The sequence below is a fragment of the Misgurnus anguillicaudatus genome, chromosome 17 (assembly GCF_027580225.2).
Source record: "Misgurnus anguillicaudatus chromosome 17, ASM2758022v2, whole genome shotgun sequence".
Lineage (NCBI taxonomy): Eukaryota > Metazoa > Chordata > Actinopteri > Cypriniformes > Cobitidae > Misgurnus > Misgurnus anguillicaudatus.
This window is the reverse complement of record NC_073353.2, coordinates 11,632,191-12,208,906: the sequence shown is the minus strand read 5'-3', so window position 1 is coordinate 12,208,906 and position 576,716 is coordinate 11,632,191. Positions and strand designations below refer to the sequence as shown.

The 576,716-nt window shown below is 38.1% G+C and overlaps 12 protein-coding genes and 2 long non-coding RNA genes across 22 annotated transcripts; 8 read left to right on the top strand and 6 right to left on the bottom strand.

Moving 5' to 3' along the window:
• Positions 1-49,910: 49,910 nt before the first annotated feature.
• Positions 49,911-66,673, bottom strand: irs2b (insulin receptor substrate 2b). The gene is made up of 2 exons (XM_055215176.2): positions 63,228-66,673; positions 49,911-51,694 (listed from the first exon to the last, which is right to left on the bottom strand). The coding sequence occupies exons 1-2, from the start codon at positions 66,442-66,444 to the stop codon at positions 51,690-51,692; spliced, it is 3,222 nt and encodes a 1,073-aa protein (XP_055071151.2). The 5' UTR covers positions 66,445-66,673; the 3' UTR covers positions 49,911-51,689.
• A 58,545-nt stretch (positions 66,674-125,218) lies between these two features.
• On the top strand, positions 125,219-127,066 carry LOC141350220 (uncharacterized). Its single transcript, XM_073854827.1, has 2 exons — positions 125,219-125,486; positions 125,629-127,066. Exon 2 carries the CDS (start codon positions 126,065-126,067, stop codon positions 127,064-127,066), a length of 1,002 nt encoding a protein of 333 aa, XP_073710928.1. The 5' UTR covers positions 125,219-125,486; positions 125,629-126,064.
• A 52,096-nt stretch (positions 127,067-179,162) lies between these two features.
• col4a1 (collagen, type IV, alpha 1) lies at positions 179,163-280,761 on the bottom strand. Its single transcript, XM_055215174.2, has 52 exons — positions 280,554-280,761; positions 210,579-210,641; positions 209,234-209,323; positions 208,739-208,783; positions 208,613-208,657; positions 208,451-208,513; positions 208,272-208,325; positions 208,129-208,155; positions 207,688-207,765; positions 207,389-207,451; positions 206,515-206,550; positions 206,367-206,405; positions 200,938-201,030; positions 199,163-199,198; positions 198,954-199,013; positions 198,068-198,103; positions 197,883-197,927; positions 197,737-197,769; positions 196,837-196,897; positions 196,504-196,539; positions 196,255-196,401; positions 195,916-195,993; positions 195,758-195,841; positions 195,564-195,634; positions 194,966-195,157; positions 194,680-194,848; positions 194,500-194,592; positions 194,303-194,407; positions 193,728-193,825; positions 191,505-191,655; positions 190,114-190,227; positions 189,845-190,012; positions 189,671-189,760; positions 189,385-189,537; positions 189,205-189,303; positions 189,012-189,101; positions 188,191-188,330; positions 187,940-188,070; positions 187,728-187,804; positions 187,482-187,580; positions 187,012-187,062; positions 186,676-186,861; positions 185,450-185,583; positions 185,289-185,361; positions 185,127-185,198; positions 184,773-184,901; positions 184,558-184,656; positions 184,230-184,442; positions 183,756-183,933; positions 183,554-183,668; positions 183,290-183,462; positions 179,163-181,097 (listed from the first exon to the last, which is right to left on the bottom strand). The coding sequence occupies exons 1-52, from the start codon at positions 280,620-280,622 to the stop codon at positions 181,016-181,018; spliced, it is 4,926 nt and encodes a 1,641-aa protein (XP_055071149.2). The 5' UTR covers positions 280,623-280,761; the 3' UTR covers positions 179,163-181,015.
• LOC129451772 (uncharacterized) lies at positions 214,651-215,404 on the top strand. The gene is made up of 3 exons (XR_008646862.2): positions 214,651-214,879; positions 215,037-215,121; positions 215,239-215,404. It is a non-coding gene; the product is annotated as an uncharacterized lncRNA (long non-coding RNA).
• Positions 280,762-280,868: 107 nt separating the features above from the next.
• On the top strand, positions 280,869-386,904 carry col4a2 (collagen, type IV, alpha 2). Its single transcript, XM_073854984.1, has 48 exons — positions 280,869-281,031; positions 281,296-281,375; positions 281,459-281,510; positions 309,531-309,611; positions 347,612-347,746; positions 350,288-350,332; positions 350,733-350,849; positions 351,125-351,193; positions 351,569-351,604; positions 351,703-351,756; positions 351,841-351,876; positions 352,012-352,053; positions 352,134-352,199; positions 354,441-354,485; positions 355,148-355,201; positions 355,978-356,013; positions 356,107-356,151; positions 356,251-356,311; positions 356,502-356,612; positions 361,705-361,851; positions 362,007-362,078; positions 362,275-362,423; positions 363,225-363,297; positions 363,394-363,501; positions 365,384-365,566; positions 365,712-365,753; positions 366,431-366,502; positions 366,598-366,696; positions 366,789-367,010; positions 367,102-367,263; positions 367,684-367,854; positions 370,379-370,522; positions 370,821-370,952; positions 372,236-372,417; positions 372,508-372,571; positions 373,107-373,181; positions 373,275-373,382; positions 373,463-373,570; positions 373,699-373,770; positions 374,023-374,148; positions 374,228-374,344; positions 376,768-376,929; positions 377,183-377,281; positions 379,357-379,503; positions 381,902-382,018; positions 382,211-382,402; positions 382,595-382,881; positions 383,001-386,904. Exons 2-48 carry the CDS (start codon positions 281,335-281,337, stop codon positions 383,253-383,255), a joined length of 5,013 nt encoding a protein of 1,670 aa, XP_073711085.1. The 5' UTR covers positions 280,869-281,031; positions 281,296-281,334; the 3' UTR covers positions 383,256-386,904.
• Positions 386,905-387,039: 135 nt separating this feature from the next.
• On the bottom strand, positions 387,040-392,750 carry rab20 (RAB20, member RAS oncogene family). Of its 2 annotated transcripts, none has more exons than XM_055215197.2 (2): positions 392,323-392,750; positions 387,040-388,185 (listed from the first exon to the last, which is right to left on the bottom strand). In XM_055215197.2, the coding sequence occupies exons 1-2, from the start codon at positions 392,510-392,512 to the stop codon at positions 387,647-387,649; spliced, it is 729 nt and encodes a 242-aa protein (XP_055071172.1). In that variant the 5' UTR covers positions 392,513-392,750; the 3' UTR covers positions 387,040-387,646. The 2 variants fall into 2 exon arrangements, with proteins under 2 accessions (XP_055071172.1, XP_055071173.2); XM_055215198.2 differs by lacking the exon at positions 392,323-392,750 and adding an exon at positions 391,698-391,847.
• Positions 392,751-393,056: 306 nt separating this feature from the next.
• Positions 393,057-403,234, top strand: naxd (NAD(P)HX dehydratase). Of its 6 annotated transcripts, none has more exons than XM_055215182.2 (11): positions 393,057-393,288; positions 394,894-395,346; positions 398,095-398,233; positions 398,537-398,582; positions 398,792-398,880; positions 399,110-399,218; positions 400,516-400,566; positions 400,755-400,859; positions 402,077-402,197; positions 402,285-402,405; positions 402,483-403,234. In XM_055215182.2, exons 1-11 carry the CDS (start codon positions 393,231-393,233, stop codon positions 402,631-402,633), a joined length of 1,443 nt encoding a protein of 480 aa, XP_055071157.1. In that variant the 5' UTR covers positions 393,057-393,230; the 3' UTR covers positions 402,634-403,234. The 6 variants fall into 6 exon arrangements, with proteins under 6 accessions (XP_055071157.1, XP_055071159.1, XP_055071158.1 ...); XM_055215181.2 differs by having other exon boundaries at positions 393,282-393,421; XM_055215178.2 differs by lacking the exon at positions 393,057-393,288 and adding an exon at positions 393,515-394,761.
• A 611-nt stretch (positions 403,235-403,845) lies between these two features.
• Positions 403,846-436,085, top strand: ankrd10b (ankyrin repeat domain 10b). The gene is made up of 6 exons (XM_055215191.2): positions 403,846-404,367; positions 408,485-408,637; positions 414,118-414,209; positions 432,234-432,484; positions 433,461-433,553; positions 435,433-436,085. Exons 1-6 carry the CDS (start codon positions 404,176-404,178, stop codon positions 435,732-435,734), a joined length of 1,083 nt encoding a protein of 360 aa, XP_055071166.1. The 5' UTR covers positions 403,846-404,175; the 3' UTR covers positions 435,735-436,085.
• Positions 436,086-436,471: 386 nt separating this feature from the next.
• Positions 436,472-441,352, top strand: ube2al (ubiquitin conjugating enzyme E2 A, like). Its single transcript, XM_055215200.2, has 6 exons — positions 436,472-436,772; positions 437,270-437,350; positions 437,999-438,024; positions 438,134-438,223; positions 438,400-438,488; positions 440,368-441,352. The coding sequence occupies exons 1-6, from the start codon at positions 436,729-436,731 to the stop codon at positions 440,494-440,496; spliced, it is 459 nt and encodes a 152-aa protein (XP_055071175.1). The 5' UTR covers positions 436,472-436,728; the 3' UTR covers positions 440,497-441,352.
• Positions 441,016-443,428, bottom strand: ing1 (inhibitor of growth family, member 1). Its single transcript, XM_055215192.2, has 2 exons — positions 443,109-443,428; positions 441,016-442,578 (listed from the first exon to the last, which is right to left on the bottom strand). Exons 1-2 carry the CDS (start codon positions 443,248-443,250, stop codon positions 441,791-441,793), a joined length of 930 nt encoding a protein of 309 aa, XP_055071167.1. The 5' UTR covers positions 443,251-443,428; the 3' UTR covers positions 441,016-441,790.
• A 4,711-nt stretch (positions 443,429-448,139) lies between these two features.
• LOC129430023 (uncharacterized) lies at positions 448,140-450,125 on the top strand. The gene is made up of 3 exons (XR_012358175.1): positions 448,140-448,585; positions 449,537-449,644; positions 450,079-450,125. It is a non-coding gene; the product is annotated as an uncharacterized lncRNA (long non-coding RNA).
• A 63,730-nt stretch (positions 450,126-513,855) lies between these two features.
• On the top strand, positions 513,856-523,665 carry sik1 (salt-inducible kinase 1). The gene is made up of 14 exons (XM_055215177.2): positions 513,856-514,104; positions 514,670-514,884; positions 515,020-515,136; positions 517,006-517,069; positions 517,470-517,631; positions 517,968-518,092; positions 518,246-518,369; positions 518,453-518,673; positions 519,064-519,213; positions 519,313-519,423; positions 519,779-520,004; positions 520,092-520,346; positions 520,435-520,660; positions 520,750-523,665. Exons 2-14 carry the CDS (start codon positions 514,732-514,734, stop codon positions 521,237-521,239), a joined length of 2,424 nt encoding a protein of 807 aa, XP_055071152.2. The 5' UTR covers positions 513,856-514,104; positions 514,670-514,731; the 3' UTR covers positions 521,240-523,665.
• A 19,905-nt stretch (positions 523,666-543,570) lies between these two features.
• cbsb (cystathionine beta-synthase b) lies at positions 543,571-564,514 on the bottom strand. 2 transcript variants are annotated; one of them, XM_073854982.1, is made up of 15 exons: positions 564,356-564,514; positions 560,853-561,182; positions 558,736-558,842; positions 554,207-554,341; positions 553,457-553,536; positions 553,164-553,368; positions 552,972-553,063; positions 552,640-552,765; positions 550,427-550,511; positions 550,243-550,348; positions 549,068-549,145; positions 548,520-548,658; positions 547,532-547,636; positions 547,203-547,287; positions 543,571-544,634 (listed from the first exon to the last, which is right to left on the bottom strand). In XM_073854982.1, exons 2-15 carry the CDS (start codon positions 561,173-561,175, stop codon positions 544,456-544,458), a joined length of 1,845 nt encoding a protein of 614 aa, XP_073711083.1. In that variant the 5' UTR covers positions 561,176-561,182; positions 564,356-564,514; the 3' UTR covers positions 543,571-544,455. The 2 variants fall into 2 exon arrangements, with proteins under 2 accessions (XP_073711083.1, XP_073711084.1); XM_073854983.1 differs by having other exon boundaries at positions 543,571-544,592.
• A 504-nt stretch (positions 564,515-565,018) lies between these two features.
• u2af1 (U2 small nuclear RNA auxiliary factor 1) lies at positions 565,019-568,146 on the bottom strand. Of its 2 annotated transcripts, none has more exons than XM_073854980.1 (8): positions 568,008-568,146; positions 567,355-567,446; positions 567,211-567,274; positions 567,074-567,123; positions 566,303-566,401; positions 565,921-566,054; positions 565,602-565,694; positions 565,019-565,348 (listed from the first exon to the last, which is right to left on the bottom strand). In XM_073854980.1, the coding sequence occupies exons 1-8, from the start codon at positions 568,045-568,047 to the stop codon at positions 565,189-565,191; spliced, it is 732 nt and encodes a 243-aa protein (XP_073711081.1). In that variant the 5' UTR covers positions 568,048-568,146; the 3' UTR covers positions 565,019-565,188. The 2 variants fall into 2 exon arrangements, with proteins under 2 accessions (XP_073711081.1, XP_073711082.1); XM_073854981.1 differs by having other exon boundaries at positions 567,074-567,120.
• Between the last annotated feature and the right edge of the window lie 8,570 nt (positions 568,147-576,716).

The following is a 576,716-nucleotide window of genomic DNA, read 5'->3' as shown; positions in this document are numbered from 1 at the left end:
TATATTTAGATGTAATTATTTGACCTAATGGATTATTTAGCTTCCATCACTGTTTGTGAATCTGCTCCTAGTCCTATTTTCAGAGCTCTTAGTGTGTCGGTCCTGTGTGTACAGTCTCACGCTGTCCTGATCTCTCTATATATCTCCCTCACTCTCTATCTCCACCCACTCTTGTCTTGTTTTGCACTTGAGGATTTGGGTCATGTTCCTGAGCCCTGTGGAGAGAACACTGTGTATCTTAAACACTTCCCAAGCTAATTACAAGCCCAGAACACCTACACACGATCAGCAGAGGAAAAACACAGACAGGGAGGTGTGAGGCTTAACAGCTGATATAGAATTACTCACACAGGTAACACCGACTTAATAAAGTGAAAGACTACAACATACGTGATGATGAGAGAATCAGAACTTATATAGAACAGTGATTCACAACCAGGATGAGTAATTGATGAGTCTTCACGGTGCACTTAAGTGACAGTTCACCTAAAAACCAAAACTTTGACATTATTTACTCACCCTCATGTCATTTCATCTCCAATGCCCCCAGGTGTTGTTTTACTGGTTTCTATGGGAGTGGATGTTGACCACCCCTGACCAATCATCACGGCCTTTATCTGTTTGCCAGCAAACATTCATGATTATCCATTAAATGGTACAATGATAAGATATCTTATGCAGTAGCCTTTCAGTCTCTCTGTGTGTATGTGTTGTTGTGCATTGTCTTCAGTGTGTGTCTGTGTGTGAGCCTCAGTCAACAAGTGAACAGAATGTACAGACCTAAAGCACACAAACACCTTTGGGTCAGGCCCTTCATACCAACGATTGAATTTATCTGAAGGGATCATTGCCCTATGACATCATTTCTTAACAAAGACATACCAAGAGAAAAAAAACAGACATTCAGTCAGTTTAAACAAATCTCTTAGAAACAGCCCTAGTTGTTTATATGGGTACAGAACGATCTCTATATGTTAATGCAACCCCTTGATCTAAGCAAAAAGAGCTGTATTAGATTGCATCCAGGAGCCTGACGGTGGTTTTGCATAGCATGTGTTTCTGGTACATAGGTCCTCAGGGGGAGTGGTGTGCCACACTCTGTTCTCATTCGCGAGCTGTGCCAGTGGCTGGCAGCAGTTTCGCCGTGCACTTTGCAAAGGAACAGAACGTAACGTAACTCAAATATAATTTCTGTCCAATTTCCATCTCGCTGCTAGCAGCCCGTGTTCCCGTCAATGTCAACAATGAAAGTTAGGGTCCTACTTTGGAAAACTTTGTTATGTATGGAGGGAACAGAGAGAGCTTTCGTAAGCTAACCTGCAGTTTTATGTTTCAAACAGAGATTGTGATAGACAGTTAACAGAAAATTTACAGATTGCAGCAATGAAGCATAATGAAGATACTGTCACCCTCATGTCGCTACACCTTGAAGAACTTCGTTCATCTTCAAAACACAAATTAAGATATTTTTGATGAAATCCGAGAGCCCACGTACAGAGTAACGCAACTCACAACTTTCAAGGCCCAGAAAGACAATAAAGACATCATTAAAATAGTCCATGTGACCACAGTGGTGCAATCTCCATTTCACGAGGCAATGAGAATACTTTTTGTGCTTGTCACCGACACATAGACACCAATCCCATAGGTCCCAAAAAATGCCAGATATGTTCAATTACTTTTAATGAAGAATTCTTTTGAAGAGTTTGATTGGTGCGTCTTGCAAGTTGTAATATCTAATGCTTTGATGAATAAGCTGAATAAGGTGCGCTTCAAATTTCGTGTCTTAAACCATGGGGAAAAAGTGACCTTGCCGATTTACTCCTTCTTTCCAAATCGCTTGGGTGCTCTCGTAGCGTCTGCCATTGCTAAGCAACCCAAGCATTGAGTGACATAGTGTCAAGCACCCACCGGCAGAAAAAGACATTGACGTAAACAGCACATGCTTTGTTAAACACTGTCAGACATAGATATAAATATACATAGATGCAGATCTATACTGAGGTTAAATGAAGCATCTATGTACACTGGTAGAACGGATGTGTTAAAAACAACACATTAATGTTGATTCTTGGACAACAGACTAAATGCGTTGTCCCAGAATCCACACATCCCTGTGTTATTATTGAAACAACACATTTTGAGTTACTTGTAACACAATTTGTGTTTTATTTTAACACACAATCAACACAAAATAACACATAATGGGACAGTTTCCCGGACAGGGATTAGACTAGTCCTAGAGTAAAATAAATGTAAGAGCTGTCCAAACTGAAAACAACTTGCACTGACATATCTTAAAATACATCAGTGCTTTTTGTTTTGCCTCAAAATGCACACAAGTAATGTTTTTAGTGAGGCATGTTTGTTAAAACTAGTTATATTTCTTAATTAAGATAAGGCCTGGTCCTGGCTTAAGCTAATCCTTGTCCGGGAAACTGCCCCTATGTGTTAAAAGCATAACACAAAAAGATGTTTAAAAAATTCACACAACCTTTCTTAGAGTGTATATACACTTACCCCAAGGATTATTAGGAACACCTGTCCAGTTTCTCATTAATGCAATTATCTAATTAACCAATCACATGGCAGATGCTTTAATGCATTTGGTGGTGTGGTCCTTGTCAAGACAGTCTTCTGAACTCCAAACTGAATGTCAGAATGGGAAATAAAGGTGATTTAAGCAGTTTTGAGCGTGGCATGGTTGTTGTTGCCAGATGGGCCGGTCTGAGTATTTCACAATCTGCTCAGTTACTGGAATTTTCACGCGCAACCATTTTTAGGGTTTACAAAGAATGATGTGAAAAGGGAAAAACATCCAGTATGCGTCAGTCCTGTGGGCGAAAATGCCTTGTTGATGCTGGAGGTCAGAGGAGAATGGGCCGACTGATTCAAGTTGATAGAAGAGCAACTTTGACTGAAATAACCACTCGTTACAACCGAGGTATGCAGCAAAGCATTCGTGAAGCAACAACATGCACAACCTTGAGGCGGATGAGCTACAACAGCAGAAAACCCCACCGGGTACCACTTATCTCCACTACAAATAGGAAAAGAGGCTACAATTTGCACGAGCTCACCAAAACTGGACAGTTGAAGACTGGAAAAATGTTTTCTGGTCTGATGAGTCTCAATTTCTGTTGAAACATTTAGATTATAGAGTCAGAATTTGGCATAAAGAGAATGAGAACATGGATCCATCATGCCTTGTTACCATTGTGCAGGCTGGTGGTGGTGTAATGGTGTGGGGGATGTTTTCTTGCCCCTTAGAGCCATCGTTTAAATGCCACGGCCTACCTGAGCATTGTTTCTGACCATGTCCATCCCTTTATGACCACCATGTTTCCATCCTCTGATGGCTACTTCCAGCAGGATAATGCACCATGTCACAAAGCTCGAATCATTTCAAATTGGTTTCTTGAACATGACAATGAGTTCACTTAACTAAAATGACCCCCACAGTCACCAGATCTCAACCCAATAGAGCATCTTTGGGATGTGGTGGAACGGGAGCTTTGTGCCCTGGATGTGCATCCCACAAATCTCCATCAACTGCAAGATGCTATCCTATCAATATGGGCCAACATTTCTAAAGAATGCGTTCAGCACCTTGTTGAATCAATGCCACGTAGAATTAAGGCAGTTCTAAAGGCGAAAGGGGTTCAAACACAGTATTAGTATGGTGTTCCTAATAATCCTTTAGGTGAGTGTATACCTGCTAAATTTTTAATCTATTCTTAGCGTCAAAATATCTTTACACGTTAGTATTACGAGGAAAAATTGCCTCATTTTAGTAAATTATCCTATACATCTTCTCTTCAATACAAATACAAATATTATCAAAATGTTGTGGCACGCTATGAAAACAGCACCTCTTACATACTGCCCTGACTGTTTGGCTTGTGAGTGTGAGTAATGTCTGTGTGGATGTGTGAGTTTTTTTTTTGCTTTGCTCAGAGTGGCTGTTGACTGTGGAGGAGAGTTGAGTGTGTTGTTTTGCCCAGTCGGCTGACGCAGGTGCCTGCAGACATGGTTGGCATCCTGCCAGGTATGGATTACACACACAGGAACAGAACGCTGGAGAAAGCAGGAGAAGAAAAGAGTGAGAGACAGAGAGAGCGAGGGAAAGATTGACTGTGTGTACAAAAGAGAGAGAGAGAGAGAGAGAGAGAGAGAGAGAGAGAGAGAGAGAGAGAGGATGCACCTGTAAATGCACCTGCTATTTTGGCAGGACTGAGCGAGACAGAGCGAGATGCACTAAAAATAAATCGCTGGCCAGGTTCAGAATCTGGTCTCCAGTATGCATTTCACGGATGTTTGAACTGTACATTAGTAGGTGCCATCATTAGTCTGGTTCTTCTGTCTCTTATAAGACCTCTGTTTGTTTTCTGCAAATATTACATCTTACTAAAGCAATATCACAAATGTGTTGCTATTTGCTGAATGTGTATGGTAAAGAGAAATTAAAGGTTTATAAATCATTAGATTCCTATAACTATGGGCTGAATGGGCAATAAAGTTAGCGTTACATGAGAAATCAATTAACTTTATCCCATTGCGTTTGTGCTTGGGGGGCACCTACCAGCAAAAAAAAGAGTCCTGCATGCTTTGAGATTAGCAATTGAGTGTGGCTGCATGGTTTTAAATATGGTCTATGGGGTGTTCATGTACACCAAACGTCGCTGAAAACGCCAGATGGATGCCGACTGTAGGCGCTTGACAGCGTTTTTTCAGCTAAGCGCTTTGGTCACTATGATACTTCTGTTTTGTTTACCAGTTGATGTACGATGTGCCAGTTGGTTGTTGTGGTATTTGTCCCGCCCCTCCTCCACTGTGATTGGACGTCTGAGTGAAAAGTGATGTTGACGTGCTGAGTGTTTCACCCAAAGTTGAAAATTTTTCAACCCTGGTCACTCAACACCGAATGGGAAAAAATATATCAGTCCCTCCAGAAAAACTTGATTATGCGATCGCATGATTCAACGCATAATCAGCCAAAGTCTGCATATTTATGCGGGGGACACATTTTTTTAATACACCGCACTTTCGCCGCATAAATTGCAGATTTCTGCTCGCAAAATATGCGGGGTTTGCATGATTTCATAATCCCCGCATTTTATAGCAAAAAGTCATATCTTAGCAGAAAGTTGAAAAATGTTGCATTTACTTCACACATGCACAGCCATTTCCACTGTTGTCATGGGAATGTTAGGAAGTGACGTAACTACGCGAGGTGAACATCAATGAAAAGCTGCAAAGCTGCAAACTGTTTTTGAAAGTTCACACAGTTTTTGCAAGTTCCCGCAATTTTGACAAGTTCCCGCAATATCATTGCATAAAAATTGCATAAATATCCCGCATATTTCATCGCATTTTTTAAGAAAACGTGCCGCAAGATCAAGGATTTTTGTCCGCAACAATCACAAAAAAAACTAATTTTTTCTCTAATTTTTCTGGAAGGACTGATATATGCGGAGTTTCCATCGGAAATAATTTAAAACATACGCCGGCTGTCTCCGTGGTGTACATGCCCCCTAATTAAATTAAAACTATGTTACCCTTAAGTTACTCAGTCTACCCATTAAAATTATTATTATGATTGGAAAAAATAAAATATTAATTTGCATATTTCTATTTCATTAATAGCTCAGACAAAATCATATATTGCTCAGGTCGGGGGGCAGTGCACCCTCAACCCCCCCCCCCAAACTCTGCCTATGCCTGTTCCATTATTCTTAATTAGGTGGGCATGCACGAGAAATCTTTAGATAATCAATATTTTCTTTAAACTGAAGTGTGCCATGCAAACGTGAAAATTTTTTATGATCGTTTCTGTCCAATCCTCTTGTTTTAATAGCGCTTAACCACAGCTGTCATCGTTTTATTTATTTATTTGCAGTGGCATCAGGTAAGCGATAAAACTTTAAATTGGAGCCTGTTTATTTGTCGATTCTGACACCCAACATCACAACAAGATGACATTTGCGTTCCTTGTGTAGCCAACTCTCTGCTGGTTTGTAGTGGCCAGTATCAGGGCCGGAGTGGGACTCATTTTCAGCCCTGGAGTTTCATGCCTTAGACCGGCCCACTTTAGTTCACGACTGACTATTAAAATAATATCTTTAAACCCTCAGTATAAGTCTGCAGTAGTGCACTGTTCTCTCCAGCCTTGCAATTCACTGTATTTTTCAAATATATAATTTCATATTCCGTGCAAATGCAGTAAACAATTATAATTTTTGCCATAATTATGCAGCCCTACCATAAGACCATATATTACTAAAGTAAACTTATTCAAAAACTAAAGGAAACAAATGTGTTTGTATTTTCCTCTATATTTCTATTTCTAAAAAATGGTGAGTCTTGAGATTAACTGTTGGGTTGATAACGTTTGGAAACCCCTGATATACAATACACAAGCAAGATTTATCAAGTATGCATTGGAAACAAATGGAAATAATCTGTATCTTTTTTTTAGTACTTAGATCATGTCTATTGCTAAATAACGTAGGCCTACATTGTGTTAAAAAAAAGAAAACATCATGGATATACTTTTGAAACGAATGAGTTTTGCATCAAATAGATTTTTGTTCCTCTTGCAATAAACGATGAATAATGATTATTCATAGAGAATTCATCTATGACTTGGATAAAAAAATACGTTTAGAGGCCAGCCCGTTTGTATTAAGACGCGCTCAAGTTTATTTAAAATATAATAGACGCGCGGCCGGCAAGGGCACTCAAAAGACGCGCTCAAGTTTATTTAAAATATAGACGCGCGGCCGGCAAGCGCACTCAAAAGACGCGCTCAAGTTTATTTAAAATATAATAGACGCGCGGCCGGCAAGCGCACTCAAAAGACGCGCTCAAGTTTATTTAAAATATAGACGCGCGGCCGGCAAGCGCACTCAAAAGACGCGCTCAAGTTTATTTAAAATATAATAGACGCGCGGCCGGCAAGCGCACTCAAAAGACGCGCTCATGTTTATTTTAAATATAGACGCGCGGCCGGCAAGCGCACTCAATATAGACGCGTCTGAAACAAAACTCGTGTTCAAGTAAGCGCTTTGAAAACCAGAAGACAGCGGCACGTCCTGCGTTTCCCATGCGTTTTAGATGTCAATGCACCCTAATGCAAGAATTCTTCCAATAAGTGGTCGGGACTCGGGACACAATCAACTTGTGCATAAAGCGGCGGGGACATCTCTCACCCGCAAATACGCGTCATCCCGGTGGCATGACAACACCGGCCCTCGTGGCCAAAAAAAAACAGACCGGCCCACCGGGAATCCTCCCGGTTCTCCCTATGGCCAATCCGGGCCTGAGTATTAGTTTTCCTTTTGTTGTGCCTAATAATAATCTTGACACTAGCACTAAATGCTGGTGCTATATTTTTAATGCATAGACACTATGTTAATAATTGCAGTCATGCTTTTTAGCTTTTTAGCATGAATGTTCAGCATATTGTCTAAAATAAACAGTATTTTTAATGCAAACATTAAGCCTTTGTGCTTGTGTGGAATTTTTTTTAACAATTTTTTATTTGTTTCCTTGTCATATCCTGACCATTCTTTGCTATGGTGTATGCTATGGTGCCATTGCTTACGTTTTGGTAAAATCATGTTTTAGTCATTAGCTAAAGAAGAACCGATTTAGTGTATGGTTAGTTTAAAAGTTTGAGCCAAATGACTTTAGATATAAGAATATGCTTATTATGAACAGCTAAGTGTCCAAAAGTGGTGTTGTAACTTATTTCTCTCCCTTCTATCCGGCTGAGAGAACATCTTTTGGTTTTTCTTATTCCCTGCCTTATCTCTCCCTGTTTCTGGCGCACTAACTTTCCATGGAAAATTGCAGGCTCACGGTCTCGAGCAGTGTGTTTCCTATAGAGTTTGCGTCTCTTATCGGTCGTGAGTGTCACACTGTTACACGTGTGCATTCCCGGTCTTTGAAAGAAGGTCTTTATCATTGTGAGACAGCTGCATGTTCGGAAATTCAAACAGAGTTGTGGAAAAGCAGTAGAGTGCTTATCGTGCTCAAATAAAGCCTGAATATCACAGCAGGAGAAGGGAAGAAAGTGTACAAGCGAGAAGAGAACAACAGCTCTGTGGGTGGACATTTGTAAAAACATTTTTGGTAGAATTTCATAATAAAAAACAAGAGGTGACTGTGAAACAGGATACCAGATTTGATTTAATTATCAGAATGGGTTTGTCTTTCACATTTTGTTGCTCTTTCATTGCTCCTGATAAACCTTCCAGATAAATCTTTCTTATTTTGAGAAATTTTGCAATTAAAAAGAAATCATTATTGGAGTGCTGCACCAACAGAATCTGGATCTCATAGAAATTAGTAACTATTGTACAAGGTGGATAATTGGTATTAGTACAATATGATTCATACAAAAATGTACATCTGTAAGAAAAGAGCAATAATGAAGCACCGCCCCTAACCCCAGGAGGGAACGCAAATTGTACTAAATCATATGAGTGAGATTAGGCTATATTATTTCATACCAATTAACCACCTCGTACAATATTTATGAACTATTGAAGTGCATTAAAACTATATATTTTATGAGTATGCGTATTCCCTAAGAATGAAACCCATGACTTTGCTATTGCTAGTGGCACAATCTTTTATGAACGGTTGAGGAAATCTAGTTGCATCATAATCGGGCAGTCTTGAGATTTTCCCAAGCAACCAGACCCACATGCAAGCACAGGGCAGACAGGCTGACCAGATTAACAGTCTCCAACCCAATGTGTCTGCAATACAGGATGCCAGGAATGTTCATTGAGAAACATCTCTCAAATAGCAGTGTTTTCAAAGTCAAGTGAAAGCGATATCCTAATCATGTCACTGAAATGCTTCCTTTAAAAATCAATTTCAGAGCTTTTTAAAACACTGAGAGGAACCGTTTGTCAATCTTACCGTCTCTACATACATCTGTTTTGCCGCCTGTCTAGCCATTCAGCCGAGAGATTTTCTCAATTAAATCAACGACCACAGTATTTACAAAATCAAATCAGTCTAAATGAATCAAGGGAGGCATAACCCTAATGTTGACTCTGCATACCCGTGTTTATACCGTATGTGTTTTCTGTCCAAGTTGTTACTGAAAAGTGTTTCTTGTCTAATCAGATCAGTTGCAATTTTCCACATGTTTTGTTATTGGGATTCTTTTAATTCAATTGGTAGCACTTTTATGAAGATTGTAACGTTGCCCTGTTGTTATTTTAAATTATTAAATGGACAGTCCTGCATGCTGTATATGCTGTATTTGACCTCTTCTTGTCCTTTTACGCACGACAGGTGAAAAAATCTTTACATTGCAGTTTTGCGATATATTCCTTTTTCGAATTGCCTGATTAAAAAGACGTTGTAAAAAATTCCTTGTTAAAGCGTAACTAAACTCCTGGTCAGAGCCTGACTCCACCCACTGCAAATTTGAAAAATGCAAGAAAAGTGGGCAGATCCCAACGGAGATAGAGGGGATGACCTAAGCTCGTACCAGTGTGTGGTGAGATCGTAACAAGGGCGTGGTGAGCTTTAACCTGCCTACGTCACAAGATATTTTTTGGACCCAACATCCAATAGGAAAATTCAACTGCAGTAACCACTGTTCAACCTGAAGAGGGCAGCACTCAGACGTTTTTACACCATATATTGTAGTATTGAAACACTTTATATCCAAATGTCAAGAAACTTACTAAAATCAATGAACAGCACTAATAAAGCACCATTCTTAGGGGTTGTGCACACCAAAACTTTTAAACGCGGCTGAAAACGCCTAGACAACGCCGAATGCCAGCTGTTTTTCAGCTGAGTGCCAGCTTTCTTCAGCTAAGCGCTTTGGTAGCTCTGATACGTCAGCTGTGAGACGGTTAATTGCTGTGATACTTGTCCCGCCCCACCTCCAAAGTGATTGGACGGCCGCGTGAGAACTGACATTGATGAGCGGAGCTTTTCTTCCAAAGTTGAAAATTTTTCAACTCTCGGTGCTCAGCGCGGAAGAAAACCGCTAGCTGCTGGCTTATTTGAAAAACGGCGAGCTTCCATTGGAAACTATTGAAAACATGCGCCGACCGCGGGCGTAAAAGCTTTGGTGTGTCCAGCCCCTTACAGATCATTTACTAAAAAAAGTTGGTTTAGGGTTTAGTTACTCTTTAAGGCAACTTGAATTTACAATTTATTTTTAACTTTCTTGACTAGTGAGGAGCTGCTATAAATTGTAATAAGCTAATTCAACTTTATTTGTATCACTTGATTTTTATAATTTATAGCAACTCCTCACTAGTCAAGAAAGTTGAAATTAATTGTATTTTCAAATTGATAATCCATTAACCTTAAAAATTGAAGTGCAACAAGGTATTTTTACATTGCACCTCACTCAAGCGTAAAATCTTTTTTTGCAATATATTGGAGTTAAGGCGAAATTGACATTGGGTGCATTTTCAATTCGCTATTTTAATTTGCACAATTTTAATGAAAAGCTATTGCTGTGCTCAGATGGATTGTGTGTATCAAGAGAGGATTGCATTAGCAGCACAAAGGTTGTGCGTTCAATCCCAGGGAACACCCATACACTCTTAAAAATAAAGGTGCTTCGGGATGCCATAAAATAATCTTTTCTGTTTAAATGGTTCTTTAAAGAGCACCTATTACGTTGTTAAACACAACGTTATGTTGTGTACTTGGTGTAATAAAATGTATTTGTGTGGTTTATGGTTAGAAAAACACATTATTTTCCACGTACTGTACATTATTGTTGCTCCTTTATGCCCTGCCTCCCTAAAACATGTTGATTTTGTACAAAGATCATTGTTCTGAAAAGCACAGTGTCCTCCGATTGGCAAGCTAACTAGTACGTTGTGATTGGTCGAATACCTCTGATTTCATCCGGAAATGTGACGCTCCTTACCATGTTTGGAAGATTATTTCACAATGCAATACTGACAGGAATTAATATCGTCTTAAATATCTAACCAGTATGAGCCTAATCTGATCCAGAAAATGCAGATGACCAAGCTGATCGATCAACTTTGCCAGCGTGGTTTGAGCAGAACATAACAGATTGGTGAGGTAAGGATAATAAAACATTAAAACCATGTCTACAATTTGTGAACAACAAACAACAAGCGCTATACTCTGCACTGCTCAAAAATTGCGTTTGAATCTTGGTTTAGTCAGTAGTAAATTCTTTAAAGGCGCTCTAAGCGAATTGAAGCGTTTTAGACCATAAAACATTTTTTGTTACATAACGGAAACATCTCCTCACTATCTGCTTGCTGCCTGTCCGCTGATCAAACTGTAAAAAAACGCGATCTCTGTAGACAGCCCAGGCTTCACAAACGGCAATATCAACATAGTGGCCAAACCTAGCATCACAAAACAAAACAAAGTATTCCAGCCAATAAACGACAAAAAGGATTTGGGGGTGGGGGTTGGGCGCGTTCATGAAAGCACGGAAGGGAGGGGGAGGAGTTAGCTACGCTCCGTCTGTTTGAAAACAGTTTCAAACGTCAACAATAACTAACGTCTCGCAGATTCGCTTAGAGAGCCTTTAAGTATGAAAACATAGACTACTTACAGGCTGTATTTCAGAAGCGGGCGAAATTTTATAATGACCGTCATGTCCATGTCAACCAGCCGAGAAAGTAAACTGTTGCCTACAATCTGTGTGTTTGTTGTAGTCCAAGAAAAGAGATCTACGTTGGAAACGATAACTCGTGTCATTGTTTACTTTTGCATATCGTTAACATGTACTAATATACACAATTACACACCAAAGCAAATGTAAAATCGTGAATCAGATAATTGGCGCTCTTTAAAGCACCTTTAACATCTGACTATATTTATTAAAAAAATATTAAAGAAATGGTTCTTTAAAGGTGCAGTGTGTAATTTTTAGAAGGATCTCTTGACAGAAATGCAAAAAATATACAAAACTAAATTATCAGGGGTGTTTAAAGACCTTTCATAATGAACCCTAATGTGTTTATTACCTTAGAATGAGACGTTTTTATATACATACACAGAGGGTCCCCTTACATGGAAGCTGCCATTTTGTGCCGCCATGTTTCTACAGAAGCCCTTAACAGACAAACATTTTTACTAAGTTGTCTCCGAAGATGACATGTTTGTCCGGTGGCGGCTACCGTACCTTCTCTACACGTTTCAAAAGCAAGAGGTGAGCGCTGAACTGAGCTGTTGGTTGCAATTCACAACCTTACCACTAGATGCCGCTAAAATTTACACACTGCACCTTTAAAGAATCTTTGTCTAAATAGTTCTTAAAAGAACCAAAAAAGGTTATTCTATGGCATTGCTGTGAAGAACCTTTCAAGCCCCTTTATTTTTAAGAATTTTTTTTTTTAAATTATTAAAATTTATTAAATTTATTAAATTTATTTAAATGTATTAAATTTTATATATTAAAATTTTATTTATTAAAATTATTAAAAATTATTTTTAAAAGGTTATATTGACCACATGCTTTGGATAAAAGTGTCTGCCAAAAAATGGCATATAGATATGAATGCTACTATTCTGGATTTGGGCCAGAGCGCTGTGGGTTTCTGCTTGGGAGGAAACGGCTTTCAGGCCTCTCATTATTCCAGCAGTTTCCTCCGGATATCCAATGAGGGTGGGAGAGAGATACTGTAGAAATCTTCCCTTCATTATGTGCTCATTACTGTAGATTTTAACCTGTAAACCATGTGAAGTTCATAGAGGTCTACTTGACTTCAAGGAACACTGGATTTAACCTGTTCGTGAAAATTAAAGTTCCAACTTAATTTTTGCACAGAAAAAAAAGAATAATATATATATATATATATTAGGGCTGTGAAAATAACGCATTAATTCGATTAATTAATCTGAGAAAAAATAACGCGTTAAAAAAAATAACGCAGATTAATCCATTCTGTATTGAACCTGGATACATTCTAGCCACCATTTGACTGTAAAATAAAGGAGGTTGACGAGAACGCTCTGGCGGTGACTGGATCATTGACTGGAACATTTACTTATAAAAAAACGGCCTGATGGAAGTGATGATAAAAATAAAGTATGCAACGTCTGCAGCAAAGAATTTGCATATCATAGAGTTCGTCCACTCTAAAGTACCACATTATACAAAGCACATGGATTAAAGTTCTCCGTCGTTACACGGATTTCCGTCAATTGCAAAATTATTAAATTAACTTTTCATAAATACGACGTGTATTCAGCTTTTTAAGTGGGATGTGATCAAAGCCTGGAGTGGAGCAAAATCACGTTCCTCTCTCCACTGTAAGTGTTCTGTATTCACTACGCACCGGATCCACTCTGGGTTTTCTGGCTGTAGCGCGTAAGATGAGGTAAAACTTTTTTCAGCTAGCATGGACATACTTATAATGCAGGAAGGCTCCGAAGTTTTGGAGATCGATAAAGGTGTAAAGACCAATGGAGATTGACTTGGCTTAGCGGAATGATGAAGATTGGGATCAGAAAACCAAATATATAGGTGTCCTGTATTTTGTGGGTAAACGATTTCTCACGTACGTGATTACTCGCGTCCCGTTTTTGACTGCTACGTTGATCTAACCAGTGGCTGATAAAACGGGTTTGTTAAACTAGTGAGTACACTTTATGTGGCGCCACAAGAACCAAGAAGCAGATGACATCCAAATCCCGTGAGAGCAGTTCGAGAAATCATAACAGAAGACTGCTTCCTAAATGCTCTCGCGGTACTTTGATGTCATCCACCTGTTGGGTTCTTTATTTAAGGTTTATGTTCAATTGCACAAAAAAGCCCTGCAATTGATATTGCACTGTTAAACTTTTGGTAAATAATCTTCCTGAAGCACTTTATTTCCTTAGCATATTACTTTAGGTTATTTTTGTTGATTGTTATGGCCATTATTTGAACAGTGAAAATACTGTAATAATAAAAGAGTTTTTGAGCTTCATTGTCACTAATGCTGATTATTCACTGATTTATTTAAAAAGAAATATTTAATACTTTCACAGCAAAAATTATGTAGGCGATTAATTTAGATTAATTAATCACAGAGTATGTAATTAATTAGATTAAAAAAATTTTTTTTTATTTATGATTTATTTATTAAATTTTCCACAGCAACAAAAGTAAACAATCATTGTAGGTAACAAAAATTAGGAATAATGCTATAGTAAAAAGCACAAAAACAGACATTACAGAAAAAAAAAAAAGAAAAAAAAAACACCAACACAAAATCCCTCACAGTGTTAACAGGTTAGAGTAAAACAAATAATGTGTGCTGCTAACGATGATAACAATTTAAAACTGCAAAACCACTTAGAGTGCAGGGTTAGGTGTACAGTCAATCAACTGAAACTGCATCCAGCTGCAGAGACTTAACATGCTCAAAAAATGGTAACCAGATTTTGGAAAATTTTATCATTGAACCACGAAGGCAGTGTTTAATTTTTTCCAATTTAACAAAAAATAAGGCATCCTTTACCCACCGAGAATGAGAAGGGACTCGAGGTCCCTTCCAGTTCATCAGAATGCAACGTCTTGCTAGCAGTGTAAGAAAAGCTACCAGCTCAGCGAAATGAGACGGCAATGGGTAATTAGGAGTTAAAACTCCAAACAGGCCAATAAGTGGAGAGGGATGGATAGTGATAGAAGTAATAGCAGAAAGTGAGTCAAAAACCGACTCCCAGAAAGGGGACAAGGCAGGGCAGGACCAGAACATATGGGTTAGATTAGCCGGTTCAAGATGACACTTGTCGCAGCTTGGATCAATGTCAGGGAACATACGGGCTAATTTACTTTTAGACCAATGTACCTTGTGGACCACTTTACATTGTAAAACCCCATGACGAGCGCATATAGAAGACGTGTGAATACGTTTTAAAATCGAATGCCATGTATCTGTCTCTATCTCAATATTAAGATCCCTAGCCCAGGTAATCCGCAGAATATCAGAATCCAAAGGGCAACATGTGAAAAGGGTATTATAAATCGTAGAGATGCTCCCTCTTTGATAAGGATTGATATTTGATATAGTATCGACAGTGGTAGAGGGTGGGGTCGCGGGAAATCCTGGAAAATGCTTACGTACAAAGTCACGGACTTGCAAGTACCTGAAAAAGTGGGACCTAGGTAAGTTAAAAACTTGAATCAATTGTTCAAACGAAGCGAATGTACCGTCAATGTAAAGGTGTTTAATAGAAATTATCCCGTGGTCCACCCAGACCGCAAAAGCCTTATCAATAAGAGAAGGAGGAAAGAGGGGGTTAGAATCTACAGGGCAAAAAAGAGGTGTTGACTGTAAAGAAAAATGCCGCCTGAGTTGACGCCAGATCTTAAGACAATTTTTAACTATAACATTACATGAAAAGGTTAAAGGTGATATTGAGAGAGGAAGACACAAAAGAGAGGTAAGCGAAGAGCTGCCACAAGCAGCCTCCTCAATCCTTAACCAGGGTAGAGGCTGATCGTTAGGCCGGTGCCAGATTAGCATATTACGAACATTTGCAGCCCAGTAATAGAACAAGAAGTTAGGTAGTGCTAAACCCCCTAGCTCCTTAGGTTTTTGTAAAATGCCTTTCTGTATTCTAGGAGTTTTTCCATTCCAAATAAATTGAGAAATAGTGCTATCTAAAGAGTGAAAGAAACGCTTTGGAATGAAAACAGGTATGCATTGAAAAAGATACAGAAATTTAGGTAGTACATTCATTTTAATACAATTTATCCTACCCGCAAGAGAAAGAGGCAGTAGAGACCAGCGATGGAGATCTGCGGTTAATCGCTCCAAAAGGGGAGAAAAGTTACAGTTAAACAGGTCAGAGTAGTTCTTGGTTACACAGATGCCCAAATAGTTGAATTGATTTAATGATGTCTTAAATGGCAAATTTGAAAGAGGGTAAGCTATTGCTGCGGAATTTATAGGCAAAAGTTCACTCTTATGAAGATTCAGTTTGTACCCCGAGACCTGCCCAAATTCCTTCAGTAGATCTAAGACGAGGGGAATAGATCTGTCTGGATCAGATACGAACAGTAAAAGGTCGTCAGCATATAAAGACAGCTTGTGCACAGCGCCACCTCTTATAATGCCCATCATATGACTAGATCTCAGGGCCACTGCCAGTGGTTCAATTGCGATGGCGAACAATAGTGGGGAAAGGGGACAGCCCTGCCGAGTACCACGTCCAAGGGGAAAGTAATCAGAGTAATCATTGTTTGTGCGGACACGGACCAGAGGAGAAGCATAAAGAAGTTTAATCCACGAAATAAATTTACAGCCAAATCCAAACTTTTTTAATGTGTGAAACAAATAAGGCCACTCCACACGATCAAATGCCTTTTCTGCATCCATCGAAATAACCAACTCAGGGGAGGTAAAAGTTGAGGGAGAGTACAATATGTCAAATAAACGCCTGACATTGTGAAAGGAGTGTCTTCCCTTGACAAACCCTGTTTGGTCTGTAGAAATGACTGAAGGCAGAACAGCCTCTAGGCGCCTTGCTAGCAATTTAGCCAATAATTTAACGTCCGCACATAGTAAGGAAATAGGGCGATAGTTGCTACACAAAAGGGGGTCTTTGCCTTTCTTCAATAAGAGTGAAATGGTGGCCTGTCTTAAAGTAGGAGGGAGTATGCCATGTTTTAGAGATTCGTGAAACATATTTAGAAGTAGTGGGGAAAGTTTATCTGTAAATGCTTTAAAAAATTCGATAGGAAAACCATCAGGCCCCGGACATTTCCCATTCTGCATGGAGTGTAGCGCCTCTTTAATTTCGTCTACTGTAAAAGGCTCATCCATCCTAGAAGATGTTTCGGGGTCAATGGAAGGGATGTTCAGGGGCCTAAGAAAACTTTCCAATTCGGCCTCATCAGATGAACACTCAGAAGTGTATAACAAAGTATAAAAATTTCTGAATTGGTCATTAATAATTTGAGGGTTAATAGTTGTGCCATTGACCGTATTGATTTTTAAGATATGTTGAGCCGAAGTAGATTGTCGGATTTGGTGAGCTAATATTTTGCCCGGCTTATCACCAGATTCATAATAGCTATGACGGGACTTAAGTAATGCTTCTATTGCCCCATCGGAAGCCAATATATCAAATTCAGACTTTTTAGTAAGCAATTCTTTTATAAGTTCAGGTTCTGGTGTAGCCTCGCACCTAGACTGCAGGTCAGCCAATTCCCTAGAGATAGAGATACTCCTTTCAACAGTGCTTTTCTTCCGAAAGGCAGAGTAAGAAATTATCTCACCACGTAAATAAGCTTTGCACGTCTCCCAAATTGTTGATGCTGACACATCTGAATTAACATTAGTGGAAATAAAAAGATTGATGCGATCATCAATGTATTTTATAAAATCCGGGTCAGTGAGAAGAAACGAGTTAAAACGCCACGGGGATCGTGTGACGGACACACCAGGAAAAGAGATATCAACTATGATAGTGGCGTGATCCGAAATAACTATGGGACTGTAGAAACAGGTGTTAACAGACGAAAGCAGCTTATTATCAATGAGAAAGAGGTCAATTCGAGTAAATGTACCATGTACGGGAGAAAAAAAAGAAAACTGCTTGTCCCTGGGATTGAAGAAGCGCCATACATCCGAGACTGCATACTGCTCCATGAACAGTTTAATAATTTTAGATGATTTAGATGGAGAGATGGGCTTAGTGGATGAACGATCGAGTGAGGGGTCCAGACAACAATTAAAGTCTCCGCCGAGAATAAGGTGACTAGATGCTATATCGGGAATTGAAAATAGAAATTTTTTATAGAAATCCTCATTATCCCAGTTAGGGCCATAAACATTAGCTAGTGTCAAAGAGACGCCAAAAATTTTACCTGTAACAATGATAAAACGACCATTGGGATCCGATATGATTTTAGAGACAGACAGAGGTACTGACTTATGCACTAATATTGCAGCCCCACGAGCCTTACTTAAAAAAGAAGAGTGGTAAAGTTGGCCTACCCACCCTCTACGAAGTTTAAGATGATCAGATGGTTTAAGGTGGGTTTCCTGCAAAAAAGCAATTTTAGCATTTAAATGTTTTAAGTGGTCAATCACTTTATTGCGTTTAACAGGTGAATTAAGCCCCTTCACATTCCAGCTGACATACCTTAACCCACCACTAGGAGCCAACCTGGCATTAAAGTTTAACATAGAAAGGATATGCTAAAGGTGAAACAAACCAGCAGCTCTGCACCCATGATAAATTTGCAGCAGCAGAAAAGAGGGAGGGGCAGGCAGCACACAAATTAAAGAAAAAAGAAAAGAGGGAAAACACACAAAGCACAAAAAACAAACTACACACTTAAACTCAAAAAAAAGAAAAAAGGGCATACTAACCCCAACACGATTGCCGTAAAGAACAAAACCAGCAATGTGCACACCTCTGATACAACGATCAGCGAGTATTGCTACTTCCCTAAAACAAACGCACTGCTCCCACAAACAGTGCAAATAAACCTTAAAAGAACAAGTTAAACCATATCAAACAGCTCGAATAGAACACATTATAAGAAACAAGGCCAGGACTAATAAGACCCGTGAGGCCAAATATATATAAATACATATATATATATATATATATATATATATATATATATATATATATATATATATATATATATGTATTTATATATAGTTAACAGAAAATATACCAGAACAGCATTCCCTTTAAAGCCCGTATACGGTGCAATCGACCGTAATAAGGCAGGAAAAAGTCAGTCACGTTTAAGCATCATCAGCCGCAGGTAGAAAGAGACGATTTGCTAGCTTACGAGTTCTTGTCTTGGTCCTGGATGAATTTAACAGCATCTGAGACGGACTGGAGCCATTTTTTATCTCCGTTGGGAAGAGTGATGCGCAACTTGGCCGGGTAAAGCAGAGCCGGCTTGAACCCGCGCTTGTATAGCTCCGACATGGGACCTCTATACTCGCTGCGCTGCTTCACCACGTCAGGACTGTAGTCATCAAACAGACGAATCGTATGGCCTTTATACACCAGGACACCCCGTTTACGAGCCTCGCGAATTACGACATCTTTAACTTGGAATCGATGGACACGCAAGATAACAGGCCGCGGTCTTCCTCCCGGAGCCGGCTTAGGAGCAAGACTCCGGTGCGCACGATCTAACTCGGGGGGCGAAGTGAGGATCTCCGTACCAAGAACATCAACAAGTAGTTGAGAGAAGAACGTTGATGGACGAGGACCCTCAATCGATTCAGGTAGGCCTAAAATCCGAATGTTTTGACGTCTGCTACGACCTTCTAAATCAGCTACTTTGAGTTTGAGCAGCTCGTTGTCTTTCTGCAAAGCGGAGTAGGCACCCTCGAGATGCTGAAGTTGTTGGTCAACTGAAGTGGCGTTAACTTCCAGAGAAACAATGCGTTGCCCAACTTTTGTTGACAGTAAAAATTAAAATTCGAACGTTTGGCAGGAAAATTAAAAATGAAACTGTGGGAGCAGGCAGAGCGCGCGACTACTCTGCACACCTCATAACCGGAAGTTGAGATTAAAAATTTTAATCGATTCACAGCCCTAATATATATATATATATATATATATATATATATATATATATATATATATATAAACCCCTTGAAACTGTGTGATTACTTCTGTGAAAGATTTATGCACTTTTTTGGGGCTTGAAAATCATGGACCCTATTTTCTATCAACATAGATCTAGGAAGAGCCAGGATGTTTACTAAAATTAGTCAAATTGTGTCTGAAAAATTTTTGGACATATGTATCTCAGATGGCTTAAGTAAATCATGGGGTCATTTTCATGTTTTAATGAACTATCCCTATAATAATAATAATAATACGAATAATAATAATAATAATAATATACTTTTAACAATTTATTATCATGTTATTTATGTATTTCAGTGTGCTGCATGTTGACATTGTGTAGCTACATTAACGTAATGTTGTTTAGTCAGTCACGTGCATGTGTGTGTCTGTACTGATAGTGATCACAGAGAGGAAGACTTTTATTAGTTGTGGTTGAACAAACTACTCACATGCGTCTCTCTCTCTCTCTCTCTCTCTCTCTCTCTCTCTCTCTCTCTCTCTCCCTCTCTCTCTCTCTCTCTCTCTCTCTTTCTCTCTCTCTCTCTCTCTCTCGCTCTCTCTCTGTCTCTCTCTTTCTATTTATCATTCACTTACTGCCACTTCCTCTAGGGAGACCCTAACTTGGTCTCTCTCTCTCTCTCTCTCTCTCTCTCTCTCTCTCTCTCTCTCTCTCTCTCTCGTGTCAAACACTGGGTGGAGGAAGGAAGTTATTAGTCCACTGAATGAAAAAGTGAAAAGAGTTGACAGGGAAAGAGCCTGTGTACTCTGTGTGTGTGTGTGTGTGTGTGTCTTTGTGTTTGTGCTGCTGACACTTGGCAGGAAATCCTGAACGCGGTGAATCAGCCAATAGGAAGTCTGTAGTGTTCCTTCATGATGGCAGAGAACTGAATAAAATGCAGGACAACTAAATATTGTAGATTTAACGTTATCTACACTGGCACAAATGTTTCCGTAAGTTACAACTATCACTTCAGACACCCAATAATAACGTATTTTCTACACATATATTATGTTCAACAGTATTAGTGTATGCATTATCTGTATGTGGAAATTATCAAAACCTTAAAAATTCATTAAATTGTGTAGGGACATTAGATTTTGCTTTGCTTTGTCTTTTTTCACATTTCTACAGCTATTTGGGGTTAGGAAGAACCAATAAATAAAATAACCAAATATTTTTCTTTGAACATGAAGCAGTGTAATTGTCCACGTTTGTGTACAACAGGTTCCAGTTACAGAATTAAGTATTATGGTGCAAAAAAAGCAATGTCCACGTATGTGGACATCCAGGAGGTTAAAAAAATCATATTAAGGGAAAAATGTAATTATAAAATTAACACTGCTTGAGTCACAAAATCATTACAAACAATAAAAGAGCATAAATGTGGAGTCCAAACGGTAAAGGGCACAACAACAAATGGGAGAAGCTGTTTAGATAGAAAGTTTGTTTATTCTTCAAATTGGAATTAAATGTGTCATGTATCAACACTTTTAATGTATTAACTGAAGAAAAAAAAACATCCAACTACTTAGACTACATATTTTATTTTTATTTTATAAAACGGTTAGTTCCAATCCTTGATTCCGATTGGTCAATAGGTGTGCTTTATTCACGATAAAACACTGCTATGACCGCTTCACCCAACGGTTCTATTTCATATCACTGCGCCCTTAGCAACACCCTTAGCAACACATAAACATATAATGAGACAAACTCTGAGAACAGTTTGTTGTGTTGTATTTGAGCTTTCATGTTGTTGTTCGCAGTCAGGGACTATTTTTTCTAGCGGAAGGAATGCTTTTATTGATTTAACTTCATGAAAGTTGCACTAATTTTTTTTACTTTAATATTGTGTGGTAACCGTTTTATAAAACGTTGTGCCTAACAACGCTTCGCGTCGTGCCTAACAACGCCCTTCAGCCGTTACTTATTCACGATACAGCACAGCCTCTCGTACCTTATTGCTTACTTGAAGCCCTTAAAGGACACCTATTATGGCCATTTTTACAAAATGTAATATTAGTCTTAGGTGTGCCCAAAATGTGTGAAGTTTCAGTTTAAAATGTCCCACAGATTATTAATTATATATAATGTCCCTATTTGGGTGGGAACAAAAAGGGCTGTTTTTGTGTCTGTACTTTAAAATACAAATGAGTTACTGTTCCTCACTTCCTTATCAAAAGAGACGGAGAGTTTTCAGTTAAAATAGATCTGGTTCCTGTGAATACACTTTGAGACAATAGTATACTTACAATAGTATCTCACTATTAAGATAAGATGGACAGCGTACAACTTGCTGAGGGTGAAATCTTTGGTAATCTAAGACTGTCAGGCAGTTGCTGTGGGTGGGGCTTTATCAGTGTGACATCACATTAACAAGAGAATAAAACAGCATGTCTAATGAGACTGCATGGTTTAATGGGAATTTTTAAAGTTTTTTTTTTCATTTGCTTATTTATCAATTGATCGGTTTCTACAGTTTTACTGCTGTCCCTGCCTTACTGAAGCATGCTTACATCAGGTTTGAAACATTATACATATATGCTTGTTGCATAATAATTTGAAGTAACACACACCCTCACAGGTATATGAGTCAGTTTTAACCAGACTGTTGGTCTAGACCTTAACGGCACCAAAACCCAACCCAAACATGCACACTAAGCCTAGTTATTGTGTATGACTAGTAATATGTTTGGATGTGTATCGTTGGATAACCAGTAAGAGTCTGTACTTGCAACAAGGGTGTTCCTTTCGTTGTTTTATAATAGGTTGAGCTTTAACAAACGTATCTGTTGATTGTGACCAGAATACTCCTCTGCTTACATACTCAGCCATATCACTACTGGCTAATTAATAGCCTACACATTGAACCATGTAGAAGAAAGAGGGGGAACATTTTAAACTGTATGACTTTCATTGTTTAGTGAAATCGAGAGTCTGACTCTATATTTGAATCATTTTTCTCCTTTTGCTCAATTGGTATTGTTAGCAGCTCAGTCATCATGAGTTCAATCCACAAGAAGCACACATATTGATCAATTAAAAATGTATAACTTGAATGCACTGACTTACAGTGTATTTTTATTTGTAGGTGAACTGTTCCTTTAAGACCAAAGAAGGAGTGATGATGTAAAAGGCACATTTCAAGTCTATTGCATCTCCTCCCTGATGTCACAAACCTACATTGCAGCATCCTAAAATATTGTTTTACAATGTGTCCTTAATTTTATTAAAGACAGTGACTTATTTTTGCTTCTAAATAAAAAACTGCGCACACTATTAACTTTTATGACTCTTTGCACCTGCCCCAAGGACACCAAGCCCTATTTTCTCTTTTTGTCTTGACCCTAAAGTTTCTCAACGTTACGAAATAAACATTTCTAGAGAACCAAATATGAGTTATAGTCACTGTTCCACCTTCTTGACACATGTCAAATAAACGTTTAAACATACTTTGTGGTTTTTCCTCGTAAAAATATTTTCTTCTTTATTTCTTTTCCTGGGTATTTCTTGACTGCAGTATTTACACACTGTTTCCCTCATTCCTGATCAGATGATCTCTGGATTAAACCATGCGTGTGTGTGAAAGAAAGAAAAAGAAAGAGTACGTGTGTATCGTGTACAGTACTGCACATGCCTGAGGCTAAAGGTCTAGATTTGAATGTTATTTATTTTTTATTGCTCACACTGTATGCACACCTGGTTGTTTGGAAAACGTGCATCCATTCATCATAAATTAATCCATACAGGTTTCTGAAGTGAAGCGATTTGTTTTTGTAACGTTGGGTCAAAGGTCAGCCTCCAGCCTGACCTCAACTCTCTCTCTCTCATGTGTACATTTATAAAGTTGGAAAGTTTGAAATATATATTTAATGACTGTATGGATTAGTTTTGATGGATGGATGCACTTTTTGGAGCAATTCAATGCCACCAACAGCAGATGACTCCGGGCCGGATCTGTGTTAAACTCAGCAGCTCCTGCGCGGAGCCGGTGCAGATCCGGCCCGTGGTCGTATGCTGTCTGGAAAGCTAAAAAGAGCCAGTATAATATTTTATACAACTTAGTCTGTGTTTGACTGTAAGAAGAAAGTTATAGTCAAATAAGATGGCTTAAGTGTGAGTAAAATACGGCCTAATTTTCATTTCGGGGTGAATTATCCCTTTAAAACAGCTGCCTGACCAAAATAATTAAAAGTAACAAATAAAAGTTTAAAATGTTGTGTTTGTGGAAATCAATATTACAAAGTAAGAGTATGCCAACCTTTTTGAACTTTTTATCACCAGACATGACAACGTGAGTCATGTAGTAGCCTTTCCTTAGCAAAATCCCATCACATTTGAGACCCACATTAATAACAAGTATAAACAGCAATCTGTCAGTTGACCACTTGTGATCGGATCAGGCAACGCAGATGTAAATGCGAGGTAATAAATAAACAAGGCCATAATGTTCCAAATGCAGTTTTTCCCTCTTCAGGAATGCTGTCAGGAATGTGTTTGTGCTTCTGCGGCACTACAAAAGAGAAAGAAAAAAAAACACTTAATCAAATGAAATAAAGTCTGAGACGGGATTGGCAATATCCCATTAGTCATACGTGTGTGTTGGAATACTGCTGGTGTGGTAGCTGTCTGTTTTCATTTATCTTGTTCTTAAGCCAGCTGTTATGAAACAATCATGCTCATATTGTTCTTTTACGCCAAATAACGATACAAAAATCAATTTCCAAGAAGATCTCAGAAGTTTAAGTGGGTTTAAAGCATATTTTTTAAGCATATATAAATCTTTTGAAAAATTTGATTTACGGGATTCTTGGTTATAGTGTTATTGTTTGATTTTTGAATCAGATTTTTTGTGTTTGATACTGCTAATGTATTTGTATTTTAATATAATACCATATATATATTTCATGTTTTATTATCCTGAACTGCTCTGTATTTAGTGTATTTACTTTGCTCCAATGCACAATTTTGAAAAGTGTTGAATTTAACTTGAATTCAATTTCAAAGCTATACTACATAAATCATGGACGTAAATTAAGGTTAGCTCTAGCATTTAAAGCAATATTGATTTTCACCACAGGGGGACTTTAATGGACCAGTTGGGCTGCAAGTGGACAGCTCCAAATCCAGATCTAAATTGGGTTTAAAACAAATACTGTTCAATCACTCAAGACACATAAGTTTTTAACATGTTGTAGCATAAATGCTATTGACCCATGGGTGACAGATCCCATGGGGGTCAGAAAAAATGGTCAAAAATGGTTTCTAATTGTCACTGGGGCAGCAGCACCCTTTCAAAAAGTACACCTTTGCACCAAAATAATTTATATTATGGTGCTTTTCCATTGCATAGTACCCCACGGTTTGGTTTGGGTCACAAACGAGCTGAGCTTATACTAAAACATGACGTGAAAACACTGAAGATCACTGATTGGTTCGAGAGAATCGCCATTGCTAACGCAAGATTAGCTTTACCTTCATGCTTGCGCTGTCTCTAGCAAACCAGTTGTCATCTGTGCTTTGATGTAAATTCCCAAACTCCCTTTTAGCGGTGAAAAACATCCACAGGTTGAGAATCAGGAACACCATACCAGTGTTTTCTAGACTTTGTGGCGGAACATTCGAGATGCGAAAATGTACGACATTTTGCAACTTAAATCAGGCTCAGCGGGCTCTGTCGTATGAGACAGAGGTAGTGATAAATGCGATGTGCAAACATTTATTTGTCGTGGTCAATTTTAATTTTGTGGCGAACTGAGAAATAAATGAATGTATGGGAATGTTAAGCATTCCAACAACGCTCTCACTTATGATGTCAAGGTAGTAGGCAGCGCAATTATAACGACACGCCTATAATCCCATCCACTCTGAAGTGATACTAAACTCGATGGAAAAGCTAACCAAGCCAAAGTGAAGTGAGCTGACCTGACCTGTGGGGTACTATGCAATGAAAAAGCGCCATTAGTAACTAAAAAGGTACTATATTAGTACAAAATGAATGCATATCTGTACCTAAGGCTGGATTTACACTGCAAATCTTGATAACCAATTCCAATTTGTTGTCTGTATCCGTTTTTTTTTTTTTTTTTTTTGTCGACCCGCTTACATCATTTTAAAACAGCTCATAGTCGATATCTGCATGTACACTAAACACTTGGCAAAAGCGATTAAATGTAGACATACCAGACATGGGGACTTGAGACTTGGTGACTTGGACTCGAGTCGACTTGAGTCGCTATTTTTGTGACTTGTGACTTGACTTGACAAGAAATTAAATACTTGAGACTTGACTCGGACTTGGAAGTTAAAGACTCGGGACTTGACTTGACTTGACACGATGACTTGAATGACTTGAGTGTTAATCACATCATGTTTTCAGTTTGAATATAAAATATATAAACTATTTTAAAAAATAAAGTTGACCCAGTTGGAGCGCAGGTTGAGAATGGTGCTGTTATGACTAAATCATGACACTATCATCATTCATGCCCTCTCGTACCTTATGCACACCACGCCCACTTAGATCAGATAATAACATGTCAGCCGGAGGGGTCCCGAGGGTCATCGCTTTCGGCTTAAACAAGATGGCAAAAGACAAACAGTGCGTTGCAAGACATGCAACATTAAAACCACTGGCAGCCAGACGACAACCTCCTATTTCGTCCGTCATTTGAAGAGCCATTCTGCCCAGTAAGTGCTTGTCAATTTGTTAATATCTGGTTAGTTGGTTAGTTGGTAATATCTGGTTACCTAACCCTACCTAATGTAGAAATAGCTAAAGTCGCCATTAACCCTCATCTTACCGGGACAAATGTGGGCAAAATAAGTTTGATTTATTTTTTAAAAATACTTCCCTTGATCTGAGCGGTATGAGACTTGGCTACTTTTTCTAAGTTTGCCACCTGAACACAAACACACACACACACACAGAGAAAAATGACTGGATTCTACAATGTTAGGGCCGGTTTACATATTGTGTCTTTTGCACGCTCATTTTCATTATTTCAAATGTTGGCGCGCGAACGGAAGAGATAACAATTTTGTTTAATTCCATGATGTATTTTACTGAACATGAGTATTTCTTTATATCTTTATATTCTATATACTGTATCTTTATTAAGATCAGATTCTGCAGGTAAAATTACAATAATAAGGTGACTTGACTTGGACTTGACTTGACCTACTAAAGGACTTGACTTGACTTGACTTGACATAGCCTGTGACTCGACTTGACTTGACTTGCCCAAGAAAAAAATACTTGGGACTTACTTGAGACTTGAAGGTTCAGACTTGAGACTTACTTGAGACTTGCACATGTGTGACTTGGTCCCATCTCTGAGACATACTACATTTAATCATAAGATTAAAGATTATACATAAGATTATAGAGCTTTAACAAGACATAAAACTTGTCGTCCTCCATTGCGTTGCGAAGAAGAGTTATGTAATTTGCCAGCGTTGCATTTTTAATGGCACACAATATGTCTTGACATGGGAATATCCGATCTGTTCGTTTACAAAGTGGATCCAATTCTTATCCGATTTATTTCCACATATGAATGAGACCTGAAACCGACCGTGGAAAATCGGAATCAATGTGTTTTTCCCGCTTACACGTGCACTGCTTGCCACTTAAGAGAAAAAAAATCAGAATTGACTCACTTCAAATACGCAGTGTAACGCAGCAGAAATGGTACATTTTAGGACCTTTTAAGTGGTACTGACCCAATGACAGCCTGGGACCATTTTGACCATTGTTTCTTTTTGTTTCAATGTTTGCCATATAGTGCTCTATGTTACACCCGGCGCAATGCAGCGCAATGCGCGACGCAAGTGTCTTTCGCTAGTTTCCACTCTAATTTTCACGTTTAGCGCGGCATTGTTTAAATAGCAAATGCATTTGCGCCCCCTTTTGCGCCCATGGGCGTTCTGGTTCGAAAACGAGGTGTGTTCAGGCGCATTGTTGGCGCGTTGCTATTTTGAGGCAACTAAAATAGTCTACACTATTGACCAACAAAACCTGCTCTAAAGTCTAAAGTCAATGGCGCAATGTGTTTTATGTTATTTAAAGAGCGCATTAGTAATATGCGCCTATAAACGGGAGGACAACGCGGGTTTGCTTAACACAAAGTACATGAATGCGCAGCAGCACAAAAATGCTTTTAAATATGAAAGATTAAAGGATTGAATGTAAAAGATTATTATTGAGTCTCTTGGACATAAATGAGGACTAATAATGAGACGTTAGAAGGCGTAAAGAGCTGCTTCACCTGTAGCCTGGAAAGTAAATAAATGCTTTGCTTTAAACAAATGGATCTGTTTTTAAATGTTTTTTTTATGCTACCTCACGGATTTATTGTATTGACTCTGTACCTGTGGATATGGTGAGATGAGAAACATTTTTAAGTAATGCTTAAAAAAAACTCTTTGCTAAAAAGAACGCTGTCCAAAGTGCTGAAACGTGCAGAGAGCCGTTTGTAAATTCGTTATCTACTGTTTGTTACAAATAAAGTATTTTTAGAGTACAAACCTTATACATACTTGTAAATTATTTTATGATATTGGATAGCCATACATTTAAAGCAATTACAAGCCTGCTTTTTTACTTCCATGACTAAAAGAAAACGGGTTTTAAAGGTTTTAATAAAAAAATAACACAATTATTTAACATTAATCTTAAACTGGGGATCTTCTTCCTCCGCTTAGTTTTTCAGTTTATAAAGTCCGTCATCTAAATAGGGATTATACATAGCGCCAGCGCAACTTGCTTTTAAAGGGGATGAGAGCTGTGACTCTCATTGGTTTACTGCACGTTACGCCCAAAATACTCCCATTACAATAGGACCAACCCTTTTCGACCATGCGCTTGGCGCTTAAACCATTTTTCCCGTCGTTAAATTAACAAAAGTGGATTCAGACACGCCCATTTAGACGTTGTGCTGTGTGCTTTAGACAATGCGCTTAGATCGTTAAAATAGGGCCCATAGAGTTTATGTGCCATTTCAAAGGTGCAGTGTGTAAATTTTAGAATGATCTCTTGAAAGAAATGCAAAATAATATACAAAACTAAAATCAGGGGTGTATAAAGACCATTTTTTAATTAACCGTTTTGTTTTCATTACCATAGAATGAGACGTTCTTATCTGCATACGCCGAGGGTCCCCTTATGTGGAAGTCGTCATTTTGTGCTGCCATATTTCTACAGAAGAGAAACTTTTTACTAAGTTGTCTCTGACAATGACATGTTTTTCCGGTGGCGGCTACCGTAGCTTCTCTATGCGTTTCACGAGCGAAGGGTGAGCAGTGGACTGAGCCGTTGGCTCACCACTAGATGCTGCTAAAATGTACACACTGCACCTTTAAAACAGTCTATTTGAAAATGGAAGAGATGTCTGGTATCAACATTCACTGACATTTATTCTGCGATTAAAATGTCTGTTTGATTTTGGGTTTTCTTAACACGCACTAACACACTGACGAATTTAGTGATGCATGTTGTCATAAAATCAGAGACCCTCCCCTAGAAATCACATAGGTGGCCGTGAGAGACTTGTTTGAAGTAAATGTAAATATCAGGTGTAAACAGAGCCTAAAGGACATGGGTGCAGCACTGACCTGGTTCCGGTTTGTGGCCAATATTAATCATGTTTATGATGGCAGTGTCAAGTTTCTCTGACATCTGTTTACTAGCCTGGTGATTCCCATAATCTCTTGTAACGTTGTTCCGCCCTTGAAACATTCCTCATGACGAGCACCACCCAAAAATATTGTGGGAAGGATACCGTTCATACATCAACAATGTAGAGAATGTAGCTGCGTGTGTTTCCAGTTCACCTTATTCTATTTTCAGTTCTACCTTCTATCAGCTAGAGCCATTAGTTAAAAGTGACGATTCCTCAACCAGAGGCCACTGAGAGAATCATTTCCCTTCAAGGAAAGGTTGAGTGAGGGATGGAGGCCAGCAGTCTTCCTCTTTTGTCTGCCGACTCACACAGAGGACACCCCAGATGGATGAGTGGAGGGGGATGGAGAGAAAGAGAGAGAGAGAGATAGGGAGAGACAGTCAGGGGGACCGCTTTCATCTGATCCATCATTGTCCCTTTTCAGGCTTATACACAAACGTGTGTGCGTGTTTGTGTATGTGTGTGTGTGTGTGTGTCTTGCTCATCAATCCCTGCTCTTCTGTTTGATATTCAATGTGCCATTTACTAAGAATGGCAAATGATTCTGTGGCACATACAGTATTGGGGGAAGTGAATGGTTTGTGGTGTTGGCTTCATACCAGATAATCTCGCCTTGGTGCGATATCATCTTGGCATAGATATGAAATCAACTTCTTGGTAAAAACTGTCAGTTTGTAGACTGTTGAATATGTTTGATAAATGTGCATATCGTAACAGGGAAATTTACTAAATAACTATTTGAAATATACCTAATATTTTCCATGTACAGCCAGTTAAGGTTCATTAATCCTCTAATGGCCTAAAACACATATGATCATACGTGTGTGTCTGCATATTTTCCAGTTGCAGACCCCAGAACATAAAGATAATACAATTTGCATCTAACACTGAGAAAACCTCAAACAAAAATATGAACAATCACTCAAGAAGATAAAAATGCCAGCATGAACCTTACTAATTCAAAGCGCACCCTTCAGTTTCTGCTCAGCGTCTGTTGCAATAGTGCCCGTGTAATTTCAGATTGCCTCTGTTATGTGTGTATATATATTTCATAAATAACACAATTAATTTTTACTAAACAAAATGGCAACACATTCTTTGTAACTGTGCACATTCGCAGAATAATAATTACATCATTAAAATCAGCAGTTGTGATTGCCACGAAAAAATGCGCTATTCACCTCAAACGTGTGTTCGCACAGGTTGAAAATATTGAATTCAAAATTGAACGATTTGCGCAAGTAGATTACATACAAATTCAATGTAAAGACACTAATAGATGTGAATTCGTGAGGGCGACGTAAATGACGAGAATTGGGTTGCCTCAAACGCGTTTTCAGACAAATTTAAAAATTCAATTTAAGCAAAAAATTCGCCTCACCTAGTGTTACTGTGGGTTTACACCAAACGCAAAGCGTGCAATCGCATCGCGTTGCTAGCTCTAGATTACTCGCGGGATTTAACTTCATATCATTCACATTTTTCGCTCGAGTTGAATTTTTTCACGTTTGAGGCGAATAGCATGTGTTTTTGCGGTAAACGCGCCACCCATATCGCGTCATTCGCATCGCCCCATGCGAGGACGCGTCTGATCCCGTCTTTGCATTGACTTTGTATGTAATCTACTCGTGCAAATCATTGAACTTGCATCTGGTGTAAACCCACAGTTAGAGTAATATTGAACAAGAAACGCAATGCGAATACACGATTTGCGTGTGGTGTGTTTATCTCCTTAAGAGTAATACTTTAATGGGTCAATGATGTGACGTTAATTATTTTGTGTCTGCTCTGTATGGTTCAATTAAATGTAAAAACATTTAACATTTCAAACATTTAACATTTCAAAATAAATTAGCAGATTACTTGCATATATTCTCCAAGTCTAAAATTTCTGGTTTTATTTAATTTTGAAACAATATTTGGGGGATAATTGCAAAAATGTCAATGTGGTGTAACTGGTCTGTGTCAATTGGTGTAACTAGTATAATTTTGTAAAATGAAATTATAAATATATTCATAAAATGTGAATAAAATATAATCATCTAGTTTAGTGTAATATGATTTTTTTACATACATTTTTACATCATTTGCCAAAGATTATTTAGAAAACAGAGCTGTTTTCAGCATATGTCAAGACAAATACATTAAAATGTATAAATACTATAATATAATAACTAATAAAATGTTACTTTAAAATTATAATTTTTTATGTTTACGCTTACATGCCATCAAGGTGGATACAATATTAAATATTTCTCTCTTTTTTTGTGCAATTGGCGGTTACACCATTTGACTTTTTCAGGGCCGGGTTTCCCAAAAGCATCGTAAGGCTAAGTAGATCGTAAAAACGATCGTACGAATCATCTTAGAATTACGGGCTGTTTCCCAAAAGCTTCGTAACTTAAGTTGCACTTGAAAATCATCGTAGATCTACGAGTGCTCTGGAGTAATCGTTCATTCATAAGTTCATCGTAAGACAACAGAGTTACAAGGTCACCTATAGGACAACCAGCAAATTGCACTCCTGCAATGACGACAATGTAATATGTTTTTTAAATGTTTATTTATTTATTGGGTTCTTCTTTGTTTATTTTATATTAAATATATAATATAATATATTTAAAATTCAAATGAGAAATCAAATTTAAATGACTAAACATAAATTAATAAAGAAGGAAAACGTATTTTGTACAAGTTGGTAAAAGTTTTTTGTATTTTGGTAAAAGTTGGTATAGCAAATTGATAAATGGTTCATACCGATTGCTGCTATAATTCATCTAAACATTGTTTTGAAGGGAAATGGCATCTAATTAAAGAAACCAAATAAATATTTACGGTACAATGCAATAATCCGTAATAATAAATAAACATAGATAATAAACTACAAATAATAATAATAATCTAAACTATAATAGAAACACAGAAGGCATTTCGCAGTGGGACGAGTCCTAACTAAATACGGAAAATAATATTTAAAAAATTATTAAAACATTTAAAAAGTCATTGAACAATAATGAAAATATATTATTAAAAATATTAGTGCACATCGGCTGAAGATCATTAGCCTAAACAAGCTTCTGCTACAAATTCGAGTCATTCTATTGGTGACATTTCAGCACTTGACAAATGGATAGCGACTCGTAAGTAGCACTTAAAACACAGCTGCGAGCGATCGTTTCACGTGCATCTTTGGGAAACCCACGTAAATGAACAACGAATGTTCGTTAAGTAGCTAATAGAAAGCGCTCTTAAGTGCTAAGTTCAATCGTTATCGGGAAACCCAGCCCAGGTCCATTCGGTCTTAACTTTCATAAAAATTGTGAAAATGTAATTTGTTATTGCATAAAATGAACATACATACATTATGTGCATTGAAATAAACCTGATGCATCCTTAAGTTTTTTAAAAAAATTATTTCTCAATGCTGCTTTTCAGTCAGTTTTTGCAATAAATTCATATGACTGTACTTTTATTTGCCTGTTATGTTTTTCATTGTCAGAAATAGGTTGTGTTATGGGCAGGGGTGTGGTCGGTGCACCAAAATGTCTTTTAAACTATAAATATTTATAAAATAACTAAATACTGAAACTAACAATTTTGGTGCAAAACTGTACTTTTTGAAAGGGTACAGCCCCAATAACAGTTGGGGTACATATTTTGACAATTTTTGACCAAATTGCAGGTCATCAAGTACCACAGATTTACTGGTATCAAAAATTATTATTCTATGATACATTTTGTTTGTATATTACAAATCCCTGTTGTTTAATATCTAGACACCAGCCTGTTAACCCCTCGTCTTTTATTCATACTAGCCTAAAAACATAACATGCTTACAATTTTTGTAGTTTCGTTGTTGCTAAATTGTACAACGTACAACAGAGCTGTGTTGTCTGCTGTATCCCACAATTCAATGCATTTGATCCTTTCATTTCCAAAGTGATAAACTGGAAGTTGTTACAGCTGATATTTTTTCATTCTCTCATTAAATAATCATGCAAAGATAAAAAATAGCAAAAGGCAGAACATGATTATAGCTGTCTCTCACTTGCTGATTTAATATGTTATTGAAGTTAAGAAATGTAACAACAATACCGAGTATACTGCTTGATATATTTACTGTAGAATAATGTCTACTGTTTCTGTTTTAAAAGCAGTGTTTATTAAGTAGTAAGCTACGGTAACTTGACTCTAAACAAAGCCGATGGACATGTGGCAGGATTCCCTCCTCAACTAACCAAAGATGCACGAAGACACTCAGGACAAGTTACGTGATGGCTATTTACACATTGAAAAGAAGAAAGACTAGAATAAATATTTGAGGAAAGGGTGTTTCCGGCCCTGTGGACCTGTTTGTTTGAGGAACAATATTAGCACTGTGTGTTTAGCTGGAAGTCTATCTCGGCGTTGAGATATGGAGGAGATATTATCCAACAACACAAAACAAAATGAAAACTGATCAATGGCACTCGTGTTGACATATCCTAAAGGATAAATATGGATGTTTGTTTCATTTGCAGCCATATGTTTCCATTTCATTTTGTCATTGTGTTTACCAGCATCTGTCGTGTGGCTGATGAGTGATGTTGTGGCTAATTATTTATTTGCCCCCTCCCCCATCTATAAAACATCTTCCCCAATGGTTTAATTCACAAACACACAGAATTCAGCCACCCCGCCCCCCTCTCAAGGGGAGGAGTCTTAGCTCAACATACGTGACCGTGTTTGACCGCATGCCTGCTGTTTTGTCTGAGATATAAATCTAAAAAGAGATATTTTCGCATAAACATACACAGAGTTATCATTTGAAAATGTCCTAGTATATGTATGTAGCTCAAACTGTGTCACAGCACTATAAATAGAGATGTGGGTCAACTATAGGGCAGGTCCAATCTTACATAGCCAGCTATTATGCCACCGAGCCATACAAACACACATACAATATATCTATTGACAATGGTGAGAGAGTGTAAAATATGGCAATATTGTGTTGCACTGTTTCACAATAAATGATTGCCTAAAACAGCCTGACATTCAACCATCCACTGTGAGATATATAATAACACAATACCCATTTAAACAGCATGCCCAGTCAGATAAATATGGTCAAATCTCTCAAAATAAAAGCTAGACCTTTGTACCTAAAGGGTGTATATTGGTACCTTAAATGTATATATGTGTACCTAAATGGTACATATTAGGACCTTTTAAAATGTAAGATACCAGTGTCAACTTTTGTACAATTTTTCCTGAAAGTGTAGAGATCCTACTGGGACGTTCTATCACTATACACTCACCTAAAGGATTATTAGGAACACATGTTCAATTTCTCATTAATGCAATTATCTAATCAACCAATCACATGGCAGTTGCTTCAATGCATTTAGGGGTGTGGTCCTAGTCAAGACAATCTCCTGAACTTTAAACTGAATGTCAGAATGGGAATGAAATGTGATTTTTTGAGCGTGGCATGGTTGTTGGTGCCAGACGGGCCAGTCTGAGTATTTCGCAATCTGCTCAGTTACTGGGATTTTCACGCAAAACCATTTCTAGGGTTTACAAAGAATGGCGTGAAAAGGGAAAAACATCCAGTATGTGGCAGTCCTCTGGGTGAAAATGCCTTGTTGATGCTAGAGGTCAGAGGAAAATGGGCCGACTGATTCAAGCTGATAGAAGAGCAACTTTGACTGAAATAACCACTTGTTACAACTGAGGTATGCAGCAATGCATTTGTGAAGCCACAACAAGCACAACCTTCAGACGGATGGGCTACAACAGCCCACCGGGTACCACTGATCTCCACTACAAATAGGAAAAAGAGGCTACAATCTCACCAAAATTGGACAGATGAAGACTGGAAAAATATCGCCTCGCCTGATGAGTCAGAATTTGGCGTAAACAGAATGAGAATATGGATCCATCAGGCCTTGTTACCACTGTGCAGGCTGGTGGTGGTGGTGTAATGGTGTTGGTGATGTTTTCGTGGCACACTTTAGGCACCCTAGTGCCAACTGGGCATTGCTTAAATGCCACGGCCTACCTGAGCATTGTTTCTGACCATGCCTATGACCCCTTTATGACCACCATGTACCCATCTTCTGATAGCTACTTCCAGCAGGATAATGCACCATGTTACAAAGCTCAAATCATTTCAAATTGGTTTCTTGAACATGACAATGAGTTCACTGTACTAAAATGGTCCCCACAGTTACCAGATCATAACCCAATAGAGCATCTTTGGGAGCTCTGTCCTCTGGATGTGCATCCCACAAATCTCCATCAACTGCAAATGCTTTCCTATCAATATGGGCCAATATTTCTAAAGAATGCTTTCAGCACCTTGTTCAGTTAATACCACATAGAATTAAGGCAGTTCTGAAGGCGAAAGGGGGTCAAACACAGTGCTAGTATGGTGTTCCTAATAATCCTTTAGGTGAGTGTATATACACTAGACAGCCAATCATATTAATTTCATTTTACGAATTAAAGTAGTCTAGAAACTCTGAAAGTATTTGTTGCAAAATATTAGACACATTTACGAGTTAAACATTTGGATTTGATTAAGTTTATATAGAGTTGTGTTTTTTCAAGTGGATTAATATTATGGTGGGGCACTGCCCAACTGCCCATACAGACAAGCCACGCCTGATACATGCCTGTATATATGCATTTACTGCAAAGCTACAATAGAAAATTTGCACTATAGAAACACATTTGAATTGAATAAAGAAAGTCAATGTTTCTCATCAGATTCTTCACCAACCCATTTGGCATATGCTATCCTATTTTTATGTTCTGTACTCTTAACAGTATGTAAACAATCGTCTTCTAGGAAAAAATATTTTACCATTGAAATCGCATGAGCTATGGAAGAGCCGCCTCTGCGAGCTTTATCTCTTTACTATATCTATTCAGTGCATTCCTCTTTGGAGGTTGCCGCCGGCTGTCAGAATGCGTCACATTGAGGGACAAAAAGTGAACTGAGTAGGACAGTGGCAGATTAAAGTGAGTGATGAAGGGAAACTGAGGTGCAAAGAGAAGTATAAAAGGAGTTTTGCTGCATGGGTTATACTCCAAGGCATTTTCAGTCATATTAGTATATACTGTAGTTTGCATTAGATATGAAATATAACAAAGAAATATTACCATACATGCACATATTAATGGGGAAAGTATGTGTTTAATTGGTACTTTAATATCGCTTTTGTGTCATGTGCACTGCACAATTTTCTGTTATAAAACAGAGAGAGAGAGAGAGAGAGAGAGAGAGAGAGAGAGAGAGAGAGAGAGAGATATCGAAACAATTTTTTTCATGTATGAAAGTTGCACAATCCGCCTTAAAATGTAGTAAACAAGACTATTCCTTTGGTTTCATCAGGCTATTATCTGTGTTTTTGCACAATGACATTAATCACACGCATAAGACAACAAAAACAAATGAAGTGTCGGGAACTAAAGTAGTTTGTTGTTTAAAAGCTATTATAATGCAGCTTATAGACCAGGACTAGAATCTGTAACCCTCTTCTGCATTTTTCTTTTTGATTTAATTCAGAAATTTGTAAATTATAACAAACAGATAAAATGTTTTGAATTAACTCCTAAGACCACTAGACCAGGGATCGGCAGTGTTATCCCAGATAAAAAGTATACTTGAATACCAGCAAATACATTTTTAGTACATAGTTATTTTGTGCTTAATAAATGGCACATACTATGCCTATTTTTACAAGATGTAATATAGGTCTCAGGTGTGCCTTGAATGTGTATGTGGAGTTTCAAATCAAAATACCCCACTTATAGGGTGGCCATCCGTGCCAGTTCCGCCGGACACGTCCCGAACATGTTTTCGGGTTTGTTCTCCGGAAGTCGCGTTGCTCGGCCGCATACATCATCGAGGTTCTCACATTTCAGTTAAAATACATTAGAAAATTAAGATTTATTTCTTTTAAAACATACAATCATTGTAGTTTCATTCTTACCTTGAAATGTAACGGTTGCTTTTCTGAAATTAAACCCGAAATATTAAAACTTGATGACGTATGCGGTCGACCAACGCGACCTCCGGAGAACGAACCCAAAAACATGTTCGGGACGTGTCCGGCGGAACTGGCACTAATGGCCACCCTACCCACTTATCATTTGTTATAGCATGCCCAAAATGCCCCAATTTGGGCAAAAAGGCACTGTTTTATGTATGTACCTTTACATGCAAATGAGCTACAGCTCCTCACTCCCTTACCAAAAGTGACAGTGAGCACTTTCAATTAAAACAGATCTGATTTCTCTGAATAGAGTCTGAGACAATAGTATATTTAGATGCATTAGCACTACAGCATGCTAACAAACGCATTTAGAAAGCAGTCAGTGGCTGTGGGCTTTATCAGTGTGACATCACATTGACAAGAGAATCAAAACAGCATGTGCAATGAGACTACTTTGGTTTAATGGGGATTAATTAAGGAGAGGGTGGATTTTTTTTCATTGTAGGGTTGTGTTCACACACAGCCGACACACATTAATGTCCAAAAACCTTGGATTGATCACAATATGTGCCCTTTAAATTAATTTTAAAAAAGTGTATTTCAAGGCAATTAAAGGACAAGTTTGGTATTTTAGACTTAAAGCCATGTTTTCAGATTGTTTATGATGGAATAGAACCGTTTTGACTGAAATTTGGACATATGATGCTGGCCCGAGAATTTTCGGGTGTTTGTTGTTTCACCTCCCACTTCTTCAATGTGTGTATAGGTGCACTGGAACAATCCTTCCTAAAATGCATTAAACTTTAGTTTACAAAGACGTGAAACTTATCGAGTGGTCAGGGGTGTTCACTGATATGCTCACACAATAATTGCTGCAAAAGATGGTTTCCAACAGGTGTTTTAACATTCGATGTAAACTTGTGGACCTATTTTTCCAAACGCCTCACACCCGTACATTCTTCCGTTGAGAGCTTGAATAATAGACACTCCAGCCCAGTTGGTGGCGATAATCCACCTTTGCCAATTGCAAGAATAAAAAAACGTTCCAGGTGTGGAGTAATACCGTACCTCACAGCACATCTAATACAAGTCAATGGAGTTGGACAAAAACTACGATAAAACCTGTTGGAAAGCATCTTTTGCAGCGTTTTTGTGTGAGCATATCAGTGAACACCCCTGACCACTCGGTGAGTTTCACGTCTTTGTAAACGAAAGTTTAATGTATTTTAGGAAGGATTTTTCCAGTGCACCTATACACCCATTGTAGAGGTGGGGGGTAATACAACAAACACCTGAAAACTCTCGGGCCAGCATCATATGTCCAAATTTCAGTCAAAACCGTTCTATTTCATCATAAACAATCTAAAAACACGGCTTTAAGTGTAAAATACCGAACTTCTCCTTTAATATTCTTCCCTAATAATATTCTTCACTTTCTCATATCTCACATCAATTTTAACCTTACCTGTCAATAATAGCACACATGCTAATGATTGTCAATCCTTTTATACGTTTCATGACGCTTGAAATCATGATCAATTATGCAAATGTACTACATTTTGTAAATAAATAGCATCAACAGTGCAAAAGTCATGGGTTTCATTCCCAGTGCTTGAATGCAAGTCGATTTGGATAAAAGCATCTGCCAAATGCATAAATGTAATTTTGTGCATGACAGGTTTTCTTATTTGCGGAAGGCAGATTCCTGTTCATGCAGTCCTGTTCATGTCTTCTCCAATGTCATAGTAACATGAAGTGGTTTCAGATGATGTTCTTAGCATATGTCAGGAATTGAGAAAATAATACCAGGTGAGACAAAACATCACTTCGGACAGGCCGGTCTGTGAAAGGAGATAGATGTCGTGATGATCTCTTTTGTGAATGGATGATCATCTGTTATTGTTTGCATGTGGGTCTGAGGTCGGGGTCTGGACTTAGCTCCCCGGAAACGGCAAACATTCCCACTTATCCCGGCCAAGCTTGGGAAAAAGCCACAGGCTGTGACCAAGCGTAAACAAGCAAGATAGAAGGAAGCAGACGCAGAAGTAAAAAGGGACGCATTCCACAGGCTTGTCTGAGCAAGTTAAAAGAAAGAGTTTGTGAGTGAGTAAGAATTGGTTAATTCCCACAATTTTTTTCAAAGAGTTTCCTGTAAACCATTTGACAGTCAACATGTTTGTGACACCCAGATGAGCCACAACTCCTAATGCATAAAAAGAAGGCATGATGTAAACTGAATTGAATGCGAATTTGTATTTTATTGACACTCCTTCCTCAGCCTGATTGATTTCAGATGTCTAGCTGTAGATTTTACAACACTTGATATGCTTCAAAGCCTTTTATTAAGCAACGTTTTATGTTTTGTCTTTACACCTGTTTGCCCAACTATTGAACTTTTCGAGTTTTGCAAGCTAACATTCCCAGCTGTGTTCCCACGATTTACTAACATAAACTGGGACAATATGCTGTCTGACACACACACGTAAACATGAAGCACATGAAGTCACTTTGTTTGTATGTTAAAGCAGGTGAGCTCTGGGCAGGTAACAACGAAGCCCCGCCCCTACCTGCTGCTGCCGAGCGTTCTGGGAAAAACAACAAAGACTTATGAGGAAAAAGAGAGGGAGAAGGGGAGTGGGGGGCATGAGATCACCTCCTGAACCATGGCCAAGTTTATGAGTCACCCCAGGTGTGCTCAGGTGTTTGTGTCTGTTTTATGTCTCATGAGAATCCCTGAATCTGTACATTGTCACTGCGGCTCTAATCTTTCAAAAAGTACAGCGTTTCTCCTACAGAGTTCATATACGTACCTCAAAGGTACATATTGGTACATATCTGTATCTATAATGGTAGGACCTTTTAAAGGGTAATGCCCAAGTGATAGCTAGGGTACATACATACAGTATTTTGACCATTTTTCTAATAGTGTATGTCAGACAGACAGATCGAAGGAGTCTCCGATAGTTCATCTGTGTCTGTCTGGCCTCTGTAGCAGCAGAAAGCGAGAGAGAGAGAGAGAGAGAGAGAGAGAGAGAGAGAGAATGAGTGGGGGGGGTTAATCCCTCCACTGAGACGGCCTTCAAAACAGCTCAAAAAACAAAATTCTAGCTATTACGCAATGTTGAAAGTCCTTTGCTGCAGGGAAACAACATGAATCAGCTGAGAAATACTTGAAATACTCTTTCACACCAATCCCTTAATGTTCAGTACAGCGCACGTACTGACAAAAATGTTATGACCTTTGTATGCACCCACCGTAGAGAGCAACTAGTTAAACTAAAATGAAGTAAATTTGCTGATTTAAATATACAAGTGGCAGTTTGATATATTGCGAGAAGGTATGGCTGGGGTCTCAGCATAAGGTATGTTTTACGTGCTGGGACCAGTATGAGATGATGGTTTGCTGGTCCTTGGCATAAGATGCTGGTTTGATGGTTTGCTGGTCCTCGGGAAGCATGAATGATGGTTAGCTACAGATACATGTTTCAGATAACAAAACTTACTGTTATATCTTAAATCATTTTGCTTTATATGTATCTATGTTTGGATATTTGTACTAGATAAAAAAGACAAATAATTCATAATCCAAATGCTATTTATCAAGACCTGTTTTGATGGTATATGTTTTTAAGCTTACACTTAAAGCGGAATTGAACCCTACACATTTTATCCTGTTATCAGGGGTAAATTGTTTCCATTTTGCATTTTACATGAGAAAAAAAGAAATTTGTACGATTTCGAAAAATTAGATTGATAGTGTGTTGAAGCAAATTTTCGTAACGGTCTTTGATGGACTCAATTAACCAGAATGCATTGCGCGAAACTGAGTCATTAGCTCCACCCACTAACCATTGATCGATGCAGCCTTCAGACTTGTTCTACTTCATGCGGCACCACAAGAACCGGCAGCCGAATGACGGCAAAGTTTTGCGAGAGCGATTTTAAAGCAAACTCCTCCATATGATTTTGCGAATCGCTCTCGCTGTACTTTGACGTCATCCGGCTGTCGATTCTTGCGGCACCGCATGAAGTCGAACAAGCCTAATAACTTCTTTTACCGCTCAACCTGCTCTCAAATCAACTTAAAGTTAGCCAGCAGATGAACCCAACCAAACAGTAACTCCGCTTTTACCGTCTCTGATGGGGAAATCACCAAAACCCTCAATAAAAGATGACTAGAACCTGTGCAGTATGTGGATGTAAGAACTACAAATTTATCCTGTGCAGCTTTTAATAAAAGAACATTATCATCTACTGTCAATCATCTCGCCTGAAGACCCGCCCCCGTTAAGAACGTTCAGAATATGTAGTCTTGCATTTCACTGTTACTGTAGCAGTTAAAAGCTTTAATTTTTTATATGGAGTTAGTACATATGATGGCAGCACTATCAACTACATATATGTGATGAAATATAGGAATATAGACTTCTCCTTTAAAGACTTGGTAATTATGGGTGTGCATACATGATATACACATGAGAAGCTCAGATGCAAAAGCCGCTAAACTTCACCTCCATCAAAAATGGGATAATGATATTAACCAAATGCTCTTGGCATGTATTTAACATTCATTAAATACTTTAGCTTTAAATCCACTTAATCCCAGCCTAAAGCAATTCAGAAATACAGTTTGTTGGCAGATTCCAGTCTGATAAAAAATGCTAATTTACAAGTAAACATGTCAGACTCACTGACAGGATTTTGCATCTGAACTCTTCTTATTCCTGCTGTCTTCACTTCATATTCAAATATATTTTTTAAAAGATATACAGCATTAAAATCTTTGTATTCATGATGCACCATTGGGTTTGCATCATAAACTAAAGCTAAGCATTGGGAAGAATTTAAGGAGAAGTACCAGGAGAATAGCAACAAATATTACTACAAAAGAGAATTAGCCAATATTAAAGCCCCCCTAACCTAAAAATGCACTTTTAAATGTGTTTCTGGCAGAAAATGAGTCACCAGTGTGTGTGCAAAAACATCCTGTTATACAAATCCATCTATTATTCTTTGTGTAATCTCCTTTATACCTCAACAGTCACACAAAACAGGCTTTTGGATATCCCCTATCAATGTGATGTCACATTGATTACGCCCCACCCATGACCGTTCACAGACTCCGCCTTATGATTGCGTAGTTCAATCTTCTGGCAGAGACACCTGTTTGGATGTAGTCCAAAGCGCATGTTTAAGCACTTTACCCCCTACTTTACATATGGGGAGGGGAACAGAAGTTTTCTTTGCATTTAAAGAGACACACACAGATACAGCACATTTTTCACTGCAGCCACAAATGGCCATGTTCAACATCGTATAATGAAATATCGGTGGTGTATTTTGAGCTGAAACTTTACAGACACATTCTGGGGATATCAGAGACTATTTTAATATTGCTGAAAACACCTACATTAGGGGCCCTTTAATAACAGATTCAATTTAGTAAATGTATGCTTAATTTCCATTAAAGGAATAGTCTACTCATTTTCAATATTAAAATATGTTATTACCTTAACCAAGAATTGTTGATACATCCCTCTATCATCCGTGTGCGTGCACGTAAGCGCTGGAGCGCGCTGTGACGCTTCGATAGCATTTAGCTTAGCCCCATTCATTCAATGGTACCATTTAGAGATAAAGTTAGAAGTGACCAAACACATCAACGTTTTTCCTATTTAAGACGAGTAGTTATACGAACAAGTTTGGTGGTACAAAATAAAACGTAGCGCTTTTCTAAGCGGATTTAAAAGAGGAACTATATTTTATGGCGTAATAGCACTTTTGGGAGTACTTCGACTCGCCTGAAAAGTCCGCTCCCCTTCTCACTCTCATAATGGGAGAGGGAGGGTGTTACTGCGCCGAGTCCAAGTACTCCCAAGAGTGCTGTTACGCCATGGAGTGTAGTTCCTCTTTTGGATCCGCTTGGAGAGGCGCTGCGTTTTGTTTTGTACCACCAAACTTGCTCGTATAACTACTCGTCTTAAATAGGAAAAACGTTGATGTGTTTGGTCACTTCTAACTTTGGTCACTCCAGCGCTTACGTGCACGCACACAGATGATAGAGGGATGTATCAACAATTTTTAGTTAAGGTAATAACATATTTTAATATTGAAAATGAGTAGACTATTCCTTTAAGCTTTTTATTTGTATCATTTGTATATTCCAATAAAACCTATATTCCCTGATATGCTGTAGTTTGCTCTTTGCCAAATAATTTTGTCCAAATAAAAACTTTAAACATTTCGTTTTTTATCCATTTTGTAGCATACATATATTCATATCCATGTATTCTGATTATTTAATTTAATCTGCTGGCAAAAGCAAATAAACAAATATGAACCCTCTGGTTCTGAAAAAGTACTTTAAAATAAGCCAGAACAAACCAGTTTCCGTCCTAAACAGTTACATACTTCTGACTGGCTGTGAAAATATGCAAATATAAGGCATATTTCTGTGGGGAGTAACAGTTGACGCAAGTTGAGCATGGTTCACGCTGACAGCATTTTTGCCGTGAAAATAAAAAAATTAAACATTTATGGGACACCAAATTGAGTCTTTCCATGTAATTTTTTATTGGTCATGAGGAGTTTGCTAAAAATTATTACCAATGTAATAAATAATAATTTACATTAAAGAGGATTTACTTCTAAATGGTAATTGACATGAAACCCAAACCTTGGAGAATAGCTGCGGTTTCAGAGGTCTGCAAAAAGTGCAGTTTGTATGCATGGCCTGTTGGAAATCCTTACATCATTGACCCACTATAAATCTTATTCACAGTCGAAGAGCATTGGAAGCCCACCTTCTCTCTACACTCACCCACTAACAGCATTAAGGTCCACTTTGGTAATGACAGTCTAGTGCATCTCCATGACGATGATGAGCAGCAGGCATGGTGGCACGTCTGAAACCATATTTATACACAACTATAAGGCAATCCCCTCATTCCTTAAGAACCATTCATTCCTCCAGTACTTTTTATAATCAATCAGGGATTATGTCTTACCAAATAATGTCTATTTAATATGCAGCACTTTTACACATGTCATATACGAACACTTAACATGATTAGTTTAACCCTCAAATGGCTCGTAGTGTTGCTCTCGCTATTAACCTTATTACAGCTTTAAAGTAGAACAACACGATGCAGCTTTAACAATGCAGAACAAGGATTAATTGCGCAATAAAAACGTATTCATGAGGTTATAATAAGCAAAAAAATGACCTTAGATCAGCACTGTTACTGTTATGTGCTTTATAGATGTGACCTCAGCTTAGCTCTGACAGGCTACTACACCAAGGGCCTCATTTATAAGATGCTGCGTAGAAACCATCCTAGATTTGATCTTACGATCATTTATCAAAAATGCGTACGTGTGAGTCATAAACCGAACTTATGCACAGAAAATGCTCATACCCCTTTCTTTCAGATGTGAAATTTATAAATCGCAAATGATCTTGAACTTGTGCGCAGCTGAGCAGTTTCAGACCTCCGTCTTTAAACGATACCTAATTAATGTCCTATACATATAAAAGACCGTTTGTCAGTGTTTAAACCCAATTTTGAGCAGCAAGAATGGCTTATATTGCCAAAAACCTGCAGCAATTGGACAAGCAAAAGTGCGTACGTCTGCTCAGACCCTGACGTGCTAATCACTTTTCCACGTCAAAGGCAGTTTTTATAAATATGGACATTGCTGTGCATTTTTGCGTACGCACACTCTACGATCAAAACTGTGCGTACACATACTTTATAAATGAGGCCCCAAGACTTTAAAGACCCACATAGGAAAATTCAGTCATCATTTACTCACCCTCATGTTGTTCTAAATCTGTGAGTTTCTTTAAAAAGAAGATATTTAGATGAATGATGGTATAAGCACACAGTTGACTGTACCCATTGACTTCCATAGTATTTGTTACTGTGTGCTTTCCGTCCTTTATATCCTCTTATATCTTCCTTTGTGTTCAACAGAATAAAGAGATTTATACAGGTTTAGAGCATGAGAGTGAGTAAATAATTTTTGGTGTGATTGTAAAACAAATGAAGCTTTAGTGATGTGACTTATTTAGCATTGTATGCTCAATGGAGTTCCCTCTCAAGCAAATGTTTATGCAAAACCTGATTAAGAAAAAAGACATAGACATTTTGTAATTTCAAATTCAAAGCTAAATCTAACAAAGTCTATTGTTTATATTTATATGGTACATTTTATTATTATTATTATTTGTTATCTTTATTTGTAAAATAAATGATTGTATATAATAATGCATTATTTATATATCAAATTATGTTCTTTTCTGATCAATGTGTCCATATATTTTTAATAAATGCATATTATTTATTATTTTAATAATAATGATATAGGCCTAATGTAGATGGTTTGGCTACTAAAACCCTATAGATTATTTTTTCATTGCTTTTTTTTGTGATTTTGACCCATCATTTGCAGTGAAGGTTGTGTGGGCCTCTTATATAAACTCTGATCTTTAGTTATTTTCAAAGATTTTTAATTGGATTCAAGTCGGATGATTGGCTGGGCCATTCTAGCAGCTTTATTTTATTTCTCTGAAACCAATTGAGAGTTTCTCTAGCTGTGTGCTTGGGTTACACTCTCAGAAAAAAAGGTACAAATGTTGTCACTGGGATGGTACCTTTAAAAAGGTCCTAATATGTACCATTTTGGTACAGATATGTACCTCTGAGGTATACCTTTTAGGGACCAATGTGCACATTTTAGGTTCAAAAGTGTACTTAAAACCTATTTCATTGCTAAAAACAAAGTTATTTTGTGTGTTGTGTATAATAAAATGTGTTTGCGTGGTTTATGGTTAAAAAACACATTATTTTCCATATACTGTACATTTTTGTAGCTCCAGATTTCACTCTTTTCCTGAAACGCACAGTTTGAAAAGGTCTGTGTCCCTGATTGGCCAGCTAATCTGTACGTTGTGATTGGCCTGAATAGCTCTGACGTCAGCTGAAAATGTGACGCTCCTTACCATGTTTGAAAGATTCGCTCACAATGCAATGCTTACAGAAGTTAAATTACAGGCTGTGAGTCCGAAGCGAAAGGAATTATGATAATGTCGGTCTTGTCTACATCACCAATCCCAGGAAGTAAACTGTTGCTTACAATCTGTGTGTTTGTTGTAGTCCAAGAAAAGAGATTTACGTTGGAGACGATAACTCGCTTCATCTTTCACTTTGAGGTATGTCAACATGTAATAATACACACTTACACAACAAAGGAAATTTGTTTATACTTTCTTGTACCATTATTTTGGAGAGTCTAGGGTTTGCCCATCATGAGATGTTTGTTGCATGGCACCTTGGTAGCAGGATGATAATGGGCAGGATTGCTTTTTATTACTGACTGTCTTGGCTTTTTTGCACATCATTTTCTTCAGGAGTCCAATACTTTTGCCCTTGTCATTGTACATGATCACACATTACTTAATTCATGGACATCTATGGTTTGATTTCCTTGAATGTGTGGATTGCATGGGTTGTTACCAACATCTAATAAAAATGTCATATTAATAGCACCTTTAGAAATATATTTACTAACAAATGATGTTCAATACTTATTTTATCCTCTGTATTTATTTTTCAAAAATGCATTTTCTGTAAAGTTGCTTTGCAACAATGCAAAATTTAATTGCACATGTTATTCCTGTTAGCCTAAATGCAAACTATACTTAGGGCCCTCTTTTAACGATCTAAGCGCATTGTCTAAAGCTCACAGTGCAACGTCTAAATGGGCGTGTCCGAATACACTTTTGCTAATTTAACGATGGGAAAAATGGTTTGTGCGCCGAGCGCATGGTCGAAAAGGGTTTGGTCTTATTTTTTTAATGATTAATGGGGTATTTTGGGCGTAACGTGCAATAAACCAATGAGAGTCTTATGTCTCATCCCCCTTAAAAGCCAGTTGTGCTGGTGCTATGTCTAATACCTATTTAGATGACGGATTTTGTAAACTGAAAAACTAAGTGGAGGAAAAAGACCACCAGTTTAAGATTAATGTTAAATAATTGTGTTGTTTTTCACTTGTATTGAAATTGTTATTTTTTATTAAAACCTTTAAAACCCTTTTTCTTTTAGTCATAGAAGTAAAAAAGCAGGCTTTTAATTGCTTTAAATGTATGGCTATCCAATATCATCAAAAAATTATTTACAAGTGTGTAAGAAAAGGTTTGTACTTTAAAAATACTTTATTTGTAACAAACAGGAAATAAAGAATTTACAAACGGCTCTCCGCACGTTTCAGCACTTGGACAGCGTCACAAGTTTTTTAAGCATTACTTAAAAATGTTTCTCATCTCACCATATCCACAGGTACAGAGTCATCATATACAATAAATCTGTGAGGTAGCATATAAAAAAAACATTTCAAAACAAATCCATTTGTTTAAAGCAAAGCATTTATTTACTTACCAGGCTGCAGGTAAAGCAGCTCTTTACGCTTTCTACGTCTCATAACTAGTCCCCATTTATGTCCAAGAGACTCAATAATAATCTTTTACATTCAATCCTTTAATCTTTCATATTTATAAGCATTTTTGTGCTGCTGCGCATTCATGTATGTGATGAGCAAACCCGCGTTGTTGTCCCGTTTATAGGCGCATATTACTAATGCGTTCTTTAAATAACCAAAAACATTACTGCGCCATTGACTTTAGACTTTAGAGCAGGTTTTAGTTGGTCAATGGCGTAGTCTATTTAAGTTGCCTCAAAATAGCAACGCGCCAACAATGCGCCTGAACACACCTCGTTTTCAGACCAGAACGCCCATGGGCGCAAAAGGGGGCACAAATGCATTTGCTATTTAAACAACGTGGCGCTAAACGTGAAAATGATAATTGCGCAGGGTGGAAACTAGCAAAATACACTTGCGTCGTGCATTGCGCTGCATTGCACCGTGGGTAAGATAGAGCCCTTAATATTTGAATATTTCTAAAAAGTATTGTTGTATTGTACTATATGGTATTATGCTGATAAGGGCAGCTGGTGATGTCTATGCTTTAAAATGACATATACCGTAGTACACTTTTTCCAAGTGTTAGAGATCCTCTTTGCAATCTTTAAACCTGAAACCTTTCAGTTAGCAGCACAGATCTGTTGTGACATGACCACAATATTCACAGTAAACCCTCAATCATCAGGCCTAAGCATCCATTCCCCTGTCAACAAAGTGATTCCAGTCATCCATTACCTTTTATTATTTAATAAGATCAATTAGTGTGCTTAATTGGTCCAAACAAGCTATTTGTAGCAGCCTAAGAGCTGTGATGGATGATGGGATTGTCAACACGTTGAGAAAAGCTGTTTCTCTCGCTCTGTGGTCTCACTTGCGGCTCTTGGGTCCTTCCTGGTCTCAATCACACACACAAACGCACACACATTTGTTTAATCTCCCAAAAAAAAAAAAAAAAACTAGTCTGACTCGCCTACTCTAGGCGTGGTTGACAGTTCCCAGTAAATTCACTTACGGATTCTGGTCCTTGCATACTGACGCATACGTTTATGGGAAACCGCTAGCGATTACATGCGTGGACATGTCATTTGAGAAGATATGAGGCGGTCAGACTGTACCGCATGCAAGCTGACTCGGTCATACATAAATCTAATCAGTCAGGACATACTGACCGTGCATATGAATGACTATTGATATAGAAAGGCAGCCTACAGTAAACCAGAGGGACGAATCCCAGGCCTATTTGGGTTTTTGCCCCCAACCACATCCAATTTTATCTTCCCCTAAACTTAATTACCATTTTAATTAGCAGGGGCTTGAGAATTAATAATCCTTCGTCGTATGGTTTAGGGCGCCAAAAATCATAATCCCTTTAGTCGGTTATGTATTCTGGGTCAGTCCGTCTGTCATAAACCACAGCAGCTATCATGACCCCCTGTGTATCTTCACAAACACTCGGGCTATTTGTTTAGTCTGTGTTCAATTAACCAAACAGCCACCTTGAGGTTTCAACATCACTGAAGCTTCACATGAGAGCATGTGTGTGACATGTCTGGGATGTTTCTCAGATGATAAGCACTCCTTAAAATAAGACGAAGACATCTGCTGGAGGAAGTCATCACAAGTGCTGTCATGTTTAGGTGGTGAAACAGAGGCGAAAACAGACACAGAGGTTCTTAAATAATGTTACTTTTTTATTGCATGTGGCTATTCAGAATCAATACAGTTTCTAAAGCAATGCTAATTACACTAAGTTTAAATTATCACTTCTAAGTAGCATCACAATGCAAAGAATATGACGTATATACAATGGAAGACACAGGAAAAAACTCAGGCATTGAAATAGGCCTATTTAACCTTTCCATACTGAGAAACAGCATTCGCTTGAGAACACTGCTGAAATTACTGTTAGGATTCAATAGCAAATCATGAAAAACACTTTCCCATTTAAAGTTGGCAGAAAAATGTGTACAGCAAAAAAAACGTTTTAAGGTTTTAAATATATTAACACAGTATTTATACATTTGGTTCCTTTCTGTAAACTAATCTTTTAAAAAAATGTAAATATTGCATATGCCGTTTGTCAACTTGTACCTATGTAGCAAGATTTACTTGTAATATCAAGTATTATTCTACAAATTAATTTTATCAGTTTTTTCTCGTTTTTTATATATCATAGCATTATCAAATATCATCAAAGTGGCATTTCTTTTGTACAGTGTACATACTTTTCAAAACGTACTGAAGAGTTATAAAAGAAAATCGCCGGGCCGAATTTAGCCTTTGGCGAGTACCTTCATTAGTGCTTTAGTTTGGGGAAAATTCATTCGAACACGTACAGTATATTTATATATATATATATACATACAAAAAACATAAGTTATAATCTTTAACTTAAAAACATCAGTTGCAATCTCTTTACATGTTATTTACAGATTTCTAGGCAAATGTTTTCCATATACTTAAGTCAAGTCGTGTGTACTTTGTATCGCTTGTGTTAAACTGTACTTTGTAATCAGTTTGTTTGTGGATGTTCAAGCGCGTTTTGTCCAAACGTCTCCTTTTGCGGAGATCTCCGGAATACTCTACATTCAAAAGTGTCTTGTGTTACAATCTAGGGAGTTTGTAAGTGCAAGACAAAGCATTGGTTCTGACGAGTCTTTCCCTGTCTTGACGGTAGGGAGCAGCAGTATTGGTGTCGACCCACGTGAAACCTATCGCTCTCATTCGTTGCCCGCTCCTGCCGCTGGTCGATCGGAGGAGCGGTCGCTGACTTAAACACCAAGCCGGCGGGTGCGGGTGTAAGGCGGAGAGAGGCTTTGGGTTGTTAGGGTCAAAAACGGTGGGTTTAAAGTGTGCTAGCGTGCCTAGGCTTGGTGAGGTGGTCCTCGCTCTAACCTGAGGCTCATTCGTGTAGCATGTTGTGTACCGTAAGGGTTTGCGTGTTGTGGCTTCGTTTCGATAACTCCTCTACTCTGGAAGCCTGCTTTGCATACAGTATGTGCCGGGCAGCAGATGGCCGCCCATCCGGTCCGTTACCAGCTCAGATAAATATTAATATTATATTAAAATGATTTAAATATCTGTGTAGAATAGAACAATAATATATTATGAGATCTTTGATTGCAGCGGAAGCCAGGGCATTCACCATCTTCTTCCGCTGCAGTACAAGACATTCAGTTACCATGGCAAACAGTTAATCTTTGAGACTCTTGTGAGTGAATGCAAGTCCATAATGCATGTCCTCCATGAAACACTGTTCCGACAGTACAGTCAGTAAGGCTTTGGATTGGTGTTTACGAAAACATTCACTTGTAAAAATAAATTAGTTTCTCAATATATAGATATATAATTTTTTGTAAGTCATAACCTGGCTCGTTCTGAGGTAGGGTTTTCAAGTGACTGCTTAGTTCGAATTGTTGAGCAAATTTCTGAAATGCCACCTTTGTGTTGCAACCACCCATGCACACACACACAAACACACAACATCATATGCACACAATTAAATAAATAAGTGACATGTGCAACATGTATACGACTGTATGTGTGAGTGTGAGTGTGTGTGTGTGCACATCAGATGTTTCTTTCCAGGTTTGGTTCACAGGTTTAGAGGGACACTGGCCACTCAAAGTCCAGAGCTCTTTCCAAAACCGGTGAAAAAAGTCCTTAACACGAATGTTCTGCATCCAAAGGGAAGAGATTGTAGTGAGTCACAGATGAACAGGAAGTCCCGCCTCTCTGTCTTTGAGCGAGCATCGCGACTCGCACCGGGGTCAAGTGTCCGTGTTGCCGTGACGACGGCCGTTCGAATGCATTTGGGGGTCGAAGATCAGCAAAGGGCTGAAGCAGCAGCAACGTGGTCCATCTGTCTACACGAGCACCTCTCCTCCGCACATCTCTCGCTCTTATTGTGAAAGACGGGGATGGGGTTGAAGGGGGCAGACTGGCTCTTGTTTAGTCTGGAACAGACAAAAGAAAAGAGACAAGGGAAAACACATTAATTTCGATGTCCATAAATATCCAGACAGAGAAAAGAAGGACATGCTATTAAAACACAATGTTCCCTAGGACTAGCACGACAATTCGCAAACAGCCATAAATGGGCATTCATCAATGTTGCAGCAGTTTTCGGAAATATTATCGTATTGCCTGTCTGGAAAATCTCCCCTGGTTACACGGACCGGTGTGTTTTTCCATGACCATCCGTATATGATTTGTCCTGGAATGAGATGAGGTCTTAAGGGGCATAAAAGGTTACATGCTCTTTCTCTCTCCCTCTCTTTCTCTTGTTCTCGATCTGTCCGTCCTCGTCTCTTTTACCAAGTAAGGAATGCATGCTCTTTCGGTAAGAGCAACAGACGTGACAGGTGCTCAGAGAGACGCAGGGAAACACTCGCTGGCATTTAGCACTATGCAGCTGACGGAAACAGCGTTCGAGTATGTCATACACCCTTCTCTCTCTGATATACACACACAAACACAGCGCAAAACAGCCTCAGATGGTCATTAATATTCATCTAAAAGGTGTTATTTAATAATAAAAACATGTACATTTTAATGGTTAAAGTAAATGTGACAACCAATCAAAAGGCATAAATAAAAACTGAAAAGTTTAGCCAAACCAACAGTATAGGAGAATGTATTATTAAAATAGACTAATGTTTGGTTTTCTTTTTAGGCTCTATTTAGAGTCTAGATCGCTATCCTGACATCCAACCCCTTGTGCTTGTTTGTGAGGTTTCATGTGCATGAATGCCTCACACCGGGCGGAAGTCTCTTCTAACACAAACCCCTTGCGGGCCTTTCCTACTCGACCGTGCACAAGCCCCGCCCCCTATGAGCTCCTCTTGCTTTTCATCCGTCTAGAACAAGAAGTGTTTTCATACAGCGAGACTCGCTCTCACACACTTAACAAACCCTTGATTCACGGCCATCGGCTACACGGCACGCCATAATCGCTCCCATTATCTGGACTGCCCGCACACATTCCAAACACTTCCGCATGTGAGCTCGATATCACAACATCCACTCCGACACACAGTGAGCTGGCCGTTACTCCCGTGAATGTCAGTAGGGTTTGCGTTCTCACACAGAGAGCTGGGTAAAGTCAGGGAAGAGGGGGCCGGCGAGAGGTCAAGCGCTTTCACGGTCGTAAAGTGCCTCATCTTTTCCTGTTCTTTGATACCTCCCTTTGTGTTATATTACGAGGTATTACTCTTCCAGTTAAGTGCTGACAGATCTGTTTGCTAACGGCCAACTAGTAAACACAGGGAGGGAGAGAGAGAGAGAGAGAGAGAGAGAGAGAGAGAGAGAGAGAGAGAGAGAGAGAGAGAGAAAGAGTAGGTGCTTTCCTGTTTTCCTTTCAACTTAACAGACTCTGGGAAAAACATGTTTACACCGCCTTCTCACACTGATGGCAAAAAACCCGACAGCCAAACTCATAAAAAAACACCAACGGCAATAATAAAACCACATATGCAACAATAACATCAATGGCCACACAAGGGCTTAGATCATAAACAAAAGTGGTAAGCGTGTCTGAATATGCTTTTAAAACGAAAATGGTAAAATTGTCTACCCATACGGTAGCCGATTCAGACTGATATCGGCCGATACCGATGATTTGGTGGTTATATTAACTTTCATTAATAAAATTTTGAAGATTCTTAACATTTTCTATACACAGAGCTAGGGATGCTTAACGATTAATCACGATTAATCGCGATTAATCTATGGCCGAATAAAAGTTATTGTTTACATCATATATGTGTGAAGTATAATAACTTTGTATAGATAAATGCACACGCATGCATGCATGTATATATTTAAGAAATGTTTACATGTGTATATGCATGTGTATATTTATGTATAATTTATATTATATATAAATAGTTAATATATAAATATATATTTTTCTTAAAATTATACATGCATGTGTGCATATTTATATATACATAACTATTATACACAGCTCACAGAACTTCACACACATATTCACTGAAAAAAATGATTCATTGAATTTAATCAATTTTTTTAAGGTAAGTGGTTGCAATCAATTTATTTAAGCTACATTTAAACAAAAAAGATTAGTAAAGTAAAATAAAATATAAAACTTTTGTTTAAATGTAGCTTAAATAAAATTGATTGCAACCACTTACCTTAAAAAATTGATTAAATTCAATGAATCACTTTTTTCAGTGTATGATGTAAATAAAACTTTTATTTCGCCATAGATTTTATCGTGATTAATCGTTGAGCATCCCTACACAGAGCTCAAAATCGTTGCATTTTGCTCTCTTTTGACTGTCAGGATATATCGACTGTTTTTAAAGTGTAAAAAATGCTTTCATCGACAATACCGATCATTGGCCGACATACCCGTGCACCTCTAATTTTGTGTAAAAAAAATGCACTTAAGGCTGTGTAATATGATGAATATATTCAATCCGCCATGTTATGAAAAAGTTCTTCAGTCGTTCCTATATTAACAATATACAGGCAAGTTTATAGCATAAATAAAATGTATACTGTTAATCAAACGTTAACAACACAGTTTGCAAGACTGCAAAAAGTTGCATTGCCTAAAGCTTTGTAAATCTAGGTTATAGTCACTATTAATTGGATAATCACATTATATGACCTGACCTCATCTTCAGTGACACAACAACTTCTAAACCAGGACACAGTATTGATTAAAGAAATATAGGACACTGACTGTTCGTACCCACACACGGTTGTGACATGTCAGGTGGTCTGCTTTCGTAAGGCGTATTAATAGACTCAAAACAGAGAGAGAGATCTCTCTTTCTTTTTCCTCGCTGGTTCTCACATTTACACTGATGCCATGGAGCCGGAATCATGTGAGTGTTGAGGTCAGAGAGGCAGCTTAAATTTCACAGAGCTAATTATGCAAGAGGAAGCCTGGCAATTCCATGGATGTCCCATTCCGATCCGGATGAGGAGAATAAAACAACTCAGATGAGCACCGGAGGATAAAGACCAATGAGGTCATGGGACAACCACTCAAAGAGAGGAAGAGAGAGAGAGATGAATGAGCTGTGAATAAGAACAACTATCCCTTAGTGTTCTCCTCCATACTGCTATTGTGCTCATTTGCAATGCTAATAAATACTATTTTAGTAAAACAAACAAATAATAATAATTCCTATCACTTATCAATGAACATCGTGACAAATCAGTACTGTTAGTTATTTAAAGTAACTGTACCCTTCTGGAACCCACTGTACCACCAAAAGTTAACAGCCCGTGAACCCGCTGCCCTCCTCCAAATATCCACACACTTGTCCTGAGAGTCATTTTTTATTTATTTCACACAGGTTAAATTTAGCCCCCGGGAAAATCTTGCGTTCTCACACGCATGAGACCTGCAACTGTTCTCACACACAAATGCTTACGCACAAGCTACTATATATTAACAGTAGACAGAAAAACAGCTGATAAAGCTGAATTGTAAACATGTGCTAGTGTTACTCATTAATTTGCCAATGCCTGGTTTACAAATCATAAGGATGGGTATAAGTTTTAACAGACCTTGACCAGTTTTGGTCATCTGTTTCTATGATCTCATTTCTCTCCCTTGAAGTATTTTTTGTATTTTTACTGTCATTGGCAGCAAATGCGAATGAAAAGCGACACGTTGTGGTGGTACCAATGGGAGTGCAGACAGTGATCTCATGGCATCTGATTTCTATCTCGGATCAAATAGGAATGCCAACTTGTTACCAACAATACAATAACAAACATTGTTTGTTAGATTCAATATTTATAGCCATGTACACACTACAACTAACCATGGCTGCCACTCCTATTTTGAGCGGATAATCTTGTACAATACACAAAGTTTGAATGACTCGCTTCACCCAGTTTACTAACACACTCAGCATGTCAGAGCATGGCTTAAAAATGCAAACGTTAATCCATTAAAAAAATATATATTATCAAAGGTGAATCTTTAAAATATAAAGACTAAAAGCTAACAGTCAGTACGCATTAGGACAAATGTATGGATGTATGCACGGCCCTTGGCTCAGTATCAAATCATAAACCCTAACTTGACAGTGACAGCGACTGACAATCTGGAAAAGTCAACATCATTACCGACACATGTGGCAGATCTTGGGGTGTGAGCTTATATAGTGCATATTGAAATGTTTTTCATGTGTATATGTCACAGTATTATTTCATAACACTACATTCAACAAAACCAACTAAGCTCAGCAGCCACATGGGAAAAAAATGACACTCCACGAATAAGGATCATCAAGTGTGCCCAGAAGTTCAGCAGATCCCAGTTCGCTAACAAACCCCAAAAGAAGCTTCAAAGCTAATGGAAGTCAATACTAAAGCCCAAGGAGCCATTTAAATTCATTTCATGACAGTAGAGCATCACAACACATCCTCTTCGCCCTCCCATACACACACACACACACACACAGAGAAAGAGATTGAGATCACTTAGCCCAGCAGGGGAGAAAGAGAGCATTCATTCAGAATCATGTCACATGGCATGCAATTATTCCCACACACGGCACGTGCTTCTAAAGAGCGCTGTATGCAAATCTGACATGATATTTTCTTAGACCAGCCACATCCCATTATTCTTTACCACGTGCTGAACACACACACACACATATTTACAAAATCTTAAATGAAGAGTGAGAATGTACTGTATTTGTGTGGCTATGTAAGTCTCAGATGTTGTCCAGTTTTAGGTTTGACCTTTACATCAAGGACAGAGAGCCTTCTATATCTTGCACAGTTGTTTTCTAAGAAGCACATGGTCAAGGTAAAAAAAATGATTTCTCCTCAGAAAAAATATATACATACGCATTGCAAAATATAATAGACATTTTTGAGCCATGCATTGTCCACCAAATTCTTATTACTGTGATGTTTATCTATGATTCCTTTGAATAGTCATTCTTATTAGATTCCCCCCTCCAATTTTGGTACACATATGTACTTTTGTGGTACCAATATGTTAATTTAAAGTACCTTTGGAGGTACTAATATACAAAAATAAACTTTTTGAAAGGGTACCACCCCAGTGACAGCTTTTGTACCTTTATTTCTGACACTGTACTAAAATAATGAAAATGACTCTTTGGTGTTAAAAAAACAGTTTGGCAAGATGGGAAATTAAAAAATTATTTAAAAAAACCTTGTTTTAATAGCACGCATCAGGTTTATTTCAATGTACATAGTGTATTTATGTTTATTTTATGCAATAAAAAATTACATTTGCACCATTTTTATGAAAGTTAAGACTGAATGGACCTGAAAATGTCAAATGGTGTAACTGCCAATTGCGCCAAAGAATAAAAAATATTAAATATTTTATTCACCTTGATGGCATGTGAATGTAATCAAAAAAATAATAATAATAATAATAATAATAATAATAATATTAAAATAAAATTTTATTAGTTATTTCTAAATGTAAATTTTAATGCATTTTTGTAATATTTGTCCTGACATATGCTGCAAACAGCTCTGTTTTCTAAATAATATTTGACCATTGATGTAAAAATGTATGTAAAAAATCAAATAACAGTAAACTATGAATATATTTATATTTTCATAAAAAAATACTAGTTTCACCAATTGACACAGACCAGTTACACCACATTGACATTTTTGCAATTTATCCCCCAAAATGTTCTTTCGAATTGAAATAAAACCAGAAATTTTAGACTTGGTCCTCAAAAAAGAGAATGTATGCAAGTTATCTTTTTTTTTTAAACATTTTAACCCTTTTACATTTAATTGAACCATGGACACAAAAATAATTAACGTCATGTCATTGAGCCATTATGGTAACATGAATTCGCTTACTTGCCTTGAAAATAAAGTCTACTTTACATCACATCGACTTCACATCAATTCCTGTAAGCAATTTTTTTGTAATTTCTTATTCATTCGGGAGCGATATTTGAACTGGACATGTTTCATGTGATTCACCCATGTGTTTATGTGTATGCCACTTGCTTGAACGCCAAATAAAGCTGCTCAACAATGTCTAATCTGTGGCAATGTGTAATCCGCCTTATCTGTGCTGCTAAAAGTGGGGAACGGCGAGAGCTTTCAGCAGAACATCTTGGACTAGTTTAACACTATCAAATCTGCAACAATAGCAGGTAGTTACAAAGTCAACAACAACAAGACCAAGAGGTGAAGGAGGACAGGAAGAGAGGGGTGGGGGAGAGAGAAAGAGAGAGAGAGGCGAAGTCAGTGTGATGATTGGTGATTGCCAAAGACAGAGACAGGATGAAGGTAATCTCTCAAATATGAAAATAATTATAGAAATTACATATTTGTGAAAGACTTATGATGGAAGAAAGACAGACAGGAGGAGAACGATGATAAACTGGGATTCAAGAAACAGGGGCAGGTGTGCGTTTTGTGGTGTTTTCTAGAAATAAAGGCCACAGTACAAAAGACATATTAATGGACACTTCCTCTTTATCAATGGTGTACTTTTCAATTAAATCGAGTCTATCAAATCGAAAAGGGGCGGGACTATGTGTGACAAAAGAGAAATCACACATTTAATTCAAGCTTGTTTTAACTGCTTTCACTTGTTATCTGACTGCATCTCTCTATATCTGTCTCCGTGCCTATCTGTCTGTCTCTGTGCTGTGCAGGGTAGCAGATGGTCAGTAATCATTAGTGTATTGTCAGGGCTTCTGATGGGCCCGATAACCACTGTGCACTGCTCGGAATGGCAGGTGCACGACCCCGGCCCCCGCCATCTGCCGGTCCGGCCCCTCACACTAATACACACACAAATCTCAAGGGGGAAGGCTTCTCTAGGAGCCCAACACCGACAAGCACAGATCCCTGGAAGGAGATCTCGGGATGTCCTAATTATAAATTTTTAATAAGACAGTGTTTACTCTCTCCTGCAGTCGTATTATGAAAGAAAAGAGGGATAGAAGGAAAAGGAAATTCATTTGAAGACATATCAAATGGCATAGAAGTCAAACATAGTGCTGATCTCTACAACTCTCTATATCCAAGGCCGGGCCATAGGTGACCAATCTGATTTACAACACATCGGTGTTCGTGTGTGTGTGCGTTCCATGACTCGGTGAGGACGTACACGTGAAAATACAGAAATAAACACGACAAAGCGTGACAAAAAGCAATAAATCCATAAACATGATTAAGCTCTATCATAAAGCTGCTAAGTGAGTCAAACATCCTCCTTGCACAGGATTGCTGAGGTATGTATATTTTCAAATGAATAAAAGTGTGTGCTAAATGCTTTTCAACCAAAAACATGATTCCCATTCACAAACTTTTGCACATTTGCATCTAAGAGTAAAGGGTGAAGGGAACGAGTGGAATGTGGCGCTGCAGGACAGACGCCGGTGTAGTAAACATACTACAGCCTATCCATACTCTCATCTCTTCCCTGCTGATGGGCCCCGTACATGGGCAAGTTCCTATCAGGCCTTTCGACACAAATAAGAGTCTCTTTTGTTTTTCTGGAATGTTGGTTGTGACCAATAATGGGGCTGGATGGCTGATCGCTAGTGGGTGCGTGTGGATGTTTGTTTGAGTTTTTTTCCGTGGTCTCCTCCCACTGTTCTAGAGCTTCCATTGCCTGCAGCTATGTCTTTTGCTCTGTCCACTTTACGGAGGTAAACAGAGGAAGGCAAAACACCTGCTCTCCTCGAGATTGGCTTCACATACAAACACCATAACAAGCACCTCACAGATCATAATTGAGCCTTCTGTGGTGTGTGTTATTTCGAGAGGCTTCTGTTTCGTGTCTCTTTTACAAAGTGTCATTTACCAGACTTGTGAGCGACGCTCTGTCCTTCAAATGCAAATGCTTTTTCTTTGATTGAATCCTTCACGTTGACATTTAGTCCTTGCGTTAAGAGTTTCACTAAAGTGTAGGGTACTCCATATATACACACAAACTAATTCTACACTTTCCTATAGCTCAACTGGTAATGCACTGCACCTGCAATGGAAAGTCAAGGGTTCGATTTCAAGACAATGTATAAATTGATTTAGATAGAATTTAAATTCTAAACGCATAAACATACATGTACCTCATATCTTCCTACTCATTTTGAGCATAAATTCCATTCGTGTGCGGATCTGTGTCTCCTACTTGTTTATCTCTTAGCCACAAAAACAACTCTGTTTTTCACATGCTGCTGAAAAACAAGGAGTGCACAGTTTCTTAACAGAAACCTGGCAGGTTGGAAAAACAAGCCAACTTCACCTCCTCGAACAACCTTTGCACATGTTCTGCATTCCAGCTCTGAAACCATCTACCTGACAACTGATAAACAACTGATTTGCTTGTTTATCAGAGCTACTGTTAAGCTACCGCCTTGTGACACGTTGCAATTGTGTCACGTTTTCAGAAGAGTGTGTGTGTGTGTGTGTGTGTGTGTATTTGCAAATATTAGGTTCGTTTCCTCTTTTACTGGATTCAATATTGACATACAATCTTTTTAGCACACATTAACATCCTTTCATAACAGCCACACCTCACAGTCATTCTTACTCTACAGTCAACATACAAACATGATCATTTTAACATACAATAAGGCTCAGTATGGACAAATAAACCCTAAAGGCCTGTTCAGACTTACGACAAGTAGGGCTGTCACGATTAATCGTGCAAATGCGCTTTTTCTCAATGCATGAATTTGAATGAATTACGGTGAAATGCCGCCACATCCAAAAGCCAGAGGGCGCTCTCGTGCAAAAACTCCAATTGTGCCACAGAAGAAGTAGCATTACAAACACTATTCCAGGAAATGTCTAGAAGAATATTTATATCGCCATCCCTCGGATTGTTTCAGGTATTTTCATGATAATAAAGAATATTTTAAATGATTTTGTTTAATGAGTGTTGCTTTTTTAAATGAACTTTATAAACGACTCCGACTCATAATGATTTTAGATTGATAAAGACTTCTTACTGACCAAAACGCCATAGTACACGCACAAGCTGCGCATAAAACAAAAAAATCGCAGCCTTGCGATTCAGAATTGATTTTAGACAGGTCTTTTTAATGGGACACACGATTTATCGTTACAGCCCTAATGACAAGTTAAAAGAATAAAGGCACCCATGCCAAAACTATAACTATAATTATACAGAGGAACAATATCGTCAAAATTACTTTCAGAAATATTATTGATGATCAAGCTTATGATCGATAAAACATTGACAGCCAATCGAAATCCATTCGAACTGTTTAATGTCCATTGTGTACATTTTTAGCAGCATCTAGCGGTGAGATTGTAAATCGCAACCAAGGGGCAACCTTCCAATCTCTCAAAGACGGAAATGACTTAAACTGTAATTCATCGACTGGCAGCTAGAGGCTGACTCCAAAACAGAGTCAATCCCCATAGACACCCATGTTATAATGCCCAACTTTACAGCAGAAATAATATGTTTACAGGCTGGTACAAAAAGTGATTTTGGTCAATATAGCTAATTTGCTCTTCATAACAACTGTGAGGGGGGTGATTTTTTTGTAACTCATTTGTTTAAATTATATTAAAGGGAAACCAGGCAAGTCTGCATAATATTTCTCTACGAGCTCCCCCTAGTGTCTGAAAGTAAATGCTTTCAAACACACTGTTGTAAAAACGAACTGTTGTCCCTCCCCCCTCGGAACCAAGTTTATCAGCTTATTTCCAATCGAGTTAGGTTTCCCTTCCGTCAAGGGTTTTCGATGCTTCTTCCCCGGCTCTGCCATTTGCAACAATCGCTAGCCGTGTTTAGCTCGCCTGCCTCTGTGTTGTTTGCTGTAAAGTGATACTGCTTCTCGCGATATCGGAGACTTTGCGAGACTGAAGGACACCGGGTCGGATACAGCGAAGTTGCAAGTGGGGAATTCTTCCTACAGATGGGAGGGGCGGGCTAGAGAGACTTCATTCGTCCGGTAATGAGTCATTTAACCATATACCGACTTACGAAGATGATTTATTAACACAAAAATGCTGCCTTGTGTCCCTTTAAGCCTTAACGTTCTGCATAATTAAGGGGGTGGCCGCAAGTGATAGGTGGATTGCTGCTGCTGTCCATTCAGCCCACCAACATTCTATTTTACCATTTTTGGTTATCCGGGAATGACACATGGTGATGCGTTTGCCATGATGGTGACTATCGGCTCTCCCCGCTTTTGGCCTCAAAAACACTCTTCAAAAACCTGCGGTTGAGGTCACGATCACTATGTCCATGTTTTATACAATCTATGATTGCAACCAACAGCTCAGTCTACCGCTCACGCATGTCCACCACAGGACAAACATCGCATGGTTTAAAACAATGTAGTGACAAAACGCACTCTATAAAACAGTTCGTCCATTTATGCGCGAAATGGCTACTTCCATGTAAGGGAACCCGCGATGTCATTCTAAGGTACAAAAACAATGCAGCTATTTTTGTAAGATCTTTATACACCACTGATAATATAGTTATGTAAATTATATTGCACTTCCGTCAAGTTATCATTCTAAAAGTTACACAATGCACCTTTAAAACGATCCGCCATTTAAAATGTGAATTTCAGCGTGCAAGCTTAGAATATACATAATATTGGTCTAGAGATGCTAATATACTTAATGTCAAAGGTGTACATTTGGTTTAAAGGTTGGGAGGGGGGTTAAAGTGTCAACTGTACATATGCATTCATTAATCATTTTAGAAATATTGGGGAGGTTGCAACTGCTAGTTTTGATTATTTGGGGGTTACATCCCCCATCCCCCAGAAAATACAACCCAGACAGCCCTTTAGGCATAGCTGCACTGTTTTCATCCGAAACGATCCTGCAGGCACGGATGAAGTGATCAGCCTCTAAAAATAAATTCTGCGCCACAGCTTTTAAAGAGGCTTTTACATCATTCTGACACACCAACTTGCTCAATTAACTCTCACACATAAGTGGGAAATCAATCATATGGAACATTAATCTGGTGCGCAGTTGTTATTTTAGTGTCAAAATAAATAAATAAACCTCATGTTGTACAGAGCTGAGTCATTCTTAGATCCTTTTACATCACTGACGTTAAAAGAGCTACAGCAAGCATTAGTCGGAAGGTAATATAGTGTAAATATGAATAATAAAAGCAGATATGCCATGTTAACTTTTACGTGCAGCAAGCAAAAAGCATAACCACGCGATATGATATTTTGTCATAATGCGATAATGTATAACATTAGACGCATGATAGACATTTTAAATAACAAAAATGCATAAAGCCTACGCAATCAGATATTTCACTACAACACAGTAAAAGTATTTTTAAATAAGATAAGTTTAGAAGTTTACATGCAACTGCATTAATGATCTGTTCATTATATTTAGGAAAATAAAACTGCCAGTATGCAATAACAAATCTATTACAGCTTCCACATTAAAATAAACATACACAATGCAAGAAAATGCCATCACTGGGTGTTACATAAATCTGCATGCAAAGCTTACCTTTTACTGTTGTTGCCGTTTCCTTGAACCCAAGACTGGCATATGGACTGACATGTATTCCATTGATGCCCTCTTTACAGCAGCTGGCAGCTTTGAACCTCACAAGCGAATCACAGCTGGCAAGTCCCCCATCCATCAAGTTTAAGGCAATGTAGTTTAGTCCGTTCTGAAAGCCAGCCGATGTCTCTCTGCACATTGGACTGTTGTACTCTTCATCTGATCCTTCACTGTTCTTCACAGAGACAGACACGTTCTCCACAGAGGCCGAACCATGCCGCCTAGTATCATGAACGAAGGAGGGAAAAACTGGTGTAACTGTGGTGGTAGAGGAGAATGTTTCTGAACTGTGCCGTCGGCGTCCCTGGGGGTCCGCACGGATCACCTTTGCGCCCCGGTCAGGATTCACCAAATCCAGAGTGTTATGGCACAGCAGAAACGCATCAACAGTGGGCACTCCCACACTCTCATCCATAGCCAGCCTCTGCATACAGGAGGATGGGCTGGTGGTTTGCCCACCTTCTGAGGGCTGAGAGACAGGCTGTGGAGGCGAAGCAGGCACGCTGAACGTCATCTCTGTGTAATCATCTTTAGCTTTGCCAACTGGGCCCACTGGTGCCACCTGTGCTGTAAGGTGGTACCTCTCTTCCTCTTCCTCGGAGTGGGCAGGGCAGGACGTCCGTACTGGCAGGGCCTCAAAAGTGTCAGATGGGGCCGCATCTCCAGTTTTGAGTGAATGTGAGTTTACATCTATGTTCATGTAATCCGACAGGGGGGACTGCCTCTGACCGCTGGAGGATCCTAGGGACGAGGCTGGGCTTTCTGAGGAGGCAGTAGAGGGCGGGGAGCTGCTTTCAACAATATGCCCAAAGTCTATGTTAATGTACTCACCAGGGCTTTTTGGCTCAGTGGGGAGGGGATGCTCGTTCATGCTGGGTAATGTCCGAAGTGTGTCCAGAGAGAGGCGGGTGGGCCTGTTAATTCTATGCCTGTGAATAAAGCTCTCTGTCCGGTTTTGTCTTAGAGGGGATAGGACAGGGGGAGATGCTGTGGTTCCTGTCTCTTCTATTATCCTGTTACTCTGAGGGTTCATGACGACATACTGGTCGTCTTCTGTATCCTTTTTCGTCTGCTGGGGCTTGTGACAGCGTGGCAAAGAGTTAAATGAGTGTAGCTGTCTCAGGCATGGAGATTGCTCCACACCCATGGGGCTAAGATAGTAGTCTGGTGGTGTGACAGACCCACAATCTACAGGAGACATGTTGAGGTACTCGCCATTAGTCAATTTTCCATCAGAGCTATCAGCAGAGAACTTTGAGCCACACAACATCCTCATGTAGCCGCTGTCATCCAGAGAACAGCTGCTGGGGGAATTGGTTCTGTAACCATTGGCTATAGTTAGGGGGTGTGTCCTAGGGTTGATTATCTGCTTTGGAGCGGAAACACACATAGGGCTCATAGGCATGTAGTTGTCAGCCTTTCCCCCTTGCGGAGCCACACCTGGTGTCATTGGCATGTAGCCATCGTCGCCCAGATTACTGCTGGAACTTATCAATAACGATCCGATTTGAATGTCACCATAATCCTCAGGGTACGTGACCTTTGGGGAGGCAGTGTGTGAGCTGCGCCCTGAATGGCCTCCAGTTGAGTAAGTGGCTTTCATAAGTGTGTACTCATCCAATGAAGCAGATGAAACTTGTGATGGCACCCTCTTCTGGTAGGGCATGGTAAGAGAGTGTGTCCTTTTCCTGTAGGCTTTCTCTAGATCTCCAATGCCCTCCTCTGCCCCTGTTCGGGCACCTCGCCGCCCGCAGCAGTTCGGCCTTTCCATGATCATGTATCCATGGAGGTCACTGCCCTCTTGTGAGGGGGGCGTGCTAGCGAGGGACTCCGGCGTGTTGCATCGGTTTGCTACAGAAAGGTGCCGTACATCTCCCGGGCTGGAGCCACATTCATCACAAGAAATGAAACCGGCGTCTATGGGTGAGCCCGAAATGGATGCAGTGCAGCTGGAGGGGCGAGGGGTGTTTTCAATATTACAGCCCAGGCTGGCAGGACTGACAGCTGAGGGAGGGGAGCGAGACACGGGCATGCACATGGATTTACTGTGCTGCAGGGATGAGGTCTCAAATGTTCGGCATGGGCGAGCTGTCACTGTGTTGGAGCGGCTTAAATGTGTCCTGTTGGCGCCCATACTGACAGGGCTGCCACTCACTGACATGGGTCGCGTCATGGTTCCATCGCCCTCGCTTGCCGTGCGTATTCTGCAGGACGTCAGTTTCGTCACGGGAGACGTCGCTGCCACGCTGTCGGTGCGCGATCGCCGTTGCAGCCCAGTTTGACTCGGTGGAAGATTGTTAAAGTGCCGCCTGGTGGGCACGGAGATGGGGTTGGTACCAGAGGACTGGCTTTTGCTGCGCGGGCGGAACTCTGACATCTCCTTCATCGCTTTCATCGCCTCCAAAATGGTCTCGTGAATGTTTTGCGCCACCACGGAGTCATCCGCCTGCATCCAAAGCTCACCGGGTCCTATCGACGCGGACCGGCCCACCTCGATGAAGAAAAAGCTGTCAGAGTGTCCGCATCGCCGTATGTTCATCAGCTGTAAAATAACTGACGCCACCTCCGTGTTAAGTTTCACGAAGCTGATGGTGCGGCTGGATAAACACAGGCGATAGACGCCCGTTAGATTCCTGCTCTGTCCGAGTCCTTTAGATTTTAAATTAACTTGCCAAACCTCCTTGTAAGTGGCGGAAACCGGCGTTATCACACCGTAATTCGCCTCATCAAACCCAACGAGAGACGATGCCGAATTTGACGCGGAGCCGTCGCTCACTTTCCCCTCGTTCATTAAATCCGTTAAAACGGCGTACCAGTCCTCCTGTTCCTGCTCGTTTTCGGCAGCCACGGCAAAATACTCGTCCTTAGTGTAAAGGGCGATCAGGTGCTTGTGTTTGGCATCGGCTCTCTTGTTGATGTTCAGGCAGGAGTCCAAAGGTATAACCCGTTTAGCAGCCGACTTGTTTTTCCATTTCTTCTCGCTCTCGTAGTACTCCAACCGGGCAGGAGAGCCCTCGCTCGACTCCCTCAGAACGAAAAAGCGCTTGTGTCCGTGCTTCTGTTTCCTCAGATATCCGCATTTCTTAACGCGATTGTTATTCTTCACGATCATATTTGAAATCAGCTGTCCTTCCGTCGGCGGCGGACTCGCCATTCTCATAAGCTATGAAGAAAAACTCTCACTTTTCCTTAACTTGTGCAGTCAGTCTGTTAGTCTCCTCTGAAGCGCAATGAAAATCCTGTCAGACTCTTTTCTGTACCCGGCGCGGGCTGCGCGTTCGCTGCGAGGAGCAGTTTAACAGTAAATAACACATATCGCTAAGTGACTGGAGTGAAGAGGAAAAACAACATGTGACGTCCTACACATCCAGCTTTGGTTACAAAAAATAGAAAGAAAAAATACGCACGCACACACACAGAGAAAATGGGCGGCGCAACCTTTGGGGGGAGGCGTAAACTCGATTCCTCCCATTTTGAAGAGCTCATTCGGCTCATTGGTGGAAGCCCCTGATTGACAGCAGTGAGCACTAATCAAATGCCACTCTCCACTCTCGCAGGAACGACCCAAGGTGTCGGAGAATTGTCAGAGCATCATAACACACTGAGCTTTCGGGCTGGAAACAACATGACTTTTTACGTTTTTAGATGTTATTCGAATGAGAAAAAGCAAGGGCGAAAAGTTTGTGGTAGGTGTGTCACTGGTTTAAATAGTCGTTGGTCGTTTTAGAGAGCAAATGGGCTGGTTAAAATACAAGTAGTACTGCCTAGGCGCAAGTTTCTCCTCTGCGTTTTTTAATGATTCATTAATAGGCGTTTTTGTGCTCGCTATCGTTACGGCTGAGAAATATGGTGGAAATATAAAAATGCTATACTGTCAGTTCCAGCACTGTTCTGTTTTACGCATGATACATATGGCATTGCATTGTAGTTAAGTAAACCGTCTACATTTTGTTTTTAAGGTTATGTGGAGTTAAGATCTGCAATCACATGCTTATTTTCAAGTTAGTTGGGCGTGTGTTTGTGAAATTAACATTATTTTGTAAGCGATCAACCCAGTCAGAATATCCACGCGCCATCTCAGTTTACTGCTCTGACGCATACACATTTCATATGCAGCGCGCGTCGCCTTATATGTTCCTGTATTGGTTTAATACACTAGGACTAACGTATTCGTGGCACAGGTATATTTAAGCATTTGGTTCAAGCACATTTATTTAACGGAGCCTATAAACAACCGAAAGTTAGAAGCATCGTGTGTTATGTAATGCAACCGGTGCTGTATAGATATACACAGTCTTAATTTGTCTGGTGTTACGCGACTGCCTCTAGCGTTCCCTACTATATTTGCGTCTATTTTGCTTGTGTTTACCTTTCACTATACAGACTTTTTACGGCCATTGCATTTTCCGTACAGTACTACGCACTCATACTGCAAGCGACGTGACAAAATAAAATCATTATGAACCAAGCTGTCTTGTGCAAACTCAGGACAAAATCATTACGCTTAATTTTGATTATAATATATCATTGTTGCTTGTCGCTGTCAGTGTAGACGGATGAACAACAGTAGACCTCACCCCGTAAATAAGACATTTAAACCTACAGGTCTGTGCTCAAAACTGTGTCAGTATACATGCATGTGGAAATAGTAAAGCAACTGCATTGGTTTAAGTGGGCATCAGTGATGACGCGTCTGCGCAGCTCTGCTGAGGATTGAGTACGTCAGTGACTGCCCAAGTACGTAGATGGAGATACTTGCTTACTCTCCGATGAACTAAAATGTGCTTTATATCTGTGTGTTACTCAATAAGTACGAGTTCACCTCCCGGGAAAACATGTATTTTCCAACTGAGAACAAACAATGATAGACATTAAATAGACTTTACAATTATTTTATACCATTTTGATTTTGCCAGCACAGCATTAAGAAAATTTAATCCAGTCTGTTTGAGAATTAAGAAATGCTTTTATAAATGCATGGTTGCCAAGGTTACAAATTAATTTAACCCTTTTTTTTACATAATCATGTTATGATACATATCATGTCTATGTTATATTGTATACATTAACATGTAACATTTAAAACTTAAATGATCATTAAAGCAAATCATAAGTCACAGCATGTGTCTGTATCTTTTATCTATTGACCCACAATTAATTATCATCTTATTAATGGTCGGATATGGTCATGAAAATGTCCTACAAGGATTAAATCCTTGTTCAGGGCAAACAGAGTTTTTGCTGGCTCAGCCGTCTAGATTGGCCCTTTATTCGGCAAGGTCAATCATATAGAGCCAGGCATGGGTCAATTACGCCAACAATCCAATGATTTTACCGGAATGACTGTGGAAACGAAATCATAATATCAGATCACATCCTCTTTACTGCTTCTGTCCTCTGCCCATGAATAACTCATTTCAACAACTCAGTTACGGGCTAAGAGTCAAGCCCAGCACTTAATAATGTCACTGATTTTCACACTGTCACCCTTAATAAATAACACATGATCAGTTAGGAGGAAGCAGGTATCAATAGCTGCGTTTCCATTACCCTTCAAATTGCACAAATTGACATTGGGAATTGAAGATACGGCCAATGGAAACACGTCAATTTCACAAAAAAACCCATATATTGCAAAAAAAAATGTATATGTTGCATGAGGTGGTTTTAAGGCAATTCAGAAGATATGTATTTCACAAAATTGAGTATTTCTAATTAATCATACTAAGTAAAGCCCACCCCCATTTAAACAGTTAATTTTTCGTTTTCATAGCACTTTAAATAAACCAAGATCCCAAAAAGCAAGTTTATAATAGAATTAAATCAATTTAAATACTTTTTAAAGTAAATGCTTTGTGTCTTTGATTAATAAAAATGTTTTATTCAGTGCCTTAGACCTATGTTTCATTTTACATTATTTGCAATAATGCAATAAAAACCCCTGATGGACTCACTATTGATAAAAATTTGCCTAACTTGGCATAGCCATGGTGAACAATAGCAGCACTCGACACACTCATCCATGAATAAATTGGAGTTGTGCCCACATTCTGTAACACTTTTAAGCATTAATAAGGCATTAGTCAAATGTAGAGAAGTAAGAGGGGGATACATTTTTGAAAAATGAGGAATATAACACGAACAAAAAAGCAGCACTTCCCTGCTTGATTGTTTTTAAATTATATGTACAGAAACGTACCGAGCAGACTTGTCTGGTCCCCTTCCTCCCTCTCTACATCCTACATGTATGTGCATATGTAATGCGTATGTGTTTATCCCCAAAGTCTTCATGAGTAAAATGCAAATCAGGGCTTCATAAAATTGCAATCAGGTGCATGATTCTTTTGCATTAGGCATGTTTATAGACATGCAAAGTAGTAAACACGGATAAGGATGTACACACAGAATGCACATAAGGCCCATCTCAGATCCATCTGTTTATACTGATCCTTCTACAGTAGGTTATTTATTGCAGCATGCATATGTATCAGTTCGAAATGTACACACTTTGATTCGTTAATTTACTAGTTAATTTAATGCCCATCAAACTCTTATTTACAAGGCTGTAAAGACGGCTATTCTGGAGCGCCGCTATAAGAGGCTCTTTTCTGTTTACTATCTATTTACAATTAAAACAGATGAGTAAAATTCTAAGTCAAACATATAAAATATTTGTGAGGGATAATTGAGACACAAATTAAACAATTTTGCGGGCATATATGATTTCTGCAATTGATTCCAGAAGAAATTATTACAGCTAAATAAGTGTTTTACTTTGGATGCACATTTTATAGTAATGCCATGTATCATGTAATTTTTCTGGCAATGCACGTTATTTTCTTTCTGACCACTTCAGCATTGGCTTAATATTGTATGTTTACATGCAGAAATTATGACTGGACATTTTTTAGACATACTATCAGGGTAAGGTACATTTCTCTGGTACAAAAAAATCAGTTTTTTATAATTAATGTCTGGATTCAACAGATGGTTGATTTCTCCATGATGTTATTCTGTCCTGCAGGCAGTTTTTGTTCTTATCAGGTTTCTTATAGAAACGCTTAAGATTTAATTATACTACACTATATGCAAATAGTTCATGTACAGCACAAAGGTCAGATAAGTCCTAGGGAACACATATCTGGACAAATATGTATCGTACCTTTATTCCACAAGTGTATGCCAAATGCATAAATGTAAATAACCAAACCTAATTGCCCATGTTGCACTGTGGCACAAAAAGACAGATATTGAAAAAGAAACTAAACAGTAAATAAAAATAAATAAAAAAAGGATAGATTTATAACTTTGAAAAATTGCTGCTAAATTGTCTTACATCAGAGTCCCAAAATTAACCTGTTCATGATTTCACAAACATTGGAAAAGCTTAATAATTAGATTTCTTTAGATACGTCTTACTTTCTTTTGCATTCATTTGAAAATGAAAGTGTGTGGTCAGCTCAACCTTCCCACAATGAAAGCTACATTGCCTCACAAGGAAAACAGATTAATAAACATAAAAATTAATTAGACAGGTTACCATAAAAAAGAAGAAATGTTAGTGGTTGAGGTATGCATAAAACAAAAATACAATAATGCTTGCTATTATAAAATTAATATCACCTCAAGATATGAAAACAAATATGTCTGTTATTATATCTAAAATGTTAATTGAAAATAAACGATCCTCCATGTTGTAAATGTAAGCGTGCCTGTGTACATTTACACACGGATTCTACAACAGCCATCTGACACAGCTTTACCTCCCCTTGAATTAGTTGACCTCTTATTTTTTTCTCAAGTATGTATGAATCCTTTTCAAAACCTCAATAGATAAATCTATCCAAATAATTATTAACGGAAGACAATAAGCAATACAGCCCTATTTCACTTGCAGTAACAGTAAGCACCTATGAATACTGTGCAAAAGGGTTTATATAATTAGTGGAATTAGCATTAACACAGTGACTGTGTATGCTGATAATTTAACCCTAATCTGTTAAACGGAGATTGATAACGATCCAGAAATCAACATTACTTATTTACACCACATACGCTTCTTCTAGATGTCCTAATTATTGTATATGTACCCAACCCCTTAATATGTACCCCAAAAGAAAAGAAGAATTTAAATGATTTAGTATCTTGTTTTGCTTAAGTTCATGCTGTTTTCTACATATCAGGACATATCCTACTATGCATTATGGAGAAAGAGACAAAGAACTCAATTTATGGTCATGTAAAATGAATTTGATTCAATTACACTGTTGTTAGAGCATCCGCCCTCTCTCATCAGATATTCTCCCTGTAGCATCAATATTCATGCCCCATTACATGGATGTGCAATTCTAGAGATGTATAGGTTTAATAAATGAGTCTATGATGAATATCTGTAAGACGTAATTTGTATTCATAGGGTTTAGAAACAAAGATAAAATACTGTCTTGGCGAATGTTGAAATCTCACCTTCTGTATAAGGTTTGTTTATGATGTTTTGTGTGTTTTTTTATACTTATATCTTATATTCAACCCATTTTTATGAAAATCGTATTGTAGGCTATATAGCATGCAGTTGAAAAGTCATGCAATACATATGCCAAAGTCCAATTTTGTGTGCATATCATTTGCCAGTCCTTCCCACTGACTTAATACCATGCATCTTTTGTGTCATTTTTGTATTGATTTCTATTTTTTTTTCTTTTATTACCATTGTCCCTTGGGATTGTGGTTAGATAAAGTTTGTGTTACATTTCAGACATAACCCAACTTTAAAGGACAAGTTCGGTATTTTACACTAAAAGCCCTGTTTTCAGATTGTTTATGATGAAATAAAACGGTTTTGACTGAAATTTGGACATATGATGCTGGCCCGAGAATTTTCGGGTGTTTGTGGTTTTACCCCCCACCTTTACAATGGCTGCATAGGTGCACTGGAACAATCCTTCCTAAAAAGCATTAAACTTTCGTTTATAAAGCTGTGAAACTCACCGAGTGGTCAGGGGTGTTTACTGATATGCTCACACAAAAATCGCTGCAAAAGATGCTTAATTCTAACCTTAAATTCAAGCAAGCATGGCTTAAACATAGAGAAAAAATGCAGAAACCAACATATACAATGACAGGTAGCACTTTATTTTACAGTACGTATACTTACCTTGTACATATATGGTAAATAAGTTGTACTTACCGACAAATGTGTGGAACTTACTTTTAGGTATCTACATGGTAAATAACTGGTATCATTTCTGTACTTACCAGTGGTACATACTTGGTAGTTATTATGTAACTCTAGATTAGTGCTGGGTAATAACAGATACATACTTACTGTACTTACAAATAAATGTACAATTTAAGTTTTTAGCATTTACAGACAAGTTAGGGTAAATGACAGGTATTTATAGTGTACATATATGATAACTAAAATCAAACACTTCTGTACTTACAAATTGTATATACACAATAAGTGTGTACTAGTGAATGTACCCAGTAGTTAATGCGTATGATAGTCAATGGTTGGGTTTGCCTGACAATGACATGTATATGATGCTACATCTTAGGTGGTAGGTCCTATGTAATAACTGTGTAAAAAGCAACACTTTATTTTACAGTCCTGTTTCCATGTAGTAACCATGGACGTACTAGTGAATATACCCAGTAGTTAATCCATACGGTTATTTAATGCTTGGTTTAAAGGACAAAGATACTGAGTCTGAGTACCAAAATGGCACATCAGTAATGTTTGTTCTTAGTTATCATATACATATGGTATAAGTATAACTTACACTTGCCTGCAGGTACCACACACTTATCGTGTATATACAATTTGTAAGTACACTAGTGTTTCACGTTAGTTACAGTATACATACACCATATGTGCCAGTCATTAACTTACACTGGCCTACAGGTACCACACACTTATTGTGTATATACAATTTGTAAGTACAGTAGTGTTTGATATTAGTTATCATATATGTACACTATAAATACCTGTCATTTACCCTAACTTGCCTGTAAATACTAAATGCTTATATTGTACATTTATTTGTAAGTACAGTAATGTTTCTTGTTAGTTACAGTATACCTACACTATAAGTATGTATATGTTATTACCCAGTACTTACCTAGAGTTACATATTAACTGACAAGTATGTACTACTGGTAAGTACAGTAATGATACCAATTAATTATCATGTAGATACATAAAAGTAAGTACCACACATTTGTCGGTAAGTACAACTTATTTACCATATATGTACAAGGTAAATACATGTACTGTAAAATAAAGTGCAACCCAATGACATCCTAACCCAAATCCCAAATCTAATTCCAATCCCAAGCAACAATGGTTAAAAATAGAAAAAATATATGAAATTACACGTATATAAAAACACGAAAAGATGTGTGGTAATGAGAAGGACTGGCGTATTATGCACGCAAAATTTGACTTTGGTTTATGTAATGCATAACTTTTTAACTGAGTGCATTTGATGAGAATGGGTTTAGTAGTTATAGTTTATAGACCTCATGTGCTGTTTTAGATTATTTTCACAGTACATTTAGATCATATTAAAGATGCAGTGTGTAAATTGTAGCGGCATCTAGTGGTGAGGTTGCGAATTGCAACCAATGGCATAGTCCACTGCTCACCCCTTGCTTTTGAAACACATAGAGAAGCTACGGTAGCTGCCACCGGACATGTAATCGTCAGAGACAACAAAAAAATTCCGTTAAGGGCTTCTGTAAAAATATGACGGCACAAAATGGCGCCTGGCTTTCCTCTTTGTATGTAGATAAAAAGGTATAGGGGTAGTTTAAAGGGATAGTTCACTTTAAAATGAAAATTCTGTTATTATTCTGTCATCCTCATGTTGTTCTAAACCTGTATGAATTTCTTTTTTTTTTAAAGATGAACACAAAAGAAGATATTTTGAGAAATGATGGTAAACACACAGCAGTAAGTGACCATAGACTTCCATAGTATGAAAAAATATTTTGGAGGTATTGTGATAAATGATGAAGAAAATATTTTGATAAATGATGGTAAGCACAAAGTTGACGGTACCCATTAAATTCCATCATATTTTTTTATACTTACTATGGAAGTCTATGGTCACATACTGCCCATCAGTTCTCAAAATATCTTCTTTTGTGTTCATCAGAAAAAGAAATTCATTCAGGTTTAGAACAACATGAGGATGAGAAATGATGACAGAATTTTCATTTTAAAGTGAACTATCCCTTTAAAAGATCCTAAAATTTACCATTTAGGTACAGATATGTATACATTTGGTATCAATATGTACCTTTGAGGTACTACTTTTCGTAAGGGTCCCGTCCCAGTGACAATTAGAGACCATTTTTGACAGTTTTTTCTGACAGTGTAAGGTCTCAAATATAATTTTTCTTATGAAGGATATTGAAAGATCTATCAACTTGTTTTTAAGCTAGTAAAATAGCTTTAGGGGGCATGTACACCAAAGCATTTAAACGCGGTTGAAAACGGCAGGTGGATGCCAACTGTAGGCACTTCCCAGCGTTTTTCGACTGGGTGCTTGGTTGCTATAATATTTCTGCTTTGTTTATCAGTCGTTGAGCAATGAACCGGTTGGTTGTTGTGGTATTTGTCCCGCCTCTCCTCCACTGTGATTGGACAGCTGAGTGAAAAGTGACATTGACAAACTGAGCGTTTTACCCAAAGTTGAACATTTATCAACTCGGGCACTAAGTGTGGAAGTAGTAAAGCTTGGACAAAACCTGCCTGCTGCTGCTATTAAAAAAACATGCTTTTCCATTGGAAACCATTGAAAACATATACCAGCTGCAGGTGTAAATGCCTTTGTGTACAGGCCCCCATAGAGTCATGGCCTTTGATCATTCATTTATTCATTAATTTATTCAACTGTCAGCCATTATCGTCATAGAAATTGTATAAATGTTATGGTGTGTATACAAACTACTGACTCCATTTGAAGCCAGTAAAAAACAGAATATTCAGAATTCCTTAGAGTCAGATGTGTATGTGAGAAAGTAACAGTAATATTTCATAAAGTTCTGTAGTGAAACTTGTGAAGATCAATCCCCGCTTCTCTCTCTCTCTCTCTCTCTTACGATCTCAGTGTGTAAACTGAACTCGTTCTCAACTTCTCTTCCGTGTTTGCGGGGGTGGTTGTGTGCACCTGCCACTCTCCTCCACACAGTCCCACACCCTCTTCCGCCTCTGCATCCCACTCAGTCCAGAGCTGACTGGAGGATGAATCATTCCTCAGTCAAAGAAAGGAGTGCGGGAGCCTAAAATGAGGAGAGAAGTAAAGATCATTGATCGTCAGACTTAATCTCTGTGCAGCAGAGATACACATTCTGTTTTTGGGCTGTTTGTAGGAGTGGGATGCTGTGTGCTCGTGTCTTCCGAGAGATAGGAAGGAAGCAAAACATTCGGGGGAGGCAGGAAGGAAGGAAGGAAATGTGAAAGAGCCGGAAGTCGATTAATCTGACAGACTGGCTGTTATGTCACTGCTGATCAGAGCATTGACACCATTGAGTGAGATGAATAAATGTGGTACATAACATCCGAATAGCATATATAGTCCAAGAGGAAGTCCAGAGATCATCAATAAACAAGCGCGCATGTTTTGGATGTTAATTTTTTTACATGGCCTGAAGATAATTTCTAAGAAAGTGATAGAATGTCATATAAGGTTAAATGCTGTTAGCTTTAATTCCTTTAGGGAGGGACTTTAAAAGTCCCTCCCTGCAATTATATCTTGCATTTCCCCAGAGGTCTTCATGGCAATGAAATTCATAATATATATATTTTTTTTTTCTTTCTTTTTTTTTTGCTTAAATCTCCCATTTTTATTGTTTTTGTAAAAACAACCTCCGTGATCTCATATTTTAAGAATTTTAAAGTAAATCTCAACACCTTCTTTAGGTTTGCCAGGATCAATTTAATCCTAAAACAAAGTTATAGAACCAGCGAGCAATACAGTTTTCCTTTAGGAATTCCCTCTCTTGTTGTGGGGGTGCTTAGGTTATGTTGAATATTGATGGGACCATCCCTGGATCTACACATTTTCCATAGTGACCCAGATTCCTTTAGGGGGAAACCTCACTTCATATAATTTCTTCTATACAGATGACCTTTATCATGTTTATAGGGAAAACCACACAAACTTAATGTCTCATAATTCAAGAGGTGAAGCAAATGTGTGACTGGACGATATTGATCATGCGAATGTGGGTCGTCTCTGAAGCAATGGGGCCGCTACAATGAATGAGGGGCAACTTTTGCATCTAGCTGAGTAGGTGGAAGTCAAGCAGGTTAGATGATACAACAGTAAGGATATCACTGCTCCATTGTTTCGTCTCTTCATAACATCAATCTTCAAACGGGCCGCACTGTTGAGCAGGTAACCTTAGACAAAGGCATGACAAGGTAAATCACCTTATTTCAATGCAAACAGCTTTATGTCATGCACGTGAGAGACTTCATTGATTATGGACTGGATTATATAAGATTCCAGTGAAGAACAAGTGGGCAACTGGGGTTTTCCAACTAAAGTTTTTTTGACAGGCTCTGCATGGGGTGATTTCTGAGAACTGATTTCTTCATCTCTCTTTATTTGACGGCTGTCAAAAGTGGAGCACACAGGGTCATTCATTGTTCCATTACGGTGAATCAACTAGGTAAGATGTGAAGAACAATGGCTTCACTTAAGCTCCTTGTATTGCAAGCATCGCATAACACAAATCTGCAGACAACATCAAAGTGAGTGCTAGGTCAGAAAATAATGAAAGAGAACCTGCCTAAACAATAAAGAGGCAACTGAAACAATAGCCCTGTTGTGAATCCTAGTGATCTGCCAAGCCCAAGAGATTGAATGAGATGAAAACTAAAAAGTGACTTGAAAGAGCTTTGGGTTTAAGAAAAGCGTATTGAAAATAAAATGCATTATTATTATTATTATTATTATTATTCTTTTTATTGTGTGGACATCACATTTTTTTGTTGTTTGCACCATAATACTTAATTCTGAATTGGAACCTGTTGTACACAAATGTGGACAAGTACACTGCTTCATGTTCAAAGAAAAATATTTGGTTATTATATTTATTGTTTCTTTTTAACCCCAAATAGCTGGAAGAAATCTGAAAAAAGACCAAAGCTCAGGTCTTATGAGGTTAATTCTCTAGGAGTGTTGTAGTACTCAAGGCCGGTCTTTATCTTGTTTTTCATATCACTAAATTGCCGGTGCATTGTATGATTTTGTTAACATCAATAATGTGATTGGATATAAACTTATCACTTGTGCTGGGCCTGAAATAAATGGAAATTGCTATCAAAAACATCATGACTGCTTATCCGAAGGGCACAAATTAAAAAGAAGTGTTCGGAGTGTCATGTTTGTTGCTTGCGTTTTCAAAATTGCGTCATGTAAACCCTGTGCATCACGTGTTTTGTCAAAATAAGTGCCTGCTGCACACGCGTCAAAACCGTTTATGATAAAAGAGACGCTCACGTTTACAAAATACACGCAAGACACTCCCTTAACAGTAAACTTTGATTACGCATGAGATTATGCGAGTATCTGGCAAACGCGAGCGTCTCTTTTATCATAAACCCTTTAGACGCGACTGCAGCACTATTTTGACAAGACACGTGATGCACAAAGGATCACTCGATGTATCGAACACATATTTTGAAATTACGAACCACACACATGATGGGCTACATACATACATGTTGTGACGAACTTCGCAACGGGCACCCTCGAAAAAAAGAAGTCACCGCCCGCCACTGTCCAAAAAGTAAACAAATCCAATATAATTTAGCATTGTAAAAAGAGCAAGAGAGCTGTTTTCATAAATATGAGCACAACTGTAAACATTTTTATACAAATTCATTAAACATGCAATTGATTTTTTTTTATTTTGTATATTGTAATTTCGTGACTTTTTTTGGTTAGGGTTAAGTGGATCGTTTCATATGAAATTGCTACCCAGTCTCACAAAATTATGTCCCTATAGTCACGTAATTTTTTGATTATTTTTCGTGATACTGTCACGAATTTCCGCGTTTTTTCGTGATCGTATCATGAATTTCTGTTTATGTGTCATTGTCACGTATTGGTTACTCAACTGCTTTTTCCTATTTTCAAACCATTTTCGCTTCGGTTTAGGGTTAATTAGATGTTTGCATTAGGATGTTACTTGAAGTATTGGTTTATAAAAAAATTTCTGATTTATTTTTTTATATTTTCTAAATTTTAAAACATTGTCGCCTGGCGTTAGGGTTAGAGTTGGGTTCGGGTAAGGATGTCATTTTATGTAAATCTAACCCTAAACTGAAGTGAAAATGGTAAGAAAATAGGACAAAACAGTTGAGTATCCAATACGTGACAATGACACATAAACAGAAATTCGTTATACGATCACGAAAAAACGCAGAAATTCATGACAGTATCACGAAAAAGAATAAAAAAATTATGTGAATATAGGTACGTAATTTCGTGTGACTGGGCTGAAAATTGAGGACTGCTGGTCTTGCCTTGGTGTCAACAAAGATAGCACTGTATTTAAATTGGATTTTTTATTGTAACACTTTACAATAAGGATGTATAAGTAAATGCATTAACTAACATGAGCAAACAACAAACAATTTTTGCATGAATGTTTGTTAATTCCAATAAAATTATTCATGTTAGTTCATGGTGCACTAATGTTAACAGATTGATTTTAAATATGTGTTTAATGCTACAAATGAACTAAGATGAATAAATTTGTAGATTTATTGTTCGTTTATAGTTCACGTTAGCTAATGCATTAACTAATTGTTAACAAATACAACCTTATTGTAAAGTGTTACCCAACTTTGCATTTGGAAGGCACTTTGATCTAAAATGACCTACTGTACACTGTAGTGGATTCAAGGTATACAAATCATTAGTATGTACAGTACGTTCGCTGCATGGAAATTAACCCTGCAACTTTTCTGCTGCCAGCTACAGCAACACCTGTACACATGCAGGGGACTTGACTCATAATTGTGTCTTATATAGTTTGACATTAAGATGCTTGGTAAAACCAGTGGTAAAACTGATAATAATTAAATTAGATTTTACTTACCATATTAAATCAAATATAAGTTTGTTATATGTTTTCGGGCTTTGTCCATCATTTTGGATATAATTTCCACTAATCTTGACTTAGGCTATAATTACTTTATCAAAGGACAATGAGACCACTTTAGCAGCTTAACTAAGCTCTCAAAGCTTCTTTAAAAAAAAAAAAAAACGTATTGTATTTTACTGTAAAAAAGCAGGTAGGCTAAAGCAGGGTGCGACAAGGTTTTTCAGATCATTTTAAACACCTTTACATTTCATGTCAGTGGTCTAAAGATTTTCTTTGCCTCCGAGATCAACAAAGATGAAAACTGATACTGTAAGAAGATAATTGTAAACAATCAAAAGCAAAGCAATGCTGTTGGCATAACATGTGACCATGCCTGCAGCTTTAATCGTTCTTTTTTTTTTCAGACTGGCCCCTGTGGCGATCTCAAGAGGAATCCAGTAATGATGGTTGGGTTTCCATCTGCCTTACTATTACTTCTCCTCTCTCCATCCCCCCACCCTTTCTCCTCCTTTCCCTCATGACTTGGTGGAGTTCATAGTAGGTCACATACAGGTGTCCAATCTCGTCTATTCTCTACCTCCACTCTCGCCTTTTTTGCGTATGGTGGCCTGGGGCTTTTCTTAAGAAATGACCAATAACACAGGGGAGCAAAAAAGAATAAATAAAAGGCAGGATTGGAGGGAAAATGCTCAGATGCACTACAGTCTACAGTACATAAAAAAGCTCCATGTGGCCTTAGAAAACAGTCTTATAATAAAAGTATTTTATGGTGTACAAAGGTACACTGGAAGGTCTAAGGGGTTTATATTTGTTAATGGTATTAAGTGTTTATACATTACAACGTCATTGTCTGTGTTTTAAAACATAATGGGGGTTTTGGTAAATAATTGTCTCTTTTTCAGTTAATGAGATGGAAATTGAATTTAATTGACCCACAAGATGTTGATTTACAATCTGCAGTTGTAATGACAAGATGAGGAATTCAATTACTTGCAATTCAAACAACTTTTATTACAAAGAAAAAATAAAAACATTATTATTTTTGACTAATTGTCCATATTTAACTCATTCCCCGCCAGCCTTTTTTTTTGAAAGTTGCCCACAAGCATTTTTTGTGATTTCACAAAAGTTCCAGGAAAATTTTATTCTAAAAATATACTAACACACAAATATATCAAATGAAAGAACAGACCATCTGCTTTCAAACAAAGTCAACGAAAAAAAAACTTTCATCCAATCTATTTATTTTCCTCTGCTTATAAACTCTTAAATATGGGTTTTTTTCTTAAAAAATACAAATCTCTGAGCAAAAAAAATGAAATAATTGCATTTTTGTGAAAGAATTTTTATTAGAGATCAGGGGTGCGTTTCCCAAACAAGCGACATAACTCGTTGCTGAATGACCATAGTACGATGCATCGTTGGAGAAACGAACTACCTTGTCATGACTGTTTCCCGAATGCATAGTAACTTTGTCGCACATTCGTCGTTTGAACGATGTTGGTTTAACAACATAGTGATGATGTCACGTGGGGGAGGTGGAGTACTTATTAATCTGTGCGAATTGATTTAATGTCAGATTAGTGCTGTAATTAACATATATTGCATCGGAAGACTGATTTTGTTATCGTGATTTAGTTATCTATTGTTTATTTTCAAGATATTTAATTCACGCGCAAGTTCCCTCTTACGTCACTCCTCCCAGGGATTCGCACATGCGCAGTTTTCAAATGCAGCGCTTTCATTCTGTTTACAAATTTAAAGACTTAAATAAAATTGTAATATATTTAGAATGATGGATATTGACTGTACTACATGTTTTTTGCTTATTTTGTTCAAAAGCATGATCAACATAAGTCTATATATGATAATAACAAGGAACGATGCTTCTAACGACAGGTCAAGAGCTGTCGTTCCAACGACACAAGTTAGCGATGCAGTTTGCGAATGTTCGTTTGAACGATGGTTTCGGGAAACACCAAAACCTTGAACGATGTTAGTAACGATGGAACTTACGATGTTCGTTGGCTAACGATGCTTTTGGGAAACGCACCCCAGAACGATTATTAAAACATACACAGAGTTTAAAATTAGTAATTTTTTTTGCTTCAGTTTTTTATAAATTGTGGTATTACAGATTAACATAAAACCTCATCAGGAATTTTTTTTATGGAAATGTTTCTCTTAATTGACGAGCTAACTCGAGAGTCCACACTATGCTGCTCCTGTATTTATGTAATCCAATGGATTCAGTGATGCAGAATGACTTTGAGACCTTTTTAAACTTGATTTGGCTTGTTGTGTTAATTTAGCCTATTCTGCCTCCCAGATATGTTCTGTATGCTATTGTGTTCATTAAATAAATGGTAATGTTACTTACGGACACCTATTCAGCCTGCTGTTCTGTGCTATTGTTTAGTTGAATAACTTGCCTTTCCAGATTTAATGTCTGTTCTTCGGCTTAGATTTTGTAAAATCATTTTCTAAATAAATGCGCCATATAGTCCACTGCGACTTATATATGTTTTTCCCTCTTCAAAACGCATTATTGACTGATGCGACTTTATAGTCCGGAGCGACCGAAAAAATACGGTATACAATCTAAAAATGCTGGGTAGTTCAACCCATGGTTGGGTAAAATATGGACAAACCAATGCTATCTCATGATAATTTGCACAAATTTTAGTCCATTTTTGAACGATTTGTTTTATGCCTCTGTGATGATGGTCTTAGGTGCATAGTTAGGGGTGGGATTTCTTTGTTGTTTTTTTATGATAATCAAATGTTTTGTATGAATTCATACGAATTAGCCACGTCATTAAATACATAGAAATTCTCATGAGATCAGGCTGGTTGGTTTAAATGAACAGAAAATGTCCATATTTGATGCAACCATTGAAACAACCCAGCCTAGGTTTATTTAAACCCATCCATATTATAACAAACATGAAACAACCCAACACTTGTATATGATTCATGTATTGTCTTTGTCACTGTATTTTAAGTGAAATGGTGAATAAATAATAATACTTTGTCTTGTTATAACTTCATATAAGTGAATTCATCATTCAGGAGATAAAATTTATAAGTGCAAGTTATATCGTGTCTATCTGAAACACTCTACAGTCAAGCCCTTTTAATACTGCTTGTGTTTGTGTGAAAACATTTCAAGACTCATCCAAGAAAAAACAAAAAAGCAATGGAACAATGGCATTTTCAGCCAGCGAAGTGAGAGAGTCAATGTCCAGACAAGCTCTTAGACAGCAGCCATGTGTAGCAGACATAAAAACAAGAACGTTATGTGATATCACAGATAATTCCGAATTAAGCATGAATGCTGTTTTAGTGCCAGGATAGCATTAGCTATAAGCCGAGTGCACTTGGGTTTATCAAGAAAACATATACACTTTAAAAAATGTTGGGTTATTTCAACCATTGAACCCAATGACTGGGTTTGCCCCATTTTGATCCAACCAGAGTTTAAAATAACCCAGCATTGTTAGTGTGTACAGAAAACATGATGGCACTATGTTTGGTGATACATACAGTATTATTGGAAAAGCTGTCAGACTGTGGCTGCTGGTTTGGCATTAGCACCCCCTTTGGTTTGGGCAATGGTTACTGTGCTATTTTACCTTATACCCACTGTGGGCAACAGGCCATGCAGGACACAAAAATATGTAAGAGAAAGATTACTGTAAAAATCATTTTAAACTTATATACACATAGAAACCTTAAAAATAACAACAACCCACAACATTCTCTGTAAATGCACTGCCAAGACAGCAGAAATGTGAGAGCTCTTAGGATGTAATTATATATTTCAATGAGACACAAGCGCAGTCTCCACTGCATCATTTTTTTCAACTCACTGAGGTCATCTGAGGATAAATCTGCTTCTAACAGGGCAGGACTTCCATTCCTGTAACAGTGATTTCACATCACTTCACGTCAGCCATTTATGGGACGACAAATCAAGAGGTTCTCTGTGTTTTGGGTGTGTTTGAAAGAACAGAAACATTCAGAGACTTTGAATGACAATGGCAATACAGTAATTTTGCAGGAGAAGAACAGGGCTAAATTATACATTATGGGTTATTAAATGAAATGAATGTTCCCTTTCAGTCGGTCACTACGACGTCACGTCGTGACCGACGAATTGGGAACTCGCATAGAGAGACCAATCAGCTTCGCTTGTATGTAAAAGAGCCAATGAATGTTGGCATGCAGTATTTGCATAATGCTGGCTCCACCCCGCCAGGTGGGTATAAATGCCAGCAGCAGACTGCATTCAGTAGCTTTTCGCTTCGGAGCCATCAGCTTTGCACTGCTGAGTCAGAAGCAACTTGTGTGTGTGTTATTTAGTAGGAACCTGTGCGTGGTAGTTGGCGTGACAGCGCTACAGCGGCTTCCACTGCCTGCGTTCATTTTGAGTTTAAAACCAGAGCGTGTGGTTACTGTTCCCCTGTGTGCTTCATCTTCCATCTGCACTAAAAGAGTAGTTTCCTCACAAAAAGAGCTGCACAGTGATTTGTGTCTTTTTAAAGACTACATTTCTCTGTGCTCCACGGGCGGTTTCGCGTCTTTTTAAAGATGGCGTTCCGTCCGTGTGCTGCTGGATGCGGTCGATATATGGGACCGTCGGATGGTCACGATCGCTGCCTCTCGTGTCTGGGTGTTACACACGCTGAGGCAGCGTTCGTGGATGGTTCATGTTCCCATTGTGGGAAGATGACCATCTCGGAGCTGAAGACTAGGCTGTCTTATATCATGGGTAAGACGCCCCCCGTCCCGCTGCCTCGTTCGGTGTCGACGAGCTCCGGGCTGCCACGGGTGACAGTGGGAGTGCTCCCCGCAGGGCACCAACCCTCCGGGTCCTCGCCCTCCTCAGCTCCGCTGCCAGCTGAGAGGTCGGAGGGAGGTAGTGGACCGAGTGTACCACACCTATCCTTCGGCTCTCCCGATGAGGACCGTATGTCGGTCGCAGCATCGGAGGGTGGGCAGTCACTCTCGGATGCCGGCTCGGACCCGCTGCCGCCGTCGGGGCTCGTAGCGCAAACCGAGTCAGATCCGGAGATGGCTGCCATGCTCGCTCGGGCGGCTGAGACGGTCGGCTTGGATTGGACTCCACCTCCACCACCTGAACCGTCTCGCCTCGACGATTGGTTTCTCGGGGCGGCTCGCGCTGGTCCATCCCGCTCCGCCCCGGTTCCTTTCTTTCCCGAGGTGCATGAGGAGCTTACGAGGTCGTGGACGGCTCCTTTCGCCTCCCGTAACCGGCCTTGTAAGCCTTCCCCCCTCACCACTCTCGACGGCGGGGCCGCCAAGGGGTATACGGCTATTCCAACCGTGGAGCGGTCGGTTGCGATGCAATTGTGTCCAGCCACTGCTGCCTCGTGGAGGGATAAGCCGTCCCTGCCCTCGCGGGCTTGTAAGTACTCGTCCGCTTTGACGGGAGCTGCTTACAGGGCCTGTGGGGAAGCGGCCTCAGCCCTGCACGCCATGGCGCTGCTCCAGGTCCATCAGGCTAAGGCACTGAAGGACCTGCACGAGGGTGGTCACGACCAGACAGCCCTTAAAGAACTGCGTGCGGCTACCGACCTGGCGCTACGGGCGACCAAGGTCACCGCACAGGCTGTTGGGCGTGCGATGTCCACCATGGTGGTCCAGGAGCGCCATCTCTGGCTGTGCCTGGCTGATATGAGCGAGGCGGACAAGACACGGTTCTTGAATGCCCCCATATCCCAGGCCGGCCTCTTCGGCGATGCGGTCGAAAGCTTCGCCCAGCAGTTTTCGGCCGCACAGAAGCAGACTGAGGCGATCCGTCACATCCTGCCTCGGCGTCAGCCTGCTGCTACCATCACTGCGCCAGTGGCAGCGCCTCAGCCTGCTTCCCGCCGAGGGCGTCCACCGGCGGCTGCCTCCGGTCCCGCGCCGCCCCAGCAGCGACCTAAGCGGCGTCGTGGATCCGGTCGTCGGCAGGGCGCCCCGCCCGTCCAGGCTCCCGTGAACCCTGGGACGAAGCACAGAGGTAAGCGGCCCTGAGACGGGCCACCTGGAGATGGCGAGGACTGCTCTTGGGGAGACGGTGACCGCACCGCTCCCTCCCCCGGAGGAGGGCCGGGTGGAGAATCTTTGGTTACAGTTAATTTCTGTTCAGCCGGCTTTTCAGCCGGCACCCACAACTTCACCAAAAGAGCAATTTCCTATTCCTTCTCCAGGTTATCAGAGAGTGATGAGCATGCTGGGTGGCCCTCTGGAGCCAACCCGCCCGCTCATTCCTCCTTCGCCAGCGGACGTGCACGGGCATCCTCGCTGCCCCGCCGTCCAACAGCGGAGCCGACCGAGTGTTCCCATACGCTCGCCTGTCCCCTCACGGGCGCCTACACAGCGCACCGCAGTGGGCATCTCGGCTTCGCTTGGCTGCCCCACTGTGGGTACGTCTGTGGTGCCTCTAGTCCCGCTCGTACGGTACCTGGAAGCCTGGTCAGAGCTCCCCAGCCCGTCGCGGTGGCTTCTGCGCACCATCAGACTCGGCTACGCGATCCAGTTCGCCCGGCGTCCCCCCAAGTTTGCGGGCGTCCTCTTCACCACGGTGAAAGATGTAGATGCCCACGTCTTGCGTGCGGAGATCGCTGTCCTTCTGGCGAAGGACGCGATAGAGCCGGTCCCTCCAGCCGACATGAGGTCGGGGTTTTACAGCCCCTACTTCATAGTACCCAAGAAAGGCGGTGGGTTACGACCGATCCTCGACCTGCGTACTTTGAACCGTGCACTTCACAAACTGCCGTTCAAAATGTTAACGCAGAAACGCATTTTTCAATGCATCCGTCCAGGGGATTGGTTTGCAGCCATCGACCTGAAGGACGCGTACTTTCATGTCTCGATACTCCCCCGACACAGGCCTTTTCTCCGCTTTGCGTTCGAGGGGCGAGCATATCAGTACAAAGTCCTGCCCTTCGGGCTCTCCCTGTCCCCCCGTGTCTTCACAAAGGTCGCGGAGGGTGCCCTTGTTCCCCTCAGGGAACATGGCATTCGCATCCTTGCTTACCTCGACGACTGGCTCATAGTAGCACAGACTCGAGAGCAGCTTTGCGAACACAGGGACATGGTGCTCAGGCATCTTGCCCGCCTGGGTCTACGGGTCAACTGGGAAAAGAGCAAACTCTGCCCCACGCAGAGGATCTCTTATCTCGGTATGATTTTGGATTCGGTCGAACTTACAGCACGTCTCACAGAGGAACGTGTTCAGTCAATGCTCAGGTGCTTGAGTTCGTTAGATCACAAGACGGCGGTCCCCCTGAAAATGTTTCAGAGGCTCCTGGGGCATATGGCAGCGGCGGCGGCTGTGATACCGCTCGGACTGCTCCATATGAGACCGCTTCAGCATTGGCTGCTCGGCCGAATTCCGAGATGGGCGTGGCGCACCGGCACACACCGGGTGCAAGTCACACCAGCGTGCCGTCACACCCTTCGCCCGTGGTCAGACCCTTCCTTTCTCCGGGCAGGCGTGCCCTTGGAACAGGTCTCCAGGCATGCTGTGGTCTTCACGGATGCCTCGGCCACGGGCTGGGGTGCCACCTACAATGGGCGTGCAGTTTCAGGCGTTTGGACGGGGCCCCAACTGCACTGGCATATCAACTGCCTTGAGCTGTGGACGGTGTATCTTGCTCTGATCCGCCTCAAGAGTGAGTTACAGGGCAAAGATGTTTTAGTCCGTACAGACAATACAGCGACCGTTGCCTACATCAACCATCAGGGTGGTGTACGCTCCCGTCGCATGTCACAGCTCGCCCGCCATCTCCTTTTGTGGAGTCAGAAGCATCTGAGGTCCCTTCGTGCCATTCATATTCCGGGTGTTCTCAATCGTGCGGCCGACGAGCTATCACGAGCGGTGAGCCCCGGAGAGTGGCGACTTCACCCCCGCGTGGTTCAGCTGATTTGGAGACGGTTCGGAGCAGCACAGGTAGACCTGTTTGCGTCTCCAGAAACCTCCCACTGCCAGCTGTTTTATTCCCTGACCGAGGGAACCCTCGGCACGGATGCACTGGCACACAGCTGGCCTCGGGGTCTTCGCAAATACGCGTTTCCCCCAGTGAGCCTTCTTGCACAAACGTTGTGCAAAGTCAGGGAAGACGAGGAGCGGATCCTCCTTGTGGCCCCATACTGGCACACGAGGACGTGGTTTCCAGAGCTGGTGCTTCTCGCGACAGCCCCTCCCTGGCGAATTCCCCTGAGGAAGGATCTTCTTTCTCAGAGAGGCGGCACAATATGGCACCCGCGCCCGGACCTGTGGAATCTCCACGTGTGGTCTTTGGACGGGACGCGGAGGTTTTGAGTGGTTTACCCATGCAGGTAGCAAACACTATTGCTTCGGCGCGTGCACCGTCTACTAGACAGGCTTACGCACTGAAGTGGAACCTGTTCGTCGAATGGTGTTCCTCTCAGCAAGAGAACCCCCAGGATTGCCCGATCGGTGTCGTGCTTTCTTTTTTGCAGGACCGGTTGGAGAGGAGGCTGTCCCCCTCCACCATTAAGGTCTATGCTGCGGCAATCTCCGCCTACCATGCCCCTATAGCAGGCAGGTCGGTCGGTCAGCACGACCTGGTCATCAGGTTTCTTAGGGGGGCGAGGAGGTTGAATCCATCCCGTCCCCCCTCCATACCCTCTTGGGATCTGTCCGTGGTGTTAAAGTCTCTCCAGGACGCCCCCTTCGAGCCTCTGCAGTCAGCGCATGTCAAGTTTCTTTCTATGAAAACTTTGACCCTACTCGCATTGGCCTCGATAAAGAGGGTAGGGGACCTGCACGCTTTCTCGGTCGACGAGTCGTGCCTACAGTTCGGGCCTGCTGACTCCAGTGTTACACTGAGACCCAGGCCTGGCTATGTGCCCAAAGTTCCCACCACTCCTTTCAGAGATCAGGTGGTGACTCTGCAAGCACTGCCCCCGGAGGAGGCAGACCCAGCATTAGCTTTGCTGTGTCCCGTCCGCGCTTTGCGACTGTACGTGGACCGAACGCAAAGCTTTAGGACCTCAGACCAGCTCTTCGTCTGTTACGGAGGACAGCAGAAGGGAAAAGCTGTCTCCAAGCAGAGGCTGTCACACTGGATAGTGGACACCGTTTCCCTTGCGTATCAATCGCAAGACCTCCCGTGCCCGCTCAGGTTACGGGCGCATGCCACTAGGAGCATAGCGTCTTCCTGGGCGCTGGCGCGTGGCGCCTCGCTGACAGACATTTGCAGGGCTGCGGGCTGGGCGACACCCAATACCTTCACTAGATTTTATAGTGTTCGTGTTGAACCGGTTTCCTCCTGTGTACTCACCTCTAATAGGTAGAGACACTGGGAGCCCCAGGTTCATGTGTCAGCTTGCCTTGCCGGTATGGCGTTATATCGGTGCCATAAATCCCAAAGAGATGTTTTGGTAGAGTTTGGTACTTCCTCCAACGCCCATGATAATCAGACGTGGCGGAGCGTTTGATGTCGGCTTTGCATCAGATGAATTCTTGAAAACCTGTGTTGAGCTTTGGCGTCCATATGAGCGACCCCTAGACAGGGGATCCCATGTGTGTAATGTCTGTGGAGCTAATTCAATCCCACATTTTTCCCTCAGCAGACTGTAAGTCTGCAGTCTCTGTATAGGTGTAGTCTCATTAGATAGCCACCCCAGAGATTTTTTGATATGCAGAAAGCCCTATGCGGTTATTCCATATCGTAATATGCCGCCTAAGAAACCTTTATGGGATGTGGCTTCCGCAGTGTTCTCTGCTACCGCCAGCGGGAACGCTCCCAGTGGTGCCTAGTGGTTACTGAGTGGGTTGGAACAGCAGTGACCGGCCTCCTCTGCATAGACCCAGGTTTCACTTACGTAAAGGGGTGAAAGGTTAATGCAGGGCACTGGAAGGGAGAGCCTTCCGTGGCGTTTTGGTAGGGATTCCCAATTCGTCGGTCACGAAGTGACGTCGTAGTGACCGACTGAAAGGGAACGTCTCGGTTACGGATGTAACCCTCGTTCCCTGAAGGAAGGGAACGGAGACGTCACGTCCCGTCGCCACGGCCGCTGTACCATTGCTGAGTCGGCCGGCCTTTTAGATGGCTCCTCAGCGAAAAACTACTGAATGCAGTCTGCTGCTGGCATTTATACCCACCTGGCGGGGTGGAGCCAGCATTATGCAAATACTGCATGCCAACATTCATTGGCTCTTTTACATACAAGCGAAGCTGATTGGTCTCTCTATGCGAGTTCCCAATTCGTCGGTCACGACGTGACGTCTCCGTTCCCTTCCTTCAGGGAACGAGGGTTACATCCGTAACCGAGACGTTCTAAATAAAGATGGGTCGTTAATTAATGTATAGATGAATCACCTGCATTGCCGCTGGCATCAGCCAACCCGTCTGCCACCTTACTTAGTCAGCATGCTATGCTTTATATCTCTCAGCGTCTCTCTCTGCTTCTCTTTCTTGTTCTGTTTTATGAAGTATGTATTACAGAACATGAAATGCATCATTTAAAGGGATACTGCATATAATGAAAATTACCCCACCCTCAAGCCATCCTCGATGTACATGATTATCTTTTTTCAGACAAACACAATTAGATATATATTAAAAATGTTCTTGCTCTTCCAAGCTATATAACCACAGTAAACAGGTAGCAGGGAACAACTTCAGACTTTAAAATGCTTCACAGAAGTAATCCAAACGGCTCCAGGGGGTTAATAAAGGCCTTCTAAGAAGAAAAATATATGTATTTAAAGCTTTATTATAACTAGCTTCCGATGACATCCACCAAAGAGTAGCGTACACAAGATCCGGTGAGAATAGACTTTCGCAAGAATCGTGCGTTGTGAGTTGTTTTAACTACATATAGGGATAATTCAATATCTTCTTGTCTTATATCGAAATTCTCTGCCATTTTGTTCAAAATCCTTGGTTTAGACTATGTTTATTCATGACTTCATGTTTTCATGTTTGTCATTATGCCACAACGTCCTTGCGCATCGTACGTTATGTACCAAGCTAAAACTTTCCAGGTAAATGCACATAGCCTGCTTCTGAAAGCTAGTTATTATAGTTTATAAAGTTTTAAATATGAATATTTTTCTTACAAAATCGCATTGATTACCCTTGCTCCATTATTCTTTTTTAACCCCTTGGAGCCGTGTGTATAACTTTTGTGAAGGATAAGGATGTACTGTATAGGGATGTGCCCGAAGCCGAATACGGCATGGATAATGGTTTCAAAATTAATAACGAATTCATCCGAATAACTGGAACAACGCTAAATGATCCCTTTAAGCACGAATAATATGTGTAAAGTGTATGAGTGTAATCTATGAAATGACATGAATAACATTTTCTGCGCATCTCTTATTAAGAAATCTGAGGTTTTTGGATATATCATTTGGATATATATCAGATCATTTACATTCTTCGCTGCCTATAGATCTTGTCTGGTTGATCCTGTTAGACCTTTTCAAAGTGACACTCTAATGTATTTAAAGTAAATAAATAAATGGTAATATATATATATATATATATATATATATATATATATATATATATATATATATATATATATATATATATATATATATATATATATATATTACTGTTATAGCTTAGTTGTTAAGCATTGCCACTTTGAAATGGTCTAACAAGATCAACCCGACAAGATCTATAGGCAGCGAAAAATGTAAATGACCTGTGCTTTTACAATAGATATTTACATTGTCTATAAATAAAAGTGAGTGACACTTTGCAAAAACAAAACCACTGCAATATTTTGAGTGTTTATTAACCTTTTATTACACAGAAAGGTTATTTGGATGTTAAAGATTTACACAGCAAAAAAAATGTTTTTCTATGGCAGAACCATTACTTCTGCTTTTTATACAATAGTCTTAAAGGGGACATATCATGAAAATCTGACTTTTTCCATGTTTAAGTGCTAAAATTTGGTCCCCAGTGCTTCTATCAACCTAGAAAATATGAAAAAGATCAACCCAGTAACTTAGTTTTGGTAAACCATTCTCTGCAAGCATGTGAAAAAATAGGTCATTGAAATGTAGCTCCCCTGTGATGTCAGATGGGGATAATACCACCCCTTAATCTGCACTATCCGACCTGCCATTTAGTGCAGAGATCAGCTCATTTGCATTTAACAGGACACCCAAAACGGCACATTTTTGCTCACACCTGCAACGTGCCAATTTTAACATGCTATAATAAATTATCTATATGGTATTTTGAGCCAAAACTTCACAAACATATTCTGGGGACACCAAAGATTTATTTGACATCTTAAAAAGAGTCTTGCCACATCAAACAGTATATAGTCCACCAAAGTGGAATATGTGACTTTATGATATTTAGGCTAAAGTTTCAGATTTGGAGCATTAAAGTTTAATTTTATGATTACGTTTGATTACATTGATTTAAATCTTTGACATGACCTTACTCCGTCTGTATAAGATATCAAGTTTATATAAAGATATCAATAATATTTTCACAGTATGTTCTTTAGGATGATTTTATATAGGAAACGTTTCATATATTTTATTTAGTATATCACAAAAATAATTTTAAATTGATATCAGCAGGTAATTCACTTGTATGTACCGTATTATTATTATTTTTTATTAATGCCAGCTTATAATTGCAGGGAGAGTTTGCTTAACTCCCACTAGATATACGACCTGCATACATGTTGTGAGCTTCAGCTATATGAGGTGTTTGGCTATTAAGATGCTCATTAATGCATAATGTTTTCTCTGGTCATAAAGGCTGCTCTCACTCCTGTCCTCTTCAGCCTCTGGCCTTAAATATTAATGCCCTACATATGCTGGCTGCCATGTGCTGCATTATTAGCTCTATATACTGCAGGAACAAAGGTTTAGTGTATGGCTGCCCGAGACCCCAATACACTGAGCTGCAATGCACATGGAGGTATATAAATGTTCCTGGATAGACTGTGGTGGGGGGTCTGTATAAAACAACATAGCTCTTATATGGAAGAGGAGGAGGGGCATTATGAGTTTCCAATCAGGTTTTTGGTACAATGATCACTCTGTGAGTTTTCTTATACTGGACCACACTCAAGGTCCATAATCACCATTTCAAATTGCTCAGAAAGACATATTGCTTTTTCCTTCGTCGTAAATCACACAAAATTGTATTTCGTCTTTCAGCACTCTGGAAAGTTGAATACATTCCCATTTCAAATGTGGCAGAGCTTTTCTTCTGGATATTGATCCATACTGTATAAGTAACCATGCAGCGAGTGTTTTGGTATGGCTTTCTCTTTAATGATTCTTAGAATACTCCAATCCTTTTTAATATAAGTCTCACATGCATTCATCTTCTGGGAGTAACCATGTTTTGTTCAACATAGCTATAGTACATTATGCCATTCTGTGTAGGACCTTGTTGTGAGGTTGATACCCATTAGCCCTTGATACAGTAGCTTGAATGGCTATTCTGTATGTTTTCTCCCCCCCGACCAGTGCTTCGCTACAGTGGGGGAGGAATACACGAGACCTGCCTACAGGCTGAGGTACTGTATGATGGTAAAGGAGTTGAGATTGCGTGGGGGAAGATGTGGGTCTCTGTGATTACTGTGTGGAAAGTCGTTTGGCCATGGGAATGGTATAAATGGAAGCACAGCTGCTGGGGAGACCCTGGTCTCCTATTCTGCTTCTTGTACTACTACAAAATGACCTAAGGGAAACTGGGACTATGTCTTTTGTTTTTACGCTGTAGAACCACTGTGGATTTTTGTACATGCATTAAAGCTTTAAAGCTGTCTGGTTTTTATTGTTGTAGTTCTTGCTTTAGAAAAGGAAAGTATAGAGATCATGTTTGTATGTGGAGTTGTGCGCTAATCCAAAAAGATAGACTGTGTACTGTGTATTTCTGGGGTCTCCAAGCCTGGTGATTTTAAAGCATGACCGACTGTTAAGTAGGCAGTATGATAATGTTGTCTTCTAAGATACCTCAATTTTGACCCTTGGCCTAGCGCATTGTTGGATAAATGGACACGCAGTCTTAGACAGTGAGTCATTAAAGATCTAAAATGATCTTAATTTGTATGTTTTCTGAGAGGTATACCATCATAAATGCTTAACTAATACAAAAGATCAACTTGCGTCTAAGATTTTGGTTTCGGTTTTAAAACATGCAGGAATTAGAAAATAAAGTGCAGGACTTGTTTGATATGAAAATAGTTATTAAGAGAGATCAAGTTTGGGACCTAATTGCAGTTTAAAGAGTTATGAAGAGCGACAAGACTTGAAAACAATCTTCTGACTGACAGATCAGCGTGTGTCACAGGTCGAAGAAGCGGACCGCCCCTATCGTGGGTCACGCTCCTCCTATTTCCACCCCGAGGAGGTCCCAAAACACCCCAATGACCAGACAGACAAAGAATTAAAATTTAACAACTTTTATTAAATATTAAAAGATCAGGTAGGGGGAGTTAAATACTTAAAAAAACAAAGTCTCAGTCCTCGGGCCTTCATAGCAAGGGGGGGCATTAGGATGCTATGGGCCCTTGACTTGCGGACATACGGTGAGTACATGATGGGCAGCAGCCTCAACGATCTCTTGTTTCCCCACGACTCGTCCAGTTTAGAGTGGCTACTGACAACACAAACACAGCATCACACTGCAAGGTTTCAAGTGTACACACTCACGGCAATGACAAGGACTCACCCACTGCTCTCCACACACTCCAAGTGAAATAAGGTCAGAACCACAGTATTCTGGGACTTCTTAGCGATCCCCGGATCAACGGAGCCTTCAGACTCTTGAAAAGGTGAGATCTATTTATATGTCTTATCTTCATCACATCATCCAATCACCGGTTGCCACACTCATCTCCACACCTGTCGCTCGTAAAGCCCAGATTGCCTCCCGGAGTTTCCCGGAAGTTCCGGTGTTTGTGGTATAAGGTCCGGGCGGAAACCATCTTCGGGCGGAACCAATCTTCACCAATTTTGGTTCCGCCCTATAAAGTCACTCTGTGACACGTGCATACAGGTGCGCAACCTCAATGTATGCACCCCATAGACCGCTGTGATTTCACCAGGTAGGATGTGATCCTGGATCAACATTTTTTGTTGATCCTGGATCAACGTTTTAATCAAAGATACCCCAACTTTAACTCAAACCCTGACCATTTAAACCCTCGAATTAGTGTGAAATAATAGTTTGAGGAGTATTTTTTAAAAGTCACTAACCCAATCCTAAACCTAAATCTAACATACACCCTAATTCTGCAATCTTATTGGTTAATGAAAATGTTGACCCAGGACCAACAATTAAAAAAAATATCTGTTTTAAGAAGAATTTATGCAGGTATAATCTGTTATGTCTTAAGTAGTCTCAGCCTCAGACGTCACGCCCACAGACTGTTGGCTAAACGTCTGATGTTTTTCGTACACTTTTCTGGAAACCCTGTGAGAATGTAAAAGTCGTCTTTGATTGGTTGAAATAAGCAGGATTTCCAGGAGACGTGAGTGTTGCGATTAGTTTCGGTCACAGGAAAACAAAGCTCTGACTTGTAGAAGATCCTTTTGTTACATTACAGCCATCACAAGCTGCTCAAGTCCCGTCTATTCTTCATTATCCTGCAACATTAAACAACAATTATGTCTTAATAATACTTTTATACAGCTTGATTATTTAAATAATGCATACATTAAATTCTTTGATGAGGTCTCCTTTATGTTCATCGAGGTATTCTATGCAGTGAATGACTTCCTCTTGTGTCACACAACAGAACTTGACTCATCCTAAAAATAGAGCTTCATTAGTGGTTGAAAATATTGGTGCAAATGGTGGCAAAACGATGTGCCAAGTCTGGTTTCTCCCAAGGATTTTTCTTCACTAGCGATCTTTTTTATTCCCTGCTACTGTCAACCTCCTGCTTGTTCAGGTGAGTCTTAAAGACAGCTAATATTGAGTAATCATGTTTAATCGGACCGAACCGATTGTCCACACTCCCCTCACACTACACTTTTTTACACTTATGCCATTAAAAGATGGAATTGTTTTGAAGAAAACTGGAAGATATGCCGATGGAGTTCATCAAAAGTATGAGTTCATGGCTTATTAGGTGTGTTTGAAATCATGTCCAATGTGCAGATCGTTTGGCGAATGACATTAAAGCAAGTCACTGAGTGTTACTGGAGAGCAGACTGCTCTGTATATACTTTTAAATCTCTCTCACGGTTATTTAATGCTATAAACTGATTTGTCCGTGCAGCACACAAGATGTAAAACATACCTATGTTATCTGAGGTCAAGTGCCCTGAGGCGGGTGCCCTGTCCCGAATCAAAGCTAACCATGCCCGATACCAACTCTGCAAAACGTACTAGGGTATGCTTAAGCGTACCGCACCCATGTACAGTCCTAAGCAAACACACTATCCAAACAGACCATACTTTGGGGTCATTTTAATTCAATTCAATTTTGTTTATATAGCGCTTTTCACAACTGGTAACTGTTTCAAAGCAGCTTTAGAAAAGAAGCAGGGGAAACAAAGAAAAATACAAGTAGCAAAATACAGGGGCTATGAATAAACTTTACAAGCAAGCGTATTAATAATGTCTCGTATACAAGAGGGTGCTAAGTTAAGCCAATGTCAGCTGACTCTCCGGGGTTGAAAAAACCAAAAAACTCAGGGAGGAACAAAAAGTCCTAGGAGGAAAAAACCCTTGGGAGATATATATTGACGTTATATATATATTTATATGGGATGTAAATGGTATGTAAACGGATAAGGAGATTCAACGGGTTCTGTCGGTGGTCGTTGGTCAGGCAATCGCTGGGCATCATGTAAATCAGTGGTGTGTTGACCTCCACGGCAGCAGGAACTGGGTCTGTTTGTCTCAATGTCCTCGGGTTTGATATACATATAAACTGACAGCCCTGTCCCCCCACTTTTAAGATGCCATGCATTTTAGGCATCCCAAAATGTACTGCAGTAAGCATAGATACGTGAAACAAATGTTGACTTAAATATTTAAAAAAAAAAAAAATTATTTCTATAGTGCTTTTTTTAATTTTGCATTGCAGAAAAGCAGCTCTACAGTAAACGCAAAGAAGTACAAGCATGTATTAAAAGAGTCTTCAAATATATATAAAATATGTAAGGATAATTGATGACAGGCCAGTGAATTATGTAAGCAATAAGGTACGAGAGGCTGTGCTGTATCGTGAATAAGTAACGGCTGAAGGGCGTTGTTAGGCACGACGCGAAGCAATATTAAAGTAAAAAAATATTAGTGCAACTTTCATGAAGTTAAATCAATAAAAGCATTCCTTCCGCTAGAAAAAATAGTCCCTGACTGCGAACAACAACATGAAAGCTCAAATAAAAACAACAAACTGTTTTCAGACTTTGTCTCATTATATGTTTATGTGTTGCTAAGGGTGTTGCTAAGGGCGCAGTGATATTAAATAGAACCGTTGGGTGAAGCGGTCATAGCAGTGTTTTATCATGAATAAAGCACACCTATTGACCAATCAGAATCAAGGATTGGAACTAACCGTTTTATAATTGAAAATAATGCACACCCAAGGTGGTAATGTCACATGTGTGCATTATTTTCGAATAATTCAAAGGACTGGAGTGAATTATTCTGCTTATACCAAAGTTACCACAGACATTAGTCTGGTGGTTATTTTAAGACATTTGACACTGTAGGGCCTCAATGCAGAACACGACATCCAGGGGGCGGGGTTGGATTCAGATCTAGGGGGCGGAGCTGGATCCAGGTCCAAAGATCTCTTCCCACTGCATTTTGATCATAATTAACATATATGGCATGTTATTTAGAAATTAATAAATTGAATGTTTATCTTGTATGGACTTTGAACTTGTTTTAACGCGTCTTTGCTTACAGCTATTGGAAAACAGGTTTCACTCGCAGATGGTTTACTTTTCTTACAAGTGTGCTAGTAAAATATATCATATAAAATTGTGTTTTTATATTTACTCGTATAGAAATAGCTGTGTAATAAGTGGGATAATGTACAGCCAACCGGGTCGCAAATAAATCCTTTCAGTGATATCACGCTGTCGAGAATATGTCTTACACCTAACTGTGACCATTACTTACTAAATTATGAATCTTTCTTGACTATATTATTAATCAATCGTACACTTAAATTGATAAGAGCAAACGTTGGCGACCGCAGGTTGCAACTAATTGCAGACTGCAACAACGCAAATATACTACTATATGCAAAAATCTTTTTTAACCTATTTTACAAAATACACATACAGTACTATAAAGACATAAAGCAGTCTATCAAACAAGCATGTCTACAATTGTTTTTTCATAAAATGTACTAACTCACAGTGCTAACTGTAAAAATAATTGTCTGTAGGATTGTAATCTGAACATTTATAGTTTTTAACCCATGCTGGGTAAATATTGGACAAAACACAGTGCTGGGTTGTTTCAACCCATGGGAAACAAGTGATGTCTATCAACAACTCAGCATCGGGTCATATAGGGTGACGTTTTCTGCATGTGTATATTTGAGATTTAAGCCCTAAATATGACCCATTGTTTGCCAAACTGCATTTAAATGTAGTTGGTAACAAAAGACACATTTTGTTGGTAGGCAGGATTACTCAGGAATACATCACTGAGAACTGCAGAGCAAGAACCCGACCCACATGCTACCCACTGCACTCCTGTTCTCAACCAGCCAATCACAAACACAATGACCTGCTTTAGGGCATGTGTGCCACTAATATTATTCTAAATGACACGTCATGTGTGTGTATATTAGGCTATATTTAGAAACTGCGTGAGTGTACAGAGCGCCCATATTTGGCAGAGTGCTAAAGGCCAGGTCTGGGTTTGTGTGTGGGAGAAGGGTCTTAGTCTTTTCCCCAGGACAACGTTTCTGGGAAGGGTTCCAGACATGGATGGAAGGAGAGGCCAGAGGAACCTGAGAGCGCTGCATGTGGCAAGACATTTCCCACACTGCTTCTGTGGTCTGACCCCGGTGTTTACATACATAAGATTTTCGCATACACAAAAGCAACTTACCAAGACGTGTTATATGTAGACACAAACTCACATACTCATCACATAGGCAACACACCGAGGAATTCATTGAGAAATGTTTGTACCCTCTCATAGGATGTTTTTATATTGTATTTTATCTAAAAACACAAACATGCCCAAAAATGCTGCACTTCAGGTCTTGAACTTTGGTTGTGAGTGCTTGGCAGCAGTGGAGACTGGAGAAAATCAATAAAAAATCTACACAAACATCCCTCTTTTAAATAAAACCTATAGTGTTTCTAGAGAAAAGAAACTGAGATTAAAGACATACTGTACATACAACATGCTATTATTTCAGCACAACACCTTGTGGTTGTGATTGTGGGGGGTTAGTTAGGGATATGCGTGTTGTAAATCGAAATATGGCTCACAAAACATGGTCTTTCATTAAGAACAATATGGGTTACAATCCACAAACATCACGTCAACAGATTTTCTGTAAATGTACACTTATTTTGCCACAGCACTGAGTAAACCACGTCCTCTCCCGTTTGTCAAACGCTGGTGTATTTTTAGTGTCTGGTGCACAGCGGTGAAAACAAAGGCTTTCCAGGAATCCATCAGGCTATTGGCAGAAATTAGACTCCAGTGTTTATGCTTCTAGGCTTTTTAGTCAAAGTGGTTAGGCACCAATGCATATGGAGGACTTTCAGCACACTTGATTCTAAACTCCAGAATATTCCCAATCTCGCACATCCAAGCATGTAATCCTTGATCAGTGTGCGTGCGATCAATAATTCATCCCGTCTTAATTTGTATTTACATAATTGATTATGACAACGGGTGACATCTGTCTTAAATGGAGTTTTGGAGTTTGCATGTCATAAATATGCTAAGAGATCTTTGTGAGGATGATATTAAGTATTGATGTTTGAGTGTTTTATAAAACCCATGGGACTTTACTTGTTGACTTTACGCGCTCTTGTCATCAATCAAAATGAGTTGATGGTGAACTGTAGAATCTTTGCAGAACATTACACAACTCCCCTAAAGCAATGGGGTTATATTACTTTACTAAGAACCATAAAATTTTATACTTTTATACATTTTATGCTCTCTGAGTACATTTACCATTTAATGTTTCAACAAACTGACTTGAGGGAATATAAAAGACACTGAAATGCTAAGACTGGTGATCAAAAGAGATTTGTTGCATTAGAGAGGAATTTTGGAGAAATGGTACGTGACGTGTATTTTGTGGAAGACAAGAATGCAAAAATGGCAGCGAGAGAGAGAGAAATAGAGAGAAAGTACTTATTTTATAAGTTATGAAGGCATCAAAGCACATCCGAATTCAACCTTTGCATAGCATGTCGTCTATGAACTGTTTTTGCATACTTTTTGACGGCTGCATAGATGTATCATTTAATAATTATGATGTCCTAAACTCGTGTTTGTGTGGACACTTTGTGAGTGTCTCTTTACACAAATAGCATCCCTTGTTGGGAAACGTTATTTATATTAGTGTCCTCCCACCAATGTCTGGTTATCTTAAACAAAGCTCGGAGGTCTTAAAGTATTTAACTCACAGGAAAAGTACTGATATTCTCTACAATAGTAACTTAAAGGGGACAATTCGCAAGACTTTTTTAAGATGTAAAATAAATGTTTGGTGTTCCCAGAGAACGTATGTAAAGTTCTAGCTTTATAACATATAGATAATTTATTATATCATGTTAAAATTGCCACTTTGTAGGTGTGAGCAAAAATGCAGTGTCGTAGTTCGATAGTGCAGATTAAGGGGTGGTATTATCCCCTTCTGACATCACAAGGGGAGACAAATTGTACTGACCTATTTTTTCACATGCTTGCAGAGAATGGTTTATCAAAACTAAGTTACTGGGTTGATCTTTTTAGGTTAATAGAACACTGGGGACCCAATTATAGCACTTAAACATGGAAAAAGTCAGATTGTCATCATATGTCCCGTTTAAAGAATGCACATCTTTAAAATATATATTTTCGAAAAAAGCATACACTATTACATAAACGTAATAATAATAATAATAATAATAATAATATTAATATTTTTTATTTATATATAGCGCTTTTCAACATTTTTAGTAAAACATCCCTAAAATAGCCCCTAATCCTTTCTTATGCTGTGTTTACACCAGCCGTGGTAGAGGCGGCAAGCGCGGGTGATTTACATGTTAAGTCAATGCAAAGACGCGATTAGGCATCCTGTGGTGAGAATGGCGTGGAACGCGTCACACGAATTGAAAAATTTTTGAAAAATCTAAACTTTGACGGAGTTCCGCGCTGCATTAACCAATCAGGACCTTGCTGTTGTAGTGATGTGAATCCAGGAAGCGAGCAGAGTCTCAGCAGAGTCGCAGAAGCCCCTCCCATGACGCAAATTTCCAAGTGAATGTCTCGAATGACTAGAATTTCACAAGAGGCTTTCACGCGCGAATGAAGCGAGTAAACTCAAATATTTAAGTGTCCAACTATGCGCGAATAGCGCATTTTTGCCACCTCTACCGCGGCTGGTGTAAACGCAGCATTAGACTCACCTCATTATTTATTCAAATACAACAGCTAATGGCAAGTCTCCAGCACCTTTCAATGTGTTTGTTTTAGACATGGCTTTGTTTATTAAAATTAGAATATGCGGTTTGGTTTAGCATGATATATAGTCAATATAAATTGTAGAAGATAGTTATGCAGTAAATATACATTATTGTAACAGCTGCGCATCTCATGCAGTTTTAAAATAAATTTTGGCGGTTTTGTCATCATTGCTTTTCGTTGTGGTGATGGAACTTTAAAGTTGTTTGGATCAACTGGACTCCACTCACTCACTGTCTCCTGCATGTTTGTGCACCTCTCACCCTCAAACAAGGTCAGAGCAAGCGTCCTCTTTTTAACTCTTTCCCCGCCATTGACGAGATATCTCTTCAATCAAGAGAAAGCGCTACCCCGCCAATGACGAGTATTTCTGTCTTTCCGCAATACCGCTATTATCCACTAGGTGGCGCCCTTCCGCAACTTTTTAAAACCGGAAGTATTGCCCTATGGCAAGCTGCTGCATGTCCGTGTATGTTTTAAAGATCGCTCTGAATGGGATCTCTATGAAAAGTCCGTCACAAAAATGGAATTATCTCAGCTTTTTGCTCAAAATGTGGTGTTTTTGCAGAAACCTACCCATATTCAAAAGCTGATTACAAAAGAACTACTCAAGGTAGGATGAATCGTGTTTTTGTTTTTTTTTAAGCAGACGGTCTGTTCTTTCATTTGGTATATTGTATGTTTATATATTTGAAGAAGAACATTTTCTGGAAGGCATTAAACTTTTGTGAAAATCATGAAAAACGCTGGCACTGGCTGGCAACTTTTTTTAAAAACGCTGGCGGTGAAAGAGTTAAAGTTTATGCTAATATGACAGTTAACAGCAAAAGAATGCTCACGCTTCAATATTTGATTGACAAGACAGCTGACTAGTTTGTTGCCTAGCAATACAAAAAGCTGTGCCGCACCACTCTATATTAAAATACCCAAAAAATGCAGTGCAGCGCGCCTTGCGTTTCCAAGCGTTTAAAACGCATTTGGTGTGATTGGCCCCAATCTGTATAGACAATAGCAACAAATACATTCCTAAACATGCCCTATAGAAGAAAGCACTTGTTGACGATGATGACTAAATAATAAAAGAATATTATTTTGGGTCATTGAGTAACTAACAAGTTCATTTCGGGCAGCCTGGGTGTGCCTTTGATTATTAGAAGTTTCCAGGCAGATGACACCAACTTGCAGGTAATTGCAGGCGAGCATGCAGATAAACTACACAGGTTAGAACGGGAAGTGTACACTGCCTGAACAGGAACAGCTGAGAGGGTGTTACATAATGTCTTCTTTCCATTCTGTGACATAAAGTACACAATACTCAATTAATGCTGTCATAATACAACGTAAAGGGAGAGAACATGAAGTATTGACACAATCAGGACACATGCGTTTCAACAGCTGTTATGTGTCTTGTCAGCTAGGCCTTGTAAGAACTGAAAGGTAACATTTCCTCTTCTTTTACCTTTTACATGCAAACACACACATATACACACATTGGTTTTCATGTTTAATGGGGACTTTCCATAGATATAATGATTTTTATACTGTACAAATGAAATATTCTATACCCTTAATCCAATCCCTTAAAGGATTAGTCAATTTTCTTAAAAAAAAAATCAGATATTTTACTCACCATCATGTCATCCAAAATGTCTTTCTTTGTTCAGTCGAGAAGAAATTATGTTTTTTCAGGAAAACATTCCAGTATATTTTTCATTTTAATGGACTTTAATAGACCCCAAAACGTAACAGTTTTAATGCAGTTTAAAATAGCAGTTTCAACTGAGTTTCAAAGAACTCTAAGCGATCCCAAACCAGGCATAAGGGTCTTATCTAGCGAAATGATTGTTATTTTTGACAAGAAATAAAATGCACTTTTAAACTACAACTTCTCACGTAATACATCATCACGCTGAAAGGTCACGGATGACGTATGCAAAACTACGCCCCATTCCAACGTTGTTTTATGTCAAATGATACTAAATAATGTCTTTGTGTCAGTTTATTGTTTAAAATGCTCCGCAAATGTGCGTTTCATATATGTAACACGTGACCTTTCCACGGCATTACGCAATTACGTGAGGTTGCGCTGAAACGTCACAGGACCCGAGATAGACGAGGACAATTTTTCTTGTCAAAAATGACAATCGTTTCACTAGATAAGACCCTTATGCCTCGTTTGGGATCGTTTAGAGTCCTTTGAATCTTCGCTCAAACTGCAATTTTAAACTTTTACGTGTTGGGGTCCATTAAAGTCCATTAAAATGAGAAAAATCTTGGAATGTTTTCCTCAGAAGGCATGGTTTCTTCTCGACTGAACAAGGAGGGACATCAACATTTTGGATGACATGGTGGTAAGAAAATTATATGGATTTTTTTTTTTAATGGACTAATCCTTAACCCTCCCTGCTGAAAAAAACAGGATACCAGCAAGACCAGCATATGTTGTGTTTTGGTGCTGGTTTGCTAGTGAACACCAGCTAAACCAGCATCAAACCAGCATAAGCACCAGCATTAGCACCAGCTAAACCAGCACCAAACCAGCATTAGCACCAGCTTAACCAGCATTAGTGTCACAGGAGTGACGATCTTTTGGGCGGAACCAAAGGTTGGGAAAGTTTGGTTCCGCCCGGATGTTTCCACCCGGACCGGGAAGAGAAAACACCGGACATCCGGTAGCATCGTGAGGGCTGTAATCAGCCAAACTACGGACAGCTGCGAGTTGTTAACAGGAGCGCCGGGTGATTGGACGAAGGCAACACCCAGGCGAGTACTTAAGAACAGTTTAAACCACAGTTTGTGTCGTTGTTATCACCGGTGTTGGTGTGTGCTGTAGCGCTGAGATGAGCTCACCTGGTACGCCAGTCGGATTGTTGGACTTGCTCTCTCTCTCTTTGTGCATCGTGGGATTTCGGCTGATGGAGATATTGAAGACCTTACAGGTTGGAAAGTAAACGGAGACTGACCTTGTATGAACGAAGTGAAGGAAGAAGGAACGTGCTATCGTGAGTACCCATTTGTGTAGCGGTGGTATTGACGACTGGAGAAACCGTTTATCTGTGTAGCTGGAATTATCGTAAGGAGAAGTTAACCTAAGGAAGCGTGAGATAACGGAAGCACCACAGTTGTGAGTAAACGAATTCATTCATTGAATATAACTTGTATGTACTTGACCTGGATATCTTTTAAGTGCTTTCCAGCGAGAGCGGGTGGCCCTGCCCCTGAGTCAGTGTGGTGGGTGAGCCACAGGATCTTTGTGTGAGACAACCACAGTGACGGAAAACAACTGCTAGGCCGTGTTACCACCTCCACATTCTCGCCCAGAGCGAGGCGAAGGAAGACGGGCGTCTATTGTGTGCACTGAGCGTGGTGGGTGAGTCTTGGATGTAGAAATTTCACTTTGAAGTGGTGCTGTGTGTATTGCAGTGAGATTGCTGTGTCGTGTCAGACGTACCCCGCCTCCAGTCACTCGCTAGGGGCGCTGAAGAGGAAAGCGGTTCTAGAATAACCCTGTGTACGATTATGCTGTGAGTGTGTTTCAGCCTTAGAAGTCACGGAGTAGTTCCTGAAGTATTTTCGTAGCCAAACGCTTGGCGGACTTGTGTTAGGAGTGGCGGTGAAGATCTGTACGACTGGCGGTGTGAGTATTACCATTTTCATTGCTACTTTACCTGTGTGCTGTTTATCATCACAGAGTTAGAGGCGAAGGAGATCCGCTGCCCCGAGGTCTCTACAAAGGGGTGCCCCGGTCCGGTTTTCGATTGCCAACGGGCGTAGAGGAAAGGGCAGCGCTCGACCCGGTGCGACGGCGTGACACTCTCGCCCCTCTGTTGGACCAACGAGCTAGCCGAGAGGGTTTGGTCCCCGGCGCTATCTTGGAAACCACTGCCGGTCGACGCAGTGCGCCTAACAGTCATCGTAAGTCCGCCACCCCGAGAAGTATAGCATAACCTGTTTAGTCTGTCAATCAACAGGGAAGAGGAGTGGGCTGAGAGAGCTGCGAAGAGAAACCATACGTACCAGAAGCTGTAATCAGTGAAGAGGTGAGGGAACTAACTGAGAAACGATTCACTGTGCCTTTGTGTCCCAGCTGTTGTCTGCGGAGGAAGAGAGAGAGAACAAGCGTGAGCTCTAGGGAGACCCGTTGTGAAGGAGAATCAAACGCACCACAAGCTGTAAACAGAGAAGACGTGAGAGAACTAACTGAGAACGATTCACTGTGCCTTTGTGTCCCAGCTGTCGCCTGTGGCGGAAGACCGAGAGAACAAGCGTGAGCTCTAAGGAGACCCGTTGTGAAGGAGAACCATACGCACCAGAAGCTGGAATCAGCGAAGAGGTGAGAGAACTAACTGAGAACGATTCACTGTGCCTTGGTGTCCCAGCTGTCGCCTGCGGAGGAAGCATGAGAGAACAAGCGTGAGCTCTAAGGAGACCCGTTGTGAAGGAGAACCATACGTACCAGAAGCTGTAATCAGCGAAGAGGTGAGAGAACTAACTGAGAACGATTCACTGTGCCTTTGTGTCCCAGCTGTCGCCTGTGGAGGAAGAAAGAGAGAACAAGCGTGAGCTCTAAGGAGACCCGTTGTGAAGGAGAACCATACGTACCAGAAGCTGTAATCAGCGAAGAGGTGAGAGAACTAACTGAGAACGATTCACTGTGCCCTTGTGTCCCAGCTGTCGTCTGTGGAGGAAAAGAGAGAGAACAAGCGTGAGCTCTAAGGAGACCAGTTGTGAAGGAGAACCATACGTACCAGAAGTTGTAGTCAGCGACGAGGTGAGAGAACAAATTGGAGTTGATTCACTGTGCTCTTGTGTCCCAGCTGTCGCCTGTGGGAGAAGAGAGAGAACAAGTGTGAGCACTAAAGTAACGAGTCAAGGAGGAAAATTCATACTTACCCAGCAGCTGTAGTCGGTGGAGAGGTGAGGAGACTCTCGTGAGAACGATCCACTGTGTCTTCATGTCCCAGCTGTAGCCTGTGGAGAGAAGAGAGAAAATAGGAAGGGAGAGTGAGTCGACAACCAAGGAGCTGCGTGGGAAGACGGCGGAGTGCCGCGAACTACACGCAGGTACACGGACAGGAAACAGTACATGCCCATATTCATTGATTTTATTCTGCCTCCCAGGAAGGAAGAGGAGCGCGCCACGGACAGAGGGAACCAGAGGCGGGAGCCCGTTCCCCGACGTAACCCCCCCCCCCTTCTGAAGGACAGATCCTGACCTTAGTTTTAATTCCCCTTCCCCAAGTCCCCATATATTTTAAATATTTAAATAAATAAAGAATATTTTTATACTTACCTGTACTCGTTGTGGTCTGGTCATTGGGTTGGTTTTGGGGACCTCCTCGAGGTGGAAGTTAGAAGGGGCGTGGCTTAACCATTAGCGGCCAGCCCCTGGCTTGTGACATTAGCACCAGCATCCCATGCTGGTCATACCAGCATATGTTGTGTTTTGGTGCTGGTATGCTGGTGACCACCAGCTAAAACAGCATATACCAGCATAATTCCCATGCTGGTTTGATGCTGTTTTTTTCAGCAGGGCTATTTTCAAATAATCATTATTTAGTGTGATATACAAGCTTGATTTACAAGTTTTCTTCATGCGGACCAAAGATGCCCTCACAATGTCAAAAATCACTATTTTATAGTATTACTATCTTTGAGGGGATTTGGTTTGGAATTGCCCAGACCACACACCCACCCATGTGCATTACAATATATGAAGGACCACATGCAGGACAGATCCTGAGCAACACGGTGTGCTTTTGCCTTTACATTTGTGTTGTTTGTATATAAATGACATACCAGAAAGTGGTTTCATCTGAACAGTGCTTTAAGTGGGCCGGAACGCCCCGGTACTCAGTACCGCCACTTCTAAAAATAGCTCTTGAGCGTACCACCACCTCTCCGTGCCCCCAGAACGGGCTTTTAGCGTACCGGAACGCTCATTGCACATCTGTTTAAAAATAAGAGGTTTAATTTAATCCTTTGGCTGCGCTGCTGCTTTTCAGAGCGCCCTTAATGTACGCTTCCTAATTCGTCCCACCGAGAGCAGAGACTACATTACCCATACACCCTTGCGTTTACAAGTTAAAAGCGCATGCGTCCGTCAGTCAGTGTCAACGTGCTCTGGAGAGGTGTGTGTTTGTGTGTGAAACGCGCAACCATAGCTGCTCGGTTAAAATGAAAATACAATGAACACGTAATATGCCCTCCTTGTTTTAGACTCTGAGTAGTAAAAGAACGCCGTCAGAATCAGAGGACTCGCTGACATCCCACCAAGCCAGAATGATTGCTGCAGTTCAGACACAAGCCTTGTAGGTAGGCTACGTGATAATCTCCGCTGTCGCGGCTGTCAGTTTGGTTCCTCTCGACGCAACTTCGGATTTCCTCAGGCGATGCGCAGAAAACATTCTTGAAATTATAATATACATTTAGTTTAATTGCTAAACTACAAGTAAACGACGATGAATGAATTTGAACGACGTGCACAGTAGTTTTACCATCCGCAAAATGTAAAACAATGGGACAAAATAAATGACTTTCGAGTTTCAAATGGCCAGTATTTTGTTATTATTGACCCCATAGACATGGTTTTGGTGTCATTTTAAAGTTTTTTTTCAAGCTCTTTCTATCTGAACAACTAGTTTTAGCATTTAACCATGCTGAAAATTTTACTCACATATCTACCTTTTGCAAATTTTATTTATGTTCAAAAGCTCTTTCTCCAGTAGCTCTTTCTAATGGTATTTTTTCAAAATCCTTTTGCACATTTTATTTATGTTCAGTAGCTATTTCTAGCTCAAGCAAATACACAAATTTAAAAAAGGATTTATTATTTTTTACATAGTCGTCTGTTGACTGCTGAATATAAAACCCCTTCAATATAGTCGAGTCAGCAAAAAAAAACAAAAAAATTAGAGTACCGGCACCTCTTTTGGGCCACTTAAAGCACTGCATCTGAACATGATAGATATATTAACACACATTAATGCCGCCACAAAGTCGTAAATACTATTGGAAAACTCAACATTTTCTATAAGCGCTGATTTTGACATTGTAAACACATCAATAAACGCATCAATATGTCTGGTTTGTGTGCCGAACAGACTCAAATTTCAGATATTACACACTTTAAAATGCTGGGTTGTTTTTAACCCATGGCTGGGTCAATATTGGAACCGCGGTTTGGTTATTTTAACCCAATTGCTGGATTGTGGGTTGAAAATACCCAACTGTGTTTAGTCAAATATTGACACTAAAACAACCTACCATTTTACATGTAATTTACATGAATTATATATGCATATGTTTGTTTAACTGTATACAGTGTAGCTGTCACTTGAAATTTGCATGGAAAACACAGCTACATAAAAATTCTCAAAAAATTTAATTTTTGGGGAAAAAATTCTATACATTGGTGTTCCATGGATAAAACATCCCACACAGTTATGAGTTCAACACACACACACACACGCACACTAACACACACTCTGGTTTCGTAATGGTTTTTATATGGTAGCCTACAAATTGTATATTCTATTACCTTAACATTAACCCCAACCTTTATAGAAAACTTTCTCCTACATTAAAAAAAACACATAAAAAGTACTGGTATTACTATCTTTGTGGGGATATTTAGTCCCCACAATGTGATGATTACCAGGTACACATACAGGTAAAACCCTGGCCACAGATGAAACAGTCCCTACAATCCCAACTATTAATTAAAAAAACTCTCCTTTTCTTTATTCCCTTAAAGCCAACACCTGTGGTACAGCTTAAAGGAATTTCTTTCTCAGGCTGTAACTCACAGTTCATTGTGTACCCAGTCTATCTGGCTGGCCATTCTCATGACTTCGCCAGCTCCCTCGGGGTTTGTTTGGTTTTCTAGGGAATCTCATGGGGCTCCGGAGTAGTGAAGTGTGGAGGGCAGGACAGAAATGATTAGGACAGACTGAGTATGTCAGTGCTGGAGGTAAGGAAATAATCTGGTCAGGCAACCGAGACCTTGAGGGTCTCCGTCGCCCCTTTCTCACTCACCCTTGTTATTCACACATACTGTCGCGCCACTTTGAGTCACTAGCTCGGCTTTCTGCACGGGTAGCCAAGCGTTCTTTTACCCTTCAGCTCGGAAAGTTTGCTGTACACACTAGGAATGTGCAGAACTACATAAATTCGAAATCAGGTTTATTATACATTTTCCGTTAGACTGATTTGTTGACTAGCTGTTAAGGCACCGTCTAGTCAACTAATTGGTCTTGTGGAAGTCTAGTATAATTAGGCTAGATACGCTCCTGTGAATGGTTTTGTTTTAAAAACAGCCAGAGGAAAATCAGCCGGATAAAACAGAACACCGTGGTCTTGAGATAAGATTGTTTTTATCTTAACATCTAATATTATAAAAACAATGTGAGACAATTTCAGAGTTTTTCGAGATGGGATTTCACCATGCAAACTGCCTAACAGCTAAGAAAGCAAACTGGCAGCATGCTCATTAAAGAGCACCACAAAAACTAAAAAATAAAATATTAAAGGAAAATATGAATATGAACTCTATTCAACCTCACTAATTGACTTCTGCTTTGTTAAAATGGTTGGTGTGACCATCCATAAAAGTTTTAAGTAATGTTTCACTTAGATAGATGCTTTTGACAGGGATGGAAAGAGTCCTTGATGGTGTTGTGTGCTATGCGCAGGCATCTACTGTGGTGAAGAGGCTCGGTGGCAGGTAGATGGGTGCCAATTATGCCCTGGGCATTTTGCACCACCCTTTGTAGAGCTTTCTTTTCACACAATGTGAAGCTGCCATAACACACTGTGAAGAAGTTGGTCAGGATGCTTTCAATGTCATCAGTTATAGCACCTACTCCAGATCATTCAGCATATCCAATTATAAGTTTGACTCTGTGTAGACTTCCCTTACCAAATGTATTATGTTTAGACCTAAAGGCTCACTTTTAATGCATCAAAAAAGTTGTAATCAAACAAGCTAATGAGGGCCATCAGCTGAGGCAATCTGCAGCGGTACAAACATGCCTCAACGGGACTTTCCCCATTTGCCCGTCTAAAAAGTCATAACACTGCAGGCGTTCTTGTATGATTTGGCAGAGCCTTTAACTATGCAGTAAACAACACACTATGGTCCTCAGAGTGTTGATTCTCTAGACCAATTACTGCTGGCATATCTACCAAATGTTTCCCTAAATGAAAGAGATAATATTATAAAGATTATAAAACTCTTTCATTCTAAACTTGAAGGATGTTTGTTGGTGTAAAAATGACGGAAAAATGTGATAGAGGAGTAGTATTTTATCCATTCCAATACATTTTAGATCTTGTCACATTTTGGTCTATAAAACTAAGCAAAATAATGTTGATTTACAAACTCAATGCATTATTCAACCGACAACCATGTCGTCACATGTGTGCATGTATAGATTTTCTGCAATGACTTTAAACTTAACTCGCCCATTTCAGATTTCACAGTACAAGCGCACTGAAGCAGTAAGAGAGGAAACGTTGCTGCTAAATAAAGGGACACGTCCACCCTCTTCTGCAAAGATACAACCAAGGTTGTTATTGTATCTACAGGGCAGCCATGTACTTAGGGACAACATATCACACACAGAGGCAGCGTCTCTTTGCCCCCCGCCCCCATATTATTTGCATACATTTCCATCCTCTTGCAAATGGATCTCGACCTCGCCATGTGGACAGACGGTTTAAGAGCGACCCAGAGGCTCTGCGAATGGAAGATGGAGGGAGACATCTGTATGGATTTGATAAGGATAATATATGTGTATATAAATAGATTTACATGGAACAGTTGAATTAGAAGTGGGATGAATTATTGTTGTAGACTCTTGGGTGGCTAAGGAGATGGAGGGGGAGGAACAGCTGGTGGAGGAAAGACAGGAGAGATGAAGGAGGATGGGATGAAGAGGAGAGAAGTGCTCAGTATGCATCAGTGCCCCCGCTCCCCTCCTCTACGCCCGGCTCATAAAGAGATGGGTTTTGGGGGTTTAGGGGTGGGCGGAGGAGTTGCTTAACTGTCAGATGTCTGACATGCTTGTTTTCCATGTGATTTAAAGCGTTTTTGGTCCTGTAGTGATGCTTATGGACTTTGTGCGTGTAAACAATTTTTTTCTTTGTTTTATTGTTGCTTTACAGATATTGAGTGAGGGGGTGCTTAACCTTTTCCTTCATATTAATAATCCATTTTCCTTCGTGGTTTGTTATTTTTGCAACCATTCTTTTCTAACGGAAGATATTAATTAAATTGTATTGTCAATGTCTATATTTTTTTAAATCAAGAAATAAAATATTGGTGTAAACTTGTTTAGCCCTACTCGGACAGGGTTAGTTTTACATGGAGAGGTGGGGTGAAGTTATTATTATTACAAGTTATAATTATCATTCACTAAGCATGCATATGCATAAATTTGTGCATGAAAATGGACGTTTTCCGAAACAAATAATAGTTTACAACAAAAACTTGTATGAAGTATGAAAAAATATATATGATTATTATATAATTTTAAAATCTCTATGAAAGCATCTTTTTGACTCACATTTGAGGAGCACGCAGGGCTACCGTTGTATGGTCACAAGTCAGGATGTCAAGGCATGGAGTGCCCTGATTGAGAAGCTGCTCAATGACTTGGGGAGATTGAAGCCAGTCATTTCAACTTACTATTATTTATCTTGAGTTGCTAAAACTTATTAAATATAGTTAAAAAAAGTCAATTTCATTTTATTAAATGATAACAACTCATCTGTAGGCATAACAACTCATTGTCAAGATGAATACAAGTAAGTTGAAATGATTTGTAAATCTGAGTTGTTTCAACAAAAAAATAAGGCAGCAAAGATTTTTTACAGTGCATAAACACATACATCATAGGCAAAAATGGATCTATTCATGACTCCACCTTTAAATCAGAGGGGAGCGCAGACATTTGCATATGATTTATCTCAGTCATGGCTGTTTGCAGATAAAAGAGACATTTTAATGCATTTGTACTGCATGACTCTGACAGTGCAGAATGAACAGAGCCCCCCACACACGCACACAAACACACCATTTAAAGCTGTATCACTGAAAACATCTCATAAATGCAATGATTTTCAAGGCAAGGATCATGTTTAATGGCAATATTCACAACACCTTACCCCTAAACCCTCACACAATTATTGACATTTTATTTAAATATAAACTTGATCTGCTGCATTTATGGGCCTGTCGAATAGTAAGGACCACTTCGATTGTGCCCACAAATATACACACATGCACAAACACACACACTTTGAGGGTGTGCCTGACCAATATTGAGTTTGTGTGACTCTAAAGAAAATGAATGACACCACAAAAACAACAAGAGCAGCATGTGAATAATGAAGTCATCTGGCCACAGGCCCTCAGAGAAACAAGGATCATTAAGGAGAGGCACATCCTGTCCTTTCGGTTTGTCTGAAGGTGAAAGTATAAAATAAAGGAACAGACAGATAATGAAGGAGACAACCAGATCTCACAGGAATTCATGCATTATTTTCGAGTTGGCTAATTTTTATGAATTTTTACAAAGTAAATTGTACAAAAATTATGATCTCACAAAGTTCCGTGGGATAGTCACGGAATTTTTTGCTCATTTTTCCGTGACATTCTCACGGATCTCCGCATATTTCCGTGGCCCTGCCATGGACTTTCTTTTCCGTGGCATTCTCACGGATTGGTTACTCAACTGCTTTTTCCTATTTTCAAACCATTGTCGCTTCGGTTTAGGGTTAGATTTGGTGCTTGCATTACTTTGTCACTGTAAGTATTGGTTTATAAATTTTTTTCTGATGTATTCTTTTATATTTTCTAAACTTTAATCAATTGTCACCTGGCATTGGGGTTAGAGTTGGGTTTGGGTAGGGATGTCATTTTATGTAAATCTAACCCTAAACCGAAGCGAAAATGGTAAGAAAATAGGACAAAACAGTTGAGTAACCAATCCGTGAGAATGCCACGGAAAAGAAAGTCCGTGGCAGGGCCACGGAAATATGCGGAGATCCGTGAGAATGTCACGGAAAAATGAGCAAAAAATTCCGTGACTATGCCACGGAAATTCGTGAGATCAGGTTGAAAAATGTATGATACCCCACCCCTAAACCCAACATCACAGGGGTGCAAACAGAAACATATCAATTAGGTTGTGCAAACGTATGAATTAGCTCTCTAGTAAAATACATATGAATTACTAAAAAAGAAGGCAGTAGTAAAATTAGGGAGGTAGGTGGTTTGGTTTTCATACCATTACATAAAGATTGACTGGTTTAGATGAAAATGCTCATCCCAAACTATTAGAAAATTAGAACTACTTTTTTAATAATGAGGGATTTTGCATTACAATAATGACAATCTGAGGAAAATGGCTTAATTGAAATGAAATGTTACAGTGAGGAAAAATGTCAATGCCCCTAAAAATATGCTGTATTAGAAAAATGTGAATTTCTTGTCGTTCGTCTTTTAATATTGAACCGAATGCACATGATATTGATGGGTGCAAAGCATTGAGCACTTACATATTCATCCTGTGTCTTTTACGACATTATTGTTAATTTATTAATGGAAGCTTTTAGTCTCTATCTCTCTCTCTCTCTCTCTCTCTCTCTCTCTCTCTCTCTCTCTCTCTCTCCCTTTCTTTATAAACAGGTTCAGTGGTAACAACATAAACAAACGGCTTTTGTGGCCTAAACGCAACTTCCACACTAGACGCGACTTCCACATAAAATCAATAACAACAGAGTCATTTTACAGTAGTTTATTTCTGATAACAAGGGAAATAAATGATACGTAAATTATTTACATTCATATATCATATCTAACGTGTATCAGCTTTTACACTGAGCTAACGTTACTGTGTAAAATTTATGTGTTAACTTAAATTGTCTTGTTGTGATCCATGCTCGTTGTCTCCCCTCATCTTTAGCAAACCAAAACATTTTATTTTCGACTTGTTTCAGAGATCAGTTTAGCCACTAGCCAGACAGATAAATACATACAGACCGATTCAGGCGCATAGCCGCAACAGTGCACATGCATCCGATTAAACCATTTATTATATTCACTTTATTACACGGCTCTCTGGAATGCTTGATTCTGATTGGTCAGTTGAGACATTTGCAGGTTCGTTCTTTTCAAATAATAACCGCTCCAAAGTAATAACGCATAGCCGGTACTACTTGTACAAGTAAAATCGCTCCGCGCCAATAAAGATCAATAAAGATTACTGTTTGGCGCCATCTTGTGACAAACACTGGACAACCACGACAAGACACAGACAGCTTACTGAGACTGAACTTGACAAAATAGAGCATGACAGCTACGAAGCCAACACACAAAAAAATACAGAATGGGCATTAAAACTTCTCAAAGACTGTCTAAAAGAGAAAAAATGGAGACAGACAAGTATGAAGCAGAGGATCTTAATAAGGTATTACGATCATTTTATGCATCTGTGCAAAGTTTCGCGGAAGGATAAACATGTTAATTTAAAACAAATATGCCAATAAAACGTTTCAAATTCATATTCATGTCCGTTTTTTTTCTTATGTGACAAGCAGCCGTGTAATAAGCGGGATAATGTAGAGGCAGCCGGTAGTTATCGGGAAATAAGCCCCTTCAGTGTTATACAAGATCACACTGTCGGGGCTTATTTCCCGATAACTACCGGCTGCCTCTACATTATCCCTTACGTATAAACTGTTTATTCACATATTTCTTGACAATTGACATTGATGTGATATGTTGTTTTTTATTATAAGGCTAACCAATTTATTGCAAATGAATCATGTATGACTAGCTTTACATTTTTCAAATTGAAGGTGTTAATGTCTTTCTTTTTACAGTTTTTCTGAATTGCTAAAACATAAACCCCAATCTCTGAACCAGATTCATAGTGGCCTAAACCCATTTGTCAAATCATGCATGCTCTTTTGGCAAAACTCTAAACACAAACTTCTCACTAAAACACACATTTCACACTGCAATGCACTTATTTTATAATTCAGAAAAACTGTAATGAAATGCTCTATGCAATACAAATGATTTTTTTGTATTGATATACAAGCTAAATCGAAATAAAAGTATAAAAAACATTTTTTGATTAAATGCATGTACATTATAATATACAGTATGTGTGCAGAGGTCAAAAAGTATATGTTGTGGTCAACCGAGCAAAAGAGAGAGAGAGAGAGAGAGAGAGAGAGAGAGAGAGAGAGAGAGAGAGAGAGAGAGAAGCTCATGTAACATAACAGGTGACTTCGGGGTCAAAAGTGTACATCCTAAAACACTACACAGTACAGTGTGAACCAGCTGACCACATATCAAATGTCATGTCATGCGTCAGAAAATACATTTCACTGCTATCTATTTACCCAACACATTTAAGCGGCTCTCTATGACGTCGTGTTAACGTAACCTCTGTCAGGTGTCGGCCGGAGCCTCGGCTGTCTATGCTAAATAAAGAGCAATCATTGAATGAATGACTCTGTGTGTAGTGTATATAGTAAGTGTTTCCTCAGGGGGTGTAGATTTTGAAAGTGGATTCATAAAGCTAGATATGACTGTCAATCATCCTTTTTTATTTTCAAATTTTTACATTATTCAATATTTTCATATATTTCTTTTTTAATTTTTAATATCTAAAACTTTTTTTGCATTTGTAATAACAATTCTAATCTTAATAATCTCTATTATACAAGCAAATTTTTATATTCTCACTTTTGGATAGTAAAATATGACCCAGACATGTTCTTCTTTAGATTGACTCATGCAGTAGCCATGAGTCAAACTGGAGTCCCTGTGTCCATCTCATGTGTCCTCCCTCTCTTCTTCTCGCTTTATCTCTATGTCACTCTTCTTTACATAAGGCTGAAAGAGAGAGAGAGAGATCTGTTCTACTGATGAGAGATGGGATACAGTCCTGTCAGACCCTCCTGACTGAGAGCATTTGGGATTTCTCTCACCTCTGGGGGATTATATTCAAACGAATGCTTGAGTTATGCAGGATGTCAACACAAGCTCTCAGCACTGGTCGAGTGAAATGTATCTCATTCATGCAGAAGAACATCAACTGAAAAATGTGGCCAACATTCAGAGCAAGCAATTATTTATTATTGTGTATTCACAACATGCACAAAGTTCCACTCATCCCTGCCTCTGATTATTTATTTAAAAATTTAATATAGCACCAATGGTTTCTTTAACAGACAGTGATGTGTGTTTTGTTTTTTAATATTGTAAAATATGATTTAATGGGTCATAACATGCTGAGGATGCGTATAAATAGCACGAAGTGTAAAACTTGTGCAATACATACGCTAAATTCCACTTTGGCGTGCATATGATACGCAAGTCCTTCCCATTCACTTAAACGGTGCATCTTTTTTTGTCGTTTTATTTATTGGTTTCTCCATTTTTTCTGTTTTTTTAAACCATTTTTGCTTGGGTTTAGAGTTAGATTTTAGATTTGCTTAATGAGGTTATTTAATATACAGGTTTCTCCATGTTTTTGTCTATATTTAAGCCATGGTCGCTTGGAGTTGGGGTTAGATTAGGGGTTTGGTTAGGATGTCATTTTTATATAACAAAAAGTTGTTCTAACTGTAAAGTCAAGCAAAAATGGTAAAAAAAATAGCAAAAAAATTTAGAAACCAATAAATAAAACGACAAAAAAAGATGCACCGTTTAAGTGAATGGGAAGGACTTGCGTATCCTATGCACGCCAAAGTGGAATTTGGCATATGTATTGCACGAGTCGTGCTATTTATACGCATTTTCAGGAGACTGGGCTGAAAGTTTTTGGACCAGCGAAATGAGGGAAGATTATCTGGAAAACCTGTTTAAAAACATGATTTTTTATTTTGGGGCCATCAGAAGTGCATGAAGTTATGTATTTCACCTTTAAATACTGTGACAGTTCAATGTGTGAGTTTGGCAGTGCTGTTGTCACTGAACAGTGTGTGTCTATTGATGCACAACTATAGAGTCAAAAACAACTTCCAGCCCTGCAAACCCTCATTCCAATCTTCATGTAGAATAATTATTTATATTCCTTTTGTATTTTTAATTTAGTTTCATGTGTAATTTTGTTGTATATTCTTCATCCGAAATTTATTTTTGCACTGCTTCTCCAAGGGTTTTTATTAAGAAGAAGCAGTGGGTGGTTTTAACAAGCAGATAGTCAGTATCTCTAATATAAACAGAACAACTTGCTATAGTTGGCATCTTTAATTGCAAGTTGCTGTATATTGCAAGCGAAGGCTGACACCAAAGTCAAACCTGGCTTCATCCCTGCAGTAAACAATGAAGAGATTTTCTTTCTAATAATGGTATCATTTTAAACTGAAAAATGAACATCATAGTTTTGCTTACAATAACATATACTTTACCTGGCATCAACTCTACATGTTTGCGCAAAACCTGATGATGCATGTTGTCCCAGCAGGATTTGAGAAAGGTTTGAGAAAGAACATCGTGTGTGCTTCATTTAAAGCAAGTGATCCTGACCTTTTGTACAAAGAAGTTAACATGTTACACTGTTAGATACAACTGGTCAAAATATGTACTCCAGCTGTCACTGGGGCAGTACCTCTAAAAAGGTCCTATTATGTACCATTTGTATGCATTTGGTACCAATATGTATCTTTGAGGTGTACTAATATGGACCATTGGTACCATTATGTACCTCTGTGGTGTTTTTGTGGTCTTTTATGTTTTTTATTTATTTTATTATAAAAAATGTAAGACTCAAAATTTAATTCCAGTTTGAATCCCACATTTTCCATTTGGTCTAAGACTTTTAGAGCTCATTAATATACATTTATATTATTGTTATTTATGACACTATGTTTTTATAGTGTACACATGCATTATATATTATATACACCTGCTGTTATATGCTATGCGCAGTCAATGGGTTTTTTGGTTTAAAATTAAAAGCTCACTCAGCAAATTTCCGTAGTGACATTTAACTAAGGCCCAATGAGGCTTCAGTGTGACTGTGTGTACCGCACCGGTGGTTTAACTATGAACACCTTGTGCTTTGCAGTGAGGTGTGTCTGTAATCAGAAGAGGATATAAACACCTCTGCTGTTGACATCAGCAACACAGCATGTCTGAACATGATCTGTTTCACGCTACACAAACATAAACACAGGCCAAAACACCCCACCCAACACAGGGGCATTATTATTACATGCCAGCTTAAGCACAGTAATGCAGCATAAAATACAAAAACAGAATTTGCCACAACTTCCAGAACTGAAAATGGTGTACAGTAGTGTGCGATGGACGCTGGACCTGTTTAGGGTCCCCTCATTGCGTTATGATGCTGTCAATTAATTAAAATATTTCATCTAGATTAAACGCATGATTGTCATGAGTTAAAGGATTAGTCAATTTTCTTGAAAGAAAAATCCAGATGGTTTGCTCACCACCATGTCATCCACGGTGTTGGTGTCTTTCTTTGTTCAGTCGAGAGGAGATTGTGTTTTTTGGGGAAAACATTGCAGGATTTTTCTAATTTTGGTGGACTTTGATAGAACCCAACATTTAATACTTAATTCAACACATAACAGTTTTTTTCAACGGAGTTTCAAAGGACTATAAACAATCCCAAACGAGGCATAAGGGTCTTATCTAGCAAAACGATTGTCATTTTTGACAATAAAAATGACAAATATACACTTTTAACGAGTAGTTATTTCAGTCAAAGTTGCTCTTCTATCAGCTTGAATCAGTCGGCCCATTCTCCTCTGACCTCTCGCATCAACAAGGCATTTTCGCCAACAGGACTGCCGCATACTGGATGTTTTTCCCTTTTCACACCATTCTTTGTAAACCCTAAAAATGTGCGTGAAAATCCCAGTAACTGAGCAGATTGTAAAATACTCAGACTGGCACCAACAAACATGCCACACTCAAAATTGCTTAAATAACCTTTCTTTCCCACCCCTAAATGCATTGAAGCAACTGCCATGTGATTGGTTAAATGAGATAATTGCATAAATGAGAAATTGAACAGGTGTTCCTAATAATTATTTAGGTTAGTGTATGTACACTGTTTGCTCAGTTTTAACTGTAATGCCACCCAAAGGCATGTGGCACATTTATGTAAGAGTATATGAAGAGTTTGGTTCCAAAACGCAATAAATCCATTTTGACAAATTTCGGTAAAAACGTGTTTTCTATACCAAGAAAGTGACAAGATGAAAACAACTATTTTCTGTTACAAACTTTCACATAGCATTTTTAGGTTATAAAAACATAAAAAATTCTAATCCATAAGTTGATTTTCAAATATTTATTATAAAAACGGATTATTTTTTCCACAAAATGCAATAAATCCATGACAAGTTTTTATTCAAAATGCTATAAATCTATTGAATCAATAGCCTATATAAATGTGCATTCATCTTTGCCATGTTATATTCATTTAGTTGACTAGTTGTACACACTAATTAAAAATATAAACATTAATGTCATTAATCAAAACACTTACTTTGTCATATTAAGAACCCTGTCATTGCGGTTACGTCGTCGCTTAACGTCTTTCACAGAGATCAGCTGTAAAATGTTTTTGGTCCTGTTCGATTTTCGTTGACTTTGAGTAAAATTATGGAAAGTTTTTCATAAGATCCTCTGGGGTCAATGTGTTAGCATGAGAAGCTTGATGCTGTCGGGAGAACAAGCACCCGTCTCCCGAGTGCCTCTCAGGGAAAATATTAGATGCTGATGGCTTACGTTTCTCTCCCATCACAGAAAACCATCACAGGTTTAGCGATGCAATTAAAGTATTATTTTGTTTTGTTTGTTGATCACGAAGTACAAAGTAGATTAGGAAACTAGGACTCCGTGGACTCAGCGCGTCCGCCATTGTTTGTTTACATAGTGTGACTGGTGGGCTGTAATATCAGAAATGGATTTATTGCGTTCTGTAAAAAAGGAGGAGTGGCGTTTATCGCATTTTGGAAAAAAAGGGAGAAAAGATGACAGAATAACACGGCGGATATTGGATTTTGCGTAAAATTAAGAATTTACTTTTAACTACTGACCTGATATAATACTGATTTTGGCAGTAACTCATTTTTTTCAAAAATGGCGTTTATCGCGTTTTGGAACCAAACTCTTCATATATTCAGAGCTGGATATTTGGGGACTCGGGGGTACAGAATGTACATTTCAGGGGGGGTATAGAGGGTTTCCATTTTGGACCCATGTAATAGCCTCCAAACTTGCAAATTTCATACAGTAAGTGTCATCTTCATTTTGCAATAATGTATACAAATGTTAATTAATTTTCAATTCTCCCATGTATCAGATTTACATTTTCAAAATCTGGGAAGATTCAGAACAGAATAAGCAAATGATATTTAAGGAAGCTGGGGCTAGATAGCCCCAAATAATGCCACTGTCTTCATCCATTAGCATTACTATTTCACAACAGATGCTTGTAAAGTGCTGTAAAACATTCCCGGCACGTGCTAAAGCTGTCAGTTGAAAGTGGCCAAACCATCAGGCAGTTGAGCGAGAATGAAACAACATCCAAATAAAAACTCCACCGCCTCTGACAAAGTGACTCACTCATTCTATTGTCAGCACTTCACGCTGCAGAATCCAAAGCCGGCCAAAGTCACATCTCTAGGCAGAGAAAGAGAGAGAGAGTTTTTTATACATCTGAGACAGGCCAGTAAGCTTTTGCGCATCTTTAACACACTCCAGTGTGAAATGGAGGCACCAAAACTGAAAGCACATGCTCACAGCCAGTCCAAAGTCATTACTGCTACTTCATCCATCTTGCTTTTACACTGAAGGCACATTTGTCAGTCTCACAGAGAGACAGGAGAGCCTCTCGCCATGCATGCTCTCATGGGCTGATTTATAGCTTTAGAACAATGACTTCCTGTTTGGCTAGTGATCAGTCATGTAATAGGCGGTTGTTCACCATCTTTGTTGGGGTTTTTTGAAGCGATGATGAGAGACAGACTCCTAGATAAGGTTGGACTGAGTCTGTCAGCTTTGTGCTATGATGGATGAAACACACGGTTCTGTAAAGCTGACCTATGAGACACACAGGTCATAGCAGCGTGGCGGCAACACCACACAAAAGTTTACACACACACACACACATGGATGGTGGCCCAATGTAGTATGATGACATTGGTGCACACACACACACCAAAATCCCTGCCATCGTACAATCATGAAATCATAAGGTTTCGTAATTTTATTTTATTTTACATATTTTACTTAGCTTAGTTAAACACACACAAATGTTCTATCATTAAGACACACTTTACTTTATATAATTACTTTTGTAGATAAAAATATAGCCATGCCAAACAGATTCATTTTTGTAAATTTTAAACAATTATTGTTGAAATAGATGACTGAATATTGAAGGAAAAGCAAGCCAATAAGAGCCCAGATTAAAACTCTTTCGATATTCTTTAAAATTCATTTTAAGGTGAAACTTGATATATGTATATTTCGGCACACCAATCTTCTAAAAGTATGCAAGATGTTCCATAATTTACTTAATTATTACTAAAAAATATACTTTCATTGATATATTGAATTACTTGATTAAAATTCTTCGTATATTTGGAGCTTTGGTGTGCAGACATAAAGACGTGTGGTCCCAACATTTAGTTAAATTCTTCTCACAGACACAATTCTTACAAAAAAAACATTTGATCATTAAAAGAATAATAATATGAAAATAAGTATAATCACATATTTTACGAGTTGGCTAATTCGTATAAATTCATACAAAGTTAATCATGCAAAAACGTACGATTTTCATGAAAGAACTCCACACGTACCCCAACGTCACAGGGGTCAAGGCAAATCATACAAAAACTTACGAATGTGGTCGTATGTATTAATACCAATTAGCCAATTGGTAAAATATGTACGAATTCTCATAAAATATGTATTATTATTTAAAAATTATTTAAAATGCATTTGTCAGACCCTTTAATCCAAAGTGACTTACAGTGCATTACAAGGTACATATTTTAGATTAGTACAGTATGTGCTCCCTGGGTTCAAACCATAGACTTTAAAAAAGATGGACGACGCGATGTCGCTTCCTTCCATTGTAATGAATTGAAGTAAAAAATGTCCGACCATGGGCGCTGCCGTGTTATGTAAAAACGTCAGTTTGGAGCCAGGGCATGCACAGAAGGAATTGTACGTGGAGCCAGAGGCAGAGCTGCATTATCAAACTTCCGCCCAAACGTTCGCGTGCCCAATTCAACTACGAAAATCATAACCACACCACCGTTTATTTGGCATCAATTACTAGCTAAAAAGAAACATCACAAACATGAACAATTGAATATATATCAGCATGATAACAACTTCCTAAAAGGACCAAAACCATCTTTTGGAAAATTTTATTGGAAATGTACTTTTTTTTATTTCCTAGCTAAAACTTTTGTACCTTTATTACTAAGAGTGTATTTAATATTTAAGTAAATGTTTTACCATAAGTATGTTTACCTTTTACTTTTTCTTCACGAGTCACAATGTGACTCATGAAACTAAGAACAGTGTATGAAAGTGTGAAGTGACTAATCGCAGTGTAGGCATTCACTTCACACAGTTATGGTTATACGATAAAACAACACATATCCAATCTTATGCAAAGCATGCTGGGAACTGAAAATCCACCTCAACCAATCATGTTGATTTAACATTAAACTGAAGTAAATTTGGAGTGCCTGACTCTTTCTTAGCTTGAGTGGCAGATTGAATGCCATAAACCTCATCACAACCACCAACAGTTAAAATATATGCAGTGTTTGTTAAAATGAAGCTGTGGAAATTACTCTGTTTGAAAGTAATCCAATTTTTGAGTTAGCTAAATTCTTTGACTCATTTTATTTGAGTTTGTGGAACTCAAAGTGGTGAAATCTTTGAACACACATGAAACTTTTGAGTTGAATGAACTTTTTTACAGGTTTGAGTGCAGTTCACTCATTTTAATAGCCTGGTTAGCCAGACCTACATCAAGATGTAAGGTCTGGCAACTCTTCACACAAACGGCTCAATGCAAGGGGCAGGATATAAGGTTGTCCCTCAAAATGCCTCTGTACGCAATCGGATAGCGCTATGACCAATCAGAGCAACGAAGGAGGTGACGTATGAGTCCCCTGCGTTTCCCCACCAGTTGAGCTAATTGGTATATCAAACTTTTACCGTAACCAGTCGGCAAAACTCCAAACACATCTTTCTTGCTTAAAAAGGACTTCAGTAGGGTTATTTGCTCTTCACTCAAAGAAAAACATAAGTCTAAGTCCTCCAGAGTCGCGGCCAAAGCCGCTTCAAAAGAAAGCTGTTCGCCAGCAGCAGCAGCCATTCTTTGTTTTCAAGTAGGAACCGTCACAGGCAGCTCTGTCGTCATCATGTTAAGCCCGCCCCACAGACGCTACACACGATGTGATTGGCCTGACCAAATTTTGGTTTTTGGAGCTGTTAAGTGTATTGTGAGTGCCTAGACTAAACACTGGCAGCAAATATATTTTGCGGCCGCTAGGGTGCGTCTAGATTTCTAGGCTATCATTTTAAATGAGTGCAATGTACTGTTCGGGTTTACAGAGCGTGCAAAGCAAGATCTGCATCTCCATACATCTAGTTTTACTAAATAAAATACCAACACCAAAAGTGCTGATGTCACAGGTGACGTTTATTTGAACGACGGGCGGAACCCGGCTTCCACATTTTATTGGGACGACGGGCGGAATCCGGCTTCCACACTTCATTTCCGGGGTTTCCCCAAAGGCAAAATTAAGCCTGATCACGCTCAGGTGGGGCAAATTAATACAGCGGTTGCTAATAGGCTAACGAGGAGAAGAGTCAGGGTATAAAGACACCTTTGCAGACATTAAACAGGGTGTCGTTGGCATACGTTGTGTACGTTGTGTTGCTGCTTTGCAGACGGATCACGCTGGTCGGATCGCTCTCCTGGGGAAGAGAGTGAGAGGCAGTCAGCGAACGTAGGGGTATTGTGGAGTTTATGTAAGGAGGAGTGGACACAGAGCCGTCGAGAGCACCGTGAACAGAGGTTATTGGCAACTAAGCGTGAGTAGCCGCTGTGATACTTCTCTGCAAATGTCTCGTTTGAAAGATTACCCTGGTGTGTGTTCTTGTGTTTCGTGAGGTCCCTGGCCCCACTGGAGAGGAGAGCGTGGGTGAGCCGTGGTTGACCAGAAGCGTGGACGAAACACCGGCCGCCAGTAAACCAGTGGCCCTGTGGGAAAGAGGAAGTGTAGGTGAGCCAGGGAAGTGATAACCGACACGCCGGGCTTGTGAATACCATACATCTCTCCCTCCCTCGGGATCCAGTTGTTGCCCAACCGATCTCTCGAGGTCGTCGTGGTCAGGTGGCAAGGACGATTTAAAGAATTCACGTGACGTGGTATAAGAGTGCTGTGGGTGAGTTTCACTGATTGATGGTGTTTACGCTTGACTTGCTGTGCGTATGCTGTGCTTATAGCGTTCGAACTGCCCAGCCTCCGACGAGACGCGAGATGGTGACACCTGTTGTGGCCTGAATCCTATAGAGAGAGAGAGAAAATCAAGCTTTGCGCCCGGGGCGTGACAACGAGAGCTTCGCCTACAACCTACCTGAACCAGTGGAGCTCCGTGTGGGAACGAGGATCCCCCGGCACTGTGAGTAACGCAGCCTGTGCAATAACCTGTTCTGTGCTTATAGCAGCAACCTACCTGAACCAGTGGAGCTCCGTGTGGGAACGAGGATCCCCCGGCACTGTGAGTAACGCAGCTTGTGCAATAACCTGTTCTGTGCTTATAGCAGCAACCTACCTGAACCAGTGGAGCTCCGTGTGGGAACGAGGATCCCCCGGCACTGTGAGTAACGCAGCTTGTGCAATAACCTGTTCTGTGCTTATAGCAACAACCTACCTGAACCAGTGGAGCTCCGTGTGGGAACGAGGATCCCCCGGCACTGTGAGTAACGCAGCCTGTGCAATAACCTGTTCTGTGCTTATAGCAGCAACCTACCTGAACCAGTGGAGCTCCGTGTGGGAACGAGGATCCCCCGGCACTGTGAGTAACGCAGCTTGTGCAATAACCTGTTCTGTGCTTATAGCAACAACCTACCTGAACCAGTGGAGCTCCGTGTGGGAACGAGGATCCCCCGGCACTGTGAGTAACGCAGCCTGTGCAATAATCCGTTCTGTGCTTATAGCAGCAACCTACCTGAACCAGTGGAGCTCCGTGTGGGAACGAGGATCCCCCGGCACTGTGAGTAACACAACCTGTGGAATAATCTGTTCTGTGCTTATAGCAACAACCTACCTGAACCAGTGGAGCTCCGTGTGGGAACGAGGATCCCCCGGCACTGTGAGTAACGCAGCCTGTGTAATAACCTGTTCTGTGCTTATACCAACAACCTACCTGAACCAGTGGAGTTCCGTGTGGGAACGAGGATCCCCCGGCACTGTGAGTAACGCAACCTGTGGACAAATCTGTTCTATGCTTGCAGCAACTACCTACCTGAACCAGTGAGGCCCTGTGTGGGAACGAGGATCCCCCAGGGCTGCGGACATCAGTGGAGGGTGTGCCCTGGTCTGTCTGTGTTCGATTCTGCCTCCAGGAGAAGCGGAGCGCGCCACGGGTTGTTGAGTCAGAGCCCCGGCCCCCAGTCTTTTCCCCAAGTGGCCCTGGAGGCAAAGAAGAGCCATTAGTTTTAAAGTTCCCTTTTTCCCTTCCCCCTTTCCCCTTTTAAATATTTAATAAAGTTTGTTTTAATTATAGTATACTCGTCTGTCTGGTCATTGGGGTGGTCTTGGGAAACTCCTCGAGGTGGAAGAGTTAAGAGGGGCGTGGCCCAGTAGCATATTCGGGTCCGCCCCCGGCTGTGACAGATTTGGCGTAGTCGGCAGGGTTTCCACCTCGAGTTGAGCGACCAAGGTCCTCCAATGGCCGACGACGAGTTGCCCGAAGCCCCGCCCCGTGTTGTGCCCGAAAGGCCAGAAACCCCACCTCGTGTTGTGCCGGAAAGGCCGGAAACACCACCCCGTGTCATGCCCGTATTCCTGGGAAACCCCTGGGTGCAGAAGTATACTGGGGTCGAGTCCGAGGTTCATTTGACGGAGTGGAGAGCCCAAATCGAGTATCTGGCCGGCCTTCAAGGGCTGAGCGCCAGCCAACAACAGCAGTTTGTATTAAACTCACTAGGAGGAGAGGCCCGGCGAGAAGTACAGGCCGCCCCTGAAGCCGTTCGAGTCACCGCCCAGACCATCTTCCACTTCCTCACTGAGCAGTATGGTGATACCACCCCTGTGGCCGTCCTGAGGGCGCAGTTCTTTAATTGTAAGCAGGGCCCCCACCAGTCCATTCGAGCCTTCGCCCTGAAGCTGCGTGAGCAGTATACACGCCTACAGCGACGACGAGATCATGGGATTGGAGATGAGGAGACCCTGTTAAGGGACCAGTTCCTGTTAGGGCTACGAGAGGGCCCCCTACGACAAAATCTCCGAGTGCAGTTTAGACGAGACCCTGAGCTCACGTTTGAGGACCTGAAAAAGGAGGCCGTGGCCTTGGAAGGCGACCAAGCGGAAGCCAAGGAGGCCCCCGTATGTGCAGCAGTGAGTGGCCCGGCGGCAGCCTCGGAGGTATCAGACTGGAAACAAACATTGAAGATGGAGCTCTTAAAAGACGTGCGAGATCAGATGGCCGAGCTAACCAAGGCCCTGGTAGGGGAACTGCGCCTAGGGCCGGGAAGGAGAGAAGAAGGGCCCGCCCCCCGAGAACGGACGTACTCTGAGCGAGGTCGGGATGGGATGAGGCGGCCCTGGCAGGCGAGTCGCCCTAGGTTTGAGTGGGACGAGCAAGGGAGGCCCATTTGTAATCGGTGTGGGACCGCCGGGCATGTGAGTAGGCAGTGCGGACCACGAAGAGCCTCCGAGGGGGGTTTTTAAGACGACCGGCCACAGTGGGTCATGTGGTCGGCGCCCCCCAAAGTGACCCCCATAGAAGAATGGAACCCAAGGACGGGATGATTGGGCTTAGCCCAATAGTAGAGGCCCAGGTATGTGGCACCACGGTGCGCTGTCTCGTCGACACTGGTTCTCAAGTGACTTTGTTTTCAGAAAGCTTGTCCCATGAATTATTTGGAGCCCACCCCGCACACAAGGTTGAAGCGCCCTGGCTTACCCTGAAGGGGGCGAACGGCTTAGAGATCCCCTACATCGGCTATCGACTTACCGACTTTGTACTGTATGGAGTACGAGTCCCGCAGAAGGGGGTCATCATTGTACAGGACCATTGCCTTGGCCGGCATCGAGCCCTCCTGGGTATGAATGTCCTCTCGGAGTGTTGGGAGGAGCTATTTCGGGCTAGGCCCGTTCAGACAATACCGAGGGCCGAGCGGCCAGGCTGGGAACGAGTAGTGGCCGACTGCAGGCGAGTGCAGCTGGCTAAGAACCAAGATGGCCGAGAAGAGGTTGGTCGAGTAGCATGTCGATTCGCATTGTCGGTGCCAGCAGAAAGTGAAGCCATAGTGTGGGCCAGGGTGCCACAACAGCGTCGAGGCTCTGAGAGCTGGGTGTTGGTGGAACCTCATGAAGACTGCACACAGGTGAGGGTGGCCCGAGGACTGACGGTAGTACGACGAGGCCGAGTGCCAGTGAAGGTCTGCAATGAAAATCCCTACCCAATACACTTACACAAGCACCAGCGGCTGGTGACGGTGACGTCGGTCGAGGGACATCAGGTGCGGGACAAGGAAGATGTGAGTTTCCGGCGAGTGCACCCTGCAGTAGTTGAGGTAGCACTAACGCAAACCGTAGGAGCATCTAGGACGAGGGAGAACAAGGTACCGGCCCACTTGACAGGGGACTCCTTACGAGGAGAGGACCTGGAGCAGGAACAAGTGGAAGAGCTACAGAAGCTACTGAAGAAATGGCAACACGTGTTTGCCACCCACGATGAAGACTATGGTTGCACGACGGTAATACGACATAGTATCCCTACGGGAGAAGCTGCACCAAGTCGGGAGCGGTACCGACCAATACCCCCCACCCTATATACTGAAGTGAGGACCCTTTTACAAGGTATGTTGGAGCAGGGGATCGTGAGAGAGAGTAGTAGCCCATGGGCGGCACCGATAGTGCTTGTCCAGAAGAAGACCGGGGCCTGGAGGTTCTGTGTGGACTATAGGAAGTTGAACAGCTTGACCAAGAAAGACGCATTTCCCTTACCTCGTATCGAGGACTCCCTGACAAGTTTGACCAAGTCGGCCTGGTATTCCACCTTGGATTTGGCCAGCGGGTACTGGCAGGTACCGGTTGAGGAACGGGACCGAGAGAAGACCGCCTTTACTACGCCATTTGGTCTTTTTGAGTGGGACCGGATGCCCTTCGGTCTTTGCAACGCCCCCGCCACCTTCCAGAGACTGATGCAACGATGTTTGGGAGGTCAGTTATTAGAATCTGTGCTGGTATACCTTGATGACGTGATTGTGTATTCCCCAGACTTCGAGACTCACTTGCAGCACCTGGAAAAGGTATTCCGAGAGATGGAGAGGTATGGGTTAAAGTTGCAACCGGAGAAGTGCCACCTGCTGCGCCGTAAGGTACAGTTCCTGGGACACGTGGTGAGCGCAGCTGGTGTGGCCGTTGATCCCGGGAAGGTATCGGCAGTTCTGGACTGGGAGGTCCCCAGGACTGTAAGGCAAGTGAGATCATTTTTAGGCTTTGTCGGCTACTACCGACGATTTATTAAAGGGTTCTCTAAGATCGCCAAACCCTTGAACCAGCTACTGGTCGGGACGGGACGACCAAGGGGACGAGGATCCCCCACGGTGGGATGGACCCCAGAATGTGAGACGGCCTTTAGGGTCCTGAAACAAGAACTTTTACAAGCCCCGATTTTGGCGTATGCTGACTTCTCTCAACCCTTCCTTCTCTATACAGATGCCAGTAATCTGGGCCTGGGAGCGGTGCTTGCACAGAAACAAGATGGAGTGGAACGGGTGATCGCCTATGCCAGCCGGAGCCTCCATCCCGCTGAACGAAACGATGCAAATTACAGTTCTTTCAAGCTCGAACTGCTGGCGCTGAAGTGGGCCTTGAGCGAGAAATTCAAGGATTACCTCTGGGGAGCCAAGGTAACCGTGGTCACCGATAACAACCCTCTGGTACATTTGCAGACAGCCCGGTTGGGAGCAGTAGAGCAGCGATGGGTGGCCCAGCTAGCCAATTACAACTACCAGCTGCAGTACCGCCCGGGGCGGGAGCACACCAACGCCGACGCCCTCTCCCGGTTGCCAGCTAGGGCCGATTCGAGGGGCCCGGCCCCATTTGAGGGAGAACAAGGAGAGGAAGGACTGATGGTCGGCGTAGTGGAGGCACCTGGGAGCCAACGGGAGGCAGCACCTGTAAGTTGGGGATGGGACCCCCAGCGTTGGAAGGCTAGACAGCAGGAGGATCGAGAGCTGCGGAATCTGGGCGAGTGGCTTCGGCAGGCCCGGCGACCGACCCCCGCCGAGAGACAAGCCCAGACAGAGGTGGGTCGAAAAATACTGGGACAATGGGAGAAATTGAAGGTGCGTGACGGTGTATTGTGTCGGGCCATACGGGACCCGGGGACCGACGAGGAGGTTAGCCAGATTGTGGTACCGGCCAGCCAAGTTCGGGCACTGCTAGAGGCCTACCATGACCAGATGGGACACCAGGGGCAGGAACGCACCATGTCGTTGCTACGCCGACACTTCTATTGGCCAGGAATGGAGATTTCCGTGAGTACGTTCATTCAAGCATGTCCCCGATGTACTCTGTTTAAACCCCGGCAGGAACCCCGAGCACCGATGGTTCCAATCCTCGCAAAGGCCCCCCTCCATATTGTGGCGATGGACTATCTGACCCTGAGTCGTCCCAAGGACCGGTACCAGAACATCTTAGTGGTGACGGACTTGTTCACCAAATACGCCTGGGCTATTCCCACCCTCGACCAGACAGCAAGTACCACCGCCACAGCATTATGGAGGGCAGTGTTCCAGCCATTTGGGTGCCCTGAGTTCCTGCACTCAGATCAGGGCCCGAACTTCGAGTCCCGCATCATCCGAGAGCTATGCCAACTGTACGGTTGTGTAAAGACCCATACGACCTCGTACCATCCCCAAGGAAACGGAGGATGTGAGCGCTTCAATCAGACCCTGTTGAGTCTGCTGGGCACCCTGGACCAGAGACGCCAGGATGATTGGGTGAGTGCTTTGCCGAATCTATTACAAGCCTATAATAACAGCGTGCACAGTACAACGGGGTATGCCCCTACGTACTTGATGTTTGGAAGACACATCCGCTTGCCCACAGATCTCCTATTGGGAGCAGCGGGAGGTGAGAAAGAAGGGAACGTGACCGAGTGGGTGGGACGGCACCACCATCGTCTCCACTTCGCCTACGAGCAGGTCAATAAGAAGATCCAGGCAGCCGGGGAGAAGAACAAGAGGTTGTATGATAGAACGGCGCGGGATGCTCCCCTGCTCCCTGGAGAAAGGGTACTAGTCCGGGACAATCGGCGACTAGGTGGAGGCAAGCTGAGTGATCGGTGGGAGGCGAGGCCGTACATTGTGCAACGGCAGCAGAGACCGGGACAGCCGGTCTACACGATCCGGCCCGAAGGGAAGCCTGGGCCGGATCGGGTGGTCCATCGGAATATGATCCGCCCTTGTCCAAATTATCCCCCACTAGCTACAGAGGTGGCTCCTAAGGAGCCGGAGGCTGTTACCCCCTGGTATGGAGGGTGGGTCATCTTTCCAAGAGGCCCGGCGGAGGGGCTGGCCCGAGTGGCCCCAAGGGAGCCTGAGAACTTACCTGTCGTAGTGGGTCCAGTGAACGATGTAGCCCCAGAGGCTCCAGGAGAGCCGGATAACTTACCTGCTGAAGGAGCCCCAGAGGATCCAGGAGAGCTGGATGACTTACCTGCCGAAGAAGCCCCAGAGCCCCCACTACAGCGCCCCCAGCGTGAGACCCGGGGGCGGCCGCCCATCCGGGATGGCGCGTGGGTTACAGGAAGCGGTTCTAGGGACTAGAACCATTTCGGCGGGGGAGGATGTCACAGGTGACGTTTATTTGAACGACGGGCGGAACCCGGCTTCCACATTTTATTGGGACGACGGGCGGAATCCGGCTTCCACACTTCATTTCCGGGGTTTCCCCAAAGGCAAAATTAAGCCTGATCACGCTCAGGTGGGGCAAATTAATACAGCGGTTGCTAATAGGCTAACGAGGAGAAGAGTCAGGGTATAAAGACACCTTTGCAGACATTAAACAGGGTGTCGTTGGCATACGTTGTGTACGTTGTGTTGCTGCTTTGCAGACGGATCGCGCTGGTCGGATCGCTCTCCTGGGGAAGAGAGTGAGAGGCAGTCAGCGAACGTAGGGGTATTGTGGAGTTTATGTAAGGAGGAGTGGACACAGAGCCGTCGAGAGCACCGTGAACAGAGGTTATTGGCAACTAAGCGTGAGTAGCCGCTGTGATACTTCTCTGCAAATGTCTCGTTTGAAAGATTACCCTGGTGTGTGTTCTTGTGTTTCGTGAGGTCCCTGGCCCCACTGGAGAGGAAAGCGTGGGTGAGCCGTGGTTGACCAGAAGCGTGGACGAAACACCGGCCGCCAGTAAACCAGTGGCCCTGTGGGAAAGAGGAAGTGTAGGTGAGCCAGGGAAGTGATAACCGACACGCCGGGCTTGTGAATACCATACATCTCTCCCTCCCTCGGGATCCAGTTGTTGCCCAACCGATCTCTCGAGGTCGTCGTGGTCAGGTGGCAAGGACGATTTAAAGAATTCACGTGACGTGGTATAAGAGTGCTGTGGGTGAGTTTCACTGATTGATGGTGTTTACGCTTGACTTGCTGTGCGTATGCTGTGCTTATAGCGTTCGAACTGCCCAGCCTCCGACGAGACGCGAGATGGTGACACCTGTTGTGGCCTGAATCCTATAGAGAGAGAGAGAAAATCAAGCTTTGCGCCCGGGGCGTGACAACGAGAGCTTCGCCTACAACCTACCTGAACCAGTGGAGCTCCGTGTGGGAACGAGGATCCCCCGGCACTGTGAGTAACGCAGCCTGTGCAATAACCTGTTCTGTGCTTATAGCAGCAACCTACCTGAACCAGTGGAGCTCCGTGTGGGAACGAGGATCCCCCGGCACTGTGAGTAACGCAGCTTGTGCAATAACCTGTTCTGTGCTTATAGCAGCAACCTACCTGAATCAGTGGAGCTCCGTGTGGGAACGAGGATCCCCCGGCACTGTGAGTAACGCAGCTTGTGCAATAACCTGTTCTGTGCTTATAGCAACAACCTACCTGAACCAGTGGAGCTCCGTGTGGGAACGAGGATCCCCCGGCACTGTGAGTAACGCAGCCTGTGCAATAACCTGTTCTGTGCTTCTAGCAGCAACCTACCTGAACCAGTGGAGCTCCGTGTGGGAACGAGGATCCCCCGGCACTGTGAGTAACGCAGCTTGTGCAATAACCTGTTCTGTGCTTATAGCAACAACCTACCTGAACCAGTGGAGCTCCGTGTGGGAACGAGGATCCCCCGGCACTGTGAGTAACGCAGCGTGTGCAATAAGCTGTTCTCTGCTTGTAGCAACAGCATACCTGAACCAGTGGAGCTCCGTGTGGGAACGAGGATCCCCCGGCACTGTGAGTAACACAACCTGTGGAATAATCTGTTCTGTGCTTATAGCAACAACCTACCTGAACCAGTGGAGCTCCGTGTGGGAACGAGGATCCCCCGGCACTGTGAGTAACGCAGCCTGTGTAATAACCTGTTCTGTGCTTATAGCAACAACCTACCTGAACCAGTGGAGTTCCGTGTGGGAACGAGGATCCCCCGGCACTGTGAGTAACGCAACCTGTGGACTAATCTGTTCTATGCTTGCAGCAACTACCTACCTGAACCAGTGAGGCCCTGTGTGGGAACGAGGATCCCCCAGGGCTGCGGACATCAGTGGAGGGTGTGCCCTGGTCTGTCTGTGTTCGATTCTGCCTCCAGGAGAAGCGGAGCGCGCCACGGGTTGTTGAGTCAGAGCCCTGGCCCCCAGTCTTGTCCCCAAGTGGCCCTGGAGGCAAAGAAGAGCCATTAGTTTTAAAGTTCCCTTTTTCCCTTCCCCCTTTCCCCTTTTAAATATTTAATAAAGTTTGTTTTAATTATAGTATACTCGTCTGTCTGGTCATTGGGGTGGTCTTGGGAAACTCCTCGAGGTGGAAGAGTTAAGAGGGGCGTGGCCCAGTAGCATATTCGGGTCCGCCCCCGGCTGTGACACTCATTTTAGATGTTCACAGTTCTCCAGTGCACAGATTTACAAAATGCACAGATTTACACAATTTACAGATTTACAAAATGCACAGATTTACACAATTCAGAGATTTACAAAATGCACAGATTTACACAATGCACAGATTTACACAATGCACAGATTTACACAATGCACAGATTTACAAAATGCACAGATTTACACAATGCACAGATGTACACAATGCACAGATGTACAAAATGCACAGATGTACACAATGCACAGATGTACACAATGCACAGATTTACCCAATGCACAGATTTAGCCAATGCACAGATTTAGCCAATGCACAAATTTAGCCAATGCACAGATTTACACAATGCACAGATGTACACAATGCACAGATTTACACAATGCACAGATGTACACAATGCACAGATTTACACAATGTACAGATTTACACAATGCACAGATTTACACAATGCACAGATTTACACAATGCACAGATTTACACAATGCACAGATTTACACAATTCACAAATTTACAAAATGCACAGATTTACAAAATGCACAGATTTACACAATGCACAGATTTACAAAATGCACAGATGTACACAATGCAAATTGTTCCATCACAGGCATGTTGATTTCACTCCCATCATCCTGACCATTTCGACCTGACGCTGAAACAAACACCAACCATTCAACCTTTCTATCAGTGTCGGCGCCACGAGCGGGCCCTGGGGGGCGTGGCCCGGCCACTTGAGTCACTGTGCCCCCTTACTTCTCAAAATAATAACGAACTTAATAATTTAAATAAATGTTTTACAAATTTCTTTTATTATACCATGAATACTGGTTTAAGAATGAAAAGTATAAGTTAATTAAAAATAATAATTGCACTGACCCATAATGCAGTGCTAACAGTCAGCCAATTACATTCACGCTGCCACTACGTCAGTAACATAAATCAGTAGGCTAAATGGTCAGTGAAATAGTTATTCTAAACTTTGCGGAGTTCGTCTGAAAACATCTACTAAAACATTGTTTTAATTTTAAAAAATCTTTAACAATGGATATAAGAAAATGGTTCGCCAGCTCAAAAGAGAAAACAGCTCAACAGCTCAGTTCAAGTATGACCAGCGCTGATGAGAATGTCGATGCCCCAGTAATAGGACTCGGCGAAGGCAGAGCTACTGGTTCCAACCGGAACGATGCCACCACGTGCCCGGATGATTTGGGGATAGATGGACCTATCCAAGTCGTTCTGAGTACGTATCCTATGCGCCTGTTTGGTACTAAAAAGAGGTCATTTTTGCAGGCGTGGTTTCAGAAAAGAGACTGGCTTGAGTATTCAGTTAAGGCGGATGCAGCTTTTTGCTACCCCTGCAGAAAATGTTGTGCCCAAACTGCAGTGTAGATCGGCCAGGGGACAAGACTTGACCCGGCTTTCATAACCAAAGGCTTTAATGACTGGAAAAAAGCCATGGAAACAAATAAAGGGTTCAACAGATACGAAACATCCAAAGAACATTTAACTTGTTACAGTATGTGGAGAGAAAAAGTAAGTCGGACAGAAAAGGGTAAAGAAATCTCAACACTACTGAATTCAGATCAAATACAGAGAAATCGATACTACATTTCTGCTCTTATTGATGTTGTGGAATTCCTAGTGTCTAATCATTTACCCCTTAGGGGTTAAATCGAGGCGTTTGATCAGATGGATAAAGGTGGGAGTGGATTATTTATGTCCTTACTGGAGTTCAGCATTCGCAAAGACCCTCAGCTGGCACAAATTGTTAAAACAATTCCAAAAAATGCCACCTACACAAGCCATGAAATCCAAAATGAACTAATTGCTGTCATGAGCAACATTGTGACTGACGCTATAGTTAATGAAATTGGTGATTCGTGGTTTACGTTGAAAGTAGACGGGACCAGAGACCCCACTGGAATGGAAAACATCTCTATTGTTGTTCGCTACCTCGGTGAGAAAACACTGGAAATTACAGAACGACTGTGATGACCACCGCTAACTCAGGTGATGCACAAACAATCACAGACATCATACTTTCAGAGCTAACCAAGGCAGGCTTGCCTACTTCTAAGATTTTGAGTCAAGTGTACGATGGAGCAGCAGTGATGGCAGGCAAATATGGTGGAGTGCAACGTCTATTGAAAGAAAAAGTTCTGTCATTTGGTTCACGAGGTATGCTTAAGAAATTTAAGTATTTTGCGTGATCAAAATATTCTACCTTTTATGAGATTTGCTTAGGCCCAATTCTAAAATTACCCCATTTTAACAAATATTAATTATAACAACTTGAGTGTATAAAATACAAAAAAATATTGTTCATTCATAATAGAATTTTGTTCTAATAAAAACATAAATAAAACAAGTAAATAATTCTATATTTGTGCATTCACTGTTAGCAGATTGTAATTATAAGAAGTTAGAACATAAAATAAAATAAACTTTTGAATAGACTGTGGTTATGTTTTATACATTTAAAATGACAAACAGCATTCTGAAATATCTTTAAATTATTAAACTTTAACAAAACCTCTAATTGCAACGCCCTAGGTTCTTTTGCTGCTCAGTCCAGCCAACAAGATGCTGCAAGGAGAGGATACAGACCTTTTAACGGGCATGAAACTCATTTCTTCAGCTGCCGAATGTGTGCGAAGTCTCAGCAAGGAAGATGATTTTTGCATGCTCTGGGACACAGTGACAGCGAAAACGGCAGATACACCTGCTATCCCAGCAAAACGGAGTCGTCTATGTAGTTGAAGAAACCACTGGAGCCACCAGCAATGATAAAACTGAGCTGGGCAGGCTGTATTTCAGTGCTTTGGATCATGTTCTGGGTGAAATGGAAACGCGTTTTAGTGAACGTAATTTGATCCAGAAAGTGAGACATTTTTAAATGTTGAGTCTATGAAGCCTATTATGGATTTAACAAATTGCACCATTGTGGAAACAGAATGCATCGTTGCAAAGCAATATATCTCCAGAATTAGGAAGCTATGCCCAGTGTTTTGTCTGCGCTAAAAGTTGCTGTCACATTCGGGGCCTCCACTGCCATGTGTGAGAACTCCTTTTCGGCACTAAAGAACGTTTTTACGGACCAAAGACGAGCAATGAGCCACACTCGTAAGTCGCAACTCGTGCATCTTGCATTTGAGCGGGACCTTACGAAAAAATTTCGCAACGAATGGAAGGACCTTGTTCTTCAAAAATGCAATTCCTCCTCTTGTCGCCTACAGCTCTTCTAAAGGTAAGATGCCTTTTTGCTTCAGTACGTTTGGTTATATGTTGGTGGCTAATATGCGTGTGTTGCGAGTCTTGCACTTTAGAGTCATGATAAATTATAGTTTACAGTGAGTGACACATTTAGGGCCCTATTTTAACGATCTAAGCGCACTGTCTAAAGGGTTGGTCCAAATTTTTTAATGATTAATGGGAGTATTTTGGGCGTAACGTGCAATAAACCAATGAGAGTCTCAGCTCTCATCCCCTTTAAAAGCCAGTTGCGCTGGCGCTATGTCTAATCCATATTAAGATGACAGACTTTGTAAACTGAAAAACTAAGCGGAGGAAGAAGATCTTTAAGATTAATGTTAAATAATTGTGTTGTTTTTCACTTGTATTGAAATTGTTATTTTTAGTCATGGAAGTAAAAAAGCAGGCTTTTAATTGCTTTAAATGTATGGCTATCCAATATCATCAAAAAATAATAAGTATGTAAGAAAAGGTTTGTACTCTAAAAATACTTTATTTGTAACAAACAGGAGATAAAGAATTTACAAACGGCTCTCAGCAAGGTCCAGCACTTGGACAGCGTCAGTTTTTTTTTAATCATTACTTAAAAATGTTTCTCATCTCACCATATCCACAGGTACATAGTCATCATATACAATAAATCTGTGAGGTAGCATTAAAAAAAATTATTTAAAAACAGATGCATTTGTTTAAAGCAAAGCATTTATTTACTTACCAGGCTACAGGTGAAGCAGCTCTTTGTGCCTTCTAACGTCTCATAATTAGTCCTCATTTATGTCCAAGAGACATAATAATAATCTTCTACATTCAATCTTTTAATCTTTCATATTTAAAAGCGTTTTTGTGCTGCTGCGCATTCATGTATGTGTTAAGCAAACCCACGTTGTCATCCCGTTTAGGCGCATATTACTACTGCGCTCTTTAAATAACCAAAAAACATATTGCGCCATTGACTTTACACTTTAGACCAGGTTTTTGTTGGTCAATGCGCCTGAACACACCTCGTTTTCAGACCAGAACACCCATGGGCGCAAAAGGGGGCGCAAATGCATTTGCTATTTAAACAACGTGGCGCTAAACGTGAAATGTATAATTGTGCAGGGTGGAAACTAGCAAAATACACTTGCGTCGCGCATTGCGCTGCATTGCGCCGGGTGTAAGATAGAGCCCTTAATATTTTAATATGTTTATTGAAGTTTAATAATATTAATAGTATGAGAATGAGATAGTCCCCCCCCCCCCCCAGTTAAACATGAGGCCCCCTCATTCTCTATTCTCTGGCGCCGACACTGCTTTCAATTAAAAACGACACATCCAAAAATTTAACAAATCCAGGTAAGGCAACCTTACTTTTACAATAATAAAACAATCCTATATCATAATATCACATTTGAATGTCGTAAGCATATTTCAGTCACATGTGGTAAAGTACACAGAACTATAAATAGTGCTGTGTGGGCCAAAGCATGCGTGCAAACGTCAATTTCTTGGCTTTGTATAGCTAAAGGAATAAGAAGTACGGATGTCAGTGTGGTGGTCAGCTGTGAAGTGTTTGATAGAAAGGCGTTTGTTTAATCCTATCTCCACCCTGAGGCTCCTCTGGAGACATTGAGGGACAGTTGTTTGCTGGAAGAGTGTCGAGCCAGCATGCGTTTGAGTCGTGTAAGCACATTTGCTGTCCCCCTCCATTGGCATTTAATTCCCGAGTGGCTTGTTTGCTGGTGCGTCCTCCTTGCGAAGTGTGAGGCATGTTATGGTTCAAGGGGAAGGGAAGATTATGGAAGGAAACATACAGCATTCATTCATCCTTCTGAAAGATTGTTTGCTGTCTGCTCCCATGAGACAGTATGGTCAGAGAGACCACCGTATGCTGTAAACATTTGCTGCAGCCTTAACTGTATCAGATAGATTATAAAAACATATTAAAGTAATAAAAAATGCCCACCAATCACTTATGCCCTGTTTTCACTATATTACATTTTAAAATGGCAGTAAAATTAAAATTATCCTTGTCCTGCCGTTTCAGAAAAATGCAGGTCACATGACCATTCGCAGACGTTGGGTATGGCGTACAAGTGTAAAAAAGTTGCTCTAATATTAGCTTGCCTCTTAAACAAGTGTGGAGCAAGAGTGTTATAACTGGAACAGGATGTGCATGTGGACACCCACATGTGTTTGTGTATATGTATATGTGTTTTTTTGGAATCGTGTGTAATGAATAGATGTCAATTATCATTTCACTGCAAAACAAATGGAGCTGGCTGCGGGTATAAATAAAGTAACCAAACGAAACTCACACTATTGTTTACATAAGACACTTGTTAGGTCCACACTGCTGCTCAACCCCATCGTTTTTTTTTTACTGAAACAGGGTCTGCAGCATTTCCAAAAGTCTCTGGTGTAGTGTGAAGGCCAAGCGTAACCATAGCAAAAGTAAAGTTTTAAAATGAAATGGACTAATGTCTTAGGGTAGTCTTAGGCATTTTCCAAACAGAAACAAGCATCCCTATGACCTACTCCCTTTGAAGGGCAGAGCGCTTGAAATTAGCTCTTTGAAGGGTGTATGGGATTTATGGTCTCATGTATGCGTTTGGCGAAGTGACTGACCAATGTTACATTGACAACGCTGCACGTGTGCATGGAATCCAGAATTTAGTTGTTGCATATAAATTTTTTTACTGATTTGTGGCACTCTGTTTGGTGTTTAAAGTATGTTAATAAACACAGCAGCTATTAATATAATATATATTCTGAATGTCCAAACACCTTTTTTTCCTTTTCTATGTATGGGTCAGAGGTTTGGCAAGATGAGAAATTCAAAAATCTTTTCAAAAACTTTTTAAAATTGCATTTGCACAATTTTTATGAAAGTTAAGATTGAATGGACCTAAAAAAGTGTCAAAAGGTGTAACCGCCAATTGCGCCAAAGAATGAAAATATAAAAAAGAAAAGAAAAATGAAATTTCAAAGAAAGAAATATAAAATATTTTATCCACCTTGATGGCATGTAAGCGTTCTCATAAAAAAAAATTAAATATAATTTTATTAGTTATTTCTAAATGTAAATTTTAATGCGCTTTTGTAATATTTGTCCTAGTGATGGTCATTTTCGAAGCACTGCTTCATGAGGCTTCGAAACATTTATGAAACTTTTGTTTTGAATCAGTGGTTCGAAGCGTGTCAAAACTGTTTGAAAATCTGATAGTTCACCACTAGGGGGAGTTGATCACAAATGACCAGTGTCTTATATGTTTAGGTAAACTCGGGTCAGTTTTATTATGCAAGTTCATAAAACATTTATCCTTCTGACTAATAACACTACCATTTTGTCTACTTTTTGTTTATAGACAGATTTAATGACAAAAATGTGCACAATTAAAAGGGTAGGCCTAGTTAGTTTTAATGATTTGTTTGCCCCAAATAAAACTAAAAACACATAATACACTTTAAATTATGTCTTAATTAAGTAAATTATTTTTTACATATTTTAATTAAAATCTTGCTAATATTTTGTAAAAAAAAGTGTAAAATGTTTGGACATATCTGTTTTTACACTATTTTGACCAGCAGGAGTCACCAGCGTGTGTGGTGTTTCAAACTGCTTCGAAAAACTGAATCAATTTTCATAGCAATTGGTTCAATTGATTCGAAGCTTGAAAAACTTCATTTCTCCCATCACTAATTTGTCCTGACATATTGTGACCAGGGTTATTAGAGTAAACGAAAACTATCACCAACTATTGGTGAAAAAACATTTTAGTTAACTGAAATAAAATAAAATAAAAAAAAACTAAAACTAAACTATAACTAAAATGTGGACCTGCAAAACTAAATAAAAATAAAAACTAATATTTCTCTGAAAATTATAATAACCCTGGTATGACCTTCTGCCTGTTTTTTGGATTGTTTATGAAATACCCTTAAATAAACCCAAACTGCATTTGGACCGCTCCTTGTCTTGCCTGCCTCTCCCGTAACACATATGCTGAAAACAGCTCTGTTTTCTAAAACATCTTTGACAAATTATGTAAAAATGAATGTAAAAAAATCATATTACACTAAACTATATTATTGTATATTATTCCACATTTTTATGAATATATATTTAATATTTTTTTTATGAAAATTAGTTACACCAATTGACACAGACCGGTTACACCACATTGACATTTTTGCCTTTATCTCCCAAATATTCTTTCAAAATAAAATAAAACCAGAAATTTTAAACATGGTCCTCAAAAAAGAGAATGTATGCAAGTAATCTGCAAATTTTAACACTTTTACATTTAATCGAACCATATATAATGACAGTAATATTCCTTTAATTCTGTTATGATCATTTTGTCAGTTCTACCACTGCCCCTAAATGTCTTGTTATAGATATATGTGATGCTATATGAACAGTTATTGTGTCACACCTCTCGCCCCTTCATTACAGAGAGCAAAAAAACTGTCTAGCCTTTACCACTTCTTATACATTATGTATAAGAGTGAAGTCTTAAATAATTGAATAGCTGACACGTCTGCATGGCACAAAAACACACACAACAAGCGTTAATATATGAGCAGATACAATCCCATAAAGATGAGAAAATATATGTATCGTTGAAATTTAAATGTATTATTTCTTCCAGGCGAGCCACACAGGTCACCTATTTGCTCTTTTGTTGTTGTTATGTGCCTCTCCGATTATCGAAAAGGATTGATTTGTGTTTGTTATTTTCCTAACCCTGTCAACCCCAGGAAAGCGAGCCGGTGGGAACATACATTAATTAATTCAGCAGCCACACAATTAAAAACAACTGCATTATCATAACAGAATACATTTGCTGTGGCCATCTCACACTGGCTGTGAGCTCTCCCAGCACAGCTGGTGGCACCGGACCTATCAAAGTCACCGGGAAATGAGCTTTCAAAACCCCCAGAGAAAGTACAGGGCATCTGATTACATTAGTGCATAATCCACCAGCCTGCAATACACATATAGTGAAAAAATGCATCTTTTTACTCTGAAATGGAGGAAAGAAAGGTCTTTAAGGTATGGAGACAGACACAGGCTAATGCTAATAGTCGTCCGTGGGATGTTCTCCAGACGGCCATGTAAAAATCATTATAAATGATTATACAGCAACGATGGTAATCCCTTGAATGTCTGTCGCTGCAGCTACGGCCTTATTGGATTTGTCCCTCTGGCTCAATTTAAGCCACTATTAGAAATAATGAGCCTTTGGTCGCTAATAAATTGTGTAGCTTTACCCCTGACTCAAGCATTCAGAGAGTAAGGGATTTGTGCTCTTGTTGGTCCATAATTTTGCTCATCTCTTTCCTTTCCCTCTTTCTTTCTTTCTTTCTTTCTTTTTTTGCTCTCTTTCTTCCATCTTTCACATCTATTGGTTAGTATACACCCTAAGAATACTGGTCTGTTTTCAACTCAGTGCTGGGTAAAATACGGTCAAACAGTTTAAATTTACCTATAAAATTTTCATATTTCACCCAACCTTGAGTTAAACAATCCAGCATGTTGGGTTAACACAAGCCAGCATAGGTTTATATAGGTTTTATATAGATTTTCTTTTGGTGTGTGTGCACAAAGATAACATGCTGAAGATGGTGGAAGGTGCACAGATGAAGTTGAAAGGTGATATTGCTGGAGGGATGTGACTTAAAGCACAAAGATAAGTAAATGTAAAGTATTATCATATCTCACATACAGCTTCGGAAAAAAAGAAAAGACTACTCCAGTTTTGACATTAATCGTCATTTCTAGATGTATTGTGACCATTTTAAGTCCAGTGTCTTTTGAATTTCAACAAAAGCAAAGCTCGGGAGTGACATAAAGGCATCCAACATCAAATGTCAAAGATGGAGATCATGACAAGACCAATGTAAGATGTGACTAAAAATCTGGGTTTTTAAAAAAAATCTAAAATGCCTGTAAAAATATTAGTATTTTGTTGTTAAGAAATTCATTTGAACTTGTTTTTTCTGCAGTATTGAAGATCTAAAAACATCGCATCTTTTTTGTTATTTTGACCAAGCTTTCCTCAATTCAATTTTCAATATATAAATGAAAATAAAAACATAATTGTATTAAGATTTTGGCTGTAGTTGACAGAATGAAACAAAAATGATCATTTTATTTATACCTATAAATACTAAATCTAGAAAAACTGAAAGGGACCTTTTTTTCTGCGGCTGTACAGTATGTGGACATCTATTAGCCAGGTTAATTTGGCATAAAAAGAAACATCAAAGGCTGTATGAAAGCAATGCTGTTAATCAATCATCAAGTGTATGTGTCTGTGTAAAAGGAGTCTTAATAATGTCTTATTACACATCTAAGTATAGGGTTGGTAGGGTTACGACAAGGGTATAAATATTCTAAATGATTGTTTAATCCTTCCAGAGTCCAGTGTGTGTATTTTTAGCATTTGGGCAATGGGTTGATTTGGATTTGGAGGCTCATGACCTTCATTCGCACAAGCTTTTGATGTCAATAAGATAGGGTGATGTCCCATTTGTCATTACAGAATTCAAAGAGGTGTTTACAAATGCCCTCATTGCACCAAGATGTTCCACTGAATGTGGTTAAAACACAATGGTTACATTTTTTTTCTTTTTTGTGTAGTTTGATATGTGATATGAACATTTGGCCAGAAACCTCACATTTTACCCAATTCTGTTTTTTTTCATTACTGTATGTTTTTTTTCTTAAGGATTACTCCACTTTCATAAAATGTACTCACCCCCATGTCATCCAAGATGTTTATTTTTTTCTTTGTTCAGTCGAAAAGAAATACATTTTTGAGAATACATTCCAGGATTTTTCTCCATAGTTGACCTTGCAGTTTTAAATGCAGCTCCACTAAATTCCTAGCCTGGTCTAACCAGACTCTCGTACATTCATTTCATTTGTACAGAGAGTCTGGCCACGCTCCATTGCAAAGTGTTACTTCCGTTAAGGAGGGTCCTCTGTTGAAGTTTAAAACTATTGGATCTGCCCAGAGTCACACAGGATCTGCCATACGCAAAACGGAACTCTACACAGCAGTCCCAGACATTGTACTGAAGCAAAATGAAAATTAAGCGGAAGCACGTAGGAGGGCGGAGCCAGGCTACTAAATTCCATTATATTAAGTTATTTCTTTTTATTATTGTATGTTTATATATTTAAAGAAGAACATTGGATCTCATTCATTAAGCATGTGCATGAGATGTGCGTACGTATGTTTTCACAAACAAATCGTGATTCAACAAAAACATTCGTATCAAAATGTCTTCTAAATGTACGCAAAAAAAACTAAAATCACTCATACGCAATAATCACGTACACTATAATAAAATATTAGGCTATAATTATAATGTTTATAATAATGTTGATATATAAAATTTACATGATCATATTTTATATTATTTTCTGTATTATATATTATTAAACATAATCTATATTATTATTATTATTATATACATTATATTATATATTATTATAGCCTACTTATTTTTTCTATAAACATATAAAGAAGATGCGCGTAATGACAAATCTTCACGCTTTCCTTCCTCACTTTTTAAATCTCTATTTGAAACTCTGCTTAACGCCTAATGTAAACGTCATGTAAATTTAATGAGAAGTCCAAACGTCAATCACGTGTTCTTCTGTCTGTTTTATTTTAGATACAGATGCGCGTCTCTGTCAATTAAAGGTCATATTTGTTTTAAACCCAATCCAATACTTCTTTAATGTTACTCCGGTCGGTGGACAGCACAGGCATCCTCCAGCAACAACAAAACCTCCAAAAAAAGCAAAGCAAAACATAACTTTACCGATAATAAATAATGAACGACCAATGTCGCACACCTGTATGTTCCGGTTAGGTGCGTTGGATAAAGAGACAATAATAGTCCACCAAACATATATACACAAGAGATATCCCGCACACTAATAACTTGCAAAATATTAAATTAATTTATTGCGACGTTTCGACCGTAAGATCCTCTTCAGGCATATGAACATGACAATGGTATCACAAAGTATTTTAAAAAGTATTTTAAAAAGTATTTTTAAAAATTCATAGTCTATGAATTTTTAAAATACTTTGTGATACCATTGTCATGTTCATATGCCTGAGGAAGATCTTACAATCGAAACGTCGCAATAAATTAATTTAATATTTTGCAAGTTATTAGTGTGCGGGATATCTCTTGTGTATATATGAAAAACTCCTCTAAAATTTTCTGTGGACCAGCGCTGCGCTGCGGAAAACCCTTATATGGAGCTGGTTTGGGCGTGTTTTATACAAATTACCAACCTCGTGCCCGCGGCTGCTCATGTTGAACACTCCAAATTCACTAACGTAAGAACAAGTATAACACTGTAAAACCTAACAGTTAACTTAACTCAAACCATTTAAGGAAACCGGTTGCCTTAAACCATTTAAGTTTTAAAACACATAAATTTGAGTACTGTGAACTTTAGTCATGCAATTATGCACTTATATTTAAGTAATGTGAACTACTTGTGCATAACTGCATATGACTCAATTTGTTTATCAAATCCGTGGGAACTTTTGAGGTAATGTAAGTACACGACTGCATGGAATATATCACACTGTGTTATGGATATTTTTTACAAAACAATCTTACATATTGTGGCTTTAAATGAATGTGTGCAGTTACACTACTTTCTCCTGTTCCTGCTCAACATAGAGAGACAGCAGATGTTTGGCCATTCGTACTGTAAAAAGGTGTAAACACTGCGGCTCTGTGGTGCTATCAAAACATTACACTTTTTGTAGACAGCAGACAGCACTCACCTTTCCAATGATGTGAGTTGAGGAGAGGACTATTTGTTTGTTTGTTTGTTTAGATAAATGAAAAACATTGTGTGAAAGCAGTCATTTTGTGATTCCTTCTGGCAACGGAAGCCTCTTCTGTGTCTCACAGTGCGATGTTTGTCTCACTCGTGTGTTTGTCTGGGTCAGAGGTGAGAGGTCATGGGTGTTCTGTCAGGATTCACTTATCAACCTGTATTTATAACCATTCATTTATGAACAGACAGCCTGGAAACCTCTGATCCCTGACCATCACTCTCATCACCTGCTCACCTCCTGGACAACAACATCCCTTTTTATGTCACCTTAAATGACCTTCAAACACCTAGTAGACCTTACAGGAAGACATTTTTAATAATGTTGATATTGTAGTGGTGGAGAGGATTGTCAGTGCTTTATAAGAGCAGGTGTTCACAAATAAACATGACCACTTTAAGTGGTTTATTTATCCATAAGGATGTGCTTTGTTTACTTTCCCATAGCATTAAGCATGAAGAGTTGATTTTGCTTTGATCTGTGACCTGCTTTGCATTTGGTTGTGCGACCTAAGTAACCTGACCCTGGAATAGATAATGAGGTCAGAGTCAGGGTCACGGCAAGCTCTGGGTAAACAACAACATGGGTTTTTCTGACGGATGGTAACCTTGGGAGAGGCAAAAATGCCCAGATTTACTGAAGATTCCTTTATATGAAGATTCCTCATACACCACAGACCTTGTCACAGTATGACTAAGGATGAGGAAGACACAAAATGCAAAGGGATCAAGTAGCAACTTTAATAAAATAACACAAAAGAGGCCATTTATCATCATTAACAGAGCATACAAAACAAACATACACCAGACCATGAACACAGAGAACTCAAGTCTTAAATACTGATGTAAATCACAAATGTGTTGTGTTGATTCACCTGTTTGATGCCAGACATTTTCGAGTGAGTCATTTCTGCTGTTCAGTTTCAGTACTTATTATTTTTTAACTGAAAGGATTTGAATCGTCATGCTATGACCCATTACAGTTTCAATCTCTCAGCAAATAATACACCTACAAGCTGCGGTCGTACAAAGTATGGGCTTGTAGAGGAAAAGTTATTCAGCATATCACATACGTCTAGACAGATTTTGGCCTTCCTAGTTCATCTGTCTCACCATTGTACAGTACACATGTGCGTTTGTGTGGACATTGTTGTGTGCGTCTGGTACACAACATTTGGTTAAACATGGGCACCCCAGCCATCTGCATCTAGTGCCTTACCAGGAGGTTTATACAGACTGTCATGCATTGAATACAGGGCACACAGAATGGCGCACACAGCCCAGGATCTAGAAATCAAAGCAAGGAATATATTGGAACTTACAATGTATGAAATATTACAACCAGGGTTGGGCAAAGATACATAAAAATGTATTTTAAAATAAAATACCAGATACCTTAGTTTTAAGTATATCAAAATAAACTACAAAATACAGCAGCCAAAATAAACTACTGTATTTTTGTATTTTGAAAGTACTAAAAAATACTTTTACAAGGGAGCATGACATTTCTTAGCAAACATTCCATCAGTTGGACTATTTGATCTATTGCTTCACCATTACATTGACTCATGCAAAAATCTGACATATGCAACCGGTAACGAAGGGCCTACTTTGCATTAGCAACACTGACAAACAAGTAATTCATGTAAGGACAACTGGTGGCACATGTATTTTTAACAAATTATTCATTTGATTGTTATCATAAATATACTAATATATTGGCATTCATGCAATAGTAGACTGTACAAATAATGCCACATGGCGTTAAAACAACTTACTTTTTAATTAAAGTAACACAACAATATGTGTTGATTTGACAAAAATGCTACAATACTAAGCAATCAATTTTTATTTATTAAAAACTGGACACCTATTTAAAAGGCGTTTGACACAGTGAACCATCAAGTATTGCTGACTAAACTCACATATTTTAACTTTTCTACAGATGCTTTATCATGGTTTCAATCTTATTTATCAAATAGAACACAATGTGTAAGTATAGATTGTTTAAAATCCTCTTCCCTTAGTAATCATGTTGGAGTTCCGCAGGGCTCAATTCTTGGGCCTCTATTATTCTCTATGTACATTAATGACCTTCCAACTGCTTGTTTTGAAATAAAGTTTAAAACTGGTTAAATCAAATTTATCTCATTCTTAATACCAAAAAGACTGTTGTGATGTTTACAAAAAATAATGTTAAACCAAAAACTTTAGAATTTGACAGCAAGAAGCCCACTGAAAATTTACCAACAAGACGTAGATCTTCTGTGTTTTTGGGAGGTGACGAATTGGAGTTGGTAGACCAGTTTAAGTTTCTTGGGGTTATACTATTCAAACCTCATTCACAAAGAACATAAAAAGGTAACTAAAGCCATACAATTTAATTTACAAAATTACAAACAAAAAACTTTTATTACAACAGAGGCTGCCAAATCTTATCTCCACTGCATGATTTTTTTTTCATATTGAATACTGCTTCACAGTTTGGTCATTTGCTAGTGTCACTGCATTAAAACCTATTGATCAACTTTATAAAAAAGAGCAGTAAAGGTATTTGATAGGAAACCACAGTTGTTTCACCTTTGTTCAATTCTAGAAAAGTATAAATTATTAAGTTTTGAAAATCTTAATGTTTTAAACGCAGCTGTGTTATCTATAGGTCAGTGAATGGAATGGCCCACCACCCCTGGGGGACTTTATAAAAAAGAGATATAGCAAGACTAGTATGAGGTCAATTACTCGAGGGGACTGTGATGTACTTTTTAGAAAGTCTACGTTTGCACAAAATGTCCTCTCTATTAAAGGCTGCATAGATTGGAACAGTATGTCAATGGAAATTAGAAGTAGTCCTACATTTGTATCATTTAAGAAACAGCTTAAAAGATGGCTGAATAATAATAAAAGATGTGAACATTGGGTATAAAGGTAGATTTCGATAGGTAGACAGATAGGTAGATTTATTTTATTTTTGATATAATAACAAGCATTTACTTACCTTAAATAATTATTACTAGTATTTTATATAGTTTAGGTACTTTTAATGTTTTTAGCTTTATCGGTTTATTTATTGTTATGCATGTTGTTTGTTTGTCTTGTTTTTATTTTGTATTTATTGGTATGCCTGGGACTACGAATGGAAATTAGCATTGTGCTAAATCCAGCGTATTTACCTCAACTTTGATTGTACGTTCATTAATATGCATTGCCCCATCTAAATAAAATAAAAAAGTTCAAACACAAACATTTAATAATTTCAACAAATATTAAATGATCAATATGTTTAGATTTTAAATGTAGCCAAAATTGTATTGAATTTCTATGAATTCATCACTTCTATTTTACAGTATTTTAAAAATACTAAAGTATTTTAATACAAAATACGAAGGCATTTTGATCAACCCTATCCAATACAAATTACAAAATACTGTTTTGTATTTGAAATATGTATTTAAAATATATGTATCAAAAATACTGCCCATCCCTGATTACAACTATGAGCTAAATTCAGTATAGAAAAGCTCAAGTTAGTGTAGTGCATTCTGGGTATTTAGCATCAGGATTAAAGCGAAATACAACCAGTGGTTAGAGTTTAGTAATACAAGTCCATGAAGATAGGATATTCAATGAGGGGAAAAATGGATTGAAGAACTTGATTTTATCATTCAGAAAGTGATTGGGTGGTGAAAAGCAATATTTGACAGGTGGTTAGGGAGGAGAAGTAAAATATGATTGCTTGGTGACATTAGTCAAAAAGGAAAGGAGTTTTAAAGGAGGAGCAAGCTATATTGATACATCATATGATAGATATAATCATAAGCACAGCTGAATTGTTAACAATAACCTGCAAGGTTTATTGCACATCAAATTGATTTAATTGTGCTCTTTGTTTGTATCTAGTACGTAAGCGATAATGTAGGCAGGATGTTGTTATCGCAGAAATAAGCCCCGACAGTGTGATCAGTATCGTACTGAAGGGGCTTATTTCGCGGAAACAATTGCCTGCCTGCACATTATTATGCTTATAATGCGGCTATTTATCTCATAAGTAAGGTAAGGAACATTAAACATTGATTTGAAATATTTTATTTGCTCATTTTTAATGAATGCAAAACTTCTGTGAGGAAAACCTGTTTACTTTCAGCTTTAGGATAAAACAGGATGTTCAAATGCCACAAACACACTATTTGGTTTAATCATTTGTAAATATAATGTTTTATATTTTATTTAAATAACATACTTATATACATTTTTGGTTAAAAACAAATTACCTTATGATTTGCAGCATCCAGGTTACCATATGTTATTGTTTTTGAGCAGTTGTTATTTAGGATTATACAACAATTCTTTCTGGTTTTCGAATCTGATTAGCTAAGATCCCTTCCCAGCCGTGTGATATTCTACTGATAACATAACAGTAGCCGCTTCACTATTTGTATCATTCTGCCACCTACTGGTCATTTAAGAATTAGTGAGGGAGGGTTCCTTAAACATACACACGTCCATGGGCACAAGCATTGTTTTTAAACACTTTCCGTGTGTCTCAATAAGGTCCCTACCTTGTGAATCAGTCTGTGAATCCGGGTCGGATGTGATTATCCCTATGCCCTAATCCCTTCGAATATCAGAGCTCTTGGATATAATCTTTTGAGGGAGTATCGCAATAAAGGCACATTGTGTGGGCGATTAAAATACACTTGGCGAATAAAGCAATTAAAACAATAATTTTCTCTTCATCTGGAGCGTCTGTTTATGCGTCTTTTCTCCCCAAAGTGCCCTTAAAAGGATGCAAAAACGCCGTTTGGAACTGCAGGTAAGGACACTGGTTCACTATGGCCCTGTCCCAAATGGCACACTCTGGACTTGTGGACTTCCTCAGAGTCCACACTTTGATGACATCATGTAGTGCAGACTTTACAGACGGGCGCACCGGAGTCGTATTTTAGGACAGACTCGAGCATCACCCCAGAAATAGGAAGAGAAATTGCCCATCGGTGTGAACTCCCCCCATCCGTTGTCTGATTGCTCTTCCTCGAAGACCCCATCAAGGGTGCAAAAAAGGGCGCTGATGAGCACACTTAGTAGCCTAAAAATGACAGATGGGACTCCCTACGAACTCGAAGACTAAGTGAGCATGAGCACGTGCAATTTAGGGCCACAAGACTGAAAGTTCACATGAAGTGGATACTTCCAGCAGGGTAATAAACCATGTGGCGGTTCCCTGGACAGAGCTTATCCTAGTTCCAGACTAAAATGCATGTTTGAGTAGCTTTAATTTCAAAACACCTTGTAATAACATATTATAACATATATCAGCAATGTTGGGGAAAGTTACTTTCAAAGTAATGCATTACAATATTAAGTTACTCCCCAAAAAAGTAACTAATTGTGTTACTTAGTTACTTTTCATGAAAAGTAATATTTACGTTACTTTTAAAGTTACTTTTGCTTTACTTTTTCTTACTTGGCTGAGGCTTGATATCTTTCAGGCTGTGTAGGTGTTTTTTTATGACTGGGAAGTTCTGCATCCAGAAATTGCATATTTTAATAGCAAAAATGTCAAGCTCATTGTCAATGTTCCCACTCAGGCGCAATCACAAAAAGTGCGTAATTCTATGTGACTACGTTCACTGTAATTCAGTAAATATTTTTTATTGAATTATTTAAACTGAAAAGTAACTTGCATTACTTTTTTTAAATAACTCAAATATTAATGTGTACATTTATAAAGTAATGTGTTATTTTATTCGTTACTTCAGAAAAGTAATATTATTATGTAATGCACGTTACTTATAATACATTACCTAACACTGTATATCAGTGCCATTGTTTTGTCTCAAGATGCACACCAGTATAGTTTTTTGAATGGTTTGTTTGTAAAAGCTTCTTAAATGTCCTAAAATAACTAAGGCCTAGTCCTGGATTCTAAATTCTGGATTCTGAAATCTAAACCCTGTCCAGGAAACCGCCCCTATGTCCAACCCATTCTCACTCCCCAAGGTGTCAAAATCTGAAGCATGTTCAAACGCCTTCAGCGTCAGTATGAAAACACGAAGGGTGCGCCCATGCGTCACTATATCGATGAAATGGGACCTCCGTTGATTTCGTGCTAATCCCTCAGCGTCGGATATAGACGAAAGGGAATCCCGGGAGGTGATGCCGTCATGTTATGCGACGATCGGCAGGATCATGCCGCTTCTGGAAGGTAACTACTCAATTTTTGTTCCAAATTTTTTTTTAGAGTTTTTTAACTCTAACCCCAAGCGACAATGGTTTAAAAATCAGAAGACAAAAAGTATAAACCAATACAGACATCCTAACCCAATCCCGAACTAACCCTAACCCCAAGCAACAATGGCTTAAAAATCAGAAGACAAAAAGTATAAACCAATACACATCCAAACCCCAAGTCTAATCCCAACCCCAAGCGACAATGGTTTAAAAATTTGAAAAAAATAGAGTATTTACCGTCCAGAAGCAGCATGATCCTGCCGATCGTCGCATAACTTGACGCCATCACCTTCCGGGATTCCCTTTCGTCTATATCCGACGCTGAGGGATTAGCATGAAAGCAAAGGAGTTCCCATTTCATCGATATAGTGACGCATAGGGGCACCCTTCGCGTCTTCATACTGACGCTGAAGGCGTTTGAACATGCTTCAGGTTTTGACGCCTTGGGGAGTGAGAATGTGTTGCTATGTCACAAAACATAATAAAGATGTGGTGGAACGGGAGATTTGGGTCGTGGAGGTGCAGCCGACTAATCAGCAGCAACTGCGTGATGTAATCATGTCAATATAGACCAAAAACTCAGTGGAATGTGTCCAACACCTTATTGAATCTACGCTATTAAAAATGAAGGCAAATATGCAGATTTACAATATATGTTAAACATCAAAAAATATGAGCTGAAAAATGTGTTAATTCTGACCCATCTTATGAGGCGGTTGTAAGAAACTGAAGAGATAATAGGGCAAACAATATACAGCAGTGGCATTGAGCCTACTAGACACCCACTTCCTTCACCCACACACACTCTGTTCCTGTGACGCTCCACTCAAATCCTCCACACGTCTGCGGGGGTGTCTGCTCGCCCATTCATCCACACTCCTCCGCTTCACACACTGTACTCCTCGCCACACATCCCCTGCACCCCCCTTTCCTCTACCAGCTAAAGCACCACACGCTCCAGGATCTGGAAAACAGCACCATGTTTGGTAGTGTAGGCATATTATTTGTTGTATTAACTAAATGAAAAGTTTGATTTAGAGCGTTTGTTTCATTACACAATGTTTTGCGTCACAATATTTCACTTCACGTCATGTTTGGTTTGGTTTGAGATAGAAATCAAAGGGATCTGGAGCTTAAGGTAAATCTTGCTTTAGCTCCTTGTGTCCTAATGTTACCTCAAGCCCATGTACCAAGCTTCAATTTCAATGGGCTGGTTTCCAGTAATTACAGCGTTTTCCGAAGCTCGCTCATAATCCTATCAAAACACTCATCATACTTTCCGTATAGACCAGCTTGTTTCTCTGGACAATGTCTCATGTGGTATTATGGTCACACAATGAAGTGAAGGATTACTGAACCATCACTCATTAATAGCCGGCATTAAAGTTATGAAGGTGAAGTTGGAGCAACACGCCTTGTTTTTAGCCCATGATTTAGAATTGGGCTCACTGTAATGAAAACATGTGATGTAATGTTTCACTAACTCGACATGTAGAGTTCAGAAACATTTACTCACCTGGAAAAAATCTGTACATCCTCAAAAAATTTGTCAAGTGATGGTTTTGCAAATACAGTTGCAATTTCTAGCCACTCTAGTCGTATTTTCCATTATCTGAGAACATATTCATGTCATGTGTTTTACTACACAAACATTCAGGAATCCCCTCTGGATTGCAGACCAGTTCCAGAAATCGTAGACTGTAGAACCAGTGACCTACTTTTGGAAATGGGGTTCTGGCTTGTCTACAGGTGTCTACTGCATGGGTCAAAAATGACCTTTTATGCTGCTAAAATTAAAGAAAATGACCAGCCATAAATATATTTATTACTTGCCATGAAATTTGTATAATTATTTTTCAATAAAGAAAGTATGTGACCCTGCCTGTGAAAACCCAGCAAATTTTTTGCGATTTATGGTTTTCTACATAAAATCACGTAAATAAACAAGTAAACAAATAAACTGTCTGCACACTTGAATCCTTAAAGCAAATTTAATCAAATTAAATCACCAAGCTTTCAGGCAAAAGACCATCCTCAGGGCATACAGACAATCAATGTAGCAATCAACTTAACTGTGTTCAAACACAACAGGTCAACAGTGATTACCACACCTGTGGAAACCAGGTAGGAGAGTTGTAGTCCAATGGTGGGAGTTGTAGTTTTTCTTCAACCTACCCAACATACTCAGTTATCTAGGAAACATAAATACAAAAATATAGGCACATATATACAAACATGAATACATATATACATACATGCTGCATAAGTGCATGGAGACTGAAAGGACATCAGTAAAACCATAGACTGCAGTATATTTATTTATTGTACCATATACACAAAAATAACTTTGTTTTTTAGCAATGAAATAGGTGCACTTTAATGCTCCTAATCTCATAATTTCACAGACAGGGACAAATTTTTTATGCCATTGTCCAATAAGAAAAACATTTTTTAAGATCATTAACAAATTTTGATCTTGCATGTCAGTTACCTCGTTCATATAGTTGAACTAATTAGGAATGGTTTCCTGGACAGGGCTTATTCTAGTCCAGATTTAAATGTTAAACATATCTTATATCAGTGGCATTGTTTTTTCTCAAGATGCACACTAGTATTTTTTTTTTTTTTGTTAGGTATGTTTGTATAAATTAATTAAATGTCCTACCTACCTTAGTACATTCTGGTGTAGATCTGTCAGTGACAGTCAGTTTTTTCGCTGTTATTTGGTTATGTGCTGGTCTTTATGATTTGCCAAAATATGACTGGCCAATCAGAACCAAGCATTTAAGAGTGCCATGTAATAATAATAATATACTAATAATAATAAAATAATAAAGTGAACAAGGTATGGTCCCCCAGTGAATCATTCTGAATACTCTGGCGCCAAACCTGTGTCCTAAGGTCTAGTCCTGAATTAATGTAAACCTTGACTGGCAATCTGCCCCTATATGTTGTTGTACCTAATTAAGAAGCTGTTAACATGCGTTTTCATCGATCGGATCACAAGTGGACGATGTTAATGCCAGGTGTAAATGGTGTTCAAAAAGTTTTGAGCTCGTCCACTTTCGAGCACTTTCAACCACATTCAGAGGTAGTCGAAACCACTTTCGATCGGATCGCTGTTGCGGAACGCACATGTGGTTGAATGTGTTCGAACAGCCACACGCGACCACCTTCTCTCCGCCCATTTATCTAATCTGAGGTACTAAACACAATGTTTTACGTCTTTTCGTCTTTTCAAAGTGTACAGCGCTATTTTTAGCCTTTCATTGATAAAACTAAAGCGGCTGATCTCCGCAGTTTCATTTTACAAGCGTGTGAAAGTTACGCGATCCTATTTCATCAATTGCGCTGAAATATCAGAGAAAGCTCTAACATATACATGTACAAAACACTGTGCAACATGTTTATTTACAAGACAAGCAGTGGACTCCGACATATTAGTTCGCGTCCATATAAACTCATCATGTCTTAAATGACAGCAGAGAGACTCGCCCACCATCTCAACAAACCGCCCCCTCACGGTATTCAGGACTGAAGCATTCGAAAGTGGACAAAAGAGACGGATTTAAATACCAGGTGTAAACGTAACGTGTTTCTCTCGTCCACTTGTGATCCGATCGATGAACACATCTTAATACCAAGTGTAAACAGCCCCAAAGTTACCACCAATACTCGCCACCGCCACATGTATTCAGTTTGGACGATTTGTCCACTTGAAAGATCTGTCAAAGGTCTTTCGTGATTTACATGTCATTGTTTTGAAATGTGCACAGACATTTCCGTGCCTGCCCATGTGTATGTGAATGTGTGAATGAGTATTTCCTCATTTAACCTCCACATTCGTATGCACACAGCCCGAGGGGGAGTTTTCTAGTTCCCTTCGTGAATTAACATATTCATGAAAAAAGACAAAGATGAAGCGAAGACTGGTGATAGTGATCTTATTAATATTCATGTAAATGCATAGCTTCCTTTGTAGAAGTGTTTGTGTGGATGGATTTTTGTGTGACCGTGTTTGCTTGTAACCTTATGTGGGTGGGCATTCACAAATGATTTTTTCAGCTCACGTGCTGACAGAATGTGACTTAAAGTTATGAGTTTCATATAACTGTGTAAAGAATAAAGTTTTACTAAACTGAAAGACCGTAAAAACTGCTCAAGGACACAAAGGCAGAGCATGTGTTGTGTATCAGGGTAGTAAATATGTGGTTTAGTGTGTGTTTACAGTTAAATGTATTTTACTTTAAAGAGCTTTAGACAATAGACTTAATAAGGTTGATCTGATGACTCTGGGTCAGAAGAGTTGTGTTGGTCACTGATATCTGCTATTTATTTAGGTAGAGATGTATACAATATGGTACCATTTGGAACCTTGCACTTCTAACATATGAACACTTTAGGTACAAAGGTGTACTCTTTGAAAGGGAACCACCTCAATGATAGCTGGGGACTACTTTTTGACCATTTTTCTGACAATACAGTAGAAATAAAACAATGTTTGTCCAAAATAGTGGCCTGCAGAAAAATCATCCATTGTTGAGCCCTGCAAACCTTTAAGTTTATTTACAGTTTTAAAAAAGACTAATCAAAAACATGCATATCTCATATACAACATACATTATGGGACAGGGTTTAGATTGATCCAGGACTAGGCCTTAGTTATATTAGGACATTTAAGTAGTTTTACAAGCTTACAAAAACATTACTGATTTGCATTTTGAGACAAAACAAATCTGATAAGTGTTAATATGTCAGTGCAGGTGTTTTTAAATTAAGGCAGCTCAAACATGCATTTTAGTCTGGGACCAGTATGAGTCCTGTCTGGTAAACTGCCACTTTATGTCTTATTATCAGGATTCAACAAACCCTTGGTTCATGAGAAAGAAACCGATGACCATCTCCACTGTCTGCTGGTTTCGATGGCTCTCCCCACTGTTCCTCTTCCCTTGTGGTAATGTTTTATCTTCCATTCATAAAAACTCAAAGACTAGCAAGCTATTGTTATGATTTTGTAGTGTATATATAACCTTCAAAAAAAGTCAATAACACAGTAAACCTAGGCCAGCAGCCCCACCCTGCCCTAAAACCTGTTTACTTTCATGTGTGCCCGCACGTGTGGGTGTCTGTAAAACTAAACCATGCCTTTTCTTGCCACACCTTGCTTCATTTCTATCTAGGGAGCAATAAACCAATAAGATCAGATTACTTGTTTTTCCCATGCTTTGTAAAATTATTTACTTTATTGTATACACATATATTTGCACTGCCGACTGCTGTGACATCACACATGTGAGAGCGTCATTGGAATGCTATATATTCCCATACATTCATTTATTTCTCAGTCCGCCACAAAATCAAAATTGACCACCACTAATAGATGTTTGCACATTGCGTTTATTACTAGTTCTGTTTCGCATGACAGTTTTAGTACAAACACCCGTGGCGTAAGCGAATGTGCCGCCACAAACCACAAGCCTGGAAACAGGTATGGTGTTCCTGATTCTAAACCTGTGGATGTTTTTCATCACTAAAAGGGAGTTTGGCAACTTACATCAAAGCGCAGATGACCACAGGTTTGCTCGAGACAACGCAAGCACGAAGGTAAAGCTAATCTTGTGTTAGCAATGATGCTTTAGTTACGATTCTCTCAAACAAATTACTGTAGGTGATCTACAATGTTGTCACGTCATGTTTTAGTATCAGCTCAGCTCGCTTGGAACCCCAACCGAGGTGGTACTAAAAAAAGTATTGGGTACAAAAAACTGTAAAAGCTGAAAGCTGAAAAGCGCTTAAAAGTAAGCTAACCTGACCAAAACCGTGGGGTACTATGCAATGGAAAAGTGCCAATATAGTAAACTGCATATGTACCTGCCTGCATGTTAGGACAACATGGGTAAACTACTGAAAACGTAAGATGTTGTAACTTCTTTTTGCATCATATGTAATCCCAGAATGCATTGCAACATGCTGAGTAAAAACTGCGTGGTACTAAATGGTAGATCAAAAGAGAAATGTCAGTTTAAATCGAAATCGATCGAAATTAAGTCACAGCTTCGAACTTCGAATTAAAAAATGGGATCGTCGATGCTGCCACGCCCCCATTTCACGTCTGGTCGGCTTGCCAAGCGAGGAAAAAAACTCTCAGAGATGCCTTTAAAAACATCTGTCCAGCAGAAAGCGATCATATTTTAAACACGAGGGATGTATTGCTACAACTCCTTGAAATGCATATCATAAACAGGATTACCAGTGATCTGACTTTGGACAGAGCGAAGCTCTCTGCTCGATAGTGAGGGAGGCGCAAAGATGCAGCGGGTTATATTTTAAAACAAAGGATAGTTTGCCTCAGCTTGCATGAAACTCATAAAAATGAACAAATACATAAGGATTACTACTTTAGTTTATGTTCAGACTTCAGACAGATGCGAGAGCGCGTGCAAGTGAGACAGAGAAGCGCAGCTGCTTATGATGCTGGATTTATTTCAGATGCTATGAGTCCAAGACACACGCATTAAGTCCATGTGCATTAACTCCATGTTAGAGATACGCGGATGGACTATTATTTCATCCGCAACCGCATAACAAAACTCATTATCCGTCCACCATCCATCCGCAACGTTTCTGACCAGTTTTCCAAACCGCACCCGCCCGCCATCCGCGGACTGGGCGATGCAAGACGCTGCTGATGACAGCCGCGAGACTAGAAAGCTCTCAGAATATCAGCAGTGAACTCCGTCTCCGATCGGGGCACAGGGACAAAAATAAATAAATAAATAGCCTAAATTAAACGCACAAATTACATAGCCTGCACTGGTGTCATCCTGATTTACCACTTTGTAAAACTTATTCCAGGCAACCCTTTTCTGACAATCTATTTCCTTTGTTTTTAATTCTCAATTTTGAGTTTGCCACGTACCTCCTTCACCAACGTTGATAAGAGCTGTGTCAAAATGCATCCTCATTTCTCCGCACTGTTAATGATAGAACGAATGGATCCTTAACAGCCGAGGATAACCCAAACAATTAAAAGCTTTATTAAATAAAAGTGTGTATTTATTAGAAAACTTTTTCTTGTCACTGTTTTAGTATTATAAGTTACGTTTTGTGTTAATATTATTCTGTTTATGTTGCGTATATTTCTAGGTTGATTATTTGATATGCTGTTGAATAGTTTAATCTACATCAATGTGTCATATGTTCTAAAATAAATTAATATTTTTCTAATTACATATTTATTTTAATAAGTCAGAAATGTCTCCGCTGTTTTCTGCTGACAGGCGCGGTGGGCGCTACTGGGGGCGTGTGCAGCAGGTGACGCAAATTGTGGGTCCTCAGAAGGCTAAACCGTCTCATTTCAGTTCTCTTCTTGAACATCTGTGGCTGCCACTATGAAAGGCAGAGAGGTCGCATGCTTAGAAGGACACAGCTAATAACAAGCAGTCGACCGAATTTAATTAAAATATTATTTTTTGTCACGTCATCCGCCCGATCCATGTAACTGCCAACCGCGCATAGTCATGTGTGTGCAAGAAGGAATCCTCTCTCTACAAGCTCTCGCGTTAAGTGAAGCCCACAAACCCCCATGCGAGTTGTGCAATGTGCATGTTAATGTTAAAGTATTATAATAATAATAATAAATAATGGCATATCATTTTTGTCTAAATTATATGCCATATAAAAAATATGTAAAAATCGAGAATCGGATCGAATCGTGACCTTAGAATCGAAAATGTAATCGAATCGAGGATTTGGAGAATCGTGACACCCCTAAATATAAGTGAGTAATTTACGTTGTTTTCACTGTGTCACAGTCGTACTGAGCCCCTAAGGTGACATTGGAGTAAAAATTCTAAAGTTTAGGTTCATGTGCTCATGCGAAACCTTCATGTGCAGAATTTTTTTTAAAGTTTCGTTTTGCGTGCTGACACGAAAGTTTCACGTGAGCACGCGAAAGTTTCACGTGCGCACGCAAAACTAAACTTTATTTAATTTTATTTTATTTATATTTATTTTATTTTATTTAAATTTTATTTATTATGTCAATTTAGAAATATTACCACATATCCCCATGACATGCTCAACAGGTGCACAATGTTTTTACTGATGTGTATAGAGATTTAAATCAATTCCAAGATGATAGTTTTACACCAAGTTTTCTTGCCTTACTATTGTTTTTTATTCATTCAACATTTTTCATTAACTTGGAGATACTTCACAAAGTCTTTTCTTTAAAAGATTGACTTACTAATGTAATTCATCATTTAATATTGGGGGACCTGAAATTAGAGGAGAAATTGGGGTTTCAGGAAACCAAAAAAAATGGTTATTTTATGACATCGCTGCGAATAATTATAGCACTTTCATTTTTAAGAGTGTTACCTTTGGGAGATGCGAACATTTAAAGAGATTTAACCATCTTCTGCATTATCATTCTATGCCACACACTGGAAAATCCTGGAAAGCCTAATGCCACCTGTGAGGCACTTATATGACCTTGTGTCATCCTGCATGTCCCCGTCTGTGAGGTAAAATGAGGAAAAGTAGTTAAAGCATTATAAAGTATTAAACCCTGTGCCCCTCATATCAGGTCAGTCTGTTCAGCCCCACGTGTCTTAAACTTTCATTGCTCATCAGCAGCAAAATGATTTATCCATTGTGTTTCTTGTTTGTGTGTGTGCATGTGTTTGTGTATGTGGGGTAATCTCTGATCAGCATATAGCTCAAGTGTTTAGGTGGTGACCTGAGGGATGAGCCTTTCATTTGATTTAGACTGATCAGAGGTCATACCCTATCCAATCTGTCACAATGTGTTCACTTTAGAGGTGACTACTACGCTACGCAGATTTTCATAGAAAGCACGCTCATGAAATAAAGTCACACATCATGATGCTGTACACGAGTGCACACAGTCAACCGTGATTTGTGAGATGTTGTTGAGACTTTCCTAGTGATAAACAGACATGAGCTCATGAATATTTAATTAGTTTGTTAATATATTCAGGTGATATAATGCATACTTCACAAGGTGTAATTATCAAGAACACACATTTCAATTTCGACAGTCCTCAATAATGAGTGTGCACACAATTTGCTTTTAAATTTGTTTGTGACTTTGTAGCGGCATGTCAATTCTACAGGACTAGCGTCACCAAAGGTAACTGAAAAAGTGTATTATTGTTTTCCAGAATGTGGTTGCACAAACATTTTGTCCTGCCTTATAACAGTTCAGGATGTTTTTAACCTGTCCAACCCTTCACACATTTCACCAGCAAGGCTGTTAGGTGCCAATTAAAGCTCTCTGAATATACAGACCTGTATCGACAGACATGTAACTCTTGGCATGTACTGCATCATTCTGTGCACAGGTTGTGCCCATGTGGAACAAATCACACCATTTACAGCTTCTATTAAAGGGATAGTTCACACAAAAATAAAAATTCTGTCATCATTTACTCACTCTCGTGTTGTTAGAAACCTGTATAAATATTTTTGTTTAAAAGGATGATATTTTGAGAAATGTTTGTAACCAAACCAATTAGAGGCCCTATTGACTTCCACACTGAAAAATGTATTATATTTAACACAATAAAAATTTGCTCATTTAATCCATTAAAATAGCTTTTTTTGTTTTAATGAAAAATATTAAAGGCGGAGTGCACGATTTCTGAAAAACGCTTTTAGCCAATCAGCAGTAAGATGCGTGTCTACTAACCGTCATTGTTGTCTGGGTTGCGTATGTATGGGGCAGGTCTATCAAAAGAAGGTCCAGGGCTGCGTTTCCCGACAACGTTGTCTCTTAGCGCGCTACGAAGACTCTTAAGTTAAACCTTAACTACAGGTTTACCTTTTCTAGGCGTGTTTCCCGAACTGTAACTTAGCGGGTTTCTTAAGGTTTTCCTTCTTACGTACGACGTTACCAGGTGCTGTCCACGGCGATGGTGCTGAATAGGTTGATATCGATTGCTCGACAATCAATTATTCACTTTATGTAATAGGTTTCGCTGTGTTATGAGATAGCGCAGTTCTTTATTAAAGAAACATTTCAGAATTAGTTCAAGTTAAATGTATTAGAAATATCTTGTAAAAAATATTTCAAATTGCAAACAACTAAATTCAACCTTTTATTTTATATCAAACCCATGCAAAACCCGCAATTCATTTCCAAACGTATCATGCATAAACTGCTCCAATGGATCCATTATGCCTTCACTTTAAAGGATAATTTATATTAGGGGTTTCCAATAAATGCGTTGCACAGGGGAATAAGGTGGGTCGTGCAAGTCACCTGGCTTGGCTGTGCATTACACTTAAAATATATAAAATCAAATTGTTGTTCATTAATTCATGCGTTTATTGTGCTTGGACAATGGATGCGCAAGCAGCGCGTTTACAATGCGGATAACGCTTAATGGGCGCCTGTCTGTTTTTACCTTAAACATAACATAAAAATATATATTATATGATATTTAAATATATATTATGATTGCTTTACATTTTAGCTTTGATTAGTTTTAATGTGGAAAATTTGTTGACCTTATACAAGCAGTAATCAAGTGGAGCAGTTTATTTTGAATGTTTTTAAAGAATATGACATGCAGCTGCCTCAAAGTTAGAAAACATTAAAAAACTTCGATGCAACGTCGAATTAACATCAATAATAATATTTAGGAAAATCAACAATTATGATTTCGTGATGAATGTGCTCCCGTGGCATGCGATTTTACTTGATTCGTTTTATTGCAGCTAAAATAGACGGTAAACTAACGGATTTGAAATGCACAAATGAACTACTAAGATTCGCTGTGTAGCTGCCTGCCATAGTTTCACCAACTCCTCCACCCAAACTCTTTTTTTAATAGTTTCTTAAGCCTCTAATAATAGTTCGAAGCTGATATTCCTTTGAAAAAAATAATTAAAAATCTAACAACCATCAGTGTAATAATGTCTAATTATCTGAATATTTTATTCTTTAAATTAAAAAAAATGCCTTATTTAACACGGAGTGTACTTAAACTTTTTTTTTTACAGATATTTAGTTATATAGACTGAAATCTACACAAGCTTTTATCACAGTCATGGCCCCTAGCGGAGTCAAGTGGGATAAGGTATAGCTAAGAGTGCTCCAGACCAACCTTCCGAACGAATCACTTACAGAAGTGATACGTAACTAAGAACGTTTCGGGAAACACGTTTTAACGATAAGGTAAAGCTTAAGGTACAACTCAAGAACGACGTAGAGCTAAGAAGGTTTCGGGGAACGCAGCCCAGATTCTATTGGGGTAGGTTGTTTAGGTGATTTCAAATGTCAACATTGGTTTTCAGGACCCTGCCCTAAAGTGTTTTTTAGGCATATCATGTGTTTTAAAGCAACACTAAAGAGTTTTTGCTCTTTGCTCCATTACCACTGTCTTAAATAATTTAGCCTACTGCAGCAAAGCTGGCTCTGCTTGGATTGTAGGTCTGCCGTAAAGCAAGTTTTTGTAGTTTTCACTCGAACTACAGGACCGCGACCCGACGGTTGGAAACTTCTTTAATGAGGTTTTGGCCGATAGAGGGCTGCAAAGCAAATGTGAAAGTGCCGTTCACCCTGTTTCGAGCGGATGAACGACTGAAACTTTTTTGGAAACATTATTTTAAAGGGGACAGAGAATGAAAAACCATTTTTACCTTGTCTTTGTTGAATAATGGTAGTCTACCCACATTCACAAACATACAAAAAGTGCTAAACATGCTAAACATCTCAGTCTCATAGAAATTCCTCTTTTAGAAATGTCAGCCAGAAAACAGCCCAATCTGAAAAACTGATGCTTATGACATCACAGGCATCTAACTGCCCCTCCACTTTAAAATAATTGGCTACATTTTTTGAGTGGCAGCAAAGTCAGCCAATCAGTAATGAGATTGCAAGTTAAGCCAGTAGGGGGAGCCAAATAGGTGCAAAACCACTTGTTTAAAATCCCCCACCCTAATAGAGCTATCTGAGAGAGGTTTTTAGGAAGCTTCTAAGGCATTACAGACCCAAACAAAAAAAAATTTGTCTACATGTCACATCACAGAACAAGGATAAATACTCCGTTCAATCATTCTATGTCACCTTTAAAGTAAAAAAAACTTTTAAGTTGGGACTACATGAATAATTGGTGTTGTAAAACAACATTGCTAAAACTGGTTGGGAATTTCCAGCTCCCAGCATGCTTTGCATGAGACTGAATAATAAGAGTTAATATCAAAATAAAGGGTTATTTTATGCATTTTTAATTAAGATAAGAAAAGATGAGACTTATTAATGTCTAGTATGTTGTTATATTAGTATTTAATAGAGTTTCTGTTTTGTTGTTCGGTTTTTAAAAGGTTAATGGTTTAAATGGTTGAGAGGCAGACGTTGTAAAAATGCTTGTTTGTTTTCTTTTAATAAAATGTTATGCATTTAAAATTAGTTTAACATGCTATAGCCATTTAAATTGAAGCTTAATAGCTTTTTTAACCCTAAACCGAAGCGACAATGGTAAGAAAATAGGACAAAAGAGTTGAGTAACGAATCCGTGAGAATGCCACGGAAAAGAAAGTATGTGGTAGGGCCACAGAAAAATGCGGTGATCCGTGAGAATGCCACGGAAAAATTAACAAAAAATTCGGTGACTATCCCACGGAAATTCGTGAGATCAGGTTCTTTATTCTACTATGGGAGTCATTTGAGCCTTTCGTCGGTTTGGTGATTGATCTAACCTGAGGGTGTACCCTTGGACATCACTTTTGACCACTACTGTACTCTTTACAAAATTAACTATGGTATTTTCGTGGTAAAAGTGTAGTAACCATGTTTTTTGGTGTATTGAGTCAACCCTGTATCACGAAATTATGTACATAATAGTCACGTAAATTTGTGAGTCTTTTCTGTGACACAGACACGTTTTTCCGCCTTTTTTCGTAAACATGTCACAAGTTTCTGTTTACGTGTCACTGTCACGTATTTGTTACTCAACTGTCCTATTTTCAAATCATTGACCCTTCGGAAGCGATTAGGAAGTCACTTTAAGTATTGCTTTATACCTTTTTTTCATGATTTATTTTTTATTTTTTAAACCATTGTTGCCTGGCATTAGGGTTAGAGTTGGGTTTGGGTAAGGAAGTCATTTTATGTAACTATAACCCTAAACCATACCGACAATGGTTTATAAATAGGACAAAACAGTTGTGTAGCCTAACAAATACGTGACAGTGACCAGACACATGTTCACAATAATTCAGGATTCATTTAATGTATTCTGTATTTCTGATAGCTCTTTAGAATCAGCTAATAAATGCATGACTCTAATAAAGGAATCACACTTGGTTCTTTTGAGCAAACTGATCTGAAAAGCTTTGAACCACTTGAGACAAATGTACACTTTGTTAAACAGTAACAGGATACTTCAGAAGACAGTGTATAATAAGCACCTGCTAAAGTGAATTTATTCCTACAATCATTACAAACAAAACCTGTCAATCAATCCTGATATTTTCCAGCGGTGGAGTTCAACATTGGCATGCATAGCTTTTAAATGACTCACTACCCCCAAGTAAAGATATTTTCCTTATGATTCACTTATAGTCACATTAATGCTAACCATGCAAAGTGTTTAACTTCTTATGACATTTACATGAAATGTATTAATAAATCTATATAAATATGCATATTTAATAATAAATATGAGATTTTACTTTACAAATGATTTAATCCAAATGCATGTTCATCTTGTTTAAACTTTTTTGGAGTGTTACTATATGTGGGTGATTCTCACGAAAACTTGGTTTTAAAAATGTCAAGCATGAAAATGTAAAAATTGCTTAAATTTACTTTTTTTCCCACCAGACATTGAAAAAAAAGTCTGGAGTAAATGGGAACATTAATTTAAAAACTTTTACTTATCATTTAACACTTTTTGTAACATAATTTAAAAAATTAGTCCTAAAAAAATCTCATTACCGCAACAGTCAGAAAACATCAACACTGACATATTTTCAAAATGACATGACAAACCTGAAAGAACATAATTTGGAGATTCTGCACATGCATTTAAAATCAAAGTATTATGCTTCTATTAATTAAATTAACATTTAATAAGCATCTGTTGCGGTAATGATAATCAAAATGTTGTGTAAGCATTCTGACAAGACAATATTTCAAATTAACTGTAAAAAAATGACTTTACCTGGTAGCCATCTTGAAGTAACTGCTCCATGTGCTTGGTCACTCAAAATCAAACTTTATTAAAATTCTGTATGTGTGCTTAAACTGTTCTCAAAAAGTGTTGCGGAGGATGAGAACATCAGGCATGGACACATCATTTTCCTAATTTTCTTCATTATTATTATACATGAATATTCAGTAAATATTTTTTCTGTCATCTAAAGTAGTCTAGCAAAACATCCATTTATTTTTTTTCTTAATATGTTTGTGTTAATTTGATTAAATTACAACATAACGCATGTTCAAACACAGCCGGACACATTGCGGTAATGAGAATTTCAGCAGAAAATGAGATAAAATTTACAATTATACATTCTTATGTTGAACTTACACATTGTGCAAGGTAGAACACAGTATTGTGTTAATTCTGATGCTTTTTAATGTTACTATATTACACATTTTAAAGCTAAAATCATTAGTGCCGTGGTGTTTCAATGGTTTGGTTGTCATGTGTGAATGGAGCACTTTCAAGTGCACCTTTGCACCTAAACAGTTGATATTAGTACATCAGAGGTACATATTGGTACCAAATGTATACATCTCTGTACCTAAATGTTCCATATAAGGATTTATAATTTAGAGGCTGCTGCCTTAATAACCGCTTGGAACCATTTTTGACAATGTTGTTATTTTGAATATGGGTGCATCATGCATTTTTAACTCAATCAGTGATGCTTCCTTACTTAACCAGCTTTACCAGAAATGTTATTCTGGTCAACCAGCTGGCAGACACTGTTGCTACTGGTCCACTACCACAAACTAGCATAAACCAGTCTGAACCAGCCTTGAAATTATGGTCTTTTCAGCACGTGTATGCTGGGGAAAGTTGCTATTTGTTTGGGTATTGCCAACAGCAAAGTTATTTTGGCAGACAGTGAGCTCTTTGGCACACACAGTGTTCCAATAGTTATGGGAGCAATCTTCCAGTTCTGGAACAGCATGCTCATGCCGTGCCCAAATAGCTTGACAGAACCTGGCAGTACCCTATTATGAGACAAAAGAAGCTTGAATTGGGACTCTCTTTCTGTGACACGCTTACCGGGATGATTCAGGCCCAAGAGCAAAATCAGAAAAGAAACACGCTTGTTTTGAAAGAATGTGTCATCATAAAGGATATAGACATATGGGTGCTCTTTATTACTATATTACATGCTTTACTGCCACCATTGCATGTGGCTAATGCTACATCTGATTAATATTTCAACGCGACCAAGTTAGCCGCCCATGCCACATTTTACGTGTTAAGCTCCAGAATCACCAACATGTCAACACTGAATCAGAGACTGGTGGCACTAATGTCAGAAACCTAAATGAAAGCGGTCTTTAAAACGATTTACAGACCAATTCCATGTACTAGCCACAGCTATTAAATGAGAACATAGTGTGGTGTTATGAAAAGCAGTACAGGTTGACAAAACAATGCTTTGATACTTCTCTTCGCAGAACAATGTGAATGTTTTGGAAGTGTTTGCCCTACAGGTACAGGGCACACACACAAGGAACATACAGTACAGTACTGTAGAGTATTTGACTATTTGTTGGTTGGCACACGCTCGGGTCATGTGGTCAGAGGGTAACAGAAGGACACAGTCAGGCAGTAAAACTCGACCTCGTCTCCTCTCAGGCCTGATGATACAACTTAACCTTACAGAGCCGTTCCAAAATGCATGCATAATGTGCACTTTTTACTCAAAACACTTAAAGGTGCAGTGTGTAAATTTTAGGAGGATCTCTTGACAGAAATGCAATATAATATACACAACTATATTATCAGTGGTGTATAAAGACCTTACATAATGAACTGTATTGTTTTTATTACCTTAGAATGAGACGTTTTTATATACATACATGCGGGTCCCCGAAGTCCCCATAATGTTTTTTATAGTAGTCCTTAACAGACAAACTGCTCTACAAAAAGACGACATGTTTGTCCTGTGGTGGCTACCATATGCGTTTTAAAAATGCGGGGTTAATTCCCAATCTCACCACTAGAGGCCGCTAAAATGTACACACGCACACCACCTTTAACATAAATACATACTTCACTGTTAGAAAAAAATAAACATGTAGGTACAGTCTCACTGACGACTGGGATACATATTTTGACCACTTTCTTCTGACAGATATAAGTGATTTCTGAGTTGTGTTAAAGGAACAGTATGTAAGAAATTTATATCAATTAATCATAAAATTGCCCTGATATGTCACTAAACATTAAGAAATCATTTTCATTTCAAATACTTATATCACTGACAACAGTGGTCCGGCCAGGATATTGTCATTTAAAAAGTGGAGTTGCAGCTAGAGGTCTTCACGGGTCCACTTAGATCCGAAAACCCGAGGTCCGACCCGAGACCCGATCGGGTTCGGGTCTAAAAGTTTCAAATGTGCCTCGGACACGGGTCGGGTACAATAATAGCGGCATCGGGTCTCGGGTAATTTAAAATGAATGTGTTTTTTCTGAACGGACCCGAGAAGACCCCAACTCTCTCGCCTGTGTGCGTCAATGTCCTTTTCAAACCTCTCATCTGTTTGCCAAGAGCGCTTGTGACATTGTGTGGTTGTCGGAAGGTTCATTTTCGTTGAGACAAACATGTCAGTCAATTATAAATGTACATTTTAGCGGTTACGTTGGTGTCGTCGTCAGATAACAAAGTAAAACGAATGGAGCAGCTCGCCAAATTGGTGCAAGGCCACCGGAGTTTCTTTCTGTCTGACTGCTGCGCGTGGGTCTGCAGAATGCACACACGTCAGTGCCGTTTACATTCGGTTCCAGTCGGGTAAAAAAAAAAATTCACTAGTTCGGGTCGGACTCGGGTCTAATTCTCTCGGGTTTGTCTCGGGTCGGGTCTTTCTTTAAAAATGTTTTATTTATGCACGTCGGGTTCGGGTATGAAGTGATTCGGGTCATTTTGGGTCGGGTACATTTCTTTGGACCCGAGCAGACCTCTAGTTGCAGCCCTCAACTGATGTTTATGTTGTCATGTTGTGTATTGGCCACCAGTTGTGAGATTGCAGTACCAGTTTTAGCCACAAGTTTTGTGATTGCAGTACCAGTTTTGGCCACAATCTTACATACTGTTCCTTTAAGACTTTGACTTTGTGCTAACCAACAGTGCAGCCAATCCCAGAAACATGTGCAGACGATATGCAAAGATGCGTATATGTGCAGACCAAGCATGCAGCACAAGCCCTGAAAAGTGAAGACAAAACGTCTTGATCGCCACCTGGTGACTGGTCCTAGTATAGGTCATAAACCCTGCCTCCCCCATGGTATTCAAAGGGACTTTGACGAACTAAACAATTTAATTACACTTCAATTATCTTTTTTCCAAAGCTGGTTTCTGTCATTTACGTAGTTTTTAAAACACTGATGTAAATTGAAGTTTTTGTTTTTAAAATAAGTTTGTTTTTAGTTGTAAGGGTTTTTGTCTTGTGTTCTGTTTGTTTTTGTTTTTAGGACTTTTATTTTAACACCCTGTTCTGTTCTGGCTTTTATTTTGATATCATGTCTGGCCATGCTTCACATTCCACTTCCTGTTTGTTTCTATAAAACTGGCCCAAACTCCTATCACTCCGGGAAGTATTGTATGTATGTCTATCTCCTGCACTACCAAGCATTCTCTGTCTTGTATCCTGATTCTGTTTACCTGTTCCTGTTTTCTGACCTGTTGCCTGTTTATTGGATTCTGGTTGTTTGCTGCCTGCCTCGACTATTGCCTGTTCTGTGGATTACGTGTTTGGATTGCCCTGTTTGGATTTGTTTGCCTGCCTAAGTGGATTTTACAATAAAACCTCTTTTGCATCTGGATTCTACTCACCCTTGCTTTGTGTGAGCAGCCCACGTTACATTAGTTAGTATTTAATGCTATAAAAATGGTGGTGTCACGTCATGATTGACAGCTGTGATATAGTGTGATATGCGCATTCTGCGAGAGTGAGTGCGGGGCCTTGATTTTGTGGCTTTACTTCCTGCTACTGCGAAGGACTGGTCCCGAAATCGCTACTGCGCAGACTCAAGACCCAAGATGTCTGCGCCATATCGGGACATTGGCGGCTTTACTTTTCACCAATGAAAGAGAGCGAACGAGCATCGTCCATCTTTTTTTTACAGTCGGTGCAGACTAGTGACGAGGCTACATAAGGGCAAGGGTGGCATTGGCCCACTCGGATTGACGACCGGTCCACCCATTCAGATAAAACACAAAATAAACTCAAAAGAAATCACGCATAAATGATAATAATCTCTTTAAAGAAAAAAAATGGCTCAAATATGCATCATTCATATATAAATTATCATTCATATAGAAAGTTTATTATTTGCATGTGTTTTTAAACCTTGCAAATGTTAGCATTCCAGTCATTTTAAACTATTTGAGCGCAAAAACATGTTAAAGTGAGCTGTTATCTCTGCGCACAGACGCACACACATACTCAAATGGACACACACTCATAAGCGCACGCACGAAGAGGGCTTTTTAAAAAAGCAAGCAAATACAAAATCTCTAAGCACTTAACAGGACACATACATTTTAACACAGTCTCACAGCAAGTCATGTTATAGTAACGAAAATGAATATATTTGTGTTTGCTGACACGAATTTACACTGTTTTTGTGTCTCTTTATCGTCCTTCCCAGCACGAAATTCTATGAATGGCTTTTTGTGTCTGCGCCACGACTTTCTTTATCGTGTCATTTTTTTCTCATCGTTCTTTCCTATTTTTAAATCATTGTCGCTTGGGGTTAGGGTTAGATTCAGGGATTGCATTAGGATGTAATTTTATGCATTGGTTTTATGCACATGTTTTTCATCCGCTTTTAAAACTATTCTCGTCTGGAGGTGGGGTTAGAGTCGGGGTTTGGGTAAGGAAGTCACAAGTGATTCTAACCCAAACCCCAAGCGACAATGGTCAAAAAATAGAAGAAAAATCAGAAAACAAAATATAAAATGACACGATAAGTTAGGGTTAGGGAAGGACGAAAAAGACATTCGTCTTCAGAGACACAAAAAACTGTGGAAATTCGTGTCAGCAAACAAACACAAATAAATTAATCGACATTTTGGTTACTATAAGTTAACACGACTTACCGTGAGACTGGGTTGTACATTTATGTCTTGGCAAGTTATGCACTAAAGAAAATTTTACTTACATTATCTACACTGTTCCACAACATTCAAATGTCATTGGTTTTGCATTAACACATTACATAAAAGTCAATGAAAAACTAATATTGATAGCATCAAAGCATGCAATCTGTACATGTGATGTAAAAATCAAGTGTATAACCAGATCTGATTCCGCTTTTATGTGTGCTTGTGATTCTTTTTGCTATCCGTACAGGTGAACACAGGTGAAAGAGCTGTGCTATGTGCCAGCTTGCCTCTGGGCACAGCAAACCAAAACTTACTGCGCTCTTCCCTCATGAGTCATGGCTCAGGAGGCACAGGGCAGCAAAACGGCTCTTTGTTTGCCTTCATTATGACAGAGGGAAAATAATGAAATAACCTTAAGAAAAAAAAAAAGAAGTCTGTTGAGTGTTGAGACTTGCCCTTTGTGTGCTCTTGGCATAGATAAGTGGGGGTGGAGGAAAACACGGCCACTGTATAGCATCACATTATCAAAGCTTGCATATCAGACAGACCTGTTTTAATGCTGAGATGTCCGAAGCTTATCAAATGCACGATATCAGAGCTACGAAAATACATCCTTAGAGACAGCCTCAGGAGATGATTTATTCAAAGCATGTTATAACCCTGATCTAAGTGCGGGAAAGTTGTCACACTTTTCACACTGTCTAACATTTACTACATCCCAATACAAATCTCATACCAAATGAAAGAAGGAAGTTTTGAGCACATATGTTGTATTCATTACATTTTCATATCTTATCTCATTACGGAGTTGTAGACTGTTGAATAGAGAATGTTCACTTGAAAGTCCCACACACGTAGCAATTCTCATTCATCTTATTGGCCAACCACAGATATATTTGTTGTGCTCATTTTTTGTTTCATTAACTCAAAGAAGACATCAATCCATTGTTAGATTATTACAGTAATATACAGTATTTGCACGCTGTGTTTTACACCCTCCTTAAAGTGTGTCGCAAATGTTTTCTCAAAGTTAGAAAGGTCAGTATGCATGATCTATTGTGTCTCTGGTCTCATTCCTAGACAACAGAGACCCCTCACCTCGATCTACTGGTGTTCCCCTTTGACCGACAGAGTTTCACAATACTCTTTAGCTTCTCCTCTTACCCCATTAACACTCGCACGTACTCAAATATCTGTGTGCTGAAGGTCACTTTGAGATGGGACAGATGGACAATAAAAGACTACTGTATATAAAAAGACATTTCATATTAATGCTCTCCATAATGTTTGATCCTGATCGGTCAATCTCAGAATGAAATATATATAAATAATGACTGTAGCTGATAACTCATGATGTTGCTTTACGATTTGTAAGAAAAAGCTAAAAATCTATAAAGCCCAGCTCAAATGAATCTACATGTAGTTATTTATTTATTAAGCAGTCGTGTAATAAGTGTAAGTCAATTCTGTACAGTATGTTCTATCACTGCTAATGTATGAGCGTCTGAGTAGTTTACTTCATTCCAGGTCGAAGGTCATCCATTCATACAAGTCACTTTACCGCCAGCACGTGCGTAAATGAGGCTAAAGGGCATGTTTTCCCAATTGATAAACAGTGGGAGAAAAAGATGAGTTTCAAATAAAGAGTTTAAAGACAACTGTTAACTCGTGCTCATCGATCTGTGTGCATAACCCCGAACATGGACGATCGCACACGCTGCTTTACACACATTCACTATGCTGATAACCCACAAATGCATACTCTATAGCTTGCACAAGCAAAGGTTTGCTTTATAATGTACAGCACCGTTTGTTTTTAGTGTTAATCTCATGACAATTTGTACGTAATTTATGAGGTGGCTAAAAGGGACACTCCACTTTTTTTGAAAATATGCAAATTTTCCAGCTCCCCTAGAGTTAAACGTTTTGTTTTGGAATCCATTCATCTGATCTCCAGGTCTTGCGGTATCACTTTTAGCATAGCTTTGCTTAATCCATTGAATTTGATTAGACCATTAGCATAGCACTCAAAAATAACCAAAGAGTTTTGATATTTTTCCCATTTAGAACTGGACTTTTCTGTAATAACATCGTGTACTAAGAACGACGAAAAATTAAAAGTTGCTATTTTCTAGGTATATATGGCTAGGAACTATACTCTCATTCTGGCGTAATAATCAAGGACTTTGCTGATGTAACATGGCTGCAGGAGGCAAAGTGATATTACGCACTGCCCAAAAATAGTACCCTTGGTTACTTTCAATAGCTGGGGACTATTTTCGGGCACTGTGTAATATTATTGCGCCTGCTGCAGCCATGTTACGACAGCAAAGTCCTTGATTATTACCCCAGAATGAGGGTATAGTTTAGGGCTGAACGATGTGAGGAAAAGTTGCGATGTGCGATGACATTGTTTAATGTTGCGATGACGATGTGAATTGCGATAAATATTTTTTTTCATGTTTTAGGGGCCATTCACATGTCGCGCCTAAAAACACGTGGAAAACACTAGACACGTAGGTTATTGTCACATGACCTGCACGCTGCGCTTGTGTCATTCTGAAAAGTTAAAATGTTTTTGAAATACCTGGAAAAAACGAGCGTGTCGCAACCGCGGCGCTTCCAGAGCACACATACATTTGAAATAATGAACTTGAGCGCGCAATAGACGCAATATGAGAATCACCGCTTCCACAGTACCTGTGTTTGCGGCGTCATCTCTCCGAAATCCAAAATAATTCCATAGCTGAAGTGCTGTTCATTTTCACCACAAGGTCTTCGTCTGACAACACATTTTCCTCACTCTTCTCTCCTTCCTCTGCCATCGTTTTTGCTAACAGGCACAGCGTCGCAACTGACACCTCACATATCAATCTGAGCGTAGCTGACTTGGGGGTTCCCCTGATTGGCCTAATAACCATCGCTGCGTCCGAAACCGCCTACTTCCATACTATATAGTAGGCAAAGTAGTGCTTTTTGCATACTATATAGTATGGTAGTAGGCGATTTCGGACGCAGCACATGTCTTCAGGACTAAACGTGATGGGTCAAACGTTTATTACATGCGTTTACTGTTTTCCCTTCATTCATCGCGTCACGGCTGTCTGTTGCGATGTGTTCATCGCGTGAGTTCATATCGCGATGACGATGAAAATTTTATGTATCGTTCAGCCCTAGTATAGTTCCTAGCCATATCGGCCTAGAAATCTCAACTTTACATTTTTTGTCGGTCTTAGTACATGATGTAACTACAGAAAAGTCAAGTTTTATATAGAAAAAAATTGAATCTCTGGTTATTTTTGAGCGCGATGCTAATGGTCTAATAAGATTTAATGGATTATGCTAGCTATGCTAAAAGTGGTACCGCCAGACCCGGAGATCAGCTGAATGGTTTACAAAACGGTAAAAATCAAATGTTTAACTCTAGGGGAGCTAAAAATGAGCATATGTCCAAAAAAAGTGGAGTGTCCCTTTAAAAAGAATTACTTCAATTGTTAACATGTGAGAGTGAAAGTGAAACATTAAAGTGGAAATAGCTTACATTTTTCTATAGGTGTTACCCATTTAAGTATTTTTTTTAAGTATATCCAACTCACATTTTTTACAGTGTTATTCGTATGACCATATGACATTCGTATGACATTCGTAGATTATTGAATGGTTTGCTTTGACCCCTGTGACATTGGGGTTAGGGGTGGGGTTTTGATCTAGTTTTTTTTTTAAGATAATAAATTTTTTGTACGACTCACTTCATACAAATTCATACAAATTAACCAACATGTGAAATACTTACAAACTCTCATGTGATTCGACATTTCAGTTTCATCCCATTAATGCTGTGCATTTTGTCCAATGCAACTAGTAGGGTTGTAAAATGTAGGTGACTCTGGGCTGTGTCTTTGGTCAATAATTAGCAAGTTAACTTATGTCTAAAGGCCAGAGGACCTTATCCTTAAACATTTCTAGGAAACCTCGGTAAAATGACCCACAGTGACAGACAGTGGCGACTCTGGGTTGCTTTGCATCAATGTTAAATGCAGCAAAAGAGGTCTCTCTCTCTCTCTCTCTCTCTCTCTCTCTCTCTCTCTCTCTCTCTCTCTCTCTCTCTCTCTCTCTCTCTCTCTCTCTCTCTCTTAGTTAGTCATAACCTAACTGATATGTCAGATTGACCTTACAGACCAGTTTATGACATTATCTTGACTGTATCTATCATTAGGCTATTTTGTGTATATAGTGTATATGAGATTAAAGTTAGTATTGAGCTGAATCAAAGCTCCCACACTGGTTTTGAATGAATTGTGGGTCAGAAGCTTGAAGTAATGTATTGAGAATAAAGGCTTCAAAGGATTGTTTGGTAATATAATATGTGCACTTTAAAGGCATCAGAGCTCAGGTGGCTGTGATGCAAATATAAAGTGGGCATAGAGTGCCCTCCCCTGGCCAATGTTGGCAAATTCAGCTTATTTAATATGCGCATATGCTTAGTTTAAATGTATGTTAAAATATCTTTTCCTATCATAACTGGATGTGCAGAGACAATTGTAGACCAACAGTTGTAAACACATACAGGTATACAAAACAAAAAACACATGAGAGAGATGTCTTTAATATTCTCCTAGACATCAATGGAGAGCAAACTTCTTGAGTTTAATGTGTCTCAGATATTTCTCATGAGAAAGAGAAACTTTCTCAACAATGTCACAAACTGAGCTCAGCTTTGTAAAGTCTGCAATCAAAAGTATGAATGCATAAATGCAAACAAGTCTCATTGAATTTAAATGATATCACTTTTACATTCACAATAGTTTCACAGTTTGTATTTTAACAATTGTCTCATTTGTTTCTATTTTTATTTCTCCTTAGCCATCTTAGAAGAAACATCTGACACTATGTTGATATCTAAATGAAACTTAACTGAGGACTCCATCAAATTCCCTGAGCTATCAGAGCAATATCATTTTCCTTTGGGTGTTGCTTTTAAAATGATCTCTTTAAACATCCCAACTAGGACTGTCACGGCTATGACATTTGGCTGACGGTTAATTGCCTGATAAATTGTGTCGATTATGATTAATGTTTTAGGGCTTTGAAGATTATGACGATTAATTGCCTGTTTTATTGCTTTGACATTTAATTCTCATACTTTTTTTGTTTGTTTATGAAATAAATTTCACACATTGTTGTGATTATTTAAATTAAATCTTGTGCAAGGTTTACCTGGCAGTAAACATTAATACACATTGCACATATTTAAAAAGAAATGATTTAATGAATATATCTTTAAAAAAAAAAGAAAATTCTTTATAAGAAATGAACACAATAAAGTGTCTGAAAAATAAATGCAAATAAAAATGCAAATAAAATAAACTGAATATACCAGAGCAGTCCTTAAATAATAGCCAATCATACTAAGATCATATTAGTAATGGACCACATGTCTGTAGTGGCTGCAAAAAATAATTTCCTTACAGATCCTTAAGAATAGCATCTTTCACTTCTCTAAATTTGTAATGCTGTTTTGGAAATGTAGGTTTTACCTGTCAGTTCATAAGTTTTGCTGCATTTCGTTATATGCTGTTTTTCCACTGTATTGAATGGCTTTGCAATCGCGTTACACTGTCACTTAAAGGAACAGTATGTAAGAAATTTATATCAATTAATCATAAAATGGCCCTGATATGTCACTAGACATTAAGAAATCATTTTCATTTCAAATACTTATATCACTGACAACAGTGGTCCGGCCAGGATATTGTCATTTAAAAAGTGGAGTTGCAGCCCTCAACTGATGTTTATGTTGTCATTTTGTGTATTGGCCACTCGTTGTGTGATTGCAGTACCAAATTTAGCCACAAGTTTTGTGATTGCAATACCAGTTTTGGCCACAATCCTACATACTGTTCCTTAAGGAATGCCATACTGTCTTGTTTAAACAGACGCTGCAACTCCCCCTTGTGTTTTTTAGAGAGATGTGCAATCACTGCAGTGATCTGAAATCATCGCGATGAGGTCAAAAAATCACAATGAGATGATTATTTGCGACAGCCCTAATCCCAATCAATTATTACTAAGTAAAATATTTTAAAACAGTCTATTTACAAGGTGCGTTCATTTAACGTTTCTTATACAGTAAAGTGCACTGATAAGACCAAGTTCCCAAGAACAGTCTGAGGTTAAGCTGCTTGCTCAACACTCCAAACCAGAAAAATTCTGCTTTCCAGTCATAACCAGTTACGGCCATACTGTTAATGAATCAACATCTACAGTACTGTGCAAAAGACCCAGGCCACCATGACAGAATTAGATTTGTTGTTTTTGCAATGTTATAGTGATCATATATAATTATTTCTCAGTCTCTTTAATAGAATACATCCAGAAAATACAGGAAATGTGTATATAGTATTAAAAACTGTATAGAAATGTAAACTGAAGTGTCAAGTTTTTAGGGTAAACTCCCCTTCCATTTAAGCAATAGCAGGAAACTGCAGGATATCTTAAACATAAATGAAATTAAATCCTAATTTCTCATTTTAAATATTTTTTTTTTACTTCATTCTGCTCAAAAACGCTCAAGATGTGTTTAGTGTCAAGAGAGGTCACAATAAACCCAGACGATGCCTAAAGAAGAAATTTAGTCCTGAATTTTTTTTTTACATATTTCCTGTATTTTCTGTTTGAATCTTAATAAAATAGATTGAAAAATAAGGATGGACAACTTCTAAAACAACGAGTCTGGTGGTGGTGGCCTAAGACCCTTACACAGCACTGTATATGAAGAGTTTCGTTGCAAAACGAGACAAATCCATTCTTTAACATTTTCTCAAAACATGTTTATTGTTATGTTATCATGTTATTATTTTGTTTTATGGTGCTACTTAGCTGTAGTTTTTAAGTTATGAAGGTTTAAATCAAAACAAACCAACTGCAGTTGAATTGAAATTAATTGGAATGCACAACCAATAAACAAGATTTCTGAACAAATAAAAGAATGGTGGTTATCTTGTTTTGCAACGAAACTCTTCATATACAATTATTTTCTTAATATAAAAGCAAAGGTTGAATCTTACTAGGGTCAGGGCCGGCCAGAGGCATAGGCAAGATAAGCAGTTGCCTACACTCTAAAAATGTCTGGGTTGTTTTTAACCCATAATGGGTAAATATTGGACAGAACACACAGCTGGGTTAAAATTGACCCAAAGCTGTTTTAATCCAACTGCTGGATTATTATAACCCATGGTTGCATAACAACAACCCAACATTAGGTAATTTTTAACCCAGCATGTGTTCTGTCCAATATTTAAAAATTAAAAATAACCCAGACATTTGTGTAGGGCACAAAATCACTGAAAGGTGCTTCAAGAAAAGTTTTGTTGTTGAAAGTGCACCCTCTTGTGAACAGTGTATGTATTGCAAATCATTGGTGCCTGGGCTAGCCCTGACTGGGGTGGTACCTTCAAAGCTACACCTGAGGCCTCATTTATAAAATGCTGCGTAGAAACCATCCTACATTTCATCTTACAATCATTTATCAAAAATGCGTACCTCTGATTCATAAACCGAACTTAGACACAGAAAATGCGCATTTCCCTTTCTTTCAGATGTGAAATTTATAAATTACAAATGATCTTGAACTTGTGCGCAGCTGAGCAGTTTCAGACCTCCGCCTTTAACCAGTGCCCTATTAACGTCATAGACATATAAAAGAGCGCTTGTCAATGTTTAAACCCAATTTTGAGCAGCAAGAATGGCTTATATTGCCATAAACCTGCAGCAATCGGACAAGCAAAAGTGCGTACATCTGCTTAGACCCTAACGTGGAGCCAATCACTTTTCCACGTGAGTTTTTATAAATATGGACTTTTGCTGTAGATTTTTGCGTATGCACACTTTACAATCAAATCTGTGCATACACACGCTTTATAAATAAGGCCCCTGTTTAGCACGATAACGTTAGTATTATACATCCTTCTTTGAGATGGAGTAATATTTACATATTTAATAATTCAAAAAAATTTCATAATAATGATTTGGTTCAATTGCATTAATGTGTCAGGAGAATAAAAAGAACTACCTTTTGGTATAAAAACAAACGTTTATACAAACATTTTATTGTATGGCACAGTTAGGGGTGAGGACATCACTGAAATCATTTGAAAAGCAATTTAACAAATTTCACTCAACCTCGGCATTCCAAAACAAAGCAAGAGCTGTTAATACTGGAAATGAACATTCATGGGAACAATGCACATGTAGCTACAGCGGGTGTGTGAGGTCAGTGACACAGACGAAAGACCAATGTGTGGGCTCTGAAACACATTTTTGATTCTTCACACCTAATGTCAAGGCACCTTTATATTGAAACACAGCCGGCATTTGCCTTTGGTTAAATTAATGGAACAGCTTTAGGTCAACCGTGGTGAACTTTATTTACAAGGGTTTTTTTGTATAGAGGCAAGTAGTGTGGATTTTATAGTCAAGTATTATCAGTGTAGTGTAAATGATAAATATTAACAGCATAAGCAACAACTCTTTTGGGTTGCGTTTAGGCTCTTTGGTCTAATAGCTGAGGCATTAAGACAAATGTAACTCATAAGTTACTCATAAGAAAGTTTATATCAAATATGGCAAGAAAAGTGTTAACTTTATACATAAAATCTACATTCTGGATTAGCGTTTTGTAATGAGTCTTCAAGGTTATCCAGAATCAAGCCAAGCATTCAAGTCAATTGAATATCACATGAAAGTCAGCAAGATGTGAAAGGGTTAATGACAAAATTTTGTTTTAAAGGCAAAAACGGTTATGGGCATCATGCACAAAAAATGACCAAAGAAACAAAAAAGCATCTTATAATTGTGAGATGTGTTAGTGGTTTTGAAGTTTTGACTTTCTTTGTTTAAGTGGGGAGTGACATGAGAATAGAAAGATGACAACTTCATCTAATCTTCAAACTTAATCACAAGGTTTTTTGGAAGATTTGTGGTCTGCTATGTCTATGTGAACGGGTAAGAGGACATTACCAAAAAAGCATCTGTTTTTAGGAGGTGGTCTCACCGAAAAAATCTTTTGCAAGAAAAAGCAAGCCCACCTTATTGAAACCGTGCCATTATCCAAGACTAATGACAACATTAATGCACCAAAGCCAGGCAGACCGGACACACCCATAAGCATGAACGCACACATACAAGATACACCAAAACCTGGATTTAAACATTGTGGGTTTCAGGCCACACGGTGGCATTAGAAAACAGTGCAGAATATGACAGTTTATGTGCCAAAATTTGACTCCGCAGTGGTTAGTAGAAATCAACCATCAATCTAGAAAGCAAAAGGCCTTGTGGCGCTTAAACTCTCTTACATAAATAATTAAGTCTAACAAAATCAATTTACCTGAAAGGTTAATGATGACATTGTGTTAACTACTGTAAATAAAGAACAAAGCTCAAACTTGACCTTTCCTACATCATTCAAAGAGGGTGCTGACAAACTTGCTTGCGGTGAAGTACAAAAACATTCTCTAAAGTTAGTGAAAGTTGATTATAAAATAGATAGAAATAAACAGGATATTTGCATTTGATATTACTGAGTGGCATGATAAATAAAGATAAAAAAACATATGAAGGCCTGAATTGAAATAGCATCCAATTCATGTAAGCTCTTGGTCAGGGTGGTTACCTGCTTACTAATAGATATACTCAGTGCAAGTGTAAACAGGTGTCATTCATTAAAGACACAATGGTACAATGTTAGTAAGGCACATGTGCCGGTAGATCTTGATCTTCCGTCGCTATGATCTTGGGAACGTTGAGACGTGTAGTTTTCTATACATGTTCTTTTTCCATGGCTTTTCATAGAAGTAGCACCATATGTTTCGTAGTTTGTTCATAAAGCTGGAACATACAGACCAGAGGCAACGCTGAGACCGGTCTATACTCTCTTCATGCACACCTGACACCTGCTGATGTGAGTCCGTAGATTCCCAGCTTTTAGTGTTGTTGGGATAGGTTTCCTGCAAACCACGATACACACAGAAAGTTAAATATACAGAATGTTATTGTGAAAGAGAAGTAAAGTAAAAAAGAGCATTAGCTTTAACATCAAGAATTGAGTACACGGGAGTCGAAAAATCCAGGATTAGACTGATAATATTTAAATAATATTTTCTGGTGAAAAACTAATTCTTCAGAAGAGTATTAGAGGCAAGAAATTTTTTTTTTTCGAGATGTACAGGAAACACTCTGTTGCACTCTACAATGAAATTCTTACTCTTTGAATCCTTCAGCAGCCTAAAATATGAAATGAGGACACAAACCATAAAAGTACACAATGCTAAATTACTCAATTTGAGGGCCGAGGTTTTAAACAGTTGAGGTTTAATTTTCTGTAATACTGTTTGCAAAGTATGAGCTGGGTTAACAAAATTAATTAAATCATTAAGTCTTGTAATTTACATTTAATATATATTACAATTTTTTTTTGAAAGAAATTATAATTTAAATGCTTTATTTCCACCCAGCATACATGTTGAATGTTGCTTAAAAATAAAATGTATTCTGTCCAGTTAATAAGTTGTTGTTTTATACTTCTGACAATAACACAACTTAGTATCGCAATGGCAAAACCGCAATACTGTGAAACCATGGTATTTTTGCTTAAGGTTATCATACAGCCAAAATCTCATACCAGCCCATGTACATATACAGTGTATATATAGTGTATGAATGTAAACATTAGAATCTGCTGTATGTACATACATACTGTACAGTATGCATACATAGATACATGCGGATACATACATCTAAACATTTAAAAAGCTCAGATGCAAAACCCGCTAAGTGCGTCTGACATGTTTTTTGGTAAATCAACACTATCTCATAGCAATTCGTACATATTTTACAAGTTTCTTTATTGTTTTTTAATGATAATTTTATTTTTTGCAAGCTTCACTTCTAACAAATTCATATGAATTTGCTCACAAATTCTTGTGAGATCAGGCTGGGTAAATTAGATTTTTTTAAATCAAATTTCTGAACGGACTGAGGTTGAGATTAAGTGTATTTAAGTTAAGCGCTTTGGTTGCATTGATACTTCTGCTTTGTTTATCAGTCGTTTGGTTGTTGTGATGTTTATCCCGCCCCTAAGGGCGCAATGTCAGCACACCAAAGCTTTACGCTTTGTTTTCAATTGTTTCCAATGGAAGCGCTGCGTTTTTCAAAAGCTGGCGCTTGACGTTTTTTCCGCACTCAGCGCTGAGCGTTGAGAGTTCAACTTTGGGTGAAAAGTCAATGTCAGTTCTCACACGGCCGTCCAACCACAATGGAGGAGGGGCGGGACAAGCATCACAACAACCAACCGGCTCACAGCTCAAGTATCACAGCTACCAAGCACTCAGCTGAAAACAGCTAGCATCGGCGTTCTCCAGGCGTTTTCAGACACGTAAAAAAGGCTTTGGTGTGTACCGCCCCTAAGTGTGGAAAACCGCAGAGCGCCGGCTTTCACCGGGAAAAAACATGTTTTACTAGGTTTACCATGTTTTTAATGTCCTTCATTGATTTGTAGACATTACTCTGCATTTGTGAAATCTACATTTTATTGTGGCGTTTGTGACATAAAATAGAACCATGTTGTGCCTTAAAACACTTTTTTTTTTCAAGAAAGAGTTGGAATAAAATAAAATAATAAGAATAGTTGTAAAAGTAAAGTTGTAATATTTGAATAACATTTACTCTACTGAAAAATGCAGCTAAGACCAGCATGAGCTCATGAGCTGGTTTTAGCTGGTCTCCCGGCTTGGTTTCAGCTGGTTTTGCTGGTGTAGAAAGCTGGTCTAGCTGTGTTTTGGTCACTTTTTAAGCTGGTCTAGCTGGACAGACTGAAAGATCAGCTGAATCGCCACCTTGACCAGCTTTGCCAGGCTGGGAAGACCAACCCAAACCAGCTACTCTGCCACCTTAAAACAGATGGTCTTAGCTGGATTTTTCAGTAGGTTTCAAACTAAAATTGAACTTTTCTTGACATCAAACTGACCTGATTATCAGTTATTTCAAGAGGGGGAGCTAAAAATACTAGATTTGAAGTATTGACTGTGTTATTACAGATAATTATACATAAAATGATCCATCATTAAAAGGGGTACTAAACAAAAAGCCCAACTTATGAATAAAACCTCTAAATATAGTAAATATAAGTGTTAGCGCTTACGTAAACATTTCGCTGTCATCTATGGTGGCTAACCAGAAGCTGTATGAATTAGCGTAGTAGTTGCAGGTGCCACGGCCGTGACACTCAATGAAGGGAGCAGAGCGGAACTCTTCCAAACAAGAGCCAGGAGAGGCTAAAGCCTGACCCGAACCCTCAGCACCAGCACTGGTGTGCTGTTTAACAGAGATAGAAAGAGCATTAAATCATTTAAAGTCATGTATGCAAAATATACTTTCTCCAAGAACTGAGCTTTGGCCCCCTCACCATGACAAAAGAGTATCCGATCCACATGGAAGCCCAACCGTCAGGGCAGGGTGGGATCATGATGGTCTGACTGTGTACGGCTATCACCATAGCAGGAGCTTCACATACTGAACATCTGCCACACAAAAACATTTTGTACACACAAATGAAAACAATGATATATTTTGACTTACTGAAAGATGCATCTTAGAACAACACAAACCTGCTGATGAAGGGTTTAATGCTCTGACCGGTAATGGGAGCCATGCTCATTGGCATTGGCTCTGGAGAGGTGAGCCAGTAGGAATAGTCATTGCGAGATGCAAAGTTGCATACGTTGTTGATGTTGCAGAAAAGGAAAGGCATAGGGCTGAATTTCCTTAGGCAGCTGCCAGCTGTGCCTATAGATTAAAGAGATAACAGGTTAGGATTAGGAATGCACACTGTTCAATTTTGGCCAATTTGGAGAATCATATAGATTTCTATAATCCTAGGCCAAAATCTGTATTCCACAGCCGATTGATGACCATTGCGAATTATTTGTCAAATTAAATTATGTAATACTTTTTAAGACATTTTAAAGTGTGGCTTCTCCTATATTCCATGGAGATCTCATGGTGTTACTGTATATGGCACATGTCTTGAACAGTTTGAGTAAATAATGGCACGGTTTTCTTTTTAGGGTACTCAGGCTCACCTAGGTCTTGCCCATGTGATCTCTCGTTGCCCTGGACATAAAGGAGGGAGTATCCATCGTATATCAGCGTGGTTCCATCTGGACATTGTGGAACGTCAACATTCTGACTGTGACGAGTTACCAGGAAGCCGTGGTCCATCGAGGAAGGTCCAGGGGGGCCAAGGCGACCTGGAATACCGTCAGGCCCTGGAGGTCCAGGGTAACCTCTGGGACCTACAGAACACAGAAATTGACAATTTACATAATCAGTAAACATAAGCCGTAAGTGAATGTAAAACTTATCAAAGAAATTAATTAAATAATGTTATGTTGTGATATATGCACGTACCAGAGGGTCCAGTTGGTCCGGGCTCTCCTTTGGCTCCCGGATGTCCATTATAGCCAGGTGTCCCATCAGCTCCTTTTAAACCCGGTGAACCCATCACACCTAAAAGTGTTTTTTCCGATAAGAGATGTCCATTAAAATATGCATGGGGTGTTTAGAAAAACAGCTTACTGCATTGTTTGTGTATACTTGTATAATTAGATATTTTAAACCCTCACCCTGTTCTCCTTTCATTCCGGGGAAGCCTTGGGGTCCAACTGGACCTTGGATACCTGGCGGGCCAGAAAGACCAGGATCTCCCTTTACAAATGTGTGTGGCCCAGGGGGTCCAGGGGGGCCTTCATTGCCTGAAAAGAAACATTTATTTTATTCGCAATGTACTAGAAGTACACTGCTTTACCACTTCTTCAAGGAGCTACATTTAAATGGTATAATCTTAATAAACATTTCAATATTATTTTAATTATACAAATATGATTATACAAACAAATATTTGATTAAAACCAAATGGCTTCTAATAATATCACAATTTCTGCAATATCATATAGAAAACAGCGTTTTTTTGTTAATACCTTTAAGTCCTGGAAATCCTCTGTCCCCACTTTCACCTTTTGGACCGATCACTCCTAAACCCCCCTTTGCACCTGGAGAAATACAGAGCTTAATTAATTCAAACCAACCATCTCTGCTAAGCATTCCTTTATATAAGTATGACATTTATATATGATTCTTACCAGGGAAACCGGGAACGCCCTGTGGTCCCATCTCACCCTTTGGCCCATTAATACCAGGCAATCCAGCCTCACCCTAAATAGTACATCTGTATTAAAACTAACTCTGTAACCTTAATTAAAAGTTAAAACACGTAACAAGTAAACAATGCCTTAAACTCACCAGGAATGCCAGTAAAACCTTTGTCTCCTTTATAACCTTGGGAGCCTCGTGGACCTGGGAAGCCCACATCTCCTTTATCTCCTTTAGCTCCAAAATTGCCTGGAATACCAGGTGGGCCTGGTTCACCTATTGCACCTGTTGTATACAAGAGATTATGTTAAAAGTAGATTTTGATGTATTTAGTAAAGTACCATTTTATAGAGAATGTTGTGTCTCATGTCATATTTTCTCAAATAAATAATAATTTTTCTGATTCCATATTTATTTTAATAAGCCAGAAATGTCTCCTCTGTGTCCTGCTGACAGGCGCGGTGCGCGTGCAGCAGCTGACGCAAATTATGGGTCCTCCGAAAGTTAGACCATCTCATTTCAGTTCTCTTCGCAGACTTCCAAGGCTTCCACCTTGAAAGACAGAGTGCTCACCTTTTATCGCATGCTTAGCAGGTTGCAGCCCTTGAATTGGAACACAGCTTGTGAAGCTTACGGCGGGTAGTGCGCTCTTTGGTAATATATTGTTTGTATATTTTTTTATGTTTGATTTAAATGATACTCAGGGTTAAAGGAAGATCTTTAATCAGAAAACGGAGTACATGGATTGTTTTGTCGGACGGACACAGAACGAGTGGATTGTTTTGTCGGATACGGAGTGAGTGAAACCGAAACTAAACTAAATGCGCACTCTCATACTGTGGAGTTTTAACACGTTTTAATAGTTGTACAGCGTAGTGTAAATATTTAACTGGAAACAACAATCGCGGACCTTTCTCTTCCATGAAGGCCGATGTAAACATCTAAGAATATTAACATTTCTCAGATTTATTGCTTTTGTGGACTACAAATGCAAGTTGATGTCATACTGGGATTGCTTGGCAAAGATAATTTACAAACCGGATGGATTATGACTTGCGCACAATTATTAAAAAAAGGTATGTTGTCCCATTTAGATTTTTCATGTTCATTCTAGCCCTATATGCACTGTCAGCCATGATGAAGTTTAATGATTCATTGCACCGCCTACCATGGTCCTGCGACGTTAGATCAGAAATGTCTTGTCTGCAAGTGTTATTTTTTTGAAATAGAGTAACATGAGTAACAAACTTAAATTTCAGTAATTGTATTGCGTTAATTATGATAATGGTTCTCGCCAATAATATAGCCACATAAGCTCACATGATGTAAGATTGCTTTGTATTTCTAGAGAACTTTTAAAAGGTGTGCAGAGTTTACCTTTTTCTCCTGACTCCCCCTGACTTCCTCTGTCCCCTTTAGGTCCCTCCATGGGTGTTCCTGGAAATCCTCTTTCTCCAGGGCGACCTTGATCCCCTGGGTAGCCTGGCAGACCCTTATCTCCTTTGGTTCCAGGAATACCTGAACTCCCAGGAACGCCAGGAATACCAGGGGTGCCTTTATCACCTTTAGAGTGTAATGGAGATGGTATAAATTAATTGTAATAACGTTTCATCAACATCCCCAATTTATAAATTAAACATGAACTGCACTGTGATACATTCTAAATTATATTTCATCAGTCATTTGTAAGTACTGGGGATCTTTGATTCTGACCTTTGCTGCCAGGTTCACCACGGGATCCAGGGAGTCCCGTCCCAGGAAGACCTAAGAGTGAAGAAGAAGGGAATTAGTGCACTGCCTCATGCACATTTTAACTCACTGTCAAAGTTTTAAGCACAAAACCTCATTTTGTATATTTTAGGATTATTAAATTGCACTTTTTAACCAAAGTAATTTGCCTGATGAACTAATAAAGGATTTTCTGCTCATAATGACAAAAAAATAAATCATAAAATAACGCAACAAATTGAGCAACATTAAAATTGGCCATGCATCTAGAAACATAGTCGAAAGCATTGTCGGCACGTTAAAGCCTGCACTGCAGAAATGCAACACAGCTGTAAAGCCCCAGCAAAGTATATTGTGGTAGTCTGCTGCTTCCTCCACAACCACTCAAAAACCTTTTTTTAAACATTCTCCTTACAAACATTTTATTCTACACATTTTTACATCTACAAGAATACCAGATACACCCTTCTCTCCAATTGATCCAGGAATGCCATCTTTTCCTGGTTGACCTCTTTCTCCTTGTGGACCCGGAGGACCCTGTAGACCAGGCTCACCTGGTCAAACAACAGGAAAAATCTCATGTACAGCACCAACTGGACCATACTTTCTGTGGCAGCTTTACACAAGTGCTTTTGATGTAAGGTGTATGTACACATAAACATACACCAAACATCTGGCACAAATTTTTCACTTTGACTTACCTGCACGTCCTGGAAATCCAGGATCTCCTGGAGAACCTGGCAACCCACTGACACCCTTCTCACCTGGCCTCCCTGGGCTACCTGCTCAGCAATAAATATGGTTTGTATAGTCTGTTACAGTATGTGTTATTGTATTACTATCTTTATTAACAACAATGTGTAAATAATCAATAAAAATGTAACAGTAATTTGCACTGGCTTCTGTAAGAAACTTGCCTGGGTAACCAGCCAATCCTGGGTCTCCTTTAGGTCCTTGACTACCAGTAACACCTGGAGTTCCTATTGTGCCTTTCTCTCCCTTTTGTCCAGGTTCACCAGGAAAACCAGGGTCACCTATATTTCCCTGTACATGAAGAAGTGTGAAGAGGAGTAAAACGAATGAAAACACTGAAGACATCTTTTGACACAGTCAGGGCACAGTTGCACGTTACACACTTGATGGTTATACTCATGCAAACGATACCTTTTGTCCAGGGGGACCAGGGATTCCTACTCCTGCCTCACCCGGGTCTCCTCTATCTCCTTTAAGTCCATCAGAGCCCTTAAATCCAGGGTGTCCTGTTATTCCAGCAGTACCTTTAGTGCCTTTTGGCCCCATTGGACCTGAAAAACCACAAATGATCCACCCTTGTTATGACCTTGTTAGGCCGGGGACATACTAGATCTAAAACCATGTGAGACCACAAACATAAGGACCTAAAACTTCTAAAACTTTTTAACATTATACGCTTCAGAATGCACACACTAGACCACAAGATCGTACACCTGGTCACTTTAGTAACAATTGCCATTGTTGTACAAGTCGATCTTTGCCTCAGTACTCCATTTCGATGACTTGTCATTTTTTAACTAGGAAATATGGTTGAAATTCCTGATTTGGGATTGAGGAAGGTCTGGGCAGCAGTAAAATAATCACAGTGACATTTTATGCACACAAAAAATTAAGTGTGACAAACCTTGAATCGGGTCACATTGCACCCCCGCCCCAATCTCTTGCCCTGATACGTTTGATTAGTTTATTGTATGTTCCTGGGATTTCAGATTGGGTTCCTGTTTGCTACTTAATTTTCTGATTATTATCACCTATGTCTTGTTTAGTTCACTCATTAGTCCATGTATTTATACTTCTGTTAAGTTCATTTCTTTTTCGTTTCTCATTTTCATTAGTATTTATGTACCCCTGTGATTCTCCTAGTGTGTTTTTGAAAAGGTCTAGTCCTGGCTTAAGCTATGCCCTGTCTATGAAACTAGGCTTATGTTACCAGAGGAGAGTATTTTATGTACCTGGTTCTCCCATGTCTCCTCTTGAGCCTGTCTCTCCAGGGTCTCCAATACGTCCTGGAAATCCAGGAAGTCCAGGGTCACCTTTCACACCTGTAGTGAAATGGCAATAACTCAAATGTATAATAACATCCCTCATTAACACATGTTTATCAGTAACCATATTTTCATTTGACTTCTTGCTTGGGGCATTAACCTGGTTGTCCGGGTAATCCTGGCATTCCATCCTTTCCTGCCGCTCCAGGGTCCCCAGGTGTTCCAGGATATCCCTTTTCTCCAGCAGGACCAGGATCACCTGACAGAGAATGATCAAATATTTTAAAGCACCTGTCAAGAAGATCTTCAAAAATGTCTCCCCTTTGACTTCAGCTTGTACCTCTGTCTCCAATGTCTCCTTTATCCCCTTTCATGTGCTCCATGTCCACCTCACTGATGTTACCAGGTGGCCCCTGAAGACCCTGCTCTCCTCTCTCACCCTTAATCCCCTCCACACCATACTCTCCCCTGGGTCCAATTAAGCCTGGGTCACCTGAAAGATACAAAACAACACCATGAAGACTCAACTAATGCAATTCCTAAGGGGAGGATAAAATAAATAAAAATTTATTGTACCACTGCAAAACACTTTCAGTTACTTTTATCCTAACTGTTGATTGCAATACCTCTTGGTCCAGGTTCTCCAGGGTTTCCAATAAAACCTGGAGGTCCGGGAGGTCCTGTCATCCCCATAATTCCCATTTCTCCTTTTGGTCCTGAAAATCAATATCCATAAGTTTATTCAGATGTCGGTAGTTTAGGGGAAAGCAATATGTCCCAAGGCATCAAGAGGCACTTACCTCGTTCACCAGGAAAGCCGTCTTTACCAGGCAACCCTGTTTGTCCAGGAAACCCCTTAGGGCCTGGTATCCCTGGGACACCAGGGCTACCCTGATTTCCTTGAGGTCCTGGCATTTCACGGCCAGGTTGTCCTTGAATTCCTTTCTCACCCTTTATACCTGTTTGACCTGAGATATCATAAAGGATTATTAAACACAATGCAGTGTGTGAATTACTATTACTACTACATTTAGATCTGTAAAGATGTCTACTTTGGTGCCAAACTCACCAAAAGGTCCAGGGTCTCCAGGTGGCCCCATTGGTCCAGTTGGTCCAGGTTCCCCAAGCCCTGGAGGACCTGGTGGTCCTGCCGAACCACGAACTCCTGGTGGCCCAGATTCACCTGCAAAGGTCAACATGAATTTTAAGTGGTAATAGAACATAGAATTGATTCTAGTTAACCCTTTCCCTGCCATTGACGAACATTTTCTTGCCAATGACGCTTTCCTGAGGAGTTTTTACAGTAATCTGTAATTCGGCTATTATCCACTAGATGGCCAATTGAAGCAAAAACTAATTTTACAATTTTTAAATGTGTATGTTTTGATAATTGTTCAACTGCAACTGCAATTGAAGAAACCTACCAATTTTTAAGAGGTTATAAAAAGAAAACAAATGAAGATAGGATGAAATGTTTTTCCCCGTGTTGTTTGTTTGTTTAAAGAATATATTTATAAAAAAAATCAATCACATAAACATTGCACACCAGCAGGACACGAAAGTCCAAATATTAACAAATGAAAAAAGAGAGGTCCCGCACACTATCCACTTGCAAAAATAGAAGGGTTTATTGCTCTACCATTTATTGTGATGTGATGAGTTTATGATTATGTATTTTACCAGTCACTGTGATTTGATGTGATGAGTTTATGATGATGTTTTTTTGCTCTTTGTGAAGGGTTTATTTTTGACATTGACAATGTGATTTGGTCAAGATACCTTTTTAAACATGTAAGTGACGTATATATTTAATATATGTTTGATGCCTGAAGAAGATCGAGAGATCAAAATGTTGCAATAGCAATAAAGCAATAAACCCTTCTATTTTTGCAAGTGGATAGTGTGCGGGACCTCTCTTTTTTCATTTGTATATATTTATAGAAGAAAATTTTCCTGGAAGGCATTTTGTGAAACTTTTTGTAAGAAAAATGCTGGCTTTGCTCCAAGAGACTTTTTTGTAGGTCTGGTCATGCTACAGAAGCGTACCGAATTTCGTAATTGTACGTTAAACACAGTCCGAGGGCTGCTTCGTTGAAAATTTGTAGGTGGCGCTATAGAGCCATTTTCCCACGCCTAATTCCAAAGCCTACACCACATGTAAATTTTCATCACTCTTGACATCTGTGCAAAATTTCATGAGTTTTCAAGTATGTTTAGGCCCTCTAAAGTCCCGCTGAAGTCGGAGAAAAATAATAATAATAATAATAATAACTCCTTGAAGAACAATAGCGTCCTCACACCCCGGTGTGCTCGGGCCCTAACTATGCAAACAGATTTACCTACAACCAAAGGAAGTACATTCTGAACACATTACCCAACCGTTTAGGGGTATTTTATTTAAAAGTATTATGAGAACGTATATTACATAAGTTATTATAAGAAACCAACAAATAACTGTACCTTTAACTCCCTGAGGGCCAGGTGACCCTGTTTTTCCTTCAACCCCAGGAACACCTGGCATTCCAGTATTACCCTTCTCTCCTGGAAATCCTGGAGCTCCTTGCTGACCTGTGGAGCCTTTAGGGCCAGGAAGACCCCTACCAGGTTCACCCTGTATGTGACAATTTAAAGTAAATGAAAATTTCATTTTTATAAAACAACAATATATAAAAAAATCTGGAGCCATTTTAAGTAGGCCTACAGTGCACATGTACTACAATGTATACTGTGTACATACAGTACCATTTCAGTCTCTTCATTAGAAAACAAACAGAAAATAAAGGAAATCTGTATGTAGTATTTAAAAGAAACAAAACATTCATTTACATTTTTTGTATATAGTGTTACACCTGAGCAATATCAGGAACCTGCATGCTCTCTTAAAGGGGTCATATGACATTATTTGGTGTAATTAAATGTTTTTAGACATATAGGGGTTAAAAACACATTTTTTTCAGATACCGTACATTACTGTTGCTTCTCTATGCCCTGCCTCTCTGAAACACATTGACTTTTACAAAGCTCATAATTTTGAAAAGTGCAGTGTGCTCTGATTGGCCAGTTATCCAGTTCATTTTGATTGGCGGAATACATCAAGCATGTGATGGAAATGTTATGCCCCTTACCATATTTGAAATATCAGCTCCCAAAGCCCAGCTGTCAAAGTCATGTCTTGTGTTTCCCCAGTCCAAGTCTCTTCTTTTGTTCTATATTGTCGTCCATGTCTGTAATTCTTTTGTTCATTGGTTCTTGTCTTCCGTCATTGTCTGTCTTGTTAACCCATGTGTATGTATAGCCCTACTGTTTTCATTTTCTCTTGTCAGTCATTGTATGTGAATATTCTAGTTTGGTTTTCTGTTTTTGCATCACGTTGTTTTTTATGTTTATTAAAGTCACTTGCATTTGGATCCTCCACCTCAGACTGACTGTTTCCACAACCTTACACCAGCGTCTCCACGACATGGTGGCAGCGTCAATACTACAGCAAGAATGAAAGTTACGCCTTCTTTCTTTTAGTATACATTTGGGCGGTGTTATGCAAATCTTCCCACACAGTGTGAAGCCTTGTTTGAATGAGGCGTTTTAGGAAGGCGTAGATGAGCCTATTTGGGTTTAAGCCTTAATCTTTGAGACTTTACGTATACGCATGAAGAGCATTTAACACTCCAAAGACAAAGGAAAACATTCAATTGCATCATATGACCCCTTTAAACTTGTGAAATGAAATACTTATTTCTAATTCTGATCTAATGCCTAATAAGAATGTCAGACTCTTCAAAGGAGTTTAAGATGTGCTAAGTACCAAGGTAGGTCACACTAAATACTGACTTTTGCCTGAAGAAGCAATTGTGTTTTGAAAATGTGTGTGTGTTTCCTATATTTTCTTTTTGTATCTAAATATAGAGACCCGTAAATATATCTGGAATGTTTTTAAAACTCATTTTAAAACAACAAAGCTGGTGGTGGCCTAATGGTGCATTCACACTAGACGCGGAAGAGGCGGCACGTGCAAGTGATTTACATTTTAAGTCAAAGCAAAGACGTGACTAGGCATCCTGTGGCACGGATGGTTGAACAATCTGAACTTTGCCGCACTCTTTTCGCATCGTGTTAACCAATCAGGAGCTTGCTCTAGCAGTGACGTGATAACAGGAAGGGTGCGGAGGCAGAAATACTAAACAAGAATAAAGGACAATCATCATCACTACACGACACGACATCTTACTTTACAAGAATTAAAAGGATCTTGTTTGGAAGGTGAGTGAGGAGGTCGGACAATCTGGTAAGTTTACTCAATTTGAGCTATATAAGCCCCTCCCATGACACAAATTTATGCGTGAATGTCTCGAATGAGTAGAATTTCATGCGCAAATGAAGCAAGTAAACTCAAAATGTTCAAGCGTTCAACCACCGGCGAATAGTGCGTTTTAGCCGCCTCTTTCGCATCTTGTGTGAAAGTACAGTAAGACTATTGCACAATACTGCACTTGTGATTCTGTATTGTGTTAGCAGTGCAAATGTCATGGATTTAATCTTCAGCAAACACACATACTGATTAAATGTACTTTGAATGCACTAAGTTGCTTTGAAATAAAGCATGTGCCAAATAAATCAATCTATATAGACGTAAATACACTCAATATACATTGGGACAAAGAATCTAAATAACATCCAATATCATACTTTCGGCCCGGGTGTTCCTGCACGACCGGGAAAGCCATCCTGACCTGGACGACCAGGCTCTCCTGGAAGGCCAGCTGCACCTGGAGTCCCAGAGTATCCTAAAGAGAGCAAAAGTTGCATGATTGATATTGGAAGATTACAAACATCTCAGCAAGCAATTCTGTCTAAAACAAGGCAACATTTGAAATACCAGTGAAAGTTTAATAGACGTCTAACCATAGGCCAAGAATAGAAGATGTGTATACATTTAGAACATGTAAAAGAAATGAAAGCAAACACCATGAACACCTGTTGACTTTGCTTACATGATGGAATATCATATATCTCTAAGTTATTTTGGCATAAATTGTTTTTTGAAACTGCAAAATAGCATCAGGGATGGTTTGCGCCGGAACACGCCTCCTTTTTTTACACTGAACCGCCCACGGAGCGCAAATTCATTCCCTAGTTTGCCGACGTGCGTCTGTGGAGGGGAAACCCCGCTGTGCGCCGGTGCAAAATGCAGGGCTCTGTTTGTGTACGTAATACTTCTTTTTACATACATTGACTGTTACATTTTGACACCTGCCGTTTACCTTTTGGCCCTGGGGGTCCAGGAGATCCAATTCCTGGTTGCCCAGAATCACCTTTTTCTCCAGGAAATCCTGGAACCCCACGTTCACCTGGAAGACCTCTGTCTCCTGAGGGACAAATTGAAAGAGATTTCATCACAATCAGCCTTTTCTCACAGGCAGCACAGTTTTAAGTAGGTGACATGTTATCATAATATTACCTTGAATACCAGGTCTGCCACTCTCCCCACGAGGTCCTGGGGCACCCTGAGGCCCAGGTAAAGATATAACTCTACCAGCTTCACCTTTAGGTCCTACAAAGATATTTGTAATTATGATTATTCTACAAAGAAGAACACTGATAACCAGTGGTTCAGCGCATCCTATTCTAAATTACAGACCTGGTAATCCTTGCCGTCCTGGTACACCTGGCAACCCTGCAGTGCCCTTTTCACCAGGTTCACCTGGTCGACCTACTCCTGGGAACCCTGGGGGACCTCTCTCGCCTGGGGGGCCAGTTCTACCTAGATCTCCAACAGGGCCGCGTTCACCCTTAATACCTTCTCTAGCCTAAAAAAATATCAGTATGATACTTACTGTAGCCAAGTAAACATTACAGGACATACTGAGGGACTTATCACATATTTGACCATTTGTCAAGTCTGTTTTGTCAGACTCAGTACTTACAGGCTCTCCTTTGGGTCCAGGTTGCCCTGGGTTGCCATTTATTCCTGGGAGACCATCAGCACCTGGAAATCCTCTATCTCCTGTTTTACCAGGAAAACCCTTGTCTCCTTTCAGCCCTGGTGCCACATAGATATCACCAGGCTCACCCTGAGCACCAGGGGCACCCATTAAACCTTGAAAGCCATCCTGACCCTAAAGACCAAAGAAATGTGACAATGAGATTTTTTCTGGTTTGATTCTGAACATAACTCTCATTTCTTTTAAATCATTTCAAACATTTTTGGTGCCACACACTAATGCTAAAAAAATTTGATCCCAAAATCAGTAACAATATCTGGATCAGACCCTCAATGTGTTTGTTTGAACAAACACAGAGACTTTTTTATGTTTAATTGTTGTTAATTGTGATTTTAATAACCAGTAATTTTAAAATATCACTCTTTCTCCATTCAAGTTGACAGAACTTGGTCTTGGTTAACTGAAATAGTTGTCCAGGAGCATGGCTAACATGGTCGCCAGTTACAGAGACTTCCCTGAAGGTTTCAGCTTTCAGGTCTTTTATCAGCAAATTCATTACTGAAGTAACAAATGTACTTACGGGATTTCCAGCAGGCCCAACAGGTCCGGCAACACCCTTCTCTCCTTTACTTCCTGCTGTTCCAGGAAAACCTAAAATAAAAACATCCAGCATAATGCATAAATTAACCAAACATCCCAACACACTATGTATTACAATAAAGAGACAGGCTTTTGTTTACCTCAACATATAAACCCTTGATTATTGTCTCTCACCTTGTTGACCCTTTGGCCCCGGGGGACCAGGCAATCCGGGGACCACCTGACCATCGCAAGCAGTGCACGTGTCACCTCGATCACCTGATGAAACAGGTAAACTAAGCACCACCTTTTAAAGTTGAATGACCAATTTGATGAACTGTGGACTTTCTCACCTTTTTGCCCCACCTCCCCCTGCAAACCTATAGGTCCAGGAGGGCCTTGAGCTCCTTTTTCGATATTACATTCTCTGTCTATAATAAAACATAATAATAGCCATTATAAAGCCAAACTGACTGCGCAATGTACCATCAAACAAACCTCATGTGTATTTTTATTTCAATTCATCACTATTAGTTTTCTCGATCTTGCTTTGTCTGGTACGTTGGTGAAGATGAATTTGCATCACTGACACTTTCTAACACAACATGGTCAGTCTATTCTTTCCATGATGTTGTTGAGTGATGCTTAATATCACTTCAAGAAAAGAGTCACTTATATCTGAAGTATCTTACTGATCTCTCCAGGAGGACCAGGTGGCCCAGGAGGACCATCATCTCCAGGAAATCCTCTAAGAGACTGCCCATCAGCTCCTTTATCTCCCTTTTGGCCAATTTCTCCAGGTAAGCCAGGTAGTCCAGGAGGGCCCTCAATATTTCTGCCTGCAGTCAGCCAAATACATTAGGGAAACAAAAGTAAACTTTTATAATACTGTGTACAGACCTAACTGCACCTAACACTTTAGCATAGTGTACAGCTCTCACCTGGGGGACCAGGATATCCACGTTCCCCGGGGTAACCTGATAAATAAAAACAAAAACAATTGGATAGATACAAAAACTTCAAAATGGGACAAGACAACTACATGCTTTCCATTTCCATACTAGAATTCTAATTGTGTTTTACAACATGCTAGTTAGTGTTTTTTTGGTGGTCCAAGCTACAGTAGAAGACCATCTTAGATCAGAATCCAAGCTGATTTTCTGGCTTGTCTTAGCTTGGGCCAGTTTTAGCTACAATCCAGATGTCATGTTTCAAAACACAGCTACGAAGCTGGGTTCTTATACAGACGTATAATGTGGTGTATTTCTGTTTACCTCTTTCTCCTTGTGCTCCAGGGGGACCAGGAAAACCAGGTGGCCCAGGAAGACCCTCACCCTTTAAAATAATTATAACAATGAGAGGCGAATCGATTGATTGATTATTTTTCTTAAAGGAGCGGTGAATCAAATACTCAATTTTAACTTGATAATTTGTTATATAAGAGGTTATCATACTTAAATGAACATCCTGCAAGTTTCAGAAAGGACACGTCCACTTTTGTAGCCCCGTCGACAGCTTCGCGTGACACGCGTGTGGGCCAGGGGCAAAGCAAACCATGCAGTGTCTCAACAATCAGTAAACATGACTTTTAAATACATTTTTTCTGGGGGACTTTTATTTTGAAGCGGTGATCTGTTATGAGCAACCATGGAAACTGAGTTTTCCGATGTGAAAGAACCGCCTGGGAACAACACAGATGCTGTATACCTTAACTTAGAGGCTCGGAACATAACATTAGGAATGCGTAGTTAAAGTTTGTTTTTGAAGAAGTTCCAGCTCGCGTGGGGAGTGTTTGTTTACTGTTTAGCATATCATTTTTTATTTGAACTTAAATTTTTTGAATACATTTTATGTATTACATTTATATTTGATATGCTTTAAATGTGAAAACACAGTATAATTGTAAGCAAGATCTAAAAATGGTATGCAAGCACTGTTTGTATAGTATATCCCCGATTCTAGCTCTTCCGATTTTCCTTTTTGAATGACGAATAAAGACTACTGCCTCCTGCTAGAATACTGTTAGGAGAGTTATTTTAAAAGTTGTCTTTTGTTGCCTATAGTTTGGTGTGTCTTTGCCTTCAATAAACTTGATATCTAACATGATGGCACTGATAGCTGAATGAAAATGTTTACAGTGTTAGCAGTTTAGATATAAAAGAAGAGTCACTTACATAACCTGGTGGTCCTGGTTCTCCTTTGGCACCCTAATGTGAGCAAAATACATAATTGATATTAATGTAATCTTATTACTGTATAATAGTAAATATTATGTCTTTTACTTAGGACTCCTATCGTCTTCCAGGATCACTGTACTTACCTGAAAACCGTCATACCCACGATCACCAGGTGAACCCCTTTCTCCCTATCACAACAAATGTGTTTCATTAACATCACATCCATTGTGTTGGAAGTACTTGAAAAATTATCATAAAATTGACAACTGAACAACATTTGATGGTTTGCATTTGAAATGTGAAGTAGTTTGAGAACACCATGCTCTACCTTTTCTCCATTTAGTCCATCTTTCCCTGGCTTTCCCTTGAAAACATAAAATGAAGCTTTTAGTAATCAACCATTTTACTTTTTACAGTTGGCAAGTGAAAGGCACTAATGCTTTGCAAAACTTCATTTCAGCATAACAATTTTCTTTTCACAAAACAATTTGTTCTAACAGCAAGCAAGACTCCAGTAACTTTCAAAATGTTGCATTATAAAATCCATATGCGTATATTAATTTTCACTTGTGACAAAACAACAAATTATACGTGCATTTATATGGAACTATGCTTTAGGAGCTATCCATCTTTACTCTCCTCCCTCCTTACATCACATTCGGAGATCGATACATCTTGACTGGCAAGATGGCGGCGAGCGAACACCAAAAACAACCAAAGTCAGTTCTTCAAAACCTTCTTTTTAGTAAACTGTGTATACAAACAATGTTCTCAATGCTCCAGTTCACGTGTAGAGACACATGTGATACTTCAAGCAAAGTATCATGTTGTGTCGAGTCGCCTTAGTGTTGTAAAAATAGCGATTTTGATGCTCACAACATATTGAAGGCATTGCTTCTAGTTCTTTTGCGACCACTTCGGGTACTCAAAATGGTGGACGACAAGTTTGAGATGTGAGTGACTTCAGCTGATATTCATGAATACATGTGTGTGTGATCATTTAATTGTCAGATGTATCAATTGTCAAAATAATCCCTATCCTTAAATACAAATTCAAGTATTATAGCTACAGCAGCCTACGTGAGATATACGTTACATAATTGGGGGCTTGTCCGAGATATTATCCTCACATCCCAAGCAAGATTAATACCCCTTGACTAAATATTTTGTATATAAATTAAGTACTGTATATGGTTGGTGTACAGGTCACTTCCAATTGGTCCTGGTGGTCCTTGTTCACCTTTGATTCCAGCTAGATATGGTAAACACGAAGTCTTTGTGCGAAGGGGAATGCAGAAATAGTTGTTAGTGTCTTTTAAACTTTTACAAACATTCAAAAATTGCATTTAAATGATTCATAGTATTTAAAATATATTCATACCGTTTATTTTATATAACCTATAAGTTCTGTGCTTCTACTTACTGTTTCTCCTTTATCTCCTTTAGAGCCTCTGTCACCCTAGAAAACAAACAAAACACATGAAATACATGAAAAAATGCAACAGATAGAATGTGTACAAATACTTGGGTATATTCATTTTAAAATAGTACATCTATTGTTTTTTAATTTAATGATTTAAAATTAAGAAGTATTTTAAATTAAAATATTTAAATTATACCACTGGCCTGTTGAATGCTTTATTCTGATTTGTTGAGAAATATTTCAAGGGTGTTGATTATTTTTCTGATTGTTTCTCTGCGTCGTGCCACTTTACCACCTTGGGTGTTTATTATTTTCGAATAATTCAACGGCACATCGTCAATTATTCCTTACATAAATATTACTTGCTATGATATTTTGTTATTTAATGCAATGACATTCTATAATGACCTTTTCAAGTGATGTTAACTCTTTCCCCGCCATTGACGAGATATCTCGTCAATTAAGAGAAAACGCTTCCCCGCCAATGACGAGATTTTCCGTCTTTCCGCAATACCGCTATTATCCACCAGGTGGCGCCCTTCCGCAACTTTTTAAACCCGGAAGTATTGCCCTATGGCAAGCTGCTGCATGTCCGTGTCTGTTTTAAAGATCGCTCTGAATGGGATCTCTATGAAAAGTCTGTTACAAACATGGAATTATCTCTGCTTTTTGCTCAAAATGTGGTGTTTTTGCAGAAACCTACCCATATTCAAAAGCTGATTACAAAATAACTACTTAAGGTAGGATGAAACGGTTTATTTTGTTTGAAAGCAGAGGGTCTGTTCTTTCATTTGGTATATTGTATGTTTATATATCTGAAGAAGAACATTTTCTGGAAGGCATTAAACTTTGGAGAAAATCATGAAAAACGCTGGCGCTGGCTGGCAACTTTTTTTAAAAATGCTGGCGGTGAAAGAGTTAAAATTCTGATCCGACCAAATACTTTTTGTGGCCACTATCTATAGAATTAAAGGGAAATTGAAATGATCCTAGGGTTAATAACAAACGTGTACCGAGTTCGACCGTTCACTGGAGTTTGTTTTCATGCTAGTCTAACGTGACCAGTGTTATTGCTAAACGCAAATTAGCATGTTATGGTAGCCTTCGGGGCATCAGTGCATTAAAAACAAAATCGCTATGTCTATACTACTAATACTGCTCAAAATAACCCCACACTTACACTGTAGCACAATGAGGGTCTCTATATGTAAACCGAAGCATTGAGAACTTTGCAAGTGTACAGGCAGTTTATTAAAAAGAAACATTTACCGTTCACGTCTGGATCACATATCCATGCGGGCGCCATCTTGGGAAAACTAAACTCTCGCGTGAAACGTTGTTGCCCTGAACAGGTGTTGTGCTTTCATGCGAGAGTTCAGTTTTCCCAAGATGGCGCCCGCATGGATATGTGATCCAGACGTGAACGGTAAATGTTTCTTTTTAATAAACTGCCTGTACACTTGCAAAGTTCTCAATGCTTCGGTTTACATATAGAGACCCTCATTGTGCTGCAGTGTGGGTGTGGGGTTATTTTGGGCATTGTTGGTGGTGTGGACATGGCGATTTCGTTTTTGATGCGCTGATGCCCCGAAGGCTACCGTGACATGCTGGTTTGCGTTTAGCAATAACACTGGTCACGTTAGACTAGCATGAAAACAAACTCCAGTGAACGGTCGAACTCGGTACACGTTTGTTATTAACCCTAGGATCATTTCAAGGCGGAATTTCCCTTTAAGTAAAAGTAAATTAAATATAGGCATTTGATAACATCTTACCGGTGGTCCAGGAACATACTGTATTATTGATGAGCCTTCAACTTCCTCCAGTCTTCCAGGTGGACCAGGGGGACCCATCAAACCTCTTGCTCCCTTAAATAAAAGGATAAAATAAATATGATTCTCAAAACGCAGCACTGTGAAATCCAGTTTAAAGTCTCATGATCTATTTATCATTAATTTCAATCTTTGAAATGACCTTACAAAGTATTAAGTATAACATAGACCTATATCAAGATAATATTTTAACAGAATGTTCTTTAGAAAGAGTGATTTTATGTCTCGGTTATGTATGTAACCCTCGTTCCCCAAAGGAAGGGAACGGAGACGTCACGTCATGACCGGCGAACTGGGAACTCGCTTAGAGAGACCAATCTACTTCGAGTAACTACTAAAACGCCAATGAACTGGGTATGCAGGTATTTGCATAATGCTGGCGCCGCCCCGCCAGGTGCGTATATAAGCAGCAAGTGCAGAATATCAAATTAGCTATTTTCGCTGAGAAACCAGCGTAATCAGTAATCAGTAATCAGCAGTGGAACAGCAACTGTGACGACAGGACGTGACGTCTCCGCTCCCATCCTTCAGGACGTTCCCTTTCAGTCGGTCACTACGACGTCACGTCGTGATCGATGAACTGGGAATCCCTACCAAAGCGCCACTGGAGCTGACCCTTCCAGTGTCTGCATAAAGCCCTCCAAATCCACTAAGGAGATGGAGAATTCGGTTTTAAGGCAGAAGGCTGGTCACTACCTGTTCCTTTACCACACTAGTGACAGCGACTGGGAAGCAACCTACCTGAGCCACCCCCCAGGCAGGGATAACGGTGGTAGATAATCAACCGTTGTTGATATAATAAACAGTAATAAACTGTGGAGCAGAGCGGGCTCTGCTGGAGGGAAAACGTGGGCTGGTAGGATTAACCCCACGGAAAATACTCACAAAGGAAACCCGCTAGGGGATGCAATGTGGAGGCCGAGCCTAACACGTAGGTTCGCGAGGATGCAGCTAGTGAGAGGCTGACAGCCGATGCTCCGCAACATCAACTGCCAAGGTAGGAGGCTGCAAGCCGACACGCGAGCTTGTGCTCAGTGTTCCCCCAGATGAGGAGAGAAGACGAGAGGATGAACACTGTAAAATCTAATGACCGTATTAGGTGTCGCCCAACCAGCAGCTCTTAGATGTCTGTCAGCGAGGAACCACAAGCAAGTGCCCAAGATGAGGCAACACTTCTAGTGGAGTGTGCTCTCAAATTAAATGGACACGGGGTGCCCTGCAGATTATAAGCAAGGGCAATAGTGTCTACAATCCAATGAGACATCCTCTGCTTGGTGACAGCTTTCCCTCTCTGCTGACCACCATAACAGAGAAAGAGCTGATCTGAGGTCCTGAAACTTTGAGTTCTGTCGACATACAACAGCATTGTGCGTACGGGACATAACAAAGTCATGGTTGGGTCTGCCTCCTCCGGGGGCAGCGCTTGCAAGCTCACCACCTGATCTCCAAAAGGAGTGGTGGGAACTTTGGGCACATAGCCTGGCCTGGGTCTCAATGTTACACTAGAGACAGCAGGTCCAAACTAAAGGCATGACTCATTGACTGAAAATGCATGAAGGTCCCCTACCCTCTTAACCGAAGCCAGCGTGAGCAGGGTCAAAGTTTTCATAGTGAGAAACTTCAGACTCACAGACTGCAGGGGCTTGAAAGGACAGGTCCCAAGGAGGAATAGAGGGAGGGCGCGAAGAATTCCGCGTTCAGGCTCCTCTTAAAAGCCTAATAACTAGGTCATGCTGACACACTGATCTACCGTTTATCGGGGTATGATGAGTGGATATCACAGCAATATCAACTTTAACCCTCTGGGGTCTAAGGGGTTTTTAGGGCCCTGGAGAAGTTTTGACATGCACTGACATTTGTGCTTTTTTCAGTTGTTTAAAAACATAATAATGGCAAAAGTCTTATAACACAGCTGGGCTACTATATTATATGATCAACATGTATGTACATGTTTGTATTTTTGAGAGAAAAATGTTTATGCGTGGTTTTTGAAAAAGAAAAAATGTAAGTGGCTGATATAAGTCCAAAAAAAACCATACTAAACATGTTTTCCCAAGACTTTTCAAAACATGATCTAGACATTCAAAGCATTATGTAGACATGTATTTTTTGTTTTTTATGACAAGTATTCGTTAAGTTACAGTTAATTTTTCTGACGTGTTTCTGAAAAGACTTCACTGAGGGAGAGAGAACAAAACACGCATCGTGTTTATTTTCTTAATTTTGCGAAAAGCACAATATTCTGTTTTTATTGGGAGTGGACAGAAAAAAACTAGACACTTTAACGTTTTAAATGATGTATAAATCATATCTGTATGTCCAAAATCAGCAGAGTTATCTAAGTCTCTTTGCGGAGTGATTGAAAAATAAAGAGTTTGCGGCGCCCGCGCTGCCGTCGACCCCCAGAGTGTTAATGGTGGAGGTGACAGCCTACCGTTCCAACCAATACTAAAGATACAAAAGCACGACACTGAGGGGGCATTCTCAGGTTCTATTTGAGCGGGTGAGCGTGTCTCGTAGACGGCGCTCTCGCTGCAACAATAGTGTTAGATACCGCCTGCAGTAAATCCCTTAAAACCTCTGCGCGTCGAGGGACCAAACATGGAGATTCATATGCATAAATGCATATTTGCGCAGACCCCGCGGCCAGCTGTGTGCCAGTGCATCCACGCCGAGGTTGCCCTCGGTTAGTGAATTAAACAGGTGACAATGGGTTGTGTCTGGAGAGGCAAACAGGTCTATTTGCGCTCTGCTGAAACACTTCCAAATCAGCTGAACTATCTGGGGGTGGAGTCGCCATCCGCCAGGGCGCGCTGCTTGTGAGAGCGCTACAGAACACTGCTGTCTCTCAGGGGCTGTAACGCCGCCTCCACTACTTTTGTGAGAGAGACAGCCCGAATGGCAGAACTTTGTACTGCTATGCCCTCCCCTCAAACCCAAAGTGGAGAAACGGCGAGGGAGGATGGACACATGAAAGTACGCGTCTTTCAGGTCTATGGCTGCAAACCAATCTTGGGCGTGAATAGATTGAAATATGTGCTTCAGTGTTATCATCCTGAAGGACCTGTTTTGGAGAGTCCAATTCAGTACACGTAAATCCAAGATCAGTCGTAACCCACCACCTTTTTTGGGGACTATGAAGTAAGGGTTTTTAAACCCTGACATCATCTCGGTTGGGGGGGCCGGCTCTGTCGCGTCCTTCGCCAGCAGGACATCAACTTTTGCATGCAGTGCATGTGCGTCGGACGCTTTCGCCGTGGTGAAACGAGTGCTCGAATATTTTGGAGTATGCTGGTTGAATTGAATTTTGTAACCAAGGCGGATCGTGCGTAATATCCAACGCGACGGGCTGGGGAGCTGTTGCCAAGCAACCAGAGACCACATGAGTGGAATTAACGGCACTACCGATGTACCTGCGGTGGGGAAGCCGAGCGGAACAGGTGTAACTGCCGCTGTGTGTGAAATAAAATGAAACCAATGATTCTCCACCCGGCCCTCCTCCGGGGGAGGGAGCGGTGATTTCACCATCTCCCAAAGAGTGATCCCCACCAACTCCAGGTCGTCTGTCTCAGGGCCGCTTGGACTTCTGTTTGCCACAGGCTGAGCGTCCGGGGTGGGCTGTCGACGACCGGGTCCCCTGCGCTGTCGAGATGTTGTCCGAGGAAGGGGAGCGGGGGCGGCCGCCGCAGGGCACTTTCGGCGAGGTGCAGGCTGAGGAGCCAGCGCTGATGGACCAAAGGCAGCTCTCTTCCGCAGGGGAATGATCTTGGAGATCGCCTCAGCCTGCTTCTGAGCCGCGGAGAACTGCTGGGCAAAAGACTCCATGGACTTGCCGAAGAGGCCGGTCTGGGAGACTGGAGCATCCAGGAACTTGTTCTTGTCTGCGTCCTTCATGTCAGCCAGACACAGCCAGAGGTGGCGTTCTTGGACCACATCGCACAACCGTCTGCTTGCGCTGTAACCTTGGTCGCCCGGAGAGCCAGATCAGTGGCAGCTCGATGCTCCGAGAAGGCAGTAGAGTCATGGCCTCCCTCATGCAGATCCCTCAAAGCCTTCACTTGGTGGACCTGCAGCAGTGCCATGGCATGCAGGGCGGATGCCCGGATCCCGACGTAACCCTTAGCGGCTCCATCGGTGAGGGGAGAGTGGTTTGAGAGCGGTGTCGTCCAGGATTGAGTCAGCTCTTCGTGCAGCTCGGGGAAGAATGGTACAGGACGTGTGGGTTGAGAGGCCCGAGCAGCTCCGAAGTACCAATCATCCAGATGGGAGGGTTCAGGAGGAGGGGGGTTAACCCACTCCAGTCCTACTGCCACCACCGCTTGAGCGAGCACGGCCACCATCTTCGGGTGGAACTCTGGCGCCACAACCCGACCAGAGGGAGGAAGGACGTTTGAGTTGGCTTCAGTGGGAGGGGGCCTGCAAAGGGGCGGGCGTCGTTCCCGGAGAAGAGGGTCCAAGAGGGTCATGCTCTCGCAGTGAGAACAAGAACCCCCCACGAACGCTGCCTCAGCATGCAACCAACTTCAGCAACCGTTCCCAAAAGAGCAGAGTAAGTAGCTTCTCAGTAGTATTCTGCACCTGCTGCTTATATAGGCACCTGGCGGGGCGGTGCCAGCATTATACAAATACCTGCATGCCAAGTTCATTGGCCTTTTAGTAGTTACTCGAAGTAGATTGGTCTCTCTAAGCGAGTTCCCAGTTCGTCGGTCACGACGTGACGTCGTAGTGACCGACTGAAAGGGAACAGTAAACACAAAAATTACTTTTCACAGACTGGGTCACATATATTTAGTCATAAACACTCCCGGTTCAATAAACTAAGGGTGTTTTCACATATAGTTCATTTCAAAAGAACCAAACCCAGTTCACTTAAAGTGAACCAGAAAAAGAACTAGCCGAATGTGACCTCAGTCCTTTTGGTGTTCACAATAAAGTGGACTCAAAAGAGGACCCAGTTCTTTTTTTGGTCCTCTTCAGAACTGAAGTGATCTCAGACCCTTTCTTGTTCACATCACAACTTTATAAGAACTCAGATCCAAGCTTTCTGTGCAGCAGTTGATTTTAATACAATGTCCAAACAACACGCAAAGCGTACCGGGACCTCATTGATTTCACATATCAAAAAGAAATCGAACCACAAAAGAACCCAAAAGCGAACCGTACTCAGACCACCTCCTGATGTGGTCTGAGTTCGGTTCACTTTTGGGTCCCTTTAGGGGGGGTCTGAGATCACTTGGTTTGTTCACACATACACCCTGAACTGCTCTCAGAGCGTTTGGAGGGCTCAAACGAACTAGGTGTAAAAACACCCTAAGAAACATTGCTTTCTGATGATGAATTATGATGCAAGATGTGTAAGAAAGTCACCTCACCTTGTCTCCTTTCTCGCCTTGAAATGCCAGCTTGTCACCCTGCAAAAAGAACCGGAAAAAAGCTTTGGTCAGTTCACAAATATTAGACACAATCCTTGTCTAAGTTTAAAAGGTTTAGACATGTGTACACATTAAGTGGAACAATTACCGGCTCTCCCTTTTGACCAGGATAACCAGCCCTTCCCTTCAAGGAAAAATGAAATTTGAAATTATTAAAGTGGCATACGTGAAAATAAGGCATTTCAATTACTGACTCAGATGCACTTAAAGGGTTTTGCATGTGAATTCTTCACATTTACTGAATTGTGTTAATTTATTGTAAATACAGTTCTTTCTGGTTACTTCATTATCTAATGTTAATACTGTAAAAAGTCAAAACTTTATTTACAGTAGTAAACATCTAAACAATTTAAGTTTTATAAACTTGAACTTTCTCACTTTAAGTGAAAAAATTTAAGGTGGATAAAAACAATTAAAAATTACTTAAATTGGTAACACCTAACATTTTTATTAAAGTTAAAAAAACACATTTTTAGGCATTACCATAATTTTTTAAGTCGGTCCAATTTTTCCTTTTTACAGTTTAGCTACAACTTGATTGAAAAGTGTATTAATAAATGCAGAAAAATAAATTATTTACAGTTATTACTAAATCAAATGCATGACACAAGACAATAACATTGTGATTAACAAATGCTGAGAAAGTATTGTTTAGTATATTTCATGGTAATAATGAAGTTAGCCAATTTTACCCAATATATCCATGTTATAGATTTTCTTCTCAGCAATGGATTCTAGTATTCTTTCATATTAATGTTCCATAAATCAAATACCGAATGTCAGTAAATTGTCTCCTATTTATTTTTCCTAAAGAATTTTAGGAGATAACATCCGAGACAAAATGATCACTTATATTAAACTAGACTGATAATGCAGTCCTCAAATGAAAGAGCAACCTTTACGTTACATAATTTTTTTCTGGATTGGACTATTACAGTATTTATTTTAACAGAAACACTTACAGGAGGTCCCATAGGTCCAGTTGGGCCAGTTCGACCTGGTGTTCCGGGAGAACCAGGTGGTCCCTAAAAAGAGGAACTCAAGTCATGTTTTAAGGTGACATACAATATTACAACCTTTAATAAACAAAATCTAATCAGTAATTCATGTAGTTCAACTGGCAGAGCATTGCATTATGCATGCAAAAGATTGTGGGTTTCGACCACAGGGAACACACATACTGATGAAAAATTATATATGTTGTAATGCGCTTTAAGTCAATTTGGACAAAAGTGTCCAAATTAAATTGGTAAATGCTTACAGATGATCCCGGTGGTCCTTGGAATCCCCTGTCTCCTTTCAGTGGGATGGGTCCACCAATTATACCACCTGGGTCTCCCTATGACAGTGAATGCACACAAATGTTATTTTATTTAGACATAAAGCAATAAGTTAATTGTGATAAGTTGCTAAGTTTCTTGCCAGATCTATAAAGCCTATGATTAGACTAAATAACTATATTGAGCAGAAAAAAATAATACATTCCTCTTTTTGTCAATTATAACACTATTTTTGGTGATAAAAAGCAATAATTCCCAAGAGGTCATGCATTACAGTGATTTTATCATATTTAAGGGAGTTCTATAAGCAAACCCCTTACCCGTAATAAAAATGTATGCATTGTATGGCCTTCTATTGCGTGTTCTCTCTTGTCTATTGTTTTATTACGGTATGCACAACCAAGTTAAAAAGGGCTTCATACCTTCTCTCCCTGCAAACCTGGATTACCCTGATAAAAAGATAAAAAGTTAGAAATCTTATTATTACAGTACTTAACAAAACACATTTATATCTAGTGGCACAATAGGCCTACTACTGATGACATAAAGCTATTTATCATCATACTGGTGATCCATCCCGTCCAGGAAGACCTGGAGGTCCATCAAAACCACGCTCCCCCTGCAAACCACAAAACAAATCATATAGTCAATCAATCTGGGGATTAGTACTTGAACACAATTTTAATCAATGAGAGGAAAAAATCACAGGTCTTAGATAAGAATCACCCTGACAAATATTTTTACCTTTGTTCCATTGCACCCTGGGATTCCTGAAGATCCTGGTGGTCCTTCTAGACCTGGAATACCCTAGAGCAAAAACATGAGCAGATACAAAAAGGTTAGTATTACCTATACCTCCATAAAACCCATCTAATCAATTTTCCTATAAAACAAACTACGACTTACTGGAATACCTGGACGACCTGGGAAACCAGCCACACCAGATGGGCCCTTTAAAAGAAAAGTCATTAAACATATAATCTATGTATATCTGAATGAATTAATATTAATTAATACGAAAAGGACACCAACTCTGTTTCCTTTCAGTCCTGGAGCCCCTGGCTCTCCTCCATCTCCCTATATGAAAAAATAAAAGCGTTATTTAAAGAACTACAAATACAACATTATGATTTTCTGTAAAGCTGTTTAAAACCATGTGTATTGTGAAAACATTTTGGGCAAAAAACAAACAAACATTAAAAATAGCTTCACAAAAATCATGATGCTGTTAACTTGTCTGACACATCATGTCTATTTCTCTAACAGAAGGCTGCATCCTTCAGATGTCGCATTTCTAGGCTTCATAAGTCAGCAAGACAATTCAGAATATTAACAATTATAAACTTGACTACTATACGTAGTTAAGTGTAAATTGTTGTAATATGCTATGCTTATGACTTGCGAATGTAATGATCAGTTTACTGAAAAAAACCATGCTTGGTTTCGTATGCAGCCTGCATAGGAGACCTCGGAGAATGCAGTCTTCCGTTTTGAGAAACGGCCCTTGGCAGAAAGAGGCAACTGTACCTTTGGTCCCATCGGCCCTATAGGACCCTCATGACCTTGCAATCCAGGGAATCCCACAAGTCCAGGCAAACCCGGGAGTCCCCTCTCACCCTATTGATGAAAAACAAAAAAAGGAATTCATTTCAACAATATTTAATGTTTTAATTAATTGTAATGATCTTATGGGGCCTTTTTTTTTAGAAAATAAAATAAAAAATTGTTGTCTTATCATAATGCATTATCTTGCTCCTCCAATGAAATTACATTTTCTTGTAGAATATCCTACTGCACATTAAAAAAAGTTATAAATGCAAATTAAAGTGAGAATGTTTGTGTTTGCTTTAAAGAAAATGAAAGACATCCACCTTAAATTCAACATAGGCAGCATTTTCAGTTTCATTTTAAAATGTAATGTTTATGTCATCTACATATTTTGCAACATATCACCTGACCTTATGAAAGAATATGCTGTTACATGATAACGCCACTAGCTGGCATTGCAGATCCTTTTATGCGAGATCAGTGGCTTGACATAATGAACTCATTCCAGATAACTTAAATGTTCTTGTGTTGGGTGTGCACAGTACAGCACATGCTGTGTTATAATATGTAATATGATCATATATTTATTTTTCTAAATATATATGAAGAGTTTCGTTGCAAAACGAGATAACCACCGTTTTTTAATTGTTCAGAAATCTCGTTTTTTGCAACTGCAGTTGGTTTGTTTTGATTTAAACCTTCATAACTTAAAAAATACAGCTAAGTAGCACCATAAAACAAAATAATAACATGATAACATAATAATAAACATGTTTTGTCAAAAATGTTAAAAAATGGATTTATTTCGTTTTGCAACTAAACTCTTTATATATAACAACCAGAAAACCATGACGTGACCTATGGACCCACCAGACCATTAAGTCCTGCTTCAAATCGACCACCTTACCTACTATTGACCCCTATTGTAACATTTGAAGCCCCAACTCAACTATGGCTAGAAACTCTCACCTTAACCCTGATCCTAACTCTAAAACTGAAATTTCCTCCCCTAAATCCAGAGATCCTCCTGATTTATCCTGACCCCTATCACAATTTAACCCTTGGGGTGCTATGATGGACTTTTGTACCTCCCATGATGATTCTAGGGCTCTATCAAAACCTAAGAACCTTTTCCTAGGCCTACATTTTAATAAATATGTTTGATGAAGGTTGATGAAAAGTTTTTAAAGGTTGACAGACAGATAAAATAAACAATAAGTAAGAGGTAAAACAGTTAAGATAATAACCGATATACAATAGTGCTTTCAGACAATGTGTCATGTTGTGAAAAAGATCTGTATAAATAAAAGAAAAACACCCTCACCTTTGACCCCTTAACACCACTGCAGTCACATGAACCCCCACATTTAGAACCTGTGCATCCTCCCTGCAAAACAGAATAAATGAGATTTATACACAAAGTCTAACATAATTAGCATACAGAATATCCACAGTTCCACACTGAACCACCAGGAGGCGGTAAACACGTGATATTGTCATTAGCAGCAGGTTCACACAGAGGAGATCCCATTGATGAAAAAGACACTGAATGGAACACAGAATGGATTTTTTTAAAACAAATAAACAAGTTGTTACCATAAACACAGCTGGGTAGGCTTTTTAATTTGCACAAACAGTGAATGTGAAAACTGTGCGCAAAATGGATCTTAGTCACGGTAAGACACAAATGGAAATGAGGCTGTGAGGACATAGTACATTTGTAATAGGTTTTACTATCTTAAGGCCTAGATCAAGTCTTATTTAGATTTTTTGAACATTTTCCAGAATTTCTGAGTTTTATTGTAAATACATTTTCTAATGATTTGACAGCTGAACTATTAGGTACTGTACAGTACATACATTAACAGCAAAAGTTTTTTTGCATTTGCATACAATCAAGTGTGATGCCTACCCTGACCTGGGATCCATAGTGTTAAAACAGAATGACACATTAGTATACAACCTAATTCTTTCTATAATATGCACAGCTTTTGTTTGATTTCTTATTTTGTATCCTTCTATTCAGTCGCTATTTATAAGATACAACCACATTTCCTCAATGGATCTGTTATGGCAGATGCGATCACATATGCTTTGATCTCTTTCTCTCTCACTCTCTCTCACACACACACAAACACATCATGCTAACAAACACATTTAAAAAGGCTTTTGGGTAAAATGAAGCAGTCAGTGGCAGGAAAATCAGGAAAATCAAAACAGCATGTTTAAAAGACTGCTTTGGTTTAATGGGCATTATAAAAGAAGGAGATTTTTTCACAGTAGGGTTGTTGTGTTCACACACTGCCAACACTCATTTATGTCCAAAGTGGATTTTGCATAATATGTGCCCTTCAACACTTTCCCCGCCATTGACGAGTTATCTCTTCAATTAAGAGAAAACATCTCCCTGCCAACGATGCTTTCCTGATGAGTTTTTACATCTGTAATTCACTAGCGTATCCACTAGATGGTGCTGTTACCAATTAAAAAAAAACTGCAGCAAATTAATTTTAAACTCTGTGTATGTTTTGATAATCGTTCTGAATCTGATCTCTAACAAAAATGCAATTATTTCAGCTTTTTGCTAAAATTTTGGTATTTTTGAAGAAACTTACCCATATTTAAGAAATTATAAATATATGTTAGTTTGAAAGTAGAGGGTTTGTTCTTTCATGTGATATATTTGTATGGTTATATATTTATAAAAGTAATTTTCCAGGTAGGCATTTTGTGAAACTTTTGTTAAAACCACATAAAATGCTGGCGGGCAACTTTTTAAAACAATGCTGGCAGGGAATGAGTTAAAGGTGGTGAGTGTAAATTTTAGCGGCATCTAGTGGTGAGATTGCGAATTGCAACCAACAGCTCACCCCTCATTTTCAAAACGCATATGGTAGCTGCGACAGGACAATGTACTGTAGGGACGAAATGTGCTCAGTAGAGCAGTTTGTCCGTTTAGGGCTACTGTAGAAACATGACGCCGACTTCCATGTAAGGAGACCTGTGGTGTATATATAATATTGCATTTCTATCAAGAAATCCTTCTAAAAATTACACAATGTACCTTTAAGGATTGGTTAAATTTTAAATGTCAACTCTCTAGATAAATGTTAGCATAGTTATGGTCATGAGTCAATGTATTTGGCAGAATAAGATCGGCCTACGCTGCTATTCTAGAGCAAGTATGAAGATTTTGCTACAGCTAATACACAGTGTTGGGGTTAATTTTTAAATGTACACATTAATATTTGAGTTACTTTTCAAAAAAAGTAACGCAAGTTACTTTTTAGTTTAATTAATTTCATAAAAAAAATTTACTGAATTAAACTAAACTAAACATGATGGCAGGCCAGAGCTCAACATTTTTGTGATGAAATATGCAATTTCTGAATGCAGAACTTTCGGTTATAAAAAACACCTGCAAGACCTGAAAGAGATCAAGCCTCAGCCAAGAAAAAGTAACTAAAAAGTAACGTAAACATTACTTTCCACGAAAAGTAACTAAGTAACGCAATTAGTTACTTTTTTGTTGTACTTTTTTCTTAATATTGTAATGCATTTCTTTTAACTCATTCACCGCCAGCCTTTTTGAGAAATGTTGCCCACCTGCATTTTTGTGATTTTAACAAAAGTTTCACAAAATTCCTTGCAGGAAAAATTATTTTCTATAAATATAAATATATAAATATACAAATTATATCAAATTAAAGAACACACCCTCTGCTTTCAAACAAGCAATAAACAAACAAACAAACAAACAAACAAACAAAATGGGGAAAAAAAGTTTCATTATATATTTACTTTTTCTACTTAATTTAACTACTGAAATATGGATATTTTTCTTCAAAAATACAACATTTTGAGCAAAAAGATTAAAAAATTGCATTTTTGTAAAGAAATTTATGTTAGAGATCAGACTCAGAATGACTATCAAACATAAAGAGAGTTAAAATAAAACGTTATATTTTTTTAACTTCCGTTTTTGATAAATTTGTTTTGGCGCCATCTGGTGGATAAAAGCGGTATTACACTTTCACTTTGAAATTCGTCCAGAAAGGCATACTTATTAGTTAAATATGAACTCATAAATGACGAGATAACTTGTGTCAATGGCGGTGAATGAGTTAAAAGTACTGTAACTTTTCCCAACATTGCTAATACACACCTGCCGTAGTGAACATACAAGTGATGTTGCTATAAAGCACGATTTCCCGTAAACAGATCTAGACAGGTGGAGCTGGGGATGCAGGCGTGGTGATTGTTATTGTGCATTCCCACCAGCCGCGGTAGAGGCGACAAAAACGCGCTATTCGCACGTAGTTGGATGCTTTATCATTTCAGTTCACTCGCTTCAAAACCGCGCTAGTCATCCGAGACATTCACGCGGAAATTTGTATCACGGGAGGGGCGTCTGCGACTCCGCCGAGACTCCGCCACTCCCCTTGCTTCCTGTAATCATGTCACTACTACAGCAAGGTCCTAATTGGTTAACGCCCAGATTTTTTCCCGTGGCAACGCTCAATTCGTGCGGAACGTGCCATCTGCGCCACGCCTTCAGCGTGTACCGCGCTGCAAGATGCCTAATCGCGTCTTTGCATTGACTTAACATGTAAATCACCTGCACTTGCTGCCTCTACTGCGACTGGTGTAAATGGAGAATACTAGGAACTATCTCTATCACTAGGAACTATCTGTACTGCAAGATCTCAAGGGCCTTTTATTAAGACAAGGACAACACCAGGCAAAGAATATAACAGACTGTCTAAACTCCCACCCATGGACAGCTGGTCTAAGCATGCATGATACCGGACCCTGGGAACAGATTTACGTTTCTGTATCCCTCCATCCATGAATCCCTCTATCGCTTCATGTCCAGTCATTTTCTCCCTTACGTGTGCGGCAACAGGCCAAATGTCTGCAGCCAAAGCACATCTGGAGAAGCAGGTCTGGCGAACATTTGCACCAGCTGCTGTGGTCCTCCTAATGTTCTAACTGAATCAGTGTGTGGGTGCTGAGGACCATGAGAATCACTGCTTTCGGGCTCAAATATCACTTCTGGCGTGACCCCGTTCTGGCAATTTCTACAAAAGCTGGGGTATAATCGCTGTATCTGGACAGACCGAGATCTGGCTATAACATGCAATCTCAGTGCCAATGGGAGACATTCTTGAAGTATCTCACAAACAAGCTTGTCTGCCTTTCTAAAGTTAAATGCCCATGCACTCTATCAGTTTATATTAGATAAGGGTAAATATTACTGAGGGGACATATTTCAAAGCATTACAGGCAGAAATCCAACATGATCCCATGAGAATTTCCTTGTGTTTTTTTTTTTTCATAAAGTGCGGTAGTATCACATCGGAATAAGGGTAGGACTGTATTAGTGGCTTATTTTATACGTATTGTTGAATTAGCATTAAAGCTCTCAGATCTTAAAGAGGATTATAAAGACTTTTCCCACTCCCCTAATTCCATCTCCTTCTCTTAGACACAACCATCAGATCTCTCAAGGCAAAAGTCAGATCTGTTCAGGATCAGACATTCCTGTTTCTCCATCGCATGACTAAAGTCAGATCCCATCCCCAGAACAACGTCACACATGAGTAGCGTGATCTCCACGCATGTGTATGTATTGCTTTATCGATCGAGTGTGTTTTTTTAGCGCATCATAGAGATCCTACGATGGCTATGGCCCAATTCAGACCCCGGCATGCTAATCTGCAACAGAATCAGAACTGCACGGGAGCTGCTTTGAAATGTGTATTTTGTTTTTCCTTCCCAGGTCAGTCTTGCGTCCCGGCAAACCCAAACATGACATGAGGAGAAAAAGCGCATGCAGACCAGAGCCGTGATAAAACTCTTAACAAGTAATGGTGTTATAGTGCTAAAATGTATTTGCTTTTAAAGAGAGAGAGAGAGAGAGAGTGTGATATCTAAAGATGTTTGGTGTGATCTGGTCTTTTTGCTTGTTTTTTTGTCTGCAGTGCTCTCAAAGCAATCAACCCGTGACAGCGTCAAAAAAAGACACGGGCAAGAAAACACAGATGTGGTTCTCACCGTTGCATTTGTGCTGGTTTACAGCTGAGTAAGTGGGATATTTGACACCCTTTGTGTTTAAGAAAAGCATGATTCTTAAATGTAAATTCTGTATTTTATTGGGCTTTTGGTTTGAGATGTTTTACGTTTTGGTGTAATAGTGTTATTTGTTACAGGCATTGAGGGATTGTTTTATAAACATGCATTCGTGTTGTCAATAAGCAATGATTTCATAGGCAAATGGGTAAACATTAGGCAGATTTGTTTTGCATGCACATGTGGATGCAAAAACATTTAATCAATTGAAATGAACAGTTTTCCATAGCTTATTTTGCAGTGTGTACCCCAGTTGTCATGTCCACCTTTGTTTTTCTTAAACAAGGCATTTTCCAGGAATAGGGTACATATTACAAAGCATTAGAGGCACAAAAAAAATGGTTCCAAGCTTTCACTGGGGCAATCCCATTTAAAACTATAATGTCCTTATATTTACATGCATTTATGCATTTGGCAGACACTTATCCAAAGCAACTTAAGGTGCATTACAAAGTATTAAACAGCATCTGTGTTCCCTAGGTTCGAACCCATGACCTTTTGTGCTGCTAACACTGCTGTAACATTAAGCTATACAGAGCTATACGGGAGCATGTAGGTACAGATATGTACTGTATATGTACATTTGTACCAATATGTACCTCAGAAGTACTCAAATTAAGTCTTTAGGTGCAAAGGTGTACTTTTTTGTGTGACAGCTAGGGACTAGAGGTCTTCATGGGTCCACTTAGATCCGAAAACCTGAGATCTGACCCGAGACCGGATCGGGTTTAAAAGTTTCACGTGTGCTTCGGAAACAGGTCGGGTACAATAATAGCGGCATCAGGTCTCGGGTAATTTAAAATTAATGTGTTTTTGCCAAACGGACCTGAAGACCCAAACTCTCTTGCGTGTGTGCGTCACTGCAGACTGCACACACGTCAGTGCCGTTTACATTCGGGTCCAGTTGGATTTAAAACAAATGCCACTGGTTTGGGTCGGACTCGGGTCAAATTTTCTCGGGTATAAGGTGATTCAGGTAATTTCTTTAGACCCGAGAAGACCTCTACTAGGGACCATTTATTGACCATTTTTTCTGACAGTGCACATTAAATGTCTATGTCTGTATCTATATTTCATGCATTTTGTGCTATTCACACTACAAACAACTAAATAGATTTGGGCCAATTCAAAAATCCTAATAGTTCAGACAGTTTATACAGTATGCTAATACTAATCAAAATGCTGTAAAAAAGATTTTTTGGTTTAACTTAAAAAACTGGTTGTCTTAAATTTTTTAGCTAATTCAACTTAAAAAATACACAATTTTTACACAACTTTTTTGAGTTTTGATAAAGTTAAATAAATTAAAAAAATTTAAGGCAACTACGTAACTTTTAATTTTCAATTCAATTTTATTTATATAGCGCTTTCACAATTGTTTAATTGTTTCAAAGATGCTTTACATTAATAGATGCATTAGAAAACACAGAAAAATAAAAATATAAGCAGCAGAAAACAGCGGTTAAGATTAACCGTCCTAGCGAGCATAGTAATAATGTAACATATATCAGAGAAACCCCCCCTAGGAGAAAAACCCTGCGGGTAAAGTCCTAGGTGAGGAAAAAACCATTGGGAGAGAGCCAGACATAGCTAATTCTATAGAGGATATTTTATATAATAGGTATGGGGATTTAAACATAATATATATGTATATATACACAGAAAGTAGATTAGACGGGGGGAGCTGGTGGTCGTTGGTCTGACATCGGCTGTGCGTCACGTTGAAGGAAGGCCAATAGGTTAGTGGCGTGATGACCTCCACAGCAACCCGAACTGCGTCTGTTATTCCCATTGTCTTTGGGAATGAGGACGAGAATTTTTTTTTTTTACAGTGTATGCTTAAAGCATGATTTATAGTCCTGTACAACGTAGGCTATGCGTAGACTGTGAGTAGCCTTGCTTAGCCTGATGTGCACCTCTCCAAAAATGTAACAGCGTGTCCGTTCTACGTGAACCGCAAGCCCTGTGATTGGTCCGCTAGAACCCCTCCCATCAGGCCAATAAAATAGGGGCCACATTTCCTCATACATGTTTTTGCTTGCGACAGTAAAAGATGGGGAAATTTGAGAAGTGATATTTAACTTAAGCTGCAACAAAAGTCGATTTACCTCCATCACTGCTGATGCTTCAACATGTGTAAATGAACATTGATGCAAACCATCGAGTAGGCTATGCCATAGGTCAGGGATGGGCAACTTCAGTCCTGGAGGGCCGGTATCCTGCAGAGCTCAGCCCCAACCATAATCAAACACAGCTGAAGCAGCCAATTAAGGTCTTACTAGGCATACTAGAAACTTTTAGGCAGGTGTGCTGAGGCAAGTTGGAGCCAAACTCTGCAGGACACCGGCACCCCAGGACCGAAGTTGCCCATCCCTGCATGTATGATAACCAAAAAACCCTCAAGATTATTTTATTATAAGATCTCTTGATTTTAAAATGGTTAGGTTATAAGGCAGTACAAATGCAATTAAAATGGTGTTTTAAGAGCAAGCATTTAGAGACCACTTAAAAGCCATACTGAGTATTTTAACTTAATGAGTGCAGATAGCAAGAGAAGGGAGTGTTAACTAGAAAAAAGATTGTGTAATCAGGCCCCTAAAAAATCCCAGAGGTACAAACAGTTTGGGTGGATTCTGTCAGCTTGGCTTCCTTCCATGTGTATTTCAGCACTGAGAAACCAGTACAGTCTTTAACTTAAACAGTGTGGAAGACAGATGTAATGTGTAATGTATGTGAGAAGAGAGAGAGAGAGCGTGTTGATCTTTGTCATTGACAGTATCCAGCGGTGGAAAGAAGAGAATTATATTAGCTGTCTAGTAAAACTAACAGTTAGTGTATTCAAGGGAATTCACGTCATATGCATTATGCAACAGCTTAACCAGCTCGTGTAAATCAGCAACTACAGCAACTCGTCACTTCAGTTGTGCTACACTAAGAAATAACCTGGACATGACGCATCTAAATGTCAAGTCTTCGAGTCCACCAAATCCAGAACATGAAAAGATTCCTCACCTGACCACAGAAACACTATAAGGGTTTAATCAGAGCACACAAGTGGTTCTTTATAAACTGTTTATCCTGAGATAACTCCTGAATTTGTTGTTGTATCCGTTGCTTCGAGCCTGAGGAGAAGTATGAACATTAATCACATGAATCTCACACTAACCTTAAGCCTACCGTCTGAGCTTCATTGAAAATATGAGAAAAGTCAGATGAAACAAGAGTAACATTTATTGACAACAATCAGCTCGTTTACATGCACACCAATAATGCGAGTAAGGTCTTAATCTACCACACTGACTACGCCAAAAGGTAAGATATTATTACACAAACTACAACATTCATTGTTTAGTTACGCGAAACGCAGCGAGTTGAGGACATCTGCTGGTTTCCCGCTGTGTAAATGCAACAAGAACAGCTTATTTACATATTCAGTGACATGTAAACAATTGCAAAAAAAGTTTTTATCACAAGAAATATCCAATATTAGGTAATGCCACGCTCGTTGAGCGAATAAGCATGAAGTTATCATTATGATGTGGTCACTAATATATTTATCATTGTAATTATCGTTATAATGTCCCTTAAAGGTTTTATACACTGCTGTCGTGTTATTTGAGCTGTTTCTGAATGAAGGCAGACTGCTGACAGCGAGTCGTGTTGGCAGAGTTCATGTAAAACTTCCTAATGTCAAGTTTAAAAAGAATTTTTGGTTAAGGTGCGTGACTAAAACACACGAGCACTACAGTTAGTACGGTATAAATGCTATTAAAGCGTTTAAATGGAAGCATACTGCGATTATAAACGGCGTACGCCACCTCTTTTAATGCGATTATACTTACTGCGATTATGAGCTTAATCGCATTATTTTTATCGAATTATTGCGTTTACATGAGGTAAGGTATAATCGCAGTATTGACAAAATCCCATTGTAATCGCATTATTGGTGTGCATGTAAATGAGCTTAATGTCTCTTTAAGTAAAACTTTCTTAACATTTAAAGAATTTCCTGCTTTACTATATAGTAAATGCATAGACCCTGGTGCTGTATGCTCCAAAATCATGAAAAGCACCACAAAAGTGGGTTGAAACAACTTGTCAGAGACTTTTGTAAACATTCAATATTTGTTTTATAAACACATGTGTGACAACAACATTAAAAATCATTTGCATGTCACATGACCATGCATTGACCTCACGTGGTGGCCAGACAAGGGCAAACAGAAGAATTTTTTGAAAGCATTATTTTCCTAATTTTATATGACAGTGCTCTTGTTTCTTTTCTAACAATGTATTATTCCAGTGATATTATTCAGTGAATTAATGTTAACCAGTGAATTATATTATAGTAGTAGGGTTTGTTTAGTTCAAAAGTGTTGTAGAAATTGTGTCAAAACCGAAGTATAATAGTAAATAAAAATCGGTTCACCATATCGGTTATCGGGCACATAAGCAACCAAATTTTTGGTATGGGTTATAAAAAAATCTGTATCGGTCGATCACTAGTTTTATTCTGTCTCTTTTGTCCACTTTTGACTGTTTCTGTTCTGATTACTCTAAGAAGGTGATGGTCTATAGGTTTAAATTGACATGCGCTAATATTATGACAGTACCGCTGTTTGTGTTTGGTGTTAAACATGCTGTACAAAGTTTTGTACATGTATTTGTAAGAGCTTTCTCAGATATTTCAGAGCAATTGATGAAATAAGCTCGCACAACTTTCACATGCTCATAAAATAAAACAAAACTAAAAAAAGCCACTTTAGTTTTATCAGTGAAGGCCTTAAGAATGGCAAATGTGTTTTCAAAAGCTTATTTGGTCAAAAGTGAATGAGTTCAAAATGTTTCACACCCCGTTTACACCTGTATTTACAGTCATCCACAGGTGAACTGATTGACCAAAACGCATTTAAATACCAGGTGTTAACAGCCTCTTAAACTCACAGAATTGTTTCCTGTAGTTTCGACATGTGAATGCACTTTCTTTCAAGCCTTGAAAGATTGTCCATTTACTCTTTGGCTTATCTTGTGGGATGTTTATCTAAAAAAAATCTAAACATTGATGTTGTTTTTGTTTTCTGAAAAACTAAAGCAAAAGCTTTCCTGTTGGTGTCAGCTTCCAAAGGCAACATTCAGTCTCTCCTGCTTCTCATATCTGTAAAAAGTAGGATGGCTTCCTTCCTTTATAGATAGAAATGCCCTGAGAACTCCACAAGTTCACTCTTTATGTGTTCAACAACCTCACTTTCACTTTTAAAAATGAAGGTGCATCATGATGCCATAAAGGAACCATTTTTGGCTGAAGGGTTCCTCGAAGAACCTTTAAAGAACTATTCTGTTTTACAAAATGTTGTTTTTATCTTTAAATGATAAAAAGCTGGTTCTTTAAAGAACTTTTTTCTAAATGGTTCTTTGAGGAATCAAATATTCTATGGCATCGCTGTGAAGAACCTTTCAAGCACCTTTATTTTTAAGAGTGTTCCCTACTGGAAAATCCAACTTGTAGCGTGTAGCTGTGATTTTGATCATGAGAGCTTGCTTCTTGGTTCTACAAGGCTCTTATGATTTTGCCAAGTGGTTGATGTCTGATTGATTGATTTTAACCAGTGGCGGCCGCTGACTTCTTTATACGAGGGCGCACGATGTGAAGTTCGTCACAACATGTATGTAGCCCATCATGTGTGTGGTTTGTAATTTCAAAATATGTGTTCTGCACGTCGAGTAGGGTGGCCATTCGTGCCAGTTCCGCCGGACACGTCCCGAACATGTTTTGGGGTTCGTTCTCCGGAAGTCGCGTTGCTCGACCGCATACATCATCGAGGTTCTCACATTTCAGTTAAAATACATTAGAAAATTAAGATTTATTTCTTTTAAGACATACAATCATTGTAGTTTCATTCTTACCTTGAAATGTAACGGTTGCTTTTCTGAAATTAAACCCGAAATATGAAACCGTATGCGGTCAACCAACGCGACTTCCGGAGAACGAACCCGAAAACATGTTCGGGACGTGTACGGCGGAACTGGCACGAATGGCCACCCTAGCGTCGAGTGATCCTATGTGCATCACGTGTTTTGTCAAAATAAATGTCTGCTGCAGATGCGTCTAAGGTTTATGATAAAAGAGATGCTCATGTTTGCAAGATACATGTATAGTCTCATACGTAATCAGAGTTTACTGTTAAGGGAGTGTCTTGCGTGTATTTTGTGAACGTGAGCATCTCTTTTTTCATAAACGGTTTCAACGCATGTGCAGCAGGCACTTATTTTGACAAAACATGTGATGCACATGGTTCACATCACGCAACACATATATTGAAAACATAAGCAATACACATGACACTCCGAACACATATTTTGAATTTGCCCTCTCTCTATATAATTTGTGCTCGATCTCTATTACTACAACTATAGTATACAATTAATTTTTATAAGGGTACCTGAAAACTATAACTAGCTAGCACTAGCAGTTTGTCATATTAAATGTGTTTACACAATGTTTTGACAATGTCCATTCTTTATCTTTAACACAGAGTATACAGGCCGGTAAAATCAGCCGTACAACATGAGATTCCTGCTGAGAGACCACAGATTACAGTTGCCATATGGAAGCAGTTAAGATAGTGTTACCGCATAAAACAAGGCTCTCCTAATGATTTTATTAGCGAGGCGAAATTCAACATTCTGTAAACTGAGGCTGTAAAGGCAATAAAAGTAACAGCTTGAGTTTAAAGTGTGAGAAAATATGGCGTGCACTCATCTACATCATGTCAACAAAACCTATGTATTTTCATGTGGATAATAACAGCTTACAGTTTTGAATATTGGCTGTAGATGCAGGATAAGTGAAGTTGTCTTGTGGGTGAATTGAACATGAAGCATGTCTGTTGTAGCATGTGCTGTCCAAAGGATGCTTTCTACCAATCTTTCCTCTTTATTCAATACAAGTATGTATAACATCCTATATTAACAGGAAGCATGGCTTTCCTGGTCAACTGTGTGATTCATGGTGGAAGCAGATTTAATAAAGCCTTTGTCTAAGCACTTGACAAAAGATCCTAATCTGGATCTACTACCACAGCCACTAAGGAAAAGCTTCCTGTATCAAAGAGAATTAAAGGAAATCTGTTAATTCCACACAGTTTAAATGTGGAATAATCCCTTCACCGTGGCTAACCGACATCTGTTCACATCTGTACTGTAATCCAGTCCCTGTATTATACCGGTATACTCAGCAATGCATTGTCTCATGGTTGCTAAGATTAAACATGCACGTAGTCGTTTCATTGTTTAAACATTCACATGCCATATAGACAGCGTGTGAGGATAGATTGTACATTCCATCATCAGAGGGTCGATACACCCGCTTGAAAACCCCCATGGGAGACTGGAAGTCACTCCATTGGACAACAATGACAAAATGCCCCATTGTGTGCATGGTTTATATTGCACTCATGCATTAATCTTACCATCTTTATTTTCAAATCTCTATTTTTAAACACGTACAGAGGCGCAGTGCAACACGGCACGTTGTATCGATTGTCCACATAAGAAACGTTGAGCTAAACCACACAGCAATACAACTTTGACTGTTTAGCAACAGTAAGCCATTTTCAGAAATTATCCATTTTACTAGGGTGACCATACGTGCCATTCTTCCAGGACGCGTCCTGGCCAGGATTTCGGTCCTTCTTAATTTTCGTTGACTTCGAGTAAAATAATGAAACATTTTTCATAAGATCCCCTGGGGTCAGTGTGTTAGCATGACAGAAGCTTAATGTTGTCGTGTGAGAACAAGCAACAGCCGGCATTTTTCATCGCCTGAGTGCCTCTCACGTAAATTATTAGATTTTGATGGCTTACGTTTCTTCCCCACCACAGACAACCACCACAGGTTTATCAATGCCATCAAAAGTATTAGCTACTTTGTTTTTGTTTGTTTGTTGATCATGAAGGAAAACTAGGATTCTGTAAGCGCCGCCATTGTTGTTTACAATGTGTGGAATGGTGTGATGTGATTTGTTGAGCGGATTTATTGCATTATGCAGAGAAGGATGACTGGGGTTTATTGCATTTTGGGAGAAAAGATAACAGAATAACATGCCAGATATCGGATTTTGCGTAAAATTAAGAATTTACTTTTTAACTCTTTCACCGCCATTGACGAGATATCTCGTCAATTAAGAGAAAACGCGTCCCCGCCAATGACGAGATTTTCCGTCTTTACGCAATACCGCTATTATCCACCAGGTGTACAACCCGGAAGTAGCGCCTCACGTGAAAGAGAAAGAACTCCGTGTATGTTTTAAAGATCGCTTTGCATCTGATCTCTATCAAAAGTCCTTCACAAAAATTTTATTATCTCAGCTTTTTTCTCAAAATTGGGTGTTTTTGAAGAAACCTACCCATGTTTGAGAGGTGATTACAAGAGAACTAATAAAGGTAGGATGAAATGTTTTTTTTTTTTTGTTTGAAAGCAGAGGGTCTGTTCTTTCATCTGATATATTGTTTGTTTATATATTAAAAGAAGACCATTTTCTGGAAGGCATTAAACTTTTGTGAAAATCATGAAAAATGCTGGCGCTGGCTGGCAACTTTTTTTAAAAACGCTGGCGGGGAAAGAGTTAATACTGACTAGATACAATATTGATTTTGGTGGTAACTCATTAAAAAAAGGCGTTCATCAACTCTTCAAATTTGTACCAAATGTATACATCTGTACATAAATGATACATATTAGGACCTTTTTAAAGAGTACTGCTTGGAACCAGTAATTGTAACCGCTAGTTTAATTAGTTCATTTGAAACTCCGAAACATAATAAGAGCCAAAAACACTGCTTCCAAAAGTGTCTCTATTTCACTGCCAGGTTTTTAAAGGCGTTCATGCATGATATCATTGTTTGTGGGTGAGGCACCATCAAATTTGCCGTATGTGACTGCTGTCTGTTTTTCGTAAATACAACCTCAATTGCCTATATCATACAGCAGGTCTTCATAGCAACAACATAAACCTTTTTAACACACACCAGATGTCCTGTAATAGTAAGCATTAAGTTCACTAATTTACCCCAGGGCTTAGTCTAATTAAAAACACACTGTTATGGTTATAGCCATGGTTGAGAAAAACTTGCATATATCTGTCCACCTTTCTTCACTTTATTTTGTTTCCCACAGTATGTTTTCCGCGAGTAATGTTAGATCAAGGGTTGAGACCGCAGTGGCATTTGTTTTCTTTCATGCAGGGTCTTTATTTAGAGGTTCTTAAGTATGTCAGAGTCATGTGCAGCACGGCATGACCCCATATTAACTCACTGTTAATATGGACAAATGGTCTAATAATCTAATTGTGACATTAGAAGCGATATTTTGATTTTCATTTTAATTCCATTCTTTGATATAACCTTACTCAGTCAATATAAAAGACATCAAGATTATATTTTCACAGAATGTTTTCTACATTATGTAAGATTATATTAAGTCAATCACAAAAAATGACTTTTGTTTGGTTTTCACATGCAGGGTCACATATTGTACACACATGAAACATAAATATGTTCATAGATGCCAACACTTGCTTAAAGGGTCCTGATATATCAGATAAATTCAGTATAAGATGATAAGAACAGCCAAGAGTTTGCAATGAAATTTGTAAACGTATGAGGTTATAACTCCCAGGCATGGTTATATGAGTAAGAAAATGAGTTTCAGCAATCCAGTGCTCATTCTTATAGTACACATTAAATACAGTGTGTGGACTTTGCTTGTAGCAAGCAACAGAGTTCATTTGCGGGTTTTGTTTAAAGTGATACTGTACTTAATCCAGCGCATGTTTTCACCTCCGTGTCCTAAAGCTCCAAATGATTTAAAGTGTTTGGGAGTTTTCTAAAGGATTCAAACTAAATCAGGAACCAATTTACATAATATGCTCACCTGCTTATACAATTCTTTGAAGATAAAAGACTGAAGTGTAAATATTATTGCATCCATCCTTCACAGAGGTAATCCACATGGCTCCAATGGGTTAAAAAAGGTCTTCTTCATGTGATTAATGCAAGAAAAATTTCCATATTTCAAACTTTATAAACTATAATAACTAGCTTCTGTTAATGACGCCATCTTGGACCATGGGTACGCACTTTTTTGGGCTTCAAAGTTGTTCCCTGATCCCTGTTTTCTCACATTAAAGGTATAGTTCACCCAAAAGTGAAAATTCTGTCATCATTTACTCATCCTCATGTTGTTCTAAACCTGTATGAATTTCTTTTTTCTGATGAACACAAAAGAAGATATTTTGAGAAATGATGGTAAACACACAGCATATAGTGTCCATTGACTTCCATAGTGGGAATAAAAAATATGCTGGAATTTAATGAGTACCGTCAACTGTGTGCTTTCTATCATTTATCAAAATATATTTATCACAATACTTCCAAAAAAAAAAAAATCTACTATGGAAGTCAATGGACACTATATGCTGTGTGTTTGCTATCATTTCTCAAAATATCTTCTTTTGTGTTCATCAGAAAAAATTAATTAATTCACTAAAATAACTCTAAATGTGTTTGTCTGCAAAATGATAGACATATCTATCTCGGATTGCTTGAGGGTTAGTATATCATGGGGTAATTCTGATGCAGGGTTCACACCAGATGCGGTAGAGGCGGCAAGTGCGAGTGATTTACATTTTAAGTCAATGCAAAGATGCGTTTAGGCATCCTGCGGCGCGTTCCGCGCAAATTGAGCATTGCCACGGGAAACGCGCAAGTTGAAAAATCGGAACTTCTGCAAATTTCCGCGCCGCGTTAACCAATCAGAACCTTGCTGTAGTAGTGACGTGATTACAGGAAGTGAGCGGAGTCTGAATGTCTTGAATGACTAAAATTTCACACGCGGCTTTTACACACAAATGAAGCGGGTAAACTCAAATGTTCAAATGTCCAACTATGCGCGAATAGCACAATTTTGCCTCTAACGTGGCTGGTGGCTATGCACCATGATACGTTAATGTGTTAATTTGCATACGCGAGTATAATCAAAACAACAATGCTGGCCTGCAGGAATGTTTTTGTGCTGCTTCAGAAAAGTTTATTAAAGCGTATTCGATAAAGTTCTCAAAATTTTGTCGCTTTATAGTCCAGGGTCACTTGTCATAATAAACCAACCACAACTACTCGATGCTTTCGCCGTCTTGATTGTTTATATTTATCAATCTGTAGACGAATGTGTATGTGTGCAGGCTTGTATTGTTTCTTCACAAGGCAACCCCCACCTACTGATCTGGCATACTTAAAATAGCAGATTTAATAGCCTTCACGAATCTGTGTAAACGTGGATCGTCTTGACAGTGCTGTTGTATGTACGTGAAATTTTCCACAAAGAATGGGTTGAAATTTAACCCAGAAAATGTATATTTGACCCAACAATACTGTAGGGTGAAACAACCCGGCATGGGTTAAATAACAACCCAGCGCATTGGGTCCTTAATCCTTTTAGGAGGTCCTTAATCTCATTTATAGTTCCTCAGCCATTTAAAGACCCCCTAAAAGTACACAACCTCCATCCAGCCACATTTGCCCCTCTTCTTTTTAAGTCAATCATCCCAGTTAATCCCTTTACGCAAAGTTCTGACATTGTTGGCTGTCTGATGTCAACAGAGAATGTGCACAGTCTGGGACCAATAGGGGTGTAGAAATTAGACACTTTACAGTACCTTTAATGTACCTTAGGCTCTAATGTTCAACAACTGTACCACTGCTGTTTTTAAACAACTGAAAAAAGTCAGAGCAATTTGAACAACTGTGTGGATCCAGAGCAATTTGTACCAGCAACAAATGAGTTGGTTGTTTGAGCTCTTAACACTGAGTGCCTATTATGGGTCACATCCACCAGCTTTGCCAAAATGAGAGCATACTGTATAAATCACAATGGATCATGTCATGACTCCATTAGAACGCCCTCCAAAGCTATAAAATGCGACATAAAAGCAAAGCTGTCAACAGCTGCTCCACAAGGAACCGATAAAGGGGAAGAGTACTACGTCTCCCAAGACATTCTTGCTTATTAACATAAAATCTGCAACACATTCCATCACACGCTCAAGCACAATTTATGAAGAGCACATTCTGAGAGGAATCAGGGGAGCTTAATTTTAAAAATATGACTCCCAACCCCAGAACATTTCAGATTTTTAGTTGTCACACGACCTTTCAGGGTCACTGGGTCCTGTTTATCCTACGTCTACAGGCCAATGTGTCTGTACACTTAGCCCCAACTAGGCCCTTTATACTACTGAAGTTGCATTACTGGAATGGATTTATATGTTTATGTGATTTTGGCTTTCTTCTAAAACTTTTTAAGCTGCCTACATAGGCAATTTAGGTGTGAGTAAAAATAGGCAGCATTTTAGGGCATCTTGCATTAAAGGGACACTCCCCCTTTTTTTGAAAATATGCTAATTTTCCAGCTTCCCTAGAATTAAACACCTGACTCTTACCGCTCTGGAATCCATTCAGCTGATCTCCGGGCCTGGCGGTACCACTTTTAGCATAGCTTAGCACAATCAATTGAATCTGATTAGACCATTAGCATCGCACTCAAAAATAACCAAAGAATTTGGATATTTTTTCTATTTAAAACTTGACTCTTCTGTAGTGACATCGTGTACTAAGATCGACGGAAAATTAAAAGTTGCGATTTTTTGATATGGTTAGGATCTATACTCTCATTCTAGCGTAATAATCAAGGACTTTGCTGCCGTAACATGGCTGCAGTAGGCGCACTGATATTGCGTAGTGCCCGAAATTGTCCTCTGCCATCGTAATATCATTGTGCCTCCTGTAGCCATGTTACGGCAGCAAAAACATGACTAGCCATATCTGCCTAGAAAATCACAACTTTTCATTTTCAGTCAGTCTTAGTACAAGATGTAACTACAGAAGAGTCAAGTTTTAAATAGGAACAATATTGAAACTCTTATTTTTTAGCACAATGCTAATGGTCTAATCAGATTCAATGGAATGTGCTAAGCTATGCTAAAAGTGGCACCACCAGACCCAAAGATCGGCTGAATAGATTCCAAAACGATAAAATCAAATATTTAACTCAAGGGGAGCAGGAAAATGAGAATATTTTTTAAAAAGTGGTGTGTCCCTTTAAGCGCTCTAAGACTATTCCAAAATGTTCCAAAAAGACACAAGCCGTTTCTCAATACCAAGTACGCCAAACTCAGACTTGTGTCCTTCGTAGTTCGAACTTGCAAGTTCAGACTCGGAAGAACGAACTCCTGACGCGAAATGCATTCTGGGAAACTTCGCTGTCATAAGTCCACACAATTCTCCTCTGATGCATCCTCGATAAAAAGGGTGGATCAAGAACACATCCTGGGATTTTATGTGAACTTGGGCTTGATGCGAACTTTGAATTGGAACAGTACTTGGGCCGTGACTGATGACGTTTCACATGTCCACAAGAACGCAAGTACAGACAAGAACGCATATTGAGAAACGGCTACAATTTCCGTATCAAATTAAAAATCGACATCACCAACAACAAAACAATAAAACTTAATGCATTGCAGCTGCTCTATAAATGAATCCAATGTGGTGGAGGAAGTGAAAGAAAATAAATCTAAATAAGACTAAATGGCTTGTGTGACCGAATGTCATGTGTATTTGCTTTTTGAAGAAACACTAAGTTTAAAAACATACCAAACAATATTAAAATTAGTTACGAGTTGAGTCCCCCACTTTTTTGATAGGTGCTACAGTATGACCCATGGAAATGCTGCTGCCTATTAAAAACCTTCCAAAACTATCACAAAAGAAGATCCATATGAGTTAGGATGGATGCTGCTTTTGAAAGCAAAGCAGATACCGTTGATACTTTTTTAATAATTAAGTAACCCCACCTGAGCCATCCCTGTCTCTGCTTTATCAACGTCATTCGCTTTGTGGTGAGAGCTCTGTATGGAGGAGGCAAACCAGACTCACAAGGCGGAAGGAATTCCCAAACTAATTCTTCACCCATGGAGGGATTTTCCTGCTTTGAGAGGATGCTTAAAGACTATAGTTGTGTCCTTTTGCACAACAAGCTGTCAAACAATGACTAATCACAAGAAAGCATCATCCTAACACGCACAAACGTAAACACAGTATAATATCTCTGTTCTACATAAGATGTTAAGATATGTTTCATCTGGGCATTCAAGCTACTAAACGTTGCCTTAAAAGGAGTCTTTTAGTAGAGATAAGAAAATAGGGGATGAAATTTGGAAACCTGCTCTTGACATAGCTTACTGAATGCTGCTAACTTCTAAAAACAACTTATTCCTTAAGATACGACTGCTATTAAAATACACATTTTTATTAGCAAGTACTTTGTCAATCATAAACACCAATCAGACTAAGATAAATTTGATAAAATAGATATGTTTAAATAGTATATAATATGGATGTTGTGAGGCTCAAAAAAATAAAATAACAAGACTTTTTTAAGATGTAAAATAAATCTTTGGTGTCCTTAGAGTACGCATGTGAAGTTCTAGCTCAAAATACCTTAGATAATTTATTATAACATGTTAAAATTGCCACTTTGTAGGTGTAAGCTAAAATGCCATTTTTGGATGTGTCTTATAAAATGCAAATGAGCTGATGAAATGCAAACACTGATCACCATAACAGTGGATTGTTGAAATTGAAACTTAAAGCTCACGTAACACACGCTGTTTCTGCATTTCTGATATTAATCTGGAGTACCTATAGAGTAGTATGACATTCTTTATATCTCTGAAGAGTCTTTAGTTTAATCAGATTTATAAAAGAAAGATTAGCTTTACCGAATCTTTCCGATAACGTACGAAAAAATGAAGAAGGAGGAGTTATAACACGGGAGGAGCGAGTACGAGTCATGCAACACTATACAACACTGTTTTAACTTATGATTCACTACATTTTCGTGTCATTTATATAATATACACGCGCCTATTTCCAACATAAGACAGAAGTCTTACTTACCACGTGTAACTCGTCATGACCCGGTTCTGAAAATCCACCGCATCAAACACACACGCAAAACTCCGCTGCTAATCCGGATAATAAACTATCTCCATTGTTTCCATAAGGCTGGATGTCTTCTCCTTACATCCAAAAACACACTTCTTGGTGTGCCATTGTTGACTTTTGAAGTTAAACGAAGCTGAGTGGCGTGATAAGCTGTTAGCAAGCTCTAGCGTCTCTCGCTGACTGACGGCTGGGCGGGGTTTTCCAGGGGAAGTTTTCCGGCGGAAGCCCATATAAAGAAGTGATACGTATCGAAAACCCCTGAAACGTCAGTTAGAACCGTAATCGAAAAAAATTAGCCGAAACTTGTACGAACCCTGGCGAAGTGCATTCGGCACAGAAATACTCTGAAACACGCCCAACTGCATTTTTGACACTTTGCCTACGTTTAGCATGAGGAAACAACTCTATAACTGTGTTAATAAGTCAGAATGCTTGAAATACCATTGAACCCCCCCTTTAATTGTACTGTCAATTATTTTCTCTTTCTCTCTGCACTAAATGACAGTGCCATGGTTGGATAGTGCAGATTAAAGGAATAGTCTACTCATTTTCAATATCAAAATGTTATTACCTTAACTAAGAACTGTTAATACATCCCTCTATCATCTGTGTGCGTGCACATAAGCGCTGGAGCGCGCTGTGACGCTTCGATAGCATTTAGCTTAGCCCCATTCATTCAATTGTACACTGTAAAAAATAAATTGTTGGCTCAATGAATTATTTTTTAGTAACTAGTTCCACAGAAATTTTACGTTCACTCAATTTCTGTCACCAAAGTGTTACCTGGATTGATGTTTTTTAGTTGGCCCAAATTTGACTCAAATATAAAAAAGTATGTTGGCTCAATTAGCTTTATAGTTCATTCAACTAAAATGTTTTAATCAGTTGAATCTTTAAAAACTTACAGCAAAGACTCTGTCAATTAAAATTTAAGTATTCACTCAATGTTTTATGTGTTACTTCAATTAATATTTATTATTTGGGATTTTTTTAATAACATTTTTAAATTATTTATCAAATAATTTATGCTGGTGTTGTAAACAAAATAATTAACTTCAGTCACATAAAAACAAAAGCTTTTTATTCACTTATTCACTTATCATACAGACTGAACATACAGAATTAAGTCTTCTTAAAATAGAGGGCATAAAACAGTCCAAAAAGCCTCCAAAGTCAGTCAGAACATCTCCAGGGCCATTTAGGAGACTTTCCTCAGCCAGTCCAAGCGGAGACTGTCTCGCTATGTCTCGGGTCTGCCTCTCACATCATCTCTGCTCTGGTTTGATAAACAGAGGAATATAAACACACACACACACATACATAAATAACATGTTTAATACGGTGAAAGACTTTATTCCCTAAATAACGTTAGGCCAAATTTCCCTCAGACATCACACATTAAACACTATTGGGCGGTTTTCTCGGACAGGGCTTTTCACTGACTAAAATAACTTAACTTACTGACATCTCTTAACATATGAGTGCTATTGTTTTGTCTCAAAATGCACGTCAGTATTGTATTATATAAGGTTTGTTTGTAAAAATGTCCCAATTATAATAAAGACCGAGTTCTAAACTCTGTCCGGTAAACCAACCCTATATCCAGGCTTTTTATCTTAACTAAAATAGCTCCACTTTACTTCGGTCACATAACATAACACACTTCTAATATATCTTTTCAAAAATATAATTACAAAAACGTCGAGTATTTGCGTCTTTGCCAATTAATATATTCTAAAATTAACATTTAATTACAAACACTTACCTGACGTGAACTTCAGGAAACGGCTGACTTGTGTCCTCCCTTGTGTGAAACAGTAAGTGATTCCAGCTGTTGCGTGCGGATTGATCTCAGATGAAATGACCTGTGATCCAGATCCTTCCGAGTTAAAACATTTTAAATTCAAAATACACAGACGCACGCGCATACATACATACATACATGCACACGCGCGAGCACGCGCGCGCACACACGCACGCACACGGGTACACACACGGGTATATTTAGAAGTTTTAAGATTGTTATGATATTGGGACTATTTCTCCACTCGCTCCTTCAGCTCTGAAGTTCAAATTCGCAGGCAGTACGCAGCCCAGTTATAACAAATGTGAAAGATATGAAATATCATTCAACAGCGATATCATTTATGTGCAATCCTAAAATATGATTTAAAACATAACCCTTTTATTATTAAGTATAAGAAATTAAAATGAATTAAATCGCATGTTTCAACGCCACAGAGATATCAGAGCCAGCAGTCGATTTCTGATGGGCTTCCCGAGTCGAGGCTGCGCTGGGCGGGGTGTGAGCGCTTAAGTGTCTGTGATTTTCTGGAGCTCATCTGGAGCTCTTCTCCGTCCGACTCCGAAAGTGTCCGAGCACATTTTTAAATAGACGCTATCTATATTAACCGACCGCATATTTAAACTTAAAGCACATACATTCACGCCTGAACAACTCTTAAAATTACATTTTGTTACCAAATAACAGTAATATTATGAGCATTTTGTTGTCAGGAAACATAGCTGTCATAAGTCCACATATTGACCAGATTTGTCTTAATTAGTTCAGTCAACATAGCCATTCTGAATGTTGACTGAATTTGGAAATAACCATTCACTTAATGTTTTAAACACAGATTTATCTAGACTTAAAATAATATGTCTACTCAACTAAGCCCAAACAAGAAAATTGGTTTAACTTATATATTTTTGCCCTTCCAACATTTCATTAATTGGATTTTTTACAGTGTACCATTTAGAGATAAAGTTAGAAGTGACCAAACACATCAACGTTTTTCCTATTTAAGACGAGTAGTTATACGAGCAAGTTTGGTGGTACAAAATAGAACGTAGCGCTTTTCTAAGCGGATTTAAAAGAGGAACTATATTTTATGGCGTAATAGCACTTTTGGGAGTACTTCGACTCGGCGCAGTACCACCCTCCCTCTCCCATTATGAGAGTGAAAAGGGGAGCGGACTTTTCAGGCGAGTCGAAGACGTTGATGTGTTTGGTCACTTCTAACTTTATCTCTAAATGGTACAATTGAATGAATGGGGCTAAGCTAAATGCTATCGAAGCGTCGCAGCGCGCTCCAGCGCTTACGTGCACGCACACAGATGATAGAGGGATGTATCAACAATTCTTATTTAAGGTAATAACATATTTTAATATTGAAAATGAGTAGACTATTCCTTTAAGGGGAGGTATAATTATAATAAGATCCCCTTCTGACATCACAAGGGGAGCCAAATTTCAATGACCTATTTTTTCACATGCTTGCAGAGAATGGTTTACCAAAACTAATTTACTGGGTTGTTCTTTTTCATGTTTTCTAGGTTGATAGAAGCACTGGGGACCCAATTATAGCAAGTCAGATTTTCATGATATGTCCCCTTTTAGCATTTGTTACTGAATATTTTTCCTCTGGTGAGAAAGTGTGAGACAGTGAGAAAATTCACAGTGAGACTCCAATGGAACAAGAACACAGGTCATACTTTAAAAACAGGAGTAAACACGTGAAACGTGAGAAATAAGTAAGTAAACAGACAGCAAATAGACAGAAAGGCAAAGGAACGGAATGCACACCCACATACACATAACAAATGCCAAATTGCCATCACTGTTCATACTCTGCTACTGTATTACATTTAATACATTACATCGGCCTGTTCAAGATGGATGGTTGACTCAGGAATCACCCTGAAACATCTATTCATTTTTTTGCAGTGATTCATAGTTGTAATGGTTTTGTTCTGTGTTCTGTGTATTTTTGTATTTTGGACTTTTATTTTGATACTCTGCTCTGTTCGGACTTTTATTTTGAAATCATCATGCCATGTTTCAGTTCACACTTCCTGTCTGTTTTGTATATAAGTCACTTCCTGTTCACCTGTTCCCTGCTGAATATTATATATAGTAAGCCTGTCTGTTACCTGTCTGAGACCTGTTACCTGAATTCTGTTTTTGTTATCTGTTTATCTGTTTAATCTGTTACCTGGATCTGCCTGTTTTTTGACCTGTGCCTGTTACCTTGGATTTTGATTGTTACTCTGCCTGCCCTGAACCTAGCCTGTATTTGGATTTCGATTATTGGATAACCCTGTTTGGATTTGTTTGCTGGCCCTTATTGGGATTTTACAATAAAACACCTTTTGCACATGGATTCACCTCTTCATCGCTTTCATTAAAGCACCCGTTACAGAATAATCAGCCTAACCCGGAATCCAGCAAAGGTTTGTAACTTCCCACTAGCACCATGAAACCTGTTTATGCACTACTTGCACTCCGTCAGAACCACCGGCCCATTGAAGATTATGTAAGTGACTTTTTGGATTTATCTAATCGAGTACATTTTGATGAGGACACTCTGAAACCCATTTTTTACAATGCGTTGGATGAATGGTTGCGTCTGTGTATGCCTCATGATATGTCTGCCTGGTCTCTGGAAAGTTATATTGACTTTGCTTTGTTGCTGTGTGGCTCACCATTCACTGTGGGTGTTGCGGATACACCTCCGGAGTATGTACACAAGCCACCAAGCCATGTCGTGCCTGTTCTACCCACACCGGTACCAGTTATGCCTGCTCTGTCCATGCCTGTTCCCAAAATGGCCGCCACCATGCTTGCTCCCAAAATGGCCGCCATCCTGCCTGTCCCTAAAATGGCCGCCACCCTGCCTGTTTCCAAAATGGCCGCCATCCTCCCTGTTTCTGCACCTGTACCTGTTTTTGAGAAAACCACCACCATTCCTGCACCTGCATTTCAGAGAGCTATCATCACAACCACACCTGCACTAATGAGAGCTATTGTACACCCTACACCTGCCGTCAAGATGGCCACCCTGCCTGAACCGACGACCACAGAGGTATGTTTCATTGACTCAATACTGCCTGAATTTGCCATAGCCCTGTGGTGCGTTTGGTCTGCCTTCTGCTCTGTTGTTCCCGAGGTTCCTCAAGGCCCTGCATCTGATTCATCCGACTCATCTGATCTGCCCGTCTCATCTGATCTGCTCGACTCATCTGATCTGCTCGACTCATCTGATCTGCTCGACTCATCTGATCTGCTCGACTCACCTGACCTGCCTGATTCACCTGACCTGCCTGATTCACCTGATCCGCCCGACTCCTCTGATTCTTCTGATTCATCTAATTCATCTGATTCGTCTGTCCCGCCTGATTCACCTGTCCCATCTGATTAGTCTGTCTCACCTGATTCACATGATTCGTCTGGCTCACCTGGCTCACCTGTCTTATCTGACTCACCTGGCTCATCTGATTCACCTGGCTCATCTGATTCATCTGATTTGTCTGGTCCACCACCTGGGACTTCGCCACCCTGGGCTTTGGAAGCTTTTCCAAGTTTTTTTGGGGGGGGGGTAGTACCCGGACACAGGAAGGAGGCAGAGGACGCTGAGGCGGAGACCGAAGTGGACTCTGATCCTTCCTCTCCTTGTGACCCAGGTCCAAGCCTGCCCCATGACCCAGGTCCAAGCCTGCCCCATGACCCAGGTCCAAGCCTGCCCCATGAACCAGGTCCTAGCCTGCCCCATGAACCAGGTCCTAGCCTGCCCCATGAACCAGGTCCTAGCCTGCCCCATGACCCAGGTCCTAGCCTGCCCCATGACCCAGGTCCAAGCCTGCCCCATGACCCAGGCCCGCATCTGCCCCATGACCCAGGCCCGCAGCTGCCCCATGACCCAGGCCCGCATCTGCCCCATGACCCAGGCCCGCATCTGCCCCATGACCCAGGCCCGCATCTGCCCCATGACCCAGGCCCGCATCTGCCCCATGACCCAGGCCCGCATCTGCCCCATGACCCAGGCCCGCATCTGCCCCATGACCCAGGCCCGCATCTGCCCCATGACCCTGGACCATCCTGGCCTTATGACCCAGGACCTCTCCTGAACTGCCCTGCCTTGCCAAGAGGTCCTGGCCCGCCCGCCCACCCTCTAATTGGACTTAATTATTTGAATGTTGGGCTCCGGGAGTCGCCCTTTAGAGGGGGGGTTCTGTAATGGTTTTGTTCTGTGTTCTGTGTATTTTTGTATTTTGGACTTTTATTTTGATACTCTGCTCTGTTCGGACTTTTATTTTGAAATCATCATGCCATGTTTCAGTTCACACTTCCTGTCTGTTTTGTATATAAGTCACTTCCTGTTCACCTGTTCCCTGCTGAATATTATATATAGTAAGCCTGTCTGTTACCTGTCTGAGACCTGTTACCTGAATTCTGTTTTTGTTATCTGTTTATCTGTTTAATCTGTTACCCGGATCTGCCTGTTTTTTGACCTGTGCCTGTTACCTTGGATTTTGATTGTTACTCTGCCTGCCCTGAACCTAGCCTGTATTTGGATTTCGATTATTGGATAACCCTGTTTGGATTTGTTTGCTGGCCCTTATTGGGATTTTACAATAAAACACCTTTTGCACATGGATTCACCTCTTCATCGCTTTCATTAAAGCACCCGTTACAATAGTACACCAGTCAACTACTGTAAAGTTAAGAATATCATGACTTCCTCAGCCAAATGCCATTACTTTCCCTCAGTTCATGCGTAAGCAAACAATAAACCTACATTGTTTAAAAGACAGGAAATTTCTCCACTTGATCTCCAGAACAGATCAGGAAGGACTGGGATGGAACACCAGGTCATGATGTTTTTGGACCAGACGCACTTACTCTCCCCTATATTTAGGGCTGTGTGTCAGACGTGCTTCAGGTTAAATAATTAAAATAACATCTGTGTCTGGTTTCAGTCTGATACGTTTCCAGCTGATTTTAAAGGTCTTTCGCCACATCCTCCAGTTTGTAGAACAGAGTTGATGCCAAAGGTACTTCATCACCAGATGTTTATCTAATAGCAACATGTTTACATTACTGCAGTAGACTGGACATCTATCCAGGGTGTACCCTGCCCTTGGCCTGAGATGCTGGGATAGGGTCAGCCCCCTGAGAGGACAAGCAGATCTGGGGAATGAATGGATTAAAGGCACAATATGTACTGGCACTTTGTTTTGTTCACATGCACTTTTTATTAAAGTATATCAATATTTTTATGTTACTTTAACTTTATAAATAAAGTTAAACAATTTTAATGATGTCATAAACATTAGGATGTTTGGGTTTGTCCAGCAATAGAAACTTTGATTATTTTTCTGCATTCATACAGTTTACATAAAAGCATTTTACTACACTCAGAATTAAAGTCTGATTTATCTTTTCTTTTTAAATATAGACATAAATTGGCAACTAAAGCTAAATGAAGCAGTGGGAGTCAGTTTAATGGGGGATTTTTTTTGCACTAAAAGTAACAATTCACTACACCGCTGTATGGGTCATTTTTGCTGTGCCAAATCTACCTTGAATGTTTCAGCTCTCTATATAACATGCTTAAATATCAAATCTGTCCATTAAAATATTAAGTAATAGGATGCAATGGTATTATTAAAATGTATAGTAGTAATGCATCAAGTATTCACGTTTGAAATGTAATTGGTTATAAAACAGTTAGTTGACTACTCGTTTTCTAACTGATCAGATTTTTTTCTGTAGAAAAAATAAACAAGTAAATAATCTAGAGTAAAGGTCTCCAACCAACGGGTCGTGACCCAGTTGACATCGGGTCGCAAGAACGCCCTAAAAAATAGCTACGTAATCAGGTGTTTTGTCCTTTTAGGTCCGTCTTCAAATAAAATCAATCATTTACACTTTTGTACCGAGCCGCTCTCTCTCTCTCTCTCTCTCTCTCTCTCTCGCTCTACCAATGCATCTGCAATCACATTGCTGTCATTAGAGTTTGAGCATACTTCTTAAACACAATCAATCAAATAATTGCATGACTTCAGGGAAATGTACCTCGCAAATCATGTCAATACGTGAAGACGTTCAACTCTTTGACATCGCAAATGACTGAAAAGTAATTGCCAACACAGTCTCCAGGCAAGTCGTGTTATAGTAACGAAAATTTTAATTAATTTATCCATTTGATGTTATTTATTTTTCCTCCTTCCCAGCACGAATTTCTATTAATGGCTGTTCGTGTCTGTCGGACGACTTTCTTTATAGTGTCATTTTTTTTTCTCATCGTTCTTTCCTATTTTTAAATTATTATCGCTTGGGGTTAGGGTTAGATTTGAGGTTTGCGTTAGGATGTAATTTTATGCATTGGTTTCTACTTCGTCCGCTTTTAAAACTATTCTCGCCTGGAGTTGGGGTTTGGGTTAGGAAGTCGCAGAAAGTGATTCTAACCCAGACCCCAAGCGACAATGGTCAAAAAATAAAAAACAACGATGAGAAAACCAAATATAAAATGACACGATAAAGAAAGGTGTGCCACAGACACGAAAGCCGTTGATAGAAATATATGCTGGGAAGGATGAAAAAGACATTCGTCCCCCAAAGACACGAAAAACAGAAGAAATGTGTGACATCAAACACAAATAAATTAATCAAAATGTTCTTTATTATAACACGACTTGCCTTGAGACTGGGTTGTAATTGCATGCTTCTGGAAAATAATAATAATAATAATTAATAATATTCTAACATCTAGTGGTGAGGTTGTGAATTGCAACCAACGGCTCAGTCCACTGCTCACACCGTTTGCTTTTGAAACACATAGAGAAGCTACGGTAGCCACCACTGGACAAACATGTCATTGTTGGAGACAACTTAGTAAAAAAGTTTGTCCATTAAGGACTTCTGTAGAAACATGGCTGCACAAAATGGTGGCTTCCATGTAAGGGGACCCTCTGTGTATGTAGATAAAACATCTCATTCTAAGGCAATAAACACATAACGGTTCATTATGAAAGGTCTTTATACACCCCTGATAATATAGTTTTGTGTATTATTTTGCATTTCTGTCAAGAGATCCTTCTAAAAATTACACACTGCACCTTTAATTAATTGCTATTTTTTCTGTTCTGTTACTTAAACTTGGGGCTCAAGTCCGACCCAAGGTTTGAGCGGTCTTCGAGAACAGCAATATCAAAAACTAAATATGGTTTTACATGTATACCACACATAAAACGTTATAAATTTCCTTAATGGATGGGTCTTTGATCTTTACTTCCGTTTAAAACGTTATACATTTCGCAACGGATGACTTTTAGCAATTTGTTTGAACAGCAACTCCTCACCCCGCAAATTTGTTTTTGTTGTTGTTGAAACCGGTCCGCACTCCACAGTGTAAAAAAAGTTGGGGACCCCTGTTCTAGAGGGACCTGAGCTACATGTAGAGAATATCAAAAAGACAAAATAGTGGGTGCTTTGACTTGGGCCAATATTAGGTAACAACCTATTAACTATCAAAACCACCTAATCAACGCCCTGCAACAGCAACAAATGGTTAAGCAGTAACATTCATATATTTGGCATAGCCTATGCTTTAATCGAAAGCAACTTATAGTGCATTTAAGCTATACTGTACATTTTATTAGTATGTGTGTGTATGTACCCTGCGGCATCAAACCCATGATCTTTGCGCTGCTAACAAAATGCTCAACCATGTGAGATAAAGGAACTCCATTTCCTTAATAGTGTCAAAATATAGTTTGTGTTTTGGTGTTTTTGGTGGAACGTTTATATATGGGCACCACGTGGATATCAGGCAGAAGTTACACGTGCTGTGCCAGATCATAACTGTAAACAAATGTCACATGCTGCACGGCAAGGGAGGAGCGACCAATTACAGCAATCAAGACCAGACCAAAGAAGCAGGCCCATAAAAGAAGAAACTGTTCAGAGGAATAACTACTTCTGTTTATATGTCATTATGTTTATCCGTTTGTGCCATGCATGTTTATCTGCTGCCCTCTCTTTTCCCCATCAAGATGAAGTACAGAGCGCTGTGCTTTGTCAGATGTAATTTCAGTGCAGATACTCTTAAAGATTGCAGACAAATGCAACTAATGCTATTTATTTTCATTTTAATCTCATATGAAATCCTACAGACAGAAATATAACAATGCACAAAAGGATTACTGCCTAAAGTCTAAGACACCCACAGGTCCTGGCTTCATGTGTATGGAGTAAGGACTCTTTCTGTATGTGAAGCGTGCATGATCCAGTCCCTGCCGAACAATAGAGGAACTACATGTGAAACCCTGCATTCAGAGCGCCGGCCAGCGAGGCTGTCACAAACAATAGATATCTGTTCTTCAAAAAATTGCACAGAAGCCTTTAAGGCCTACTTATAAAATGCTCTCCAAATAAAAATGGGCGAGGTTGGAGAATCTACAGAATCTTCTGTCTGCTCTACGTCTGTCTCAGTTTGTTGGAGTCACATGAATTAGAAATGATTTCTTTGGAAACATATGCGATTATTCCCCAGTGCCTCTTTTCGCTGACCTGAAAGATCTGCTTGTTCATCTGAACTTCAAAAGTGGTGACAAACTGAGTTGAATTCTTTCTAATAAGGTCAACAGATGCCTGTTTGACGTTATGCTCTTCCCAACATTTGGGCTAATGCATTTCACGTGGATCTCTGAAAGACCAAAATAGCATTTTGCTTTCTTGATTGTATCTCCAAATACCAATATTTGGAAAAACTACATACAATAAAGCGTGTGTTATGTCGGCCAATAACTTCAATGTTTATGCATGAAACTTTGATTGAGGTAATTGAGGTCATTTAACCCATTTGTGCCTGATACTGCGTGCCGAAACATTACATCTACTGCCAGTTACTTTTATTTCATGTTTCTAAGTGCTACAAAGGCTTAGATATTAGGTTTTGGTAGACGTTGACAATTCTTAGTATTTTTTCTGAAAACCCTCAGGAGATAAGGGTATTTATCCAAGAATAACATATGTTTTAAGCGTTTTAGGAGTAATTGGGTTAAATAAGAACTGTTTAGATACTGTAGTAGCCTTCAGTTGAGTTAAAGGTGCAGTGTGTAAATTTTAGTGGCATCTAGTAGTGAGGTTGTGAATTGCAACCAACGGCTCAGTTTACTGCTCACCCCTAGCTTTTGAAACACATAGAGAAGCTACGGTAGCCACCACCGGACAATCATGTAATCGTCGGAGACAACTTAGTAAAAAAGTTTGTCCGTTAAGGGCTCCTATAGAAACATGGTGGCACAAAATGGTGACTTCCATGTAAGGGGACCCTCTGTGTATGTAGATAAAAAGGTCTCGTTCTAAGGTAATAACACATAACGGTTCATTAGGAAAGGTCTTTATACACCCCTGATAATATAGTTTTGTATATTATTTTGCATTTCTGTGAAAAGATCCTTCAAAAAATGACATACTGCACCTTTAAGATCTGGAAGTACCTTTATAATAAACAAGTTATATACATTATAAAATGATTATTGATAATTTAGTTCTTTCTAGTATATTAGTAGGCTGTTCAATGTAAGTAAACAACCGATCAACGGCCCGAGTGACTTCCATAGTAGGATAAAGAAATACTATGGAAGTCAATGGGGCCTACTGATTGGTGTGTTGACAACTTGTGACACTGACAATGTTTACTCATTTGTAGAAATGGTCATAAATGGTCAAATTTCTTTGCATTAATTGAAGCACACAAGATACAGCACTCTCAAATCATGCTTGAACAATACATAGATTTTCATGTATAGGTTTTCCGATTGTAACTTGAAAGAACAAAACAGTAGAGAACAAAACAGTAGCATCACTAGTTGCTTTTTAGTCTTAAATCTGTCCTGATATTCCTTAGGGTCTGGCCTAACATAGGCTATCCATCAAATGGGCAGACAATGTGTTAGAGGGGCTGTACACATGAGACAGGGCTGTATCTTTTTTTACTTTATTGTCTAGAGTAAAGATGATGGCAAGTAGTCAAAACTTTTTATTGCCTGTTTGAGATTGACAAAAACAGCTGCATAAACAATCCACCCAGAACAAGGTGTGGATACATGCTGTGGAACAAAAGGCCCATGCTTTTAAATTGAGAGACCACCGAAAAAAACTGCTTAAAGGAATAGTCTACTCATTTTCAATATTAAAATATGTTATTACCTTAACTAAGAATTGTTGATACATCCCTCTGTCGTCTGTGTGCGTGCGCGTGGGCGCTGGAGCGCGCTGCGGCGCTTCGATGGCGTTTGGCTTGGCCCCGTTCGTTCAATGGTGCCAATCAGAGATAAAGTTAGAAGTGAGCAAACACATCAACGTTTTTCCTATTTAAGACAAGTAGTTATACGAGCAAGTTTGGTGGTACAAAATAAAACGTGGCGCTTTTCTGGGCGGATTTGGGAGAGGAACTATGTTTTGTGGCGTGGTGGCACTTTTGGGAGTACTTCGACTCGGTGCAGTAACACCCTCCCTCTCCCATTATGAGAGGGAGAAGGGGAGCGGACTTTTCAGGCGAGTCGAAGTACTTCGATACTGTAGTAGCCTTCAGTAGTAGATTTGGAATTTTTATTTGCTAATTTAACGTTTTGAAATTACAATCAAACTTGACCAAACTACACAGCCTTAATGGAATTCATAACTACAGTATTTTAGTAACCATCACTGCCTTTAAAGCAAACTCTCCTAAAACGTACAAAAATGAAATCATACCAATTCATACACATTAGCCACCTTGTAAAACAGTTGCAACTCTAACACAAACATGTCAAAAGTGACAATGCTGGAATAATAATGAAAGACTTCATACTTTCACATTTGAGAGCATTATTTTTTGGCCAATGGCATTGTCCCATGGTCACCACCAGTCCACATGGCTTTGACTGACAGGGCAGATGGACGTCTCATGCATTATGAGCCAAAAGCGTTGGCTAACTTCCAAGGAGTGAGACCAAAGGATCTGCTATGGGTATTGCCCAGGTCCAGTCCACATTCCAGCGGAGGAACCCTGGGATCTGTCGTAAACTGTGACCAATTGCTACAGTCACAGCGTTTGGCAATTAAAAGCTTTGAGAGAGTTAAATCTACATGATTTATTACCAACTAAAATGTGGAATTAAACACACATGTTAGGAATAAATCTTTTTCCTGATTCAAAGAAATGCAGGAAAATAATTGTCAAGATTGCACTCTGCATAGTCAATCACACAAATATGAGGAATTTCATTATACTATACATATAAAGTGCGTTACACAGATTTTTTTAAATATCATAAATCGCATGGGTATATTTGTAGCAATAACCAACCATGCATTTTATGGGTCAAAATTATCTATTTTAATGCCAAAAATTTCCTACAGTAAATATATAAAACAATTATTTATCTTAGTAATTTATGTTGCTATTTATTTTGGGCAATTTTAAAGGCGCTTTTCTAAATATTTTGATTTGTTGCACCCTCAGATTCCGTATTTTAAAATAGTTGTATCCAGTGGCGGCCGGTGACTTCTTTTTCGAGGGCGCATGATGTGAATCTCTTCAAAACATGTATTTAGCCTGTCATGTGTGTGGCTCGTCATGTCAAAATAGGTGCCTGCTGCAGACGCTTCTAGGGGTTTATGACAAAAGAGACACTCGCGTTTGCCAGACACTCGCTTAATCTCAAGTGTAAAGAGAGTTTAGTTTTAAGTTAGTGTCTTGCGAGTATTTTGTGAATACGAGCGTCTATATTATAAACCCTTTCGACGCGTGTGCAGCAGGCACGTTTTTTGACATGACACATGATGCACATAGGTTCACATGATGCACCGGACACATATTTTGACATGATGAACTACACACGACACTATGAACACATATTTTGAATTTGCGCCTCTCAGAAGAGTAGTCACTGGCTGCCACTGGCTGTATCTTGACCAAATATTGTGCTATTTGAACAAACCATACATTAAAGGCGCTCTAAGCGAATTGACGCGTTTTAGACCATAAAACATTTTTTGTTACATACAGCAAACATCTCCTCACTATCTGCTTGCTGCCTGTCCGCTGATCAAACTGTAAAAAACGCGATCTCTGTAGACAGCTCAGGCTCGACAAACGGCAATATCAACATAGTGGCCAAACCTAGCACAACAAAACATAACAAAGTGTTCCAGCCAATAAACGACAAGAAGGATTTGGGGGTGGGGGTTGGGCGCGTTCATGAAAGCACGGACGGGAGAGGGAGGGGGAGGCATTAGCTATGCTCCGTTTGTTTGAAAACAGTTCAAACATCAACAGGAAGTGACGTCGCACATTATTCGCTTAGAGAGCCTTTAATGGAAAGCTAATTTATTTCGATCAGCCATAACATTATGACCACCTCCCTTATATTGTGTAGGTCCCCCTTTTGCAACCAAAACCGTCCTGTTTTGTTTGTCCTCAAAGTTGATGTGTTCAAAGCAGGAAAAATGGCGTTATTGGATCTGAGCGAATTTGACAAGGGCCAAATTGTGTTTGCTAGACGACAGAGCATCTCCAAAACTGCAGCTATTGTGGGGTGTTCCCAGTCTGCAGTGGTCAGTAAATGGTCCAAGGTTAAAAAATGGTCCAAGGAAGGAAAAGCGGTGAACCGGCAACAGGGTCATGGGTGCCCAAGGCTCATTGATGCACGTGGGGAGCGAAGGCTGGCCCGTGTGGTCCGATCCAACAGATGAACTACTGTAACTGAAATTGCTGAAACAGTGAATGCTGGTTCTGATAGAAAAGTCTATTGTTGTCCATGTCTTGACGGGTCACGGCTGTTTTGGTGGCAAGAGGGGGGCCTACACAATATTAGGCAGGTGGTCATAATGTTATGGCTGATCAGTGTATAGGATGTATAATTCTCAATGTCAAAACATTGACCCTTATGACTGGCTTTGTGGTCCAGGGTCACATCTGACACTTGTCTTAGGTAACTCATAAAACTAAACCTTACAGTTCTGGTTAATAGGCTGCCAGCTAAAACAGCTTGTAAGCAAATTAACAGCATACTTCCAGTAAGCCATAACAATTGTGTTTGCATTGCCTTCCGCATTTGTGATTACTTTATTAGTAAATATACTAAGATAATCACGCTCTTACTAATCCCATTTTTAAACCCTAGTTAGTGTGTAATGTTGCTAAAATAGCATAAATAATACCTGTAAAATGATAAAGTTCAAAGTTCACTGCCAGGCGATATATTTTCTTTAACAAATTCGCCTATCAAAGCCTACAGGGAATGGCCGGTTTGGACTACAGCCCTCTACTTCCTGCTTTAATGACGTAAGTAGAACAGTTTTATGACTAAACTCCACCCACAGGAATATGTCAGTCGCCAGCTAAGCTAACAGCAAGCTAAGCTGCTATCGAATCACAACACACTAAACAAACTACACAATCAGAACTCGATACGTATTTCTGAAAGTGGGACTTCATAGAACAAGGAAAAAAGACATCAGCCCGTTTTGAGGACAGTGAAAACAGCGGTAGGCTATACAGATAAGTACAGTGTGTGAAAAATACCACGCTTTTTTATATGTGAAACATGAAAACATGTTATATTGCGCACTGTCAACACAATCAAAGCTTCAAAAACACAAAAAGAACGGGACCTTTAAGTAAAGGCTTGACATAATGACAAGATTTGCTACAATTCAAGGGCAGCAGACCTTTAAGTTAAGGGCATGAGTGGCAAATTCAAGACCACCCAGAAAATAATGCACACACACTCCATTAAACAGCATTTTTACAAGTTGTGTGTGTGGTCAGATTACTGCATGTTACAAAGGAGTATGGGGTTTCACTTGTACTTGTCTTGTACTAATTGTAAAATGACGGTCAGTGGTAATAAACTGTACTTTTATTCAAACAACACATTAGTGAGATAATCATATAAACAATTAGGGATGCACCGATACCACTTTTTCCATCTCCGATCCGATTCCGATACCCGAATTCTGAGTATCGGCCGATTCCGATACCTGCCGATCCGATACTACTGTATTTTTCTTGAGCAATTTAAATTACACACAGACACACACACAGACACACGCACACAGACACACACACACACACACACACACACACACACACACACACACACACACACCCACACATACACTATATAAATGTCTAAATCTAGCATAATATAATTATATTATATATAATTATACTTTTAAATTAAAAACCAATAATTTTAAATGATTTACAAGTTACAAGAACATTAGTAATTATTAACCATGGCAGTGTTTAGGAGAAAATAAAATAGGCACGTTTGATCAAATAAGTATGCTAAATATATTTTCCTTAATTGCGCAAAAAGTCACAGTAAAAAAGCTTTAGTGTGCAGATGGTTATTTTGGGAACTATGCACTTAACCGGACCTTTTATGCACATTTCGGGTGCAGAATTGATGCGCCTAAATCATATTGAGTGCGCATTCTGCGCAATACTGTGCAGCATTGATGCTCTAGAAGCGTCCTCACACTCGCATGGGAATCCTCGCTCCGCAATGGAAAGCTAAGTTCATAACTATTAAAACACAAAAAGATTTGATGCATCGTGTGCTCAGCACATACTGAATTGCATCCATCCAACAACTTACTGAGACTTTATAAAATCAGATCTTTAAAACAGCCTACAGTTATTGAGGGTTCGTGTGTTGAATGACGCGTTTTATCCGTCCGCTTCACCTGTGAATCCTCAGCACATAGTGAATTGCATCCATCCAACAGCTTACTGAGACTTTATGAAATCAGATCTTTAATAAAGCCTAACGTTACAGTTATTGTGTGTGTTATTGTGTGTGTGCCTGTGTTGAATGACGTGTTTTTATCCGTCCGCTTCTCATCAGTGGATTAACTCAGTTTGCAAGTAAGTTACAGTGTTTCTGTGAACATGAATATTTTTAAATGTGCGTTTGTTCCTTCACATGAAGCTATTGAGTGTAAGATGACTTTGATTATAGTGCATAAAAACGTTTATGGTGCTTTTATAATACTTTGACGTTTTAATCACTTGTCAGTGACAACCATGGGTAACGCGCAGTATCGGAATTGGATCGGTCCTGTTAGTCCGATATCCGATCCAGCAAAAAATGCCGGATCGGCCCCGATACCGATCCAGAATATCGGATCGGTGCATCCCTATAAACAATACAGACTATTTTCAACGAGGCTGAATCTAGCTTCTTATTCGCAGCTTCTTATTGACGCTTTTCGTTCCACCTTAAAAGACGCGACGCTTCCGCGTTAGCAGTTTCTTTTTCACGCACAGCTTAGGGACCGTAGCGCATTATCTCTTATTCGTGCTGTTTTGAGTGATTATGTTTATTTTGTTACTGTGAGAGTAATATACATTTGAAAATAAACAGAATAACAGAGTTATGAAAGAAAATATAGTGCCAGAATGTAAAGATACACTAAATATGTTAATGTAAAATTAAATTGTTAAACGTGTCATCTTTGTATTGCATTAATGAATGATCCCAACATGTATGTCTTTGTGATGTTTGCGTGTGTGTGTGTGTGTGTGTGTGTGCGCGTGAGCGCGCGCGGGGCGTGCTTGTGTGTGTGTGTGTGCGTGCTTGTGAGTGTGTGCGTGCGTGTGTGTGTGTGTGCGCGCGCGCGAGTGTGTGTGTATGTGTGCGGGCGCACGTGCGTGTGCTTGCGTGTGTGTGCGCGCGCGAGTGTGTGTGTGTGCGCGCGCGAGTGTGTGTGTGTGTGTGTGCGGGCGCACGGGTGAGTGTGTGCTTGCATGTGTGTGTGTGTGTGTGTGCGTGCGTGCGCGCGCGCGAGTGTGCGTGTATGTGTGCGGGCGCACGGGTGCGTGTGTGTGTGTGTGTGTGTGTGTGTGTGTGTGTGTGTGTGTGTGTGTGTGTGTGTGTGTGTGTGTGTGTGTGTGTGTGTGTGTGTGTGTGTGTTTGTTTGATGTTTGCAGATGACTCTAGAAATGATGAATCTACTACAGAAGTGAGGCTGGCTGCTTCAAACTGTGGAGATGAGAGTAGATTTCTTGAAGAGCCCCTATCACTCCCTCTCACCATTCTCAAAATAAACAGAATAACAGAGTTATGAAAGAAAATTTAGTGTCAGAATGTAAAGATACACTAAATATGTTAATGTAAAATTAAATTGTTAAACGTGTCATCTTTGTATTGCATAAATGAATGATCCCAATATATATGTCTTTGTGATGTTTGTGTGGGTGTGTGTGTGTGTGAGCGCGCGCGGGGCGTGCTTGTGTGTGTGTGTGTGAGTGTGTGTGTGTTTGTGTGTGTGTGCGTGCTTGTGAGTGAGTGTGTGTGTGTGTGTGTGTGTGTGTGTGCGCGCGCGAGTGTGCGTGTATGTGTGCGGGCGCACGGGTGCGTGTGTGCTTGCTTGCGTGTGTGCGTGTGTGTGTGTTTGTTTGATGTTTGCAGATGACTCTAGAAATGATTAATCTACTACAGAAGTGAGGCTGGCTGCTTCAAACTGTGGAGATGAGAGTAGATTTCCTGAAGAGCCCCTATCACTCCCTCTCACCATTCTCAAATTTGCCAGAAAATTTTTCCCACAAGACATCTTCACCTTAAGCAGTTACAGTAGCACATTTGCTCCGACCTTGCTGTTTTAAAGTATTGAATATTACAATATCCCATATGGGTTTAACAGGGTAACTCTGTAAATACATTTTGTATAATGTACATTATATGCAGTTTTATAGACAGTACTTCTGTAAATAGATATCTGTATGTTAGATATCTGTAAATAACTCTCTCACTTGCTTCTTATCTATATTATTTGTTTTAATTTTCAATTTTACATGAAATTTTGCTTTTTTGCCATTTAAGTTTACTGTATGTCTGTAAGTACGAAACTAAAATGAATTTATTGTGCATGTGTGCACAATTGGCCAATAAAGCTAATTTTGATTCTGGTTCTGATACTTATTGTAGCTGTTTATACTTTACAAGACGTTATGACACAACAAAAACTCCATTTTTAATGTCCATTCATTATACAAATTATTGCTTATTACATAGCACTCTCGATTTATTTTAAAGACTCAGTGCATAGTCAGCTCAGTTCTGGGCACTGTATCTGAGCTGATTTTTGCGGTGCGTTTGGGCTTTCGCTGGGGGGTCGCACTCGGTGCTCTTGTCTGTCCTCGTGAAAAAATCTTAAAGTTGTGGTCCCATAAACTTGCCATTTTTGACAATACAGGTACAGACATTGCATTTTAACCATATTTGAGGTGCTGTATCTCGGTTGTCCTCTTGGGTGCGTGTGGTATTGCACTAAGGGGTCGCGGTCGGTGCCCCTGTCTGTCGCCATGCCAGACATCGGACTTAGTTGCAGCGGCATTTTGGTGTTGTGGTCCTATAAACTTAGAATTTTTGACAATAGTTACAAACACTGCATTTTAACCAAAATTGAGGTGCTATATCCCAGTTGACCTCTGGGGTGCGTTTAATATTTCATTGTAAGGTCACACTCAGTGCTCCTGTCGATCACCATACCAAAGATCACACTTATTTACAGCAGCATTTTAAAGTTATGGTCCCATAAACTTGGCATTTTTGACAATACAGTTACAGACATTGCATTTTAACCATATTTGAGGAGCTATATCTCAGTTGTCCTCTGGGGTGCGTTTAATATTTCCATGCAGAGTCACACGCAGTTCTCCTGTCTATCACCATGCCAAAAATCACACTTATTTACAGCAGCATTTTAAAGTTATGGTCCCATAAACTTGGCATTTTTGACAATTCAGTTAAGAGACATTGCACATTTACCATGTTTGAGCTGCTATATCTCAGTTGCCCTCTGGGGTGCGTTTAATATTTCAATGCAGCCTCACCCTAAGTCCCCCCGTCTATCACCACCCCAAAAATCAGTCCTATTTACTGCAGCATTTTAAAGTTATGGTCACATAAACTTGCCATTTTTTGACAATACAGTTACAGACAGTGCATTTTAACCACATTTGTGGTGCTATATCTCAGTTGTCCTCTGGGGTGCGTTTAATATTTCAATGCAGGGTCACAGTCAGTGCTCCTGTCTATCACCATGCAAAACGTCAGACCTATTTACTGCAGCATTTTAAAGTTATGGTCACATAAACTTGGCATTTTTGACAATACAGTTAATAGACATTGCATTTTAACCATATTTGAGGTGCTATATCTCAGTTGCCCTCTGGGGTGCGTTTAATATTTCAATGCAGCGTCACACTAAGTCTCCCCGTCTATCACCACGCCAAAAATCAGTCCTATTTACTGCAGCATTTTAAAGTTATGGTCACATAAACTTGCTATTTTTTGACAATACAGTTACAGACAGTGCATTTTAACCATATTTGTGGTGCTATATCTCAGTTGTCCTCTGGGGTGCGTTTAATATTTCAATTCAGGGTCACAGTCAGTGCTCCTGTCTATCACCATGCCAAACATCAGACTTATTTACAGCAGCATTTTAAAGTTATGGTCACATAAACTTGGCAATTTTGACAATACAGTTAATAGACATTGCATTTTAACCATATTTGAGGTGCTATATCTCAGTTGCCCTCTGGGGTGCGTTTAATATTTCAATGCAGGGTCACAGTCAGTGCTCCTGTCTATCACCATGCAAAAATTCAGACCTATTTACTGCAGCATTTTAAAGTTATTGTCACATAAACTTGGCATTTTTGACAATACAGTTAATAGACATTGCATTTTAACCATATTTGAGGTGCTATATCTCAGTTGCCCTCTGGGGTGCGTTTAATATTTCAATGCAGGGTCACAGTCAGTGCTCCTGTCTATCACCATGCAAAAATTCAGACCTATTTACTGCAGCATTTTAAAGTTATTGTCACATAAACTTGGCATTTTTGACAATACAGTTAATAGACATTGCATTTTAACCACATTTGTGGTGCTATATCTCAGTTGCCCTCTGGGGTGCGTTTAATATTTCAATGCAGCGTCACCCTAAGTCCCCCCGTCTATCACCACGCCAAAAATCAGTCCTATTTACTGCAGCATTTTAAAGTTATGGTCACATAAACTTGCTATTTTTTGACAATACAGTTACAGACAGTGCATTTTAACCATATTTGTGGTGCTATATCTCAGTTGTCCTCTGGGGTGCGTTTAATATTTCAATTCAGGGTCACAGTCAGTGCTCCTGTCTATCACCATGCCAAACATCAGACTTATTTACAGCAGCATTTTAAAGTTATGGTCACATAAACTTGGCAATTTTGACAATACAGTTAATAGACATTGCATTTTAACCATATTTGAGGTGCTATATCTCAGTTGCCCTCTGGGGTGCGTTTAATATTTCAATGCAGGGTCACAGTCAGTGCTCCTGTCTATCACCATGCAAAAATTCAGACCTATTTACTGCAGCATTTTAAAGTTATTGTCACATAAACTTGGCATTTTTGACAATACAGTTAATAGACATTGCATTTTAACCATATTTGAGGTGCTATATCTCAGTTGCCCTCTGGGGTGCGTTTAATATTTCAATGCAGGGTCACAGTCAGTGCTCCTGTCTATCACCATGCAAAAATTCTGACCTATTTACTGCAGCATTTTAAAGTTATTGTCACATAAACTTGGCATTTTTGACAATACAGTTAATAGACATTGCATTTTAACCACATTTGTGGTGCTATATCTCAGTTGCCCTCTGGGGTGCGTTTAATATTTCAATGCAGCGTCACCCTAAGTCCCCCCGTCTATCACCACCCCAAAAATCAGTCCTATTTACTGCAGCATTTTAAAGTTATGGTCACATAAACTTGCCATTTTTTGACAATACAGTTACAGACAGTGCATTTTAACCACATTTGTGGTGCTATATCTCAGTTGTCCTCTGGGGTGCGTTTAATATTTCAATGCAGGGTCACAGTCAGTGCTCCTGTCTATTACCATGCAAAAAGTCAGACCTATTTACTGCAGCATTTTAAAGTTATGGTCACATTAACTTGGCATTTTTGACAATACAGTTAATAGACATTGCAGTTTAACCATATTTGAGGTGCTATATCTCAGTTGCCCTCTGGGGTGCGTTTAATATTTCAATACAGCGTCACACTAAGTCTCCCCGTCTATCACCACGCCAAAAATCAGTCCTATTTACAGCAGCATTTTAAAGTTATGGTCACATAAACTTGCTATTTTTTGACAATACAGTTACAGACAGTGCATTTTAACCATATTTGTGGTGCTATTTCTCAGTTGTCCTCTGGGGTGCGTTTAATATTTCAATTCAGGGTCACAGTCAGTGCTCCTGTCTATCACCATGCCAAACATCAGACTTATTTACAGCAGCATTTTAAAGTTATGGTCCCATAAACTTGGCATTTTTGACAATACAGTTAAGAGACATTGCACATTTACCATTTTTGAGCTGCTATATCTCAGTTGCCCTCTGGGGTGCGTTTAATATTTCAAAGCAGCCTCACCCTAAGTCCCCCCGTCTATCACCACCCCAAAAATCAGTCCTATTTACTGCAGCATTTTAAAGTTAAGGTCACATAAACTTGCCATTTTTTGACAATACAGTTACAGACAGTGCATTTTAACCACATTTGTGGTGCTATATCTCAGTTGTCCTCTGGGGTGCGTTTAATATTTCAATGCAGGGTCACAGTCAGTGCTCCTGTCTATCACCATGCCAAACATCACACTTATTTACAGCAGCATTTTAAAGTTATGGTCCCATAAACTTGGCATTTTTGACAATACAGTTTAGAGACATTGCATATTTACCATTTTTGAGCTGCTATATCTCAGTTGCCCTCTGGGCTGCGTTTAATATTTCAATGCAGCCTCACAGTCAGTGCTCCTGTCTATCACCATACCAAACATCAGACTTATTTACAGCAGCATTTTAAAGTTATGGTCCCATAAACTTGGCATTTTTGACAATACAGTTAAGAGACATTGCACATTTACCATTTTTGAGCTGCTATATCTCAGTTGCCCTCTGTGGTGCGTTTAATATTTCAAAACAGCCTCACCCTAAGTCCCCCCGTCTATCACCACGCAAAAAATCACACTTATTTACAGCAGCATTTTAAAGTTATGGTCCCATAAACTTGGCATTTTTGACAATACAGTTAATAGACAGTGCATTTTAACCATATTTGTGGTGCTATATCTCAGTTGTCCTCTGGGGTGCGTTTAATATTTGAATGCAGGGTCACAGTCAGTGCTCCTGTCTATCACCATGCCAAACATCAGACTTATTTACAGCAGCATTTTAAAGTTATGGTCCCATAAACTTGGCATTTGTGACAATACAGTTACAGACATTGCATTTTAACCATATTTGTGGTGCTATATCTCAGTTGTCCTCTGGGGTGCGTTTAATATTTCAATGCAGCGTCACACTCAGTGCTCCTGTCTATCAATATACCAAAAATCAGAATAATTTACAACAGCATTTGAATGTCATGGTCCCATAAACTTGCATGATAGACAGGAGCACTGAGTGTGACTCTGCATTGAAATATTAAACGCACCCCAGAGGCCAACTGAGATATTGCACCTCTAATTTGGTTAAAATGCAGTGTCTGTAACTGTCTTGTCAAAAATGGCAAGTTTATGGGACCGTAACTTTGAAATGCTGTTGTAAATATGTCTGATTTTTGCTTTGTTGATAGGCAGGAGAACTGAGTGTGACCCTGCATTGAGTTATTAAACGCACCCCAGAGGCCAACTGAGATATTGCACCTCAAATATGGTTAAAATGCAGTGTCTGTATCTGTATTGTCAAAAATGCCAAGTTTATGGGACCATTACTTTAAAATGCTGCTGTAAATTATTCTGATTTTTGCTATGGTGATAGGCATGAGCACTGAGTGTGACCCTGCAGTGAAATATTAAACGCACCCCAGAGGACAACTGAGATAGCGCCTCAAATATGGTTAAAATGCAATGTCTGTAACTGTATTGTCAAAAATGCCAAGTTTATGGGACCATAACTTTCAAATGCTGCTGTAAATAAGTGTGATTTTTGGTATGGTGATAGACAGGAGCACTGAGTGTGACCCTGCATTGAAATATGAAACGCACCCCAGAGGCCAACTGAGATATTGCACCTCAAATATGGTTAAAATGCAGTGTTTGTAACTGTATTGTAAAAAATGGCACGTTTATGGGACCATAACTTTAAAACGCTGCTGTAATTAAGTCTGATTTTTGCTATGGTGATAGACAGGAGCACTGAGTGTGACTCTGCATTGAAATATTAAACGCACCCTAGAGGCCAACTGAGATATTGCACCTCAAATTTGGTTAAAGTGTAATTACTTTAACTGTCTAGTCAAAAATGGCAAGTTTATGGGACCATAACTTTAAAATGCTGCTTTAAATAAGTCTGATTTTTTTGTATGGCGATAGGCAGGAGCACCGAGTGCGACGCTGCATTGAAACACCAAACGCACCCCAGAGGCCAACCGAGACACCGCACCTCCAACTTGGTCAAAATGCAGTGTCCGTAACTGTATTGTAAAAAATGCCAAGTTTATGGCACCATAACTTTAAAATGCTGCTGTAAATTATTCTGATTTTTGCTATGGTGATAGGCAGGAGCACTGAGTGTGACCCTGCATTGAGATATTAAACGCACCCCAGAGGTCAACTGAGATATTGCACCTCAAATTTGGTTAAAATGCAGTGTCTGTAACTGTATTGTAAAAAATGCCAAGTTTATGGCACCATAACTTTAAAATGCTGCTGTAAATTATTCTGATTTTTGCTATGGTGATAGGCAGGAGCACTGAGTGTGACCCTGCATTGAGATATTAAACGCACCCCAGAGGTCAACTGAGATATTGCACCTCAAATTTGGTTAAAATGCAGTGTCTGTAACTGTATTGTAAAAAATGCCAAGTTTATGGCACCATAACTTTAAAATGCTGCTGTAAATTATTCTGATTTTTGCTATGGTGATAGGCAGGAGCACTGAGTGTGACCCTGCTTTGAGATATTAAACGCACCCCAGAGGCCAACTGAGATATTGCACCTCAAATTTGGTTAAAATGTAGTGTCTGTAACTGTATTGTCAAAAATGCCAAGTTTATGGGACCATAACTTTAAAATGCTGCTGTAAATTATTCTGATTTTTGCTATGGTGATAGGCAGGAGCACTGAGTGTGACCCTGCATTGATATATTAAACGCACCCCAGAGGCCAACTGAGATATAGCACCACAAATTTGGTTAAAATGCAGTGTCTGTGACTGTATTGTAGAAAATGCCAAATTTGTGGCACCATAACTTTAAAATGCTGCTGTAAATTATTCTGATTTTTGCTATGGTGATAGGCAGGAGCACTGAGTGTGACCCTGCATTGAGATATTAAACGCACCCCAGAGGTCAACTGAGATATTGCACCTCAAATTTGGTTAAAATGCAGTGTCTGTAACTGTCTTGTCAAAAATGCCAAGTTTATGGGACCATAACTTTAAAATGCTGCTGTAAATAAGTCTGATTTTTGCTATGGTGATAGGCAGGAGCACTGAGTGTTAACCCGTCTTGAGATATTAAACGCACCCCAGAGGCCAACTGAGATATTGCACCTCAAATTTGGTTAAAATGCAGTGTCTGTAACTGTCTTGTCAAAAATGCCAAGTTTATGGGACCATAACTTTAAAATGCTGCTGTAAATAAGTCTGATTTTTGCTATGGTGATAGGCAGGAGCACTGAGTGTGACCCTGCATTGAGATATTAAACGCACCCCAGAGGTCAACTGAGATATTGCACCTCAAATATGGTTAAAATGCAGTGTCTGTAACTGTATTGTCAAAAATGCCAGGTTTGTGGGACCGTAGCTTTAAAATGCTGCTGTGGGTTATTCTGGTTGTTGGTATGCTGATGGGCAGTAGCACTGTGTGTGACGCTGCATTGAGGTATTGAGCGCACCCCAGGGGCCAACTGAGATGTTGCACCTCAAATATGGTTAAAATGCAGTGTCTGTAACTGTATTGTAAAAAATGCCAAGTTTATGGGCCCATAACTTTAAAATGCTGCTGTAAATAAGTCTGACTTTTCCTATGGTGATAGGCAGGAGCACTGAGTGTGACCCTGCATTGAGATGTTAAACGCACCCCAGAGGCTAACTGAGATATTGCACCTCAAATTTGGTTAAAATGCAGTGTCTGTAACTGTATTGTCAAAAATTTTAAGTTTATGGGACCATAACTTTAAAATGCTGCTGTAAATTATTCTGATTTTTGCTATGGTGATAGGCATGAGCACTGAGTGTGACCCTGCAGTGAAATATTAAACGCACCCCAGAGGACAACTGAGATAGCGCCTCAAATATGGTTAAAATGCAATGTCTGTAACTGTATTGTCAAAAATGCCAAGTTTATGGGACCATAACTTTAAAATGCTGCTGTAAATTATTCTGATTTTTGCTATGGTGATAGGCAGGAGCACTGAGTGTGACTGTGCAGTGAATTATTAAACGCACCCCAGAGGCCAACTGAGATATTGCACCTCTAATTTGGTTAAAATGCAGTGTCTGTAACTGTATTGTAAAAAATGCCAAGTTTATGGCACCATAACTTTAAAATGCTGCTGTAAATTATTCTGATTTTTGCTATGGTGATAGGCAGGAGCACTGAGTGTGACCCTGCATTGAGATATTAAACGCACCCCAGAGGTCAACTGAGATATTGCACCTCAAATTTGGTTAAAATGCAGTGTCTGTAACTGTCTTGTCAAAAATGCCAAGTTTATGGGACCATAACTTTAAAATGCTGCTGTAAATAAGTCTGATTTTTGCTATGGTGATAGGCAGGAGCACTGAGTGTTAACCCGTCTTGAGATATTAAACGCACCCCAGAGGCTAACTGAGATATTGCACCTCAAATTTGGTTAAAATGCAGTGTCTGTAACTGTATTGTCAAAAATTTTAAGTTTATGGGACCATAACTTTAAAATGCTGCTGTAAATAAGTCTGATTTTTGCTATGGTGATAGGCAGGAGCACTGAGTGTGACTGTGCAGTGAATTATTAAACGCACCCCAGAGGCCAACTGAGATATTGCACCTCTAATTTGGTTAAAATGCAGTGTCTGTAACTGTCTTGTCAAAAATGGCAAGTTTATGGGACCATAACTTTAAAATGCTGCTGTAAATAAGTCGGATTTTTGCTATGGTGATAGGCAGGAGGACTGAGTGTGACCCTGCATTGAGATATTAAACGCACCCAAGAGGCCAACTAAGATATTGCACCTCAAATATTGTTAAAATGCAGTGTCTGTAACTGTATTGTCAAAAATGCCAAGTTTATGGGACCATAACTTTAAAATGCTGCTGTAAATTATTCTGATTTTTGCTATGGTTATAGGCAGGAGCACTGAGTGTGACTGTGCAGTGAATTATTAAACGCACCCCAGAGGCCAACTGAGATATTGCACCTCTAATTTGGTTAAAATGCAGTGTCTGTAACTGTATTGTCAAAAATGCCAAGTTTATGGGACCATAACTTTAAAATGCTGCTGTAAATAAGTCTGATTTTTGCTATGGTGATAGGCAGGAGCACTGAGTGTGACTGTGCAGTGAATTATTAAACGCACCCCAGAGGCCAACTGAGATATTGCACCTCTAATTTGGTTAAAATGCAGTGTCTGTAACTGTCTTGTCAAAAATGGCAAGTTTATGGGACCATAACTTTAAAATGCTGCTGTAAATAAGTCGGATTTTTGCTATGGTGATAGGCAGGAGGACTGAGTGTGACCCTGCATTGAGATATTAAACGCAACCCAGAGGCCAACTGAGATATTGCACCTCAAATTTGGTTAAAGTGTAATTACTTTAACTGTCTAGTCAAAAATGGCAAGTTTATGGGACCATAACTTTAAAATGCTGCTTTAAATAAGTCTGATTTTTTTGTATGGCGATAGGCAGGAGCACCGAGTGCGACGCTGCATTGAAACACCAAACGCACCCCAGAGGCCAACCGAGACACCGCACCTCCAACTTGGTCAAAATGCAGTGTCCGTAACTGTATTGTAAAAAATGCCAAGTTTATGGCACCATAACTTTAAAATGCTGCTGTAAATTATTCTGATTTTTGCTATGGTGATAGGCAGGAGCACTGAGTGTGACCCTGCATTGAGATATTAAACGCACCCCAGAGGTCAACTGAGATATTGCACCTCAAATTTGGTTAAAATGCAGTGTCTGTAACTGTATTGTAAAAAATGCCAAGTTTATGGCACCATAACTTTAAAATGCTGCTGTAAATTATTCTGATTTTTGCTATGGTGATAGGCAGGAGCACTGAGTGTGACCCTGCATTGAGATATTAAACGCACCCCAGAGGTCAACTGAGATATTGCACCTCAAATTTGGTTAAAATGCAGTGTCTGTAACTGTATTGTAAAAAATGCCAAGTTTATGGCACCATAACTTTAAAATGCTGCTGTAAATTATTCTGATTTTTGCTATGGTGATAGGCAGGAGCACTGAGTGTGACCCTGCTTTGAGATATTAAACGCACCCCAGAGGCCAACTGAGATATTGCACCTCAAATTTGGTTAAAATGTAGTGTCTGTAACTGTATTGTCAAAAATGCCAAGTTTATGGGACCATAACTTTAAAATGCTGCTGTAAATTATTCTGATTTTTGCTATGGTGATAGGCAGGAGCACTGAGTGTGACCCTGCATTGAGATATTAAACGCACCCCAGAGGTCAACTGAGATATTGCACCTCAAATTTGGTTAAAATGCAGTGTCTGTAACTGTATTGTAAAAAATGCCAAGTTTATGGCACCATAACTTTAAAATGCTGCTGTAAATTATTCTGATTTTTGCTATGGTGATAGGCAGGAGCACTGAGTGTGACCCTGCATTGAGATATTAAACGCACCCCAGAGGTCAACTGAGATATTGCACCTCAAATTTGGTTAAAATGCAGTGTCTGTAACTGTCTTGTCAAAAATGCCAAGTTTATGGGACCATAACTTTAAAATGCTGCTGTAAATAAGTCTGATTTTTGCTATGGTGATAGGCAGGAGCACTGAGTGTTAACCCGTCTTGAGATATTAAACGCACCCCAGAGGCCAACTGAGATATTGCACCTCAAATTTGGTTAAAATGCAGTGTCTGTAACTGTCTTGTCAAAAATGCCAAGTTTATGGGACCATAACTTTAAAATGCTGCTGTAAATAAGTCTGATTTTTGCTATGGTGATAGGCAGGAGCACTGAGTGTGACCCTGCATCGAGATACCAAACGCACCCCAGAGGCCAACCGAGACACTGCACCTCAAACATGGCCAAAATGCAGTGTCCGTAACTGCATTGTCAAAAATGACAAGTCCACGGGACCACAACTCCAAAATGCTGCCGCAAACTACTCAGATTTTTCCTATGGTGATAGGCAGTAGCACTGTGTGTGACGCTGCATTGAGGTGTTGAACGCGCCCCAGGGGCCAACTGAGATGTTGCGCCTCAAATATGGTTAAAATGCAGTGTCTGTAACTGTATTGTAAAAAATGCCAAGTTTATGGGCCCATAACTTTAAAATGCTGCTGTAAATAAGTCTGACTTTTCCTATGGTGATAGGCAGGAGCACTGAGTGTGACCCTGCATTGAGATGTTAAACGCACCCCAGAGGCTAACTGAGATATTGCACCTCAAATTTGGTTAAAATGCAGTGTCTGTAACTGTATTGTCAAAAATTTTAAGTTTATGGGACCATAACTTTAAAATGCTGCTGTAAATTATTCTGATTTTTGCTATGGTGATAGGCATGAGCACTGAGTGTGACCCTGCAGTGAAATATTAAACGCACCCCAGAGGACAACTGAGATAGCGCCTCAAATATGGTTAAAATGCAATGTCTGTAACTGTATTGTCAAAAATGCCAAGTTTATGGGACCATAACTTTAAAATGCTGCTGTAAATTATTCTGATTTTTGCTATGGTGATAGGCAGGAGCACTGAGTGTGACTGTGCAGTGAATTATTAAACGCACCCCAGAGGCCAACTGAGATATTGCACCTCTAATTTGGTTAAAATGCAGTGTCTGTAACTGTATTGTCAAAAATGCCAAGTTTATGGCACCATAACTTTAAAATGCTGCGGTAAATTATTTTGATTTTTGCTATGGTGATAGGCAGGAGCACTGAGTGTGACCCTGCATTGAGATATTAAACGCACCCCAGAGGCCAACTGAGATATTGCACCTCAAATTTGGTTAAAATGCAGTGTCTGTAACTGTCTTGTCAAAAATGCCAAGTTTATGGGACCATAACTTTAAAATGCTGCTGTAAATAAGTCTGATTTTTGCTATGGTGATAGGCAGGAGCACTGAGTGTTAACCCGTCTTGAGATATTAAACGCACCCCAGAGGCTAACTGAGATATTGCACCTCAAATTTGGTTAAAATGCAGTGTCTGTAACTGTATTGTCAAAAATTTTAAGTTTATGGGACCATAACTTTAAAATGCTGCTGTAAATAAGTCTGATTTTTGCTATGGTGATAGGCAGGAGCACTGAGTGTGACTGTGCAGTGAATTATTAAACGCACCCCAGAGGCCAACTGAGATATTGCACCTCTAATTTGGTTAAAATGCAGTGTCTGTAACTGTCTTGTCAAAAATGGCAAGTTTATGGGACCATAACTTTAAAATGCTGCTGTAAATAAGTCGGATTTTTGCTATGGTGATAGGCAGGAGGACTGAGTGTGACCCTGCATTGAGATATTAAACGCACCCAAGAGGCCAACTAAGATATTGCACCTCAAATATTGTTAAAATGCAGTGTCTGTAACTGTATTGTCAAAAATGCCAAGTTTATGGGACCATAACTTTAAAATGCTGCTGTAAATTATTCTGATTTTTGCTATGGTGATAGGCAGGAGCACTGAGTGTGACTGTGCAGTGAATTATTAAACGCACCCCAGAGGCCAACTGAGATATTGCACCTCTAATTTGGTTAAAATGCAGTGTCTGTAACTGTATTGTCAAAAATGCCAAGTTTATGGGACCATAACTTTAAAATGCTGCTGTAAATAAGTCTGATTTTTGCTATGGTGATAGGCAGGAGCACTGAGTGTGACTGTGCAGTGAATTATTAAACGCACCCCAGAGGCCAACTGAGATATTGCACCTCTAATTTGGTTAAAATGCAGTGTCTGTAACTGTCTTGTCAAAAATGGCAAGTTTATGGGACCATAACTTTAAAATGCTGCTGTAAATAAGTCGGATTTTTGCTATGGTGATAGGCAGGAGGACTGAGTGTGACCCTGCATTGAGATATTAAACGCAACCCAGAGGCCAACTGAGATATTGCACCTCAAATTTGGTTAAAATGTAGTGTCTGTAACTGTACTGTCAAAAATGCCAAGTTTATGGGACCATAACTTTAACATGCTGTTGTAAATTATTCTGATTTTTCCTATGGTGATAGACAGGAGCACTGAGTGTGACTCTGCATTGAACTATTAAACGCACCCCAGAGGCCAACTGAGATATTGCACCTCAAATTTGGTTAAAATGCAGTGTCTGTAACTGTCTGGTCAAAAATGCCAAGTTTATGGGACCATAACTTTAAAATGCTGCTGTACATAAGTCTGATTTTTGCTATGGTGATAGGCAGGAGCACTGAGTGTGACCCTGCATTGAGATATTAAACGCACCCCAGAGGTCAACTGAGATATTGCACCTCAAATACGGTTAAAATGCAGTGTCTGTAACTGTATTGTCAAAAATGCCGTTTATGGGACCATAACTTTAAAATGCTGCTGTAAATTATTCTGATTTTTGCTATGGTGATAGACAGTAGCACTGTGTGTGACGCTGCATTGAGATATTAAACGCACCTCAGAGGCCAACTGAGATATTGCACCTCAAATATGGTTAAAATGCAGTGTCTGTAACTGTATTGTAAAAAATGCCAAGTTTATGGGCCCATAACTTTAAAATACTGCTGTAAATAAGTCTGATTTTTCCTATGGTGATAGGCAGGAGCACTGAGTGTGACCCTGCATTGAGATGTTAAACGCACCCCAGAGGCTAACTGAGATATTGCACCTCAAATTTGGTTAAAATGCAGTGTCTGTAACTGTATTGTCAAAAATTTTAAGTTTATGGGACCATAACTTTAACATGCTGTTGTAAATTATTCTGATTTTTCCTATGGTGATAGACAGGAGCACTGAGTGTGACTCTGCATTGAACTATTAAACGCACCCCAGAGGCCAACTGAGATATTGCACCTCAAATTTGGTTAAAATGCAGTGTCTGTAACTGTCTTGTCAAAAATGGCAAGTTTATGGGACCATAACTTTAAAATGCTGCTGTAAATAAGTCTGATTTTTGCTATGGTGATAGGCAGGAGCACTGAATGCGACCCTGCATTGAGATATTAAACGCACCCCAGAGGCCAACTGAGATATAGCACCTCAAATTTGTTTAAAATGCAGTGTCTGTAACTGTATTGTCAAAAATGCCAAGATTATGGGACCATAACTTTAAAATGCTGCTGTAAATGAGTCTGATTTTTGGTATGCTGATGGGCAGGAGTACTGAGTGTGACACTGCATTGAAGTGTTGGACGCACCCCAGAGGGCAACTGGGATATAGCACCTCAGGTTTGGTTAAAGTGTAATTACTTTAACTGTCTAGTCAGGGATGGCAGGTTTTTGGGACCATGGCTTTGGAATGCTGCTGTAAATGGGTCTGATGTTTGGTATGCTGATAGGCAGAGGCATTGAGTGTGACGCTGCACTTAAATATTAAACGCAACCCAGAGGCCAACTGAGATATTGCACCTCAAATTTGGTTAAAATGCAGTGTCTGTAACTGTATTCTCAAAAATGCCAAGTTTATGGGACCATAACTTTAAAATGCTGCTGTAAATAAGTCTGATTTTTTGTATGGTGATAGGCAGGAGCATTGAGTGTGACCCTGCATTGAAATATTAAACGCACCCCAGAGGGCAACTGAGATATAGCACCTCAAATTTGGTTAAAGTGTAATTACTTTAACTGTCTAGTCAAAAATGGCAAGTTTTTGGGACCATAACTTTAAAATGCTGCTGTAAATAAGTCTGATGTTTGGTATGCTGATAGGCAGAAGCATTGAGTGTGACGCTGCACTTAAATATTAAACGCAACCCAGAGGCCAACTGAGATATTGCACCTCAAATTTGGTTAAAATGCAGTGTCTGTAACTGTATTGCCAAAAATGCCAAGCTTATGGGACCACAACCCTAAAATTCTGCTGCAAACTATTCTGACCCTTCCCATGGTGATAGGCAGGAGCACTGAGCGCGACCCTGCATTGAGATCCCAAACGCAGCCCAGAGGCCAACCGAGATACCGCACCTCAATTCCGGTCAAAATGCAGTGTCTGTAACCGCATCTTAAAAAATGGCAAGTTTATGGGACCATAACTTTAAAATGCTGCTGTAAATTATTCTGATTTTTGGTATGGTGATAGGCAGGAGCACTGAGTGTGACTGTGCATTGAAATATTAAACGCACCCCAGAGGGCAACTGGGATATAGCACCTCAAATATGGTTTAAAATGCAATGTCTATTAACTGTATTGTCAAAATTACCAAGTTTATGTGACCATAACTTTAAAAAGCTGCTGTAAATAAGGCTGATTTTTGGCATGGTGATAGACGTTTGGACTCAGTGTGACCCTGCATTGAAATATTAAACACACCCCAGAGGGCAACTGAGATATTGCACCTCAAATATGGTTAAAATGCAGTGTCTGTAACTGTATTGTCAAAAATGCCAAGTTTATGGGACCATAACTTTAAAATGATTCTGTAAATAAATCAGATTTTTTCACGAGGATAGACAGCAGCACTGGGTGTGACCCTGCAGTGAAAGTTTAAACGCACCCCAGAAAGCAGCTCAGATATAGTGCCAACAACTGAGCTGACAATGCAATTCGTCTTTAAAGTAATTTGAGAGTGCTATGTAATAAGAAATTATTTGTATAATAAATGCACATTGAGTTTGATGTTGTGTCATTACGTCTTGTAAAGTATAAACAGCTACAATAAGTATCAGAACCAGAATCAAAATAAGCTTTATTTGCCAATTGTGCACACTTGCACAAGAAATGTATTTTAGTTTGGTACAGACAAACAGTATATAGATAAACAGCAAATAGCAACATTTAATGTAAAATTAGAAATTAAAACAAATAATATGGATAAGAAGCAAGTGAGAGAGTTATTTACAAATATCTATAAGTACTGTATATAAAACTGTATATAATGTATATCGTACTGTGTATTTACACAGTTAACCCTATTAAACCCTAGTGTGGGATATTGCACTATACAATACTGCATTTTAAAACAGCAAGGTCGGAGCAAATGTGCTACTGTAACTGCTTAAGGTGAAGATGTCTTGTGGAAAAAAATTCTGGCACAGTAAATTTGAAAATGTTGAGAGGGAGTGATAGGGGCTCTTCAGGAAGATTACTCATCTCTGTGAAGTTGGCACCCCATATTATTAAACAATTTCCAAAACTATACCATTCGTTTGTGCTGTGTTTGTGCTGATTTGTGCAGCAGAAATGAACATTTGTGCTGGTTTGGTGTTTGAGATATTAAACATTACTTTTTTGGCTGTGTGACGTCACTCTCCACCCCATGTTGTCCAAATCCCTCCAAAACGGCGGCGCCCGCCCGTGCTCGATCCGTGCCGGTCCGTGCCGTGGCAACAAACGCTGCAACAACCTCCCTTCGTGAGATACAAGAAGAACATACTCGGTAGCCGCGACGCCACTCTCCACCCCACACCGTCCAAATCGAATCAAAACGGCACTGCTCGCCTATGCTCGATTTGTGCTGGTTTGTGCCGTTAAAATGACCAGTGTATCTATTTCCGTTGCCTAGAAATAACACATTTGTTTCTGGGCAGTGACGTCATTCTCCACCCCAGGTCGTCTAAATCATGCCAAACAGGCGCCGTTCGTTTGTGCTCAATTTGTGCCGGTTTGTGCAGTTAAAAGAAATCCGGCAATATATTCATTCTCTATTATAACAAGCATCCAAATTTGATGATTAAGTTACGTCACTCTCCACCCCATGTTGTCCAAATAGCCCCAAATCTACGCCGTTCGTTTGTGCTCGAATTGTGCCCGTTTGTGCCGTTTAAACAAATGCTCTAACTGCTTACCATCCTGAGATACGACGAGAATATTTTCGGGAGCGCTGGCGTCGCTCTCCGCCCCACGTCGTCCAAATCCATTCAAACCGGCGCAGTTCGTTTGTGCTCGATTTGTGCTGGTTTGTGCCGTTATAAGGACAAGCGTATCCACTTCCGCCGCTCAGAAACAACAACTCTGATTCAGGGCAGCGACGTCACTCTCCACCCCACGTCGTCCAAATCGACCCAAACCAGCGCCGTTCGTTTGTGCTCAATTTGTGCTGGTTTGTGCAGTAGAAAGAAACAACATAACTTACTCCCATCCTCGACATCACAGTGTTTAACTTTGTGAGACGTTGCGCAGACTCTACAGCATATGACATCAAACTGTCGCGAGAGAAGCTCTCGCGCAACACTGAGTTGCGCTGCTCGAATTAAATAAAACATTTAACTTTTTTTAAAAGTTGCATTTTCTCTAAATTCGTCAATGAGAGGGAAAGAGTTAGGTGGCTTTTATCAGTGTGCCTTACAAAATCAATAACACCGGTGTGCATCTTGAGAAAAAACAATGCAACGGATACATTTAAAAAGGTCCGTGGAAGGTACCAGCCTCGTCTCCAAGACAGGTCCCAAAAGTTTAGTGTTTTGTCCATTTTGTAATATATACTTCATATTTTGATGGTTTAACTTATAGTTCAATGTAAGGGGGGGGGGGAGTTTCAAGCAAATATTGTACTGCAATATACTGTAAGTACTGTTGTGCACTAATTGGCTGGTGTGAATAAAGCTTGATTTCAAAATAAAAATGAAAAAAAAAACCTTTCAATGTGTGGTGTCTTGAATACTTTGAAAAGATGTCAAAAGTCCTTCTGCCCCCTTAAAACATTTATTTACATCTAGCAGTGCATAGTGGGAAAACAAAACAGGAAATAAGATCAGGCAGTGGGGAAAGGTAAGCATGTGCTCTCAGACAAAATACTTAGTAAAAAGTACTAAAAGCATGTCAGGACAATTTGCAGGATACTTTAAAAATACTAAAAATCAATACTAAGTGTTGAATTGATTGTTTTTCACATTTGTCAATTTTAAGCTCCAAATATATCAAGCTATAATTATAAATGTATTCTGCTGAAGTCATTTGAAAGCTTTATAAGGAGCATAATGAGTTGCCAACTTAATGAAGAAATGTAGTTTTCTGTTAATCTTTGGAATGATCTGGATCACAAAGTCAGTAACTTTACAAAAAAAAAATAGTCAGATGCATTAAGACTCATTTTATGAACAAAGATTGACCAATTTATTAAAAAGTTAAAACTCAAAAAGACCAGGGGCCTCATTTATCAACATTGCGTAGAAAATGTTCTATATTTGTACCTACGAATGAAATTTAGTATGTGCGTAAGTACAAAAAAAATCGGGATTTATCAAACATGAACGTAGTTCGTACGCACATCAGTAAGTAATCCTTGATGATAAATCCCATGTGTTCTTAAGCACCATGCTCGTGCACGTTCATGGTCATTTGCATTCCGAAACGCCTCCAATGAACCATATATGGTGACAACACCTCCCGTTATAAGTCACGTGGTTGTGCTTTTACCCATATCGCAATAATGGCAAGGAATTTTACAGACACAGAAATTGAGTTACTGGTGGATGAGGTTAAATCCTAATAACACATCTGTTTGGTTCACTTAGTGCGGGAGGAATGACTAAAAAATAAAACAAATCTGCATGGGAACATGTTACCAGTGAGTTTAATTCCACTGGGTATGAGAACACTTCTAGAAATAAAAAAGTGGTTTGACATTAAATTATTAGCCAAAAAAAAACCCACGTCACAGCACACCGACGTGAAATCAGTCCAACTGTAGGAGGACAGACAATGACAGAACTTGGACAGCTGCATAACCATCATCATCATCGGCGCGATCTTTGAAAACGCGCTCCCGGCGGAATGGATTATTTGCCAAGTCTTTCAATAATGCAAGATAAGCCATTGCACTGTGTCAAGCATTTGACGGAGCTTTCTTATATAGGGTTAGACACTAATTTCATTATTTAACTTCAACACTGATTTGCAGCTACTTTATTAACAGTAATCATTTTTAACACCTGGGGGTGGATAATAAATAGACAAAGTGTTCTTTTAACACTGGGGATGGACGGTCCTGTGTAGTATCGCTATTCTACCACTAGATGCTCTGCGTACGCATACTCCGAGGTGTGCGTATATTTACACACATTTCTACGTATAAGTGCAATTTGATAAATTCCACACTTTGCGTAAAACTGTTCCTACGCACACTTTACGCACACTTCTGTTCGTACGCATGCTTGATAAATGAGGCCCCAGAAACATCACCACATTCACTAGTCAAAGTAGAAATAAGAGTGTCTAGATATCGTTTAAATTTTAGTCTTCTGAAATGTATCTAATGTAAATCTACTATCATGTAAATCAACTAAATTAAATAAGCATGTTTGCAACCTTAGTATAAGCTGTTTAGGCTGTTAGAAATAAGCTTTATGTCACTGGCCGATGGATTATATTAAAAATAATTAATTTTTTGATCAGATGCCAAGGAGACCATCCTGTGGAAGGGATGACATCATTAATGTCATCAGTGCTGCAAAAGAACAGATTATTAGAGGACAAAATATAGCAGTTCCCTCAGAAAAGGTGTGGGTTGATTTAAGCCAACAGTTAAACAGCAAAGTTTCACCAAAGAACCTTTACACTTTTGTTAAGACAAATAGGCACAATATCTGGCAAATCCTCAACCTATGCGAAAATGACACAAATGATGAAGACCCAAAAAGTGACGGCTCACAAGAAAACACAACAGATTTAAACTACCCAAGGTCAGATACAAATCAGAAATGTCAATCCTACGACATTCAGTTTGAGATCAGTCTTTCCCATCAGAAATGGATTGAAATCTGGCCAGAAAAAGTTGTTTACAAAGACAACAGCCTACTCAGCACATGTAAAAGGGAATACACAGTCCTGAAACGCAGTGCATGGACTCATATTCTGTATGAAGAAATATGGAAAAATATCAAAACCTCATGCACTCTAAGATTCAGGAGAGCAAAAATTTATCCAAGTGCTACAACTCACTATATAGATATAATTGGGCACTGCACAGAGTGTGATGCACAACTATCTATGACAGCTGAAAAAATCCCTGCATCTAATGAACCAGTTGTGTTTAAATGTAAGATGAGCAATGTTGATGACAGTCTTCACTCTGGCAAAGCAAAACGCAAATTATCAGGAGAACTGAGAACACGTGTGTCTAAAGAACTCTGGGAAGCTAAAAAAACACCACATGTTTGGCGAGCAGCGGAGGCATACAAAATGATGGATGTTGGTGACCCAGAGCCTAGCCATCTACCAAATCTGGCAACTTTAAGAAAAGCCAAACAAGAGATGGGTGACAAAGAACTTGGAGACAAAGACCCAATCACATCACTGCATCTTCTAAAATACAGTGTTCCCTTCAATGGAAGCATTCATGACATAGGCCTTGATAAGTTTTTTTGTCATTACTGGACTCCATCTCAGATGCAGGTTTTCCAGATGAAATCCAAACACTCACCAGCTATTGTTAGTTTTGATGCAACAGGTACAGTTGTGAAAAGACTGAAAAGACCTTGTGGCAATTCTGGGCATATCTTCCTGTACCAAGGAGTTTTCTGCTCACAGGGAGATCATATTCCAGTAGTGCAAATGCTATCAGAGAATCATACTATCACTTCAATTGCAAACTGGCTCATCGAATGGCAACGAGCAGGTGCTGCTGTGCCGAAAGAGGCAGTCTGTGATTTCTCTTTGGCAATGCTTGGAGGACTGGTTAAAGCCTTCACTCCTTACACAGACTTGAAAACATATGTCAATCAGTGCTTTGGATTATTGACAAAGAAGTCCCAAGACTTGAAGCTTCCACCCTGCTTCATCAGAGTTGACGTTGCACACTGCATCAAGCTCATTAGCCGGTGGGAATGCCTAAGACATCGGGGAAACAGAATTAGAGAATTCTATCTAAGAGCAATGGCACAACTTTTACAATCGGATTCACTTGAAGATGCAAAGGAACTAATTCATTCAATTGCAGTTGTTGCCTTCAGTGAATCAGAAGGGAATGATGACAGGGGTATACCTGTTGTCTCAGAAACATGCAAAGCACAGCTGAAGAAACGAATTGCAGAGGGTGTCTTGCCATGCATCCCTGAAGACCATTCAGTGGATGTGACAGAAATTGAGGAATCACTACACACAGATTTGAAAACCTGGGTCACAGAAATCTGTGAAGAAAGTAAGATGATTGCAGCACATCATGGCGACCGAGACAATCTACATTTCCTTCCAGAGCTTATCCCAAATATTAAAAGATTGGCATGCTACCTGCCTCTTTGGACAGCTGTGATGGTTCCACTCTTCAAAAGTGTACACAACACAGCAAGCTCTGCGAATGCTGAAGCAGAGTTTAAAAACATAAAACATGGTCTCTTCAAACATGAATTCCTCCCTATCCGAATTGACCGTTTTGTCATACGTCACCTTGAGTTTCTTGAAGGTAACATGAGGCTTTCCTCTGCACCAGTAAAGACAACAGATACTAAAACAAAGAATCAGAAGACTGAGTCTGAAACTATCCAGAGTGAGCAGAATACAGAGGTTAAGCCACTATCAGTGGAAGAAGAGCCTGTTGAAAATTGGAAAGGCCTCAGTGTTCCACCAAAAAAGCGGCTGTCCTACCTGACCCCTTGCTCTGAGTGGTTGCATGCAGACACAAGCCTAACAAGAAAAAGGACCAAAATTAATATCTTAAAAAATGGCAACTACCAGGCAACACCCATCACAGTTGACAAAACACTTGTAAGTGTCATCAATACCTGTGCATTTGACTCCTTTTGTCAGTGCCTTTGCTCTGCATTCTGTGACAGTGAATCATTCAGCCATTATCTCAACAAAGAGCTCACAAAAATTGAAATGTTTGATTTGGTAAAGACCATTGTCACAAAAGGAGTTGGAAAAGATACCTACGTAAAGAGGGCTAAAATGCTGTTGGAAACATTTCAGTGTGATTATCTAAAATCAGGTGTGAGGCAGGTTAACGCAGATTGCAATGTTGCTACCATAATCACATCAGCAATGAAACAAGTACCAAGTGCAACAATTACAAGTGAGTGCTCTTCTCCATACTGCAGCCGAAATACAAAATTTTCAAGAACCATCTGTCTCCTACCAGTCAATGAAGATATTCTAAAAACTGGTGGACTGAAAACCCTTCAAGCAGCATTGGAAGATGGGCTACACCTCAACAGGTCCACGTGTCTGAAAACACTGAGGTCACCAGAAGATTGCCCAGATTGCTGGAAAATGAAAGACGATTCATCAGTGAAATTCCTCTGCAATGGCTCAGTCACACACAGCTGCATAACTGGACAACTACTTTGCATTGAAACAGGTGCAGATACTAACCATCCACTGTGTGAAATCCCTGTAAACATGGACCTGGACAATCATCTGTTCACGTTGCGAGGTGTTGTCGCATTCATTCCAGGACCTACAAGAGCATCCACTGGACATTATGTAGCTTACTGCAGAAGAACCTCACTTGGCTGGGAAAAGTATGATGACTTGTCTGAGCGCATCACAACAGTCTCAGCAAAAACAAAAATACAACCCCATGTCATATTGTTTACAAAGGAGGACTAGGTTTTTGGTTAATTACTTACTTGCACTGGTCTCTGCAGCTTCAATACTTTATTTTTGAAAAACAGTTCTTTTCTTTAGTATTTTCCGGTTCTTGTTTACACTTCCCTAACAATAATTAATATAACTTTCTTGTTGATAAGTGCATTTACTGGCATTATAATAGTTGAAACATGTCCATGGTTCTTTAAAAGTATTTGTACAATCTCCAGTAATTGTTCTGTTTGTCTGCTTATACTTACTATTTTACACCAGCTTTGACAACTAGATTTGTTCTGTGTTTAAGAGACTTGTTCCAGTTTTAAAAGATAATGTTGCATTCTGTATGATATCTATATTGTTCTTATATTTATTTGATATTAATTTACATGGTTACCAAGCTGAGAAAAACAGCAGAGCAAAACAATTAATTAAAATATATAAATCTCAAAAGTATATTTTTTTGGAGTTCCTGAGAACTAAGAGAATGGCGAGTAGTCTATATGATTAACGTTACTAAAAATAGGCTATATATATATATATATATATATATATATATATATATATATATATATATATATATATATATATATATATATATATATATATATATATATATATATATAATATATATATATAAACGATACACATATAAAATAAAAAATATAAAAACGATACACACCTCACCTGACACTGATCTAATTGTTAGGTTCCTCTGAGAAAGATCTTAGTAGCCTCTGGAATTGTTAAGTGCTCTGATTATTGAATATCATTCAATCATCTACAAAATACATTGGCCCTCATTTATCAAACGAGAAAAAACATCCTCTCACGTGTGATTGATTAAACTTATGCGGCCAATTCTGTCGCACGAATGAACGGATGTTCATAAATGAGGCAGCTGAAAACAATCGTCATTTGAATATTAATAGCCTCGCCCTTAGAGTTTACGATATTAAAACCTTAACCGGACACGCAGAGGAACTTCTCCATGGATACTGAACTTTGACCTTTCAAGTTCAAACTAAGTAGCTTACTAAAAATAAAAATCGTGAAAGAGCTAGATCACTGAAGAGAAATTAATCTTAACACCAAAAACGCCAACATTGTAATTTCAAATAATCAAATATTAACATAATTATATAAGTAGGCTATTTAATAAGTATCTAACTGTAGTATTTTAAGTAGTGTGTAGTGTATATAAAGCACACAATTCATCATATTTAAGCTGTGTAGTATAATGATTTTTAATAATAATTATTATTTAATTAATAATCATTTTTATGATGAAATCAATGTATAAATAAATAAATCATCCTGTATATAGCCTATGTGAATTTCAGTGCAGGTTTTGCACATTCTACGTAGGTAGAAATAGTACATTTGTGACAAATCATACAAAATACGTTTATCTTTCTCTTCATACGGAGTGTAAAACAAACTCTCTCACGCAGGCACGCGCGCACAGCTGCGTGTAAATTAAATGCACTCTCATATTGTTGAGCTTGAACGGCTGTTTTACTATATGAAATTATAAAGTTTTTTCTGTGGGGAAAAATTGAGCAGAAATCCCATTTTCTATTTGATAAACTATATAAAAACATTTTGCTAACCTTTTCTCGTTATTACTTTCCAGAGTAAAACAGACCGAGCAGAGCATAGCGCGAGAGCTTCTCGAAAGCATGCAGATCTGTTTGCCATCGAAACCCTCTCGCGACAGTTTGATGTCATATGCTGTAGAGTCTGCGCAACGTCTCACAAAGTTAAACACTGTGATGTCGAGGATGGGAGTAAGTTATGTTGTTTCTTTCTACTGCACAAACCAGCACAAATTGAGCACAAACGAACGGCGCTGGTTTGGGTCGATTTGGACGACGTGGGGTGGAGAGTGACGTCACTGCCCTGAATCAAAATTGTTATTTCTAAGCAACGGAAATAGATACGCTTGTCCTTATAACGGCACAAACCAGCACAAATCGAGCACAAACGAACTGCGCCGGTTTGAATGGATTTGGACGACGTGGGGTGGAGAGTGACGTCAGCGCTCCCGAAAATATTCTCGTCGTATCTCAGGATGGTAAGCAGTTAGAGCATTTGTTTAAACGGCACAAACGGGCACAATTCGAGCACAAACGAACGGCGTAGATTTGGGGCTATTTGGACAACATGGGGTGGAGAGTGACGTAACTTAATCATCAAATTTGGATGCTTGTTATAATAGAGAATGAATATATTGCCGGATTTCTTTTAACTGCACAAACCGGCACAAATTGAGCACAAACGAACGGCGCCTGTTTGGCATGATTTAGACGACCTGGGGTGGAGAATGACGTCACTGCCCAGAAACAAATGTGTTATTTCTAGGCAACGGAAATAGATACACTGGTCATTTTAACGGCACAAACCAGCACAAATCAAGCACAAACGAACAGCGCCGTTTTGATTCGATTTGGACGATATGGGGTGGAGAGTGACGTCACGGCTACCGAATATATTCTTCTTATATCTCACGAAGGGAAGTTATTACAGCGTTTGTTGCCACGGCACAAACCGGCACAAATCGAGCACAAACGAACGCCGCCGTTTTGGAGGGATTTGGACAACATGGGGTGGAGAATGACGTCACACAGCCAAAAAAGTAATGTTTAATATCTCAAACACCAAACCAGCACAAATGTTCATTTCTGCTGCACAAATCAGCACAAACACAGCACAAACGAATGGTATAGTTTTGGAAATTGTTTAATAATATGGGGTGCCAACTTCACAGAGATAATCTACTCTCATCTCCACAGTTTGAAGCAACAGGCTCTCTAAGCTTCTGTATGTATAGATTCATCATTTCTAGAGTCATCTGCAAACTTCAAACAAACACGCATTAGCAAGCACGCACCCGCGCACACACACTCGCACACACACACACGCCCGCGCACACACACACACGGCCCGCGCGGCCCCACACACATACACACCCTCGCGCACTCTCTCTCTTTCTCTCTCTCTCTCTCACACACACACACTAATGCACGCACCCGCGAGCACACGCATACTCGCAAGCACGCCCGCGCGCGCGCACACACACACACACACACACACACACACACACAGACGCACATCCACACACACGCATATCCACACACACAAACATCACAAAGACATATATATTAAGATGATCCATTAATGCAATCCAAAGATGACACGTTTAACAATGTAAATTTACAACATATTAGTGTATCTTTACATTCTGACTATCCGTTTTCTTTCATAACTCTGTTATTCTGTTTATTTTCAAATGTATATTACTCTCACAGTAACAAAAGAAACATGATCACTCAAAACAGCACGAATAAGAGATATTGCGCTACGGTCCCTAAGCTGTGCGTGAAAAAGAAACTGCAAACGCGGAAGGGTCGCGTCTTTTAAGGTGGAACGAAAAGCGTCAATAAGAAGCTGCGAATAAGAAGCTAGATTCAGCCTCGTCTATTTTCACCCGTCTACTTCTGTGGCTGCTTGTTTCTTTCAATGTACAAGTAAGGCAGGGGTTGGCAGTCACTACCCAATGATGAAATCTGTCCTTTTTGCAATCTGAAATGTTTTAGATTATAACAAAAACTTTACAGCAAATCAGTTACAGCAACCATCACATGACATAATTGACAATCATGTCTCAAACTGTGCCACTGCCTAGCATAGGGGAGAGTGGGGTAAAGTGAGACATCGGGTAAAGTGAGACACCCCCTGTATCTAGGCAACGGAACACATTTGTGGTCCTATGACTATTATGTTTTTAAGCCCCTCAAATTTCCCCTTGACCATGAAGGACAGGACCTCATGCTGCTGTGTTTAGCATGTTTTTTTTCACAAAAATATATTTTTTGCTTGTAAAAGTAAATTTTCTTGCTGTCAACTTAATCAGCTGTTGTGCCAAAGCAAATTGATTCAGGTAGAAAAACTTATATCACACATGTTTATGAACTACCAACATATAAAACCTTGTGTTGATGCTAGCTGAAGATAAGCCTGATTTTCCAAGAGAGAGTGTTTTTTTCCAAAATGTGGCGGTGGGGTAAAGTGAGACAAATGCTGTGGGGTAAAGTGAGACATGAGGCACAAGTTCCGTTTAGTCTAAAACATATTTTAATGTAATATTACATTACATATGTTTTATTTTTAATGTTATAAACATTGCAGAAAAACCATTATGCCTAGTCAATACACCAGGAAGACAGCCTGGGGAAAAACACCCCTTGAGGAGATGGGGAGTGCAGCTGCTTAGGTCAAGGAAGGAAAGAAGTCTCTAATGCTACGCACACACCAAACGCGAAGCATCATGGTACTGTGGGTTCACACCAGACACAAGTTCAACAATTTGCGCAAGTAGATTACATACAAAGTCAATGCAAAGATGCGATCAGACACGTCCTCGCGTGTGGCGGTGCGAGTGACGTGATATGGGTGGCGCGTTTGCCGTGAGGGCGCACTGTTCGCCGCAAACGCGTCTTCGCCCAATTTGAAAATGTTGAACTCGAGCGAAAAATTCGCATTACACAATGTTAAATCCTGCGAGTAATCTAGATCAAGTAACGCGATGCCCCGCATTTGGTGTGTACGTAGCATTGCTCACTCTGGATTACTCGCGGGTTTTGGCATTGTGTCGTGCAAACTTTTCGCTCAAGATGAGTGTTTTCGACTTGGGCGAGGGCGTGTTTGGGGTGGGTGGTGCGTGTTTTCACGGCGGATGCTCCGCTCATATGGCGTCATTCGCATCACCCCATGCGAGGATGCGCCTGATCGTGTCTTTGCATTGGCTTTGGATGTGATCTACTTGCACAAATCGTTGAACTCACGTCTGGTGTGAAACAACAGTAAGAGCAGCTGCAAGGGATAGAAATATTGATAGATGGTTCTGATTGTCTTTTGCGCTGACCCGCAGACACTAGCTGGCTCTAAGGGTCCTTTGTTCTGACCCCCAGACTGCGTTCTAATCTAACTGGTTCTATATGTCATTTGAATGTTAATTAAAAAAATTTGAATTGTCGGAGCCAATGGTGTATAGTGGGCAGCGCTCCGACATGTGGTGCTTTCACACTTTCTGGGACCCGAGTTCGATTCCCGGCTCGTGGTCATTTGCCGATCTAATACCCTTCTCTCCTCCCTGTCCTTTCCTATCCTCTCCAAAACTCACTGTTAAATAAAGGCAAAAACTGGCCAAAAAATATAACTTTTGAATTATATTATGTTGTATTTAATATTGATTCAGAGTTACTGTACTTTCAAGTGTTTAGAAAAATAATGTTCTTAATTGACCAATCCCCTTGATTCTTTTACTAGTCCAACATTAGTTCTGGAATGTGTGGTTGTCAAGCTAGCCGTCAGGATTTTATCTGTTACAATATGTGCTGTTATGGTAGTTTCAGAGTGGAAAAAGTAAGTGGATCAGTTTACCCCGAGCTGGTTCACTTTACCCCCTTGATTTTTCTGGTTTGTCTCAGTTTACCCCTAAGCTGGGGTAAAGTGAGACACAAGACCACTTTTTTTAAAACAATCATATTTTCACTGCTCTTCGTCCTGAATACATTCTGGTAATTTCCAAAGCTAGGAAACATCCTGAATTAATGGAAAATGTGTAAATTTGACTGATATATCATTTTAGTTCGCTTAGAGGGGAGCAGATGTAAAAAATGTCTCACTTTACCCCACTCTCCCCTACTGAACTTTTATAGAAACATTAAAGGCACAATAAAGGCATAGTTCACACAAAAAATTAAAATCCTTTCATCATTTACTCACTCTCGTGTTGTTACAAACCTGTATTAATGTCTTTGTTCTGATGAAGAAACCGATCAGAGGCCCCATTGACTTCCATATAGAAAAAAAGAATACTATGGAAGTCAATGGGGCCTCTGATCGGTTTGGTTACAAACATTCCTTAACATATATTTGTTTGTGTTCATCAGAGGGTTGCAGGGTTTTAACAACATGAGAGAGATTAAATGATGACACAATTCTCATTTTTGGGTAAACTAGTTATCCCTTTAATGAATAGCAGGGCAAATGTATTTTTATGTTCATACTTAATATTTCGAAGTGTGATTTTCAAGTTTTCAAACTAAATCTCATGTGATTGTGTTTATGTCATGAGAAAGAAATGAAGAGGGCAATGAAAAAAGCAGAAAGAAACAGCGACTGCAAGATAAACAGTTGCAAACTGTTGCTTCCTCTGCACTGGCATTCCACCCAACCTCTCTCGGGAAAATCTGGAACAGTCTGATCTGACCCATGAGCTCTAGCACATTTTCCCTCCAACTAGACCCCATCCATTCTCCTTCTCCCCACTAACACCTATCATAGCATGTACGGTTTCCAAGAAGTAGACAGACAACCCACCCACATAAAACTTTCACAGGCAGTCTCAAGAGACAGGGTAGGAGAGAGGATTCACACTGCACATATGTCAACAGAGGAATTTCTTTCACTAACAAAGAGTGTGATAAGATTAGTTACGTCACACAAATTGTGGTGTAACATTTACATAAGGTACGATTGTATATATATGGTAATATTTTGCATACTTTATACGTCCAAAAGAAGCAGACGCAAAAAATGTCTGAAGAGACATTTATTTAAAGTAAATTTCAAATTGATAGGATTTTATTTTTAAGTCTTTGAGCTCTTTTGTCATCAAATGGTTAGCTGTCACTTGGATTGTACATTTTAAAAGGTACAATATGTATCTTAGAGCAGTGGTTCTCAAACTTTTCCAGCATGCGGCCCCCTTTGTGTACGGTGCATTCCTTCACGGCCCCCCAAATAAAATTTCTGACAAAAAACAGTTCTAAAACTTCACATTTTAATTAAACAAAACATTAAATTATACAAAGTAGTGCTGACTTTTTTTTTTATAAACTAATGTATTTTATAAAAATGTCATAAAACTGGGGCCCCTCTGGCAACATCTGAATCACTGTCTTAGAGTAACTAGGTGTTATTTTTTAAAGGGTACTGCCCCAGTGACAGCTTGTGTACCTTTATTTCTGAGAGAACTGTATGCCTTAAAGGGATAGTTCACCGAAAAATAAAAAAATTGTCATCATTTACTAACCCTCAAGTTGTTCCAAACCTGTACAAATCTCTTTCTTTGCTGAAGACAAGAAGAACGAAAATATTTGTAACCAAGCAGATCTGGGGCACCATTGACTTTATAGTAGAAAAAAATAATACTATATAAGTAAATGGTGCCCCAGATCTGTTTTTAAATAAATATTGTTCAAAATGTCTTCATCTGTGTTCAACAGAACAAAAAAAATTATACAGATTTGGAACAACTTGAGGGTTAGTAAATGATGACAGCAGTTTCAAGTTTGGGGGGGGCATCACTTTAATAAACAGGTACTCTTAATAAAACACTGTATTGTAACTGATATGATTAAATATAATCTCTCTCTTTTTAATTTGTAAATGTTTTCTTGAGTTTGTTGGGTGGTTTGTAAATAATTGAACCCCAATTAATAAAGGTGTGGTGACTTTACCTTAATTTTCATCGACTGTGGGGAATTTAATCTGTGCAATCATCCTAATCAAGTGAATTATGTTCAGGAAGTGTGCTAGGGGACAGTCCCACTAATCTGATACTGTACATGCTGAACTGGAGACAAGTGGGATCATGCTGGCCTTCTGAGAATCACACTGGATAAACAAGCATGGAAACTGGTATGCAACTAAGTGAAACTCATCCGGATCACGTACAGTAGAAATATAAAAGACAGACAGACATGCAAATATTGCTGTGGTACATAAATAAACAAACAAAGTACTTTTCTAGGCATATGCTGTTCCTCTTATATCTGCAAAATAACTGAGTGGCTGTCCCTGAAGGCATATACAGTATCTTTAATAACTTGTAAACATTATTTTTAAAACAAACAATCAGACTTGTAAAAGAGAAAACAAATTCATGATTTACGGTCGACCACACATACAGTAGGGAGTAGGCTACTGGTGGATTTTGGCTTTTTGTTTTTGCAATATACAATAGTACTATTAAACCTACACTTTAAATAATAATAAATTATCTGTGAATTCATGTTCATGGATTTTCCAGACATTTAATATCTAAAAATGTAAAATATTCTGCAGAATTTACCATGACTGTTGCACGTCTGTCAAATTCTACAAAACCAAATGGTCACACCTTTTGGTGTTTGTCACACACAATTCAGACAAAAATGTTGTAGTCTTTGTTATTATTGTTGTACTTTAAACAGTGTACTCAAGAGAATGACTTTACTGGTAGTCACAAATGGCATCATCAGATATCTAAATGACCCAGACTAAAACTGAGACAGAGAAAAGAGATTGATAAATATATTAAAGGTGATACTGTGGACATACACTCAGTGTCAGTTTATGCACTGAATGATGAAGAATGATCATAGGCAATGTATTCAAATGTATGTATTCAGAAATACCACTAAATGTAACAGCTTTGTGTATTTATCTCACCATATATCACCCTTGAGTCTTATCACTCAGACACCTGCCACCAACTCTCCTAACTCTCCATGTGCTTCACACAGTAGTCCCTCCCCCAGCCACACCCCCAATAAAAACACATGTCAATTATATCCACAAATTAATAAACAGTAAAGTTATCCCAAATAAAATAAAATATAAGACCATTATAGTATCAATATGCAATGAAATGCAATAACACTAGAAATCCGCATTATTGTATTTCTAATTAATTGATTAATGTTGTAGAGGAATTTATGGAAAAGCAGTTTTAAAAATGTTCACCTAGTTGATAACATGACGTTAACAAAAGAAAAACAAAGTCCAGATGGCTAAATAAATGCATTTTTTCTAATGTTCACTCTCTCTCAAACACACACAGAGAGAGAGAGAGAGAGAGAGAGAGAGAGAGAGAGAGAGAGAGAGAGAGAGAGAGAGAGAGAGAGGCAAGGGGTAATCCAACCCCAACCAAAAGGAGTGGCAAATATAAAGTGTAGAGAGAAAAGCCATAGCAGAAATCCACTGTATGATAGCAGAGATCTACAGAAATCCCAAAAGTAAACCAAACTATGTCCTCAGTCATCCGCTAAATAAGTGATCGAGACAAAACCATAAACTAAACCTAAAGAAAAACCAAACAGTTTTAATGTATTTGATGTACAGGAGCATTAATAAATTCGTTGAGTCGACAGTACATGTTATTATTAATAATAGAAATGTTACTGCTGTGTATAGTTATAACGTTAACAGTGTAAGTTAACTCTAGCGTCTAGCGAAATAAACATTCTGGAACCTGAGCTCTACTCGCGCGCACGTTTTACGCACTTCTCTGGGCGCGCCTCCTGAGTTTCTAACGGGTCTTCAAACCGTCGACAGTAATAATAATAACAACAGATACGTTACCATAAAGACATTTTTGTGAACTTACCTTAGCAGTACTTTTGTCAATGCTGAATACGACTGTCAGAAGAAAAAGAGCGCTCCACGGAAGCCGCATCTTTACACGTGTGGGTAATGTCCAAAAGGACAATCTTGCGACGGATTCTTTTCCGTTACAGGCAATTATTGTCTATCTTCTACACGAGCATGAACTATACGTTTGTCTGCATCTTTGCTCTAAACGATATGTGCCCGTTTTTGAAAGTAATGTCTTGTAGACGAGGCCACCACACCCCCTGACAGGACCACGACCACCCATCAATACGCACCAACACAGCCCCGTTTAGAAAAAACTATCATTCGGATATCAGCACTGAGCACTGTTAGGGGAAGTTTAGTCCTGAAGATTCAGAAATTCTCTTAAAAACAGTTTGGCAGGTTGGATTTTAGATAGGACAGCGAATAACTTTCCCAAACGGGTGACGCACGATTGAGCGCGCGCGCGACTGGAGCTTGTGAGAACTGAGGTAAGAAACTAAACGTTAACTTTTGAAAAAGCAATTGCGTAGCCTGTTAACAACGACGTTCTTAAGCAGAAGTTTGTTTTTGTTAGAAATTGTGTGATGAATTACGGTCGATTAATTGCCACATTTATAGTGCATTTGATATGGTACAGTATAATTTAGACAGGACATTGGACAATATGATGTGAATGTGCACTGAAGAGCCGATGTTATTTAAGCATGACTTAAAACAGCGAGAACTAACTATAGTCCATGTGTAACTTTAAGGACATTGAGCATGCAGTAATAGGACACTGAAGAGAGTTCATGGAGGGTGCAAATCATCTACAGCATTTGAACACATTGAGGTAAAGCCTGCTGTCGCCTTTTAGAAACACGTTAACGTTACACACTTGTGCACATATTTATTCACTCTTTTCTTAAATTGCAGATGTTTGTTGTTGTTCCTTGCAGTCCTTATCCTTACGACATATGTGAACGCAGTAAGTTTGCTTTAAAATATATTATAAGATGAGAAAATTGCATTTTTGCCTCATGGTGTACAGCAAAGTTGAAGTGAGACGTCACATAAGTGGGAGTGTACTTGTTTATAGGTTCGTCATGTACAATTTGCAAAAGTGTTTTAATGTTGGTAAGCACGTTGTCTTTAGAAGCCACAATGAATTTCTCCTTATAAGGCTTCAGTGTGAATTTTTACACTGGTAAAGTCCCATATCAATTATGCATGGTTGGTAGATGTAATACATCCAAGGCAATTCCCACTGTGATGGAGATTAGACACAGAGCCAAACTGGCCTGATGTTACTGAGAAAAATGTGTTTGGATTCTAGGAGTATTTATGTTTAAATATGCGCCAACTTGATGTTTTTGAGTAGGTGTGTGGATGAAAGCAAGAGTCCAAACTTTTGTATAATAAGCAACACTTGACCTTTGTTTGCTGGTGTAAAACTGCAAAGCTACTCTATTTAGATGAGTGATGTTGCCTTGGGTTGAACTATTTATAAACTGGATTCAAATTTATAGAAATTTCTTAAAATGTTCATCACAACCTTGAAACCAATAGATATAAACACAGTGTACCATTTTATTGCAGATCAATATCTAACGTCTCAGTATTGGAATATTTTACTGCTTGTAACCAATATTATTGCTTGGAATGGGGTTTTATTTTAAAATGAGTTTGAACACACATAATTTGCAGATAATTTTGCTACCATCATGCCTTACATTTTTAGTAAGTAACCATTATTTTTGGTATTATGTACAGGCTACTAGCTCCATTGGATTGAGTGGTAGCAATAGCTTTACAAATTGACAACAGTCAGCTCATGTGTTATGATGCATGTGTAGAGCTCCTCTTGCAGTCTGGGATGATTTCAACATGAGAACATCTCTCTTTTGCTGATCCACATGCTGATATGTATTTCTGGCAACCGCCCATCACCAGCAGCAATTGCAGCAGGTTCAAAACAACTAAGTTTGCCAGCCACCTGTAAATGCTTTTTAGCTGTAACCTCGTTCTTTTACTTCAGGATTCAGCTGTGGTATGCAGTTCTTTTTAAAAACTGCTAAAACATTTTGATATAAGGCAGGATGTACAGTATATGATAAAGTGTTTAATAGTTTTGACTATCCTATAACTTTTATTCAAAGCACACACATGACCTTGCCATTGCTTGCACTATGATCTACCAGCTGAATTGTAGAAAAGGATCCTGGATTTGCTAAAACAATGCTTATTTCCATTCTCAGCCCTTTCCAATAAGTGTTTATACAATATCATTCAGTATGATAACAGGTGTTACTCATTTGTTGTGGATACAGACGTTTAGCGTTACGCTAATAACCATACTGCACCATACACATGATGTAGTATTCAGATGTTCATATCTTTATTTAAAGACACAGCAACACTGGATACAAGAATTCAATTACCCCCCATATCTGATCCCACAGTCTAATATACAGTATAAACATCAGGCTTACCAAAGTGAATCATGGTTAAGCAGGAACACTTGCTAAGTAATAAAATGTAGTTAATTTTTAACAAACAAATCTTACAAAGTGTACCAATAAGTCTTTATATTGTTTAAATTTGCCTACCTCTCCCTGGCCCATTCATGAGAGAATGAGAGAAGTACTATTGTTCGAAATGTGAGTGAAGGATTGTTTAAACTTTTTTATTCACTTTGTGCACCCTCAGAAAAAGGTACAAAAGTTGTCACTGGGGCGGTGGCTTTTTAAAAAGGTCCTAATATGTACCATTTTGGTACAAATTTGTATAGTAATATAATAAGGTAGCAATGTGTACATTTGAGGTACCAATATGCACCTTTTGGGTACAAAGTACCTTCACTTTTTGAAAAGGTACTGCCCCAGTGACAACTTTTGAATCTTCTTGTACCTTTGTTTTTTAAGAGATATGGAAATTTGGGAGTATGGTGCTGGATCAGTAACAGAGGATCAGTATACTGATGATGTATCTAGAAGATACATCCTTATATAAATACTGTACACTGATGAGCCACAACATTATGACCACTTGCCTGATATCCTGTTGGTCCTCCATGTTTTCAAAAAAGCGTTGACCGCCAAGTTATGGACTCTACAAGACCCCTGATGGTGTCCTGTTGCATCTGGTAAGACATTAGCAACCGATCCTTAAAAGTCTTGTTAGGTGGAGAAGCCATAGATCAGTTGTTAGTCCAATACATCCTGGAACCATATGAGGAATTTGGAGGACAAGGCAACTGTTTTTATCATTGTCACGGAGACCTCATGTTTCTTAAACTATTTCTTAACAATTTTTGCAGTGTGGCACGGTGCATTATCTTGTCGAAAGAAGCCACCTACATCAGGGAAAACTATTGCCATAAAGGATTGTTCCTGGTCTTCAAAATGAACATTGCCCAGAGCATCATAACCTGTCTGCTAGCTTGACTCACAGTGCATTCAAGTGCCATCAATTCCTTAGGTAAACAGTGCACACGTACTGTACACAGCCGTCCATGTCATGCAAAAGAAACCAGACAACCTTCTTACACTGCTCCAAGGTCCAGTGTCGACACTCACATGCCTTATGTACATGCTTTCAACGGTGGACAGGGGTCATTGTAGGCATCCTGACTGGCCAGGCTACATAGACCCATGTACAACAGATCAGACAGAGCTTGTGATAAGCCTCTGATGAGCATTGGGCACCCAACACCATCACCAGTTTGTGGTTTATCCCTCCGCAGACCACTGTTTGTAATTTTTCACCACAAACCACTGTGACTCAGTCCCCTTGCTATAATAACTTAGCCATTGTCAAAGTCGGATCTTTATTCCTGCCAGTTTGCCGTGGATCCAACACACTGATTATGATAAATGATTGTTGGCTTACCATCTAATTTACCAAGACCTCAACATGTGGTCATGTTGGGAGATGATCAACAATGTTTGCTTCATCAGTGACTGGTCAAAATGTTTGGGCTCATCGGTGTATTGTAGAATACAAAAGGTCATATAGGATTGAAACACCCAGATGATCAGTTGAGGATCAGAATGTTTGAACTATTAGTTTTTGAAAGTTAAATTGAGAGTTAAATTGATTTACAAGCGGTATATTTGAATAGAAGAAGCCTCTATGTTTAAAGGCTTATTAGATTTTGTGCCTCCCTGATCTAAAGCTTGTGACTCAACTAAGAGCAGAGCGTGTGCATTATAGTTGTACAAGAAGTTTAGTGATTTCAAATTCAGGCCAACCTATTTTTAGAGGCAGTAATCCGTCCTAGAGGGTATAGATATTGTGAGTGAACTCATTTGGGTGGTGAAGACTATATACTGTAGATAATGTTTAGGATTATTAGAGATCATTTAGTTTTCTGAAAAAAATTAGGAGTATACCATTACGTGGACATACATATAACTACAAACCATATACACTCTAAAAATGGTGCTCAATAGCACTAAACGTGGTTCACTGGCTCGTAATTATGGGGGAACCACTTTAAGTGCTATATTCTGTAGCACTTATCATCTACTGCAGGGGTGGGGAACCCTGGTCCTGGAGGGCCATTGTCCTGCAGAGTTTTGTTCCAACCCTAATTAAACACACCTGAAAAATCTAATTCAAGTCTTCACGATCACTTGGAAATTAAATTCAGGTGTGTTTGATTAGCGTTGGAACTAAACTCTGCAGGACAGTGGCCCTCCAGGACCCAGGGTTCCCCACTCCTGATCTACTGTATGCCTGGTCAGTAAGTGAATGGGAGACCTCCTGGGAAAACTAGGTTGCTGTGGTCCTGTGGTCTGTGTGGGTCCTAACACCCCAGTATTGGGATGGGGACACTATACCACCAATAAAGCACCAACCATGAGGTGTTAAACTCAGGTCTTAACTCTCTGTGGTCATTATAAAAGTCCTAGGATGTCTTTCGAAAAAGAGTAGGGGTATGCCCCGGCATCCTTGCCAAATTTGCCCATTGACCTACTAATCATCCCCTCAAATACTAATTGGTTATATCACTCTGTCTCCTCTCAACTAATGAGCTGGTGTGTGGTGAGCGTTCTGGCGCTATATGGCTGCCATCGCATCATCCAGGTGGAAGAATCCCCCTTTCCAATGCATTTCCGCTTACTACGGTAAAAACAAAGATGGACCAAGTTGAGGAGCTACAGTATATTTAACCTGATAAGGATCACTGTGTTGTATATGGCACACCCCCTCCCTTGCTCGTGAGGCTGCACAAACGTCATTGTAAGTTTGAAGCATTAAATCGTTGAAATATACGGTCATGCGGCACATCGTTTGGAAGCTTAGACTCTCAGGATTCCATTTAGCGCATACACAAAGCATAATATATGATTTTTAGCAGTCATAAAACTGTAATCTAGTTGTTAGTTACCTGAACCGGGTGGCGCCGATTTACTTACCTTCAAAATCTTCCCTTTATCCGCTTCGATGAAATTGTCAAAAACAAATTGTTCATAAATCCCCAAAAGTCCAAGGAAATGGAATATCCAAGCCTTTTAATCCAAAACTATTTGTTCGCCTCACAATCTTGACGTTTCTGACAGAATTGCGATATAAATACTGTAAACAATTAGTTCACTACTGGACATCGTTCGACTCTCACTTTTCATTCACGATTTATAATGATATATTTGGGTGTCATGTTTATTGTGCAATGTCTGAGGAACAAATACGCCCCCTTGTGGAATTTCAGCCATTTCATAAGAGGCTACCAACTCAAGCTGCAACAAAGGCACTGTCTATTTACCTCCAACACTGTTGATGCTTCTCAACAATGTACACAACAAGCTGCCTCTTCTTTGCCATTCACCTTGATGACTGTAACATGCTGGTGGACTTTGCCTACTAGGGATCAGCATGTGTAATTGCACATTGATGTGAACAACGACTTAGAAGTATAAATGAAAACAGATGCGTAACCTACAGCGTAGATGTCCAATGCAGGAGTATAAATCGTACTTAACTCTTTTCCCGCCATTGATGAGTTATCTCGTCAATTAAGAGAAAACGCTTCTCTGCCAATGACAAGTTTTTACGGCAATCCATATTTCCGCTATTATCCACTTAGTGGCACTCTTACTCAACTTATAAGAACTGAAACATCCACTGATCCAAAAACAGTAAAAACTCTTGTGTATGTTTTGATCATCGTTCTGAATCTGATCTCTAACAAAAGTCTTTTACAAAAATGCAATTATCCCAGATTTTGCTCAAAATTTGGTAATTTAAAGAAACCTACCCATATTTGAGAGATGATAAAAAGATAATAAATTGTATATATATATATATATATATATATATTAGTGTATATGAGTGTTAACCAATCTAGACCTTGCTGTAGTAGTGACATGATTACAGGAAGTGAGCGGAGTGGCAGAGTCTCTGCAGAGTCGCAGAAGCCCCTCACATGACGCGAATTCCCATGTGAATGTCTCGAATAACTAGAATTTCACGTGCAGCTTTCATGCGCGAATGAAGCTGGTGAAGTCAAATGTTCAAGCATCCAACTACGCGCAAATAGCGTGTTTTTTCCGCCTCTACCGTGGCTGGTGGGAATGCACCATTAGAGACTCAATTACCATATAAGGGAAGAGGAAATGTGGTCATAGGTAGTTCCTACAATGTAAAATTACATTTTTTGTTGAATCAACTCAGATTTCAGTAGTCAATTGAACTTACTATTATTTATCTTGACTAGAGATGAGTTGTTATAACTTATAAAATATAGTTGAAAAAAATCTACTTCATATTATAAGTTGTAGCAACTCATTTCTTGTCAAGATAAGTAATAGTAAGTTTAAATTAAATCTAAGTTGATTCAATTGAAAAATGAAGGCTGTAAATTATTTTTTTACAGCGTAAGGTGGTGCATGAGAATGAGAGTGCACGTGAGGTGTGTGTACCCTATACCGATTTGAATGGGTGGAACAGCACTTCACAAAAGATGTCTGATGGTGATAAGAACAGGAAGAAAGCTGCTACATCGCTTGCCAAAATAATCCGCTCAGTAGAAAAACAAAACAATTGGGGGAAAATCTATTGTGTTCGATTATAGGGAAAAGGGCAGGATGTAAAATTGTTCAGGAGGAAGACCTATAGTATCCAGAGGAACTCTCGGCTGTTAGTCAAGTACTGTCACAAGTAGATGTACCTTTTGAGTAATGTGTGTTTTGTTATATGTTTGTTACAGATGTAAATTGTTTAGATATGCTGTACGTCTCTGTGGATAGATGGCCGCCTGACCCATATTAGAGTCATAGTTTGAACACATTAATTATAGTGTTGCCGCCCATGTCCTGCGTCAAATACTGACCCTCCTGACCTCAGGCTGGGTTGTGTTTGTAGTTTTGAAATATACTATTGTCGGAATGCGAAACTTTAGCTGTCACTGTAAAACACTCTGATATGCGCAGCACAAATATATTTCACATTAACTCTTTCCCCGCCATTGACGAGTTAACTCGTCAATTAAAGGCGCTCTATGCATTTTCAGCGTTTTTGTCAAACAGCGACCCCTAGAGTCGCTGGAGAATACTTGCAACTGTCGTAATTTCCCACCACCACAAGATAATGACCAGGTGATGTTTCACAATTTCATACAAATATTAGGCTACTGCATAGTGTACTAAACTACTGATGATGGTAATAGGATAATAAGAAGTTTATTCCAAGTGTAGAGTAGGCATATAATAATAAAGTAGCCTACCACGTTTGCTGGCTTATAACGTTTTTACATGATGGCAGCTAAATCACAAGTAAACAGTCTATAGTCTATGTCTACTGTATAATTTCATTTGTGTTTTTTATTGTAATGTAAACATTACAAAATGCCATGACAAACTTAATTGTGTACGTTGCATTATTTTATAACATTGGTTGTTATAATGTCACTATACATGATTATTGCTATTTATCATTATATTTTGCAAATTGTGCATGTTTAGACTATTTACAACCTCTAGGCTTATTTATGTCCTGATAATTATGTGAGATATTGACAACTGTTGTCATAATAATCACATGACATACTATAAGCAAGCGCAACAACATAGTCCGCAAACAAGTTTACAAATAAGACATTTACTTACTAGTCCATCAACAAGATCGCCAGATCAGCATCCCATCCAGTGCTGTCTTTTAGCTCACGCCAACGAGTAAAAGCATGACAGAGTGGGACTCTTGTCCGGTTCCTAACACGGTGAGATTCTCTTTTCCTTTTCCTACTCTCTTCCGAACGCACTTTCTTAACTTTTAAATTGTTTAGCCTCACGTCTCAAATTCACGCGTGCAGTTGTTGTTATAGGCTTGATCGACTTCATGCGGCGCTGCAAGAACCGACAGCCGGATGACGTTAAAGTGCCATCTCGGATCATTCTCGCGGTACTTTGACGTCATCCGGCGGTCGGTTCTTGCAGCGCCGCACGAAGTCGAACAAGCCTAATGTGTGTGACGTCGTTGCTGTAAAGCAAGTCGTGATTCTCGTGAGATTTGTCAGGGGCACTTCTCTCAAGCTTGCATTGCTGGTTTTGGTAGCGGCGTCCTCCCCGAGCTTTAACAGGAAGATGATTCACCCTACTATGACTTTGTTTACCACCGAAATAACTTTGAAGCTGTTATATTAAGGTAAAATAACTGCATAGTGTGTCTTTAAGAGAAAACGCTTCGCTGCCAATGACAAGTATTTTCGGCTTTCCGCAATACCACTATTAATTACAATGTTGTTACAATGCTAAAAACAATGTTGTGACTGCTGAGTTAGCACTATATGCTAGTCAATGCTATATGCTATAATTTAGGCTGAAGTTCTACTATTGACTTTGAAGTTACGTTTTGCAGGTCCATATTAAAAAAACGTACTCAGAAACTTCCATTTCCAATCACTAAATAATTGATTATTCCTCAAAATCTGTATCTTCGTCTGATACAGACTCAAACATAAGGTAGGTTTGCACACACACAGAGCTACCGAACTGAACTGCTCTGGAAAAACAGCCAATCAGAGCAGAGCACAACATTATTATTCATGGCCCTTTCAAATAAGGTAATAATAGACTATTTCATTCTTACTGCAAATCCTAGGGTTGAAAATGGACATGTAAAACTGTTTCTGGATAATTTTTGCACTTAATAAAGCCACATACCTTCTATGTAGATAATAGAGAACAATTTAACATGTTTTTTTAAGCTGGTTTAACTAGTCTACTTTCCCAGCTCAACCAGCTGACATGTGCCCAAAGCACCTCTTAAACCAATCTGATCAGGCTGTAGGGATAGCAATAGTATAACTAGTAAAGCAGTTTATCCTTGTTTATGCTAGGCTTTTGAGCAGGGGGTTACCATTAGTAGCTACAGTATTTTATCAAAGTTTAACTCTGAAAATTTGTTTTTCCTTTACTGCGTCATTCTCAAGAATGAAGCATTCTCAAGAGTGTTTGGATATGTTTGTTTTTTATTTTATTATTTCCGGTTTAGTCCTGAATGTCTGTCTGGCCTTTGCTTGTTACATGACCTTGTCTAGTATCCGAAGTGTTAAAACACAACTGATCCGAACTGACGTTAGTAATGTCTCATACAATGCTTTCATTTAACCTAAATATTTACGTTCCCAATTCTCCTTATTTGCCTGGGGCTTTTCTTTATGTGAGCATATACCTGTAGCCAAAGTACTTTAACAATAATGAGAAAAAACATCCTTGTTTTGATATACTCTAATGAGCATGACACATCCCCGAGAATGTGGCCTTTTGACTAACTAAATGTTCTGGTCTTAGTGACTCACTGTTTCTGCTTGTGGGACAGTTAAGTTTGCTTCCAAGTGCACTTTGCAGTTGTGTGTGCCAAGTTAATTAACTTGTTACTTCACATTACTGAATTCAGCTTTTTATTTCTTTGGATTGGAAGACATTTACAGTATACACATTAGGATGATAAAATCAAGCGATGCTAATAAAGCAATAAACCAATCAAGTTATATTTTGTAAGCTATGCTTACTTAAAGGGACACTCATTTTGCAGCTCCCCTAGAGTTAATAATTGTACTTTTACCATTTTGGAATCCATTCAGCTGATCTCCGGGTCTGGCAGTACCATTTGTAGCAAAGCTTAACATCATCCATTGAATCTGATTAGACCATTAGCATCGCACCAAAAAATAACCAAATAGTTTCGATATCTTTCCTATTTAAAACTTGATTCTTCTGTAGTATCCCCGCAATGATATTACGCAGTGCCTGAAAATAGTCCCCTGCTATTGAAAGTAACCAAGTGGACTATTTCTGGGCATTGCATAATATCATTACACCTGCTGCAGTCATGTTACGGCAGCAAAGTCCTTGATTATTATGCCGGAATGAGAGTATAGTTCCTAACCATATCGGTCTAGAACAGTGTTCTTCACTCCCAACCCTGAAGAGCCGGTGCCCTGCAGAGTTTAGCTCCAACCTTAATCAAACACATCTACCTGTGATTTTCTAGTGATCATGAAGACATTGATTAGCTTGCAGGTGTGTTTGATTAAGGTTGGAGCTAAACTCTGCAGGGCACCGACTCTCCAGGGTTGGGAGTGAAGAACACTGGCCTAGATAATGGCAACTTTTAATTTTCCGTCGGTCTTAGTACACAATGTAACTACAGAAGAATCAAATTTTAAATAGTAAAAATATCAAAATTCTTTGGTTATTTTTTTGTGCGATGCTAATGGTCTAATCAGATTCAATGGATTATGCTAAGCTATGCTAAAAGTGGTATCGCTAGACAGGGAGATCAGCTGAGTGGATTCCAAAATGGTAAAAATCAAGTGATTAACACTAGGGAAGATGGAAAATGAGCATATTTTCAAAATAAGTGGAGTGTCTCTTTAAAATGACATCTACCGATACCGATAGATACAGATTTTTGCTCTTGTTACAAACTTTGCTCTTGTTTCATATCATGAAATCCTACAGAGCAAACAACCTGCAATTCTGTTGTCATTGTCATCCAATTCAAAATAATCACACAGCATGAGTTCTGATGCATTTTTCCCAAAAAATCTCATCTGTCCCTGATGATCGACTGTTTTTAAACAATCACCCGATGTCTTACAGTGAACATTTACTTAATAAGGTCCACTTCAAATGTCCTAAAAAGTTATTCAACCTATTTTCATATATTTGTAGATACACTTAAAAAATTTGGTCTTTGACTTTAGACATGTGCATGTGTGCATGTTTTACCCCCTCTGTGAATATTTAAAAATTTACTCTCTCTGCACTGATGGGTGTCTTGTTAATGGTGCGTGAAATCCTCTGACCGCATTGGTTAAAGCATGTAGCTCTAAGGTAAACCCATTGCATGCTTCATGCGATCACATGCTGGGTTACCACATGTTGCATTTAACTGATACAAGGAGGGTCTGCTTGCTGATGCTGCTACACATTGTACTCATGAAAGCAATATAGTTTATGAAAGAAAGCAATGTAACTTTGCCAGCTGCTGGAGCATCAAGTGGAAGAGGCTGTGTTCAAGATGATGGGCTCACAGATGAGATGCCACTATCTGATTCCACAGATAACCACGTTTTCATCTTTTTGATGATGTCATGAACACCAGACATGAGACTTTATCAACAGCATAGATCACTGGTCTGGAACATACTGTAATCTCAACATCTTTGCCTCTTTTAATGTTCACTTATAATCTATTTGTAATCGTTGCCCTAATGCTCTAAACTAAGACAGAACTGTCTCTTTTGCTTTGAATATAATTGTTACAGACATTCCAGAAATGTGCAAAAATAATGTTTTAGCTTTCATCCGTCCTTAATGTTGTCCATTCTAGAACCAAGGGCCTGTGCTCTTTCTTTGCACCCATGGGGTTTAGACAACGGCATGTGGAGACTTCACAATGTGAAATATTCCGGATGTCTCTCATTTCCTTTTATAGCCTGTTTGCTGATCTAGACTTCATTTATAATTTCTCTCTATCTCCCTCTCTTTCTTTCTCTCTTGTTGTACGTGCAGATCTGTCATGTTGCTTATCTTCAGAATTGTCACCCTTATGACTCATACTTGTGATTGTGTACTAATATGCACTTTTTATGGAAAATGTGTACTTTTTGAAAGGGTACCGCCCAAGTGACAGCTTTTGTGAGAGCCCGTCAATGCACGTCAATGCGTCATTACATCATTGAAAACGTGTGCTTTCGGTGCTGCGCGCATAGGATTGTGGGTGATTTGAGAGCTCGAAGAGCACGAAGGCTACACATATGCATCCATTTACCTCCATTTACCTACAAATTAAAATTCTGTCATTATTATTTATCCACATCTCATTCCAAACTCCCATGATTTTTTTTCTTCTGAAGAGCATAAAAGGAGATTATTTACCTTGCTATGGGGATTAAATACAATGGCAGTATATTATAACTTTAATGCACAATGCTCTAGAATCATGAGTGTAAGCAAATAATTACAGATTTTTGTGTGTGTAACTATTCCTTTAGAACTGTAATTCTTTCAAGTATGTGCATGTGAATGAACATTTGTACTGCTTGCAACTCTTCCTCAATCTGCAAGTCATCAAAGTCCTCAGTCTTGGCAGCTTTGCCTAATTTGTTTGTTCCTGAGAAATCCCAGCCTTGTCCGTTCTCTCCTTCCTCTCCTCCTGTCTCACGCCCCTTACTTGATCAATCTTTTTCACCACCTCTTTCATCCATCCGTAATTCCACGAAGAATTTTTGAGTAATCTGTTTTCCAGACCAGTTCCAAATTATCAGTGCTACAATAACCAAGTCCAAATTTCAACATCCATGTTCCTTCCTTGCTTATCTATTTGTTTTGAATGTGTCTTTCCTACTTGCAATGGATGAATATCACCCATCTGGAAATCATTTTTCTAGCATAGCTGAAAAAAGGACCTCCTGTATGCAAAGGTAAATACCTTCAAAGGGTTCAGCTTAAAGTAAAAGCATCCATCCCTTCCCTGCAATAAAATCCTTGGCCCATCTCAGCTGCATTTGGGTAATATAGAGGTTTCCCAAAGGGAAAGGGGAACCCGGTTGAAAAAGTGGGATTTACAAGCTGGATATCCTGTGTACAAACCACAGCTGCTCACATGCAATAGCCAATGGAATGTCTATAGTTTCCGTCTTCTCGCTCTTTCTTTCTGAATATTCACTGTGTCAGATGACAGAGACCAGCTGTCATTAACCTCACTTAATGAATTAATGTTACACTGTTAAAAGTGAATAGTTGGATCATTTTAAAAAGTTACTTCAATTGGTAACATCTACACATATTCCAATTTTTTAGATGTTACCAATTGAAGTAACTTTTTACAGTGTAATGCTTCTCTGCTTCAAAGCAATTTGTTTATTTTAGTGTCACTCAAAAATGTTATAATTTACTCATCTTCTTAAAGAGTCATATTATGAGATTGTTTAACATGCAAAATAAATTTTTGTTGTCCCCAAAGTGTGAAGTTTTAGCTCAAAATACCCCACATATAATTTATCATATGTTAAAATTGCCACTTTTTAGGCCAAAGCAAAAATTCTCAATTTTTTTGTGTGTCCTTTAAAATGCAAATGAGGAGATGAAATGCGAACAGTGATAACAATGATGGTGGTTTGTTGAAATTGAAACTCAATCATTTCTCTCTGCACTAAATGGCAGTGCTGTGGTTGGATAGTGGAGATAAAGGGGCGGTATTGTAATTGGACTTGGTACTTACGTCACAAAACAGGCGAAATCTAAACAACCTAATTTTCACATGCTTGCTGAGAATGGTTTATCAAAACTAAGTTACTGGGTTGATCTTTTTCACATTTTCTAGGTTAATAGAAGAACTGGGGACCCAATTATAGCACTTAAACATGGAAAAGTCGGATTTTCACGCTATGACGACTTTAAGCCATATTACTTTTTTCTGCTATAGAGTTTAAAATGATAATTTTTAGGAGGCCAGGCTTTAAAGTGCCCATATTATGACTGCTTTTCCACAAGTTAAATATGTGTATGAGTTCCATAAAACATATTTCAAAAGTTGTTTGCTCAAAATAACTTGTAGGAAAAGATTGTTACCCATCTCTACTAGCCTCTGTTTCAGTGCATTTCAGATTGTGCCGTTTTGAGGTGGTCATTACATATTTATGAGCTGCTGCTCCTTTGATCACGCCCCCCAAAACGTCATGTGCCCGTGCGCGTGCTCAGTGGTATCGTGAGCAGTACATACAATACTGTGTTATTATTTTATATATTATTATTAACGGTTTATGTTGCCAACAGACAAATAAAGCAGAAAAGTATCACTAATAAGTACACTACAGGAGAAGAAACTCATGACACATAATGATTCCAGAGTAAATTGTGATGTAGCAGTCTCAACAATACACTAATTTTCCCTGTACAATGCTAACATATTCCCGTTATAAAACATTTTCAAACGCATTATTTTCACAAATGAGAGAAATTTAGACCCGGTGGGGGATGTATACTGCTTGTATACAGACCGCATGCTAATTGCTAGAAGCTAGCGGGAGGTCCGGACCGTAAAGTTATAAGAGACTCGAGGGTACGTTAGCCTCGTCAGAAAAGCCTGGTCGGTAAGGCCCGGTCTCGGTTAGTTTGGCAAAACACTTAGTTTGGCAAAGCACTATTACTTAGTTCATGTAGAAATGTAAAATAAAGTCGTTAAATATTTTTTTTAAACTTTCAAAACCAAGCTGCAAACTATCTAGCCTGCAAAAAAGTATCTATATAGCCTACTATCTACAAACAATAATAATAACATCACTATACATTTAAAAGGTATAATTTACGGAATTAGCATCCATGTATGGTCTCTGTTTTGAGATACAGATGCTCTAGCATCATAAATGTAGTATTTTGTGACAGAAGATGACAGCATGCAAAATATAACGTGACTTCTTACCTTTTGTGTTGACATAATCAAGTCTGTTTCAGATGTGTGAATAATCCATGAAAGTCCAATAAAATCCAGTGACCATTTTTGTCCACAGATGCGTATAATCCGTGAAATATAGATACATAGTCTTACATCAGATTTCGCATAAACGTCTTATTGCCTACAATCTGAGGACTATTTGCGTCGTAACACACTGTGTATGAGATTATAATTTAGGTTCCAATAAACACGCGTTAAAACTTTATTTTTAAAAGTAGGCAGGAGTATAATCCATAATATCCAAATTGCGGTGTTATTTCCGTGAGACACGATAACAGCGTAGAGCAGGGGTGGGCATCGAGGGCCGCAGTCCTGCAGAGTTTAGCTTCAACCTTAATCGAACACACCTGAATGTCATTTCCAAACAGTCCTGAAGACTTCAATTAGATTTTTCAGCTGTGTTTGATTGGGGTTGGAGCTAAACTCTGCAGGGACACTGGCCCTCAGGACCAGGAGTTGCCCACCCCTGGCGTAGAGGGTATCAGCGAAGTGACTGCTCTGTGCTCTCTAGTAACCTGGTGGGTGGAGACCTGCGAGTGGGGTGGTGGGCGGGAAAATTCAAACGGAATGTGACGAAATGGCTAGTTACGTCACAACGGCGCTGAGTTTGAACTCGTGCAATCTGAGACTCAAGGCAGAGGACATTCAGAAACGTGTATCTCACTCAAAACAGCATGGATGTATTTTTTTCCAAGTTTGTATGCGTGTGGAAGCATCAGAGACACAAATGAACACCCCAAAACCCAGAAAAAGTGAGTTTTTCATAATATGGGCACTTTAACTTGACACTCGACTCTGTACTCACAAGGAAACAGCACAAAACAAACCAATACAAGACACCAAACACAAGGACTTTAAATAGGGAAAACTAAATGACACACACCTGAAAAGAATCATGAATAAGGGATCAAGGAAAAAATGACGAGACCCAGGAAATGCGTGGTCCGAATAAACCAATACTAAACCACGTATCTCCCACATAAAACATTGTACTGTCAGAACCCTGCCGTGCTGACTAGATCTAAATACAATAGGGTTGTGACAATTAATCGGGCAAATGCGCATTTTCTCAATGAATGAATTTGAATGAATTACGGTGAAATGCCGCCACATTCAAAAGCCAGAGGGCGCTTTCATGCAGAAACTCCATTTGTGCCACAGAAGTAGTATCATTACAAACACTATTCCAGGAAATATCTAGAGGCATATTTATATCGCTGTTCTTCAGATTGTTTCAGCTATTTTCATGATAATAGAGAATATTTTGAATGATTTATTTGACGAGTGTTGCTTTTTTAAATGCATGTTATAAACGGGTCAAACTCGTAGTGATTTTAGATTGATAAGGACTTCCTACTGATCACAGAGCCTAGTACATGCACAAGCTGTGCATGAAACACTGAATCGGAGCCTTACGACAGGTCTTTTTAGACAGGTCTTTTTAATGGGAACACGATGCATCGATGCACATCCCTAAAATACAAACAAAGATCTGGCAGGATCCTGACAGCTTTAATTAAGACCCTGGGGAATCCCTGGGAGGAGTGACATAAGAGGGAACTTGAGCATGAATTGAATATCTTGAAATTAAACAACAAAGAACTAAATCACGATAACAAAATCAGTCTTCTGATTCAATGTACGTTAATCTGACATTAAATCGATTTAAACAGATTAATTAGTACTCCACCTCCCACATGACATCATCCACTATGTTGTCGAACCAACATGGTTCAAACGACAAATGTACGACAAAGTTACTATGTTTTTGGGAAACAGTCTTGACTAGTTAGTTTCTCCAACTACGCATTGTACTAGGGTAGTTCAGTTACCTTGTTTTTCTGGAAACGCACCCCAGCTTGGACCATAGTTATGTAAATAGATGCTATATTCGACAGTTTCAGACACATAACTGCTAAATTCGGTTTTATACGTGAACTGCAATGACTCAAACTACTGATCCAGAATCTACTGGTCCTGATTTTAAATACACAGGAATGAGAGAAAATTCTCAGCAATTGTCCTGAACGATGAATTTTCACATGGATTGTCTTAAAGCATATTAAAAACACCACATACACTAGACATATAAACAACAATAAAAACGTGATTTTCCACACAGGGGAATTTAAATGTAACTGAGACAAATGTAGAGACACTCAAAGTCTGGGATTGGCACTGACAGTGTTTATGATTGGAGATGGTGATATGAAATGTTATGTATTTGAGAAGAACAGAGTGTCATCAGATGCTCATAGTGTTCTACAGGAAATTAACAATAATAGTGTTTGGAGCCAGGCTATTAAACAAGAGTTATGACAAAGACAGATTGACAGTTAACATTGATTGAAAGTAACTGTTTTTCTGTTTGTAGTTAATGAGAATGTTTAATTGAGGTCCTTATGGACAGTTTAAACGCGAAAATGTTATGTTTGTGTAAGATATAGACAACAAATTCTGAGCCAAGAAAAATACAATTTTGTTCATTTTTTTTGTTAATCTTTGTATTATGTCCTTGCATTTTATTCTAATAAAAACAGCCATCTGTTTTGTACCAGGTGTTTTTATGAAGTCACATCTGGCAATTATTAGGTCAGACTTTGTCCAAAATCACCATAGGCCTAGTGTGAAAGCAACTTGAACAACATCTGTGGCTAATAAAGCAACATCAGTGAGTAAGAAAGTATGGTAAAAGGGCAGCAGATAATGTGCAAATACGCAAACATTAATGCACAGCAAATACTGATATCATAACATATTGAAGCAATCTACATTTTTACATTTTCTAATGATAATGTGTGTAATGCTTATACGTATCGACACCATTCTCAGTATTATTTAGCATGTTGCTAATCTGATCCTAAATATGACTAATAATAAAAGTGCCTGATTTAGCATCTGCCACAATGATGTTCAACAGGTGCAGATCAATCTGGTCCACACATGATGACCATTATAACTTAAAAGGAAAGTAAAACAAATGAGTTTTGATCTGTGTTAGATGTCTGCATATATTTCCAATATACAGTACAGTGGTTTCTGTCAGGTAAAAACTCAAAAGTATTTGCTTTTTAGATGAAGCAATTTGGATGAAGTCCAAACAACATTTTCATGCTTGTTTGCTTATAATTATGTCTTGCTGGATGTCTGGTTTCGTGATTACATTTCATGTTCCCCAATAACAAAGATTTATCTCCATGTGCGTGTGTCTGCATATGCGCATATAGGTCAGTTTTGTTATGTGCCTGCTTACCTAAATGTACTGTACCTGTACCTGTAGACTTTTGCAAAAGAATAAGTTGAGTCAATACAATCAGTGGTTCTAGACATAACACTTGCATACGCACTGTAAACCTTACCTGACTCTGTACTGTCTGTGTCGTACGCACTTTTTATTCTCATTTATTGCGGTTCATGTTACTAAGTGTGCAATCATAGGGGCCGTCTATACACCCCTTTATAACCAGCATCCTTGGCTGCCTCTCTTTGCGCCAGGCCGGATGAGATGCTGGCGCTCTGTCTCGGGATCTCTGTTCTTTTGATAAGAGCGAAAATAAAGATCAAAATCTTAGAGGACTGAATTGGACCTCTTTTGAATAAGAGATTACTCTTTTAGTCTTCTTTGAGCACTCTCTTTTTTGGACATTTGGGGAGTCGACATCACAGTGCCCTACACTGTAATCATAGTCTGTAAAAAAATGGACGTAGGGTCCGTGACATCACCCATAGGTTTCTGAAGATCGTTGCTCCAGAAGTGTGTGTGTTAACAGATTGCTAATTCAGATCTCTCATGCTTGGTCATCTCATACTGTTATCGCTATACTTTAAACCCAAGTCGTAGTAAATTAGTTTTATAAATCAAAGTACTGTAGTTAAACCAAGTTGTTTAGTGTAACTATAGCAAAAGTTAGCAAATACACAAGTAGATATGTTGATATTTGTTTGTTTGGGTGTGGTTGATTCCCATCACAAAGTATCTTGTGTTCCTCAAGAACATATGTTTATCAGCAGGATGTCACGGTGAGATGCTGAAGAAACTCATAAAGCACGTTGGTATTCTGAATTTTACAGCCCAGCTGCTATCCACACTCCCTCAGACATGTGAAACAGCACAGTCTGAACTCCCACTGACATGTGTGGGTATCGCACACATGCAACCATGTACACATACACACAGGTCACATGATAATTACTTATTTTATAGTCTTTTAAGTGACTGGCGCATGACTCCCATGTTACAGGCTGTTAATGTTACAGGGGAGCAATGAGGGGACAGGTACTTTGCTCAAGGGCACCTCAGTTGCAACCTGCTGACCTGAACTCGTATATCTCGGGTTACGAGCCTGTCTCTCTAACCATTAGGCCGCAAACCAATTGTATTTTTCAGTTATTTCAGTTCACTTATAAAAACCATTCTTTGATGTTTTCCTCAAGTATTTTATCCCCTCGGTGTTGTATGAAGCAGACATCATGAAACTGTTGAGTTTAATGAGAAGCATCTTTCATTTCCATTCATTAGATTTTAAATTTTATCAGTCCTGTTGATTTGCTCATCATCTAAATGTTTTGTCAATAAGTCCCTTTTACACATACAGTCTTTACTGGTAATTTACTGGTAAATTGCAGTTAACAGATCATGTGTGAACAGAACCTTTACGGTAAATCAGTGCTCCCAATTTACCAGTAAGACAGGTTGTAAGATTACCAGTAATTTACCGGTAAGCGCTATGTGTGAACGAAAATTATAGGATTACCGGCATTTAGAACGGACGACGTCAGACCGTGCTGACAGCTTCGGGCCAATCATAGCGTTTTAATACAGATGACGCGTTTACCCCCGCACTGTTTACGGACGGTTCCACACACATGCTGCTTGAAAGTTGAGCACACCTGAAGTTTACGTCCACATTTCTTCACCAAAGTTGTTTAAAACAGCTTACCGCCGAATTGCCGACGTCCTTAGCACGCCCTCTGTGAAGCCTAACGTGCAAACAGTAGTGTTGTTAAAAACTCATTTTCGGTTTGACGTCGTCTACTTCAATGTTGTTTGGTCATGAGCAACTTCGCGACTGTTTACCACAGACGTGAAAACAGCAAAATACGGACCGTGAATGACGTGGATTGTTTACAAATACAACACTGAGCTCGCCGCGTGCTACAGGTACTTCCGCCTTCTCAAAGAATTTACCTGTATTTTGATACTGATGTGTGAATGATGTCTTACTGGTAAAATAACAGAACGCCACTGCGTGTGTGAACAGCACATTTTTGTATTTACTGGTAAATTCATTCTGGTAAATTCATGGTAATTTACCAGAATTACTGTGTGAAAGAGGCTATAGTCTACTCTACTCAAAGTCAATCAATCATTCGAGACCTGAACTTGAATATCAGTATGATTCGCTCTGTGTAGAGGAATTTTTCATTAAAATGTTAAATCTTTCATGAAAATACCATGTGAGCACATTCAGATTGGTCAAGTTGAGATTGGTTTCTGAGTCTGACACTGGTGCCCCTCCCCACCCCCCGAAAACTAAGAACATGACAACCAATCAGAAGGACAAATAGAGAATCTCAGAAGTGAAAAATTTAAATTGAAGAGGAAATTGGTGTCACTTCAAAGAGAAGTTTGTCTGCGGTTCATGTGGCCATATAATGATGAAATTGTTCAGAAACGGCTTTGTCAGTGGGCAGAATAATAAATAAGAGCTAGGCACACAGCTGTTGCTTTGTGACTATGAAAAATTGATTTACGATGAAATGCTTGGACATTTTGTTTTTGATGTTACCGTAATCAAGACCATAATCCAGTCCTTGCTGTTTCCTATCAGTAGTGCTTTGACACATTGAGCCGCAGTGCTTATTTGGATGATTATCCGGCTCACAGTACTTTTCCCAATGCTGTTAACGCTTTTCTCTAATAGCATTCTGCCAAATATAAAGGCATAAAGTAGTTATATAATATAACATACAAAATATGTAAAAATAAACATATATATATATATATATATATATATATATATATATATATATATATATATATATATATATATATATATATATATATATATATATATATATATATATATATATATATATAGGGTAGGTAAGGGGAATAGAATATAACAGTTTGTACAGTATAAAATGCATTGCGTCGAAATGTCCCCGTAAACCACATATGCCAACGCGTGTGTGTGTGTGTGTGTGTGTGTGTACATACAAAAAAAACTTGTAGTCGCAACTGTGCTCTTATTCTTTTTCTCATCATGTCAGAAGCTTAGATGAGACCACATCTAAGGTGAAAGGTCAACAGCAGAGGGTAAAAAGTCAGAGGTTCAAAGTAATGTGAGATTTCTGACCAAATGCATTTGGGTTAGTGTACAAGCGATTAGTTACAAAACCCTGATAAAACTGCCTCAATTTGACTGAATGTAAAGCCATTACAGGCTTGATATTAAACATCTGCTCTCATCTTTATTCACAGATTGGTACAGGAGTGGTTTGGTGTACTGTATGAATAAGACATTTACATAAAATAAAAAAACAATGATCCCATCTTAGGTTTTTGGTGGCTTTTCAACAGATGATACAAATATATATTAGACATTTAGAATGAAAATGAGTCGTAATGTGCACAGTCTAAATTTGAGCTACAGGCAAAACCGCTTTTGTTTTTATTTTCCATAAAAGTAGGTTAAGCCCTCGTCTAGCGATTCCAATGTTCTTAATAGTCATTAAACATCTACAATGATCTTTATTTGTATGTTTTTTGAGAGGTGGACCATCCTAAATGCTTAACCTAATATAAAGATGCGTGCCCATTCGCATGCGTATCTGACATTTTGGTGTTGGTTTTAAAACATGGAGAAATTAGAAAATAAAGCGCAGGGCTTGCTTGATTTTTAAATAGTTATTAAGAGTGATAAGACATGAAAACTATCTTCCTCAAGCTGACTGACAGATGCGAACTGTACTTGATTTGTCTCAGGAGTGACTTTGCTGACTATCAATTTTAAACAGGTGTAGTTATGTCATTTTTTTCATACATACTCAAATCATACATTGTTTTGAAGTATCATATTGAATAAAACATTTCAGAAAATTAGCTCATTCCGACTCAATTTGTTTAAAAGCTTCCTTTTAAGTTTACCATCTGTCATACTTCAGGGAGAGCCTCATACTTAAATAAATACTATGGTACCATGTACAAAATCTTTGGCAATGACAAACCGAGAAGCAGGAGAATACATTTGTATTGTATAAGGGCCAGTATTATCCCCTTCTGATATCCAAATTTTAATGACCTATTTTTCCACATGCTTGCAGAGAATGATTTACCAAAACTAAGTTACTAAGTAGGTTGTTCTTAGGTTGATAGAAGCACTGGGGACCCAATATAGCACTTAAACATGGAAAAAGTCAGATTATCATGATATGTCTTCTTTAAATGACTTCTGAGTACTTTAAAGCTGTTGTCCCGATTTCCCAATATGAGGCATCATCTGTCACATTTTATTTCCAATGGTAACAGAGAAAATGTAGTTGTTCTGTGAAGACGCTCGTAAATTCCTTTTCTAAGAAATCTTGTTTACGTGATGTGTAACAATGCACGTAACAGCCTTTGGACCATTGCTGGTCATTTGTTATTTTTTCCATGTAGACATTTTCCTACGTAACAGATTTCCATCTGCTATCCCTCTATGCAGTTTCATAATCTAATAATTGAAAAATGTCCAACAACGTAAACAAAATACACTTGTTTTCTTGAGCTTGATTTGTTTTGTTTGACCGATTTTCACACTGATATACTCTCCAGCGGAATAGGTTTAGCATCTGGATCTCTATCTATTCCAGACACCTGTCGGAGGGTTTTGCCAGAGTTTTTAGACACTCGCCATTGAAATGACTGTGGGAATTATTTCTGCTTGGTTAACCACAGACAGTTTTGAATACGATCATGACTCATATTGTCTTTGACTGTACAGGCAAACACTGCCGTCCATAAATGGATGTTTCTGTCACTTTATCATCATTTGCACAAATAGTTAGAAGTCTTTTATCCTGCCATGTGGCCATGTAGATGTAAACACACAGTACCTAAGTCATTACAATGTCATCACATTGTCTGGTAAATACAGAGAAGGGTTACAGTATGTCTAACAACAGAGACACACATCAAACATATTCAAGTTTATTTGTGAGGACATATACAGTTAAATGGCCACCCAGTGGTGTTTTATATCATTTAAACACACAATTTGGATTTGCTTATTGATTATTATAATACTATTATTATAAACTGCTTGTAAAATTTAGGATACACTCATGTTTGTCTTGTTTAGACATTACATGTTTGTTTAGAGACCGTGTTTGCATAATGAGAAAGTCAGTGACTCACCTTTAAAGATGTACTGTATCTAGTTGAATGTCTAGTCGAAGGATATGTCTAGTCAAAGCGAAACAAGCATATTCTTTTTCTCCAGATGGTTTACCTGATGAAACATGATTAATTTTAACATATAAAACAATAATACCTTATAATATAATGAACACAGGGTTCATTCATTGCATCATTATTTATAATGTGTTCTCGAATGTAGTTATTATTAGCTTAGCTGCCTGAGACATTGATGTAATTTGCTGTAATTGTAGATGAATGCAGACTGTTTCTGGTCAATCTGAAGTCAGTGCTCTGGAATTAAACACTGTCTTCTCTCCAACTCATATTAAAAGGATACTAAATGTCTCTGTATGAAAGAGCCCTATTGAATGCTCAGCTAGTACATACAAGATGACTTTGAAATATGCACTATAAATGTGTCTGACACTTAAAAACCCTTCAGTACATAACAACGTATATAGTCTGTAAAGTCACTTTCATACTAGAGCTTTGTGTGTGGACATGAGTTTGTTAGATGAAGTGAAAGATTTTTATTGTACCAAACTCACCATGAGTCCAATAGAGTCTGGATGCAAAGGTGCTTTAGGATACGGTTCATATGAACTCTGGTATGGTTCACAAATAGTGTAAAAACTATTCTGCTCTATAATTTGATAACTATTGATGGCATATAAATTTCAGCGTTGTGTTCCTGGGTGCATTTAATAATGGTAAAAAAGTATTTCTGATAGGTGATTATCTAGGAATCAGGGGCACCGTTAGGGCATTTTTATGGGAACTTTAGCTTCCTACCCAACAATAGCGCACATGCAAAGAGCTAAATGAGTTCATGTTCACGTCTGTTAGGTTTACAGACAAATACTCATTAACATGTCTCAAAATAGATGTCTTAGTGAGTATCATAGTAAACAATTGATTATCTTAAACATTTTATTGCATTCGGTCTTATAGTTCCACTTGTTGAAGTCTCTGTCATTAAAGTTAACTAAATAAGAAAACAAAAAGAGAAAATCTGTCTAACTATAACCGTGGGTTCACACCAGCCGCGCTTGAGGCGTCAAATTCATGTCTACCGCGTCTAGTTTGCCACTTGAACATTTTTGAAGTTCACTCGCATCATTTGCATGTGAAAGCCGCGCGTGAAATTCTAGTCATTGAGACTTATGGCATCTGTGCCACGGTAAACACCTCATTCACACCGCGAGACCTCCAGATGTGCGTCAACGCGTCTTCACATTGACTTAACATTGAAATCACTCGCGCTTGACACCTCTACCGTGGCTGGTGTGAACGCAGCATAACTTTGTAACAAAGATAAATCCAAATTTATCTTAAATAGGCTCAATTACTTTTTTTGCCAAAAGTGTTACGCAGGGGCGTTGCTAGACATAAAGCTCTACTGGGGCACGTGCCCCCCATTTTTTTTACTTTGTCTTGAAAGCCTGCGGTGTGCAAGATACAATTTCCTTTGCTTAACCCACTATTCCAACATTGCAACAAGTACTAGGAAAGACAAACATTTATTTAAAAATATTTAAGTATCATCTTCATATATACATATATACAACATTATGTTTAAGGGCACAAAATGTTTGGAAATGACAGGAGAGAAAATATTTTATGCATATTTGCATTTTACATAACAATGATTAATAACTTCTTTTTTTATTTTTAAGAATATTTTTATTTTATGACTGCTACTAAAAAAAAATCTATCTTAGTTAACTGTTTACGTTTTCCTGCGATTTTTCCTCTAATGTTTGAGCCCTGACAGGGAAAGATGTGTCTTTACTCCCTTAAACTCATCATCTCTCATTTTTGCTTCCCTTTTCCTGCTTTGCACAAAACATTTCTGATGTCCATCACATGCGTCAATGATCGGGTGAAAATAAGATTTTCATAATTATTTAGAAACTTAATTTACTTTAGGGAGTTTGGACCCCGTAAAGTAGCCTTGGTCACCCCCGGTCACCTATATATAATTCTCTTGTTGGGGGGCTGAGCCCCCCTAAAATTAAAATCCTAGAATCGCCCCTGCTAGGTATAAAGTGTGGGTTGTTTCTGGGGATAAATCCAAGATGACAAATAGTGGAACAACTGTCTAATGTTTCAACCTTTAGCTAATGTTATAAACAGTATGTTTATATACACTCGTACGTTATGTTGATGTTGTGATTATTTCATTGTTGAGAGCCAAATGTACATTGTAAAATTTAATTTGGAACAACTGAAACAAGTGTCAAAACAAACTAAGTAGAGGGTGCATATTTGTGGTTGCACTTCATGTACAATCATTGTGTTGCTTTATATAAGCCTCTGATATTTATCTTCATTGTTATTTTATTTGAGTGCTGTCTGAGACAGTTTTAGCATACAAATAACTATTGAGATCTGTGTTTATTGCCCTGTCTGGCTTGAGTTTTTGTTTGGTTTTGTTGCCAGTGGCCATACAAACTGTCCTTTGACCTTTCTGTAAATGAGAACGGACTGTTGAACAAGTTTTTTTAATAATCAGAATAAATATATTAACAACAAAAAATTAGGTGCAAATGTGCAACCATATTAATGTAACAAAATAAGATTGTGAAATGCAAGACCAATGGATTACATTTGTTTATACCACGGGTCTGTTGAATGCTGTATTCTGATTGGTTGAGAAATGTTCCACGGGTATGCATTATTTTTCGATAACCACACACCCAACTTAAAAGTACGCACAAGAGCAATGTTTGTGGTAACTGTGGTATAAGCGGATAATTGACTCCGGTCCTTATTGACTCCGGAATTATTTGAAAATAATCATCAATTATTCCTTACTTGGTTAGTTCCAGCGTTTCATTCTGATTGGTCAACTTTCCCCAACACTGGCGGTCATAGCTCTGTTTTGTGGTAAATAAAACACAGCTATGAGCGCCAGTGTTGGGGAAAGTTACTTTTAAAAGTAATGCATTACAATTTTAAGTTACTCCCCCAAAAAAGTAACTAATTGCATTACTTAGTTACTTTTTATGGAAAGTAATGCTTACGTTACTTTTTAGTTACTTTTGCGTTACTTTTTGCGTTACGAGGCTTGATCTCTTTCAGGCCTTGCAAGTGTTTTTTATGCCTGCATTCAGAAATTGCATATTTCATCACAAAATGTCGAACTCTGGCATGCCATCTCAGACTCAAACTGTTCCCACACAGGCGTGTATGCATAGAGTATAATGCGACTACATTTAGTTTAATTCAATACATATTTTTTTAACGAATTAATTAAACTAAAAAAGTAACTTGCATTACTTTTTTTAAAGTAACTCAAATATTATGTGTACATTGAAAAAGTAATGCATTACTTTACTCTTTACTTCAGAAAAGTAATATTATTACGTAATGCACGTTACTTGTAATGCGTTACCCTCAACACTGATGACCGCTGCACCCAACAATTCTGTTTATCACTGTGTATCACTCATTTTTGTCCAGTGGAAGGAAATACTTTAGTGATTTTACTTTATGTGAAATTTGTGTTGATAAATATGTTTTGCTTTAAAGGGACACTCCACTTTTTTGAAAATATACTTATTTTCATTTGATTTTTACCATTTTGGAATCCATTCAGAGGATCTCCGGGATTGTGCTAAGCTATGCTAAAAGTGGTAGCGCCAGACCTGGAGATCAGCTGAATGGATTCCAAAAAGGTAAAAATCAAATGTTTAACTCTAGGGGAGCTGGAAAATGAGCATATTTTCAAAAAAAAAGTGGATTGTCCCTTTAATAATTGTATATGGTGCGGTAACCATTTTATAAAAGCAATATTGTACAAGAGGCTTTGCTGTGTGGTGGAATTAGTCACGGCTGAAAGGTGTTGTTAGGCACGATGCGAAGCAGACATAACTATGACCTTTCCTTCCACAAAAATCTCAAAGCATCCTGGGACACATGCTTATATCTATAAAATCTATAAAAGCACTAACATGTTAATATTTCTTGACAATATTTGATAGAAATGACTATAATGATAATCTTGACTGGTGTGTGTAAGCTTTCTGTTTTATTATTTAAAGTTAGTCATTAACCTCCAACCTCCTGTGGTCTGATTCTCAAAGCCTGGTGACTTTATAAACACAAACACATTCTTGACAAGAGATCAGCATCAATATGCATTTACCTCCCTGGTTGGGACGGAACAAACAAATGGTGATCAGGTGATCATTGTTTCAGGCTTTGTTGGAAAATATTGTCAGGTTATGGTGGAAAAGTTCACTTGTTGGGAAAGCGTGGGGTGGAACAGGATAGAAAACAATACTCTTCTCATCATCTGCTGTAATCATCAACTATTTAGCAATACATTAAAACGATTTTTGTGCTGCTGTTTTGTCCTTTAAATTTCCCACCTTGTGTAAGACAATACCTCAGCTTTTCCCTGCTGCAAATAATGTTTTAGTCACCGGAAAAGACCTTGCAAACCAATTACCACGCAAAAACATTTCACTGGACAACCGACTTTAGTTTTTCAATGCTAATAATGAGTGTGCAAGGTGGCCAAAACCCAGTATATTACATAGCCTGATAATTCAATTTATTTATGGCAAACCTACATAAATTGCCAACATGAATCTTTAAATGACCCTGCCTACATGTTCTTAAATTATGTGTTTGTTTTCTTGTTTATTCAGTTGCACAATTTTTATCTATCATATTTAATATTTAAGTTTATTTTAATAGTCCTGTGATCTGCAGCAGGACTTTTTTAGAGGAAGGACATTCTTCTTATAGACAGACATAAATCACTCTAAGATCTCAGTAAAAGATTTCATTGTGATTTAGCAACGATTTTTAAAGTGGCCTTTGTCTGGTGCTTGTCCAGCATCTCATATCAGACGAACAAGAATGTCTGTGAAACATGCTCGCGCACAGCAGACTGTTTTATTTTGTCTTTTAAGGAGTGACGGGAGACGCTGACACGCTGTTTCATGTACACACAGTGTCTCACTGGTCAATAGGATCAATGCGTAGGTGTAAATGGAGACGCTGACGTCATAGAATGAGACCCTCCAAAAAAATAAGCTTCCCCCACAAAGAGATTCACTCAAGAAATCCTGACGCATGAATAATGTAATGTGTTCAGTAGCTCAGTGATATTCATTTACAAAGCTTTAAACTGAATGCTGTTATGAGTTAATGCTCAACTTGTCATGGTGAAATGTCTAAGTTAAAACTGTGTGTGGTCAAACTAAGTAATACTGTACATAATGAAAATGAGAATTGAATTAATAATTAATTTATTTATTACTTTCAAACATTTACATTTGAATATGTTATTATATCCTGAAAGCATTTAAAAAGAAATTATTGGGGTTAAAGAATTTTCCGTTCACACAAACTATATTTAAATGTAAATATGTAAATGTCACTGCACTAAAATTTTTTAAAATATGTTCCCCTAGCTGCCATTGTGGTAGTACCCTTTAAACAGGTCCTGATATTAGCTTCAGATATGTATACATTTCATACCAATATTAAGTGAGCTGTGGACTGAGCCTGCACAGTGGACGTTTAAAATCAAATGTTTTGTGTCATTTCAAAGTTGACATTTATTTCAACAATAACACAACGTCTTACCATCTTTCCTTCCCTCCTTTATCTGTTCTCTCCCAGGGAGTTAAGAAGTACGACGGGCCATGTGGAGGCAGAGATTGCAGCGGAGGATGTCAGTGTTTTCCTGAGAAGGGTGCGAGGGTAAGTCTGTTTCAATATTTCGTTCAAGCCACTTTCAATATCCATCACTATATGCTGTATTGGATTTAGAATGGCAAAGCATGGGGCAAAAACAGACATTTTAAATGTGTTTATAACACTTTGCAAATGCATATTAAATAAATTAGACTAAGCATTAACATCTAATGATATAATGGAAGAATAGGCTGTAAAGGAAGCCTGACCGAAAAAACTGTCCAATTAGATATAAGCTTTTTTTCTGGGCCCAGACACATGATACATCAGTCCTGCCCTAAATACCACACTAAGCCCTTGTAGTTTCTTGACATTGGCCCACACTTTGATGACCGAATGTTTAATAGGCTTTGGTGTTGTAGTCTGTCGTACAGACCATAACAGTGCATGTAGACACAAAGGGGGTGCTTATGAGCACAATTTAAAATCAAAATGACAAATGGGATGCCATACTGTCTCATGGTTCACAGACACATGCAAGCAACAGCAATTGCATGTCCGCAAGACATTTCACATCAATGTGCCAAATGGGTCAAGCCACCATTATGGCTTGGACACCAATGATGTTCACAGCTGTTAGTAGAGCTGGCAGCTGTGGCCCTGTTTACACCTGGTGTAAAGATGCACTTTGGTCGATCGGATCACAAGTGGATGGTGCTAAATACAGGGGTATACAGGGGTGTCAAACATTTTGAGCTTGTTGCTTACTGTATGTGGTTGAATGTGTTTGAAAAGCCACAAAAGACCGCCTACTCTCAGCATATTGATCTAGTGTGTAATGTAACGATAACAATGCTTTACATTGGACCAGTCTTGAGCACGGATTTAATACTGTCATTGCTCCAGTTCTTTCATTTCTGATTCATTATGCGTGTGAAGTGAAAGTTGCACAAGCCTATTTCATTAATTGCTCTGAAATATTACTAGATCACCAGCACCATGATCATGAGTTCTGCTTATTTACGACCCTGAACTAATTTTCGCTGCTCTTATGGTGCATTCACACCAGCCGTGGTAGAGGCGTCAAGCGCGAGTGATTTCAATTTTAAGTCAACGTGAAGACTCGTTGATGCACGTCTGGAGGTCTCGTGGCGCGAATGAGGCGTTTAGCACGCCACTGTAGATGTGAGTCAGCCTCATTTGCGCGTCTAGTTCGCACGAATGGCGCGTATTGAGCGTCTGGGGCGGTACGCACGAATGGTGCTTTTTGTGCATTTTGCGTTTGACGTCACGTGATGTTTATCGACCTGCGACATTCCCACTTTTTTTACTATTTTCCCCCTATAGTAAGGTTACCAAATACAAGCCGGTAACTCTCTCAATGAATCCACGATCAACATCAACCATCGTGCAAACAGACAACCGCATAGCACTTGCCCCTCCCACAAGAAGTGGATTTCACCTCTTATGTGTGTCAAATACTTGCTTTTTCCGTGCGTCTACTTCGCTCTAGACACGAAAATGCATTCAAAATGTTCAAGCGGCAAACTAGACACGGTAGACACGATTTTGACTCCTCAAACGCAGCTGGTGAACCCACAGTTAGTAGTTTGCGTTTGTCATTATGGAAATCAGCTGCTGCACCTGTGTTATTTCATTTGCGCTTTTTCAGTAAAAAACCTGCAGATATTATCACTCCCATCGGCGCTTTTTTGGAATTGCGCTTTACAATAATTTTCCCCGTTTAGTAAATCTGCACCCCCCAAAACAAATAATGTGGCCCTATGGCTATGGGGAGTCTCTGTAAATCACATGTACAAGTATGCATGTGTGTGGGGGGTGTACTATTTGACGATGGAAACACTTGGTGTCTAACTTTACCTTTTATTTAATCAGTTAACAGATTTCATAAAAGTGGTTTATAGTGCTTAACAGTATGTAACTGTACAAAACATAAGTTGTTTATCTTATCGCATATCGCTGACCTCTCTCATCTGTGGTAAAGGGAAAGGTCTTTAGGGAGGGCGGAGGAGGGAGGAAATACATTCCTCAGCAAAATAAGAAAAAAATCAGGATATGAAGTAGTGCATGAGTATAGCTTGAGATGTCCGTTCAGCTGTCTTTTTCCTGCACTATACAGTAGCAGGAAATAGGCTTTTATTGTTCCATGAAGCCATATTATAAGTGCCAAAGTGGCTGTGGGTATATTTTTCATTCCAACAAACATAAAAACGCAGAAGGGAAGGAATAGCAGATAGACACTCCCTTTGGTATGTCTGACCTACTTGACACCGACAGAAATGTCATACAGTATATCAGTTTATCTGACATTCTTTTGAAGTATTTTTACCTTTACCCATGTGACTCATAGTGCTAATGCACAACAATATTTATGTGCTATCCGTTAACTGGATAAAACTTCACATCAATACCTTTACTGTTGCTCAGAGGTTTAAAACCGCTAGCCCTGATTTTTACACTTTGTGCATTAAAAACATCACTATCGTTTATTATAGTGGGATCTTTCACAATATTTTATTATCTTAATTCAGTGAAACACACACTTATCCATTATTTTAGTTTGATATATGTTAATGATGTTTATAGAGAAAAAGATCCTCACAGATGTTTGGAAACAGTTCCCATCTCCCACTGCGTCCCTGTGATCCTCGGATGTCCAGCCTTGACATCTGAGGCCAGCGGGAAATAAACTCAAAAACAAAACAGTATGTTTAATTTTCTCAGGACTGATTGTGTTCAACAGTGAAGGTGTAAGGCAGAGGAACTGTCGATATTTCAAAATATTTTTCTAGGACGTAGTAAAATTATCTTATTATCTTGTCTGTAAAATTTATGAAAGTCAAATGTGATACATCGATTACCCTGACAAATATAAATGATCTGTTTTCCCGTGGCATATTCTTTCAAACAGCCAACAGCTGTTTATCTGAATCTTAAATTGGTGGATGATGAATTTCTCAGGCAAGTCACTATACTGTTAAATAACACTTAATAGTTATAATTGAAAATAGGCTAATTGAAAATCCACCAACAAACAACACCATTTCAAATATCGCAGTTAGCTGTTGGATGTAGAAATGTGGAAAACATAACTTTTTCTTGCATAAAAAAAAGTTGGCTCAACTTAAAAATTTTACTTGTTTGCCTTAAAATGTTGAGTTAATTTAACTTTTTGAGTTAAAGGGGACATATCATGAAAATCTGACTTTTCCATGTTTAAGTGCTATAATTGGGTTCCCAGTTCTTTTATCAACCTAGAAAATGTGAAAAAGATCAACCCAGTAACTTAGTTTTGGTAAACCATTCTCTGCAAGCATGTGAAAAAAATAGCTCATTGAAATTTTGCTCCCCTTGTGATGTCAGAAGAGGATAATACCGCCCCTTAATCTGTACTATCCAACCAGGACACTTGCACATAGTGCAGAGCCATTTAGTGAAATTTGCATTTAAAAGGACTACCCCCAAAATGACACATTTTTGCTCACACCTACAATGTGGCCATTTTAACATGTTATAATAAATTATCTATGTGATATTTTGAGCTAAAACCTCATATTAATACTCTGGAGACAATTTTTTGGACATCTTAAAAAGTCCTATATTTAAAGGGACAGTGTGTAGTTTTTTAAGTATTTTATTAGTCAAATCAATGTCTTTATTCAAAAATATGACTTTTCATTGTAAGCTTAGAATTTCCTCTCTTATTTTACATTGAACGGGTAAGTCCTAGAAGGCTTCCATGTCGTTTCGCCATATTGAAAAACTAAAATAGCAGAGAGGGAAAAAAAGCACTAGCCTACCGTATCACGTTTTTGTTCAGAACACGCAAACCAGCTGAAACGGACAAGGAGATCAGTAAGTACATAACGGCTACCGTAGTTGCAACACGCATTTGGAAAGTGAGGTGCTAGAGAGCACTATTCATTTTAGTGCAAATACAATTTCACCATTTCAATTATTGTCCAATTAACTAATATTTTTAAGTTTAATTAGTTCCAGGTGATAAGCTTTAATGCAACCAGGTAACTTACTTACTTACTGTAGGTTGAAGCAGCAAACCTTTTTTATTGCAGTCCCAACAAACACCAACATGTATCTGATAAAAACACAAAAATTATTTTGGTTTGCTGGAATTTGATCTGGCTGGCATTTATGAATTAGCCTTAAAGCTTTTGACACATCTGCTGTATCTTTCAAAGGCAAAGCAAGACAAAACACTTCTATAGCTGAAGGATTTTAATTTGAGGGTCATTTAGTGAAGATAACATGTTAGATAATATATAGCAATAGTGCCTGTCAGCCAAAATATAACATATCAACAAATATTACCGTCATTTTTTACAGAAGTTGTGAATTTTTTATACATGGGAACAAGGAAATTAACAAATAAACTAACATTTTTAAAATAATACTATGTATTTTGAAAGGAGGCTTTATTACTAAAAAATCCACATGGCCTTGTTTAAAAAAACATGATGTACATGGCAGGACAGTGTTTCCCACAGGACTTTGAGAGACTGTGGCGGTAATGACGGCAATTAGCATATGTGACGTCATTGCGTCGTGTTTTACTCTTTGATCTGTCACATTATATTGCATTTTAACACAACTGAATGCTATTTTTACATATTATCTGTTCTGTTGTCTATAAAATAGTGCCTAAACACGACCCAGTAACTCCTTGTTTAATCCAATCATCTCTTTCTTTAACTGCTGCTAAAACGTGACATCATCTGACAAAATCACCACACATTTACATTGAGGCCGTGATGATGTTGCTCTTCTCATCAGTGTTGTTGCGTTATGAGCGCTTTTTTATTTTTAAATACGAGTGGTAGTTTTATTGTAATGTTATATCTCGTAAAGCGCAGACAATTTGGTGCAAATTCAGAAATATGAGAGAATACACGGTTGCTGTTATACAAAGTTATGACTACAGAACACGTGCACAGGCATACCGCATCATAGGTAGGGAGAGAGCTCGGACGCAGACTCACACCAGAACGGGTATGTGTGGGAAACACTACTGCTAACCTTTCGTTAAGTCATAATAAACACAATCAGCCGTCTTCTCTGTCAGTAACATCCGTGACTGTTACACGGAGTAGTACAAGGAGGAACGCAGAGTTAAAATACATTTTTAATGTGAGAGAGGCGCGCTGAGAGAGTGAATGGGGCGCGCGCTGTTGAGGCGCTGCACGCAACATGAGAGAGAGGGGGGAGAGGGAGGCGCGCTGAACGCTGCCTGCAATGAATTAAGCCGTTTTAAATAGTAAAATAAAAATGTAAATGGGAATCATGAAAAATCTATTTGTGGCGGCCAGCGTTGATTCTGTGGCGGGCCGCCACAGATAAATCAATGTATGGGAAACACTGCAGGAAGTTTGACACAATGTGTACCATCAAATATTTGTGGCTCTTCTTTTTATTTCTTTTGGTGGGAAAGAGACACAATTCCCTTTAGCCTGTTCCTTAACTGACTTAGTCTCCATATTCAATATAAATAAGTTGTGCATCCTGAGACTCTTTTAATAGACTGCTTTGTGCCTTGTGTGAGAGAGGATGCTGTACATGCATTGAATTCCCCTGTCTCAAAGGAAAGATCTCCGGATCTGATGTGATTAAGAACGTTGTTGTCATCTTTACTACAACTAGCCTAAAAGTAAAGCTTTAAGCCAGTCAAATACATAAATAACCAAACAGATATTAACAGAAACAGGTTATGGCTAATGCAAGCCAAATTCGTTTTTTGATGTTGTATTCTAATGGGTAGATGGCATCTGAACTTGCATTCAGATTTATAGGATTTTATAGGTCACTGGTTGTTTTTTTTTGATTGAAGAGCCTTGTTGTTTTATTGTTATATATTTGTGCAGTTTTTATGGACTTTAAATTCAACTTTAAACTGAAGGAATAAAAAAAAATTGATTTACTATACCCACCTTAAAGTCTGCTTGCTATTTTATAAAGCAGAAATGGAAAAAATTATCTGCCAATCCAATAAGCATTACATTGTTGTGTTGGAAACACAGACCTTAACAAGTAGACATTTCTTGCTGTGACGTCAAGTAACTTTTATTGAGTGGCTCTTCTTGGATCTTTGGTGTTTTTTATTAGTTTCATTTGCAGATCCATGTGAAGTTTTGAAAGTTTCTGCTGTTAGCCAAATGCATGCTGTTCATATTTCCCAAATCATCTTAATCTTCATTTTGTCATAACTGAAAAAAACACTTTATGTTTTTATATTTCAAGATCACACATTGAAACAAAAGGAGCTTTGTGAGCGGACTGAAGCATAAAATGCGAGTGGACATAGATTTCTTTTCTTTTGGGGGGATTGTGGTGGGTGGGTGGTATATGGGCATTTCAAACATGTGCAGAGTAGATTTGACCTCACATGCAGGAGACTGTAATCATGTCCCTGTAGATGCAGTGTGGAACGAAACAGAGCATTCGACAGCAGTATCAAGTTACTTTTTGTTGAATGAAACCTTTGTTATTGGGTTATATGGGATAAATACATGCACATAATAAATGCAGTGGTCATGATAAACAGGCCTAGGGCTCTATTCCTAAAAAAAATGTATAGCTTTATAGCAGTGTAACTTGCTTTATATAAAAATGCTGCCAAATGCAAGTGTCATGCTGCATTCAGACCAGCTGTGGAAGGTGCCATCAAGCGAGAGTGATTTCAATGTTAAGTCAATGTAAAGACGTGTTGATGCAAATTGAGCGTTGCTGCAGCAACTGCGCAAGTTGAAAATTTTGAACTTTGGTGGAAAAATGCACCGCGTTAACCAATCGGGAGCTTGCTCTAGTGGTGAGGTGATTACAGGAAGCGAGCGGAGTCGCAGAAGCCAATGGAAGGCTTGATTCCATAGAATTCTAAATTTCCGCTTGAATGTCCTGATGACTAGAATTTCACGCGTGGCTTTCACGCATGAATGAAGCGAGTACACTTAAAATGTTCAAGCGGCAAACTAGACGCGGTAAATGTGAATTTGTTGCCTCAAACGCGGCTGGTGTGAATCCACGGTAATGGTGCATTCACACAAGCCGCGGTAGAGTTTACTTGCTTCATTCGCGTGTGAAAACCGCGCGTGAAATTCTAGTTAGAGACATTCACGCGGAAATTCACGTCATGGGATGGGCTTCTGCGACTCCGCTGAGACTCCACTCGCTTCCTGTAATCACGTCATTACTACAGCAAGGTCCTGATTGGTTAATGCGGCGGGAAAACCGCTGAAGTTAAGATTTTTCAACTAGCGCGTTTGCTGCGGCAATGCTCAATTTGCACCTTCTGCTCGTTCAGCGCCATTTGCGTCGTGCCTACCGCGCGTACCGCACCGCAGGATGCCTGATTGCGGCGTTGCATTGACTTAACATGTAAATCACTCGCACTTGCCGCCTCTACCGTGTCTGGAGTGAACCCTGCATTAGTAGAGTTATGTGGACTGAAATAAAGAATTGATAACTTTCTATTTTTTTTTAAATTTCTAACGCAAGATTTTTCTTCTTTCTGACTCTGTTTGTTACAGCTTGTATAACTGATTAGACATTACTGATAGTTGAAAATCCAGAGATTGGCATAGAAAAGTAACTGTATGTTTACCAAGAAGTCAAAATGAAGTTTTGTAGGCGTACTACAAATGTCACGATGAACTAAGCGGATCTGTTTGCATTCATTTGAGCAAAGCAATATACACAAGAATGTCATAAGGAAAAACTATCCTTGAGTTGTGAACTGTATTTGCAGATTTCTTTTCTCTATGCCATAAGGGAGTAGTAAAAACCTTATGACATTTAAGGTAACTCCTTTTACAGCCATTTTAGATAACTATGGTCTGTTTAGGCTATCATAGATAATGGTTTATCTCTCATTTTCTAAAACTCCTGCCCTTTTGTGTATTAAGCCCTGGGTATAGTCTGTTTTTTACACGTACGAGAGTGTACAAGCACATTCGAGTGCACAGCCTTGCAAAGCACGGTTCATTTGACTCATACACATGCACAATTTTTGACAAATTGTGACAAAACGTTAACAAATTGCAATACCTCTTGTGGCATACATACTCCTGTACACATATGCACATGCACAGAAATCTGCTGTTGCGCATACAGTGCGTGCACTCTCTTCTGATGATGAAAATTGCGTCACGCACATGCATACGTGTAAAAAATAGACTATACTTCTGCCTTTAGGGTACTTTTGCATGACAATGATAAAAAAGTTTTCCCTTTTTTGCATACAGAACAACGTTAATAAACGATTCCCATCCACACAGATTTGTGTAAACTTTGTACAGCATGCCAGGCCAGTTGGAGTTAAAGATGTGATGTGATACACATGCTCAGGATGTCACAATTTTTTTACATTTTTTGTTGCGTACATGGAGACGATAACAGTGTATTTCAAAAGTTTCCCCTTTAGGCCCCCAAAATGCAGTGGTCTTGTAAATGAAAACACAGAATGAATAAAGTTTTCCATTATTAGTTGAAAACAATGTTGTGTAAGTGGCTCTTTAGTCTCAGTAGGAATTAAGCCAGCAGGTTCCACTCAGTAGGCAGTCTAAACAATGATCTAAGTTTAATCATTTCAAAGGAAATAGACAGATGCACATAGTTGAGTTTTGACGTATGTTTGAAACATTCGTCTGCCTTTCTCAGACAGATAAATTTGCTGTAAAAAGTCTTACTTTGGCCACTTGTTCTGAATAATTTACAGTCAGTTATATATTTTTTAATATCTCATCTGTCTGCATGATGTATAAAACGTGAGGATCCATGCAAAAAATAGCATCCAGAATCTGATCTGTGAATTTTTTGCAGTCTTAAATGCTACCTAGTTAGCAATAAACAGTATTTACTGTCTTTATCAGAAATTACTGTAACAAAATAAAGATAGAAATTGTTCAGGCTTGTTGTGTCACCTATTACCTACTTGCTACTTTATAAATGCGTATGTCGCTACCGTTCTACAGTATAGTTTCTAGTGTGCCTGTTTAAAATTCTTTATTCTTGCATTGCAAACCATTAAACAAATGAATTATTTTTGAATTCAGGATGCAGACGTCTGACCCCATTATCTGTTAGATAGCTGCTGCCGAGTGAGATGTAAATAAAGGAACATATCTTTCAATCCATATGACGAGATCTGTACAAAGTGTAAAAATATTGTCTCGTCTCGTTCTTGTGAACCCAATCTCATGTCTCGTCTCATGGATTAATGCTATGTCCACACGAAGCCGGTGCATTCCCTATCCGATCATTTTTTTTCCTTGCTCTAAAAAAATAATCCGTAAACACGAAACCACTGAAACCGACTGAAAGCGGTGTAGTATATATGCCGGACCAGTATGGGGCGCTGTACTTCTGCCACAGATATACACTATACACGGAGAAGAAGACTTTGAGCATGTGCATAACCAACGTATGGTGTTGTCCATTGTCGCTTGTTGGTCACCACAATTGCATAGAAGCAATAGATTTTGCTGTAATAAAGCTAGTAGGCTTTAGTAGTTTCTGTACCACGAACACAATCACGTAATCCGCCGTTATTGTTGTTGCTGTTACGTGTGACACTTCCGACACGTGATGTGATGACGTTTTCGCTTCACAAAATATACGGATTGGCTGTACAGACGAAACCGCAAGGGTGTCAGTTTCAGATTTTTCCACTTTAGGACCCGGTTTCAAAAAATAGCGGATTCAGTCTCCCAAAACGCCGGATCCGTGTGGATGAAACGCCAATACGATAACAAATTTATATGTATGCAGTGATACGCGTCTCCGTGTGGACAGCCCCTAAGTGTCTCGTCACACCCCTACTAACTTACTGTAGCTCTAAACTGGCAGCTGCCGATGTCACAGAAATGTTCAACTTAATAAATTGTTGGGTTTCATCTTTGTGAAAGTCAGCGACTCATATTGCTTAGTTGGTAATGCATTGTGTTAGCAGGGTGGAAATGACGAATAAGGGATCGTGTAAAAAGTGTACGCATTACATAGAAACAAACGCACATTTTGATTGTCATCAATCAAAGACAGGATGATGAATAATGTTCTGTGCTCAACCACACCTTCGTTCAGTTTTACTTTTTGGGCGTTCACGGTAATCTACAGGTTTTTTTGAACAGAAAGACGCAGTTCTCAGACCAGTCTCTTTTGACATCATAGTTAATACAATCAGATCATGTCATGTTAAGTTTCTCGCTCAGGACCTTCCACCCAGACTAATGGTTCCCATACATTTCCACAACAGACCCAAACCTCTCACACATGTTCAGGCTCACACACCACTCTCATATGCACTTACATATCTCATACTGTACATACATGTCACATTAATAGTACTGCATAATTATAAACACACCACATGATGAAAACCACATGCATTTCGAGGAATTGTTCAAACAGACAGGCCAAAAAAGGAAATTGTTGTAAGACATCCCTAGAGTCATTTGTTGAATGCCACATTGAAGCATCAGTAATTTTATAACGTCCAGCTGGCGCAAAAACGGTCAGGCCTATTCATCTTTCACTATCTCTTATACTTGTTTATTTAAGGACCTGTCAAGCCAATTCAAGTCCAAATGACTAGGAAATGCAACACAAATATTGTCAAACACCATAACTATTCACATCAGCACCGAATTCTTTAAGGTTTCGATACCTGAATTAAGTGTTCTGGCCTTAAAATGATGGATCATTGAAGTATGTAGCGATTTGAAGAAAAGTTGCATTAAGTATGACTTAACCACACTACCCATTTGTTCTCCTTCAAATTCCCCTTGTTCCCTTTGGGAAATGGTTTTATTTGCATGCGGGTTGATATGACAGTCTAATCCGTTACGGTTTAGTAGATTGGCCAGATGCATCCTTCCACTCAATTGGACACTGTGTGATTTCTTTTATTGAACCAAACCAGGCTTTTACTTCACCCACATTTGGATGTTTGCCCTGCTTTGCCAGTTGGTCTGCTGATGATGTTTTAGCACAGCTGGGATTGGAGTGGATGGCAGGTCTGTTTGTGAGAGAGAAGGATGATCTGCAACTGTTGAGAACATAATGTCCAACAATTCACACGTCATTGGCAGCGGTGCTTACATCTTAAAGTTAATGGTTTAGTTTTAATTCACAAAAGTTTAGAAAGAATAGGAAGTAAATTAAAAAAAATATTAAATTGAAAATGTCTATATATAAAGAGTTTGGTTGCAAATCACGATAAACGCAATAAAAAAATGAGTTGCCGCCAAAATACGTATTGTATCTGGTCAGTATTAACTCTTTCACCGCCAGCGTTTTTAAAAAAAGTTGCCAGCCAGCGGCAGCGTTTTCATGATTTTCACAAAAGTTTAATGTCTTCCAGAAAATGTTCTTCTTCAAATATATAAACATACAATATATCAAATGAAAGAACAGACCCGCTGCTTTCAAAAAATCTACCTTCAGTAGTTCTTTTGTAATCACCTTTTGAATACACCACATTTTGAGCAAAAAACAGAGATAATTCCATGTTTGTGACGGACTTTTCATAGAGATCCCATTCAGAGCGATCTTTAAAACAGACACGGACATGCAGCAGCTTGCCATAGGGCAATACTTCCGGTTTTAAAAAGTTGCGGAAGGGCGCCACCTAGTGGATAATAGCGGTATTGCAGAAAGATGGAAATACTCGTCATTGGCGGGGAAGCGTGTTCTCTTGATTGACGAGATATCTCGTCAATGGCGGGGAAAGAGTTAATAAGTAAATTTTTAATTTTACGCTAAATCCGATATCCGGCGTGTTATTCTGTCATCTTTTATTCCTTTATTTCCAAACCGCAACAAACCCCAGTTCTCCTTCTCTGCAGAATGCAATAAATCTGCTTAACCAATCAAAGTGCACCATTCCACGCATTGTAAACAATAATGGTGGTGCGTTGATTACACACAGAATCCTAGTTTTCCTCATCTACTTTGAACTTTGTGATCAACACACAAACAAAAACAAAATAATAATTGTGATTGCATTGATAAACCTGTGATGGTTTCGAATAATTTACGTGAGAGGCACTCGGGCGAAGGAAAAATGCCAGCTGTTGCTTGTTCTCACATGGCAGCATCAAGCTTCTGTCATGCTAACACATTGACCTCAGGGGATCTTATGAAAAACTTTTCATTATTTTTCTCGAAGTCAACGAAAATCGAGCAGGACCAAAACATTTTGCAGCTGATCGCTGTCAAAAAAGTGCAGTGACGACGTCCCAAGGAAAACAGCAGCAATGACAATTTTTTTATATAAAGTAAGTGTTTTGATTAATGCCATTAATGTTTATTTTTTTAATCAGAGTATACCACTAGTCAACTAAATGAATATAACATGGCAAAGATGAATGCACATTAATATATTGATAGGTATAGATTAGAATAGATTTATAGCATTTTGAAAGAAAAAAATCTTTGAAAATCAAATTACGGATTTGAATTTTTAATGTTATTATAACCTTAAGATGCTATGTGAAAGTTTGTAACAGAAAATAGTGTTTTTCATCTTATCACTTTCTTGTTATAGAAAACACAATTTTACCCAACTTTGTCAAAATGGATTTATTGCATTTTGGAACCAAACTCTCCATATATATAGATAACGCTAAAGCCAGGTCTTTACATTCCTGGTAAAACCTGTGATGTTGTTAAATGCGTTTGAAACCATCTAGAATCACTCAACATGTCAATTGTTAAACATATGTGAAGAAACAAATTCAGCCACACTAAATACTGTATGTGTGGTATCTGTTATACTTTTCTATAAAGAAAGAACATTCCCCAAAAGAGACATAAACATTTTATTATTCTCTCAAATGAAAATTGATAGTATTTTGTATAAACATTAGATCTGGCTCCTGTGAATGTGTGATAGGATGTGAGAGATAATGTGTCTATGTTATAGATTATATGGGTGGTTGAATTCTTCATATATCGCAGTTTGCTTATATCACAGCTGTATCCTGTCTGCACTCACTGTATATCACAAGCCTCAGAGGGCTCATTCCTCAATTATGAGGCAACAGTGCAGGTGCCTGGCTTCTAACACCTCTTCAAATGTTGGGGGGCCCAACCAGGTCCCCAACACATGGACACACATGCACACGTAAATCGCACGTAAAGCCTTGTGCACAAACCAGCACATGCTAATGCAAAAAATCGGCTTCACAGAGAAAAAAAAATGAACAAAAACGTTTTATTCCCAGCTGCTATGTTAACATTGTGGCAATGCTCCACATATTTGTTTTCTTCCTCTCATCAATTTTTCACCCACGATCACTGCGTTTTTTTGCTGCTTTGTTTATCGCAATGTCTTTGGGTAAATGGACACTTGATTTTAAAGGCAATCCCAATAACTGTATTGCACTGATTGTGGAATAAGTGAAAGAAAAGTATTTGAGGTAAAAAGCTCCTCTGTTGTTTTGGCTAAATGTCGGTGTGATCATTTAAAACATTAATTGGTTGACAGAGAGGAAAAATGCATTCTTTATATTCACCTGACATTTTCATTTGCATTCATTTATTTATTTTTTGACACAAATTCTGTTCTGTCAAAAACATAATTTAAAAAAAAAAAATGTATTTAAGGGGGGGTTACCTCCACTCATTTGGATGTGGCGTGAGACACGTGTGGGAGCACGTGGGCCAGATACCAAAAGATGATGTGTGCGGACGAGTAATGGCCAAATCTAAACACATTAAAGTATAATAAACACAGGACCTCGATATAGCGGATCTCTGCAAAGAAAAAACTACTCTGAGCTCAAACTGGTTATCAGGACAGTGTCAACAAATGAGTTATGGCTGGATAGTGTCACAGAAACTTTCTTTCTTTTTGTCTTTCTTTCTTTCTTTCTTTCTTTCTTTCTTTCTTTCTTTCTTTCTTTCTTTCTATCTTTCATTCTTTCATTCTTTCTGTCTTTCCTTGTTTCTGTCTGTCTTTCTTTCTTTTTTCTTTCTTTCTTTCTTTCTTTTTTCTGTTTGTCTTTCATTCTTTCTTTCTTTCTTTTTTTGTCTGTGTGTGTGTGTGTGTGTGTGTGTCTTTCTTTCTATCTTTCATTTTTCTTTCTTTCTTTCTGTCTGTCTGTCTTTATTTATTTATTTATTTATTTATTTATTTTTTCTTTTTGTCTGTTTTCTTTCTTTTTTGTCTGTCTGTCTGTCTGTCTTTCTTTCTTTTTTATCTGTCTGTGTGTCTGGTTTCTATCTTTCTTTTTTCTTTCTTTCTGTCTGTCTGTCTGTCTGTCTGTCTATCTTTCTTTTTTCTTTTTTGTCTGTCTGTGTGTCTGTCTTTCTTTCTATCTTTCTTTTTTCTTTCTGTCTGTCTGTCTGTCTGTCTGTCTGTCTTTCTTTCTTTTTTATCTGTCTGTGTGTCTGGTTTCTTTCTTTCTTTTTTCTTTTTGTCTGTCTGTCTTTCATTCTTTCTTTCTTTCTTTTTTGTCTGTCTGTGTGTCTGTCTTTCTTTCTATCTTTCTTTTTTATTTCTGTCTGTCTGTTTATCTTTCTTTCTTTCTTTCTTTTTTGTCTGTCTTTCTTTCTTTCTGTCTTTCTTTTTGTCTGTCTGTATGTCTGTCTTTATTTTTGTGTTTCTTTCTTTCTATCTTTCTATCTTTCTTTCTTTCTTTCTGTCTTTCCTTCTTTCCTTTTGTCTTTTTTATTTTGTCTTTCTTCCTTTCTTTATATCAATCAATCTTTCTTTTTTCTTTCTTTTTGTCTTTCCTTCTTTCTGTCTTTCTATCTTTCTGTCTGTCCTTCTTTCTGTCTGTTCTTCTTTCTGTCTTTCCTTCTTTCTGTCTGTATTTCTTTCTGTCTGTCTGTCTTTCTTTTTTTCTTTCTTTCTGTCTTTATTTTTGTCTTTCTTTCTGTCTTTATTTCTGTCTTTATTTCTGTCTTTATTTCTGTCTTTCCTTTCAGTCTGTCTTTATTTATTTATTTATTTCAGCCTTTTTATTTCTGTCTGTCTTTATTTATTTATTTCTGTCTTTCTGTTTTCCTTTCTTTCTTTCTTTCTTTCTTTCCTTCTGTCCTTTTGTCTTTCTTTATTTTGTCTTTCTTCCTTTCTTTCAATCTTTCTTTATTTTTCCTTCTTTTTGTCTTTCTTTCTTTCTTTATGCCTTTCTTTCTTGATTTCTGTCTTTCCTTCTTTATTTCTGTCTGTCTTTCATTCTTTATTTTTGTCTTTCTTTATTTCTGTCTTTCCTTCTTTCTGTCTTTCCTTCTTTCTGTCTGTCCTTTCTTTCTGTCTTTCATTCTTTCTTTCTTTAACCCCATTGCCATCAAGTCTTTTCCTAAGAAAAACAATCAACAGATGTTGACATAGGCATTGATGTTGATGATATTGGTTCTTTTATAAGGTTTGTTCTCTTCTGTACCCCTGCTTGGCTCTGTCACCCCAGGATGTTGATTTAAGGACAAGTTCCAAGAGAAGCAGGGTGTTTCACTTAACATTAGGCCACATCATGAAGCCAGAGCTTTCCCTATCTGATCTTTCATTATCCTTTGTTGTAAAAAACTCAGTATTAGCGGTGTCAACTCACAAAATGACACACAAACCACTAAAACTGAGTCAAATCAATGTAGTATACATGCCAGACCTGTATGTGGTGCTGTAATTCTGCCACAGAGATGCACTAAAAACAGAGAAGAAAACTTGGAGCATGCGCATAAACCGTGTTGGCCATGTAGTCCGCCATTGTTGTTGTTGAGTGACGTAGTGGTGTCTGACTAGTGTCGAGACGTAGGGTGATGACATCATAGCATCACAAAATGCATGGATTGGCTGTACACACGAAACCACAAGGGTGTCATGTTCAGATTTACTCTGAGACCAAGTTTTAAAAAATAGCAGTTTCAGGCTCCAACTTGACGAAATGCCAATACGATACAAAATTTGTACGTTCACAGGCCCGTGGACAGGCTTTTACTATTGTGTTTTACTTCAACCTTCTGCTAATGAGTGAAGTAACATTTTAAAAATAGAGAAATATGTATAAATATATAAGAACAGAGTTAATGTGCCGAACTACACCTGTGGTTACTCTGAATTGACTTCACTACAGCCTCTAAAAACAACTGTAAGACCAGATTTTTACAAAGTAGTGACAAAAATGTCTGAGAAAAAGTCTCATGATAGTGTTTTCAAAAGGATTTCTTAGCTGTCAGAAAACCTTTTGAGCCTCTGCAAATGTGAAATATAGTTTCAAACAAGGATGACACTTAAAATGATCAGACATGCACTCTATCTTTCCACCATCCTGTTCAGATTCCTGCCTTCCTTATGGGAGATATCTGTTACTAAACCAACAGTATGCACCATGGCAACAGCTTCAGCCCTTCAGCCTAGTGTGCAACCAAGTAAATACTGTGGGAAAAAAATTGATAGGACCTATGAGGGATGGGTATATGTGCTGCATCTGTGTGGGAGCAGCCTCACGTGTATTTCCACTATCGCATTTCCCAAGGACCGGATATATTTCATTGTGAAGATTAGTCATAGACTAAATGAAGTAAGCTACAACCTCCTACTTGGACAAGGTCTGTTAGATACAGACTGCTTATAAACAATGCATGCGGGTAACAACATGCTGCTTATAGTCAGGCCTACAAAACTCATTGGCCAATGAGGAGCGGTACATCTGCGCCATCGGTGTTTTATTAAGTCCACGTGAATGTAATAGCTCAACAAGTTTCAGCTGTATTTTTGTCTAGTCTAAAAAGGACATGAACCTCTGAAGGTTCAGTTTAACCTTACCTTTGACCTTTCACCCCTGACCTAATGCTCTGGAGAGGCTTTATTAGAATCAGAGGGATTTTCTCGCATCCTCCGAGTACACTGACCTGCACATTCATGGCTTAAAAATGTTTATTTGTTTGTATAGGGTCGAAGTTACTTTTGGTCACATTCCCATAGTTTTCTGTTGACGGGCCTTCCTAAATGCTCCCAATGGAGAAAGTGCTAAAACTAGATTTGAATTTATAGTCCACTTGCATGCCAGACACTAATAACGCAGGCAACATTTCCGTCACTGCTTATTTAAAAAAAATACAGAGAAAAACCTACACTGACATTCTTAATCACACAAAAACAACATCAGCAATTTATCTCAATGTACAGTATTACATTTAGTTCATTGTAAACTCTTGTCAGCAGAAGGCCGTGAGAAGAGTGCGTTTTAAAGCCTCTAGAGAGCTCAGTATGACTGTATATGGCCTTGAGTTTGTATATAAACTTTACAGTTGTTGGCATTATTGATGCACACACACATAATTGCACATAAAGGTCTGGACTTGCTCATAATCCATTTCGTCTGCTCTCTATCTGTCGCTCTCTCTCTCCATCTCCATCTCTTTGTTTCTGTGTGTTTATTGGCACCCGTTAGGGGATGTCAAGACAATGAAGCCCACATTTTCCTTTTAAAGCCAAAGACATGGAGCTGGGCAGGACATAGGGTACCTCTCTGTACAGCCTGCTTTATCATCATCAGATTGAGGTCGAATAATTTGAACCAAAGTTCAGATCCTTCTGATTTGTGTTAGCCTTTGATCATGCTGAAATATGTCAAAACGTCTGATCCGTTTATCATCAACTACACTGTAATAAGTCCTTGTTGCACTTACATTTAAGTTTAATCAGCTTGAATTTAAAAATTACTTTCTTGATTAGTGAGGAGTTGCTATAATTTATAAAAATTAAGTTGAAATATTGTATTTTCCATACGATAAGCCACACCGGAGTATAAGCCGCAACATTCAAAAATGTGTCATTAAGACAAAATAATATATATAAGTAGCAGTGGACTATACGTCGCGTTTATTTAGAAAATTATTTCACAAAATCCAAGCCGAAGAACAGACATTTAATCTGGAGAGGCAAATTATTCAACTAAACATTAGCAGACTGAACAGCAGGCTGAATAGATGTCTGTACGTTAAAGTATCAGTTATTTAAACGATAAACCATAGCATACAGAACTTACCTGGAAGGTTGAATAGGCTAAATTAACCGAACAAGCCAACTAGCATGATGTTCACAGACTCGTCATTCCGCATCACTGAATCCATTGAATTACATAAATACAGGAGCAGCATATAGCGGAGTCTTGCGGCTGTAAAAGGTAATGATGTCTCTTGCCTCATAAATGTCTTAAATAATTCATACTGACTTACAAGGCGCACCTGACTAAAAGACGCAGCACCAGCCAAGATATGAAAAAATGTGGCTTATAGTCTGAAAAATATGGTCACTTAAAACGAATTCAACTTTATTTTTATAATTTATAGCAACTCCTCGCTAAAGTTTAAATGAATTGTTTATTCAAGTTGATTAAATTCAATGTAGTGCTGCACAATTAATTGCATAGCAATCGCAATCGCGATGTCAGCCTGTGCGATTATATGACAGCAAAATGTTGCAATTATATTAAATAAATAAATGTGTGGACTTGTTAACACTTTGATGATTTTCCTTGCTGTTTAAAAAAAGAAAGAAAAACGAACAAAAAAGGCAGTGCAAATGTGGCATGCACGTGTGTGGCGTGCGTCGTCACTTGTGTGTGCGCAGCGCGGAAATACCAGAGCAAAGATGGATGTAGAGGAGATTGACAGTGATCTGGTAGCTAAAAAAAACTCTACGTCTGTTGTATGGCAGTATTTTGGATTTAGGATTACTGACACTGAGCAGTTGCTACATCATGTGGCAATACGAAAACATTTCTAGTTTTACAAATACACATTTTAGCATTGTCACTAAACTGTGTGTGGATTTTCCTTAAAACCCATCAAGTTGACTCATGATACCATTTATTATAATCGCAACTGACCATCTCAATATTAGCATCAATAATCGCAATGGGAAAAATTACCCAAATCGTGCAGCCCTAATTGAATGTAAGTGCAACAAGGATTTTTTTAATATAGTGCATCTGGTTTGTTAAGTCACTCAAACAGTTGGATTTTATTGAAGGTTTTATCCTGCTGCTGTTAAATTGTAGCGTGCCTTAAGCTGCTCGACCTGCCCACTGTTTACTTAGTATGGATCTGCACACCACCGGTGACGATGTTCCCTGTTAGATACAGTAGCCTGCTGTACTGTATATCTCCCTGCACAGGCCTGTAGATCATCTTAGTATTTAAATAAACCTAATGCCAAAATGAAATGTCAAACAAATGAACGGTTAGCCAAACAGAAGTACACGTTATTGTACAGTAGTTGCGTATTTCACACACTAAGTTTTGCATTTTGTAATGGGGGTTGTGCCTATACATGTGGGCTGACTGCTTTTTCACATAAAACACATACAGATTTGCACATCACAGCCTGGTACTGATATCCCACTTAAAACCAGATGCAATGATGGGAAAACATTTACATTTTCAGAAAAAAAATGTTAAAAAAAATGGCTGTCACTTGGGGAAAACCATTTAATAAGGTGCTACCAAAATGTACTTATGATGTACTAATAGACCTTTTGCGTGTTTGCAAACAGAGATGACGTTTTTTGTGGGTGGAGCCCAACTGGTGGCAGAAAGTGACAGCTCTGCAATAGGGGTGTGAAGTGTTTTATCGTTAGACTGTGATTTTTATGGATCCGGTGGTATGGTACGTTTTCACCAAGTTACGTTTATTTTTTAAATAAATTAAAAGTTTAAATGGCTTGGCTACTGATATGTGTGCATGCATGCATGTATGTAATGTATGTGTATTGTTCTTTATTGGTAAATCAATTATTTTTACAGTATGAATCGCTGACGTACTTATAAGAGCAATACTATCATGTATTCTGTATAATATCATTTATTAAATATTTCATAATTTTCCTGTTTTCAGTTTCTTCCATATATTTTTAGCCTGTGTTTGTTCTAAAACTATTATGTTTACATACAAATTAATTTGTATAGGCCTGTTTATATATTATTAACACTTTACATCGTGTGTGTGTATGTGCTATGTTTATATATTTATTAGTAAACATCATAATTTAGAACAAACAGGAAGAAGACATATGCTAATATATAAGGTAAAAAGAAGTAATAGAAAACGAAAAAAATATGAAAACTTTAATAAATGGTAATATTATTCATATTATGAACTAATTCAAATCTTTAATCTTTCTAAATAAATTATAAACGAAACATGATGAAAATGCTATGAGACACATGGAGGGATCAGACTTCGACAGAACACCGGATATCTTCTCTAATTACTTTCTATTCTAATTATTAAAAGATTTTCAGATGATTTCATCACTCCAGTCTGTCCGGTTGAGGGCTTATTGCAACCATAAACACCTACGTTTATCTTCAAATGGTGTCTTCGAAGACGGTATACTATAAAAATGAAGGTCATCTATTTTGGCATTCTTATTCTGACACTCAACAGCACAACAAGACATTTTCTAGTGAGTTATATTGTTCGTTTCACTCGTGTCTCATTCATTTCCACTGTTTTTCTGCCACCACATTGCGCGCGTGATGTAACTGTGACGTCTACTCACAAAAGGTCTATATCAACTCTTTGGTGCAAAGTTGTAATTTTTGAAAGGGTACCGCCTTGACAAGAAATGGCCCCTATAGCTTGATTTCTGACACTGTAGGTGTAGACTAATGGTGCTTTTCCATTGCATAGTACCCCACGGTTTGGTTTAGTTTGGGTCGGGTCAGCTTACTTTTGGGAGCTTTTCCATTGGGTGCAGTACGTAGTACCCAATACTTTTTTTGGTACCACCTCGGTTGGGCTTCCAAGCGATCCGATCTGATACCAAACGTGACTCGAAAACAATGTAGATCACTGATTGGTCTGAGAGAATCGTCACTACCAGCGTCATCGCTATAATGTAAAAGATTAGCTTTACCTTCATGCTAGCTTGCGCTGTCTCGGGCAAACATGTTGTCATCTGTGCTCTGATATAAGTTCCCAAACTCCCTTTTAGTAATGAGAAACATCCACAGGTTCTGAATCAGGAACACCATAAAAAAAATGTCCAGACTTGCAGTTTGTGCCGAAACATTTGCGACGAGCACGTCTACATGCTTAAATGCAACTTAAATGAGGCTCAGTGGAGCGTGTCGACTGACGCCAAGGGTGTTTGTACAGAAAATGTAATGTGAGACAGAGGTAGTGATAAACGCGATGTGCAAAGAATTTTGTGGCGGACTGAGAAATAATGAATGTATGGGAATGTACAACGACGCCCTTACTTGTATGATGTCACAGGAATAGGGAGCGCAAATATAACAACATACCTATAATCCCTCCCACTGCGAAGTGATATTAAACTCGATGGAAAAGCTAACCACGCCAAAGTGAGGTGAGCTGACCCAACCCAAACTAAACTAAACCGTGCACTGTAAAAAATGTCTGTAAATTAAACAGTAAAATACCGTATAAGTGATACAGAATAAAACCGTATTTCACAAAACATGTGATAACCGTAGGATTCACTGTGAAAAACTTTAATTAGTTTTACAGACTAAGACCTTACATTTAACAGTAAAAAACATATAAAAATATGGTTTATTGCAGTAAAATTAACAAGATACTGTATTACCATAAAAATGAAAAAAAAAAATCTTGATCAATATCAGCATAATAGATATGGCATTATGCGTTATTGGTGTAACATTAAACCTTTTAGAGAATATTTGTTACCAATATACTGAAACATCTGTTTATATTTTACTAAATCCTTGTTGATAGAGTTTAAAAATTAGAATAATATCAGTCTGCACTATAGTGGTCATCATGCAGGCATTTGTCATCAAGTTCCTAATTTTATCACACTAAAATTACTTTTAAACATAAAATTACAATTATTTTCTAAACATGGACGATAAGTTTATAACTGCTGTCAAAACAAGATACAAGTCCTCAACTATTCCAGCATCCACACGTGATTTAGTAGACAAATCTTCTTTCTGACGTGATGTAATCACAAGTCAAATGGATATTTTCCACCAAATTTATCCCATTAAATCTCCAGTTTGTGGTTGTTTAAGATTCATTCACCATTATTGTAATTAGTGTTTCCTTTAGTTAGGCATTTGTCCTTGTGACCTTCACTGACCTAACTCTCCTCTTTTAGCAATTGCAACAGTGCTTTATTAAGACCACTTGTTTATTGCTAGAGGGTGTAGGAAAAACTATTATGTGATCTATTGATTGCTTGTATGTCATGCATATAATTTTATATGCATAAAATCTTATAAATATTTTATGAACATGAAATGATAAAAGAACAATAAAGATATAAAGCACAAAAAAGTGATGCTCTATGCAAATGACACTGTTTTGAACAAGACTGATGTAATGCTTTAGTTAGTTTCTTTTTTTAGTTTCTTTAGACATCAACACTTTGGATACAAATCTCAACGATGGTGACAGTAAATGGTAAGAAAGTTGCACAATTTTGTCATGTCACAATGCATGATGGGAGTTATGAATGAGTTTTCTACAATCCTGGTACCCAGCATGCATTGCAGCATGAAGCTTTGTTGATGAATGTCACCATTGTTGCGTTTCATAGGCGGATTAAAGTGTCTGTAAAGACTACGGAGAATGTACTGTAAATCTACAGTATTTTAAAGGAATTAAAGGAAATGTCTATAAACATAATGGAAATAGTACTGGTAATCTATTTTACTGATTTTTTTTACAGTGTAGCATTTAAATTAGACAGTTCTGAGCTGTAAAATAGATGGTACTGAACCGTCATTTGTACAACATAAACCTTTACAATAAATAGTTTTGAGCTGTAAAAAATGGTAATGAACCATAAATATTACAATGTTAACTCTTGAATTTGACAGATATAAACTCTTTTAGCAACATAAACATGTTAAATAGACAGTTATAAACTGTAAAAAAAACATTTAAAATTTGTAAAATATACAGTACAATGGGTGCAATCCCGTAAAACCAATAACATTGCTACCGTATTTTTGACGGTAAAGATCTGGCAACCACAGCTGCCGGTTTTCTACCGTAAAATGTACGGTTTATTTTTAACAGTGTGGGGTACTATGCAATGGAAAAGTGCCATAAGGCAGTCGTTATAACATTAAAGGGTACCTATTATGCAAATTTTTATAAGATGAAATATAGGTCTCATGTGTGCCCAGAACGTGTATGTAAAGTTAAAGTTTTAAATATCCCACAGATAAATTATTATAGCATGTACAATATGTCCCTATTTGGGTGGGAGCAATGTCTGTACCTTTAACTCTTTCACCACCAGCGTTTTTTAAAAAAGTTGCCAGCCAGCGCCAGCGTTTTTCATGATTTTCACAAAAGTTTAATGCCTTCCAGAAAAGGTTCTTCTTCAAATATATAAATATACAATATACCAAATGAAAGAACAGACCCCTGCTTTCAAACAAACAAAAAAAAAACGTTTCATCCTACCTTCAGTAGTTCTTTTGTAATCAGCTTTTGAATATGGGTGGGTTTCTGCAAATCACCACATTTTGAGCAAAAAGCAGAGATAATTCCATTTTTGAGAGCGATCTTTAAAACAGACACGGACATGCAGCAATACTTCCCGTTTTAAAAAGTTGCGGAAGTGGATAATAGCGGTATTGCGGAAAGACGGAAATACTCGTCATTGGCGGGGAAGTGTCGTCAATGGCGGGGAAAGAGTTAAATGCAAATGAGCTACTGCTCCTCACTCCCTTACCAAAAGACAATAAGCGGGTTTGGTTAAAATAGATCTGATTCCTGTGAATACTGTATGAGACAATAGTATCTCACTATTGAGATACGGTGGACAGCGTACATTTTGCTGAGTATGCAAACTATGGACTCTCAGTCAGTGGCTGTGGCTTTATCAGTGTGATGTCACATTAACAAGATAACCAAAATATCCTGCATAGTGAGACTGCTTTGGTTTAATGGGGAGTAAAAAAGCAATGAGTGGATTTTTGTGTTCACACACTGCCAACACACATTTATGTCCAAATACCTTGCAAATGTGGATTTTGTATAATAGGTGCCCTTTAATTTACCACGCTTATTACCATTAAACATAAACATTATAATGCACAAGTTTGCATTAACATTTAATCGACAGGGAATGAGATAAAGCATATTTGGCGTGCTCTTCGAGGGGAGGCACCTCTTCGTGCTGATTGGTTTGGATCACATGACCATGCTCCTCCTGAACTAAGTTTAATAAACTTCATAACATATAATGTATATTGAGCGTTATTTTTACAGAACGGGATGCAAAAGATTTCTAATCTCATTTAAATGATTCCTGAAAAAAATATAATAAGTAAAAAATAGAAAACACAAGAATAAGACGGACATCAGTGGTGATATATAAATACAGATGAATTGTTTGGTCGAAATTATTGCTAGGGACAATTCATTCTTCCCTGAATATTGGTAAGGACATGTCCCTAGCGTCCCACCCTAAATCTACGCCCATGGTCTGCCATAAAGAAGTGAACTGTTTTGCATTAGATTATTTCAAATATTTCTTAATAATCGTTGGCACACTATTTGGCTCTGTTACACAACATGTTTTTGCTCAGGTGACTCAAGGGTCTTTTTCCTCATAGAAAAAGTTTTATTTAATGAGAACACAAATCAAATGGAAGATTGCACATAACTGATCCCAGACCTGCGGGACCCTCCGCACCTGCTGTAGTGATTCATGCTGATGTCACGTGTAACCACATGGATAGTATATTTATTTCTTTAGCAGTTAATTCTCTTCTGGTCCTACCTCGGAGTACTTGTGAAAACAAAGAGAATGAAGATAGTCAAGGGAAAGGCATCTTCACATTTGCACATACTCTTGTAATCAGCGTAAATTACCTCCTTGTCTATTGCAGACATTTTTAAAACAGTTTTAGCATGACATTCTCTTAACTTTTCAGGAAGATGATAGATGAAAATGACTTTATAGGAATGTTAGAAATACAAAAACAAATAATTTCTTGGTTTAAAAAATGAGCATTACTCTTTATTAATTTTCCAGAATGGCTTACATCAGCACTGAAAAACCAAAACCATTACATTAAAAAACAAATTTCAAACAAGGACAGGTAATTTTGTTTTTGTTGTTATCAAACTACTGAATTACATGGTACCCTTTCCTGTACTGTACACATTTGTACCAAAAGGCTTGATCCCAGTACATCAAAAGTACATATCGGTTCCTCACAGGTACCTATCGATACATCAAAGTAGGGGTGGGCGATATGACCAAAATCTTCTATCACGATAGGATTAATTTTATATCATGATAACGATATGTATCACGGTAGAGGTTTTTTATGTTTTAATAAGGTTTAAATCTTTAATACCATAGAAATGTTCATACTTCTCACAAAAAACATATACAAGCATAGAAAGAAGATAAAAAGCAAACAAAACTCAAGCTCTCTGAAGATAAACAGTCATATAAGAATGATAATAAATAATTATGCATGTATGTATAAGCCTATACATATTTTTATTTAAGGTAGAAAAGTGATTTAATCAGGAGCAGTGAGAGATTTTCTCTCAATGCTGTTTAATTAACACGAGTGACAGACGGGAGCAAAATTAGGTAACTTCCCCTTTAAGACCAACGTCCAGATCCAATACACTGTCACACATGCGCTTTCTGTTTTAGCTGTTTACTTTCTCTTAAGACCTGACTGGTCGTGTTTATGAGGATGCTTGCAAAGACGGGAATTTTGACGCATATATGTATTTAAGGCCAATAAAGCGGGAAAAATGCTCGCGAGCTTAATGAGCAGCAGTCGCGCGACTTGCGCGTTCCTCACAGACAGAAAAAGCAGCGGCTGCGCGACTTGTCCGCTCCTGACACACAGAAAGAACGCACGCATACAGATCTGTTGTCTGTGTTTCAATGGCTTAAAATAACTTGTTTTAAAACTGCAGTGCTTAAATACGTGTACAAACGTTACGTTTTCGCGACCACGCGCACAGGAGCGTGTCGTGGGCACGTAACCTCGATAGAAACGATAGTCCAAAATCTCTACCGGTTGACAATTTTCTACCGGTTAATTATGTCTACCGGTTTATCGCCCACCCCTACATCAAAGGTACATTTTAGGACATAAATGGTACATATCAGGACCATTCTTTTGACAGTATATGGACAAACAATATGAACCGTTTCAATATGACTGCTTTCTTTGATGTCTCAGTTGAAGGCCGGTTGATACCGGTGCTATTTTTGTAAAGTTTAGTAGTCTGATAGATTTCCAGTTACTGCACATACACACCTTAGTTTCATGAATCATTGTCATCTAACACCTTCAGTATACTCAGCCCATCTGTATAAGATTGTTTGTGTCTGCGGGAGGAGAGTGGGTGGATGGTGATGTAACGGCTAGGCGGTTCTTGTCATGATATCAAAATTATTGTGACACTCAGGTACAAGTGAAAGACTGTTGATGTTAGCTGTTGGAGACTCTTTGTGTTGTTCTTTTCACATGGGTGTGTTATGCTGTTTTGGGTCTGTTATTTTTGGGACAGTGGGTGTAAGGAACATGCAGAACTGTTGTTGTATAACTAATAGCATTCAGGGCTTAAGCTGGATCTCACTACTGCTTGGACCTTTGCCTTCGGAACATTATATTACACACATATACGAGCGGGTGGGGAAACTTGGATTGCTGAGAAATCCTGTTTTCATTTGATTTGGAATGTGTGTCGAAAATGTGTTTGCTACACTTTGACCAATAAACAGATTCCTGCTATTTTCACACAGCATCAGAAAACAGAGACAACATTTGGCATTTTTAAAACCATGCCGTTCCAAACAGTACAGTTATTTTTTCCGTGGAAAGGTTGAAACTTTTTAAAGAGTTGCACAACTTCTGCCATACAATGGCAGTACATAGTGCCCAAAGCTTTTCAGCTCCAAAAAGCACTAGGAAACAACAAAAAAAGCACCATTTAATAAGTCAATACATTTTTAAATCTTGCCGTACAGTTTCATTTTATTTTTTGTCCGGAGCTTGACAGACCCCTGTTATTGATTATGAACTGCCATTCCCTACTGAAAAATCCAGCTAAGACCAGCATAGGGTGGTGAGCTGGTTTTAGCTCGTCTCCCATCTTGTTTTTAGCTGGTATTGCTGGTGTAGCAAGCTGTTTTGGTCACCTTTAAGCTGTTCTAGCTGGACTTAGCTTGACCTGCTTTGCCAGGCGGGGAGGACTAGCTTAAACCAGCTACTGCCACCTTAAACCAGCCAAAACCAGCTACCAGCTTATGCTGGTCTTAGTTGGATTTTCCAGTAGGGTTAGCTTTGTAACTCTGGGGCGACCCACCTGTGGTTTGAACACTGCTGGACCTCGGGCCGATCCAAATACAGGAAGTTCTCCACATGTTTCAGCCACTGGGCTTCCGTTGTGACGTGAGCCGGGTGTTATATTGTGGGTTAATAACAAACAAGCCAATCCTGGTCCATTGCATAGAGATTCGCTGTCTCCTTTACGTTTGAGCTGATGATTTCATAAATGCATAGCTTTGCTCCACACACAAATAGTGACATTACGGGCTTTTTAGCAAAAGGCTCCGTGAGAAAGGCTTTAATAGAACAGCTACACAATTTCGCGTTAAAGCAAAAAAACTTCGCAAAGACTTGCATCGTTTATCTCCACATCTTGATAGCTGCGCTCTCCCTGTCAGGTTGGTTGTCGTGGAAACGTGGGGGTGGTCATGAGACGGTAAGAGCTGTCAGAAACCAATGGCAGGGCTGACCGTTGTCACGTGGTGTACGGTGCGGCATTTCGAGTACAGTAAAAAATATATATATATGTGAACACGGACCGCACTAACTCAAAAATGATACAATGTATTTTGGGGCGCTCCGAGGCCGCACCACGGTGCGCACCAACATATGTGAAAACAACCTAAGTTACTGGGTTGATATTTTTCACATTTTCTAGGTTGATAGAAACACTGGGAGCAATTATAGCACTTAAACATGGAAAAAGTCCGATTTTTATGCTATGACCCCTTTATGAAGTCCTGGTCAACAGTAGTCCTGATGATCAGGCATTTCTCAGAGCTTCCTGTCTGTAGTCTCCAGTGTACTTCCTGTTTCCTTTCAGATTAGAGCTACTGTTTGTACTTCAACACTGTTTCAACAGTTCAACAGCAGATCTAGTATTCAATGGCCATGAGTTCATGCGTACTACTGCTCCCTGTAACTTCAATCTGAACATCACTAACTGAACAGAGCAAAATCACTACCACTTTAAGACTATTTATTTAGCACAGGTAGGATGGTTTATGTGAGTAGTTGGTCTATATTCTTTTTTTAACCTATAAAGCTAATAAATTACATTTTGGTCAGATATTCTGATATTGTTTTACTGTTGATCTGCATTAAATGGATGTGCAGTCAATTTCACTCATGTGAAGTCATCATTTAAAGGTTCAATGTGTAAAATTTAAAAGAATCTCTTGACAGAAATGCAATATAAAATACATAACTATATTATCGGTGGTGTATAACGACCTTACATAATGAACTGACTTTGTTTTAATTAGCCTAGAATGAGCCATTTTTATCTTCATACACTGCTGTCAGGTTTCTACAGTGGCCCTAAACGGACAAACTGTTTCGTCACTATGTTGTCTCAGATGATGACATGTTTGTCCTGTGATGGCTACCATAGCTTTACTTTGCATTTCCAAAAGGACGGATTACCTTTGGACTGAGCCGTTGGTTGCAATTCACAGTCTCACCACTAGATGCCGCTAAAACTCCCTTACACCTTTAAAAAGAAAAAATTATGCCGACTTTCATGTAAGGAAACCCATGGTGTGTGTAAAAACATCTCATTCTGAGGTAATAAAAACAATACAGTTCATTATGTAAGGTTTTTATACATCACTAGCTAAGTTTCCATCCACTTGTCAATCGAATTATCTGAAGTTCGGTTAAAAAACTTATGCGAATAAAGCTGGTGAAAGTGTGTTTCCATCCAACGGCTTTAAAGCGAATAAAAACCTGTGCGTGATGACGTCACATGCTGGTTTGCGATCAAATTGGTATATCGAATTGATTTAAGACATTTGAAGGTGTTTCCATTCATTTTCGCACTGAATCGCACAATATTCGGGCAAACATTTGCGAACAAAGTTTTGCCAGACAAATTTGCGGCATTTCACAAGTTTTAAGTGCTTATGTGCCAGCTGAGCTGATAGCGACATATCAAGCTATAATAATAAGAAAATTACGTTAACATCAAATTGCTATGATGATGCAGATGCATGTAAATGCCAAACGACAACGGAGGCATTAACGTGAAATGATAGTCCGGATCAATTCTTAACGTAAATGAGAACGAAAAAATATCTTTAGAGTTGTTAATAAGCCAATAAAGCTACGAGGGTTCTTTGGCCGAGGATCCATCTCATCAAGGTCGAATTTGCTTTTATTTTCCCTCCGGCACCGTTGCGAGATAACTCTCTTTTTTGAAACACGTATAGTTTGAGCGCCTCATTTACTCCGGAGGACGTCTTGTCATAACCATTGTTGGACATTTCCTTCGCGAGTTCCTGATAAATTATGGCATTTCTTAGATTTTTGCTATCTAAAATAGAGCTGTAATCGAACCCGAAAGTATATTTAGATTGACAGCTTTTTAAAAGAACGAACCCGTTTACAGCCATACATTATTTAAATTTGCGCACGCAAACAGCTTTTATCAAGAATGAGTAATTTACACAGGTTTTAACATTATTTATTAATGACTAACTGGGCTACACGTCACTTGGAAGTTGAAACAAAGAAAAAAAATAAGTCATCTGTAACATCGTAACATCTCGTTCTAAATAGGCATATGCAATACATTATAGGCCAGCATGCCAATAAAAACAATTATTTCTTAACGAATTAAATTAAGATAATACATTCTGAATAAGATGGTTATTTGGGAATAACGAAATTAGGATAAAGGTTCTGTGGTATTTGCTTCGGCACTTTCTTTACATTAATGCCAACATTAGTCTATATCCTCTGTCTAAATTATGTATTTAATACTAAGTAATATTTAGTTATAAATTAAAAAACCTTTACTCACCAAGATTAGCCATTTTTGTTGAGGAAATTATTAAATCCACTGTAAATGGCTTCAGCGTGGTCAGCATTGAACTTGACAGCTCATTTACCGTGCAAAGGCGGAGCACGAGCCCGTGTAAAATGTTAGAAATGAAGCCCGAATCCGAAAGATCTTCAGCTCGTTATTTTCTCTGCTAAATTAAATTTAAAATGAATCTCGTCTCGTTGTTTGTCCACTTACATCTGACTTTGTTGACACACGCAATGTGTGCCACCAGAGCGGAAATAACCTAAAACTTTTTCTTCTTGTTTTGTGTGTGGGTGGGTTGCAACCATAAAAGGACCTAAACCTTAATCGCAAATCATTATTTATTCGGCAAATAACGTTTCCATCAGCGTTTATCGGATAAACCATATATCGATCAAGATAAAATCCGATGAGATCGAACGTATTTCTTTTGAGTCGATATTCATGAAATTCAATCGAATTTTACTGTTTCCATAACACATTTTTCATTCGATATCACTTAATTCGGATAAAAACATGTTAGTACACAATGTACCTTTAATGCAACATCATATTGATATGCATCTTGCTTACTCTAGACATGAACCAGCAATCCCCTAGCACAGGGTTTCTCAAACTATTTGCAACCAGGGACCCCTAAGGGTAGAAACATTTCCAAGGTCCCCTTACTGTCCTTATAGTTACTAAGCACCTTAAAGCATATTTTTAAAAAATTTTTATACACATTCTCTCCTGAACCTGTTAATTCAACATGTGTTTTTAAGAGAGTTGTTTTGTTTAAATTAAATTTGGACTCAACAGTTACAATTTTAAAATGATCTAAAAATCTTTCATAAATTAACAGTAGCAAGACTGAAATGGATCTTTGATGTAAATATCTCTTTCCCAATAATACAACACAATTATATAATGTATAACAAATTATTTCACGGACCCCCTGGCTTAGCATCGAGGACCAGGGGTTTGAGATCCCCTGCCCTAGCAGACACATACACACACACGCACGCATGCACGCACGCACGCACACACACACACACACACACACACACACACACACACACACACACACACACACACACACAAACAAACACCTTGTTTCTTGTTCCTTTAGATTCTTGGTCGATGAGGTAATAGAGGCAGTAAGGAGGCACTTAACATTTAAATGTGGCATTTCCATTACACACAGTGGGTGTACACTGGAAAAGCAGAATTAAATAGAAAAATCGAAAAAAATAGATATGTGAGGTTAAAAAGCACTGCTTTTGTTAAAGCCACCAGTGCAGAAGATTAAGACAAAGAATTTAAACTAAGTTATGTTGAATGGTGGTGGTGCCATGAGAGTCCATGAGAGTAAAATTAAAGTAATAGCTGAACAAAAGACAGGAGATTAATGCACAAAGGAAGAGATGGTGTGAGGTCGAGGGAGAGGGTGAGAGAAACAGGAAATGACATGTAGGTTTTAATGCCCCGCGGTGAACTGGAGAACCCTGGGAGAGTTTCACCTTGACCTGGCATTCACAAGAGCTGTCGTTGACTTGAACTAATGGCTAATCGCTCATTTCCTCCTCACACAAATGCACATTCGGGACGATGTCTGTTTGTGTTTTTCTTAATGCATTAAGGGCCATTCATTCGCCCTCTCCCTTTCCTTTGATTTAGAGATGTTAGACTTGTTTTTACACATTTTTGGACCGTGTCTTCCCTTTTAATCCATGCCATGACTTGGTTAGATGAAAGTTTAGTTTAATGAAAAATTTAGCTCTTGGCCCACCAGAGCCCTTTGTCTCTCTTCCGTGTAGGAGCGACAGGTGTGGTCAAGGTATTTTCCAAATTCATATTTTATGTTAAAAGACTTATATTGGTCAATCTTAATGAAATTGATTTTGGTTTGTGTGCTGTGAAACATATAGCAAATAAATGTATATAAAAATATGTATATATGAAATATTTGCTTCAGCTTTGGGACATAGTTTTTTCAAATCATAGATTTTTTTTTTTACATTTTTTCTTTATTTTAGCTCTCAGTCCTGTCACCATCTCTTCACTATCCATTAACATCTACAACTGATAAGATATGATTGGACAGTAGAGGTAATCCAATCAGTCAGGTTGATGGATGTTTTATAACAGTAATGCCAGATGATCAAGCTGAAGGAAAACAATGTCATAGACCCTTCACCTCGAGCAGATCCCTACTACTTGGGACATTCCTACTAAGTTGGGACAGAGTTAATAAGAGACAAAGGACTTCATGTGTGTTTAAGCAGGTGCATTCTTATGGCTATAAATGTCTATCTTGTGCACACAAACACACACACACATTCCTCACACATACATATTCATTGGCATTCCCTCTAATCTGGATTGATAGGACCTGCGCCAAGAACCTTTTTATCTGAGTGCATATGCTTTGATGTCTGCCAAAAATTTGAGTCAGATTTAAGTAGTTCAGATTGCCAGTGTTTGTGCCTGTCTACCATAATGTGCCCCTCATTTCAGCTAATCTACAAGTTATAGAAGAGCATTGCCCACTTTATTGCTGGAAAGACCTTGTGAGTCATGACATAAGATGTTAAAAGAAGAGATAAATGTTGTAGACAGGTTGAAATCTTGTTTGTCATTATAGATGAAATATGCAGAAGAACAACTACCTACATGTTTCTTATACTCACTCTGCCAAATATGCTTGGAAGCATGCTTAACTAGCTTATCACTGTCATACAAGACAAGAAATAATCACAAATAGTCGTATGATATGGGCCTTATTCAATTAAAAGCCAAAGGAAATTAACATAACATTATGTTTACACTCTCAGAAAAAAAATGTCAAAAATGGTCAATAACTGTCACCAGGGATGTACCCTTTTAAAAAGTTTACCTCAAGAGATCATATTTGTTCACATATTGGTACCAAAGTGTGCATATTACCTCAAAGGTACATATTGATATCTGTACCTAAATGGTAAGCATTAGGAGATTTATAAAGAGTTCTGATCCTGGGACCATTTTTGACCATTTTTGACAATGTTTTCGTATAGTGTAGGGCTACGCCTACTTGTTATTTGTGTTTTTTTTAATCAGCCTAAAAATGAATCAAGTTTAAAAAAACTGTAATCTAGATAGCCGACCCACTCGATCAGATGTAACCTTATCAGATAAGAAATGCTGAGGAGACAAAATATGTTTATACTCTGACTTTCAGCGTGTACTAATGTACGGTACACACGTCTGTCTTTGTGCTTACATTTATGATGAGCAAACATCATGTCTAAACATCACTATCACCTAATGTCTGTATAACACATACGTTCAATTAAGTTTAACATTTAAACATAACAGAAACAAAGCAATGATGGCAGTGTTTTAAAGCTATTATAGTCACTGTGTCAATCACAATTTCTTTCCAGGACATTGAAACATTGGTCATGCCTCATTACCATAGCAATAAGTTTCATAATCATGACAAGTTTATGTAAACTCTCCCATGACTTTTAAATTATGGCTTGGTTATAATACATCATGTGTCATTTTTCTTGGAGAAGTCTTGTATTTCTAGAACCAAATTTTTTTTACTCAGATCCATGGGAAAATTTGCTACACGTCACCCAAGTATTCGAGACCCCCCTCCCCACGGTCTCAGCACCAACACACTGACACAGTTTTTATTGTTTCCATCGACTGCAAAATTAGACATTGTACATATGCTTTCTTTAAATATTGACCAGATCTACTTAGCATCTACTATAGCACCTACTTAGTAGATAGGACGTTACATAAACATTAACTCTTTCCCAGCCATTGACAAGTTATCTCATCAATTAAGAGAAAACATTTGCATAAAAAAACGTGTTCCTGATGAGGTTTTATGTTAATCAATCCACTAGACGGCACACTTACCCAATTTATAAAAAAAAACAAAGCAAATTGTTTTTTACTAATTTTAAACTTTTTTGATAATCGTTCTGAATTTGATCTCAAACTAAATTCCTTTACAAAAATGCAATTATTTCAGCTTTTTGCTAAAAAAAATATTTTTAAAGAAAAAAACCCATAGGCCTATTTAAGAGTTTATAAACAGAGGTCCCATTTTGTTTGTTTGTTAATTGTTTGTTTGAAAGCAGATGGTCTGTTCTTTCATTTGATATATTTGCATGTTTATATATTTTTAGAAGAAAATTTTTCTGGAATGCATTTTGTGAAACTTTTGTGAAAATGACAAAAAATGATGACAGGCAGCTTTTCAAGAAAAGGCTGGCGGCGAATGAGTTAAAGTGAATTCAGACATGCCCTGATGCCTTGTGTACCGGCTGAGAAAATCACATTTTTCCACTTTTAGTGTCTAACACCGGCGTTTAAACAGTAGCCAACTATTGTCCCAAAGGTCAGGGGTTTAAGTACTTGACCTCTGAAGCCACAGAAAACGTCACGTACATCCATCTTTTCTGTTTGACTGATAAGGACCACTGTGTCTCCCTTTATACAGACCTAAACCAGAAAACAAATATAGGTTTTGTTCTTGGCTGTAGTTATCAGTTTATCGCTTTAGTATAAAGGATAAAAGTCAATGAATGAGAAATGAATTCTTGTCATAATTCATCTCTGATATCACATTCTGTTCCTGTACAGCAACTTTTTTCCACGTCTGTGTCCGGCTCGCACGCGTCCATACAGCTTTCCAAGTATACTCCCCGCGGCTACACGCGGATGGCTGTGTTGGACACGTATATGCAATACAAATGATTTCTTATTCAAATTATTACTCTACCAGGCCATCAGGGCAGCACTGATTTGCAACATTTACATTAAATTAAAAAAATTAGGATAGATGAAGAAAAGTAGTGGATCCACCAAGACAACAAGAAAACAAAGAACAGAAATCAAACATTATGGTGACAAAAATGCTCCACAGCTTTCTGTTCTTGCAAGAAGTGAAAATAAATGAAGAAAAGACGATGGTGTGTGTTCAAATGCTGTCTATTGCCTTTGTGTAATTGTTTGTAGTGTAGTGTCTTGTCTCAAATTTTGGGCATCATGCGAACGGTGCGCGGGGACGGCCGCGGAGCCCCATGATGACGAAAATGACGTATAGTATCCTAGTATACCTTCGGCTTTAGACTTCCCACAATGCAAATCTCAGGTCACTCCATCATCATCAAGTAACCAGGGTAGGGCTGCACCAGTCGTTTGTAAGTTCTTACTTAAAGGAACAGTATGTAGGAGTGTGGCCAAAACTGGTATTGCAATCACAAAACTGGTGGCCAATACACAACATGACAACATAAACATCAGTTGAGGGCTGCATCTCAACTTTTTAAATGACAATATCTTGCCCAGACCACTGTTGTCAGTGATATAAGTATTTGAAATGAATCTGATTTCTTAATGTCTTGTGACATATCAGGGCTATTTTATGATTCATTGATATAAATTTCTTACATACTGTTTCTTTAAACTGGGATGTTATCGAACTCAAAACATTACACTTTTAATTGAAAATTTCTATCCCACACATGGAGGAGAAAATAAACAAGAAGAAAATTAAAATATTATTTTAATTGATGGATACAAAGAAAACAAAACAGTTCTTGAAAACTTGTTGACGAACTTGCTGCTTTTCATAATCAATTACAAGCTCATTGATGTGATCTAATCTGGCTGACAACTTATTCTGACCGTTATTCATGGACAGAGGCTTCCGTAAATATTTATTTACAATGTATTGTTACGTTTAAACTAAGTTTAAAGGTGCAATGCAAAAAACATTTAGTTTTTTAACCATTTCGTAACTAGGCTATGCTGTAACTTATGCACAGCTGGTGCAACCGGCCCCAGCACACTACCCAGATGTCTTTTAATCTTCGATGCTGTTAAATGCACTGTTTACAGTGTGCAAAAAAGCATCCAGTATGTACTTTCACTTTAATCAGAAAGCATGCGTCCTTCATGTACCCTTTCCTCAGTCTAAACAGGATCTTAAAGTCAAGAGTGGATTAAAGGCAAGAGTTTAAAAGTGTGCATGAGAAAGCAGGGTGCTTGTTTATCAATCCATCCAATCAGAGAATATCAGGGGTTTGTTTAGTGTTCAGCTCTTAATCTGCACAAATCTAAATTAAAGTGCTAAGCTATAGTGATGTACAACTTAATGGTTTTTACTTATCATGTCCCAAATATTGAGACACTTACCCTTTATCTGCCCTAATATGCCTGACATGATAATGACTGATGAATATAAACTCACTATAAAAAAGATTTGTTGGTTCAAATAAAGTAAGTTACCTGGTTGCCTTAGAATTTTGAAAAAGGTTTAATTACAAAGTTTGAAGTTGATGAAAGTTTAAGGCAACCAGAACCAACTTTTTTACAGTGTAGATAGAAATTATACTTTGGAAAGGAATTAAATGCATCTGCAGTTTGCTTTCGGTCGTACAGTGAATCCAGTATTCTGAGAGCACTATCAAAAAGGTTTATTTTCTTTTTTTAGTTTAAGTGAATAAAAATGATCATGAATTCTAGTATGTAATTGGTCATAGTTGATATGTACACTGTTTTGCTTTAATGACAGCACTTGAGATGCAATACTTTCGAACCCCGATGTATCTCAGTCTACATCTAATATAACATATTTTTCATAAGCAAATCGGTCCATGGTAATGCACCAATGCTAAGCAGACAGATTCACAGATAAGAGGGACAGATTTAAAAACATTTACAATACCCAGTTGCTATGCATCTAATATCAAAGTACAACATGAGAAAACATATAAATGTTTTTTTTATGATGACTGTAGGATATAGGGGCGGTTTCCCGGATAGGGATTATACTAGTCCTAGACTAAAATAAATGTAAGAGCTGTCCAAACTGAAAACAACTTGCACTGACATATGTTAAAATACATCAGTGCCCTTTTTTGCCTCAAAATGCACACAAGTTATGTTTTTAGTAAGGTGTGTTTGTTAAAACTAGTTATATTTCATGGCATAGTCCTGGTTTAAGCTAACCCCTGTCTGGGAAACGGCCCCATAGAGTCTAGATCAGATACATGTTGGGTGATGTAAAGTATATATGTGTCAGCTCAATGTAGTGTTTATTGTACATTCTCTCTCATTTAAATAGAAAAGTTTGTTAAGCAGGAACAACCAATGTACCCTAAACTGCTCTTGAACTTCATGTCATAAAAACAATATATGTAGTGTGGCCTGGAGAGCACTGGGTGGCGGTATGGGGCCTGAAAATGTCTTGGTAAAGATTGCCATCTAGTGGTTGCTTTTTATTTTCCAATCCAAACAGCACTGTCTATGGAAGAAAACATTTTGTTAAGCTATACAAGGTAATATAGTGTTAAAGTTGCAAACAATTACAATAAAAAAATTACATTTCATCAGCAAATCAGCTTCTTTGTGGGTATATTAGAATTTGGAAAGTTGCTTTACAAACCTTCTCATCCCCTTTAGCCATGATATTTCTTGTTTTTATTTCTTAAATTGAAGGGATTATAACTTTTTTGTGTGATTTTTGTTTTATTGTTGTTATAAAAGCCTAACCAGGGACTTGGGCTGTAAATTAGCCTTTGGCTAGAAGCCTGTGGAGCATCTGCTGCTTGAAATTGTAGCAATGTTATACTGCATTGTCCCTGTTAAACAAACTAATAAATAAATAAATACAGCTAGTAAAGTACCATTGTGGATGCTTATATTAATTATGTTGTGGAATATTAATTATTAACACATTTCCAATTTCCAATTATTAACACACGTATTGATCAATACTGTGTGTGAATGCCAGATGGTACACCTCTGACAATGTGGTTCTATTGCAGTTTTTTTTCTTTTTGTCATCCTGAACATTGAGATGTGTTGCATATTACTGTAAATGTAATAACTTTATATGTAAATACGTTCAGCTTATTAAAATCTATATGTACTGTAATTTAATATAGATCCTTTTGTATCTGAACCCTAGGGTGTGCCTGGTCCCCTCGGTCCACAGGGCCCCACGGGGCCTCAAGGGCGCCCAGGAGACAGAGGCCTGCAGGGCCCTAAAGGAGAGAAAGGAGACCATGGCAGAGGAGGTATTATGGGTCTGAAAGGAAGTGTGGTAAGTCAACCTTTATAAAAAAGCTTACATACACTGTAAAAACAACCTATGGAATCTACTCAATAAAATTGTCGTAACAATTTGCATTCACTTTGTTTGAGTAGATTCTATCCTATATATTTAAATGAATAGTCTACTCATTTTCAATATTAAAATATGTTATTACCTTTACTAAGAATTGTTGATACATCCCTCTATCATCTGTGTGCGTGCACGTAAGCGCTGGAGCGCGCTGAGACGCTTCGATAGCATTTAGCTTAGCCCCATTCATTCAATGGTACCATTTAGAGATAAAGTTAGAAGTGACCAAACACATCAACGTTTTTCCTATTTAAGACGAGTAGTTATACGAGCAAGTTTGGTGGTACAAAATAAAACGTAGCGCTTTTCTAAGTGGATTTAAAAGAGGAGCTACATTTTATGGCGTAATAGCACTTTTGGGAGTACTTCCACACGGTGCAGTAACACCCTCCCTCTACCATTATGAGAGTGAGAAGGGGAGCGGACTTTTCAGGCGAGTCGAAGTACTCCCAAAAGTGCTATTACGCCATAAAATATAGTTCCTCTTTTAAATCTGCTTAGAAAAGCGCTACGTTTTATTTTGTACCACCAAACTTGCTCGCACAACCACTCGTCCAAAACAGGAAAAACGTTGATGTGTCTGGTCACCTCCAACTCCACCTCCAAATGGTACCACCGAACGAATGGGCCAAGCCAAATGCCATCAAAGCGTCGCAGCGCGCCCCAGCGCCCACGTGCACGCACACAGATGATAGAGGGATGTATCAACAATTCTTAGTTAAGGTAATAACATATTTTAATATTGAAAATGAGTAGACTATTCCTTTAAGTAAAGAGTACCTAAATTTAACAACTATGACAACTAAAAAAGTTTGAGGTACACTCTTAAAAACAACACAATCAGTGTTTAGTGTTAGTTTTGGGACACCACACTACATGCATTGCCCCAAAATAGACACTTTTAACACAACTTGTGTTGTCATTTTATTTTTATTTTTAAATACAAAATCCACACAAATAACACATAATGTGTTAAATAGCATAATAACATTTTTTTTTTATTAACACATCCTTCTGAAGAGTATTCATATATAAAGAGCGCTTATTAAAGGGGCCATGAATTTGTCGATTTTATTGTTTTACTGTTGTTTGAGGTCTACTTATGATGTTCGCATGGTATTTACATTCAAAAACATCAAAAGCAATAAGTAATAGGCTATTTTGTAACATGGATTAGTGGCTGTCTGGAGAAATGGTTTGTTTGAAGGGACGGGCCGCATTGAAGACCTGGACGTAAACGCCCACTGCTATGATTGGACAGCTTCATTCCCCGTCATTACATGACATTACATTAAAAACATTAATGTGTAAAAATAGCAGCCGAACACATATATGTTTGAGCCACAAAAGATTCTGGGTGCTAAAGATGATACACATAAATGACAATACGTATAGTAAAGTAGAAACAAAACAATAAACTCGACTAAATAACCGTATACAACACAGTAAGCACGCATCAGAATCTAAACCACGGCTGATAGGTCTTTTTCAATAACTTTGTATATTTCTATCGTTATATTACAGTTGTATTGTTAAGTGTTGCACCTTTATTAATCATTTTAATGTTTTAAGTACATCAAAACAGGGATGTTACAACAGGACATCTCTTACAAAGCAATAGTGAAACGCAGTAACGTTATCTTATATAAAGTAAAAAAAAATGTTTTACTTACAGTGTATACTGCTGTGTCATTTTTGTCAGATCCAATATTAGTGGTGCTTTTAATCACAGTCTCTGCAAATTCAGCATCGACTTCTGGCTTCTTTGAATGAATCCGCGGTACACAAAATAAACAAACACTCCCCACGCGAGCTGGAACTTCTTCAAAAACAAACCTTAACCACGCATGTTATGTTCCGAGCCTCTGAATTAAGGTATACAGCTTCTGTGTTGTTCCCACGCAGTTCTTCCACAACCGAAGACTCCGTTTCCATGGTTACTCTATCATAACAGATCACCGCATCAAAATAAAAGTCCCTCAGGAAAAATGTATTTAAAAGTAATTTTGGTTACATTTGGCAATCTTTAAAGACATGTTTACTGATTGTTGAGACACTGCATGGTTTGCTTTGCCCCTGGCCCCCACGTGTGTCACGCGAAGCGGGGCTACAAACGTGGTCATTGTATTTGGGTTTGGGGAGGTGCTTGAATTCCGAATTTCTCACTCGGCCGTTCTTGCAGGATGTTTATTTAAGTATGATGATCTCTTATATAACAAATTATCAAGTTAAAATTGAGTATTTGATTCACGGCTCCTTTAATACAAAGATAAATATTAGTATCTCAAAGGTACATATTGGTACCAAATGCATACATATCTGTACCTAATGATACATATTAGGACCTATTAATGGGAACTGTTGGAGTACATATTTGACCTTTTTTTCTTACAGTGTATTGTGTAAGTTTACATGAAATATTGGCATTTTACATTTTTTATAATTTCTGGCTTTCGTCAGGGAATGCAAGGTGTTCCAGGGTTTGATGGAGCAGATGGTGTTCCGGTAAGTAATTTTTTTGGTTATCCAAAAGGGATTGGACTAGTCTTATACTAAAATAAAAGTAAGAGCTATCCCAACTGAAAACAACTTGCACTGACATATCTTAAAATACACGAGTGCCCTTTGTTTTGCCTCAAAGTGCACACAAGTCCTTTTTTTAGTAAGGCATGTTTGTTTGAACTAGTTATATTTCCTAATTAAACTAAGGCCTAGTCCTGGCTTAAGCTAGTCCCTGTCCAGGAAACCACCCCATTATGTGTTGGACAAATAAATAAAGCAATAAGCCACAAGGGAGAGGCAATTAATCATGGATTACAGGCTGCACTACGCGTAGCCGATTCTCCTCCTTTAGAGAATGTCAGGATGTCTAATGTGCAACTAAACTTTTCTGAAATCTTCTCAGGGTCATCCTGGTCCAGCTGGTTCTCGTGGAAAACCAGGAGCTGATGGTTGTAACGGAACTCGCGGAGATTCTGGAAATCCAGGATTTGCAGGATTCGGTGGCAGCCCTGGAAGACCAGTATGGACTTTATTGTTTTCATGTGTCACAAAATGAAGTTATCTTTGTACACCTAGGGTGTGAGAGTAAAGCAAGTTAAATTCTCTAAATGTGGCACCTGTGACACAATTGACATTAAAGCAGACTTGAACTTGACTTAAACTTGAATTACATAATGAAAAAAGTATATAAAACCTGACCATTCTAAAACACAATACTTTTTGTCTCTCTCTGTCTTTTTCTTTCTCTCTCTCTCTATTTCTCTTTCCTCTGTGTTTCTAATTTTATTTTTGAAGGGCCACCACGGTATAAAGGGAGAGAAGGGAGACCCCTTGGATGTTTGGGTCTATATGGAAAGATTCCGGGTATGATGGTCCTAAGAGAGACATGTCACTAGAAAATATATTAATTCAATTTACTTAATAATAATCTTTCCCTCATCACTGGCTCATGTAGCCCTTGTTTGTATTTACTGTAGGATTGACTTTATTGACACACACTTTTTCAGTCTGGCTAGATCTGAGATTTGGTGCAGGGGAAGATTATGAGATTTTTGCATATAACTATTTTATCAGGAGTGCAACCGCACAATGATTTTCTTGTAAACAGTTCAAAATAATAGAGATGTCATGTTTTTATGTCACAAACCTTTAGATAGGAACAATGAAAAAGAGTTTTATTGTCAATTAGTAGGAAAGTCATGAAACAGCAAACATGTTTCTGGGTTTGTCATCTTACAGGGAGATAGAGGACCTAAAGGCTTGCCAGGAATATATGTAAGTTTACTTTCAAACTTGATTTTAATTGTGATGATAGTATATTAAAAAGCATCATGGAAGTGATTTACTAAACATCTAATTTCACACACACACAGGGACCAGAGGGAGATCAAGGTCAACCAGGTCTACAAGGATTTCAAGGTCCTTCGGTAAGTTAGTCATACATACAGTAAAATTGTACGGCTTGCTTTACTCCAAACCTGAAATTTTTACTTCAAACTGTATTTCTTTAGGGCCCTCCTGGTAATGATGGCATAAAAGGACAAAAGGTAAAAAAAAATATTTTGCAGTTTATAAAGGATTTACATGCAATATACCAATGCAATATATGGCACAAATATAAAGTTTTACGAGTCACCTTTTCTAGTTACAAAATACCATATACATTTGTTACGTCTCTACAGGGTGAAAGCACTAGAAGATTAAAAGGAGTCAAAGGAGAACAGGTAATGTTTAACAATATATACTCAAAAAGTATTATCTTTAGTCTGCACTATAGGTTAAATATATTGTTTTTCATACACAGGGTGATGTTGGAGAACCAGGCCTACCAGGACCTCATTCTCAAATCCGCCCACCTCCAGACTCTCACGTAAGAAATTCACAAAAAATGAACAATATGTTGGATTTTCACAACCAAACGTCGCTATTTCACAATAATAGAATAAAAATGGTGAAGCTAAATGACATTATGAAGGAGACTGGAACAATGGGAGATGTTGTTTTTACTATTCAGAGATGTATGGAATTTGCTAATGGTGTTCATGGATGAGGTGATAAATAGATGTACGTTTGATCACATTATTTTATGTCATTGCAGTGGCGGCTCGTGACTGCTCTTCCAAGGGGCGCAAATTCAAAATAAGTGTTCTGAGTGTCATGTGTGTTGCTCGTGTTTGATGCGTCATGTAAACCATGTGCATTACGTGTTTTGTCAAAACAAGTAATGAACCGTTTAAAAAAAAAAACGCTTACGTTAACAAAAGACACTCCCTTAACAGTAAACTCTGATTACACATGAGATTATGCGAGTATCCGGCAAACGCGAGCGTCTCTTTTATTATAAACCCTTTAGACGCATCTGCAGCAGGCAATCACTTCGACAAGACACATGATGCACATCACTCAACGCACAGAACACATACTTTGAAATGACGAACCACACACATGACGGGCTACACACATGTTGTGACAAACTTCGCATCGAGCACCCTCGAAAAAAGAAGTCACCGGTCGCCACTGTGTCATTGTAATGAATTAGCTGCAATGCTTAACAACTGCGTGTTAGATGCTGTAAAACCACTCGTGTTGCCATAGTTTCTATAATCGGAAACCAGTGATAGCGTGGTTATTAAGTCACTATTGCAAAGGACACGCCATTGTTAAAAAAAATAGGATTTTTAGGGGGGATTTACAAATCCTTGGGAACTTTTGGGATAATGTAAGTACACAGTATATCACACTGTGGAAGTGGTTTTTAAATATTGTATTATAAAAATAAAAAAATGTATTACATATTTTGGCTTTAATGTCAGTAGGTGTTATCTGAACAAAATACACTTAATATCAATTAAAATACTCGATTTGACAACACTGGCACTTTTGTATGAGAACTAATGACGAGCTTAGATGCAAAAGCCTCTAAAAGCCACCTCCGTCATAATTGAGTTAATGATATGAACCGAATGCTCCCGGCACATATTATATGTCCATCAAATACTTTCACCTCAAATTTGCTTAAAGCCATTCAGAAATACTGATTTCTTGGGAGAATCCATTAAGAGTCTCATAAAAAGACTTCAAATCTTTAACTGAATTGAGCTGGAAGATGAGATCACTGTTTTCCAAAGAGCAGTTTTATAGCTGATTTGACTTCTGTTCATAATTGAATTGAAGTGTTCAACAAAAACAGTGTTTATATTTGGTCTCCTATTAAGAAAGATCAGGGTCAGATTTTAAAGTTTTAAAGATTTTAAAAGTTAAAGATGATATGTCAGTCTCACTATTCTGTACCATATACTGTAAAAAAAGATGGACGACGCCTGTTCACGCAGTAGTGAGCAGGAAGCCATTCAAAATCAAGACCCCGCTCTCGCAGAATGCGCATATCACACGATATCACAGCTGTCAATCATGATGTGACACCACCGTTTTTATAGCATTAAATAACTAACTAAACACAAACTTATTTTAAAAACTAAAATTTGAATTTACATCAGCGTGATAAAAACTACAGTAAATGACAGAAACCAGCTTCGGAAAAAAGATAATTAAAGTGTAATTAAATTTTTTTTGTTGGTTTCAAGTCCCATTGAATAACATGGGGGAGGCGGGCTTTATGACCTATACTGGGACCAGTCACTGGGGGGCGATCGAGACGTTTTGGCTTCACTTTTCAGGGCTTGTGCAGCACGCTTGTTCTGTACATACAATCACCTCACGAAAATGAACCATGGTTTATTTATAGTAAAAGTGTACTAAACATTTTTTTGGGTGTTTGATTATCATTTGTAAAACCACAGTTTTACCACAAAACCACTGTTAAACGGGTTTCTGTGGAAAAACTATGGTTCATTTATGATAACTATGATTTAACTAGTACCATGTTTTTTTTTGTAGGCTACTTAAATCATGGTTCATTTTCGTAAGCGGTAGTAAATGCTTAAAGCGTTTACATACTTGAAATTTATAAAACTTAACTAATTTACAAAAGCATAAGTCTGACCAGTTTCACAAAAATCATTCAGTTTTTTTATTACTGTAAAGCTGCTTTGAAACTATCTGTATTTTATTAAGTGCTATATACTGTGAATAAAATAATTTTCTTGTGCAGGGTCCAAAAGGCGAAAAAGGTTTTCAAGGTGAAAAAGGATCTTTGGTAGGTGACATTTTAGCTTTTGGTATTGAGATTTTTTATTTTTATTTTGTAATTTCCCTGACATCCAGAGGTGGACACTACTTAAGTATTTTTACTTTCTACATAAAAGTACATTTTCAAGTATTCGTATTTTATCAGTGTTTTTCTTTGGAAAACATACATTCCAAAGCATATTATCATAATTTTTACTCCACTTCATTTCATTATTTCAAGTTTTTGGTTTATATTTAATATTTAAGTACATTAAACATTTAGTAATTTTTTACTTTTACTCAAAAAAGTACATCATTTTTATGTAATTAGGTATTAAATCAATTTTAAATGGAATTTCAAAGGAATACACAGAATGATTCTATGCTTTAGAATGTAGTGAAAATTTTTTAGTAAAGTACATTTTTTCCCAAGACAAACACTCACAGCTGCTTGGAAACTGTAACTAAAATACTTAAGTAGTGTCCACCTCTGCTGACATCCTTTTATTCAGCACAAGGTCTGTCTCTGTAAATGTGCTATCCCTACTTTATGTATGTATGTTGAATTTCCAAAGACAAGGTGGAGATACTAAAATAAAAACCAAAGTAGACCTGTTTTGCGTATTTGCTGGACAAAACACATTGGAAATAGAAATATGAGATATAATCTCTTCTTTCTGATTGTTGCAGAAATATGATTTCACCAAAGGAGAGGAGGGTGTGTCAGGGTTTCCAGGGCCACGGGTATGAATACTTAAATTTGTTTTGTGGTTAAATGTGTAAGGTACGCACTTATTTTTGTTTATATTGTACTGGCAGAAATTGAAGTAGTTTTGGACTGACACAAAATACCAGATGTCAGTATTTGAAGTCAGCCATGAATGATTAAGTGAATGAATGCAATTACAAAAAAGAGCTTTTTAACTTAGATTAAACTAGTAGCTGGTGACGTGTCACGTAAAATAAAACTTTTTTAAGGCACTATTATGTCTGGAGTCTTTATATCACATAAGTGTACATTAACCCCATAAGTGTCACACCACCCTTTTGAGTGGGGGGGTGAAAAGTTGATTTGCACTTCAAATGAATATAACTCTGGCATTTTTTGGGCTAGAAGCCTAATCTTGGTCTTGTTTTAAAGAAGACAATTTAAGGTGACATGTGACATATAGTAGGATTATCAATGTTTTAGGCGCACTCTTATCATAAATGAATCAATTACTCAATTACTATAAAACACTGAAAATATCTGTATTCTAGAGGCTTAGACCTTTCCAAAGATATATAGTTTGTCACGATTCGATAAACATTTACATCCAAAATATTGAAGTAAAATCAGGTGTTCCTCAGGAGGAACGGTGACAGTAAAGGGTTAATTAATTTTTTATAAGTAATATGTAAAAGTACTAAATACTTCTTCATTATGTCATTATGTCATTTTGATTATTTTTAAGGACAAATGCACATTTAAGTGCTAAAATATTTTTATGCACCCATAAATAACCTACATTTTATTTTAGGGAACTCCAGGATTAAATGGCTGGCCAGGACCCAAGGTATATTGTTTTTATTAAATTTAAGAACAAAGCACCGCATTTGTGTTTACATTATGCCTTACTTTTCTTTCTTTAATCTTCCCTTTCCTACAGGGTGATAAAGGACACCAAGGTTTCCCAGGAAATTCTGGCCACAAGGTTATAAATCAAATGCATTCCTTTTTGATTAATACTATTTCTTGTTTGTCAAAATTCTGTTTGCATCACAAACTGTATTTAAAGTATATCTTTCAATAGGGGGACAGAGGTGAACCTGGAGAGTCGATATACCCAGAAGATCCATTTGATGAAGCCCTAGGTACCAACAATAATGCATTTTAGTAAACGACACTAGATTTCCCTGTTTACTATAATGTCTTTGTTTTGTTAGAGCAGTCCACTTTCAAATCTTCACTATCACTATATATCAAAACAATATTTTTCTTACAAAACAATATTTTTCTTACACTCCTCGTCTTTCTTTTTCACTCATTGTCTTGGGCATATAGTGGGTCCTCGAGGACCGGATGGAGAGCGTGGTCCAATAGGAAATCAAGGTCTTAAGGGAGAAATAGGACAGCAAGGTCCACCTGGACCTCCTGCCTCTGACGGCCAATCAGGTAAATGAGTGAGACCATTCCCAGCAAGCAATTTTGCGCCTAAACACAGAAGTGAAATCACTTCTGGGTTATCAGTGAAATCTGATGGACGTCTTACCATAGTCCAAGTATAGACTAGTCATTAAATAGACTACTATTAAATAACTACATATGTCTACAATGGCTAAATGGTTCTTTTACTCCAACATAACAAGTTCTCATAAATGGCAATCATCCAAACAAACTAAATATAAAGCATTTATTAACTCATTCCCCACCAGCCTATTTTAATCCCATAACTGTCACACCACCCTTTTGAGTGGGAGGGGGGGGTGAAAAGTTGATTTGCACTTCAAATGAATATAACTATGGCATTTTTTTGGGCTAGAAGCCTAATCTTGGTCTTGTTTTAAAGAAGACAATTTAAGGTGACATGTGACATATAGTAGGATTATCAATGTTTTAGGCGCACTCTTATCATAAATGAATCAATTACTCTCCCTACATAATTTATTTTATAAAACACTGAAAATATCTGTATTCTAGAGGCTTAGACCTTTCCAAAGATATATAGTTTGTCACGATTCGATAAACATTTACATCCAAAATATTGAAGTAAAATCAGGTGTTCCTCAGGAGGAACGGTGACAGTAAAAGGGTTAAAAATCGTTTTTGGTGATTTTTCACAAAAGTTTCACACAATGCCTTCCAGGAAAATTATCTTATATTAATATATTAACATACAATATATTTAAAATGAAAGAACAGAACCTGTCAGGTGTGGGGAAGACAGAACCCAAGCGCAGACAGCTCTCAACCAAAAAATACTTTTATTATATAACAAAAACACCCTCGAGGGGGTAAACCAAAGACAATAATCCAAAAGAATATTATAACATAACATGACACTAAACAGGGCAGGATGTGACAAAACAAGAACACAAGACATCATCATAGATGAACAATGATCCAGCACGAGACAGTAGACACAAGGGCATTAAATAGGGGAGAACTAAACAAGGGAACAAGGACACACAGGTGAAGGGAGTTAACTAATAATGAATAATTAACAAGGGGGCAGGGTTAAGACTTAAGACAGGAGAGCCAGAGGTACACAAACACAAGCCATGTGACTCCACACAAAACAAGACAACAGTAATAAGGGCTGCCATGATCCTGTCACATGAAACAAGGGAAAATACATACAGTGCTGACAGGATCATGACAGAACCTCTGCTTTTAAACAACCAAACAAACACATAAACAAACAAAACGGGAAAAAGTAATCACTTCTCAAATATGGGTAGGTTTCTTCAAAAATACCACATTTTGAGCAAAAAGCTGAAATAATTGTATTTTTGTTAGAGATCAGATGCAGAACAAAGATCAAAGCTTTCACAGAGTTTACAATGTTGTAGAATTAGCAGATGCTTCAGTTTTTTATAAATTGGGTAAGAGCGCCCCCTAGTGCATAATAGCGGAAATATAGATTACCGTAAAAACTCCTCAGGAAAGTGCAATTTGCAGGGAAATGTTTTCTCTTAATTGACGAGATAACTTGTCGATGGTGGGAAAAGAGTTTTAAACAACCTAGACAACTTTGGGTAATATAAATGAAAAAAATATATAAACAAATGAAATATTATAAATACAATAAATTAGATACAAGGAACACCTTACATTTTAACAACTTTAACAAGATAAATATAAAGAATGACACCATACATTTTTTAGCATCTTCAGATAAATATAAAAAATAACAACAAACTTCAACAAACCACCCACAGTGAACTTTAAGGAACAGATTAATTGTTGGTTTTATTTCTAAATAAAAGTCATTGGTTCTTGTTTAAAATGTCCCAAATTGCTTTCCTTAGGTTCAGGCTATCTGTCAAATAAGGACAATTTGTTTTACTTTAATTACACTAATTGTGACATAAATTTATTGCTTTGATGCTCATTAGGGCTGGGCAATATACGATCTAAGCACACGGTCTAACGCATGTGCACTTAAGGCGTGTCCGAATCCACTTAAGATCAAAAAGCTGTTTTTTATTGTGCAAATCAACTAATTATGTTGTATTAACGTAGTTCAGGAGGAACAAGTCAACTGCTTTAATCGAGTGGAGACTTTTATGTGTTACTTTGCGCTTACTTCCACGTGTGACGTTTATCTTTCATACACAGAGACATGCGCACATGGACAAAACCGTGAGAAAGCCGGTTAAGGTGTTTACATGCCACACGAAATAGGTGTAATGAGAAAAAACTACCTATGCCAATCGTTATTTGCTTACGCCGTTTATGGGCTTTCCCCGAATAAAGGAAAATCGTTTTACGCGTTTACATGACCCCACATGCTATCAGTTTATTAAGCATAATTGACGTAAGACTGTGCATGTAAACGCACTAGGATTCTCCCCAAATCTTCAGAATTCCTGCACCACTCCTTATCTGCTCTCACTCTCCAGATTACTCCTAAACCTGGGGAGGGATACTCTGTGTTCGGGCCAATTACCATTCTCAGAGCCCTCTTCCAGGACAGCACGCCAAATACGTTTACCAATATATCTATCCAACTTATTTGTAAGTGTAAACTCGTGAAAATCATTTACAACAATATAGCATGATGACATGATAAAATCAAATTTTCAACCAGTTCTAAAAAACAAGATATATTGTACATCACCATTCAGCCTAAAAACAGAGATAAACTCTCTGGTCAATGTTTGCATGCACACACACATAAGCTGCACTCTGACTAACAGGGTCCCTATGCAGTGCTTCTTTAGGAGATACACATTAGAATGAGAAAAAGTAACATTAATTAGTAACATTTATTCTTTACTTCATATGCTTTACTTCGTGCGTCCCTCTTTCTTTTCCTTTTTTTCCCCCTGAAATCTTTATCCATCTTTCGACAACAACAGTGTGCGTACTGTGACAGCTGTACATACCTGCTCGCTCAGCGCGCTTACGGTGCCGGCGCCCCCACTGGAGATATTCCATTATTATCCAAAATTCTATTATGGAATCTTATGAGGGCGCCTACTCTAGCCTGTTTGTAATCTAAAATGTTATATAATGTTGAGGAAATACAGAAATTATTTAGAGTTGCACAACAGCAGCTACATATAGAAAATACTAACAAAAATTTTTTTTTATACTTTGGTGCGTATCCCACTTTTTGCGCCACTGTGTTTGATTAATGTTTTGTACTCTTTAACTGTCCAGCACAGTCCTCTGGTATGGTCTTTAAGGTTTCTTCGTCCAATTTTGCACAACTTTTTACACATGAATAACACCTGCCAATGTCAGTACTTGACAGATAGTACTATATGCTTCAGTGTACAATTTTTTACCAAACATTGACGTCCAATTCATGACCTGCAAATTTTCCATCACTATCACTAACCCTATAAACCCTAAAAATATTTATTTCAGCAGATTAAAGGCCTGAACATCAAGAATGAAAAATAGCTTTTAGCCTAGAGTGCCCCCGCAATCTGTCTCTGCCCCTATATTGTGACCCTGACTGACTCTTGACTTAGTCAATATTGAGCATATGAAGGTTATATTTAGAAACAACTTGAGCTGTGTTTTCACAGAGTGAGTAATAATTGTCTGGCAAGGGTGACTTATCACTTTTCCCCGCCAGCGTTTTCCAGTCAGCACCAGGAATTTTCATGTTTCATCATATCTTTATTGGTTCTCTTTTTATCACCTCTTAATTATGGGTAGGTTTCTTTAAAAATACCAAATTTTGCGCAAAAAGCTGAGATAATTTCATTTTAGTAAAAATCAGATTCAGAGCGATCCTTGGTTTGAACTGTTTGCTCTAAGGGGATACTTCCGGGTTTTATAAGTTGGCCACCTGGTGGATAATAATGGAAATACGGATTGCCAGAAAAACTGGTCATTGGCATGAAAAGCGTTTTCCCTTAATTGAAAGCAGGGAAAGAGTTAATTATAACACAGCGTACCTAACTAAGTACTAAGTTACACAAAAAGGGATACTTGTTGTCTTTGACTTTAACTCGTGTTCTACACTGTTTTTTATTAAATTGAATTTGCAACAGACATCAATTACAAAACTTGACAGTAACAATACAAATACAAAGTATGCTAGGGGCAATTTACAATAAAATATTAAATAAAGTACAGATTTTCAGTTTTGTTTTCTTTTTTTTTTTGCTTTAAAGAGAATCTTTTAGAATCAATATAAAGTTTAATTTCTTGTTTTAATGATTTGGAACAGTTTTTTTTTCAGAAAATTTACATTTATGAATATGAAATTTTGCTAACAGAAGAATCAGATTTATTATGTAAATACTATTGGTATTATGGTAGTCTCTTTAATTCTTCAAAACACCAAAAAAGCACGTTTCCAAAATCAACATCAATATTCTTAACAATAAAATCACAAACATTTTCCCAAAAGGATTTTACAAGTGGGCAGTACCAATATAAGTGAACCACAGTTTCTAAGCTGTTATTACAAAAAGTACAATTTGTGTCTATATTGCTTTAAAATTTTACAAGAAAATGTTGTAAAAATGCTCACACTGTTACCAGCTAAAACTGCACGGTTTCTACACATGAAAATGAACAAAAAACACATGATAACAAATAACACATGATAATTAAATAATCAACACAGGTCAAAAATGAAAACACAGATTATAAGAGCAAGTTGAAAATATTGGACTCAGGTGAAAAATTCACATGACATGAAGTAATCTAGAGCAAGAAAGTGATGCTTTGTGTTTAGTGTGTACACAGCATCTTATCCCGCGCACAGACCAAATGCGAAGCATCACGTTTCTCGCTCTAAATTACTCGCGGGATTTAACAAGGTCATGCAAATTTTTCCCTTAAGTTGAATATTTTCAACTTACACGTTTGAGGAAAATGTGCTTTCGCGGCAATCGCACCCCCCAATTTGCATTATTTGCATTACCCCGCACGAGTTTGCTTCTATTTGCGTCTTTGCATAGACTTTGTATGTAATCTATGTAAGAATTGTCAACCTATTTTTTAATACTTTATGTTCATCACAAATTAGGCATTGCTGAAACTTAATGCCATCACTGTTATAATTGTTTATCCATAGAGGCTTTTTGGGGCCCAGAGGGACCAAAAGGACAGAAGGGATTCAAGGGTGAAGCTGGAGAAACTGGTAATCCTGCCACTGAGCCTGGACCTAAAGGCTTTGGTGGGCAGCAAGGACCCAGTGGACCACCGGGACCCAAGGGGTCATGTAAGTGTAATAACTACACTCATGGGCTCTATTGTCAAAATAACACAGCATGTTATCAAAAATACTTCCCCTGCTCAATTAGATAGGATCTGTACATGTCTGGGGAGTTTGCCATAATGGACACACTTAATCACTCTTTATGTGCTTTGATTCAGTGCCAGAATCTTTCAAAGGGGCAAAAGGACCACGCGGACGTCCGGGAAGTGCAGGGAAAAAGGGACCGAAGGGTACGATCATCTTGCTGGTTTTGATCACAGGGCTGGTTACAGCTGGGGATAGTTGCAAGGCCTTTTCAGCTATTTCATTACATTGTTTTTAGGGCAAAATAGATACTTCCATGGGAATCTATGGTGCTTAATTTTTTATGTGTTTGTGTTGACGTTTGACAGACTTGCTTTTTGTATGTTTTAATTATTTGATCAGGTGACCATGGTGCATGTAACTGCAGTTCACAAGCCATGCCTGGACCTCCGGGCCCTCCTGGTGAAACTGGTGATTTTGGCATGGTGGGCGAGTGGGGTCAACAAGGGGACCAGGGAGATTTTGGACCCAGAGGCAAAGATGGTGACCCTGTAAGTAGATACATGCCATATGCCACCATCTTTGATGTTCAATGGGATAAAATAGTTTGTGCCTTCTTGAGGTCACATGTGATCTAAATACAATTTAAATAAATGCCCTGTAAATGTTCAAAAAGGTCATATAATGACTTTTTATGTTATGTGATTGAAGAAGGTACACTGTTAGAAAAAAAATGGTCAAAATATGTACCCCAGCTGTCATTGGGGCAGTACCCTTTAAATATGTCTAGGTACAGATTTGGTACCAGCATGTACCTTTGAGATACTAATATGTTTCTTTGAGGTTCTAATAAGCTCTCTTTGGTACTGATATACCTCTGAGGTACTAATATAAACTTTTTAGTGGCAAAGCGGTTTGAAAGTGTACACCCCTGGTGACAACTGGGGTACATATTTTTTTCTGACAGTGTATTACAAAAACTTTCACAACTTAAAACTTCCTCTTCAGTCTAAGGCTGAAGTTCTTTTTGAACTTTCACAACGTTATGACATGCATATGAATTGCTCAACATATGACTGCCCATGAGTTCATGAGGTAATTTGGGTATTATTGTGTATTCTACAATAATGTACTCTATGTATTTCATAATGTTTTTGTTTTGTCTAATTTCTTCTTCCTTACATAAAATCTTTCCCTTAAGCACTTGGTCTTACTTCTATATATTATAAGCAATCTAATACATTGACAAGCCAAGCCACCCAACAACTGCTAAGCCAACTACAAGGAAATACAAGGACATTTTAATTCATGTATTATTAAACATTGCCCATATGTTTTCCCATGTGGTATAGGGTCGTCCTGGTGCTCGAGGATTACCTGGACCCAAAGGAAGAAAAGGAGAATTGTTTGTAGTTAAAGAGAAAGGTTTAGTAGTCATTCTTTTTGCATGCAATAAATTATAATCAAATAATACATAACACACAGAAGTTTTAGTTTTTGGCATGTACTTGTGACATGTAGGATTACCCGGTGACCCCGGGGACCCAGGTCTCAGTGGTCACCCAGGAGAGCCTGGCATACCTGGACCTACTGGACAAGATGGTAACCCTGGTATTCGAGGACTTCAAGTGAGTCTTGTTAAACATACCACTTGTCAAAAAGCAACAACTGTATTGTTGTGCACAAGTGTTATGTTATTATGATATTGTGTAATGAGAGGTAAATTGTTATCTATAGAAATGCTATGATGTCTTTCAGACTTATCCAGATAGCATGGATCTTAATGTGTAATTTAGAGATACCGTATGTCTAAAAAGGACGCACAAAAAGCTATCCACTCGCTAGAGGTGTAGTAAAACATCCTTTTACACCTCCCTGTCCAGTTTACCATCATGGCCAAGCTTGGATTGTTTAATCGGGAGCACCAGGAGAATTTCCGGTGGGACAGTCTGTTTTTGTAAAAATGAGAAGGCCAATGTTGTCATGCCACCGGGTTAAGGTTGCTGTCCCTAGGCTGCCTGCTCTCACAGCAGTCCCATTTATGTAATTCGCGGGTGGGAAATGTCCCCACCGCTATATGTCCAAGTGGATTGTGTCCCGACCACTTATTGGAAGAATTTTTGCATTAGGGTCCATCTATAATTCGCGTAAAACAACTTTTGTTTCAGACATGTCTATATTTGAGTGCACTTGATGCACATCTACATTTAAAATAAACTTGAGCGCTACTTGTTGCAAACGGCCTTTAAAGAAATAGGATCTACAAATCGTAATTGTTTAAAATCTAAGTCATAGATGATACAATTAATTGTCTATGAATCATCAGATAGTAGGTATGCATAACGATTCATCTATAGCAGAGTTTTTGTTTACATGATATATGTGTGTGAACTGTGTATAATAATTATGTATTTATTAGAAATATGCACACATGCCTGTATAATTTTAAGGAAAAATATATATTCATATAGTAAGCATTTATATTTACATATAATATAAATTATACATAAATATACAAATGTATAGACACATGTAAACATTTCTTAAAGTAAACAGTATGTAAGAAATGTATATCAATTAATCATAAAATGGCCCTGATATGTCACTAGACATAAAGAAATAGTTTTCATTTCAAATACTTATATCTTAATACTTCAAATACATGCATGTGTGTGCATTTATCTATGCAGAGTTGTTGTACACAGTTCGCACACATGTGTGATGTGGACGAGAACTTTTATTCTGCTATAGATTAATGGCGATTAATTATTATGCATCCCTATCAGATAGTCTATTGCAAAAGTAACAAAAATGTATTTGATGCAAAACTCATCTTAGTTTATTGTAGAAAAGAGTAAGTTTTTTACGAATATGGTGTTTTCTCAAGTAAAACGACATTTTGAAAGTCATGTTTCGTTATATATTTGTTCTTTCTTTGACAGAAAGTAGGCCTACTTTACGTTATTTTGCAAAATACATAATCTAAGATTTTAAGGATTTTAATTATTCCATCTGTTTTGACTGCATAAATCTTGCTTGTGTATTGTATTTCATGGGTTTCCAAACTTTTTCAACCTGACATGTAACCTCAAGACCCACCATTTCTTAACAATAGAAATATAGGGGGAACACAAACACATTTGTTCCCTCTCTGTAGTTTTTAAATAAGTTTAATTGAATAATACTTAAATACCTTAAAAATTATATATTTGAAAAATACAATAAATTGCAAGGCTGTATATAAATTGCAAGACTTATACATGCCACTGAGGACTTAATGATATTATTTTAATATAGTCAGTCGTGAACTAAAGTAGGCATAAAACTCCAGGGCTGAAAATGAGTCCCACTCCGGATTAGAATTATTCGGTTTATGGTTTTATTGTCAGTTATTCAGTTTATGGTTTTATTGTCAGTTTCTAGGCTGGCGCATGGAACTATGCAGTCGCTCCGTTTCAGATGCTAGCCAAACGCTAACTCCTTGATGTCTACATATTTATGTTAATTCAAGGAGAAGGTCCAGTAGGTGAGCCTGGAGACAAGGGCTACCCAGGTCAGCCAGGTTTTCCAGGTGCGACAGGCCTAATAGGAGAACCTGGTCAAGTTCTTGGAGCACTTAAAGGTGTAAAAGGCCTTCCTGGAGATGAAGGAAGAATTGGCTTTGACGGAAATCCAGGATTGCCTGGTGCAGCAGGTGTGAAAACATTTTCCTGCAGTCTCTGAGTGCATTAACTTCGTTATGCCAGTACTGATAATGAAAAACCTTTTAGACAATTTCTAGTATTCTGGTATTGTCTTGTTAGCCATTAACATATCTATTATATACATGTGTCTTACAGGAGACTGTAGTTCAAGAGAAGGTGGGCAGTGGGATATTTCAGGTAATGTGTTGGTGAACCATCTATCTCCTGTATTATTGCTTTATCACATAACAGTCAATCCAGCATTTAGGGTCCTCAATAACAATCATTTATTTACCTGTTCATTTGTTTAATTTTGAAAAAAATAAAAAATTAACTCAATATTTCATAATATATCTGAAAATATATCTATTGTTCAGATGACATTTTCTCAGTGTTTGTTCTGACCAATCCAACATGGAAGTGACTTAAAGGAAAACAGCACCCTTTTTCAGTATTTTACTATGTTCTTCCCTCAACTTAGACAAATGAATACATAACTCTCTTTTCTCAATGCGTGCACTAAATCATTGTACAGCGTATCCATTTATCCTAGCCCCATTCATTCATTAGGATACAAACTGGGATGAATTTAGAAGCCACCAAACACTTTCATGTTTTCCCTATTTAAAGACTGTTACATGAGTAGTTTCACGAGCAAGTATGGTGGCACAAAAAAAAAACGTGGCGATTTTCTAAGCGGATAAAAATGAGAACTAAATTGTATGGCGGAAGAACACTTAGTTTGCAGCACTTTGACCTTGGGCACAGTAAGGTGCACCCAAGGTTGAAGTGCTGCAAACTAAGTGCTCTTTTGCCATAGACCTATGCAAATGGTAATATTTTAATAATATAATAATTGTCTTTGGTATTGTTAGATTGTATTGGAGATCCTGGGCTACCTGGAGAAAGAGGGCCTCCTGGTCTTCCAGGATACGATGGATTTACTGGTAATTGGTTGTATAACATGTTTCACATACAAAACCTTTAGTAATTCTTGACTTGATCTGTTTACGTTATGTTTGTCCACATATGTTTGTTCTAGGAGTACCAGGTTTAAAAGGTACTAAAGGTCTTTCTGGAGAACTTGGAGTCAAAGGAGAGACAGGTGAACCAGGAAAAGGAGGCCCTCCTGGAATAATGGGTAAATGCTGATTGCTCTCATATTTATGCTAAACTGTACTTGTCTATTAGCCTCCATTTCTCATCTCTGACAATCTGATTTTGCCCACTCAGGTTTTATAGGACCTCGTGGTGATTACGGATATCCAGGGCTTAAAGGTGTAGAAGGAACTCCAGGCCTCCCTGGTACACCAGGTTCTAGTGGTGCTCCTGGTGAAAAGGGTGAACATGGTGAAGTTTTAGGAGCTTCTGCTGGAGCTCCCGGAGAACCAGGACTGCCAGGACAGAGGGGTGATTTTGGTTTACCCGGAGATCCAGGCCCAAAAGGACACTCGGGTGAGAACATGTATAATTTTTACAGTATAAATGCTGCTTCTGTTCAGTTCAGTTGTTGCTGAGATTTACAAAAGCATGCACTGATATGCAGGTATGGATGGAATGCCGGGTATCATCGGCCTCAAGGGTGAAACCGGCCCTTCAGGTCTTCCTGGAGAGATAGGACGACCTGGACCCGCAGGGATATTTGGATATCCGGGGAATGCCGGTGAAAGAGGACCTCCTGGACCACCTGGAAACGTTGGACCGCCAGGTAACAAAACTGGTGCTTTAAACCAAAGGGTAAATACATGAGAAAATATAAGCCCTATTTCAAGTCTTTGACAGAAATAAATGCATATATTAAGTAAAATCTTATACAGCTAGTTCCATAAGAAACCAAAAGCATCTTGTGAATGAACTGAACAGAAAAGCTTACTTTTACTTTAATCCGTCTCCCAACCCAAAGGCTGAAATAATGATTGTTAGACATCTCATTGTCATCTTAAAGATCAAAAAGATCCTTTGAGGGAAACCAGGAGTTGGTGACATCACAAACTTCATTAACATAATTTGAATACTATCCGTGTTATCATGATTATTACACACACATTTCAATTCTTTGTTTGATATCACCTGTGACCCAAGACCCTCACATTTAAAAACTATTTCATTTCTTAATGTATCTCTGTAGGTCTGAGTGGAGCAAGCGGAGATCAGGGTGAACCCGGTCTTCCTGGGGCCAGGGGATTTAAGGGAATTCCTGGAGAACCTGGGAATCCTGGTGTGACGGGAAACATTGGCCAACCGGGAGATCCAGGACAAGAGGGCTCCCCTGGTTTTCATGGACAACCAGGGCTCAGAGGTTAATATTTTATTTTGAACGTCACTGCAGGTGAAGCTACTCTTTCCAGAGTAATTTCCCAAGGCTTTTTTAAGGCTTTTAGTGAAGCGTATTACTGATGGTCACATCAAGATTGTGTTTTTTTAATCAAAAAGGTAATTAATTACTGGTGTCTAATTACATCTTCAATCATACAATTAGATTATTGTAAGAATTACTCTCTACAAAAGTATTTAATTACTTACTGCTAACTACATTTTAAAGTGCCAGTAAGATGCAAATTTTAAGCATCCTATCAAAGTCCCGGAAAACAAGTTTAAATGCATGCAAGGTCAAAAAACACTGTCATTTTCTCAAAATATAAATTTAAAATGACTCCATTTCTCAGAGATACCCAAACGATTCGTGTGAAGCCGTTCAACTACTCAGTCTGTCTAAACCCCACCTTTCAGTAGCCTACTCTGCTCTGATTGGTCAACTGACAGAGTCTCCGCACAGACCACAGATCAGTGGCACAGACCAACAATAGTGCAACATGTATTGACCTAATGCTAACATGATTTACTGAGAAGACGTTATCGACATCAATGCTATTTATTCCTTCGGAATAAATAAAGTATCAATCAATCAATCAATACACATCATTCATGATTAATCCAAGCAATAAAAACGACGACAGACACTAACATTTTACACTCATTTAAGCATTTATGTAAGCTAACTGGACCATAGCTAAAATGTAAACACAAGTGCACATGCTTTAGCCGCTTGCTAACGTGACTCTCTGACAGTATATTAAGAGTTTAAACACCAGCATCAATACACATCATTCATCATTAGTCCAAGTTATAAAAATGACGACAGACATTAACATTTTTACACTCATTTAAGCAAGTGTAACTTAAGGTAACCGGGCCACAGTTGTACTGCAACATGTGTTGATAGCGCTGCTTACTGATAAGACATTACAGTAAACTAGACATTTTAGAACTGGCCGGGGAAAATAAACACAATGTAATAATCATACTTACAGGTTGTGGTTAGGAGACGCATGTTGTTCCAAATAAAGTGTGTACTGAACCATCTTTCATTGCCAAACGTTTATTAAATACATCTGTGAAAAAACAATTTTAACCACTTATTCTTCACAGCCAAAAGTTTAGTATATCCCTCCTTGAAAAAGCTATTTTAACCACTGATTCTTCATATATCTTCATCCTTTGGTAGTGAAAACAACACAAACTGAAAACACAGCGTGATATGATGTTTACACACTAACTAGCTGTGGGCAGGTCATAGTTTTCGTTTCTCCTTGGCAAGGCTGTAGGCGGAGATTATTATGCAAGTGTTCGTATTACGTGGATAAAGTCAGGCAAGAGATTCAATCCATATGATGACTCGTTTCAGTGATTCAGAGTCGACTCCCTACTTTAGAAGCCAATAACTTTATTAATCGTGCACTTTTTGGTTCAACTACTTTGCACATTGTTTACATTGATGGACAGCTACATGACACACTGCAATACAGGTCATTTTCTATTTTGGATCTGTGTGGCTCTTTAAATTTTATTTAGTAAATGATACAAAGATAGGCTTCAAACAGCTTGAATGATTCATATAAAAGTACATAAATTATTCTGGTCCCACTATAGCGTCCAATTCTTACTATTAACTACTTTTTGCCTCAGTCTACTCCAACTACTGCTTATTAATACTTAATAAAGTTGTTGCTCATTTTAAGTATTGGTAGAAATGGGGATGGTTAAGAATGTAGAATAAGGTTTGCAGAATAAAGCATTAATATGTGCCATTTAAGTAATAAACAGCCAACATCTCAGTAATATTAATGCCAATAACCAACCAGTTAATAGTAAGAATTGGAAACTAGAATGTTACCATTATTCTTTTTTACTTAACAAAGTATTTAACTCTTTCCCCATCATTAATGAGTTACCTCGTCGAGAAAACGCTTCCATGCCAAAGACGAGTTTTTAGGGCAATCCATATTTACTCTATTATTCACTCTTACCCAAATTATAAAACATGAACTTTTATGAAAATTATGATATTATACTGACGCTGACTGGTAACTGGTAAAAAATCCTGGCACAGAAAGAGTTTAAGTGAGAAGGATACATAAAAAGCATGCATTTTAACGTTAGACTTCAAATGTTGATGTTAAATCGACTATTATTGTATTACAGTAAACATACACAGTCTATACACAATATGTAGTTACATCAGAAGTAACTGTATTTAAATTAACAAATAAGAGGAATCCCTTACTTTACGTTTCCAAGGGAAAATGTGTCATTATCGTGTGAATCATGACAAAAATTTATTAAATTACAATAACTTATTACGTAGTAACTAGTTACACCCACCAATGCTTTTAAAGGGCATTAAAGTGGCAGTGGTATTTTGATTGATAGACAGCAAGATTTTGATTGTTGATGTTGTTGTAGTGTAATCTCAACAAGCAAAATGAAATTAACTGGGAAGCACTGAGATTCACTTACTTTCAATCTTATGTAACTTTTTAAAGGTGTCAAAGGGGGTCAAGGCATGACTGGCTTCCCAGGAATGGGAGGTGTGATTGGTGAAAAAGGATATGGAGGGTTGAAAGGAGAAAAAGGCCTTCCAGGTGAAAAAGGACCTCCGGGTTTTGAAGGTGTAAAAGGCCTTAAAGGTGAGTTTTTAATATGTAAATATGCATATACAATATATACCTAATAATATATCTATCACTTAACTCCTTGTATGTAAATGCAGTGTTTATGAAACGTAAATGGTAGAGCATTGCATTAACAGCGAATAAGTTGTGGATACTGATAAAAATAACACTGAATGCAAAGTCTCTTTGAAAAAAAACGTCTGCCAAATGCAGAAATGTTGGATGTAATTTATGAGTTTAAAAGAAAATGTGATTCGTTGTGTATTAATCAAGTGGTCATATATATTTGAATTTCTTATATCTTGTTCTCAAGGTGACAGAGGTCTGACGGGCCCTCCAGGTGAAAAGCCAATTATAATTATAACACCACATATGAAAGAAGTCATGAAGGGGATTAAAGGTGAACCCGGAACGATGGGAGAAGCTGGCTTCACTGGACCCAGAGGTGACTACAGTCATATTTATATACTATATAGGGCACAATGATCTACAGAAGTTATGAAAACGCTGTCTGTGGTGAAACGCCTTAAAGGTGCTCTAAGCGAATTCACACGTTTTAGACCATAAAACATTTTTTGTTACATACAGCAAACATCTCCTCACTATCTGCTTGCTGCCTGTCCGCTGGTCAAACTGTAAAAAAATGCGATCTCTGTAGACAGCCCAGGCTCTACAAACTTGAATATAAACACAGTGGCCAAACCTAGCACCACGAAACAAAACAAAGTGTTCCAGCCAATAAACGACAAGGAGCATTTGGGGGTGGGGGTTTGGGCGCGTTCATGAAAGCACGGAAGGGAGGGGGAGGAGTTAGCTACGCTCCGTTTGTTTGAAAACAGTTCAAACATCAACAAAAAGTGACGTCTCACAGATTCGCTTAGAGCAGTGGTTCTCAAACTGGGGGCTGGGGCCCCCAGGGGGGTCGCGAGATGGTGCCAGGGGGGCCCCAGTTTTATGACATTTCATAAAATACATTAATTTATCATGAATTCTGTGTAATTAAATCTAAAACAAAATAAGGCTACTAACCAACAGCACTACTTTGTATATTTTAATATGTTTTGTCTTATTAAAATGTTACGTTTTAGAACAAATTTGTTATAAAAAAAAAATTTGGGGGGCCGCGAAGGAATGCACCATATACAAGGGGGGCCGCACGCTGAAAAAGTTTGAGAACCACTGGCTTAGAGCGCCTTTAATGATTTAAATGATGTCTGTTGTGTATTTAATAGTACTTATTTCTGCACACAATGTCCATAAGACAGTGTTTCTGTGTACATTTATTGTATTCTGTCATACAATATATATTGCGTTCCTGTACATAAAAATATTTTCCTGTATAGCTCAGTGTAAGAGCATTGCATAAGCCTGAATAACTTTAGACAGCATGATTCACAATTGTTAAATGAATCATGTTCTTGTGGTATAATTAAGAACATGATTAAAAGTTAAGGAGCTGATTAAATTATTGTTAAAATGTATTAAAGATAAAGCCTAAAAATTGGAGTTTCTAGAAAATAATGTACACATTTCATTCATTTACATGAATATTCCAATAGATGTGGATCATGTTAAAACTAAAAGCTTAACTAACATTGTGCAAAGTGATGAACAAGGAAAGTATTTTGTTAACACGTTAATGTGAACAGTTTATAAATATTATAACACATAATAAATAGGGAAAAAACTTACAACTGTAACTTTCCTTCACCTTGTATTTGTGCCCAGGCACGAAAGGTTCTCTAGGTTATCCAGGAAAACAGGGCTGGGATGGATTTCCAGGTAAGCCAAGTGATGTAAAAGGTGCTGCGGGTTCTCCTGGAGAAAAAGGAAAAACAGGGCTTAAGGGAATGCCAGGGGTTACAGGACTCCCTGGAATTGATGGTTTTCCTGGAATGGTTGGACCCACGGTAGGATGATGAAACAATTTTAAACATCAATTTAAAACATCTCCTGTAATGGTTTAGTTTTGACTCTTATTTTGAGTGTTTATATTATAGGGTGAGAAAGGCTCGCCTGGTGCATATGGACCATCGGGAGATCCTGGTATCAAGGGAATTAAAGGTACAATATGAATACAATAAAAACATGGTTAAACATACCATTTTTCCTGTGTGTTCGAAGCTTTGATTGTTTATACTGCAAATTGGCAGTATATTTGTGATTGGGGACGTGCGGTGTATGTAGATATAAATGTCTCATTTTAAGGTACTAAAAACAATACAGTTCATTATGTAAGGTCTTTATACGCCACTGATAATATATGTATATTATATTGTATTTTTGTCAAGAGATCCTTCTAAATGTTACAACAATGCACCTTTAATATTTGTATTATGTGGCAACCTTTATAAAAAAAGCAAAAAAATAGTAGCGCTGTGTCATGAATAAGTCATAACTGAAGGGCGTAGTTAGTCACGACTCTTTTATTTATGATATAGCACAGCCACTCATACGTTATTGCTTGCATAAACAGTGGAAAAATATAATATTAAACAATAAGTGATTCTTAACATTTGAACAGTACTGTATATATTTTTTTATAGTTAGCAATGGCATAAACAGACAAAGGGGTTTAACAGAGATTTATTTATTAAAGGTGATTCGGGTCCTACAATCAATCTCCCAGGAGCAACAGGTTTAAGAGGTGAAACTGGACTACCTGGACCTTTAGGTGAGAAAATCACATACGCTATAATACATCTAATACTATTTTAACTGTTTCTGTAAGAACCATTAAAATGAGTTCTTATTGTGCGTCTCTTAGGTGAGAAGGGACTCATAGGTCTACCTGGAGAAAGAGGAAGCCCTGGTTTTGATGGTATTCATGGCATGAAAGGCTATTCTGGTGAACCTGGAAGAGAAGGATTACCAGGTACAATAGTCTTGATTGCTCGTTCAGGGTTGTTTTTTAAAATGATTATTTGGTTTTAACTGGATTCACTTTTTTGTCAGGCTCTGATGGGTCTCGGGGTTCCCCAGGACACCAGGGTACTAAGGGCTGGCCAGGTGTACCAGGAGAGCCAGGAACACCGGGAATCCAAGGCCACCCTGGACAAAAAGGTCTGTGGTGATTTTGAAATAAAAGACACAAGACAACCATGAAATAAAATGTTTGGCTAGGCACTTCTTATGTTTGAAGATCATATGAGTTGTTGGATCTTTATTTTATGCTTGAATGTTTTTTTTAGGTTATCCCGGCCTTAAAGGAATTTTTGGTTTAGATGGCCTGAAAGGCCACAAGGGTGCCCCAGGTTCCCCAGGTACCCATTTCATATTTCATTCATATCTTATTTTAATTGTATCTTATTATCTGGGTGCAGGAATGATTACATACTGTATGTGTTATTCCCATAAACATATCTATTATGATTATTTAAGTCAGGTTGCGATTTTATAATAGTTTTATAATATATCTGTAACAAAAAATAGATTGTCTTTTTAATGGTATGCAATGTCTATTGTTAATAATATTTTAAATTGATAATACCTTAATTATATTTTGCCCCCTCCAGGTATTAACTTCAGGGGGCCTACAGGTGAACCAGGGCTAAAAGGAGAGGTAGGAGAGACTGGTATTCCCAGCACGGAGGTTGGCATCCCAGGACCTTCGGGTTTCAAAGGTGTCGTCGGAGATCCAGGTAGAAACGCAGATCTTGTATCATATGATCAAACTGAATGAATAAAATCTGAAGACTGATCAGTTTGTTGTACTTACAGGTAATAAGGGTGAATCTGGGGAGCCAGGTGTACAGGGCCAACCAGGAGAACCAGGATTCTCTGATATAAAAGGAAGTCCAGGTGACCCTGGCTTTCGCGGCATAAAGGGAATTCAAGGTAAAGTACTGTACCATTTATAATAAATACTAGTAATAAATAATATTACAAACAGAGACAGACCAGTTAAATATAGATATAGCACAACACACAGTATGATGACTGTAAAAGCCAAATTTTTGACACCACTGTTGACTGACAAGAGTTATTTATGTGTTGATTTATAGTGATTTACAAAGAGAAAAAAAGGTCAATAAAAATTACAATATAAATAAGATATATTAAAAAGGCCCACAGTGGGGTAAATCAGGTTTTTATTGTTGTTTATATGTCTAGTGGCATTTATAATATGTTTTAAGACAAGCCATGGACAAATTCGGGTAAATGCGTTTGTTGGAGTTTGTTGGGTCAGTGTGAAACTCCTGTTGGCAGTTGTTGGATCAAAGTAAATAAGACTTTACAATGTTGTGGATTGTTAGAGTTGGATCAGTGCGATTTGGCTTTCAGACGTGAACGGACCATGCATCATCAACTGACTGCTAAATAGACTCATATGACTGGGACGGTGCATTTGAATCAAGTCTTGTAACGTGATTTCGGGGAATTACGGTGGAGGAAGACCTTTTTATATCTGAGGCTTCATGTTCATCAGAACAAAGACATTTATACAGTTTGGTTTGTAGAGTAAGTTAATGATGACTTTATTCCCAAAAGTCAAAAAAGTTACTCAAATCAATTAATAGCACTAATAAAGCCATTAACTAAAAAAAAGTTGGTTTAGGGTTTAGTTACTCTTTAAAGATTAAGGGCTTTATCTTACACCCGGCGCAATGCAGCGCAATACGCGACGCATGTGTCTTTTGCTAGTTTCCACCCTGCGCAATTATAATTGTCACGTTTAGCGCCACGTTGTTTAAATAGCAAATGCATTTGCGCCCCCTTTTGCGCCCATGGCCGTTCTGGTCTGAAAACAAGGTGTGTTTAGGCGCATTGTTGGCGCGTTGCTATTTTAAAATAGACTACACCATTGACCAACAAAAACCTTCTCTAAAGTCTAAAGTCAATGGCGCAATATGTTTTTTTGTTATTTCAAGAGCGCATTAGTAATATGCGCTTATAAACGGGATGACAACACGGGTTTGCTTATCACTTACATGGATGCGCAGCAGCTCAAAAACGTTTTTAAATATGAAAGATTAAATGATTGAATGTAGAAGATTATTATTGAGTCTCTTGGACATAAATGAGGACTAATTATGAGACGTTAGAAGGCATGAAGAGCTGCTTCACCTGCAGCCTGGTAAGTAAATAAATGCTTTGCTTTAAACAAATGCATCTGTTTTTAAATGGTTTTTTTTAAAATGCTACCTCACGGATTTATTGTATATGATGACTCTGTACCGGTGGATATGGTGAGATGAGAAACATTTTTAAGTAATGCTTAAAAAAAAAATAATGACGCTGTCCAAGTGCTGAAACATGCAGAGAGCTGTTTGTAAATTCTTTATCTCCTGTTTGTTACAAATAAAGTATTTTTATAATACAAACCTTTACATACTTTTAAATAATTTTGTGATGATATTGGATAGCCATACATTTAAAGCAATTAAAAGCCTGCTTCTTTACTTCCATGACTAAAAGAAAACGGGTTTTAAAGTTTTTAATAAAAAAATAACAATTTCAATACAAGTGAAAAACAACACAATTATTTAACATTAATCTTAAACTGGGGGTCTTCTTCCCCTCTTAGTTTTTCAGTTTACAAAGTCCGTCATCTAAATAGGGATTAGGCATAGCGCCAGCGCAACAGGCTTTTAAAGTGGATGAGAGCTGAGACACTCATTGGTTTATTGCATGTTACGCCCAAAATACTCCCATTAATCATTAAAAAAACAGGGCCAACCCTTTTTGACCATGCGCTTGGAGCACAAACCATTTTTCCCGCTGTTAAATTAGCAAAAGTGGATTCCGACACACCCATTTAGACGTTGCGCTGTGCGCTTTAGACAATGCGCTTAGATAGTTAAAATAGGGCCCTAGTGCTGCAAAAGCGCAGTTCACATATGCATTGTATGTGAAACCGGACTGGCTGAAACTGCCAAATGTGCCATTTATTTACTTAAATATTTATGGTCTGAGGTGGTGCGAAAGAGTGAAGGCGGGGACTCATTTGCATATTCATAGATTTGCGTATACTAAACGAGACAAGGTTGTAAAGTTACATTCAATCAGTTTTACAGCATGAAGAAATTACTGTGACAGGTAAAACTTTACATATGCTATTATGATGCTCAAAGATGCGTTTTAAAAGATAAAATTATTGACTACAGGGAGACTTTAAAATCGCAAAAAAATAAAGATACATAAGAATTTATAAAATAACAATAAAAGGAATACATTCTTAAAAATGAGTTTTAAATATGTTTCTAAAAGTGTAAATTAAATGGCCATCTTGTCTCATACCAACTGCTGTGACACTGCAGGTTTTCCTGGACCCCGAGGGATCCCGGGTAGGGATTTTCCAACTGGAGATAAAGGAGAAAAAGGAAATACAGGTGAATTTGGATTAACTGGAGAAAGGGGACCCCATGGTGACAGAGGAGAAAGAGGACCAGGAGGAGATCCTGGAGTGTCTGGAAGAAAAGGTGGAATATTCTCTACTGCATCTATTGTATGAAATCAAAAATGCAGCCTGACAATCATAATGACAAATAAATTACACAGATTTCCAGTTGATACAACACGGAGTGGTAAAATGTGACAATACTCAATGTCCTCAAAAATAAATATTATTAGTGTGTTTAGCATAATTCCTGTGCTGTATATTTTCACTTTATCTGTGCGTTGCTATTAACTGACAAACTTGAATCATGTAGAAACAACTTATTTCATTTAAAGGTGTTAAAGGGGAACAAGGAATGATGGGATATCCAGGTACACATGGTTTTCAAGGTGACATGGGACCTTCTGGACCTAAAGGAGACACTGGACCCCCAGGTGAATAGTTATAAGCAAACCATTCCTACTTGAAGACTGTCTCGATCACAATATTTATCTGTCTTAGCATCCTAAACAGCTCAACATAGTAGGCTCAGTGAAATTTGTTTATCCAATTACAAATGCGAAATATTTTTTAGAGTGTAAGGGAATAACCATTCATTGGCCCAATGGCGGAAACCAATCGGCATGGCGAAGGATTCTAGTGCGTTTGGTCTTTTCTGGCGCTAACTCGTGACGTTGTGACATTACGTAATTTTGGTAATTTTATCTGACTCCAAAAAATAAAATCTCGTTATTTATAATACGCATAGGATTAATCATTACCTTTAACAATTACAGAATTTGAGTGGATGTTTGGTTATTTAGCCCTACTTGGTATTGCATCCATTGTTTGGCTACACATGTCGCTTTGGACTCTTATGCACTGGCCGTTTATTAATATTTAATAATCATGCCGACCCACAATCACAATCGAACCAGGCTTGGTCGCTGCTAGAGGTTTGACCATATGTTCAGAAGGCCGCCCTATGCTTGCTCATTTCTAAACATACTTTATTTAGTCTCCTTAGAGGTGCAACTTAATTATTGCAATAATTATTTCTATCCGGAGGTTCACAACCGCTGTCACAAAACAAAACTGATAGTTTTATATAATAGTCTGCTCGTAAGCTGAAACACGTCTGTGAAATAAACACGTCCAAACACGCGCAAAGTTGCTCTCTTGCCTGGAAACATTCACCAAACAAACGTCCATATCCTTATCTGATGCTATAATGTTATAAAGAAAGCACACAGCGAGAGTAGAGTCACTATCAGTCCGGGCTTCTCTACACAGCAGAGGCCAAGGGTTGCGGTGTCTACTCAGCCGAAGCTCAGGCTCCGGCCTACTCCTCAGGCTTCTGTTCCTCCATCTGCCTGAGCTCCTTGCTGTATTGTGGCTCATAAAGGTGCAATGAACAGCGGATTAGAGCATCACGCTTGCAAAATCACTTTCTTCTATATCATATTGATTAACTTCCGCTGTTATTGTAACAAGAAGTCTGGCTCGCTCCACAACGTCTGTTAGGTTAGCTTAGCATAAAGATGGTGGCTAATCATTTTTTTCGTCTGTGTTCGTATATTTTCGTAAGTCCCACCCACTGAACTGTAATAGGTCTGTAGCATGAGTGGGTCCCACCCATAGCCCCCACCTTGGAAAAATGAGTGTCTGTAGTCTTTCACCCTCAACAAAGATAGAGCATTTCCTTCTTTCAATGACGCAAAATGACAATTTTTACATCATTGAAAGAAGGAAGTGCCTCACTGAAATCAGTATTTCTCCCATCTCAGGGGAAACTGAGGGGATGATGCATGACCATTCAAAAACATGACTGGGGTTCTAACGATACAAAGCTTAATGCAAATCAGTGAAGTGTCCCTTTAACGTATTGTTACACTTTTACGTTAAATTCTGTTGTCAAATAAGTGAGACTATTTTAACCACTTGCATTGAGACATTTCAATTGATACCCAACAAGATCAGATTCAGGTTCTTTGTGGATGTAAAATGTAGCATTTCATATACAGTTTGCTTTGAGAAATTGAGAATACGGATGTATGACGGCCTGAAGGTGTGACCTTTGAAAACCAAATGTGGTCTCAGTGGGAAGTCCACTGTGAACCGTAGAGAGTTGTTATCCCGGCCACTCATTGTGAACCCATGCTGTGTTCTTTGGGGAGGAGCTATCTTTATTATATAACAAGTATTGAAACAAATGACTTGTTTTTGTACTTGTTTGTTGACTACATAATCTTAGATATACATCAATGTCTGTAAATGACTCTATGTGCCCATATGCCTAGCTTTAGATTTGCCTCGCCTTTTAATGCGCATTTGACTTTAATGATAATTTCACTTTAGTGGCTTCAAAACAATACCGGTTTAAAAGAGAACAAAGCTATTTTACATAAAAACATTAAAAATGTAATAACAATTCTAAACAAAAGCCCTGCAGCGTAGCATCATATCCTCTTGCTTACATTTCTTTTGTCTAGGGTGACTGTCCTTTTATTTATTCCCTTTCTTTCTTTAGGCACTCCTGGCTTACCTGGTGCTAAAGGACGTCCTCCACTTCCAGAGAAATTACCAGGTGAAAGAGGACCACCAGGTCCAATTGGTATTCAAGGACCAGGTGGACGGCGTGGAAATATAGGCCCTGATGGGCCTCCTGGTGACCCAGGTATGAGAATTCAAAGCCTTCTGCATGTTGTATAGCTTATAATAAGGGTTGTCGATTGATAAAAAATTTTGTCTGGTTATTTGCATGATAAGCTGAAATAATCACAGTCCATCACATAGATCAGTGGTTCTCAACTCCAGTCCTCGGGCCTCCCCCTCCTAGAATGTTTTAGATGTCTTAAAACATTTACTTAATGAGCACCTATGGTCCAATTTAGGTTTTTACATTTCCTTCGGTGTGTAGGTGTGTATTAGAACGTTAACAATATGCAAAAGGTACAAACCCCAAAGTAAACAATCGTTTTCAACGTAAATCTCTTTTCTTGGACTACAACAAACACATGGATTGTAGGCAACAGTTTACTTCCTGAGATTGATGATGTAGAGAAGACCGACATTATCATAATTCCTCCCGCTTGGACTCACAGCCTGTAAGTTAACTGTTGTCAGCATTGCATTGTGAGCGAATCTTTCAAACATGGTAAGGAGCGTCACATTTCCGCCTGACGTCAGAGGTATTCAGGCCAATCACAACGTACAGATTAGCTGGCTAATCAGGGACACTTCAGGGCGCTTTTCAAATGTTTCAGGAAGACAGAGATTTCAGGAGCTACAAAAATGTACAGTATGTGAAAAATACTGTTTTTTTTACCATAAACCACGCAAACACATTGTATTATAGCAAATACACAAAAAAAGTACATATTGTAAATAAATAAAATGTGTTGTGAGTTTGTCACTGAAAAATGTGTTATAATATTACTGCCCAGTCTCACGAAATTTCGTTATATAGTCACATATTTTTTTTGTTCTTTTTTTTGTGATATTATCGCGAATTTCCGCGTTTTTTCGTGATCGTGTGGCGAGTTCCTGTTTTCGTGTGGTTGTCGCGTGTTGGTTGCTCAACTGTTTTGTCCTATTTTCTTACCATTGTCGCTTCGGTTTAGGGTTAGATTTACATAAAATTACATCCCTACCCAAACCCTAATGCCAGGCGACATATAAAAAATAAATCCGAAAAAATAGTATAAACCAATATATAAAGTGACATTCTAATGCAAGCACCAAATCTAACTGTAAATCGAGGCGACAATGGTTTAAGAATGGGAGGGAGCATTTGGGTGACCAATGCGTGATGGTCACACGGGGACGGGAATTCGTTGTACGATCAAGAAAAAACACGGAAATTCGTGATAATATCACGAAAAAAGAATAAAAAAATATGAGACTATATGACGAAACCTCGTGAGACTGGGTAGGTTATTAACCACCCAGCCAAATAAATATAAGAAGTTATCAGTCGGTGCAGATAGTCCCGAATAAATCATATTCAACAATTTTATATTTAACATATTTACATTGATGTATACTAAACTTTGCCAATAAAAGTAACGGAATTAACCAAATAATATTCCTTATGTAATGACATCTTGTAAAAGAAAAAAACTAATAAAATATTTTTAAAACAAAGTTGAAAGCTGGGCAAAATATGATATTTAACAAAAGAGCACAACTCCAAAATAATAATAAAAAAAGTTTGTTGACCACAAAAAGTACAAAACATGTCAATGTCACAAGTAATTCTGTTTACAAGGAAATATTTACTGGGGTAATATTTAAAAATGAGTTTAAAAGAGATTTATTTTACTTTATTTGTTAATAGATATTTATAAGGATTTCTTTCTATGGCATATCAAACCATCAACACGGCTATTCCAAAAAGTTATAATAGGAGTTCTAAAAACTACATCCCTTTGAAAAAGAGCCCCAAGACCCGTAGTTAATGCGCCCACATATAGCACCAGTGTGCTCACGGTAAGGTCCTTTGCCGATCCCGCTCACCCATCTACATCCGACACTTTCCTGTCTACTCTCCACTATTCTGTCTCAATAAAAGCACAGAAGCCCAAAGTTATCAAAATCTTGGAAAAATAAGCAGGATTCTCTGCTCTCAACTCTGGAGGCGTGTCTGCTGTTGGCGCTAAAACCACGCCCACTCGAGGGAAAGCTATCCGTCTCTTTCAACTGTCTGACGAAGGCATAGTTAGCTAACAAACTGTTGGTTGTAGTAACTAACAGTAATAGTACCTCGCGATTGAGCGAGCCCCACTGATGCTAATACACTCTAGTTATTAATATTGTGTTAGGGGCGGAGCCACGCTGGGTGGTTCCAGTGCATCGAGCCATTATTTCATCCCTGCCTAAAAAATCCTGTACTCAGAAATGGTGAAAAATGTTTAAGGGTCTAACTTCACAATTCAGTAGTTGACAGTCTTTGTAATGTGTTTCAGTAATACATTTCTAACATTTATAATGTGACTTTAAATTGATACTCCTCAAATTATTGTTTGTGCTGTTGCTATGCATTAACCGTTTAAATTACTATCATCTGTTTATAGGTTTCACGGGTCCAAAGGGGCACAAGGGCATGCCAGGTCTCCCTGGAATACCGGGAACTCCGGGTTTCCGTGGTGAAACTGGACAAGGCGGCTACCCTGGTCTGCAGGGAGAGGAAGGTAAAATGTAGATGTTTCAGAATTGTGTGCTAGATAAAATTAATTATTTTCAGTTATTATACATTTACATTTATTCTCACAAATGAGGAAGAATTCAACATTTTGTTTTAAGAGCCAACATTGAACATTATACACAATTATGACCCTGTATTTACCTTACAAATCACATAACTAGGTTATCTCAATGCCTAGGTTTTCGAGGTCAATCTGGTTTACCTGGTCCTGCTGGAATGCCTGGGCGCAGTGTTAATGTCGGTTACCTGCTTGTAAAGCACAGTCAGTCTGAACAGATTCCTATGTGCCCTGTGGGCATGGCCAAATTATGGGATGGATACAGTCTGCTGTACTTTGAGGGGCAGGAGAAGGCCCACAACCAAGACCTGGGTAAGTCCATTTTTACGTGCTTTGGATGCATACATGTTTGTTAACTTTGTATGTTGAAGTATAAAAATGGCCACAGATTTTTTTTATCTATTTTTACTTTTCAACCTTCACCCCAACAAGCAACTGATGTTTATAAAACAAAATAAATCAATAATAAAAAAAGATCGAAAAAGCCTTACTTTGTTCATCTAGGTCTAGCCGGGTCATGTCTCCCTCGTTTCAACACCATGCCTTTCCTGTACTGCAATCCTGGTGACATATGCTACTACGCTAGCCGAAATGACAAATCCTATTGGCTGTCCACTACTGCACCAATTCCTATGATGCCCGTGGAAGAGTCTGAGATTAAACCCTACATCAGCCGCTGTGCCGTGTGTGAAGCCCCATCTGTGGCCATTGCCGTACACAGTCAAGACATAACTATCCCACAATGCCCAGCAGGGTGGAGAAGTCTGTGGATTGGCTATTCCTTCCTCATGGTGAGATTTCAGTTTGTCTTTGCACATCAAAACGTCATGGCAATGTATAGCTTGAATGCAGTATAAGTCACTTTGGATCAAAGCATCTGCCAAATGCTTAAACATAATTTCTTATACAGCACACGGCAGCTGGAGACGAGGGTGGCGGTCAATCGCTGGTCTCTCCGGGCTCTTGTCTTGAAGATTTCCGCACCACTCCCTTCATCGAATGTAACGGGGCCAAGGGTACGTGTCACTACTTCGCCAACAAGCAAAGTTTCTGGTTAACCTCCATCGATCAGTCCTTCCACACTTCCCCTGCCTCGGAGACGCTCAAAGCCGGGCAGCTCCTCTCGCGCATCAGCCGATGCCAAGTGTGTATGAAGAACCTGTGACCTATAACCTATGAACTTTGACGCATGGGTCGTCACCATTACGTTACATTCATTCCAAACCGTCGAATGGAAATCAACATCGCAAGGTTTCTGAAATTATTATGTGTTATTTTACATATCGTGTAACACAAAGACATTTTTTCGCTTTCACATGAAGCCCTAAGATTTACACTTCACCACTACTGTGTGCCTTATGACTGATATTTAATTGTAACGGAAGCCAGAGATGCCTAATAAGCATAAACATTTCATTTCTCCAAACCTATTTACTTTTTCTATGTATGAAATGGTGCTTAACTTATTACCTCAGCATTATTACACCTGATTCTTTGTTAGTAAACATCATACAGCTGAACCAAAGAAGCCAATGCTTATGCACGACTCTGACCTATTGAAACTCTTCATGTGATCGGTCTCAATAGAGAACTTTAGGGTTGGGAATCAAACCTGGGTCTTATTTATCGTTTATGAGCATTAAAAAAGTGGTTTTGTTAACATTTGTGAAAGTCACTAGCATTAAATCAGGGCTGATATCATGACGTTCAGTCTCTCTATTTGGTAAGCTGTGCACATGAATGAACAGTCTTTCAAATGTGTGCATTTTAAGGGTGGTCTTCAAAGGGACATTCCACTTTTTTTTGAAAATGGGCTTGTTTTCCAGCTCCCCTAGAGTTAGGGGAATGGTCTACTCATTTTCAATATTGAAGTGTGTTGTTGCCTTGGCTGGGAGTTGTTGATGCATCCCTCTATCGTCTGTGTGCGTGCACGTGGGCGCTGGAGCGTGCTGCGGCGCTTCGATGGCATTTGGCTTGGCCCCATTCATTCAGTGGTGCCAATCGGAGATGGAGTTGGAGGTGACCAGGCACATCGGCGTTTTTCCTGTTTGGGACGAGTGGTTGTGCGAGCAAGTTTGGTGGTACAAAATAAAACGTGGCGCTTTTCTAAGCGGATTTGGAGGAGGAACTATATTTTATGGCGTAATAGCACTTTTGGGAGTACTTCGACTCGGCGCAGTAACACCCTCCCTCTCCCATTATGAGAGGGAGAAGGGGAGCGGACTTTTTAGGCGAGTCGAAGTACTCCCAAAAGATGATATGCCCAAACTCCTATTGCGCCATAAAACGTGGTTCCTCTTTTGGATCCGCTTGGAGGGGCGCTGCGTTTTGTTTTGTGCCACCAAACTTGCTCGTGTGGCTGCTCGTCTTGAATGGGAGGGGCGTTGATGTGTTTGGTCACTTCTGGCTTTGTCTCTGGGTGGTGCCATTGAATGAATGGGGCTAAGCTAAATGCTGTCGAGGCGTCGCGGTGCGCTCCGGCGCTTGCGTGCGCGCGCACAGATGGGGGAGGGATGTGTCGGCAGTTCTTGGTTGAGGTAATAACATATTTTGGTGTTGAAAATGAGTAGACTATTCCTTTAGGCATTTGATTTTTGCCGTTTTGGAGTCCATTCTGTTGATCTCCGGGTCTGGCGCTAACACTTTTGGCATGGCTTGGCATAATGCATTGAATCTGATTGGACCATTGGCATCGCTCTCATAAATGACCAAAGAGTTCCGATATTTTATTAATGATATTACGCAGTGCCTGAAAATAGTCCACTGCTATTAAAAGTTACCACAGGGACTATTTTCGGGCACTGCCTAATATCATTGCTGCCGTAAAATGGCTGCAGGAGGCGCAAAGTCCTTGATTATTACGCCATTATGAGAGTATAGTTCCTAGCTTAGAAAAATAGCAAATTTTTAATTTTCCGTTGGTCTTCGTACACGATGTAACTACAGAAGAGTCAAGTTTTAAATAGGAAAAATATCGAAACACTTGGGTCATTTTTGAGCGTGATGCTAATGGTCTTATCAGATTCCATGGATATGTACACTAGATGTCGCCTTGGGGCTCTGAGCATGCGTCAAAACCGCCGCCATCTTAGAACAGGGGTCTTGTCATAGAAAGTATCTAGGTAAAGCTGCTATCTCCGCCTGTACTTCAAATTCATGAACGATGCCGGACTTTTATGCTGCGCATGGATGAAAGGGCTACTAGCACTATGCATTACAGTCAGAAAAAGTAATTTTTCATAAAATCAAAACTTTTATTTTTTCCTGTACTAAATACATGTCTGACTGTTGAAACGAACCAAAAGAAAACCAAGAAAATCGCGTTCATGACGATTTATGGTGATTTTATTTCTGTTACACCATTGCCTACAATGACGCTGATGCGGGATTCCCCTGTTTCAAGATGGCGGCTCTGTTTGACGCATTCGGTCTAATGAACTGCCGTAGCCAGGGCGACATCTAGTGTACATATCTATGATCAGATTCAATGGATTGTGCTAAGCTATGCTAAAAGCAGAACCACCAGACCCTGAGATCGGCTGGGTGGGTTCCTGGACGGTGGGGGTTAGATGTTTGACTCTAGGGAAGCTTGAAAATGAGCATATTTAAATAAAAGTGGAGTGTCCCTTTAAAGTAAAAAAAAGTTAATGATAAAATAAACATGAATATAGAATTATTCAACGATTTTTTTCTGGCTTCTGATAATGCTAAATGCAGTTAGAGTGGGTTTTATTATTGAAAAATGAACACAAAATGTATTTAAATGTATTGAATTGCAACCATTTACATACAGATATTATGAAATTATTTAAATTTGATTATTGTTAACTGAACCAAATAGATCCGTTAAATCTTTTTCCTTATGATTCCCATCCCTTTAAGACATAACATCTGTATCAGCAACCCAGTGCTCAGCCACAATATGACCTGTTGAATTACAAATTCACTTGTAGGGATTCAGATAGAGTGCAGTGCAGATCAGTTACGCTTAACCCTTGTATAAATATATCACACTTAATACTAACAGCATCTTCTTTCGCCTGTACATTATGTTTGCTTTGTGTTTTTAAGGTGCTAATTATTTTAAATGAACAGTATATTTTCTAGCATTGCCCCTGTTTAACACTCATGAACGTTACATCATCAACTTTTTACTTCAAAGCTTGAGCTTTTTACTAGAGTCATTCTGGTTTGTTTGTACCCTCTATTGATTTAAACAATTGCACTGACTTTACTGAGGTTACTTTACAGGACACATCAAGCCAGGTCAAAGTGAATCTGTACTGATAACATTTCAAGACTCCAGATAATGTCCCACTTACTGTATATGTAAAAGCACACACCGGCTCACATTATTTTATTGATATGATTTAAGATTAAACAATCACTTAATCAAAAGTATGGGTTAGGTGTTCAACCCTTATTGGACTTTAGGCAGCTTTGCTTATTTTTAATAAGCGAGTATTGTTGGCCACAGGGATGGTTTCAAGGACAGGGCCCAGACTAAAATGCATGTTTAATTTGAAAACATCTTGCACTGACATATCGTTTTGTCATAATATGCACACCAGTAGTATAAGGTGTTTGTAACAGCTAATATAACTAAGGCCTAGTCCTGGATTAATCTAAACCCTGTCTGTGAAACTGACCACTATCATTTATTAAAAGTAAACAAAATAATTTAGCACCACTTTATTGCCATGTCACTACTTTTTTACCAAATGTACTTTAAATGTAATTATGTGGAATATTTGAAGTCGTAGATGTTTCAATTACTGTTTTATTGAATAACAAATAAATGCTTTTGTTTGTTACACTGTGTTTAATCTCATGTTAATGATGAACAAGCATAAATATGTATTCTATTGTAAAGCAATGGGTTGTACATATTACAAATACTCTTTGGCAAACCAAAACACTTTCAGAACTTTGGAAAGTCACCGAAAAACTTATATTTGAGTTGTCTTTAATAACAACATATGTACAATTCATTACAGTGTGTATAAAGATGAAAAAGATCATTCTCAAGAAATTGCTTTTTGAAAATAGTATACACACTACACATGAAAATAGGGATGTAAGAGTCATATTGAATGTGCCATGACCCTGGTTTTAATCATGCAACAGAAAGCTTTCTCATACAACCACACAGACTAACACATTTATTTCAAACTTCCTTTCAGAAATCTTATTCTCAGATTAGATTCTGTAATGAAAAACAGGCAAAAAAAATCATATAATGCAGTCCAGAATATAATTTTAATGTAAAAGCAAAACAATATCATGACGATTCCGAATTAATCACATAAAAAAATCATAATAAATCATAATAAAAATTACAACTTAAAATTAAAACTGAAAAAAAAACTTATGTACCTATTATGTATGGTCACCAAGTGCTTTCACAATTTCTATATAGAAAAAAAACACACAATGTGCTGAAATATATATAGTAGCAGCTAAAACGCACTCTAGTATATGTGGCAGTATGATTTTTATTTTTCATCCCATTCCTTCTTTAGCAATGAAGAACAATCAATCCCATGATCCAATGCTCTAGGCACAACATCCTGCTTTAGTCCTTTTAATCTCCAGTGGGGTCTCCAGATCTACCGTGGAGCTCTCCCCCTCACTCCTTTTCTTCAAGATGGAGGGCAGTAGCAGATCAAAGAGTGTTTCAAACAAAGCGTCCACATTGTAACCCGTTTTAGCGCTTGTCTCAAAACACATCCTCTCAGCGGGCAGGCACTCCTTTTCATCCAGACCCTTATAGCACAGCACACGGCCATAAAGAGCGACTGCGTCTTCTCTGCTGACCTGCTTATGCATGAGAGGAGTCGTGGGAGGAGTTGGACACGTGACGACGGGTTGGGATTCTTCTCCTCGTTCGCCATCCACATCTACGTGAGCATCGGTCAGGTCCGCTTTGTTACCCACGATGGCAAAAATGCAGTCGGCGTTGGCGGTGTCGGTCAGGGACAGGAATCGGCTTTCCAGCTCAGTCAGGCTCTGCCAGTTCGTAACGTCATATGTGAGTATGACTGCAGCCGCTCCACGGCAGTACATGGAGCCAAGGCCGTGAAACTGCTCCCGACCTGCACAGCACAAACAATCACAAAGCTGATTTAAAAAGTACAAGGTTCAACAGCATTGAACCAAAATCAACAATCCGAAAAACAAAACAAACCTGAGTACTTCTAGGAATGGAATCTACTTAGTCAAACAAACAAAGTCATTTAAGAAAGACTGCAAAACTTTCTTTTTCCTTGAATAGAAATAAGGCCAAGGTTTAAGAGAACATTTAGGGCTATAACAGCTGAAACACAAGAACCTAGTGTTGTAGAAATACGCAGTAATCTTTCAGTGACTACAGTTGCTTCTACTGTCTGTGAGAAGCCAAACGGGGATGTGAGAGAAAGCTTTGTTTCATCTCATGCACCACATAATAAAAGAATAATGAGCTCTACCACACAGAAACAGAGGTTCAACAGGTCACATACCTGGTTTATAGTATAGCTATTTTAATTTACAATATTTTACAATACCTGCTTCCTTCAGATCGAGTTAACTATCATTTCTTCACAAGTTAGATCAAGTCAACTATATTATTTCATCACAATCGAAGTTAGATTAAGTCAACTATCATTTTATCACAAGTAAAGTAAGATCGAGCAACCTATCATTTCATCAGAACAAGTTAAGTTAAATGGATTCAACTATCATTTCTTCACAAGTTAAGTTAGATCGAGTCAACTATCATTTATTCACAAGTTAAGTTAGATCAAGTCAATTATCATTTTATAACAAGTTAAGTTAGATAAAGTTAACTATCATTTCATCACAAGTTAAGTTAAATCGTGCCAACTATCATTTCATCACACATTAGATCGAGTCAACTATCATTTATCCACAAGTTAAGTTAGATCGAGTAAACTAGCATTTCTTCACAAGTTAAGTTAGATCGAGTGATCTATTATATCTTTATAAGTTAGATCGAGTCAACTATCATTTCATCACAAGTTAGATCGAGTCAACCATCAATTCATCACAAGTTAAGTTAAATCATGTTAACTATCATTTCATCACAAGTTAGATCGAGTCGACTATCATTTCATCACAAGTTAAGTTAGATTGAGTCGACTATTATTTATTCACAAGTTAAGTTAGATCAAGTCAACTATCATTTTATAACAAGTTAAGTTAGATCGAATCAACTATCATTTCATCACAAATTAGATCGAGTCAACTATCATTTATCCACAAGTTAAGTTAGATCGAATCAACTATTATTTTATAACAAGTTAAGTTAGATCGAATCAACTATTATTTTATAACAAGTTAAGTTAGATCGAATCAACTATCATTTCATCACAAGTTAAGTTAGATCGAGTCAACTATCATTTATTCACAAGTTAAGTTAGATCAGGTCAACTATCATTTCATCACAAATTAGATCGAGTCAACTATCATTTATCCACAAGTTAAGTTAGATCGAGTAAACTAGCATTTCTTCACAAGTTAAGTTAGATCGAGTGATCTATTATTTCTTTATAAGTTAGATCGAGTCAACTAGCATTTCATCACAAGTTAGATCGAGTCAACTATCATTTCATCACAAGTTAGATCAAGTTAACTATCATACTTCACAAGTTAAGTTAAATTGAGTCAACTATCATTTCATCACAAGTTAGATCCGGTCAACTATCATCTTATCACAAGTCAAGTTAGATCGAGTAATCTAGCATCTCTTTACAAGTTAAGTTAGATCGAGTAAACTAGCTTTTCTTCACAAGTTAAGTTAGATCGAGTAAAGTCGCATTTCTTCACAAATTAGATCAAGTCAACTATCATTTCATCACAAGTTAAGTTAGATCGAGTAATCTAGCATCTCTTTAAAAGTTAAGTTAGATCGAGTAAACCAGCATTTCCTCACAAGTTAACTATAATGTTAGGTCAAAGTTGAAGTCCTATTTGTTTGTCATAGGTTTTAATAAAAGATGTAGTGTTATGTTATACTTCTTATGTTATATTTGTTTGTAGAATTACTTTTTTTCTATTGTATTTTATCATTTCTATGTACAGCACATTGGTCAACAGTGGTTATTTTGAATAGTGCTTTATAAATAAAAAGATTGACATTGACACTGACATGACACTTTGTGTTTGATGATTAAACATCTAGACATTGTGCCAATTAAGCAGTTCTCCTAAAGATTTTTTTTTAAATTTTATTTTCAAGTTTAATAAATACTTTAAAAATGTTTCACAGTTCATCTTTATAGCACCATTAGATATTTATAAAAAAGCACTTATGAAATCAGACAATATCAAATTAAGTCTTTATTTCAAAATGTAAGATTCTCTTGCCACATTATTTTCACTAGCTTGATAATGTCATACAGGAGCTGCTTATTTTTTATAACCAAGTTACTGTGTTTATATTTTTTTGTATAACTTTAAAAAAATCATGTTATCTTAGTTCGCCGATATCTAAAGAATGTAGTAAGTACAAAAACAACAACACTGACACATCATTTAATACATTTGTATTTGTCCCTGAACTTCTTTCAACACACATTTTCAGGTTTGAAAAGAATAAGACAAAACTATTTGACATGTAAACCGTTTGCATATCTGTAGCCTGGATCTTAAAAATCAATGGAGCATTATTAAAACTCTTCCTTTCTTTATAATTTCATTGAATTTCTGCGAAACCTTTGTTTTAATAAAAAGAAAAATAACACACCTTCTGGAAAAAAGAAAGGTGAACATTATAACTAAAGACTCAACAGCTTTCCTACCCCTGACAAATTATTAGTATATGAATGACCATTGAGGAGGAACCTTGAGTTTCCTCACACACAAACTCTCTCACAAGCATGTGACTTTATGCCTGATAGGAGGCCACATACACTATTACACTGTGTCATCCGGCAAAATAAAATTCCATAGGAAGTGACTGAGCAGAAAAGGGATGTTTTCTATACAAAGAGAGGATCGTGCATGTTTTACATAAGTCAGAATAAAGAAGAAAATTATATTTATGTAAAAATGTTTTCTTACATATTTTACACATTTTCTTCTAGATTCCTATCGATCTATAAATAAATATAGATATAATTAAACACCTTTTCTATATTACTCCTTTACATTTTAAAATAGTAAAGGAACAGTAAAGTGTTTTCAATATGCATATTCATAATTGGTTAATATTTCCTAAGATCATGGGAATCTTGTTTAGTCATCGCTTTTAAAGGGATAGTTCACCCAAAAATGAAAACTCATCATTTACTCACTCTCATGTTGTTTAAATGTCTTTGTTTTGATGAAAACGAATGAAGACATTTTAAGGGATGTTCGTAACCAAACAATTCATGAGCCCCATTCACTTCCATGGTATTCTTTTGTCCTCCTATAGAAGTCAATGGGGCTCACAAACACTTTGGTTACAAACATTCCTCAAAATATCTTCCTTCATGTTCATCAGAACAAAGAAGTTTATACAGGTTTGTAATAACACGAGAGTGATTAAATGATGACAGAAATTTCATTTTTGGGTAAACTATCCCTTTAAGTCTAGCAAAGCATTAAGGGGATGTTTACTTACATAAGCGAGGTGAGACATGCCAAATAAAAATAAAACTTGTGGTATCCAACATCTGTTTTACTGTGTAATGTTTTTCGAAATCTATCAGGTTCAGTGAACTTTACCCATAGCAGGGGCAGATCTTGGGTATGTCATCTGAATAAGGAACAAAAAGTGCTGTGATCTACAAAAAACAAACTATTACCCACACTGTAAGAAAAAAATGTTCAAACCCTACCACCAGAGAATAAAACAGAAACTGGTCAAACCAATGAGAAATCATGTTTCACGAATTACTAACATTTAATTTAAAAAATAAAATTTTTTGGAGATATGTCTGAGATCATATTCATTTAACAATAATATTAGTTTATTTAAAGGGCAGCTGATAAAGCTTATGTGAAACAAATGAGCACTTTCATTTACAGAATTTCTTATAGATAATTTGCCAGTTTTCCCAAGCTGACATCGTTCCTATATCACTCATCTGAACACTTTTAACTAAACATAACTAGTATTCATGCCCTGAAAAAAAGTGTTTAAAGAATAAAGTAGCACAGTAAGGTACATTACAACCAAAACATTTGTTATATTATGTATTTTTTTAGGATTGACATACTTAATTAAGTACAAACAGATCTTTTACCTGCAGTGTCCCATATGGATATGTTGTAGGGCCCCCACTGTTTTAAGAAGAACGCCCCTCCGACCGTGCTTATAGTGTCCTTAAACTTCCTTTCCGTGTATCTGTGAAGAAGAGACGTTTTTCCCACGTTCATGTCCCCCAGAATGACGACTTTCACGTCGGGTTTCTTGGTCCTTGTGGCTTGATGCATGACTCCAAACACATGCCAATCATGCAACCTCGATGTTGGATTTATAAGTACAACATAAACAACCCAGCGCACGGGTTACTGGCTCCGTTTTAAGATGCATAATCTATATCCTCCGCGTTGATGTCGTCTGTAGAAGACATGGCGAAACAAAGCACATCGTATAGATGGAATGCAATACAATTGACAAAGCTGGGATTATTTCCAGCAACGTTAGTAACAAACAAGTTCTGTAACACTACAACAAGAGTTTGAAGTTGGATTTAACGGTGGTGGGAGGGGCCAATTCAACTCCTGCGCGACGTCACAGGAAGTACGCTGCGAAGGCGTGGCCGCATAAACATTTTGTCATTGACGTTTTAATATAATTTTTTTAAATGGACTTTCCTATGCTACGTTGCATTATTTTGGAGTTTAAATGTCAAACATAGACTAAATTTCGCTTATGTCATAACGCTTAAGCGGGAGAGCAGAAACGTCAGCGGAAGTGTGATGCTTATAAGAGGGCGGACACATATATGCCTGTATTTATATCTTAAACGAGTGAATTCGTGTATGTCGAGTCATAATCAGAATAAATATTGAACTTTGTTCCTGTCGTCTGACTGGATTCCGCAGCCAATCCCCGTACAAAGCTCCAAAGCTTTCTCTCTCGCGCGCTCTCTCTTTCTCTCTCTCTCTTTTTCTCTTCCTGCCTGAACTGTGTTGACCAGTGAACTTGATGAATCTCAAACGTGCCGCCTTCATTTTCTCTGCTCAGCCACTAAATCTGTCAATTGGTAAGATCGCAGTTTACCGTTGGTTGGTTTCCAAACAATGAATAGGTTGAGAAGGACGGAATGCATGGACGTTCACTTCTCGTCGTGATAACTGTAACCATTACAATCGCAGCAGTTTTGCTGTATGATAAAGGTAAATGTGTAGAGGCAAATGCTGTCAAAGTTGGCAGGTGTTAAACTAGTGGGGTCCAAAAGTCTGAGATCACCATACAGTTTGTTCTATCATATGATTAGCATAAACATTTCAGTGGAAAGTTGTATTACACGGAGGAATTTCAACGTATTTCGTATGCCTTTCCTCAGCACGCAGAAGTTTATGCAAAACTTTATGATCCATGTTATGACTGCAAGGGTTGCAACGTACGTTTTGAGCAAAAGAGTTAGGGATTACTCGTTTACATTGGTGACAGAAATTGTGTATATATGGCAGAAATTGTGAAATTAAATATGTCTACGGTTTTTATTTTCCGAACTCTAAACTTTTACATAATGGTTTTAGTTGCAATTTGCTTTCAACATCTGCACCGTGTTCTCGTATTTTTTGACCCCACTGCCTATTTTACTTATTATACTTCCTCCAAACAGTTAAAATGCACATTTCAAACACTAAACATGATTAAATGTGTATATATCGGTCTTTTGTTGTATAAATGCTTTACATGGAGGTATTTTCGACTATATGTTTACTGTGCTTGCACAATTTCGCTGCGAAACGCACGATACGGATGACGTAGTGCGCAGCTTTTCAGTGACGTTTTCAGCGTTGTTGGCGCGGGTAAACACACTGGTGAAGTTCTAAGGAGCTTTGCATAAACCAGCTCAGTTAATCCCCGCAGGTCAGCTAGGCCTTTGTCACAATGCGCTCGAAAACCGAGTGAAACGTCGTCTAACTAAGACACGGATCCCTCACTTTAATCGATGCAAGGCCGAGCTACGTTGGCTAGTTTGCTGGAGCGCGCCGTTGCTTATACAACATAATGCTAGTGAATGCAACGCGGGGTTTCCTGTGGTCGGACATGGAGACGAGGGCGCTGCTAAACATCTGGGGAGAACACGACGTGCAGACGGCGCTGGATGGGAACTTCAGGAACAGTCACGTATATCGAGACGTCGCGAACCGCCTGTGCGAACTGGGCTTCGATCGGACACCGGACCAGTGCAGGATACGGGTCAAGAGCTTAAAGAGGCAGTATTTTCAAGCGAAGGAGGGATCCAAGAAAAATGGGCAGTACCACAAGATGTGCAAGTTCTACGACGAGATGGAGAGGATATTGAGCAGTAGACCCCTGGTTGAGAGACACGACATTGACAGCGTTGCTGTTGGAGGAGATGAAACGATGGATGAAGATGCGGAGAGTACGGAAATGTTGCACGAGACTCAAATGGATGGCAGTGGTGAATGCTCGTTTATGGAGCATCAAGTGAAAACTGAATATCCATCCTTCCCTATTCCAGTGACAGTGGGTGTCATGAGTATGTACTCATCTCTCAACTTATTCTGATTGGTCAGAATAACAATGATCTGCCATGTTTCATCAGTGACGTGTCCTTTTGTATATCTATGTATTTGCTTTGTTAATATTTCTTTGCTCTTTGTTTCCAAAGGTTCATTCCCAGCGAAACAGAGCAACCTGCCGAAAACAAGCGCCGCTTCATCCTCAGCTAGCAGGCCGCGGCGAAGCAAGAAGAGGTTTGCGAACATGTCGCTGGAGAAACTGATGGAGAAGTTTTTGGAGCAGAGCATGGAAGCCGAGGAGAACTTTTACAGACTCGAGGAGCAGCGTCTTCAGGCCGAGGATAAGCGCAGGGAGGATGAACATTCCAGAGAGCTGCAGATGCTTCACATGTTGGGGCAGATTTTTACGGGCATCAGCGCATCATCATCATCTGTAACGCCACCCACTCCGCAGCCCTCTGGTATCCCCCAGACTAACCCCGCCGTATCCCTTGCACATCAGTCTGTTGGAAATCGTAATCGTCCGTCTGCCTTGACCGAGTTTGCCAGCCAAAGCCAACCAGCTGGCCCAGGTCTGCTCATGGAGGAGGGTGACGTTGAATGTTCGTCTAAAGTCATATTCAGTAGACAAAAAATGACCTTAAATTAGTACACAAGCAAAAACGACAATATTTGACATAAATATTTGCTAAAAATTTTTTTGGTAGAACCATCCTATTTTTGTGCGCATTTTGTTTTGCACGCTTTAGTCTAAAATTTAGTTTAGTAATTTAGTTTAGTCTCCACCGAAGTTCTGAAATCTCATTTGCATTCACATTCAATGCACTGCCCAGGTTGATGCCAGATGTCATTGGTTCTTAAATGTAAGGTACACAATGCACTAATTCAAACATACCGGATGGAGATTTTAGAGCTGCAGTGAATCGATTACTTTCTCAAACAAATCTATCAGATATGCTTAAACACAAACTTGGTGTGTTAGGTTATTTTTTGACGCTTGGCGGATGTAATCACCATAAGCTGTCTTTGTATGGAAAAGAGCAGGATAAAGATTATAAAAAGTTTGTTTCTGTGTTCTGGTAAAGAACAACACAATTCAAGTTTTGTTTATGAGAACTGCTCTTTTAAAGTGATAGTTAACTCCGGTGAAAAAGAAGTACACTTCCATAATGTACCTAAAGTGCTCTATTTTTGTGCCAGGGCTCCATGCAAATAATTTTTTATACTGACCCGGTCTGGCCAGTGGTTCAGGTTTTCACTTGCCCTGGCAAAATTTTTACTGACCCCATCAAAAAAGATTTTGGTGTCACATTTTTAAAATAATAATTCAAAAGTCGAATATAATTGTATACATATACATTTTATTCATTATTTGTTAAGACAATTGGCAATAAAGTTCAGGGGAGCAGATAAAGGAGTATGTGAGAAGTTAACGTTCGCAATGTTTAAAATGTCTCTTAAGTATCTCTGTGGTAACATTACATAAGAATACATACAGAAAATATATTTTAGTGACTGAGAGCAAAGCACTGGCCCGATCGGTCAAGTGACAAGACAGTTTACTGGGCCAAATGTCTCTCACACTGGGCAGTCCTTTATGTTGAGCCCTGCGTGCACTGATTTTGTACTTAATACACTAAAAATTCTTCTTTAGTATTAAGATTTTTTTTACATGATCTGTGCTATTTTGAGACACCATAAATATGAACTAAAATGTGCTAAAAATATTTAAAATATGTATTTAGGTACCACTTGTAGTACACTTGATTGAACCCATCTTTGTATGAAAGATGTGTTCAAGTTTAATACAAGTGTTAACTAAATATATATATTTTTTAATACAGAGATGGTATGTTAAAAGCAAATTTTTGTTCCTATTCATTGTGTCTCAAAATAGCACAATTAAGTACACTTAGATAATCTTAAAGGGGCCATAGAATGTAAAACTCTATTTATCTAGGCATAGATGAATAATAAGAGTGGACATACCGTGAGCCTCAAACATGATTGTTTCCTTCTTCGGTTTCCTTCTTTGGCATCTTTAAGAACATCTTAAAAAGTACTAAGAAGAATTTTTCGTATATTAGGTACAAAATTAGTACATGAAAATTTAAACCTTATTTAAACCTGGTGCATGCAAAAGACAGCTGAAAAACAGGCCAATCTCAACATAACACCGACTTTGACATTACAGTCAAGATGTACGCCCCAACATTAAATTACACCTTAAACTAATAACAATGTTGTTACAATGCTAAAAAAAGTTGTCACTGCTGAGTTAGTGTTATATGCTAGCTAATGCTATATGCTAGGTTTTAGGCTGACGTTCTACTATTGACACTGTCTGAAGTTGCCACTCAGAAACGCTTTAAAAAATTAAAAATTAAAATCTCCAAACAATGGATTATTCCTCAAATTCTGTTTACACACACAGAGCTACTGGTGGAGGAGCTGCTCTGTGAAACAGCCAATCAGAGCAGAGCTCAACATTCATGACCCTTTCAATTAAGGTAGAAATAGTCCATTTTATTTTCAAGGCAAATCCTAGGGCTGTAAATTAACATGTAAAAATAATTCTTTCACTTAATAAAGCCGCATACATTCTATAGATTTCAGAGAACAATTTAACATATGTTAATGCATTCTTTGGGATCTTTAAGAGCATCTTAAAAAGTACTAAAGAAGAATTTTTCGTATATAACGTACATGAAAATAGAGCACTTAAAATACATTATGGAAGTGTAGTGTACTACTTTTCACCTAGGAAGTCCAGAATTAATTGTGGTCATTAATTTTTCACCCTCATGTCGTTCCCCTCCCATAAGACCTTTGTTCATCTTTATAACATGAATTTGATCAAATCCGACAGAAAGGCAATTTCAGGAAGCAACAAGAATACTGTTTGTGTGCAAAAAAACAACAAAGGAATGACTTTTCATTCTCGAACGTGCATTCACAGTGACATTTTCAGTGCCATGTGAATCCATTGTGATGCTTTTGAGAATGAAGACTGACATGAAAGAGAAGAGAATGTGGAATAAAGTCATTCTTTTTGCACACAGAAAGTATCCTCGTTGCTTCATTAAATAAAAATGTAACCACTGCAGGTACATGGACTATTTTAACAATATTTTCTTAGCCTTGAATGTGGGAGTTGCGTTGCTTTCAATTGGAGGCCAAAAACCTTTAGATTTAATCAATTTCCTTAATTTGTGTTTTGAAGATAAACGAAGGATTTAATAATGACAAAAAAATTTATTCTGGACTGAACTATACCTTTAACAAACATTTAACATGTATTTAATATGATATGGAATTGTGATTAAAATAATGACTGTTCTTTTTCTCAGTCATAGAGCGCTCTTTCTCCTTGGGCACAACTGCAATGGACAGTGTAATACCTCTCGTAAGAAACACAATTCCTCCACTGACATCCAAAAAACACAAAGGTCAGGATGGACGTATCGGTATCATTGGAGGATGTCAAGAGTAAGTGAAGCACAGATCTTTCTCAGGGCTATATATTTCCACTCGAAAAAATTGTTGGGTTGGGTCAAAAAGCGAGGAACCCAACCTGTAAGGTTGAAATTTAACCTAAAATATGCTGGGTTGTTTTAACCCATTGATTGTTTAAATATAAACATTTTCTAGCAGCTGGGTTTGTCCCTTTTTAACCCAATACCGGGTTGAAAATAACCCAATAAACCTGCAGGTACACATACTTTGCTGACTGTTATTTTACTCTGTTTTTTTTACCTTGTCTGACAAAATTGACACTTTGTTTTTGTGTAGGTACACAGGTGCACCTTATTTTGCAGCTATCTCTGCTTTAAAAGCAGTAAGTATTCTGTTTAAAATACACCTCATTTTGGCTTTATGTGTCTCAACCAACTACATAAGACACTGATTTGTAGGTTTAATGGGTTAATTATCTTTATGTGTTTGGCTTCTGGCTTGTTTTAGTTTATAGGGTTTTGTAAATGTCTAAAACTGAAATTACCTCCATTATCATTGATCCATTATCCTTCTTCTCTTTTCATTTTTCAGGGAGCTGATCTGTCTCATGTATTCTGCACCAAAGATGCAGCCCCAGTGATCAAGTCCTACAGTCCTGAACTCATCGTCCATCCTGTGCTGTGAGTAGGAAATCCTATTAGACACAAACATTTATTACAATTGAATTGTATTAAGTATCACCGAAGGCCAGCAAACAAGAGGTTCTTAGGTAATTCAATATGGACCTTAAAAGATATAATTCAATTCACTGGGCTAGCTGAAATGAATTTCATTCTGTGCTTTGACTCAAGGCATGTCAAGAGATTTGAGTATGATGTGCTGTGTTTTTTCTTTTATCTGTACATGTAGAGACAGTCCCAATGCCGTGGAGGAAATCGAGAAATGGCTGCCTAGACTTCACAGTCTGGTTGTCGGGCCAGGTCTAGGAAGGGAGGATAAGCTACTGAAGAATGCAAAGGCAAGAGTGATGAATTTTACATATCTTTTAAAATGCCTTATCATGTATATGCAATGTTTTTTTAGTGTATAATAGAAAAGCACTACTCTATTTTCTATTGAAAAGGATTTTGTAATATCTAAACTCCTTGTTTGGCACTTTTAATAGTTTGTGTAGTGATAGACCCTTTTTCAGTTAGTAAACATTATGATGTTTTCGTGAGCGTATATTAGGTAGAGACAGAAATTAATTCACAAACTGCTTCACAAATGATAAATAGCTAAGTTTTGTTAGTTTGATTTTAAACAATGACTGCACAAATTCCAATTTTGTCTTACTATATAAGGTCAGTCATTAGCTGCGTTTCCATTAAAGATTTGTGCAAAACTTTAGTGTTATTTTCTAAATCCTAACGAAAATCTATTGCGAAATGATGCCGTTTTTACTTTAACTGATGTTATGCGGCTAAAAATACATTTTGTTGTCTCACAATAAGTCATCTCAAAAACGATGGCGACGAGTGTGTTTGACTTCATTCGGCGCCGTGCAGACTGACATGTGGAAGACGACTAATTATACCGAGAGCGAATCAAAAGCATACAGAGCAGTCGACTCCCGAATCGCTCTTGCGGTATTTTGATGGCATGTGTTCTTTGTGTAGCCGATACTGTGCTAATTTGTATTGGCCACCTCCAGTTTTCATTTTGTTTTGCCTCCAGCTACCGCTGTGATGTTATCGTGACGTAGGCACTAAAAGAGTCTATTTACTGGCACTTAAAGGTTTTGAAGACCATCAAATTCTCTCTACATGTGTTTGTCAAAAACTAGAGTTTGAAAACAAATGTAATGTTACAATATTATAGTAAACTTTTGAAAACTGCCACTAGTGGTAACATTTTACAATTAGGTTGTATTGGTGAACATTAGTAAATGCATTAACTGACATTAACAAGCAATGAACAATATAGTTTATCGGCATGTATTATTTCTTATAAATGTTAGTTTATGTCAATACAGTTATTCATGTTACTTGATGGTGCTTTCATTAATGTTAGCAGTTACAACGCTTGATGTATTATCAATGTATTAGTAAATGCTGAAATTAACATGAAATAAGATTAATAAATGCTGCAGAATTATTGTTCATTGTTGATTCATGTTAGCTAATGCATTGACTAATTGTTGACAAATGCAACCTAATTTTAAATTATAAATTAGATCAGTAATATGCAATTTTATATATTAATACAATTCACAAATTAATATTGACATTTATGTTGATTAAATACAATGATTTTAACAATTGTCTCTTTTTAAGGAAATCATAGAGCGGTCAAAACTCAGAAGCATCCCAGTCATCATTGATGCCGTGAGTACTGAATGCTTTACTGATGTTAAAATATGGCAAAGTTTTAGTACATCCAGTTCAGAGTTCTGGGTTGAAAATGACATCTCAAAGTTTGCTTTTAAACAGTTTATTGAGGCCTGCTAGACTTGCAAAGCAAGTACACTAAGGCTTTACATATGTTGTTATGCGTGTTTGTGTGTCTTTTACAGGATGGACTTTGGTTAGTGGCGAAAGAGCCATCTGTCATTCAAGGATATCAGAGAGGCATCCTCACACCCAACATTATGGAGTTTAGTCGTCTATATGAGGCCATGGTGAGTAAAAAACTGTACTGTTTACATATTGTAATTTCATAAATCCCATGCAAATATAGCCTGCCAACCAAACTCTCGTACATTCATTTCATTTGTACAGATAGTCTGGCCACGCTCCATTGCAAAGGGTTACTTCCGTTAAGGAGGGTCCTCTATTGAAGTTTAAAACTATTGGATCTGCACAGAGTCACTCAGGATCTGCCATAGGCGATCGCTAACGTGTGGTCGTGACGTATATCATGCGCCGAAACCGGCCGGAAACAAAAAGTCAGAATAATCAGACCAACAAAACTTGGCAAACCTGGTTCTCGCTCCGGCTTTAACTTCTGTATATTCGGCAGTTTTGCAACAACGGACCGAATAGCTTTTCTCACGTCTTTCTCCGCTGCCATTACTGAACATCGTTCTTAGCCACCCCCATCTGTTCGCTGATTGGTCCTGCAGATTTTTGCAGGAGAAAACGAAACTCAACAGAGCAGTCCCAGACGTATTACTGAAGCAAAATGAAAATTAAGCGGAAGCATGTAGGAGGGCGGAGCCAGGCTAATGTAAATAATCTGTTATCTAAGATATTCTGTGCAATTATGTTCATGTGTATGTATTCCCTTTTTTTACATTCTCAGATTGGATAGCCATTTAACCCCATAAACAATATACAAAGTTTAATATTTTTGTTTTAGCCATAGACTGTAAAAAATATGGATGTAGTGTCCGTGACGTCACCCATAGTTTTGTGAAGAGCTTTTTTGAAGCCAATTTGCGGAGCCTGTCGCAGCCATCTTGGTCGCGCGTCATTGCGCATCACTCGCAGATAACCGAAAATGGGTAAAGAGGCGGGTTGTTTGCTGAAACCACGCACGCCTTGCTCGATGGTAGTGACAGCAGTGGCAGTTCACCTGTCACTTAAGTGACCACGCCCTTATTTATCAAATTCACCCCCCCCCCCAAAGTTGTCAAGAAGAGCAAAATAAGCTATATAAACCAAAAACACTTATTACACCAGGCTGTAAACATTATTTTCTGCTGTAAAGTTGGGCATTTTAACATGGGGATTGACTCCCTTTTAGAGCCAATCTCTTGCGGCGGGTCAATTAATTGCATTTTAAGTCACTTCTGTATCAGAGAGATCGTAAGGTTGCCCCTTGGTTTTAGGACAGTGTTTGATTGACAAGTAAATTAAAAAGTACAAGCATAAATTGAAAATGTACTGTTTTTAGCACCATGAACCTCTGGACAGCTCTGACCACAAGAGAAGTGCACAGCAACTGAGCATCGCCATGGGCCACCTGACCTTGGTTTTGAAGGGGGAGGAGGACATAATTACTGATGGAAAAACAAGTCAGTCATTTTCTTCAAACGTTTCATTAGGTTCCAGTGTACCTTTTCTCTTTCTTTTTAACTCATGTCTCATGTGTCTGCTTCCAGTGCTAACCTGTAGTCAAGAGGGCAGCGGACGTCGTTGTGGGGGACAGGGAGATCTGCTGTCAGGCTCTTTGGGAGTCTTCGCCCACTGGGCATTCAGCTCATCTCCAGATGCAACTAAAGGGTATGGTGCTTTGTTGTCTGCAGTATTTACTTAGTCAATAAACATGACTTGTTTAACATAAATTTCTCTGTTTTCAGCATGAATCCCTCACTAGTAGCAGCGTTTGGTGCTACTGCTCTAACAAGGCAATGTAATCGCCAGGCCTTCCACAAACATGGCAGATCTACAACCACCTCTGACATGATCCAGGAGATAAGCAGTGCTTTCAAGAAGTTGTTTGAAAGCTAAACTACATATATCCACTCCCTTATTAAGATCATACATAGTTTAAAATAAAAAATAAAGTCTGCATCTCCACACCACTCAAATAAATAAAACACACTGTTGATCATCTAAGTTCATTTTCTCCTTTTTATTTTAAAGTGCCTCTTGTAGTTTTGCAATACACTATCAACCGCTTGTCCACTTTCATGTCTATGTGGTGGCAAAGCCCTCTGTAAATGTCATACACTGTTTTTTATGTATAAATATATATAGAGAGAGAAATCTGTAGATGTGTGTTTTATGTTTTAGAGTATTTAGATTTGTAGATGATACCCTAACCTACCAAGAGAGTTTTAACACTCCACCTCTCTAGGAACGAATAGCTCTGTTGTCACTACTGGCTGCAATTTATTTATCGGTCTGCTTAAAAATGTCACTTTCAAGTATTTAAGCAAATGCTGTATCTTTATAAGTGATGTTTTCCCAAAATTAGGCTATTTAACATCTTATGTGTCACAGTAACTCACTATTTTATATGTGAGACAAATTACAAATTTTTCCAAGTTTCTGTCATTTTTATTAGTTTGTTATTTTACCTATTAAACTAACCTGAAAGTTTTACTTACACGTGCTTCTGTTTTGTATTTGTCATGGTGTTTAATGTCTGGACTTTTAATAGAAACATTTTCATATATGAAAATGATACCATTTGTTATGAGGAAAATGTTTTGCAAGGTAAAATATATTTAGTATTCAAACAATGATTCAATTTATCTAAATCGTAACTAGTTGTCACATTAAACATGGATTTTAAGATACATGAAGGTCATTATTACACAAAAATTCGTCGACTTCATCTTACAAACAAAATGAACGATATTATATGTGTATATATTTATAATGTATTATGTTTGTTTACCTGTTATTCTTAAAATATGGCGACATAAGGAAGTGTTGACAGTTTTGGCGCGCAGTATTGAGCGCGGCAACTACTCAATCCTAAATCCACAATCCGTTTTTGGTTTTGCGTCACAGGGTTATAGTTTAGTGGGCATGCGCGACTCCACTCCGGAAGCATAGAAATCCGTTTATGGTCTTGAGGCACGTCCATGCGTAACTCCAGACCTGAGCCGTAGCTGATCCATTTCTGGTTTTGAGACATTTATATTGTACTGAGCATGCGCGAATCCAATCCAACATCATAAATATCCGTTTCTGGCCTTGAAGCACATTCAAGCCTGACTCCATATCCCAGGTGCAAGTCATCCGTTTCTGGTTTCGAGACATATTTTATTGTACTGGGCATGCGTGACTCCCGTCCGATGTGTCAATGTGCCCGTTCCTGGTTTCCTGAGATCCTCACATGAAGTTTCTTTCCTTGCGCGAGTGCGCAAGTTGTGTGTATGTGAGCACGGCACGCCGTGCGTCTCGCCGCCTCTTTTTTGTATGCGCTTTGTTTGTTGTCCACGACGTATCTAATAAGATCATATTTCGTCGAGTCCATTATTTTCGGCGCCGATTCCTGTTTCCACGCATTTATAAGGCGGGTATTTTTGTCTTGCACTAATGTCGGTGGGGCTGGAGTCTGGATTTTCGAGTGAAGAGGTGCTTAACATTCGCTTTCCTCTTCATCGCGCGTGCAGAGATGGAGATGTGGGCGCGCTTTGCTCGCTTCTCCACTGTAGCACAGAACAGCTCTCTGTTGAAGACTCTTTTTACGGTTGGACACCTTTACATTGGGCCGCACACTTTGGAAAGGTAACTTACTTAACTTGTAATGCAATTATTCGGTTAATGTCTAGTCAGTGTGCATACGTGCATTGTGCGTCATCAGCCAAATTATGCTTTATTAATGTAATGAGAGGGATTGCGGTCGGCCGCGTATGCAGAGACAAAACATGCACTACACAGTGTACACAAAAATAAGTGTTAGACGAATTTTTTTTTTTTTTTTTTTTTGCATTTTGTTGATTACGAATACAAGCATAGTGTTTATTTGTAACTTATATGCATTTGTGTATAAATTCGCTGTTTCATGTAAGATCGAAGATAAAGTTTTATATCGATTATATTTTAGTTGCAAATCACACAGCGAAGAACCACATCGTTAGATCAGGTCAATGCACGTGTTATTACATTTACATTACATGCATCGAGTGCGTTTATTGTAGACAGATTGGTTTGATTGTAAGTTACTTTTTTGGCTTCCATCCTATGTCAGGTTTTAACAGGCTCGGCTAGTGAAACCTGTGTTGATGATGCTAAAAACAAAACAATAAAATTATCAAAGAACTCTAGAAGTTAATGTGAGACGTTTTTTGAATGACTGTCAAAGTTTAGCAATCAATCGGTTTTCGACATGGGTCGTAAATAACAATTTAAATAATAAAATCTTAAAGTTGGGAATTTTTTTAAGGTGTTCCCAAATTGAAGTATTTTTTATAAGTTAATCAAACTATTACTTATTACAGTGTACATAACATCGTTGTAGGTTGCAAGATTCGATGCTTGTAAGTGTAGTAATGTCTCTCTCTCTCTCTCTCTCTCTCTCTCTCTCTCTCTCTCTCTCTCTCTCTCTCTCTCTCTCTCTCTCTCTCTCTCTCTCGTTACATTATCTGTTGTGTAGCTGTTGTGTTCTCGGATTTCTTGAGTTTGACAAACCAGAAGAAATGCAAGATGTGCAAGAGTTATCAAAATGATATAACCAACCAATGTTTATTTTTGAAAATCTGTGTTGAAAGTGAATCTTAAGCATTGTATGATTTTATCTCCACAAAAAAGGGGGGATGCTTGTCAGTATTGCATCTCAATTGAGGACCAAGGTTAGCAAAATAATTCATTAGTAATAGTATCAACAGCTAGCACATTTGACTGACATATCCAATACTTGGTGACCAACATACATTGACTAATGTTATTACAGGTTGTGTGTACGGAAAGAAAAATCAATGGGGTTTCAGTGCACTAATTGTTTCATATCAAAATAATCTCAGATGACTCATAAAAGTAGTTATGAGGAAGCTATAAATCTCTCCCGACTGTTGTGCCACTCCCACTTTCTCTGTGTTGTGATCTTTATCTGGGTGTGTTTAATATTTTAGAGCGCGGGAGTGTCTGAACAATTCCTTACACTTTCAGTTTACACTTGCAGGGAGAAATTCAAGATTTTGCAGGAATAAGAGTCAATAAATGTATATGCAAAATGGCAAATGACATTTCTAAAAAAAGTTTCACTGTATTGTAAACTGTCTTTTAATTGCAAAAATGGGCATCATGAAGAAAGATGCTTCCCAGAATAGTGAAGTATTAACTTCTACCAGCAGGGGCTGACTGGCTAACCAGCCAAACTTTGACCCCATTGGCAAAGGCTGATGAGCATGTCTGCTTGTTGATGCAGATGGTTTCGTTGTACAGACGTGTTATGACAGTAAAGGCATTCCATGTTATTCTTTTCTCCTGGTGTCAGATGCAAATTCTTCAGACAGCGATTCTATAAAAAAATATAAATAAGCTGTGCCCCTATTCGAAGGCTGGATCCTTTGAGGGATGCAATGAAAGTTCTATATAAAAGCTGCGTTACCTGCTGTTCCCGCCCATCGCACCTGTCAGCGGGACACAGAAGAGACATTCTAATAAATTTGAAACCAAAAAAAAAAGTATTTTATTTTACAAAACATAACTTGTTGGTTCGTTTAATGGAGATTAAAAAGCATATCAAATTACCTTAGAAATTAAAAACCTTACAAAAGTAAGGTCAATCAGTATTACAGAAAAATACTAATACAAAACAAAATTAGCAAAAAATGACTTTCTTACTTAGTATTTTTGTCTTGTTTTCAGTCTAAAAATTATATATTTATAGATATATTTTCTTGATGAGTAAAATGTCATAAGAAAATAAGTCTAGTTTATAGATAAAAATATATAATTTAAGTGAATGTTTGCTGAAAACAAGCCAAAATATCTGCCAATGGGGTGAGAACATTTTTGTTGAATTAAGTGTTTAAGAAAAAAGTGCATTTATTTCAAGATTTTTTTTCTTACTTCTTCATTGACAGATTTTTTTTCTTGTTTATGTTTTGTATATTTTTTGTCTAAAAACTAGACTTATTTTCTTTGGTCATTTTGCTCATCAAGAAAATACATCTTGATTTAAGAATGTTTAGATTTTTGTAATGAAAACAAGACAAAAATACTAAATAAACAAGACAAAAATATTTTTTTGCAAAATGCACACTTTATTTAAAGTTTTTAAGGCCTGGTTTCACAGACAAGACTTAACTTTAAGGCCAGGACTAAGCCTTAGTTAAATAAAGACATTTAAGCATCTTTTATAAACATGCATTTGAAAAAGATGCTATTTGTATTAGGGCTGGGTATCGATTTAGATGTTCCAGATCAATTTGTTTTGGATTCACAAGCTATCAAATCGATTCGATTCTTGGGTCAATTTTTATACTCGATTCAACTCTATGAACGTAGATTATATAGAATATTATATTGGTAACATTGCGCAAGGTAAAAAAGAGGGTTACATCTAGTGGAGAAGACTAGTAATTAGATTAACGTTAATCTTACATTCAATGTTTGCGGGAATAAAAATGGAAAAAATCAATTTGTGGCTTTTGAGAATCGTTTTTGAATCGACCACGTAAAAAAAAACACGATTAATTGAAAAATAAAAAAATTTGCCCAGCCCTAATTTGTATGTATCTTGAGACAAATCAATGGCACTGGCATATTTTAAGATCAGTTAGTGCAAATTATTTTTAATTGAGATAGGTCTAGGACAAGCCTTAAAGAAAAAACACGCCCACATTTTGGGAATTTAGCTTATTCACCGTATCCCCCACCGTATCTGTCTGAGGCAGCCCCCACTAGCTTAGCTTAGCACAAAGACTGGAAGTGAATAGCTCCAGCTAGCATACTGCTCCCAATAAGTGACAAAATAAAGCAAACATTTTCCTATTTATAGGTTGTGATTTGTATAGTCACACAGTGTACAAATTGCAAGGTCATATGAGACACAGCCATCATTTAACAGTATACATACTGGGAACTATATTCTCAGAAGGCGAAGCACTGCTACTTGGGTGGAGTGATTTGCACAACTTTGACCAAACTCTCTGCTCCTCACCGGGGGCTTCTCAGGTGCTGCGAGCAAATCACTCCGCCTAAGTAGCAGTGCTTCGTCTTCTGAGAAAATAGTTCCCAGTATGTAAACGGTTAAAAGATCGCTGTGTCTCATATGACCTTGTTATTTGTACATGCTGTGACTATACAAATTACAACACCTAAATAGGAAAATGTTCACGTTATTTTGTCACTTATTGGGAGCAGTATGCTAGCTGGAGCCATTTACTTCCAGTCTTTGTGCTAAGCTAGCGGGGGCTGCGTCAGGCAGAGTCACAGTGCGCACAGAGATTAGAAAGGTATGTTTGGACTTTTCTAACTCTGGGCGATACGGTTTGCTTGATAATTACAGACAGGTGTGTAGAAACTGGATTGGAACTGAAGTCTGCAGGACGATAGGGTTGGAGACCCCAGGCTAGGCTGTGAAGGATCTATTTGTTCTATCCTTTGCGGCTCGACAAAAGAAGGACGCATTTTTTGAGGCTGCATTTTAATCAGCTTTCAAATTGGGATGGCCTTCAGTAGCGCTGTTGTGACGCAATCAGAATTGGAATGCAGCCTTCAGAGGTCTCAGCCTTCTAATTGGGACACAACTATAGTGTAAAAAAAGTCTTCATTTTAAAATTGGCAATTTTGGGGTTAATCATATTACTATCAACCATGTATAGTGTTTTGCTTTTGTTAATATTTGTTTTGGCTTTGACCACAAATGAAATGTTTTCTTGTATTCTCTGTCACTCAGCTGGATTGTGTTATGCGTCTGGTGCATGTAGGATGTGGTGTGAACTCCATGACCTCTCGCTTTGCTCAGACACCTGCTCATATTGCTGCCTTCGGAGGTCATCCTCAGTGCTTGCTGTGGCTGCTGCAGGCTGGAGCTGATATAAACAGACAGGTAAGAGATCGCTGTAGGCCGCCATTGTTGTTACGGTTGTTAATAGGGCTGCCCCCTAATCATTAGTAAGTGGATAGGCTTGTTTGAATACATTTTTTATGTTTATTAGTCACACAAAAACTCAGTTCTTGATAGACAGACAATGTGAGGTAGAGTGATCATTTCTAGAGGGTAACTTTTGAACCAAAAAGTTGACTTGCATACTCTGCAGGCGAACGTTTATTATTCTTTTAACCTCAAATATAGCTTTTTATTTGCTCTAGGGATGTCACTATTGATTATTCTAATATTCAAAGTTTTTATTAACGATTGGTAGAGTAAACAGTCATTTTTAAATCCACAATAAAAACTGACTTACCGTAAAACTTCAAATAATAGCCGAGTCCCAAATAGACGCCTGTCTCTTTTAGACGCCTGGTGTGACGACAGGTTTGGGTAAATAAACGCCTGTCTCAAATAAAGGCCTGGTCTGTTTTTTAGTTTCGGGTTATATTTAATCTTCTAAAACCCGTCAGATAGTCTGTTTAAGACAGTTCTATGGTGCAGATTGAACACGCTAAAGTTTTTTTTGCTTACCGGTAGATGTCACGTGACAGACGCAGTCGTTCCTTTACTCATCACTATGACAACACAACAAGCTTCGTCGCCAGGATTGAGTTGATGATGACAGTAGCGAAGTGGCAATCGGGAGAGTCAGGACTTTTCCCGGTGGGCCGGTAGTGTTTTGGGGCCGCTGATAATAGCCGGGCTTTCAGTCTTTTATCATGCATGCACTCCCGCCACACATTGTATTTCTCACGCGGAAACACTATTTATCATATTTAATATGCTGCAGCGCCCAAAATGTATCTGGCCGCACTGCTCTCTCTCTCTATCAAGCCCGTCTTCCCTAGAGTTCTAGTCGAGCGAGCCAATACAAAAAAAAGAGAAAGAGGCTACACAATAGCCAATCAGAAAATAGCACTGTTGTATCTGGGTAAGATTTCACGCAACAACCAATAAAAAACATATCATTGTTTGCTTTATTTATACTGCCAATAATTTAAGACTGTTGTTATTACACAAACTAATTTGTTAAACACATTCAAATTAAAAATAAAACGTAATATGTGGTAACCTCCTGCTGTCATGCTGGAACAATTAAATTAAAAGCCTGTCTCTTATAGACGCCTGTCTCTTTTAGACAGGTTTTAGATGATAGGTTAGGGAAAATAAAAGTTATTTGAAGTTTTACGGTAAGTAAACAATACAGGCCTAAAAATGATCGCACGCGATCATCCATGATAATTAATGCGAAATTGCCCCGATTGTCAGTGAACTATAGCTTTGTGTAGTAAATGCCGCTCCATCTGAAAGCAGGTTATGGCGATTTACTTCTAATCACGAAATCGGCTTCATTGACTAGATGTGCATGATATTGTATGCAAATTATCGCCCATCCCTATTGTTTTCTATGACAAATCAGACTGAATTAACCACAATGAGTTCATTCTGAGGCAATAGGCCCTGCATGATGGTATCCCATTGTTCATGGGATATTGCAGCAGTATTGAGGTTTTCCTCAAGTGTATGATGCAGAATTCCCATATGAACACTACTTTTTGTATTTTTCATAGATTTTCTGCCCACACCATTCATTGGTGTTTACTGCAGAGCAATTAGATTACTAGGCCAATGGTTACGTAACCAGCGATGTGTTATTGTTCTCCAAATATAGGCCTGTTTCGCATCCCCTTTGCTCAGGCAAATCAACATTAATCATTTAAGGACATCACCCGCCCCCTCGACTGATCTCTTATCCACAGTCTTGTCTTTTACTGCTTGGAATAATCCTGCTTAATGGAAAACCAACTGGGCGTGAGACTGACCTACATTCTTCTCCCATGAATCACAGTTTTTTGCTGAAACCGCTGGGTGATGCTCACTGGATAATTTTTCCTGTGAGTTTTTTGGCAGGGTGAGGAGTTCAGGTCTCCCGTTGGGAGTACCTAACTGGCTGATCCACAAGCTCTAAATAAATGATGATGTTGAGCGAGAGATTGCACTGTCACTGCTAGTTAGTGGGGATTGATTTGCTGTATTTGGTTGTCATATTATTGCTTATAGTTAGGCTAGCCATGATTATTAGATAATCTAATAGCCTAAAAGTAACTTGAGTTTACAAACGTCCAGAAACTTAACTTTATGCTGACAGTGGCCGTTTCTCAGGCGGAAAGCTGCATCCTTCTGGGGGTCGCATATGCAGGCTGCATACATCATCAAGCCTGGTTTATTTCTGTTAACTGAACATTACATTCGCAAGTCATAAGCATATTACAACAATTTACGATTAACTTAATTTTATAGTAAACTTTATAATTGTAAATATTCTGTAATAAGACAGTCTTTATGAAGTATGCAGTCGGCATATGCGACCTCCAAGGGATGCGGCGTTTTGTTTGAGAAACTGCCAGCATTTCACCTACACGAGAAAGCTCGTGACATAATTAAAGGTAGGGTAACAGATTTGATCCTGAAACATTTCATTCACCAATAAGACCCGATGGTTTCTCTCCTCTCTCATCTCATTTGCGGCGTTCTGCTGTTACTCGCGTGACGTGTCGTTTACATGGTGGATTTGGAGCGGCAGTTTTCACAAAAAAAGAGGATAACTGAACGTCATTGTGGAAAATCCTGGTGGCAACGGAGAAAGTTATGCAACAACATTGGTTTCGAAAAAGGCAAGGAAATTAGTTACCTCCCGACATTTCTAAATCGGAAGGTTGCAGCCTACGGAGGTCGCATATGCAGGGTGCATACGTCATCAAGCCTGGTTCATTTGAGTTAACGGAGGGTTACATTCGCAAGTCATAAACATACTGCAACAATTTATATTTAACTAAAAATAGTAGTCAACTTTATAAAGTTAATTGTTAATATTCTGAAATTAGTCTTTATGATGCGCAGCTTAGAAATGCGACATCCAGAGGCTGCAGCCTTCAGATTGAGAAATGGCATCTGTGTCACCGCCACAAGAAAGGGTTTTTAGCACGAGGGGAACATTGTAACATGTCTGCGTTCTATCTGATGGCTCAAAATATTGATTGTTTAGTCTTTTAAAGGTTTAGTGTTTTTAAAGTTTTAAGTTCGGCCAGTTTGATAGTACAAAAAGCACAGGTGCTATTTAACAGCTAACACATTTTTAATCACTCTAAATTTTAAGGGGTCTAAAATAAGGAAGAGACTTTTAAGACACGTTATTATAATGAAAGTCCTCTGGCACATGTTTTTGTAAAAAATAAAGAGAATCGGGTGAGAGAATCGGGATCTCAATTCCAATGGAGAAAAATCGTGTTTCACATTTTAGCATGAATCGTGCAGCCCTACTTGTTATAAAAATAAACTATTTTAAAGGGACTTTGTTGTTATTTAGTTTACCGGAAGTTACGTGTTTTCCACAAAAGCTGCATGTTTATGTTGTTACTGCTGAAACCGTTTATACACCCAATAGGATGCACCGAAAATTCCGTCTACCGAAAATCTTTGGCTGAAAAGGGCTTTATTGGTTTTCAGCTAAAATTAAAAAACGACAGAAACTGTAAACGGAAAATCAGTGGTGCTCTGCCTATCAAATATATTGTTTAATGTTAATTGGGTAACTGATGATAAAGAGAACAGATGCTCGCTTTTATTATGTCTTGCCTGTTGTCTTTATTCAAATTATTGTGTATTTTCATTAAATTTAGTATTAACAAGGCTACTAAATTGCTACATTACTTTACTACTCTATTGCGTATAATAGTTTTCTATAACTTTTCATTATTTAAATTAAAAAGCTGTTATTTTTGATTGCGTATTCTGTTGCATAAAACTGAATGAAGAATATTTATTATTGTTTGATTTTTGTCAAATTTTGGTGCTTTACTTTTGGAATATTATTGTCTTTTGTATATGCCCTGGCCTAAATAATCCCAGACTGATGCCTCAAACCATTTTTTTTGTCAAAAGAGTCTGTTTATCTACTTAAGGAAATTTGTGAAGTGTTCTGAGATCTGTTTAATATCATGAACCTTTCTGATAAAGATAATTGAATGTTGGAATAAGACGACTGTTCTGACAAAATTATTGTACTCATTCGTTTCCCACACATTGACTTTACTTGGGCGGGCCGCCCAGGTATATTAACAACCGCCCAAGTATTTTTAGCATCAGATTTTGTCTCTTATTTGTTCTTCCGTGATAATGACACTCTTTCATTATGACTGTTTGTGTGTGACTCCCAAAGAGTTCGGTGTACGTGCGCGTGCTCACTGCTTCTCGATGAATTGGGTGTGAGATGAAGTGAGCTCTGTCTCACATTGTATCCTTCCATGTTTCTGAACTTGAGCAGAGTTGTATACATTAAAGGTCTTCACGTAGAACCCGGTACCCGTCCGGTTCTGGGTCTATATTTTAAATGGTCAGTAAGGTCCAGGTCGTTCCCAATTCAATAACTTCAGGTTCCGGGTCTGATTAACATTTTGTGTAAACCCGAGTCGATTGGAGAACGACCGGCCGTGATCACAGTCAGTCAGTTTCAAGCGTGCCTCCAGTTTCAATGGCGATAACATCTGGCTCTTGTTCTAAAAGTCATGCCCACATGCTGCACTTTCTTTCACTCATTTTTAATAATAATAATATTAATGAACTGTCTTTTTAAATCTAAAATGTTTGCTCAAAAGAGATGATGGCAGATAAGCAATGCAAATGTCAAGCCCATTGCGCTGAACAAGCAATTATAGCTGCTTATTCAAGAACTCAAGATATAAAAAGGCAAAGTTGTAATGTAAAGTCACCCTTCACAGTGACAGCAAATACACTTTTGAATCTGAAATAATGAGGGATCTAAGCTATTTTAATCGGCAAGAGAGGAATAGAAAGAGAGGCGCTTACTGCTGCTTCTTTATTTAACAGAAAGTGGAGGAAGCTAGTTATAACAACGATCACATTTCTAATCTCTAGACCCATTTATAATAAATAGACCTACATTGTCTATTATTAATATACTATATTATTGTATGAGTTCAAGTCTTTCTACATCTCTTACAATGTTAATATATCTTTTCAAATGTGTCATCTTTACTATTATTGTATTATAGTTTTGTGGTGCTTTGAGAGTTGAACTAAAATGTGAATTAATGCAATGGTTCAATGAATTAAAGTATTGTCTTGTGTCACATGTATGGTAGACCATTTTTTGTCGTTGGGTAATAATGATTGTTTTTATCACCAGCTACCACCACAACTATATTTCGTATCTGTGAGAAACACTGCTGTACTGATATGATGTATATTTTGTAATTCATTGCATTTCGCTTTAGACCCAAGTCCAGTCTGTAACACATTACTCAAAAATATTCTTGCTTAGTCTTTCCCTATTCAAGTAGATAAATAAGTATGCCTGAAATTAGCCACAGAGTTGTCTGACTTCCTCAATGTCTTTTTTGCCATCTCTTTCGTAGGACTATGTGGGAGAAACCCCTCTCCACAAAGCGGCCCGTGCTGGTAGCATTGACTGCATTAACACCCTTCTGGTCCAGGGAGCCAAGGCAGAGTAAGTCTTATCTAAATGCTGCTCAGAGCTCATTTAAAGTAACTGTATCTCTCTCTATCCTCTATAATTATACAAATGCCCAACTGGTGTTTCATTTAAGAAGGGCTCCATCAACCACAAAAAGATGTTTTTCTTCAACAAGAGACTACTTTTCTACCACTGCCAAGACAATATGAGAACAAGCCACTCGTTCATTTCAGTTATGTAATCTTAATGAGGTTTCCTGAGCCTTGGCCATGTTGTCCTTACTGTGTTATTGATGAATGTCAGCTGGTTTGTTTCTCTCATGTCTTGGGGTTCATCACCCTTAAGTGTGAGAAAATCACTGATACAGAGGTATCAAGTTCTGTCCTGAGGGCCCACGCCACTTTGTTGTGTTTTGCCATTATTTATAGAAAAGATTAATCAACTGAACCTGGTTGGTTTCAGATAAGAGAGCCAAACCAAATTTGAAGTGTTCTGGGTCACCAGGGCCACAGTTGTAAACCACTTTGTCAGTGATTTTTACCTTACTTAAAGGTAATGTTAGGTTTGATGTGGCAGCAAAAGCAATAGGATTAGTCTCCAATATTGACAATTATTGCTAAAAATTAAAGTTGTTCATGAGGGTTACAACTGGCGGTGTATTAGTCACAGCTATATATTAAGGTGGTTGCTACTTTTTTTATTATCTTATTTATGGAAAATTTCCCTAAAAAATTATTGATAAAGTGATATTGGAGGGATAGTTCACCCAAAAATGAAAATTGTCATCTTTTTCTCACTCTCATTGGGTATAAAAAAAATTGTTTATTCAGTTGAACACAAGAAGATATTTTGATGAGTGATTGTATTAAGCAGAAAGTTGACGGTACCCATTGACTTCCAAAGTATCCATTTTTCCTACTATGGAACATATAGCGTCAACTGTGTGCGGATACCATCGTTTATTAAAATATATTCTTTTGTATTCAAAATCCTAAAGGTTCCCAATCCTGGTCCTCAGGGACCCCCTTCCAGGAAGTTTTGGATGTTTCCTTATTTAGAACACCTGATTCAACTAATCGGCCTCCTTCCAAAACGGTAAACATGGCTGTTTCTCAATTCCAAGAACACAAAGGAATGGACTTGCGTTCTCGTGGAGGTCTTGCCAGGTGACCTTGGAAGAACGAAATCAGAAGGTTAATAGAACACAGAACGCACTTGTGAGAATTGAGATATGTGCGACTGTGTGAGAATTGAGACCTGTTGGTCACCTGACCTCCACAGATTCAACAACGCAACAATCATAAAGTGACAAACATATCATTATCTGCATTAATATGTACATTATTTTATTTTTATGATGTCTTTTAGTAATGGCAAATACGTACAAATTTCAGACACCTTTTCAAGAAATAATAATATAATCTAAAATAAGAAACTCAATTAAGATCAAATATTAAATTAGCTTTTTATGTATTTAATATAGTGCTGCCTCACGATTGGTCACAGCTGATCGTTTGCAGAATAGAGGTTTTTGTTTACATGATATATATGTGTGTACTGTGTATAATAATTATATAAATACACACACATACATGTATAATTTAAAGAAAAAAATATTTATATATAATATAAATTATATATAAATATAAACATGTATATACACATTGCATATGTTTCTTAATTAAATACATGCGTTTCTGTGTGTGTATTTATGCATGATTATTGTACACAGTACACAAACATATGTAATGTGGACGGAAACTTTTGTTCTGCAAACGATTGGTCGCGACTAATCGTGAGGCAGCAATAATTTAATACTTAAAATGTTTACAAAGAAACATTTACTTTAACCAGCGTCTCAATTTATATACATATGTACAAGCAAATTTGTGTTATTGTCGTTAAGACGACATAAAAAAATTGTTGGCACTTCCTTTCTCCGTCATTTTTTGCCCCAATGACTTCTGGGGTGTAAAGCGATTTCAGTGCGCAAGTCTGCACTCGATGCATCCTCGATATCAAGAACACATCCAGGTATTTTCATGCATCCTCTGTACTTGCGTTCATGAGAATTGGAATTGAACTTCGACGATTATTGATGACGTAGAGCGAGAACACAAGGACGCAAGATTGCTGAAGAATGTGTATTGAGAAACAGCTTCCTAACAAGCTGATGAGTTGGATCAGGTGTGTTAAATGGGGAGATATCTAAAACTTTTTGGGAGGGGACCCTCGAGGACCAGGATTGAGAACAACATGACGGTGAGTAAATGACATAATTTTCATTTTTGGCTGAACTATCCCTTTTAATAGACTGTCAGTACAGTACAAGCTGTAGAAAGTAAAAGTTTGATTTACTTGAAAAGTTGCTTGAATTGGTAACGTCTAAAATTGAACTCTTATTTTAAGTGAAAATTTTAAGTTAAAATATTTAAATATTTTAGGTGTTACCAATTTAAGTAATGTTTGAGTTAATCCAACTTTTAATTTTTACAATGCAGTACAGGAGAGCTTTTGTCTTTTTGGCGTTGACTGATATATGAGATTGATTTAACACTGAACATGTAAACTTTTGATCACCCAAACTAAAGTAACTCCATTAGTAACAGTACAATCATTATATTATTGTTAAGAATCTATTCATGTTTGGAAGTTTGGAAACATGCTTTGATGGAGTTCTTCTTCAATGTTACCAGATTTGGTGGTATTGGCTTGGTTTTGGCTAAATGTGAAATGTATTCTTATTCAGTAATTTGATGATTTCTATCATGTCTTCTATAATTCCCTGTGAAGTGCAGAGGTAACATATCCTTTTTGTTTCCTTCATATTTTTGATTTAAAATGTGTTTTCAATACAAGGTTGCCAACTCTTGCACATTTCCTCATAGCTCAAAAGCAAACAACGACTTGCTTTAAATTCTTCTTGGCTGCTAAGGGGCATTTCTCTTGTTAGTAGAAATGAATGATAGGTGACAATTTTTAACTCCATGGTGTCAGGAACAATTGTGCTGTCTTCAAAATGTCTCAGCATTTGGTCAGACAGATCATTTTACCAATGTTTACCATTACATTTTTCATGGTTATTAGTAGGGATGCGACAATAAATGCCGCTATACACTATAATACATGGTTGATCACTCTTTTGAATCGCACAGCCAATATTATTCACAGCTATTTCATGTACTATGGCTTTTGATCAGTAAGTCCTTATCGATGGATTGTTAGTTTGAGTCGTTTAAAACATTTTGAAAAAGCAAACACTCGTCAAACATTTAATTATTATACATATTCTGTATTATCATGAACATACCTGAAAAGGTTTGGAAAAAACGCAATATAAATATACACTGTAAAAAAGTAGCTGTAATTATGCAACTGGTTGCCAGTAACTTACTGTAAAAGATTAAGACTGAAAATGTTTCATGTTCATTTAACTTTGAACAAACTGTTGCCAGTAAATAACATAAATGTAACATCACAGTAAGTTACTGGCAACCAGCTGCCAGAATTCTGTAATTTCTACAGAAAGTTTTACAGTGTATGCTTACACATTTCCAGGAGTTGAGTGTGTATGTATGGTGGTTCTCCTGCGGCGCATATTGAGTTTCTGCACAAGAGCACCATCTGGGTTTTGGATGTAGGGGCATTTTTACCGTAATTCATTGAGAAGCATAATCGGCCAATATATCACCCCTAGTTGTTAGAGAAACATATATCATATCAATATGTTTACCAATCAAGCTTTTTCTAGTTGTAAAAAGAGAAATCAAGTGCCATTTTTACACACAGATTAAATAAAATACAGTTTGTGTCTTCACACACATCCTTAAAAGATCATATAAAGACACATGATTGTGACATAATGTAATTGCAATCCTACACTTGGTGGAGTTAAGTTTGCTTATGATCTGCGAATTTTCTCTCGAGGAACCACACTTGCGTATTTTTTTCTGGCTTGATCATAAACTAATGAAATAATGTACCATTCTATTAACTCTTTCCCTGCAATAGACGAGTTAACAGGTCAATTAAGAGAAAACGCTTCCCTGCCAATTACGAGTTTTCCGGCAATCCGTATTTCCGCTATTATCCACCAGGGGCTGTTTTGAGGATCGCTCTTATTTCAGCTTTTTGCTTAAATTTAGTTTTTTTTTTAAGAAACCTATCCATTTTTGAGAGGTGATACGAAGTGTCAGGGAAAGAGTTAACTGGCGAACAATCTCAACTTTATGCATAAATGTAAAAGTAATATCCCACAGATAGCTACAGAATTGTGTTATGATTATTGGTGTATGCAAATGTGAAAGTTGGATCTACTTGAAACACTTGAATTATTTAACCCTTTTCAAACTTTCTTTTTCACTTAAAGAGTAACTAAACCCTTAACCAACTTTTTTTAGTTAATGATCTGCAAGAATGATGCTTTATCAGTGCTGTTCATTGATTTTAGTAAGTTTTTTGACATTTGGATATAAAGTGTTTCAATATACTACAATATATGGTGTGAAAACGTCTGAGTGCTGCCCTCTTCAGGTTGAACGGTGGCTACTGCAGTTGAATTTTCCTACTGGATGTTGGGTCCAAAAAGTAAGTTCGTTAGCAGGTTTAAGCTCACCACGCCCTTGTTACGATCTCACCACATGCTTGGTACGAGCTTAGTTCGTCCCATTTATCTCTGTTGGGATCTGCCCACTTTTCTTTCATTTTTCAAATATTGCCAGTGGGTGGAGTCAGGCTCTGACCAGGGGTTTAGTTACGCTTTAAAGAATTTTTTTATTTGTGTTGCCAATTGAAGTATTTTAAGTTAGTCCAACTTTCACTTTTTACAGTGTGGCTTTCAGTTTTAATTTTGATACACAATTAATAGGGCTGCACGATAAATCGCATGCGATACCACGCGCATCGCGTCGGTGGTGCCGGTTCCTTGATTGGTGTTGAGTCGCCGACAGCTGCTTTCGGATGGCGCGACGTTGGCTGTACGGAGCCGTGGTTCCCTGACAAGCTGGGCCATGTCACATACATATGCGAAATTGCCCCTATTGTCAGTGAACTACGGCTCTGTGCAGTTAAAGCTGCTCCATCTGAAAACCGCTGATGGTGATTTACTACTAATCAAGGAACCGGCATTACTGACGAGATGTGCGTGACCAACGCACGTGATTTATCGTGCAGCCCTAACAATTAATTTTAAAGTAATTAATTCTATGAATAATTATTGTAATTTATTTTTTTAATGAGAGCCTTAAAATATTTTAGATCACTTTAACTTATTCCAAGAACATGCATGAGAGTTTGAATGACGTAAAAAAAGCAGTACCACATATCTGTGCAGATATGAATATGTGGAGCTACTGTACATGCTTATCGGGAATTTAGATTAGCTGCAAGTTTTTTCTTGTACAGCATTTGTTATAGACTTTGCTGTTGGCTGTTTTGCTGAGACATTTTTATAAAACTGTTTATTGTTGTTTGAACATCTCCAGAGGGTTGAAACAAGGCACCCATCCTAAGATTTTGTTCTGAAGAAAAACATATTATGGGGATTTTGGCATGTCTTTACAACTTGAATAAACTGTTCAGCACTCACTGTTGAGTGATGGTGTTCTTGTTCCTCATTCTGGTGGAAAAAAATATTAGGAACACTTCATATCTCCTGACAATGAGAAATGCCACTTGGGATAGCCAATATATTCAAGCATACTTTGATGTTAAACATAATCGAAAATGATCTGATGTTCTTCAGAGGCACATATTTTTTCCATTAGTTCCTGAACTGCCAGTAAATACCTGTTGACTATGTTGGTATTAACAAATTAAAGAGTATTTATTACAAATGATAACTAGTCAAACATTTCTAAAGATGTGATGTCCTCTATGGAACATCAGATAAATGGGTGTGCTTGCATGTGTTTCTTGAATGCCTTTGGTCTGAAGAATAAATAGGTCTTCAAAACAATATAGACACAAATTTAATATCAGATTTTCTTCTGCTTATTTGAATGCCATATGGTTACATTGTAAACAAGAAATTAATACGTCAATGACAAAACAAGCTCCTCAAAACAAATTTTTTATAATATATTTTAGAGTCAGAATCGTGTTTACAATTTTTTTATTAAACATTTCAGTACAATTTAATTATTATTTTCTTACAATATTTTTGATATCACCATTTAAAAAAATATCAGGTGGTACAACCAATCATTGTCTATTTGGCAGATAAGTTTTAATGGGCTCCCTGTATCATGCTGATTGTTTGTTTATTTGATACCGGAATTAATTTGAAATGTGTAAAACAACGAAATTTTAAAGGACAATGTATATATATATCAACATCAACAATTATAGACAACCTTATAGCTTGCATTTAATAAAACTAAAATGATTAGCTAAATTATTAGCTTGTTAAAAATATTAATCTTAAATGTCATTTTTTTATTATTAAAAAACATTAATAGCACCCTTTGACTTTCTGGTTGCACCACCTGACCTATGCAATGAATTTACATTTAACATTTGACTTTTTCTTGGATGCTGGTATAAGCTTAAATAAATATACTTTTTAAATACAAATAAAACGTGTATGATAAAATGGCAATTTATCTAGTTCTACATTGGTTGTACCACCTGACACAAAAAAAGTGTACCAGCCTACCCATTATATTAAAGTAGTTTATTTGATTTGAGAGAAATCTACAAACTTTTTATTCAGACATAAAGACCACATGGAACATAAAGACCACATTTACTGTTTATACTTGTTCACTTCTTAATAAAAGACCCATGATTGTGGTTGTACTACCTTGACAATTTAGAACATGCAAATTGTTGGACTAAAGTTTTTCCAATTATTTTAAAATCCCAACAACTAAAATTTGTTTATAGGAAACAACGAAATTTGTTTATAGGAAATGTTTTACAACATAATCCCACAAAAGAATAAAAAACAATTTTAATTATTCAAACACCATTTTTAGCTGTCTTAAATTGCTAATTTGTATGTACAGTTGCCCCACCGGCCATTTTACAAGTTTGAGATATGAAAACATGAGTAAAAATTGTATTTAAATTAAATATAGAATTTTTATAGAATTAAATGACATATCACAAACGTATCAAGTCAGTTTTATAGTAAATAATGCCCCTGGTCACAAAAATATGCATGGAAGTCATTGACCCTAATGTCATTTATTAAAGTAGGGTAATGTTGTTTATAATAAAAGACAGTTGCCCCGTGTAAAATAAAATTTACAATTACATATTTTTTCAAAATTCAGTGTACTGCCGTGACTAAATAAGCTGTATTTTGTAACATGGGGCAAATTTGCTATAAAATTTTGAAGTGTCCAGAATTTCAGAGCATCAGATTTGCTAAATTGTGGAACCTACAACAATCCAATTACTCCCAGTTAATCTACAAAATGTCTAAATACTAAAAGACACGCACATGCATATGAGGATCACAGATGCAAAAGCCTCTAAATGCCACCTCAGTCAAAAATGAGATAATGATATTAGCCGAACACGTTTTATGCGTTCATCAAATAATTTCACTTACAATCTGCTTAGTCATGGCAAAACATACCGTTTGTTGGCAAAATCAAGAAATTTACAAGAAAAAATGTCAGACAAACTTCGAGGGTTCTGCATCTGAGCTCTTCATATATAACTTAAGGTCCAGACACCACGCATTATACCCACATACTTATGTTTAAGTTTTACGTGATAACAGTGTCTGATAGAGGTAATTTATGTGGTAAAAAAGTGGCATTTATAATAGCGAAGGATAAACATATTGGCTTTGGGAAAATAAGGGTTATGTATATTGATGCATGTGGGTTTTTATTGTCTGTTTGAAATGCTTTTGAGACAATGATGAAATGTGCATTTAGCAACCAGACTAATAGGATTGTTGATGTTTATTTTTATTATGGCAGTATGAGCAGTTTTTCAAAGGTTTAAAAGTGGTAGTGTCATTCATTGAGGCTTCAGGCAGGATTAAAGCAGAAAGTATTTTCCAGTGACAGCTGTAGTGTTTCACGTATCAAAGCAGAACAGAAGGTCTTAAATAAAAGGATTTTATATGTAAGGCATACATAGGAAATTATGAGGAGAGAGGGCTTTGGGTTTTTATTTTTTTAACTTTTGCTCCAAATCCTAAAGAAAATTTGGATTCGTATTATGTCTTAAAATTAAAGTTTTATTTCTTGTTTATGTTGCTTTCATATTACTAAATCCTATCTGGAACCATCTTGATATCTTAATAGGTTGAGTACATGTTTAGTTAAATAACTAATATAAATATTTCAAACATTTCCTTAAACTTCCGTTTTAACATTTTAATAAATTATTTGCATTAGAATTAAGTTCAAACGAGTAGCATATAAACACAAAGAATCCTTTTTGCCATATTATCAGCATATAAAAAAGTACAAAAGTAGTTGTGTTTGATATTTTACCCAACAGAAAACTGGATATTTTATCTGTTTCCTTGAACTCCACTAGCCTCTATTTATTTCCTGAGAGACCAACAAACTTGTTATTTATTTTCCTGGAGAAGCAACTTATGTCTTGAATATTTCCTACTTCAAGAGTTGGTGAAGGAACCCCACTCCATTCTGATGTATTTGTTCTTGATAAGGACATCATCATATTACTTCAAGTTCTGAGTTCACGATCTCCTGGACTGAAATCAAACATGAAGATCACAACATGCGTTTTAAATTATTTGCAGTGGATTCTTAGTTTTGTGTGCTTGTCGCCTGCTGGGATCTGGACAAAAGGTAGTGCTTTGATTCTAACAAAAAGAAGACTTTTGTTTTTCTTAACTTAATCTTTTAGAGGCCGTTTATACGTCAACATTTTCAAACCAAAATGGGTAAACTTTCTACATGTTTTGGCATGTTTTAGGGTTCTAAAAATCCAAGTTTTTGAAAATTACATCGTTTTCATGTGAAATACAAAAACGCAAATCTGTGAAAACGGTGATGTCACGAAGTGATTTTGTCAACGTTGTCCTGTGTATGTAACCTATTCAAGAATGCAAAGGAAAACATTTTACTACATCGTGTCATGTAAAAGTGGCGTTAAATTACCTCCCATCATCTTGAAAGTTCTCACAGATACGTCTTGAAAAGTCAGAAGTCGTACCACCAATACCCACCTTGGCCAAATGTTCAAATTTGAAAATGTTCTTGAATCAGCTGCAACTTTGAAACACAAGTGATCTAATTTATTGATCTTTCTTCCTACTTGGAGTCCCAAAACTGATCACGCTAATGTAATGTTTACGGCTTATTCCAAGGACTTCCTCACCTTCCTAATCATGCTTGAAAAGATGGTTACAGCCATTCAATCCTATCTGAATGTTACATCCTCAACTTATTCAAGTCTCCAACATTCCTGGGTTCTTTAAAATGTGCTTTTATCCCTTTTTTGGCCACTTGTTATTCACTTTATTTCTTTTTCCTTTGAGACAAATTCCACACTTGCCTGACCTGAAATCTTTGAGCATTAAACATGAACCTCATGGTGCTCACTTGTTCAGCTTTTTACTACGTTCTTAACCATGAGTTGTTCTTTACCAATGTGTATATTCACTCTATCATTGTTCTTATTTACTTTGATATAATGAAACTGTAAAGACGTTACAGATAAAATATCCAGTTGAAATGAACAATTTTTACAATCACTTGATATAAGCAGCATATTCAAACAAGTCAACAACATGCTTAGGCAAGTTTAGCTTGGATCAAAAATGTGGCAATGTATGCAGATAATTTATGAAAAAAACGTAACAATTTAATGCATTATTGCTGCTTGTGCTCGGAATATATTAAAAAAACAATATTTTTTATTGTTTTGCCAAAGCCCTCAATCCAAAAGTTTGTCAGGGAAATGTGTGGTCCAGGTAGTACAGTAGCAAAGGAAAGCAGAATAAAAAAATATCAACAGGCTTTGCATTATACTACATTAGACCTGTATTTTGTTTTAACACCTTTATAACATGTGTTCATCTTTTATCCTGCGACTTTCAGACTTACAGAAACTGCTTGTATTCACAATGTCGCCTGCAGAATTTACCAGTATATGATAAAACTATGTTCTTTTATGAATCATCTGTCACCTTTGACCTTATGAAAGTGACATGATGACAAGAGAAATGAAGATGCATTTTGTAAACTGTTGCCGCAGAATTCTAGAGAACATCTCAATGTTTTGCAGCTATTGAATTCGAAATGACTTGATTTTTTTAAGTAATCCTAGAAAAGGGGGAGAGCATTCCAAATAGACACTGCTGACTCACTCCAAGTTCCCTCAACGAAACTGCACTGTTGTGGCATTAGGAGTGTTCTCACTATCGCTCCCTTCAGTATCAACACACTGGCAAACTGTTGAGGTATTTCATGCGGTGATTGGTTTTACTGATAGGACATTTTGTACCTAGAAGTTTCAAAAGACACAGCTTTTGATTTTAGATCTAGTTTTTGTTTTTGACCTGCATGCTTTGCTTAATTATGCCCTTAAATCAATGCAGTTGTTGTATATATTTATTTTCCTTTTTAATTTCTTTTTTCTAGACTAACCCTAGGCCGTATATGTAGGGCAGGTCTAATCAGTCCCTTCTCAGTCTCGTCATGAATAAGCGTGGTCTGAGAACTGGCACTCAGGATATGTGTTAGGGCTCAACAACTGGAAGAAATTGTGTGATGCCAGAATAAAGAGTAGCAATGCAACTCAGGAGTGAAGAAAAAAATGAATGCTTCTGTTTTATTACCGAAACAATTTGCCATTCACCAGAAGACACATGGTGATCTACGCTGAAATTACCAGGCATCAAACCTGGCAGGTCTCAATAATATATAAATCTACTAAATAAATATGGTTAATATCTGGTTTATTTATACTCTGGCTTAACTAAAATGATTAGAAATGCTTGGAAAAAAATATTGCTCATAGGGCTGTCACGTTATCCAAATTTCAGTGGCTTATCAATTTTTCTACCAACTTTGAAACCATACCAATTATTAACGACAACCTGCATGCAATCCAAAATACACTCCTTTATTTAGTGCTATCAACATTAAGAAATGCCCTGACAAAATAATATAGGCCTAGTTATCTAACCAAAAACTACTAGCCTACCTCTTATAACTTTTTAATATGTGACCCAGTCTGTGAAAGTCCAGCTAAAGTTTTTGTGTGTGTGTGATTTACTGTTTATAACATGCTATAACCTTAACATCTTTAATACTGACTAAGTAAGGTCATGTCAAAGATTGAAATTTAAATAGAAAGTAATGAGTGAAATCAAACTTTAATGCCCCTAATCTCATAATTAAATTGACTTTAGCCTGGATTTTAAAGAAAGGGTCACATATTGTTAAATTAAAGGGTAAGTAGTAATATAAAAAATATATAAAATTATGATTAATAGACTAAATAAATCAAATAGCCTACAAAACAAAATAAATGAATAGTGCATTCACTGAAAAAAATGATTCATTGAATTTAATACATTTTTTTAAGGTAAGTGGTTGCAATCAATTTATTTAAGCTACATTTAAACAAAAGTTTTATATTTTATTTTACGTTACTAATCTTTTTTTGTTTAAATGTAGCTTAAATAAATTGATTGCAACCACTTACCTTAAAAAAATTTATTAAATTCAATGAATAATTTTTTTCAGTGTTTCAGGGTTTTTTAAAATACATTTTCAGGCACAGAAATTAAATAATAAAATAATCAAAAATAAAATAAATCACTATAGATTAATCCTTATCAAAGTAAAAATTATTAGTTAATAGAAAGCAGTGTTTTTATTTCCTTTTATTATTTATTTACATTAAAAACAACACTGAAAAAAAACGATTCATTGAATTTAATCGATTTTTTTGGGGTAGGTGGTTGCAATTAGTTTATTTGAGCTACATTTAAACAAAAAGGTCAGTAAAGTAAAATAAAATATAAAACTTTTGTTTAAATGTAGCTTGGATGGATTGATTGCAGCCACTTACCTTGGAAGGATTGATTCAATTCAATGAATCATTTTTTTCAGTGAAGGGCCAAGCAGGGCCACTGAGTTCTCTCTGCATTGAGTTTTCTTGGGCTTGATTATTTAAATTGTCAAAGCTCTACATGTGCAATTGATAAACTTTTGTGACGACACAGCTTTGGCCCGATCAGGCAATTGACGGTTCCATCAACTTTCCCGGGCCACAAGGCAGTCTTTTTGTCGAGCCGTGATTACTTATTAAAGGTGGATAACAAATTAAATGACAAAAGTAGCATGTAGCCTGCAAGTACAATAGTCAACATTTTAAGTGGATCAAAACCTTTTATTAAAGTTGTCTTAGGACCTCTTTGATAAACATTTTTGATCCACTTCAAATGTTGACTAGTATAGTTTTCAATAGTATGAATAGTGCTTTAAAATTTCCAAGTAAAAATGAAAGTAACTGGTAATAAGGAAACCAAATTTCAGCGGTTAGTATTTTTCTTCTCTAAATTATTTAAATAATTTTGCTCACCTTTCAATTTTGTTGACAGCATGTCTGTTTCACTGCATTCCGTCTTGTCAGTTAGTGTCCGAGTAACAAATTCAATTTGTACTTGATACATGCAAAGAGACTGTATCTTGTATCTAAAAATGGCTGGGTTGTTTTTTTACCCATGGTGGGTGAATGTTGGACAGAGCACGTGCTGGGTTAAAAATTGACCCAATGCTGGGTTATTTTAACCCAACTGCTGGGTTATTATACCCCATGGTTGCATAACAACAAATTGGGTGGTTTTTGGCTCGGCACGTGTTCTGTCCAGTGTTTGCCCATTGTGGGTCAAAAATAACCCAGCTATTTTTAGAGTGAACATAAATGGATAAAAGGGCTTCAACCTTAGCATTATTCTAATCCTTCCCAAAATAGTAAAACATACAAAAATGCTTTATTTGAGAATCTTATAACAAAATTAGACAAATGCAGTTAAAGGGATACTTCACTCAATAATGAAAATTCTGCTCTGATCATTTGCTCACCCTCAAGTTTGTCCAAACTTGTAAAAAATGTTAGTATTTTTTCCTATTTTGAAAGTCAATAGTGCCTCAGATCTGTTTGGTTACAGACCATTTTTATAACATCTTAATTTTTGTTCAGCAAAACAAGGAAATTTTATACAAGTTTGGAACAATTTGAGGGTGAGTAAATGATGACAGAGTTTTCATTTTGGGGTGAACTATCCCTTAAATACTTCATAAAAATGTTTTTTTTTTTTCTTTTTTTTTGCATTAATTATGCACTAGTTTTTTAAAAGGAATCACCAAAAATAAAAACACTCATTTACTCATCCTCATACCATCAGATGTATAGGCTCTGACTTTCAGCTAAATTATTTTAATGAATATCCTGGCTCTGTTTGGATTGGACTTCAGCTCCTTTGGGTTACTACACTGTAAAAAATAATATGCTGGATTTACTTTAAAAAGTGGATGCAAAAATGATACACTATATTTTTAAGTAAGTTTTAGTTGAAATTCTATGTAAAACGTACTTTAAAAAATAGATGCAAAAATGATGCACTATATTTTAAAGTAAATCCCGCCTTTATTTTTTTCAGTGTAAGTATCTTCTGAAGTAAAACAATGGTTTTGAGTCACAAAAATATTTATATTCACATTCAGCTGAGAAGAAATCTTCTACACCAGAGATGGCATGAAGGTGAGTAACTGGGGAAAGTACCATAGTATCTGCTAAACTTTTAAATTAATTTTTAAAAACTAGATATAATACTGTTTTTATTACTTTATACATTTATAAAACATGAAGTAGCGTAGGAGTGTCAAAGTAATTAATAAGGAATTAATAAACTGAAATGATCTCTAATTAAAGGTGTCAGAAATCTGATCTACAGTAATATAACATTGTGGACAATATGAGGAAACATTAGAATTGAAGGCTCAGTTGAAATTTTCAAATGATCATTGAAATATTTTATTATTTATTATTATATCTATTTAAATGGATGACCATATTTTTTATTTAATGTTTTGAATATGTTGTTAGTTATATTTAGATTTTATTGTCATCTTGTTCCAGTACTGTAAACCCAGGAACCAAGCTAACCTATAATTTAGGTTACTCTTACAAAACAAAATGAACACCAGATGTTATATGCAAAAAAATATTAGAATATGTCAAACCTACAAAAGCAGCAAATGCTTTAAAACAAACTTCCCCTCCAGAGGTTTCAGTTCACAATAAAGATTTAGCATTAGATGTAAAGTAGGGCTGCACGATAAATCGCATGCGATTTTCATACGCATCTCGTCAGTAAAGTGTGTTTCTTGATGAGTAGTAAATCGCCATCCGGTTTTCAGATGAAACGGCGTTATGCGATAATGAATGCTCTGCTTTACTGACGAGATGTGCATGATAATCACATGCAATATATCGTGCAGACCTAACATAAATCAATGGATTATGTCAACTGATGTACTGAACAGATCGTCCACATTGTTTGTTTCTGTAAATATTTTGGATTTTCTTGCACCTAAGAGGTTAATTTCAAATTGAGACCTGCCATGGTGACCACAAACTGTACCTTCTCGATATGCATGTTTCATATGCTAAATCTCTTGGAAGCATTCATGTATTTCTTCAGATTTGGTTAGGAGTAAATGGGGAGGGTCTGTTCAAGTGGATCATGTTTAATTTTGATTTTTCAACTGGAAATTGTATTTTATTTTTAGATGTTTGATTTGGAGATGTTTATATGTTGAAATGAATGTGTGTATGGACTGATCTAGTAAGAAAGAATAAAGATTCTATATGTATGTATGTATGTATGTATGTGTATGTGTGTGTGTATATAAATGTGTTTTTATGAATCCAGGAATGAACAAACTCTTTTAAAGCAACAAGCATACCCCTTAATGTCACTGAGTGGTATTGCAATAATAAAACCTTTTTTGTGATCTGTTTAATTACCACATTATTATAAAATATAATTTCTCCAGTCAAATTTACGTTCACTTTTTAACATTATTCATATTTTTACCACAGCACACATTCAGGCATATGAAAATGAGGTGTAGGCCTTGGGAAGCTGCCAGCGTGTTCTGTCCTCTATCCAACCAAAATGTCAGGCTCCTGACATTTGGAGTCATGTCTTCACTCAATGAATTGCTTGTTTCTTGTTTAGAAATTATTCACATTACAGTACTATAGAGGTCATTTAGCCACAACCTAACAAGTGCAGAACTGTTCTCTTCCAGTAGTATACATTCTGTCAGTTATTTACCATGGTTCTCTTTTTTATTGGTGTTGCTTTGATATGTCTTCATTCAATTTAGTGTTTCTTACACTTTAAAAAAAATGCTGGGTGGTTTTTAACCCAACTGCTGGGTTTTTACTACCCATGCATTCGGTCATTTTTAACCCAGCATTTTTTAGAGTGTAATGCCAAGTTTGTATGTGTTGAAACAATCCGCAGTAGAATTAAATTGCTATAGTTACGACTAGAAAATGTAATGCATTAGTAAGACAATAGTGTTTGGATAAATACATTTACATTTAGGGATTTAGCAGACGCTTTTATCCATGGCCACTTACAAAGATAAGGATACAATCAAGCAATTTGTCGTAGGTAGGCAATAATACAAGAAGTCACAAGTTTTCACAATACCTGTTGAGAGAGAAAGAGGTTTTTTTTACAGTTTTTTTTAAGATAGAAGATAGATGAGGTGTGTCTGCAGCATTCAGTAGCGATTTGTCAAGTATTTTTGGAAAATATGAGTTTTTAGTTGTTTTTTTGAATGTAGCGAGACATGCGGCTGATCGGACTCCTATAGGAAGATCATTCCACCAGAAGGAAGTAGTGAAGGAAAATGGGGCCGTAATTTAGCGCCCTTTTGTGAAGGTAAGACAAGACGCTGCTTCTTTGCTGATCATAGCGTTCTGGATTGGTGAACGTGCTTTAATCGGTAGCCAGTGGAGAGAGATGAAAAGCGGTGTTACTTGAAAGATGAGTCGGCTGCTGCGTTCTGAACCAGTTGGAGTGGTTTGATACTCTTTGTAGGAAGGCCAGCAAGGAGAGCATTGAATTGGTTCAGCATAGAGATTACCAGGATCAGGATTTGTGCAGCATTCTCCATAAGGAAGGGCGTATCTTCCTGATATTGTATAATGCAAATTGACATGATTGCGCTGTCTTTGCAATGTAATCAGTGAAGGACAGTTGCTCATCAAAGATTACGCCAAAGTTTCTAGCCGTTTTAAAAGGTGTAATAGTTGTGTTGGCCAGTTGAATAGATAGGGCATGTTTTATCTTTGGTTGTGCCGGAAATGCAAGCAGCTCCCTCTTCGCTAGGTTCAGCTGGAGGTGGTGTTTCTTCATACAAGACGAGATATCTGCTAAGCAGGCTGTAATATGTGCTGCTATAGTGGGATCGTCTGAATGAAATGAGTAGAAGATCTGGGTGTCATTAGCATATCAGTGGGTAGGAGAAGCCATGTGCATGTATGATAGGTCCATAAGGATGTGTTGTAGATGAAGAAAAGGAGTGGACCAAGCACTGATCCCTGAGGGACCCCAGTGACCATCTCCACTCCCCTGCACGGCACCCTGAAGGATCTTTTGGAGAAATAAGATTTAAACCATTGGAGGAGAGTACCTGTGATCCCTAGGGACGATAGGGTGTCAAGTAGGATCTGAAATACATTGTTCATTTTTCAGTATGAAGCTGGCAGTTACCCCAACAATACACCCTACAAATAAACCGATTTGCTCAATAGAAGAAACACTACATGAAAATAACTTTTCTAAAAATAAACACAAAAAGTAAAATACTTGAAAGTGTTGGCATATGCGATATTGCACTATCAAGGGTGACATTTCTGCATTCTTACTGCATTCATGATGGGAATGTTAGTAGGAGTTCCAGGGGTAAGTGTAAAACTTATTGCTTCGGGTTTGTTCATTCTTGTATTCCTTTTGGTTTTCAACTGCAATAGAAAATGACACATCTTGTTGATGCTAAACGCACACTCTCAATCCTTTCATGTTTTTATGTTAAATATTTTACAGGAATCCCATGCTGCCCTGATGTGGTTTATAATAACTACACTATCCTACTGATCTTAAGTGGAGATAAATGAAAGATAGCGTTACTCTCTTTACTGTTCCTATCTCTATACACTGAAGAATTCCAGCATTTCCTGGTCATCCCTTCTTTCTTGTTTCTTCAAAGTTCCCTTCTTTTAGCAATTAAAATGGAGATTCACCTACCAGAAAACAAATAGCTTTCTAATTCTTTTTATTTTAATGATCAGAAGATGGATTGCCACGTTTTCCTTTCTTTACCTTCTTTCATTCAATAACTGAACTGCAAAGAACTTGAAAACACACGAAGACCTTCAAGAAGACCTTTTGTACTTTTTTTTATTCATTCTTCGATCTATTCAGTTACTGGCATCTCATTGTCACTATTTTCTATGCGTATGTGGTGTTTATTCAATTGCAATTGGCATTTATTTTCGTCCTTACTATCCTATGATAGTTTCTGCTTTAGGCTAATAGCATAGTTTCTTTTTTTTACTTACTTTTATTCTTTATTATATCATATGTCTAGTTCACCTTTTGCCTTGAGGAGAATTCCTGGAATGATTTTTACAGTGCCAAACCCTTTCCCAAAATCCTACATCCTACGTCTTGGAAAATTCAAAAACCTTCCACTTGTGCAACATATTGTCTTTGTAATTACAAACTTTTTTCTCATTTATTCATAAATCTTGTTTTTGTCTACTTGTGTGCGTGCTTGTGCTGTCATTTTTTATTGCAGTTGAAACATTTTGATTTGACCACAGTTTGTTTATATATCTTTTTCCTCCCTTCAAGAACATGGATGTCAAAATTTAGGAAGTTTAGTCAAGGTATAAAAAGCAGCAAGGGTCTGTATGAATGTGTGTGTATGTGCGAGCGTGTTTGTGTATGTGTTTGTGTGTGCTTGGTAAAAATTTTCATTAGACCAGCATTGGTAACACAGTAATTTTATCACTGCACAGCATGAGGAACGCTAGTGGACTGACTGCAGCTGACCTAGCCCATGCCCAAGGCTTTCAAGAGTGTTCTCAACTGCTGTTCAATGCCCAGAACCAGCAACTTAATCAGCTTAATGGGCTCTCAACCAATGGCTCTGTGGGGTATGGGGACCGCAAGCTAATCCAGGAGAGGGGCATCCTTAATGCGGTACCCAGTCGAAAGAGGTCCCTTGATTGCATGGAGTCTAATCAAATTAAAAAGGCCAGAACAGATGGTAAGTCATCATGACTACTAAATTACTTGCATAATCCTTGATGTTTTTTTCCACTAGGAAAATATTACATTGAGACCTTACATGCGATTTGAAACCTGATGAAACGCAGGCCACTCATTATTAAAGAGTCATTATTTCCAAAAAAAGACCCAAGAATGGTTGAAACCTACATGGTGGTGTTATGATGGTCAAAACAGTTAAAGAAAATGACTGTAATCATAACATATTGCAAATAACGTGAGATTAATCCGCTTTGTATGCTTTAAAATGTGCTCGCGGTACTTTGATGTCATGCTCGATTGATCTTCAGTGCTATAGTAATGGAAAAAACTGACAAGACATTTTTTAAAATTAAAATGTAAAAGTTTTGCAGTGCTATTTTTAACAAAGTTTAGGTCTGCTACTGCTGTTAATAATTGTTCGTATCTTTTGGCTTGTGCAGCTCAAGGCAATATTTAATCGCGATGGTTTGACCTTATCCGATGATTTCATATCACCACAATGATTGCATTTCTCTCTAAAAAACACAAGGGGGAGCTACAGCGCCTGTATTAATGAAACCGTATATGATGGCGTTCCTTAGTCTGACAGTGTCCATTTCAGAGCCATTCAATACAGTGGAAAAACAGCATTTAAAGAAATGCTGCCAAACTTTGATAAGCATTATGAACTGCCAGGTAAAACATACATTTCAAGTGAAGGATGCTATTCTTAATGATCTGTAAAGAATTGATTTATTACAGCCACTTTATTGTGTTTATATCTTATAAAGAATTATTTTTTTATTTTTATTTTATTTAATGTTTATTTGACAGGGACAAATCACAACAACGTGTGAAAATTATTTAATGAACAAATTAAATGTGAAAGCAATAAAACAGACAATTTATCATCACAATTTATTAGACAAAATTAACTGTCAGCCAAATTTCATAACTGTGACAGCCCTATTATTAACTTGTTCTCGTCATTGCAGATATACGTTATCAGGCAGTGAATGGAGTTAATGGATCCAGTGGAGAAGACCACATGGAGGACATAGAGTTTGGGTCAGCGCCAAATACCACAGGTGGGAATGGATCATTAAATGGATCCTTTCCTTTGGGGTCCAATGGCTTCAACAGTTCAGAGCAGGACCAGGTGTCCAGAATGGAGAGCTCATCCTCTCCAGCCCACAAAGAGCTGGAGATCTTCACCGTGGCCTCCATGCAAATACCATGCCGTTGCACTAATTCCTACGCCTATTTGTAGAACGGTGGCCTTTGCTTTATTTTTATGCTCTTTTGGTGATGTGTATCTGGGAGGCAATATAATCCAATTTAAGCATATCATATGTAAAAAAAAAAAGGTTGATTATAAAAGTTATGTCACACCATTCTGCTATTTTGAATTTAGGTGGTGTGCATTTTGTTTTAAATATAGATAGAGAGGATCTAGAGAAGATCTTAGCATATTAGTTGAGTTGTTTTGCACAATAACTTCCTAAATGCAATGTTTTCAGTTTTATTCTAGTTTGTTTCAAGGAAAACGGAATGATTTGTATGTTATTTGTTCTTTTTAAAAGTTATGAGCATTATTACACAATGTAATTGTGTTATGTAACAAGACAGTTTTATGTTATGACATCAGTACTTAAAAGTATTTTTTCTTTTAGGACCGTTTTCTGCATAGTAGCAAAAAAAAAAAAATAGATTGCAGGTGGATGCACATTGTTTGTTTGTGTTTACCCTATAGAAAAAAATTGCATTTTATTTTCCAATTCTCTCTTGTCTTTTGAACTTTTCTCTTTTTATGCCAAAATATATATCTAAACATGAATGTATAATACATCCATGGACTTTTCTGTGCAGCTTTATACATGTTTGTTCTTGTAAATAGGTACCAGGTGCTCTTCAGTCTTATTTTTAAAACCTTTGAAGTTTTCGATGTTGGGTTATATTTTTTTTCCATAGGCGGAATTGCAAAATCTGTTTAAGATGATTTTGTTAGATTTATTCTTGTTAGATTATTATATATTAGCTGGGAAGGGGGTTTTAGCTTTTCCAGCTAATGTTTCAGCAGTGTAGACATAAATTGGTTAATTTGATTACAAACACTGTATTAATGATTTATACAAAGGCACTGCTTATTAATTACATAAGTTCTGATTAATTAAACGTGAATGAGGGGGGTTTTTGCTCTGCACATTGAATAATGCATGATTGCCTACTCTAAAAAGCATTCTGAATTATAAGCAACATCTGATGTAAGTGCTAATATAAGGGATTTGTTCATATAGAGTAGGAGGATGCTTGACACAATGTAACCTCTGTGCTCATTAAATGTTCTGTCATTTAACAATCTACAGTGACTCTTGAATGTGTACTTATTTGTAAGAAAGAGTGTACTAGCAAAAATAGAAATCATAGTATATATTTGTCATTTAGTTCAGGTTTACAAAGACAAAGTAATTTTACATACAAGAGTTTGGAACAACTTGAGGGTAAATTTTCATTTTTTGGCAAATACAGATCAGTGTACCAGTGCTCTGTTTGTCAAGGTAAGCAACCAGGACTTTAATCTCAGGTTCAAAAGTTCAGATGTAATTGGGTCGCGTAAACCAAACTAGAACAGCAATTGTATAAATTATAACTACATTCTTTAGTAAATTGAGTTTCCAAGTTCCACTTGTTTTCGGGTCAAGTATTTATGAAGAAAAAATTAGGGTTATGCTTTTGGCTGGGTTTAAGTATGCCATTTGTACATCAAGGAGTAGGTTAAGGTTAGGGGTAAAAAGGTTTAGAATCAACAAAAGATGCTGACCCAGAAACCTGCCGCTCAGATTAAAGAAATTTAAACAAAAACAAAACCGGTTGGAAATTGTTGTGCAAAACAAAAGCAGCCCATTGCAATTTAATAAGTGTTTTGTTTTCTTAATGGCATTTTAACGGATCTGTTTTCTTTGACAGCAAAACTCCCTTTAAATGGACATTGCCTTCATGAACAGCACCTGATGCATGAAAATGTGAATGGAAATTCAACCATCCCATCAGAGGATGAGGGTGGTGATCATATTGGGGAAAGGGGCATCTACTCACATCTTGATTTCTCTGACAACGGGCTTCATTTTGGGCATCATAATGGCTTTGGAGATACAGCCGAGAACATTGAGGATGCCAGCAGTCGGATTGAGCACCTTAAGTCAGTTAGTGCAGCGAAGCACTATGACCACATTACCATCAACACCATGCACCTCTTTCATGGGTGTTAGAATGTCCGGTCCAGAGTCGTATGCCTTTATAGCCATACAGAATGTGCTGCATTGCTTTGTCCATGTCCATTGAAAGGGACGCTGTATTATTACATTTCCTTTGTTTTTCTATCATCTATGTTTAAAAATATTCAATAATTATTCTCTAATTGGGGCCAAATTGAAATGTTTAGTATTATGTGTTTCTGTTGTTCTACAGTCCCAGAGGATGTTACTTTGATGCATTATTTTTGTTGAGTTTTTGTATTATTGGTGCCTATGTTTAGCATCCTCTCTTTTGTAGTCACTAAAGTTGTAAAATAAAATGGTTGAATGAACTGAATTAACATTTGTATGTTTCCCAACTTAAAACCACCAGAATGATTCGTTTGAACTTTAAAATGGACTCTTACGTAAGAGGCTAATACCAGATTTCCCTCTTGATTCGTATCTAATATAAGATGTCGAAAAATAGTACAACAACAACCAAACAAACATCGTTTACCTGTTGTGCAACGGCCTTTCACGTCACATTCAGCCCATCATCTACCTACTGCATCTGACTGCACTTCCCGCCCTTGACCACCAGGCGGAAATTGACCTTATTATGCAAAAACGTCACTGAGGCTGTTCTTCCGACTGAGACCATACCAATGCTTTTTCAAAAATGGGGGGAGTCAGCGGGTTAATTTACTCAGAGTCGAATATTCAGAGACACCACCAAAGGCACACTGTAATTACTAACCCACAAATATTATAACTCGTTTGAATTTATCATCACACAAATATTTGTATCGTCCTGTTGTATGTTGTTTGCGCGTCAGCGAATAAACCCCTCTGTGTATGACAGTGGCATAAACCTGTTTGTTAAAGAAACGTCTTGTACTTTAGAAGGGAACGAACGTAGAGAAACTGGATATTAATAAAGACTACTGACGTTTACCGTTTCCATATTTGAAATATTTTACCGCACTAAAATTAATCGCGAATACGTTTTCTTTAGTGTAGTTTAGAGATGTCTACTCCTGCTAGAAGACGACTTATGCGGGATTTCAAGCGGTGAGTATCATGGATGTGTTTGTTTTGTTGAAATAGCTGGCTAGCTAGTTAGCAAATAGCACTCTATCCGGCAAATAAATATTAAAGATTACATAAGCAGTTTCGAGGCATTATTTGCATTTGACATTTTTACTGTAAACAATTAAGTTATTTTGGTATGACATTTTGTCTGTTACCAATGTTGAGGTTTATAAAAGCTCTAAATATGTCTTGGCTTATCGGCTAAGTTAGCTGGCTAGGTTATTTAAAGCCGGTTAGAGAAGTTCGAACTTTACGTCGTCAACGCGATTTGTTTCGACTATAATGGGAATTTTTGAGTGCTCAAAACTTAAGAAATATAGATGTTTTAATTATTTTAATGTTTTTTTTTAATTAGACAACAACCCACTTGTAATCATATAAAATTTGGCTAATTCAGAATCCGTTCAGATTTTTGACAGATTTAAAGATTTTTAACTAACATTGCTTATGATAAGTGTCCTGTGCTGGTCCCACAGGCTCCAGGAGGATCCCCCAGCTGGTGTTAGTGGAGCTCCATCTGAGAACAACATAATGGTTTGGAATGCAGTCATATTTGGGTAAGATGAAACTGAAAATGTGCAAGTCAGGGTCCTGTGGTCAGTAAAAAAACTTGAAAAATAAAAAAAATTCCAGACTTGATTAAATTTTTTTTTTTATAAAAGTCATGCAAAAGTTATGAAACTTTTTTAGAGTCGTGTTCCTGTAGCAACACAAAGCCACAATAATGGCACCTGTCTTTTTATGGTCTTGTTGGATACATTAGTTCGCTAATAGGTGTAATTGAATTCAATCAGTTCCAGTCATGGTAATATTATGGAAAACAATGGAAATTCATTGGGCAGAAATGTGGAAATCTTGATTTAACTTTAAAGCACTCGCCTACAATGATTTGAGGTCTGTCGCCAATGGAATGAACATTTTTAAAGCTCTATGCAGCCTGTGTTTTTATTATTATTATTTTACTAACTGCAATTTTACCTGAAAGCTTGTTTACACGCCTCAGTCATAGAGAGCATAGTAGTAGTCAACATGGCCTCAGCCTAAACTTTAAACGATAGCCTGTGCCGTGCTTGTTATTTGATATCATGGTCAACATGCTATACTTGGGGCTTCGACTGTATATTCCAAACACGGTGGGTCATCTAAATGTCAGATTGCAACTTCTGCCTTTGCCTAAATGATGTTTTGTTTGTTTTTATGTGCAGCCCAGAGGGAACACCGTTTGAGGATGGTACATTTCATGCTTTGCTGATCTAGACAAATGTTCAAACACGCATTTAAACAAAGTATTTAGATTATGCAGTGACAATAATCTGTGTTATTTGTGCTCTCCACACAAGGTACATTCAAACTCACTGTTGAGTTCACAGAGGAATATCCAAACAAGCCTCCAACTGTGCGGTTTGTCTCAAAGATGTTTCATCCAAATGGTAATGACATTTCCTGTTTGTGTCTCAAATTAGAAGCTTAGCAGTTACTACGTGGCTAATAATACAGCCTAGGTTGCAAGACAACGTGCAACTATTAAACTTTTGTTAAAGTTGATACCATAGAGAATTACTGTTTCGGTGGAGAAATTTCTTTTGTCTTGCTGTCATTCTTTTAGTGTATGCTGATGGAAGTATCTGCCTAGACATTCTTCAGAATCGGTGGAGTCCAACTTACGATGTTTCTTCTATTTTAACATCAATCCAGGTATGTTAGTGAACTCTTATTTTCCTCATTTATTTAGAAAATGTACTTCATATTTGAATTCGAACTATGATATACCATATAGACGGTTTCATTGGACTCACGTGCGCTGACGTGATACACGTCTGGATCCGGACTTGACTTCCGATTTCTTTTCTTTTTTTTATGGTCTGACTAGTTGGTAATCTGATCTCTTGAACAAATTCCTCGTCGAAAATATCAAATGTTTTGGTTTTCTAGGTAATCTATGTGTTGTTTTTTTGATTGTTATATAAATAAACTACGTTTAAAGAACGTTGTTGTTATTTATTCTTAGCGGAGTTTACCGGAAGTTACGTGCGGACCACAACAGCCGCTTGTTTATGTTGTTATTGTTATATAAATAAACTACGTTTAAAGAACGTTGTTGTTATTTATTCTTAGCGGAGTTTACCGGATGTTACGTGCGGACCACGACAGCCGCTTGTTTATGTTGTTACTGCTGAAACCGTCTTATAGACTCATTTTGGCAACGGAAGTGGTGTTATTCCCCAGTGGTTCGAACGTGTTGGCAACTCGGAAAGTTTATCAAAATGGTTTCCCAGCATCAAAATGTCTGGTTGTTGCATTTGGTTGCACTAATATAATAAACTAATATACGTATATATGTATCTGCCCACTTTATATTTGGCCATCTGCTAACGTCTTCTATCCACTCCACTATAGTACACGGATCTGGTAGCTGTGTTAAAGTTGATAAAGTCAACTTTTAAAATAACTTTCTCTGTCTGTGTTGCTTCACTGCTGATCATCATCATCATTTAGTTTATTTGAGCATCTAATTACATAAAATCAACATAATAACAAATTTCATTACAATACAAGTAAGGAAAAAAAGACAAAAAAAGGGAGAGAAAAAAAATAGAAATGATGCTCAAAAGGGGTAGGTAGAAGCTTAAGCTTATAAACACCTACCCCCTTTTATACCATTAAGCCGCAATTGCATTTATTAACCAATAAAACAGTCGTCACATGTTTATGCTATCCTGTTCCAGTGACTGTACAATCAACAATATTTGCTCACAACCCTTCTATTAAGACATGAAAGAAAAGAAGAAAAAAACTCTTCAATAAGTACAAGAAAGATAGAGAAGAAAAAACATTGCCTGTAACAAATAGTCACCAATCTTTTAATTTAATCTTTTGTTCCTTATTGTTAAATATTCAAGGTCTTTTTAACCACAATTATTCTGAACTATAATAGATTAATTATATTATCTTTATTAATGTACATTCTCTTTTTTAGTTTACCAGTCTCAAAATACAACATAAATAAATAGCTCTATAACGTATTCCACTTCCACCCTACGGCCATTCTTCTGTCCTATACTTAGACAGTATTATTTGTTTATACTTTGCTTTGAATTGATGAATGGATGGGCATTGCTTAAGTTGGGCATTCAGGGTATTCCAGAGTCTGGCACCACACACAGACACACACATACTTTTCCTTGTTGGTCTAAAAGCAGGTACTTTAAAATGGGCATAACCTCTCAGATTGTAACAACTATCCCTTTCTGTGAATAATTTTTGAATATTCGCTGGTAAAAGAACCCGATTTGCTTTGTTCAATTAGGATATAATGTAAAAATCAATTAAGTCCATAAATTTAAGCATATTACTTTGTAAAAACAAAATATTTGTATGTTGATGGACTGATTCTTGCCATACTTCTGTTGCCAAAATGCGCGCGCATACGCTGCCACGTCATCATTGTGTACAAACAGTAAAAGAGTTTATCCCCTGTAAAAGTGATCTAATTTAAATAAAATCACTTTTTTGGTAAAATATGTAGTGATGTTTCAGTTTTTTATTGAGGACTTCTTTTTGTCTTTCCTTTCAGTCCCTTCTAGATGAGCCAAATCCCAACAGTCCAGCAAACAGCCAGGCAGCACAACTATATCAAGAAAATAAACGAGAATATGAGAAGCGGGTGTCTGCAATTGTAGAACAGAGCTGGCGAGACAGTTGACCACATTCATAAACATTTCCTTACTGAAACGTTTGCTTTCGTTTTGGCTCTGTTGGGGGATAGTTTTTTCAAATCCATCCATTTTTAAGTTTTTATGCACTTTACTCATGTAAGATTGTGGTTTTTGTTTTATTGTCTCTCCTACTTCTTTGCCTGGAGTGTTTTCAACTTTCATTACGACTATTCCTCCTGATGTTGACGTTCCTAAACGCTTGACTCATTGTGCATCTGGCATGAACATTTGACAGTTGTCCTTTTTTGAAATATTAATAACTCAATTAAGGCACTCTAATCAGGACTCATTTATAGATTTAATAGTTATTCTGGTGAAAATGTATTCAGTGCTTCATTCTTGTTTCACTTAAAACCAGGAAATCTTTCTGTAATTTCAGATTTAGAATCAGTTTTGTTTTTTGACTTTTGTCAAGAGAGCCAGCTCAACCGCACACAAAATTAATTATGTTGGTACACATACATGTGGTTTGTATGTAATATGTTGAAAGAAAATGGCGACATGCATCAGTGTAAAAAACATTTACTAGTCATAAAACTGAACATTTTCTGGAACTGCTTCAAGTATAAAAATATTCTCCACAATTCTAGTGAAATACAAGTAACTTAATTACCATACATTTTATCATGGCTTGCATTACAGAGTCCAAACAAATGTCGTCAGGTCTTTTCCAAATCTTTATCTTTTCAGATGTATGCCCTGTTACATGCATGAATGTTTGAGTGTGTCCTAGCATTTAATCTATTGTATATACAGAACATCTAAATTTTGTGTACAGATTTTGCACTGGATGGCAATCTCATTTTTCAGCACTTGTAAATACTAAATAAAAGGTCAAACAACCATCATGAGTAATACTTTCCTTGTATTGACAATGCACAGCTATTTTATTCGAACTGAAAACTAGGGCACAAGCAAGAGGCAAGCTACTGTCCATGTACCAGTGATAAACGCATACTCATTTACATTACATCATTTGTTGGAGAAAACACGGCATTAAGCAGGTCTTGTTTTACGTTAACACACATACAGTGATGCCAAGCACAGATACAAAAGTGGGAACAATAATAAAAATGCAATATACTGGCTTTTGAAATTATATTTCAGATACTTGCTAGCTGAAAAGTAACCCGACTTTAGCACAACATATATCCCTAAGAGATATACAAACCAGTTACCAAACTTGGTCTATAAGAACATCATACAGGTTACTCTCAATAAAAAACACAGGGTACTTGGACCCTATATGGAATTATACAAGGCAACCAGGTAAACTGGACACTACCTGTTGTACGCCCGTTCTTTCTTTGACCTCTCTAAAGCTTTGTCCATTGTTTTCTCATTGTCGCCTCTGCACTTTGGGCAGTACCACTTTCCTTTGGGCTTATGGTGCAGGCCAACACATGAAAAGTGAAACCATTCAATTGTGCATTCATCATTATCACAACCTATCATCTCCCCGTAAGACACCTGCTCACAAAGACAATAAGTGGGTTCATTTGGGTCAATGGGCAGGTCTGTTGGTGATGGCTCTCTATCTTGCTTGCTTTTTGACCTCTTTTTCTTCTTTGACGACGTGGATGACGTCTTAGCCTTTTTCTCTTTTGGCGTGCATGAACCAAGCTCCTCATTGTGATCCACGCCATAATTTGAGTTTTCTCGGTTGTCCGAACCATTTTTTTGCCTTCGTGATCGCTTTCCACCGGATTTGTCAACCGTGCTCTGAATTTCATCTCTTCTTTTTTCCACACATGGTTTACTCACTGACAGCAGTGATGTAGACAGTGGCGTCATAGGTACTGTTGTTACGGCACAGGGGGCACTGCCCACAGATACAGTGCTTTCCGGCGAGTCTTGGCAAGCGTGGAAAAGTTCGCCTTGCCACTCCAGCTGCCGACAGCGGTTCTCCACCAGATCTACCATTTGGCCTGCGATCTGGATCTTCTCATCTCCAAGTTCTTCTGTGCGGATCAAAGAGCGCTGGATCCAATGGAGAAGACGCTTCTTCTGTACAGGATCTGACTCTTGTATGTGTTTTTCATAATTCTCATCCAGTTCCTTGAGAATTTCTGTAATGGAAAATAAACAACAATTAATGAAGCTATGCAATATTAATACAGATTTTTTGGACATCAGAAATCTCTAAACATCTTAACTTGCACTAACAAAATCGGTAACCATGACAACAACGGCTTTGTCACAATAATGTAGTTCACGTTTAGGCACAATCACTGACCCTATAATGACTTTGTTTGATAGTGTTACATAACAATATACAATTTATAAGCACAAGATGAACAGGTTTGCTTATTTTACAATTAAGTTTAGCGACACACACAAGATATCCGAGTTCCGATCGTCAATCGCACTACATCGCAACCAACAATAAATACAAATATGTCATCGAAAAAAAATATTGAAAGCTAACGTTACTTTTTGCTTTAAACGCTGAATCGTTCTGGTAAAACAGCAAGTTTCACGTGCTAATAAGCTAGCCGCTAGCTACCTAGCTTGCTAGTCCGCTATATCCAGAACTCACTACTCAAAACACGCAGTGTTTGTTCACAGACTACATGTAAAGCTGTCGGTAAGCTCTCACCTTGATATTTGGCGTCTATTTCTCTCATGTGCGACACACATCTCTGTAGGTCCAGCGGCAAAGACTCTACGAGATCCAGGTACTCCTCAACGTAATTCCCCACAACAAGAGACGACTCGCCGTTTGCAGACGGGTTTAGCATCTTTTCACAAACATTTAAGAGACAAATGGAACAGTATAAATGTGTGTTTTAGCAATTATTTAATCTCCGAACCTCTTTTCTTTAAGCACAATTCTAAGTTGATAACAAAAGTTACTCGAGTAAACGTGCGCTGTGCAGGACCAATGACGATTTGATGGCGAAAGCTCATGAATAATAATTAAATTGAGCTGACGTTACATGGGTGTGTTCTGCTTCACGAGGCCCTGCGCAGATCTTCAGCTTATGACGTTAAAATACCGCGAGAATTATTCGAAGCTTCCGCAGCAGTCTGCTCTCGCGATGCTTTGATGACATACAGCGATATGTCTGCGCAGAACTTATGGTCCTAAAGTACAATTATACATATGTATAGGTTTATTTGCGTCACATGACCAGTGTACGATCTTTTGCATATAGACTCCTAAATTTAAAGTCAGCATATAAACAAGTTTAATCACGTGTATTAAATGTGTTTACAATCACATGGCAAGAAACGTGGGACAAGGCATACAATCCTTAAAACTGTAACGTTACATCCTTATGCAACCAAGCCCCACTCGGTGGCGGCAATGCACCATACAACTGACCTGCCATCTCCCTAAAACTGTAGAATTTGAAAGTTGCACCCAAAACATTAGTGACACAGCACGGACGCTAGATGACACCAAGTAGTTTAAAAAATGCAAGATGATTTTTAAAAGTTTGAGGAGAAAGGGGAATTTGAAATTAAAAATTAAATCTAAATTCGTAAACAGTATTTTAAAATCATCAAATTATTACTGTTCAATAACCAAACATTTCAGCATTAGTAAATAAATATACAAATAACATATAAGGGAGGTTTCCGTGAAAGGGTTTAGATCAGGGATCTCCAACCTTTTTGTGAGCATGGGGCTTTTGTAAACAGAGGGCTATATAGTCTACTCAAAACTTTTTTGTTTTACTTGTTGATTTTATTTTATTTTACTTCTTGATATGTTTTATTATTTGTTTAAAATGTTAACATACATAAAATAAGCCAAGCTAAAATAAAAAATATGTAATAAATACATATTACAATTGAGACTATTAATACAATACGCTTTGGTGGGCAACTCACAGACTTTGTGCGGGCACCATGCTGGAGACCACTGGTTTAGATTAATCCAGGACTAGGACAAATTTGACAAAAAACAATACTGTTGTGCATCTTGAGACCAAACAATGGCACACTATATGTTAAAGGGGACATTTCACAAGACTTGTTTAAGATGTAAAATAAATCTTTGGTGTCCCCAGAGTAAATATGTAAAGTTTTAGCTCAAAATACCATATAGAAAATTTATTAAAGCATGTTAAAATTGCCACTTTGTAAGTGTGAGTAAAAATGTGCCGTTTTATGTGTGTCCTTTTAAAAGCAAATGAGCTGATCTCTGCAGTAAATGGGAGTGTCGTGGTTGGTTCGTGCAGATTAAGGGGCGATACTATCCCCTTCTGACATCACAAGGGGAGCCAAATTTCAATGACCAATTTTTTCACATGCTTGCAGAGAATGGTTTACCAAAACGAATTTACTGGGTTGATCTTTTTCAAATTTTCTAGGCTGATAGAAGCACTGAGGACCTAACTATAACACTTAAAGGTGCAGTGTGTAATTTTTAGAAGGATCTGACATGCTGGACTACTATTGTCTCTTTTCCTACGCACCTAACCGGAACTCACAGGTGTGCGACATTGGTCTTTCATAGAAGGATCTGACAGAAATGCAAAATAATATACAAAACTATATTATCAAGGGTGTATAAAAACCTTTTTATAATGAGCCGTTATGCTTTTATTACCTTAGAATGAGTCGTTTTTATATACATACACAGGGGGTCTCCTTACGTGGAAGTCGCCATTTTGTGTCGCCATGTTTCTACAGAAGCCTTTGATGGACAAACTTTTTAAGTTGTTTCCGACGATTACATGTTTTTCCAGTGGAGGCTACCGTAGCTTCTCTATGCGTTTCAAAAGCGAGGGGTGGGCAGTGGACTGAGCCGTTGGTTGCAATTTGCAACCTCACCACTAGATGCCGCTAACATTTACACACTGCACCTTTAACATGGAAACATGGAAAAAGTAAGATTGTCATTATATGGCCTCTTTAAGATATGTCAGTACAATATGTTTTTAAATGAATGCAGCATAAACATGCATTTTAGTCTGGGAATAAGCCCTGTCTGGGAAACCACCCCATATGTTCTTCATGTTGGTTTGGTAATCCGTCATACGCAAACAAACTGCCCGATTGTGATTAAAAATTCTGATTGCCACCATATGCTTGTGATTATTATGTAAACACCATATTTTAAATATCCACCAAACTGGATATATCTACATGTCTAAACAAAGGTGATATTACATGCAAACATCTGTCGAAATCCAAGGTTTTTAAGAAACACATTGGAGCAATAAAGATTTTACAGTAGCTATATCATTGTTCGAAACATAAATAATTATATATATATATATATTAATCTTTAATATATTTTTATTGAATTGTTTACAATACTAGCTCAAACATAGTATGTGACTTAATAAAAAAATATTAATCGTCATATAATTGCAATCTTAATTTACATTCAGCTTTATTCTGAATGTCTAAAAGTGGCACGTGGCAATTAAAAAAGTTTATTTACTTTATCTAGCTACACTACTCTCTGTTTTAGCCATGCAGTTTTGTTTAGAACATTACTAAAGATTTCTTATGTAGCCTATACACTTGTGTTTGTGTTATGTCGGGTATTTCCTTGTTGAATGTCCCATAATCTTTTTAACAGAATGTGAGCAAATCATTTCTGGGTAAATCACACCGAAACTCACCCTGGTTTTGTCTACAAGTGACAGAAGACACGAGGGCTGTCAGTTTCGTGATCATGTAGCCTAATTCAAAAAAGTTTTGCGTTATTAAATATACCAACCTCTATTGATTCTTACACCCTTCTATGAACTTATATAACATCTTATAAGGCGTCCAACATTCCCTCCTTTTTAAGTATGCTTTATTTGGATAACTTGTATCATTTGTTGGGAAAATATTATTTAAGTTTAAGGATGGTTCAATTGTGATACCTCGAATGCCCTGCATGTGTCTCTTATGATAAGTCAGTGGGTGGTCTATGTGTAGATTTAGAAATGACCTTTGAAAATGATGTATCATGATGTATTTCTCTTTACATATGTATTATTAGCAAAGAAAATGTCAAATGACTAAAATGTTATAATGTGTAAAGGAGAGAGGAAAAAGTGTGCTCAGTTCTCCAGAGTCTCGTAGTCTCATACGCACTCTGACCAGACTGATGTCGTAAAAAAATCACCTCTTACGCATTCAGTGTCAGAGAATTTAGAGCTTTGACAATCTTAGGTTACTTTCCACATTAACTTAAAGTGAAGAATTGATGTGTTGTTTCTATAAGTGAGCCTTTAACGTTATATAAGAATACCTGCTTCTGAAACCTAGATAGACCTGAAATTTTATATTGACAAACTTAATATATTATGTTAAAGACCCCATTAAAAGGACTCAGTGAGCCTTTTTTCCTTCCTCTGTTGAATTTAAAAAGAAAGTTGAGGTGGTCCATATTTAAAAGTGCCTTCTTTTTTTATTCAGATAGCCAGTAAACAATAGTTTGTTGTATTCAGTCATAAACTTTGTTACATACTATCACTTGGAGAGGCAGTTGGTATTGAGTAAGGGTAGGGAAAATTCGTAGGATGAAATCTTATTATGCTCATGGATCACACATTTAACTGGATTTTAGACATTGGGAAATGCTGAAGGGTAGGAAATGTATGGAATGTTAAATGACTTGTGCGTCAGTACAAGTGAAATAAGTACTCGTGGTGAGCTAATGACCTGATGATCTCACCGAAACACTGCTACCTGACCTCTCAGCTGAGAATGCAATCCAAACAGATTTTATCTCACTCTTTCTCAAACACAAACACACACAATACGACTTTGGAATTTATGTGCGTAAGAGCAAATAATGAAATCACATCAGTTTACCGTTAAAATGGAAAAATATGAGACCTAGATATTGGTTTGAGACCATTGCATGTCAAGCACTGTCTGTATTTATGTCTATCTCCTTTCTTTAAAACATTCTTTTTTTTTTACATTTTCTTTGAAATGGTTTTGTTTTTATTCAGTTACAGAGTTAGAAAAAAATATGAAATCATCAGTTTTCAAGGCAAAAACAAATCCAAAACAGCAATGTTATTAATCTTCAAGGCAGGACTAAATTAAAATAAATATTTTTATTTTTATTTTTGACATTTCTGAATTCTGCAAGGTGTATATAAACTTATAACCTCAACTGTATATAGACGGCTTCAGCAGTAACAACATAAACAAACGGCTTTCGTGGAAAAAACATAACTTCCGATAAACTTCCTCAAAGAATCAATAACAATAGAGTTGTTTTAGAGTAGTTTATTTCTGATAACAAGCAAAATAAATAACAAGTAGATTACCTTAGTTCAAGTCATAGCTGTGAAGCGTATCAAAAACTACACTGAGTTAACTTTACTCTGTAAAATTAATGTATAAAATGTTAACTACAGATTGGCTGCCAAACCTCCCTTCATTCATTATCACCAGCTCCCCTTGTCTTTAGGAAACCAAAATATTAGTTATTTTCGACGAGGTATTTGTCCAGAGTTCAGTTTAGACACTAGTCAGACCATTATGGAATTACATTTGTGTCAAATTAAACGAACGCAACTTTTGCAAAAACAAACAAAAATATACATTGATAAAAAAAAAACTATCTGAAAATAAAAACAATCAACTAACTAGCAAAAAAATTAACATCATCTTTAAATATACTGCATTCTTTGTTTATAGTTTTACAAGTTTCACTTTCACAAAACATAGTTTTGAATGTGCTGCAAATGTTTTCGTTTTCACTTTCCAAGTTTTTGTTTGCGATTCGCAAATTTACGTTCTCCATTTTGACACAAACCTCTCGTGAGGGGCGGGCTTAACAGCGGTTCGCTCTTATTGGCTTGTGAGATTTTGATTGACAGCTCATTGAACCGGAACAGAAGGTGGCGGTAGTGCACCAATAAGCTGGATCCCAACCGCTGTTAAAAATAACAAGAAGAAGACGATCGGACGCTGTTTATCAGAGGAGCTGCAAGTAGTCTAAACAAACGGTAATAAGAGTATATTAAAGAACATTATTGATAATACACGGATATTTTACACGTCAGCAGAGGAATAACAATAGTTCAAGATGAGTAATCGAGAGCCTCACGGTCCGGAGCACCAACACCATCCTCCTCGGCCGGACAATCGAGGCAGCCTGAGGTAAGTTTGTAATAACATCACAATAAATAGAATAATCCCACTGCAAGATTTATTCATGTGTGAAGGCTGCAACAGTTGTGTTAAACTGTATATGAATGGTATTGCATTTCTCAAAGCAGAGCAAAGATCGTTATGTAACAGACCCATTTGTTCCATAGTCTACTTTGGCACATTTAGGCTTAGAATGGATATGTGAAACGCAAAGATGATGATCTTTCTTTAATTGTGGTTAGGCAAACAATTCTATCTTTATTATTGTCCACAAAAAACAAATGTAAGATTTTAGCCTAATTCCGCTTTTCTTTTTATATTACTTATCAGGACCAAAGAGTGTAATTTCTCCAGGTAGGCACTGAACCATCTCATGTTGTTCTCTGTATATAAAATACCAATTTAAAGGGGCTTTGGTAAATTTTTAGGTTTTTTTAGTTTATGTTTTTATTAGATTATAGAATTCATGTTAGCTATTTCTACAAGAACAAGCGTGAGAACATATTTTGCAGCGAATGTTTAGTTTAAATCAATTTTAATTCAAATAAATTAATCTTTAATGCACGTTTACAAAAGCACCGTGCTACATAAGGTTAAAATGAAGCCTTGAAAGGGGTACTCATGTTTGCTGTTACTGGTGGGACAGAAAGCTCTCTTTGAAAAATAACATTTTAAAGATCTTTACTTGTGTTCAGAAGATGAACCAAAGTCTTAAGGGTTTGGAACGACATGATGGTGAGTAAATGACGACATAATTGTCTTATTTAGGCTTATTAGCAGCACTCTAAAAATGCATATCTGCACCACATCTGGTATTATTCAGCCTACCTGCCCTTAATGTAGGAATGCCACTAATTTGGTTTCCATAATACTTCACATGATGATTTACTATGGACAGACATTGCTTTTTTATAAGCTACGATTTGACCATACTTTTCTCTTCTCTTTTTTTTTTTTTAGAATTGAGCCTCTATGGTGTGATGTTTGGTCAGCTGTCTCTTGTACTATGAAGAACTGCAATGGAAGAAGAGACAGTGCTTGATTCGGCAGGTGAACTGCACCTATTTTGTAAGACCAGATTTCATTTTAGAATATTTATCAAGAATTAATGTTTCATTTTTCATCTTTTATTTTTATTCATAATTCTAGCCAGGTAGATGGCATGACATTAAACTCTTAATAAACAACAACAACAAAAAACACACTGTAATAATACATCCTTCCCCCCAAACTATTTTGCAAAGTCATTACTCATTATCATAGTAAGTAGTGTGCTGTCCCCTTCCCCTTAAAGCAAATGTGATCTCAAGACTCATCCAATGCCATGTGTAAATAGGGCTTATGTTACATGAGATTGGAATGATATTAACTAAATATCAGGATTTTTATTCTTGACATTCATGCACTTGCATATAGTTACTTTGGCATTATGTAATTATGTGTCCTTAGAAATGTATCAAATTAAATTTGGTTAGCATTATAACACATTGTTTCTTTTTCAGATGGTGGAGCAACTTTTTCAAGAGGAAATTGTTGACAATATCACAGACTCACAGAGGATGATGGTGTGGTCGTGGTGCCAGAGATCTATTGTCCTTTGTCAGACCAAAAGCCTTTGATATCACCATTGAATGTCTAGGAGTTATACCAACAAACACTTGATGTCATCCAAAGACTGTGCTCCATTTAAATTGTAAAATTCATTTTCAGGTTTACAAGATACAAAAGCTGGTTCACAGATGTACCTTTCCTTTAAAACTATTTCCCACCTGTAATCACAATGGAGACACATCTCACAATGGAGACACATCTCACAATGGAGGCTTCCCCTCTTATTGTGTTCTGATTCATATGCATCTGCAGGGTTATTCATGGCAACACTTTATAGCGTTGTGCTGGTAATTTATCTTTATATATCATGCCTTCTCACTACATCTGTCAGCCTGTGCTTTACATATCTGAGAGTCAACGCAGATAAACATGAAGGACAAATGCAATGCAAGATGTTATATATCGGCATATGGATGATTAGATTAGAAACTGCTGTTGGTGTGTTTAAACATCACATGACATAGAAAATTAACGGTCCTCCATTTTCCTCCTTAGATTTAATTTGTACTTTAGACGTCAATGGGTACACTCTCCTGTGTGCTTACCATCATTTATCAAAATATCTTCTCCGCAGAATAAAGAAACTTAAATAGGTTTACAACAACACGAGACTGAGTAAATAATAACAGAATTTTCATTTTTGTGTAAACTATCCCTTTAAGACTCTGTAAACCATTCAGATGCATGTAAAATCATTAACAAATGTTAAACAGCATTTATAAATGATAAAAAAGACATTACTATTGGGAGAAACATTTTGTCTAGACATTTGAGTTCATTTTAACTGACACTGTAAAAGTAAGCATTATGTTGCACTGCTGTTTCCATTCTTTCTTTAAATTCATTTGCTTGGCCTTCGATGCATGCATGTGTGATCAAACTTATTATCAGTTATTTTGAAGGCGTTTTTCTCTTGACAGAAGCAGGTGCCTGTCAACCCCTGCATCACTCGTGGGACAGAAAGTGCTGCCTCGTCCTGAGTTTCGCCGTCTAGGGCAGTAAAATAAACAATAAGCATTTAATGACATTACTACATATAGCACAATAGTCATTCAACACTAATACTTTAAAATGAATAACTTGTTTGTAACTAATTGTTGCTTTAGAAAACCGCAAATTTACAGACAAGGTTAACCTAAGAACCCTGAAATTTTGAAGCTGGTCACCCTGTGCACGGCAAAAACCTCTTCAGCCAGCACATCAATAAAACTTGCAGTGGGACCACTCTATTCACTCTGATAGTCACCAAAAACTTAACCTACCTCAGGTAAGGCTGCCTCGACTGTCCGGCCGAGGAGGATGGTGTTGGTGCTCCGGACCGTGAGGCTCTCGATTACTCATCTACAATAACTATTGTTATTCCTCTGCTGACGTGTAAAATATCCGTGTATTATCGATAATGTTCTTTAATATACTCTTATTACCGTTTGTTTAGACTACTTGCAGCTCCACTGATAAACTGCGTCCGATCGTCTTCTTCTTGTTATTTTAAACAGCGGTTGGGATCCAGCTTATTGGTGCACTACCGCCACCTTCTGTTCCGGGGTTCCGGTTCAATGAGCTGTCAATCAAAATCCCACAAGCCAACAAGAGCGAACCGCTGCCAAGCCCGCCCCTCACGAGAGGTTTGTGTCAAAATGGAGAACGCAAATTTGCGAAACGAAAACTTGGAAAGTGAAAACGAAAACATTTGCAGCACATTCAAAACTATATTTAGTGAAAGTGAAACTTAGAAAACTATGAACAAAGAATGCAGTATATTTAAAGATTATGTTAATTTTTTTGCTAGTTAGTTGATTGTTTTTATTTTCAGATAGTTTTTTTCTTTTATCAATGTATATTTTTGTTTGTTTTTGCAAAAGTTGCGTGCGTTTAATTTGACACAAATCTAATTCCATAGACCATTAAACAAACAGACAGTGGAAGTTAAGTTCCATCCAGGCGCGTAATCACGACCATGCACATGCATCCGATGTTACCATCTATTGGCAGTGTTGGGGAGAGTTACTTTTAAAAGTCATGCATTACAAAATTAAGTTACTCCCCAAAAAAGTAACTAATTATGTTGCTTAGTTACATTTCATGGAAAGTAATGCATACGTTACTTTTAAGTTACTTTTGCGTTATTTTTTCTTACTTGGCTGAGGCTTGATCTCTTTCAGGCCTTGCAGGTATTTTTTATGACTGAGAAGTTCTGCATTCAGAAATAAAAATTTTCCAATCGCAAAAATGTCAAGCTCTGGCCTGCCATCTTCCGTTCTGACTAAAAAGGGTCCCGCTCAGGTGTGCATGCACTTTAATGCAGTATTTTTTTTTACATCGAATTAATTAAACTGAAAAGTAACTCGCATTACTTTTTTAAAAAAGTAACTCAAATATTTATATGTACATTTAAAAAGTAATGCGTTACTTCAGAAAAGTAATATTATACGTAATGCACGTTACTTGTGATGTGTTACCCCCAACACTGTTTATTGGCACACACATTAAATTGATATATCTATTTATTTACGGATCGTACTCATCTTCTATCTGTGTCTGGACACAAACATCGTATTCTTTACAGTAAGCCGTTATGTTTTCTAACCATCTATTCTTATCCATAAACATATAATCATAAACACAAAGCAATGCAAGCATATCTAGACTTGTTTTTATCCTTAACACTTAACCAGAGTTGTATAGTACTTAAGTATTTTTACTTTCTACATAAAAGTAAATTTTAAATTATTCGTATTTTATTAGTGTTTTTCTTTGGAAAACAAACATTCCAAAACATATTATCATAATTTTTACTCCACTACATTTCATAATTTTTTGTACTTTTACTTAAGTAAAAAATTTTTAGTGAACATTTTTAGTAAAGAAAGGTACATTTTTTTCCCAAGACAAACACTCTGATAAAGCATAGATGCTTGGAAAATGTAACTAAAATACCTAAGTATTATACACCTCTGCACTTAACTATCAGTTACACATATCAGTAAGCACTCACAGACCCATTATAAATGTAAATAGACCTGTAGTCTGAAACACAGTGATGACTAGACACCATATGTGATCAGACATTTGGTGGTGATGTGCACAAGCTGTCGTTCTAAAGCTCCTCATTAATTTAAATTCTCTCATGTTGACAAACCCTGTAACCCTGAGTTTGTTGTGTGTGTGTGTAAGTTGTGCAGCACTCAACATTAAAGATGGTGTAAAGGCCCAGAGCCATTGAAAGTGGATTGGACCAACAGATAAAACTGTCACTTGCCTTTTATTGTCAGTATTAAATTGTTACTTCATCCTAGATTTATTGTTCCCTATAGGTCTGTGTTAGGAGTTAGTTGTGTGGTTTGGTTTTGTTTTGTCTTTTACAGGTTGATTTGGGGGCATGACAGGAGTACACCTGTATTTTGTCCCGCTTTTAATTTAAGGGTGGCATTTCATTCGCCACTGCTCAAGGGCAGTTGCCAGAACAGCGAACCAGTTTTGAGAATTGAATTTTATTGTTTATTTTGTTAATTTGTAAAATAAAAATGAGGTTTGAAATGATGTCACCTTAATGTTACACCTTTGAGCCAGTTCTGACAGTCTGTAAATGTAAAACAAAAACATTAGCATGATTAGACAGGAAAAATATATATAATGTAATAAAAGGAAAAGATAAAAATAGTCATCCCAAGTATAAATCTACATATTCATGCACAATTTGAGCTTAAGAAACAAGAGTTATGGTACAGTTGATGTCAGAGTTCATTGTTGATCAGAAATATTACAGTTATCTGCCTTCCCCTTTCAAGTACATAGGACTTTAAGCTTGCATGTCTGAAACAGTTTGCCCGAGGCATTGCAAACATGGCCACCGAGTGGTGTGACTTCCTTAAAAAGACTTTAACTACTTCATTTTCATCACAACTTTACATGTATAGAAGCTGTCCAACGTCACTAGACTCCCTTCCATCATGCACCCCAACCCCATCTGGTTTTCTCCCACAGCCCAGTTACTTTTCCAGTGGCTAAATGCAGCCCTTAAAGGTCTTTAAGCATTCATGAAGTAACACGAGATAATTCTAGTTCCTTTGCATGTCTGATTGGCTCTGAGCCCGGTCTGCTATCCAGAGCTCCCTTATCACAGATAGAGGAATGTATGTCCGTTATGCTATCAGTCAGTAAACATAAGACTGTTTTAGCTTTCCTTCAACACTGGCTCTGTTTGTCTTTCGCCATCAGACCAACCTGTATGGGTGGAGGGAAGCAGGTGCGTCACAGTTGACTGGGACCCTGAGGTGCGATCAATACAAAAGTCATCATGACACTGTAAGGTGATGTATAAGCCTTCTAATACCCACTGAAAAGAGTGGTAGTCTTTTTTTAATTGGCGTCAGCACGTATGTTTGCACATATATTGTGGTCTGCGTCCACAAATATATTTTTTCTGTGGTCCATGAGTCAGGTGGATGAGTGTAGAGATGATGAAATTCAGTGATGCATTGGTGATGCAGTGGACGTCTCCTAATTTGTGTCTCCACGTCTCTGGATGTTAAAATAAGACCGAAGGTGTTCAGTCCCCAAATGTCTGCTTTGTAAAGTAAACTCATATTTATCCTTCCAGTTATTTGTGTGTATTTATGTACTATATGGTATTTGCCCTTGTCGTTATACCTAACTTATATATGAGACACGCAAGTAATTATCAGATGTAAGGTGCAAAGAAGAGGTAACAAAACAACAATTTCACATGACATTTAGGGGAATCGCACATTGGTTTGTGACTCATGTGTTGTACACACACAAAAGCGGTCATGGTCACTCATTTCTCTCATAATAATCCTTCCCACCAGGCTGTGTGTGCACGTGTGTGTTTCATCTGTCTTGTTTAAATGTCATAGTGCGTGCATGCCTGTGTGTGTCCAGATGTTTGAGATATGAGGGTGTTTGCTCAATATATCAGCTCACTTGTGTGTTTGTTGTGTAAGGTCTCTGGGGTTGATATTAGATAGACTCACTTTATGTGTGTATGTATGTGTGTGAGATAAAGAGTGTGTATGACAGGAGCCATGTGGCCTTGTGTGAAAACCCAGCAGCCCTGGTCAGTGTGACCCCATAAACAGGAGGGTTAAATATTTATACCAGCCCTTGCTGTGCGAATTCACTTTGCCTCGAAGGGGAGTACCAGGAAAACCATTCTGTCTGATGCTTTTCACATCACTTGCTCTGTGAGAATAAGAGAGCGTGAGACAGGATAAGAGATCATATTCTGCCCACAGAAAATGTTGTTTGCATGTGCTGTAAAAAGCTTTTGACAAGTGAGGAGTTGACATAATTTATAAAACAAGTTGAAACTATTTAACTTAATTTATTAAGATTATTAATTTATTATTAGGGGTGGGAATCTCTAGAACCTCACGATTCGATTCGATTACGATTACGATTATCTGAATCATTTTTTTTCTTTACATACTTTGTTTTAAAAGTACCAAGTAATGACCCATGAAGAATTTACTTCCAATATGTTTTATTAACATTGCAAAGAACCAACAGAAAAATAAATGTGTGTCTGAACTAGCAGACCTCCTCTGGGTGGAAACGTGTAATATGGTTTCTCATGTTTGTCGTGTTTCCGAAATATTTTAGTTTTGTTTGACATAACCTACAAATAGTGTGGCTCTTGTCTAGCTCATTTACGCCTTCAAAAGAAGCCAAAAAATTTCCACACGTCAGCTTTTAATGAGGAGTGTGTTCATATTTCGCGCTTTGAATTGCGTCTCTGCTTTTTATGTGAACGCCTGTCCGGGTGCTGCACTTCCACGCTTCAGAGTTCCGCCTTTTGCATTTCATCAATAATACTTTATTAGAAAACATTTTTCAGAAAATCGATTTTTGATATTTGTGATTCAGAATCGTCCACCTCCTGCATCGCGATGCATCCAAGAAACGATTTTCCTCCACCTCTATTTATTATATATTTTCTTATATATATATATTTATTAAAGCATAATTTATTATATGCTGAAAAGTGGATGAGCTGTGTTTAAAACTATTGTAAAATGCCCATAAACACACACGTGAAGACATATTCCAATGGTGAGTATTGCTATGCTGCTGGTCAGTCATAAACGCCAGCAGTTAGGAAGTTATAATTAATGTAACTATTAGATAAGTAACTATTAAAGAGAGAGTTCACTAGTGATGGGAAGTTCAGATCATTTTTCTGATTTGGATCTTTGAATCTCTTTCATCAAAATGAACTAATCTTTTTTGAGTCATTTTGTTTTTTTGGTTCATTTGAATATGATTACGTGTTATTTTACAAATTCCCCCAGAATGACCACTTATGCAAACAATTATGACATTTCTAACAAGTTATGAGAAATAAAAATGCTTATTTCATTATTTCTTGACATTTACATACAAGAGACTGAAACGAATAGCTTACCTCCTAAGTCAGTCCTCATGTACAAAACAGGCTGTGTATGCCGTCCGGAAACAGAATTGATTAGTTCATGTCTTAAGTTTTGGACTTGAGGCATTTGATCTTTCCAATATAAGGCTATGCAGTCCAGAGCGGATATAGATTTGATTCGTTCATCTTTTGAGTCTTTGGCTCCGAGTCGTTCGGTCTTTTGTCACTTAAAGGACAAGTTTGGTATTTTACACCTAAAGCCCTGTTTTCAGATTGTTTCTGATGAAACAGAACGGTTTTGACTGAAATTTGGACATATGATGCTCGCCTGAGAATTTTCGGGTGTTTGTTGTATCATCTCCCACCTCTATAATGGCTGTATAGGTGCACTGGAATAATCCTTCCTAAAATGCATTAAACTTTCATTTACAAAGACGTGAAACTTATCGAGTGGTCAGGGGTGTTCACTGATATGCTCATGTAGTACTCTTACAAAGGAGTATGGAAAATGTTATTAAAATCTTAATCACAAACGCTGAAATGATGGCTTCCTTCTCTCGTGGTCTTTACTAAGAATGAAACACACTAAAAATATATTCATATTACAACTATTCAGGACACTACATGGTCAACACACATATGACTTTTGCATAGTAATGTCTAAGGGTAAACATTAACAACTTTAAACATTTTGCATGTCCAGCATTTACAACACTACATGGTCAGCACACATATGAATTTTGCAAAGTAATGTCTGAATGTAAACATTTGCAACCTTAAACCTATTCAGCATTTACAACACTAACATTGTCAGCACACATATGTGTTTTGCATAGTAATGTCTAAGTGTAAACATTTACAGCCTTAAACTTTTGCATATCCAGCATTTACAACACTAACATTGTCTGAACACATATGAATTTTGCATAGTAATGTCTGAATGTAAACATTAACAACAATAAACATTTGCATATCCTTTATCTACATGATAGCAGGAGAATGATTATGTAAAATACATTTAGAATTCAATGCATATTCTCAGTTGATAACATGTTACTCAGTTCGTTAGATGATATATTAAATTGAATAAGGCATGAAATTTGCTTTTAAAGCAACACTATGTAGTTTCCATGTAAAAATGACTTACAGCTCCCCCATGTGGTTGAAAAGCGCAACAGTGCCTAGTATCAGACACTCTTCTGCAGGCAGGGGGAGGGGCTGTGTGTTCTACCCTCCACCGCCACTTTCAGAGTGTGCTTGTAGCAGCTAGGAGGCTGCTCAGGTTGCAGCAGCAGTACAATTTGTCCAGTTAAAGGTTGTTCTATCACTGAAATAATTTTAGAGACATTATTTAAAGGTAAAAAACTACATAGTGTTGCTTTAAACTATGTAAAGCATAACACATCGCATAATAAACCACCACATATGTAAATTAGAGATCATTTATGACACTCAATATTATCTTATAGACTCGAAAAGTATTTATACTTTAGTTTAACCAGTTATGGGTCTGACTTTCGCGCTAATCACGAAGCACTTGTGTTAACCATGTGCTCAACATGACAAACTCATCACGCACTATTTATATAGTTAAACAACTGCGTTAAACACACACAACTCATCAGTCTCGCATTAAACAGTTTGTACCAGAACGTAAACGTGTTGTGTGCACTATGTGTTGCATTTACCTGCAGTAAGGTTGTATGGAAAATGATATTAAAATCTTAATAAACACAAACGCTGAAATGATGGCTTCCTTCTCTCGTGGTCTTTACTTAGAATGAAGCACATCACGGTCGCGCGCCCCCTACTAAGACGTGCAGTGACGTCATATTGCAGGTTTCCCACGCTCATTTACTAAATGCATATAACACTCTTTTTTTATTTTGACAAAACACAAATAAGAAAGTTAACAGTATTTCAAAGTATTAGAAAATTAACATTTCAAAGTATTAGAAAATTAACATTTAAAAGTATTATCAAGAAAATGCACAACATAAATTATTTGTACTCACTATTACACTCACACAAAAATCGGTGAAAAGATGCTTTCCAACAGGTTTTATTGTAGTTTTTGTCCGACTACATTGACTTGCATTATATGTGCTGTGAGGTACGGTATTACTCAGCCGCCGGGAACGGAAATTGAGTTTTTTGTATTCTTGCAATTGGCAAAGGTGGATTATCACCACCAACTGGGCTGGAGTGTCTATTATTATTATTAACGGAAGAATATACGGGTGTGAGGCGTTTGGAAAAATAGGTCCACAAGTTTACATCGAATGGTAGAACAGCTGTTGGAGGGCATCTTTTGCAGCGATTTTTGTGTGAGCATATCAGTGAACACTCTGTGAGTTTCGCGTCTTTGTAGACAAAAGTTTGATGCATTTTAGGAAGGATTGTTCCAGTGCACCTATACACCCATTGTAGAGGTAGTGGGTGATACAACAGAAACCGAAAATTCTCGGGCCAGCATCATATGTCCAAATTCCAGCCAAAACCGTTCTGTTTCATCATAAACAGTCTAGAAGCAGGGATTTGAGTGTAAAATACCGAACTTGTCCTTTAATGTCACTGGATACAGAAATTGGGTTACTTGGGGACCCACCCACTTTTCATTGCTTCCGACGCCCGTGTGAGAAAGACATTTCAGGATTTTTCTCCATACAGTATAGTGAACTTCAATTGACCCCAATGGTTTGAAGGTCCAAATGCAGTTTCAATGCTGCTTCTAAGGGATCTAAACAATTCTAACCGAGGCATGAGGGTCTTATCTAGCGAATGCGCGTGCGTGACCTTACATATTATGTAACAATGTCGAAAGGTTACGCATGGCATATTTAAAACGCACACGTACGAACCATTTTAAACAATAAACTGACACAAAGACAATAATTAGCATCATTCCACATACAAATACATCTGATTGATCCTCCATCTTCACTATTCATGTGAACGTTTGATGTGATAACGTAATACGTAAAGTCACGCACCCGCGTAGTGCAAGACGATAAGTTGCGGCTAAAAGTTTTTTTGTTGTTGCGCAAAATGACGATCATTTCATTAGATAAGACTCCGATACCTTGATTAAGATGCAATTTGGACATATAAACCATTGAGGTCCACTAAAGTCCACTATATGGAGAAAAATCCTAGAATGTTTTTTTTTTTTTTAAATTTCTTTTCGACTGAGGAAAGAAAGACATAAACATGCTTGAATGCCATGCCGGGTGAGTAAATTATCAGGAAATTTTTATAAGAAAGTGTACTAATCATTTAATGCATTCCATGTGCGCATTTGTCTACTTGGCAATGCTAATGTACAACTTATTCATTAGGACCAATTCAATTCACATTTGAATATACAGTGCAGTACTTGTATAGTGCTTTTCACACTATTTTTCTTTAAAGCATCTTTACAGATAATGCATGCTTCTTACTACATGTATATTAGTAATGTTATCAGAAGTGACTGTGCCAAAGTAATGTCTTAACTGAAGAAGTTCATGTAGGAAAAAAGAAGTTGCACATGATTATAATTGTGATTACATGTAATGATCATAATGAGCATGATACACTTTTGTACGTTGATTCCAAGTAGATGTCATCTGAAGTTCTGGCGTGGGTTGACATCACACGTTATTCACAGTTGTTGGGTTGTCTAAAATCATCTTAAGGCTGGATCCAAACTGCAGCTGGCATAATCCGTAGTTCCTTGGGGATGGGCATCCAGAGGTGAAAACAGAAACCAAAGGGAAAATAATTAGCATAGTTGCTCTTCATAAACTTTAAAAGCAACATATAAACATTTGCACTTGATATGATGTTATTACAGTACATGGTTAAGAGATACATTATGTAAATATTGGACTTTGAACTTGTAGAATGTGTCTGAGCTCAAACATTATGAGGAGGTTTATTTCACATTTAAGACCCATGTGCAAAAACACCTCCTTTAGTGGACTTTGCTGTCATAGGAGCTGATGATATGTAGTCTGATAGAAGTTTAGGAGCTTAACAATTTTGGGCTTTATATGTAAGCGGCAATATCTACTAATTAAAGGCGTTCTAAGCTTATCTGTGTGATGTCACTTTTTGTTGATGTTTGAACTGTTTTCAAACAAACGGAGCATAGCTAACTCCTCCCCTCCCCTTCCCTTCCATGCTTTCATGAACGCGCCCAACCCTCAAATCCTTCTTGTCGTTTATTGGCTGGAACACTTTGTTATGGTTTCTGTTTGTAAGTTTGGCCACTTTGTTTTTATTGCAGTTTGTGGAGCCTGGGCTGTCTACAGAGATCACGTTTTTTACAGTTTGACCAGCGGACAGGCAGCAAGCAGATAGTGAGGAGATGTTTGCTGTATGTAACAAAACATGTTTTATGGTCTAAAACGTGTGAATTCGCTTAGAGCACCTTTAATACAAAACTGAACAGTTAACCAGTGTGTGATAAATTGGAGCTATGTGATCATATTTTGGGTTAAGGTAAAAACGCTAGCAGCTGCATTTTGGACTGTGCTTGTTTGTTAAGGATGCTGGATAACCACCTATTAGCACATTGCAATAATCCCGTTTAGAAGTAATACATATATTTATACTAGCTTTACTCCATCAGAAACAGATGATAGATTCTGTAGCTTGGTGATATTTTTATACTTTATAGGACAGAGTTCTTTTTGTAGATCTTTCTGGATGAAAACTGAAATCGAAAAGATTTTGGCCTGGTTTTTCAGACAAGGCTTACCTAAAGCCAGGACTAGGTCTTAGTCAAATAAAGACGTTTAAGGATTTTTAAGAAACATGGGTAACATTTTTTACTGGTGTATGGTGTGACAAAACAATGGCCTTGGCATATTTTAAGATTTGTATGTGCAAGTGTTTTAGTCTAGGACTACCTTAAGCATTGTCTTTGAAACTGGGGGCTTGTGTACAGATCCAATAAGTAGTATCTCTTTTTTTCTGAATGATATAGAATAAAATAAGTGGTTATCTGTCTTTACAAACTTCATCATGTCTTGTTGGAATACAAAATTGAGTATCATCAATATAATAATGGAAACTATTCCCCTGTTTTCTAATGATATTATCAATTGGTGGCATGTATATTGAAAATTGCAGAGGACCTAAAATAGATCCTTGTGGCACTCCATAATTTTAAGGGTTAGCTTAGCTTGTAATTTTGCAATTGATGCATGATGTGTATGTCGTTATCTATAGAGGAGATCATAGGACTGAGATCAAATTCCCATGCAATCATACGTTTTTTAAGCTCTTTGAATCTTATAGTGAAGCACTGCAATTGTTGCTTTAATACTAATATTTAATTCAAAATTTTCCTTCTACTACTAAAATCTGTTGATAGAAAGAAATTAGATATGTTTTCCTTTAAAAAGGTTCAACAAGTAATACTCAATTTAACTTATCAAGAATGCTATTATTTTCTGTATTTATTGAATTCTGGGTTGATGACTTTTCAACAGATATTTCTAATGTACTGTATAAAATACTATGATATCAACTTTAGTTTTTCAAGTGAGAACATTTAAGAGTATTTATATTGTAATATGTTTTATCATAAGATTGTTGTTTAATGCATAAACTTACAGTACATTGAATGGCTGCTGATATTATCCAGAGCATCTTTCAAGACACACTCTCATGGTGGGCATACACAACCCGTTCTTGCACATTGCCCACCGGTTTTGCCCATCTCTCCATCTTTCATTTATGTTTTCTGTATTGTTTTTCATCCTTTATGCTCAGATTAAAAGGGTTTATAAAAAGACATGTTCTTGTATTTTAAAGACATGCAGATGTGAATACCATATACCACAACTTATTTTCAATGTATATTTACATCTACCATCTTCTATTTCTGACAGAAGAATTGTTTACCATGTTTACCACACTGCAGCATTAAATAAGCATGTTTTGCTTGCAGACTTTTGACACGCCATGTAACTGAATTTTTTTTCAAAGATTATCAAAACTATGACATTTGTACTGCTTTTATTTTCACATTCACAATGCCTGACATGTGTTTATAGTCAGGGTAAAGTTGTATTTACTGTACCTGTTCAAACACTTTTGCTAATGTGTTCTGAAGATATTTGGGCTGCTGTTCACAGTTAGCCAAATGAGTGAGACACCAACTGGACAACGCATACTTAAGCCACTTATAAATACCCACCGCACACATCCACCACCAAACACAGGTTCCTTGAATTCAGCACATACAGTTCTAGTACTGAACAAGCATGGGAGGTTGTTTACTTCGAGTGTTTTGTGTTTGAATGTTTTCAGGGCTGCAGGGATAAAATTTTCGAAAACAATTCTGATGATAAGCTTTGTATTTTGCCTTTACGTGATTAAGGCTTATCCGACTTGCATAGCTTATTATTACAGTGCCGCAACTGACCGATCACAATCAAGAATTCAAAGAATTCAAGTACTAAACATTCACATTTACCAGTAATTCCCATAGGCTGTTGAGCTCTTTTAACTATAAGTCACTCTGTAAACCATAATTAACTCTGTCGGAAAGATTTCCCAGTAGTCAATGGTCAATTCCCAAAAGTCTTGCTCTTACGCATTGCAATAAGAATTAAAGCTCATCTGAGTCTGTCTTTAATTAATGACTGTCTCTTAAACACTGTAAGCATGACTTAATGTATCTCCCATTGGGCCAAGAAGAGTGTCTGTCCGCTTGACTTCAACAACAGCAAACTCATCTCAAAGAAAGCATATCAAAGGCATTGTATGAGTGATGCATTATTACAATGCTTTCTCATGGCAATTTGTAGGTATTTTACGAGGTGGCTAATTCGGATTAATTTGTGTGACCACTTTCATACTTTTTTTTTACCATTTTTACGACATTGGGGCTAGGGGCGGGGTTAAGGGTGAGGTTTCGTTATTGTTTTTTTATGATAATCGTATGTTTTTACACAATTAACCTCGCACAAATTCATACAAATTAGCCAACTAGTAAAATATGTGTGAATTCTTGTAAGACCAGACTGATTATTAAAATTATAAATGTTTCACTGGTCTATTTTTTGTGAAATTTAATACAACCTGCACATAAGGAATTAAAAGAAAAAAAATCCATTATTTGAAAGAGATTGTGTCTACAAGAGAATGCACAATCCCTTAAAAAACCAATGAACAAATCTTACTTTAAAAAGCTGATTATTTTTATTATTATTATTATTTTCAATACGATCTAAATTTGCATCCGGTCAACCTCAATCATACTTTAATATTTCGTTTGTTTGCCATGACACACAAAAGTCGTTTTCTACTATGCAGCAATTATTACACCAAAACACAACATAAATTCACAAAAGATGATAATTTTATTAATGTTCTGTAATCCACATCTTTGGAATTTATGTGATTGTGAGGAACAGATCCAAATTCAGTCCTTTATTCAGCAATATTGATTCCAGTTCTCATCAGTGACCGTAAACATTAAATCTCACATTCGTTATGAATTTTAATTTAAATATTGCGCCAGAAGCTTTATGACACATTGCTTTATGGCAGTAATATCAAACGCTCATTGGCTCTTGCATGTTACGTCACAGATTTGGGACATTGCCGTCTTTCAGTCAATGTACTTTTGCCATCGGCTTTCACACCGGCTGCGTTTTACTGTGCAGTTTAATAACAGTATAAAAATCTCAAGTTCACATTACTTTACATGCATTTATAAGCAAAACCTCTTCAATACACCTTTTGATGGTCAGTGTAATTTATATAACTGTAATTTATTAAATCCACATTGTTTTCGTGCTGTTCTGGTCTGTGTAATGATAGATATATAGACACAATTATAGACATCATAAACATGATTTAAAATATTTCATTAATTTATTTTAAATTGCTCAGTCATGACTGTTTAAAATACACTTGGCATCACATTCATGATTTTATGGTAAAATGACACTTTTTCGCATCAATCCACGACCATTTAAACCGTAAACAATGCACTATCACTTGAACTGAGCGTGAGCAGTGCAGCAAAAATAGAGCCGACGCCGAAATGATCACAGCACTGCTGCTTCAGCGCTGCTCCTGCTACACGAGCTAATAAAATAGTTAAAGGGAAATTATGCAACAATCTTTATGACATGAAAGATTTGTAAATGTTTTACGTTTTGTATTTGTAAAAAAGTAATAATGCTATGATTAAATGTTGCAAATCCGTCTACATTGTACGCTTCAAAATGTATGTAGAGGAACAAAAAAGTAGTCTGTTTTTTTTTTGGAAGTTACGTATTAATACTACATATTACCAGTGAGACCAGGCTGAATATACACTCACCTAAATGAATATTAGGAACACCTGTTCAATTTCTCATTAATGCAATTATCTAATCAACCAATCACATGGCAGTTGCTTTAATGCATTTAGGGGTGTCAGAATGGGAAAGAAATGTGATTTAAGCAATTTTGAGCGTGGCATGGTTGCTGGTGCCAGACAGGCCGTCTGAGTATTTCACGATCTGCTCAGTTACTGGGATTTTCACGCACAACCATTTCTAGGGTTTACAAAGAATGGTGTGAAAAGGGAAAAACATCCAGTATGTGGCAGTCCTGTCGGCGAAAATGCCTTGTTGGTGCTAGAGGTCAGATGAGAATGAGCCGACTGATTCAAGCTGATAGAAGAGCAACTTTGACTGAAATAATCACTCGTTACAACCGAGGTATGCAGCAAAGCATTTATGAAGCCACAACACGCACAACCTTGAGGCGGATGGGCTACAACAGCAGAAAACCCCACCGGGTACCACTCATCTCCACTACAAATAGGAAAAAGAGGCTACAATTTGCACAAGCTCACCAAAATTGTACAGTTGAAGACTGGAAAAATGTTGCCTGGTCTGATGAGTCTTGATTTCTGTTGAGGCATTCAGATGGTAGAGTCAGAGTTTGGCGTCAACAGAATGAGAACATGGATCCATCATGCCTTGTTACCACTGTGCAGGCTGGTGGTGGTGGTGTAATAGTGTGGGGGATGTTTTCTTGGGACACTTTAGGCCCCTTAGTGCCAATTGGGCATCGTTTACATGCTACGGCCTACCTGAGCATTGTTTCTGACCATGTCCATCCCTTTATGACCACCATGTACCCATCCTCTGATGGCTACTTCCAGCAGGATAATGCAACATGTCGCAAAGCACGAATCATTTCAAATTGGTTTCTTGAACATGACAAAGAGTTCACTGTATTAAAATGGCCCCCAGTGTCACCAGATCTCAACCCAATAGAGAATCTTTGGGATGTGGTGGAATGGGAGCTTCGTGCCCTGGATGTGCATCCCACAAATCTCCATCAACTGCAAGATGCTATCCTATTAATATGGGCCAACATTTCTAAAGAATGCTTTCAGCACCTTGTTGAATCAATGCCACGTAGAATTAAAGCAGTTCTGAGGCGAAAGGGGGTCAATCACAGTATTAGTATGATGTTCCTAATAATCCTTTAGGTGAGTGTATATAATAATGAATAGCATGATGCAGTCTCCTCAGAAAATGCACAGTTACTATTTGAAAGCTGATTGAGATTCTCTGTAATAGATTACATCAGGCAACGTTTCCCATTCCTGTTTCTTTTACTCCTTGCTTATTTGCACAAGCTCTGTCTTTTGTTATTCGAGCAGCACGTTGACGTATTTCCCCCTCCGTAATGTAGCCTGAATATGCACCTGTGTGTCACTCTGTGTCTCTCTATATTATACTGATTGAGAAAGCTGGAAAGTACCCCTGTTTTCGAGCTTGTGTGTGTTTGTATGTGGAAAAGAAAAACAGACTCATGTGGGGAAGAAATGTATGGAAAATTTCTTTGTTATGCAGGTGCACTGCTGAGATAAGGGAAAGAAAAGGAGGAAGACTGAGGGAGGGCGGCAGTATGTGCACATGAGAGTATCCCACCGAATCAAGAGGGTGTAAGGAGAAAATAATAAGACATTAGACACAACCCTTCCTGATAGTAAAGATGAAAGACAGGAAATTCTGTGGAGAATAGTCATTGTACAAAACACTTGATTTTGTGAAATTTAACAAAGACACACAGCAGAGTGTTTGTGTTTTTAATTAAGATTAACTTTTAGGCTCTCTGTTTCTCCTTGCAAAATCTGGACGATGACTAACAGAAACATATTCATTTTGCATTTCTTATTTCTCTTTTTGTTCACAATTTTTGTATGTTTCACAGCTGACCTCAACATAACATGCTGTTTACCTCAAGTGTGTGTGTGAGAAAGGTTTAACAAATTGGCTCTACGCTGAAACACTCACCGTTGGAACCAAAGGGCCAGAGCTCTATGTTAATGTCATTACACGGGGTAAGTCTCCTAACCTCCATCCTAATAATCCTATTATACAGAGCAAACAGGGAGATTCCACATCTTAGTAAGGGACACGTGCACAAGGAAAATCCGGCAGTCATTATAGCCTTCTGTTCAACCTATACTGCCATATTGTCATAAACTATAGGCAGGAAAATGAGATCATTAGTTTGTTTATTACATTACACACTAGACATTCTTATCAGTGAAATTCCTGTGGTTCAGTTAGCTTGGTGGCTCAGAGCAGGTGGGGAGGGGGGCAATGACATCACGCTTTATCTCCTCACAGCTCTGACGCCGGCTCACCCGGTTCTCACGTGTCAAAGAGAGGAGATGATTAATACCGGCTGCTTTATTACGCGCACACTTACGCACTTGCACACAGTCACCCGTGCTCATACACACATATTGTACACTTACTCTGTGTGTGTGTGTGGTGTATCCAGTGCTTATTTATCCTTTGCTCTGACTTTTTATTGACATAAAAGGGGACAAACCGGTGTCTTCTGCAGCATTGTGATGAAATAAAAAGGCACAATGAAAACTTTTTACTCTGTATTCCTCATCTTTTTATGAAAAAAAATAATGTTCTCCTAAATCTCAGTTACATTTATCCATTTAGCAGATGATTTTATCAAAAACAACTTACAGTGCATCAGTTATACTATAATGTTTATCATTTAATGTTATTGTGATGCATTAATGACAAGTTTTGTTACATACTTCATGCATTTAACATTCTCCGCTATTTTTCTATTTAATGTGATTCAATAGCACATGCGGAAATGTGAATGCCTGAGCCAGCCACTTAGAAATGAATTGCATTATATCGGTTATCCTATTACCACATTAAAGGTTAGGTGTGTAACTGCCATTATTAAAATATTTCTCTTATCTCATTTATAGTGCAGAAACAACTATAAGTAATCTATTCGTGATATGATCAGAAAATGTAAATATTATGGTGCCTACGTGGCTCTGTTTGTTTAAACAGCACGATTCAACAATAGCAATAATGACTTCTCTTCTGACCTCTTTGTGTTTTTGTAGAAAAATATGGTTATTTTGTTGGTTTTATGTTTTGTAGGTTTTATGTAAGGGGGCGTGCACACCAAAGCTTTTACGCCCGTGGCCGGCATATTTTTTAAATTGTTTTCAATGGAAGCACAATCAAAAAAATGAAATGTTGGGTTTAATTAAAAATATTGTCAACAGGTTCCACGCAATTTGTTTTTAAAGTAATCTCAACAAACAAATTATTTAGTTCATTTTACAAAAGAAGTTTAAGTAAACTTAACAAACCTTAGTAGAGTCAACAAATAAAAATGTAGTTAACTGTACATGAAAAATGTAATTAATGACACAAAATTTGAATAATTCCATTTTATAAACTTAAACCCTTTTAATTAGAATTTAATTCCATAACACCGAATCAATCATATAGACCTTTTTTATTACAGTTTATCAAACGAATCACAAACATACAAACATATTTGAAATGCAATGTTACATTCCAAACCAAACCGTTTGTTTGTTAATTTTTTTCTAAAACATATCAGAACAAGTTGATTGACTCATATTTGGCCATTTATTACTCACGTACCTGTAATGGTGCTACACTTCTCCAAGAGGATGCCAGAACAACAAATACCCATAACAACACTGCAAAAACCTCAGCCAATGAGATACAAGTCTGTATTGGTTTTATTAATCTGTTACTTTTATGCAACAATGTTATGTTGGCTGAACAAATCATTTTTAATTAAAGCTGACAAGACACATTTTTTGTTGAATGTACTAGATTAAATTAAGTTCAAATTGTTAAATTGATGTTTTTTTAGTTACCACAACATGTAAGAATTAAGTAAAATTGGCAAACGTGAAAGTTAATTTTTTTAAGTGCATGGCGTTTTTCTGTGCATAAAATTCTCACACATCTGTCCAATCACAGTGAAGGAGGGGCGGGGCAACCAACCGGCGACTGATAAACAAAGCAGAAATAGCACAGCAACCAAAGCGCTCAGCTGAAGAAAGCTGGCAGTCGGCTGAAATAAAGCTGTTCTCCAGGCGTTTTCCTAAGGGGTTGTGCACACCAAAACTATTAAATGCGGTTGAAAACGTCTGGAGGACGCCGAATGGCAGCTGTATTTTCAGCTGAGCGCTTTGGTAGCTGTGATACGTGAGCTGTGAGCCGGTTGGTTGCTGTGGTAATGTTCCAGCCCTCCTCCACTGTGATTGGAACGCTGAACTTATATTGAGGAGCGGAGCTTTTCACCCAAAGTTGAATATTTTTCAACTCTCGGCTTTCAGCACTGAGCGCGAAAGAAAACCGCTAGCTGTTGGCTTATTTGAAAAACGCTCAATCAATTGAAACCATGAGCCGGCCGCGGGCATAAAAGCTTTGATGTGCACGCCCCCTAAGGGGGTATGTACATCAAGACATTTAAGCCTGCAGGCGGCGTTTTTGTTGCCACGCTTTTAAAAAATGCAAAAAATGTTTGCAAAACTTTGGGTGAAACTCTCAGCTCTTCAATGTCACTTTTTAATCAGCCGTCCAATCACAGTGGATGAGAGGTGGGCAAATACCACAACAATCAACCGGCGCATTTTACAACGACTAATAAGCAAAAAAGAAGCATCATAGCAACTAAAGCACCCAGCTGAAGAAATGCTGGAAAGCACCCACAATTGGCATCCTCGTGGCGTTTTTAGCCATGTTTAAACGCTTTGGTGTACACTCTCCATAAAAACAGATATGTTAAAAACAACACAATCAGTGGTATTTTTGGGACAACACACTAAATGCAAAACATCTCTGTGTTGTTATTGAAACTTTAAACACAACTTATGTTGTCACTTTTATTTATTTTAACACAAAATGGCACATAATTTGTTGAAATGTCACAGTACCATGTTTTGTGTGAAGGCACGTGGCTTTGTTTATCAGGCCATGTGCTTTCCCTGTCTCATCTCTGACCCTGCCCACTTATCTCCCCTTTTATTATCCTATTATTGTTTGATTCATGTCACCTGCCCTCTTGATTTGCTCCCTTATTTAATGTCCTTGTGTTTACTGTCCTGTGCTCGTTTGTTTTGCACTTTTCCTGTTTATGTGGAGTGTCGTTCCACGTGAGTGTAGTAGTCAAATAAAATCATATCAAGTGCAGTCTAGTTTATTGTTATCCTGTAAGCCTGATTGTTTATTGCCTTCTCCCCCCTCGTGGGATTTGCTTTCTGTTATTGTTTAATAAACCTGTTAAGTGTTCACTTGTGTTCTGCCCTTACTACAATCCTGACATACAACCACAATTTGGCATCTCCAATTTACCTTACTTGCATGTCTTTGGACTGTGGGAAGAAACCAGAGTAAATCCAGACTGACAGAGGGAGAACATACAGTACAAACTACACACAGAAAGACCTCCTGATCCAGCTAAGAGACCTTAAACCAAAGACCCTCTTGCTGTAAGGGGAAATAATGACAAAGTTGATAAATAAAATATAACAAGAAAAGACCAACATCTGATGCAACAAAGCAAATGATTTCCCCATGCGTACAAACACAAAGGCAAAGCATTTAATTGGTCTGTAATGAATGACTCATCTAGAGAGGCGTCGCTTCATTTCTTCACTTTCACCCTCCCTTTGGTTCCTTTTGGGTCATGTTCCCTCACTTCATTCCTTCAGCACATCATCCACCTGTTCTAAAGGAGCAGGTGTGCTGTAAGACTTAACCACATGGCATTCTTACAATTATTAGCAGGTTATCAAATGGTCACACTAGGTCATCAATTGTTGTAAAGTATTTGACTAAATGTATACATTCTTAAATGGTACACCTTTGAAACTAGCAAGCTTCCGAAAGCACTTAAAAAGAAACTTTAGACATAATACAGCCTGTACCATCATTCCTGACCTTGTTTAGTCAAATGCTTGAGAGTTTCTTGGAAGATGAAATGTTCCCTAAATGCCCTAAAGGCTGATAGATTGATCTTTCCAAGAGACTTAACTGTGATTCATGCCCACAGTTTGACCCTGCCCTCACGTTTGAAGGCCGGACCGCTTACGTCCGCCAGCCTGCGTGTCAGCTTATCCATCATTGGTCATAATCTTCTCAAAGATGCATTGATTGTGATGTCGGAGACTTCCTCTTTATAACCTCTACAGCTGGAAACCATTTTGGCCTGTTCCTCGGGGTATTTAAATGGGATTTCAGGGTTGAAGTGCATACTCAAAACAGTAGTCGATTTACTCATTTTAGTAGGCAAAGACTGAAGTAAACATCCTCTCTGGGTATAATAATCATTAGCCTTCCCCTGGCCAAGGACTCCTTGTTAAGTGATTAGGATTCAATTTTTTTCCACGCATATCACTATCTGAAAGGCTGCTGTTTCTGCTGCTTTTACATGAAAATGCTCACAACTGCTCAAAATAGTTTTCTTTGTCCCAAAATCCAAACAGCGGCCGTTTCTCAAACAGAACACTGCATCCTCCGGAGGTCGCATATGTAGACTGCATACGTCACCAACCCTGGTTTATTTCAGTTAACTGAGCATTGCATTCGCAGGTCATAAGCATATTACAACAATTTATGTATAATAGTCAACTTTATGATAATATTGATAATATTCTGAAATAAGACAGTCTTTATGCCGTATACAGCCTGTAAATGCTAGGATGCAGCCCTCTGTTTGAAAAACGGCCAACGAGAAATCCTCCTGGCCGTCATCAGCAACAGAGCAGCTGTGGGAATGCTGTGAGCAAGTGCAAAAATATAGTTATTATTTTTTATATTCGTTCATAGACAAAGGCTATACAAGTAATACATAACAGTGTTTGTAACTGTGATTGCGTTAATAAAAAATTAATTAATATTAAATCGTATGCCTATTTCTATGGCACACATCCGGTATGCGCTTAAAAAAACGCGGGGTAATGAGTGTAGGTTAATATTAACTTTTGCAGGCTGCCAGCATTTTAAGCATTTACTAATATGGACATAAGCACAAGACCAAGACGGACCAAAACAAAAACAACGCGTCAAATTCAAGTTTTCAGTTGACATAGCAACAGCATTAAAATGTGAAGACATCATTAAAGGATTAGTCCATTTTCTTAAAAGAAAAATCCAGATAATTTACTCACCACCATGTCATCCAAAATGTTGATGTCTTTCTTTGTTCAGTCGAGAATAAATTATGTTTTTTGAAGAAAACATTGCAGAATTTTTCTAATTTTAATGGACTTTAATAGAACCCAACATTTAATACTTAATTCAATACTTAACAGTTTTTTTCAACGGAGTTTCAAAGGACTATAAACAATCCCAAACGAGGCATAAGGGTCTTATCTAGCGAAACGATTGTCATTTTTGACAATAAAAATAACAAATATACACTTTTAAAGCACAACTTCTCGTCGTGTAGATCCGGTCGTGATGCGCCAGCTGACCCCACACAATACATCATGACGTCAAGAGGTCACAGAGGACGAACGCGAAACTCCGCCCCAGTGTTTACAAGTGTGTTGAGAAAGAGGACCGTTCCTACGTTGTTGTATGTCAACTGATACTAATTAATATCTTTGTGGCAGTTTATTGTTTAAAATGGTCCGCAAATGTGCGTTTTATATATGTAACACGTGACCTCCCTACGTCACTACGCATTTACGTTAGATCGGGCTGGACCGGACCTTGACGAAAAATTGTGGTTTAAAAGTATATATTTTCTATTTTCCTTGTCAAAAATGACAATCGTTTCGCCAGACAAGACCCTTATGCCTCGTTTGGGATTGTTATAGTCCTTTGAAACTCCGTTGAAAAAAACCGTTACGTTTTGAGTTAAGTATTAAATGTTGGGTTCTATTAAAGTCCATTAAAATTAGAAAACTTCTGCAATGTTTTCTTCAAAAAACATAATTTCTTCTGGACTGAACAAAGAAAGACATCAATATTTTGGATGACATGGTGGTGAGTAAATTATCTGGATTTTTCTTTTAAGAAAATGGAATATTCCTTTAACTGTGATTCATGCCCACAGTTTGACCCTGCCCTCACGTTTGAAGGCCGGACCGCTTACGTCCGCCAGCCTGCGTGTCAGCTTATCCATCATTGGTCATAATCTTCTCAAAGATGCATTGATTGTGATGTCGGAGACTTCCTCTTTATAACCTCTACAGCTGGAAACCATTTTGGCCTGTTCCTCGGGGTATTTAAATGGGATTTCAGGGTTGAAGTGCATACTCAAAACAGTAGTCGATTTACTCATTTTAGTAGGCAAAGACTGAAATAAACATCCTCTCTGGGTATAATAATCATTAGCCTTCCCCTGGCCAAGGACTCCTTGTTAGGGCCCGAGCACACCGGGGTGTGAGGACCCTATTGTTCTTCAAGGAGTTATTATTATTTTTTTTCTTTTTCTTCTCCGACTTCAGCGGGACTTTAGAGGGCCTAAACATACTCGAAAACTCATGAAATTTTGCACAGATGTCAAGAGTGATGAAAATTTACATGTGGTGTAGGCATTAGAATTAGGCGTGGGAAAATGGCTCTATAGCGCCACCTATAAATTTTCAACGAAGCAGCCCTCGGACTGTGTTTGACGTACAATTACGAAATTCGGTACGCTTCAAAACCTACAAAAAAGTCTCTTGGAGCGAAGCCGTAAACCAAACAGGAAGTCAGCTATTCAGAGTTATTTTTGTGATTTGGGCGCAGTTTTTGTCATTTCCAGGCGTCATACTTTAACTAACTTGTCCTACAGTTTTCGTCGGATCATCTTCATATTTGGTGAGTGTCATCTTGAGGCATTTGTGATGCTAAATTGCGAAGGATTTGACTCTACGTAAAAATTTGTGTCGGTTCTGGCCCGACAAAGTTTGATGTTTTCCAATGAAACAGGAAGTTGCTGGAACTCATGCATACAATGTCCGATCTGTCCCAAATTTCACATGATTGCTAAGAGTCCTGACCTGAACACATCTACATAACAATTTTCATTTATAGCCATAGCACCACCAGCTGGCAACCTGAAGGAACATGTTTTAGCGCCACTTTCAAATATTGAATGAAGCAGCCCTTGGACTGTGTTTAACTTACATGTACGAATTTCGGTATGCTCATGTATTATTACAAGCCCTACAAAAAAGTATCTTGGAGCAACACCCTACACCAAACAGGAAGTCAGCTATTTTGAATTATTTCTCAGATTTTGGCTCAGTTTTTCTCATTTCCAGCAGTCATACTTTAACTAACTCCTCCTACAGTTTTCGTCGGATAATCATTATATTTGGCGAGTCTTATCTTAAGTCCTTTGTGATGCTAAATTGCGAAGGATTTGATTCTATATTAAAATTTGTGTCTGTTTCGGCCAGCCAAAGTTTGATGTTTCTCTATGAAACAGGTTGCTGGAACTCAGGCATACAGTGTCCGATCTGTCCCAAACTTCACATGATTGCTAAGAGTCCTGACCTTAACACATCTACATGTCAATAGTCACTTATGGTTATAGCGCCACCAGCTGGCAACAGGAAGTGACATGTTTACACTGATTATGCAATGTCCGATCTGTCCCAAACTTCACATGATTGCTAAGAGTCCTGACCTGAACACATCTACATGTCAATAGTCACTTATGGTTATAGCGCCACCAGCTGGCAACAGGAAGTGACATGTTTACACTGATTATGCAATGTCCGATCTTTCCCTAACTTCACATGATTAATAAGAGTCCTGGCCTGAACACATCTACATGTCAATAGTCACTTATGGTTATAGCGCCACCAGCTGGCAACAGGAAGTGACATGTTTACAATGATTATGCAATGTCTGATCTGTCCCAAACTTCACATGATTAATAAGAGTCCTGGACTAAACACATCTACATGTCAATAGTCACTTATGGTTATAGCGCCACCAGCTGGAAACAGGAAGTGACATGTTTACACTGAATATGCAATGTCTGATCTTTCCCTAACTTCACATGATTAATATAGTCCTGGACTGAACACATCTACATGTCAACAGTCACCAGTGTTGGGCAAGTTACTGAAAATTAGTAATTAGTTACAGTTACTAGTTACTTCTTTTAAAAGTAACTGAATTACTGTACCAGTTACTGTATATCAAAAGTAATTAGTTACTTAGAAAAGTAACTTTTAAGTTACTTTTATGTCTGCTTTTTAAATGTAAATATGAACAGTACTGAACAGTCAAACAATAAAATGATATGGATGGGCTATTTTACACGTAAGACTCTAATATATCACATACTGTAGGAGCCTATTTTGCTTTAGATTCAACCTTTGAATATTTTTGTTAGAAATTATCTTAATATGTAAACTTAGTTTATTTATGTATATCATTTAGACCATTTAGACAAATATTCTGCATGTTTACAAAAATATATAATGTATTAAAATTGTGTAGTGTCTCTTTAAAAACTTGGAGACAATTGTGTCAACATGTCATATTTTCTAAAATAAATTATAATTTTTCTGATTTCATATTTATTTTAATAAGTTAGAAACGTCTCCGCTGTGTCCTGCTGACAGGCGCGATGCACGTGCAGCAGATGAGGCAAATTATGGGTCCTCCGAAGGTTAGACCGTCTCATTTCAGTTCTCTTCGCAAACTTCTGAGCGCCTTGAAAGGCAGAGTGTTCACCTTTTATCGCATGCTTAGTAGGGTGCAGCCCTTGCATTGGAACACAGGGACTGCGCTCTTTGGTCATATATTGTTTTTTTTCTGTTGGATTTAAATGATACACAGGATTAAAGGAAGATATTTAATCAGAAAACGGAGTAGGCTACGTGGATTGTTTTGTCGGACGGACACAGAGCGAGTGGATTGTTTTGTCAGACGGACACAGAGCGAGTGGATTTTTTGTTCGGATACGGAGAGACTGAAACTAAAACTAAAAGCGAGCTCACACATACTATGGAGTTTTAACACGGGTGTACAGCGCAGTGTGAATATTTTAGTGGAAACAACAATCGCGGATCGTTCTCTTCCATGAAGCCGATGTAAACATCTAAGAATATATGAACATTTCTTAGATTATACCTTTGTGGACTGCAAATGCAAGTTGATGTCATACTGTGATTGCTTGGTGAAGATAATTTACAAACATGAGAACGGATGGATTACGACTTGCGCACAATTTTTAAACAAAGGTATGTTGTCCCGTTTAGATTTTTCATGTTCATTCTATATGCACTGTCAGCTATGATGAAGTGTAATTAATCATTGCGCCGCCAACTACGGTCCTGCCCTTGTCTGATATGTCTTGTCTATTTTTTACAAAATAGAGTAACGCGAGTAACGAACTCATTTAAATTTCAGTAATTGTAATTGCGTTTCTTGATTTAAAAAAATACTTCGTTACATGCTCGTTACTGCTAAAAGTAGTGGAGTTACAGTTACAGTTACTTTGTAACGCGTTACTCCCATCACTGATAGTCACTTATGATGCCAATAGTCAGTTATGGTCATAGCGCCACCAGCTGGTAACAGTAAGTAACATGTTTACAATGATAATGCAATGTCGGATTTGTCCCAAACTTCACATGATTGATAAGAGTCCTGGATTGAACACATCTACGTGCCAATATTTACATGTAGTCACTCATACTCACACACACTCGCTCACTCCCTCTCTCTCTCTCTCTCTCTCTCTCTCTCTCTCTCTCTCTCTCTCTCTCTCATGCTATCTTACACGATGCTACCTCGCTGTCATTTGTAATTAGCAACAGGAAATGTGGCACATTATACTACACTTTTAAATGGTTCACCTATGTTTACATGCTTAACTGCTTATTTACTACTGTTCCCTTTAATTCTTATGCCACAGCGTGGCGGTGTCATGTGTGCGAGGGCCCTTCCATCACTGCTTGCAGTTTTAATTAAGTGATTAAGATTCGATTTTTTTCCACGCATATCACTATCTGAAAGGCTGCTGTTTCTGCTGCTTTTACATGAAAATGCTCACAACTGCTCAAAATAGTTTTCTTTGTCCCAAAATCCAAACAGCGGCCGTTTCTCAAACAGAAGACTGCATCCTCCGGAGGTCGCATATGTAGACTGCATACGTCACCAACCCTGGTTTATTTCAGTTAACTGAGCATTGCATTCGCAGGTCATAAGCATATTACAACAATTTATGTATAATAGTCAACTTTATGATAATATTGATAATATTCTGAAATAAGACAGTCTTTATGCCGTATACAGCCTGTAAATGCTAGGATGCAGCCCTCTGTTTGAAAAACGGCCAACGAGAAATCCTCCTGGCCGTCATCAGCAACAGAGCAGCTGTGGGAATGCTGTGAGCAAGTGCAAAAATATAGTTATTATTTTTTATATTCGTTCATAGACAAAGGCTATACAAGTAATACATAACAGTGTTTGTAACTGTGATTGCGTTAATAAAAAATTAATTAATATTAAATCGTATGCCTATTTCTATGGCACACATCCGGTATGCGCTTAAAAAAAACGCGGGGTAATGAGTGTAGGTTAATATTAACTTTTGCAGGCTGCCAGCATTTTAAGCATTTACAAATATGGACATAAGCACAAGACCAAGACGGACCAAAACAAAAACAACGCGTCAAATTCAAGTTTTCAGTTGACATAGCAACAGCATTAAAATGTGAAGACATCATTAACACACATGATGATATACAAGGTCCAAACGCAGGATTTTGCTTCATTAGATAAGGCACTGGCTATTTATTATTATTGGCTGCCATGCCAAATCACCCATATACTATACTTATTTTAAAAGATTACTCTCTGAATATAGGCTATAGCCCGTGCCTTTCTGACTTTCTCCACTATTTAAATCGCGACGCTGCAAAAGACGAGCACCAATCACGTCAGTCTACCTCGGTTTATAAAGAAAAACTATTAAATTGGAATAAGTGGAATAAAAAATCTTTAAAAGGTCAGAATCAGGCGTCATTTCTACACTAAAATTTCATCTAATTTGTCAGATATTTTGGAAGATGGTTTGATAACAAAAAAATGTTGCATGTTCATGTTTTCGGATATTGTCCTGCCATATTGCACAATGCCCGGACTATAGTTTGTTTTTATGTGTACACAAAAGTACCCACACAGTCAAACGCCAACATAATCTCACAGAAAGTCGTGTTATAGTCACGCAAAATTTGACTAATTTATTTGTGTCCATGGCACAAAATTCAGTTTTTTTCGTGCCTTAAGCACGAATGTCTCTTTCGTGACACTCGAATATCTAGGGCCCTATTTTAACGATCTGAAACGCAAGTCCGAAGCGCAATGCGCAAGTGACTTTGTGGGCGGATCTTGGGCGCCTTTGCTATTTTCCCGGCGGGAGAAATAAGTCTTGAGCCGGGCGCAAATCAATAAGGGGTTGGTCTGAAGTAGGTTCATTATTCATAGGTGTGGTTTGGGCGTAACGTCAAATAAACCAATCAGAACGCTATCCAACATTCCCTTTAAACGCAAGGGCGCAAGTTCCATGGCGGGTTGCTATTATTATGACGGATTTGACAGGCGCACACCAGGAGCGGTTCACAGCCGAGGAGACCCACGTTCTTGTAAGAGCAGTCAAAGACAGAGAAGTTGTTTTGTATGGGGATGGGAGAAACCCGCTCAAATCAGCGTCTGTTAAACAGGCGTGAGAGGAAATAGCCGCAATTGTCTCATCAGCTGCGCCAAGCACTACAATGATGTCAGGAGACGGGGGATCCCAAGCTTGCCAGCATAAATCGGGCACGCCGGGCACACAGGAGGACATCGCTGCGTCCACCCTCACCGCTGAAAGGGTTTAGGGGCTTTGAAATCGGACACAAGAAACGCAAGCAAGGTCCAACCCCAAAGTACACTTACAAATCAAGTTCACATACATGAAGGTTAATGATTTGCAAAAATAACTGTTGCATCTGTGTAGATTAGATAAGCAATGCGCGTTGTGCACGCTATACATTATGGTCAAGCATGCGGCCTTAAAATAGCATAATGAACCACGCCCAACGCGCCACTGACTTTAGACTAGTTTTTTTTGGTTAGTAGCGCAATTGTTTTTTGAAACTGCAAAATAGCATAAGAGATGGTTTGCGCCGGAGCACGCCTCCTTTTTTGCGCTGAACCGCCCAGGGAGCGCAAGTTCATTCCCTAGTGCGCCGGTGCAAAATACGAAATGATACATGCGTCACTGACAAAGTCAATTGCGCTGGGTGCAAGATAGGGCCCCTAGTGTCTCTGGCACGACTTTCTTTTTTGGGTCATTTCATGTATTGTTTTTTCTTTTTCCCCCTATTTTTAAATCATTATCGCTTGATGTTGGGGTTATATTTGGGGTTTGGGTTAGGATGCACTTTTATGTATTAATTTCTACATGTTTTCTTCTGCTTTTAAAACTATTCTTGCCTGGAGTTGGGGTTAGAGTTGGGGTTTGGGAGTCTAAAAATGTAACAGAAAGTGATTCTAACCCCAAGCAACAATGGTAAGAAAATAGAAAAAAATTAGAAAACAATACACAAAAAGGCCCCGAAAAAGAAAGTTATCAACGGACACAAAAAAACTATTTATAGAAATTTGTGCGAATTTCGTGACATGGACACAAATAAATTAATCAAATTTTGTGTGACTATAACACGACTTTCCGTGAGATCATTTATTCAGACGCACAGCCTTGCAAAGTATAGTTTATTTGACTCATACGTGTCTGCATTGCGACAAAATGCAGTGCATATCCTGGACTACATTCTTCTGCAGGGGCATGCGCGACCTAATGTATACAATGCACGAACATTACGCGCGCTCTTCTGATGACAAAAATTGTGCCATGTACACTGTACGTGGACCCTCGCATACTCATAAAATATGGACCATACTTTGGCCTTGAGGATCTATAACTGTTGCCTATTACGTTTTTTTGCAACGGGCTTTATTGCCTGTTTACTTTTAAATGTCAGTTTCTTCCCCTAAATCTTTCCACTGTTATTGCTCAGGATAAAGATATACTTTATTGAACACACTGACATTTTATAACAACAATGGGACCTTTTGTGTCCCATTATTGAGGCTGAAATCTCACTGTATGGGGTAAGTTGTCACAATGGAACCTGCCATTAAACAGCCTATTATTGTTAATGCAGCTCTTTGGATGCATTAAACTCTACAATTACCAAGAAAACAATTCATAAAGCTACAAAAATCTAAATGGTAACCTTTAAAAATGCAAAACCCTTGACAAAAGGCTTTTTTTAACCTTTCAGTAAAAATCTGCATTAAAAAGCTACTTTGGAGAAAATGTGAAGTTAAAATGGTAGTATGCAATTTATATGTGTGTATATATATATATATATATATATATATATATATTATTTATATATATATATATATATAAATAATAGTAAATGCATGGATATTATATATTCTGGTTTTAATGTAGTGTGCATTAAGAAAGTATAGTTTGTTTATTGTAACATTTGCTACTGGGAATGGAGCACAAAGCTGGTCTATAGAGACTAAATAGTCCAGTCACGCCTAAATAAATAAAAGCATCCATGCGTCTATTTGAAGCGTGTACCATCTGTACAGACAATGTAGGGAGTTTACCTTGCCACTGTTGTCTTTAGCCTGCCCTGCACGCTGCAGGTTTTATTATGACTTATTTATTGGAACAATATGCACGGTGAAAAGCACTATACAGGTTAAGTGAATTGAACTATATATACAGTACATTAGCTTGGTTTTCAGGTAGAGGATGGGTGGAGTTCCACACGAATCTCTGACGTCACTGCATTTGTGTGGTTAAAGAGGCATCTGTGTACCTGACCCACTTTTCAAATGTCATGATATCAGAGCCTCTACTTGTGATCCTGAATGCATGTGGCAACATTTCCCTCAAAACTCTTAATACACACTTTGTGAGAAGACCTAAGCGAGACCAGCCCTTAGATATCCATCATGTCGTTCCCCCAGGACGTCATTGACGTCAACCACGCTGAATGTGCTCGGCTTAAAGACTTCATTTACGAAAATGTCTACATGTTGCATTTAGAAAATAAGACACTTACTTGCATTTCCCAGAAAAAGAGAGAGATGCTTGTTCATGCTACCGGTGCTGATCTCATTCAGTAAAAAAATTTGTATGCTTTTTTCCGCTGGCCAGACTCCTTGTAAATGGTTGCTTTATTTGTTTTTTATTTTTCTGTCGCTCTGTTTTATGTGACCTTATAGTGCTGTGTTGTGCTAGACCGACTGCCGGTAACTCATTCGCTCTCAAAGCTGCTTTATGAGCCTACGTACGTGTTAATGCATACAGAGTCAAACTAGCAGTGAGTGCTGCTGTTATCAGAACTGTAGCTTCTGCAAATCTGAGTTTGGCAGTCAAGTCTGTTTAACATGAAGCTATCCAGTCGTTTAGTTACACTACGATAAGCCAGTCTCTCTTGCATTTTTAATGTCAGAAGACTTTCTTTGTCTAACCCTTGTGTCATATGCTAAATGCAAATGTAACTAATTTAATTAATATTAATATACTACAACAACTAAATCTACTAAATCTGGATTGCCATTTAACATAAAATTTCCGTTATGAAGACCTTAAGGTACATTTACATTATAAGCGAATTTGTCACTGTGTCGCTCGTCACTTTCAATAGAGGCGTTTCTAAATCTGGTTGTCATAAACAAATGAGTACCATCCAGTTACTGACGAGAGATGGATGACGTGTACTCCACTGCTTCGTTCTTATTGGTAGTCACTCCCTAAAGTCGCTCATGATTTGCATAAAGTTAAACATTTCTCAGCTTTGTCGCGTGACTGGACACGCCCATCCAGTTTTCAAAGGTCATTGACGCCCCCGTCGCCGGAAGTCGCCAAGCTTCCATTGAAATCAATGAGGTCACGTATTGGTAACTCAACTGTTTTTCATATTTTCTTAACATTGTCACTTCGGTTTAGGGTTAGATTTACGTAAAATGACATCCTTACCCAAACCCATCTCTAACCCTAACGCCAAGCGACAATGGTTTAAAATGTAAAAATATAAAAATAAATCAGAAAAAATAGTATAAACCAATACTTAAAGTGACATCCTAACGCAAACACTAAATCTAACCCTAAACCGAAGCGATAATGGTTTGAAAATGGAAAAAGCTGTTGAGTAACCAATACGTGACAATGACACGTAAAAGAAAGTCTGTGATACGGCCAAGGAAACATTTGTGACAATGCCACGGAAAAATTAGCAAAATATTCTGTGACTATACCATGGAACTTTATGAGATCATGTTGGCTAGTCGCTGCTAATCTGAATGCAGCTTTAACTTTTAATAAAAATGGCAGCACACTCAAAATCTTTGTTTTTTAAGTGTTTTGTGACTGTGTGTTTTGTCACAAATGATGACTAGTCAAGACTCTTTTGAACCAATGATGGTCTTCCGTGTCGAAATAGAGCCTGCGTGCCGCCTTTTAAGATCGAAAATTTTTTACATTTAAATGCGAAGTATCGCTAAATACTTTAAAAATACAAAAAAATTCGCTAACATATTGTTTCACTTAAAAAAAACTGAGCCATATGGAGTCCTTTTTTGATGATGGATGGGATTAAAAAATGTCCACTATTACAAACTTGACAAGATTTTATGAAGAACCAAAATTATTTCATGTAACTCTAAAGCTGTTCGGATGAAAATAGGAAGTCATATACACCTAAGATGGCATTAAGGTGAGTACATTTTGAGATCATTTTATTATTTATAGGTCAAATTTTTAATAATGTAATGATGGAAGTGTATAACACCACAATATACACTTTGACAACCCAGTGTTTAACTGTTTACTTTGGGTTTTTCAATTTTCCTAGCGGTTTTGGAGATACGAGGTTTCCATCCAACAGAGACGATATCTTTTTAATGCTGCTGTCAGTCTCAAACATTTTAAATATTGTGAAAATCTTACAAATACAATACCCATAAACTGAATAAAAAAGTTACACTAACATGTGTTACATTTACATTTATTCATTAAGCAGACACTTTTATCCATAATGACTTACAAATGAGAGAGCATTTTACATTTTGTCTAAGAATCAAAGTCTTTCAAATAAAAGTCTTGTCATAATTGACATTGCAATATTTGCAATGCCTCCAGGTCTTGCTGAAGCAAGACTTGTGCATACACAAAGTCTCCCCCCCAGAGAATTTCATTCTTTAACGGTTGACGACTGGCTCTTTTTACTAGAAGGCGGGACTAGAATGGATATACTAAGCATTGCAATCTCCCCCATTCATATCAATACCAGAGATGCATCTGATTAATATAGGGGCGGTTTCCCGGACAGGGATTAGACTAGTCCTAGACTTAAACACTTTTAAGAGCTCTCCAAACTGAAAACAACTTGCACTTACATATCTTAACTCATTCACCGCCATTGACGAGTTATCTCGTCATTTATGAGTTCATATTTAACTAATAAATATGCCTTTCTGGACGAATTTCAAAGTGAAAGTGTAATACTGCTTTTATCCACCAGATGGCGCCAAACCGAATTTATCAAAAACGGAAGTTAAAAAGATTTAATGATTTATTTTAACTGCCTTTATGTTTGATAGTCATTCTGAGTCTGATCTCTAACATAAATTCCTTTACAAAAACGAATTTTTTAAAGCTTTTTGCTCAAAATGTATTTTTGAAGAGAAATATCCATATTTCAGTGGTTAAATTAAGTAGAAAAAGTAAATATATAATGAAAGTTTTTTCCCCATTTTGTTTGTTTGTTTGTTTATTGTTTGTTTGAAAGCAGAGGGTGTGTTCTTTAATTTGATATAATTTGTATGTTTATATATTTATAGAAAATAATTTTTCCTGCAAGGAATTTTGTGAAAATTTTGTTAAAATCACAAAAATGCAGGTGGGCAACTTTTCTCAAAAAGGCCAACGCAGTCTCACACCCATGGCGTCAATATTTGACGACACTTGACCATGCGTCAATATGTTGACGCGGAGGGTACCCCTTTCGCGTCACTTTTTGACGAACTAGGGACTTCAATACTATGAGGTACGCGAAATTCTCTTTCCTATTTTCTTACCATTTTCTATCATTTTCGAAATGACATCCCTACCCAAACCTATCCCTAACCCCAATGTCAGGTGACAACTGTTTAATTTCGCGTACCTCATGGTATTGAAGTCCCTAGTTCGTCAAAAAGTGACGCGAAAGGGGTGCCCTCCGCGTCAGCGTGTTGACGCATGGTCAAGTGTCGTCAGGTGTTGACGCCATGGGTGTGAGACTGTGTTGAAAAGGCTGGCGGTAAATGAGTTAAAATACATCAGGGCCCTTTGTTTTACCTCAAAATGCACACAGGTAATGTTTTTAGTAAGGCATGTTTGTTAAAACTAGTTATATTTCCTAATTAAACTAAGGCCTAGTCCTGGATTAAGCTAATTCTGGTCCGGGAAACTGCCCCATTAAGTATTAAGTATGACTTTATTGAATAATTTAAACAGAGATTATGATTAACTCTTAAAATCACTCTTAAAAATAAAGAAAAGGTACCATGTATGCACCATGTTTGGTTTGCATAAGTATCTTTTATCCCAAAAATTCTAAAATAAACCAATGCTTTACCTTTTAATAGCCTAAAACACCTATATCCACTATATACCAATAAGGTTTTGTGCAACAGAAAGGTTTTGCGGATGTTAAAGGTTCTTCATGTAACCATATAAGAAACTTTTAGTAACCTTTATTTTTATATACTTTTATATATATTTTTTTATTTATGTGCACTGTTTAAACAGATGGTTAAATGCCTAAAATGTATTCCATTTGACATGTTGTTTTGGTCTTTTTTCCCATAGCAACGTTTTATTATGTTAATAGTGTTTATGTGTGTGTTTGTGTGTGCGCGTGCGTTCGTGTGCCCTCCAGTTGTCTTCTGTGTCTGTGGTTTTCTGCTGACGTAAATTCAACACAACCGCTTTGTTTGTGTGGTCTGAACTTTAACTGGCAGAGCAAAACAACTAATGCATTAAGCTGTCTGTGTATGTACCCATCTGTAGCACCGGCTGCTATCTCATGCCTGCAACCTTGTGCTCTTCTGTTGCATAGGCAAATTGTTGCAAATGTTGTGTCATGATGTTGGTGGGAAAATACTTGGAAGAGGTTGTTCCTAATGTGTGGGTGTGATTGCGCGTGTGGTTGGGTCATCCAGCACATCCTAGATGTTAATGCGTCACATGGTCCATGGGTTAGTCCTTATGACTCCAGTTTATTAACTGAAGGGAGGGAGATGGTTGTTGTGCTTTGTTCAGTGTTGTTTTAAACATGTTTCCAAGATTGTCTGATTTTATTAATGCTATTAAAAAAGTTAACATGCAGGATCCTGATGCATGTGCTACTTGCAACAAAAGTCAGTACTTAAAGGATTAGTCAATTTTCTTAAAAAAAAAAATCCAGATAATTTACTCACCACCATGTCATCCAAAATGATGATGTCTTTCTTTGTTCAGTCCAGGAGAAATTATGTTTTTTGAGGAAAACATTTCAGGATTTTTCTCATTTTAATGGACCCCAACACTTAACTCAACACTGAACAGTTTTTTCAACGGAGTTTCAAAGGACTCTAAACGATCCCAATCGAGGCATAAGGGTCTTATCTAGCGAAAGTCATTGTCACAACTTGTCATCTGTCTCCGGTCCTGTGATGCACCAGCGCGACCTCACATAATTCGTTATCACGTCAAGAGATCACAGATGACGTTTGCGAAACTCCGCCCCAGTGTTTACAAGTGTGGAGAAAGAGGACCGTTCAGACTTTGTTGTATGTCAAATGATACTAATTAATGTCTTTGTGTCAGTTTATTGTTTAAAATGGTCCGCAAATGTGCGTTTCATATATATATAACACGTGACCTTTCAACGTCATTACGCAATTACGTGAGGTCGCGCTGGCTCGTCACACTGCCGGAGGAAGAAGAGAAGTTGTGGTTTAAAAGTTTATATTTTTACAATCGTTTCGCTAGATAAGACCCTCATGCCTCGTTTGGGATAATTTAGAGTCCTTTGAAACTCCGTTGAAAAAAACTGTTAAGTGTTGAGTTAAGTGTTAATTGTTGGGGTCCATTAAAGTCCATTAAAATGAGAAAAATCCTGGAATGTTTTCCTCAAAAAACAATTTCTTCTCAACTGAACAAAGAAAGACATTTTGGATGACATGGTGGTGAGTAAATTATCTGGACTTTTTTTAAGAAAATTGACTAATCATTTTGTGTAACCATCACATTTTCAAAAATATACAAGTTACCTATTGTTACATTCCTTCTACGCTGTCCGAAAAACAAAATGGTCAAACAATGGTCCCAAGCTGTCACTAGACCAGTAGCCTTTATAAAGGTCCTAACAGATATGTATACATTTGGTACCAACATGTTTCCCTGAGGTACTACTATGAAAATGCAAATGTGTACTTTATTAAAAGGAACTGCTAGGGACCATTTTTGAAAAAAAAAAATTCTGACAGTGTACAAATGTTTCTCTTAAAAGAAAGCTGATTGGTCGCATATTAATGTAAATGTGGATGTGTGTGTACTTCACTTTTTATAAACATGGATGACTTCCCAAATTGAAATCCCCAAATTACACAGCTTTGATTTCTATAATTTAAAAAAAAACGAACACATTTGCACTGTGCATAAAGGCATCGCTCAATGTGGGATGAGGTTGCTTACAGCAACTGATCTAGAGTCAGATTCTCCGGATCACACCAATAATTACATTTTGGATTCAAAGAAAACAAACGTTCAGTGATGCCATCAAATGGCACGTGTGTGTATGTCCTGTGTGTGATGTGCCCCAATTTAATTCAATAAATAACGTAGTGTCAGTTGTGACTTTCTAGTGTTATTTTTGATATTTCTTTTATTCACTGTCACTATAGTTAGTGTTAGTCACTATCTCAAAACTAAAATAATTTTTAGCATTAATGGTACAGCATGATGCCTGCAACACCAAGGTCTTAGGTTTAATTTCTGCATAATTCACATACTGAGACAAACAAATGCATAAATGCACACAGAAAAGGGCATTCACTCCGGTTCATACGTTCAAGAGATGTCACATCTGTTCGAAAATACGCTTGTCAATCCCAAACATTGACTGTGCTCACGCGGCCGGTGTCAGAACCAGTGTGTCAACCCGTACACTGGTGTGTAATGAGCCTCATTCATTGGCTGACAGAGTGAGATTGACGCACTCCACTGACATCATTCTCCCATCTCACCATCTGACCTGCAGCTCTGCCAGCACAAACAGCTCAGAGGAAAGACAAAAAGAGAAGAAAACAAACGTTCAGTGATGTACAAAGTCAAACGGGATAACGACACGAGGCGACGAGCAGAGATAGTAAGAGAACACACAGTGTGTATTTACTACGAATAATTAACACGTAAGTCACAGTCAGAAACCAATAGCAGATGCATGAAGAATGCGGATCATCAAGTCAGATGTTTGACCCTGTTTGTGAAATCCAGCCTCCAGCAACAGTCTAGATGATTTCAGTCATCGATTTAACTTTTATTTTAATCTTTGACATGACCAATATTAAAGATCTCAATATAATACTTTCACAGAATGTTATGGGTTTGATCCCCAAGGTATACTTGGGTGATTCTCACGAAAACTTGGTTTTAAAAATGTCAAGCATGAAAATGTAAAAATTGCTTAAATTTACTTTTTTCCCACCAGACATTGAAAAACAAAGTCTGGAGTAAATGGGAACATTAATTTAAAAACTTTTACTTATCATTTAACACTTTTTGTAACATAATTAAAAAAATTAGTCCTAAAAAATCTCATTACCGCAACAGTCAGAAAACATCAACACTGACATATTTTCAAAATGACATGACAAACCTGAAAGAACATAATTTGGAGATTCTGCACATGCATTTAAAATCAAAGTATTATGCTTCTATTAATTAAATTCACATTTAATAAGCATCTGTTGCGGTAATGATAATCAAAATGTCGTGTAAGCATTCTGACAAGACAATATTTCAAATTAACTGTAAAAAAATGATCTTAGCCATCTTGAAGTAACTGGTCCATGTGCTTGGTCACTCAAAATCAAACTTTATTAAAATTCTGTATGTGTGCTTAAACTGTTCTCAAAAAGTGTTGCGGAGGATGAGAACATCAGGCATGGATACATCATTTTCCTAATTTTTCTTCATTATTATTATACATGAATATTCAGTAAATATTTTTTCTGTCATCTGAAGTAGTCTAGCAAAACATCCATTTATTTTTTTTCTTAATATTTGTGTGTTAATTAGATTAAATTACAACATAACGCATGTTCAAACACAGCCGGACACATTGCGGTAATGAGAATTTCAGCAGAAAATGAGATAAAATTTACAATTATAAATTCTTATGTTGAAATCACACATTGTGCAAGGTAGAACACATTATTGTGTTAATTCTGATGCTTTTTAATGTTACTTTATTACACATTTTAAAGCTAAAATCATTAGTGCCGTGGTGTTTCAATGGTTTCGTGAGAATCACCCACTTACATATTGATAAAATGTACATATTGTACACTCTTAGAAAAAAGGTACAAAAGCTGAGTGGTACCCTTTCAAAAATTACACATTTGTACCTAAAGAGTGCATATTAATATCTCAAAGGTACATATAAATGGTACATATTAAAGGTGCAGTGTGTACATTTTAGTGGCATCTAGTGGTGATGTTGCAAATTGCAACCAACGGCTTAGTCCACTGCTCATCCCTCGCTTTTGAAACACATAGAGAAGCTACAGTAGCCTTCACCGGACAAGCATGTCATTGTTGGAGAAAAAAAAATTGTCTGTTAAGGGCTTCTGTAGAAAAATGGCGGCACAAAATGGCGACTTCCATGTAAGTGGACCCTCGGTGTATGTAGATAAAAAGGTCTCGTTCTTAGGTAATAAACACATAACAGTTCATCATCAAAGGTCTTTATACACCCCTGATAATATAGTTTTGTATATTATTTCACATTTCTGTCAAGAGATCCTTCTACAAATTACATACTGCACCTTTAAGACTATTTTAAAGTGTACCGTCCCAGTGACACCTTTTGTACCTTTATTTCTAAGAGTGCAATACAATGAAAGTTTCTTTGAGTTTAATGCACAAATGTAATTGATAACTCAAATAAATTATTTTGATTATTATTATTTTTAAAACAAACAGTCATTGTGATCTAAAATCTCTCTGTGAAGGTGTTAGTTTTTAAATGTCTTATCTACATTCTTTGTCTAAAACGCACTAACATGCATAACCTCTGCCCTTTAAAGCTGCTCGCCCCACACGTAGGCCTTTACACAGATTAACCTCAGCTCTCTTGACTGCTTATATTGACAACCAATTCAAACATCAACCCCGCAACCTGATAGTTCAGAATGGGTGGGGTGGTTTACCTCAGGTAGGCAGAGAAATTTAGCCAAGTTACAAGAAAGACAGAGAGAGAGAGTTTTGAAGCTGTTATGAAACTATATGCAATAAGGTCATGTTGTGTTTTTTTTCTCACAGACAGCAACAAAGAGAGTGAGATGTACTCGCATATAAAACCCACTGGCATATCAGAGATTCATCTAATCTGACACAACACCCCCCCACCCAGTTCATTTTTTTGTATTCTGCTTGTTTTGTAGTGGAAGGTCACCCTGCCCAGGTAACCTAATCCACTTCCCCCATCCGTCCTGCGTCACACTGCTGTCTGTCAGGCTCAGTGACGTCCCACACACACCTCTGGTTGCCTGGTGTCACCGGCTCGTTTTCGCCATGTGAATGGAAATTGTTGCATGGCGACAGACATCAGCCGGTGACCAGCAGCCAATAGCTCAAAAGGTAAATGGTCAATTATTGAAAGAGTGATGTAAAAGTGGAAGAGATGGATACAGAGACAGACATAATTCACACAGACAGAGACAGAAAAGGATAAGACAGTCACATGCTGATGTTCAGCCTCACTGTATAAACCCATCTGTCATCACAGTTTACACACAAATGGCTCACAGCCGAGCTGACACACATTCCTGCTGCACAGTTATGACAAAATACACGTGAAAAAGTACATTCAGCATTTAATTTGTCGACTAAGTTTATAATAAGGACATACTGTGCCTGTACTTGCACAACATACATACTGTGCCTGAAGAAATACCCACAATGAATTCTGACAGGGTGATCATGACCCTGACAGAAATAATATCATCAAATCCTGATTACTGGATTTTGCATTTTTGTGTAAAACGATTCATGATTTACCACAACTGATTCATTATTTACCACAACTATAACTACTTGATAAATGTTTATATGTGATGCGATTTTGGAAAACCCATTACATGGTGATATTTTACCAATTTTAGTTTTTGGTACAAAAAAAATGATCGCTGTGATTTTTAGAGAAAACGTGAGGCAATAAAAATAAAAGCACAACAATCAAGTATTACCAGTAAAAATCAAGTAAAATCACTTTACTGCGGTAAAATACTTACTTTAGTCACTACATGTTGTTAAAGAGCACCTATTGTCTGATTCACGATTTGACATTTCCTTTGGTGTGTAAGTGTGTATTAGTACATGGTAACGATATGCAAAAGGGACAAACCCCAAAGTAAACGATGATGCGAGTTATCGTCTCCAATGTAAATCTCTTTTTCTTGGACTACAACAAACACACGGATTGTAGGCAACAGTTTACTTCCTGGGATTGGTGATATAGACAAGACCGACATTATCATAATTTCTCCCGCTTGGACTCACAGCCTGTAAATTAACTCCTGCATTGTGAGCAAATCTTTTAAACATAGTAAGGAGCGTCACATTTCCGGCTGACGCCAGAGGTATTCAGGCCAATCACGACGTACAGATTAGCTGGCCAATCAGGGACACAGAGCTTTTCAGAACCGTCCATTTCAGGGAAAGAGTAAAATCTGGAGCTATACAAAAATGTACGGTATGTGGAAAATAATGTGTTTTTTAAACCATGAATCACACGAACACATTGTATTTTATCAAATACACAAAATAATGTATTTTTTTTAGCAATGAAATAGGTGCACTTTAAAGATACAAACAATTTGAACATTGTGTATCTGTTTATTATGACAGTCACTGTAATATTTGAAGGGCATCTGTTGACTTTTATTGTATTTTCCTGTTACTTTTAATGAGGTTTAACGTTGTTTATAATGGGCAGTCTCTGAACCTTTGATCACTACTTGTATGTTTAGATGGCACTACTATTTTACTTTGTAGCTTACATTTAGCGAGCACAGTGCAGGTTGCCCCAATAGCAGCGTGACAATAGCATGACAATCATCAGGACTCTTGAGTAACGTCTCTATAATCTGATCCTTCATCTCTGGATGTCAAATAGTCTATTATTCATCAGGCACTGAGATCATCAGGAATGATAAGATTGAGGCAATCATGTTTATCATTAAAGTGAGCAGCAACTCGTTTAGACTCGTTCTCATGTGCTCTGTGATCTTATGATAACTTTGTATAAATATAAACTTAAATAAACTTATAACTGAGCATACCACAGCCTACACAGGACTGGTGGGATGTGCATTGATACACCCTCAATTATGTTATGTGGTGTATTTTGATAGGTAAGCTATAGGTAGCTGTCTTTTTAGTGTTAAGAAAAGCTACAGGGAGTATTGCACCTCCACCGGTCTGTCTGGGTGTTCCTAAAGGGGAAAATCTGACTTTTTCCATGTTTACGTGCTTTAATTGGGTGATTGTATCATCCTAGAAAATGTAAAAAAGAACAACTCTGTAACTTAGTGTTGGTAAACCATTCTCTACAGGCATGTGAAAGAATAGGTCTTTGAAATTTGGCTCCCCTTGTGATGTCAGAAGGGGATAATCTACTGCAAAAAATGACTTTCTTACTTAGTATTTTTGTCTTTTTTTCCGTAGAAATATCTAAAAATTCTTAAATCAAGATGTATTTTCTTGACGAGCAAAATTACCTAAGAAAATAATACTAGTTTTTAGACAAAAAATATACAATTTAAGTTAATTTGTGCTTAAAACAAGCAAAAATATCTGCCAATGGAGTGAGAAAATTTTACTTGAATTAGGTGTTTAACAAAAAATAAATCTTATTTCATCATTTTTTTTCTCACCCCATTGGCAGATAATTTTGCTTGTTTTAAGGACAATTTCACTTAAATTCTATATTATGTCTTAAAACTAGACTTATTTACTTAGGTCATTTTGCTAATCAAGAAAAAGCATCTTAATTTAAGAATTTTTAGATAATTCTACTGAAAACAAGACAAAAATACTAAGTGAGAAAGTCATTTTTTGCAGTGTAGTACATTTAGTGCAGAGATCAGCTCATTTGCATTTTAAAGGGCACACACAAAACTTTCTGCTCACACCTAGAAAGTGGCAATTTTAACATGCTTGAATAAATTATCTATATGGTATTTTGAGCTAAAACGTCAAATTTGTACTCTGGGGACACCAAACATTTATTTGACATCTTAAAAAAGTCTTCTGTAATGTCCCCTTTAAACATTAAAGATGAAGTCTTTTCAGCTTGCCAATATAAATCAAAGTTTTCAGCACTAAACAAGTGAATTTTGGCTAGATATTTTCAGAGATTATAGAATAATAATTTAATGAAAACAATATTTGTACAAAAATTGACATTTAACTTATTTTTGCATTTGTTTGTAAATGTTCCAGTGGGGATTCCCAGAACGCATCATGTATTGGTTTACAAAGGTACTGTCTTTCATATCAATGTTTATTCACCGTTTACTGTAATTTTCAAGGTAAGTATGAGGAACAGAAAAATGATCCTCTCTCGGGATTTATTTGTCCGGTAGAGGTCCTTTTGAGGAACTTTTGTTTGGAAGACGAACAAAGAATTGTAGGAAAGAGGAGTGCAGGATTCTGTGTACTGGATGTAGAGATGCTTGTATTAATATATTTTGTATAATATGCAGCTATCTTCACTACTTCTCTTACTATTCTTTCATAGTTTTTTGACTTCACAGATTTTTAGCTCATCATTTGGTGTTAAAGTTGCTGTATTGTCGGCCTTCATGCTGTTTTGTTTTAGGTATGTGTGCACTCATTAATGTAGAGTTGCACTCTTTTTGCACAAGGCCGATTATTTCCTGTTTGAGGTTCTTCAGTACTTCACACATCTACAGTTTGCAGGGTTGCTTTAACACTTCTGGTTTTCGAAAGCGTTTGCATGTGTGGTTAGCAACTTAATAAAGTACTGTGTCTAAATCTGGAAAATGTCAGAAAGTCCAGTGTAGTAGTTTTGTTAAGTTAACTGAGGTCAGATGCCCTTTCCACTGTGTTTCCCGTGTTCCCTCCATTAGTTTTCTACTCTCTGTGACGCAGACGCTAACGTGCTTTCCATTTCCTCCTTCCTGCGCTGCTCCTCCTACTTCCTGTCACCGAGACACTCGGGAGTGATCTAAACTTCCTGACTTATAGTCTGCTGCTCTGTCATAAATACATTACACAGCCAATTTCTGTGAAGTGACATTACCCAGCGTGCCATTTTTCCAGAGGTGTGAAGAAATTTGACTTTGTGGTTCCTTCTGGTACTTTGAGCCTGTTTAAAATTTAGCAGTGTTTCGGTAATAATATTACAATTACTGGTAGAGTTAGTGGTGATGCATGAATTGGGGTGAATATCTGGGGAAAGCTATTTGTTAGCATTCCTACTCATTTCAGCTGGTGCATACATCATGAAGTATATGCATTCTGGGTGTTTTAACCTTTATTCATGGACACTCAAATACATTTCAACAAGTTGTTTCAATCTATGGTCAGGCAAAATGTGGACAAACTCAAATGGCTTGGTTGAAATAATCTAGAAAATGTCCATATTTGATCCAACCATGTGTTGAAACAATATAGCATTTTGGGTTGAAACAACCCAGCATCTGTTATTTAAAACCTAGTCGTTGGGTTGGTCCATATTTTACCCAAACATGAAATGAAACATGAGCATGTTTTTAAGAGTGTGTAATCATGTTGGATCTGCAGGATTCAAATCTGAAGTTTCTAGTTTTTATTTATAAGCTGAATTCCCCTAAAGACTGGACTGTGATACAACCCCACTGTGGCTCTATGGTGCAATCAAACATCTTGTACAGCCAGACATAACAAAGGTGGTTAGGTGGTTTAACCAGTAGCGTGAGTTTGGGACAGTGCTACTTGTATGACTGACCAATAGCAAATGAAGAAAGTGTTTGAAAAACCCACAAGAAATCAATCATCTTTGCAGCTTAGGGGCCATTTACACAGCAAAGTTTTCAACCAAAAACAGGAACCTTTTCGTGCATTTTGTCATTATAGTTTCAGTGTAAACAACATCATTTAAATCTGTAAAAACATTGACGTCATGTGCATGCGTATTACATTTCTTAATCAACAGCCATGTGTGAGTACCATAACAACAATGTTGGCCTATTGTACTGTTTTTGTGCTGTTCAAGATACTGAGTTTATTAACGTGTCTTAAAAAAAGTTCGGGCAAACGTGAGCGTCTCTTTTATCATAAACCTCGCGTCATGTCAAAATAAGTGCCTGCTGCACACGCGTCTAAAGGGTTTGTGCAACGATTCGTGCAAATGCGCGTTTTCGCAATGAATTAATTTTAATGACTACCTGCCAAACTCCCTTTGTGCGACAGAAGAAGTAGCATTGCAAACGCTATCACAGGAAATGTCTACAGGAATATTTATATCGCTGTTCTTCAAATAGTTTCAGGTATTTTCATGATAATAAAGAATATTTTGAATGATTTTTTTTTAACAAGTGTTGCTTTTTAAATGCACGTTATAAACGACTTATAGTCATGATTTTAGATTGATAAGGACTTCCTACTGACCAAATCCCGTAGTACACGCATGAAACAAAGAATCGCAGCCTTGCTATTCAGAATCGATTTCAGACAGCCATTTTAAATTGGACATGCGATTAATCGTTACAGCCCTAATGATAAAAGAGACAAAATAAGTGAGTATGATATGAGCGTCTTTTTTTAAATCAGAGAGACGCCAGATACTCGCTTAATCTCATGTGTAATCAGAGTTTAGTTTTACGTTAGTGTCTTATGAGTATTTTGTGAACATGAGCGTCTCTTTTATCATAAACCCTTTAGATGTGTGTGCAGCAGGCAATTATTTTGACATGACGCATGATGCACATAGGTCAACATGACGTGCCAAACACATATTTTGACATAACGAGCCACACACATGACGGGTTAAATACATGTTTTGACGAGCTTCGGCTGCCACTGGTAATAAACCTACTGTATCTTCCGTCTTAACAAAACTGATGCTTTCGCTGTCTTGATTGTTTGTATTTATTACTCTGTAAAAGAATGCAAATGTGCGTGAGTGCGTAGTGTTTCTTTATAATATAACATTGCCATCTACTATCCTGGCTTGGATAATACAGTGTTTTAGTTGTTTTAGCTGATTATTTTTTTATTTTGACCAAATTTGGCGCTTTTCCACCATCGGGTTGAGCCATTCTAAGAACGGGATGGAACAGTTACAGTTATTTTTCCACTTGAGACTGATTCGGCAGGATTACAAACCGTTCTCGGTCTGGAATTCTCAGCACCATGGGAATGTGTTTCAGTCTCTCGTCTATTGCCAAGTTCTCTCCGTAGCTGGTAAAGTACGTTATCTGAGTAAAATAAAAACACATAGCAGGTAAAAAGTAGTCCTAAAAGCAAAAAATAAATGATCGTCCTTCATAACGCGTCTGTACCGTCTGTAAACTCTTGTGTTATCAAGGAGAAACCCGACACATTTGTATAACTTTGCAAAGGTCGCTATTATCGGATCTGCACAGTTTAACTGATCCGCTGTGGGATCGACACGGAATTGAACAGTTACACAATGAGAATGGTTTGGCACTGTGATGGGAAAGTGGCTATTGTGGTGTGTATGCAAAATAAAAAACACAAACACTTTTTTGTATTTAATACAATTGTTGCCATATAAAAAAAATTTCAGCCAATTGTGCAGAAATTACATTCTTCAGCTAAACATTTCTTACAGCTCTGTATAGGAGCTTAAAACTATTTTCTTATATTATTTTTATTTTCTAATTATTATTTACATCGTAGCCTCTTTTTAAAAGGACGAACTAGCCTACTAAATAGTAATAGAATTCGATGAACTAGTAACTATGAATGCCCTTATCAAACTTTAATTTTCATTAATGTATGTGTGCATGTGTGTACTTCTACCCTCACATGGCAGAGAAAGCACAACAGGTGTCCCTCACCCAGCGTCCCCTCCCATGCCCCACAAATACACACACGTTGTACTTCCCTTAATCCCTGCTGAGCTGTTCTTTTCACAGACACGTTTGACTCCAAAGCACACACACACACTTACCTGTGTTCAGTGTTTACTGTTCCTGTGCAAGTTCAGAAACTAGACACTTTGCATTAGAAGCACTGTGATCATGACAAACATTGTACAGGGAACAGTGCTGCAGAATAGTGGATGACCCCCCCCCCCCAAAAAAAAAAAAAAAACATTAAGGAAAGTACGGTACATGCTGTTAGAAGGACATGGAAGGAAGCAGAAGGATGCGTCAGAGTATCAGTGGGAAGGAGAGAGCGTTCGTTCTGGAAGGCCTTGTGTAAGCCTATTAGACTAAGTTAGATAAATCCAGCACTACACGTGAGTTTGGCAAGAGCAGTTTAGAGAAACAACCCACCCACTTCAACACCCAGGAAAATCTCAAGCGGGAGAGACAGATTACCTTACCTGAAGATAAACAAATAGCACACATGACAGAGGAGTCGGGAGGATAAAAGGGGAAACATAAGAAGATAAGGGGCAGAGGGCAAAGATGTCATGCAAGATCTTCTTCTAACAATAAACTTACAACCACACACATCAGTTAGAGGCCTCATGTGCCCTCTTTTCACCAGGTGCTAGTTCAGAGCTAGTGCTTTTTGATGTTGCTTCGACTGGCGAGCCTTCCAAGAACCGGTTTGCCTTTCCATGCGCTAGAGAGCCACCAGAGAAGTCTTATGTCACTGTATACATCTCATCTTTCCCAGCAACGTTAGCACAACAGCACCAAACACCTACACATCATCAACAATGTTAGACGTTGCATTATTATTAATGGTCTCTACTTACCTACAATTGCTTTCAAATGTGGGAATCCAACGTGTACGTGCAACTCAATTTCATTTATATAAACACTACCCAGCAAGCAAAAACCGAGACGTTGAAATGACGGCTAACTATAGACCCAATTTAGTCTGGCTGTGAGTAACTCACTTCTACCCTAAATAACCTTAAATTTGGTTACATGCCATTTTTGCCAAAATAACTTGTATGATAATCCAACATGTAAGCAAAGTCAATAGGTGTTTGCTTTCATTTGTTTTAAATGTATATCTATCGTCTATTTTTGGGCTATGGTAGATGTCTATTAGACTTTTACTGACAGCCCAAATTTAGCCTTGTTTTAGCCAAAATTGCTTGCTGGGTATTAATGGTCATGACTTTGGATATCTACACTGGCATCCAAACGCATCAAATGCAACGTGTATGTGAAACTCAATGTAATATATATAAACGGAGGTTGCAATCGAATAACAGTAAGTACATAACACATTTTATCATTTACACAGAGCAATGTTAGCCTTAGCATGCAGCTACACTTGTAGGGTGACCATACGTGGCATTCTTCGCGGACGCGTCCTGGCCAGGATTTCGGGTTCGTCTTCCGGAAGTTGAACGCTTTCATTATTCTCTTACATATCCGTGCAAAAATTTAGAGGAATATGTTAAAATATTACGTAGATTGTGGTCCCTTCCTAAATAGTGATGTGTGTTTGTATTAAAACTAAAACAAATGTTTATCTTTATAAAAGTTCTGTCGCATTTGATGAAGTTTATTGAATTGCCGATTTTCGGTTGGGGAGCTTCGTCTATTCTTGGGCTTTGTTAGACGTCTTTTAGACTTTTACTGACAGCCCAAATTTAGTCTTGTTTTAGCCAAAATTGCTTGCTGGGTATTAATGGTCATGACTTTGGATATCTACACTGGCATACAAACACATCAAATGCAACGTGTACGTGAAACTCAATGCAATATATAAACGGAGGTTGCAATCGAATAACAGTAAGTACATAACATATTTTATCATTTACACAAAGCAAAGTTAGCCTTAGCATGCAGCTACACTTGTAGGGTGACCATACGTGGCATTCTTCGTGAACGCGTCCTGGTCAAGATTTCGGGTTCGTCTTCCGGAAGTTGAACGCTTTCATTATTCTCTTACATATCCGTGCAAAAATGTAGAGGATTATTATGTTAAAATATTACGTAGATTGTGGTCCCTTCCTAAATAGCAATGTGTGTTTATTTTAAAACTAAAACAAACATTTATCTTTATAAAAGTTCTGTCGCATTTGATGAAGTTTATTGAATTGGCGATTTTCGGTTAGGGAGCTTCGTATTCTTGGGCTTTGTTAGACGTCTTTTAGACTTTTACTGACAGCCCAAATTTAGTCTTGTTTTAGCCAAAATTGCTTGCTGGGTATTAATGGTCATGACTTTGGATATCTACACTGGCATACAAACATATCAAATGCAACGTGTATGTGAAACTCAATGTAATATTGAAGAGTTTGGTTCCAAAACGCAATAAATCCATTTTGACAAATTTCGGTAAAAACGTGTTTTCTATACCAAGAAAGTGACTAGATAAAAACCACTATTTTCTGTTACAAACTTTCACATAGCATCTTTAGGTTATAAAAACATAAAAAAAATCAAATCCATAACTTGATTTTCAAAGATTTATTATAAAAATGTAGATTGTGGTCCCTTCCTGTCTAGCGATGTGTGTTTATATTACAACTAAAACAAATGTTTGTCTTTATAAAAGTTCTGTCGCATTTGATGAAGTTTATTAAATTGACGATTTTCGGTTTGGGAGCTTCAGAAAAGGTCACCTGATTTCCACTAAGGGAACATAGGGGCCATCAATGCTCAATGGTTTTTGCATTGCATTGTGGGAATATTTAGGGAACGAACGTTCCAGTGCACTAGAAGGATTTTGCGATTGAGACAGCCCTTAAAAATAGTCGACTCCCTGATCAGTGCCCAACCTAGCCAAGGTTTTGATGGTACTAAGGAACCACTTTTCCTGGTTCAGAGCTGGTGCTTTGGGTGTCAAAAAAGAAAGAACTAACTAAGTACTGTCTCTAAATAAGCACTCAAACTGCCTTGGTGGAAAAGGGGCCCTTGTCCCATTTATTTGCACTAAATTTAATTCAAGATGCTTCTTTCGGAAGCATATGCTTTTATCCAAAAGCAGCACGTTTTTATGCATCAAACCTATAGCTTGCAGCCTGAACATTTGTACACTCTCAGAAAAGTAGATAAAAATGGTGTCAGTGGGACGGAAACCTTTTAAAATGGTCCTAATATGTACCATGTTGGTACCAACATGTACCTATAAGGTACCAATATATACCTTTGAGGTATAAATCTGCACCTTTTAGGTACAAAAGTGTACATTGTAAAAAGTTACTGGCCAAGAGACAACTTTTGTACCTTTTTGGTTTTCTGAGAGTGTATTAGTTTTTGTATTTTACTCTTTATATCTAATATGTGTACTAAGAAAAATATGTGATACGATATGAACCACATGCGTGTGCTTTTGTGGTAGCATTTGCTATCATAATACAGGACACCTGCGGCACTATCAGCAGCAGCTGTTTTCTCTTTTAACCTTGCTTGAAGGCTGGCATGTGTTTGTATATGATCTTATGGTTTCCAGGTGTGAGAGAGATTATAGCTATGGAGTTATTTTCTCTTATGGATTATAGCAAAGGCATTTGCATATAGTACATCTGATGTTTGCTCAGTTTTCTTCTGTGGGTTGCTCTACTTATGCATCTTTGTGTTGTTGTCACATTGAGCCTCTAAGAGACATCCTGTTTACTCTGACACATTTGTCACGGCGTTATTTAAAAATCACATCCTACATATTTAATCGAATCTCGATGCCCTTCACATTACAATTCATTTGTTTTATAAAATTCCAGAAATCCTGAACGTCCCTTCTCTCCAACATGTGCACCTCCACCTGTCTGTCTCTCATTCATTCACTCTGCATTGTTTGCAATCATTAGCAGTGTGTGTTTGTGCATTTCTCTACTTTATGGGTGGGTGGTAATATAAAGGAAATGATTAGGATAATTACCTTTTTTCAGTTTAAGTGTTCATCAGAACAGTAGTATCATATATGTCACCAATATTCAATGTTAATAATAACTGGAACAAAAAATCAACAAGATATAATTAGCCTGACTGTGGCCGTTTACCGTTACCAAGCAAAGTGGAAATTTGGCATATTAATGTCTGTTAGCTTTTAGTCATTGGAGTACCAAAAAATATTGATGCATTGCGTATAAAATTTTCATATGCAAAAGTTTTGGGAGGAGATTATTTAAATGATTCTCACAACGCGATTTACTAATGTTTGCGAATGTGTTATTACTGGTATTTGTGCCAATATTTAACGCCTATGCGTTATTTACATTATTTAAATTACTTTGGGCTTGAAATGGCTGCAATTATTCTTAATAAATGAGGCATCTCAAATATCAAAGAATAGGTGATACAAGGCAGAGGATTTTTCCGCGTTTATTTGAAATGCCAGAGGAACTTATTCAAAAATATTATTTGCCAAGCCATGTTATTTTTTTATTTGCTGAAGTAAATAAAATAGGAGTCACTAGGTACGCACAAAATGGGGCTAAAAAACGTGCGTACGCCAGTTCCCACGCAAAGGTTGTGATCTGTAAAAAAAAGAAACTTAATGGGACAACGGGCTTGCAGGGTGAGAGAATGATTCATGTACGCACACTTGTCGGTGATCTGTGACTTATAAAGGGAACATTGCTTTGTTTTATAAGTCTTAATATTTTTTGGCGTATGCCATTTTTGGCTTTTGTGCGTACATAGACTTTTGGTAAGGATCCTACGCACAATTTTATAAATTAGGCCCCTGGTGTTTCAAAACTTCTTGTAAACCTTCATTTTTTTGTCCTCCAGTTTTTTTCAGTGTACTATCGGTTTTTTAGCTGGGATAACACACCCCGGATTTTGCACTGCGATGTCTGTGGTGTTGAATTCAAGATCAGCTCTGCATATTTGCGACAATTAACTAATTTGAGCGGCTCTTAGTAGATGCGTTGGAAATCAGCTGTTGCGCCTCTGTTATATACTGTAAAACTTCAAATAATAGCCCGGGCTTTTATTTTCCCAAACCTATCGTCACACCAGGCGTCTAAAAGAGACAGGCATCTATAAGAGACAGGCTTTTAATTCAATTGTTCAAGCATGACAGCAGGAGGTTACTTCATATCCCGACTCTCCCAATTGCCCCTTCGCTACTGTCATCATCACTGCAATCCTGACGACGAACCTTGTTGTGTTGTCATAGTGATGAGTAACGGAACGATTGCGTCTGTCACGTGACATCTACCGGTAATCAAAACTTTAGCATGTGCTAAAGAACTGGCTTAAACAGATGATCTGACAGGTTTTAGAAGATTAAATACAACCCGAAACTAAAAAACAGACCAGGCCTTTATTTGAGACAGGTGTTTATTTACCCAAACCTGTCGCCACACCAGGCGTCTAAAAGAGACAGGTGTCTATTGGGACTCAGCTATTTTTTTAAGTTTTACGGTAATTTGCATTTTTTACTAACTAACCCGCATATATTACCACTCCCATCACACATTATTGGAATTGTGCTCTCACGCTAATTTGGCCCTTTTAGTGAATCTGGCCCTTAAGGTGCAAAGGTGTACTCTTTTTAATGGGTGGCGGTACCTTTAAAAAGTACACCTTTGCACCTTAAGACTAAAAATTAATCAGTGACAGCTAGGGATCAGTTTTGAATATCTTTTTCTGATGGTGTAGATTGAGCATTTAATGTTCCTTTGTGCTGTATTACCAGCAAAAACATGTTGGTTCAATTCCCAGGGAATACACATATTTCTGTTATTCAGGCACTGAGACCATCTAAAGCAGTTTTTAAGTCCTCAGTCCTCATCTTGTTGGACATGTCTGCTGTTTTTAACACTGTTAACCATGACATCCTCATGTCAACTCTCAGGAATATGGGTGTCTCAGAACCAGTGGTTCAAGTCTTACCTTTGAGGTAGGTCATTCAGGGTAACTTGAAGTGTAGAGGTCGCTGAGTCTCATCATCTCACTAAGGGGGTGCCTCAGGGCTCAGTACTTGGGCCACTGCTCTTCTTAATTTGCATGGCATCCTTAGGATCTGTCATTCTGAAATTGCTATGCTTATGACACACAACTTCTTCTCTCATTTTAACCAGATGATCCTACAATTTCACCTGTCTGAGTGATATCTCTGTCTGGATGAAGCACCATCACTTAGAGCTGTACCTAGCAAAGACAGAACTGCTAGTGATCTTGGATGACTCGACAATACAACACAACTTATTAATTCAGTTGGACTCATCTACCATATCCTCATCCAGCACAGCCAGGTACCTCGGAGTGATCATTGATGACCAGCTGAGTTTCACTGATCACATTGGTAGCATGCTTCATCCTGTAGATATATCATCTACAACATCAGGAAAATCAGACCTTTCCTGTCAGCATGTTAAGCAATCCTCGTCCAGGCTTTAGTCCTAAGCAGACTAGACTATTGTAATACTTTCCTGGCCTTTTTTGACGTGACTGCTTTCATTGTTTTCCTCATTTGTAAGCTGCTTTGGATAAAACCATCAGCTAAATGACTAAATGCAATGTAAATGTAAGATGATAAGATGTATACATTGCATGTACTGTAAGTCGCTTTGGATGAATATGCATGAATATAAATGTAAATTTCCAGCCTGATCTCATGGGAATTGTTTGCACATTTTACAAGTTGGCTAATTCGAACAAAGTGAATTGTACAAAAAAAAAAAACAACAACAACTATAAAACAGTAATAAAAACCCACCACCAAACACTGCCCTCCAACCACAACGTCAAGGGGCAAAAGCAAATCATATACAAATACAGAAACGAGTCTGGTCGTACAAATTAATACGAATTAGCCACCTTGTAAATATACAAACTGCCATGAAAACTTCTAACTAGCAATAGCACATAGCAAATCACGGGTAATGGCTGATTTATTTAAATAAAAGCCTTTGCTAAAATGTTTTAAAGAGACTGACTTCAATAAGTAGCCTACAGACAAAGTACATGTTCGTCATGCTATTTAATGGGGTTTTTTATTATGCATTGTGCAGACACATTAGTGTGTGTGTTTTATAAACAGCTACAAACATAGCTCAGAGCTAAACTTTTTATATAAACAAGTTTTATTTGTTTTCATCCTGATTTTAGGACCAATAAATGTTGCATAATGAACCAAATGTTATACCTCTTTGCCTCTCTTTCCTCTGTGTATTTTATGTTTCTAAATCCCTTTTTAGATTTTTGCCTAATTTTCCTTTTTTTAAATCGCCCCTGCCTCCTGCCTCTCTTTTCTCCTGTGGGACAAAGGACTGTCTACCAGCAATGACGCACATGGGGCTTTTGTGCAGAGAGGCATTTGAACAAATATAAATGGGAGGAGGGGTGAGTGAGAGAGAGACAGAGAGAAAGAGAGAGAGAGAGACGCTGGATGTGAACTGTGCTTGATCATGCGTGCAAAGGCATGCCAGGTAAACCTGTGTTTTTACTCATTAAGCCTGGCTTAGGGGCTCCTGGAGAGGGCCATCATCTAATTTCATCTCGTCAGGTGTGAATAAACTTCAGTTGACTAATGTTTCACTAATGCAACTGTATGCAGTGACTCAAATACCAGAGAATGTGATTCACCGTCTGTTGAATAAGATACCACCCAAGAAATGAGAACCACCCAATGAAATATTTTTATACTCTCCTCACATTCAGTTTTGAACATAGGCTGACATATCTCTGAATCGCATGTACTGTAAATGCACGGGGTCTACTCAGAAGTGATGTAAAAGTTGAGCCTTGTGATAATGTCACATGCACTGGGACATTTACACCATGTGAGAGTTTGGTTCTTCTATGATTTCCCTCACTTTTGCGCTTTACAATAACATTGCTGAATTTACAGGAAACTCAGTAGGCTGCAAATTATTTGATATATGTCATGTCCTCAATTTCTGTTTCCCATTAAAACAGGCCTTTTAAATGTTTAGATTTTAGTTTCAGAGCAAAAGGCATTACTGATGCTTTGACTAAGTCGGTAAAGCTCAAAAAGAAAGCTACCTGTTAGCATTCCCTTTCATCTCAATGGTAGATGCCAGCCGGCAAAATGTCCCCTGGAAGTGCCCCTGTGTCTGAAATTGACTGCTTCTAATCATTATTCAAAAGGAGTAGTATGTCCAAATCCTTAGTATTGAAATACTTGGACAGTTTACTGCCGCGATAAGTTTTTTTCTATCTCATTAGGCTTCAAGAGCTGAAAAGCCACCAAATTAAAAGTATTAAAAAACAAAAATGCTGAAGAAATGAGCCAGGTGTCTCTTTTAAGGTTGAAATAGGTACTAAACAATATGTTTGCGGGCATAATGTTAGCACTATTCACTGTGAATGGATGTGAATAGCAACAAGTTATCGTTTAGCTAACTTGAGCAAGGCACCTTTTTTCAGTTCCCTGCTTGTGGCTGCTGCTATCTACTATGGTGTGTGTGTGTGTGTGTGTGTGTGTGTGTGTGTGTGTGTGTGTGTGTGTGTGTGTGTGTGTGTGTGTGTGTGTGTGTGTGTGTGTGTGTGTGTGTGTGTGTGTGTGCTTGTGTTCACTACATTGGGATGAGTTAAATGCAGAGGTCATACCTGCTACCATACCTGACAATCATTTCACTTTCTATCTGTCTTTATATTCCATCTCTTTGTATTCCTCACTTTGGTTATCATACTTTGCGCTGCGAGACAACATGGATCAACTTGCAGTGTTTCCCATACATTGATTTATCTGTGGCGGCCCGCCCTAGAATCAACACTGGCCGCCCCAAATAGATTTTTTATGATTCACATTTACATTTTAATTGCACTACTTAAAACGGCTTAATTCATTGTAGCGAGCGCTCAGCGCGCCTCCCTCTCTCGCTCTCTCCCGTTGCGTGCAGCGCCTCAACAGCACGTGCCCCCTCCCCTCTCTCATGTTGCGTGCAGTGCACCTCTCTCACATCACAGTAAAAAGCATCTTAACTTCCCGTCCCTCCGTGTATTTTTTTTTCCGCGTAAATGTCAGTCACGGATGTGACTGACAGAGAAGACGGCTGATTGTGTTCATCATGACTTAACAAAAGGTTAGCAGTAGTGTTTCCCACACATACCCGTTCTGTTGTGCGAGCTCTCTTCCTACCTATGATGCGGTATGGCTGTGCACGTGTTCTGTAGTCTCTCATATTTCTGAATTTGCAACAAACTGTCTGCGCTATATGCAATATACAATAAAACTACCACTAAAATAAACTACCATTAAAATAAAAAAGCGCTCATAACGCAACAACACTGATAAGAAGAGCAACATCAGTACAGCCTCAATGTAAATGTATGGTGATTTTGTCAGACGATGTCGTTACTGGGTCCTGTTAAGTCACTATTTTATAGACAACAGAACAGATAATATGTAAAAATTGCATTCAGTTGTGTTAAAAAAATGCAATATAATGTGACAGATCAAAGAGTAAAACACGACGCAATGACATCACATATATGCTAATAGGCGTGTGACAGTCATCCTGTGGGAAACATTGGCTGTTTCTCAATTCCAAGAATGCAAAGAACGGATTTGCATTCTCGTGAAGACTGGTCTTGCCAGGCAACCTTGGAAGAACGAACTCAAAAGGTTGCGAGAACAAAAAACGCACTTGTGAGAATTAAGATGTGTGCGATCTTCCTGTTGGTCACCTGACCTCCCCAGATTTCAGTGAGCAAGTCTGCACTTGATGCATCCTTGATATCAAGAACACATCCGGGTATTTTCATGTGTCCTCTGTACTTGTGTTCTTGAGAATTGGAATTGAACTTCGACAGTTAATGATGACGTAGAGCGAGAACACAAGGACGCAAGATCGCTGAGGAACGCATATTGAGAAACAGACATTGACTTCAGACGATAGACGCTCTTCTTGATTTGTACGGTGGCTCTGATGTCAACCACCTCTCAAAATGCTTGCTACGGATGCGAAAAACTCAGAATTGACCCTGATCCCATTTTTTTATGACGAACGAAAGTTTCGGAAGCAGTGTGTAAACATGATACAAAATGAAGTCGTATACATTTTTTAATGTGCGAAAAATTCGAACGAGTATTTTGAATCCAATGTGCAAAGATCTTTAGTCTTGCAAGCAAAGGGCTGGAGCTTAAACTGGCTGTAAACCACCTACATACGCAAAAACAGACAGTCTGGCTGACATGTTAAAGTAATGAAAATACAAATTGAAAAACCTAGGTGTACTTTTTGTCTTGACTTTAGATAAAGTCAGCCAATCAGATTAGAGTTTACTAGATTGCAAAAGTCTTGTCCAATTTGGTCTCATACTGTATTTTACTACTTGTAACGTTGATAATATAATCAAATATATGCAATTTTTATGTTTATGCTTGGATGCATTTTAGTTTTGTAAGAGCTGTCTAGGACTTTTTATTGTGGACATAGCCAGGGCTTTACCCCCACAGTCACAAAACTCAATAAGTTAATTATTGACCTTAAACTGTCTTTTTATTAATAGGTACTGTGACATCACCAATCTATAATTACTGAATATTATCATAATGCACAGAAATATTCACAAAATAAATGAATAAATTCAGTGCATTTAGGGAATGACAAAAAAGCACTATATTATCAGCATTAGATGAAGTACTGTAGGCCTACGTGTCAAGGTATTGACTATTTGAGAGGGTAATCCATAAACATTGGGAACTGGCTCACATTTAGCTGATGGGTCATTGATTAACACAGTGGAGATGATTGAGTTTCAGGAAATGACCCGTTTGACTGAGATAGATGCCAGCACTGTTTGCTTTCTAAACTTTGAACTGCGACCCATTACCCAAACGGACATTCTGCAACCTCCAAACATGTACTTCCTTTTGTCTGTGCTTGTTTGTGTGCCTAAACATGTGCTTTCATTAACTTTGTTTGTTCAGTTATCTGGACAGAGGCCCCATATAGCCATTACTCTTTTTAAAAGGACTTCTTTGATAATGTTTATTGACGTACAAACTCACGAGGTGGGCACGTAGCTGATAGCGGGAAAACAAAGTTCATTATAAGTCAAGAAAGAAAAGGTTGTCTATTTTCTCTTTCCTCATCTCCTCCCGACAATAAAGGTTTTAAAATAAATTTGAAACACAAGTTGAAACGTGAATAACGTCCGGCCCAATTTGTAGCTTTTTTAGCCACCTGAGATGCAAGATAAGTCATTCTGACAGAGATGAAAAATGATCAACCAGCCAATAAGATTTAAGCTGCAGATTACAGCCATCTTGCGCCATTTTTGATAAGGGCTTTTCACACCTGAAATTGTTAACCATGGGTTATTCTAAACCGCAGGTTAACGGAGTCCTGGGTTCTCTGTTTCACACTGTTCATACTTAACCAGGGGTTAAAAGATAACCCTGGGTATTCATTATCTGATGTTTCACATTGTGCATTCCTAACATCCCTGGGTTAACCTTTTCATTTGCATATTTGTGGTATCAACAATCATGATAGGATTACAAGTAATGTCAAATTGACTGAATTAAAATAGCGCACTGTCGCTTTAAATAACTGCTTGTTTCGCGCTTCCGTGTCAGTGACAGAACAGCTCGCAACCTAAATCTCTCTTGGATGTTTTAAGTTTACTGGGATGTCATTTTTACTCCAATTCAGGTGTTTTTAGTACACAGATGGTGATATGAGGTACGTGTTCTTTAGTTTCTGATTGGCTGTCCGTTGCTAAGCATTGAGTCACAACATTCTAACCCTGCTTCGTTTCACACTGCTTGCATTTAGCACCACAATGTAGGTTTAACCCCACCAAAGTGGTGCTAACTTTGCTTCAGTGCACGAATTTTAGGAATAACCCTGCTTCTAAATTGCAAGTTTGAAACGATCTTTAACCCAGGGTTAAAAGGGTTTGGAACGAAGATAAGCCAGGGTTAAGTGCAGTGTGAAAAGTCCTTTTGTGATGGATGTGCTCGTGCTAAATTTAACATTTAAGACATAAACACTGTTTGACACAATTTTTGCCTTACCCAAACAGGGGTAAGGGTTAGGGGTGGTTTCCCGGACAGGGTATAGATTAAGAGCGCACTCAGAGTCGTTTGGTGTGCGATGACGCATAGCCGTCTCACATGCAATTATATTGCTTAGTTGATCTGTCACGTGTGCAGCTCGGACATTCACGTAACCTTGCTGCGCGCATCAAAAGATTTTTACGGAGGCAGATGAATGACACTATGAAGAGTTTGGTTCCGAATTGAGATAACTCTTATCTCCTATGTTTATTATTATGTTATTGTGTTTTTATTGTTTTTTTTATTGTGCTACTAAGCTGATTTTTTTATGGTATGAAGGCTTGCATCAAAACAAATCAACTCCAGTTTTACTGATATTAATTGGAATGCACCATCAAAAAATGAGATTTCTTAAGTTTTGGAACCAAACTCTTCATATATTTACGATATGCCAGCGCAAGCTGTTTTAAGTTAAGACTCTAACATACATTTTAGTCTGGGACTAGACTCTGTCTGGGAAGCGTATTGTAGTGTGTAGCAGTTACTGATATCTGATCTGTGTTGTCTCATGAGGGGTATAAATCGAGCACAGGAAAGTGAAGACAATACAGTGCATGACCAAACAATCGCTATAAAAATGAAAATAACAAGGACAATGAAATTCCTGTAAATAAAGATGAGTGAAATTCAGTGGGAGTTATATTTCAGTTTGACTTTGTAAGATTGGCAAACATGGTTGCTGTTGTGGTATTTCCTAAAAAACGCACACAAAAAGGAGGTAATTTCCACCACAAACCCAAGTACACTCTTTCAGTATTGCCAGATTGAGTGGGTAAAAATACATTCGGTAGGGTGGACAAAATTAGTGTGGGTTGGAATCCATTTTTATAAGTTATGTCGCACACAATACCCAAGTGTGCACTGTGTTCTTCAGGATCCTGTTGAGTTACCACCAACAGCCTGTTCCTGTTCTGCATTTAAAGGTAAGATCTCTATCACTCCAAGCCCCATCTCACGCGCAACTGAAAAATGTGCATGTTGACCAGTAGCCTGTGTTTCATGAAAAATTAAAAGTCCTTTTGTGATGGATGTGCTTGTGCTAAATTTAACATTTAAGACATAAACACTGTTTGACACACTTTTAGCCTTACCCGAACAGGGGTATAGGTTTTTGACAACTTTTGGGCTGAAAATCATCATCTCTATCTGGCAACACTGCGCTGTTTTAACCACCATCGTAATACAGAAATGCAAAGCATAAAACGCCACGTAGGTGGTGATAACAAAAGCTGTTGATATTTTGCCACTCCCAACATAGCCAGTTTTGGTATGAGAAGACTTTAAACACATTCATGTCTATGATAATAGCTCTGTCAGCTCTATTAGACTAACAGGCGAATATTGCAGTGTAATTAATGAAGTTGTGGTGACATATGACGTACGTGAGAGAGGAATTTGCAAACAATGGGGTGGTAATGCAAAAAGCAGATGTGGTGACATTAGGGTGACAAAAATACAAGTTAAAAGCATCCAGTGCATGTAGGTTAACTATGCAAGACAAGGGCGAGAGCTTTTCTCTCTTTTATGGCAACGACAAATGAATGTAAATAGGGCGTATTTGAATACAGGGCAGTGCACGTGACTAAGACAATCTGATCATTCAATAGCCTAAATTTTGATTGTTTATGATGTGAACACATTTTGATCAGTCGATGCGTTTTCGAAATAGTATAGGGAGCAGTGCTACAACAGAAATAAAACTTTTTCAAACGCATTAAGGTTGTAAACACTAAACAACCTTTGTTTCTGACTCTCTCTCCTTAAGCATGCATCCACACATCCTCTTAGGCCATAATCTTTACAATGACGTCGTAGGAAACATGCCAAGAGAGTATTATGAATAACAACTACACATGCCAATAGTCTTTGTGGGCTGTTAAGAAGATGTTTGTCTATGTGTACAATATTTAATTTTTTAATGCAACTTAAATGCAGTTGTTATGACCAATAATTGAATGTGAACCTTTAATGCATTATTTAAACAAGATCATGAGCATTTATAGGATTTGAAGTAGTAGTGAAAAATAGTTACTTGATTTTTATTTCATTTCTTGAGATGCAGAATACATTATACAATCTAAGCCATGAAGGGACCAAGAACATTGTGTGAATATATTTACCTAATATAAAAGGGCAAAGGCTCTCTTCAAAAGCATCATTTTGGGAATCTTTACCTTCAATGACCTAAACTACCATCTGGATAAAGTCACTCACTCAAAGTCAAAGGCCACAACAAAGCACAGGTGCCTTCACAAAACTGGTTGCATACCAAACAGGGTCATATCAAAGTCAAATTACATTCAAAGCAGAGAGATATGCAAACAGGTTGGGTTAGATTCATCTGCAATGCAAACTGCGTGCTGTAATGCTGGTCAGTAAAGTTCGAGCTCAAGAGCCGCGCTCTGGTGTTGTTTTTACAGGTAAAGGTATCTGACATTTGAGTCAGGTGGTTTCTTTACATCGTGTTTGCAATCCTCAAGCTCTGCAACGATTAACCGGCAACGTGGGAAGCTTCTCATCCTCTTTTTGTGAAGGAGTTACCATTTTGATTTCTCACCACACCCCCTTCAAAAGTTTCTGCCCTTTTTAATTCCCCCTTTTTCTAGGTATCTCTTCTAGTCTCGTGTTTGGTCATTCCTTTTTGTGTTTATGGTGATATATTTCCTATTTTATTTCCACAGTGACTCAGAAAACTTTTTGACACCGCTAGTTACCAAGCGGAAAAGACTTGTTTGTGTGTCTGAGAGTGCGTGTGCGCTCGCATATGTTTGTGTCTTACCACAAACACCAAGAAACTCCTCCAATAACTTTCACAGCGTCGCACGTAGGCGTCGTATCCTGTATTTCTAAAAGGTCGGTCGCTTGTGAGGGAGACCCCTCACTAATGTCATGGTGTTAAGATACAATACTGTGGTTTCTTTTCAGAGATGCGAAGGCAGAAAGGAGTCCGCATTTCATCTCGTGTGCAGTAAGAAATTTAGGTGCTTTCCACAGTCGACCAGACATTAAGTCTTTACAGATTGTGAGTAAGCCTGAGATGAGATTACTCTCAGGTTTTCCTGTTCCCTACTGAAAATTACATAAGTGACTACAAATCTTTTTTTTTTCAAAAATGCAAAAAACTGTCCGAAAGAGGCTATCAATCATAGTTGATTTATTGTAAATGTTTTGGATTTATGGACATGAGTTTAATGAACCATTAACTTGACAAAGCTTTTATAAATTATATATTACATTTTTTTATTTCAATCTTGGTCTGACTTTATGCAGTCAATATTAAAGATATCAAGATTATATTTGCACAGAATTATCTCTACATTATTTATTGTAGGATGGTTTAATGTAGAAAACATTAAAAACACACACAAAAAATTACTTTCTGTACCTCAGTTTTTACAGACACACTGTTAGACTTTACTGTAATTTCTACAGTTACCACAAAATGCCCAGTAAAATACCATCGTTTTCTTTTCCAGTTAATTACTGTAATATGCATTGCATTATGGGTATTAACATTTAATTTACAGTGATTTACTGTATATTTTGAATTTGCGGTAGACTGCTTTAAAACAACAGCAGTGCTACTGTAGTTGAATAAAATTGTGTTATAAAAGCATATAAAATGGAAAAATAAAATATATCTATGAAATGAAATACATTTAATTTGTTATGCTTTTAGCAGTGAAGAAAATTTCAAAATGTGAATTGTTTTTAGCAGTGTAAATAATTTATTGAGAACTGTAGATAGAAACAAGAAAGGGATTAAATGCTTGACCGTAAGATTTGAATTTGACCCAAGACTTCAAAACACTAGTGACGCCAAGATTTCGCTCCTCGGAGTGTCGGGAGAGTGACAGAAGAGGTTACTTGGGGAGTGTAGCGAGTGACTTTTATTAAGTGACTCTGTGGCACTGTGGTAGTGTTATGAATCTATGACACAGGTGACCTGGGTTCAAGGCAATATATTTTTTTAAACTAGGTTACAGTAAGGGTAATATACTGTAAAATGGAATTGCGGTTAAGGCATCATACTGTAAAAAACATGTATGGTACTGTAATGGGGTAGTTGCCAGTGAGTTACCCCATATATACAATAAAAAGTCAAACAGTGCAGGGTCACATATTTTCCCTCATGTCTGATTGTATACAATATAAGTGGCTGTAACTAAAATATTTTTATGATAACGGTCATATTTTATTATACATTAAAATAAGTAAGTTTAAATACTGGGTTTATGAACATGTTGATATTAACTGTTAACCATGCAATGTGTCACTATGTGATCATATTTCTTTCAATGTTTTTGTAGCTGTTTTAAATGGCTTCAGTTCTCTGTGGGATTGCCTCAGGCATAAATCTATGCATGGCTCGTGTGCATAACTGAGATGTGTGGGAGAGATTTGCTTGCAGACGCTTGTGCATGCAGATTTTTCAGCATCTGTAGGAAATGCTAATGCAAGTCTGGTTCACAGACTCTCTGTGGATGTTGGACATTGTTATACAGATCTGTGCGGTGCATAGTATACACAACGAATGGTAACCCCACCCCACCCCACCCTAGTTCTTTTGGAGTCCTAAAAGAACATAATAATTCATTTATGACCTCACTGCAGCGACTATTGCAAAATTTTGCAAGGTAATTGTCAACAAACACCCATATGAGTAATGTAAGGTTACATGAATCATGATGCATCATATATTATTAAAGTCAAAATGTAACTATGAAACATAGTTTCATAACATTTATTATTGCAAAACATTATAGTATTTGGTCAAATATATTTATAAATGAATAACTCTTAAATGCACAGGCTTTATTTTTTTATTTTTTTGCATGTGGATAAATATAGTTTATATAATCAAAGCCACTTGGAAGACTATGTTTACAATATTTCAATACCTTTAAAACTGCATTTTATATTTAAGCATTTGGCAGACGCTTTCATCCAAAATGATTTACAGCGCATGCAAGGGATTGAAGCCATGTCCTTTGTTGCTAATATAATGCTCGACCACTTGAGCCATGTGTGCAATATGTGTACTTAATAGTTCTCTCATTTGCTAACAAGTTATATTTTATTTCCTGTCTCCGGCATGCATGCGTATTTCACAAACACAATAAGAAGCAAGCTAAAAGTTTCGAGAGGGAGGGAGGGAGAGAGAGAGAGAGAGAGAGAGAGAGAGAGAGAGAGAGAGAGAGAGAGAAAGAGAATGAGCATGCATATCCTCCAGCAGGTGGAGTCGCTTCTGAGCTTCTCCCCATAACACTAACAGCTTGAGAGTGGCGACACATCTCCGGTACTGGCGTCATCGTCTTCATCTCCAAGCAACCCCTCCATCAGCACTGGCGTCACCGTACGACGAACCCGCACCGTTGCTCGGCAACTTGTGCCTTGTGCGCTCGCGCTCCGCTGCGAGCTCTGACGCGAGTGTGACGTTAATGAGGCGGGTATCAGTTTGTTATGGCAGAAGTGGAAGGAGGCGGAGTTTCCTCCTCACACCACTGAGCCTGTAGCGTTTCTCCGCATGCCAGCGCAGAGCTGTTCACTAGAGCTGAAGCGCAGGTGGTCGGTCGGGAGCGCGCCTTGTAAATACTTAGCGCTCCCTCAGTCCGTACAATTGTATATCGTTGTATATAGAAAAATACCACTAAGGTAGATGCTAAATATATTTTTCACGAAATATATTTTTCCACAAGTGAATAAGGAATGACTTGTAAATGCAAATGTGAAAGGAGAGAGAATTTGTCTTTGTGTTAAGGTAAGACTTTCACTTTTAGGATATCTTTTTGAGATGACATACATTGCCTAAAATAAATATTGAGTTGTGTTGAGCTGTGTTATTGACCTATAGAGAATTTTGACTTTATGTTTCTCACAGTATCTCAAGGACATTTATATCGTCTAAAGTTAGGAATAAATGTTTAGTTTGACAGGGGTTGATTTTAACTTTATTTAAATTTTAAGAGCGCTAAACAAATGTAACATTTTAAAATCAAATATTTAAGTGTTTGTAAATATTTATTTTGCAGCGATCTGTTGACTTTAATATGTTATGATGGTTTTGCATGCATGTAAAAGTTTATAATATATTTTTTTATATAATTAAATTGTAAAAACAAATGTTTAATTTCCTAAGAAATTAATTTTGCAATAATATCATATGACTCTTGTGTAATGGTTGCAATAGAGTTGCATGTGTAAGAATGATGATTATAATCATAATGGCGTTGCTACGAATAATAAATAGTAAAATGGTGTTTATGTGTCATTCAAATGTAATTTGTGCGCATTTGTAACCTTTCATTATATATTTTTTATTGCAGACATTTAATCCTAAAAGTCCTTCTTCGACACATCATAGAAACACACACAGAGATCCAGCATCATGGTGATTATGACAGACAGCAGCACGGGCCCTCAGTGCGCTCCCGCCGGGGTCCGGCCACTGCAGGTCGGCTTTTATGAAATCATCAAAACACTCGGCAAAGGAAACTTTGCTGTGGTGAAACTGGCCAGACACAAAGTGACAAAAACACAGGTTGCCACTTGCATTACTCAGATTATATACTGTTTATTTATCTTTTATTTGTTTACTTTTAAATTGTTATTAAAATAAAAAAATAAAAAATACGTTTTACATGCATAAAATGTATATTATATTTTTTTCATGCAGGTTGCAATCAAAATAATCGATAAGACAAGACTGAACCCGGAAAACTTGGAGAAGATCTACAGGGAGGTTCAGATAATGAAATTGCTTAACCACCCTCACATCATAAAGCTCTATCAGGTAGTTTACAGTTTGTCTATTTAACTAATCTAATGAAATCCCTCGAGTGTATGCCAGTCAGTTGAGGTGATAATGAGTATTTAGTTAGGTAAGTGATCCTGAGAAAGTGTGTTCTTCGCATACGGGTACATATGTAAAGGTTGATCTGATGGTGGGTATAGCTGTTGGTCAGGCGTGATATGTGTTTTCCAGGGAGTACATCTGGATAGCATATAATGTATAAATAGACCGGTTTACTTAACATCTCATCAACTTTGAACCTAATGACTAATTCAACCAAACTGTGTTAAGTTGTTTGGAAGTAATTTGTTGGCTTTAAGTCCACGTTACTTTCGGAAAAATCAAGGTATTGGACATGTTAGATTCATGGGGAGAGAGAGATATGGACTAGGGCTCTAAAACTCTGACTTACTGTAATTCACACATGTAGACGTCAAATGCAATGTGTCTACAGAGTCACGTGAAGCTAGTTGTCTGTAAAAATCTCTAAGAACTACAATCTGATTTGATCCCTCGACCTGTTTTGACCGTAGCTTGGCACACACACATATGCAAACAGCGGTAGGCAAATAAAGGCTGCTAATACGTCAGCACATTCTTTCTCTCATAGACTGTACCATTTATGTTTGTTTTGCTAAATTGTGGATTAGCATTTTGTGGATTATACTGGAGGACTAAGATTGCACAAGCTGTTAATGCTTCGGTTCTGACCTCACTCTTAAACTTTTTGGTAGTTTAATATGGGTTGGATCAACTGCTCCAGTATTGTCTTTAATATTAATATAAAATATTAAATTATTCTTGCACCAGATTGAGTCCATAGTTTTTCCTTTCACGACTTAAGCGCATGTCCCTGTTTATTTAAGCGAGGGAAGAGGTTTGAGAAGAAAAGACTCAAAATGAATAATGTGAAGCTAGCGACCCCGTCTTGATAAACTGTTTCCGTTCTTTTGCTCTTTGTGCAAACAATCCTTTCATTTCCCTTACGCTTTTAGGAGTCTTTTCTACTCCTAAACACACTTCTCTTTAAAACCATCAGTCATAGTCTCCCAGTCCTCTGTGGTAGAGAAATGTCTCTGTGGGACGTACAGACCGGGGTTTCTAAGGAAGCTATGACATCATTGGCACCTCTGGGTTGACACTATAGGATGGATTCTTTGGACGTTGGGCTTATCTAGAGATAAAGGCCACTTTCCTGCCGTTGCTCTATTTCTCAGTTGACTTTAAATATCGCGTTTCTGAATGTGTGTGTATATACGCATTTTTTCAGTTGTGCAAATAAGGCCAGCAGAGAACCAGTTGTGCAACACTTGTTGGGCAACGTGTAAGCGTTAAGTATTTCTCCCTCAGGCCTCTCCTGGGAAGTTATATGACATTCCCGAAAAGGGTGAGGACGTCACACAGTATTGTTTTACTGTATTACACCACTAATTGAGTAATTATAATTCCGTCACTGCATGTCTTCATTTATATATATATATTAACCTGGGGCGTATGAATGTGATTCATGGTACAAAAGAAAGGTTATTTTAGTTTCGACTGTCATTATGTGTCAGTGATGGATCAGATGTGTGTGTGCCTATGTGCGGCTAAAAATAAAGGCCATTCAGGAAATGCTTGTCTTCACTTTTATGCATTGGTGCACATCACTAAAAACCAATCTGTCATGAACGACAACAAGAGTTAAAAAAGAAGTTTACCGAAAAGGGAAATTTGGCTTGAAACAGAAGTTAGAGCGGCAATCAGCGTGAAACGTGTATATTTTGGGTTTTCAGCATTGATAATTGTTCCTTTTAAATGGTGCTTTAGTATGATAAATAAAACATGGTAGATGTTTAATAAGAGATGTTTTTCTTTTTGTCTATACAGGTCATGGAGACCAAAGACATGCTGTACATCGTGACAGAGTATGCAAAAAATGGAGAGATGTTTGGTAAGTAGGACCAAGCACTGTCTAAATGAATTAAAATAATCTGTGAAATGATTGGCATGCATTTGTTACTCCCCAAAACCCTCTTGTCCAGTTGCTGTTAGTAATAAGGTCTGATGAGGAGAGAATTATTTAGATCTGCATTGCCGTCATAGCATTGACTCAGTGAGTGAGAGAGAAGCAGGTGTGGGATTTCAGTCTTTATATAACTGCGTAAAAAAGATAAGCTGTCGTACCTTAGTTTACATCCACCACCTGCAGATTTAAAGTCTATGAAATATATCATCACCTGTCTCACATTTGGCCTTTCAAAGTAGATAAACTGTAGGCCTGTTTTAAACTTTATATAGTGTTTCTATCGAGGTTGCTTCTTCCATCCTAAGCCATCTTTTTTGTTTTACAGACTATTTGACGTCGAATGGACGGATGAGTGAAAATGAGGCTCGTAAGAAGTTTTGGCAGATTCTGACGGCAGTGGATTACTGCCACCGGCACCACATTGTCCATAGGGACCTCAAAACTGAAAACTTGCTGCTAGATGCCAACATGAACATCAAACTGGCAGGTGAGCAGAGAAACTAAGCTTATTTCTGTGCCATGCTCATGTGCCAGACCAAGGGTATTCTGAAAAGAAAAGTAATTGCTGTATTTAGGGGTCGGATCAGTAATAAAATGATGACTTGCGATTATGTAATCGGAGAAGTGCGCACAGTGTCAGGGAAAAATATACAGAGGCCTTTTTTGTAGCTACACAAATCAGTCATTATAGCCGTTTATGTAACACCTTACAGTATTGTGAAGAATTCACACCATTTGCACAGCTTGAAGCAGTTCTTATGAGTGATCCACCATTTATTCTACAAAAAGCTAATTTCACTCCGGTTTTATATGACCCTTTCAGACTTTGGCTTTGGGAATTTTTATAACGCTGGAGAGCCTCTGTCCACATGGTGCGGAAGTCCACCGTACGCTGCCCCAGAAGTCTTTGAGGGCAAGGAATACGAGGGACCACAGTTGGACATTTGGGTATGTTATTATTTGATTCCCACCATATACTGATTCGATTCAAACCTTTAACATTCTGGAAAGGGATTGTACCAAACCCTGTACACTTTTTCATATTAATTCACTAAAATACAGATTATAGTGTATTACATGCTCTGTATGTGTGTCTTTCAGAGTCTGGGTGTGGTTTTATATGTGCTAGTGTGTGGGTCCCTTCCCTTTGATGGTGACAGTCTTCCTGCCCTGCGACAAAGAGTTACAGAGGGCCGTTTCAGAATACCATTCTTCATGTCACAAGGTAAAGCTCATTGTTTGGTAAAATGTACAATGTCACTCTAAGCCAACCTTTTTTTGACCAAGAACTCTTTTCACCCTATCTAGACTGTGAAAACCTGATTCGAAAGATGCTGGTGGTTGACCCAGCCAAGCGAATTAGTGTGGCCCAGATCAAGCAGCACCGCTGGATGTTAGCAGACCCCAGCGCACCCCACCAGACCCTCTCTGTGTCCCTTTCTGACTATAACTCCAACCTGGGAGACTACAGTGAACCTGTCTTAGGAATCATGCAGACCCTAGGCATTGACAGACAGAGGACTGTGGAGGTGAGAATATTGACAGATATAATGAATGAGAAGGCATTCTGAATTGAGGACAAACATTGAAATGTATACCTGTCTTTGATGGTTGGTCCTTACAAGCTTGTTTTTAAGGGGTTAATACATGATGGTTATAAATTGTCATTGTGTGACTCTAGAATGAAACCAGCATGCTATTTAGCTTCCCACGGCTTTAAATTTGATCTACTGCTGGCACCAAAAGGATAAACACAGTAGCATCTGTTTTAAAGCTGCCATATTGTGTTGCCTTTAGCTTTCACTAAGATCCCTTAAATCCCTTAATTCTTGACGCATACTGTTTGCATTTAAACACACCTGTTTGACCGAGACTTTGTATGCAGCCTCAATAAAACAAATGTTCCATTTTCTCTGCAGTCTCTCCAAAACAGTAGCTACAACCACTTCTCAGCAATCTATTACCTGCTGCTGGAAAGAGTGAAGGAGCACCGTAGCCAGCAGCTCAGCCGCCAATGTGGGGCCTGGAATCCAAGATCCAGGACGACATCTGATTCCTCAACTCCGGAGGTGAATGTCAAAGCAAGGCTTGCTCTGTGTATGTCTCCTATGTGAGATTCAATCCCCATCTGCTAACTCAGCTCTTCCTCTGTTCATCTCATTTTCAAGGTGATTATGGAGTCATCAGACATCTTCAGGACTTCTGCCTTTTCTGCTGCCACAAAGGTGAACAGTCCTGTCCATTCAGAGATGGAGTGTGAACAAGGAGGCCTGTTTCAGGTCAGTACTAAAGCCATTGTGACACTGAGCTGAAACTGACATAGTCAATTTAGTCAGTAAGAAAATTATGCTTTGCACAATAAGTTGACTGTGTTGCATGCATAAGAAATAAATGTAAATTCTCACTTCTCATAATCCTAAAGAGACAAAAAAGAAAAGTCGAAAATCAATAGCTGCTACGGTCACAGTTGCACTCTATTCAATCTCTCAAGCCTGTATGCTTAAAAAGACCCCTCCCTTTAGTAAATAGACTCCCTGTCCTGTTTCATATTGCAGATATGCAGTGCAACCCCAATACCCCTCCTTCATTAGAGACAGGCAGTGGCTAATGTGAATGCCTCCCTCCCTTCCCCAGCGCGTGGTGTGCCCAGTGGAAGCCAGTCTGAACGGGCTCTTGTGGAACCGATCCATCTCACCCAACAGCCTGCTGGAGACCACCATCAGTGAAGAAGTGCGTCCTCATGACCTTGAAGAGGAAGAGGGGCTGCTGCAGGTCCAGCCTCCCCATCTGCCCAGCACCACATCTCGCAGACACACTCTGGCAGAAGTCTCTGCACGATTCCACCAGTGCAATCCACCCTGTAAGTATAAAACACTGATGAGCGAACTTAAGAGACCTCGCCTGATGCAACAGTTTGGTTTGAAAGACATCCTTCTTTCTCTCACAGGTATAGTGGTTAGCCCATCAGACGGTGCTGCTTCAGACAGCTGTTTGAAGTCCTCTTCCAACCCAAACCCAGCTTTCTCAAATGCTATAGGGGACCTTTCCAAGCTGTTTAATTCTGGTCTTGGCGTCGGGGCTTTAGCTCCTACTGGGACACCCCTAGCTTTATCCTCCAACCTACTATTGCAGAACCAAGGAAGTATGCTTGCAGCAAGCTTTCAAGAGGGTCGCAGGGCTTCAGACACCTCCCTTACGCAAGGTAAGTTTCTTATATTGACACCTTTAGTTAATGCTGTTATAAATCATGTAATATGTGTCTAACTGTTCATGGTGACTGATTTTTGTAGGACTGAAAGCATTCAGACAGCAGCTGCGTAAGAACACTCGTACGAAAGGCCTGCTAGGATTGAACAAGATCAAAGGTCTGGCACGACAGGTGTGTCCTCCGACCTCATGTTCGAGGGGCAGCCGGGGTTCACTCGGCCCAAGTATGTGCCCACCCTCAAGCCTCCAGAGTGCTGGTGGTCTCCGTGAGCGCCGTAGCATGCTGGAAGAAGTTTTGCACCAGCAGAGGTGAGAGGAATCTCCAAGTACTCCTGATTTTTGAATGCTGTTTATATTTATTGAACATGCCTGAATGCATCTTTCATTTTCTTCTACAGGATGCTACAGATTCAACACCAACCTCAGCCCCAAGTCCAGTCTCAACCCCAGCAGTCCATGCTGTTCCTCTCACAGCCTCTCCCCTCATCTCCTCCTTCCAACAATCTATTCGCCCCAGCTGCCCTTTTTTCCAACCCCCCCACTCAGCCTATCCTCCCTCCATGCCAACAGAACTCCATCGCCGTCCAGCACAACCTGTGGCAACAGCCTCTCGACTCATCTTCCACAACCCTCTCTCCTGTGGCTTCTGCTGCCCATCTTCTGGAAGCTCGTCTGCACATCAGCCAGCGCCCACATCTCCACTCACACCCCCAGACCCAACAGCACCTGCAGATGCACTCCACCATCCAGCCCCAGGGGCCTTTCACCCTCTTGCCCCACCAGGCCAGTTGGAGCCTGAACACCAGCATGGATCCAGAACCAAATGTCCAGGAACTGGCTTGTGCTGGACAAAAGCAGCAGCTTAGCAGCTGTGTCATGGTTAAGTAAAGAAACTGAAAAGACTTAATGGAAGATTGATAAACGATTGGCCCTTATGGAGCCAATGGTGTTGAGAACATGAGCGTCAGAACCAGTGAGCAATGAGACACTCAGTAGTTTTCTGATACAAAGAGAAGACAATTGTAATATCTCTGGAACAACAAACAATTCCACGTTTGTGTCTGTATGTGTTGGAATGACCAGAGAAAACAAGAAGCAATAACCAAACTCTTTATTGAGCCCAAAACCCTTGCCAAGTGCTCCTGTCCACACAGCAATAACGGACAGGACACCAAAGCAGGGAATTATAGTGTTTAATCAATTTGTGAGTGGGTCGACTCACATATAAAACTTGCCTCCATAATCTTAAACGATTATGTCAGAGACTTTTGTTTTTCCTTTATACAAGTATGAAAATAGGATTGTTGTCTTCCTTAGATTTTTCCAAGGATTTCCTTTCAGGGTTTTAGTTTTTTTTATTTAGTTTCCAAAGAAGACCAAAGTTGATTGCTTTTCGCATTCGTTTTATGCCTCTTTGATTTCTTTCCTAGAAGTTCTTGATACAGCATACAGTATCCCAAACTTCCAAAAGCAAGATAAAATACTGTAGTTGTATCTGTGATGTAAAAACGTGCGTTGTGCAAATTGGCCAAGCTATTTTGCCAATGCTTTGCATATGAGGTGATCAGAAGCCTCTTCCTACGAGGGGTAAATAAAGACAAATACGAGTAAGCTAGATATAGTGTAAGCACAAAAGGTACTGCGTAAGAGGTTCACTTAGACAGTTGTGTGAATGTGTGTCTTTGTCCTTGTGCTTTTGCTGTTTGTGACATTGACGTCTATTGCTGCTTTATGTTTTATCAGGTCCAGACAAAGACACTAGACAATTGCATCATACAAATGTGCACCAACCAATGACTTATGCTTAATGAAATTAGGAGACTTTGTCTGGCTTAGTTATTCAGAAACCTCTTCCGTCAGATCTCTACCTCCTGCATAACTGATCATTCACCTCAGAAGGCTGTAGTTGAATAGACACTGTATGAGTATAAGTTAGGCCCATTATAATTCCCCCTGACCATTATTGGTGTACATTTCTTTGTTTGTTTCGTTTTTTCTTTAAGACAGTGAACAAAGATTATGACAATTGTGCAATACTTCCCTTTTGAAATGTAGAACCAGGACAAGAAGCTGTTGTAGGAAAGCGAAAGGTACTAAAAGCTTAATCGTTTTATTTTATTCTTTTTTTCTGTTTAGAAAGTTTTTTCTATTTGCAATGATTGTACGTACAAGATTTAAAAAAATATATGTATTAGCATAGGAAATAAGAGCTTGCCGATTATATACGGCCCACGTGACACAGGTTGCCTTCGCATCAGGTTGGCTTTGCAAAAATAGGAAAAGCCAAAGAGCAAGAAAGCACAGGAGATATTACTGCTTTTTCTTCCAATGTGATAGTCATGAAAAGCTCTCTGTTTATCGAAGTGTAGCGCTTTTGAAATCTCCCAAAAGCTACAAAGATACAGTAGCTGCCTCCTCTAGCTAACAAATATTTGATAAGCAATTGTTTTTAGAGAGCAGGTCACAGATGGACCATGCATTTACGTACTATTGTATTTTTTATTTCAAATGCACACATAAATGCATACACTCATAGCTGTAGCAATAGAGTTGAATTTTATACTTGTACTTACTTTCTAAGTTTGCTCATCAGACATTGCATCTAGGTGCTAGAAGTAGAAGCGTATGGGTTTGTGTCTCGTTTATATGAAATAATCGTATGTGTTATCGTTGTCAAAACTCGGTTTTGCTTGAGGCACTGTTTCTAAAGCCCTAGATGATCCTAGTGCATGTCAGTCTATGTGAATTAAACATGTATATGTGCAATGGTTTCCAGTAGTTTAGCAAATAACTGTACTGTGTTGTTTCCTGATTTGCTAAAAAATTACAGTGTTTGAAACCAATGCAGAAAAAGATGCTAATGGAAGAAACAGTGTTAAGCATTTTTCATTTTCGCCACTCACCACCAATACTTGTGCCTTTTTCTGAACAAATTTAATGGTGGTGAAACTTTGATTTTAAATCTACAGAGGTGAAAATCTGCATAAACGCGCCATTTTAAATTTTCATTGAATTTTTTTTTTTTTTTGATGATAATGCACTTTACAGTGATGAATGCTTGTGTTAAAAAATAGTGTTTGTTTTCACTGCTGGTTTAGAGAAGTCTAAGGTTAATTTAATGTAACTTTTGAAACACTATGCTGTGCTGCGAAGCCTTTTTTTTGTTATTTTGTTATAATTCTCTTGATTTGCTTGCTTCCTGTATGTGTGCTCACAAAGAAATGAGAGAAATTATACATGGTTGTGTGAAAGTACCTGAGAGATAATGTTGTATTTATGTGGCTATTTATTTGAATAAAAATTCTCCCCTTGAACACCTCTTGAATTTGATATACTTTCTTTACTAATAAACAACAAAAACAATAATAGTAATTTATTTCTACAGTGTAAACAACTCTAGGAAAACCCAACCATGACAATAAATGTGAAGCCCAGCTGTGAATATACAGGTGCTGGTCTTATAATTAGAATATCATCAAAAAGTTTATTTATTTCACTAATTCATTCATTATACACAGACTGATATATTTCAAATGTTTATTTCTTTTAATATTGATGATTATAACTGACAAGGAAAATCCCAAATTCAGTATTTCAGAAAATAAGAATTTTACTTAAAGGAACAGTATGTAGGATTGTGGCCAAAACGGGTATTGCAATCACAAAACTTGTGGCTAAAACTGGTACTGCAATCACACAGCTGGTGGCCTATAGACCCCTTCACGGTTCACGTCACAGGCTGTTTCCACTGCGCATGTCGGGGTCAGAAAAGTCATTACAACAGATTGAGTTGCGTATTATTCGGTATCGTCAAAAATGCCTACTTACGTCGTGGGCTGTGAAAATCGCACCAGGTCTTCCGTTAAGTTTTCGTGATTCATGCAGAATCTCAAAAACAAAAAAATACAACATCTGCGTCTACAAGCAATTAACGTGCAGACTGGGACAATGCAAAGATCAAAGAGGCTTGTGTTTGGGGTGCTCACTTCATTTGAGGTAAGTCATCATTTTTCAGCACTGTTAGATTAAATTATAAAGCCTAAATGGTATGAACAGTTCGACCCCGTGCTGCGCGCGCACCCGATAGTCATTCAATGTTTACAAACCTTGAAGGGGTCTATATACATGATGACAACATAAACATCAGTTGAGGGCTGCAACTTTTTAAATGACAATATCCTGGCCAGACCACTGTTGTCAGTGATATAAGTATTTGAAATGAAAATTATTTCTTAATGTCTAGGGACATATCAGGGCCATTTTATGATTAATTGATATAAATTTCTTATATACTGTTAATTTAAGAACAATACAAAGAAAGGATTTTCAGAAATCTTGGCCAACTGAAAAGTATGAACATAAAAAGTATGAGCATGTACACCATTCAATATTTAGTTGGTGCTCCTTTTGCCTAAATTACTGCAGCAATGAGGCGTGGCATGGAGTCTATCAGTCTGTGGCACTGCTCAGGTGTTATGAGAGCCCATGTTGCTCTGATATTGGCCTTCAGCTCTTCTGCAATGAGGGGTCTGGCATATCACATCTTCCTCTTCACAATACGCTATACATTTTCTATGGGCTTAAAGTCATTCGAGTTTGCTGGCCAATTAAGAACAGGGATACCATGGTTCTTAAAGGCGCAAAAGAGGATGTTTTCTCGGCCTGGGAATTCAAAGACCGTTACTGAGTTTTTGAAATGAGCGCATGCGTAAGAACAGCCCCCTCCTTCACAGTTCATTTCTTGGGAACGCCTTCCAAAACTCGTGCACGAGTATTTGTTTACCACCGGCATATGCTGTGTCGCGTCAGTGGATTCCTTATGTGAAATGATATGATAATAAACACATAAGACATAACGTTAGATCAGTCGGCGCTACTCCCATTTCAACTAGCATGTAGCAGATTGGTCACTGCCTTAAAACTACAGTACAAGAACAACGTCAATATACCTGAATAACAGTACAACAATAATTATTCCACAAAGAAAGAATAATCACTGTTACCTGTCGAGAAATTTTTTTGCGAACTGAGCGTTTAACTTGACACCTCTCTGTTCCTTCATTGCTCTCCAGCGTTGAAATGTTTCTCCAATAACGACTCTGGTTACATTACGTTCTTCTGACAATTTTATCCTCTTCTCAGCGACTTCAAAAAAGTCTTTCTTTTGCGTCCTCCTTCGCGTTTCTTCTCTACCATGGTGCAAATTCGAGGAGGAAAGCAGGATCGACAATAAAAAAAAACTAACTGAAACTAAAGAAGGAGTTTCATGCGCTATACGCATGCGTCGCCTGTGTAAAGTTACTGGAGCGTGCAGGTCTCTCACAAGGATCGTAATAGCAGTGATTGACAAGCCCGAGGTTTTGTTTTAAAATCCTCTCCAGGGTGCGATTATCCATATTGCTTGTACACTTTTTGCTTCCACATCTTTTCCTTCCCTTCGCCTCTCTATATGTGCTTGGACACAGAGCTCTGTGAACAGCCAGCCTCTTTTGCAAAGACGTTTTGTGTCTTGCCCTCCTTGTGCAAGGTGTCAATATATCAGTCTTTGTATAATGAATAAATATAATATACAAGTTTCACTTTTTTAATGGAATTAGTGAAATAAATAAACTTTTTGATGATATTCTAATTATATGACCAGCACCTGTATACATGACCCTGAATCACAAAACCATAAGGGTAATTTTTTCAAATTGGGATTTTTTCATCAAATGAAATATGATAAATTATTTATGATAATAAATATGATATATATTATAAATAAATAAGCTTTCCATTGATGTATAGTTTGTTAGGATAGGACTATATTTATCTGAGACACAACTATTTGAAAATCAATAAAAATACCTAAATATTGCAAAAATCATCTTTAATGTTGTCCAAATAAAGTCCTTTGCAACACATATTACTAATGATAAATACATTTTTGATGTATTTACAGTAGGAAATTTACAAAATATCTTCATGTAATGATTTTTTGACCCATACAATTTACTTTTAGCTATTGCCACAAATATACCTATGCGACTTATGACTAGTTTCGTGGTCCAGGGTCACATATACTCCAATGTGACAGTTTCTGTGTATGATCACAGGTACATTGAAAAATAAATAGAAGTAAACACATTCACCCATCACTCTTGCTGTAACTAGTGGCTGGGTGCCCAGATAGCTCAGATTGATCTGTGCTGGGAATTCAGTGCTCATATGTTCAGCTACGAAGCACTGGTCCATGCCAATCATCTGTTCAAACCTATAAGCTTTAATGGCTGCTCGCAAAAGTGTCGCAGAGGCTCTGATTTATGAATCTGCCTTAAATATCTATCTGTAGTATGGGAGAGAGTGTGTATATATGAAGCTTACTCCGAAATCATAGCTTGAGTGTTGATCCCATGATGTCCGTCCGCAGCAATAACAAACAGGGGAATAAAATATCAATTACGAGAAAGAGACGTCAGTTCCCTTTAATCTGTGGCTTTAATAAACATCAATTGAACAACTCTATTTACACCAAGGGATCTTAAATGTTTTCTCACTACACATTCATTCATATTCAGTCTGATGTTATATCACAACCTGATCTCATGAGGACTTGCTTGTGTTTTACAAGTTGGCTAATTTGTATGAATTTGTACAAAGTAAATCATACAAAAATGTATGATTATCATAAAAACAATAACGAAACCACACCCCTAACCCCAACGTCACAGGGCCAAAATGTGGTTGTATGAATTAATACAAATAAGCCACCTTGTAAAATACACTGTAAAAAGTGAAAAGTTGGATCAAATCAATCAAAATTACTTTAGTTGGTAACACATAAAAAAATTACTTGTTTCAACCAAATTTTTAAAAAAAAATTCACTAAAGTAAACTTTTTAAGTTGAAAAAAAAACTTAAAAATTTAAGTAATTTTTAAAGGAAACACCACAGTTTTTCAATATTTTACTATCTTCTTACCTCAAATTAGACAAATTAATACATACCTATCTTGTTTCAATGCGTGCACTTAATCTTTGTACAGCGTGTTGTAAATGTGTTAGCATTAGCCTAGCCCCATTTATTCCTTAGGATCCAAACAGGGATGAATTTAAAAGCCACCAAACACTTCCATGTTTTCCCTATTAAAAGACCGTTACATGAGTAGTTACACGGGTAAATCTGGTGGCACAATCATGGCACCATACTTACTTATGTTTAGTGCATGCATTAAAAAAAGATAAGAACATAGTAAAATATTGAAAAATGGGGGAGTTGATCCAACTTTGTCACTTTTTACAGTGTACATACCAATTGCCATGCAAATTTAAACCATAAAAACACCAAAAAATACATAAACATTTTTTATAACAACATGACAAACATTACAAATTCATACACACTTTTATTGTGTAGAAAAATAATTGTATTAATTTAAAAGAACTCTTAGTAGGCACATTATTTGAAAACATGTTTATACACAAGACATCTCTAGAGAGCTTTAATATCTTATGATGAGTGTTAAGTTAAAGCCTTCAGTGTTTTTAATGAGGACAGTATGTGGATGTTATGCAAGTCTTGTGCATGTAAGTGAAAAGTATTTTTGGTACCACTCAGCTCTACTTTTCCCCCTGGGACATGTTGTGGCCGGGACTGTAAGCTGAGGTAAACAAGGGCGAGAGATGTGTTGAAACTGTCAGGGGTCATCTAAGAGCAACTAAACGTCTGTAGCAGCTACAACATCAGCATGTGTTTGTGACAATATACAATGTTATGTGTTTGCTATGAGTCGTCCATGAAGGCATATTATTGATATTTATAGATGTAAATGTGGATGCACATGGGATAGTAAGTTCTCAAGATATTTTTAGAAACCCTTACAACTTCAGTTGATAGCAGAAACGTGTATGTCTATTTTGGCAAAGTGTGACAGGATTCCTCTTGAAGGTGAAAATGATCTGACTGTACATAAGTCTGGACGTGAAATAATGATTTATGGGGTTAATCTATAACACTGTCTCTGTTTGATACATAAAATTGCAGGTTACTTAATGTACTACGTGGGTTGAAATCGGGTGACGTCAAACTGACGCTTCCCATGCAATCAAACCCGACAGCTCAACTAATAAATCATTATTATAAGCTTGCTGCTGTGAATCTAGGTAGAGATAGTTTTCAACACTGATTCTTTATGTACTTGTTAATGTACTATATTTCATTAGTTCATTCTTAACGAATGTAGACCTTCCACGAGGAAAACCTGTTTGTTTTAATTTTAAGATAAGACAAGACGATTAAATCTCACAAACACACTATTTGGTTTAAAGATGCAGTGTGTATATTTTAGGAGGATCACTTAACAGAAATGCAACATAATATACATAAATACAGTGGTGTATAAAGACCTTACATAATGAGCTGTATTGTTTTTATTACCTTATAATGAACCATTTTTTTCGACATCCATGGTCTACTTACATTGAAGTCGCCATTTTGTGCCGCCATGTTTCTACAGAAGCCCTACACATACAAACTCCGTTTCATCACTACGTTGCCTCAGATGACGACATGTTTGTCCTGTGGCGGCTACCGTAGTTTCTCTATGTGTTTCGAAACTGTACCTGTCAAAAATATTTGCAGCATTCGGGTTAGCGTGTGTTATTAGTTTTGAACGGTTGTTATCTGGGAATAACAAACCTGCAAATGTCACTACTGGCCAATTAAAATCAAGCATTACAACTAACCAGGGGTGCGTTTCCCAAAAGTGGCGTTGCTAAATTTCCCATTGCCAACCAAATAAGTTGCTAACCTGTTAGCAACGATGCTTTTGGGAAATGCACCCCAGGTTATAAATCAAAATAACAGTTCATCGTCAACCTCCTATTTTGGAAACCCCCAAAAAGTCATACCCAAATTAAAATTAGATACAGTTCATGAAACCTTTGCACTAAAAGCATAAGTTTGGTTTGATTTCAAAGCAGACACTTGGGAAGTTTATGGTAAAGACTGAATTATTTCTGTGATAATGAAAACACTAATTATGAAAGGCTAAAAATAAGTTTCTAATAACTTTATAAAATACATTTGATACATCTTTATGAAAACACAGATACATCATATATAATCCCAACTGAGTTTATTGTCTTCTTGTTTTATCCTTTAAAACTTTTTTATGTGCATGTTTTTAGCAGCAGGGTGACTATTACCCTTATAAAGCTGTATGATGACACTAGTGTTTCTCAATGTCAAGGATACTTCCTTGGCGAGACTGGTCATTACAAGTCACTTTCTTCAGAGGCTAGGGGAGGCTCCTCTTAAGCATTCGGAGAACACGTAAATGGAACAGGCTAGCAAGTGCATGTCATTACGTCAATGAAAAGGTGTGCTTTCGGCGATGCGCGCATAGGATTGTGGGTGATTTGAGAGTGCGAAGAACACGAAGGCTACACATATGCATCCTGTATATGGGATATTTTTCGAATGAAGGACTTAGTCCTTTGTTGAAATTCCAAGGATCCTCGACATTGGAACAGTCCTTCGATGGATGTCGATGACAAATAAGTAAACAATAACGATCAGCTACATTTGTTAGGATCACCCATGATCTTTGTCTTTGATCTTTGTAAATGGTTTTAAATGATGTTTTATTAACGTAGTTCGGGAGCACGTCAAATAAACCACTTAAGTACTTCCAGCTGTCTATAATCAGTAATCAACAAATATACTCTAGTACCACCAGCTGTCCTCAATCAGTAATCATCATATCTACCCAATCAGCACAAAGGCAAGCCATATATAAGTCACAGTTTAACTCTCCAAAGATCCTCTGCAGTCTTCAGAATCCCTCCACCACCCCGTCTCCTCTCACTCACCAAGTTAATTCCTAAACTGTGGGTGGGGGGTACTCTGCTTTCGGGCCCATTTCCGAGCTCAGAGCCCTCTCCCCGGACAGCACGCCAAATACGTTTACTAATTTAATCTATCCAACTTATTGTGTGAACTCGTGAACTTCAACATGTTGCAAATAACTGAATCAAGAATTCTGTGTGTAACAAATGAAAATGAAAGTGGCATGTTAATGAAACTAATATGGATGCAGTGAGATTTGTGTTCAAGTTTCTCCACCCTGTACTTTTTCTGTCCTCTTTTTACATATTGTACTATTTGTCCAATAAAGCCAAAAACGCCCCAAAATACAAAAATAAAAATAGCACTAAAATCAACATAAATGGAAAAAAACTTAAATTCATCTTCTCTTCATAGATGGTCAAAAAAGAAACAAATGGAAAAACAGATTGTCGTGCTAAACAAACATTTCAAATAGCAAATAGCTTTAAAAAACGTACCAATTGCCATAATGACATTGCCAAAGGTTGTTGTTAGTTTCAAAGACCCTTCCAGCTGCCAGAACTATGACTTGCAAATAAGATTGGCCTTATGCAGTAATATTTTACAAAGCTTACAGATCACTTTGACTTTAAAGCTGAGTTGTGAACCTATTGAAGTCATAAGACACCTTGCCCGTTTCCTTACACAACTCTTCACTGTAATACACCCCTGAAGATGACGCTGTGTGTTACTATCTAGTAACATCCAGGTGGTAGACTGAAGGTAAAACTGTTATTCCTAAAACTGCAACTTCCCCCTTTAGATTTAATGACATTTACCTTATTATCATATTGATATGTTGCTATAATTATGTATTTACTATTGCAAAGTCTTGCAAATTGCAATATATGTTCTCCAGATAAATCTATGGTATAATTTACACATTTCATTATACTTTTAATTATGCCATTATGATAATAGAGTCAAAAAGCTTCTTTAAACTGTTGTGTGAACTATGTGTCACTCCCTTGATATCTATCACGTTTCTCTGTAATGTTGATAAATGACCTACAGTAAGCTTTGATCTCAGGGCAGAGAGAGAGAGAGAGAGAGAAAGAGCGAGAGAGGTGCAGACTAAATCAGCACACAGCTGCTTAGTGAACTCAGCATGAAGGGGCTGTAATGGAATGCTCAGTCAGACGCCAGCGCCTCCTGTACAATATTAACTGGGTCTCAATGTGCGTCATTCAGCAAACAGATGACCCTGAGAGCACTGGAGCAAGTGAGAACCTCTCAGCCTTTCCCTTCGCTATCTTACTGCTTTTATTTTAATGGTTTACTTGTACCCTCACCTCGCACTGAAATAAATTATCCGCAAGAAGTATTTGAACACTAGCATCATATTACAAAATGTACTTTTATTGTCACTGTGTCCTAATACATTTTTGGTTAATTTTTGGTTCATTTAAAACCTAACAAACGTATTTACTTTACTTTATTTTTATGCATTCGGAGGATGGCTTTATTTAAAACAGCAATGCATTCAAATGAAACATTTTATCAGTGTGGGTTATAGCTTCAAAATAAACATAGCTTGCTTTCAAATAGTTATCTGTGGTGTGATCATATTAGGCCCGTCCCAATACCCTCACTTTCGATCTTATACCTAATTGTCTTTTTAAGCAGCCCCTCTGTTGTCCAATAACTACATTAAGTGTGCAAGTCTGGGAAGTGCTAACACCTACACTAACCCTAATGCAGTATTAATGTGTGTGTCATAATTCACTATGTTTAGAAGCATACAACATACCTTTTAAGGGAAGTAGTGTATGTCCCCAACAAAAATTCAATATTGAATTGACCATCTTAATATGAGTCATGGGTGGTGTCAGGGGACCCAGCCGTCCGTCATTTGTTCCCATGAGGGACATTCAGATTTGGTTTCCTGTCACGAGTTGAGGATGACACTGTAGCGTAGTGTGTGTCTAGAAGCCTAGAGGCCTTTCCAATGCAGGCCCATGATGACACCCCAACCTGTATTTGTTATGTATAAAAAGTTAGTTCATTTCTCCCCTTCAGGAATCTGAGAACTCAGACACGAGACATAGAAATTGTAATAATGTTTTACAGCATCTGTCAGATGGTTTCCTCAGTGGAAAACAAAAAACATGTTTTAGAAACGTCATGCTCCAAAGCACACACACGTTATGCAAGATTTATGCTCATTTGACTTGGAAATGTAGCAGTCTGTTTAATGCATGGTCCAACATGTTGACACAAGAGAAAAACAGCTGTGCATTTATTAGAGGGAAACTGCTGAGCTCCAGGTTTTCATTTGGTCACGTTTAACTGTTAACTCTGCCTGGAGCTCCATTGTGATGTCATAATAAACACGTGCACTCAAAGACCTTTTGCAATGAGCCTTTAGAATTACAACTATAGACGGGTTGCGGGTTTACAAGCATTACAGGGTGCGTGCGCATCCAGGAGGCAGAAAGCCCGATTGGTGAGCTGGTCCGCTACTGCAACAACCTTAATTATTGAAGCGTTCTTTAGTATAGCCTATAAATAAAACTTGATTTTAGTTGGATCTGTTTTTCTGTCTTTATTTTTACTGTGATAAATGTATGAATTATAATGTTAGGCTTGTAACGTAATAGTCGCATCTACTGGTATGTTAACATCCATGTGGCACCCAGATATGTGGCACCCAGCACTGGCTCTATTGGTACTATTATCCACGCAACAACTCCTTGGCATTTTGACTTACAGACACCGCTACTTGCCTACAACAGAAGGCACGTCTCTTCTTTCTGCCTCTCGGTTGCACGTGCAAGCAGTTATGACGTCGCCGAGTGGTAACACCCGCTAATGAAACAAAAAGAAGAAGAAATCTTCCCGAGGGAAGGGGGAAGGATGACCAGAGGATGACAAGTTGCGCGCAAAGCTACAACCGTCATGTGCACTCAACGCGTCGCACACATCCGCACACTTCCCGCATACTTGGGTACACAAACTTGCACATCCGGATATGCACGCTGATTTTTTTAATAAGTTGTGATTTTCTAGGCCATATGGCTAGGAACTATATTCTCATTCTGGCGTAATAATCAAGGACTTTGCTGCTGTAACAAGGCTGCAGGAGGCGCAATGATATTACACACCGTACGAAAATAGTCCCCTTGGTAACTTTCAATAGCAGGGGACTATTTTCGGGCAGTGCGTAATATCATTGCGCCTCCTGCAGCAAATTGTTTGGTTTGGGGGTGTAGGTTAGGAGGGAAATGTACCTTATTTTCAAATCCCAATGTTGACAGGTATGTCTGAGACAACGTAGTGAAGAAATGCGTTCTGTAGTGCAGTTTGTCCATTTAGGGCTACTGTAGAAACATTGCAGGGACAAATCACTTGCCTTTAATGGCAGTAACTAATATTGCATATTTCTTGTAATAAAAACTTTTGTAATTGTTCACATGTCACTGAACGTGTAAATATGCTGTTCTTGTTGCATTTACACAACGGGTAACCAGCAGATTACCACGCTGCGTTTCGCATAACTCTAAACTGATTGGCTGTCAATGCGTTCCTCAAGTGGGAAAAAAAATTGCAGAGAAAGTGATCCCAACGATATCGTTCATTGTATCTTTATTGTTATAGTTGTGATGTGAACTTCCCTATTTTTTTTTTACTATATTTTTTGTTATAGTTATCGTTATCATTATAATGTGAATGGATTTTTACACAATGCACCTTTAAGGATTATGCAGAACAGTGTTTTATAAGTACAACTGTGTTTTTGGCACATAAAACAAATAAATGTAATTCGAATTCCAAAGTTTTGATTTATACTGAGTTGGCAGAACGTTGTGTCAGGCATTTTGAACTTGAAATAATTTTTCAATAGATTCAGACTGTCTCAAGTGCTTCTGTCTTTACTTGAAAATGTACAGTGGTGAAGAGCAAGCGTGTATAACATCTGACATAAATACTTTTCTGATTTTCTGATATTTGGAAACGGCCAACAATCTCATGGAGGTTGTTTGCTCTAAATAGCACCAATCTACTGCCGAGAGCTTCTCCCTGCAGAGTAGAGAAAAACTCCCAAATAATCCTTTTGCGTCAGCAGCTTTGGAAAGCTGCTTTTGTGTTGATTCATACGCATTCGTGATGATGAAAGATGATCCCGTCATTGAGTGGAAGGAGCATTGTTAACCATCCCATTTTCTGTAATTACAAATAATCATCCCATACGAGGCTTCATTAAAAGACTATTCATCAGCCGCACCTCAGATATCCAGTAGACAACAATGTCATTAAATTCAGATTTTAAATTGAGTTTTACCTCACATGACACGCCTATGAGACTATAAAATAAGGTGAGAAGTACTTTATAATGTTTTTTCACGTCCCAACGTTCTTGAGCTGTTTATCTCAGACATTGTTGTTTCCATTTAAGGGCGCCCTCCTCTGGTTAAGCCTCATACACAAACTGTAGTCTGACTCTGAAGTAATGGTACGTGGGATAGACACAATAACAGAAATAACTAAGAACATACAGTGTAAGGTTAAATGTAAGGTTATGAGAAAACAATAAGACTATGAGCAGTTTATTTATGCAATTGAAACATTATGAGGGTCAACCAGAGACGATATGGCCTTCAGGAGAGCTGACGCATGAACTTCATTCATGCGAACATAGCTTACAGTACACACATACTGTAGCATACACAACACAAAACAGCCGAACTTGAACTGTGTTTGGCAGAATGGTCATCTAAAATCACCAGTTTAACTATATGTCAAAATCACAGGATCAGATGCTTTCTCTTAGTCATTCATATTGTTTTCATTGCCAGTTGATGTAGTAACAGAGTTCATTACTTAAATTACAAATGAAATAAGAGAGGTGTATTCAAAACTTTATAACGTTGTTTTGCAAAAATTATGTGTTTCGAAATGAGAACTACTGGATTTCATGATTTTTGTCATCCATGAATTTTCAAATATACTGTTTACAAGAAAGGCCAAAAAAATAGTAAAGCACTATTATTTTTATTCAGATGCCCAATTACTTTGCAGTGCTTAAACATACAAAAGTAAGTATGAATGGTTGAATGTTACGCTTGATTAATTTCTGACTTCTGAGAGGAGTTAAATGTGCCTAAATTTGGGTATAATCCAGTTTGACATCACTTCTGGTCAAAATGGTGAAACCTCGAGAATTCTTTGAAAAGGTAAGAGTCCACATTAAAGCACTTTTAGATGCATTTGAATACATTTGTTAAAAGTCCCATAAAATGCATTGATACAATATATTAAATTGTTCTCTTATATCTACATAGAAGGTATGTGACTTGGTAACTTTCAATAGCAGGGGACTATTTCCGGTGCTGCGTAATATCATTGCGCCTACTGCAGCCTTGTTACAGCAGCAAAGTCCTTGATTATTAGGCCAGAATGAGAGTATAGGCCTAACAATATCGGCCTAGAAAATTGCAACTTTTAATTTCCGTCGGTCTTAGTACACAATGTAACTACAGAAGAGTCAAGTTAGAAAAAATATTGAAACTCTTTGGTTATTTTTAGCGCGATGCTAATGGTCTAATCAGATTCAGTGGATTATGCTAAGCTATGCTAAAAGTGATAGGCTACCGCCAGACCCGGAGATCGGCTGAATGGATTCCAAAATGGTAAAAATCTAATATTTAACTCTTGGGAAGCTGGAAAATGAGCATACATTTAAAAAAGTGGAGTGTGCCTGCAAAAATGATCCAGAAATGATTTTACATGTCCATTTACAACCCTAGGATTTGTCCCCAGAATGAAATGGTCTGTTCATTTGGAAGAGTCATGAATAATAATGCTGTGTTCGTCTTTGATTGGCTGTTTTACAGCGAGAATTATAAGGCTGATGTCAATAGCACACATTAAGTAAACACACCTTATATGTTTTAGCCTGTATCAGATGAAATTACAGATTTTGAGGAACAACCAATTGTTCTGAGATTGGATATGGACGTATTGAGTTGTAAGTTTGTGTTTTTTTTTTTCAGAATGGACCTGCAAAACGTAACTGTAACGTCAGTAGTAGAACTTTAGTCTAATCGTTAGCATATAGCATTAACTAGCATATAGCGCTAACTCAACAGATACAACTTTGTTTTTAACAACATTGTTATTAATTTAATGTGAAATTTAAAGGAACACTCCACTTTTTTGAAAATAGCTCCTCTAGAGGTAAACATCTGAGTATTATCGTTTTGGAATTCATTCAGCCGATCTCCGGGTCCAGCGGTACCACTTTTAACATAGCTTAGCATAATTCATTGAATCTGATTAGACCATTAGCATCGCACTCAAAAATAACCAAAGAGTTTCGATGCACAATGATATTACGCAATGCCCGAAACTAGCACCAACTGCTCCTGTGCAACTACACAAACTTAATGCCGGTCACAATGAAAGTTACCTAGCTGGGGACTATTTTCAGGCGCTAATATCATTGCACCTGCTGCACACATGGTTCCTTGATTATTATTAGAGTATAGTTCCTAGCCATATCGGCCTAGAAAATCGCAACCTCTAATTTTCCATCGGTCTTTGTGCACGATGTAACTAGAGAAGAGTTAAGTTTTAAATAGGAAAAATATCGAAAACTCTTGGATTATTGTTGACGCGATGCTAATGGTCTAATCAGATTCAATGCACCATGCCAAGCCATGCCAAAAGTGGCACCGCCAGACCCGAAGATCAGCTGAATGGACTCCAAAACTGTAAAAATCAAATGTTTAACTCCAGGGGAGCTGGAAAATGAGCATATTTTTTTAAAAAGTGGAATGTTCCTTTAATTTTGGGGCGTACATCCGGAAGGTAATGTCATAGTCTGTGTTGAAATTTGAGTTTTTCAGCTGTCTTGTGCATGCACAAGGTTTACATAAGATGGAGGAAACAATCGTGTTTGAGGCTCATGATATTTCATTACCATGAACAGAACTCTTTATTATTCATCTATATATAATACAGTTTTACATTCTACGGCACCTTCAAGCACTGTATGTATGCAGCTAAAAATGCAAAATAGGAGATTTAGAGTATAAAAGTGAAAAGGTGAAAAGCCAAACACATTTTCTTTCTCTGCCAGCAGATATGCTTTGAGGATTGGCTGTGACGTCAATGTGGACTCATTGTGCAGGGAATATTCATCATCAACTGTACACTATATTCAACACGATGTTCAGTCACCTGCGTAACCCTCCTATCTGGCTGACTGACTCTAACAACCTCTTAACGTTTCCTCTGCTAACCAACTTCTCATTTCTTCTTACAATTATTTTCTTCTTTATGCTTTCACAATGATATTGAATCTTGTCAGGATGCAGCTGATGTCAGAGAGAAGGTAAGGCAGGCTGGAGAACATGGGTGGGCTAATAGGATGTCATTTTTATGATTTATGGCATTCCAGGGAATGACGCAAAAGATGCTAATTGAAACTAAGGTTGTTCTCCTTTACCCCACATTTACCCAACTGTCAAACCTCCCAGCAACAATTTTTAAGCGTAGTGGCACATCTATGTCCTGAAACAAACCGGGGGGGGGGGGGGGGATTGCTTACGCAATCAGCAACAATAACTTGCAAAAACAAGGCATAAAAACATCAAATACAATGCAAGCACACACTCATACAACTGGTACAGACTGTCAGCTCATTTCCCGTATAAAGTGCAGAAGATCACAAACTGATCAGTATATTACCATAATCACGTCGTAATGCTGTTAACGGTCTAGCCATGCTTCACATTTAAGCTTACGTAAATAAAACAATGCTAACTTACCTTTAAAAAAAAGCTGAAGGCAGCGTGTGCGAACATTAAACTTGCTTAAAACAGTGTCCTGTAGATTTGAAAATTCCACCTCAACCTTGTTGGTCCTAATCTCTGAGTTTGAGCCAATCGGTTTTGCATGAAGTCAGATGAAGCAGGCGGTGCTGGTTCATTCTAAATGTTCTAACATCCATATTTTACTCGATCCATAAAATGCCACAAAAAACACGTTGCTAGTATCAAGTCACATTAATATGCTAAAGACGTAATGACACATGAGACGCTGCAAATGCAACCAATCAGAGAAACTGGTCTATTTCAATTTAAAAAACATATATCAACTATATTTGATTACATTAAAATAAATTAAGCATTGAATGTTTCATGACTTTTAATTATTCTTGTTATATATTAAATTAATAAAAAACTGTGTAGGGGCACAACATGCCTTACTAAAAACATTACTTTTGTGCATTTTGAGGCAAAACAAAGGGTATGACAGAGCAAGCTGTTTTCAGTTTGGACAGCTCTTACTTTATTTTAGTCTAAGACTAGTCTATTCTCTGTCAGGGTAAACCGCCCCTAAATGTCTTAGTTAATAAATAGATTTATATATTTAAAGGTGGGCTTCATTTGATAAAAAAATATCATGCAGGATAAAAACAATAAGAGTTCATGAAAAACAACAATCATGAGTTTTCCTTTCCTGTGGATGGTCTGACAAGGCAAAAACACGGATGATTTTGTATCTGCACTATTCTAGTGTTGTCCGTTTTGTCTTTGAACAAAGTTTAATCTGACATACAATAATTGTTCAAAACAACTAATATTATGCTGATAAAACATGCTGATTTAGCTGGTTTATTTATTCTATATTCTATATTATTTTTAAAATGTGTTTACAGTACAGAATACATATGATATAAACTGCTTATTAGTTCACGTTTATAATATATTCTATATTTTATGCATTGGCTTAAACGTATGAATTCATACAAAGTTAGTTGTGCAAAACCTTACGCTTTTCATGAAAAAAACAACAACAACAAAACTCAACCCCTTACCCCGCACCTAAACCCAATGTCACAGGGGTCAAGGGAAATTATACGAATATGGTCATATGAATTAATAAAAATTAGCCAACTCGTAAAATATGTACGAATTCACATGAGATAGTGTTGGTTTACTCATACTTTTGTTGTTTTGCATGTAAATGAAAAAGCAAATAAGTTCCTAAATAACCTGCCCATGTCTCATGGCGAGTTATCGTCTCACTATAATGTTTTTTCTTGGACTACAATGAATGCAAGATTTGTAGGCAACTTCTGCAGCCAATTGACATGAACTCGATAACCTACTGTAGTCTATGTTTCATATTTCAAAAATTTTCTACTGACTATTTAAACCATGATTCAAACATGAGTGTTGTGTAATGTAGAGTAACGCTTGTTGTTTGTCGTTTCTACAATCACAAATGCAGACATGATTGTGTTTTAGTATCCTAAACTGACTAATCCATTATGTTCTGCTCAAGCCGCACTAGCAAAGTTGACCTATCAGCTTGGTCATCTGCATTTTCTGGATCAGATTCTGCTCGTATTGATAAGGTAGCAAGGACGATATTATCTCCTGTTGGGAGCTGATCTTCAAATTACGGTAAGAAGCGCCACATTTCCGGCACACTTGAGGTATTCAGCCAATCACAACGTACTGGTTAGCTGATCAATCGATGGACACCGAACTTTTCAAAATTATGAGCTTTGTAGAAATCAATGCGTTTTAGATGTACACATGGAAAATAATGTGTTTTTGAACCATAAATGTGAACACATTGAATTACACCAAATACACAGAATAACATTCTTTTTATCAATTTATAGTCAATGTTGTGTAATGTCCGGTATATAGTTTCAACTATAGAAGTTATTGCATAACAACAACACCACCCTCTCAAAGAAAATGAAATGCATACAAATGTAATACTATGTTTTTAAAATTTCAATGAATAATTAAATGAATACATTTAAGATTTACTTTATATGAGAAAAGTACGCCAGTAGGAATGACCTTCAGAAGGAGAATAAGGTCAATACTGCATGATTTAAGAAAGGAGTGTGCCAGCTTGTGTGGCTCACTGAGTAGCTCTGGATAATCATTTCAATATGAATTTTCTTCAAATGATTTTTTTCTCATAGAGAGGGAATGACGCAGTAGCTTACGTAAGTAACACATTAGAGGAGCTACAGGTCTGTGTAAGCAAACAGGGCTCTTCACAGCACATGTAATAAGTGTAATGATGCGGTTTAATAGAGGGGAACGCTTGTATCGTCCGTGAGAGTTCATTTGCCTTGCGGCTTTCCAGGCATCTCCTTGAGTTGGGGGAGCTTACTGTTTTATTGCCTGGGTGGTAATACAGTATGTCTGTTACTGCATGCATGGGTTTTATCCAAAGTAAATTAAAATGCACCAAAGAAATTATAAAAAAAAAACATTTTAGCAGTATGTGTGTGTTTCCTGAAGAACAAACCCCTGACTTTTATGTTGCTAGTGTAATGCTGTAACAAATAATCTGGAACAGTAGCTCAAACTTGAACTTGATTCATGTAATGACTGGTAATCAGCTATGCTCTTCTGGGTTTTTGAAAGATTCATTATTCTGAAGAAATTTTGGGTAGGCTGGATAAACAAGAAGTTCAGTATTACTCAGGCTGAGTTGGAGGTACAGTATAGTCTCCTCTCATTAAAGGAAGGCAGAGATGGTGCCATTACAGCATGATCAACAGGATAGACACAGAAGGAAATCTGGTTGTCTTCAAAAAAGCATGTCCCTGTATGGTAGGTCCTATGAATGAATATTAGTGGGCCCAGCACTGATCCTTGCGAATCCCCAGTGACCACGTAATGAGATTTGAACACTTCTCATCCACCATGATATCCCGAAAAGAACCTTCCTAAGGTATGACTCCTTTTCCAGTCATGAGAGAGGTGTTTGTTTCAAAACAATTACATTTAATGGGTTTTAACAAAAACTAAAAGTGGGTTTTAAAACATTTAGTATTAATCATCCATATAGTGTGAATATATGGCTGGAAAAAAGATAAATAAATAATACCAGAATAAGTCAATAATAATAATAATAATAATCTGATATAGACTGCCTTTGTACATGACATAAAACGTATCTAGATATTCTATTTAAAATATATCAATTTACAGCAGGTTTTATATGACACCACTTAAGAAAAACAAAACACTTTTAGCCGTAGTTAATGTTTACATGCTGTAATCTTGACTAAGTGGGGAAGGTTCCTGTACAAAGTTAGATTTCCCATAACATGCCAAGGCCGACTGCCAGGAAGCTTCAAAGAAAGAACCAGTGACGTTACTGATGGTCAATGGAGATGGATTGGGGGAGTCAGCTAGAAGATGAAAAGTTTCCAAAACAGCTTGTACGTGCAGTCCTGCAGACCTGCACGATATCACACCAAGTGTCTCTTTTGACTTTTTTTCAGTCAATACAGAGCACATTTTCTTTGCAGATCTTTCTCTGGCCTGTCTCATATCACGCTAAACACACGCCAATAAGTCTTAGTATAAAAGCCAGCTGTAAACACTAATTTGTGTCAATAATCTGGGAGCCATGTATTAGTGCATTAACAAACATTACCTTTATTCCACACCTGCAAATTTTTATTTTATCTTAAGGTTAATGAAAGTGTTTAAACAGTGGATAAAGACAAAGGTGTTAAATCAAATGCCTTCCCATTTACTTAAAAAAAAATGCTAAACCATAGATAATGTCTTTCTGTTGAATAAATGTATTCATGTAATGGATAAACGTCACATTTGTTTCTGGGGTCCACAGTTCACACATTTTCTCTACCACACATACTAAAAAATGCTGGATTCTTTTCAATCCAGAGATGAACCCAACCTGCTGGGATGTCATAACCTATAACCCAAATTGCTGGGTTGTTTTAACTCAATATTGGGTCAAATGTAAACATTTTCTGGGTTAATTTAACCCAATAGCTGGGTTTGTCCATTTTTTACCTAAATAACCCAGCACTTTTTAGAGTGCATTTAAGTCACCACAGACAAAACTATAGGAACAAATAAATATGATTTATCTTAAAGGAAAACACCACCATTTTTCAATATTTTACTATACTCTTACCTCAACTTAGACAAATTCATACATACCTATTTTTTTTCAGTGCGTGCACTTAATCTTTGTATAAAGCATCTAAATTCATCCCTGTTTGGATCCTAGGGAATGAATAGGGCTAGGCTAAATGCTAACACGGTCATGACACGCTGTACAAAGATTCTTTGTACTCTTTCCCCGCCATTGACGTCAATTAAGAGAAAACGCTTCCCTGCCAATGACGAGAATTTTCGGCTTTCCGCAATATCGCTATTATCCACCAGGTGGCGCACTTTTGCAACTTCTACAACCCGGAAGTAGCGCCTCACGTGAAAAAGAAAGAACTCCGTGTATGTTTTAAAGATCGCTCTGCATCTGATCTTTATCAAAAATCCTTCACAAAAATTGAATTATCTCAGCGTTTTGCTCAAAATTTTGTTTTTGAAGAAACCTACCCATATTTGAGAGATGATAAAAAGAGAACAAATGAAGATAGGATAAAACTTTTTTTTGAAAGCAGAGGGGCTGTGCTTTCATTTGATATATTGTTGTTTATATATTTAAAGAACATTTTCTGGAAGGCATTAAACTTTGGTGAAAATCATGAAAAATGCTGGCGTTGGCTGGCAACTTTTTTTAAATGCTGGGGGAAAGGGTTAAGTGCATATATTGAAAAAGATAGGTATGTATTAATTAATCTAAGTTGAGGTAAGAACACAGTAAAATATTGAAAACGATGGTGTAACCCTATAATACATAATTGTGTTGTTTTTCCTGTAGTAAATATTGGTCAGACCCAACTCTTGGCTTATAAATAAACCTGTGCTGCACTCTAAAAACCTTTTTGGTTGTTTCACTATAAAAAAACCCTGAACCAAAATTTTTAAGTTTAATCAACTTAAATCAAATTTACAATTCATTTCAACCTTCAACTTTGAATTAAGTTTTTTTTACTTTATAATTTAAATACCAACACCTAACTAGTCAAGAAAGTTCAAATTAATTGGCATTGATCAAATTGATTAAACTTAAAACATTTAAGTGCAACAAGAATTTTTTTGTGTAGTTGGATTAAATATGGACAAAGCCAGCTGTTGGGTTAAAAATAACCCACTGGATTGTTGTTACCCAACTATGGGTTTAAACAACCAACCCAGCATTGTTAGAGTGGTTGTTGTTGTTACCCAACCCAGCATTGGTTTATTTACAACGCAACAGTTGGATCTGTCCAATATTTACCCAACCATGGACCAACACATTATATTTTGAAGAGTTGCCATCTATCCAGGGTCCATCCATTTAGGCAAGCTGTAATGCTGACACTTTCAAAAGTAAATGAAGTTAAATATAAACATTTTAAGGGGAATTCAGCCTCTGTGGAAGTTCATAAAAATCATAGCTTTACTCTGCTGGCCTCTGGTGTCAATCAAGAGAATTACAACGACTTTAGGAAATACAGCCTTTATTTTTTATCTAATAATTACAGCAGTCAGACTTTTTTCATTAAAAAAAGGCAAATCAACTGACAATGAATAGACAAACATTCTGATAAAGAGACATCCAGCAGCATGCACTCAAACAGTATATATGATAGCATCACTCACATTCATTAATTCACATTAATTCATATATACACAATCAATGTCTTTTACTTTAACATGGAATTTCTTAGCTGACTTACAAGGATTCAAAGGACTTACAAGATCAGAACAGAAAAACACCAACAAAAAACAATATTTTGTGTAACAGAATGGTCTGTTTAAAGCCTTGCACTGTGGCAGCTGCAAAAGCACCTTTTTACTTTCACCCTGTTTCATACTATCTTGTTTCAATACAAGAAAAATACCACATCACCCCAACCGGGTGTCATTTGGTTTGTCAAACCATTACCAATTATATCCACCAGGTCTACAAAACTTCCAATTTACTAAAGAAATAAATGTACCAAGACCAGAATATGATGGATTCTCCTGTCTATAAACTACTGTTGCCACCAGGTGGCGACACAGTTTTAGACATCAACTAAACAAACCCTGAACTATAATACCGCAAGCAGTTTTGGAAAAATTGAAATGCATAACATTTATTGCTTTAATACATACACTTGGATAAAATTTAAGTACATTGAATCAGAAAATAGCGGTTCAATGACGCGTCATAAACTCAAATGTAAACTTAGACCAAAGAATGAAACCCAGCAAGAGAGAACAAATGTCAGATAACAATGTAAACTCAACTGATTGCAAAGAACTAAATTAAAATAAGTAGCATTGATCTTTCTGTCTTGCTAAAAGCGACCCTTATATATAAGATATATGTGCGTTGGTCATTCACTGGTCTTCTGACAGGGAACATTCAGACATCGATCTTTCTCTCCTCTCACGAATAGCCACAAAGTTTAGCAGATCAATGGCTGTGACGACCCCAAACACCATCTGCCTCATCGTGGAGGATCCATCGCCCATGTCTGCAACATAGGTACTGCAGTTCAGACAGCTGACAGCATCCACTGCAATGACAACATGCAATGCCATGCATTTTAATGCACAGTTTCTGCATGCCATTTTGGTAACATTTTACCATAAACTGGTTCACAACAGTTTAAAGCATTGAACACCACTAACAATAATTCATTGTTTAAAGGATTTATTAATTTAGGTTAATGTTCATTTAAATTTAGCATTCTCACTGTCAATTCGTGAACAATTAAGGTAATTTAATGCTATAAAATTATTGTCCATTGTTTATGTAATAAAATTAAACAATGTTAACAAATTGGCTATTTTGATTCAAAAAAGCTTTGTTGTACAAGGATGCATCCAAGAGTATCTAAAGGCTTGGTAAAATCATGAAAAGCATTTCGTAAATCTTTTGATATGCAGAAACTGGCAACCAAACAGTACAGAAATAAACATTTTGACCACATTGTAACGTTGGGTAACATTATGCTCCAAAGGCAAAGTTCACTATTGTGCCATAGCACTTGGCAGAGGATTAAGGTGTAATGACCTTGAACAGATACAGAATGTTTTTGCCAGAAAGGGATGAAAACAAGTGTCCTATGTCAGGGCTTAGTGCTCCATTAGATGAATAAGACTTCTGTTCCTGTGTCCTGTGCATTACGTAAAGACTTTTGTCTTATCTGGTACACTCTCAGAAGAAAAAGTACAAAACTGTCACTGTTGCAGTACCCTTTCAAAAAGTACAGGTACAACTTGGAGCTCATATTCAGGGTTCCCACCCCTTAGTTAACTTCAAATTTAAGGACCTTTCAAGGACTTTCCAGGTCCAATACCCTCAAATTCAAGGATTAAATGTGGGGACACATTTCAAGTAAGAGCATGGTTACATTGTATTACCTTTTAAGATACATTGTTACAGTTCCCTTTTGAGGGAACTCGCGCTGTGTCACTGCGGTGACACTTTGGGGACGCCCCCAGGAGTAAGTGCGTCTGAATGTGTCGTTAAGCCTCACCATTGGTTGAATTTGAAATACAAAGACAGGGTGACACAAGAGCCAGGAAGTATATCACTATCTGAAATATTGCCAAAGACGGCGTTACATGGACGCAGGAAGTATGGCAAGGGAGACGCAGCGTCTCGTTCCCTTCTCAGGGAACAACAGTTACATACGTAACCCAAGACGTTTTCATGTGTCAAACACAACTATGCAAAAAAAGCATTTTGGTATGAATCAACATTTACAGACAGAAGATATAAGCATTTGAAGCGAACAGTTTAGCAGGTGTGCTTAAAATGTCTAGAATTTTATGATATTATCCTACACTACACAGGGAATAATATGGATTTTTTTCCTTGCATAAAATAGATTCAAGCACTTTCAATGACCTGTATCTATGTAAGTATATTTTCAATTACTTCCCAGTGCTTGAATTTTCCCCCCCAAATTCACAAAAGGATTTCAAGGACCCATGGAAACCCTGCATATTAGTACCTCAAAGGGTACGTATTGGTACCAAATGTTTATATCTACCTAAATGGTACTTATTAGGAGCTTTTTAATGGGTACTGCCCCAGTGACGGGTTTTGTACCATTTTGTTTCGATAGTGTAGATACTTTCTATGTAATATGACACTTAATATTTAATACCCCAATTTGAACTGTTTTTCGTCAGAACACAGATTTTGCATTGGAAATCAAGTCAAAAACATAACCTATAAGCTTATTTTACATTTTAAAATGTGCATTTAGCAAGTTTTATCTTCATGCTCTTGCAGATAACTAAGGTGGCAAGTTCATTTAAAACCTATTGGGATGGTTTCCCAGAGGGGGTTTAAATAGTCCCTGCCAAAATTGAAAAAAACATCTGGCACTGACATAACATATTTATTAGTGCCATTGTTTTACCTCAAAATGCACACCAGTATTGTTTTCTGTAAGATATGTTTGTAAAAACTACTTAAATGTCATAATATAAATAAGGCTTAGTCGTGGATTAATCTAAACCCTGTACGGGAAACTGCCCATTTATCATCTATACTTTTTACAGGACATGCAAAAAATATAAATAACAATGAAAATAGACATAGAAAACATTAATAAAAATTCAAAAAACTTACAAGAAATTCATATTGATAAGGCCTTATCAAGTCAAAAATCAAAGTCTCTTTATTAGAATACAACCAGAAAATACAGTAAAAATGTGTATGTAGTATTAAAAACTGTATAAAAGTATAAGCTGAAGTGTCAAGAATTTAGGGTAAACTCCCCTTCCACTTGAACAATAGCAGAAAATCTCTTAAACCTAAATGAAATTAAATCCTATTTTTTATAATCGAATGACTTCAAGACTTCAGTCTCCTCAAAAAAGCTCAAGATGTGTTTCATGCCAAGAGAGGTCAAGCTAAATACTGACTGATGCCGGAAGAAAGACATTTACTTCTGAAAATGTTTTGTTTTTAATTTTGCGTACATATTTCCTGTATTTTCTGTTTGTATCTAATAAAATAAATATGGATGGACCTTAAAACTTTGCTAAAACAACAAAGCTGGTGATGGTGGCCTAAGACTTTTGCACAGTACTGTATAACAAAGAGACAAGTCAACTATACTTACACTGAATCTGTTCATGAACAACAAGAGCGAAATGATCCGTCTCAAGAATGCGAGAGAGTTTGCCCAGGTTATCAGTTAGGCGCACCTAACAGGAAAGACACAAGTCGACTATTAAGGGATCTGATTACTTTTGTAAACACGGTTTATTGAACACCATTCATTAACATTACAGAGATCTTAATCCTGCCGTGCATTATATAACTACTACCAAGCACGAGTCAGGAATCTGATAAACAATAAAATGTTAACCATAACTTAGAGCCAGAAAACAACATTGTTTTCCTTGTTTCTCTGCTGTATTATTATGGACAGAAATGTTTTGTGCTCACCTGTTTAAATTGTTTGTAAAGGACTCTACTGATAGGATCAGATGGGCTGACCTTACCAGCCAGAACAGAAGAGAGCATGTTCCCCAATGTGACCATACCCAGAATCTGCCTACAGAGTGAAAACCAGACACCAGGCTTCAGTTAACCATCTGTTATAACATTTCTGAGTCAATGATCAGGATATATTAACTTAATAACCAAGCAGTTCAAATGCAAGAACACATACTGAAATAGAATTAACATTTCCGGGGCAACAATAATATCTAAGGGATTAAACATCTAAAGATATTCTAGATTCTAAACTTAAATTTAAAGAAAATTAGTAAATTAGAAAATAAGTAAATATACCAACAGCTATCTGTAGGTTTGTAACTACTATCTGTAGTTAATTTCATAGCTCTATTGAGCACATTTTTATAATATGTAAATTAGCAACAATAACCGTAAAAATATAATTGTCTGTAGGATTATAACTGAAACGTTATATTAAAAGGACAGTTCGCCCAAAAATTTAAATGACCCCATTATTTACTTACCCTCAAGCCATCCTCAATTTATATGATTATCATTTCTCATACTAACACAATCTGAGTTATATTAGAAAATGTCCAATCTTTCTGTCAGAGCCAATGGTATAGAGGACAGTGCTCCAATATAAGGTTAAGACGCACTTCCGGAGTTCGAATCCCATTCCCATACCCCCTCTCCATCCTGTACTTTCCTGTATGAGACGTAGTGGCGTAGTGACAAACATGGAAGTGCAGACAGCTAAACAACACGTCAGTCAGGATATATAAATACACAGTGTCACAACGCCACTTAATCTCATATGCTCAATTGCCCTCAGATGGCCTTTATTAACCCCTTGGAGTCACATAGACTACTTCTGTGGATGGACCTTCTAGGGCTTCAAATCAGAAGCACCATTTACTTCCATTACAAAGTCATTAGGCTTGAAACCGGTCAAATTCTGGATTTGTTGAATAACCTGCCCGGCTTCATCCACCACAGGAGCTTGGTCAAAAGCCTTTACTTTCAGGATCTGAATGGTCTTCTTAATAGACACTGACGAAAGCACAGTTAGTGGGGCGGAGAGTCGCAATTCCTGAAGTGTCAGGTTCCACCACCTACCAAAAAAGATGGGGGCAGGGAGACGGTTTAAAGTGGGAAGACAGTGAAAGTTTGCTTTAAACTGTATTATTCAGGACACAGTTGTAATAGTTTTCATAATAATAATAATAAAGACATTACACCCTACCCCTTAACCTGATTCTGACATAAATCAGTTGAAACATAAATGTATACAGTAACTGTGCCAAATTTTTGCTTTAAAGATAACACTCCTCATAAGTTTTTGATATGTTTGAAAGAAATTTGGCACAAACCTCCGCTTACCACATTCAACATGCCTCTATATTTAAAAGCGTATCTGTCACATACTAGAGTAATAATAGACTTGGACATCAGATTATATTTGCTTGTAAATAGCAAGCGTGCTTTCCTCACATGTGTATGTTTATGTGTGTACATGCTCACCATGGCTTGTTGACAACAAGATCCTCCTCTCTCAGGAAGCCCTTTTCACACATCCATTTGTCACTTAGAAATTTAGACCTGGGGAGAACCAAAGTGGTTTTTAAGGGAAAGTTTAGGGATCCGTTAACAAACCCTTAGGGTACGCCTGAACAGTATTTACAGAATACTATTCTAGCAATATCTAATAATGAATACAGTATACAGTTGTTTGGTTACTGTCAAAATAAAACAGTTTGGGCACCTTTGGGTAAATATAATTCACAATTCATGCCATTAGGTCACTTTACGCATTGAGAATATTTGCATACCATGCTCACTGCACTGTAAACCTATTATGTTCATAATGGAAATGTGAAGAATAATTCTTTAGGGTTTGTTCGACTGGTTCATGTTGCCAGTTTAAAAATATATAGTTTTCATCAAATTCCTTTATAATGCATTTTATAGCAAATTAAAGGTTCACACTACACTTTTCATCTCATTGACCTATATACATATGCATGCAAATGCTTGAGACTGGAAACACAAGCTCATTCAAAAGTGTTTTGCAATTTGACACCTTCCAGTTTGGTCACCTCTGACTGGTAAATTTGTATTATGTAAAAACATGTGACCTTTATCAGGAAACCCAAGATGGATGAAACACTGAAAATATTTGCAGGCATCTCTATAGATTTCACATGCTGAAAGTATAGTGTGACTGCTTCTCAAAAATGCATCAGAGTTTTATATAATTAAAGAAATACAGCCACTCTAATAGCTTATAGTGCAGATAATTAAAAAAACAGACTGATTGTAGTTTAACCACTTTAAACATGCATAGTAGCATGCAGTGGTGTAGTGGTGTTTGGAGAAGTGGGTATTCTCTTAATTTATGCCCCCAGTAGAAGTGGGTATACTCTTAATGTATGCCCCCAGTAGAAGCGGGTATACCCCCTGCCATCAAATAAAGAGGTGGGTATACTCCGTATACCTGCGTATACCCTGCACTACACCACTGGTAGCATGGGAAGTTACAAGTCCACAAACCGTGTAGTCTGCAATTCCAAACATTCTGACCGGGTAGGTTTAAGACTAAAACATCACAATAGCACGGTTATTGCCTAATCCAGCAGAAAACACAATGCACACATTCACACCACAGCTATGCACATTAGACTGCTGGGAAAACGCACATGTAGTTGCGAATAGAGTCGGGGAGGATCACCACGCAGCGCTGGCCTTCCTTCAGCTCTTTAGCCACATGCACGGCTGCAGCCATGGCTGTGCCTGAACTCCCACCTAAAATAAATAATAAGCTTAGCTTCACACAAAAAAAAACACATATTATAAGTGAGAAATATATCAAGAGTCACATACCACACAAGAGACCTTCATCTTTGATGAGCATACGAGACATGGCGAACGACTCTTCGTCGGTGGATTTGTACCAGCTATCGACAACCTAAGAAAGTCAATTCAGATACGATAAGTTTGCAGCTTTTTTATTATACAAAACTAAAACTACTGCTAAAGCAGGATTGATCAGTAATGTTTTTAAAGGGATGATCTAGTCAAATATCAAAATTACCCCATGATTTACACATCCTCAAGCAATACGAGAAATACATGCCAATCATCTTTCAGACGAACACAATTGGAGTTATTTTGGTAAATGTCCTTGCTCTTCCAAGCTTTATAATGGTAGAAAACGGGGATCAGGAACAACTTCTGACTTTAAAATGAAAATTCTGTCCTCATTTACTCATCCTCATGTTGTTCTAAACCTGTATGAATTTCTTTTTTTTCTGATGAACACAAAAGAATATATTTTGATAAATGATGGTAAATACACAGCCGATAGTGACCATTGACTTCCATAGTAGGAATAAAACAATATGGTGGTATTTAATGGGTACCGTCAACTGTGAGCTTACAATCATTTATCAAAATATTTTCTTTATCATTTATCACAACACTTCCAAAATATTTTTTCCTACTATGAAAGTCAATGGTCACTATATGCTGTGTGTTTACCATAATTTCTCAAAATATCTTTTTTTGTGTTCATCAAAATAAAAGAAATTCATACAGGTTTAGAACAACATGAGGATGAGTAAATTATGACAGAATTTTAATTTTAAGGTGAACCATCCCTTTAAACTAGGGGTGGGCCGATACGATATTCGGTATCGATATGAGTCCGATATTGGCGAAAATGGCCGAATTAAATATCGAATAAGCCGGGCCGATACGATATTCAGTATTGATATTAGTCCGATATTGACAAAAATGGACGGATCAATATCGAATAAGCCGGGGAGTACAATCCGATCTAATACCAACACGGACCTTGTCATGGCAACTTGGGGCAAAGCACGACTTGAATTTGCACAAAGTTGCACTTTTAATTGTCCATTTTATTTTGAATTTTTGTGCTAAAAATGTTGCTACTAGTCTGTTTGAAACGTTTGAATAAAAATGAAGCAGCAGTATTGCACAATCTTTCATTGAGTCTTGAATTTGTAAAAGTCATTTGTTGCACAGTAAAATGTTTGAGTTCTGTAGCTCCGTTTAAGCTTTTTGCATGGCTAACAAATGTGTTATTTGCAGCTTAAAGGTGTAGTGTGTAATTTTTAGAAGAATTTATTGACAGAAATGCAAAATAATATACAAAACTATATTATCAGGGGTGTATAAAGACCTTTCATAATGTACCGTTATGTGTTTATTACCTTAGAATAAGACGTTTTTATCTACATACACAGAGGGTCCCCTTACATGGAAGTCGCCATTTTGTGCCGCCATGTTTCAACAGAAACCCTTAATGGACAAACTTTTTTACTAAGTTGTCTCTGGCAATGACATGTTTGTCCGGTGGCAGCTACCGTAGCTTCTATATGTGTTTCAAAAGCAAGAGGTGAGCAGTGGACTGAGCCTTTGGTTGCAATTCGCAACCTTGCCACTAGATGCCGCTAAAATTTACACATTGCACCTTTAATTGATTAAAAGGGCGATAGAGATGGTATTGGATCGGTATCGGTATCGACAGATACTCAAGGTTGTGGTATCGACATCGGTATCAGACATGAAAAAGTTGTATCGGCCCAGCCCTACTTCAAACCACCCCAAAAGTGCATTCATCCTTCACAGAAGTAATCCACACGGTGGATTGACTCTCGTGAATCGTGTGAATCCAAGATGACTAAAGATTCCAAAAGTGACTCCAAGATAAAACTAGTTATTATAGTTTATAGAGTTTAAAATATAATTGTTTTTCTTACAATCTTCAATTGATTACCCGCAAAATACCTTTATTAACCCCTTATAGCCTTGTGGATTACTTCTGTGAAGGATGAATGCACTTTTTTGAGCTTCAAAGTCAGACATGGTTCCCTGTTTTCTCCCATTATAAGCTTGGAAAAGCACAGACATTTACTAAAATAACTTCAAAAGGGTTTGTCTAAAAGATGGGTAATTTTGATATTTGACTGGAGTATGGCTTTAAGGTAAGGGTCAAGTGGCATCAGTAAATATCAAACAGTCATTTCGACTTCATCATGGCCTATTGCGTACTGTATACACACACTTACGGATCTGTCGAGAACAGTGGGAATGAAGTCATATCCAATGCCTTCCACCTCATACTGAGTTTTATCAGTCTTATTCAGTTCTTCTGGCTCAGCTAGGATTGAGCCTTCAGGATCAACAGCTACAATCTGAGGCACAAGAAATTTCTTAGAAGAAATAGTTTTGTTTACGAGAACTTTAGGAGTAATGACAAAGATATAGGATCTAACAAGACTGAGCATGCCTACTACAGTCTTGAATGACTGAAATAGTTGCAGTTGAACATACATGAACCACAGGCTTGAATGTTTTGGTACTCAACAACATAGTCGACTTTGCTCAAAGGTCAAATCACCTTGATATTAGGGCATTTCTCCTTCAGCTTGCGAGCGATGCCAGTGATGGTGCCACCAGTGCCAGCTCCAGCCACCAGCATGTCTATTTTACCTACAGATGGCAGACACAAGACATGGCATCAAGATGTGATGAAGCAGTCAGGAGAAAGTAACTAATCCAGTCACTGATGCTACACAATTGTTTTTGTTACCGTCGCACTGCTGCAGAATCTCCTCTGCAGTTGTGTCATAGTGAGCCAGAGGGTTGCTGGGATTGCGATACTGGTCCAGAATGTGAGCGTTTGCAATCTCATTCTTCAAACGCCAAGCCACACCCACATGAGACTCGGGGGAATCAAAGCGAGCTGAGGTAGGGGTTCGAACAATCTCTGCACCAAGAGCACGAAGGACGTCCACCTGGTTGCATGGTACATAAAAGTAACCGACTATATACAGTCATAGAAAACTTTTACTTCTCATAAAACTCAAAAATGTATGCACTCACCTTTTCCATACTCATTTTCTCGGGCATGACAATGATGCAACGATAACCTTTGACTGCAGCGGCCAGGGCAAGACCAATACCTGACCAACACAAACACAGGTTTGTATTGATTTATGATTGAGGCATCCAATGTTTTCATTCACAAGGTGTAAAAATTATTTAGTTTAAAAGGTAAAACATGATTTGGCCAATATATAAGCAGTTTGCAGTTTGAGACATTTGCACCCTTCGCAAACAAAGAACTAGCCTCTGAAGTGTTGAGATTTTGAAAATCTTTGGTTACACGGTTGCGTGTATACTGAGACAAACAGATGTTTAGTCAGCCAACGTCACAGTATGCACAAGAGAAAAAGAGGAACAAGAAGGATTTGTTGCCGTTTTCGGAACTCTGATTGGCTCACGTGGGCTTGAGCTTCTCATTACAACGCCACCTACAGGTTTGGCATGCTCTTGACAGCATATATATACACGGGTACGTGTCAATAAACACTTTCTGAAAACTGACTTGTGTGCACAAAGTTATTTTTAAACCGGAGAGATTAAAATGTCCGTTAAAATAGCCGCCCACGTGTAAATGTAGTCTGAGTGGTAGAGATGTGCCAGGGTGTGCCTAGATGGTTTAACTGGTTCTTCAGTATTCCAATACCTGAATTACTCAAGGTGTGGCCTCTTAGCATTATAATTATACAACAAGTAGGTCAATATTTTGAGATTAAAATGTACAAGGCAGCTCATGGTGAACATACACACCTGTGTTTCCTGATGTGGGCTCAATGATGGTGTCTCCAGGTTTCAGAATACCATCACGCTCAGCATCCTCTATCATACGCAGACTGATTCGGTCCTTTACACTTCCACCAGCATTGAAGAACTCACATTTAGCCACTGAAATTACAAACAGAAGTAGTTGATATTAAATTTACAAAACTATTCAATATTTTGGTGAAAGTACTATTGCTATTTATGCTAATGGAGCCAAGGAGACAAATCTATCACACCAGATTTTTCCAAATTGGGGGAATTGCAGGGGGGTTGTGGGTTGATGAAAAAAGATATTAAAATTAAATCGGAAAATCTAAATAAATCATTTAAAAATAAAATCTAAATAAAACATGGTCAACCTGATTTTTTGCAGAGTGAGAGATTTCCTCTGGGCAACATATTGTGTTGACCCAAGGACAACATTTTTATAAAAAAACTAAACCCACCCCAAACCCCAACCACACCCGAACCCTAAAATCAGAGGACAATGATAAGTAAAAAATGGTCTAAAACAGCTAATCCTGGTTTTAAGCTTAAACTTAAAAAAAAAACTAAACTTATTTCTGAAATCTGATTGGTTGATTAAAATGTTGTCCTTGGGTCAACATAATGTTGCCCTTTTATCAACCACTTGGAAAAATCCATAAAACCATAAAAGACGAAGAATTTTTAATCTACAAGTCATGTGACCATAACACAACAATATCAGAAAACAGAGAATGGACAGATACAAAATGGACAGATACATTTTATGTACCAATAAAGGAAAATTACCAGACAGAGGTCTGTAACAGGTAATAAAACAACAACAACAACTATGTAAAATACTACAGATAACTAGCCTGGCTAACACCAGACCAGTCTCATAGAGAATTGCTGTTCAAAATTCATTTTCTCGTATTTAAGGCGTGGTTTACGAATGCCCAGAGGCGTTTATTGGGCGCTACGAATGTCTATCAAATGCGTCTGTACGTAGCTCATAGCCAATTGGTGTCGCATAGACGTCGTCATCGTCTTGCTGCCCCCTCCCCGTTCTGTGATTGGTTCCCTTTGCTGTTTATTGGGTGCTGCGAATGTCTATCAAATGCATCTGTACGTAGCTCATAGCCATTCGGTGTGTCGCAAATGTGACATACTGAATACTCGTAGCAATCAATTTGACTGGAATATTAACTAATTTCTTATTTTGACTTGCTCTTATCGGCCAGTGCCAACATTTCAGTGTTTGTTATTCCCAGTTATACCACAAGGCTGTTGAATGCTTTATTCTGATTAGTTCAGAAATTTTCCACTGGTGCCGATTATGTTTCTGTAAAACACACACCTGTCCTGTCAAATGTCTTAAAATAACCACCAGAGCAATGTTTGTGGTAACCGTGGTATAAGCTGAATAATTGACTGTGCATTACCACCTCAGGTGTGCATTATTTTCAAATAATTCAACAGCCAATATTTAGTGTCCACATGTTTTTTTGTGGCAAGTAGCCGTGTTATAAGCGAGATAACAGCCACCCAGTTGTGGTTGCAAATAAACTCCTTTAGGGTGATACAGAACGTCCTGATCACAGTGTTGGGGTTAATTCTGTGATAAACCAGATGGCTGTCATTATACATCACACCAAGTAATCCATAGGTACCCATTTTATTATACAAGTCACTCCATCCCCCCCACACACACAAAAACACACAAATGTCAAATATACTTCTGATTAAATGAATCAGCCTCTTAAAATCAGCTGGCCAAAGATTAATCTGTTTCACATGAAATTACTAGACATATAGAATGACCATTATAAAGCCAATTAAAGCGTTTCATATGAAAAGGCTTAACACAATGACTCTATTAAACAATGCTTATTAAACCAAAGAGAAGCTTAACCACAGGCATGCGACACTTTTGGCCTATTAAACTAAACTCAGTCACCTTTCACTAAAGCAAATATGAAACCAATCTGTAAGTCTATATTAGTCAACACAAACTGAGGTGTTGTAATGGGGGAAAGATAAGGGCGATTTTAAAGAGGCCGTGGTCACACAAAGGGCCCCAGCAGAACCCCATACTTTCCTCAATGCATTTGGGGGAGGGGCCTTGGGGCACAGAGTACTAACTAGCCTTTTTGTAGTCAAAAGCATGTATAAACTAGACATTTTCACTTCCTTTCCTTGACTCATTCCTAATAAAATGTTTGAGCTCTAAAAACATAATTTGGCAACTGCTTGAAATCATGAAGTATGCCTACTCTGACACCCCATTTCAGTTCTATATAAGCACAGTTGGGGTGTAGGACAGAAACTTTACCCAGGTTACCCAGAGGATCATTCTCCCACCAAACATATAAATCTCTGGTTTGAATGGTAGTAACTAAGGCTATGTTTACATTAATGCGTTTATGCTTTAAAACGCGTTACTTTTGCTACGTTTACGCCTTTCATCTACACTACATCACCGTTTTCGACCCTCATAAACGGATTCGTTCGCAAACGCTGAAGACCCTGTTTTAGTTTGAGAACTCAGACGTTGCTCTGAGTGTAAATGAACGTAGACGGAGTCTTATGTAAACGAACAGCTGATGTTAACGTGACAGCGCATCATTTTCAAAGTAAAAATTATTTTATTCATGTAAATATTGGTTTGCAACGGAGGTTTTGCTAAAAATAGTAAACATCTACCAACCAGCTATTATAAACGCTATATCGGATTGTTTTAACATGTATCCTTTTAGATGTCTGTTTTATATTAATGTTTGAGTATTGTTGGGTTTAATGTGTTTATGTTTTGTTTAAATTTAGTTAGCTTACGAAAGATAGACTGTAATTTAAGCGCCATATAGGCGTTGCAAAGGCCAATATGAAGGGAGAATTGTAATGGGTCAGACATTATTTTCCAGTTTAATGTAAGTTTTGTTTGCTTCTTTAAAATGAATTTCGTTTCAGTTAATTTGTCTCTTAATTTTAATCGATGTTTTGTTGATAAGTTTTGTGAATATAAATTAATAAAAACAATAAACTCAACGTCATTAATATAATGCTCGTTTAGGCGCTTGGCTTTTAGCTATTTGTGTGTTGCTAGCGGAGGACGTGCACGGACCTCGCACACTTTTAAAAATTAATGCAATAAGCATTTCTGGTAGGCTAAAGCAATACTTCACTTCTTACTATGTTTGATTGAAGTTTGCATTTGCGTACATTTATTTTTGCTTCAAGTTCGCTACTGTTTACTGTTCACTTGAATGCTTTCTTTTTAAATCATAAAGACCTTTCTGTTTAGTTATAAAATTAAAATTAACCTATTAATCATATTAATATGTTGTAGGGGGAGCTAGAACAGTATAAGTGTTTATGTTTTGTTTAAATTTAGTTAGCTTACGAAAGATAGACTGTAATTTTAAATGCCATATAGGCGTAGCAAAGGCCAATATGAAGGGAGAATTGTAATGGGTCAGACATTATTTTCCAGTTTAATGTAAGTTTTGTTTGCTACTTTAAAATGAATTTCGTTTCAGTTAATTTGTCTCTTAATTTAAATCGATGTTTTGTTGATAAGTTTTGTGAATATAAATTAATAAAAACAATAAACTCAACGTCATTAATATAATGCTCGTTTAGGCGCTTGCGCTTTTAGCTATTTGTGCGTTGCTAGCGGAGGACGTGCACGGACCTCGCACACTTTTAAAAATTAATGCAATAAGCATTTCTGGTAGTCTAAAGCAATTCTTCACTTCTTACTTTGTTTGATTGAAGTTTGCATTTGCTAAAATTTATTTTTGCTTCAAGTTCGCTACTGTTTAGTACTGTTCACTTGAATGCTTTCTTTTTAAATAATAAAGACCTTTTAATCAAAATTAACCTATTAATCATATTAATATGTTGTAGGGGGGAAATAGAACAGTATAAGACTTTCCCAAACACATTTTTATAGGTTCAAAAATAGTGTCTGTTATAGTTGCCAGCAAAGGACCCATGTATGAATTTTTGTCAATATCGCACACCCCCTAGGCTGCGTAAACGTGCAAAGGTAAGCTATTATTAGAGTAATAAGTTATTTTACACTTTTATGCGCATGCCCAGTTACGTGATTGGTCATGTTTCATGCGTTTATGGTGGTATATAGTGTGGATGAAGATTCTTTTTAAAATGCCAGTATAAACGAGGATCGTTTTCATTTTAAAATGCCGTTTTAAAACGCAAATGCTCTAATGTAAACATGGCCTAAGAAAGTGCATCTGTTTAAATATACGAAAATCAATCTTATGCACTCAAATGCATGAACTGCAACTCAGTAGGGTCAAACTGCAATGTCACGTCCTCACTTGACTCAAGACTGAAACCCAACACCTACATTCCACATACCAATATAACCAAACCCCCTACTTCCCAAGAACACAGCACCCCTCACCCATCCACACATGCAGCTTATAGGCTGCCCTAGACGATCACAGTTACTTCCTCACAGTGCACTTTAGGAAAAATGAGTGCTAAAATTAGTATGCAGACACTTTCATCTTACAGATACTTACAGAGCTCACACTTAAGGCCGAACGCTTTGGGAATCTTGTTCATGCGGACCAGAGGGGTGTCTCCAATTTTACTTAAAATGTTGGGGAGGATACTGGGGTTTTCAGTCCTGTCAGAAAAAAAGCACATTAAAATGACCCACATATACAAACATTAAGGTAAACAGTAACAATCAGCAAGTTCAGCCCATAACCGAATTGATTCATCGTGACTCTGCAGGCTGTAGGTGAATTACACCCTTGTTTCTCTACATACTTAATTCCCAAAGAAGTCATTGTAATTCAAAGAGCATTGTTGTTGCTGGCCCTTCAGCATGACTATGCAGTTCATTTCTCTTTATGGTTTAGTTAACCTAAAAAAATGTGTAAAACAAAGCTAACATTTAATTAATGGGTGTAGATCTGCAAATGATAACATAGCACAGTTATTACATTTGTCCTATGTTTCATATAAAATTAGAGGATTTTTTCGCTTTCTTAAATTAACAGTTTTTTTTATAACAATATTTTGCCATCTTAAATTCTGCTAAGATATATCGATCACTCAGTGGATTTATGTCTACATTCTTATTTTACCATCCATAACATTACCAGTAAAAATAACAAACTATTGCAAAAAATGTCACTATACTTATACAATTTACTGCATCTAAATAAACCTATATGTTTTGTGGTCGCCTATTTTATCTTTCTTCTCTATGCCTTTTTCCTTTTGTGTTATGCATAGCTGCGTTCCCATTAAATATTTGCGCAAAACTTTAGCATTACTTTCTAAATGTCGACAAAAAACTTTTGCGAAAGGACAGTGTTTCCATTAACCGATGTTATGTGACTAATGCGTAATATTGTTTTCTCGCAAAAACTAGGGGTGCACCGATAAATGCCGATATACGCTAATAATACGTGGCAGATAACTATTCTGAATCACACAGCCGATATTATTCACAGCCATTTCATGTAGTACGGCTTTTGATCAGTAAGTCCTTATTGATCCGAAATCACTGTTAGTTTGAGTCGTTTATAACATGCATTTAAAAAAGCAACACTCTTCAAACATAATCATGATACATATTTTTTATTATCATGAAAAAACCTAAAAGTTTGAAGAACAGCAATATAAATATATCCTTAAGCCATTTCCTGGAGCTGCGTGTGTATGGTTCTTCGTCTGCAGTGCATATTGAGTTTCTGCAAGAGAGCGTCCACTGGCTTTTGGATGTAGCGTCATATCACCGTAATTTATTGAGAAGCATAGCGCACCCTAGCAAAAACCATGGTGACAGGTGTGCTCGACTTCATATGGCACCAAATGTCGTCTGCGTGGATTACAGCAAAATACAGCCAGGGCAACTCGAAAGCGTACTGAGCAATCGATTCCCGAATTGTTCTCGTTATATTTTGCGCATTTTAGGTGGTCTTTAAAGAAACAGTATTGTGGCCAAAACTGGTACTGCAATCACAAAACTTGTGGCTAAAACCGGTACTGCAATCACACAACTGGTGGCCAATACACAACATGACAACATAAACATCAGTGGAGGGTTGCAACTCCACTTTTTAAATGACAATATCCTGGCCGGACCACTGTTGTCAGTGATACATGTATTTGAAATGAAAATGACTTCTTAAAGGTATCGTGGAGGATTTTCTTTTTCCGTGTGGATCATCAAGACTATTGGTCCTCCTAGTTGTCAATCAGGAGTGTTGCGCAATTGCATTTTTTAAAAAGTGAAGGCGGCGGTTCTTTTCTAAAATTCACGAAAATCCTCTGCTACACCTTTAATGTCTAGTGACATATGAATTTTATGATTAATTGATATAAATTTCTTACATACTGTTCCCTTAAATGTAAAAAAATTCGTTTCCATTACAGTTTTGTAATTACTTTTTTGAAATTCCCTGAAAAACCACCTCATCAGAACGTAGAATTGTTTTTTGGCGATATATGGGAGTTCATGCAAAATTGCCATTTCTATTGGGCGCATTTTCAATTCACAATTTCAATTTCGCGTAATTTGAAGTGTAATTAAAAATGCAGCTACTATAATGGGTAATAAAAAACATTCCCTCCTAAATGACATTTTTAGGAAAGCATGTTTATGGGCATTTATGGTGCTTACGGTAGGAAGTGGTTGTGGGGCGAATCTGTATTGGGGATGCCGAGTTTCCAGGTGCATCTACTGGGCAAATCTGGGCGAATCCATTTCCTCTCAGGACTTCCACTCGCAATATGATCTTCATCCACTTGCTTTATATGATGACCATGTGTTTCAGTCATTTGGGTTGAATCTTTGATACTAGACTTATGCCCATCCTTGCCATTTAGGGCAGATTCACAGTTCAGCTTGCCATCACTATTAACCACAGATTCTCCATTCTCACCCTTCAGGAGGACCTTGGCAGCATGTGGGCAGACAGGTGCGGACTCTGAACTAGATGGCATGGCTTACCTATGAGCAGAAATAAAAGAGTAAGTACCCAGTTCCCTTGTAAACATTGAGAAACATTACAGAAAACTACGCTCCGCCTCCATTAACGTAGGCGTTTTGATGAACTTCACTCTAGTTTGGTCCAATACCATTCTGTTATCTCCACAGTTCTTACATAACATTGACAGATCACAACATGCCAGAGAAAACCCAAACCACTGTTCAAGTGCCACAAATGTCTTAAATTTACTTTAATTCTTAAACATTCACACAAAAACATAATGTGCTTACAGATCTGTTTGAGTGAAAAACCGTACTAGCCTGAGAAAGGTAAATATATTCAGATAGAATTGCCTTAAGTAAAGATTTGATCATGCTTTTTTAATTGTTACATAGCACTCTAATATAAAAATACAAATAACAAATGTTGACAGTCTTTAAACCCAGCTAAAGTCATTGTTTGTGATTTACGGTTTAAGTGTAAAGAACATTCTGTGAAAAATAACCTTGATCTCTTTTATACTGACTGATTCAGCCTTGATTTCACAGACAGGGTCACAAATAATAACCTCAATATCTACGTACAGTAACACCAATGTTTTCACTTGCATAAAAACAGTAAGATGAAGAAAACAACCTCCTATCATTCAGAATGTGTACAAAAACACTTGATTCTCGATAACGCTATCTTTTAAATTAGTTGGCAAGATATCCCAACTTCCTCCCATCTGCTTTTGATAAAAGCAAAAGGAGTAAGCAAAGGTCCCCCCCAATAAAGCTGTATAACCTTTGGTAAAAAAAATTAATGGCCGCGTTTACATGCAGAAGAATATTGTAATATTAATATGACTAAGTACCGATTACGATTATGTTTCATTCACGTAAATTAACAAATCTCTATAATTAGATTAAGGCAATATTCCAGTTTCTAGAAATCTGAATACGACACCTGTATAATCAGATTTTTTTTAAATAAGTGTTTAACCAATTTAAGATCCTGAAATGGAAAATTGTGAAGTGTCAACATGGTAAACTTGATCTCTCTGGAAAACTGTGTGTACTGAATGAGTCAGTTGTCAAACACATCTATCAGGAGCTGCAGATATCTGGATCTCTCTTGGGAACTGAACAGCTGGTGCTTAACCACTAACCAGTTTCATACCTTGTGCACAGTGAATTTGCTTGCGTAAGAAATTATGTGTAATAAAAGTGCGCTAAAACACAACCTCAAACAAACATTTTAACCAAAAGGGCAACAAGCATTTTGTGTCATTTCATTAACATTAAAGGGGACATTTCACTCAAGATTTTTTTAAGATGTCAAATAAAACTTTGGTGTCCCTAGAGTACATATGTGAAATTTTAGCTAAAAATAAAACGTATAGATAATTTATTATAGCATGCTATAATTGCCACTTCATAGGTGTGAGCAACTGAGCTGATCTCGTCGCTAAATGGCAGTGCTGTGGTTGGATAGTGCAGATTAAGGGGCAGTATTATCCCCTTCTGACATCACAAGGGGAGCCAAATTTCAATTACGTATTTTTTAATACTCGCAGAGAATGGTTTACCAAAACTAAGTTACTGGGTTGATCTTTTACACATTTTTTTAGGTTGATAGAAGCACTGCGAACACAATTATAGCACTTAAAGCGCAACTAAACCCCTGGTCAGAGCCTGACTCCGCCCACTGGCAATATTTGAAAAATGCAAGAAAAGTGGGCAGATCCCAACGGAGATAGAGGGGACGAACTAAGTGTGTGGTGAGATCGTAACAAGGGCGTGGTGAGCTTGAATCTGCTTACGTCACGAGTCATTTTTTGGACTCAACATCCAATAGGAAAATTCAACTGCAGTAGCCACCGTTCAACCTGAAGAGGGCACCACTCAGACGTTTTTACACCATATATTGTAGTATTGAAACACTTTATGTCAAAAAACTTACTAGAATCAATGAACAGCACTAATAAAGCATCATTCTTACAGATCATTAACTAAAAAAAGTTGGTTTAGGGTTTAGTTACTCTTTAAACATGGAAAAGGTCAAATTTCCCCTTTTTAAGACTAAAATTTTTTGTAACTTTAACAACTGTTAACCATGTAAAAGGTGAAAGGAAACTCACACAGCCTAGTGCTAGACACTGCTAAATATGCCCTTTGGGTAAACCCAACATACTGAGACGAACAATGCACACTTCTGCTTTCCACAGATGCCTTAAGTAAAGTAGTAAAGGGATTTCCAGACAATAAAGAGGATGCAAAGATTTGATTCACTCTCTTGAACACCGATTCAGAAATGGTTTACAACAAATCCAAATATTACAGAGTGCAGAAGTGTTTCTTAGAGATGTAATCAACCAAAAATGAAGAGACAACAGTGGGAAAAATTTACTAATGGCACTACAATAACAACACAAAGAAAAAGAGAAAGTGAAACTGGTTATGACTATCCTGTGAAATCTCTGGATTCAGAGTTACCTCTATTCTAAACAATATAAATGGAAGACTATGTGGATAGCTGACATTTTTTTATTTCTGTTGTGTTACCCAATATTATTATGAACATCATTACATACATGTTTAATACTACTGAATGCGGACAAAAAAAACTTTTCTTATACAAAAGTGTTATTTTTTTATTAAAAAAAGTCAATGCATGTTCTACACAAACTCACCTAATCAAATATATCAATTATTATTTAAATTTAAGAGAAGAATAAAGCAGCGTGTTTGAAGGGCTTTATAAATAGGAGGGCAGACATCCGGGTTGGATCCATGAAAATGTATCTTAAATGTAAAAAGTAAATCGAACACAGCAGGTGTACGTAGGTATGATACGTGAAGTATGTCGTTTAGCGTCATCTTAAAACAAAATATAGTAAAAGATAAGATGACGCAATCTGAAAGGTATTGCGTTCGTTGTGTTAGCGCTGATCGTGATGCTGTGACGCAGGGTTCGATTTCATCATGCTTGCGGCTCACAGCAAGCTAGCGCCGCATTCTATTATTAGCAGTCGTGGCAAAATTAAATCATAATATAAGAAAAATCGTTTACAAAACAATAACATGTATTACCCATCTAGAGAACACAATTAAGAGTGTATGGTTGGGGCTTTATTTCCTTTTGAGAAAATATTAACAATATTAAGTTTGACGGCTTAGCGCTTAAAATACTAACGGGCATATTTACTCACCTGCGTATCAGATAGATTGGAAGTTACAACCCAGTGAGGTCCGATTACACGGGCTGATCTCTCTGTAAGTGAGAAAGTCAGCTTGCCGACTGCACACATGCGTTAAAGAGCCGAACAGGCATCCAATCGCGAGGCAGTATACCTTGTTGGGGTGGCGCGCTGATTGGCTACGGTGGGGGAGTATGTTCTTTCATCACAGCCAATCACAGGTTGACATTTAGTCGTGCCCTCATGTTTTTTCACTTCATGCAGTGCTGCGCAGTCCGGTCGCATCATGACATCATAGTACCGCGAGAGCTTTTCGAAGCGGGGTTTTTTTTTACGAAAGCTTTGCTTCTGATTTGCTCACCCGGTACTTTGATGTCATACCAATATCGGGCGCGGCATGAAGTCAAATACACCACAGATAAGGTTTTATTTCACTTATCTCTTTACATGAAAACTTTAAATCTAGTTATCATGCTTAGAATTTTAAATTCCGTAAAGTAATAAACAACAATTTATAGATTCTAAAATATTCTTTCTTTACAGTTGGTATGATTTAAAATGTCATGAAGGAAAATCTCCTCTTAAATTACATAGAAAATATGGTATAGTTATATATAGTACAACTAAGGATCATAATGTTGTGATAATAATTCTAATAATAACTACTAAAGTCTGTAAAATTTCTAAGGTATCTTTATTGAAAAAGGAAACAGTTCTTGCATAAACAGTTCAGAAGAAGGAAATAGGGGGAAATTCAATTTTTCATCAACATTTATCACATTTTCATCAGGACAGAAGTTGGACAGGGCTTGGGGAATGAATGCTAGCCTTAGAAAGGAAGGCGTTTAAAATCGTCCAGAGCGTTCTCTATCTCTTGACCTCCGTCTCTCACGATCTCTTCCACCACCACCACCGCCGCCGCCTCCTCCTCCTCCGCCACCGCCTCCTCTATTGCGTTCCCGAGAACGAGAGCGTCTCTCACGAGAACGCGAGCGAGAACGATGCCTGATTGAGAAGAGAACACATTTTACTAAAGGGGCTAAACGTCTTCATCACTTGTTTTTGTGCAAAGAATTATATATGGAGTAACAAAGTTCAAACCTAAGGCTTTACTCTTTTTATATTCTATTACAAACGACAAAGATATAATTTATAGCAGTCTAATCACAGCAATGCGAGATTTACAAATGGCCCCACCATCTATACTACTCATAAGTAAATGGTTACAAACTTTATTGTTTTTGTTTCTTTTACAAACCTCTTTCTTCTACGCCCATACAGTTCTCTCCTGAGCTCCCGTGAGATTGGCTTTAGGTGCATAAAATTGCAGAAGCCACCTCGAGTGCACTCTCTGCAGGAAAACAAATGTACTGCAGTCAGGCACAGTAAAGCCAGTAGACATAAAAGGTAAACATTAACATCTTCAACTGAATCCACAAAGTGTGCAATTTGGTATGAAATATGTTGGAAACAAACATGTAGGCATTCAGCATTGAATGCAGGTGGGATTTTGATGTTTTCCTTTCCCTAAATGTACATGAGGTGTAGAAAACCTCTGTTGGCAATTGATGACGTACCCCATCTCATACTGTCGACAGCAGGCCTCTCTAAAGTCAGTAACTGGTGAGAGCTCAGCATGGATGGGCTGGCCATTAAACCAACGGTTATTCAAACTAATCACGGCTTTCTCAGCATCTTCTTCTCGGCGGAACTGCACAAAAAAAAAAGTGAGTTTTTGGTAACTAATAACACAGCAGTAAGCCACAAGTGTGCTACAGTGATTTATGGCAGGCAATAGTAATGAGAAGATAGATCAAGGCTAAAAAAAATATTTCAGTGCAGCTCATCCAATCAGAATGAAGGGTCAGAATAATCTGTTTTCGAATTGTTAAATGTGCTAATATTTTTATGTATGCCGTATTTAAGTAAATTGGCAGCACTGATTAAATATGATCTTACCTTCACGTAGACATTTCCAACCAAATGATCTCCCAAATTATCACAGACGTTCATCTCCTCGACCTCTCCGTACTTCTCTTCCATTTCAGTGAAGACCTCCTAAAGAATAAATAAGAAAAAATAATCAATCTGCGTAGTGTTTTGATTTTGTGTTTCTATGCTAAACAAACATTCTGAAACACAGCTAAATCTCACATTTTAACCAATGGTTATTGAGGTATTATTAAGTTACCCCAATTTCCATGACCTCTTCAGTTGAAATGATGGCTTGTGCTTTCAGGCATATTTATCAAATCACTTTTATTGTCACATCACCAACAGCACATACAAAGTAAATGAGAGAATTTTCATTTTTGGGTAAACTATTCCTTCAATCCTAAAGCTTCTCTATTTGGGGCCTATGTAAGCAATCTTACCTTTTTATTTTGTTTTAGCATAATTGAAAATCTTGGTGAAATTAGTATTGTGAAAGCCTGTTACATTTAGATAAACAATGCTTGTGGTACCTTTTTTTAAAGCGTTTAAAGTAATCAACAACAAAAATCATCAAAGTAATACCCATCAACATTATAGTGGCATAAATGATAGCCATATCAAGCAAATAAAATACAAATTTCCATAAATCCAGGTATAAAAAAAACATAAAAATGTTCCTGATAAATCAATGTTTCTATGCCCATAGTGAACAGTTCGGATCTTGAATGCAGTAAGATTTCTTTGGCTGGTTGTCTTCCTCACCACATTCCCAAATTTTAAGGACAGGGTACGTACCTCAAAGAACTCATCATAATGTTCTTGCATCTCGACATCGCTGACAGCATCTGATAAAAGACAAGTGAAACAAACAAACAGTCACATTCACAAAACATACACCGGAATCTTATCCATGAATAAGAGTAAATACTTACTTAGTCCATCAGCAGACTGGGCTGTGTTTTGTGGGTTACGGTAAATGTTCAGGAGAGCAATGGTCTGAAACACAAACCCAGTAGGTATCTTTGACAAACAAATCTAAGAGAAGTGTAACATTTGTGTAAAAAGCGTGCACGTACCTGGCTGAACGTGGGCTTGTTGTGGAGTCTGGAGCACCGGTCTCCATGGCGACATGCTCCAATTTTAAAGTAGAACGAGCAGTTTACCTTGTTGAAAACGAGGGGGACAAAAAAACACGTCAGGTAAAATCCTCATTTTTTTTCAACACAAAGGTTTGCTAGTTTCGGTTAATGCTTTGTGGATTTTTCGTCACACGATAATGAAATACGCACTTACGTTACCCCAACCGTAAAATATAAAGTCTATTTAAACTAGAAATAGTAAAAAATCTTCTGATCTTCTTGACTGTACTAACGTTAACGTTGCAGCTTATAGGCTAAGTTACATCAGATCGCAACACAATGAATGAAACAAACTAAACCCACGGCGATAGAACGAGACAAAGAAAACAATTTTTAACTTTTGTCTAAAATATTTAACTACGATACAAAAAATCTGCAGTGTAAAAAAACATTTATTATCAGTATTGTAAATATGATCGTTGCACGCCGTGTTAGCAAACATCAGCCCAGCTGATAATTACACGAGGCATGGACAAATAAAACATAATTTTATAACCTACCAATAACCGGCATTACACGACAAATGTTATAAATGACTGAAAATTAACAAATGCATGAAGTAATTCAAGAATAAGCGCCCACTTACTTGTCTTTTTCAGTCCCAAAAATCGACGCCAAGTACTCGGCCATTTTGAAATAAAGAAAGGCGCTGGGTAATTTTTTTCTTCTGCTGATGAAGCAACAGCGGAGACTCCGAAGCTGGGGAGCGAGAGTGCTGCCACCTAGTGTAGTGAAGCGAATCAAGCGCAAACCAAAACAACGTGTTACTTTTCTCAGCGCTGCTCAGGACATTGTAATGTACATTGAAATGCTTAATGTAAGTCTCAGACACACACAGCACAATATTATAAAGAGTTAAGTAAAGACTACATTAAGATATAATTGGCCTATTTACAATATAGTGTTGTATGTACAAATTTATTAGCATGTGCAGGCGCACCTGCAGGACACAGTAATGCTGCCAAACCCCACAAAGCACACATCCCTACTGAAAAATCCAGCTAAGACCAGCATAGTGGTGAGCTGGTTTAAGCTGGTTTTGCTGGTGTAGGAAGCTGGTTTTGCTGGTGTAGCAAGCTGGTCTAGGTGTGTTTTGGTCACATTTTAAGCTGGTCTAGCTGGACTTAGCTGGTCATGCTGGAATACCAGCTGGCCCACCAGCATGACCACCGTTGTCAGGCTGGGAGGACCAGCATAAACCACCTTAAACCTACCAGCTTATGCTGGTTTTAGCTGGATTTTTCAGTAGGGATATCAGAGGATTCGTTAGATTTTTTATTGTCCATCACTTTTAATAACATTTTGTCATAATCAGTTACAACCAGGCATTTTAATGATAATATGATATTTAATAGCTTTTGTTTTCAGTCACACACGCTCTTGCAGAACTTTTTTTTATTGATCAATTCCAAAAGACTTACATAATTGTATCATGTAGTACTAATTTTTAACAATAACAAACAGGAATCAAAACTTAAAGGAAAAAAGAAAATAATAACATTAAATAAGGGAAAGAACGACAAAAAAAGAGAAAATGGCCAGAGGGGAATTACCGTAAAACTTCAAATAATAGCCCGGGCTTTTATTTTCCCAAACCTATCATCACACCAGGCGTCTAAAAGAGATAGGCGTCTATAAGAGACAGGCTTTTAATTTAATTGTTCCAGAATGACAGCAGGAGGTTACCACATATTACGTTTTATTTTTAATTTGAATGTGTTTAACAAATTAGTTCGTGTAATAACAACAGTCTTAAATTATTGGCAGTATAAATAAAGCAAACAACGATATGTTTTTTTATTGGTTGTTGCGTGAAATCTTACCCAGATACAACAGTGCTATTTTCTGATTGGCTGTTGTGTAGCCTCTTTCTTTTTTTGTATTGGCTTGCTCGACTAGAACTCTAGGGAAGACGGGCTTGATAGAGAGAGAGAGCAGTGCGGCCAGATACATTTTAGGGTGTTTTCACACCTAGTTCGTTTGAGCCCTCCAAACGCTCTCAGGGCAGTTCAGGGTGTATACACAGCAAATTTAGCAGAGTTAAAATTACAGTGTTAATGGAAATATAAAGAGTTTGGAGTTAATTTAACACTGGATTGAGTTAAAACCATTTTATTTAACTCTATAAAAATTAAGAGTTGGTGTCAAAACCGAGTGTTGACTTTTTAAAAAAAAAATCAACTCCCACAGTGTTTTCTTAGTGGAGTTTGTTAACTCTTAGGGTGTTAAATAGAGAAGACCTCCCACTTTTTACAGCACACACTGAACCGTGTTTTTGGATGATGCAGTTCAAGCAGAAGGTCATCTCTTTTACTGTAAATGGTAAGTAAATGTTCAATAAATAAAATTTTGATCAATAACATTTGAGAGTTGTGAGGTGTTATGTTTTATATGGCTGTTAGTATCAAGTTTAACATTAAAGGCGGAGTCCATGATGTTTGAAAGCCAAATGTTGATATTTGAAATCACCTAAACAACCACGCCCCTACCCCAATAGAATCTGGACCTTCTGTTGATAGACCCGCCCCACACATACGCAACCCGGCATTTGATTTGATTTGATTGGCTATAGTGTGTTTTGGTAGTCGGCCCGTCTTCTTTTCCAAACCGTTTTTCAAACATCGTGGACTCCGCCTTTAAGTGTCACGTGTTATTGTCATTATATGAATGCTGCAGTTGAGTTTAGGTCTTAGCCTCAGATGGAGCAATTCATACTCATAATGTTTTGGGGAGTTTTTTGTTGTTTTTTTTTGCTTTATATGCTGTTTTAGTTTAAAACATTTTTTTTAAATCCATTAATGTGTGCAGGAGATTTGCTTTGGGGACTTTGGAGGAGCACAGAAATAGGCCTACATGAAAATTTCTTCAGACGAAGAGCAATTATAAATATTAAATATTAAAACATATTAAAAAAATATTAAAATAATATTTTCAAAGTATTTTGTAATGTTTTCTGTATGTAAATTCTGTAATGCATTCTGTAAATATTAGTTTCTGCGGTGTTATACTTAAATATTGTTTTTTTAATAATGAATTTTTCCCTTTTTAATTTTGTTTTATTAACAGAAACGTTTAATATCCAGTCTGAAGGTCTGACCGCCGAGGATCATATCACCTCTTTACAGCTACTGGTTCATCATATTCTGCTGTTATTATGTGAAGACCAACATGGATCTTGGATTGAAATTAAGTCAAACTTGTTTGTATGAACTGAAGCATCCCATAAACTGTATTTATAAATATCTGTACTATTGTTATACATTGGGAATGTGCTTTTTAGTTGTCTCGGATGTTAATATGTTAATTTAATGAACACTTAAATGCATGATACATTGGGGACAATTTTTCTGCATAAATAAATGTTGATCAGATGACATAAAAAAACCATTAACAGTTTTATAATGATAATGTCCGATTATACTGCTGTATTGTTACATTAAAAAAAACTGTTTTAAAATAAAGTCCCAAAAGTACCGTAATATGTTTCTGTCTTTACATTTACCATATTAACACCATAGTATTAAAAAATATAACACTACATTGGAGTTAACAAATTACACAGAGGGAGTTAATTTTTAACAAATAAAAAATATTTAACACTGATTAGTGTCAATTTATAGTTAGATTTTTAACTCTGTATAGTGTCAATTGCTAACACTTTAAAAGAGTCAGTAGCCATGTTTCCATCCACATGTTTTTATCCGAATTAAGTGATATCGAATGAAAAATGCGTTATGGAAACAGTAAAATTCGATTGAATTTCATGAATATCGACTCAAAAGAAATACGTTCGATCTCATCGGATTTTATCTTGATCGATATATGGCTTATGCGATAAACGCTGATGGAAACGTTATTTGCCGAATAAATAATGATTTGCGATTAAGGTTTAGGTCCTTTTATGGTTGCAACCCACACAAAAAACAAGAAAAAGTTTTAGGTCATTTCCGCTCTGGTGGCACAAATGGCGTGTGTCAACAAAGTCAGATGTAAGTGGACAAACGACGAGATGAGATTCATTTTAAATTAAATTTAGCAGAGAAAATAACGGCTTAGAGCTAAAGATCTTTGCCCGAACCCGACGGGTTCGGTCGGATTCGGGCTTCATTTCTAACATTTTACACGGGCTCGTGCTCCGCCTTTGCACGGTAAATGAGCGGTCAAGTTCAATGCGGCTGAATGCCCTATCAGTAAGCGCAGGACCACGCCATTTACAGAAGCCATTTACAGTGGATTTAATAATTTCCTCAATAACCTTGGTGAGTAAAGGTTTTTTAATGTATAACTAAATATTACTTAGTCTTAAATACATAATTTAGACAGAGGATATAGACTAATGTTGGCATTAATGTAAAGAAAGTGCCGAAGCAAATACCACAGAACCTTTATCCTAATTTCGTTATTCCCAAATAACCATCTTATTCAGAATGTATTATCTTAATTTAATTCGTTAAGAAATAATTGTTTTTATTGGCATGTTGGCCTATAATGTATTGCATATGCCTATTTAGAACGAGATGTTACGATGTTACAGATGACTTTTTTTTCTTTGTTTCAACTTCCAAATGACGTGTAGCCCAGTTAGTCATTAATAAATAATGTTAAAACCTGTGTAAATTAACCTTGATAAATAATGTATGGCTGTAAACGGGTTCGGGTTTTTAAAAAGCTGTCAATCTAAATATACTTTCGGGTTCGATTACAGCTCTATTTTAGATAGCAAAAATCTAAGAAATGCCATAATTTATCAGGAACTCGCGAAGGAAATGTCCAACAATGGTTATGACAAGACGTGGGACGTCCTCCGGAGTAAATGAGGCGCTCAAACAGCGATACGTGTTTCAAAAAAGAGAGTTATCTCGCAACGGTGCCGGAGGGAAAATAAAAGCAAATTCGACCTTGATGAGATGGATCCTCGGCCAGAGAACCCTCGTAGCTTTATTGGCTTATTAACAACTCTAAAGATATTTTTTCGTTCTCATTTACGTTAAGAATTGATCCGGACTATCATTTCACGTTAATGCCTCCGTTGTCGTTGGGCATTTATGCATCTGCATCATCATAGCAATTTGATGTTAACGTAATTTTCTTATTATTATAGCTTGATATGTCGCTATCAGCTCAGCTGGCACATAAGCACTTATAACTTGTGGAATGCCGCAAATTTGTCTAGCAAAACTTTGTTCGCAAATGTTTGCTTGAATATTGTGCGATTCAGTGCGAAAATGAATGGAAACACCTTCAAATGTCTCAAATCAATTCGATATACCAATTTGATCGCAAACCAGCATGTGACGTCATTACGCACAGGTTTTTATTCGCTTTAAAGCCGTTGGATGGAAACACACTTTCACCAGCTTTATTCGCATAAGTTTTTTAACCGAACTTCAGATAATTCGATTGACAAGTGGATGGAAACTTAGCTACTGTGCCAACACTTTCAAAAGTGTTAAAATAACTCTATTGGGAGTGGACCCCATGAGACACTTTTAAAGTGTTGAAATTAACTCTTATAGAGTTATTCTGAGGTTCCAGATTTTGCTGTGTATGTGAACAAACCACGTGATCTCAGACCCCCCTAAAAGGACCCAAAAGCGAACCGAACTCAGACCACTTCTGGAGGTGGTCTGAGTACGGTTCGCTTTTGGGTTCTTTTGTGGTTCGATTTCTTTTTGATATGTGAAATCAATGAGGTCGTGGTCCTTTTCGTGTGTGGTTTTGACATTCAATCAAAATAAACTGCTGCACAGAAAGCTGGGGTCTGAGTTTTATGAAGTTGTGATGTGAACAAGAAACGGTCTTAGATCACTTCAGTTCTGAAGAGGACCAAAAAATGAACTAGGTCCTCTTTTGAGTCCACTATATTGTGAACACTAAAAGGACTGAGGTCACATTCGGCTAGTCCCTTTTCTGGTTCACTTTAAGTGAACTGGGTTTGGTTCTTTTAAAATGAACTATATGTGAAAACACCCTAGGCGCTGCAGCATATTAAATATGATAAATAGTGTTTCCGCGTGAGAAATACAATGTGTGGCGGGAGTGCATGCATGACAAAAGACTGAAAGCCCGTCTATTATCAGCGGCCCCAAAACACTACCGGCCCACGGGGAAAAGTCCTGACTCTCCCGATTGCCACTTCGCTACTGTCATCATCACCTCAATCCTGGCGACGAAGCTTGTTGTGTTGTCATAGTGATGAGTAAAGGAACGACTGCGTCTGTCACGTGACATCTACCGGTAAGCAAAAAAATGTTAGCGTGTTCAATCTGCACCATAGAACTGTCTTAAACAGACTATCTGACGGGTTTTAGAAGATTAAATACAACCCGAAACTAAAAAACAGACCAGGCCTTTATTTGAGACAGGCGTTTATTTACCCAAACCTGTCGTCACACCAGGCGTCTAAAAGAGACAGGCGTCTATTTGGGACTGGGCTATTATTTGAAGTTTTACGGTATAAGAGGTTTTATTTATTTAACCTTTATTTTAGAGATTTTTTAAGCCCATCAAAGACAAAACGTAAGAAATATAATTGCCCAGAAATACTGACAAAGGGGGCTTTTTTCCAGAAATTTGCATTTATTGAGAAAGAATTTGCTGAGTAAAATAAAAAGATTAACAATATACTGAATACAATATTTTTTATTAAGATAAAATAAAATAATAATTAAAGTGTTTATACATATTTCAAAATGTGTTTTTTCCCTGAGAGATAAGTACATCAATCATTTCAAAAGACTTTAACAAAAACACATTTTCTTTCAATACTTTGAATATATTTATTGAGAGCACTATTACAAGGGTAGCATCTATGTAATATTTTGAATGTGACTTCTCTTACCTTGTTTGAAAAAAAATATTTGTGTGGAAATGTCCAAACCATCTGAATTGAATACAATATAATACTCTTTTGATGAAATCCCAAAATCAAATAGATTTTTTAGACAATTCTAAAATGGAAAAAAATGACCATTGTCATCTGATTAACAAAATAAATGTGATTTGAGCACAATCTCTCCAAACATAATGATTTAATTATGTAAACAATATTCTGACACTCTTTGCTTTTGAAAATAACACTCGACCAGTGAAAGACAAATCTCAGCAAAACATTTTATTTCTTTTTAATCACATCTTTAATAGGATAATAGTCCATTTATGAAAGGGTCATATCAGGATGTAGGGATATTTTTACAATTAATAACATATTTGAGCTGAATTTCACAAATTATTGTTTTATCAATTTCTTTAAAAAGAGAATCTGAGAAAAAGTTTGAATGGTCTTCAATGCTTTAGTAACCTTTGTTTGAGATATATATATATATATATATATATATATATATACAATTAGGCTACTATGTTTTTTGTGGTGTCGTATTTGAATTGGGAGATTTGTATTTCTTTATCATTAATTCAATCATACGACTCTGAACCATTAAACTTAAGATTTGAGTTACTAAAAGAAAAATGAAGGGGGAAATAGGGCACCCCTGTCTAACTCCTCTGTGAACACGACATTCGGGTGATGTTCCATTTGTAAGTTTTACATATTTCCTTCTAAATAGTTTTCACTGCATCAATAAAAAAGTATTAAAGTTAAGCCCTTTTCACAAAGACATTATGGAAAATACACAGACAATGCATCCAGGATTTTTCCTGGATCGTAAGATTTTTTTTGTTCATTCACACTCTCAATATTTTCCAGAACCTGTAGGTGTGTTCACACAGATGCTGTAAAGATCGCGTAAAGACACGTGACGTGTTTAAAGTCCTGCACTTGGTAGTTTTTTTTCTCTGCAGCGTCTGAAGTTTGCATATTATCCGTACTTTCTCTCTCCAGAAACCACTTTTTGTCTATGATAAGACTATAAAGGAGCATGTGACAAGCTGTTCTAGTATGCTGGTGAATGATCTCAGCTTCAGAGTGAATAGTGACGAGCTCCCTAATCTCTGCCTCAGTCCGGTTTGCATTTGTTTCTCATTGACAGCAGGCGTAGTGATATTACTGAAAATAGTCCCCTGCCATTGAAAGTAACCAAGGGGACTATTTTCAGGCAGTGCGTTATATACCTACGCCTGCTGCAGCCATGTTACGGCAGCAAAGTCCTTGATTATTACACCAGAATGAGAGTATAGTTCCTAACCATATATGTCTAGAAAATCGCAGCTTTTAATTTTCTGTCGGTCTTAGTAAACAACAGAAAAGTCAAGTTTTAAATAGGAAAAATATCCAAACTCTTTGGTTATTTTTTAGCGCGATGCTAATGGTCTAATCAGATTCAATGGATTGTGCTAAGCTATGCTAAAAGTGGTACCGTCAGACCCGGAGATCAGCTGAATGGATTTCAAAACAGTAAGAATCAAATGTTTAACTCTAGGGGGAGCTGGAAAATGAGCATATTTTCAAAAAAAGTGGAATAAAGGGACACTTCACCCATTTGCATTAGTATTTGTATAGTTTGTATAGTTAGAACATTCATGTTTTTGAATGGTCGTGCATCATTTCCTCAGTTGCCGCTGAGACAGGAGAAATACAGATTTCAGTGTTGCACTTCCTTCTTTCAATGATGTAAAAATCATAATTTCCCATCATTGAAAGCAGGAAGTCCAATATCTTTGTTGAGGGGGTGAGACTACAAACACCCTATTTCTCGGTCAAATAGGCACCAAAATGGAAATGTATGTTACATTTCGACTACAAATATGATGCATTCAATAAAGATTAATGTTTCTACAGGTGAAATGCTCCTTTAAGACCTGATATAGCCTCTGTATTTTATCTATATTTTGTTGTCTTTTTAACTATATCAAATCTGGTAGCTATTCACATTATTAACACCATTACTTTAAAGTGTGTGTTGCAGGTTAACCACCACTGTCGATTAATGGGTACATAAATCACTCAAGATATGTGTATAATTTTTAAAATGTCTCAAAAATGGTCTTAAAGACCACTTTTTTTACGTTTTTGGTATTAACGTTTTTTTTAACGCAATACTGCGATGACGTCACGTTGGGGAGAAGTGGAGAAAGACTCAGCCAGAGCCATAGAGATAGATGAGACATTTATTGCTATTTAATACTTACGTATATAATTTGGAAATCATATATACATCGTAGGAAATATATAATGTGTTATACTGCAAAGTTACCTTGCTAATTATTATTTATGATATATGTGGAGATAAATAAAACTTCACAAATCTGCTGATTTGATCCATTCATGTCCTGACCACCAGGCTAGAGATTTTTAAACATCCTTAATCCACACTTACTAGTCTATCAAATAATATCTCAAA

What these genes read in the sequence shown, in the direction of transcription:
- naxd (XM_055215178.2), top strand. Translation starts at nt 394,266, where the DNA reads ATGCTAGTGAATGCAACGCGGGGTTTCCTGTGGTCGGACATGGAGACG. An exon ending in AGTGACAGTGGGTGTCATGA is followed by an intron (nt 394,762 to 394,893) that starts GTATGTACTCAT and finishes TTGTTTCCAAAG; the next exon opens with GTTCATTCCCAGCGAAACAG. An exon ending in AATTACTGATGGAAAAACAA is followed by an intron (nt 402,198 to 402,284) that starts GTCAGTCATTTT and finishes GTCTGCTTCCAG; the next exon opens with TGCTAACCTGTAGTCAAGAG.
- sik1 (XM_055215177.2), top strand. Translation starts at nt 514,732, where the DNA reads ATGGTGATTATGACAGACAGCAGCACGGGCCCTCAGTGCGCTCCCGCC. An exon ending in CATGAACATCAAACTGGCAG is followed by an intron (nt 517,632 to 517,967) that starts GTGAGCAGAGAA and finishes TGACCCTTTCAG; the next exon opens with ACTTTGGCTTTGGGAATTTT. An exon ending in ACAGACAGAGGACTGTGGAG is followed by an intron (nt 518,674 to 519,063) that starts GTGAGAATATTG and finishes TTTTCTCTGCAG; the next exon opens with TCTCTCCAAAACAGTAGCTA.
- irs2b (XM_055215176.2), bottom strand. Translation starts at nt 66,444, where the DNA reads ATGAGAATGGCGAGTCCGCCGCCGACGGAAGGACAGCTGATTTCAAAT.
- ing1 (XM_055215192.2), bottom strand. Translation starts at nt 443,250, where the DNA reads ATGCTAAACCCGTCTGCAAACGGCGAGTCGTCTCTTGTTGTGGGGAAT. An exon ending in AATAGACGCCAAATATCAAG is followed by an intron (nt 442,579 to 443,108) that starts GTGAGAGCTTAC and finishes TTTCCATTACAG; the next exon opens with AAATTCTCAAGGAACTGGAT.
- cbsb (XM_073854982.1), bottom strand. Translation starts at nt 561,175, where the DNA reads ATGCCATCTAGTTCAGAGTCCGCACCTGTCTGCCCACATGCTGCCAAG. An exon ending in AGAAAATGAGTATGGAAAAG is followed by an intron (nt 553,369 to 553,456) that starts GTGAGTGCATAC and finishes CCATGCAACCAG; the next exon opens with GTGGACGTCCTTCGTGCTCT. An exon ending in AGATGAAGGTCTCTTGTGTG is followed by an intron (nt 550,349 to 550,426) that starts GTATGTGACTCT and finishes TATTTATTTTAG; the next exon opens with GTGGGAGTTCAGGCACAGCC.
- col4a2 (XM_073854984.1), top strand. Translation starts at nt 281,335, where the DNA reads ATGGAGGGTGCAAATCATCTACAGCATTTGAACACATTGAG. An exon ending in CAGCATTTGAACACATTGAG is followed by an intron (nt 281,376 to 281,458) that starts GTAAAGCCTGCT and finishes CTTAAATTGCAG; the next exon opens with ATGTTTGTTGTTGTTCCTTG. An exon ending in TGGAAGAGAAGGATTACCAG is followed by an intron (nt 373,383 to 373,462) that starts GTACAATAGTCT and finishes CTTTTTTGTCAG; the next exon opens with GCTCTGATGGGTCTCGGGGT.
- LOC141350220 (XM_073854827.1), top strand. Translation starts at nt 126,065, where the DNA reads ATGGCCGACGACGAGTTGCCCGAAGCCCCGCCCCGTGTTGTGCCCGAA.
- u2af1 (XM_073854980.1), bottom strand. Translation starts at nt 568,047, where the DNA reads ATGGCCGAGTACTTGGCGTCGATTTTTGGGACTGAAAAAG. An exon ending in ACAAGCCCACGTTCAGCCAG is followed by an intron (nt 567,275 to 567,354) that starts GTACGTGCACGC and finishes TTTGTGTTTCAG; the next exon opens with ACCATTGCTCTCCTGAACAT. An exon ending in TATGGGCGTAGAAGAAAGAG is followed by an intron (nt 565,349 to 565,601) that starts GTTTGTAAAAGA and finishes CTTCTCAATCAG; the next exon opens with GCATCGTTCTCGCTCGCGTT.
- ube2al (XM_055215200.2), top strand. Translation starts at nt 436,729, where the DNA reads ATGTCTACTCCTGCTAGAAGACGACTTATGCGGGATTTCAAGCG. An exon ending in TGGAATGCAGTCATATTTGG is followed by an intron (nt 437,351 to 437,998) that starts GTAAGATGAAAC and finishes TTTTATGTGCAG; the next exon opens with CCCAGAGGGAACACCGTTTG. An exon ending in AAAGATGTTTCATCCAAATG is followed by an intron (nt 438,224 to 438,399) that starts GTAATGACATTT and finishes TCATTCTTTTAG; the next exon opens with TGTATGCTGATGGAAGTATC.
- col4a1 (XM_055215174.2), bottom strand. Translation starts at nt 280,622, where the DNA reads ATGCGGCTTCCGTGGAGCGCTCTTTTTCTTCTGACAGTCGTATTCAGC. An exon ending in TGGAGAACCTGGACCAAGAG is followed by an intron (nt 189,538 to 189,670) that starts GTATTGCAATCA and finishes TGTATCTTTCAG; the next exon opens with GTGACCCAGGCTTAATTGGA. An exon ending in CGGAATGAAAGGAGAACAGG is followed by an intron (nt 184,657 to 184,772) that starts GTGAGGGTTTAA and finishes AAACACTTTTAG; the next exon opens with GTGTGATGGGTTCACCGGGT.
- rab20 (XM_055215197.2), bottom strand. Translation starts at nt 392,512, where the DNA reads ATGCATCAAGCCACAAGGACCAAGAAACCCGACGTGAAAGTCGTCATT. An exon ending in ATCCATATGGGACACTGCAG is followed by an intron (nt 388,186 to 392,322) that starts GTAAAAGATCTG and finishes TGTGCTGTGCAG; the next exon opens with GTCGGGAGCAGTTTCACGGC.
- ankrd10b (XM_055215191.2), top strand. Translation starts at nt 404,176, where the DNA reads ATGTCGGTGGGGCTGGAGTCTGGATTTTCGAGTGAAGAGGTGCTTAAC. An exon ending in GTCCAGGGAGCCAAGGCAGA is followed by an intron (nt 414,210 to 432,233) that starts GTAAGTCTTATC and finishes ATCACTGCACAG; the next exon opens with CATGAGGAACGCTAGTGGAC. An exon ending in TAAAAAGGCCAGAACAGATG is followed by an intron (nt 432,485 to 433,460) that starts GTAAGTCATCAT and finishes TCGTCATTGCAG; the next exon opens with ATATACGTTATCAGGCAGTG.